This window comes from Cygnus atratus, chromosome 1, assembly GCF_013377495.2.
Source record: "Cygnus atratus isolate AKBS03 ecotype Queensland, Australia chromosome 1, CAtr_DNAZoo_HiC_assembly, whole genome shotgun sequence".
Lineage (NCBI taxonomy): Eukaryota > Metazoa > Chordata > Aves > Anseriformes > Anatidae > Cygnus > Cygnus atratus.
The window spans coordinates 41,788,761-42,282,748 of NC_066362.1; the positions used below are offsets into that span (position 1 = coordinate 41,788,761).

Here is a 493,988-nt window from a genome sequence, read left to right on the forward strand (position 1 = left end):
TTTGCTTTTACATTGCATTTTTTTCTGCCTGCTTTCATCTACCTTTCTTATATCAAATATAAATGTGCTTCCATCACTTTATCAGGCATAGAGAGTTCCTAGTGACACTTTATCAAGACAAAAAAAACAAACAAACAACTACAACAGAAAAAAGCTATAGAAGCCAAAACACATTTTCTATATTATTATTGTAATCTCAGTAAGAACAGGAGTACAATACTGCTAGACAGAATTTCAAGAAAAAAAATGATATTTTTTTTCCAGATCATTCTGTAACAATTGATCCAGCAGGGGCATGTGAAACCTTAGAATATATGTGTTTTGCTGAATAATGTTTACAGTGCTGCTAGCACTCGTGATTTTTAAGGTGGTGACAGAGTATTGTAAGTGAATAAAAAATAGATAGGATCAAAGAAGATAAGTAACAGGGGCTTTGAATAAAATGAAAAATAAATATCACATGGAAAATCGTTGGGGTTACCTTCTGCTTCTACTTTCTTTAGCAGAATCATGTGGAGTAATGAGAGAGGACAGCAAATGCTTCATGTATATTTGTGGTTTAACAGAAGATGGAGATGTCCCAGTATGATCTTTCCCCCCTTCTTAAAATCTTTGGGCTGCCTTATTGATCATCATTATGTTTAAGTGCATTAGATACTAATAATTAGAGGCAATTCCAAGGGTATCTTATAATTCACCTCGAGAGGGGCCACTTTGCATACCAGTAACACCTTCTCTAAATGGTTTCAGGCTGTCTTTACAGTGAGTTTCAAATGACTGTTTCAGGTGAGGTGTAAACTCATCTGCTCATCAAGAAAGAAAGGTTTTTTCTTTGTCTCCAAGGCCCTGTAGCTGGTCATTGACTTGAAAGCTGACAAAAGGCAAGTATAGAATACAGTCTGCTGCCATAATGGTGCGGAATAGCAGTGTTATTCTAAATGTACGTGGGTATTTCAGAAATCTTCTGCTGTGGGTCAGAGAGAACAAAACAGGTCATGAATGAAGACATGGGAATTTAGAGGAGCCATGGCAATGGCCCATCTAGAAAGTCCCAGGGCTGGAAATGTCAAGGACTTCCTCATGGGTGTGAAGGTACGAGTAAATAAGAATTAATGTACAGCAAAGTAGAAAACTGGAAAGAATTTTTGTTCTACCAAGATTTTCCTTCATGACAGGACTGAGAACTGCACTTAGATGCTTTGACAGAGCCATTTTAGAGCAGAAGTGCCCAGCATACTTAGTGCCAATATGGTTGTGTCACAGCCCCATCAACAAGTCAGTGCAGGTGAACGTCTCTGAAAGAAACATCTAGCAGGAAAGAGTTTCACAGGGACATGCTTTTGCCAAGTTGTCAAAGTTTTCTATATATACATTTTTTATTTTTACCTCGCAACTTCTAATATTTTAGAGGTAACAAATGGAACAAGTTAGGCTGTTGTATATATTCAGCCAGGTCTTTTATTACTCTATACTGAAAACATAACTGATTATGTTTAACCCCAAGAGCAAGCTGTAGTTGCTAAATTTTTGTCAACAACAGGCAGCTTTGTTGAGACAAGAACAAATGTGTTTAAGACCAGAGAAAAGGATGTTGTTGTGAGATGTCTCATTTACCTCAGTGGGAGGATGGCAAAGGTAAGCATGAAAGATTCTTGTCCAAGGGAGTTTTCTAGGTAAAGATTTTTTTTTTTTTTTTTGTGGGTGGACCTACCTGCCTATTTTATAGTTCCACTGAATGTATTAGTTTGATTGAAGAATTGGGATCTAAATTTGACAAAATCCAGATATAAAGAAAGGAAAAGAGGTATAACAGAAAAATAAAAAGATAGCTCAATAATTCATTTCAGTGCTACTTATTAGTCTGAGATTATTAGGAACATGACCACCACGGTAGAAGGTAGCAAATCGTAAAGAAGGATCAACTGGGATTCAAGAGATGAGAAGTTCTACCTGAGATCTGTTGGCTGAGAGACTGTAGAATAGTAGGGGAAACAGGATGTGTGCACGAGCAGTGCTGTTCAGAACCTTAAAGTGATGATGGAGTGCATGTCAATCATTTACATTAAAAGCTATAACCTATTTTCCTTATCATACTCACACACACACACAAAAAAAAGTGGAAACCATATTTTTTTTGCAATCTCCAAGTCCAACCTTATTATACAGGGACTGTCACACTGAATAAATCAGAACTGTTTAAAACCCTGTAGGCTGTTCACACAACTCAAGGCCACCTGTTCTTGGGTCTGGTTCCTTTCTGTTACTCGCTGTAAACACAGCATTCCTGAGGTCAGCAACTGTAAGGCTTGGTGGAATGGCTACCCTCAGCTACATGCAGCTGCAGTCAGATTATATTACTGCTCACACAGTGGCCTTGCAGGCCCCCAATGAATAAATGTTCTCTGCAGATAACAGCTCTACATTCAGGGACACTGCATTTATAAGGCAGACACTTACTCCACACTTACTTTTATGTATGAATATATAATCAAGGGAAAAAGGAGAACAGTGAAGCAGTTTAAAAGCTACAGTAAGAGAATCTGTGCCAGAGGCAGCAGCAAAGCAGCCTTTCCATCCAGGCTTCTGAAGGCTTCATTGTAAACTTAAAACCTAGGAGAGGGAGCATGTCTGTTAAATGCCTGCCCACAAGTACAGGAGAAACCATTTAGTTCTTAACAAGTTAATTCCTAGCACTGACATTAATTCTTCAGCAAAGATATAGTATTAGGCTATGTTTTCACTGAAGAGCTGGCACAACAGAGTGGTCATACCACCAAATACACCTCCAGCAGAACAGGACAATTTCCTCAAGTGCAATGAATTAAAGTTAAGAACACAATCAGTTTTAAAGAAAGGGTTCTTAAATGTAATTTTACTCAGATTCGAGTTCAGTTAAAACCTAGCACACAACCTGGAGTAAAACAATAAAAACAACAACAACAACAAAACACAAGAATTAACCTGCACTTTTTTGTTTGCAGAATGTGCAATTTCACTTGTTGGTGCTAGCTGCTACAGGATGAACAGAATATGGACTCCAGCAATTCTTTGTGCTGCTCTCCAAGACATGAAGCATCATCTAGAAAATCCTGGTGACATATGAAAATCCTTTCTTGCTTTCTTGATGAGCAGTTGAGCTCACATCTCACCTTTCCAGCTGAAGAGTTTAGCATCTGGGTGATCTAAAGTGAATAGATCTAAAGATCTATTAGTAAAATAGTTATGAGATGCAAAGTTTGGTTAATTTGGAAGGAAGAACAGGCAGTGCATTTAAATCTAGACTGAGAATTCCATGGTAAAATGTTAAAGATTAAGTACCGTTGGCATATGCTCTATTAGTGTCCTTATTGCCTTGCCAAAATATCTAACCAATCTTTATTCTTGTTCTGTCTGATCTGGTATGAGAGTTGTGTCCCAGTGCATATGTTACAAGCTTCACTGGCACTGTAAAGCTGGCAAGTGGATCCAGTCAGATTTACAAGCACTATCTTCCTAACTCCAGAGCATCTGTATACTGTGGGCAGACTGTTCAAAGAACACGTAAACTACTTATGCATCCAAATGGGAAGTAATATCCATGCCAGTTTAGCATGTGGTTTGTGAAATGCAAATTAAAATAAAAGGTTGAAGTAGGCTTTTTGGTTCTGAAGCATCATGGTGAATGCAATATCTGAAAGCAACCTCTGTCATCAGATCTAATCGTTGCCTTTATATCAATTATTGCATCTTGTCCTGAAGGATGCATAGAGCTCCATCTTCCTAGGAAGGCTGTTCTAGATCCTTGCTACTCCGCTCATTCTCTGTTTTGCCTTTTAATCACTAGGAAATTTTTACCTATTGCTGGTGCCACTCTTATTAGTGAAATTATCAGAGAAAATCAAACCCCTGGAAAAACAACTAACTACCTTCCTTCAGCCTACTACTGTTCTTTCATCGCTACTCATTTCTATCTCCCTTGGATAGGTCATTTTATTCCCCGTTTTATTAGAGGCTGGCTTCTCCAGCTTCACTGACAATTTTCCATTTGACTTAGTGGCCAGTGCTTCACATATTAACACAGTTAAGGTCTGCTGTGTTGACTTTCTCCAGAAAATGCATTATCAGACCACTCTCACACAATCTACTTTTGGACATTTTTTTGTCATATTTCCTCAATTTTTTCTTACCATATGCAGACAAAATAACAAGTTCGTACTTGCTTGGATTATGTTTAATGTCTACTGAAAGTATTAGTACTACTTTTTTCTATTCTTCAATTGTATTGTAGCACTTCTTACTGAAAAGACTTATTAAAAATGCACACTGTTGAACATGTAAGTTTGTATGGTTATTCTACCAAAATTGGTGGAAATAGTGGAAAATATCTATATCCATTTTCTTCGTATTGCCCTCATACTTTGAGCTCCTAGTTTTTTCCTAGTTCTGTTCTGAAAAATAACAAATTCTTTGTTGTACCAAAAGCATCCTGCCAAAGCTTGTATGTTTGCTTTCTTTTCCTACTCTATGAAACCCCTGTATATTTGTTCTCTTTTCACTCGTATTGCTGAAGAACCTTTTATTTATTTATTTATTTATTTATTTTCAAATCCTCTCTTGTCTCTGCATACACTTTTTGACCCCTTAAATGAGTATTTTTTTACTAACCAGTCTTTCTTCCCTTCTGAATATGCTTTCTACTTTTTCTGAAATGGCCTTCTTGAAAGTAGTCAGTCACCTAGCAGAGCACTAGTCTGGAGGTTTTTTAACCCCAGTGTTGTTTGGTATATAAATTCTAGACTCTTTCGCATCCATGGACTGGAAGGAATTTAAATCTTCCCTTGCATGCAAGTACTGGAGACCTAAGTCTGGTTGTTAAAACTGAACAATTCCTTCATTTTGTCAAAGTTTATCAGTTTTTTTCCTTTTAAAAAAGAATAAATATTTTATAAAAAAAATTACTTTGTCTTTCTATGCATTTCTTTCCTTTGTGAATATAAAATGAATAATCTCTGCCATTCAACCCAAGATCATTTTCCATGGCTGGCCTTTCCATGACAGCCTTGCTGCTTACCAGTGCCAACTCTCAAAACACATCCTCCTGCTTCATGGACAATTTAACCATCAAAATTAAGGAGTCTTTATTAAGTGATTATCTTTGTTCTGAAAGGTTTGTCACTGGAAGTCATTGACTGACATGTGACTCTGCAGTGGGCTTTAATATTGAGGGGAACCATGAAATGAGAGGAATGACTCAGCCATTAGCTTCAGGAACTCCTTTATTGCCTAGGCCATTTGTTGAAGTTTTTTATTTCTAACAGTGTACTACAGATTAAGCATTTTGTTGTCAGAGAGACAATGCATGAGTTTGGGTTTTCTTTCTATTGGTATTAATTTAAAAGCTTAAAAATGAGTGTTTTGAAAGATCTAAAACCACTTCAGCGTCTCAACACTCAAAATGGATTTTTCCCCTCTTTGTGAGAGCCATAAGTTTAATAAAAGTTCATTAATTTATTTTTTTTTATATGTGCTTTGGTTGGCTAAAATGTTTCTAAAATACTGTTGAATGTCTTAATTTGATAAAAGCAACTTATTAATTATAAATTGATAAATGGTTCAAAATAGTGATTTAAAATATTAGTAAAAACATTTTACTGCATTTGTTTGCAAACTTGTATGAAAAAATCATGTCTACAAAATTTTAATCAATTTTAGTTCATATACTTGCACACATGAGTTTGTTTCTATAGCTCTGAATTCTTGTAATAAACATGGTATAAGGAAACACCAAATATTTCCTCATAGGTCAGTTTAAATTAAAAATAAAATAAGCATGGGTCATCTCAGAGAATCTCAGTCAGGCAAATTTTAAATACCATTCAGCTCTTCAGTGAAGTGTAACTTCACTAGCTGGCAGTCATTAATACATTATCTATCTACTCTTCTCTCTATTTATTATCCAAGATGCATAGGTAAAATGTTATGCATTAATTTTGTCACACAGAATCACAGCATAGTTTGGGTTGGAAAGGACCTTAAAGATCATAATTCCAACTCCCTGCCAATGGCAGCGACACCTTTATGACAATTAATACTTTTTTTTTTTTTAACTAGCCTCTATAAAAGGCCTCTATAACTGCATGTAAAGACTACCGAAGTCTGATTCTTCACTGCTTTCTTTGGTGTAGCTGTTCAAAACAGGTGTAAAGTGTGAAACCGGCATAATGACATTTATTATTCCCTTTGCTCTTTTTGCCCAGTTGATATTCCGAGATGTAAGGGTTTGGATAATTCGGGTTGTAGGAGATGGGCATGATTTTTAAAAGTATCTTTTCCTCTGAAGGGAATGAAGATAAGGGAGAGCCTGTAAGTTAAAAAACAAAAAACTTCTTTAGAGAGCTTGGTGGCTGATAGCTGCCAAATAGGACCACACATATTTCATATCTACTTTTGGCAATTGGTTGTAACTAGTTCTACAAAGTAAAATGAAAATGGGAAGTTAAAAACAAACAAAACCAAAAAACAAACAAAGAAAAAAACACTTCATAAAACATCAGATAATCTTCTGCTTGAAGGAAAGATCTATTAACGTGAGCATCAGCCATGCTTTCTCCCTGTTCTTTTCATCTGGAAATATCCCAGCCAGTGTTGGGCTAAATGTGATCCAACTACCTTTTACAGCCCTCCTCCCATTCCCTCATGACCTTGCCAGTAGTGCAGTACTGTAGTTGAAGGTAATCAGTTTAGTACATGAATAAGATCTGATTATTTTTGTTTTACATAGGCTATAAACCTGTCCAATCTGTTTTAAAAATCCTTTCAGTGTTCAATTCCCTTAGCTTTCACTGAATTGAATTCTCTGCCTGAAATATATTAAGCAACTGAGGTTAGAACAGGGAAGTCTTTTTTTTTTTTTTTTATTTTTAAATGTAAAACTCTCTTACTTCCTTGCAATAATTCTTCATTAGAAATATGGAGATTTGGTACACAGTGTATTGTTTCTTCTCAGCATTGTCCCTGAGATTTTCAATCACCTGTCAAGCTAACATTACTTCACTGGAATTTTTGAGACCTTACCCTTCTTTGCAGCTTGGTCATGGTGTCTTCCTGGCTGGCACTGGTGAATGTGTTGCAAGTATCAGCTGTTAGTTTGGCAGCCAGTTCAGTTCAAGGGGATGGTAACTGTAGGGCAACGCATAACTAATAAAATGAGCTAAAAGCATCAGGGGGATCTCTAAGCAAGAGCCTGCTATACTGAAAAAAGAGGCAGCCTCTAAATATACTCTAAAAGGTTTCTAGCAGTCAGGATGTGAAGTGAAAGCTGTCTTCCTTCAGAAGTTTACATAATCATTTAATTTAATCCTTTCTATGGTGTTTCCCTGTGACTGCTTTAGTTCTTTGATCATAATATGCTAGGACAAATGTCAGGAAATATGAGCCTACAATGTGATGTAAATCTTGTTTCCTATCAGAGATGTGACTATGAGCATTATCTTCATGATATTTTCTTTCCCATGTATTTACTTCTGCTCTGTTTTTTTTCCAGTTCTACGATGACAGAGGAAAGCAATGACTTTCAAGCTAAAAAATGAAGTTACCTTGTATCCCATCCCTGAGTTAAGAGAGTACTTTAGCTTGCATTTCAAGGTGAGGAAATGCCTTATTAACCTGGATATTACCTCTAAGATATGTAACAGTGCGACATTTGTAATAAGCCAGTTCTTTTGGCTTTTACATTGTTTTGCACTTTCTTCAGCTCCATCATCGGTGTATGTGATGAGACCTACATATATGTTTCTGTCTAATAGCAGTCAAATATCATCATACAAATATTGTCATTTCTTTTCTTGCCCTTCAGTAGCTTTATAGCTTTATGGACTATTATGAATTAGGTGGAAAGAAAAAAGAATATCTTGAAAATGATAAATATATGCCGATAAGTACACAGAAATTAGCATCAAAAAAAAAATGGCGCATAAAGACTTCTTTGGTTCTTTTGAACTTTGCATTAAAAAATTATATATACATATGAGAGAAAGAAACTAAAAATCTTTCTATCCCTGTGGTAGCATATGTTTTATATGCATTTTTGTAATTACATAGTGCGGTTGAAGTCTTTACTCTGAAGGGAAAATAGGGGGGGAATGTAAAAGATAGAGAACCAAAGAGGAAAATATTTTGTTATTGCTAATAGTTTGGTGTCTGTTCAGTAAGGACTTTTGCCAGTGAAGTCCTAGCTTGCTTTTAATTAATGTTGCATTACTTTTTTTTCATAGCAGCATCTATTTAAGATATTGTTAATAACAACATCTATTTAAGACATTAAGTCTCTAACATTAATTTAATGGAAGCTTTCCAATGGCATCTATTATATGTTCCCAGTTAAATTAGCATGATGGTCTTTTAATGGATGTTTTAATAGACATTATTAAACAGAATATTATAAAATTAAAACTGAACTCAGTGGGTTCTTTGAGTTCCTATTGTAATGTTCTGTGAAGTCATTGATTCTGAAAAATAATAGCCTATATATTTTTAATTTAATTCAGTGGTAGTTGGCAAGAGCAAAAACATGAACACACATTTATATGACAGTAGTAAAGGTAAACATTTACTGAACTAGGATGCAGCTGATTTTAAAACTATCTTACATTTTGATTCTGTGGGTAAAACTTTTTCAGGAGAGGTTTATAAACATTTGTGTACCAACAGCAATGATCATACTTTTTCCTCCCTGCTGATGTGTATGATGTGTTGAATTCCTGTTGCAATCAGCTCTGAAAATAATTGGAAGCCCATTTCTTCACAGAAAGAAGCATTCTTTTTACAAGCTATTTCCCATATTTTTTCAAAAAACTCATTTTCTCTTGTTAGTTTGTGAAACTACACAGTGGGAGTGCATAGTAAGTCTCAATTCCAGCTGGGCTACTTCTACACCAGATTCAAACTGAGAAGTATTGCAAAACTCAATAGACTGCAGATCTGCCTAGTAAGCTCTTATTTTGCTCAGCGAACATTTAGTACACAGGCAGCAGAATTTGAACTTTCTCCTTATTGATTTTCTGTTTGTGAGTCACATTCCTGAAAGAACATATCTTACCCATGGAAAATGTTACTGTTTTCATCAATGAAGAGGGCTGTTGGTTATCATCTTCTTATTTCAGCAACAATTATGATTAATTCCCATTTTTTTCTTCTGATCTTCCTCATTTTGTTGCAGAAATGTGGAAGAGAAGACATCTAGCATACACTTTAAAAAAAAAAAAAAAACAGATAAAAGATAAAAGTGTCTTGTATAACCAGTTAGTTGACATTTTGAACATGTCATTATTGCTTTCATTTGGGTGGAACTTTTTCTGGAATTCTCAGAATTTCTGAGTTTTCTATATAACCAACCCTCCATGAAGTATTGTGTAACATCTCAGGGTTAGCTGAAAACTTTTCTTTTAACTAAATGATTTAAATCACCACTATTTTCTCTGAAATCCTAATGGTCTTATTTGCATACAAATCTGTCATTTCACAGAACAGACAAAGCTGGCAGACTTAATATGAATTTCCCATTGGATTTGTTTGCATGAATCCAGCCTTCACTGAAGAAGGACTAACAATCTTTTTCACATCTCTCAGAAAGCCTTGTCAAAAAGTGCAAATGAAAATCTCTACTTTTCACATAGCTCTCTTGCTGCCTGCCTGTATCCATCTGGCAATTTCTGATAAGGTCATGCCTATATGCTGACTCCAGGTGAAAAAATGCTGTTTTCAGGTTGATCTGTGTGCTTTAGAAAATATGTGCAATAAGTAAACAAGCAACAATCTAATTACGTTATAGCCTGGAAGTGGCAAAGTAAACATATACTTTGAGAAGACAAAGGGTTTGTTGTGCTTTTCAAAAAGTCAACCTTTTAAAGGTATGTCTTAAACTCATGTGCCTAAAATAAGTCTTTAATAAGTGGGAGGAACATTTTTCCCATAACAGTGAACTTTACACTGCATTCTCTAATGTTGTGCAGAAAAGCATTTGTTAAAAGAACCTGCCGTGAGGTTCTTTCAGGAAAAGAAGACACTTTTATTTATAATCTCCGGAATTCCCAAAATGCAATGGGATACAAACATACTTGAAAGCAGACTTTATAATAATATGAGAAAAAGATGCGAATGCCTGCTGTGATGAGCTGGTTTGATTATACCATAAAGCCCTTTAAAAACTGAGTTTAACATCTCTTTGGGGAGAAAAAGGCAAGTGAAAATAGGCCTTCATAATAGGCCTCTGTGAGACAGGAAGAAGCTGGTTGCCACACATGCTAGCTTGCCTGTGTTTTTTATTTTACTTTGGATGAAAATAGCTCTTGTAAATCCAGGGAAAGAATGAAATAAACAAGAGTTCAATATTTCAAATAGATGACAAATTTCTAAATTTCCATTTACCAGCCTTTCCCCATAAGAAAACAAAAACTGCTCCAGGAAAGTTCTGCTTCCCATCCCATCTGGGGGCAAGTCCCCCATATTTCTTCCCTCCTCTACTTTCCAGCCTTGGACCCAGGAACTGAGGATAGATGTCAAGGGAGTCTGGGGAACCTGCATCTCTCCAGTTCCCTCTCCATGTTTCGAAGCTCCATCTGTGGGACCAGACAGAACATCTCTTCAGTGCTATAGTCAGTGGCAACCCAGATCTTCATAGAAATGCCAGCTGGCATACAGAAATACTGTTTAGCAAAGCTTTTGATGTTATTAGTTTACTAGGAAGGGGTGGGTCTATTGAAACTGAGAGACTGTTCTTGGAACTGCCACATGGCTTAGGAGAGTCAGGACAATGTGGGGGACCAGGTACAAGTGTCTCCTCTGCATAGCTTGGAAGAAGCTGAAGCCTTCTTATTCAGGAATTATTTAAATGAAAAAAGTTTGATGGATTGAAGATGTTGACTTACTGGCTTGCCGAGCAAGACACTTTCCTGAAATGCAGATGACCCCGATCCAATTTTCAGTTCCAATTCTGGTTCCAATTTGGATGGAACAGGGACATGAACTTGCAGTCTCAATTCCCACGCGAGTGCCACTAACTTAAAACTTTGTAGCCAGAAGAGCTCCCAGGATTTTTTAATTTTAATTTTGTTACAGGGATTCCAAATACCCATAATTGCTTTCAGCTGTAGTTTCATTGAAACAAATATATTCCTATAGAATGTGATTTAAAACAGATTGGCATTTTCTGCCAACATCACTGAATCAAGAATATTTTGGGGAGCTACACTAAAGAAAGATTATTTAAAAGAAGACAAATGGGAAGGGCAAAAGAAAATGGCAGGCAATCAGAGAAAAAGGTAGATAAGCCAAAATAAAGTCCTATTTGGAAGGGAAACAAAAACTTGTCTTCCATTTTAAAAATATCTCCAAAACATTCTTGGTTGGATGTCTGTCCTGCTTACAATCAGCAGGCCAAAAGACTTACTGCTAACCCGTGAGAATCAGGTCAGAGTTGGAGCCTTTTATTAATTCACCAGGTTAACGAAGTCAGTTTTGAATCCTGAAAGCTGTACCTATAGCCAGAAAGCCATCTCTAGAGCTCAATTTATAATCAAGACCCTTGATACCTATTGTAGCTAGCAAGACTTTCTTTTCTGACTTTTTCCTCACCTTTTTCCTTTTATAGTTTCTAAAATAAAGTTTACTTATGTAAGTGCCCTTTTCCTTTATATACTGCCCATAGGCAGAACAGGATTCTTTTTTATTACACTGGCATTCTTTTGTCCAGGAGTTTCAAAATCTTTCATCAAGGAGACAAGCATCCTGCTTTGTTCCTTTGAGCAGACATGTTGATGCATTTATTTTTCTCAGAATAACTGACATACTTTTTTGAGAAAATCACCTAATTTGAGAGAAGAAATCTGCATTCTAGTAGTCTCAGAGCTAAAGAGATTAAATTTGTTAATCATTATGTAATACAATTTAGTTAGAGTGAAGGATGACAGTACCAAAATATGTTAGAGCTTTTTTTTCATCGCTCCTTCTGTATTTGTCCACAAAACATCTCAATGTCCAAGCTTGCCTGTCTTCCAGCTCTGAAATCTCATGGGTTGGATGTCAAACTGGCTTCTTGTGAAACCTGCAGGATTGCTGCCATGCCCCAGTTCAACTGTAAATAGCACTGTGATCTAAGCTACCACTGTAGGACACATTTGAAGTGTATCACTCATTGTATCACTCAGAAATGGGCAGCATCCAATTTAACTCAAACAACTTGTGACAAAGTGAAATGATTGCACAGGAGATACAAAGGCCAAGACATTAAGAACCATTATGGATATGTGCATACCTAAGGATTTGAAAACGTCTATATTCTTAGCAATTGTTTTTTTACAGGTTCTGCATAGACTCCTTAGAAGTGTATGAATTCTAGACCAAATTATTATGATATTAACCTGAATAGTTAAAGGAATAAGAATAAGCCACTAAATGAGTAAGGAAAACCTTAAGCCAAGAAAAGCTGTGGAGCTCTAGAAGTCCAGAAAGCAGATTACGGTGATGTAACAGGAAATGTATAGAAGTAAATCTTACTTGAAAGCAGGTATATAGCTTGACACAAACATTCAAATGGGCTTTCTGGTGTGCAATAATTACTTTATCTTCTCATTTAAAGCAATCACATGTATTCAGCATAAGCCAGAATGTGTGGCATGTTCACACCAAACTACTGAAGTGCACAAAGAAGCTGCTGCACCTAAGCAAATCCAGTGCAGTTAGGTAGATGATGATGATGATGCAGAGGATAAGGCACCCCCTGGGAAGGCCTCCTGGGAAATTTCCAGAATATGCAAAGTCATCCTGAAGATTATCAGACGAAATCCTCTTTCTTGGTTTTAGACAGGGATTCTGTTGAAGCTAAGGTACCTGTCCTATACTATTGGTTTTACCTGGGTTTTACTGTTCAAGGCAGATGCTACTACTGCTACTACTTTCTACTAATCCCCTGTTTTGTTTAGAAGCTGCTGAAGCTTTTAATAAGGATGTTAGAATAAAGGCTGTTCAGTGTTTACCTTAAAATAACGAATATGAGTTCAGAAAAAGGTATTACGTGTCTTTGGAACAGACATGTAAGGTCAGATGATTTTTTGCTCATCTATCCCTTTCTTTCTAATACAGATTTGTTAAGAGTTTAGTACATGTAAATTTCTGTGTATTGGCATTGTGACTGAATTGCAGAGGATTTGAGAATATTTAGTATTGCCAACCACAACTATTCAAACAAAAGATATCAAATCCTAAATCCCAAAAGAGTAGCTTGAGGATGAAATTTATAAAAAAAAAAAAAAAAAAAAAAAAAAAAGGATCATATTTGCTCATGTGTTATTCGATACCTGGGTGTTGTTTTTTTCAGGCTTTACTGTGTAATGTTTTTAAGCTAGCCACAAATGTAAAACAAGTACAAAATAAATCTGAAATGTTGATGAAATCTTGAGGCTCAGAGTGGAGCTATAGGAAGAGTGCTGAATGTCAAGAGAAACTGAGTTGGCTAAAGTAAAATTTTGATTTCCACTTGGTGTTTTTATTATGGGTAAATTACAACACCAATTTACACCATTTTTAAGAACTGTGCATTTGAAATATGGCAAAAAAAAAAGTGGTATATTAATTTTAATTTGGAATGCAGTTTAAACTGCATGAGTCATTTCATATTGCATCATTCCACACAACTTGTTTTCAAAACAACTTATTTTCTGAAATGATAGTATGTATGTTTTGGGGAACAGTCACTACTAAAAGGGCTTGCAAATTTTGACTGGGAAAAAGAGAGCATCTGAATTCTGTAAATAAATATTCAATTTCCTAAATCTCATCTAAATTTCATTGATTCTACCATTTCTTCTTCTAATTTGAAAAAGAAAGATGTGCTTTAAAAGATAAGCAGACTGACTTTCAAACTACAAGCTATATATTATTTAAAAATAAAAATGGCAGAAGAGAAGACTAAAATCATGGTGGGAACAGAGATAAAGGGTTATGCAGAATAAACATCAGAAACATATAGATGCCAATGCAAAACAGTTATGCTAAACATGTTCTAGTGATATGACTGACATTTTAATAACAAAACATCTGAGAGTTAGTGTATAAGCAGGATGTTATATGGTTCTAGCCCAACCTAGCAGATCCTGACAGCTGCTGAGAGAGGCTTCATGCAAATCAGTTTTTAAAACTGAATCTTTTCTGATTGGTATTCATGTTATATACATTACAACAGATACTGCTTGAGGCAGGCACAGCCCTGATGTGAATGTGATTTCTGAGCCTCTCACCCAATACATCGGATGATGGAGTGGGGTCAGGCTTGCTCTCCCAAGCCCAGAAGCAGCGTTACCTGGAGCCCTGCCTATACCCCACAATCCCAACCTCAACAAAACAGTTCTAGTCAGGGTATCCTGACTAGATGCTGTAGCACAGATGGCTACAGCACAGAAACCTGAATCTAGTGTCTTTAGTGTCCTCTTCCACCTCCCTACCATCTTGCATTTCCAGTGAAGTGTCACTGGTAATCTGCTATTTTCAGATCAACTATCTTTCTTAAATTATTCAGAGACTGATCAACAAGAGCACTGCGGATCTCAATTCTTAGGTAAATTTGAACCTATGTGAAAGTGTGGCTCTGTGTCTCACTGCATGATGACCTTTCTCTAACCATGTCTTTGTGTTTGGAACACAGGTTCTAGCTCTTAGTTTTAACAGCAAACTGGTTCTGCCAAGAAAACAGCCAGCCTGGATCCTTGAGACGTGAAAACGAGGTAAGCATTTTTAGAAACTTAGAGCTTTTTTTTCTTCCATAAGCAGTGTTTTTGTGCTTATCATTTGAACTTCTTTGGACTTGAAGAAAGAGTGGTAAATTGACTTTAAAGCAAACTATAATAACAAACATAACATTTCTTCTATTTTTAATATAAACATTGTTTTAAAGCTGAATGATGCATCAACAGGAAACTGTCAAGGGAATACCAAAAAAAATATGAAGCCAATTTCTAGAAAGGAATCTGTGATTCAGCAACTTCTGAGTAGGCATCTACATTGACATTAAATTAGGCTGCTAGATCAGCATGTTCAAGTGAAGAGCCAATATTCTTGGGGTCAATGTGATCAAGATAATACGTAAAGAAACAGAAGCCAATTAAGGCATTTAACTAAAAGGGATGAATCTGAGAAGTTAGGATAGTCAAAGATCAAACTAGTTTCACAGTCGTAAATTAGTTCTAATTGGAAAATTGCAGAGTCTATTAAACCAGCCAAGGGTCCATTAAAATGCCCAAATGGAAAACAATAAGGGTATGTTCCAAAACTGTCAGTCATCCTGTAAGCAATGGATTTTTGAGGAGTTTAGTAATGGAAAATTTAGGCTAAATGATGCAAGCTGTATAGCGTGAGTCATATACAGGAAGTCTAGTTCAAATGCTATTTAAATATTACATGCAGTGTTAGGGAAGGAAAAATGGAGGAAGAACTTCAGAGAATTCGGAGCAAAATGATGACGTTAAATACAAACAAGACATGGAAATGAAATAACAGTAATACAAAGTACTCTCTCAGCCAAATGCATCTCACACTATGAAGAACAAAGGCCAGAAAATACTTGAAGTATTCATTTACATGATAGTACCCACATCTACATAACAATTAAAAACAGACAGGGGATCAATTATGAAGAATTGAAAAGAGAACTGGTCATAAGCAGTCTCAGACTTGTGATTATCTGGGCTCTTTCCCCAAGAGCTCGATTTTATAAATTCTAAATCACAAAGGTCCCAGATTCCTGTCATATCTGCAGAGAGATCTTGGTACACCATTATCAGTACAGTTGCATGTCAGTGCAATTTATTACATGATTCAAATCAGAATATACTTCTGGAAATTTTCCCAGAAGTCTACAGTAGAGGATTCTGACTCTCCTACTTTAGGACTATAACATTATACAGTGCATTAGAGGCTGAAGGCACAGAGCAACAAAAAAGTTTAATTACTGTTCCTGTGTGGAGCATTATAAATATTATGGCAGAGATACAGAAGTCAAGATAAGAAACCAAAATGGAAAAAAAATACTGATGAGAAAATCACCTTAGAAATGACATCCTGAGGCAGAGGATATTGATGATGAATAGTAATAATATTCAACCTCAGGTAGAGCTGATGGCTCCAGCAAGAACTGCAGAGATTCTGTTTTGATGACATTAGTCACTTTTCTGTGGCTTATTAAGAGAATTCTAATTCAGTCAACCCTTCAACTCTGTCTCAAGTGGTATGCTCTGAAGACAAAGATTACTCTGTTATACTTCCTTTCATGGAAGAATGCATTTGATTAAATAAAAAAAAATAAAATAAATTAAAAAAAATAAAAAGGAAGAACAAATATACATAACTTTCTGGGAGAAATAGGAACTACAGAATGAACTGTTACTGAAATTATATTAAAAACATGGTTCTAGAAAGTGAAAGACTGTTGCATATTTTAAGGTTGCTTCAGGGTATTCCAGCAACCCCTTGATGTTAAAAAGAATAATATTGGAAAGAGCCTTTTTCATCTTCCAGACAGCACAAAAGCCCTTCCAATTCCAAAACAATCTTCAAATTCACGGTATGTTCTCATGCCATTAGAAGAGTCTCTTCACTGCTATACTAGCTTTACTACTTTGTTTACCTTAGTGTATTTATTTTACTTTATAGACAATTTTATTTTTACTAAATATACTATTTTTATTTTGCTTTTATATTACTTTACTATTTTATTTTTTACTACTGCTCTACTAGCTTAACTGCCACAATACTAGCTTTACTACTGCTGTAGTAAAGGTACGCATACTAGAAAGCTTAATACTTCATTGTAAAAAATATAGGTACCATCCTCCCATCTCAGTATGAATCTGTGCATGACAGCTTGGAAAGGAAGTTTCCAGTATATGATGAGAAGGTAGACAGAAAAAGCAAGGAAGAAGAGATGCTGCAATATCTACTCCAAGGTTGGATTATTTGAATGAACGTGTAAAGCATGAGTATAAATATAGATCTGTAACAAGTTATCCATCTATATATGCTTTTGCAGAGGTGATTCATGGACTAATTCTGTACTACTGTTGCAGAGGAGGGCTACGAAGATGATTAGAGGACTGGAGCACCTGTCATACAAAGACAGGCTGAGAGAGCTGGGCCTGTTTAGCCTAGAAAAGAGAAGACTGAGGGGAGACCTCATCAGTGTGTATAAATATCTGAGGAGAGGGTGTCAAGAGGATGGAGCCAGTCTCTTTTAAGTTGTGCCCAGCGACAGGACGAGAGGCAACGGGCACAAACTGAAGCACAGGAGGTTCCATCTGAATATGAGGGGGCACTTCTTTACTGTAAGGGTGACAGAGCTCTGGCACAGGTTGCCCAGAGAGGCTGTGGAGTCTCCTTCTCTGGAGATATTCAAAACCTGCCTGGATGCCATCCTGCACAATGTGTTCTAGGTGATCCTGCTTGGAAGGGGGGTTGGACTAGATGATCTTCAGAGGTCCCTTCCAACCTTGGCCATTCTGTGATTCTGTGATTCTTCACATTTAATCATCCCTAGAGGGTCAGTACTGTTTTCCAGGGCTGCTTTGCTGACAGCAGCAGGAAGCTGTCCAACTCCAAACAAAGGTGAATCTATTGCCATTGTGGCTTCTGTAACCTATTTCAGCTCAGCCTGCAGAGTAGAGTGTGTCACAGTAAACAAGACATTAGATTGTAATTAAACTGGCAATTAAACTGTAAATAACTTCAGCAAATAACCTTTTTTACTCAAAGAAAACTGCCAAGGTTTTTTTAGAAGTGACTGCAAGAAAAATCAAACAAGTTCTGTTTAAATTCAAGTACAAAGGGAAGGCAAGCTAATATAAATCTTTTCAAAAAAGTCAAACGTGGACATTTTTATGAACCCTTGTAACCAAAAAAAAAAAAAATAAAACCACGGCATGACCATTTTCCTTTAAAAAAAATCAGTCTGGTCAGAAGTAAAGCTTAATAACTTTCAAAAGGAAAGCAAAAGTGAAGAGTTAGTTAAAAACAAATAAACAATCAAACACCTTAGCATTGAACAGGCCTTTTGTAACTTCAGAGGAATGACTGTTGCTCTAATAAATCCCTGAGGTTATTCTGCAGATACCTTTGTATTTATGAAGGAATAATAATTATAATTCCTTTCTGTGTTTATGGTGGGGAAAGTGGGGGTCATAGATTCCAGCAGAAGGAAGAAAGTTAAGGCAAAAAGGAGTCCACTGTAAGTCTCAGAATAACTTAATCTAGGCTCTCCTCTTCAGAAAACATTTTAATTTAGAGTTCCAACATCAAAGATCATATGAAATCACCATTTCTTTGAAAATCCGCACTTAAGGACAAGAAGACACTGGTCAAAATCCTTAAACTAATTAGTACCAAACATTCCTCTGGGCTGAACTTTTCCCTAGGATCAAATTACAGAGCTTAAACTAGAAAGCTCTTAGTCTGATTTCAGTGTGGGCAAGGATGAGCTTCTAGTGAGGAGGATCTTTATCATCTCTGTCCTAAATTGCTTTGAGTCTACTTTTATTCTTTTTCTTTTTTTTTCTTTTTTTTTTCTAACCATTAAGTAACATTCCTAACTAGTTACTTCTCTTAAGGTACAAACAAGAATTAAAAACAAAACAATAGCTTAGTGAGTTTTCCATTACTCATCAGGGAGCAATATATTGTCGTTCTTCATCATCAGTCATAATTCTGCTTTTATTTCCATGCCTAAAAGAAAAAAACCTTGCAGAAATGGGTTCAATGTCAAGGGTGAAGAGAACAATTGTGATTGTCCAGATCATTTCACACTTAGCAATGTCACCACAAAATATATTCTCAGGTGAACAGGCAGGACAGAGAAGGAAAAGTAGAGGACTGGTAACTAAAAAGGTCAAAAGCAAAAACTAGGAAGGTAACAGGGGATTCTCATTCATGGATTTATGAGCACCTGAGGAAGGTGATACTGCCCCAGACTAAGAACTACTGAGTAAGGAAGAAATTATGTCCCCAGTGTGCTATTGAAGTCTGCGTTCCCTTAAAACTTCACATTTAAACTCAGGGTTTGAATTAAAATTATTCATTACTACATTAACTTCTTTGGGTCTCTAAGATAGCTTGATTTATAGAAGATAGCAGTTGTGGAAAATGTGCTTTTAAAACAGAAAATCTACTAGAAATTTATATCTGTGTAACTGTGAGGAGAATTACGTTTAGTGGGTAGATTTTATATTTTCTGCACCTAAGTTTTATTAAAAGGCAGGAAAACAAAAAAAAAAGAAGACATATTGCGATGATTAAAAAATCTGGTTTGACTTGGATAAATAACTGTCAGGATTTGCAGAAGTGACACTACCACTGACCTTAACATCTTAACAACACAATTACAGTCAAAGAGCTCTATTCCCTTCTTCTGCTCATCCGATTTGAAGGCTACAGAAAAGCAATGTGGGAAACAAAACAAGCATTTTGGTTTGCGAACAAAATGGCGCTGACAGATAGAATTGTCAGAGGTAACTAGTTTACTGTATTGCATTTAGGCTAAAACATAGCTATGAAGAAACTGAAATTAAAAATTCTTCTCTCCTAATTATATTAATGACATATAATTTCCAGTTCGTTTATCCATGTGTTTTGCAAGCTTTTACACAGAACAGTAGTCTAAACATCAGAATTGTAAAGTGACTGCATTTCTGGAAGGGAAATACATATATATTTTTAAAAGGACAGAAAATATTATGAAATAGTGACTGCTGTAAAAAATATCCTGACACTTTAATGGCTTGGCATTTAAAATATAAATAATAGGATAATTTCGCTGTGCCTTTGAATGAAATGACTGTGTGAGGTAAATACAAACAAACTCATTTGAGAATTTATTTATCAGAGTACTGATATTCAGAAGTACTTCTTGAAATTTAAAATATATTAACTAGTTTGTACCCTAGTAACTCTATCCCATTTTTTCTTCACATTGTTTTTGCCTACTCTGAATAGCTAGTGTAGAATTTGTCATGCTTCATGGCTAGGCCAGCTTTTTGGTGCATCTTTGCTATACATCTGCTGCATGATGAAGATTTTGTGGAGATCTCAAATTAGAGACATCAAGTTCAGGAAGCCTGAAGTGATAAGGTTTTACTTACATTTCAATGGTATATTCTAATATGTATATTCATCCTTACTCTGCTCTCAGGGTGTTGTGAACATTAAGCATATTTTGCACTTACACAGGCAACTCATTTGAGGCTCTCAGAACTGAATCAGTCATCCCTATTTTGTACTGGAGACCACAGAATGACAGGAATGTCTCAATATTGTGGCAAACTGAAAAGACCAAGTTTAAGTCTCGACCCTCTCCGCAGAGGTAACAATGACTGCCATTACATAGAATCCCCGAGGGGCTGAGGCTGGCAGGGCCCTCTGGAGCTCACCAGGCCCAAGCCCTGCCAAAGTAGGGCCACCCAGGGCACACTGCCCATGGCCATGTCCAGGTGGCTTTTGAAGGCCTCTACCTCTCTGGGCAGCTTATTCCAGTGCTCTGTCACGTGCACAGTAAAGAATTGTTTCTTGATGTTCAGAAGGAATCTCTTGTGTTTCATTTTGTGACCATTGCCTCTTGTCCTGGCACTGGGCACCACTGAGAAGAGCCCAGCTCTGTCCTCTCTGTACCCTCCCTTCGAGTACTTATAGACATTCGTAAGAAAGCCCTGAGCCTCCTCTTCTTCAGGTTGAAAACACAGCTCTTCCTTGTGCTTTATGAAGGTCAGCTCCTCAAAATTAAATCAGAAATCACACTTTTTATTACAGTCATCCATATGATGCATGTAGTCACCAGTGATTAGAAATTTCACACTGGGGAAGCCATAATACTTACCACCACCGGGTAAGATTGGAGATTAATAATACCTAGACACTCTGGAAGCTGCAGCTTAGTAGTTATTCATTTTATAGAGTAGACTGTGCCTGAAGGGAAAACCAGGACTTCAGTCCTCTTCGTCCTACCCACACTGAAAATGCTGTTTTTCTGGAGTACCACTCTGAACACCACTTGGGAGAAAACTGATTTTAAAAGTGAAGAAGAAGATTAGGGAAACTTAGCTAGCAACCCAAAACTGAATCCCTGAACAAGGGGCACCATCTACAGGGGAACAGACTGACACTGACTCAGATCTGTCCTTGCATTACACAGATGACATCTGCGCAAAACATATGCAAGTTGGTTTGACTACCCTTGAATACTCCTTCATAAAAGAGTATTTCCATCTTCATTTATACCACTGCAGTGTCCAGAAGCCCTGGGCAGAAAGCAGGAGCTCTCTGTGTTAGCTGTTATATAAATGCAGATCAAAAAAGACCATCTCTGCCTAAACAACTTAGAAGCAGCAGATGTGTGCAGATCAAACACAAGAAAACAATGAAATCAAAATGACACATTGAGATAAATAGTCAGTGGACTAACAAGTTATTTGATTTTACCCTTTGAATTTTAGCTATGATAAAAAAACAACAGCACTTTTATCTACTCCCTCTATCCAACTCACAGTCTCACACATTGCTCCAAAAATCATCTTCAGAATATACTTTATATGACACACTTGCTTTTGTTAGTAGCGTACAGCCATGAAGTTACTCTAGTATTTACTTGTTTTACTGAAGGTTAATTCTCACATTTGGGACTTAGCTTTCTCACTTTGTTTTAATGTTTCATGTTCTCCTAATGCAGACTTGGCTTCCTGACTAAGAATGTGAATTCTAAATACATCATCATCACCTAGTATGTACTGTGGAAACTTCACTGAACTCAGTGGGATGACAGTGCCCTAATGTGGGATTCCAAGTTTTTAATTTTCAGCTGTACGTGCCAGCCCTTGGATTCACAGTCAACTGGGAATAAAAACAATAAAGACTGGGTGTTTCATTTGCTAAGATGAGAAGTTTCAGACATCTGTGCTTGAACTCATGCAATCAGAGAACTTCTGTTTAAATGCTGGCCCATTCCCCTAAGCAAAAGCTAACTCCTTTGTCTTCAGACATACAAACTAGTCTTAAAATGAAAAAATTTAGAGAATGTCAAACCGAGGGAAAAATAGGAATAAAATAGCATGACAATGAAGAAAAAAGTAAAAGCATCTTTCAGTTAAAAATAGGTACCTGTGATCTTGGGCAACACAAGGCTGGTGAATAATTTCGTCATGATGACACAATTCAATCAGTGTTAGTTTACAGTTCTAAATTCTGCCTGATAAGTAAATTAACATGCTATCAATATCACTGACTCATTCACCTTCTGCTGATTTGCCCTCGTGATTTGCCTGACTCCCCAGTCTGTACATCTAGTTGTGGCAGTGGTGATACTTGGTCACACAATGGCTGATGTACAAAAGAAAACCAATGGCAGCTTGGGCCCAAAGCCAGAATCCTGATTGCTCTTTTTGATATGCTACAACTGCTGTTGCTCCTTAATTTGCCTCACTTCAGTGACTGTCATTCTAGTACCTGCTCTTTATATGCCATAAAAATTGCCAGGACAGGCCTGAGAATACTTCAGTTTCATTGGCTCTGGCCCAGGCTTCTTCCTTGTTTATGGAGCAAACGGGAGTCTTTTACTTTCAAAACCTAGCTTTTATGGCTCATATTGCTTTCTAATCTTGAGGTTTTATTTTGAAGCCATAGTATATAGAGAATGAAAAATAAAAATGGCAAAGGCAAACACTGCACCATTTCTGCTCTTGCTTTTTTATTCAGATTCTTCCCAGACGCTCCTGTACCTCTGGCTCAGTCGAAGTCTAAATTAAAAACAAGGAATATGAAGGATGGATCAGAGACAGGTTCTTAATTTGTACTTATCGGGGTTCTTGATGAATCTTCTAAATTGTAGACACTACTTAATATTCTCTTTTGATGCACATTAAAAAAAAAAAAAGAATAGGACTCAGTTTTAGAACATCATTTCTTCTCTCACTGCATATTTCTTCCATTTTCTCATGACAGGACACCTTCTTCTTCCCTGAATACAACTGTGAAAGACATAACAATAATAAATACAATAAGCTGTGTTTTGTGAGTTAGTATCTAGCACTTGGCTACCACTCCCAGTGCTCATCAAACATTTCCAAGCTCTTCTAAAACATCCTTGCCCATTCAGGACATGTACATCATCCCTCAAGTTCCACAGCCTCCTTGGGTTAAATTAAAGACCACGACTCAACAGTAACTGTCTGTTTCCTTGAGGATGCAGTAGTGAAATAAAACTGGCTTGCAGAACTGGAGACCTCTTTCTGCATGAAGAAGCTTTGGGGCCTGAAAGGAACTGAAGCAAGTGTGTGTGCTAGAAGGAATGAAACCTTTGCAGCAATTTCTCTAGTGCGAATTATCAAGCTCGGAAAAGGAGATTAGGTGCAATATCTCCCACAACCTGCCAGCCCCTACCAAATTTGTCCTTAAAAAAAATATATATATATATGTGTGTGTGTGTGTGTAGCAGATTAATTGTGTATGCTCTGTGATAGGCAGAGAGTGAGAAAGGGATGGTATACACTCTTCAGGGCTACTGCTACATAGCACTTCTGTTCCTTACTGTCTGTCCACTATGAAAAAGTCATCAGGCTTAAACAATGTTTTTTGTCTTTGCTCAAATACAAAGACAGGATACGAAGCGTCATGCCTTGCAAACACCAGACTCCCTCAGAGCTCTGGCTGTGTGGCTGTTAGGAGCACAGTATCACGTCCATATAGTTATTAGCATTGAAATTTTTATTTTTTTATTTATTTTTTAACTGAACAGATAAATGATCCCAGAGAAAATAGTCCTTGAGATCTGCAGTACTGGGGGAGAGAAGGAGTCACTTTTTTTTAAATTCTACAGGGTGATCTGGGCACAGGTGACTGTATGGTCTGTATGCGCAGGTTAAATTATGTTGGCTCCTCCTTTAGGTAGCTCAGCAGGAGCTGTTACTTGCTTTCCTTTCCTGTCTTCTCTCTCACGACCAAATGTGCCCGTACAAGAGTCATAACATGACTAACAGACCTAAGCGCACGTTCAACACTGATGGGACCAGAAAACGTGTATGTGAACTGAGCTGGCAAAGGGCTGCAATTTTCAGAGGCAAATGCCACCACAAAAGTATGGCTGGGGAACGGCAGCACGATGATGTTTTGTGGAAGGCACAGTTAAATCACTCACTTCTGAGACGTGCAAAGGAGCTTCTCGACTTTCTCAGGTACCTGCTAATGATGGCATGCAGAATGGGCTCCCCTGTTTGCCAGGATTTCCTGTTCATCGGATTAAACTATAACTTAGATGACTGTCACTCTCGTGTGTGCTAGGGGAAGCCAACTACGTGGTCGTCAGACACATCACCTCTTGCTCAAGTTTTCTGCAAAGAAATGTAATTCAGCAACATGCTGCACCATTGCGCATCGAGTCTGGGCTAGAACCTGCATCTTGGGTACCCATCATTAAAGGTTATGGGAATCTCTTACCTAAATACCACCCTACTATTTTTACAGTCTTGCAATAGAGATTAGGATTTCCTCCCGTGACACTGAGGTACAGATGCAGCAATAACACATGCTGAAGAACAAAGAACTTCAGCCCTCCGTGCTTCTAAAAGCCAAACTTACATCTAAATCTATTTCCATTTCCCTCTGGAGCCCGGGCAGCTCCTTACGTTGCATTAAACACCAGATAAATAGGATAGATCTAATTAAAAGTAGAAGGAGCGCGCTTCCCTTAATTGAACGTGTCACGGTTACGTTTCGCAGCCCGGCATTAATCAAAGCTGCGGCTCGGTGGGGACACCCCCCGGGAATCGAGTTACCCGCTGCGGGCCCTTACCTGGGGGCGATGCGGGCTGCTCCGGGGAGAGCCCAGCACCGGGGGGTCGCCACCGCCACCGCCTGCTTCCCGCAGCGGTGCGCGGGGCCGCGCGGGGCCGCGCACCGACCGGGGTGCGCGCGGCCGCGCGGGGATGCCCTCGGCGCCCGGCCCCGCCCGACGGGGCGGCCGGGGACCGGGCGGCCGCGGGATGGGCGAGGCCGGCGCGGCGGCTCCACCCATGCTGGGCGCCGCGCGATTGGCCGGCGGCTCCGTTCTCCCCGCCCCCCAGCCAATGAGGGCGGCGGGCCGGGGGTGATGGGCTGCCTCTCGCGGGAGGGATTCCTGGAGACGCTGCAGTGTGGCGGCGCTCCCGGCGCCGCGCAGCCCCCGGGCCGCCTCCGCCTCGCCTCGCCCTGCCCGCCGGCGCCCACCGCCGCCCGAACTTAACGCCCGGCGCGCCGCCTGCCCGCCGGGGGCTAGGGACGGGGAGGGGAAGGGAAGAAGGGAAGGGAGGAGAAGGGGGGGTGTCAGCCTGCCTTGCGCGGGGGCGCACCGCTCCGCGCCGCGCACCGGGAGGGGCCGGGGCTGAGCGCGGCCCCGCCGCGGGGGGAGCGCTGAAGGACGCGCCGGCGGCGCCCGCCCCGGTTGCCAGGTAAGGCAGCGCCCCGGGGCTGCCCGCCGCCGGGGCGGGGGGGGGAAGAGGGGTGGGCGCACGCTGCGGGGGGGCGGGGAGCGACTGGCACAGCGGGGGCGCCCCCCTCTCCCACCCTCCTCCGTCTCCATCCTCTTTTCCTCCCCCCGCTCCGGCAGCGGGCGCGGCGCCCGCCGCCCTCCCGGCGCTGCCCGGGTCCGGAGGCGGCGGGGAGGCGCCCCGGGGCGGGTCGGGGCTCCCCCGGCCGTGCCCTGCCCGCGGCCGGGCGCTCTGCCGCTGTCCGGCAGCGGCGGGGCGCGGCCGGGAGGGGCGGCGGGGGCACGGCGGGTGCCAGCGCCCGGCCCCACCTTCCCCCCCCCCCTCTCGTAGGGGCAGCCTCTAATCACTGGCGTTACAATTTAAAAAAAAAAAAAAAAAAAATCCTCTATTACTTAGCTATGAAGCCGATTCTTTTTCTTTCCGTGCGATTTCATCTGGGGTTCCTCGGACGTTGTTGCCCTCCCCTTCTGTGTGCTGCCCGCCTTGCTCTGGTTTCTGGGGTATTGTGCCCTGCCTTGTATGCTCGCCCGCTCTGGGTACGGCATCAGCACTCTGTTTAAAAGTTAATTTGGCTTATCAAACTCTTCGAGGTGGAGTAGTGAGGAAGTGGTGGAGAATGTTAATGTTTCTTTTGTTTCGAGGCTTCTGAAATAAAGATATCAAATGTCTATCGGCTTTTAGTAGTCCGCATAGTAAGTAAATTAAATGTAGTCATTGGAATGAGCCTTTATGGCACTTTCAACAATCTGTAATTCAATCATCTCTGATACAAGCTGCCTTTTGCTATTATTCATCAGACCCAGCTGAGTGATTTCTGTCAGATGGGAAGTGGTAGAGAGAAATCTCTAGGTAAATGTAACTGAAAAGCTTTGTAAGTGGAGTCCTAAATGAGCACAGAAAAGCACTTGGCCACAATCTGGAGACAGATGTTAGCATCCAAATAAATCATTTCTTCTGATTGTCAGGGGGATGTCAAGTCTCATTTTCCTTATTTAGTAGCCATTTGCAAGTGAAGAACAAGGAGCTCTGTGTTTATGACCTTGTAAACTCAATGCAGAATGCTGTAATTCAATAATATTTCACTCTGAAATACTATTTTCTGGACAAAGGTCAGTACAGTAATTGTAGACACACATACATGTTGTAGACCACAGCAAGGCTACTGGATCAGCAACGGCAGTATTGATCCTTTGAGCGCTATGTAACGTGCCATCCGTGTTCGGCGTTAATCTATTGCGTGCTGTTTGAACTGCTTTGTTGTCTGAGAGAGTTCTTTCGTCCTGAGAAACAGCAGACAATAGTTGGAGACCCAAGAGGAGACTCCTTTCCCTGGTGGGTAGGTATCTAGAGTTAGAGGAGCAGTCGCTGTAAGAATGACCCTGAAAATGGGGGAGCTTTTGGGTACAAGGACAAGTAGGCAGCAAACTAATTTGCTTTGAGTGTATGAATTGACATCTCCTACCATGCTTAAATAAATCTGCTCGGAGAAAGTGTAAGGGAATTCCATGTGTGCCTAGAATAGTATTTTCTTGTCACTTGTTTGTTTCTTGGAAACAAACGACCTGATTTTATGTCTTAAGAAACAAATACGTGTGTGTGTGTGTATACATGTATTTTTTCTTCTTACAAGCTTTTTTTGGGATTGTAGTTCCATTAGTAGTGTCCGAGGGGAATATACTTTAATATGGTCTATTACTTGGCTTCTGGTATAGTTGCTCAAAATTTGCATGCATGCAATTCATAAATTGAAAACTACATAGCTTAAAAACATAGTGTAGTCAGCTTGAGTGAGAAGAGATAATTTAAAAAAGAACCACAGGGCAGAAGATAATGACATACTGTAGGAAATAATCATACTTCTGCACTTGCAAAAGCATGAAATGTTCCAGTGTAGCCATTTCATACAAGACCAATTTTCCTTCACATTAAGAGTGCCTAAGTGAGCCTTATTAATGTTTGATGCAAAAGATGCTAAATCCATTTTAAGGATTGATACTGGAATTTAAAGAGGTAGCTCACAGACTAACAGTGCAGTTCTAACACTTTCACAGAACAAGTGTGGAAAATAATCACTTGCCCTGTATGTCATAACCGTGCAAATGAGATACAGCATTCCTTGTGACAATGACACACTAGAAGCCCTTTCAGAACTACAGATTTAAAACAGAATTTGGTTTAACAATCTGAAACTTTCCCTTACCTTAATCATAACTTGAATCAGATGTAAGAACGCAGAAAATGTTCAGCTTTGGTTAGCATAGTAGCTTAGAAGGTGTAAGATAAAGGAAGGTTCTGTTTGTCAGAAACCTGGGTGGGGGGGGGGGGGGAAATCTATAGTTTTCCAGCTGGCGTGGAGAGACCAGAAACATAAAATCAATTTTTATGGTCTTTTGGCAGGGTTCGCTGTTATATGTAAAAAAAAAAAAAAAAAAAAAAAAAATAGTAGCAGCTAAGGGTCTTGGCAGAATTTTTAAGCCACTCAGCCGTACAGAGCTCTGCTAATTGATGTTTTCTCACATGAAAACAAGGCTCTCGTTTAGCATATTGCAGGCTTTTCTTGTCCATTCAGCAGTCTGATCACAATTTTAAAAATATTTCTATGTAAACATGTGTGGTCTTATATTTATCTGGGAGTTTAAATGCATATATGATTTCTTACTGGGAAGAAGTTCCAAATTAAGAGCATGTGCAACCTTGTATTACCTGCTGTGGAAGAGACATCAAAGTTTGCAATACAATTGAAAAGAAAAAGAAAATTTCTTTGCGTGCTCCAGAATAGAAGCATGGAGGAGTTATTACTCATGGATACAAGGATCTCCTTCCCTCTGCCGGTGATGCCCTTAAAAATGTTCAGTTTCACAAAGAAATACTTGGTCATCTGATTTACTTTGATCCTCTATAGAACGCTTGTCTTAAACACTACTCTGTATCTAGGAAGAAGCTTAATTAGAAATACACATAAGGGAAGCTTGTTAGCCAACTATGAATTTGTGTTTACCGCTGACATTTACTAAAGATACTTGAGGTTAAAATAAAAGCATTTGCCAGACTGAATAAACAAAGCATTATGTTAACAAATATTTTCAGGATCTTTATGTACAAATGTTGTCTTTGCTAGAGGAGCTTTACTCCTTCCTAATACACTGTTAAGAGGAGGGATTAAGAAATGCTGGTTATACTGCTGTATCTTTTGCAAAAATACCAGATACCAAAGCAGGTGGATTAGAAGCAGGACAACTGGCTCTTCGTGATTTCTCTTGGTGTGAGGGTAAGAGCAGGCTACAGGCAATCTCTGTCAGGAAGTACAGGAACAAGCAGAGTGGCTTGTACAAGCAGTGCATGGAAAAAGTTGTCTGGCTTAAATAAGTTAAGCAAAAACCAATTTTTTTTTTGAGACATAATGCAAAAGCAAGAGATTAGCTGTAATAAAACAACTCCCTTAGCACTTTTGTTTTCTTATCGTTACTAGTCTGAAGGCATTTTTCTGGAATTGCAGGCACTGAACACTTCGTCTCCATTGTAGAAGGAGTGATGCTGCCATCTTTTAGATTCTGAGAGAGTTGCCAATTCCAGATGTCACTTTCTTTTCTAGTCATCCCTAAAGATGCTGGGAAGGATATGTCAGAACACAAAGTAAATCTAGAATGCCTCCTGTTTAGCATAATTATCTGATAAGCTACTAATACCGTTATTTAAAAATGGAAGACCATAGAAATACAAAAAATGTGTTATCAGAAATTTTCCAAACTGGTTGGATTTCATTATCTCTGGATAGTTATACTAATATAATAATCCAACACAATAAAACTTTATTTAGAAGTAGCTAAAACCAATGTGTTTAATTATGCTGTCTACATTTATCAGCTATTATTCAGGATTTATAGTAGTACCCTAATGTAATTGTTTTAATAATGTAGCCAAAGTTATGGTGACTAGGTAGTACAGTGCCACAGATACATGAGAATACATGCCTCAAAGCTGCTCAGTGATTTAATGAAGTTGATTATAAATCTATTTGCGAGTTCTGCTTCATACCCTTTATCGGAATGGTATTGGCTTCTTACGTGTAGCTGAAAATCAATGTAGCAGTTGCAATATGGGAAAGCTGGTAAACATCACCCAGTATAGCTTTGAGACATAAGATTGCTAGCAAGCTGCCTCATCTTCTTGTATTTGAATAACCTTGTGGATATGGCAATTAATAATTGGAGTCCTTTTGTGGAAGGCATTGTGGAAATAAAGACCCATGTAAAAAGGTTTACCTGGTTCAGGATGCTCACTAACAGTGATAAAATTTCTAGATACACACAATTGACAGGCGGATGTTAAACCTAGCTCTTCTTATTCTGAAAACTTAATCACAGCTTGCTACATGCAATTTTTATTTTGTTTTTTTTTTGTATTCCCTTCTAGAGCTATGGAGAGTATTTCTTTACAATTAATCTATTTCTATTTGATTTCTATCATCAAATCTTCAAGTTGAAGTCTTAGAAGCTGGTGTGACAGTTACAGTTGGAGTGTTACTTTTTTTTTTTTAAAAGGACCCATGCAGTAACTTAAAGAAATCGTAGAATGGGATGGTGTCATTCTGAACCAGTGTCATAGAAGACACAATCTGTTGGGAAGTAGCTGAAGGCTAAAGATCGAGATAGCACAATACATCCAAATCTACATTGTTTAAAGGAAAATGTTTTCATTTATATGTACAAAACAAATGTATGTTGTTGAAATTGTCTGCTTTTTTGTTTTGACTTTAATAAGGCATGTGATTTAGCTTAATGTGGTGTTCTGATAGTAAGAAATAGTACTGTAGAAGAGCACCATTGTCCATGTGAACGGATTAGTTTTTATTTTAACTTGATCAATCTCAGAAGAAATAGTATAGGAGGAAACACCATCTCCATTATGCCAACTCTATTCATTACCTTTAACAAAGATACAAAGATTAGGAATAAAATACATATTCATGAGAATAAAATTGGCACAAAAAAAAGTAATAAAGTTGGAGCAAGTGTTATAGACTGTCTTCAATTGTTTTCTCATCCTACTACATCTAAATGTGTATTTTAACAAACTGAAGTGTGCTATTTTGCCTACTTTCAGTTTTTTTGTTGTTGTTTTTGTTTTGTTTTTAAATCTTTTCTCCCAAAGCAGTGACTCTAAAAAGACTTAGGGATTACATCCAGGGAACATCATCTGTCATCGTCACTAAAGAGCAGAGAAGCTATATGTGGTCATAAACACTGAACTGTTGAGGGTAGAAAAGATGCCCAACTTCAAAGGGGATGCTGGACAACTAGACGATTAGTTTAGAGAAGAGACTTGGGAGTAGAGTGTCTTTGAGATAGGCCAAATATGCTTCTTGGTGAGACTCGAAAGAGCATAGTATTCTTTTTGGAAAACTGTATATAACAAGAGCTTCCTTGATTCCTGCACAGTGAAAATACTGTTATTAATATATTAATATTATGTTATTAATATATTAATATTATGTTATTAATATATTAATTATAGTACTATAGTATGTCATGGAGCAGCCTGGGTGGGTCTGCAAACTTGAAGAGTTCAGACTAGAAGGTATCAGATTTTATCTATTAGAATAGTAAGCATATGGGCCAGTTTACTGAGGAGATGACACTTTCTACTCAAAGTCCCCAGATCAGTATTTCATCTCTTTTTACCTACATCAAGTACAAGTTCTAGTTTTGATATGGAAGTTGTTGGATATTTTTTTTTATTTGTAGTAATCCGTGAGAACAGACCGGATAATCATCTGGCCTTAAAATGGCTGACCTATTGAACTTGCTGCCATTAACTCCTCTTGAGTGTCTTGGATGAGATTATTATTTTTATTTTTTTGTAAAAGGTGTTGTGACATGTTATTCTTGTAGTGTGAAGAGATTTGGTCTGAAATTCTCTTGAGCTGCCCTTTTATTTTATAATCCTATTTTGTCCTACCTTACTGACAAGACATTTCTGTGTATCTATCTACCTGGTATTAATCTTTGAGACCTGATTTAAAGCTTATTGAAATAAATGGAAAGAACAGTAACTTAAAAAATCATATGTTGTATTTATAATAGGATTCTGTTTAAAAGGATATTGGTCCTCCCGCATTTGAAAGAATAACAAGCAATATCCTGCATCTCATCAGTTTGGCCTGGGCTTGTGGAAATGTACCTTCATTGGTTTGCAGATGCCCAAGAGAACAGTTCTACCTGAAAGTCTGCGTTCTACCAAATCTGTTCTGGAGCTAGCCTTGCATGTGGCAATGCTTGGGCATGGTATCTGAGTTGGGGAACTCTGCATCCTGCACAGTACCTTGCACCAGGATAACTTTGTGTCGCCTAGGGTCTTCCATGTCCTCTTTCCACCTGTCAAGGTATGGGTGTTTAATTGTTGGTATTGATAACACAATAGGTGCCGGTTCTAAGAAGGATACAGTCTTACCAAAATGGAAAGTGAGGTATCTTTGAGAGTGTCCTCCCATTGAATTGCTAAAGATACGTCCTTGCATAGTCCAGGCAAGGATGGGATACAAATGTGTACTTGACCAGAAATGGAACAATGTCTTGACTCTGCAGGATTTTGTAGAAATTCTAGGATTTCTGCATCCTGAAATTAGTGTGCTTTTTTTTATAACAGCTAACATCTTTGATTAAAGATAAATTTGTTAAACTGTTGCATTTGATAAGCCTATCTGGGAGTTATTATCTCCTCAGATAAAGTCTGTTTTTTTCTGTAGTTTTCCTTTTTGTCATAGCTGTTTTTTCCTATATTAGTAACAAGAAGATATCTTGCATTTTTTCTTCAAATTCAGCTTTTATTGCATTAAGCTTTCTTAGCTTATTCATCTGCTACTTACAGCAGAGAAACAAGAGGAGAATGTTTGTGTGACCTTGACAGAGGTCAATTCCTGTTTCACGTTCTGCTGTAGCTAGGTAAGGCCTTCAGCACTCATCTTGTAAATTTGTTTCAATCCTACACAATAGGATTGAAAGCTATTTTTCTATATTAATGTGTATGAGTACTCCTTTACTGAGAAAGTGGTGAAACTTAAAACTTAAGTAAAATCACCTGGGACAAAATGCCTGAAGTCAAAGGCTATAGACTTTTTTTGTCATCATCCAAATATATGTCCACTTTTGATAATAACTTGGACTTACTTGAATATTTGATATGCAAATATTGGCTTTACAATTTGTACACTGGCTAATAATTGTGAGCTGTTTACTCTAGAATAAATTCTTCATAAATATTGATGAATGTTCCGTATGGTTATAGGTGAACAAGGCATAGAGCTTGCTATGAAAATCATCATTCTAGAATAATAATAATAGTAGTTCTAACGATTCTATCTCAGTGTCAAGCAGGTGAAATGCAGAACTTTGAACTGATTACTATTTACCCATGTAGTATCATCTGTCTTTCAAAGCAGCAACCAGCCAAATGTTGACTAAAGGTGGTGGATCAGACTTCTGCAGACATGGTAGAGACTGTTTACCCTGTCAGTTACTGGAGAATTCGTACATATCCCTAAAGCTGAAACTTAGTTCTGCTTCTCCAGATAACTTAGTTCGGATGGAAATCCCATCAACAGGATTCCACGATAGTATTGCATACAGATGAAAGAAAGAAGTAATCAGCACAGTTTTAATGGGACTTGTCAATTTTCCTCTAGTTATGGCTTTGGAATTTCCATTTAGTGTGGAAATGATTCTGGAATATTTAATTTGCTTTGGGTTGAAATTTGGCTCTTAGGAATGGTTTGACTGTTCAACTACTCTTATCTTAAAACAACTAAAGTGTTCAACAGTGTTCACTGATTTCACAGAATAAAGCTAGATTTGCTGGAAGAAGTCATAACCTAGCATCTTTTAGTCAGTGGTGTTACTGCTTTCTGCCACACACAGTTCAGACTTCTGTGATGAAGAGAAGTAATTAATTTGGGGGTGGGAAAGGGAGGGGTTAAGAAGAACAAACTCTTAGCTCATTTTTAGTGTGCGGGCTTCAGAAATTTTAAGTAGGTTAAAGTGCAAAGTTGAAAGGATATATTGCAAAGGTGGACAGAAGACCACAGGTGGATGTAGTGAGTACCAAGCCTAATCAAAGATGTATTTGGTCTATTATAGTAAACAGATTATTCAGGGTGCTTTTCCCTTCCATTAGGCCAAATACTGAATATTTTACGGGCCCTTTTAGGATAAATGTATAGACTTTTGAATAGTGAAGGAATTATGCTGATGAGGCAACATGAACACCTTTAAACTGTGAGGGAAAAATGGCTGAACTATAGTCATAGTGCTAGTAAGATGCTTAAGATAGTTGCTTCAATCAGGCTTAGAATTTATTTGAAATAATTATTTCTAAGTACAAAGTTTGAGAGGTGTATTTGTAAATTTACAACTGTTATTGTGTATCTCATGCCCTAGTGTTTTTTAAAAAAAAAAAAAAGTAGGGAAATGTACTGAAACTATTCTATTCTTTAAGGCTATCAGCAAGTCCATTGATTGTGATGAGTCGGGTTTGTTTTAGTTTAGAATTATTGCTTTGTTATCACTTGGTGCATGAGTTCTCTGTGTGCACGTGAAGCCATAACAGGACTGGGAGGAACTAAAGGTAATGTTGGCTTATAGTGAAGTGTGAAAATGGAGGGGCTGTGTGTTGTTCAAGGACAGTCAAAATTCTGTACATGTTGGTGCTGAGATGATGATTCTCTAGCTTGAATCACTACATACCAGAGATGTAACCAAGGTCAGCTGGTTAGTCTCAGCAAGGCTAGTATGCAACAAGAGGCAGCATCTTGCAGATATGCATTTGAAGTGTGCACAAGAACTATCAATTGCAGTAAATGCACATTGTTGTTTCTTTTCCCCCCTTGATAAGGTGCATGGATCTAGCCTACAATGGACACATGCTGAAATTTTGTTTCCTGCCACAAAGCGAGCAACTGCTTCAGGCCACATTGCTTTTTTCATTGGATTTGCCTTAATGTTGTATGTCCGATTCTGGCTGGCTTAGACCAGGATTCTTGTTAATGCATTTCTCAGTAAATCATATTTCCTTTCATTAGATGAGTTGAATTACATCTCAGAAGCTTGTATATATACATTTTTTTTTCAAAGCACTTACATATGAGTTGGAAGGTTGCATAAAAAGTCATTTATTGTCACCATCACTTAAAATAGCTATTTAGGCTTTTAAACCTATTCTGATTTCGTAGGCTACTTGCTTGCCTCGACACGTAGAAAAAATAAAAAGTGGCACTTTAGTTTTTTTGGCAGACGTTCTAATGTATAGTAGGCAGGCTTTTTCATGGAACAAAGAAAAAGAGCAAGGGCTGATGGAGGATGTAAAGAAGCGAGCAGTTAACACTGAATTCCAAATATGGGTTGTAACCAGTGACAGCTGTTTCATCAAGTGTTGCTCCATGTGTGCGAGAAGCAGTGTTTGCTTTGCAGTCTCTTTAGAACAGGGCCTGACATACCTTGTAATGTGTTTATACTGTGTCTAACATAATAGGATCCAGAACTTTGACTGAGGATGTGGCCTGTTGTGCAAAACAAATAATAATTAGCCCAAATGTTGAAAAAGTGACATTATTTAAGGCACCTAGAGATCAATAAACAATTCATTGCTGTAAACATATTAACCATCTCCTTGAAAGGAGATTTTAATTTTAAGTGTCACAGAAATTTCATACATGAAAAAGTGAACAGGTCTGTTAAGCATTCTGTTAGATATAATTTATGTCTTGCTGGTCATTGAGGCTGTACTGTTTGTGCTGGGGGACTTGGACACTCAGTTTACAGTTCCAATTTGAGACCAGGCTGAGTTATTCTTTACAACCTCTTTCATCCTGATATAGCTTATGAATCTATCAATTTTAAATGGGGGGAAGGGGGGAGAGTTCCCAGTAATGTGGTTTGCCACTTTCCAGCTGAAAACTGGGTAAACTGTTTGGCTTGCTCATAAAGAAAGCTGTTTTTATGCATAATGCCATGTTCACAACTGAGATTTGAATTACTTGCAGGAGGGATGGTACAAAGGGGCTGGATTTTAGCTTTGTGTGGCCAGGAGGGAATTTATCTGGCGTAAAGCAGATAAACTAGTTCCAACTCCAGTAATACTTAAGAGGCTAGCTACTTCATGCCAGAAAACAATTTCTAAAGGTTTCTGTGACAGGGGAATTAGCAGAGTTCTGCTACATCAGCTTGCCCAGTACAAGAGCCAGTTCCTCTCTCTGGAGATTGGTGTAATTGTTGGAGTCTTCTGCCCCCCCCCTTTCAATAAGGAGTTGGTACAGGAGGAGAAACTCTTCACAGTCTGATATGTGATATTGTAAATGTGTGAAACAAATTGAAAGACAAGACTCTACCTAGTCTGTCTTAAAGATAGAGCCAAACTATTACCAAGAGTTCAGGTAGAGATCTTAGGGTTAGCTTTTTGTGAATAAACACAAGTCTGTGTGCAACAGATATATTACATAGCAGCCAATCTAAACAAAACAACTAAGTATCACGAGGTAGGCTTTGTATGAGTCGTATTGATGTGGTGAAACATAAATCCCATTTGACAGATGGGGATCAATGGCAGAGGGAGATTAAGGATAGGATTCATCTCATTTAACTTTAAATACCTTCAGAAGGTGATTCATTTGACCTAAGTTGGGCTGTGAGATGGACTGCTCTCTGGAGGTATCTGTTCCTTTCCAGTGACTGTAAAAAGAGTCTGAGATCACTAGATGAGACTTAATCAGCTAATTTTTAGATGCCTAACATGGACCATTTAAATCCTAAATTGTGTGCCTGTGGCCTTACTGAGGAGCATAGGGCAAGGCTGAAAACTGAACCTAGGTTTTATGAATTCAAATTAATAGCACTAATTGCAATAGCATCTTTGCTGTGAAGAGAATTAGATCATTTAAAACTAGTAATACATATTGAATGCCAAAAATTGCATTCAACAGTTGCAAATAAAAAGAAGTAATTGGACCAAAAAGGGGGTATATATGAAAGTAAATTAAAATCTGGTTCAATTTCTTTTTTTTTTTGCTCAGTCTAGTATGTGATTTGTGGGAATCAAAAAAAAAAAAAAAACAGTAGTTTTATGCAAGACTCTAGGTTTAAAAAGAATACTCAGAGCTAAACTTGCATGTTTTGCTATATAGGATAACAGACCAATCTTTTCAGAATCTGCGGAGCTGTCAGGAAAGAACAAGCTTTATATCCACAAGTAGCATTTTTAATAGTCATTAAAACTTTCCTGTGGGGACCACAGGAAGATGGGCATCTTGTCAGTGACACCATAAAGGTCTGTTGTGTTGGGGTGCAGGGAGAGAATATTCTACTAATAGTTATCGGAGCTAAAGTTGGTCTTGTCCAGTCTGAAGTGATAATTGGGATTGCGTGAAAGGAGACTCGTTACATTCCTATGCATTGCAACAATTGCGAGATACTGTTTCCTGAGACCTGCATGTTAAAAACCATCACAGAGTGTTACCTCCTTTGCTAGGCTTTGGATCTTGCCTGAAGTGTGCAGATCTGCACAAATGGGAGTGACGGAAATAATCAGACTTGTCAAAGTAAGGGGAGACTTGTATTGTCTCTCTTCTGATCAGAAAAGCTCTCAGGGGAGAGAGGAAAAGCAGCAGTTCAGACATTGCTATAGTGTGTGGGTTCCCCCCCCCCAAGCTGCAATAAGTTTGGCATCTGAATCAGATGCAGTGCTTTTGGGGGTTAGTTTGGTTCCTTCTTGTTTGTCTTCCCACCTATTTACCTTTATGTACTTTAAGGCTGTGGCTTGTCATGGCTTTTGACTGAAATTAAATTTTCTGAGCTGTAGTGCAGAATCTGTGTAAATAGACTTCTGTAATTTGTACGTAGAAATCTAATCAGATGATCCTCGTAATATATGACCCCCTTAAAATCATGGCATCACATCTCTTTGCAGGGGAATATACTGTGATGTTAAAGCTTCAGGGTGTAAAGTATTTTTTTCAATGAAGTGCTATAAGGAAAAAGCAGAACAGGAAAAAACTGTGCTATATTAAGATAAAACAGACGTTGGCAATGCAGGGAATAAAATAGGATGTATATTTTAAGCTTATACAATCTTTTCCTCTAAAGAATTCAAAAATGGCTATTGCTTTTACAGTACTGTGTATAGTAAGAACTGTATTTTCACGTTATGTCTAAAGCATTAAATTCGAATGGTCTAGAAGGAAAAATCCAATACTCTGAAAAATTACATCACAGCAAATTGGTTGTCTTGCTGATATCTTTGGTCACCAGAATTTCTCATTCGTTTCTATCCTCCTTTGAGTTAGCAGCTAAATATGTTTTCGTAGCTAAATGAACCTTTATAAGCTAGACGACAACTACGTATGAGTACAGAACAGTAGATCTAAAATTTGTCACGCTGTCAGAGTACGACTGTTTTCTTTACAAATATGGAAATTGTTAGTTATCTGCATTTTCTCCCTGCCCTGCTTTCCTCCCTACAAGTTGATATTCACCCACGTGAAAGCGGCCAATTATACTTCGGCCATTGTATAAATAATGCAGAAGTTGTCAGTAGCAGAGGAAAATTTATGTTAGAAACCTAGGGTAGTGAATAGTGAAATAAAAGCACCTTTTTAACATGAAGTGATATAAAAGCAAAGATTATTGCCCTCATTAAAAGGTATGTGTTTTTTAACCTATTAGCCGTTTCTAATTCTTCACCTAAGGAGTGGCTGTAATAAGTTCCCAGTTCAGTCTTCCATTAGTATATTTTGTTCTGCAGTATTTTCTCCAGCTGTTTTTCCCAGTGCCTCCTGAGAGCAGGCACTGGTGTCTCCCTAGGTTGGGAGCAGGAGTGGAGCCTGAGATGGAGGAACGTCCTGGCATCACAGCGAGGCTCACCAGAAATGTCCATCTCTTTACCCTGGGTCTGTGAAAAGCACTTGAAACACGCGGTGCAACCTGGAGTCAGGCTACCTTGAAAGTAATGTAATCACGCTCATTATAGGTAGACTCCTGAAGCTGGGGAGCATCTGGGCCAGCTCTCAGTAGCTGTTGCAGGTATGCCAGGGCCTAGGCACTTGCTGGAGTTGCCATGACGTTGGCCTAGCTAAATAGCATGTTATTAGGGTAGCTAATTGCCAGCTGACTGTTCTGGGGGAAGGCCAAAATCTGAACTCAGACAACGTGCAGAATTTAACTTCTAATTTCCCTCCTCCAACTGCTGTTTCTCTTGAGTATTATTCAGAGAGAGACTTTGTGGCCTTCAACTTAGTTGCATGTCATCCACCATGCCAAGGGTCTCACCAGCCTCACAGTGATCTCCAGTGAAACTTGCTGGACTATATGCGTGCTCTGTCTGTGATGTCTCTTACTAGGTCACAGTCATCAGAATAACAATGTACTAGCCCTTGCCTCACGTAGTTGACTTTGTTTTCAAATGGTGATGCTCTTAATGTAGTCATTAAAAGGATACTTGTAAAGGGAGATAAAAATTGCATCTTCACTGAGGCTTAAAACAGGAGTAATAAGGAGATAAGCAAGTATCTCCTTTTTTTTTGATCAGGGAGCTCAATTTTTCCGTGTTATCTTTACTCTTTCATGACTGAGCTGTTTGTTTCCAGATGGTGGCTATATGTGTGGGGGCTAGGACGTGCACTGGCCAGTTTGTTCAGCAGCATGTCTCCTCAAGCAGTGCCTGAGGTTCTGGGTGCAACGGCCTCTCCTGCAGCTATCAGCTCCGGTGCTTTCATTTCCCATGCCACAGCTACTGCAGCATCATCCTTCTGCGGGAGGAAGGATTTTTATTTATTTTTTTGAAAACCCAAATGTTGTTCTTGGATTGCTTTTACCTATGGCTTTGTTAGGGTTTGAATTGACTGGACGCTTTCCCCACATCTTCAGTTATACCTTGTCTTTTCTCCCATACTTTTTTAAAAACTGAGTGGGAGGGGAATAAAAATTAATCACAGATAGGGTAATAAGCTCTGATTAGAAAACAAACAGACACATAGCATGTAGCATACTGCAAAGGCTAAAGATCTGCTATGTACATAGTCAAAAAGTAACTCTTGTTAATATAATAGGCAAGGTGATTAGATATCACCTTATTGACCAGGGTGGCTTATCACAGTGATTCAGGGGGTTTAATCAGCAGTTCTTCAGTGATTGAAGTCTGAATTTCTGAGTGGTGCTGTTCTGCTGTCCTGGAAAGCATGGTGGTGGTTGATGGGCAAACACTGAAGTCCATGTGGTAAGGCACTGATCCTGTTGTGCATGTCACTCTCTGAGCCTCTGGAAATCCCTTTGAAGTTAAAATAAACTGTACTAGTGAAAGTATACTCTTTTTTTTTTTAAGAAAAAAAAAAAGCTTTTTGAAATGGAAGTATGAGATACTGCTATCACGTGGCTACAGTGTGTAGACTTATTTTCCAGGATCTCTTAGCAGTGAAAACCTTTCACCATATGTAATTATTTTCATAAGAAAAACATGGCATATCTGAGCTGGGAATCTCTTCAGACAACATGTTTTTGATATGTCTGCTTGTAAAAAGTATACCAGGGTTTGAGAATTTGAAGTATTTCAAATAGATTATGGAAAGGGCATAATTTTCTATTGTTTTCCAAACAAACTTTTTTAAGCTCCTATTACACTTGAATAGATACTTGCTGCTTTAGTCTGAGCAATTCTATTGAGCCTTTGTACTTTTTGTTATGGTTTATTAGCAAATATGGGTTCTTCTGCAAACTTAGGTTTAGTTACCAGTTCATTATTGCAGTGAGATTTCTGGCTCAAGACTCTTGATTTTTTTTTTTTCTGAAATTAGTTTTGAAACTTTCACTTGAAAATCCAAGTTTTTTTTACCTTTGCTGTAGTATAGCTGTGTTAAAGTTTAAGTGAGTAAGTTTAGATGGCTATCACATCAAGGAGCTGTAAAGGAAGTAAAAGTTCCATGTGGAAAACATTACTGTTAGCATTAAAACATTACTGTTGGCATTCTCTGAAGTGTTTAGATCATGTGACTTTTTTTTCAGAACAATCCTCCCCACACTGAATTCTAGTAAAATAAAGCACTTCAAAATTTATGTTGCTTAAATGGTTTTATTTTCTGTTCAACGGCAGAAAATCAGTCATTACTCAAATCACTTGGTGACATTGAACGCTTTAGACATATCAATCTTTGTCAAAATGAGAAGTCATTTCTCAATTCTGTGTGTTATAAAGCCAAATATAACCCTCTAAATTCCTCTTGTCCATACTTCTTAAGTACAGCATTGTATGAGCTAGAGTTCATTTAAACTGCCAATTATACAAGTAATTGGGATTTAAGACTTACTGTGGAGTAGAACATCTTAATACTTTCTGTGGACAACTGAACAAAAATGTGCTAAAAGTATAAGTGGTTCATACTGTAAGAATGTCAAGACACTTTCTTTTTTTTCCCCTGCATTTTTGCTATGTATTTTGACCTTCCCAGCTGATTTCACTAACATTCATAGAAATGCACAACTGTTTTTTTTTTTTTTTTTTGTGGAAGCAGGCTCAAGCTGCAAGAAATTCAGAAGAATATAGACATCTGAAAAAAATAGTATTTCCAATTTTTTACATCAGGTCTTCTCAATACTGTTTCAGTTTTCAGTAGATTGTTGAGTTTTGTTTTTTTTCAGGGGAAAGAAAATCATTTTTCTTATGCTGACAATGGCTGTAATCACATTACAGGTAAAGGGTTCAAAGGTTATTTTTCCAAACAAAGAATAGAAGAAAAAACTACACAGCAGTCCCTTTCCACTGTAGAAGATAGTGACATATTATTCCTTTCAATTCCAGGTTGTGCTTCATTGCTTTCGAAATAGATATACTTGGGACTTATGCCCAAACCCAAGATGTGGTCAATGTGCTCCTAGGATTATTTTGTTGCTAAAGAGCTTTTTTTGCCAGAGAAAGAATTATCCAAGACAGATGCTACTGTGATAAACAGCTTGATACTTGCTACCCTAGATGCTGAAAAGTTTAATATAAGAATGTAACAGTGTCAGGATCATAAATGCATAACAACTTGTTCACCTTAGAAATATATGGGAGGTAATACTTGATAAAAGATACCTCCACAAGTTTCTTGGGTGAATGGCAACACTGAATAGCTAAATTATTATCACTGTTTATGCAGGTCTGGATTTGTAAATGACCGGTTATATCAGCAATGCCCAGCTTGAAGCACATTGAGAAGTGCCTTGTTTTCCGCATGTGCTGGGCATTCATCCTGCTAAAATCAGGCTATATGCACACTTGACCCAAAGCCAAGTTTTATTTACATGTTAGAGAAACTGTAAAGTGAACTTTGTGTACGCTCTTGTGATTAGAGGAAAGCCTGGATGGAAAGCCTGATCTTGTGTTACAGGCCTGTCTTCCCAGCCAGGGATCTTCAGGGTGCGATTCATCCCATGTAAGGTCTTTGAAATAAGCATAGTTGTACTGTGTAATGTGTGATCAATAGGACAAACATAGACTGCTGAACCAGTGTAGTGGCTTTTAGGAGGCTCTTTCAGGCTGTTACCACACCCATCACCTTATCAATATCCACCGAGTAGATGTATATGAAACAATTAATAAAAATTTTAGTACACCCTCAGTCACCTGACAACCATCTTTAAGGTAGTTGTCTAGTGTAAGCTGCCAATGGTGACTTTTTTTATCATTAACAGAGAAGAAAGGATACTTCATTGTCCCCATTTTAGATAGCCGTTTTAGGGTGATGAGTCATACTTGGACTCTGGAGCTCTTCCTCCACTGCCTGAAGTGGGAGCCACAGTAGCTATTGTTGGTCTAGGAGGATGCAATGTCTGCCTCAAAAAGATTCACTAATGCCCAGTATTTAAGGAAAAAAAAAAAGTTGAATAGAATGTAAGAGTTTATTTTCCAAGAATTTTCTTTATCTTCAATCTCTGAAACAAATAGGTGGTACTGACTTCTTTTCAGAAAGAAATGTTATTTGAAGGTAGTTTTCATGATAAAAAGGTTTTGTGGTGAGTTGTACTGAAATTATAAATATGTAGAGAAATTAAGGTAATCCTAATTTGCACAGGGATTTTTAATTGTAAACAGTACTTGGACTCATTTTTTGCCACTTTTAGGGATTTTGTGAACGGAGTCTTAAAGCATGATACTAAAGGTGTCTTTGAGTATTGAATAAGAAAAATTAAAATTAATTTTAATCAGTATGACAGTGGTATGACAGTGCTGGTATCTGTTTTTTCTATTCTGACCAACCTTCTAAACTTTAGTGTGTGCTTTTATGTATTTGTCCAGTCATAGCTTGGAAAGACTTATTTATGGATAGTGATCTAAAAAATGGACTAAATAAGTTTCTACTTATTCGGTAGTGTTTTGTGATACTAAATAAAGATGAAAAACATGCCCATAATATTTTGTGAATCAGGATCGTGTGTATTGCTTATGTCCATGTAATTTCATCTTTATTGATACTTGTACCTGATAGATGCTCCAACTGGTATTCAGGTACTGATTCTTACATGGTGTTTTGGTTCTGCAAACCTGATTGCATTTCTACATCTCCTAAAGGAATAAACAGAACACAAACTGCATCTGACATGAAATGTTACTAATAGGTTTCTGTTGAGTACCTTTCAGTACTATGCTGTTTACATGGTCATTTAATGGGATCCAGAGAGACCAGCCATCAAGCACTGTTTTCTTCAGATCTTGGATAAAAGATACCTACTGCTACACCAAAACAGAAGAGAATTCTGAATATATAGTATAGAGTCTCAGCAGAAATCTCTTGCTCATGCTTTCTCTTTTTCTGACTGCGTGTATGTTATTGTCAATCCCACGTTCACATAAGTATTGTTACTTTAGGTGAGTTGAATGTGCACACATGACTGTGCATCCACATATGGTAGACATTGGCATCACACAACTTGCATATCTGCCAATAATAATGATTTTAGCCTGGCATTTATTTTTTTTCTGGCCCTGGGCAAGTCTTTGCTATTCCTAGGGGCCCATGCCTTTCCTTGTATTCTGTCACTCCCTATATGCAGGAGAGAATTGAGAGACACTAAGTAACTGTCACTTAACCAATATATTTCCAGAATACCCTTTAAGTCATGGGTAGCATTTAGGTACTATGCATGCAAATCACCTCTCCAGTTCATCAGAACCGAGCCTTCGATCACAAAATTTGTGGACATACAGACCTCAAGATGAGTGTGGAAATGTCTGCAAATATGCAATGTGTGTGTAAATAAAAATATTTTGTATCCTTAAGGATGTTGTGAAGATCTGTAACTTCTTTGTTCAAAATACCTGTATTAGCTGTCCATCAGTTAATTTAGGATGAAAAGGCTAGCATAACTCATGTTTTAGAGCTGTTAATTTCTATGTAAATAAGATGTTCTTTTAATAAAATACAATAAAATGACCTGATTAAGGAGCAACTACAAAGCATGCAAACTGATGGTTGTATTATCAATATCAAGCACCAGATATCCAAGAAGCTTATAAATTTGTTGTCACTTGCTATTTCTCTTTCACAATTTCCAGGCTCTAGTCCATGTTAACAAGTGTTTTTGACATCCCCGGTTGATCTTTGGGAGAGGGGGGAAAAATCTCAGATGCAGAGTTATTTCTTGGAATTTTGTCATAATCTTGCAAGAACTCTTTCTTTCCTATGCGTTCCCTAAAGACAGAAGTCCTTAGGTCTTGTTCCTAGTGGTAGCAATTACACTTCAGAAGGCAGTTCCAAAAGATTTAAGTGTTTGCTTGCAAAAGGTAATGAACAGCTATAAATGAATACCTTTTAATAGTCAAAGAAAGCATTAAAGAAAAAAAGGGGGGAAAAAAGTGGTGGCTTTTTTTTTAACCTGCTGCTAAGGGAACCTGGTCCCTAATAACACCTGAGTGGTGGCTAATAAGAATATTGATTTTAAGCAAACAAATAGTAAAATGTTTGGACAGTTGAAGACTGACTTTGTTTGTTCAACCTTGTGTTTGAATTATTTAGTCCTGTATCCTCAAAGAATCTTAAACATTGCCATGCTGAGAATCACAGTTATCTTCCCATTGACACTTGTTAACCAGTATGGAATTTTACAAAGTTCACATAGGAATCTTAATTTCATATAGAATAGGTTTTCCAAAAGCTGGAGTGCTAATTCTCAATGTAAAATGATGTAAAAAGAGATGAAAAAGTGGTCATATGCATAATTAGATGTTCTTTGTGAACTTCAGGCTATTTTTACTAACAGCCCAAAAGAAATTAGTCTAGAATAGCAAGCAAGCAAAAAGGATCTGTTGGTATACTTGTTGCTCTAAGGAAGAATAAATCTCAGCAGAAGGTAAGTAGTCGTAAGACTTAATAGTTTCAGCATATAGACCAAAAGAGTGAGCTCTCCAAACCTTATTGAGGAAGGCTGAAGTAAATTGAACTGGGAGTTAAGATGAACTTTCAAAACTGCAGTGTGAATGAGAAAGGGTTGAGTTCATATATACTCCGTCTTCTCTTCAGAAAGAAGTGCATTACAGGTCTGCATTTATTTTAATAAACTTTGGAAGCTTTAGGCAATGTAAGTCTATGAAATAGTATGCAAAAAAAAGTGGTTAAAACTGTGGATCATCATTATAATTTTGCAGTCAGTAGTTCTGGTGACACGTTGTTTCTTATTGCGTTGCTCATAATTTGAAATATTTGATATATGTAGCTTTGCTGACTTGTTTTTATGAGCTACTTAAGCCATACAGATTTAATGAATCTCTCTAGACCACACACTAGAAATAAATGTCTTTAATGTGCCTGAGACCTGCGTAGTATGATACAAGTTGAAAAATTGTTTAGATTGGTAAACATGTATTCTAACATGACCACTGTCATTCTATACTAGGTGAATATATTTAGGTGTATGACTATCAGTTTCTAAAGGATTACGTTTAATATAAGCATGATTACAACTTCTTACCTCAGTTTCTTGCTCACTGTCATGAGTCCACTCTGTGGAGTTTCTTTGCATGAAAATTTTACAAAAGTAAATGAATATAGGGAATAGAGTTAGTGTGTTGGTATTTCGAAATTTTTATGTGGCTGGTATGCATTTGATCAAAAGAGGAGTCTGTCATTTTCATTTGTTTTGGGGGACTGCTTAAGTGAGGCATATGAATCCATCTTTCAAGAAAGATGGTTGAAAAGATCTGAAATGATGTGTATCAGATGATGATCCCCAATGTCTAACAAGGCAAACGTAGTTTTCCAACTTGTGTTCTCTATGTTGTTTTAAGGTAATGAGAAAATATTGGTTAAATAGTAGAAAGAGAAGCTAAAAATGGTAATTGGAGACAAAGCTGAAACACTAAGAGGGAGGAATAATGAAGTGTAAAAGAAATTAAGTATCTTATTAGTTGGTAGCATTGTATAAAAAGGATTTTGTTGTTTTCAAGTTGACTAAAACCGGTATTGCACGTAAACAGATAAATAAAGGGCCCACAAACCTGAGAAGCACAAATTTAGAGTGCAGGTATTCCAGAGTGGCATTTCAACCATTACTGGAGCAGTTTAGAACAGTGGGAACATGTGGGTCTGGATAATGGGAGACAACAGGTGTACTTTATACATGATGAGTGAGGAAATGGGCCTGCAGTATGATAACCAGGAGCACAGAGTTCCTGGAGGGGGCCCATCAGCAGTGATGTAAAAGCTACAATGCTATGAGCATTAATATGTAGAAACATGGGTGTAGTGATGAAGGTAATACTGAAACAGAGGTGTTTTTTCCCTGCATAAATACTTGTCTTTCCATTATGAAAGATCCTGGTAGAGCCTTAAATTACGGTCTGGTTTTGTGACCTGGGAATAATTGTAAAGAGATCTGAAACTTTTACATTTCTTGTATCTCTTTATCTGCAGGAAGAACAGTCTCAACTAACCAACCAAAGCAGCATTTACACTTTTACTGGGATTTTGATGGATAAAAATTCTAGAAAGTTTATAACATTCTCTTATAACAAGGATAGAAATATACCTGTGTTCATGGCACTGATTTGTTCCCTTTATCCTTGATTATTAATGATGTATTCCTTGCTGTTTCCAGAAGTTAGCTGTGTATGTAAGAGCATGTGTTGAGCATCATGGAGGAAATTAAGATAATTTTCTTGATTGCCTCACCTACTTGAAGAATTGTTTATTGTAGGTATTCAAAACTCATGAATTAGACTGAAAATACAAAACTGGTAGAAAACTTTGTTTTAAAAATCACTTCAAATGTTTATCTGTTTTTTGATTTGAACACTGGAAACTCTATTACATGATGAAAAGTCAGACAGTCACGATTCATGGAGTTTAAGGGTTTCAGGGAAAAAGGCCCCAGCTAAGTATTATAATTATTGCACTTTATTTTGAACTTGAGAAATGTATGTAGAATAGGATTTTTTAGAAATGCAGGAATGGAGGTATAATACATTCTGCTGCTAGTCCTAAATCTGAGTGCAAGGAAACAATAACAAACTGATTTTTCAGGCTACCCAGCTGCTATTCCAGCCCACTACAGCTGAATACAACTCTAAGGTTTATTACCAAAATACATCACACAAGAGTTCCAGCTAAACTGAGTTCAATTAATAGAGTCACTGTATATGCTGTTCACTCCCCCAATTGCATATTGATCTGTTTGTGATTCTAATGTGCAGTAATGACTTCATGCTTCTCTGGCTGCCACCTACACCCTTGCAAATGCATTGTTGTATCTGGGCATATTTAAAAAATAGCAGCTACACTATTTCTTTTTCTTGACATGGTAGGTCCAAATTGAATAAAATCTTGTAAAAGCTTAAGACACTACTACTGGCAATTATTTAAATAAAAGCTGTACTCAGTCATCTTGGTGGAGTCATGTATAGAACTGACATTGGCCTCTAGCTACTTCTTAGCATTTATGGATTCAGAAGTCTGAATAAAAGTTGAAATAGTTATAATATAAATAAGTTTACTAACACTACACTAATTATATTAATAATACATTTGAAGTATTTCTAATAAATATGCCCAGCAAATTAGAATTCAGTTAGTTTTCTCCATGAACTCTATGGTGAAGCACTTAAAGTAAAAGGAGGAGAACATGCTCAGAATCTGGGAAGTATGGAATCACAGAATGGCCAAGGTTGTAAGGGACCTCTGAAGATCATCTAATCCAATGCCCCTGCCAAGCAGGCTCACCTAGAGCACATTGTGTAGGTTGGCATCCAGGCAGGTTTTGAGTATCTCCAGAGAAGGAGACTCCACAGCCTCTCTGGGCAACCTGTGCCAGAGCTCTGTCACCCTCACAGTAAAGAGGTGCCCCCTCATATTCAGCCAGAACCCTCTGTGCTTCAGTTTGTGCCCTTTGTCTCTCGTCCTGTCGCTGGGCACAACTTAAAAGAGACTGGCTCCATCCTCTTGACACCCTCTCCTCAGATATTTATACACACTGTTGAGGTCTCCTCTCAGTCTTCTCTTTCCTAGGCTAAACAGGCCCAGCTCTCTCAGCCTGTCTTTGTATGACAGGTGCTCTATTCCTCTCATCATCTTCACAGCCCCTCCCCTGGACTCACTCCAGTAGCTCTGTGTCCCTGTTGTACTGGGGAGCCTAGAACTGGATACCATACTCCAGGTGTGACCTCACAAGGGCTGAGTAGAGGGGCAGGATCACCTCCCTTGACCTGCTGGCAGCACTCTTCTGAATGCAGCCCAGGATACCGTTGGCCTTCTTGGCTGCAAGGGTACATTGCTGTTGTCCACCAGGACTACCAGGTCTGTCTCTTCAAGGCTGCACACTAGCAGGTCACCCCCCAGCCTGTACTGGTGCTTGGGGTTATTCCTCCCTAGGTGCAGGACCCTGTGCTTGCCTTTGCTGAATTTCATGAGGTTCCTCTCAGCCCATCCCTCCAGCCTGTTGAGGTCCCTCTGAATGGCAGCACAGCCCTCTGGGGTATCAGCCACTCCTCTGAAACTACCTTCCCCCAAAATAGTTAATAGCCACTGTTTATATATTAGATATCCCAGGATTTGATGTTCATCTTGACTAAGCCCTGAGTACGGTAAGTGTGTGTATTTTTTTCTCCCGAGCCTGTGCTTTCCCTTCAGCTGCCCAGATGGTGCATGAAGGGAACCTGTCCCCATTGTTCGTGTTTAGGTGGCAGCACCAACCTTGTGACAGGTGCTGTTCTGGGAGAGGAGAGGTTGCAGGGAAGGGGTGAAATGCCTGGTCAAAGGCGCTGCAACTTGGAGGAAGCGGATGTGAGTCAGGGAAATAAGAAGGAAAAGCAGAATGGATCTGGGAGTGAGTGATGGAAAGGAAGGGATGGAGGCACTCGTTTGCTTCATTTACTACACGGTTTCCCATTACTGCAGCAAATGAATTCTACTGACAGTCTCCTTTACTATATAACTAAATTAATCCCCAGAGCGTCCTGTGCACTAAATGAAGTAGGATCCTGTGGAGAAAAATAGTAGAGCCTTAAAAAAAAAGAAATTAAAGACTGTATTGCACTAGGGGGCTGAATTATCTTTGCACGAGCCATCTCAGTTCTGGCTTTTCTAAACTTTAGAGTGCTCATCTCACCAACCTTAGTGTTATTTTAATGTAGGTCTGAGAGAGAAGGGTTTGTGATAAATATAGGCAAATTATATGCACAGATGTGGGGTATGCAGGAAACATTCAACCTGGTATATCCTACGGAGGTGGATGTACAACTCTTACTGACCTTGTGTCGTTGATTTGAGGATACAATTTGCCTACTACTTAATCACTTTTACCTTCAAAATACTATGAAAATAAAAGATTTGCAGACAGAAATCTAGGAAGGTAGTTTCTAAGGAGTGAACTGTAGAACAGAGATGCTTGCAAAAATGCTGTTACCATGAAAACGATTTATAAATCCTAGCACGCATCTTCAACGTTTTCATCTGTATTGTGTAAATAGCTATTGCTTCCAGGTGTGTTGACCCACCTAGCAGTCAGAAAGTAAGCACCCTTTGTGAATTATTTAATAGTTGGATTACAAATATTAATCATAAAAGAACTGAAGCATTTTCTTAGAATATTTTTGAATCTCAAGCTTTGTTTGCAGGTCTTTCAGTGCAGCCTGGTACTGTAACAAATAGGTGTGCATGAAGAAAACCATTTCACTCTGCAGCCTTTTTAGCCCACATCTTTAGGCTTGCCAGAAATCCTATCTGTCAGCTAAAATGATGTTAAAGTTCTGTACTGCTCTAATCCAAATATGACAGAGAATAGGATTAGCAGAAGCTGCTCAAATGTGATAAAATAAATGAATAAAAATGAGTTGAAGAGGAAAGCACAATATTAGTGGAACATGACCCAATTATATATGTAAAAATATACCCAACAAAATAGGTCAGAAATACTTGGCTAGATGCATTTACATACTGTTTAGAATGTGAATTCTCTGTGTAGCTGTAATAGTATTATATAAGATTTTGATATCTGTGTATACTTATCTATAATGAACTCCTATAAATACATGTAATTGAAACGAGACATTGCAGTCAGACTCTTTTCTAGAATATGAAATTATATAAATAAGAACATCAGGGTCCCAAAATGATGCAATCTGCATTTCGCTTTCCCTCTCTATTCTACAATTCAAACAATAAAAATTTAAGTAGGTAACTTACATAAATTGCGAAAATAAATTTGTTGACCTTGAAAGATGTGCGGTATAACCAATAGAAAAAAGTTAATTCTTTCAATAATGAATTCCCTCCAAGAAATGTTAATTCATGCTTGCAGATTAATAAAACACTCTAAAAGGTAGGCATAGCTTCTTAAGCAGTAGTTGAATGTAACTCTAACTCTCAAGTTAGTATTGTGATTTTTTTTACATTAAATAAATGTCAAATTAATCTGCTGATTTAAAGAAGCAACATGATAGCTTAAAACTTTATCTTTTTCTCCTGGCAATATTATGGTATATTACAGTTCACTGCTCTTTCTCTAAGTAATGAAAATAAATGAATTATCTGACTTGGACTAAAAAAGAGAAATGATGGTCAGAGCAGATGTTGGTATGTATTTTTGATTTCCTCATTTTCTCATCACATGAATGATCCACCTCTCTATATGTTGATTAAAAGAGATCTAACTTAAATAATATAAAAATAAAATATGTTTAAATCTTTTTGGGTAACCAGAACTACTACCATTAATTAATTGAAGAACATGATAAATTAGAAATATATAGGGCATTTACTGGGATTTGTTTTAAAATCTGGGTTTATTTTCTCTCTCCTTTAAGTAAAAGTACTTTGAAGATCAGAGTCTTTAAAATAGCTGATGAACTTAAAGTCAGAATTAGTTGAAGCAAGTGACCTTTTAGTGTATTATGGAGCTAGTTGAAAATGGTCTTTAAAAAATCCTGCTTTATCTTTCTCTAGCTAAAGAAAGCTCACAATTAGAGTTTGGGTTAACTCCTTCCTCAAGAAAATTGACAGCAAATAAGACTGAGCAGTGAACACGAGAACAGCAGTAGAGAGACAGAAAATCATTCTACCGGTCTGCTAAAAAACAGCATGAATTCTAATTCTACATAAGACTTCTAATTTATGGAGACTTTATAATATTAGTACTAGTAAATTCTTTTGTTTTCTAGGAGTTTTTGAAATATTCAGAAGAATGTACTTACTGCTTTATGCATAAGAATTTAAAATAACTGGACATATTTAAAACAAATTTTTCATAGCTTAATTCTGACTTGGTGTTATTGGAAATGCTTTACCAAATGTTCCAAATTTGTAGGAATTCTCTCTTATCCACTGAAAATCCAGATATTAATACTGAATGCTCTTCCTTGGATATGAAATTACTCAACTGTATATAACCGTTATAGGGAGAGGTCATTTGGTTTGATTGTTAATAGACATCATGCCAAATGTATAAAAAGTATATTTAAGAAGTGACTCCCTTCAATTATACTAGGATTGGTATATATTTGTCCAGTGGCAGAATTAATCTCCCCATATGTATTACACTGAATAGTTCCTACATTTTGTTTGTGATGTTACACCTAGGAGTTATTCTGCACATTGCAACAAGAGTAGGGGAGTGCCAAACTACAGCAGCTTGGCTTAGACTGCCCTCGAACCTTCCCTTTTCCTTCGACTTTGTGGTCCAGACCACTCTTATGCCATTTCTTGCTCTTGTATGACCAGATGGCAAGTCAGTTCAAGGAACTGAGCCAACAGGAAAGGAAAAAAGAGTAATTATTTTTCCTGGCTCAGATCACTGGACTTGCTCATAACCTGCTCATCTGAGCATGAGTGCCAGTGCAAAGGAAGAGGCGCGACTGCATGGCCAAGGGCAGAGAGAAGAGCAGGAAGCCTCAAGCCTTCATTTAGGTGTTGCTATGGTGCTGTACAGTTGGTAGTAACTTTCTAGACGAATGGAGGGGCTAAAAGCAGTCAGGATTGATAAATATGTTCTAACAGATTTTTCTTGCTATGTGGTTAGGAAGGGGAGGGAGGTAATTGTTTTCCTTGTAAATCTGTATTTAACCCTTTCTAATAGAGTATGCGTGACCTTTTATTGCTAATCCTCTCTGTTAAAAGGGTTGATTTGGCATTTATTTTAAGGAGTGAAAGATGTATCAGTATCCCATGTTATATTGAGAATACCACACTTTGCTATTTTGGCATCCCCAAAAGTCTTCCCCTGTACTGTTGCATCTGTGAAGAATCTTGACTGTTTTTCTACTTTTGGATAGTCATTCTTCTCAGTGCAGTATGTGGAGAGACTAATAACTTACAAGTGGTTATATCAGTATATTCACGCACAGAAGTGAAACGAGTCTATTGTTCCATGCTGTAATTTATCCTGACTACTTCATTGATCTGGGCATTAATGTAGGTCACTATGCAACTTACCATTAGCTTATACAAAAGGCTGATTTCAGGGGAGCCAAGATTTTATGCCTTGATGCAGTTCCTTGTAGACCCAAATACCTGTTCAGAAATATTCAGGACAATATGTCTGTACTCTGTCAAATAGCACTTTAAGATTGCTGATTTCAGAGGTCCATAATAAGTGTGCTCACACACAGTAAATGGTTGAAGTCACTTCTGTTCACTGGTCTTTCTTTTGCTTCAGTACATAGCACCTGAGAACTGATATTCTTGGCTTCAGACCAGCGCACAAGAGGAGAAACATGATGGATAAATAAATAGCTTTTTGTCAACAATTCAGTTTCTAGTCTGCATTTTCAAAAGAAATTGGTATTGGCCATTTTTTTTTAAGTTGTTGTGCAAACGTTAAATGTTTATTGTAGTGCTAGGAATATCAACAACTTTTAGTGACCTTATCAGAAGCTCTGCTGTGTCCATGTTTTAGTTGGACTTGAAATTTGTCTTATGAATAATCATTAGTGGAAAGGCTTAAAATCAATGGGAGTTGTGTTTCTAAAATACTCTTTTGCATCAGAGCCTTACAGTTAAGCAGTCAACACATTCTTAACATTTTGTTTGTGCTGCATATGACCCTTACCAGTATGATCAGGACTTCCTTTGCAGTTCAAATTCTAGGACTACCCCACCTTTCTGGGACTTCTAATAGAGAAGGAACAAAATAACTGAGAAGCAGAGAGGACAGAAGTTGGACCTGAGTGGTGGTACATGGGAATGAGTAATCCTAGATTAGACTGTAAAACTGCTTTTTTCCTTGGATGTGGGAATTTAGAAATTAATTTTCTTTAGGTTTAACCTGTGGACTTTTTTCTACAGTCATTACTTTTAACCTACTGAACTGAATCGTCATACTTACTACTGCTTCACCTGGAGAAAACTGTAATTTACTCTTATTACAGATATCTCAAAATGGCAGGTTATTCTTTATGATACAGAAATAATGCTCTTCATTTATAAATAAATCTGTAAGTTTTGTATTACATCTGAGTGCCTGACAAATACATGTAATATGTAAGTACAATGTGACAAATTCAAGGTGTGATCTCTTCACTCTATCCATGTTATAAGATCGTAACTGCTTTGCAAGTCAGATCCACTGATGTATCTAGTTCTGCTCTAAAATGAGGCACCCAAAATCTATTGTTTCTTATTTATCCGTACCATAAGTGGCCTTTTGAAGACTATCTGCTGAATTCCTTGCTGTGTTGGGAACAGAATCCACATGAGTCCCATTTCAAAGGGATTCGCTATGTGTTCCATCTAGGTTCATCTCAGTGTTGAAGAATGTAACAAATACAGTGACATAAACCTTGCAAATACCTATCAGAGCATGCAATCTGTGTTTTAACAGATGGCTAATCTTAGAATATATTGTTTGTTTCCTCTTTGCTAGTACAACAGACAGCTTTGCCAACATTGAGTACGTCTTGTCTGGTGAAATTGGGGATGGAGTTTACATCTTCAGGTTCTGTTCTTCCTCTGAAGCCAAAGGCTAACTAATTGTGGAAGAAGTTTTCCTGCATGTTCAGCTAACTGCCTAATCTCCATAGTGAAGCTAAAATGAGATGCCTCAGTATTTAAGAAAATGTTTTAAAAAATTCTGCACCGAATGAAAACTACCAAAGTTTTTCTGAAGTTATTTTTTGTAGATTTTCTTGAAACTTTTCAAACCTGGTAGACCTGATGAAGATATTTGTGGCTTAAGATATTGTCACTCAGCAATTTATTATTCTAAGCTCTAGCCTATTTCCTCTAGGCAAACAGCTTGTCCTTCCTAAAATAAACTTGGATAATGTTACCTATCAAAAGTCCTGGCAGAGGTATTGGTTGCCTGGCAGTTAAAGCGTTGGGTCTAATAACATGTTTCTGACAAAACTAAAAGGAAAATAGCAAAACGCATACTGCTTCTAGGAAAAGCTATAAGATCCATTTGAGGTATTCCATAATCTTGCTTATTTGTTTGTTACCCTGTTTTCGTGATTTACTAAAGCTTTAGGTACTAATTTAGACTCGAAGTGTGGAAGAGGGGAAAGCATCAATGTGCATTGAGTGAGTATGGTGTTCTTTTGTTGTTGTTTTTGTCATTTGTTTTTTTAAAGGTTTCCTCCCTCTCCCTCAAGTATTTTGATGCTGAATGTTTCTTCTCTGTCTGGGGAGGAAATGTGGAAACTTGGAAAAAAATACAGGCTTTGTAAAACTAAAAAGGAAATATATGATGTAATGTGGCCCAGGGCGTGAGGCACGATTGAAAACTGCTTGTGGTTTTGCTTTGTCTGTATAGCTGTCGGTGTTTTTCTGTTATTGTGGTGCCTTTTATCTCTTAGACCATTTGACTGAGTGCTTGCATTGAGAATTGTTCTTTAATGGAAGATGGTGAATGCTTATCTTGCTCTGTTTGGACAGCAAATCTCAGAAAACAGATGAGAACAATACACTAGTGGCAGTGATCAATTTAAGACTTAGGATCCTTCCTTATTTTTTTTTCTTTTTGATAAACAGAAGATATTAGCATTATTGAAGTTCCACACCTTAGAGAAGGGAGGAAACAGGCTTTGTAAATCCAAACTGAAGCTTGGGTTGCACTTCCCAAGAATAAGCTTTTCATGCAGAGGTAAAAAGACTGCAAGGTGCAGCTCAGGAGGGAGCCCTCCTCATCAGGCAATCCGAACTGCTGGTGGGTGCCCCCACGCAAAGCAGATTCGTCATCACCTTGGGGGTGAAGTTATTTCTGTGCAGAGCCAGCAGAAGAGTTGTCATCCAAGCTCTGCATAAACTCTATTTCAGGGATTTATGCCTTGAGCTTAGTGATTTACTTTTGTACTTCATCGATGTTTTAAAATTAAAGATAGATTTTTAAGAATAGGTTAGCATGCAGAAATTATTGAAACTAAAACCTCCGTTCTTTGTCTATAGCCTGTTACTCCTTTTATTCACTTTGTCAGCACTACCAGGCTGACAGACCGTACTTTAAAACTTGAGAATTATACATGGGATTTGGAAACAGTATAATTCTTTTGTATCCTTTTTTTTCTTCCTGTCTTTATTTCATTATGCCATTTCTGTCTTTTCATCAGTAAAATGGGTTTGTTAAAGCATTGTTAATAATGGTGTTGTTAATGCTGCTCGTTAAAACATTTTGTTCCACTCACACTGAGCTGAAACAGGTTGTAGGAGAAGATGGTAACTAGAAACATCTAATTACCATCAATGCTTCTGTTTTCTGTCACAAAGAAGATGGGGACGAAGCCAAAACATAATGATGCCTTCTCTCTCTGTGAAGTCCTGAGAGGTCTGGTTGCAAGGTTCCACTGAAGGTGCAGAGGGGTGTTATACCTGGTATCAATTATTAGTTATTGTAACATGTAAAACTTGTCTGAAAGCTAATTTATGGGCACTGTATGGTTTCAGATGGCAGATTTTTAGCTCAGGGAACAGTGGTTAAAATCTTAATAGGCCAGTGTTTTTAATGAGTTGGTCTGATAGTAGCTTTGCTCGTGGCAACTATAAAATTTTATGCAAAGTGCTGTCCAAGCATATGTTTGTACTTATCAGCACTGTAGTGGCCCAGGTGTGTAGCTCCATTGAAAACTTTTTGGGGCTTTTAATAAAAAGACAAGGGGCCTTTATTGTTAAAGAAAAACAAGTTTCCTCAAAAGCTAGCCTCTCTTTGAATGAAGGAAATCCTACAGAATCTCATACTGCGATTGCCATACAAATAGTGAAAGGCTTAGTCCTGACATAGATGCCAAAAATTGTTATATCAAAGTGCTGAGAAGAGGAAAATGATAAAGAGACCATACTCTTCAGACAGCAGCTACCCGTCTCAAGGTAACAATATTCACTGTAACCCTGACACCCACTTTAATGGGAAGGCTACTGAAATAGGCTGGCTACTTTTTGAAATATAAAATACCTTGAAAAGACATTATCAGTACAATATCTACTTATAAGACTGTAATTTCTGTGACTCAGGTTTACAGTGCAGCCCTGAAGAAAAAAAGAACGGTTATAGTATATTAGTTCATAAATCCTCATTTGATACTGTTACTGTGAGCTTTTGAACTACATTTGAGACTGTTCTATTTATTTTAAGTTCATTTATTTCCATCACATCCACCTTTATCCAAGCATCCTCTGACAACTTTATTTCAGTTAATAATGCATATTGAAATTTGGGCCTCTAACTTGCTGATGGATGTTTGGATTTATGAGATAATACTTTTATCCATATACTTATTTCAGCCTATTTAGAACTTCTGTCTGAACACAAAGTCACACCTTCATTCCACTCAGTAAATCTGTCACTCATGCGGAGTGCAACCCATACTGCAGAAACCTTACCTTTCTTTGTGGGAAAGAAAAATAAATACATATGGTTTTGTTTTGTGTATATATGATCTGTTTGTATAGACATATAAAATATTTATAAAATAACAACAGAAGCCTTCACATGCCAAGAGGAAAGTTTTGTTTGTAACACTTGAGATAGTTTAACTCCGTCTTGAAGTCACTTTGAGGCATATCACTTCTCAGATATGTTTGAAACATGTTGCATATTCTGCCCATGAAAAGAAGGATAAAGATTTGTCATAATGACACAGTCATTATGACCAAGTAATTTCTCAGATTGTAATTTGGCTGGTAAGAAGAAGGTGCAATTGTGAGACTTTATAAACGTAGGCTTTTTAAATTCTTTTCTAAGAATTGTGTATTGGGAAGGTCCTGATGATGATCACTTCAGCTTTGTTTTAACAAAAACTAATTTCCAAATAAAATACATTGTAATTACATTTTTATGGAAGACTGACTTATCTGGAGAATAAGGGAAAAGGATATATTTTTTTTAATTTAAAGGAATTATGGAATGTTTTTTTTGAATTTAAATTATTTTTTCTTACTCAAATTTGAATTCTTTGACATGATTTCCCAGCTCAGTTATTTTAATTGTGTAACTTACTTGTTAAGCATTGTATCAATCTAGAAAACGTTAATGCGAGTTCTAATACAAAACTTACTGGCTGCTACTGCCAGGTTTTACACGCTGCTACTGCTAGGTTTTACTGAAGTAGTAGAAATGATCAGAATAGGAATTAACTTTGATCATTTTATACAAAACCTAAAATATGCTTTTTTCTTTAGAAAAAGTAACACGCAGAATTGCTTTATTTGCATCTTCACAGACTGTTTTCTCTTTAACCAAAATAGCTGACATGCATTAGAATTTATCTTCTTTATGTTGGTTTTAGTTACTATTTGAAATGTTTTTGTTTTTGTTTTTTAAGTTATTGATCAGAATAACTTTTTGTTGATACTGATTCATCTTGTTTTTACCTCTAGGTAGGTATTTCAAAATGGCTATCAACTTGTTTAAACAAATAAACAAAGAAAAAAAATCCCTTCAAAAGCAGAGCGACCAGCAGGGCATTAGTGTATGGATGATTAGCAATCAACTTGGAGAAATAACAAATGCATCACAAAGCTCATTTTTGAGGAGGGGGGAAGGAGGTGGGGTAGGGAGGAAGCCCTACAACAAAACAATTGATATGCACAGCCCACAACGCTACCTAAACTGTGTTATGAGATATAAACATCTTTTCTAATCTTTCTGCCAAAGGCTGACTTTCTTCTTGAAAGTATAATAAAATAGGAAAGTAATTAAAACTTAAAGCACAAAAGATTAAGCAACACAGAATTCTAGATTAGTTCCAGTTGTTCCAATTTCAACACCAATAACCCAAAGTAGTACCTAACTGTTCCAATGATGAAGTATGCCCTCTGAAAATCATAACAGAATTATCCAACTAGAAAAACATTAAACTAGAGATAATTCTGGTTGCTATTTTTCACTATTGTTCAGCATGCTAATACTTTGGTTGGCAATAGGATACCAGAGCTGGTATAGTGATGCTGAGGGAGTTGCTAAGCTGTTTATGTGCACAGTCGTGTTTTTCCCTTGTTAGACAAAAACTTCTTTTCATGCATTTATACTAATCAAGAAGTGCCTTTTAAAACAATTATGCCATCTACAGAATTGTTTGTAATTATGAAGTGCATTAATCAACTGTTCTGATCTGTCTGATTAGTAATTTTTAATCATGAGCAAAATGGAAGAAAACACAGATGCAAATAAAAATTGAACTCCATATTCTGGGTTGTGTTCAGGTGTACGTAAATAAACAATCAGTATGGCCTAGGTTAGTAGATCAAAGATGTAAGAGCACAGTGGCTTGCACATGTTTTAAATGAGCAAGGCATGTACGAGTGAATGTCAGTCAGCCACCCCTCCATGCTGCTTTATTATTGTCCGTGTACTGTCAGCACTGAAATAACCTCAAACTAGTGCCTGAATGTGTATGAGCAAGTTTCCTGTTTTGGTGGGTTCGTTGTGTTGGTTCTTCTTTTGATAATAGAAGATAAAGCCTCCCCAAAACACTAGTCTTCTCCTGTTTAAAAACCCAGTTAGTCACCTTGGTCTCTTCTACAACTGGTTTCTCTCTCTTTGCGATATGGCTGCCTCCACTGTTCAGCTTGCTTCAGTGAAAGTATGCCTTCTAGCTAGCCTTCTTGGGGGCTAGGGAGGGGAAAGTCTTTTTCAATACATTGATGTAGATGGCTGACTTGGCCAATAAGTATGAAGAGGGAATTTTATTTACTTTTTGTTAAAGTAACTATTCCTTTTTTTTTTTTCTAATTTCATCTTGCTTTCCCTTAATCATAAGCCGTGCACTGGCATGGAGCTCTAAGTAAAATGTGGTATATTGGCTACTGGTTTAAATACTTTAAATACTGTATGTTTTAACCTACTTTTCCATTGCTCTCAGTAGGTAAACTGCTGTTCCCAAAAAGACATGCTGTCTTTACAAGCAATCTAAGTAAAATGGTCAGCCACTTTTGAGACCCAGCTATGCAGTTGTGTGCATAAAAACAAACGCATCTCTCCAATTACCTGATGTTTGGTTACACTGTTTTTTCCACAGTTGTAGAATAACATAATAAAGGCCTTATCTGATCCCTTTGAAGACAATGATATTCACTGAAATCAGTGTGAGTAGATAAACAGTATCCAAGTCTTGAACAAAATAAGTGTCACACTACTACCGAGTAAGAAAACATCCTAACCAATTTTGGTCACCAAGCCTTTTTGTTAGCAATTTATTCATCTAATGTATTTTGAAATATGAAGGGCAAATTTAGTTACTTTCTCTGACCATCCACTTGGCTAAGTTTAGACAAAATGGGTCTACAGGCTGGTCAGTAGTATGAAAATGCATCAATACTCCTGTCTTTTATAACTGCACTTATTTCATAGTAAAATAATCTCAGACACACAGGTTTGACTGGGCACAAAAACAAAAAAGAAAACAAAGCTATGTTTCTTTTGTAAACTGGTAGATTTCAGTGTAACTCAAATCTTCTTTTTCCCCTCAGTCTTTTATATAAACATTATTTCCTTTGCACTTTATGTAGTGCTTTTCAGGTTCAAAGCCCTTTACACAAATTATTTTAATTAGTTTTCACGTCTCCTCTGAGAGAGGTAAGTAAATATCATTATGCTCATTTTTACAGACAGGGACTCTCTTCTGGAGAGGTTAAGTAACTTGCCCAAGGCCACAAGGGGAAATATTGTCATAGCTAGTCCTGGAAATTCAAGAGGTGTTATCCTTACTCTTTCCCTTTGTTTGCTAGGTGGCAACTTAAATTGTTAATGGTTACTCCTGTGTTTCAGAAATATGTTCTGTGATTTTACCTCTTTGGTCTAAGCCATAAATTCAAGCAAGGAAGGAATCAGGTTTTCTGTAGTCAGACTGTAGCATAGTAACACAATTTCCTTCCACAGAAATGTCAAGTTACTTTCCTGTTATGTCTGTAATTAAGTAGGAGAGGTTGTAGACATTTCTGTTCACAATTTTACCATAGGAGTCTGCATAGTCAGTAGTTCCTTTGTCGGTTCAGGCCATATTAGGGCTGTAGCTCTGGTTTATGGGAGATGCTGACAATGCAAGTTGTGGAGATGTTTCCAAGCCATGCATTTGTAGGACCTTGGGAAAATAAAAATACTGACCGTATGTACTTTCTAAGAAGTTTTCTCATACAAAGAAGATTCAGAAGCAGCGAGTGGTTCTGTCTAGTTCTGTCTAGTCTTCAAGCTAGAGAGTGTTTAAAGAGCTGAGTTTTCTGGTTGAATTTTGTTTCTTGAAATTTAAGAGAAGGTTAGTCCCAACTAGTGTGGGGCTGCTTCATTTGTATGTGTAGAGAATTTAAAGAACTCAGTAGATTAGTCAAGATACTATTTTGAAAGGATAATGGATGGAAAAGAATAGAAATGTATTACATGTCTCTATTAACTATACCATAAAAAATGGAAATGTACTCAAGTTGTGTATTATGTATATGATATTACTACAGCTAGTGACCCCTATTTGCCATGAAGAGCCAGGCACTACTTAGACTGTGGCAATGTTGTATTACAGTGCAGGATGTTGAGTCTCAAGTTACCAGTACATGGAAAATGGGTGAATACGCACAGCTGTCCAGTCAAGTGATGGAGGACAAATGAGAAGAAGAAGGTGTTCTGGGGAAGAATATTTCAGCAGTAGTTCTAAGGATTAGGAAGAACTCAAGCTTGGTTTTTGTTGTCCCAATGGGCGTAGACCTTTTGTTTGGTAGCTTGAGCTTGAATTATTGTGACATCTTTCTGTTGTCACCTTACGTTTTTCTTGTTGCTCAATTAGAAATGTTGGACTTGAATCATTTGCCCACACAGAGGCATTTTCTTCCTTCTGAGATGTCTTAGATTATGTGAAATTTCTCTGTGGGGCTGACAGGTACTACAGAAGACTTATGAGAACTCCATGTCCCACCGCAGTGGCAGGTGGGGTTCTGGGACATGCTTTGTGTACCCCAGGGTACATCAGAGAGCACTGCACACCTTACTGGGGGCCTCTGTGAGTGCAGTTTTATATGTCCTGCAAAACACGAGATTGTAAACCTCGTCTCAGTTACCTTGCACAGATGTCTATACCAGAGTGAAAAGATTAAAACGTGGAAGGAAACCAAGCAAGACAGTGACATAACATGCTTTATGAATGCAAGTGAAAGAAAAAATGCTGAGTATTTTGCCAGACGTTTTGGAAGCTATGTGCACAGCATATGTGCAGCAAGAAAGAATTGATCAACTAACAGTGGGGTGGCAAAATTAGTCATCAGTGGAAGTGTCAGGTAATTCTTCATGATAATGATCAAACTAATGAGAGCTTTAGGGATAGTTAGTAGGTAAAGCTTGAAAACTGTCACTATCTAGCATGCTAGCCCCCCTTCCTTAGAAAGCAACATACTCCATTTGTACTGAGCTATGGATTATTTTCTCCTTAGACTCAAATAAAATCTGTCCAGGAAGAATCAGATCACATAAAACTGTTTATAATATCTGTTATCAAAAGCACCTTCTTTAACAGTGTCTCACTCCTTGTTTTTAAAACATCTGTGTTTATTTAAATACTATTTGAAAGTGTCTTATTAGTTAAAATGAAAACACATCCTTTTTATCTTTTAACAGTATGAATACAGTCAGTGAACAAGGATTAATTTAATCTGTTTGTGGGACCCAAAAGTAAATAGACTGTGTCATTAAATTTTATCAATAACAGGAATTAACTATACAAATTAATTGTTACTAAAATGTCCCTGTTTCCCAACAGTGAAGTCTTGCACTTGGTTCCTTCTAAAACATCATCTAGAATTTTTCTTAGTAAAACTTTAATGATACATAATTAATTACTATGAATATGAACTAAGGGTATCTTTCAATCTCCTTTGCTGCAGTGATTGGCATGATTTTCTGTATGAGATCACTCAAGCAGTTCAAGACTTTGATTTACCTTTTTTTTCATTTGCAAATTCTTTATTGAGCATTATTTAGATAGTGAATATACCTCAGCTAGCAAAAAGCTGAAGATTTGTGTGTTAGTGGTGAAGAGGTGAGAGTGATATCATGTTCTGTGGCTTCTGACACTCTCTGTGCTAGCTCCATGTCATCGCTGGCTGTGGATGATGGTGTCAGCCTTGCACATCCTGAAGTCGTAATATTTTAACTACTCAGAATTTGTGGAACTCATACAGTCTGAATTTTGAACCTTTAAATGAAAAATACCTGTCCTAAAAGCACATGAGAGAAATTAATAGTAAAACAAATAGTTGCCTCATCATTCTGGTGGCCTGTGTTACTCCTGTGTACTTACAACAGCGTACAGCACAAGGACAGATTTTTCTAGGCCTACTGAAGAGATGGACAAGAAGGGGAAGTATGTGGGTAATAAAGACAAAGACTGTTTAGAAGAATGTTGAAAGTAATGTTTTGGAAGCCGTAGGTCAGATGTAGCCTTATTGTTCTGCTTTAAACAGAAGACAGAACTTAGAAAAGAAGCTGTGCTTCTGTCATCTCCCTGGTTTGAGCTGCTGCTGGTGGGCAGGCTGGAAGGCCTCTTGGTAGGAGAGCCAGTGTCCCCCTTGCCAAATGCACCACCAGGGTCAGGAAGAGAAGCCAGGGAGCCAGAGACAAAGAGAAAAATACTGATGTTATCAAGATCAGGAGTCCGTGATAATGGATCCATAGGTTAAATCAGAGCAAGAGATAAGCTAGTATCGCAAGTCTGATATCTTTAGGCGGAGCAAAAACTAGAATCGGACGGGAGCAAGGCGGAGAAGTTATCTTGCTCAGAAGTCTCCCTGTGGCTAGCGGCTGACTACTTGGGGAGGTAGGTCTGCTTCTCACAGTAGAAGTCACAACTAGTTGACACCTGATTCTCCCGCAAATAGATTATTGGCTATTGTGCATTAGCGTGTTAGGGCCTTTAAAAGTCATAATAGCAGAAGTTACTGTAAGATTGAATAAGAGAACAATTTCTGTGCAAAACCTACTTCTGGGCTACTGCATGAAATCCCAAACAGATGCTTAGAAACACATGTTTTTCAGTGTTATTTCTAAGCAAATAGTAATTGAGGACAAATAACTGGGGCAAGTAACAGCCTAAGTTGTGAAAAAAAATGTTGCCATTTTCAATGTTGTATTCACTTTTCAGTGAAACACTGTGTTCCTGTGATTTTTTCACTGCTGAAGTTTCAGCACTGCTCAGGAAAAAGAGACAATGCCTAGCATCTTTTGTTTGGATCTGTGATGCTTCCTTATTATGCTTGCTGAGTAATACTAAAAATCTGGCTTTGAAGCTTAATAGATTATAAGTTATACACACAATAATTTAATCAGTGTTTATCATCTGCACATTCTTAGCATGGTAAATGGTTGCATCTCTCCAGGTGACATTTCCTTGCTTGGTAATACTTGAAGAAAAGGTAAATTAAGCTAACCTGACCTGAGTTACTGTAATCATCTTCCCTTTTGTTAAGGTCATGTAGTTCTAGTTGAAACTAGTATTGTTCATCTCAGATTGGGTGTAAGAGGCTGTAACCCTCCTGTTGCCTTACTTCAGAGGAAGAAATATCTAAAAATATTTAAATGCACAGAAATGATGGACCAGCCAGTCACTTCTAAGACTTTAAGGACCAATACAATTATTCTTACAAATGTTTTGAACCTTTCCCCTGATTTCTGTGAGAAATGTATCAAACTTGATATGAATTGTTTCTGAGAAGAAAAAAAAATACTGAAAAATAGTCAGACATTATGCAAAATATACCAAACTTCAAAAAATGATTTGGAACAACAGGAGTGGGAGCTGTGATTACTAGGTTTGGCAAGGAAATTGCTATTACAAGGAAGAGTCCAATTACTTGAACAGATCTAATAAGTTTAAGTCTTATAATAGGATGGGGAAAAGTTTGGTTCCAACTTTGAGCTAGAGTGCAATTAATATTTTAAGTAATACTTTTCAATTTTCTCATATAAAAACTTAATTCGATGTGCATTATTGATGAAGTCTTACCTGCAACAGGAATGATATCCTATGGTAATATTAAATGATAGTTACACTACTGATGACTTTAAAGAATTTGTGATTTGATATAGCCTTGGCTGGCAAAACTACATTTTGTGATGCATGTTAAATTAAGGTTTGAGATGCACAGTGAAAGGGGAGACAGTTTTTGCAGTACCGTGTTTTATAGCCTTTTGCTTTAACATAGCAATCTCCATTTTTCCATAACTATTTTTTAAAACATGAGATGTATAATTTATCCTTCATTTATGTAGCTAAATGTTGACAAGAACTTTGAAAATCTGATTATGTGATATATCTGGAAACTAGGCTCAAAATCTTTTATTACAATGAAGGTGTTTTTTTCTTTGCAAGTAAAATTTTATTTTATTTTTTAGAAGAAAGGGAAAGTATGGAGCAGCATACTGCTTTATTTGAAGACTGTATTTTCACTTATATTCAAACAGCTAGTCTCTATACTTAGTAAAAGGTGAGCTGTACTTTATTTGTGGTGGACAATCTAGGTATCGTTTTGCAGAATGGAGAAGCTTATGTTGATCTCAGATGGTTCTTCTCACAATTTAGCATGCATATATGGGATAAAATTACATAGAGAATATTAATGTTAAAGCTGTAAAGCCAAGCACTAAAACCTAGTCAGTGCTGATTATAATGTTGCCCAGGCAACTTTACTTCCATTATCTTTACATGTCACAGTATGTTTTTTTCCCCCACTGTTATACAGGAATAGAGAAAAAAAAAAGGTTTCTTGATCAGTGTCTCTGATCAAAGACTGTCCTCAGTCTTCTTGCAGCCCTTGGCACTGTTTACTGCCTATCTCATTGCCCAGCTGAGGCAGAGGACTGGAAACTTTATATATAATTAAAGACCCACAAGAGGCTAAACTAAGGTTGTATGTATCTTGCTCTGTATGGTACCAGTAATGTGCAATGAAGAACTGGAGGACATGGATGTGGAGTTGATGTTGTCATTGGTTTGGTGCCAGCTTTCTATAGCAAGAATAACAGGTCAGATTTAGGAGCAGCCACAGCTGGCAATTTTTAATAGCTTCAGCCTGACCAAGTTTGCATGTATTTTTATTGGTCAGTGCCTTTGACTCCTTTCCTATATGCCCTCCTATTTCAAACAAAAGAATTATACTGGAAATAGGGCAGGGGACATGGAATAGGAAGGTGAGAATGCTAGCACTTCTATATATATAGATATAGATAGAGATAGAGAGATAAAAAAAAAAAGCTGAGGTGTGTATATATATATATATATATATATATATATATTCCTCAGCTTAATTTTTCAAAATCAGTGTTTCAACCTAAAAGCTTGTCATGTCTGTCTGCCTCCACCCCCCAACCCTCCACCCATGTCTGCTTGAGTAGGAGATGAAGCATAGATTATTCTAGTCCCATTGTTCAGTCTCCCAAAGCTATAAGCATCTAACAATGACTGTTTAATTAAAAAAACATTAGATAGGTGTAATGTGGGTGTCACCAGCTCTGTATTATCAGTGAAAAAATAAGGTTAGTTACATTTTTAAACATTTTGTCAACTGGACACCAGCAAAACTGGATACCAGATGAAGAACCCATTTCTTCTAAGAACAAACGTCAGAAGGAAGAGAAAATCCACTTATAATTAATAATACTGCTTAAAGAGGGAGAAAAAAATAAATTAAGTGCCAGGTATGATTATTTTGCAAGTCATGGGGAGTTGTTTGTGGTGTTACAAATAATCAGCAAGACTAGAGAACAGTAAATGTGGTCATTGATCAAACATTAGTAATTTAGTTTCAACATACGATGTATAGGGTCTGATTCATTGTGCACTAAAGTGGAGACTTTTCAATAACTCATGGAATTGTCTGTAATAGTTCTGGAATACTTAATTTTGGTGTATTTTTTGCAGTATTATATAGAAACAGTAGTATTAAACAGATTAACTCCATTATGCTTCTAGTTCAAATGCAAAGCGAGTAGTTTTAGATAGTTGGTTCTTAAGATGCAAAATGCAGTTGGAACTTTATTGTATGGTCTAGCCAGATGGATTAGCAAAACAGCAAATGCTGAGGACTTATTAAGAGGCAGTGCTAGGATGATTAACATTGACAAGTCCTATCCTCTTGTTTCAGGCTAATCAGTGAATCTGATCTGGCAAACAAAGGCATAAACCACAAAACTCAAAAGTATGGAGCACCTTGCTGACTTTTAAAAGTACACAAATAGGAAAGGGAAATAGAATAGGAGCAGGGAACACTGGCAATAGTTGAAGAAGGCAAGCCTTACTCTGTTGCTTTAATAGGATAGGCAATTCATAGTTGCACAAAAATACACTGTTTAAAAAACTTTCTCTACAGATTTGCCTTTTTAAAAAATAAAAATAAGTAAAACAGTTTCTCCAGAGGAATGCTGTTGGTGGTGGTTTAAGAACCAGGCTCTCAAAGAGAGGTTAGTTGGACCTTTGGCTCCCTCTTACAACAATGGGTATATACAGGTCATTTTGCCTGTATTATTTTCTAAATATGGAAACAACAACAACAAACACATTGCTTTTTTTTTTCCCCCCCAATACAAATAGTCCCACCATTGTGATAAACCTTTGGAGTCCAGGAGTTGGGTTGAGTTTGAAAATGATTATTGCCTCCTAGGCAAAAATTAAGCTGACTTAATTGAATTCAGACCATAACCTGTAATCACAATGCATCTGAACTTTCGAAAAGTCAGTATTCAGGTAAGAAATTCAGACCTTAGTACATTTTGGTTCCATACAGAGCAGATGAAATTGGTTACAGTATGTAGCTGGCACTTCAAAGAGCTGTTCTCTAAAACTATTTCTAGACAACATAATCCACCTGACTATGAAATGCAATAGCAGCTGTGATTTCTAATAAAAATACTTTTTTCTGTACACCAGAACACATTTGTGTTGACATTTAAGTATTGCTCAGCTAAGATGTTTCACAGCTTGAGGGAGAGGAAAATTTTCTCTTCCTTGACACATCATGATTCTGTTTTTTGAGTGACTAACTTTGACAATAGAGAAGGGGAAATGACTGAGCAGCAGAAGGGTCACTGAAGGATGAACATTGCATATAACCTTCCCTCTGGTGTGTTGTTCTCCATTTGAGTTCTGTGGCTGCTCCATTCTCACTTTCTTACTAATTGGGCCCAATGTCCCATCAGAGTCCCTTGCTGTGATAACCCCTCCCACCATCCCAAATTCCTCATTTGAAAGGCTAGTGCCAGCAGGCAGAATGTTCTGTCCAAATAGTGGATGCCATTGCTTAGAGGGACTGGTGACTCTGGGCAAGGAGAGGAGATGGTGTAAGATCTCAGTAGATAAGTCCTCCGCGGCACCACTGGCCATCTGCATCTGACACAGTGCTCCATCGTATCTCCAGGTTTCGGAAGGTGTTTTTGAAGGCCAAAGGAATGACTCATGACCTTTCCACACTTGTGTAACCTTACAGAAATACTTCATTCAGAAATACTCACCAAGAAAATTTGTTCTGATCCCTACCTTTATGGTCAGTATTTGCCATGAAATGTGGACTCCACAAATAATAAAAGTGTTTGCCAGGATCTGCTTTCCTCAACACATCCAATGGAATGTACTTTTATGTCCTTTGAGATTTTTCAACCTGGACATAATATTCTTCTATCTATTCTGAGAATGCAACATTAAAATAACCTCACTTATTAACTGGGTTGCTTTAGGCTGACATCAAATACGATCAAACAGGATGTGTATACTGGAAGGATGTAGCTTCTCTGAGCTATGCCTCAAGGAAAGAAGAGTAGTAAAATGACTTCATTTGTTGTTCACAAGACAAGAGTGAGTTGATGTATACCAATCACTACCATTTCTAAACCTTTTTTAAAGTTCAGATAACAGCTCACAGTGGCATCTGGAGCTCCTCTTTATTTTCTCAGTGCAGTCATAAAATTTTTGGAGATTAACCTTCAGCACTGTTCTGTTATGTACGTTGAACTATTTTTTTTCTCCATGCTAGCAGTTGTGCAGTGTTGCAGGAACATCCCCAAGGCAGTGGCTCTTGGAGATACTAGTAACATTACATCCTTTTTCAGTTTTAGTTTTTCAACTGCGAGGATGTTCCTCAAAACTGAGGCAAGCAGGATGAGTAAGGAATACTTATTTGTCCCTCTTGGTTTTGTCTCCTTCTTGCAACAAAAACTTTGCAAAAGCTGATAAATAAAGCTGATATTGCTGAGGCCTCAATTGTTTGAAATAATGGTAGCCTCAGGCCTAATTAACTTGCACAGAGTTTCAGTGACCTTGAGATAATTTACACCAAGTCCATACGTCTGGAGAACCATCAGCAACAGCATTTTCAAACATGGATTAAATAGCTGGTTTTTATGCTGGGCTCCTTTGTTGGGCATGTATCCTGTGGACATTTACACAGTGTAATATAAAATACAGGGGCACAAATCTCAACCTGTCAGGGATTTGGTTAATCCAGGTCCGCCAACCCTCACTGCATCAAGGCTCCAGTTATGTGCATTCCGAATTGAACAGCAGCGATCTTCTAAGCACAGCAGAGCATTTGGCAGAGTGAGCAGCTGTAAGCCCTGGTTTCTGTCATGTGTCACTAGTAGATACGTGTATGCAGGCATACTACGTGCCCTCAGACTGCTCCCCTCCCCTTCCTCCCCTGATGTGTGTGATCCTTTTAGCAGAGTCTCACGTCACCATGTGGGAAAGGGGAAGGTTCATGGAAAGGATGCGCCTGCTTTTCCACTTCGGGGAAAAAGTGGCTAGGTGGAGTTATTGTTATAAAGTCTATGGTGACTTTCTTATTTAAAAGATACCGCTTCTACATCAACTATTTTCTTTGTCTTGTAACTAACTTTCTAGCAGACAGTGACAGTAAAGAATACCGTTTGTCAGCCTATTTGTTTTCAAATATGTTCGAGTAAGATTTATAGGACTGAATTAAGATGTCTTGTAAGGCTTTGCAGTTTTTGACAATTTAATGCTGAGAGAAATAAGCAGTCTCAGGAACCTTGAATCTATCTTTTTTTTTTTTTTTTAAATAGCAGCTGTGTTCTTGTAGATGGATTCATGAGGAGCTGTGTGGTAGAGTGTGGTGATGAGACCTATATATCTAATCTGCTGCATTTGAAAGAAGCCATGAACTTTTTGTGTGTGCATTTTTGTTGTTGTTGGTTGGTTGGTTTTTCTCCTTTCTGCTGTTGGAAAGCATAGAACTAATGGGTGAAGATAACAGGGTCACTGCTTAAGAAGCTCGCAACTATCTGGAAGTAATTCTTAAGAGTTAAACAGGGAGGTAAGGCTACCATGTGTTCCTAACTTGCTCTGTTGTGCCTAGGTAATGCAGCACATAACGGCCTTCTTTCAGGAGTGGCAGGAGCAGTGGGAGAGCGTACGTGCCATATGTTCTGCTATACCTAGTCACTCGCAGGAAGTTAAGGACGATGTGGCAGCTTTAACTTATAATTTCCTTTTATTGGTGTGTGTCTCAGCTTTAATGTCCTCATTTGCATAAGTTTAAATAACTATGTAAATTATAGCTTTGAAACTGACATATGGTATTTTATGTGCACATCTATCCTCTAATGTATACTTAAGGAATACAACACTTTAACTAATAGAGCCAAAATGCTGCACTAGAGACATGTTGCCTGCTTTTATCGTTCCTACATTTAATGCCTGAAAGGAAAAAAAAGTCCTTTTATTCCAGGACAGTTGCATTATGTAGGAGGCAGTTGAGTCTGTCTGGGATTCAAACTGAACACAGTATAACGTAAACAGTATGTCACGCTGGATTCTAATGATTTCAGTAAGTCCAATTTTTCAGTGTATGAACTTCCTCAGAAGTTATTGATGTAAAATAAGTATTTCAGCAGTCTTGACAAGTTCCTAGTTTGTCATCTTCTTCACACTTGTAAAATTACAATAGAAACCAATACTAATAATTCCTGCTATAGTCTTTCAAACAACTTCTACTGTGCAAATTGTAGTAAGGTGGATTCCTTGATATTTAGCTGATGCAACAGCCTTTATTCTTTTTGAAATGGCAATTTATTATATTTAGAGTTCACAGAACAGTCTGTGCTTGTCAAAAGGGACTCATTAATATAATCCAATTGCCTTTTTTGTTATACACAACCAATATCACGGGTAGCTTATGAATACAAAGGAGAAAGCAAATACATACAACAGTTTTATTTTATATTTTGATGTTACAGCATTTAGTTTTTTGCACCTATTATGCTGTTACTATTTCATTTCCTAAAAATGCAGCTGCTGAACAACTTCTTAAATAATCAGAGGAATGACGCAGGATACTTTTACAGCTAAAACTGTTGCTGGTGTCACAGTTCACAAAATCAGTCTCTGCTCCTCTTGCTCATCCTGTGTAGGCTGAGAGACTCATCAAGCGGCCTCCCTTTACAGTACAATCCAGTCACTTGCAAAATCATAACAGGCTTTTGGTGGGACTGCAGAACATGCAGAAGTTAGACTGTACATGGAAAATTTCCTGGAGACCTTCACAGGTTTGGCACGCTGCATGCCAAGGAGTCTTGAAGTTATCACCATTCTGTACCAACAATTCTTCCGGACCAGTTTGATGCCAATTCTCCACATACGCTTTGCAGCATGTGTGTGGGTGCACGCACTCCTTTATCACTTAGCTACTTGAAGAATATAAGCTGGAGACCTGGGTGTGAAATGCTTATAAGATGTCTATAAATATTTATAAAAGGTGTGAAAGAAGAAATGGAAGATATGTGATACTAGGTCTCATTACTAAAATTAAATTGGAAAGCTCTCTTCCTCTCCTCTCCCTGTTCCTCTCTACTCCTTCTCCTTCACCCCATACCCCCTTCATCCAGCAGACTTGCTGTAGACTTCTGAGCTCCTTGCCTGGCAAGAAATGCTGTATTTCTGTAACCACAGACTGCGTCCATCTTTCTGATTAACTTCGTCCTAGAAATCCTTCAAGGGATCAATGCAGATTGATACTTTCTCCCAAAACTTGTCTGTTTCTTTTGTAATCAGCATATTTCTTAACTACAATAAAGATCCTTCTGTTCCTTTGAAGACATAAATGTCTCTTTGTTAGACACAGTGTTACTTTCTGTATTGATTAAACAGTTAACAATTCATCAACTCGATGAGAGGTAATACTCTCCCCATAGCTCCTTTTAGTGATTTGGGGCGGGATTCCAGACAATGCACTGCCTGCGTAGAGGTTTCTGTTCATCATATCTGCCTTTTCTTTCCTCCCTATTCGCAGTGGGAATGGGGATGGTACTTACCAAGAACTGATTCAGCCCACTGATTGCATGGAAAACTGACTAGGCAAAGCAGCAATCCCACTTCACCCATGTTAGGGTGGTCAGCTTGGCTTACAGAAAAAGACAAGGAAGAGAGGGCGTGTGGCCAGGAGGAGGGGAAGGAGAGAGACAAGGCTTCTTTTCAGCCCGCACCCCCTTGTTAGATTGCTCTGTGCTCATCGAACCACTTGAGTTTTTAGTGTGTCTGCTGCCGTAGAATCCTCTTGTTCATTCAACTTTGATTTATACGCCTTTATACATTAATAATTTTGATTAATTCAGTAACAAATGTACGTAGGTCACTACTAGTTTCTCATTGTCAGAAAGTGTGATGAGCATTCACCAATTTGGGATGATCTGGGATTTAAAATGACTGACACCCTTCATCTTTCTTCTCAGGGTACCATGGCACTGGGACAGAGGCAAAGGAAGGAACAAATGAAATACCTTCTGTTCCTTCTTATACCAGCTGTAATGTAATTTGCTAAACAGGCACAGAACTTGAGGCTAAAAATCTAGAGTGGAAAAAATAGCTACTTGTGACTTCTGTGAATGAAAAATGGAGCTTTTCCCATAGCTAATGTCTTAAATTCCATTGCAGTCCCAGTATCATGAAGGATATGCGATAAAAACAGTGAGTCAAAGAAGCTTTCAGAAAGGCTGCATTAAGTATTACAATTAATGTATATGTAAGATTTTTGTTTCTAATAACTGTGATTATTTAATTTAATAAATTTGGCTGTGCTTTATTAATCTACACCAAAAAAAAAGAACAAAAAACTATATATTGTTTCCCTGAATATGGGTGGCAATACCCAGAATAAACAGTTTTTATGTGTAATATTTAAGCTGACCTGTATTTGTCATAGTAGGCTGTTTCCCTGCTGCCTATGCTATGCTCTGATTGTATAGTAGGAAGGGAAGTATTAAAAGAGGGGATAGACTGTAAGTTTGACTAGAAGAGTATTGACATGTTGGTTCATGCCAGCAAAGCAACTTGTAATCATAAACATCAAGTATCGCAACAGTAACACTTTCTTCAAATTTATATTAATTGTAGCTAAAAAAGGAGAGTGACCCAGCCTTGTATTTCATTCCAAAATCTTTCAAATAATAACATGCAATATATTTGCTGAAAAAATGAATGTGAATTTAAGTAGCCCTCAAGGAGCTCCTACTGTTGGTGTTTTGTGGTTTTTGTTGTTGTTATTGTTGTTGTGTTTTTGTTTGTTTGGGTTTTTTTTTTTGAAATAAGATGTCAGTCTAGTGTTTTCGATTTCTTAAGTGGAAATGAAATTCCTTAGTTGATCGGAGAATTTTTATACCCAGAAATCTGAATAAACTAGAATTCTTCATTCTAGAGACTCTTCTGTGAATTGTTTCAAATAGGAAACTGTATTTAAGTTTTTAAAATTCAGACTATAATAACTGTCAAGTCAATAATAAATGATTGTTTTTGTTACATTTCTTAGGTATTATAATGTGATTCATCATGTATATTCAATGTCTATAATGCTTTCAGATGTTACATGACAAAAGAAAATGCTTGCTGCTTGTTTCGATCTAGTTTGATCTGTTAGTGTACCAGGCTGGTGCTCAAAAGACTCGAGTTACAATCCCAGCTCTACCCTTGGCCTGTGCTGACCCTTGGCAAATTATTCATGGTCTCCATCTGTGTCGTTGAGAAAGTAGTGCTCTCTCTCTGGTACAATGTTTTGAGATTGACTGTTGAATGCCACTGGAGAGTGAGTTACTGCTACTTATGTATATAAGCCAACACACATTCCTGCCTTTTAGGAATACTAGGTAGTATAGCAAAGAATTTCCCTCAAAAATGCACTGCTTTTCTTCCCCTCCCCCCCCCTCCCCCCCGGTTTTTACTCCAGATTTACCAGAGTAAATCATAACATCAGTGTCATGTCACTAACTGTATAAAGATGGACAAAGAAAGATTGGTATGTCAGGCCTATGTCAGGCCTATATGTCAGGCCTCCCTGGGATGTAAGTAGCTGGGTTGTTGATAAGCAGATGCTCTTTCATCCTTCTGATGCAGCAGATACAGAGTGCAAGGGACCGGTGTGGATATGGTATACTTGTGTAGATTTTATCCAGGTTGAAGTTAACAATATTGCCGTGAATCCTGTGCTGTATTTGTTTCAATATTTTTTATAGTTACTTTTAAAATGAGTAGAACGCACTTTGATTGTGAAAAAGCTTGATTAGCTCTGCCCATTATGAAGTAATCAAATGCTTTTAATTACTTTCATGACTATATGTTTGTTTGATAATATTCTTTCAAACTGAGGCTTTTAATTGCTTCTTTAGTGGTTCATTTCTCTAGAAATGTCAACTATATTTTTCTCTCTGTTTTCCCATCTCTTTGTGCTTGTATATAAATTTATGAAGTGTGGCTTTGCTGTGACTTGTATTTATGCCTAAGTCAATATTTTTTTAGTAGCAACAGTTTCTCCTGTCTATTATCTTTCCTTGACAATGACTGTAGAAGTAGACACTGAAAAAACCATCTGCAAGGCTGCAGCTAGCCTCTTTGTATCACCTGTCCACTGAAGGTCCCTTGTCTAGTACATGCTGCTGCCAAATCTGTCTCGTGTTTTTCTCTCTTTCCTCTAGGGAAAACTCCCCTGTGGAGCAACCCCTCCTTTCTGCTTCAGAAGCCAATGACTTGCTTGTAAACATCATAGTCCTTACTAGTATTGCTAGGAAAAAAGCTCAACAACATCTACCAAAAAGCCCTGCAGTTTATCAGATGGTGCAGGACTGTGATCTTAGCTTCCTATTATTCCAGCCTTAGAGTCAATACAAAAGGTGCCATCAGGAAAAGAGAACCTGACTAGCTGATTCCTACTGTTTTTTCACAGCGCTCAGTAAAGATCAGTTATCACATCACCATGTTGAAGTGACTGAGAAAACAAATTAACCCAACCAATAACTGCACAAAACAGAGATCTGACTTCTCCAGTCTTCTGGGTAGTCTTTCAGTGAGACTGGTGTGTAATGATGCAAAATTGCTGAAAGTCATGGAGTTAGATACTTCAGAAAAGGACGTCTGAATTACTCTGTGCCAGAGAGTTCTGTATCTTGAAAGCTCCGTCAGTTTTATATAAATGCTCACCTAATTTTCAGGAGTAGTATACTAACAATGTGTGTTTAATTTTTCAGGCTTTATTATTATTTCACATAATCAAGTCTTCTTGCAATGCTTTTTTTTTGTTTGTTTGTTTAAACACAGCTACACTGTTCTCTGTATGGGTGTGCAACTTCTTCTACTTCCTTACTCACTTGCATCTTAAATAGCTGGGCATGAGCTGGGCTGATCATGGGCTGGGCTTGGGTTGAAAGCGACGTTAATGAACACCCAGTTCCAACCCCCCTGCAATGGGCAGGGACACCTGCCTTGAACACTTCCAGCGGATGGGGCATCCACAGCTTCTCTGGGCAACCTGTGCCAGTGCCTCACCACCCTCATAATTAAGAACTTCTCCCTAACATCTAGTCTAAATCTCCCCCTGTTCTAGTTTAGAGCCATTCCCCCTTGTCCGGTCGTTATCTGACCAAGTAAAAAGTTGCTCTCCATCTTTTTTATAAGTCCCCCTTAAGTATTAATGAGGACTCAACAAGGCCTTCTCTTCTTCAGGTTGAACAACCCCAGCTCTCTCAGCCTCTCTTCATAGGAGAGATGCTCCAGCCACTTGATCATCTTTGTGGACCTCCTCTGGACTCTTTCTAATATGTCTATGTCCTTCTTGTGCTGGGGGCCCCAGAGCTGGATGCAGCATTCCAAGTGAGGCCTCGCAAGGGCAGAGCAGAGGAACACAATCACCTCCCTTGACCTGCTGGCCACACCTCTGTTGATGCAGCCCAGGCTGCAGTTGACCTTCTGGGCTGCAAGCACACACTGCTGACTCATGTCAAGCTTTTCATACACCAGAACCCACAAGTCCCTCTCTGTAGGGCTGCTCTCAATGAGTTCTTCACCTAGTCTGCCCTCATGTCCTGGATTGCTCCAACTCAGGTTCAGCACCGTGCACTTGGTCTTCTTGAACCTCATTGGGTTTTAGCTTCATCCTGGATATGCTATTGATTTTCACTGTTCTGTGAAGAGGTCTGAGATCTACAATAGCCATGCTACGCATTTGAGCATAGGCAAGAAGATGCAGCCATATTCTGTCCCTACCAGTAACAACAGTGATGTATTCCCATTCACTCTGGTTTCCCTCCAGTGCACATGTACAGAATTTGTACTTAAGAGCATGTTTTACGCTGAGTTTGTAAGCAGTAAAGCATACTTTTATGCCTTTTTGTAGAAACTTGACTAAGAACTTAAAGGAAAGGTTGAAATACTTATTTATCAAGGAGATTTCAAATATTAGCTTAAAGTCTTTCAGACTTCAGTGTGCTCTCCTTTCAGATTTGACCTACCAAGACTTAATGAAATGCACAATGTTCAGAATTGTTCTAACACATTTGCCATTTCCATTATTTTCTGTACATGAAGAAAGTTTCTACTAGATTTTTTCTCTGTGCTTGTTTTAGTGTACTGACAGGGTGGGAAATAATAATATATTTAAATTTAAATAATTTATTTAAATTATTTGTTAATTAAACAATGACTACTGGTGTTTGCTTAAAACAGGTTCAGATTAGTTGTTACAGTTTATTTTAAGGCACTCAGTCTCATCTGAGACTAATTTTGACCATGATACGGGAAGATTTTTTGCTACCAGTTGGTTGCACATTGGTCCCATTTTGAATATAACAGCATAAATGCCAGGAGAAGGACCATTAAGTGTTCCTTCTATCTCCATCAGGGACGTAGGGAAAACCAGCAACCATAGCTAATGTTAAGGGAGCAGGAGGAAATGTGCACTTCATTCCTATAGCAAGCACTGTGTAAAAATTCCACATAGAGACACAGGCAACATACACAACAGTTACCAAATTCAGTTAATTCAAGTGTCAAAAGGAAGTTTAATGGAAAATTTGAGATGGCCAATACATTCATTTTCCACTTCTGTTGCAAAAGCACTCAAGCTATTTTAAAACCTGGAGAGTTTGAAGAGCTAGACTGAATTATAGAAGTAGGAAGTACAAAAAACAAACAAACAAACAAACAAACAACAAAAAAAAAAAAAAAAACAAAAAAAATTGGCAGTGTCTCTCTCCTTTACAAGGTGTAACACTAGTATAGGCTCGTAGTTCGATAAGGAATTGTATCTGTGTGGTTTAGGTGTCCAGTCTAAGTAGTAAAAAAGATATGCAATTTGTCTGTAATCTGTAAGGTATCGTCACACAGTTGTACATAACCAAATTCCCCCCAAAGGGTGATTAGTTCCAGAATACTTAAAATGGTTTCTTATTGCCATTTTTCACTAACAGCTTCACTCATCTGTAACAGCAGTAGCAGCGTAAGAAGTGTCTTTAAAGATAGTGTTGGACATGAGTGCTGGAAAAAAAAGGAAGTAAAGGTAAAGAAAAAATACCACAGTAGGCTGAAAAGATGGAAGGAGAAAAAAGAGAGAAAACAAGGATGCATAAGGAGGATGTGTGGGTTTGGGTTATTGTTGAGGATCAATGCACCTTTCCAGCATAAGAGAAGAGACAGTTAATTCCTTCTACATTGGAAAAAATGGATTGCAAAATTTCCCTGAAAAATACTACTGAGCAGATACCAAAGCTTTTGTTTGTTTGTTTTGTTTGTGTTTTTTTCTTTGTTTGTTTGTTTTAGTTTTGTTCATGGGAAAACACTGCCTTTTACAGAATTTTCAGATAAAATAGAAAATCTTTGGAACTTGCAGAAATTTTCTGAATTTCCAGTTAGAAATGATATTTTGTTTTGGTTGGGGGGTAAGAATACCAAATTTATTTGGTTTATGAAAATTTATTGGCACAGAGGAAACAAAGAGAAACTAGTGCCTCTCATGTCCATAGATAAGGACTTTCCATGCTCCTGGAGCTGAGGGCACAGTTACTGACACAAGGAGACTTGATATCTTTTGTGAGGGTGAGGGACACAGGGAGGTACTAGTGGTGGTGAGAGCACTGCTAAGGGCCCTGTGTTGATGTGGTTGTGTGATGATGATAGGGGGTTGTGAGAGGGAGAAAGGCAGGTAAAATGCTGGCAGCAGTGGCACTGGCAGTGAACACAAGGTATTAAATCATTACTGGGACTTGGAATATGATTAGTGAAGTTAATGGAAAACTAAGCCACTGTGCCAAATGACTGTTGCTAGGTTAAAGGAGGCTAATTTGCAACACCATAATGAAATTAGGCATGCTGCCTTTGATTCTGACACGGAACAGAGGAAAAAAAAACGTTGTATGTATTATGCATTTGTGGACCCTCAACTTTTCTGCTGGAATGGTGCTACCAGGCTTGGGTGACAGTGATTCCTGGTGGCTGGTGGGTTTTTAAAAGTTCCTAAGGATAGGTGTGTATGCAAGACGGATATTGAAGTGATCAGCCAGGTACCACTTCTAAGGTGGAGGGATTATTAAGAATGTTTCCATTCTGTCAACTACATGTTAAACAGGAATCATTTCCAAGAGGTGTCAAGTCTTTTAGCAAAACTTTGAGGTGTGGAGATTTCACAGGCGTCTTTATGTTGTCAGCTTAGGCATCGACAACAACTAACTGACCGCTAGGAAGCCTGTCCTCAGTCTGCATGGCTGTGATTTAACTACTACCAGGTTCTGACCTGGGTGAACAGGGAAGACATTTTCTCTCTTTCCTTTTACCTTATTGCACCTAAATCTTGCTCTCTAAGCTAAGCAAGTTCTGCTTACCAGATTTAACTTCTGTTTTTTTATTTATTTTTTTGCTAGCATCTGGAAACTGGGTGGAATTCAGTTTACTGGCCTTCTAAATACGTACAGTTATAACCATCAGAACATTATCTAACATCTGTTTTTGTAGTCAGGAGAGAGAAACATTCACTTAAAACTGACTAAAGACAGTTCATCTTAACCTAGAGTAGATTCCTGAAGTAAGCAAAAAGGGCCATCCTCTAAATTTGTTTCTTCCTTTCTGACTGTAATGGGAACCTCAAGTGCTCATGTCTACGTGTTCATTTACTGATTCCTGCTCTTTACCACCCTTCCGTTCTGCTTAGAAAATAACTGTGGAGTGTTTTATTTAGTATTTTTTTTTTAATAGTATGCATTTTGTATTGGTTTTCCAATTAATGAAATTCTTTTTACAAAAATAGTAGAATCAGAAAAATACAGCCTTTTCAACAAAGGTCACTGGACTGTCAATAATTTCATATATATATTTTCAAAAAAGCATAAATGCGATTAGTATTTTAATGCATCTTATGCATATGCCTGTTAAGACTTGTTATAGCTAAAGTTAGATAATGGTCAGTGTACATAGTTTTGTTTATTACTGAGGTTGACCTATTATATAATCTTTTTAAGATTTAAAGCTGCTCCTCTTCCCCATCATTTTCAGTCTTAAATAATAATGAAATGGCCTAAATGTTTTAAAGAGTTTAAATATTTCATTAAACTTAAGTGATTATTTTGATGGAATAACAGAGGTTGAAGTAGAGTACCTCTTTTGTAACTTCTCTGAAAAGCTAATCACTTGACTTGCATATTTTCTTTAACAAGCAAGTAACGTTTGTTTAAAACATCTCATCTTGTTAGTATATGTGGATGCTCCTGGCTTGTGCTTGTTTGCCTGCTGGGTTATATAGGCAGTGCGTATGATTCTCTTAGCGGAGACAGATTTAGGCTAACTAGATTTTAGGAAGGGATTTATATGTGAGGAGTGAAGAGAATATTTCAGAAAATGTTTGTTTATTGTTACATTTCATTAAGAAACTCCAGGAAAAAAGAAACATGACTTTTCCATAGCTAAGAATGGTGGTTCTCAGAGAAATTTGGGCAAGATAAATACATGGTATGAGACAGAGAGAACATACTGCTGTTTTTTTCAGTCGTTGTGCAAAATTCGTACCAGAGCAAGAATGACAGCCAGACCAGATTACAGCTTAACAGGAACAGTTCCAGCAACTCAGTAAACTTCATCCAACTCTAAATTATCATACTTTTTTCTTACCTTTTCCAGGAAGGCTTTTTAGTTCTGTGTCCTTACCCTACAGGCTATTGCCTAGGCAACATTCCCACACAGAAATTATCACCAAAAATTACTTTGTGTCACGAGCATATACTTAGCATAATTTTATTTATATTCTCACTCAGATAGAAAGCATTTTAGATTTTATGTATATCCCTCGCACTGAAGGTGGCATAGTATCATTTGCTTTAGGGGACTGATTCTCTCCTTCACTTTATCAGCTAGTGGAAATGGGAAAAATTGTAATTTTAGTCTCATACAGAGCCACTCAAGACTTTCTAATATGTAGATAAAAATGATATTTTCTGCCTCTGAAGATGATGGGCCCTTGTGGGAAGCAAAGGGAGGGCGGGGAGGATGGGGCAGAGCTCTGAACCCGTCTGTTTTGGGCTCCTTCCTGCTGCCAGGGGCATGAGCAGGGGGAGTAGGCCGGGGGCACCCACTCAACATCCCGCAGCTGTTCCCAGAGCATCACCAGAGGCCTCCCAGGGGCAGGACAGCTTTCTGGGTGGATGAGGTGCTTTCCAACCACAGCCAGATCTGGTTGTGTCTCTCGGGGCCTCCCGCAACATTCATGTGGCGAGCACCCACCATGGGGACCTTACTGGTGGCACCAGGGCCAACCCCTCACTGCGCAGAATGCAGGCACAGTGTGCCACCAGGACGTCGACCACGCTGTGCTAGATGGGCGCAATTACAGCCTTCTCATGTGTAATTACTCTATAAATAGAAGTTTAAGTACAGGTTTGCTCTACATACCGAAAATCTAAGTGCTAGCAATTAGCAAAACTGCTTTCTATTTGTGATATCTGGGGATATATAATTGTATAGGTGACTGATTTTTTTCTAGGTACAAAATACTCTGAAGAATATCAAGTCTGTGTTTTCTCAGTGAAACGGGTTATTTTAATTTATATTTCACTGCAATTACCAGTAACAGCAATTACATAGGTAACAATGTATAGTTACTTTATTAAATTCAAAATACATCTGGATTTGAGTCTTGCAGTGGATTTTTATTGTGATTTAACTTGACGTTTCGCTGTTCAATATCTTGCTTTCTACTTATGTATATTTAATATGTATGTAACTTGGATGATCTACAGCTATCAAATAAACTGAATTAAGAAAAGGCCGCATACTGTTCAAATAATTTCTGTTGATGACTAGATTACAATGGGTATAAATCACTGTAGAATATGCTTAAATTCTTGTTAAAATCTACCTAATTTGTTCTAGTCATTGTTTTGCACACTAATACAAACCACAGCTATTATTAGATAATTTCTTTGCAATTTTCAGGGTGGCAACATGATTATCTGTTTTTTACGCATTCTAGATAAACTTCATTGTAAAACGCAGTATAAAAAGCTTCCTTGTAAACAAAAATAGTATTTATTTTAAACCCAGTTGAAGTACTGGGGAAAAAATTAGAAGGTATCCAAGTCAGTAGTTCATCTCTGGTGGTATTTCAAAAAACAAAAAAACTATTTTCACAAACACTGTTCTTGTCTTTCGCATAATTTTTTTTTTCAATGGAGGATCATATGTGTTCCTTGAGAATTGAATAGATGTATGAATCTTGAATTTCTTGAGCAGTAGAGGTTTGGACTGAGATACCTCAAATTAATCCATATGGCCATATCTCTGTCACAGAGCTCTGCTGACACAAGGGATCTTCACTGAAGCAAAGTACGGAAAGGCAGGTTCTTTCTTGGGAGGGAATAAGTTATTTCATTTGAAAATCCCTGGAAACCCTTTCTAAAACATTGAAACTTCCCTTGAAATCATTGACTTTGTGATTCTGTGTTTTAGTATGCTCAGCTGGAGGTATTTCAAAGAATCAGCATACCAACAGCTTCCATTGAGAACCTGTTTGAGAACCATATGTGTTTAAGCACTTTCATGTAAACCTGATTCCCTGCCTCCCCCCTACGCCCCGTTTCCTTCCCCCAGAATTAGAACATTAAAGAAATCACATGTAACAGATATGGCCTATTTAAAAACTCTCCAAGTGTTACAAGGTGTAATGAGATGAAGGAGTATCAGCCTAGATGTTCCATTTTAATTTTGAACTATCCTTTTTTTGTGTTCAGTACTAAATATGCCTTCTACCATTGACTTGTGATTTAGAAAACACTATTTTTGCATACCTTAGTGGATATATCTACCTTAGATACACATCTAATTTTGATAATTATATTCTGTTACCAAATGTTTTGGTGCTTATAATACTCTGGTACAAAACTTGTAAAATATTATAAAAATAAATTTATTATTATTTTTTAAAACATCCTCTGTGTCTTTTGATCATACTATTATTAGAAAGTAGTATCTTCAGAATGTTTGGGGTTTTCATGAGATTAAAACCTATATTAAACTGATGATGGGACTTCAGTTGCTTATGCCATAGGATGAGAGGTACTTAGTTTGGGGTGCAAAGAAGCCTTAATCTGTGTTAGCAGCCACTTCTGGCTTGTGCCTGCAACAGCATTTGCTGCGTATTTGCAACAGCAAGGGAACAGCTGCTCTCTTTGTGTGGTTTTGCTTCTCCCTAAACAAATAGTTGATTAGAAATTGAGCAAAAACCAGTATTCAGCAGAAAACAGGAAGGTGTCTTGTGCTTCTGAAGTGTGCACATGACATTTATGGTGAGAGGAAAAGGAGGTGCTGTAGGAAGAAACATTTTTTCCCTAAAGAGAATTGGCTTTTCAGGGCCACTGAAAATCAGTCTTATTTTTATCATGGAAAGCCAGGCACCAGCACACAACAGCAGCTTTTTGGAACAAAAATCAAATCAAGATTGTAGTTGTATGGCTGAGAGACTATATTTTAGGGCCAACTGCTGTCAATTGCTTTAATTAATGCAAGCTTTCCTTAAAAATAGTTTTTTGTTGGTGTGTTGGTTTTGTTTTTCTGTCATGTGAAAGTACTCTTAGAGGTGAGCACTGGTAATTCAAGTTGGATGTTTCACGTGAGTTCTGATGTGAACACCACACATCAAATTCAGTTGTAACAACAGAGCTAAACTTGATCTTGTGGGTTGTTTACAAACATTATCCTAGGTATTTATGGGTTCCATCTAAATTTTAGTGAAGCCATGGTGATAGATGTCTCCAGTTTGTGGTGAACAGCAACCAATTACCATTTACAGAGAATGGAAGAGGATGGACGGGTGAATAGAGAGATGTGACAGAACAAAAGCAAACTGGCTTATAAATACTAGGGATTAGTATAATACATTATCTGCTCCCCTCATGCCATCACCTTTTTCTATCAATCTCCCCTGAAAGACGGCAACAATAGTTGCCTTTTATCATGGAGATGCTATGATGACTAAATTAAAAAGGCAATTTAGATTTGTTTAGAAATCTTCAGTGACCCTCAGGCCACAGACCTGCAATTAGTTGAAGCATTTTTTTTCTTTGAAAACTGTTTTAATTATTGGCATTTGTGCTGTCATGCATAATCAGCGGGACCCCATTTGTGTTTCAGCTGGAGCTGCCTCTTGATGGCCAAGTAAACACCACCTTTTTTAATATGGAATAAATTGTTGGCATCAGATGCTAGTTCAGAATTAACATTATTTAAAAATCCTTGATGCTGTAATCCTGATCATGACTACATTGACTATTTTTGTGACACAAAAGCTATTGTAGAAAGTAGAGTGAGTGTGGAAAATGGTTTTGCAGCCCCTCTCTTCTGCCATCCTCTTCTGTGTATGAGAAGTCCTTCCTCAAAAGCCAAGCCTCAGTATGAGCACAGTCCAGTCTGTTTACAATAAGAGAGTACCTCAATTCAAACAGCTGTCAGGGAGCAGGTATTAATCATGCCAATATTCAGCAAGCCATGTCCAAGAGCTTTCTTGCTCCTTTGAGCTTAATGTAGATAAAGCAGGTAGAGAAAGAGAAATTGGAAAAGGTGGCTTCACTGATAAGAAAACCTACCATAAACTTTGAATTAGTGACAGTGTACCAGATTTGCCTCTGGAGTGTTTCATTAGTATTGTGTACTGCCTGTACTGCGTGTTAGCGTTCTGCTGACATGTCACCTGAGATAACAACATCATCTATTTAACCAGCACAGGAAAAAAACAAATTAGTTTCCCACCATCCTAGGAAAAATGTGAATACTCAACACATTTGCAGTGTTTCCACACTCACTGGAAAGTGTTCTACTTTTATGATCTACACATTTTTCTTAGTAGACCAGCAATTTTTAATTTTTTCCCCCAAAATTATATGACAGATTAGACCAGGGAGATAAATCTTGTTCAGGAAGTGAAGCAATGTACAATAACATGATGTGAGCAGCTGCTCTCTTTGTATAGTTTGCTAGGTAGACTGCTGTTGCAGAGCCTAATAATGACAAAACCAATTAGCTGATTAGAAACTGCTAGAAATAAAAGAGAACAAGAGAAAACACTTAAGTGACAACAAAAGTAAATGCAGTTCTCCATTAATTTTGCTCAGTGCTACTGCTCTAAGGATTTCTAGGGAAATCACTGAGTTTATTTTACTTAAGATTATAATAATCCAACACCTTTTCTTCAAGCTTATCTAAGAGATCTTGATGAAACCGCAGTGCTAAACAAGTACAAATCCTGCAGATGAAATGGCACATTTGAATAAATGGAACATCTGAGCGTTGATCAAAGTTAATACTCAAGAGCTACGTAAAAGAAGGCAAGCTCTAAAACTGAACATTTTAATAGTTTTAGAGCAACATGGAATAGTTATTTTTTCAAGAAACATCTCATTTAAATGTAAAGTTGGGGTTCAGTTATCAAAGTGATTTTTTTAATCATTCTGTGTTTCTAGGGATCTAGGATCAAAGTCATATATAGCACATATATAGCAACACAGCTTTTCAAGATGGCTGATGGTGAGATGTGAATTACCTTGAAGGTAGAGTTCAGAGCAAATACTGAAAAAATGAATGAACAGAAAGTGAATTCTGGAAGGCTCCATAAAAATATGATCTGTACTTTCAGCTCTTAAATGAGGTCACAAAAATGATAATTCCTCAGATTCTTTCTATACTCGTACCCCCAAGAGAGGGAGAGAAATTGGGAATGATGGTAGGTTTTGCACTTAAATAGTGCAAAAGCACAGCAATACATCCTGTGACACCACTTATGTCAATGGGCACAGAGCAAGCCATATCTTGGGTGGAAGAAATGAAGCCAATTGAGTGTAAACAGGAACCTTTATGGCTCTCTCTTCACAAGTAGCACAGTGACTGCAGTGTAGCTGTTGATAGATATCCTTGAACCCTGCTAGAGCAGAATGTCTTTCGTTAAGCACAGCACACGCATCCTAGGCCTACATGAAGCTCTCTAGGAGGCCTCTGTAAGCCAAGTCCAAGTGTTTTTTTGCAAGTTTGGTGATAAAAGAGGATGAACAACTTTTTATTCAGAGCAGGTTGAATTGAAGGCATTGAGCTGCAGTCTTTTATCCCCTTAACACATATAAATCCTGTGTAACTTCAGTGTAGTCAGGAAATATTGGAAAATAACTGTCATAATAACAATAAAAGCACAAGTTTGAATACCTGTTCGTTGTAGGGCAGTGTTGGACACAGAAGATACTTGTATATAGTCAACCAGAAAATTGTTTCCGGAATGAAATTTGTACACAGTTGTTTATTTTTCCTTTTCTATCTATATAGAAAATAGGTGTTCTCTTATGTTGCTGTTAATGTTGCCTTTCCTCACATTATGCTAGCCCAGAAACGAGCTCTAAATATCACTTGCTAATGGTGTATTTTCTCACCATCTATCTGTGTTTTGATATAGGTGGTTTCTTATGCGTGTATTTAAAATAAGTTTAAATACATTATCAATAATCATTGCATTAGGCAATTAAATCTAAGGCATGTGCTTGTGCTGGGAAGTGCATGGTTGACTTAAAAGAATAATGCCTAATGATAGTATGAAGCAGTTTACTTCCCTTTCAATCAGGCTTCTGAAGATCTGAGAAGCATGTTCTGGTAAACACTCCAACAATATGGCAATGCAAAACATAGTGTGTGAAAAAGTGTATTTTTCTGTAATGGCCCACATTCTGGGCAGAGGATGATTAGCTGGGATGCTGTTCAGTCAACAGCTGTATTACTAAGTACTAAGCTTTAAAAGGCACCTCCTATGATGGCTTTCCTTGGCTCTTCATTTGGCCCAGTAAAGAGTCCTGACCTTATCATAAAAGAAAGCACTGCCAACATCTCACTGACACATTCCTCTTTCAGCGCACCCCTCTCCTTGATCCTCAGTCATTTCCTTTTAGACAAATGAAAAGGTTACTGCTCTTTAAATATCCCTTCACAAGGGTCTATGGTAATTGAACTGTCTAAATTCATGTATCTAGTTAGATTAGACTCTTTCTTTACAAAAAATAAATACTTGACTTTTGTCAGTTCTTACCTCCTTAGGAATAAATTGCACGTGTGAGCCTATTCTGGAAAGTGGCTGTTAGTGGAAGAGCAGTACAGGTACACAGTGGTGTTATGAAAGCTCCTTTTTCTATATTCATTTGGTTTGCATCAAGTAAATACATCTTTTATACTATATCTGAAGTCATATAAAACAAACAAAGAAAATCGCCATACCTGCATGTCTTTAAACAAGCAGGGATATGTATGTGTATTGAGAAGAGGGTGAATTGTAGATTTGAGAGCTGAGAAATTGGATTCTTTATGGCCAGTACTGGATGCCATCTTTCCTAGGTATTTTGCTTTATTTAAGGCAGAGTTGATACTTAAGTATATGAAAATGTCACCTAACAGTTCGCGATCCTGTAAAAAGATATCAGTACTTATGAAAAATCCTGGTTACTGTTCAAGGAATTTTGGAAATGTAAGATTGGTAGGGTTGCCAGCTGCGTCTCCTTACTGTTTCAAGTAGCTCTTTCTATGGGTCTATATTATGAGCTTCCAAAGCACCATGAACCTAGTTGTTAGTCTGAGGAGAGGATAGGAGCTGCATCCATTTCTTTTATACCAAGGCTGTTCCAGATTCTTATTGTTCTAATATTTAGACTTTTTTTTTTTTTTTTAATTTACAGCCTAACTTTATTCATAGCGATCTTATATTCATTCTTTCTTTTGCCAGCTGTGGCCCCTAGACTGAATAATTATTTTTCTCCATCACTGTTCAGTTCCCTGGCATATTTTCTCATACTTTTCCATTTCACTATACTAGATATGCTTAAGCACTTTTAGTCTCTTTTTGTCAGATAGATTTTCCATTTCTCTGATCATGTTGGCAGCTCTTTTCTGCACCTCTTTCAATTTAAGCTTATCATTCTTTAACATGAGTGAGCAGGATTCTGTGGCATATTAGAGATATCAGTGATTAGATTTCCCCCAGATCTTGTACAATAGCATCAGTATTAGCTTCTCTCCAGAAAAATCTTGTCTGATACAGCTTAGGATTGCATTGTCCATATAATAATAACAGCTCATACTTAAATCCTAGGATTGATCCTTTTCTACCTCAGTTGTTTGCAACTGATGAGCTTCTGGCTTTTAGAATAAATGTTTTTATTAGTCCTTAGGGAGATGGCCTTGCTGTAAGTGTCTTACAGTTTCATTTCATTTAATAATATTCATGTCCTCAAGGTCATCAGGTTCTTTGCATATGGATATCCTAATGCTCCTCAGTATTGATCACTTCCCAAGAAATGAATTATCATAAGATTTCACCAGTATAGTACTGATACTTTTGCCAAGGTCATTATGAAAATATTTAACGAGATTGCTCCCAAGACTGGTCATTGAGAAACTCTCTTAATAGCTTCCCTCTAGCCTGAAACTTTTCAACACTAATCACTTCCATTTTTCCTTTAGTTAGTTTCTTATTGAGCTAATATTCCTGGTATTAATCCTAATTTCCTCTAGATTGAGTAATGATTTCCCATGTTGGTATTCTGTGAAAATGGTTTTCTGAACTTCAGATATGTGAGGTCTATCACATTACCAGTGTCTTAAAACAAACAAACAAAAAAAAACCACACAAAACAAACAAAAAACAACAAACAGAACCTTGAATAAAGCTATTGAATTGATCTAGTGTGATTCACTTTTTAATCCTCCCTTGACCTGCCTGTCTTTAAATGTATGTTTTCTGAAAGTTTCCTCTAAAAACATACACATTCTTGATGCTAATTGGCCATCAGTTGCTCACATTGCTCTTCTCTCATACTCTACTCTAAGTTATTCTACTTACAAATATATATATATAGCACAAGATAGGGATCTTCCTACCTGAAATATCATGTTCTTGTTCTTTTGGAATTTGAACTGGAGGCTGTACTGTCACTGTCAGCTGGATTTGTTTGAGCTTTTCTTCTGAGTTGTATAATTAACATAACTGAGATTACCTCATCTGTTATCCATCTTATCTTCATCCCTTCATTCAGTATTTTCAGCATAATCAAGCTGCATTATCACCTCTGCACCATCCTCACTGTATATGATCCCTTTCTCATTTTTTGTGTTTGTATTTTATTCCTAGAGGTGAAAATTATTTTACTGTTTGTTTCTGCTCAAGTACAGAGTTTTTATCTTTTTATTAACAGCTACTTTAACCATCATGGAAACAAGGCTAGTGTATTTATTGTTATACCTTGTGCATATATGTATGTATGTATATGAAGAATAAATATTTTTGAGACCTCTGGAATTTTTTTCTTATTTCCATACACAAAACCTTGAACTTTTTACTTACAATGCATATAGATAGGGTTAGGCAGATATTCAAAGGAGCAATGTGATTTTTTTCATTCAAGTTTTAATCTAGCCTAACCTATGCAAATAAAATAAAATAATACATTTACAATTTCATATTATGATATTTCTTAAAAGAAGTCATTGGCTTCTATTTTGTTGCTTAAGTCGAGTTAGTGCTCAAATTGAATGGGTTTAAGGAAGACTGAAAGGAGGAAATGGAAAATGCCAGTCAAATCATAGTTGGGAGAATGTTCCCCAAAGAAAAGTTGAATGTATGAAATCAATAAGGATGAACTGAAGCACTCCAGAATCACAGTTTTTAAGTTCAGCACAGATATTGCAAGAGAAGAGAGAAAAAGAAAAAAAAAAAAGTGATGAGCAAAGCTATTGCCGGGTAGGTATAGATAGTAAAGAAGAAGTGAGAGCTAGGCAGATCATGGGTTTTAGGTATTTCATTGGGGTAGGAACAAGATGTCTGCTATGAGAAGATTGATGAATGATATTTCCCACTTAAAAGAATGTGAGAAGGCAAGGTGAAAAAAATAAGAGGAAAAAGATTTTGAGCCTGAGGGAGGAAGTTGTATGCACACTGGAGACAGCCATAGGTTCAGTGATACAGCATAATAGAAGACTAGTGTAAATTAGGACAATGTACTAATAACATTGTAATAATTTGTTCAGCTGAGAGGAAAAAGTGGCAATGTATGATTCTAGCCAAGTTTGAGTTAAGTGAAAAAGGTTAAAAGGAAAAAAAAGAGTGAGAGGTCAAAGCTTAATTTACATTTAGTTGCTTTGTTTGTTTACCCACCAAAACATTAGGGAAACTTCTGCTAACTTTCATAACCTCCTTTGTCTGTATGATATGATTATTCGTGGGGTTATTTTTTGCTTTTTGGAAGGAGTATAGTATTTTTCAAGCTTATGAATAATTCAAGTACTCCACAATGTGTTGCATTACTTGCCAAATGCTGGGTCACTAATGTAATTCAGCTTGCTGTTAAAAAAAAAAAAAAAAAAAGTTTAATTGTTGAAAGAATTCAGTACTAAGAAAAATTCCGACTGCTTTTGCATGGATTTTGATAATGGATGCTAGACATAATGATGATAATGGATAATAGACACACAGTGTTAGAACTCTTTGGTATATTAATTTAGGAATACTGAGCAAAGCCCAGAAGTGTGTATCTCAGGAGATTGCAGGGTTTCTTTTGAGGTTTCCTTTTCTATTTCTTATCATGTTTTGTTGTTGTTGTTGTTGTTGTTGTTGTTGTTGTTGCTTTGTTTTAGTTTGTTTGTTTTTGAGCTATGGATGACCTCTAATTTTTTGTTTATATGTAAAACAACACTGTCTTGATTTGTTTGCAACCAAGTGTCTACAATAATGGTATTGATTATACCAATAATAATATATCTATCCCTGGGTAGTAACATTGATTAATTACATCTGCATGGCCAAGAAATGGATAATGAAAGTATCATGGGACGCTTGGGTTGCTGTGGGTTTGTTCGCATGAGTTTGTTGTGTGTGTGCATGCATGTGTCAAAGTTCTGTTTAATAACATCTACAGTGAGAGGGAAGGATGTGGGTGTATGTTTTAGAACAGAGGTGGCCAAGCTTTCACAAAGGTCCAGTGGCTTTTCTGGTATAGCTTAAAGCAGTCTTTAACTTGCTCAGAACTGCATATAGTCCACAATTCCTCAGTGTGCCTTGTTAACTACTTTGAAGTACCAGCTCCTTCCTTCAAGCAAAAGTGAAGGAGCCATGATGGGCATATTGCTACTAGGCCATTACCTAGGTGAGGCATTTCTGTCTTATTGAGGGATAGAAAATTTGGTATGTTTTAATGAAACTAAGAGTCTAATCTTAGAAATAGTGCCAAGCATCTTATATTTTGAGAAATAAGTGGATGAAAACTTCAAAACAGAAAAATACTCCTGTGCTTGTTGGAGTGCCCGGGGAAGCTCCCTTTGAACTTCATGACTATGGGACTGCTCTAATACCTAGTCAAGAAATGTAGATCCATCATGTGAGGTGTTAACTGTATGTAATGACAAGACAACACTGACATAGAAGTCCAGTTTAAGACAAGAGACAGTAGCTGGATATAACAGCTGAAGAAAGTAGAAGTCCTGGAAAGCTGATCTTAAAGAATGCATAACTTTTAGATAGTTTTGATCATAAGCCTGAGTTAAACAGCTCATTTCTGCAGCCTTTGTACCTAATAGGGTTTAGCCAGGTTAGCAGTACTACTGACTGCTTTAACAAGTACTATACTCATTGGCACTGTGGTTTGAGGCTCTAAAATTTAGAGTCAGCACTGCTTTGCTTTCTGAAATTTGGCCTCTGCATCATTGGAAGGATTCAGAAAATGTGGCTTCATTCCTCGTAAATTTTAGTTTCAGCAGCATCTATTACTTCCTCAAAATTTTGGTTGGAACAAAAAATATCTAATGAAGACTTAAATCACTTTCAAATATGGTGTCACAGCCTCTGTTATTAGTGAGCTTTTAATATCCTTTTTATTATTTTATTCTCAGTAGGAGTGATTTGTTACTCTCCTGATTTTTAGTATTTAAAGAATTCTTATAAAGGTTATTTAAGATTTGTGGGGGGAAGAATCTTTGCAAAACATCTAGGTTCCCAAAGGAATGATAACAACAGGTGATAAACCCTTTTGTGTTAATAGGAAGGCTTATAGCTATATGGGGCTATATGGGACTCTTACGCAAATCTACTCTCTCATTAATCATTGGAGATACTAGATTTAGATGAAAGGGATGAAGATGCTCAGCTGGCTAGATTTTCAGCTGTATCAGTCGTTAAATTAGTCCTAAGGAATTATATAGATATTAAAGTGATTTAAAGGACTAGGGTAAAAATACCCTTATCTTAATGGCGCATCAGTTTAATGAGTAATGTTGAATATAGTTGTAAATAAACAGGATCTAATGAAATAAAGTCTTTTTGCACAACTTTAGCAATGTAGTTGGAAGCAAACATAAATAGCATTTATGGAAAAATCTGTTGTTAATAAACAATTACAGTAGCTTGTTTTATTACGTTCTTTCATTGAAAGAAAACACAGGTTGGCATTCAGTTTTCCTACTTGCAACTAAAATGTTATTGATTTTTCTTACATGGTCATTTTGTTCTTTTTTTTTTTTCCCCACCCACCCATATTTTTCACCTTTATGTTAAGAGCTATTTTTGCAGAAATATCAAGTCATTTTTAATTATCTTCAGCAGTTTGTTAGTGGGACGAAAGCTTACTTTAGTTTCAGTCACAGCTCTACTTTATAGAAACTTACTGGATTGCATGCTGCAAAATGCTTTTGTGGCAGCATAATGCCCTCTTTTCCAGTATTGCTCATTGTATATCCATGTACTCTTTCATTTAAAGGATGGTGGAAGATCCTACGCTGGGATGTTAAATTGTCATAATGTTAGTATCATTCTGTACACGTGTTTCAAAGAATACATAGACTGATGTAGAGATCATCATGGATATAAGTATATCCAGGACAGCAGGTGGATCTTAAGTGATTCTTACTTTCACGAGCTGAATAGCATATACTAGAATAGCCATTAACAGAAGGGATCGATAATTTCAAAGTGATACACTTAAAAATAATATCTACACAAACATGACTTTGTGACTCATTGCTAGGCTTCTTTGTTTGTTTTTATACTTCCTCAATAGTTATTGTGTTGAGATTCTCTCTTTATTTACTGGCACTCTGTGGGATCATACCAGTAATTCACCTGAAATGATTGTGTACAGTCTTAAAGGGTCATAATGCTAAGGTTCTATTTGAATGCTAATGTAGGTCATAATTAATCAATAGTGATTGTGGAAAACATAAATCATTTATAAGATGCCCGTAACTGACATCTAAATTCTCCACAAGAGAAAGCCTGAAATAGTAGCAGAACTTGGCCTTGCATCTCTTTGTTCTAGGCTCTTCCCATTTGATGTGCTAGAATGTATGTCTTAAAATAGACTCAGAGGTAAGTTGTTTGGATGTGTCATTTGAACTGAATATAGTTTTGAATGTTCTTATAGTATATAACAGAAATAATGCCAAAAACACTAAGTACATACAACAAAAACTGAAATACTTTTATTTTTTTGCTAATCTTCCAAAATCCAAATCATAATCTACCCATAAATGTTATTTCTTGAAATACCATTCTGAGGAGTTAATTAAGAAAAATCTGGATATGTTTACTAAAGGACTCATGTTTTGCTTCCTTTCTATGTATAAAATCCAATCTTTTTTCTAGGCTTTTTCCAGCTCTCCTTTATGTTGTGTCTTTACACCTTCATTTGGCTAGTAATGTATAGCCTTCTTACTGAATTGGCTCTGCTTGATAGGAATTCTAGTAGATTTTCTGATAGAAATTGGAGTTATACTCATATATGGGAATTTCTGATAGTAACCAGGTACTATGTACTGACTCCAGTATGTTATTAGCATGTTTAAACTCTTTGTTTTGTTGTTATAATGTTTTTCTTTCATCTGCATATTTGCACAGTTCCCAATACACTGAAACTCCAATGTTTATTGAACCTCTGGATTCAGCTTGAAAAGGAATGAATTTTAATTTTCTGGGGAAAATGTGGGAGAGTAGAAGCTGGAATCCCATAAAAACACATAAGATGAAGTAACAAATTCCCTTCTTACTCTCCACCTTACTGCCAAAATCAACCCACCAGCAATTAGAGCAATGGTTACAGAAAGAATTATTTTAGTTCCTTAATTCCATAAAGGAACGTGTAAGACCAGGTGGTTAGCGGGCTTATTAGCATCATTTTTTGTCAGCAATGAATGACATAAATCTACAGTCCTGTGACTACAAAAAAAAAAAAAAAATCTTCTTTATGATTCAATTGCAATTCTTAACTAAGGGTGACCCAGAAACTGAAATCATGTGACAATAAGGAAAAAACTTAGTATATTGTAAACATTGCATAGTAATATTTCTTGCAGATAGAGCTAAAGCTACACATATACCAGAAGGAATAATCTTGCAGTCACAAAACCTGGAAATTGAGCCGATTCAGTAACCTAAGATGTTTTTGCTGAAAGTTAGAACTACTAGATTTCTCATACCCTGGTTTTAAGGTTTGCTATATCGCTGTGAATGTTACATCTTGATGGTCACCCTTTGGGAAAAGAGATCTCTAATTAACACTGTTAAGGATATTAGTAAAAAATATTTGGAGGGGAGCAAAGCTGAAGGGAAATGCATAGTAGGTTTTCTAACTCCCATGAAGTTCGTGGAAATAAGGCACTTACTCATTTAGACACTTCAGTAAACTCCAATAGGTGCTTATGTGCATCTTCAGGCATCTAAATACTTCAGCCTCTTGTCCAAACAAAGGACTACATGCACCAACAGTATTTACAGTGGTGGAAGTCAGGTCTGATTTGACTGAAATCAATGGTCTGTGCTCATTTATTCCTCAGTCTGAAGATATTCTAGCTGTAATCTGTTTGGTTGCCAGCTGACCAAAGAAAAAACCTCAACTGAAAAATTACATTTCAAGAGTACTAATAAATGTATTTTGAAGATGGGGAGACAAAAAGGAAAATTACTTCCATATGACACAAAGCTATTAGAGGTTTGATAAATCTGGCTTAGTTTCATCTTTAACAATGGCTGATATTAAATCCTTGGCCAGAAAAATAGATAATTGGAATCTCACAATACACAGCTCTTCAGTTTGGCATCAATCTCGTAATACAATAAAACTTATCATTTGTAAGCTTGTCTAGTTTTTAGCAAAAGACTGAGAACAATTTGATCTTAGTACATAAGACAATACAGTGCAGGTGGTTTAAAAACAAAACAGTTAATGAAACAAAATTTTACTTAAACTACCTGATGATTCATCATCCAGTCTTTGCATACTGTCAATTGTGCCTTTCTGAGCCATTAGTTATAGAATATTTAAATAGTCTGGACAGCATCTGCAACTGCTGACAATTCTATTGTATTGTGAATTATTTCTCCAATTTGTTTCAGTTCAATATAGACGGACAACAGTGTAGTGAGTCAACCTTCTGTTTCCCTGAATGCAATGCAACATAATATTTATACTGGAAATTATTTTTTGCCTCCAATAATATTTTGACCATGTTACAATATTCCTGAACTAACCTTTGAAGTGGTATGAAAATCAGATTTATTTATTTCATCATCTTTCTACTTCCTTTTATACATGTGTAATCACAACCTTGAGAAGTTGTTTTTATATCAATGAGGGCTACTATTCATCTCTTATCTGCACAACTCCCATTCAAGCATGTAATCGCTTGGAAGCACCAACAGAGGATATAACAGAACAGTTCCTTAATGGGCTGGGGTCTAGCTGTAGTTTTTAGAGAAACTGAAGAAATATGTTGAGTAGAAAGGAGCCTAGATAAGTTAAATACACAGATAATGAGATAATCCCTGCCTATGGCAGGGGGCTTAGAGTTAGATGATCTTTATGGTCGCTTCCAACCCAAGCCATTCTATGATTCTATGATCAAGAACTGGGCAAGTTTTGGCAGGCTGCAAAATAAGAGGATGCAGTTGGATGAAGCAGAAAAAAAAAAAAAAAAAAAAAAGGCCAGGGGGAGAGAAGGGAGGTGATACAGTTGCAGATATTAGGTGTTTACAGTGTTTCTAACACAAACCTGGAGCTGAGAGAGTTAAGTATTTTTTCTTGTTGTATTGGCATTTGAAGAGTGGCATGTCAAGGAGTCGGAAATGAGACTGATGGCAGCAGAGGTGCCATCTGGTTTGATGACTGTGACCTCGATAGCTACATCTAGACTGCATGACAAACACTTTCTGGGATCCTGGCTGCCTGTTCATCAGTGTGCCTGGAAACCAGGGTGGAAATGATGAGAGAAAGAAAGTGGTGAGAGATCAGTGTTTGCAGTCAGATCCCATCTGGATCCCTGGGCAGGTTGCCCAGGACTATGTCCAGGCGGGTTTTGAAGGTCTCTAAGGAGGGAGACTCCACAACCTGTCTGGGCAGCCTGTGCCAGTGCTCAGTCACCTGCACAGTCAAGAAGAGCTTCCTGATATTCAGGAGGAACCTCCTGTGTTTCCGTTTGTGCCCATTGCCTTTTATCCTGCCACTGGGCACCACCGAAATGAGCCTGGCACCACCCTCCTTGCACCTTCCCTTCAGGTGTTTGTGTACATCGACAAGGTCCCCCCCCTTGAGCCTCCTCTTTGGAGGGCTGGCAGAACAGTCTCAGCTCTCTCCGCCTCTCCTCATAGGACTCGCACTCCCCTAGCACTCCCACTCCAAACAGCTTTTTGTTGTAACTTAGCATAATTTGACTGCTTTATGTGTGCACCTATCTCATCACTTGATTGTAGAGTTTTAGTGTATTTTCTGACAATGAAGCTTCCTGGATAGTGGATGAAAAAGAAGTGATGATGAACTTTTTGTTCATTCTAAATGTGAACAGCAATTTTCTAGGGAGCTAATTAAAATCTTTATCTGATCCCTAGCTGTGAGAACTCTGCCTGGATGCATGTGATAAGTTCATGCCTTTTGAGATTTGTAATTTGATTGTATATTTTTTTATGGTTTCATGGCTACAGCATATTTTATGTCTAAGTCATAAGTCTTTGCCAGAGGAAATAGCAACCTTCCCTTTAAATGTTGCAGTTAGGAAACAACACTTTGCAAGTGGATTTTTTTTTTCTTAGTGTATGTGAGAGGAATGGCAAGTCAACTCATGAAAGTGGTTTGTAGGGAAAAAAAGATCATTTTCAGTCTAATTGGATAATAAACTATTGTTCTGAAGAGAATACAACCTGAGATAACGTACAGGATCTTGGTAAGCTGTAAACTCCTACTGCGAAAGCTTTGTGAAGATGGTTTTGACATCTTAAAAAGGACATGCAGAATTTTATGGGTTCAGCATGGAACATTGCACATCAGCTGGATGTCGGCAAAGAACATTAAACTCTTAATTTGGTATTATAATTTGTCAGCTGGTCACATCAGTTGACTTTAATAATTGCCAGTGGAGCACATGCACAGATACGGAAGACAGAACCTCAAGAACTTTCTTTGGCAGTTTGTTAGTTTTACGTGTTTGGGTTGTTTTCACTTACAGCATGAAAAGTTTAGTTTCCATCTACAGTGAGGTCTATACCATCAGATTGATCTTGTGTTTGATGTCTTTCATAAATTGAAGGTCACACTCATAGTTTAAGCTTGAAATTGTTCCTTAGTAACAAGTAAATGAGTTGATCAGTATGGAATTAGGTTGGTAAGAGAGGTCAGAATGAAAGTTTGAGGATAGGACTTGGCACAATATAAGGAAATGATATAAAATTGATGTGTTCACACTGTAGTGAACTATTGATTCATACTTTTTATTGCATGCTTCAGCATTAATGTGGAGGAAAAAATATATAGGATATCAGAACAAGATGTCTGAAACAGTCTGTTTTGGCTATAGTAGAAAAGTTCATGGTTACTTATCTGAGATGTAGTTAAAGTGAAAGAATGTTACTGAATAAACTCTTTACATAAGTGAAGTGGGAGTAGGAGGGTAATAATTATATTGAATTTTTCACACAGTCCAATAAGATAGGGACATATACTTTCTGACTCTTTCTCTTATACTTTCTGACTCTTCTCAGTTAAATAACAAGATCAAGACTGATACTTCTGTCAGCGCATACTAAAAAGGTTTCTGCATATATTTATTGCTTACTGCTTTTGATAAAGAAGTAGAAAGGGACCAACATTTCCTCCCATAAATGTGTATAACTTTAACAGATATACAAGAATTTAAGATCAAATTCTCTTGGTGAAAATATCCCCAAATGGAAAGTCAGAAATTTCCTACTGAGACCAGAGAGACTAGAAAACACACATGAGCTTGAATAGTGTCATTTGTGGATGGGCACATTTTCTTGAAGGGTGACGACTCAAAGTTGTTGGCCATGTATCTCTGAGGTCAGGTTTTTATATATATGTAACTATATGCTACAGTATGGATACCTATAACAAAGCAGAGAACAAATTCGTCTCCATTGCAGTTACCAAATCAGATGGTAACAAGTCTTTGTGTACACAAGACTCTGTACTGTAGTCACTTCATGCACTGCACTTACTGTTCCAGGTGAGATGGACTCTGTGATTACACCTGTCTGCCTCATAAGAACATATGCTATGTTAGGATGTAAAATCTTCTTGCAGATTTTAATCCCAAGGTACTTACAGACTAACTGTTTGGAATGTCCAGATATACGTCACTTGTGATATAGTGAAACCCTCATATGGGCTTTTTGAATTATGATTTTTTCTAGATGGCAAAGAACTTGCACTCTAGGTACAGTTGTACTACTGCTAAAGGAATGATTATCATGAACATACCAAGTTTAAGACATACAATTTTGTTCAGTAGAAATGAACTTACATGCAATATTAACGATGACCGGGTGATGGATATGCATCATACAGTGGTTTTGCCTAATTCCTTGAATGTGATGGCATCTGTGTCCTTGCCCTTGCTTAGGCAAAAATATAGGGCAGATTCAGAGCATCTTTTTTTAGAATGGAAGAATGGTCCCAGCGGTTCAGACCAGGGATTCTTGTAGCCTGTGACCTACAGAGTGCAGCATCCTATCCCCAACAAGCCATAGATTTCCACAGAAAAGAGTAAGAGGGCAAGAAAATATTACACATTTCTTGAAAATTCTCCCAGCCTCTGACTGCTTTCAGCTCAAGGGATTTCTGGTGCAGTTTGTCTAAATATCAATGAATTGCTCTTCTTAGTGATAATTCAGTTTCAGCTTGAAACTTTTTAATTTCTTGCATCCCTAGTATGTTTCTGAGAGTTTCATAGATCTGCCACCATTGAACAAAGAACCACCTTCTTTTCTTTGTTTTGAACTTTGATCCTACCAGCTTCCTTTATGGTTGCTAGTTTTTCTATATAATATAAATAATACAATAAATAATAATATAAAACATTATACTGAACTCTAAAATGGTATAAAAGTACAGTTTGAGCACTCTGTTTTGGTACAAATTATTGCAGAACATCACAAAAACAGCTTTACAGTTGAATTTATTTAAAAACATTTCTACAGTAGGAGAATATCATTTTTACAGCAGTAACAAGGTAGAAATTATCACTTGATACTTTAGCTCACAAAACTCTATTGGGTCTGTATTTACATTGTACAATATTCCATACGCAATTGGTAGAAATGCTTCTCAGGTCATTTGCAGACCCCATTTGATCATAAATACAAGGTACTGAGATCATAAACCCCACATTTTTATTGGTATTGTGATGGGTTTAATTCATGTTTAACACAAGTTATGTTTGAAAGCTGCAGGGAAGGTGACATAAGCTGGATTTTGCTGGTAGTTTGAACAGCGGCCAAGGTTTATAATGCAAGGTCAGAGGGGACCTGATACCAGTAATATGGGCTGGAATGATATATGTGTGTTGTAGTTCTCATTGAAGGTCATTTATCATGTAATGAATACTTCATAACATTTCTGGAGTTGAAGCTTAAAAATTGTGCTGCAGTGTAATTAAGAATCATTTAGAGTAGAATAAAGATATCAACCAAATCTCTGCATATGTCACCTGAAGAATTTAGGTCAAGGCTGATTGTAAGACTGTACTGGCTGCAGGGGCCAGGTTTTTAGATACTCCTATGCTTGTTGCAGAGAAGAGATAACTTTAACATGCTTCAGACTGAAAGAAATGTGTGTTTGTTTGTTTGCTTGTTTTAGTACAGGAGATAGTAATGCAGTCAGAAGTCAATGGAAAAATAATAAAGAAGATCATTACTGTCTTCCAGAACTAAATTTGTTGGTTGTTTTTTGCTGAATAGTGATACACCATGAAATTATTCAGTATCTTTCTACGATTATAAAAGTTATGAACTTTAAAAAAAGGGAAACTGGTGCAAACAGTGCAGAGATATATTTTAAAAATTAACTGAAGGGATTAAAGAATGTCAATCTTAGACCACTGCCATTTGTGTTGGTAGTAAAAATATTCTACACCACCAAATTGCACTGCAAGCACCAGCTAATAGGAGAATGTAATAGTCAAAGATGTGATAGGTGGGCTACAGCTGTATTATTACCACCAACAGTGGAACAGACTATTATACTTACCAACAGGTGCAGATAAAATAAATTGTGTTCTTCTGACCATTGGTTAAAATTACTTTGTTGACAAGATGTCTTTATATTGCTGATCACAGGTAGTCTTTTTTTTTTTTTCTAAAACATTAAATAAAATTTTCTAGTGAAAAAAAATAAAAATCTGAGCTGTCAGAAAACGAACATCCAAAAGCATTATATTCCAATCATTTGTGATGGAGAAGGCAGAAAGAAGACATTGCAAAATTGCTCAGACACTTTCACTTTCTGAATCAGCTTGTTATTTATAACATAGCTGCCGGCACTTTCAGAAGTTTGCAGATGTAAACAGCCAGTGCCATTATAGGTTGCATGCAGAGCAGAATTATACCCTTCAGCCAAAGAGTACCTCTTGAAGAGAAGCTACCTGGTGACCCTCATTTTAACTCAAATTGTAGAAATTAACAGTTAATCTTTTCTGTGTTTATTTTGTTGTTGTTTTGTGGTGTAGGTTGTTTCTTTGTTTTGTTTCATTTTTCCCAGAAAGGAAAGAGAGCAAACTGATTTTATCTTCAGGCTCCTGTGTTTCTGGTAGCATCCTTCATAAATTAGTCATTGACTTTTCTTGATACAAAAAGCCTTTTCCCATCATCTTTTGATACCTGCACCTTTCTTTTTTTTTTCTCTCTTTTTTTTTGTTTCCTCTTTTTTTTTTTTTTTTTTCCCCAAATGTTCTTACTACTGAGGAGGTCTCTGAGTACCAGACTCTTGGTGAAGAAATACTGGAAGACTGGTTGATTTAAAATACATTACTAACTTAGGTATCTTCTCATACCTTTAAAACAGCAAGATACGAAATACAAAAGGAAACTTTTTTTTTTCCCTTCATTTTGTTTGCGTTTTGCATTGCTGTGGAAGACACATAAAGGTTTTCCGCAGCGTTATTAGTATTCTGGCAAGCTTTCATTTGTGATACATAGACCATCAAAGTGCTGACAGATGCAGTATTATACAGAACTGCAAAGATTATGTTTGTGTTTCTGTATGTATCCTGGAAAAAAAAAAAAAAAGAGAGATCTCTCCTTGCTACTCTGTTCCAGAATACTCAAGCCATCTGCTTGGTTTTCCTGCTGCATTTTGTCTCATTAGTCATGTTCACATGTATTTCAGGCTGCTTAATTTCATTACGCAAAGTATTATGCACTGTTCATCCAATAAGTGAGAGAGGTTCATTCTGCTACCCAAGGGACTTGTAAAAAGAAGTTTTAAACCTCTAAGAAAACCTGAAAATTCTTGTTGAAACGTGGATCATGTTTCACTGTTACCTCTATTAACATACTAAAACTTACTTTATTGATTAAGTTATCCATCTTTCTCTAAATCCCAAAGGCTATCTGCTGTCTCCTTAGAAATATTTGCTTCTCACTAGGATTTTTTAACACAATTAAGATCTCTACACAAAACTGTCATGTTTGAAAGTTTCCTTTTAGGTGGGGTTAGTATTACTGCCTCACAGTAAGGTTGCCAGTTTTGAAGAGGATGTGGCTGTGGCCATCCCCATGAACGTCCACCTAGAATTAGCAAAATTAAAAGCCCTTAAAAAGGTTTGGGATTCACAGAGGCAATAGAGATCTGTTAACACTGAAGATGCAAAACCTCCAGTAGCAGTCACTATTGGGTGTGCTCAAGGTTCTCTCAGCATCTTAGGCTGATAAATATGCAGCATTGCCACAGAGTGACTGAGCATACTTGCCTTGCAAGACTAATGGCATTGATAAACAGTATCCTTCGATGGCTTTTGGTAACTCTTCTGTGCAATGGGAAGGAGCCAGCCCCTGCAGTGGGAGCTGGGCTTGCATGTACCTGCTGGGATCCAGCTGGGACCACAGTAGATAGAAGAGTAACAGTAATGGACGAAAACTGGCAGCACTGGGCTGGGAGGGGGGGTGACCAAGGCTTAAGGGGTAAAAGCCCTAGACTACTGATGATTTGTCAACCTGGAGAATGGGAAGAAATATAAAATTGGGCATGGAGTGGGAAACTGGGATTAACCAGGCAAAAAGAGAATTGGCAGGGATCTCTAGGGAAAACATTTTTAATAAGGAATTGAATACTCGGACAGCAGGCTAAGAGCTGCCAACATAGTTCCATTAGCAACAGCCAGTAATCGTAGCTGGAGAGAGCTGGGACTGGTTGAGAAATGAGCCAGGAAGGCAGCAAAAGAGCCTACACTGAGAGCTGTGCTCCAGTGTATAGGAACATGCAGTATATGCTGAGTGTGCTCAAGAAATAAAACAAGAAAAAAAAATCAGGATCCATTATTAGATGTAAGAAAAAAGTGGATTTTTATTTTTTTTATCTTCCAAAAATTTCACAATGAAAACCAATTTTATCTTAAGAATCTACTGTGAATTCTATACAAATTACAAAGCACTCATGGAACAGGATGGGGGGACCCTTTAAATTCCTTAATCAAGCAACATAGGTGCTGAATAAGCTTAGATCTGCCCCAAAATATGGTACTCAGAGATTGTCATAAAAGCCTCAGAAAGAGGCTGAATTAAACTTTGAGTGCTTGACATTGCAATAGTGTTCTTTTATTAATGTTGTGGTTTGCGTCTAATGAGTTTAATTTTACTTTGTTGTTTTGATAAATAAGTATATTCTATCCAGACAGCCACAAGGTACAAAATAATTGTCGACTCTGAGAGCCGGAACATTTTTTAACCAGCTTTCCCTGATATTTATTTCATTAAAGCCATAGATCTTGGAGTCATTTGGAGGATATCACCTCTTTTTTTTTTTTTTCTTTAATTTCTGATGGAAAAGACACATTAAGTGGTGGTGTAAATTCTTGTTGCCCCATGACTTTGGTGATGATGATTCAATGCTCTCTGTTAATATGGGCGTTACTCCCTAAAAAAATTGGAAGGGTAATTATACATTTATAGAAATTTCCATTGTTTTTTACTGCTGTGGTTAATAATATTAATGTCTTAGTATATAAGTCGTGAAAAAATGAGTTTCAAAACTATTCAAAATACTTTCAATGAACTTTTGAATTATGCAATTAAGCATTTGTAATAAAAATTGCAATATGCAATAAAAACTGCAATGTGCAAATATTGCAATATGCAATAAAAATTGCAATGTGCAATAGTGTCTTTATTTCTAAGTATTCTTACTGTCTTAACTATTGCCAAGACCTGCAAAATGAAATAATGATTGTATTTCACACTAAGGAAAATACTCAACAGCAATACATGTAAGAGATGGGCACTGAGAACAGCTTTTATGGTGTATGATAAAGGTATTGATCAAGGATTCAAGACATCTATGGCTGAAAAGATTCCTTAAGCTAGATTCCTTGTCTGACATTCAGCATATTGGTTAATTTTGTGTACCTCAGCTTCCATCTGTAGGATAAATATGTTGATACAGCTTTTCTCCTATCCTTTGCATGTGTATAGGGGATTTGATTTACAAAAATCTTAGAGATCTCTAACAGTCTTGTTCAAACAACTTCCAGTACAGTAAGCATTCAGACTTCACTGGAGCATGTAGTCAGAGCTGTGGGGAAAAAGCTAGGTGAATTCTCTTAATTAACCATAATCGGAGACTCTATAGAAGAAAAATAATATGGGGCATAAGCTGAATTGTTCTACAAGTTATTTGAGTCTAAAGACTGAATTTTCTTCTGTCACTTTTGCCCTTTAATGCAAATTGTTTTCAATTGTGTATAGAAGGAAAAAAAATACAGAAGTACAAATCCAGGCCTCTTTAGTATCAAATGAGTTCACTGAGCATGCTAACTTAAGGAACCTTGTGGGTCACTACAATTGACTATACTTGTCTCACTTATTAAAACTACAGATATATATCTGTAATATTGGAGCACACTAAGAAAACAGACCAAATGAGCCCATAATGAAGGAAACCTGTTCATGTCTTTTTTTTCTGTGTATCTTAACAATCTGGTTAACTCTCATGATAATCAACTTCTGACAATCAGCAGCTGAAAGGCATTGAAGAAACCAAGTATAATTAAAAGACTTTTTAAGCAGCAGTTGTTTGTAAGCAAAGATGGAAAATACAGCTGCAGAGGTACAGGCAAATGTTTACATGGAATGTCTTTCCCTTAAAGGGAGAAAAGAAAAGGGATTTTTTCTGAGCTGTGAAGAAATTAGAAACTGATTGATAGAGCCTTCATTCGAGATTTTCCTGTGAAAAGAAAACTGTGTTGACGCCAATGATATAAGGTATTTTCAACAAACATGGATTCTTTTACCTTCTGTACCTGCTTAAATGCTTTAAGGCATGGCACTTTCCTAGAAATAAAATGGGGGTAGTAAATTACTTCAAGTAATAGCTTTTTCAGATGTAAAGTCTATTATTAGATCAGTGAGTATGTAGTTCTGTGGAAACACATGATATTTGAAATTGCCATGAAAGACAGTCTATATGCATTTTTTGACTGTTCATATAGCACTTCTATTTTTTGTCCGCTCTCACCATCAACTTGCATTTTATCAAATCCCAAACTGCCATGGTTCATTATCCACAGATGATCTTGAGTAGTCTTGCATCATAAAAAAATATGCTGTGACATCTGCCATTGTGCACCAGTATACAGATAATTTCTGAGTAAGGTTTGTCTTTGATTTATCTGTTCATTAGTGTGCATTCTTATATTTTTGCATGTGAATTTCTTAAGCAACAGGAGCTGTATATACATTACTGTGGTCTTTCAGGTTGTAGATATTTCAGCTGTGCATCTTTAGCTAACGAGTTCCATTTGAGTTAATGTTTCTACAACTCAATCTCCACTAGTAATGACATAGCTGTTGTAGTCCAAGTCATTACATAAGCTCCTGTACCAGTGATGTAGACAGGATGCTGAAATTGTAGTAATAGTAGTTCTAATAATAGAGAGCAATAATGCCCAGAAACATATATATATATATATATATGTATACACACACTAATGAAGTCTTTATTTCCTGTAAGGTAATTTCATTGATAGGAGGCTGTTATTCATTTTTGAAAGACAATAAGTGAAAAGGCACAGAGCTCATAGATATTAGTAAGCAAAAGTCCTCTCCATCCCTCTAATTTACATGTCTGTTTAACTATAGTAATGGGAAATGGAACATTTTATTTTATTTTTTTAGGGATGCTCCAAGGTGATTAAGTGCTATTGTTTTGGTAATACAATATTTGGAAATTAATTTATTATATTGCCACTGCTTCATCTAAAAATGCTTCAACAATCAACACTGAAAATTTATTACTACACTATTTAGCTTTGTTTCAGTACTTCTTGAATTGATAACTATTTGAAATTAACCAAAGAAGCTGTTGTTAGGAAATTGCATGGATACTTTTCTGAATATGTTACGCCTAAGCAGCATTGCTTGCTATAGCCTAGATAGCCTGTCTTCACCCAATTGCTTTGATGTTTCCTCCAGGGATGAGGAGAGTAAGAGAAACAATCTTGTTCTGTTAAGATTCCTTATAATTGCCAGGCTTGATGCAATTTCAGTGAAACATTGCACTAAAACCATCCTCTTAATAGATGAAAACAGTTGCTGTATAGTCTGAAGATATTTACAGGGCTTCCATTTGCATGTCACAGTTCCCATACCAATTAATTGTTTATACTGACAAGGGCTTCAATACTTCATTTGGGTTAGAGGTTTTTGTACTTTTTCCTGTTTGTTTGTGCAGATGTTTCACAGAGAGCATGTGGAAGTGGAGATCATTCACAGGTCAAATGAAAAGCAACAACATATAAAGACAATGAAATGTCAGGGCACCTTTCAATGAAAGTTCACAAAACAAGTGAAAAGCCATAAGAAAATGCAAAGCAATATGTCCTCAAAGTAAATTGTCCCCAAGGAAAATAACTCACTTGGAAAGAATACTACTATTCTTTTGTGTTGTAAAGCAGATTGTTGTGAAACTAACTCTTGATGTATGACTTTAGCGGTGGCTGTCACTTTGCCCAAAGCCTACCTGTTATTTTTGGTAATAAAACGCAGCACAGCTCTGTGCTGAATGTGGAAAAAGAGGGGAGAGAGAGATTGAAAAAAGATTTTATTTTCTAATTCCCCAGCATCTGTTCCTGTTCCACCAAAACTTGCAAATGAATTTTGATTGGGGTAGTAGTGTGTTCATCGTAGTGATAAAATTAATTTTCATCTCAGTTCACTATTCTGCATGTCTCAGTTACAGACAGTTTCTTTTGAGAATATGAAATACTGTCTATGAATGTGTCGGGAGTAATTCACCAATGTTTAAATATGTTATTACAGATAACTCTAATTTAAATCAAGGCAAATATTTGGGGATCTGAATTTCCATTTGAACAATAGCTTCAAGGACTTGCATGCACATTGGACTGTCTTGTGCCCTGAGGTGGATTGCTACTAAAGAGATTATCCGCATAGACCCATGAGCTACAATAGGGTTCTTAGGAATGTGAAATAGAATAAAGTTGACTATAAGGTAAATACAAAATGAAGAAGCAAATCAAAGCAAAAATTCAATAAGAATGGCCCCAAGAACTTGTCAAAAAATCTATAGCAAGCACTTTAAAAAAATGCAATAAAACCTGAGGATCTGTTACACAAATCTGAACTAGAAATGCTTCTTAATCTGTCATCCAATTCATAGAATTTCTTTGGTAACATATTATATATAGACAATTCAACAATATTGAGAAAACTACAAAGTGGGTTAAAGGGGATACTTTAATAAGCAGAGTCATGGGGAAACACCTTCTGAGACTTGTTGAGTATTAGAAAGTGTTTACTGAAACAAGAAATAATTGCAGATAGTTATGCATTACAAGGGATCTTCCTATTTAAAAAATCCATTAAAATATTAACAATATTCCTTCAAGTGTTTTAGATGTAGTTTCTCTTTCCATTTATACATATTTCTGGTCAGTTGATTTCGGTGTTATTTTGTTGCTTTTTTTTTGACTATAGTATTCTCCTACTACAGGAGCTACTACTTCCACTGTAGTTGGTTTGGCCATTCAAGAAATGTAGACTGGTGCTTGGGTCACCACTAAAGGAATCCCCACAGAGCACAGAGGAAGGCTGTAAATGATGGAGGTCCCAAACCAACTACTTTCAGTACTCTGACCCCATTTAGTGCAAAAAAACATTCTAGTTTATAGCAAAGCTCTCACAAGTTTTTCTTCTTTTCTTGCCTTAGCAGTATTTTGCTTCTAGACCATTCAGGAAAACAAGAACAAATCCTAGAATACTCGTATCACCCTCCTGCTAGTAAAACACCACTAACTATGATGGAGCATGAAGGACTACAAATAAAATTTCATTTCAATCAGTGAATTTGACTGGAGGAGAGAACTGATAATTAATTTTAGGGTTTATACATGGTATACCTCACTAAAAATAAAGTATCTTATAAACTAATATTAAACTCTTCACAAGGTAGAGGATGTTCCCTGTGTATTCTCTAAGTTGGTTGAGGGGAAAAAGAAGTTCCCAACTTATGCCTTTTTATATATAAATATATATATATATATATATATATATATAAAAATAATTGTCCAGAAAATCTAGAAATGTAATACAAAGTACTATCTACTAGAAAGATGTTCACATATTATCACGGGAGTGTTCAAGAATCAAGCACTAAAGCATTGTTCCAGTGAACACCAAAATTACAGGTGCACAAAGTTGCCACAGTTTCCAGACCTGTCTCAGAAAAGATTGTCATAAAATAAATATTAGCACAATTCCTTTTTTTTTTCCATGTGTTTTTAACCTTTTTTTTTCTGACATAATACTTAATTTCTTTTCTGGGAGCCAACATTCCACTGACAAATTAAAATCCCTGGGCTGTAGATGGATACATCTTGCCTTCTGTAATCATTTCCATCTTAAAGGTAAACCTTTAAGCAACAATGAAAAATGATTTTTATATAGGTCTGTGGTGCATTAATCTATTGAAAATACAGAGAACAGTAATGAAAAATTTACTTCAGTTAATCCACTGAAATTTATTTAACTGTGTATAACCTCCTTAGTTGAAAGTAGCTTACTACCTTATACTGGCAACATAGGTTGCAATGAGATTTCTGGGTTTTGGCAATTGAGGGTAAATCAGACATACCAAATGATTTTTTTGTGGGAAAATTAAAATTTCACAAAGTGATATAGCTAAATGCAGATCTTACTATTCTCTTCCTTATAAGGAAGAGAATGAAATTGCTGGTGTAAAAAAGGTTTCTTTCTTCCCACAGTGCTGCATTTATTGTGTTACAGTCTAAAACAGCAGCAATTATACGTAGCAGTTAAATAAAATGAGAACAATCAAACAGTCAGCTCACTGAGCCAGAGGTGGTACTTGGAGTCCCTGCTGTTTCTCCCAGTCAACCTCAGCACCAGTGATGGTCAGAAAATAGACTTCATTTTCCTGCTTTTTTTTTTTGGCAGGGTGGGGAGGGGAGTTGGCAGGGGGGAACATGATTTTTCCTTACTTTTTGGCAGGCAGAAAAGAAACTAAAAACACTTGGAGGGTGGAAAAAAAAAAGCTTTATGGGGAAACAATATATCTACAAGTGTACTTTGTAGTATACTTTATACCTGAGAAGAATATTACCATTCTTAACTGTCTGGATAGAAGGTCCACCGGATTCCTACAGGAAGAAGCCTGCAGAAATCAGAATCACTTGGAATTTGTATTATAACAAGAATTGTAACAGTAATTTCTTGCAAGGTTCCAGTGGAAAGAAAAAAACATACATAGAGCAAAATAAATGGATATGTGGATAGGATTTTTTTTTTCATACAGCAGAGTATGTTCCATATAACTACTGCAGGAGGTCACACATTTTTTGAAATAATTGATTCTGTCAGTGGTCAGAAAGAAGATACAAGATTAGGTAGATCATAAGTTTAATGTGGTTCAGAAAGTCCTCAGGTCTTATCACAGGTCTGGTCAAACGATACAGATAAAATTTTGTGACAAATTAGCTAAAAAAAAAAATCAACAGGATATGTCTGCCCAGCTTTACATCTGAATAAATCAGGATAGACATTTTAAGAAAATCCAGTGTAAAAGTAGGGTAACAACTATGGTCCAAGTCTATAAAGGGCAAATATTTTCTGAGGTACATCGGAGTCATGACCTTGGAAAAGACTGAGGTTATAGTTTTACGATCATCTAAAACTGCACTTTTGCTGGAAATGATGATCTTTGTTCCAGCACTAAACATTAACAGAGTAGTTTTCAGCCAGATCAGCCTTACTGCTGACACACAAAGAGTAGCACGGTGATGTGTGGGAAGTAGAGCAGGATCTCATCTGTTTTGGCAGCAGCAAAACCTTAAATATGTTTAAGCAGCTCCTGAAAGCACTCCAGAGCTCTGAGCCTTCACAGAAGAAGGATGGGGGAAATGTGTCCAGACACCACCATTTACCTTCTGTGTAGCAAATGACAGTCACATCACAAGCATGCTTAGCATTTTAATGAATAATGAACTCCATTCACTTTCCTATAATTGGACTAATTTTTACCCAAATTAGTAAAATCAGTTCCCAAGGTTGATACCCAAGTGTAGTGGGCTGATCTTGGTTGAATGTCAGACACCCACTCAGCCGCTCTCTCACTCCACCTCAGCAGCAGGACAGGAGAGAAGATAAGATGGAAAAGCTCATAGGGTGAGATAAAGTCAGTGACCAAATTAATTTATTGCTGATTAAAATAGATTTGGATGGTGGGAAACAAACAAAAACAACCCACCACCACCAAGCCTCCACCCAACATTTTTTCCTCATGCTCAACTTCATTCCTTCACTCCCAACTCCTATACCTCCTTGCCTCCATGTGGCCCCAAGCCTCCTTAATGAAGGATAAGTTCTCAATAAAGAACTTGGTGTCTGCACGGCTGTTTCTCTCACATTTTTTACTCAATCCTCTCTACTGTCTGGGATTTTTGCCCTTTCCCAATCCATTTTCCTTTAGGTGCCCCCAGGGTGGCTGCTGGGCCCAGCCAAGCCCTGTGGTGGGGCCATTGGAACTGGCTGTGTCCATCATGTGCCCTTGCAGCCCCCTGACAGTGCCAGGGCACCCGCATGTAGTACCACAAGGCTCCCCTCAAACGTTTTAAGCAGTGAATGAAAGCAAAGGTAATTTTCTCAGGATACTCATGAATTTTTTTTTTCTTTTTTTTTTTTTTTTTTTACTAAACTTTGATACCTTGAAAATTTTTTTAATAATGTGATCACCCAGACATCTATTTTCAGTTAGTGTAACAATACTGATTGCAAGGGAACTCATCTTTCTAAATGCTTTTGTAAGTGCAAACCAAATAAATCCTATGATGCATTTTAAGAAAATACTCTTTATTTTCAGCAGGGTTGTGCTTATGCTAGATACAAAGTTGTGTTTGTGTTTAATGTATTACGGTTATTAAGTATGTCTGAAAATCTGTGCTGAAAATGCAAACTAGTAGGTTATTCATTTTTGCCACAATACAATTTGTGGTCCATATATCACACTAAACATTAAACACATTAAACAGATCACGTTGTGACAAAATTTTGCCTGTTAGCTTTCACATATGGCACTGAAAAAAAATATTTTCCTTCCTCTAAAATATTCAGAAATGCTTGCATCCTCTATTAGATTGAATCCAAAATCTATATGTCCAGGATGTGTTAGAAGCAAAAAAGAGACATCAGTGCCAGAGAACAGGCAAACCCCCCAGAGCTCAGCAGAGGCACTCACAAGATGTAGCAGGCAGCTGGCCAGGTCTCTGCTCTGGGCTGGGAAGGTCTGCCATATCCCTTCTGGTGCCCACCTCTCCTCTTGTTGCCGTGTGTTCTCCAGACCATGGGGTAAGAAACTCACCTGAGATGAAGTTCAACCTCTGCTGTTCTCGCAGAACTTCTTTGATAAACTGGGTGAACATCAATTCCCACTTTATTATTTATAATTGATGTCTTGTGGTGTCAGAAATGTGATGGCCCAACCAAAGCAGTGTATTGTCCTTTATAGCATGACATACCGTTTAGAACTGTTTGTACAAACAACTAGTTTATTTTGTTCTCACGTTAAAAAAAGATACAATATGAAACTTTGTCTATTTTTAAAATACAAATTCTTATCTGTGCCTGACAGATCACATCACTATGAGAGGTCCAAAATTGGTGGTTCTCTGTTAAATTTAATTATCTGGCACTTTCCAACAACAGCTTGTCTACTACTGACATGTAGAATTTCATTTTGTTCAAACATCTTTTGTGTATATGTCTCCTTGATATTGATAACAGTGGCTCATGGTAATGCTTATCTCCTTTTGATTCTGAAAATGTAATAAAGAAGGAAAACACAAAGTAATGGCTACATGCATTAGTTGGGCAGACATCCATCAAGGCTTGCATGAGACTTAGCTTTTCAGATATCTCAGGAAACAGAGATCATAAAAGCAGCATTAGGGTGGCAAACGTGTCCACAAAACCAAATAAATCACTGTCCAAACAAGGATTGAGCCAAGACAGATCCTTCTTATTCATTCGTGGGACTATTTGTCCCATTTTTCCAGACAGTCTTTTGAATAAATTGTTAATTACTAATCAACGTAGTCATCTCTCTTCATAGGTACAGTAATTGGACTGTATGTAAGACTTGAGTCCATTCCACAAACTATGGAGGATGTGACAGCGACAGGAAGCCAGTACAAAGAGGGAACATACTCTATATAATCTATTTTTTACAGATAAGAGTGGTCAGATGAAAAAAAAAAAATATAGAATTGCAAACACAGAACTTGATCTTGTTTGTACAACAGCCCTATCATTAAAGAACTGTGGGTATAAATAAAGCAACTGTAGACGTAACTCTTGCTTTAGAGTTTCTAATGTAAATGTTTGAAACTACTGGATACTTTTATGTCGGATGTATTTAAATACATGACTTTGGTCTGTGAGATACTTGTGGATAATGAAATAAACAATAACTGCCTGGTGTACTTGCAATTACATATGGGGAGTATTTGGGGTAAGACTTATACATATAGAAAAATACAAGATTTGGGTGGGTTTTATGTTCCAATATATGCAGAGTTTCATTTGTCCAATAACTTCTGATTTTTGTCTGACATAGAAAAGCCACTGTGGACTTATCAAATGTACAGTGCACTCTGCATGACGTCTCTCAGTTGTCTAAGCCTCCTTGGCTCAGTAGTTCCACACTTTCCATAACGGTAGCTGTGGCAGCCAGAAGATCTACATCTCTGGACTGTCATTCAAAGAACAAGTTGGGCACCTAATAGTAAAGATTTTGAAAAATGTATATTATGTTTGTTTTATTTTGTTTCAAAAAAGTAAAAGTATAATATCAGTTGATAAAATACTATAGTTTTGAATCAGAAAAAAAAAGATGTTAATTATTCGAGAGAGGAAAAATTAGTGAAAACAGTAGGTCTGGCATTGGGATTATAGAAGAATCACCAAAATATTTTTAAGTTATTTTTTGTTCTGTGTCCAATCCAAGCCAGCCAAAAGAAATTGAGTTTACAGTGTTTGGTTTTCAAATTTTAAGGTATTTATGATCAGAGCTTCTCAAAATAGTAATTATCTAAATCATGTAATTTAAAAAGTTACTCTTTAGTGCATCAGAAATCGTTTCCATTTTTCATTTTAAAAGCCTTCATTATAAGACCACATAATTGTAGAAAAACATACTACAAAGAGATAACACTTTAGGCTAGAACGGAATTGATAAAACTTAAAATCATTTCTGAGGTTGTTGAAATCATGTTACAAACCATGGAAGAAGACTTACTCTGCATGGTATATTAGATACTCCATAAAATACAGATATATTTGTTTATTTAGAAGCCACAATATCTTTTTTTTGAGCATATGTCTTTATTGATTTTTACAGTGCTATATGTGCAGAGTGGTCTTATTACAGGGTTTTGACTTCGTAGCTCCTGGCCTCGGTAGCTAGATTCAGTACTGACTGAAGATTGCATGGAGAGAACTGTATGCTTCCTTAGCAGGACATCTAATCTGAACAGAAGAACAGTGTCAATCTGCTCTATATTGTGAGGAAAACTAAAAATATTTTTGGCTTTCTTTTAGGCTGTTGATAGGCTTTGATAGATGCAATAAACAAGTTTAAGCTGTGCTGCGTGCCACAGAAGAGTCTGTTCAAGAGTATGGTGCAGCCTGTGTTTCAGGAGAAGCAGAGAGAGAAACTGTTTTTTTCTGAGTTCATCACATTTAAGAGCTTGTAGAAAGGAAAAAGCAAGGTGGGTACAGCTGTGGGAAAACCATACCCTTGATAAACTGGTCACAGGTGAGGAAGATGCATACCCAGTGATCAGGGATAATATATTTTTCCCTAGACAGAGGAAACTCATATTAAGTATCTAAGGCTTTTAGCATTTCTGTTCCCATACTAGGTCCAATGTGTGCGGTGGCTTCCAATTGGGTTGTAATGTCAACAGGGGACTTCCTGGCCAAAGCACATGAGGTAGTGCAGCTTGTACTAAACTCAAAAAACTTGGCAGCAAACAAATGTCACTCTCCAACTATCTACCCCCAGATGGTGGTGTCCAGGAGAGGACACATCATATACGCTGTACAGTGTATATGTACAAGGGGGACAATCATGGTCATCTGGTATATTGGTTTTTGCATGTAAGGTTTAAAGTGTACTGAAATAGTACTAAAAAAAAAAATATGCAGGGAGCAGGTGGAGACAGGAGAGAGCTTCCATCTTGTCATCTTGGTCCATCTCCTCTGTATTAGGAACAGATGGCTGCAGTGAAGTGGGATTCCTTTCCATTCTACAAACCTGAATATGGTATAAAACAAAAATAGCAGATTTTATGGAGAAATTATAAATGTAGAAATAGGGAATGTAGCTCTACTTTTCAGAGACAGAAGAACAGATACATGACAGTATGTGGGCATCCTTAGAATATGAGATTAGTTTTGGCAGCAAAGGTGCAAGGTACCCTTACTGTATTTTGTGAGAGACAGCTGTTATTACTTTTATTTGACAGGAGAACTCTAACCTGCATCAGTTAGAGTGTCCTTGTACTGCAGGAAATAGCAACTGTTAAATAAGATTGACAAATTGTTTCAGGACAAACTATTTATAAATGAAGGGTGTTGGCTGCAAAATTTCATGCCCCTGCTGCAAATACATAATTCATATTCGAGGGTATGCCTGACATATTTGTAAGCTCAGAAATCGCTTAGCAAATAAACAGTTGTTTACCCCACAGTAATGTACAAATATAAAAAATGTATCTTCTCTTCTTAATCTCTCTGCTGCTGTGCGTTCTGCTACTTTTTCCACCAGCAACCAAACTGTTAATTCTGTATTAATACATTCCCTTTATTCCCTGTGTTCTTGAGTGGATAATGTTACATAGTAGGTATGAGAAACTTATATTCATGTGTGCAGCTGTGTGTGTCTAATGCAGGCTTATGCTTATGGCTGCTCAGGCATGTTTGTTCTTGAGCATCATGAGGAAGTTGGACAGAAAATGCTAAGCTGCCAGTTTCTCAGTCTGGTTTCTGCAAGTCAGCTGCTTCTGTTACTAATCAGTACATTTCTTGTCAATGGGAAGGACATAAAAGAGGTACAGGTGCCTGGGTGGCAATTTTCTATACAACTTGTGTCTGGTGGTATTCTTTTGAATCTGTAAATTCCTTGGTCAGGTGTTTCCTGAATTACAAAGTCTTTACAGGATGGGAGGATGCCTCACTCATATATAAGTAATTTTGAGTGGAATATACGAGTTCTTTTTTCTCTTCAAAAAAGGTTATCAGTTACTCGATATTTCATATAGGCATCACAGCCAGGCCTTCTGATCAACCATGAGGTTTACAGATAGGGATATGTTTCTACAAATTAGTAGCATGAAAGCATCCTAAATGAGCTTTCTTAATCAAACCCAAGGGTGGTATACAGATCTCTTGAAAGGATGACACCTTGAAATACACATTGTATCCCACCTGAGAGTTGTTGAGCCAACTTTTGCATGTTTGGTTATATTGATTTCAGTGGGCCAATTTTTGGATTAAGATGCTAGCCAAGCATGCTAGTCACTGTCAGCAACTAATGAACTCAGTGCATGGCTAGGGCTAGCGATAAATTTGAATCTAGTTAAAATTACAACATGATATTCATTAGCTTCAGCAAGGGTAATTTCTGAGATAAAGTGTTGCTATCATCCAACATGTTAAATAAGCAGTTGGACTAAGCAGGTGGTGGGCAGAGATCAATGACTTTCTATTAAACAATAGGTAATTTCTCAGTGGGAAATAACTCACATTCCCCAAAAGGGTCACATACCAAATTTCTTATGCTTGTTTATAGTTGTAAGAAATTTGCCAGTGAAGTATGTGAACTCTATAAACATGAAGAGGCAGAAAACCATACAGACTTCTTGAAGGGTGCCCTTATTTGATCTTATTTGTTCTATTTATCCATCATATCTGAGAAGTTGTGGCAATCAGGTAAAGTTCCCACTGACCGGAAGAGGGGAAACAACCCCTATTTTTAAAAAGGGAAAAAAGGAAGACCCAGGGAACTACAGGCCAGTCAGTCTCTCCTCTGTGCCCAGCAAGATCATGGAGCAGATCCTCCTGGAAACTATGCTAAGGCACATGGAAAATAAGGAGGTGATTGGTGACAGCCAATGTGGCTTTGCTAAGGGCAGATCATGCATGACAAATCTCATGGCCTTCTACAACAGGGTTACAGCATTGGTCGAGAGGGGAAGAGCAACTGACATCATCTACTTGGTCTTGTGCAAACCATTTGGCACTATCCCACATGATATCCTTGTCTCTAAATTGGAGAGCCATGGATGGATGGACCACTCGGTGTGTAAGGAATTTTAATTGGCTGGATGGTCATACTCAAAGACTTGCAGTCAATGGCTCAATGTCCAGGTGGAGATCAGTACCAAGTGGTTTTCCTCAGGAGCCAGTATTGAGACCAGTGCTGTGTAACACCTTTGTCAGTGACATGGACAGTGGCATCGAGTGCACCCCCAGCAAGTTTGCCGATGCTGCCAAGCTGTGTGATGCAGTCGACACGCAGAAGAGAAGGGATGCCATCCAGAGGGACCTGGGCAAGCTTGAGAGGTCGGCCTGTGTGAACCTCATGAGGTTCAACAAGGCTAAGTGCAAGGTCCTGCACCTGGGCTGGGTCAATTCCAAGCACAAATACAGGCTGGGTGGGGAATGGATTGAGAGTAGCACTGAGGAGAAGGACCTGGGGGTGTTGATTGATGAGAAACTCGAAATGAGCCAGCAATGTGTGCCTGCAGCTCAGAAGGGCAACCGTGTCCTGGGCTGCATCAAAAGCAGCGTGGCCAGCACGGTGAGGGAGGTTATTCTCCCCCCTCTGCTCTGCTCTCGTGAGACCCCACCTGGAGCCCTGCGTTCAGCTCTGGAGAACTCAGCACCAGAAGGACACAGAAATATTAGGACGAGTCCAGAGGAGGGCCAGAAAGATGATCAAGGGGCTGGAGCACCTCTCCTATAGGGACAAGCTGAGAGAGCTGGGGTTGTTCAGCCTAGAGAAGAGAAGGCTCCAAGGAGACCTTATAGCAGCCTTCCTGTACCTAAAGGGGGCCTTCAGGGAAGCTGGGGAGGGACTCTGTCAGGGAATGTAGTGATGGGGCAAGGGGTTAAGGCTTTAAGCTAAAAGGGGGTAGATTTAGATTGGATATAAGGAAAAAATTCTTCCCTGTGAGGGTGGTGAGGCCCTGGCACAGGTTGCCCAGAGAAGCTGTGGATGCCCCATCCCTGGAAGTGCTCAAGGCCAGGTTGGATGGGGCTTTGAGCAACCTGACCTGGTGGAGGGTATCCCTGCCCATGTCAGGGGGGTTGGAATTAGATGGTCTTTAAGGTCCTCTCCAACCCAAACCATTCTGTGATTCTGGTATTACCTCAAGGCTTCATTGTGCATGGCACTGCGTGCGTACAAGGACAGGACAGTAACAGTTTTACAATGAGGTTCACTGCTAATTTATTTATATGCTGAATGTTTCCCAATACTACAGGATTTCTCTTTTGTACTGCTTTTAAATACCACCCTTACAAATTATGTTAATCTATGGAAGTATTGGTTTCTTCATATATTTGTTTGCTTACATAGAATTTTGTGGAAAATGGGTGTGATATTTAGAGATAAAGACGGGCATTTGAATAAATTATTCAGCCTGCTTTTTGGATTAAATCTTCTACAGTATGCTTTATAAATTTTGGAAGAAAACTGTTACCTTTGTTTTTCGTTTAGCCATTTCATATCATAACCTATTTCAGATTAAAAGCAGAAGTGTCAAGCACTCTTAGAAGTTTGCTCCCCCAACATTCCAGTTTAGTTTCAGTTTAGTTGTCTCATGCTTTATTTTTTATTTTATTTTATTTATTTACTTACCTGAAGCTTAATTGCTCAGTTCCTAAAGTTCTTCTTGGACTAATACCCTATTTTCATTTTGAGGTCTAACGGTCCTAACAGTGGATGGAAGTGAGTTGACTTGAGAAGGGATGAGTTTGTGTCCTCACCCTTGAGGAAGTCATGTCCAGCCAGTTCATTTGACTTAGTTGGTCTTTGGGTCACTGCAATACATCAGTGTTACAAACTGGTGGGCAGGAGCTGGCCAATGGTCCCATCACTTGTCTGTGCCTGGAACATAGCAAAAAGTACCCGAAGAGCAAGGGCAGAAGGCTGGAGGTGATTATACCTTCTGCCATCCACTTTTCCTATCTATCCAGCACAAGTATGTGAAACTGGGTAAGACTTCTCTATCTTTAAACATGAATGGTCAGTTACATCTGTAAACATCTCTGTCATGATTTGTTATCTTGCACCTACCCAACCTGGTGATTTACAGAAAGCAGCAAAAATAATAGGGTATGAATGAGGGGGTAAGAAAAAATAATTGTAATGGGTAACAAATAATAATAGATAAATAGTGGAGCAGCTTATTTTATCAATATAATTTTTTCTTTTCCCGTGTTTTTTAACAGATTTTTATTCTGTTTTAAAAACTGTAAGAATGTTTATTTTGTGTTGATTAAGATGGGTAGGATAAGCCAACAGGTTAGCATTAGAAAAACTCAACATCGTGTAATTTTTCTTTAAATCTTCTCCTTTAATGTCATGCTTAATGAAAGAATTTACGTGTTAACAATTCCAAGCACAGCAGAAATTTTCCAAATTATTATTTAATAAATCTTGTATATACAGTGTCTGTTATGCTACAAAAATGCTAAATTAAAAACACTTCCAAATAGTTTCACTCTAGATGTGAATTTGGGAAGAAATTTTATGGAAGTGTTTAGTTTCGTAAGGGAATAAAACATGTCAGAATAGTGTCCCAGTAGGTTAGTTGGAGTTGTAATTTAAAACTTGCCATGCCATATGCTTTCTACTCATTCTTCATAATTTACTTTCATGAATAACTTACTCTGTCTTGCAGGTATGGTTTTGGATAGCAATATGTTTCTAGCTTCAAGATGAAGGACTGAGTATGCTCCATCTGACTCAAAGAGTAAAATCTATCTATGCCTATTCTTGAAAATATGTTTAGAATAATCTTTTTAGTACCTTCTTTGTTTGGTGATCTTGAAACTATGTGACTTGAGCATCAACTTCAATATTTAGGTGACTATACTGTAAACAATCTGATTCTCTATTTATTGAATTGCCCTGAACTTTTGTCTCCACCTTATTCAGTTAATATTCCATGTCAATATTGGCAGTGCATTTATTAAAGCCTTGCTAAACACTACATGTATTTGATGATCACAATGTCTTTGCTACTAAATTCTTCTAGGAATCACAGAAGAATGTCCTTTGCCCATCCTAAGAAATATGAAGGCAGTAATAACAGTAATTAAAGTTCTTTCTAAATTATTAGCTTGTTCATTAAAATCATGTTTGCGGATATGTGTGTATATATTGAATACCTCTACAGTTACATTTTTTCTGTCTTGCAGGAAAAGTATGTGTGTGTACATAGGTATATGCATAGATTTTTCAACCCGATCACATATGTATATGTGTGTGTGAGTATATGTATAGGCATGTGGTAATGTTTAGCAGTCTGTTGATTATATGGAGATAAATGTGGATTCAGAGATCATTCCTGAGATTATATTAAAATTTTTCTATGTTGCAAGCACAGCCATAATATATCACGTGCCACATTTAAAGAGTCAATAATACAGAAAATAAGTAGTTCTTCATATTTATGGTGGATTTCAAAACAAGTTCAGCAACAGGAATATCTACTTCAAATAAGTGAAATAAAAATGCTTTACATCATATTATAGGAACTCAATTTTCTCTTGGGTAGGCTTCACAACATTAAATATAGATAGTGGTAGGCTATCTAATATGGTGCTAGCATTCAAAGTACATTTAATTTTAGACTGTAAATGTTAAACTACCTTTTTAAAGTTTGAAGTTGAGGTTCCTTCACCCAGTCTAGCTATTAATCAGCTATTGAATTTACATTTGACAAAAAAGTAAACATGTCAAATATGAATCCAATAATGTCGTTAATTAAGACCTCTGTGAAGTAAAAAATATTTCACATAACTTTGTTCTTTTTAATACTCTAATTTTCTTTGTTGTGGCATGAGATTTGTTTAGATTTTTATTAGCAGAAAGCTCAGGAATATTTTCAATGGGTGGGGAACAAGAAAGAGGCAATAGTCTTGTATATACTGAGAGTTCCAGCCTCAAAAAATATTTTACAGTTAGAAATGACTTTTCACGTACCGTATAGAGCCAATGTTTTGGCAGAAGACTACAACCTAGTACGAAAAAAAGAATAGCAGACAAAATATATTACAAGGTTTGTGTATACAGAAGAATTAGGAAGTGTTAACTAATGCATAGGTATCACCTCATCCCTAGTGGTATAGTCTGTCACACTTGTACATCACTCACTTTTAAAAGCGTTTTTCTTCATTCTTGCTCTAACAGGTGATATTTCTTGTTAGCAGTGCTTCTCATAGGAATGTATTTCTAATCTCATTTAGTTTTTCTTTCTCATTTGTATTAATAATCTTAGTTGATGATCTGAAGATAAGACCAAGTTTGTTTTTCTTCACTCTTCCTCTTGTGTATTTTTTTCCTTTCGCTTTAACTGACTGTGGTTAATTTTTAATTTGAGGTACCAACACCTCTGTCTCTGTTAATGTCTGCCAGCTTCTGATGTAAGGTTACGAAAGATAAGACTGTGTCCAAAAATAAAGCTTTTCAAGTCTCCTCCACACTTTTTTTTTTTTTCTGTAGGGACAAAATTTCAGTCTCTATTTTCTCTTTGTATGGTAAACCTTTACTCACCTTCCCTACTTTTGAGTACGTATGAAATACCTAAATACGTTCCAGAACAAGCAGATGTAAAAATGTCCACAAATTACTTCAGGCTAGTGTTAGAAGGTTGCTTGCTATTAGTATGATGGGAATAGTCTTTTATTGTCACCAAAAGACTCACATTGGAGCATCATTAGCTTATGAGTGGAATTTCCTATTGAGATAGGAACAGACTAGTTACCAGTTACATCCGCCCAGCTGGTGCCTTCCAGATGCTGTGTATTCAGATTCATCGTGTATTAGAACCCTCAGTAGATGCAAGACAATATTGGCTCTTTCTTGCTTCCCACTCACTGAAAACAGTCTCTGGTTTCAGATCTTGCAGCTAAACGATGCACTTAGAAGTCTATGGGAAATGTTTCCTTTATGGTTTTATTTTTCATTACTATACAGTGTTGCAGTAGAAATTGAGCTTAGAGTTAAGGGTTTGTGATTCACAAAATGGATTATTTATGGTTATGTTGGGACTTGATAAAGATCGCACTGTTTGGGAGCAGCTTGAAAGAAATTTTAAAATCAAGAACTAAAAGACATATGATCATTTTGATAAGCCTGTTTTTGTTGAATGAGTAAGAAACAAGATCTGAAGAACAGATCAGGAGAGGCTTGTGAAAGGTGAGCAAGAGTTGAGGAGAAAGGCAAGATTATAAGTACCAAGAAAGAAAGGATTTAGAGAAGGCAAAGTTGTTCTGGAGTAGGCATAGTAAGTTGCAGCTGCTAACAGGCCATTTAGAGCAATACATTGGAAAGAAAGTCAAACATGTAACACAGAATGGTCTGGTTGTGGAGAAGGGGTGAGCCGTCGACACAAATTATAGCTGAATCCACATAATGTTTGCCAGAGAGATTAAAAAGTGGGAGAGTACGGTACAATAAAGAAAGAGAAACTGTAAGGCAAAAGTTAAGTGAGTTAATGCTAAGCCACAGGATGACAGATTCTGTAAAAGATGTTAAGAAAAAGAGTGTAAACAGCAATATGAAAGGATCCAGAAATGTTAGGGTAGCGGGTTTTAAGACATGTCTAAGAACTGATCAGTACAGTAGAAAACACTGGTAAGGAAAGATGAACATACACATTTTATAAGGAACCTTTAAAACTATGTTTAAAAATTGTTCGGAAGGGTAAGGGATGAAGATAGGACTGTGAAATGGATAGTAAAATGGCAGGTGGAGTTGAAAGTCCTTTAATTTGCTTAATTTGCAATGCCTATGGAACAGCAAACAGAATTAGATATTATTGAAATAGAATGGAGTAGGAGCAAGAAATGGAGTCAGTATGACAAGAATGATAGTGTCACAAACAATAAGTAATAGAGCAAGAGGAAGATGCTTTAGTTAGTAAACACACTCACACACACACACACACACACACACAAAAAGGTAAAGGAGAGAAGAAATTAGTCTAAGCCCATTGGATTTTCTTCCCATTAAAAGCGTGAGATCCTGAACAAGTTAGAAAAAGAGAGGTTACAGTAACAGGTCCTGCTTTCAGCCATGAAATACCAAACAAATGTGTATGTTGTGTTGTTAAAATTTCAGGCAGGTAAAACTCTGCTTAGACAAACAATCCCAATTGCTCTGACTATATACTAGCAGATGTGAAAGTTGAGGAAAATACACAGATTCACGAACTCCATCCAGTTGCCTTTATAGATTTATGCACAGCCAGTTTACCAGCTGGCAAACAGTGATACTGAAATTGAAGCAACCGTCAATCCTCTTAACAATTTTTTTCACTACCTTTATATGTTCCAGTGCTTCCTGTACAACTTAGAGACATATGATCTCCCCTTCTTTGGGTATATTACTTCCTTTTCTATCTTCCTATCCTATCCTTATTTTTCATTCTGCTGCACTTATAATCTATGCAGTACTATTTAAGGTTCACCAGTACCTGCTATGACCATTTCACCCTTTTAAATACTGAACAGATTCAGAACTCTTCAAGTCTTTCACCATAACATAACCTTTTAATTTCCAGATAAGCTCTCCAGGCCCTCTCTGTTAAAGAATTTGAATGTCCTTCACTTTAGTATCCTGAACTGTTAACAGCACTTCAAGATTGGTATATAGCATATGTCTGTAGCTTGCATTTTGGAGTTGTTCAGTCGTTGTTTTTTTTTTTAATTACCAGTTCTGGTCTAAAAAGGCAATTTCCAACTTCTTGTTTTAGATTCTGATAAACAGATATTTTTACTTCTCTTTGCCTCAACAGCAGTGTTTTCTGACTGACTCCAGTAGCGAATTCAGCTACTAGTCCAAGTCATCCATTTCAGCTTAAATAAATGGAACATTTGGACAACTAACAGGGCAAAAGGTAGCAAAAGATACCTTGGTCGTCTTTACAGTTTGAGCTTAGAAGCCAGCCTGATAATCATCAGTTACAGTAGGTCTTAAAAATACATGACTTTCTTATTACCTGCTAAATGAATATGCTTTTAGAATAAGTTTGTCTTCAGAGAGATAAGTGTTTTGAGCATGTAGAAAAGTAGCTTGCATGTCAAAGGCTGAACAGTTTGGTTGTCTAAAGATGTTTCTTTTGCAATCAGTATATTTATTTTTTGTTATTAGCTAGATAGTAGCTCATAACTTACTGACATAAACTTTAGGTGAGTTCATCAGATTTCCTTTTAATAGCTGCTACTATGTCTTATGAGTATTTCAACTCATACACATTCTCCCGCCCTGCACAATAAACAAGATTCTTCTACTAAGTTTGATCCTCTCTTGAATGCTGTCTATTGGAAGATTGCCTTGATCACATTTTTGCCGTTGAAGAGGTAAATGGCTAAGTCACTTTGAACTTTCCATAAAGCAGATAAAACTCAGAGACTAAGCCTTTAAAATAATATATACAGGTATTGCAAAGATTAAAACACAGAGAAGTTAGATATAGCTTCTGACATGAGGATTTTATTTAATGGAACCATTATTTCTCTTGATTTATAAGTAATCCCCTTGCTTATGCACCCTAAGGCTGTCGTAGCCTTTACAAACAGCTGTTACACATGACTGTGTACATGTGACCACCAGTGCTTTTTACTATGTTACTTGAATGCAGGTCTATGGTGGTCTTGGTTTACTTTCACCAGATAAATAGCACTTACTACATGAAATTTCACACTACTGTCCTCTGCCCATATTCCTATCCTGCTTCCCCACTTTGGCAGTATTTTCTTTATTAAATTCTTCTCATATGCAAATCATATTCACAAAGTTTATGTAATTAATTTCAGCCCATTCTAACATTAATGTGAATGATAAATAAAATTGGGTTAGAATATTAGTAAAACCCAAGGCTCTGTTAAGGGTGGGGGGGGGTTGTCAGCTGTTAACTTCACATGGTTTGTGGGGAAAATCATCTGAACAGGAGGAACAGCAGCATGTTTAGTAACTTTTGTTTTCTTTTCTTTAAAACTTTTCCTGATTTTAATTGTGTTCTGAATAAAATATCCGAAGTAAAGTTTTCCCTTCAGCATGTTAGCTACTCGAGTATTGTTGGTATTGTTCTTGCGCTAGTTTGACTGATATCTTTTTCAAACACATTTAATGCTTAGCATTAAGCAGCTGTATATAAGCTCTGTGCTAATATCTGTGATGGTAAACATACACATTACTGATTCTAAGGGAAACTTTTAAATGGAGTTAAAACTGTGGTTTGGGGTTTGAATTTTTTTTTTTTTTTTTAATAATATATCTGTCTTACAAGCAGCACATTCTGTATTTGAACAGCTGTGATTTTCAGCTGGGTATCTTTTGTGCTGTTTGTAATTACAATGCTGTGCAAAATGGCTATTCTGTTTAATCTTGATATATGAGGGCTACTTTTAAAGTAAATAGGCAGGTTTTTCAAAATCAGAATCAATTTAAATATTAGCCAACAACAGCAGTGATGGAAACATAGGCTTGTGACAGAGTCATGTATTCAAAGTAAAAACTACTTTTCTAAAATTAATGAGTACTTGAATAGGTGCATTAGTCTTTGCTAGTGTGACTAGATTTTGAATTGAAAATATTGCTCACTGGAAAAAGGGAGTGTAAAATCTTGTCTTTTGCTTATTCTGAGTTATTTTCCTTGATGGCAGCTTTTGCAATTGATTCTCAAGTTTTATATTTGAGCATGTGCTTGGTATTTTAAAGTCAATAGTCACAAGCAAAATCTGCTACTTCTCTAACTCTATGGAAGCATAATCAATAACTGCCAAACTTCTGTTTGTCTAGTAGCTTTCTTAGCTTTCTTTTATTTTTCCACTGATTCCACTGAGGAAAACCAAAAACACAGAATTACTTTCTTTTTTTCAGAAATAGGGAAATATATGCAACCTCTCCCCTTACCCTGTTCAGAAATTCTTTTCCTTTTTAAATATATCTCAACCTTTTCACTTTTTTCTGCTCTCCTTTGCAACTTAGTGCCATGCTTCTATCTATTAACTTCTAAATTCCTGAGCTAAACTGTTTCTTCCTGCTCTAGATAGCTTTCACTTGTTCCCTTGCAATTTGGCTTCTACTACGTCTATTCCTAAATCTTAAGACCCTCGAGAAGGACTTCTGCATTCATCCTTTCAAATGTTCCTCAAGTTTGATTGAAATACAATCCATTAAAATTTACCTTTTGCTTTCAGCAAAAGAATTGGAAGCTTACCAAACTCACTCAGTTTTCCAAGCCCAAGTTTAACTGCACTGTGGTTGCAGTCAAATGCCATATACGTTTAAACAGTTACATGAATGTATGTTTTATATAAAATCAGATTTCATGTCAAAGCCACACTTTTTCCCAGTATGCTGTTTTGTTTTTAAAATAAGATCCAGCACAGGCAGAGTGCTGTGGTTGGCTTGTATCAGGAATAGTGTAGCCAGGAGGACCAGGAAGGTGATCGTCCCCCTGTGCTCTGCTCTGGTGAGGCCGCACCTCGAGTACTGTGTTCAGCTTTGGGCCCCTCACTACAAGAAGGACATCAAGGTGCTGGAGCATGCCCAGAGAAGGGCTACGAAGAGAAGAGCCTGGAACACAAGTCCTGTTAGGAGTGGCTGAGGGCACTGGCGTTGTTTAGTCTGGAGGAGGCTCAGGGTAGACCTCATTGCTCTCTACAACTACCTGAAAGGAGCTGGGGTCGTCCTCTTCTCACAGGTAACTAGTGATAGGACTAGAGGGAATGGCCTCAAATTGTGCCAGGGGAAGTTCAGGTTGAAAATTAGGAGACATTTCTTCTCAAAAAGAGTGTTTAGGCATTAGAACAGGTTGCCCAGGGAGATGGTGGAGTCCCTGGGGGTGTTCGAGGACAGGTTGGACGTGGTGGTTAGGGACATGGTTTAGTGGGAGATATTGGTGGTAGAGGAATGGTTGGACCAGATGATCTTGGAGGTCTTTTCCAACATTAATCATTCTATGAAGTGAAAATATTTTGATTCAGCAGTTTACACTGAACTTTATTCAGGCTCATTCAGGTATTTACATTATTCATGGATTCTTGGAATTGATTTGTTAATAATCATTCAGATTTACCCTAAAAGTAATATCTAACATGAAGTTCGTAGACATCTGGAAAACATTTTTTTTGTTTGCTTTGTTTTTACTTAAAATCTCTTAAGGTATGAATAAACTTAATTTAAAAAAAAAAAAAAAGGCAGTGGAAATACATAATGAAAATATTTCCTTTGTAGCTCAGCATTAATTCAGTTTCCATTCCTTCCTTTTCTGATTTATTTATTTTTTTTTCCAGTTTGACTAGAAATTCCCATGGGGTTAGTATACTTTCTAAGAGATTTTGTGATAAGATTGTGTGATATGAAATATCCAGTCTGCAACACAGGAGCTGCATAGGAATATAGCAACAGTGCAGTGAGATTGCCTAGATGCTGCTGAAGCAATCCAGCTCAAGCATGGATTCCCCATGGATTCTTTCTGCTTGTCTGCTTCATGTCCACTACATGACTTCTGTAAAACCACACTTTTCTTCTCCTGTCTCCCATCATCTAGTGGATCTTGTGGCCTAGAGGGGAAGACATATGAGGAGCGGCTGAGGTCACTGGGCCTGTTCAGCCTGGAGAAGAGGAGGCTGAGGCAGTCTACAACTTCCTCGCGAGGGGGAGCGGAGAGGCAGGTGACCTATTCTCCATTATCACTAGTGATAGGACCCGCGGGAACAGTGTTAAGCTGAGGCAGGGGAAGTTTAGGCTGGACATCAGGAAGAGGTTCTTCACCGAGAGGGTGGTCACACACTGGAACAGGCTCCCCAGTGAAGTAGTCACTGCACCAACCCTGTCTGAATTTAAGAAGCGATTGGACTGTGCACTTAGTCACATGGTCTAAACTTTTGGGTAGACCTGTGCAGTGCCAGGAGTTGGACTTGATGATCCTTATTTGGTCCCTTCCAACTTGGGATATTCTATGATCTTCCAGGTGGACACAGAATTCAACTTGACCTCCTCCCAGCTGGCATACCAACTTCCATCTATCAACTTTGTAACTACTGCTTACAGCAGTTCAAGCATATAGCAAAAAATAATCCCCTGAAGCACTGGAATGGTTCAGACTTCAAACGGTGCCTGTGATACACACTTATTTGCCCCCTTTATGAAAAAGAAAAAAGGAATGACTTCTTATAAACTGCTCTAAGCACTCAAACATATCCTCTAAAATGTTCATATTCTACATTGTGGATATGAAATTCTGATGTGATATTAATGATTTAGCATGATGGATGGATTAACTAGGGGGCAAAATGAAGGCTGTACAACATTTCTAAACTTTTAGCTGCTTGACTTTGCAGCTTTGACAGAAACACTACTGATTTTTTGTTTAATCTGTATAGGTGAGTCTGTATACAATTCTGCACATTGGTTGACCTACCTATGTACTAGACTAAAAGTGAACTCTTCCTATTGTTTCTCTATAAAATATAATTTCTTTAAGGTAACTAATAAATTACTGCAGTTGAGGGCAGCTGACCTAAGTCCGTCATTAAAAAGATAGGTAAAAGAGTTACTGGAGCATGCAGTAACATAGCTCATCAGCATAAAGATTGCAAACCAAAGCATGTTACTGGCATCTGACAGAAGCATGGTATCTGCATTAAACATCTTGATGAATACTTACAGAATGCTGTAGTGCTGCCTCCAAGTCTGCTCCCAACAGCTTTCTTTTTCCTTTCATTGCAGCAACTTTTACCTGTCATTGCGGCAGACAGAGAATAATTGTGAAAAAGAATACAGAAAGGTTATTTGACTCTTTATTTGTATAAAATATTTTCCTTTTTTTATATATACCTCATTTTAGTAGCAGCTGCTCCACATTGACATAAATGGAATAATCTTTTCTACCAATAATCTTACAAATTGCTTTAGAATGCCACACTTCACTGTGTAGTGACACTTACACTCTGAGCTTCTACAAAACCTCATTTTGGGAAACAAAACCCATGTCACTTTACATGGCAAGAGAGTGAATACTACATTCGTAGCTCATATGGAATCTGACAGTTCAAAACTAAAACAAATTATTTGGAAGGTCAATTCTCTTCTTCATTGACCTTGATATTAATAATGTTTGTGCCCTGCAATGTAAATGAAACACATTGCCAAGGTCCTCCTCCATCAAGATAAATTAACAGCATTTTAATTTATGTATCTATGAACTCTGGTTATTTTCAAACATGTAATTTCAATCTACCTAAATCAATTTAACCAGGGACAAGGCTAGAATGTGACTCATTTGCTTCATGCCAGTGGGTAGCATTAAGCTGCTAAAAGAAGAAATTCTGACAGATTTGTGTGCCTGAGAGCCTTCTTGGCTATTTCCAGTTGACGAAATTTCCACAGCAGCTACTGTCCAAATGTGGGCTCTGGTGTTTGAAAAAGATCTCATCTGAGGGAGATGTACACATCATTCATGCAACTCAAGCTATTGGGATAATTCTTTATAATAACTCTTCCTTTAACCCAGAGATATTTTTTTTATTTATGATGTAGCTTTACTCTGTAACAACAAGAGGAAACCAAATTATGAAATGCAGGTAACTGTGGAAACACAAGATGTCAATATAGCGAGCTGATCTTCAAGTGCCAACAGATTAAGAAATGTAATTATATGAAGTCACTACAGAGTCAAACAATGGCATCTGTTCTCGCTATGTAGCTCTGCAAAGAGCAAGTTGAAAGGGATTCAGAAATTTGGACACGGAAGGCAGTCAGCACTTCTTGTAAAGAGCTTTCAGGCTTTCATTTAGGAAAATTGTTTTTGTCTTTACCTTGTTCTGTCTCTCCTTTCATGGCAGTGAGATGAAATTCTGGCCGAAAAAAAAAAAAAAAAAACTATTACGACTCCTGTGTTTGGCATCATAAAGCAAGCTTTTCTTATGTAAGGAGCTGTACACTGTGTTGTACAGATAACAGACAAATATTAGCTGGAAAATAACTACATGATGAAGTGTAAAAACGGCTAGCAAAAAGTTGCTTTTATTTTTCCTGTAATCCAGTGTTGCTAAAATCAGAGGTCCTGTATTACAAGATCCGTGTGTTTAACTTTATGCTCAAGTGAACAATTTCTTCTTGTGCTCACTAGTTTTTCAGTGAAATGTGCATCACTTTTTTACAAGTTTGGAAATGGAAATCAGTACGGTCATATTGGAAACTAAAGGCTAATAAATTAGGAAAAGCTATTTTATTTATGTCTTATTAATAGATTTTTGACTCATCAAAATCATGGCCAGTAGGGCAAGGGAGGTTATTATCCCCCTCTGCTGTGCTTTTGTGAGACCCCACGTGGAGTGCTGTGTTCTGCTCTGGGGCCCCGAGCACAAGAAGGACACAAGTATTAGAACAAGTCCATAGGAGGGCCAGAAAGATGATCAAGGGGCTGGAGCACCTCTCCTATAGGGACAAGCTGAGAGAGCTGGGGTTGTTCAGCCTAGAGAAGAGAAGGCTCCAAGGAGACCTTATAGCAGCCTTCCTGTACCTAAAGGGGGCCTACAGGAAAGCTTGGGAGGGACTCTTTATCAGGCACTGTAGCGATAGATTAAGGGGTAATGATTTTAAACTAAAAGGGGGTAGATTTAGGTTGGATATAAGGAAAAATTATTCCCTGTGAGGGTGGTGAGGCACTGGAACAGTTGCCCAGAGAAGCTGCGGATGCCTCATCCCTGGAGGTGTTCAAGGCCAGGCTGGATGGGGCTTTGAGCAACCTGACCTGGTGGAGGGTATCCCTGCCCATGTCAGGGGGGTTGGAATTAGATGGTCTTTAAGGTCCCCTCCAACCCAAACCATTCTGTGATTCTATGATTCATGTCCATTTATTAAACAAATTCTTGAGAAAGAATGAACTATACAGTGAGGCTCCTAGATGGGAAGCAAAAACAAATATAAATGCAAGTGCTCTTGAACTCTAGCAAAGAAAATTGAGTGATACTTTGGGATGGCTTGAGATTAATGAATGTGAACTGCACTTGATTTTAAGACATGATACTATGTTTCCACCACATCTCAATGAAAGACTTATTAATGTGCAAGTCTGGATTGGGTTGTTCACCTTTTATCTTTAAGATAGAGGGACAAGACACAGTTAGGCATCTTGGTGGTTTTTGTCTTCCCTACCATATATTACATGTCATAAAAAAAGAGATAAATACTTGTATTATCTCTGTACAGGGTCAATTTAGTGTGAGTATGTCTTCTATGTAGAGAAGTCTGTTTGCAAATTTAAAAATGCTCCATACTGTTATTTTTGCATTGCACATTTCCTTGTAATGTACCTGTAAACCCTTTTGTCTTTCTGTGCTCACTCAAAATTACAGCTTGGTTGCAATCTTCTACAGGCTAAAAAATAAAAAAATAAAATCCATATATTAATATATACCCACTGAGATTTTCAAAAGGTATAGGGATTTGAGATGATGTTTTTTTCCATGTCCAACCTTAAAACAGCATTTTTTTCCTGCTGGGGAAGGGTGCTTAATATTGTGAAGCCATACGTTTTTAATTCATTTCTGAATATAAATCCAAACTGTCAGACACACAAAATGACTTGTCATCACTTTTGAAAATCTTGGCTATTATATGGAGAACTGCACCACTTGCAGGCTTAACAATAAATATGAACCACAAGCATTTCTGGTTTTGTAGACTGACATCACTGACCAGAAGTCTCTCGTTTAATGAACTAGGATGGTGAAGCATCCACACTACGCTGCAGTAGCAGAGACAAATATTTTCAGTAGTATGATCATAGGAGAAAAGTACTGAAACTAGAAATTGCCTCATTCTTGCTTAGTATTTGAAAACAGTGAGTCAGAAAAACAGAGGAGGTCAGAAGGTCAAAGAGCAGGGGCAGAAGTAGCAGGAGATTTGAGCTGAAGGAAATAATTGGGGGAGGTGGTAGAAAGTGGACGGAAGAGTCAACAAGGACAATGCATTCTGCAGCATTGTCAGGGGATGAAAATTCAAGGCAAAGTGACATGGAATAGATGAAGGAATAAGAGTTTAAGAAGGGTTTGAACTGGGAGCAGGAGGAGGGAGGGAAATGGAAGAAGAGAAGAGAAGGTATGCAGCAGATAGAAAAGCCTGAAAAGGTAGGCTGACTCCTGAACTGGTTGAAGAAATTCATATATCACATGAATGTAGAAGAGGTTGAGGTAAAGTGAAAACTTTATATAAGCAGAATGTGTGGGATATTCATTAGAACTGGAAAATAATTGCTTCTTGGCCAGGACAGGAGCTGATCTGAAAGAGGACAGAACAGATTTGTAGTGAAAGAAATTGATTTGGTCCCAGCTTTTCACCCAAGGGCATTCAGCATGAACAGAAATAGGAAATGGAATGTGGAGGTTGTAGGTCAGAAGAAGAATGGAGGAGGAGGAGGGACCGCAAAATATATGTTCATTGAGCTGAAAATAGTTCTATATTGTTTTAAAAGGAATCTCATATTTCATGAAATCCATCAGCTTTGTCCTGACCTCAAACCATAAATCTCTTGTATAGGTTGACCTATCAGAAAACTAACAGGCAGTTTAGTTTTTGCAAAGTACGAGATGTCCTTTCAGACCCTGAGCCATGTTGTCACTGCTATTAACACATTTATCTCAAAACATTTATTTTCAACAGTATCAAAATAGAAATCACTTTACAAGCTTCTCTTTAAAAAATTATCCAGAGTAGTTAATTAAAATAGATATTGTTTTTTCTGTCACAATGTATGCAAACTTAAGTTTTTTTAAAAAATCAAGAGAATTAATAGCTAAAGAGAGCGTAAGTCTTTCATTTTTCTGTCACAAGACTGTATGATGTTCAAGGCTAAGCATCCAAAAAAATAGGTCTTTGGGCAGTTGAGAACAGGATGAGGAGGAGGATTATTATATCTTAGAATGTATTACTGCTATAGCAGTGGCTAAGACCACTGCATTATGGACCAACCTTGCTTGTACAAGGGAATGTACAAAAATGAAAGAAAAGACAATCCTTCCAAAAACTTTTCAGGTGATAGGTTACATACAAAGCATTCATCAAGCTTTAAGATTTCTAGAACTCCTTGTACTTCAGGTAGCTATAGAATGAAAGCATACAAGATAATTTAAAGCAATGTCTGCTTTCAAATAACAATAAATTTTATAAAGCTTCCATTTAAAAAAAATTCTCTTGGAATCAGTCTAAGAGTTCTGCCAGCATTACAAAAGTAATATACTTTAATGGTATTGGAAAAGTCATCCTGGAGGAACTGTATGAAGGAGACATTTTATATTAAATACAGTTTTTTTCTTATTAAATGTTCTCATTTTCAAGTCAGTAATTTTAAAGTTATTAAAAATGATTTTTCTTTTTTAATGTCAGTTTGTACAGCTCATCAAAAATCCTTTTGGATATCAAAATTAGTTACTTGAAATATTTTTCATTCATTTGAATATTTACCATGTACATTACTGAAAATCCTTTTTTACTTAGAAGAGAATGAGAAATGACCTGGCAGCAAAGCCAGGCTAACTTTTTTTTTTTTTTTTTCCGTAAAGTAACTGATTTGCCAAATCTGATCCTGCTAATGTTGAAATGAGCTTTAAAATTCTCATTGGCTTCCATTCTGTAAGTCGAGAATTGTTTCCAATTTGGAATTTCTACCCTCTTCTTTAATTTTAGGATAGAGTATCCCATTTAACTTCTTTTCAGCTGTTCTCCAAAACATCGTCAAAGAGGAAAAAGTAGCATTTGGGAGATAAAAGGTAGCAATGCAGTTTTATAGGATTTATTTGAATATGGTAATTAGGGTGCAGTTTTGTCCATATGTCGGAGAATATACAGGGACAGAGCTAGAGCTCACCAGTAGATGAGGAAAAGATTGACAAATAGGTTTATTTCCTTGAAAAGAACATTCAAATATAAGTACATACATCTGAATTAATTATTTGTATTTTATAACTCAGTTACTTTACTTTACTATTAATGTACCAGATACTTTTATTTCCCCTATCTTAATTTCAATGACAAGAGCTATGGCTAGTTCTCAAATAAGAGAAATAGATGAATGGAGATAATTTAGAAGCAAAGGACAACACAAAGCAATTTAGGGTATTGGAATCTGCTCTATATTTCCTTTTACTTGACTAAAAAACTATTTTACATTTATTTTATTCAAAAAATATACCCAAAATTAAAGGTAATTGACTTAAGAATGTGGAAGACAAAGACGTTGTGAGGAAAGTCCAGTTAAGCTTTTTTATTTCGAAATATGCTACTCTTTCCTCAAAATAGCAATGCTGATTGTTCCAGAACTGTTCAAAATCTAACTTTTTACAACATGGGATCATTTCTAGTTGTGGAGTTAGGTGACAGTTGAGATGAATGACTGCTTACAACTTTAAGAGCATTTTCAAGAGAAAGAGAGTATCTGCAGTAATTTAAAAGATTTATATAATCATCGCAGACCAGTGTCAAGGTAATTTGACTCTGAGATACCAAGGAGCATAACCCAAAGTTAACAGTGAAAGTTTGTTAAGCCTAAGATGTGCATAATCACTACAAGGTCAATGATAGGGTATTTAGAGTCTCTATGGGGAAGATCCAGGAGGTGATCCTGGCTTCTGTTGAATGCTAGTGTTACAGGAATTCTATAATTTGTTTGTTTACCTTTTATTCACATACTATGAATTGAACTAATTTCAAGATGAGACAAAAGCATGTAGAAAGCTAATGTACTTGACTCATGTGAAAACCATGTCTGATGGTGCAATATGATAATGCATGAGATATGTCTCAGGGCATGCCTGGTCCATGTACAGAATTAAATTAACATGCAGCCATCAAAAATCAAAACTGTAGGCACCTCTGAGCAGAACAACAAGCCATAATTAAAATGCTATGATTTTGTGGTTGATTTATTGTCAGAAAACATCTGAACTTTTTCCACCGAATTTTACCATTATGGCTCTCTCCAACCCTGACTGTGAGTAGTGTTCATTGATTTAGTTATATAAATATATGTTTAATTTTAAGTACAGAAGAGGTCTCAGAGGTTTTCAGACAACTACTTGAGTATGTTCTTAAGCATCTTGCTGAGTCTCTTTCTCTGTCTACAAGCTATAGCTATTGTTAGGGAATTTGGCATCTCACAGGAAAATGCCTTCTGATCATGTTAAACTGGCTAAATATAAAGCAAAGGCTAGATATAAAATAAATAGCTGTTTCTTGATTTGGGGAGAAGCAAGTATGTTTAGAACTGTAAATGTAAAGCCAACTGTAAATGTAAAGCCAACCATCCAAACATTTACTTTTAGTATATTAACAATGACAGGGAATACTACCTGGGGAGAGGAACACGGAGAGCCAGTGCAAGGCAGAAAGGAAGTTTTGGGATGCAGTATTACGCTATATGAAAACAGCAGAGATCAATTTTACTGAACCATGCTAGGATCTGGTGAAGTGAGCAAGGCCCTCCAGCTTTCCACTGAGCTGAATAAAAATTCTCAAAAGCTATGTGAGCACTGTAGAAGGGCAAAACTAATGCAAAGAACTCAATATTCCCCTCCACTCTGCAAATAGGAGAAAAAGATAGTAGAACAAGTAGAAAAGTCCTGCCCATCCCCTTGTGCTACCCACTGGGCATTTTCACATAGAAATTCTTGGGTTGTGGCAAAGCCTTATGATATTTGGGTATTTTTGAGCTCTCCTTCATCCTTTCAGTGATTTAGAGACTTAGACAGCTTTTGTCTCTTTTGTGTGCTTTTTATTTAGCTTTTGGCATGAAAATTGTCAAGTTGTTTCAGGGTAGCAGGGAGTGTTCTGCAACTTGTCTAGGCAATGCACAGAATGTTCCTTAAGGCCATTGTGGCCTAAGCATCTTTTCCGTGGTTGTCTGGGATTGAAGACAGCTGCACTCAGTGCTTGGGGAGATCCCTTCCATGCCCTAAGGGATTTTTTTTTCCTTATTCTAATATGGTTCTTCGATAAGTACCAGAAGTCCTAGGACTTTCTTGTTTTATTCTCTTTCACTTCAAAGCAGTGCTAGCATCTTGTTTCTGTTGGAAATTGTGAAGTCACACGGAATTGTATGGCTTTGCTTTAAACAACGTAGGTTGAACTAAGCAGGAGGATGAATTACACTGTCTCAGCCAAAAAATAAAATAAATAAAAAAATCAGACTCATCTTTTTGTAGTAGTCCCTCTACTTTGATTATGAGGACAAGAATTTTTTCCATGCTGTACCAAAAATTTCAGGCCAGGTCATTCTCCAGTACTGAGGAGCAGCTAAGGCCAGCAGTCTGGCCAGCTCAGTGCTATCCCTGGAACCTCCGAGGTAGAAATCCTTCTTGCAAGGCTCTTTACCCAGGTGAACTTGACTCCATTTTGTTTTGTCTTTTTAATCTTAAAATGGAACATGTCTTTTGCCTCCCTCCTTCAAGGGGATAGGTTTAGTGGGACTGCTATCTCCAGTGCCACCTGTTACCTTCAGGCAGAAATCCATGCTGTATGGTGCCCAAGTCTGACTAGATCTAACTCATGTATTGTATAGTATGCGTAGTATTAGCATAGTATTGCCTCATGGATATACTCTTGGTGCACATACAATAACTAAGAACTGATAATTGGTTTTGTTTCTGGCTCCTTCCTTTCTTGCAATGAGCTATCCACTTTATTCAGGGTACTGTAATGGAAAAAAATAGTTATTATTTGTATTTATTATGTTAAATCAGAATTTTCAGAAGTGAAATTTTCTATTGATGTTTGGAAGATTAGTGTAAGTAAAGTGTTGTTTTTAATAAACTGGCTTGTGATACAGAATATGCCAAATCAATATATTTAGTGCACTTCCAAAAGAGGTGTTCCTGTACTCCTGCAGCACAACTTTTTGGCTCCTGCCAAGGTAATTATCACTATAAATGACAGTATGTTACAGTCTCTATTTTAGTTACCCTGCTAAAGACTTCAGAGGGAATCCAGGCAGACTAAAAACCTAGAACCCAGTCGAATAATGTCTCTCACTCTGTGTCATATCTGGGCTTGAGCACACCATCTTCCTCTGCTATTCTTATGCTATAAATTATATAGTGTTTGTTAAGGTTATTATTTTGCAGTGGTACACTGACCAAACTGAAGGTTTTTACCCTGGCGTCAAAGGCCTCACTGATTTTGCACAGAGGGATATAAATCTCTTAACTGCTACCATGGAGGCTTCTAAATTGGGATCACCTCCTCTCTTCCCTTGTGTAAATCAAGTCTGTGTAGTGCAGTATCTCAGATATGAGTGATCTTTTAACAGCATGTTTTTTATGCTGTTCTAAAGACTATACCTTTTTATATATTGAGAAATTACAACAATTAAATTTCTACTGTGATGTTTGTTCACACAGTCAGTTACATGCAGATACTGGTGTGACTGCACTGTGTGCAGTCCAAAGTAAGTATTTATCTCTCTGTCTTTTAATTATAAGAAGAATATAATTTATGTCTGCCAGGAGCATACATCTGAGCTTTATCCAATCATTTTATGGTGCACTTTAATTCATAACCAAAAATCCCAAAATAAATCCAGAACATCTGAATGCTCCAGGCTTGGACCTTTGTTTTCTGGGCGCTCTGGGTGTGTGTGGATACAGCTTGACAGAGGCATACATCTGCAAATACAGACATGTGCCTATACATAAGGCACTTAGAGCTACTGAATATAAAAATTAATTATCTTAGTATTTTAGTTATGTAATGTAGTAAGTGCAATTTGCAAAAGAAACAGTAAGCAAAATAAAAACTTTATGAGAGTGAAACAGAACCAATCCAGTAAATACTGTCAGCTGACGGAGAATACTGTTCAATCTTGCAGTCCTTTGGCCCTGTACTTCTTCATCTTGGTTTAGACCATTCCACGAGTATGTTTACTTTCCGGTTGAATAATTCGTCCACTGGTAAAGGATACCTCTTTGGGATTTAGCAGTAATAGTAGTGGCAGGTGAACCATGCTAAATTTATTATCAAACATGTTATTTCTTTCTAATACAGCCTTGCCCAGAGAGTCAGATGTGATGAGCCCTCTACAGATGATTGGTGAGAAGCGCTTGCATCTTCAAAGAATTTTGTGAAACAAGATGGTACAAAAAATATACAGAGGGATAAAAATTTTATTGTTTATAATGTTTAAAAAAAAAAATCTATGGCCTTAGGGACAAAGAAGAACTCAGACTGTTCTGTGATTTAATTCTGGAAATCAGACAAGGTCCCAGAAGTGCAGACATTCATTCCTCGTGGCAAACAGATGAGTAATTCAAAGGTGACATTTTTGAAAACACTCAAGGGTTGCCTTGATTCTCTCCTACTGAAGTCAGCATTTTTATAGACGTAAGCTAAGGCCCAGTCCTATAGTTTGATCCTTGTAAGTACTCTAGGAAACTTAAAAGGTGTCATTGTTTATTCAAAATGCTACAGACTTTTAACTAATTAATTCTCCCAGCTCCTTCATAAGTTGGTTGTTATTGTGTCTGTGTTATTAGTAGAGAAACTGAATAGTGACTTGAACATGGTATCAAAGCAATTTGGTGAGCTATCCAGGATTACAGCTCTAGCATTCTTGACTTCTCACCCCGCATTAGCTCCAATAATTCCACTTGCTTCCACAAGTATTCACTGAGGGGAAAGGTGGAAACAATAAAACGAATGTTTAGCTCAACTACTCTCTCAGCTGATGGTTTCAACTGTCTACTTTATAATGCTTTTCCTCATCCAGCTTTAAATTTCATGCATAGCTGAACTTTACTATAACCCTTAAAGTATTTTAGAACAAAAGAAGAGTTTCTGATATCCAGCCAGCGCTGTCTTTCCCTATTCTATTGTTTGCTTACAGTGCTGGTCATGTGCCAAATACTGTCCAAATTTCAATCTTTCAGATGCTTCCTACTCTCTTTTCAGCCCTTTGTCTTCTACACATTACCTGTCTGCCTCATTTCCTCTAAATCTCCCTTTTGAGAGTCCTCTTTGCTTTTCTCAACATTTTCAGTGATCTGTTCAAATGCTTTACTTCTTAATATTGACAAAGCAAAAACTGAAATCAGATGTATTTTCTCAACAGGCCCAGATAGGGGAATTGTCTGTAATAAGCACAGAAGATAGCAGTTGAAAGACCAAAAAGCATATTGGTCTGTTTTGTTGTTATATCTCATTGCAAACTCATCTTTAGGAGAGGGCACTGGGTAAATTACAAGACAGTAGATCTGGATTTCATATTGAGCAGAAATTGTTTTGCAGTTGGGGTAACTTAACCTCTCTCTCCTTTTTTTGCTTATTCTTAGGGGTGTTGCAAGATTCAATATAAAAGTACTGTAGAGAAGTTTCTTACCGTATGCTCAGAGGAACTGTCTAGGTGCAAAGCAGGGCAGTGGTTATGCCAACGAGCCTGCCAGAATTCAACAAGCATTTGGGCAACTCTCTCATATATGTGGTCCGATTGTTGGGTGGTCCTGTGTGGAGCCAGGAGTTGGACTCGATGATCCTTGTGGATCCTTTCCAACTCAGAATATTCTATGAAAGCAAGTTAGCAACTTTGTCTGGTGCCCATTTTAGTTTAGGGGGAAGGTGGAGAAGGAGAAAATCATATCAAGAAGGAGCAAATGAAGCCAGGGCCAGGGGACCAGACATTTGGCTTCTTTGATATTTTATTTTCTTTCTGACTCTTCCTTATCTTATAAAGACCTAAATTGTCTGATGTATGGACCAAGCTTTAAGGAAAAAGTTAACAAAGACGTTTCATTTATTGGTATATATCCATGTACCTAATTTTAGCCCTAATGTTCCTGTTCTCAGCTGTCAGGTCATTCTGTTCATAAAGCAACATTTCACGTTGCATCCTAGAATCTCCATGTATCACAGAGCTTCGCTAATGACTGTCACTGCTGTGGGTTGTGTTATTGTATTGTAGGGGAATTCATTTAGCCTAAGAGCCCACACTTCAGCGGCTCTTGAGCCAGAACTGTAACCTTATAGGCAAAATGCTGATTTTTGTCAAAAGGAAAAGAAACTGACAGTCAGCTCTGCCAGAGTTTGTTGAACATACATATTTAATGTCACTGGAAAGCATAGATTAGAAAATTGTCTGCATACTTCATAAGTGATAGTAGAAATTGATTAAAGCAATTGATTCTACCTTGTGCAAGGAAATATTTATGGTCATTACATTAATGCCAAAAAGCACCTGTCAGCTTCAGAAAGGGCATCTACTGATTTGTTGACAGGCAATTTCAAATTTTCTTTTTACAGAAACTCTTATTAAGGGCTTCCTTGAACTAGATGATCTTGAACAGATATTTCCTTTTTTTTGCCAGATGCCGAAATGCAATTTTAGATACATCATGTGGTGTTTTCTTGATTTGTTTAAAATCCATGCTGAGAGGTGTTGAAACAATTGCTCTGCTTAGTGATGTCTGTTATGCTGTTATCCTACCCATGAATTCAGTTGTGCTCTCATCTAGCTGTTTACCAAAGCCCTATTCACATGCACCTTCCTACTCACAATTTATTCCGTTACATCTGGTTTGTTTAAAAAAAATACAAACACCAAACCTGTTTGGTGGGACCTGTTAAATTTGGCATTGTATCATTCAGCAGAGAACTTCAGCATTTTGGTGTTAAGCAGCTGCCCTCTTTTGGGGCTGCTGTGAGACCTCTGGCAGTGTAGCAGTTTGCTAGAGAAAGAAGAAAGGGAAATAACTGGACAAAGGGGACAGAAGTCGTCTCATAACATAACTAGTGTTGCTCCCCTGAATTAGTCTGCCATACATTTTCCTTCTCTAGGCCCCTCCTCAAATGTATAACACAGCTGGTGTTAACAATATGTTGGAGTATTAGGTGTTCAGTGGCCAGGCTTGGTTTGTCAGTCAGAAAAATAGATGAGACGCATTTTGGATAATGATGTTCTGTGTTGAGGTAGAGTGCGTCCCTGCCTCAAGATGATTCAGACATTTGTTATGTTTTCTAACTCTCTGCTTCTGCCTCTTCTGGGCTATGGGTAGTACAGATTGCTTTTGTTTTATAGTCTAAGATAATGTGTTTGCAAATTGCAATGAAAGAATCTCAGAAAATTACTCTATACATCAGCTGAGACAGAACAAATGTTTTTTATTTTTTTCTTCTCTTCAAACTGCTCCAGTGTGCTATTTGAGTGCAAATCAGTAGTTTTTATGAAGTGGCTAAAGTTAGGTCTGAATAAGCTATATTTCAGAGAATCTAATAATCAAAAATTTAACATGTTTCCTCAAGATGCATAGGAAGCTTAAATTAACGGGTGGTTTATGTTAACATTTGGCTCTATAAAGAAGGAGAAACATTGCTGCATGAAATACTTAGCTTCATTAGCAAAAGTAGCCCAATTAAAATATTTGCCATTTGAGTTTTTTAGGGATTTCGAATAGACCTTTCTTGAATTTTCCTTGATTCAGAGATGCTAACATTAAATGTGACACATGAGATGATAATTACACAGTAATTATTTGATTTTCACTAAATAGACATTTCCATTAGATTCCTTCTGGCAATATCTAGCTGAGGAAGTTCATTTTATAGCCAAATACAATATCAAGATGTCTTTTCTTTACTCAACTACGTAAGGAACAATAACCATAACCACCTCCTTTAATGTTCCTAGCCATCTGTACCTAGACACTATGCAATGTATGATGTGCTACTTTCTGATTAGGCTATCAGATTTGCTGAATGTGGACTTGATGTTTCCTCTTCCTTTCATGTAGAGTTGCAAAACCAGCACTTGTCTTTTATCCTGCTTTTTGTAGTAGTATCTTTGCATGTAATCTGCAAGGATTGGCTGTTAAGCTCTCCTGTCACAGCTCAGGGTGACACCTGTGATTAAAAGGTCTGCCTGAATTCCCCAGTCTCTAGGTTTTTGCTTCTAGTTTAAAGAAGAAAAAAGTCATGATGCTTCAAAATTTCATCTCTGGGAGTATAAAATCAGCTGCAATTGTCAGGCATGTGCACATACTATGTAAAAAATGCTTTAAGATACTGAAATGATAACTCTGCATGAGGTAATAGCATTATGAATTTAGACCCAAATCCCAGGTGCAATAGACTAGTTAAAACTTTTACTGTGCTTCCATCGGTATGGAGAAGAATTTTAATTTATCGGACCTGGCCAACCCTACTGAAATTATTGGTCAGGTAAGGAAGCCAAGGGGGTCAGGTAGTACGTTACTGTGTGTGATCAACTCTGGGAACTGGCATGGTTTAGCCATGCTACACCAAGACACAACCTGTGCTTGGTTAGGAATTTCAACAACCGAATTCTTCTCTCACTTCCACATTTATCTGAGGGGTATGAGGCATTTCTATTGAACTGTTCAGCTACTGCTGAGTTGGCATTGCAGCTTCTGAGAGTCAAGGTGGCATTCACAGCCGTGGCCACTAAACATGCAGCCAGGGCTGAAAACACAGCCTGTTGTCATTTGTCACTCAAGGTTCGCTCTGGGCATTTAGGTTTTCAAAGTTTCCTCAGCAAGTTGCTGCCTCCCTGTAAACACTGGTTTGAACCGCTCTTGGAATTCATGTGTTTTATACACAGACAATGCTTTTGGTCACAGTTTGTTTGTTTGTTTGTTTTTTGGTTTGGTTTGGTTTATTTGTTGGTGTCTGTGTGATTGCTCACCTACGTCCAGGCAAAAGGAAAAGCACTGAAAAAGCAGACAGATCTGTACGTACTGGTCATCTCATTACTCATGTTTGAGGATCAGTGATACTGATCAGCGCATCTCATTTTTACTTCTGTAATGGCACTATACACTGCCCCTCCCAGGAGACAGGGCTGTCTGCTACAATGACAGTCATGGAAAAAATAATGTTCTGGACGGTACTAAATAAGAATGACACTTGTCAGTGTCAGAAGTAGACTGTGACAAATGTGAATACAGCCGACAGTTTTAAAAAACAGCTCTAATTTCCAAGGGCATCTCCACAAATCCTGTTATTTTCATGCTAATCCATTTTATTTTGGTTTCTTTAGGCTTCTGTGCTATAGAATCCTAACTTATCAAAACCCAATTTTTAACAATTGCTGAAGACTTTTTGGCTAACTGTAAGGAGAGCTAATCCTCCACTTACATTCCTGCAGAGGAAGAAAAAGAAGATGGTACAAGATGAATTCATATTTTTCAACAGTCTTTGCAATGTTTATACAACAGACTCATAATAGTAATCCATTCTTCTTACAAATCTATAAAATATATAAAAATTGTTTTAAAATAAATAATTAGAAGGCTGCAAATATTTCAGGATTTTTAACTTATTGCTCATGATTTTATCATCCAAGTTCTTTAGCTACAGTGTTGTAAGGTATTTTCACTGATGATGATATAGCTGTTTATTTGCATTACGTTAACGTTAATGTTAAATCATAGCAAGTGATTGGAAACAATTGTTTGGGTAAATGAATTAATAAAATACATGTTGTAACTGGGAAAAATCTTTTAAATCTGCAAGTATATTTCTTATTTAATGATTCTATTATTAATACAATTTAGTGTCAGTATAAAAGATCACTGCTTCCAGTTTGGCTACTAAATTTTGAGTTTTTCATTCTTTGCTGCTGCTGACCACAGAAATGCACAACGTTTTTTTTATTTTTTTCTAAAGAAAAATATTCATTTAAGTTCATGATATTACATTCTCTTATTATGGTTCAAAAATAACAATTAAAAAAAAAAAAGGTGCCCCCCATGCCCCCCACTCACTCCACCCTCTGCCAACTGTGACTATGTGAGTAGTGAAATTTCACATGAAGTTTAAAAGCAGTAGTCCTGGGATAAGAGGTCCCAGATAGTTTCAGGAAGATGAAAGGGAGCAGAGAGCAGTTGGCATAGAGCAAAAGATGTTTTATGTTGGGTGCAGAGCAAGCAATGTTAAAAGGAATGTGAGAGATTGTGGGTAGCAGCTTTGGAATATGATGTACCTGTTTTCATTGGATTTGTTTTGTTGCTTTCCAGAAACCTAAGCAGTTTATAAGCCATTACGTTTTGGATTAGTAAAGGAAACAGTACACAGTAACTTGATTTTGCTTGCATTTAGGCCTGGTAGATTTTCATTTTCTTTTTAATTATTTTCTTTAGAAGAATTAAAACAACAGCATGAATAAAACTTACTTTATGAGAGAAGGTGTAGGCTAACATTATACCCACAGTGAATTATCATCTTTTACTGCACATATCCAAGCGAACCTCAGAATATAAGCTGTTTCTCTAAACAGCTTTCTTTGGAGGGATGCATTTAGGTGGCCAGCAAAGATCGAAGTTGTTGCCACTCTAAGTCTATTCAGGGTAGTATAGAAGGAGTATTAAAAGAATTTACCCATAGATTACATTGCTTATTCTGCTGATGTGCTGATACTCTTTGTCAGGTTTCATGGGTGAATTGCTGGCTCACATTAGAACATTTTTGTAAAGTAGAATTGAGAAATACATTAAAAAGCCTCACGCCAAACTCGCAGAACAAAAAGATCAGCAGTGTTATGTAACGTATAATCACTTCCTGCAGTGGATATTGCAGCAGGTTCTTTCGTCCTGTGATAAAAGCAATTTTGAATCTCCAAACACTGAAATACAGCTAAGTATGTATCGAAGGTACTGAAGTTTTTGTAATTATACTTAGAAGACTTGTGTTAGTTCCATAACATACACCAGCTATTAATATAAAAATTTATGCTATCCATCTAGGTAGGATCTGGGAGACTGATTAATAACCTTCACTAGACTCATAAATCTTGATCTATAGCTGAAACAAACAACCTAAATGTGTCTTCTGAAATCAATTTTTACTAGGAATTATTTTCTGATCATTTCATATAATCAAAGAAATACACTATAAATAATGTTATGAAGCAACTTATTAAGGACTGGATTTCCTTGTTCTGAAATGGTTCATAAGATAGTGGAATTTCTTTATCTTTTTTAGTCTAGCAAAGGCTGAAAATATTTGGAATTAAATTTGATGAATTTCCATGTCTGGTGTGCACGTTGTTTCAGCTGAAGTCTTGAAAACTAGCATTTAGAAAAACGAAGTTACCCTCTGATTAACTTCTCAGTCTTTTTGTTACTTTTAAATGTTGGTGGTATTCTCGTGTGTTCATAGTTGCAAAAATGTATGCTACAAGTAAAGTTATAAATTCTACTGTATGCTAAGATACTGGCCAAGAAAGCCAGAATAGCAAGCTATGCATGGTGAAGATTCTTCCCAGAGCAGCTCCATAGCTACTAAGTGGCAGATGCAGCAAAGTGGTTGAAGTATCTCTATATAGCGTGAACACATCCAGCTTGTCTACTGTAATGCTCTGTCACTTGCAGAAATTTCCTGGGAGTCTGTGCCACATTTGGTGCACATCCATATCTCTAGCACATCTGACATCCCATTTATACAGCAAGAGTAGTGTAGGTTCACTGTAAAATGTGCCTTCATAGGGGAAGAGCCGTACATTGTCCTGGATAATGTCCATCCTCCAGAGGGAGCGATGGAACTGCCCAAAATCCCAATGATCCTTTGACATTTCCTGTGTATGGCCAAGAGCTGTTCTAGGAACATAAGCTCAAGTCAATTCAGATACTAATTTTTCCCTATATTGTCACTGGCCATGTTATCACTGTTAATAGGTGATCTTGCATGAAAAGAGAATTCTTTGGTGCCCACTGATTCATATGACTGTTTATTGATCATGAAGTTGTGGTAGTGGCCTAAGTAGGAGTGATTGAAATATCAAAGTCGATGGCTCTTACCAATCCAAGCATGAGGATAAAGCAGAAGTTTGGAATGGTTGTTGATAAGTTTGTCACAACTAGTTTTTCACTCCCTCTTTGTATCATTTTGATCCCTTTTCTCTAATTATCATTTATTATATGTCATTTTTCATTCTGTTGCCCTAAATTGATTGTATTTGAATTGATTGTAATTGATTGTATTTTGTAATTGATTGCATTTTGATTGTAATTGATTGTATTTTGTTGCCTTGTATTGAAAAAAAAAAAGGCTCCTTTTTTTTTTTTTTTTCGGTTATTCTCTTTCATTTCCCACTCCGTAGCCATTTTCTTTCCCTTAGGAAAACCAGCAGCACGTATCCACAAACGTGTTCCCTGTCATGTTTTTCCCTCCTAGTTTTGAGAGGACAGAGAAGCTGGAATCAAGCTCTTATAGGCAGAAGTTTGCTGTCTCTTCTCTGTACACTGACACCTACTGGCAGGCATGCAGCTAAGAAATTTTTTTTAAAGCCTTGGGTTGTTTTAAAACCCTCTGGACTGATGCAGTCCAAAATGTGAGAGCTGCTGAGTTCATTTTTGTGTGGCACTCACTGACTTAATTCCATTCTGTGTACAGTCTGAGAGGCTTTCCAAAAAACGTAGGTCATAGAAGTGTTTAGCTTTCCTACTGCTATTTATTTCCTAACCAGACTGCCTAATTACCAGCTTTTCACCAAATGTGCAATAAAGATGACTTTCCAGCTTGCTAGAGAACTTTTTGCTCTACATTTTTGATATACGAAATATCAGACTACTGTGGTTCTGTCCATTCATTACTCTGCAACTTGTTGTTTATGTACTATCACCTCTACCGTCATACATGTCATCTCTTTATCAAATAACATGTATATTGTTTTCCACTCTCCTGTACTGTTGTCCATCATTTCTTTTTGGCAAGGAGTCAGGTAGATGGGTGTGAGGAGAAGAATGCTATCGTCTAATACATAGTAACTTAGATGAATGCTATTTAGCTATTTTTGTGGAGGTTAATTTAAAATTGCTTTCTCTTTTGCTATATTACAGGCCTGAATTCAGCCAGTAATGACCTCAATAGTGCCTGTTTTAATGTAATCCCTGCTTGCTGAGTGCTGTTCCAAGAATAAAAATTTAAGCCAAAAGATTTAATGAAATCCTTTGGGATTAGTGCTCGCTGGGCTGGGGAAATTGCATATGAACCTTTTCTCTGTACTCTAACCATAAGGCTTGGTATTTGAATAGGAGGGTGTCCAAGAGAGACAACTCTGAGTTCATCAATAATTTACATTTTTGTTAGTTACAAACCTGGTATTTGGGATTCTGTTGCCATAGCAATCCATCTGGGCCTGAACGGATAGTGTTTTAAGTGGTGGTTGTATAGGGATTCACAGTGTGTGCTTTAAATCCCTTCTAAACTAATCCTCAGATCTGTTCTGTGACTTATTTGAGGCTTCAACAAAATCAGTGTTACTCACAGGAAAAAGTTTATGCTGAACAATTAAGCCCATAAAATATTAGAATATGCATATGATCAAGGACTTTAAAGTTCATCATGTATGACAATTTCTGTTTCAGTACATGCAGCAATTAATAAATGCCCACATCTCTTTTTTTTTCCAAAATACATTTAATTTGTTGCACATTATGCAACTAGAAATTATCCAGACTGTGTACTGGTTTATTAGCTAATCTATACTTCATAATCGAATGCTAGCCTCATTTTCCCAGATGTCAGGTTTTACATTTTAGAGGATGTCGGTCTATTCATAATACTGTATAACTTCCACTTTCAATTACTCTGATTTTCTCTCTTGTAAGTTATTCTAAGGCTGACAATAAAATTTGAAATTCCCATTTTCATTTCTAGCACTGTTGAAGCAGTTTTGAGGCAGTGTGGCTAAATTCATCAGTCTAAACATCAGCTGTTTTTAGTTTGAAGCTTATTTTACATTTTTCATTTTGCCACCCAACATTTTCAAATCGTTTATTCAAAAACTCCCAGATACACCACATGAAGGGATCTTACTCAGGTTTGAAAGATGATCAATAAGCTCCCCAGCACACCTGGACTAAGTTTCAGCTATGTCAAAACCAAAACCCTCCTGAAACTGACTGATTACCAGAGCTTTTGGTTCTTTGTAACAAAAATATTGTCCAGTTGTCCTCCCAAATGGTCAGGAAAACATGATACCAATATATATCATCAGCTCTTTATTACTCCAGCTTATAGAAATTGCCTGTAAAATCATTCCTCGGTGTTTGAAAGAAGAGAGAAAAAGTATTAAAATAATAGCCATACGCTCTACCAAAGAGGTTTTAGTCCAGAATCCTAAACAGACAAAAATTGTTTCTTCATACAGTTTATAAAATATCACACAGCTCTTCCTGGCTTTAAAAATAGGAATAGATTAAAAAAAACCTGCAGATGGCCTAAGAGATCTTTATTTACCATGCAGCTTCCCTTTTATCTTTTATAATATGCTTCATAGTGAATAATGAACCATGTCATAAAGGGACTTATTTTTGTCACGATTCTGTGATACTGAAAACGTTATTTGTCACCTGTAATAAATGTAGTTCTAGTGCTTCTGTAAGAGTTCTTCTGTAAATAAGGGTTTCCTGAGAAAACGTGCAAGTCCTTTCTTTTCAGTGGAGCAGGATTTCATTTCATAAGCTAAGATGTGCCTGTGTGTTCTTAAATTCAGTGTGGCTGACTGAACTTTATTTATTGCAGAGGTCCCATTCTTCTATCCTGGTTTAAGGAGTTATTCCCATAATTGGTTGCCACTAAATGTAATGGAAAACAGAGAACTTAAAGTTAACTAAAAAGGTTTTGTTTGGATTGCTTTTGCATATCCTTATGACTAACTGAAATAAAAGTTGCAGATCTTTTACGTGATTACTTACCCTAAAATTACATGCCCTAAAGTATCTTCTGTAGATACCATTTGTAAAATATAGATTATGCTTCAAAGGGATATTACAAGATGTATTCAGGCATATCAAAATGTGTCTCTGTTGATATTTCCAATGGTTTTCATTAGGAAAAGTTTTCCCTTTCAAACGTTACTGAAATGAAAAGTGAGCCTTGAAAGATGCTAGCAGTATGACAGATGCTATTTGTAGCTCTGGAAATACAGTTGTCACTGCAGGAGATCTCCTGCACTGAAGACCCACAGGAGTCCATAACCGAGGGTGGATGAATTAATCTTCCAACACATCTCATAAAAAATAGCCTCTCTTTAATAGCAATAGAAACAGTTGAATTTCTCTGGTAATTTTATGACCTTTCTCTACACAAATCTTTGGTTTACTTTATTTCTATTTTAGCTCTGCAAATCCTTGCAAAGGGTGCTGGTATTTAGTCTCCTTGATTGTTGTTTGGTTTTATTGATTTGTTTTTACTCATTTATTCCAGATCTGCTTTATGGTTTTTGAATGTTTCGGAAACTCCACCTGTCAACTCCAAGGGAGCCGGCAGGCTGGCTGTTCTTGCTGACACACCACACTTACTTATGCCTCTTCTGAAATTTGCTTCTCTAATCTAGAACACAGCCTGTATTGTTGTTCAGTCATTCCCAATTAATGCTCCAGTAAATATCTGTCTTTTCTTTCTTTTGCATTTTCTGTCTTTGCAGCAGAAGGAAATAGTTAATTTTCTGAAAGGCTCAGTAATAATATGACACAGCTTGACACAGACAGCTTAGAGAAACGGGAAGATTGAGACAGTGTGCCACAGAGCAGGTGTGACTCTATGTATTAATTTCTCTAAGGCACTTGCAGCTACTTCTGTTCAAATGCAAGATGTACAGAGGGACCTGCACGAAAGCCCTGGCTCTGAACCCTGAGAAGAGGTTGGGATTAGAGCTTTCAGCTGAAACCTGTCTGAATTTCAGATCCCTCAATTTGGGAGGGCTCAAATGACAGGGAGAGGCAAAGCTTGAGCTGAACCCCTTCAAGACGTATTTGAGTACAGGTTTGGTCTGTCACAGCCTGTACCAGTATATTTTATACAGCTAATAAGGAGCACCAAGTTTATAAGGTCTGCTAAGACTATTTTCAGATGTATTACAAGCTCTAGGAAGGAAATGAGTTTATCCTACAGCTGTGTTCTACACCAGCTTCTGCGTTATAAACCATTTCGAAATGGGGGTTTCATAGCATCATCCTATTAACTTTGCATTGCTTGAGTCCCCCACAGCTCTTTACTGATGTCTAGGGTATAACAATAGCAAAAGAGCTAATCCATGTTGTTCTAGCAAGTTTAAAAGTTAATATCAAAATAATACAGTATGCTTCAGATTCATGGACGCTATAGTCCTCAGCTCAAACATGTGTTGCCTAACAAGTATCTTAAGTAGACTGACATGAAAATGAGTGATTTCTGGGATATCACAGATATTGAAAGAACCATACAGAAGGCAACATTAACTTGTTACTGAAAAGATAGGAAAAACAGACTTTTAAATATATTATGTTCTGAATCTTTTATTATTTGTGTCATTAGAGATGGTAGCCTGGTTAATTTAGAGTGAGTTGCTGGATGAAATCATGATTTGGCCTTTTTAAAGAGCAGGCTAAGGGTTGATGTGATGTAGTTTGACAATTTCAGGTAATAGCAATTTTGTTCTGCTCCAAAGAAGTTGATGTAAAATTAAAAGTACATTTACCTACCTTGGTAACTGTTCATTTGGCTCCCTTTTTCAACAGCATCAAACAAATTGGTCACCTTTGCATTTAACTGCCTTCACAGTTTGATCCTGCCTACTCTTTCACATCACTGCTGTCCTTACCACAACCCTTATTGCCCATCAGTCCCAGTTTCCTCCCTTCTCTCGTGCAACCTTTATTCATGAAAATTGTAAGTAGTAAAAATCTGCAAAGCTAGTATGCTGTGTTCCTTCAAATCCAGCCTTAAAACTCACCTCAGTTGTGATGCCTGTAAACTGCCAAAGAGAGGCTAAGCAGCTGGTGTGCTGTGATCACTGCTTATTATGCTGATTGTCTGCATGAAACAGTGGGAGTGAAGCATCAAACACCCCTCTGCTGCATGTCCCACTGTCCTTCGGAAGCTGTGGGGGAGGCTGTGGCTGTCTTTGGAGGTACACATTGTTCTTTCCGTAGCTCCTCAGTCTAATAGGGTAATCCAGCCAAGGTCTAATACAGCATGAGAAATTAATTTTGAGCAGAGGATTGCCAACATGATGGGTGTGAAAGCCTCTCACCTCCCCTGAACTGGGAAGAGCCACAGGTGTCCAAATGCAAATCAGAATTTGGTATGAGGTTCTAAGAGATTTGTCCCCAGAACATGTAGATTTCCCGTCTCTGCTTCTATATATACGACTGGCAAATTGTCTTTTAAGGAAGTAGCCCTATGTGGATTTTCTTCCTTTCCAGACTCTTTCACAGAAGCCCAAGGCTTTATATCTTGGAGTTTAACAAACCTTAATATAAAAATGGTAAACTTCTTTGCTACAAATGAAACCAGGTCATTTATTTTATGTAGATGATAAATACACTTATTTGTTTTTCTTACAGACACACAGAATCCTGAATAAACAAAGAGAAGAGACCTAAGCACAGTCTGTATTGTGAATAGTAAGTGAATGTTATTTGTACTTCCATTTTTGTATTTTTCCTGTTTGCAGTTCTTTTAACAAGTATAAGAAATTAGTACAGTGAGCATTTCTGCCTTTTATCCAACTCAGTTTCATTTCACAGGAGTAGGTTATTATTAACCCTATAATCACCTTAGGTAAGAAGCCCAGATAATTCGTGCAATGCATCTATATCACTGCCCATACTGAAAATATTGTTATTGCCTTTTTCTTCTCAGTCAAAGTGAATTGTAACGCTAGAAGGTACCAGGATAAAATAGTATTACACTAACATTGGCTCACACCTGAAATTTTGCAGAAGAGTAGTTAGGTTTTGGATCAGTACAGACAGATTCTGTTGGGTGGGGACATGAGCAAGAGAATGTTATGGTTTTGAGATATCCACTTAATCACTGATTAGTCGTTCGGAACTGCGCTGGTCAGAGCTGTGCTGTTCACTTCCCAGTATGACCAATTGCCTGCAAGCTTACAATGTATGGCTTCATTGTCCGTTAAGACAACGAGCTATGAAAATAAGCCATGTTTGTGGTGTGGATGCTATTATTGATGTCGTCCTCTGGAAAATATCTCAGGTTCCTGGTGAAGTACCAGTTGTGATACAGCGGAGAACAGACACTGCTTTTATTGCCAATCCTAAGTAATATGCCCTGGGAAAAGTAGCAGTGTATATTGTTGTACTACATTACTGGGTAACAAAAGGTGGCAATATCCTTTAAGAACCAAAGCAGATAAATGTGTGCTAAGACATTTCCTATTAACAGTTCAAACATAACAGTTCCTCTGTGTTACGCACTAATAGAGCCCGATTCTTCGTGGGAGAAGATTGTGGACAGTATGTAATGTACTGAGAATACGTGCTGTTCAGCACTATTCTACTTTCAGACCATATGGTTGACAGTATATTATGCAGTAGAACTGAAGAAATTTATTGTCATTCATGAAATCCCTATTCATTTAGCCAAACTGATGTATGGAACAGACTAGATTTGGGTATAAATAAATCTTGGATATTTTTTTGGCAAGCATTAAAAATTAAATGCTTTAGTGGGAAAAAATATATATGTATTTATAAACCTCAGAAGCTAAAAAAATGCCTACTGTCTCTCTGGGCAGCCAAGATCAGCGATGAGTTTTAATGTTACATTTAATCAGTCATCATGAAAGGAAATATGTGACATTTCACTGAATCTGAGGGCAACATGTTTGAAAAGCTGGTGCTGTATATGTATGATTATACGTTTATTTATACAATGTACCAAACTGTGCTACCAGTAGGCATTTTTTAGCTTATAATGAAACATTAGGGGGAAACAAAAAAAAATAAAAATCTTAAAGATCCCTGTCAAAACTCACCTATTTGTCTTAGCTTTCCATTGCTTCTTCTGTCAATCATACTTTCCATTCTTTCTGCTTTTTCCCTGTCACATCTTGTGGTCTATATTCCCTACGTGTGTCACACCTCTCTTCTTATGTCTTTCCAGTCTTATACCTACACACCTATCCTACTCCAACTTCATAGTTTTTCCTCACATCTCCCACACAGTGCCATCTCGTCTTCATGTTTGCAGAGCTGCCTTGCAGTATGTTCCCAATCTTTGGAAATTTTTGAGCTTACTATTTCTAGTATAAAACAGATACTTTACAGACCAAGAGCGTTATAGCATTATAGGTGTTACCAGTAAATAATGTACTGAATAATGCCATATACCTATACATGAGAATTTTGTGAAGGGTTGCAATATATTGTACTATGAATCAGCTCTGGTATTTTTTATTTGTGGAAAGATATGGTGAAAGTTTGGAGAGTTGTTTGACGCATGGTTTACCTTCAAACAAACCAGTTATGCTGTTCTCCAGCATCAGAAGTCTTGGCAGCAGATGACTGATAGTAACATAGATAAATATTAGTAATTCCAAGCAATTCATTTAACTCAAATGATGTATGCATACAAAAAATCCTGGAGTTGTGATAGACCTGTTTGTAGAAAGCAAATTTCATTACTGCAGGCACTCAGACACTTTCTCTTCACTATTATTCCTCTGTCAAGTGGCCAGAACTCACAGGCAGCTGTTTCAGAATAGCGTGGATTTATTTGTGCACAGTGTGAAAAAATTAATCAACTATTATTGGTACTCCATCACATATAAATTCTCTCTTCTGCTAGCAGAATAGGTTGATGGAACCTTTTCATATTGTCCATCAGTTAATTTTATCAGTCATGGTATTATGATTATAAACTACAAATGACCTAACAATGAATATATAATTATAGAAATGAAACTGTACAGTGGTTATTTAACATTTTTAATATGTAATTTATTTAACAGTCTCTTTGGAATATACATGGGAAATTAGAATAATAAAACAGAAATAAAATTACATTTAAATTTCATCCATCATCAGTGAGAAGCGATGTTACTGGCTTGAATCAGGCTATACATTCCTCCATGTGGGGAGGTTCATGTGCGCTACCTTTGGGCCTGCTTAAAACATCCTTCTAAACATTGTTATTCATACACTAAGCTATAAGTCATTCTTCTGCCACTGAGATCAATTAATTGTGTGTCCTTGTTTTAAAGGGTTTTTCTTGACTGTTTTCTTGAATTAAAAACTAAATTTCCAAATATCGATTGCTGAATGCAAAAATATTGGATTACAGATATAGGAAGAAGATAAAATTAATATTAGTTCTTATTAAGAAAATGATAGATTAAAAAAATTGGAACGTGAATTATATTTAGTAGGTTTTAATAGTTCTCATCTTTATTTTAAATGCAAGGGTCTTTGTCGTTTGGCTTTGATGCTGCAAGAGGTGAGGCTTTTTGTGGAGGGGAAAAATCTCACAGTGTGTTCCACAGAAGGCGTTTGTTGACCTCATGTATTTAGCAGCAATCAAATTTAATCTGCCACATGCTCTGGTTTATGTTATAATTGACATCTTTGGTGGCTGCTGGTTAATGGCAGCTTCTTCATTATTCTTGGGCAATAAAGAGAAGTTTGGGTAATGTGGCATGGATTAGGAGACTGCGCGTCTGAAGAGCTAATGCAAGGTAGACCCAGCCTGGCTGCATTTGACTGCCATCGGGTGAGGCGAGGCCTGGCCTGCCCAGAGTGATTGCATGGGTGGTTTGACTCCGGTACATGGAGGGGAACTAACTTAGCATTAGCTCATGAGCGCGCAATATTACCATTGTTTACCCTAATACCTATTTCAAAAGCCTACTGGGTTTTATATTTTACCATTTTCCATACTATATCCAGAGGTGTGTAATGTACCAGAGACAAAGTAGCTAAATGAAGGGTTCCTTGGTTTTGGAAGGGTCAGTTCTGTAAAAGTTGAATTTATGAGCCTTCAAAAGGAAATGAGCCTGTGGTTTCTGAATGTTCTCTGCTAATCACAATAATCTTCCTTTACAGTACAGTTTCAATCTTTCATTGCAATGCAAAATCTAGAAGCAGCATAGAGGTGCCCTCATTCCCTGTGCTCCCAGGTTTTCTCATTGCCCATTAAAATTCATGTGCATATACTGTAGGCTTGGATAAAAGAGTTCATTTGACTGTTCACACTACCTGAATTCTTTAATGAGGTCTTCCCCTAAATTAGTTTCACTTCTCAATTTTATTTTTTTTTCCACAGTGGAAGTATGAACTTCTGGCAAAGTGTATAGTAATATTTGCATAGTGTAGGGATTTTTTATTATTATTTTGCCTTGGTTATGACGTTAAGACTATTCAGAGTAGTATATTCTTTGTGACTCATCTGCTTGCAAAATCTTGTGCCTCAAAAACTCATTTTTCTTTTTTTTTTTTTTTTTTATTGATCATGTATTACAGCCACAGCTTTGCATTTTTTAATGGGAGATCTCTGACACGGATTTAAATTCTGTAGTGCTTTGAGGTATGCTAGTTATGCAACCTAATTTTGCGAAATGGCTCTGTGTATGTACTTCCCTGGGGCTTCAGTTTAGTTGTCATTTATCATTTTAGCACTGTGAGTGATTACTCTCTACTATTTAATTTGTCTTCTGCAGCTTCTCAGCTTTTTCTTCAATTGGTAAACACATACTTTTCTAGACACATTTTCAAATGATGTGTTTTCCAAGTGCCCCAGAAGTCATGTAATCTTATTTTTCTCAGCTAGGAGTTGAACCATTTAAATAAATTATTGGCTCATATTGTGTCTATTACTTGGAAGTTTTGCATTTCAAATCTGTGTTGCATTTTCAATTTTTCAACGTTAGTGTATTTATTTATTCTGAAATATGCGTATTTACTAACTGCATCTCTGTCCTTCAAAAAATAGCAAAGTAAATGAGCACCTTTTTTAAGTGTAGGAGCCAAAAGCTTGGGCTGATGCTACTGCAGTAGACTTTAGCCACCGTTGCACGTTAGGTTTCAAATGCAAAGTCTTTGCTAGCTTAATTTGCTTGTTGGAATTTCACAAGACAGCTCCAATCAATAGGGTTAACATATGCTTTGTTTCTCATCTTGTGTACTGTGTTTCTGTACCGTAATTTGCTATTTTTAAACATTACATAGAATATCAACATGGCTATGATTTAAATCAGGTTTTTTAAGAGTCACGTTCAGCTTTTAATTTAAAAAAAACGTTGTTTTGCATTAAGTCATACTGTGTATACACATGGTAACAGTTTTACACAATTACTGTGGCAATTTCCAATGATCTACTATAATGAACAGCTTCTGTGATCCACATATCAAAGAAGTTTTACCTTTAAACTTCCCTTTCTCATATAATTTTCTTTTGATCATTTTATTTTATTTTTTATTTTTTTACTATTTAGTCACCAGCTATACTTAAGATTTGTGATTAAAATTTCTTAGTAAGCAGAATTATACTGCCAACATCAGCAAAGCTGCACTATGACGCAACTGCTGCTGTAGTTCTGTCTTCAAGTACAGTCAAACAAAATTAGTAGAAATCTCTGGTGTTGTATGGTTTTGGGGGACAGTTTGGTGTTCTTTTTTGTGACAGAGCTTTAATCAGTACTTACCTTTTGCTTGTAATTCTTACTGTCTTTGCACAAACCCTTTCTAAAGACTACCAGGTTAGCTTTGGTAATTCGTGGTAGGTGAATTCCAACCCATGTTTTGTAGAACATCAGAGATAACCTGTTCTGTCACTGTTCTTGTAGTGAGTTAGCTTTGACGAGGAACAAAAAGAATATTGTTTCTTGTCAACTCAGCTATTTGGCATTTGTGATTAACTAAAAAAATAGCTAATACGATACCAGTGATAACATCCAGAAAGGTTAAAGTGATTCCCCCCCATGGAGTTTGTACTAGCCAAATAGTATTATTTGGCAGTTTTGGATCCTCTCCAAGTGTGATTTTGTTCTTCAATTATGATTTTGTTTTCTTCTTTTAAAGTTTCATGCAGTAAATCTTATTTTGAAGACATATAGCCATCATAAACATCACATTTTGACAGCTTTTCTTATGTGAATGAAACTCATTCAAGTCAGTCTATCCAGAAATAAAAAGGTGCATCTTAGACCTGTTTACAGTGATATCTTTAAGTTACTAGTATATTGACAGCATTTTTCTCAGAATATGCGAAGAGAAGTATAACAGGAAATTCAGTTACTTTCCCATGTAAACAAAAATGTTTTTCAAATCCATTACCGAAGTCAGCGTATCAGTTTTAGTAAAATACATGATATACACTTGATAGAATTTATACCAGATTAAAAATGAATTTTATGATTGTAATCGTATGTATTTATCTTGCTAACTGAACTGTATGAAAATTTGCTTTGAATTTTTCTTACTGCAATAAATACTTTTGAAAAAAATACTAGTAAAATTCAACATTAAGTGATTTTGAAAAGCATTATTCCTTGCTTCAGTCATGTGAAATTAAGATAGTGTTGTGGTTTTTTTTGTTGTTTTTTTTTTTGAGATTTTTATTGCATAAAACTACATCTACAATTTAGGAGTGCACTGGAATATATCGAATATATTGGTAGTGGAACTGCAATGTGCTTCTGCCGCTGTAGTTTCAATTTTGAACTGTAAGATAAAGAGGCAAGGATGTGGTTTTCCTGGAAGAAGATCCTCCATACAAGGGTTCTTAGAGCAAACTTGGTTGATATATTTACTACTCGTGACTTTTGTAGCTACGTTAATAAATGCAACAATGATTTGAGCTGAAGGCACATGTTTTTGAGTATTGTGGTCATAACGCACATAACATATAGGCCATGTTCCCAGTCTCCACCACTAAAAAGCTTTAGTTAAATCATTAGGCCATTCAGATTGTTTTTAAATGAGCTATATATTTGGGAGTTTTCCTCATTATTGCCTGATTTCCATGACTGTGCTTCAGTTTCTCCAAAACTTAAAGGTTAAGAAGTGTATTTTTCATTGAAGGGTGAGATTTTCATGCAATCACGTGGATCCAGAAGTTGGAGCTTCTAGGAATAACTCCCAAACACTTATTGCAAAGTCTGGCAATCCTGTGTAAAATGCATGATAGCCTGGAGGTCTCTGCTAGTACTGTACAGCAGTACACTTTGATCTTTCCAATAATATGTCTCCCAATACCTTTTCATTTCTAAGAGAAATAGTGCCCAGGCTGCTCTTATACCATAAGTCTACTTCACCCATCCTTATAAGTTGTGATGGCAAGTGAGAACATTTGTTTTAGAAAGAAGGATGAGGAGAAAAAAGGAGTAAGATGTCATTTAGACTGTACAACCTTAGCCATTTTTAATGGGATTTTATTCTTAAAGTTTGTCACCATGTTTGAATCTTTAGTTTAAATGAAATGCTGAACACCAACAGAGTTTATTTAAAGATCTAATTTCACTTCAGGGAAAATAATTTTAGGAACTTTAAACTGCATTAAACTATTAGTTATTTAACCACTAGCTATTTAACTGTTAATAGTTTATCCTGCAGATAACAATGATTCCTTTTGGAGAGTTATGGTCTATTGGGCAAATATGCATTGAGGGAGGTTTTAAAAGGGAATTACATCTAAACTTTATAATTATGTACTTAGACATTTCTTAAGGAGAATAGAAGCCATGGCCATTCATACGTAAAGTGGTATATTCTTCAGAAAGATCTAAATGTTTGCAGAACGCAGCTATTCTTGTAACAAGGAATTGTTACGTCTCAGATGCTGTATCACTATTATTTTTGTATTTTTCTCTGAAATTTGCCTATTTGCAGCCTTGGTGTCTGGAGCTATGACCTGTCCTTGTAAACATTCTGGTTGCACTATGGAACTAGTCCACACTCCAGTCCTTAATGGACTAGTTCTATATCAATTTAAAAATAATAGTAAACTCTGAAAGAATTTGAAGCCTGACTGTCTTAAAAAACAGTTGCTCAAAAGAAGGTAGGTTATATATAATGTCTATGAGGCCATCATTAGCGCACAAAAATGTTGCAAGCGCTCTGTACAATTTTCACATGTATTTTAAAGGCTGTTTCATCCCGAAGTAATACTTGTTGTTTATATTCGATAATCTACTGAGTAGGATCATTATAAAAAAGATGGAGAGCAACTTTTTGCTCAATCAGATAATGATAGGACAAAGGGCAATGGTTTTCAACTAGAAGAGGGGAGATTTAGATTAGAGGTTAGGAAGAAATTTTTCCCTCAGTGGGTGGTGAGGCACTGGAACAGGTTGCCCAGAGAAGCTGTGGATGCCCCATCCCTGGAGGTGTTCAAGGCTAGGTTGGACAAGGCTCTGGGCAACCTGATATAGTGGGTGCCCATGTCAGGGGGGTTGGAACTAGAAGATCTTTGAGGTCCATTCCAACCCAATCCATTCTATGATTCTATGATCTTTGAGGGCCCTTCCAACACAAGCCATTCTATTATTCTATGATTATACTGAATCACAGCTAGATTTCCACATGCGCTAATTGCCCTTGAAGCTGAATCAGTGACTTCAAGCATGTGGAAAGCTGTGCAATGCTATCCAGCCCCATCATGGATCTTACACAATGGCTTTCACAGCTTTCTGGCATTCAAGAAGCATGACAGCTGTACTTTCTGGTTTTTATGAGGTCTGTCCTTTGTAGTTGGTCAACAGAGATACTTCAGCTTGCCCCATCTATTTGTGGCAGTACTAGTAGGGATCATGCCACTGTCCTGAATATTAAAGCCCTATCCTGAACTAGAGGGAAGGGGGTTTGTACTTCTCAGGAATTTTTTGGTGTGATTGCCGGAAATTCCTTTTTCATTAATGTGTTTCTCTTTTGTGTCACATTTTAACTGTGTTTTTTCCAAAAAAAGAGCTTCAGTTAACCAACCTTCAGTTAATTTGAGCATCCTTTTTCCCGTGGCATTTTGCTTCACAGCTTGAGGAGTCTTATGTAGAAAAAAGTACTTATGCCATTGAAAAACCCAGATGACTGATACTGAAATTTTCCAAGGATATTAGCTAGTGGACCTGTGGAACTTGCTTAAGCCCCCTGCGTCTCTTTCCTTTTAAAAATGAATGTGGTGGCACATAACTGTCCAGGGGGATTGGAATTCACTCCTGTAGTGAAACTGCTAGTATTGCTACTGCCATGAAATGAAAGAGCCAATGAGCATCCCAGTATTGCAAAGACCTTGAAGAGCTACAGATCTATGTACTGCTATTACTTATCGTTACTCTTTCAGATGCAGAGGTTGTTCTGAATATTGATTTGTCTAGTAGAGCATGCTTCTTAGAAGATGCCATCATGTTGGTCTGTTCAATAAATGTGTTCACCAGTACCTGATTATTTTTGAAGGATATTAAAAGAAACTGAGATTATATCTGTTGTTAAATAAATGTTAAATAACTATAAACCACTATTTATTTTTTTTAGTGTTTTCTGAACTTGAAAATGCCCATGTAAGACAGTGAACAAATCCTACAAACATCAGACTTCCTTGCTGCATTTTTTACCCATATAAACTCTCTGCCTTCCTTACTCATTCTCCTGGGAAAACTCAGCAGACTTTACAAGCCTGAATTATGGGATGGGGCTAGGGAAGAGGAAATTTCTGATATAATTATCCCAATCTGCTACCTACTGCTATAACATCAAGTCCCATATTGTTTCTGATTGTCCTTTTGCCTTTCATTTTTCTTTATATTCCCTTCACGGCTGTATTATTTGCAGCTCTGCCTAAATCTTTACTCCCCTTCTGGACCTACCTTGGCCATAGTCTTCTGGAAAAGATCCCTCATTTCCCAGTGTCACCTAATTTGTCTTTTCATAGTTTCCATAGTCCTTTATCTTCTTCTAACAAGGATAAAATAAGGCTTCTTTCACCTGACATCTGCTGGAGTGCTGTGGGGAGGCTGTGACTGACCTTGCAAAGCGGTACTCAAGCTGGGCCAGTACCTGTTCATGTAGCTATGTGTCTAGGCAGAGAGAGAGCAGTTGCTTTTTATATATGCCTTCCTTCCTTCTGGTGCTCGAGTATCTTACTGTCATGCTATAGAACGGTAAGGGAACACGGGGTTTCCATCTACTCCAAGTGTTTCTTTCTTTGACATAATCCCAGAGTTCTTTGGACATTTCTCTATCTCCATCATCAAACTGTCTTTGTAGCTTTGTTTCTGCAGCTGCTTCCCTTTCTATGTTCTATGGGCACAGGGCTACAAGCTTACATTGCCCCAGTTAGAACACTTTGCTGATAGGTGATACATTAATACATTCTCTGCCTTTTTGTTGGTAGTCAAACCCTTAACTTTGGCATATTTCCCTAATTTATCTGTGTATAGCACACTGGTTTTGAACTGTTTGATGAGCTGCTGATTTCTGCTGATTAGATATTTTAGTAAGAATTAAAAAAAAAAGTTTATGCTTCTTCCTTTTCTTCTTGTATGTGTGATCATTCTGTGTCTTTCCCTCTCGTGCTTGGTCTTGCTCTCTCTTGTGCTCTTTTTCTCTATTTCTCTGGAGTGTTATGTCCTTAGTTGTCAAATAGCTTCTTCTCAGGTGAAGTTCCAGTGCTGAATCAAAATAAATCAACCAGAAGCTCCAGAAAAATGTTTCATTTTCACAGTGAAACTGAATTTTAAGAGTCTTAAATGAACAAAAGTGTATTACTAAGAGAAGAGTATTAGGCTTGTGAAAAGGGATCTCCAAGATTTAGCATACGAAACCAGAAATGTTATGATAAGAATATGAAACCACGAGGGGTTATTTGAATGGGGAGTTATTTGGTTGTTTCTACAGAATAAATAAAGCTCCATCTTATTAATCCTAAGTGCCCTTTTATTTGTTGCAATATATTAAATCAGGGCTGCAGCATCTCTTCAGCATTAGCTTCCCAGAAACAGCAACACCAAAGTGCAACTATCAGTCAACTAGGTGATACAGATACAACTGAAAATACATGAGTGATAAAGCAAGTCACTATTTTTTCCAGAAACAGCACATCCCTTTCTGTGCAGTACCAACAGGAGATTAAAAAAAAAAAAAAAAGTGTACAGATGCACGTGTATAAAAAACAGTTGAACAACCTGTTTACTAATAAACCACTTTCATAGGTTAAATACTGGTAAGCAAAGGAGAAAGACGAAGACAGGTTAAAAGTTACATTGTCATGAATTGCATGGTACATGGAAAGCAGTTCACACTCTAAGAACTGTATGACAGTTGTGAATCACTGCTGCTTAAAGATGTCCTGGCTACTAGGAGACATTAAAGCATTCTCTGGGGGTTCTGTGTAAAGTTGATTGAGATCTGAGTAAAAGCATTTCTATTGCACTCAATAGTGCTGTGTGGCTAAACATAACAGGTGGTTTTCAAGGTGTGAATCAGCATGCAGCATAGCTGTCCCTGTTCAGCCTTGCCTATTTGTAGACATTCTGGTTACCAAAATGTTGCTTCATCAGTTTATTAATTTAGGAATACAATATAAGTGCTGTCACAACTTCTTTAGCAGAAGATGCCTATGAAAATTATGACAGGGTAATTGGACAATTCATTTAACAACTTGAAACTCACAGATTTAAAATGAACTGAGCTGTGTCAGTTGATTATATACTATAGTGCAACCTGCCTTATGGGAGTTTTCTCAGAGTGGATTTAGAATGCTTTACGGGAGATTAAGGTAATACGAGTTTTTTTGTGTTTTTTTTTTTAAGTGAATTGAAGAGCAATTACTACTTCTCATGGGAATAAGCGGGAGGAACAGGTGAACCGTGGGCTCCAGTCACAATTCTAGAAGTCATAAGCAAACAAATGTCAAACCAGTACCAAGACAAAATCCCAAAAATTAGAAAATGGGAGAAGTCTGAATGTTTCTAAATAAGGGCATCTACCTTTCATGATGCTGGCTTCTTAATTTCAATTTTCATGTTTTTACTTGGTGTGGTGCCAGTAGAAAGAAGGATTTGTTCATTTATTTTTTCAGTGACCAGAAATTTTTCTAGGCCACTTATAGTTAGAAAATATGGTACATTGTACTGGACAGAAAAAAAAAGAATTAGGGACTTTCAGTGATAATACAGAGGAAAAAGGAGAAGGATCACAGTTATTTATCTTTAAAAGGGGGTCTCCATAGTAACTGCATTTATTTAAGATTCTTAATACATGTATTGTTACCTCTTCTCTGACTGGGTGAAATTTATTTGGTCACCTAGAATTTAATGTGACTTGAGCCATTGATTTCTCTCAGAAAGGGCAAGAGATTGAAATTAAAGAAATAAGGGTGAGCAGATATGTCTGGAAACTGTCACTGAGAAAGTGATGAGTAAATGCATGCAAGTTCATGATGTTCTTTGGTAAGTTAAGAAGTAATAGTATTATAAGTAAGAAAAGAAGAGGCCCAAGAATTATGTTCTGAAGATAAAAAAAAAAAAGGTGTTATGAAAAGGACATTTTTTACACATATGAGTTAGCTATATTGGTAAACAAGAGCAATGACAACTTAGAGCAAGAAGAATGCAGGTGCAGGTTTTGTCAACGTGCGAGTAAGCTCCTCAAGATACCCTGATGAAAAATTGCTGGTAGTTGTTTTTCCCTTATGGTAGCCTTGACCTGCTGTATATTTTCTGTAGAACTTCTGTCATTTTCACCCAAAATAAAAGTAGCCATTCAGAAAGCTTAACATTTTTCTTTTTGATTGTGCCTGGTAAAAAATAATAATAATAATAATAAAAAAAACGTAGAAACATTTGGCAGTGACAAATGGTGTCTGATCTGTAGGCAACATTTGTTGTACTCTGAAGTTATGTAGAATGCTATCTTGTTCAGATGCTTTCACAGCTAGGTGTCTGTAGCTTATATTGTTGCTTGTTCACAGATTAAATGGTTTCACGTGTGTTTGGGATGTGTAGGTTTTGTATGGTGTTTTCATTATAATTCAGTTGGGTTTGGGGAAACATCACTCATTTTCTATACCTTTATGGAAAGCATACAGAATTAGCTCGCCAATACAAGAAGCTATGTATTTCTGTGTATTAGGACTTTTGTTTTGTTTTGTTTTGGTGGGAGCTTATCCACAGCTCGATTGCCCTGTCATTTTCTGGTGCTTCTGTGGCAGTGATGCTTCTTCTGCAGGCTGAAATTTACAAACACATCACTTCTTTTTTTTCCTTTATTTTTTCCTCTGGAACAATGAGTTCCAGTCTTAGAACAAGATTTCCCTCAAAGAAACCTGAAGAGTGTGAGATTTGCTGCTTTGCTTTTGGATGGAGTTTCATATATCATTATTGCTAATTATCTTATCACCTTGTGATAGTATCATAAAAAGCAGATTGTATAAAATTCATAAGAATTTACATAGTACCATAAACTAACATGTATTCTGCTAAGATTCAGTCACCTTCCTTTATTGTGTATGCCTGGTATCTTATTAACAAATAAGCAATGCAGTCTCCAGATTAGAGTTCTAGAAGATAACCTATGAAATCAATTAGTCTTGTACAGAAAAGGCAAATGCTTGAAATGGAGGAGTCTGGCAGAAGCCCCACTGATAAAAACAGTGGCGCCTGTGACAAGGGAATCCTACGTGGGGCTTATCTGACAGGATAACTTACAGTCTACAGAAATGTCCACTGAAAAAGTGCTAGCTGGTATGGGGAAGTTTTGTGGGTAAATATCACACTTCTATTCCCTCGTGGCTTTTTCATGAAAATCTTATTTAATTTTCCAAGAGAAGGCAGTTTCTCTTGTTCAGTGAAGTATAAAGCACATTTCCACTGAAGTTAATAGCTGTTGCTAGGTAAGATGTGACTTCTGGCTGGGTAAGCCTTGTTAATAAAGAAGATGAGAGCCATTCTAGAGGCTCTTATTCCTTTCAATTATGATAGTTTTTTCTTTCTAATGTTTTTCTTTTTTTTTTAATGATTTCTTTGATTTTTTTGTTTTGTCTTTTTTTTTTTTTCTTTATGCTTGGTATTACATTATTCTTGGTGTTATTCATCTTACTATGTGTGTTCTTTACTTTTAATGGTTTATTCTGTGCTTATTGCATTTGGAGACACAGATAGATCTTGGTTAGTGTCTATATCTATATTGTCTAACTTTATGAAACAGCTTCAGGAATTTTTCATGAACATTGTATGTGCCAGGAGATCCTGTACTTTAAGGAAATTGGCTTTCTATTTCTCAGTCTTCACTACAAGATAGGCAAGTGCCAAAGCTGCCACGTCCCTTGCAGGAAGTCAGATAACATGTTGTAGTTTACGTTTGGTTGCTCCTGCACTCTCGTGCCACTTATGCAATTGTCTTTATGCCTGGTTATGGAAACACACAGAGCATTTTCTCTAGTGCTTATGGTGAATATCATGTTATCAAGACAGGCAGTCACTTCACCTCCAGGTTACAGTAATGCCCCTTTTTAAACTAGCAGCTGAGCATTATTTAAAAAGAGACCATTAGATGGCCTTTTATCAGAGACTAAGCCAAAGATCCAGATCAGATCCAAAGCACTCTGTGATGCCTCTGAAATATAATGACTGAAATGGATGCATTTGTCCCAGCAGAGCTGTCATGACACACAGGTAAATTTTTTAGCTTTTTAATTAAAGATACTTTTAGGAAGGACTAAATAGTCTTTTCCAACCTGAATGACTATATGATTCTATGTCTGAGATAACCTAACAAAATTAGTTCTCTTAATTAGCTTCTTACCATTTTTTCAGTTGCTGGCCGTTAGTAAATATTTGGTTTCTTCAAGCCTGATTTCTCTAGGTGGGTGATTTAGGTATTTATAATTATGGGATAAGGCATTTGTTCATGTCCATGTTTTTTCTGTGATATCTAGTAGGACTTTCCAAGTCACATTGCATTTTAAAAAATAAATGAATAAATAAAGAGCAGTTGAAGGAATATAGGAACAATTCACAAATCTGTATGTGAAACTTTGAATTTGTCCCAAGATGATGTCTTAGCTACCGACTATGAGAGCCAAAATTGACTTTCCATACAAAAAGAGTTATATTCTGTAATTCTGTAAATTTCTCCAAGTGTTGCTTGAAAAGGCATGTTTTTATTTTTTTAATTTATGACCATGTTTTTATAAGTCTGTTTACTGTAGGGCATGTTCATGGTCTCTTGAAATGTCAGGACATAAAAAGGAGTGAATAATGGACTTCAATAGAACTGGGAATAATAGGTAAAAGCCGTATATCAGAAGCCACTAGTTGTTTTCTGGGGTGTATATAATTATCGCTGTTTCAGTGGGGGTAACCTGCAGCTGTGAAAAAGATCAATTATTATTGCCTACACTGTTATTTTCCGTTCCACAGTAAACGTTAAATTCATTCTTTATCCCTAAATTAATATTTTATGTCAAAGCTTGGGGAAGAAAGAAAGGGCTTTGTAGGGGGAAGAGATGAAGTGTATATGTATAATTGAAAGCTGCACGGGAAAGGACATTTTGGTTAATGCTGGTTCCCATGGTTACTTGCAAATAATTATGCAATTTTAAAAACACAAAACTTTTTTTGCAGTCTTACTTCCAGGCAGATAAGTGTCCAGCAGTTAATTATCATTAGCTATGTAAGAAGTAAATTATCAGCTTTGATCTTCAAATTTCGTCTTAGCCTACATATTTTACACCTGTGCATACTGCATTTTTATCGGCTTTACTAAGATTAGATTTCCAAGTTAGGCAATTCTGTCTGGCTTGAATAATCTTATCAGTTTGCTATCAGTTTATTTTTACCTCCTCAAGTTTTATAGTAAGCTATGAATGCCTGTTACTATTTTCTTAAAACAGTATCCATTATACATTTAAGAGTTTTGGTCTTTTCTCTTAGGGCCTTTTCTTTAGTATGATGTACCTAATTTTATTAAAATAATTCAGCTCATGGAAACCACAGTGATGAAAATTGAGTCTGCCATGAAAGTTGGTCATAAGAGACCACTGTTTTTTTTGTTGTTTCATTAATAACAAATGTAAGTTTATGTTGTTAATAATTGTAGTAAAATGATTATTATATTTGTAATACCATATTAATGTGATGTGAAAAATAAACTGATTAGATTCAACTGCCCATGTTTTTCTAAATGAAACAAAACTGTCACTGTTTTGTTTGCATAGCTGCCCTACATGGCCTTGGAACTGCACAACATGTGTCATTGCAGAATTAGGGAAGTGCAACAGCTAGCTTAAAACTTACATTGATCACAGTTCTGATCTTCTTTTCCATAAAGATTTTTACACTTCTGATCTGTGATTCTTAAATACTATTTTAAGAATAAAATTATACAAAGAAGCATTTTCAGATTTTTTTTCTGTTTAGATATGTGTTAAATTTTTATGTTTGCAGCATTAATTTAATTATTAGCCAAAAATAGGTATAAGAAGATCTTTTGTTTCATATCAGTCCCACTGGTTTCCTATGTCTATGTTTCTTTCTTGTCTCTTTTTCATCAAGGCACATCAACATCAGATCACTGTTTCTGTAATTAATGCCTGTGATAAAACATTCTATTTAACCATTTTATATAATTTTATTTTTAAAGCATGGTAATCCGTTTATATTTAGAATGACTACTCTTTTCCAGCATAACACATCTGGAATACAGCAGTTCTTCACATAGAACTTTGAGTCTTTTATTTTCTTTTTCAAAATCTTAGTATGGAGTTTTCCAATTACCAAGAGATGTGGTGGTGCTTTCAGGATGAGGATAAATCATAAAACTATGAGGATGAAGAAATATTGCTTTGCCACAATACTTTTTCCTCATTTGCTTAGAAAAGCATGATGTTCAACATTTATACTTTAATCAAAGAAAATAATTGCAACATTAGTATGAGGATTGTGGATAGAAGCGTTCTGAATAATTATTTTTTTTTTAGTAGTATGCTTATAGAAGATTCTATGAAAGAAAACCAACTGAATCCAGGGATTTTCAAAGTAAATTGTACAATAGATTCATTAACAAGTATGTTAAATAACAAGGAAGGAAGAAAATTATGTACTCATCGTGTTAGAATGTGAAGTCTCAGTGACAATTGCAGGAGTCAAGAAAGCAATACCTTGTCAAAATGAAGGGCAGCTGTGGCATTGGAACTAAGATGTCATGGGAAAAGATTCAGAAGTTTCTAACTGCGCCTTCCACAATCAATGCAAAGAGGGGAGCTGGTGTCAGCAGGTGTCTCTGGCAAAGGAAGTAAGAGAAACTCCTCCTTGCTTGAGAGGGGAAACACAAGATTAGTTTAAGACAAGGAAAGAGGGAAGATCTTTGGTGAAGAGTATCTTTTTAAAGTATAATCAAAACAATGCATCTGTTTTTCCGTTTTGTACCTTTCTGACAGTATTGTAAATCTATGTCTTTAAGGTAATGTACTTTATCCTGAAGTTTCTTCTGATGATAAACCTGAATAGTTTGGTACATGGAAAACATTCCATCCCATGAGGTATTGTCATGGTTAAGAGGTTATTGCAATATCGACGTGTACAGCTCCTGCAGCCCATTCTTGCAAGTGTCAGAGTTGCTTATGAATGGTTTGAAGAGCAGACAACACAAGAGGAGATGCAACAATTGGCCAATAACCAGGTAATATTCCCACTATGTGACCTGATAGAGTCCGTTGGACTCTTAAACTGTAGAATCACATAATCACTCAGGTTGGAAGGGACCTTGAGACATCTTGCAGACTGGCCTTCTGTTCAAAGCAGAATCAGCACTTTGTCCAGTCAAGTCTTGAAATACTTGTAGAGTGGAGATGCTACAGTCACTGTGGGCAGCCTGTGGCAATGCTTAACTGTCCTTTTTGTGAAAGTGTTTTCCCTCTTACCCAGTTAGAGCCTCCCTGTTTCAATTTATGATCATCGTCCCACAATGTTTTCCCATGGTGCACATTATGTACAAATAAATATCATTATGATCCAGAAATACAGCTTACTTAAATAATTCTGACATGCAATAGCAACAACAAAATAGTCTGTCATATCATGTTTTGAATTCATATACAGAATATACAAATTTTGTGATATAAAAATTAAAAATGTTTTTAAAGACAAAACCCAGTAACTTTCTGAATATAAATTTTCAATAAATTTATCTTTATTTTCAAATCTTTATTTCAGGGTAGTTTTATTCAAAGTCAATATAATTTCGCAAACCTGTGTGTTGTTTTTTGTTTGTTTGTTTGTTTTCTCTCCAGTGGAAAAGTTCCCTGGCTAAACTGTGCAAAAACAGATTCTCAGAAAGACATCTTAAAAGCTCCCCTTACAGTTTTTCAGAGCTTATGCTTTATGACAGCACAACATCTGGGCTGAATTATGAAAAATATATTTGGAATTACCATTCAAGCAAAATGAAAATTCTTTATCACCTATAGATCCTGTATCAGTCTGGAAAGTGCCCATTCTGAAACACTGGGGAAAAAAAAAATGTAAAGCATGTCTGGATTTTGGTCATATTAATGAAAGGGGATTATAAGCTTTGCTATCATGTCAGGTTTTTCAAGTAGGGGATACAAGAGTGACCATGCAGCTGTGTAGAGTCAGTTCCAGAGGGGAATGTGTCATCCTTTTTCTGTCAAAAGCCATCAGTCTTATGTTGTTGTTACTAGAATTAGCTAGATTCTTAATAAGCCTTAAATTCAAAAAGCTGAATAAGGCAGCTTTCTCTAAAATAAATAGATAAATAAATTTCTCTTTGTTCTGCATTTGGTTTTCTACATTGTGCTGCTCCCCTTCACAACAAATTTCAACTGAGGAATCTTTTTATTCCATTTTAAGTACTCACTTTGTGATCTTCAGTCTTCCCTCCCTTCCTCTCCCCTCCCCTCCTCTGTACTTCCCCTTTACTTCTATGCTCAGTATTTTCTCCTTCTATCCTATTTTTGTTCCATTATCTTTTTGCCCCATCCCCTTCATCAGTCATGTTTCAGCTAAAACATGAACAGAGAAACCATTTTACCCTTACAGATGTAGACTGAACGAAAAAGATCTTGAGCTTTCCTGAGCATAAGAATTACCTTATAGACTTCCACAAGCTGGCTCAGAAAAATCTTGTTGTCTGTCAGGCTGGAACAACTAAACCCAGTTTGGGTAAATGAATTTGCAAGGTACACTACACTGGGCAACAGAAACAGAATGCTTTATAACCCTCAACATATTTATTGAGTGCTACTTGTCAAACCCAAGGCTGAAATGAAAATTAGCTTGCCACCTCAGTTCTCTTGTAAATGCTACTGGACATTTAAAACATGGGCTTTGTTCAACTAAGTCAGTTGCTCTCTGGTAAATTCTTATTGCTCATTCTGTAAGTAATTTGTTTCTGTTTTTAGTTTGGAAAGAAGAGTAGCTCACTGTGGTTGGTGTTCCCTAGGTTTCTAAATGGAGAGTAACTAGTTTCTTTGTATGCATCAGGAAATCTCGAACAAGCTGGAAACCAAACCCCCATTTTCAACTACCTCTTCAGCACAAGTCAAGGCATTCAAAATTCACAGACTTGGGCCAGTTTGGTTTAGAAAGACTCAAAAAATAAACCCAATATTCTTTTAGAACTGTTTGATGAAATGTCCATGATTCGATTTAGAGTTGTTTGGATTGAAAGTATACTTGGACAAATTGAATGTTTAAAATGAGCTAATGGGTTACAAATCAATATGCTTTTAGTGGCTTGAAAAAACAGTCTTAATTTTATTATTTATATGTCTGAATAAATTTAATAATAATCTGATGCAATGACTGCTGCAGGTGAGAAAACAGAACAATCTCAAAAAAAATCTGAATATATATGATTTCAGTATTGTCTAAAAATAATGCAAGTGAATTCTGTGCTGTCATAACTTATTTCATTGTGAATTAGTGTTATTCTCCATATATAAATAACAAAGTAGAATGGAAGGTTAGAGAATATATAATGAGTATGAAAAGACAACCAATACAGGTAAGAAACTCATTTTTAGCAAAATATCCTTTGTGTTGAAATATTTTTAAATATTCATCCTGAATTCTGCAGTGACATTAGAAACAGGAGACCCTGGGTCTAACATGTCATAACAGAAGTAATGTTCTATAGATGATTCAAGCTATGATCGTTATCATTGTAAATACTGCTTTCATCATATTATAATTTTTCATTATTCAATGTTATGTATCCAACAAGTATTCTCACTGAAAGGGACAATGGTCTTTTCAAGATAGGAAACAAAAGACATTTTCAGTCCTATGCAAAGAAATTCAATGTTCAGTGAGTTATACTTGTCCTTAGAAAAAGGCTAAATTTGGATTTTGTCATTGTGGTAAAACAAATATACTGTTTGTCCCACTGAGATATATTCATATAAGATCGTAGTTGAAGGGTGTGTGGGGGGAGTTAATGTACTTATTTTTTTATATATGAAAATTTGTGTGTGCCTTTTAAATTATGCACATTTTGTGTATATTAATAAGTTTGTGTCCATGAGAATGCAACATGAATGCTTTCTCCTGTTTTGGCATTAAAACACCAAATTAATAAACTATAGTTGTGCAATGGTGAAAATACAGAATGAAGTATTAATATTTAATGGCCACAAGCTGAAGTCTGGAATGGAAATAATTTGTCACTAAAAACCGTCAAACAATTTTTTCATGTATTTTTCATATTTCATTTAATTTCATCACAACACAGTATCATTGTAGATGCATGTAGCATATGTAGACTAAAATCAGTACAGTTTTTAAATCAAACCTCTTAAAATTAGGGATTGGTATTAATAAACAAGGCTTCCACTACTAAAACATATGCAATTTTAGTTGTATGACCATATCCTAAACTGACTGAGGCAGAGCATTCCAGAATATGAACAAAATGGAGAATGTTCAGGAAAAGAGCAGGTACTCAGAGTTTTGTTTTATCCTCATTGTTTAGAGGGATATTTACATGTGTTATTCAAATCTTTCACTGAAGATGGGGTCATTATTTTTGCCTGTGATACATAGCTTTATTATCGGGTAAGGGTAATAGTACGGTACACAGATAGTAAGAAACTTGCAGCGTGGGTGTGAAAAGAGGAGGAGGTTTTGGTTCCATTTTATAAGTAGGTCAGCAAAGCACATAATGCACGAGTATCCGTTCATTTTGTGTGTCCAGTGAGCATAAGACCTTTAACATCTTGATTCTTCCAGACTGCTGTATTTTTTGTAGCATATAATGCATTAAAAGCCTCACTTGGAGGGACTTAAAATTGGAAGGAGGCAAGACACACAGTTAGCAGGCTTCACCATTATTTGAGGAGAGCAGGAAAGTATGGAGAAGCTGAATTCAAAGCCAGATACTTGGAGGGGAGTGTTTCTATATGGCATTGCATTTTGCTTCTATTTCTGCAACTGATGATTCTTTTCTCTAGATTTCTTCCATCTGTAATAGTTCATCTTCTACACACACACAGTCTTCCTGGAACTGTTCATGCTACCCTGTCACATTCTTGTGTGATCTTTTCTGGTCTGTATACACACATACGTGCTTCTGTCCCAGCTCCTTCTCGCCTTCTGTTCCTTCTCTCCTTTCTTCAGCTCACCTTTCCTTCCTGGGTTGCTGGGGTGGCTGGGTCCATTGGCACTGCCTACAGTTTCCATCCCTTTTCCCTATCTAGTCTTCTTGCCTGGTGCTGGTCCTAGGACATACAAACATGTACATCCCCAACAGCCATCCCACCCCCTTAGAAAGATGATTCTTATCTTTATCTATTCCATTCTTTCTGATTGAAAGCCAATCAAGTCTGTCTTGCATGCTTTTTCATACTTACTGTTTGCCTGTAGTAATTCATACAGAAGAAATTGTCCTTTTGTTCTGTGTTCCTGTATGTAGTTCCATGGCAATATTCTTATAATTTTCTTCTTCTTCTGTACAGTAGAAATCCCTGATCCTTCCAGTTCTTAGCTGGAACAAATTGATTATCAATGGAAATTTGGTGATAGGGATGCTCATCTCTAGTCTGTACTACAAATAGAAGAACTGAGGATTTTTTTTTTTTTTTCCTGAAGACTTGTCAGTTAGCTGAATTTAGACACTTCACAGAAATCAGCACACCTCTGGTGCCAAGGTGAACCTTCTGCCAGAGAGGAAACAGGTGGGGAAGTAAAATTTCTTCATGAAACATTTACAGGAATTTTCCCCCAAAAAATGTCTTTTTCCCCAAGTAGTATATTTTTAATCAATTTAAGGAAGATACACAGTGTGGATATTTCAATGGCAAACAGATTTGGCACAGTAAACAGTAACATAATCAGAAGTACTGACAGCTCTTAAGAATAGGCCTGAGGTTGTTGCCTATCACATAGTGTTTAAAATAGTTTCTTCTACATCTCTCCATATGACAGAATTGATAAGCTGTGGACTGGAGATAAACATCTTTCACAGTAAACTGAATTTATTTCTTTATAAAATTCAGTATATAAATCATACTCATTAAGCAGTAGAGCAAAGCAAGAAAAAAATCAATTATAGGATTTAATAGAGTATTGTGTTGATTTAAATGCCTGCCATGAAAGGATAAAAAAAGGTATTTGTTAGACTTTCATTAACTGACAGTTTACTTCTATTGAAAAAGTTAAGCCCATTTTCAAAAACTTATTTAATATTGTGCCATCTTCCTTTCTCAAGAAATCTGGTGAGTACTTGTTTACAGCATACTGTTTTTCTGTTTTGATTGTCAGAACCTTGGAAAATATCAAGGTCAAATATGGAATTGCAAATTAATGCAAAAGTGCATTTAATTTACTGATAGATGATCTACTCAAATGTTCCTATTTTTACACTTATAATTTTTTAATTGTAAAAGACAGTAGTGAATTTAATGAGCTGAAACTGATGGCTTAGTGTTAGTTGGAGCTGGAACATTTTACTTGGGTGATACACACATTTTCTCACAGGAAAAAAAAATCTCTGCCAAAATAATTCAGTCCAGAACTGAAAAACAACAAAAAAAATTACTAACTAAACTAATATTTAACATTCCTAGTCCATTATTAGCTCCACAGAAAATAACTTACATGAAACATGATAGAAGTATTGTAGGAAAGGAAGAGAACAATTGAATATTAAGTTAGTATAGGTCATACCACTGTGTAGTGGGCACTGTGATAACTGTGATAAGGCTGAAGCTAGGAAACATTTTCTGAAATGCTAGATACCAACTGTAACAACTTTCTCTATCCTAAGCAAAAACTCTTTATTTTCCAAATATCTTGAGAATTCACCATTCTGTAGAAGTGTGCTGTAGAAGACTTTTCGTTGGCTTCTTACACACACACATTTGAATACATTTTGAGAAATGTTTCTGTCAAGAATGTCTTTTATATTGAGGCAAAAGTATTTAAGTACATGTTCATGAGGCTTTCTTTCTTGCATATTTGAAGATACACATTAAAAGAAATGTATAATTAAATATTTGGTGTCTCAAGAAGAGACAAGTTATTTTAATTTATAAATTTTCAAAAATAAATCCACAGTATTAATTAGAAAGTAACTTGAAATGTATTATCCCAAATTATTGCAATTGTATTTAAGGCTTAGACAGTCTAATATCAAAGGTGTTGTGTAAGAAAAGCTAAACAGACGTGAACTTGAGATTGATTTAGCAAAAATTCTTTTTGGAATTTACTGACTTAAATCCTTACAGCAGCACAAAAGCTGTTTGTAGAAAAGTGGGAAGTGACAAAACTGCTGATCTGCCTATTATGGACCAGTGGGAGGTTAGAAGTTAGGAGACTCAATATCAGACTTTGAACAAAGCTGACAACATTTTGCTCCTTGTATAAGCCCCTCCAGCTTTCTTTTGTACTCTAATTCCTGCAGAGAAAAAAAATAAAAATAAAAAAAATGCTGTGAAGTGTTTGACTTGTCAAGCGAATTGATATAAATGAAAAACTACAACTCAGGTTTAGCAATTTGCAGTGGTGATCTTAGGTTATCTTTGATTATGGGCTCCATAACTACAGAAGATGAACTGCTCCACACATTTCTAAAAATCCAAACAGTTAATCGGCGCAGCACTTTCATTTTAACCTCATCTTTTCATTTAAACCTTTCATCCTGTTTGCCATATGTGACAGTGAAGCTTGGAGGGAGAACTGTTTCAGAATGTCCTCATAGTGACTGAAAGTACAGACTGTCCCCAGCTAGCAGACAGAATGAGGCTGGGCTGTCAGTCAGGATACAGTTTTAAGTTAGAGACAGGATAATTTCAGACAAAATGGAAAATGAAATCACTTGGGCACAGGTCAGATGTCTTTTCCTACTTCCCTCCCAAATAATATATGATTTCCGGACACACCTTGTGGTCTCATCCCTCTCCTTCTCTCCTCCCTGCTATGCCCTTCTCCCACATAGCTCTTCATGCCATTTCACTAGGGGAAGCTGCACAACAGATATAAATATTATATTATACTTAAACACTTTGGTGCTGAATTCTAGTCAGTCTGTGCCTCGTTGTAGCTGGATGAGTTTTATTGGAAGACCTGTCTTCAGAAATACTGTGAACCTCTGATCTCTGTCGTGGACCAATGTCGTCAGCAAAAACGCAAAGTTAATTCTTTTGGACTGTTGCTGAGCAGGTTTTAGATGTTTAGAGACCAGGGAAGAATCACAGAATGACAGAATGATTAGTGTTGGAAGGGATCTCTGGAAGTCATCTGGCCCAATTTCCTGATCAAGCAGGACCATGTCCAGATGGCTTTTGAAGATCTCCAAGGATGAAGACTCCACAACCTCTCTGGACAACCTGTACCAGTGCTCTGTCAGCCCCCCAGTTTTGTATCGGCTGCAAATTTACTGAGGGTGCACTCTACCCCATCATGCAGGTTGTTAATGATGTTAAACCAACTACACTCAATACTGACCCCTGGGGTACTCCACTCATTACTGGCCTCCAACTAGACATTGCACCACTGACCACTACCTTCTGGGTCCAGCTGTTCAGCAAGTTTTCAATTCACTTCATGTCTACCCTACTTCAGCAGCTTTTCCATGAGAATCTTACAGGGGACAGTGTCAAAGGCCTTACTGAAGCCTAGGAAGACAATATCCCCTGCTCCCCTGACATCCATCAGGCTGATGTTTGCAGTATAGAACCTCACCAGGTTGTTTAGGCATGACTTCCCTTTGGTGAATCTATGCTGACTACTCCTGATGATTTTCCTCTCTTTCATGTGCCTGGAAATCATTTCCAGGATTAGCTGTTCCATGACCTTCCCAGGGATAGAGGTGAGGCTGACCAGAAGACCGAAGTGACATTTACTTTCCTCCAGTTTTCAGGCACTTCTCCCAGTTGCCACAATCAAGCAGATTGTTGACAGTGTCCTCACAATCATTACAGGTGCGCATCCTTCAAGGCCCATGAACTTGCATATGTCCAGTTTGATCAAGTATTCCCTGACTTGATCCTCTTCCAGCAAAGATACATCTTCCTTGCTCCAGCCATTCAGCCTGGCCTCTGGGACCTGGGATTCATGAAGGCCAGTTTTGCTGGTAAGGACTGAGACTAAGAAAACATTCAGTACCTCAGACTTTTCAATGTCCTGGGTAGGAAACTGTCCTGTTTCCTTTAGGAGAGGGACCCCATTTGCCCTAGTCTTCCTTTTGTCACTGACGTACGTATAGAAGCCCTTCTTGTTGCCCTTGATGTTCTTGCCTAGATTCAATTCACTCTGGGCTTTAGCTTTCCTAACCTGATCCCTGGCTACTCCGACAACGTCTGTGTAGTCCTTCCTGCTTAACTGTCATTGATTCCACTCTCCGGAAACTTCCTTTTTGTTCTTGAGTTTGGCCAGGAGCAATTTGTTCATCCATGCAGGCCTCCTAAGATTTTTACTTGACTTCTTCTTCGTTGGGATGCATCACTCCGGAGCTTGGAGAAGGTGATCCTTGAATACTAACCGGCTTTCTTGGGCCCCTCTTTCCCAAAGTTAACTCCAAATTTCCGTAGCTCTACTTCTTATGCAGGATTCACCCTTCCTAGAACAAGAGCTTCCCTTGCATGAAAATGATGCAATCTGACTTACGTTTTAGTGATTTTGTAATAATATTGACTACCTGATGACATTTTGATAATAAGCAAATATAAATAATATTAAATATACAAGGTAGTTAGAATGGAAACAGTACAGTAGCTTAATGGTGATTATTATTTATTAGAACACAGGTTTGAAAAAGCTATGTATAGTACAACATGGTATTGTATCCACACATGAAGGACTGAAGATGAGCAAGAAGGAAGAGGGTAATCAAACGTGAAATTTGTCACGACATAAAATATAGCTGGGCCCTGTTTGGCTCCACACATATTAACCAAACCTGGTGCAAAAGATGTTTATTCCATATTGTTTGCACTTAGGAGCCAGCTTTATTCTCCAGAGCTGAAGGGTGGAAGGAGCAGTTCAGAGCTCCCAGGAGGGGTGGAACACAGGAGGTGGGAAGAAGCTGTGTAGTGATCTGTCACTGCAACAGTGATAGCAAACATTTGTTCTCTCCCCTCACCCTTCTGGAGGACACTAGGTGCTGGCAAGGGAGGAAAGGGTAACAGAGAACAGAGATGAAAAACGATTCATTTAGATGATATTTACAAATGAGTTGACTTTGCAAACAGTGAGACCCTCAAACACTGCATGAGTGTTAGGAGTAGTGACTGATGGGCTGCTGGCTGGAACTGTTTACACCAGGCTTTTGAATCCTCCACTTTTCCAGCTGAACACTTAGTCACCCGTAAGCCATCCCACTGGTTTCAGTTGTCAGAGGCATGGAAAGCCACAAATGAATTGCTTATGGATTCCTGGAGCTTGGATACTACTTAAGACTGGCCTATGTAAAGCTCAAGCCAGAGCGCCCCTGTGCTACCTGGAGCTGCCTGACAGTGCTCCTGTGCAATTCAATAAAGGCTTGCAGGTATGGAGGCTTTCCCAAGCTATGATTGCTGAAGTGAGACTGAAGATGAATAAAGTCTCTGGAAAGACATCATCAGTACTGAGAGTAGTTTAAGCCTTTCACTTTTTGATTAGCTCTGAAGTGGTGTAGGAGAGCTTGCACATTGTCACTATCCCCACACAATAACAGAGGCATGATAACTTCTTAAAGTTCAATCATCATTTCTCAAAGGACCACAGAAGCTCCTGGGACTCTGCATTGATATCCCAGTTCAGTGGGAGCTCAGTCTCTGCCTGGAGTCATAGGGTTGTGGCCTTCTGTTACCAGCTCTTCCTAGTCAGGCTAAACAAAATTAAATGGCTCAGGTCAAGGAGTTTAGCATGGGAGGGACAGGGCCTCAAGCCTTTGGCTCTAGGTTTAAGCCTCTGTCTAATATCGAGTATCTCCAGCCTCCTCCACGGACTCCAGCGTCAGGGAAGGAAGAAAGAAAACATGCAGTATGGTGTGCAAACCAAACTGTAGTGTTGCTGTAGTCCAAGAATAGAAGTACTTTTGTTGAGAAGAGACCAAAGTGATTCATTGTTGTGACTGTGGAAGTTGTGGAAGGAGTCTGTCCCTTCCTGACTTCAGCACAGATCATTCTCATAATGCATATAAATTACACCATACAGGAAAATTATTCATGTCTGAAGCTTCCTTATTATGTTGTTACACAGCTTGGTATTTTTTCCTTACCAGCAGTTAGGAAAATGCAGCAACCAAAATCTGTGCTTTGAGATGCATCCACTTTTGAATGTGAAGTGTAAGCCATTTTTGTTCAAACATCTGTCCAGCTGCAGGAGCTGTACTCTGTAGTTGCTGGGGGGAAAATAAAAATAAAATAAGTGCTTCGGAAGCACTGTTGAAGAAAAATAAGTGCTTACTGGACATTAAAGTTGAATGTCAAGCTAACTGCTGGTAATTTTGTTTTCACATGATGTCTTTTTTGACGGCCCGAGGCTAGTAGGTTTCTCTTCATCCCCTTCTTGTTATTTCATCAATTCAAACCTGAAATGTGAAGTATGTTTATTAGGAAACCAGTGTGGTCATTGCTTTGAAAGGATGATGCTGACAGTGTAGCTGCTTATAAACTATTTGTGCGTTGCTTTGCCTGGAATTTGGACAAGCTAGCCACTGAAGCAGAAAAAGCACAGCCAGTGTTGTCAAATATTATTGGTGCAATGTGCCTTTATATGTGCCTGGCTGAGCAGCATCAAATGGCATTTGACATGGCTCTTTCCCAGGGCCATAGCTTGCTGCATACAGCAGACTCTCCATGAACTCATTTTTTTTATTTTATATTTATACACACATTGTATTTATAATCCATAAGGGTGATTTGCATGAATTTGTAAAATATTCCTCCACCTACTCTACTTAATTTTTTTATTTTGGATTAAGAAATTACTTTCAAAAAATCATGGCATCTTTCCCAAAATAGCATCCTTTAATTGAATAAGCCTCAGTGCATCTAACTATGATATACAGCAGTCATAAACATGTTTTTGAAGATGTAAAAATGCCTAAAATTAGTGATTTTGCAGCTGTCAAATTATACAAGTGTGTGTTTGTTGTTTTTTTTTTTATTATTATTTCTTGGGTGAAGACTTTTAGACCCATTTTTTTTTTTTTTTTTATGAAACACTGAATTCTTTCTGTTAGCTGTAGTTATAAAGAAATACATACAGCATTCACTGTCTCTGCCTTCAATGCAAATAGAAATCCAGCTCCATTATGTAACATGTTCTACATGGAAATCATGGGGAAATGCCACAGTATGTTCAAGTAGCATTATTTTGGAACAAACTGATGCTTTAACAGTACTTTTAAACGCTTCTTTCATTCTTTACAAAAGCTATATTTTTGAATGAATTTTGTTAAATGTTCATTTTGGAATTCATAAAATATTTTTTCAGAGGCATAATAACTTTGATACCTTAGCTGTTCAAATTTAAAATGTAATAGATGTTGACTTCTCATATTTCACTTTTTGAACAAGTCTCCTTCTATCTCAATAAATGATGCGAAGAGTAGATGTCAGCAATGAGAGCAGATAACTGGTATGTGTGAAGAGTCATTTCTATTTTAGCTGAATTTTGACTAATCTAGACCAAATAATAGTGGCATCTTTTCTGCATGCTGTTTTTATTTCTCTGTTCACTTTAGACTGAGATGAAAAACACCTGCCAATCCATATTGAAATGTTTGTGTCTCATTGATTGCTACCTGCGGGGACTATCCCAGTAATGACCGTGTAACAACTTGGGGGTGAAAATGATCTCTCTGTCTAGTCTTGTGTGGGATAACTGCCTACAGAGAAGGACAAAATGGTCAAAGCCTCAGTGCTACTCTGCCCTAGACTTGTCTTTTTCACTAAGATTTTGTTCACCATACCTCCTGCTTGCTGCTGGCTGCAAATGTTATGTTGTTGGTGGTGGGGTTTTTTTGTTTGTTTTTGTTTTTTAACCCTGGCTTATGAAATTATGTTTTTATTAAATCCTGTGCAGTATGTTGTTAACTTGGTACGGAAAATCTCTGCATTAACTTTTAACTCAGATAATAGCCTAGCCTGTTTTGTTTTAATTCAAAATCAAATTCCAGGGAAAGTAATGTGTAGTGGATTTTTTAACAAGCTAAAATGAAGTTTAGTGGGGACATCTTGTCAAGCTGTTTAGGATTTATCACCTTGTGTCACCCATTTGCTGAACTGAATTATTGTAAGTTGGTAGTCATAAATGTACCATTAGTATATAATATGTTGCTACTTTAAATAAAGATTTGTATTCTAAACTAGTTTCAAAGAACACCACTACTTGAGTCTCCCTCCTAATTTAGGCAATATAATTAATTCATTGTTGCAGTGTTCTTTTTTTCCCTTGAAGAGTGAAGGAGGGAAGGGAAGGCAGGAAAGGGGAAAGAAGATGTTAGAAAAACTATTAATCAGCTGTTGTCAAATGTACAGAATAAACCAGCTGGATCTGAAGCAAAGGAGGAAACATATAATCTTTTCCAGTTATAGCAATATTGGAACATTAGTTCTAGAATTTGCTTAAAATATTTCAGATGTGAGCATAGTGTTCTCTTTAAAACATTGCACATCCTCATAAATATTGAGATAGAAATAGCTGTTGGGTACTTCAAACTTACTGTGGTTCACCATTGTTTAATAGGAATACATGCAAACCATGCTATTGCATACATTTTATATTCAGTGTTCACCTAAGAATACTTAGTTCTGGGGGTTTAAAGGAACATGATTTTCAGTGTACACTGGACGTTAGTTCTATAAAAAACAAGATCTCTTTAACATGAGCCAAATGGTGCCAACAGTCATCAGTTCAGAAAGTCATGGATCTAGCACATTTGTTATGGTCCAGGTGGAGAACTACAGCTTGTCAGTGGTGGCTTCTTAATGACTTTTTTATGTAACTGAGTTCTTCTGTTCTTTTCTGAGCTAATATGCATTTTCCTAAGATGGATCTGATTTAAGAAAAACAAGACTTTTTATGATCTCAAAATTGATGGCTTGCCACATACGATTTCAGAGTATGTGAGTAACACACTAAACAAGATATTCTGGAGAACGAATTTGAATTGGTCCAGTATATTAGTATTGATTTTTTTTTTTTTGTCCTTTGGAGCTTCACTGATACAAATGTAGAAATAATTGCATGAAGCACAAACCAGAAATCAACATTATGTAAGTACACTACTTAGCAGTGGTCCACTTGTGTTTAACACTTGTTTGATATCCAGAAAACAATCACATTAAATCAGGGTTAGTGTTCAGTCCAGTTCACATCTTCAAAGCAGTATCTTCAACTAAATCCATTGATTTCAGGCTGTCAATTACAACCAGAGTATTGAAAAGCTGTCTTTAGCAGTATAAACATTTTCTTGCATTTCATGGAAACCGTTTACCCTAGACAACGTGCAATGGGATATTTTATGCTATGTTATTCAAATATTGCCTTCTATCCAAATCATTGAAGGTGCATTAAAACCAAAAATTGAAAATAATTTGACAAAAAAAAAGAATAAAGTTAAAAAAGATATCATTTGCAAGTGTGCAATTTTGAGGGGGAAAAAATGGGTTAATGGTTTTTCCTTATATAGGAACAAAAGTTTAAAGCATGTGATTTCCAAGTCTGGAAACTCCTTGTAGTATTGCCTTTTGTAAGTGCATGAAAACCTTAAATAGTCATTAAGCTAAGAATGTATTTTCAGGGAATATGTTATATTAATTATAGTAAATCATTTATTGTGTCTGAACAATATGAAATTACTTTTTTTTTCTGATTTTATTCCAGTCATCAAATTTACTATGATTCTAGAATACCTTTTATGAACGTAGAAATACATTAGAAAGGAATGAACTTTTACGATTATGTTTCAGATTTCTTTTAATAAATCAGAAGAAACAAAATGGGATAAAGTACATATCATTCTTTTTCTATTACCAGTAAGTTAATTTTAGCATTTGTGAAATGGTAAAATGTATTTCTTATCTATTATATCTCAGTATTACAAAGCTTTTCCATCTCTACATTTATTGGGCAGGCTTAACCTTCCCTTCTATATATTGCCTTGAAATAAAAAGTAGAAATACAAGAATGTAACTATGTGAAATACTCATAATAATATGTAGTCTTTTCTACTATTAAAATACATATGTGAGTGCATGAAGAGTGTAAAACTCAGTCAACAAGGAAATGTAATTATTTTGGAAAGATTCTGGGAAGAAACATTATGAAATTCAAAAACCTTTTTTGTTCTTGTAATTCAGGGCTAACTTGGGTGTTGGAGAGGCCACTGAAGTGTTCTGCACTTGCACTCTCAGTGTCTATGAATGTGGGCAGGTGGAGGACCTACAGGACTTAAGAATCTTTTCACACATTCATTAGGGCATCTTCATATTCTGCAAGAATATTTATACCTAAAAAGGGTGCCTCAGACTATTGAGTATCAATTAACGTTCGAGGTCTAAGCATACATCTATATGTTTTGTAAATTGTACTAATATTTGTAAAACTTAAAAACAAAATGGAGAAGATCACTGTAACTAAGTAAGATTAGCTGCCTTATCAGGCCTTCACTTGAGTGAAGCTTATTGTTTGACCACGACTCAGAAGAGCTCTGAGACCAAACAGACTGGCTAGTGATCTCCTTTCACATAATTACATTTGTTTTCTCTAGTGATGAACAGATGATCCCGTCACTCTTATTTGTGAGTTCCTAATCCTCTTCATGTGTTTTAGGATTGTGTTGGGTGTCTACAAGTACCAAGGAAATATCTGTTGTAATGGGAAATTGTTCTGGACTAGGCAGATCCAGAATGTTATATTCTGGAGAGAAATAGAAAGCCTTCTTGTTACCTATCTCATAATCAACATTGCATCCAGTAATGGACTAAAAAGGGTGGCCAGGATCAACAGCAGTAAGGAAGCAATGATGAGAGAAAGGATTAACCTTGTAGAGCTAATTCTGCTTGGATTGGGAATCTCCCTTGCTGTATCTCGTATGTCATGTGTGAGGATTAGAATTGCACTTTGGGGGGGGGGGGGGGGGGGGGGGGGGGCGGGAATGAGCAGTAAGACAAAATAGCCTCACAGAATATTGAAATTTTACTCTATAGACAGTAGGTGGATTTGTAAAGAGACTAAGAGCAAGCTGAGTCATGAAATCCTCTGTCAATTAATTAATCATTTAAATAAAACCTGAAACATGTATAAACACAAAATTGCAGCATCTTACCAAATTATTGATTTAGCAACTTTTCTTAGGATAAGCCTTATTTTGATGAACTGGTTTAATATTTCAGTACATGTATTTGTTGCAGTATTCCTCAGGTATTCCATTAAAATGTAAAATATATATTTCATGGTGTTGTGCTGACGTAAAAATCAAGTACTGATGGAGTTGTCCTTATAGTTGTTACAGAAACATGAGATTCTAACTGACAAAGGATTTAGGGGTGAGTATCAAAGTCAGACAAACTTGAACTGAAATATATGAAACTGCTTTGATTTAAATTGCTCAGGATAGATTTTTTTTACTTGTATTTTCTGAGGATACCATAGAATATTACTTAAAATAAACTGTAAGTGAACAGTATAGAAGAAAGTGGTGAAAGGAGTTTGAAATATTTCTGTTGGAAAAAAAGAGTGCAAGATTCAGGATGAAGCAAATGCAATTTTGCAAAAAAATGATGCCTTAATGAATCTGTAGCCATTTTAAGAATGTGATGATATTCACCATTACTACTTTTGTAAATAATACTGCATTTTCACAGTAGGTAAGGTGGAGGTGTAAGGCTGCAATTTTTAGTATTTCCAAAGATAATTATGCTAATTCAAGTTCATTTGCTCTACACTTACTTTAAAGGAGGCTATAGCAAGGTGGGGATTGGTTTCTTCTCCCAATCACTAAGTGATAAGACAAGGAAATGGCCTTAAGCTGTGCTGGAGGAAGCTTAGGTTGGATATTAGGAAAAATTTCTTCACTGAAAGGGTTGTGAAGTATTGGAACAGGCTGCCCAGGGAAGTAGTTGAGTCACCATTCCTAGAGGTCTTCAGAAAAAAAAAAAAATGTGGATATGGTGCTTAGGGACATGGTTTAATGATGAACTTGGCAGCACTAGGTTTAAGGTAGGACCACATGATTTTAGAGGTCTTTTCCAACCTAAATGATTCTATGATTCTATTCTAAGTCCAAAAGTTGGTCTGCCCTGTATATTTTCAGAGAGTTCAGATGAACTACATTGTGCCAAAATTACAATTCTGCAGAGAATCAAGTTTATTGGAGCCAGATAGAGCTGCTCCTCTGTCCTCTGTCCTTTATTATTCAAGGGCAGTAGTTGGACTGCTCATGAGTTTCTGCCATTAGACTTGAACAACATAACAGGTACAGTGGAAAATATCCTTTCTGATGAACTACTGTAATCCACAATACTGTGGATACAGTCTTGCAGTATTCGATATTTAGAGTGGTTTGTGTGTATCTGTCATGTGGCAAAATCCATTTGGAAAGCAGGATCTTTCTGTGTTGTCTGTTCTTTTGCTTTCCTTTTGGAGTGAGTTACAGATAAGTGTGATACAGAGCTCTCATTAAACATGATGCTCCTTTATTTACTTGGAACCCCCACTACAAAAAGGTGGAAGGCACACACATCAGGCTGTTTTTTCAAGTTTGCACTTCAGTGTGTTGATAACTAAATAATAGATCACCTGGTGGGAAACTTTGATTGCCTGTCAAGGCCAATCAGGAGTCACCGGCAGAGAAAACACTTATTCCAGCAAAGTATTCCTAGTGTAGACATGGTCAAGTAATCACAAAGACCCTCTGAGATGAAAACAGCCTCCATGCAGGGCACTGTAGCTGTTAACAGCTGGCTTTAAAGAATAGACATGGAGAGATTGCTTTTGAGTCGTCCACAATTCTGAGACTGCTCTCCTAAAAGGCTGAAGATGGACCTTTGTGTTATTCTTGGTCTAACGCAGTTGAAGGCAGGACAAAAAAAGCATTTTAAATCAGGTTTGCCAAGAAGATAATGGTGATAATTGAGGTAAATTACCAGAAGAGGGAAATAAACATTCATCTTCATCATAAGCAAAGCAAAGAGGTCATGGACAGAGTGAGCATGGAAGAAAGTCACTGCTGGCAGTTTTCTTCAATCAGCATTGAAGAACAAAGTCACCTTTGAGTGGAGAACATTTAAGGTTTGGATCTCCAACCATATTTATTCAGAAGGCTACAAGTCAGAAGCTTGGCATTTCATGCATTCATTACTCCAGGGTTCAAATAATACAAAAGTCTCTTTGTCACATATTAACAGATCAGTTATCTCCTGATGAAGAGCATTTCACTGTGATCTTTGTTCTTTCCTGATATTTAATGTTAAAAAAAAAAAAAAGATTTTGTGTCCTTATGACGATGTTGTGCTGTGCAAATACTGTTATCAACTTGAATCAAACTATGTCCCTATCAGAAAAAAAAAAAAAAAAAAAAAAAGCTGAAGTACACATGTACTTCGCAAAATACAGTGGACAAATGCCGTATTAAAGTAAGTTGTAGGGAGACAGTGAACTGATTCCTGTGTGATAGTTCCCAGATCACAGGTAACACCATAAAAGGGAGGATGACTTCAGTTCTGTCAAGTTGCTACATCACTTTGTAAAGTCATGGGCAGATAAAATGGACATGCTTGCTGCTTTATTTCCAGCCCATTCACATGGATCAAGGATGGCTTGCCTGCACTCCTGGGACTACAGTGCTAGTGTGGATATGTAATGTCATGATCTAGACCCATACAAGTATCATATAATAGGATATGGTTCCTTTGTTGTCAGTCTGTCTTTAGGATCTCTGTTATTTTATTGCTATTTTCAAACACAGATAATCAATCAAAGCTTAGGTGCAGTTTCTTTTGCAGTGCTACTGCCATGCATAAAATTTACTGTTTTGTATGCTTATTGAAACCTACCTTTTTGGATTAAAAAGGAAGCAAGTACAAGAAAGCCACAGGATGCTGTCTTTTTTTGTTAGAAATTCTTTATTTGAACTGTCCATGTGGAAAATTGACTAGAGACTTCCTGGTCATTTTAGCAGATTATGACAGCCTGGAGGAGAGGGTGTGAGGCGGAACTTCTTAGACTTTTTCACTGCTCCAGTGCTTGTTTGGTACTAGGGGCGCTTTCTTGGTGAGAAGACAGATGAGTGGAAGAACCTGAGAAGTATTATCTATGACAAAGTGATTTCTCATGAAAGGGTGATGGTAGTAGTTAACTGGTTTGAAGTGTGCATGTAGTATATGCACTACAGTGCATATACTGTTAGAACATGAGAGGGGAATGGTGTTTGTGCAGTGGATTCTGAAAACTTTTTTAAAGGTTAGTTACCTTTCTCTGACTTCTGTATTAGTTTCAGAACTATTTGTAGAATGTGGTTTTGTCTAAATTAATAAAAAATTAAAATAGCTTTAAATCACTTTTTTGTAAGAGTAATATCTAGCTTAGATAGTCAGAGAGTAAATGAAAAGACCCATGTAAAGAAGGAAAATACAGTTGAGAAAAATGTAGATGGGGAGACAAACAACTTGGAATGGGAGAAAGATATTTATTCTTTAGAGTGGATGAGTTAATTCGCATTTAGGTCAATCTATTTTCACTTAAGCCTTGTGTCAAAATTCAACCAGCTCTCACCCACTTTAGAGAGATTTTGACTGTTCTGAGCTAGAAGAACATTTTTGTTTTTCATTTCTATGCATAGAAACATTTTCTATGCATAGAAAAACATATGTGAAAAACACCATATAGACATTTAGAATAACAGACTGTCCCTTACTCCAATTCTATTTGTGTAATTTAGTACCTACCAACCTCAACTGATGACAACTGAAATTATTTCTGTATTATCTGCAGAACAATTTCAGTATAAACAGTATTAATATAATCTTCTGCTGATTGCCATAGCAATATATTTCATCTTTGCTCTTTAGGTTCAGCTTTTGATGTGAAAATAGGTCAGTTTTTGTTCTCTGCTGTCTATCAGTATGTGTGTCAATCAAGCAGGTGAAGAACATACACCCGTTAGGGGTTATATTTGAGATCATCAACTCATTTCACGTAGGCTTCTAAACAGATGGTTTCTCTTGGTCCCCAGAAACATTATGTGGATTTGAACCACTGATATGAGTGTGAAAAGATCTGTTTATACTCCCCACAGTCTAGCTTCCATCTATTAAAATTTTAAAGACACAGATTTTATTCTGTATGAACAAAGCATGTGAAAAATCACTGTACTGGATTAATAAGTAATTAGTGGAATTTCCTTCAATTAAAACTGAATACACAAGCCTGCAGCCTTGCATACTGAGAACATTCTTTAAAACAAAGTAGGCACCAGTATAACTTGAGACAGAGCTGTGATGTAAAAATTTCCAGCATGTATTAGTCTGATAAATTTTAAAGATGATTTGCTTGTTATGCCTTTCCTTTCCTGATGGTTCTGTTCAAGTCTTTTTATGTTGTGCTTTACATTGGATTTTATTAAGTTCCTGAACCATTTGGCAAATAAGGAAATAGCATTACACTCAGAACAGAAATATGCTGGTTAAATTATTTCTGGTTACGCAAATAAAATATCAAAGTCATCTCATGGATTTTGCTGGCAATGAGAAACCTTGTCTTCTGTTTATGAATACTCCTACCAGACAATGACAGATTTAAGTTGCACACCGAGGTCCTCATTTTTTATCTCCTGATTTTATTTTATTTTTTGCCTCCCTCTCCCCTAGCAATGCAATATTGTTGAATACTGTTACTACTGTTTGATTCGCAGTACCTCTTAAAGGCCATAGTCAGGATCAACATGCATGATGGTTAGTCTGTATTGCAGAATGTGGTATAATAAAAAGACACCAGAGCAAGATTTAAATGAATTATTGAGGGTACCTGAAGCAGTCTAGGAAGAGAAGCATAGATCTTAATCTTCAGTTATTTATTCCTCTTAGCTTAATGTAGACATCCTATTCGTACAATTTCTATGCGTCAACCTTATAGTTTACAGCTATGTGTATTACACATACAGTAATGCAGAAGTGTTTCTAAGTTGTATATGCTGCATGTATTTATTTGATTTTATATTTATGGTAATATAATACACCATCTTGACTATTTGGGTAAAATTTAGTCTGTTTAAACATCAGCCCTGAATATCAGAACTTCTCAAGCATCCCAAGGACTAGAGGTTACTGTTACTGCTCTTCTTATCAGAATCAAATCTTGTAACAGAAGGTAGTTAGTAATGACTACAAAATTGTTATGGAAGAGCTGTGGAAAAGAGAAATTCAGTCAAAATTCATACTCTTAACTTTAGCACTTATTTAGACAGCCCTTGTTTGTGAAAAATATTGGTACTATGTCAAAGCAAAATGATAATTCTGAGTATACAAATAAGGGATCAATATACCAAAATATTCAGAATTAAATCTTCAGAAAGTTCTAGGTTGATTCTGACAGACAAAGAAGATGAGATTTCGCTGTTGATAAGCTAAAGTTTGGAAAGCTCAACAACAACAACAAAAAGGAAGACAAAACCACTTGTATGTAGAGTAAAAAAATATTATTTTTAAATTACACTTACGTGGGATTTTGTTTGGAATATTATAAGTATCAGTAAGGAAGGATTCAGCATGTGAACCATTTTCTGTTTTTCTTGAATGTTGACTTAGTGAATTGGAAGACTGTTATCTGTACTGGGATGAAAATGTCCAGATATCAGTTATCGGATGGTGATAGGATGTGAAGCTATGACTAGGAAGTTGTTACACTACTAGAAGTCATGGTCAACTGATGATATCTCACCCTTTCTTTACAGCTGTGGGAGATCTTCTTACTTTTCCTGTCACAATCTAAAAGTAAAACCTTTTTTTCCTTACACACAGTCCTGATTAGTCCCGATTTCTGACCAGGTGGAATGATTTTATCTAAAATCTTGGAACAAAGAATGATCATTCTTTGTCTTACTCTTCCTTTCTCTCTTTGGTCAGAAGTGCAGGAAGATAAGAAAATGAGAACTCCAAGTGATTGGAGTTTTTGAAATGGTCAAAGCTATCACTATACAGTTTGGATTGAGTGGAAAACAGGCTAACAGGCTCTTAACTCCAAACTAGAGTTCACCATCACTACAGAGGCAACAAGCTAGCACTTCATGAGGCTTCACAGCTGCAGGCTCTAAGGCAGGCTTCTTTCAGTATATGCAATACATACACAACTTAGTTACCCTTAGATTCTTTCATTGCCAGTGGATAGAACTAGACACTTTAAACACTTTAAAGGTACATCTGCTTTTGATACCTACTTTAAGAAAAGAAAAAAGAAAAAAAAGGGCTGGTCCAATGTAGTCAATACCAATTCTGTTGATTGTACAGAGCCCCCAGCATGACTGGCTTAGATAAAAATGCCTTCATTGTTGATATCAGTAGGGAAGACAGGAACTTGCAGATTGAATTAATCACCCTGTCTTAGATATATTCTTTACTTAAAATTAGAGGAATTGCACACTATTAAATATATTGGTTAGTCACAATGTTTAACAGTTCAGTTGCAGATGTATAAATGGTAGGCATTTAAAATTAAGCAAGATGAATTGTTGACTATTTTATTGTATACTTAAGTTCCTTTGACTTCGCTGAAAATACTCATTTCTTTAATAGATGGCTCTGTAAGAATAGCATTGAATTTATTTGTTTTCATCCATTACAAAATTCTGTGCCAAATGTAGCCACTGATTGTTTGGAATTCAGGGTTTAGTTCCTGTGTTTATGTGTATTACTGTAAGTTTGTAGTCTTAACTCACTTTTTGCCAAGCAGTTTATTTTGTGTTTATCTTGGCTTGTCTCTATGCTGCTTTCAAGTATACTTTCATGCTGGGTCCAGTACTGCTTTTAAAATCTTGCTCCTAACACACCAAAAGTGGATACACTTTGGAAATGGGCTAGTATCAGGAAGTTTATGTTGAAATAAATTGTTCTTTTCTTTAGCATATTCAAAGCATATCTCTTCTTTACATCTTCAGCAAAGATGAGAAAATGTTCTTTGCTTGCTTTCTTCCCAAATCACAGAGCATTGATTCTCCGTAGTCACACCCAGAAAACATGTTTCTTACAGCATTTTCCTTTTGTCCACATCTTGCTCTGCTTTTCTCATTTTTCTTTTTCCTTTCCCAGAAGAATTCTGCAGTTTAAGGGCTTTGAGCCACAGATGTTTAATCATTATTTTTGACACACCAAGCAAAGTAACTCTGCACTTTAGGCTTTACCTAGATATCCAGATTTTTCTGTAAGTTGTCCTCAGTGTCACATTAGTGAGAAACACTTTTTGTCTCATGGTGGAAGGAAGCAGGAGTTGCTGCCTCCTTAGTTAACGTAAAACTTAAATGGTGACATGTTACACACAGCTAATACGTTTTGATTGTCTGTCTCGCTAGTACCATCTCATCAGAGCAGTAAATGAAAGAATATGCTGCTGCCTTGAGTAATACAAGTAACTGAACTGCAGCTCACTTCCATACTAACATTTACGGTTATCTTTATTTTAAATTTCTCTGCATGTCACTCACTGTTGTTAAGTATACTTGATTCTTCAAGATGATACAAGAAGCAGTATGAAGGTACTGCTTGTGTCAATAACTGTATAGTACTCACAATTATAGTTGAGGATGTCTTTATCTGTCTTTTGAAGAAATACATTCTATTTGGTAATCTTGTCCATTCCCATAAAAAAGATGAACTAGACTTGAGAGTCTTTCCATTAATGAGTTTTCCAAGCTGTACAGAATAGCTATTAAGATGAAAAAACTGTGACTTAGTGAGGTTAAATTAGATTTGCTACTACTCACAACTGAACTCCCTTCTGGTAGCTGGAGTGAGTTTCTAAAGCAGATGAGAAGAATAGAGCATGAGGCACACAGCAATTTTTCATTGTTATTGCAGGTGACATCTAAACTGGCAGCATGCAGGCGTAAGAAGGGCATATAAATTAGAACAATTTCTTTAGACTTTTTCAAAAGCATCGACAGAAGTGCAAAAATGAATGAACTTCAGTGGGATGTGAGAAGGAACATCATCATCTTTACCTAGCTATCTTTCAATGCCAAAAAAAAAAAAATCTACTGGAAATAAAAGTAGTTTTGGTCCTTTGTTCTGTAGTAGGGGAAAAAAAAAAGTCTTTACTAACTTACCTTGGCTCCTAATATCATGTGCATATTACAGTCATTTTTCATTTTGAAAAGAATGAGATTACTAATGAGCAATTCAAGGAAAATGTTTTTCAGAGTGGGCTGGATCTTTCTATTCTGTGGATATTAATATATATATATGTGTGTGTGTGTGAATTTCCTGCCACCTTAAGAGTTTCAGTAATATTAGGTCAGTACAAAAGTTTGGCAGATGATAATAACCACTACTTGCCACTGCAAGGTAGATTTACTTGGCATCTTAAGGGATAATGTTTGACCATTACAGTAGAGCGCTACTGGCAAAACTGGACAATGGCTAATTTAGGTACTGTAGTGCTTTTTTTCACTCTTTCCAATCTACCTAATCCTAACTGAAATGAGGCTTCTGTAGAACAAACACCTCTACGGTACTTGATACAAAAGTGCAATTAGAACACGAATAGATCTGTACAATCTAGACAATGGCTTTTAAGAGAGTAGGGGTTTTTTTGGTTTAGGTGTTGTTTTTTGTTTTGTTTTGTTTTGTAGTGTAAATGAAAAGATGCCTTTTGCCTTGCCCTGTTGCTCACTTGTTTTAGGTCAGGAACAAGATCATCATGTACTGAAGTGGCACTCCGTCACACTTTCAAAGACCTTTCTGTCCTAATTGCCTTTTCTGTCTTTCAAGAGGTTACAAAGGGATCTATCGAATATAGTACTACTTTGTACCAGAGCATACTGTTAGTATATATGGCAGTCTCCCTAACCTCATTGGTTAGCCCACTGATACAGATTCTAAAAAGTTCTTCCTTTTCAGTATATCAGACCTATTCAAGAAAAAAAAATAATTATCCATTTATCCAAGAAAGGAAGAAAGCATCCCCAGCACTTGCAAGTGTAAAATAGGCTTGAATTCCTTTCCATAATATCATCCTTTCCCCTTTTTCTCAAATACAAGTATTTTAGCAAACAAAAGGGGAAACCTTTGTTCTGTTACTCTCTTGGTCGTATTTGAAAATGATAGCGTTTGGACTGTAGCTATTCCTCATAAAGGGCAGCATTATAAATTTGTCACAGATGAGCATGGAAGTTTCACAGCAGCAGCAGTGGGGTTAGGAACATGAGACCTCCCTTCAGGTGAGCTGCCCCCACGCTGTCGCAGGGCAGCCACACGCTGCTGGCTGTCACCGCTGCTTTGTCACCGTGCGTTCGTGGCGCTGGAACACAAGGACGGGTTTGCAGCTCTTGATTATCTTCAGTGCCTTCTGCCCACACACCGTATGCCGGATTTTGTCATGGCATACTGTGTGGGTGAGGCTGTGCCAGGGACAGAGAAAAGTTCTTGCCCAATTTAAGTATTTGTTTTATTGATGATTATTAATAAGACAATGATATCTAAAAATAGTCAAGCAATAATACCAATAATACTGAAAAAACTCTACGTAAAACAGAAAAATTACAAATAATAACACTTAGCAGTTAGAATAATAACCCCCTGAACTCGCTCACAGCCTGCCCCAGCTGCACGCTGTCAGTAGCCCATGGCCCGGCTGTGCCCAGGGAGCCATGGCCCTTTCATCTGCCTCAACAGGTGAGGCTCCGGGCCTCCTCCTGCAAGGCCATGCCTCCACACAGCTGTCACACCTACAGGAGGCTGCTGCTTTGGGATCTTTAGAGGTCTCTGAGTCAAACATATGCACGCAGTATCTTATCATGCTTGGTTTATATCACTAGACTCCTGGTCTAAGCACTTTGTGGTTTGCTGAACCAAATATCCGATCATTATCCCTTTCATCTCCTGCTGCCAGTTTCTTCCTCATGTTAATTCTGGGCCAAATTCACTTTGCCGTGTTACTGTCTGGTCACTGTTGCCAACAGCCTCAAGGCAAAGAGTTACTGCCACCAGTTTCACTCCAGGCCAGACTTGGTCCTCCCTTCTTACAGCTCACTGCTGCTAAGGTGCACACACCAGTCTCTCTGCGGACCCCTCCACTCACAGCTCAGGACGAAATTGTCAGGGGGTACCATGCCAGGCTGGGGGTGGAGCATTGGGAGCCAAATCAGGGATGTATTTGTGGAACATACAGTCCCGCTGCCTCTGCCAAAAGGATAGGAAGTTGAGAATGCAGATGAAGTGGTTTGAAAGTGGATTTGTTGCCACTTTAGAGCCTAATGGAGGTGGAAGTGGTCTCAGCAATTAACCTTACTGAAAGAATTCCAATCCATCTGTCAGTTTTTGGCCTTAACTTTATATCTCAGGTACCCCAAGGAGAGTACGGCCTCAAAGAAGAATTAGCCAAAGCTTCTGTCAAGTTCTGCAACCTAAAATCAATGTGATGGTTAGGTCTTGTTCTGACTTTTTCTATTAATAAAACTGGTTAAAAAATATATATATCTAATCCATCAATCCATTTAATTCCATAGTTACAGCATCAAAGTGTAGTCCTCATGTTCTTGCCTGCTGTTTCATCAACACAAACGTAAAACAGCCCCATAAGATTAAATAATATCACTGCTAAAGGACTACTGCTTCCTGAGAAGAATGGCATAAATATATATATATATTTCAATTGCATCAATTTTGCTGGAGAAAAGAACTTTTAAACTTGCACTGAAATGCATTATAAACAGCTTTTTTCCCTGCCAAATACTTGCAGCATAGTGGCAGATTGGCTGTTGATTTACAAAATATTTTTACTCTGTTTATTTTAAAATAGAACCATAATTCTTCTCCTGTTGAGTGGCACTAAAACAATATTACACGATCTAAGCAATTAAAAATAATTGCAAAGGCTTGAAAGCTAAATGCTAACATGCTAAGGCCAAACTCCAAAGTTTTTGTTTTGCTTTCAATAAACAGGATTCGTACTTGTTTCATTGCAGTTTTTACCTCGGCACTTCCTGATTTAAAACACACACAGGACCAGATGAATAAAACACACCATTATGCTTTGTCTGCAAAATCTGCATCTTTTATTGCATGTGGTTATCAGTACCCCAGGTAAGTTGTATGTGTAAAATAGATAAGTGTGAGCATACAGTGTTGATATGTGATTCCATGTTCTGTATTCTCTGTTTACCTTGCCTGGATGCAGTGTGGACTCACCTGAAAAATTCTCACCCAGCATGATTTACTTCTTTTATTAGCTGTATGGTTACTGATGCTTATTTCTGATATATCCCAAAGTTACTTTGTCACTGCAGTATGTTACAAGAAACTTCTGTCCCTTCTCCAACAGCATCACTTTCTAGAATATTTAGATATTTTTGCAAGGTTTTTGCAATGTTTTTTCAGCCATTTCGTTTCCATAGGTTATCTTCAGTTGTAAATTGCCACACTTTGAAGGCACACTGACATCAGAACATGGATGTGATGAGATAGCAGTGCTGGTTTGACATATTTTAATATATGAAGTGTGAAGGTGAAAACTGCAGTTAGCAGTGCCAGTCAAACAGATTAATACTATTGCTGAAACTGGAAAAAATGACTAAGGCAGTGTAAACTGGTCATTTGCAGTAAATGTTGCTCTCATCTTATTTAGATTTAATTTTAATGATATGAGAACTAAGGAGTAGGATTCATTTTGTCTAGTGGTAGATACCTATAAGCCAGTTTCACAGTACTGACCTCAGCTGGTTTTACAGCCAGTGGAAGGGCAATTCATCTTATTTTATTTCAACCTCTATTATAGGATGGGATGACTCATCTTCTAAGGGAGCTGTTTCTCACCATTGACTATGAAGGAACATAGTGTCTGTCAATTAAATTAGGGCAGATGAACTTGCCATGCAGCTTGCTGTGTCCAACTCCTGGAAATATAAATCATATCTGAAACTCAAAATACTTAAGGGAAATACACAATTACTTCAGAAAAGTGGAAACTGCAAATATTGTAGTGGATTTGTATGTACAGGGGATGTGAATTTAAACTGTAGTTTAATATTTATGCATAAAGGTCTTTTTTTTGTTGTTGCTGGTGGTGGTGGTGGGTTTTTTGTTTGTTTGTTTGTTTTTATGGTTATCTGTCTTTCCTGAAGAACACGTTTTTGTTGTATTGGTTTTTTTGTTTGTTTTTTTGTTTTATGCCAGGAGGAAAGGAACATGAACATAAGGTACTTTTCTCCAGCTGAACAGATGGTTCAATGAATGGGTCAAATATGCCTTTGCCCCATGAATGTATGGTATTCTGAAAAAAGATACGGGGAAATATCTGAGAAGTGTAAAATGATTTTGCTTTGTGCTAACATATGACATCCTCATCTAGTGTAAATTTTAACTACTTCTCTTTTGCCAAACCAAGTGGAGGTGTTACTTTAAGAAAATAAGGCTTAGAAACAAAATTCCTTAAAAATTTGATTATGTGTTTGGGAAAGTTTAATATTTAGATCATGGTGAATCAATTTCTGAAAACCTAGTGCCCAGTAATTTCTAAAAATCATATCCATTTAATGTGTTTTATATTGGAAATTTTAAAGACATTTAAAATTACCTTTAAAAATATCGTTTTACACATTTTGGTATCAAGAAGTCTGTCTCCACAGTATGTGTGACAATACCTCAGTCTTGTATTTCATAGGAGGTACAGGTTAACATAAAGCTGTGGGTCTGAGGGGATGGTTTTGTATCTATATCAGATCAACATCATAATGAGAGAAAAAAACTTCTACAATCTGACATATCTTAAATTAACCTTTAAAAGTATTTTGTGGGCAGGCAGGGCAATCATTTGGTTTCTCAGCCATTTCTTCTCTGTGGAATTTTGATAAGGGAAGGTCATTAAATAAATACATTACAAAAAACTATTAGGAATTGTGTATAATGTATGACAGCAGGAACAAAGACAAAACTAATGTTGCTAGTAGTCTATTTATGAAATCAGTCATACATATAATTTGATTTTTTTCTCTTGCCTTCTCACAATTATTTTACAGTCTCTTTAATTTTACTTGCTCTTTTCTCCCTTTGTTTTGTTACCACTGGACATTTTTCTCCTACCCCTTTTCTGCCTTCTCTTTTCAATTTCCTAAACAGATTAGGAATCCGGTTAGAATCAAGGTGAACTTTTGAACTTAGTGTTCCTGAGCTGATTAGAAAATGGGCATAATAGGGAATCTCATTTTTAACAATGATTTAATGACAGTAATTGAATAGCATCTTTCAGCTGGAGATCCCAAAGTGCATTGTAAATGCGAGGCAGTATTATTATTGTTCAACAAATAATAGAAAAAAGTGGAACAGATAAATTTAGGCTTGCTTTTAAAAATACTTACCTTTGAAGTGGGGTTCTAAGCCCTTCTTTAGGCACTCAAATGCTAGGTCAAGCTTTATCAAAGTAACTACCTAGAAGCTTTTTCTGAATCTGTTGGAAGCTGTGGATGAGGAAAGAACAATCTCACAGTTACCAGATGAACGGATGAACTCAATACACAGGCAGCCTTCATGTTCCTGATGTACACATTCCTATTACCTTTTTAATGGTACCATATTCTCAGATACTTAACTATGACGTTAGAATGGTATTTCAAACACCAGTCTTTTAAAGTCTTCACCAAGGTATTTTTCCTAAGGTCCTCAGACAAGCAGGAACTTTGCATCTCTACTTTTCTTTGAAGGCATAATGTACAGAGCATCTTGCAGAGTTTGGAGGGTGAAAGGAAGAAAATATCTCGTAACCGAGCCATAAACATTTTGCTTTACAGGAAAGAGAGCTGGATGATTTAATTAAGAAATTAAATAATGCTGTTATCTTTATTGGAGCTGTGATGATTCAACGGATGTGGGGTTCTATAAAAACTGGAAGCTATGCCTGTGCCGATTCTTTTCAGCTTATGTTTGTATCATTCAGAGATCATTATGCTTTCAGTCGGGCCAGAAACAGAGAAAATTTTAGTATTATTTTGTTTTGTATTGCCACGTAACCATATTTTACCAAATTTAACCAATTTTACCATTTTCCTCCATTATCAGAAGATGTAAAAGGTACAGCTATATCAGCCTCTCAGATAAAAAATACAGTAAGATACAGTGCAAATATTTATAGCAATGATAATAATTCTTTCATTTCATGTTCAGAGCACTCAGGCATTTGCAATGTACCAGTTCGTATTAATCTACCTTTTCTCACATGTTGCAACTTACAAAATACATTTACAGGGTAGATGCAGGTGTATTACCATAGTCTCACATTAGACGTTGTGGCCTCTGATAATGCTGGCCCACCTCTCTGCCCGTGGTTTTTTACTGCATAACTCTGACTCACCCTTTCTCTCGATGCATTAATATGGATATATTAGATGAATGCCTTTTCAATTTGATAATTCAAGTGTAAATACTCACATAAAAGTATTTGGTTTTAGGAAAATTTGATGGAGTATAAATGCAAAGTTTAAATTCTTTATGGATAAGTTTAATGAAAAATAACTGTTTGAGGTTCGTTTACTTGCTTCCTTCAAATGATGCAGAATCATAGAATGGTTTGAGGTGGAAGGGATCTTAAAGATCATTTAGTACTGGAAAAGAATGAAAGGACACCATTTCCTTAAAAACTTTATAAGACACAACTAGTTTTTATAGATCTCTTTGTTTTTCCTATGAAAAAAAATGTTTTGAATATTTTAATACATTCCAGAAATATAATGTTAAATCTAAATAAAATAGAGAAGTAGCAAGGTATCATGTTTTTGAGTGTTAATCTCTTGGTGGTAATGCAGTGATTTTTTATTTTTTTTTGTTTCCAAGTGATATTCTTAGGCAAAATAAAATATTCCCCCATCTGTCCTAGTTTGGTTTCAACTGCTGCTAGCTGCGGCAGCTTCTGACTGTTTGTATTGGAAACATCTTTCTGCAGAACATCCCTTCAAAGGCACAAAATGTCACTCGAAGCCAAGAACAAGCAGGTGCACCTAGAAAAAGGTGTTTACTGATGTGTCTGCCTCATCACTAACAGTTGACACTCACGTTGTGAGATTAAGAAGTTAACAGTTTAGAGCTCAAAAATAATCAGGTAATAAAATACTGGCAACTGGAATAATTCTCTAAGTCTGTATATTTCTGTTGTTGCTGATGCCTATATAACAGTCAGTAATTTGTTACTAGGTAAAAATGCATTCTCTTTTGTTGACACTTGCAGTGAAAACTGAAGAATTTCAGGATCCTGTTAAAAAGATTTTTGAAGGTCAGCTTATTACAGCTGAATTACCTGTGGAACAATTTCCACTGTTTTTAATAAATTATTTTCCATTTGTATTAAAAATATATATTTTTTAATGCATCGTTGATATTTTTTGCCATTCTTGCTGCACAACCTGATACCAGTATTAGTCCTCAGATCTTCCTATTAAACATCCCTACCATGTGTCAATGTCGCCACTTCCATACAAAGGCAGTTATTTGCATGGTGTTATGTCTTTATTCTTACAGCTTTTTCCTGACTGTTCATGAAGTTTGAATTTACAGACAGGGAAAATGTATGGATTGTTATTTAAGGAGCTACCTTTTTAAACGTATCCTCTCCAGCTGTGTATTGCCTGGAGAGTCTTGACTTTTGAATTGCTTTCTCTGCCTCTGGGACTTTACTTACTATTTCTTGATGTTAAAGGTCCAGCATGAGGTATTATTTGAACCTTCTACGAAATTCACTTGGCCATAACTTTGCAATAAATTTACTGTTACTTTGCTAGGTAGAATCTCGCAGTATTTGCTCTTTTTGCTTTCATAGAAAATTAAGCAGGTGTTTAGCTCTTGGGAAAGAAGAGTGTAATATTTTGCAAATGTAAAGAATGAACATATACATGCCTAGACTTCAGATTCCTTAAGGAAAATTTTCTTGGATACTGATTTTTGTCATGATGATTCATCTCATTATAGTCATTCTTCTTCCTTTAAAATATCTTCAGTTATGTGTTTTCTGTGGCAAAACCCTGCTACTTGCATGTTTTCATGTATGCATACATGTTTACAGTGTACTAAGTTTTAGCTACTTTGTTCCTATTTCTGAAGGAGACTAAACAATAATTCAGCCAGCATTATAGAATTGATGGCTCTGATCAAATGAATAGTGTGTGACAGACAAAGAAGAGCTAAAGCCAAGAGTGTTCATAAATGCTTGTCTTCTGTGTGTGAGAGTAAGCTGTCTGTCATACTAATACAGTATTGTGATTATGAAATTCTTCCCACTCGAGCAGTCACTAAGGCTACTAATGCTGGAAATCTTAAGTCAGTACATTAGGGTAACTCATATCTAAATATTTTTAAGGGATTGGCAAAAGAACTCCCTGGATTTTTAATATCGATTTTCATTGTATCTTGAAGCATTAGGGATGTTCCAGAAGCCTGTGGGAGTTAAGGTTGTGCTAACTTTTTTTTTTAAATGGGTGAGATAACCTAGGTAATTATAAGCCTGTCAGTCTGACATCAGTCTCAAGCCAAATAATGGAAATGCAGGTGTGGGACTTGAATAAAAAAGAATTGAACTGTGCTGAAGCAAACAGTATGTTTTAGCAAGCACAAGATATAAGAAAGGGAGCTCAAATTACAGAATAGGGGGTGCTATCCATGAAAAGCATTTTGTTGCCATAATGAATAGTAATAATGAAGACAGCTTAAGTTTTTTATCCAGAACAATAGCCAACAAGAGCTAATGTAATCACTGAACATACATTCAGGGCAATATATTAAAAAACCTAAGAATATCATTTTATCCCTTTACCTATGTCCAGCTAGTGAATACAGAAAACATTTCCAGTTCAGTAAGGATGTTAGAAACCTGAAGAGGACTCAAAGAACCACAAGACTCATTAGAAAATATTCTGTATAGTGATACATTATCTTGAGGAGTTTTATTCAATTTATTTAGTGAAAAAATCATTTAGGGAAGATTTAATAACACTCTATAATTTTAAAGATGGAAAACAGAAAACTGAAAACAGAAAACTTAAAGCCTGGCAAAGATATAAGATTATCAATTGAAAGATGAATTCATACAATAAATAAAGTATTGTCACAATACCTCTGAAAATACCTATGGTATATTCTTTAGGACTGAAAGTTTATAAATCAAAGTCATGATTTTTTTGAGACATATTTTCTGCTACAAATCCTTTCTGGGAATCCCTACACACTTTGTAATACTGCAGGTCAGACCACATGATGACAATAGTCCTTTCTGGCATTCTAATCTATCTGTGAGTCAGAAAAGAAGGTATGACTTTGAGTTGCACTGACGTTAATGCTTTGCTGTAAATGAGTCTCAGAGAACTTAGTGTCTTGCTAGAATAGGACTTTATACATAGCCATTGGCCCATACGTAGGGTGATATTCTCCAACTGGCTTTTGGTCACAAGAGCAGCACTGAAAAATTGTACTATTTCAGCATTCACAATAAAGACTATGCTAATTTCAGAAATTTACTTTCAGAGCTGAGAATAAGACAAACAAACAACCTCAACGTTAAGTAACAATATGAGAAGGACTGCTGGTTACTGATGAAGGCTTTGCAAGTATTGGTACCACCTTGTGGAGTGGTTTAGATGCCATGGGTCAGTATCTCTACAGCTCTACAGGTGACCACCCTATCAAACCTTTCCACGTACTGTGTAAGGAATACTTTGTCATTTTACAAGACCAATTTGATCTTAGCTTTTTTCTTTTTTTAACAGTTACCAGTGTGACATTAGAATATGCCACTTTCAGCCCTAGCTACATACATCACTTCCAGAAAATAAGTTATAGATTTTTATGAGTTCTTAAAATGAAAGCCAATTTTTTTAAGAGGAAAACTGAACTCATTTTACCTCCCTCATACAAACATTTTAGATCAGCAGTATAAACATATTACAGTTGAAATATTTTAATATTTTTCATTTTTAGTTTAACATTGTAATGCTTTTTCTTTACAAAGAACCTTCAAATAGTACTGTTATCAAATATCTGCATATATCGCTAAAATATGTACATACACACAGAAAGATAAAGGACCCACATCAAAATTAAGAGCAAAGTATGTTTATTGTTCATGGTTTATTGTTCAGAGATTTGCAACCATTTTCTTTAAACTACAGACTTGAAATACAGAATATATATGTCTCCTCCATTTAAAAACACTCTTTTATGCTAATGCTTATTTTGTTTAATTTACCATACGACAAAAATAAATAGGCACAATGTAATGCTTGGCTGTGCCTGTTTATATTGCAGTACCTTGCAAAAGAATCAGAATATATTCCAAGGTATGAGTTAGTATTTTTATGCATTTTCTTTTGCCCTGTCCCATTTTATAGCTTTGTAAGAATTCTGCAGGTGGTTAAGTGAACATGATGGTGAAAAGGCTGCAATAAGTAAATGTGCTAAGTGAGAAAATATTCAAAAATGTTTTGGGTTTACTTTGGTCTTATTTTTCCATACCCTCTCTTGGCTCTTAGATAACAGAGGGTAGTAAAATGACTTTTAGTATTAATGTGCCGTACTAATTAAAAGGTATATGAGCATTTTGCAGATTATTGTTTGTCTCAAGGTGAGAAAATCTACCCAGTGAGCAAACTTGATCATCATTAATACTATTTTACCTTTTATTATCTGTATTAACATTTTTTAATGAAAACCTTCCACAGTTTGGGCATTACTCCACTGATCTCACTGAAGTAACAGTAGCACTCCAGTTCTAGGGCAGATCTAGGCTATGCTGAATCGGAGTGTCAGTCTGAACATCAGGGGACTATGTTAATTTATGCCACCTGGCCCTAATGCCATCACATATGTGCTAGCTGATGTGAGATTTGCTCTGGCTGCTCTGCTGATATTAAGTGGTGGGAGCTATACAAAAGTGAGAAATGTGAAGGGAATTCACACTTGTCCACATCTGGTTGCTTTTCAGCTTTTTTTATACCACTCAGACAGGTGGACCTTATGCTTGAGTAGTTTCTGGATCAGTTATAAAAATTACCTATGATCATGTGTGAGACCACTGGGATCTTTATATATTCCTATGTACAAGAACTTAATGAAGAAGGAGCACTGAAAGAAAAAGAGAACCTGAAAAAGAAGATAAAAAGATCATGTTTAAAAAGTAATTCTGCAACCTCTTGCATTTTTGTATTGGTATTATTATTACTGAATCTTCCATCCTTGATTTTGGATCTGCAGAAGACATATGTACAGTTGCACATATCAAGCAATGCTCTTTCTGACTGCTTTAAAAAAAAAAAAAAAAAAAAAAAAACACTAAAAACATCTGTAGCACAATAAAAATATTCACTCATTCATCTGGCCTAGTCTGTAATATAATAACTAACAGATTCTCTGTGGCATAAGACAGGAAGATAGGAGTAGCAATCAGACTTTGATATTTATTGCCTGAGTATGCAGGACTTTCTCCTAGTGTTTTAACTCTTGTTGGTGGTTCTTTTGTGAAGGAGACAGATAAAAATTGTAAGGTAAAGGTATTTCTGATGTTTCTGGTACTGATTCCAATTCCTGATATTGTCTGAGCAGGTAGCCTAAGACAAATTATTTAAGGGCATAAAATTAGATATCTTAGATGTATAAAACACAAAGGAAGAAAACAATAAGAAAAGCTAATTTTCAAATTCACATGGTAGCTGTTGATAAAACACTGAAATCTTTGCTATTTTGTCTAAACTATGATTTGAAGCTACTGTTATGGTTAAACCACCTAATGTACAGCAAACAACAAGCTTATATGTACCAGTAGTACAGGAAAACCTTTCTCTGATACTCTGCTACCTCACTTTTCTGCACAGCTGTGGAGAGATAAGCTGTGAGAGGTTCAACTTGGGCCTCTTTTTGCTGTGGGGTGAATGTGGTAAAGTTACCTCATCTCCAGCCTCCCGTAATTCTGTATCTGTAGAAGATTGACTTCCTTACTCCTCACAATATATGTGTTGCAAGTACACTTGTTTTTGTTTGCTTGAACTACATCCTTCACAAAAGAGTGCCAGAATTCTGTGATATCTATGCCATGCAAATTAAGACATGCCATTTTGTTGTATTAATTAATTTTAAAGAGCAATTACTGTAGTAATTGGTTGCTTACTTAAGTACTATTAAAAGAGAGAACATTTCTGAGAAAAAGCTAACTGAAAATAATAAAATGGAGGAAGCAGAATGAAACACAGTAAGGGCAAAAAAAAAAAAAAAAAACCTTGAACACTGTGAACTAGAATCTAAGTTACTTAGAATATATCTTTGATTCACAGTGGTGGATGTCTTGCTTGAGTGATAAGAACAGCATTTGGACACCCCCCCAAAATTTCAACAGTATACATCACAGGTGTGAGAATGAACACCCAGCTTTCCTTTCAAATGAAGCAGCAGAGAGCAACAGTATGCCTTGCAGCTTGCTGCTCTCGCATTAAGTTGCCATGTTTGCATCGCAGTTCTTCATCACCCTGTGATAAGTCCCAATGTGGTGTCATGGGCATCTTCATAGAATAGAGTCATAGAGTGGTTTTGGTTGGAAGGGAAAGACCGTCTAATTCCAACCCCCCTGCTATGGGCAGGGACACCTTCCACTAGGTCAGGTTGCTTAAAACCCCATCCAGTCTGTACTTGAGCACTTCCAGGGATGGGGCATCCACAACTCTGGGCAACATGTGCCAGTATCTCACCACCCTCCCTCATAGTAAAGAATTTCTTCCTTATATCCTAAGTTTACCCTCTTTTAGTTTAAATCCACTACCCCTTGTTCTATCACTACACTCCCTGACAAAGATCCCCAAAGCTTTCCTGTTGGCCCTCTATAGGTACAGGAAGGCCACTATAAGGTCTCCCTGGAACCTTCTCTTCTTCAGACTGAACAACCCCAGCTCCCTCAGCCTGTCCCCATAGGAGAGGTGCTCCAGCCCCTCGACCATCTTTGTGGCCCACCTCTGGACTCATTCTAATACGTTAATGTCCTTCTTGTGCTGGGGGCCCCAGAACTAAATGCAGGAATTTAAGTGGGGTCTCATGATAGCAGAGTGGAGAGCTCCCTCATCTCCCTCAACCTGCTGGCCACGCTGCTTTTTATACAACCCGCTATATGGTTGGCTTTCTGAGCTGCACGTGCACATTGCTGGCTCATGACAAGCCTCTCATCAACCAACACCCTCAGGTCCTTCTCCTCAGGGCTGCTCTTAATCCATTCTCCACCCAGCCTGTATTTGTGCTTGGGATTGCTCTGGCCTAGATGCAGGACCTTGCACTTGGCCAACGATGGTTCAACAATTCATTGACAACAATGGCCAACAATTGGTTCAACAATGAACCTCATGAGGTTCGCACAGGCCGACCTCTCAAGCCTGCCAGCTCCCTCTGGATGGCATCCCTTCCCTCCTGCGTGTCAAGTGTACCACACAGCTTGGTGGCATCGGCAAACTTGCTGAGGGTGCACTCAATTTCGCTGTCCATGTCATCAACACAGTTGTTAAACAGCACTGGTCCCAGTACCAAACCCTGAGGAGCACTCGTTACTGATCTCCATCTGGACATTGAGCCATTGACTGCAACTCTTTGAGTATGACCATCCAGCCAATTCCTTACACACCAAGTGGTCCATCCATCAAATCTTCATTTTAGAGACAAGTGTATCATGTGGGACAATGTCAAGGGCTTTGCACAAGTCCAGGGAGATGACATCAGTTGCTCTTCCTATCTCCACCAACCCTATAACCCCATTGTAGAAGGCCACCACATTTGTCAGGCATGATCTGCCCTTAGTGAAGCCACAATGGCTGGCACCAATCACCTCCTTATTTTCCACGTGCCTTGGCATAGTTTCCAGGAGGATCTGCTCCATGATCTTGCTGGGCACAGATGTGAGACTGACTGGCCTGTAGTTCTCCAGGTCTTCTTTACCTTTTTTATAAATGGGGGTTATGTTTCCCCTCTTCCAGTTAGTGGGAACTTCACCACCCTGCCACAACTTCTCAGATATGATAGACAGTGGCATCCATCAACATCCTCAGGACTCATAGATGCATATCATCAGGTCCCATGGACTTCTGCACCCTCAGGTTTCTTAGATGGTCATAAATCTGATCTCCTACAGTGGGCTTTTCTTAATTCTACCAGTCACTACCTTTGCTTTCTGGGACTTGTGCAGTGTGGCTAGAGTTCTTGCCAGTTAATACCAAGGCAAAAGAGCTCACTGCAATCTGAGCATGACAGCATGGCCCTGTGAATGTTTGACTCTGAGTTAGTATCAGCTTCACCTATATTCTTGCTCTGCCTCCTGACTGGAGAAAAAGGAGAAAAAAGACTTCACTGGCTTGGTGCCTGTTGTCTGTAATCTGGCAGGGTGGTCTAAGTGATTCATGTTTTCCCTAAGAAGTGCTGAGGAGTTGCTAAGAATGACATGCAACTGGAGAGCTCAGGTTTACTCTACACAGGTGGCCACGGTGCAGGGGATGGCGAGATTTACAGGGCATGAATCAGAGTACACAAAGTCCAAAGACTTGACATTACTATATAATGATCCCATATTAATGTATATATATACACATATATATATATCTCACCATCCTTCCATCAAACATTTGCCAATAGGTATAGAAGTTATTAACATTAGTTGATACTTAATGTTACTTGCCTATATATTTAGTTCTTTAGTGTGGAGCTTCATTACTTCTGTCTGTAGTCTAACAGCTCTCTGCCACCAGACTAAAGACTATCTAGTTCCCCTGTCTATGCATTCACCAGCTCTCATGACACTGGGACTCAGGAATAGGAAACAGAATAAGGAGGAATGAAGGCAAGACTTCCCATTTTCACTGTCACTTCCTTACAGTCTTCCCATTTTGATATTATAAATTCAAAATCATACACACTTTTCTTTGTTGTCTCAGTTTATCTGAAGAAAGGTATTTACTCTCCATGCAAAGTTTGCCTCTCCTTCCATTTTCTTAAACCACAGAAATACAACTCTTGGTGCTGCCCCTCAGCCACTAAGGGTCATGACCAGCACCACCATGGTGTTGAGCATATTTCCTTCTAGCAATAATTAGTTATTTTTTGCTATATAGCATCCCTAACCAGATGTCTGGAAAATAATGAAATCATTAAGAGTATGTGGCTGTAGCTTTCACCAGACAAAAATAATTGTTCCTTGTACAAGTGTCAGCTATGGGATTGCTAGTTACAGAGTACATTTTTTAGGATTGACCACATGGTGAGTGTTTTGCATGCAAATGACCTGTGCTGCATCACCGAAGGAACAGCCTCGGTCTTCACAAGTTCTTTATCAAGTCCTTACATTGCTCTGTACTTTTCTACCCTTGTCCAGCATAATTTGCTAGTCGATTCCTACTGCTTACAAATTTTATCCCTGCACAGAGAAATGTTTCATTTCATGAAGGAAATAATGGATAGCTTTTTTCCATTACAAAACACCTTGTTTTACTGTCCCTTGTGTTTGTGCAAATTGATATAACTGCAGCAGTGTTCAATAAGTGTTAATATAAAGTATAGGTGAGCTTAAATATGAAGCATAGAGACAAACTCCAGAAGAAAACAAAAACAGACAAAATAAGCTCATGGTTTACCCCAATATAAATACTGAGGAATGATGAATTTGCTTCAAGAATATAGAAAAATCTTTAGAATAATGCCTTTCAGAGACTTTTTGGTATTAGAATGGTAAGATTTGTAAGTTTATAGCTTAAACAGAAGTTGTGCAGAAGAAATGAGTGCACTAAAATCAGATTTGTACTAGTTCTATAGTATGCCTGTATTCCAGTTTTGTACTCTCCAACATGATTTTAATTATTCATCATTAAAGCATATCCATATTTGCCTATGTATATGTGTGCATATTATGTGTGATATTATGACATGGTAATAATATATTACTTTACCAGCACTGTTCATTATGTTAAACAGTCTGTGTCATTGATTTTAATTTCTTTTGTCAGTGTGTTTGGGTGTGCAGCGGGACCCAGCTTAGCTAGAGATACGGAATTAGCATATTGTTTCTTGAGGGATGCCCTTGAATGTGCTTGAGTAGCTGTCTTGTGTAAGACGTGAGCAGCATTGCTTAAAGAAAGGGTGGAAATGTGTTTCAAGCAGAATGCAGTAACCCTGAATTGCTGTGCATACTTTGAAACCTCAGGAAAGCTCTTCAAACTGTTAGGATCATGGTTCAATGAGTAGTAAGCTGCATGGTGGGCAGGTTTGTCACCTGGAATGTCGGTTCTAGGTCATTTACACAGCCTTTTAATAGAGCTTCAAATGGGGTCCATGCAGGAGGCCAGGTATGAATCTGATCTCACTGTTAGTGACCTGAAGGTATCACCAAGGAATGAAAAGCAAATCTAAGGCCTTTCTATTGCTTCTATATGGGGAGAGAGTGCAGGGTGTGATGTGCTGGGGGAACATGAGATGTAACTTATCTAAATTTGGCTTTTTTTTTTTCCATACTTGTATTTATTTTCAGAAATGTATTATTTAAATAGGGATGTGACTAACAATCTCACTAAACATTAAATGCTACCAAAAATCAACCTTGATGTGACCAACCTAGAGAGATAGGCAACATGACTTTTTATTAATATCACATGCTAAGGAACATTCTCACTTGCTAAGATAAATGGAACAAAATGTTTCTTTTTGGCACAAAAATTTGGAATGGAGAAAATTGCAATGAATCAATTACAGCAACATAAGTGAAAGTTGGGTGAAAAATCTAGGAGATACCTAGGAACATAGCTGTGTAACTATCTCCCTTTATATCTCATTCACCTCATATGCAATCCCATTGTGAGATTTAAGTTTTATTCTCACACTGTTAATCAAGAGTTTATTATGAGAAGTAGAATTCCATTGAAATGTCCATCAACCATTGCTTGAGGGCTTTTTTTTTATGTATGTCATACAATGTAGCATATTTAAATATATTTATTTATGGTAGTCACGTCCAATATAGAAGGAAGTATGAAATTTTTCTTTGACCTTGGTAATAAAAGATGACATGCTATAGATTAGCAAGGAACTCTAGTCTGTATCAGCAAGTGCCATTTTATATGTAGAGTAAATCAAGCTGGTGACAACAGGTGTAAGACTTAGGGACACAAAACAAAAATCTAATCATACAGTTCATATATATATTTCATTTTCATTTGAAAAAAGAACATTTATTGCTATGTAAGTTATTTGAGATACATTTTACTATATACAGACATTCACATGGCATGTGTGCTGCATTAATTTCCTAGTAAGTAATATTACAATGAGCTTTTTATTTCCCACCTAAGGAACACCACCTGTATTTACACTTATGCCTCTCTATCTGAACTGAGTGATAGTGTAACTGAATGATCACTTTCTGTTACATATTACACGGTATTATATGCCATGTTCTCAGTGTTTCTACTTGTTTAAAAATTGGCATCATGCCTGTGAAGAAGAGCTGGCATTAGATTAAACTTTCAAATAAATAATATTTCATTTTACTTTTATTATTTCTTCTTATTTTATTATAATACAGTAAGTGTTTACTGACCATAGATTTTGCTTTTCTTAATGAAGAAAATATCTCTACCATTGTAATCTTCTTATGGTCAATGGCCTTGGCCAGAAATAAAAGCAAGTGTCACTGACTGTAACCACCGATATATGGCATTTTTTTCTTGAAAATCAAAAGGACTAAGCATCAATTGGTTTTATCTTTCTCCGTACCATTAAAACCAAGAATCATAAGTGCTGGGAAAACAAAATTACCCTGATGAGTGAAAGCACATTAAGGCTCAAACTCACAAGGCATTTCTAAGTCTAGATTCAGGAGATTTTAATAATTCCTGAAGACCTTTGTACCTATGGGTCATAACACTCTAGGAGCAAAAGTCACATCTCTAATAAAAGAGATCTTGACAGTCTCTGTGGAACAAATGCTGGTCTACATGACACCAGAAGAATCCAAAGTTACCAACTTAAATTAATTGTTGTTTACTTCGTATACGTATTTTTTTCTTAGAGTGAATTGAGAAAGTTTCAGATCTTATACTAGCAAGTGTCATTGCAGCTATCACTGGCTTTAATTACTCCTCAAATAGAATGCAATGTTACAGAAATTCATTCATGTACAGATTAATTTCTGATTCTTCAGCAGATAATATGTACAGGGATAGATTTCACTCAGAGTTATGTAACTATAAATCTGGATTAGCTCTATTGAAATCAATGTCATTTTTTTTTCAGTTTATGTTTTTTATCAGTATTTCTGAGAACAGAATGTGGCCTGCATGTTTATAGATGAAAAATATTTAAAGGACTATAGAAACAACATCTAATAGTTGTCCCCTCATAATCTTACTTGGTTAAATTAAGCAAAGAAACATTTAGGGTTTTACTTCCTTTAAGTATCTACTTCCATTGCAGTTAAGCTGGTTTTACAAGCACTGAGACCCAATAAAAGAGCTGGTTTACTTCTTTCCATATTACAGACTTTCTTTTTTTGTACTACAGAATATTTCTCTCATTTGGGAATTTATTTTTTATTTGCCTAATTGTTTTATTTTCTTGTTCATTATTACTGAATGACTTGCAGAAGTCTTTCACTTAATTTCCTGTATGACATACCCCCAACTCCAAATCAAAGTATTTCAAATGTGTTAATGATAATTTCCATCACTGTTTCATGCATTCTATTATCAAACAGCAGGAAATCCTGTTCATGGGAAAAAGACTATAGCAAAACAAATAACCACAAAGTTTATCTGATATTTATTTTTCCCCTTACACTTCCATAGGAATTCTAGTTTACTTTGGTCATATTTTGTAGTTTGCTTACAACTTTGTTTACAACCTATGTAAAAGACAGGAGTATATGTATAGAAGTTCAGCGTGGTATCCAGTGATTTCCAATAACCTCACCAAATGGGACTTAATTTTTTTGAGCTGCGTCAGTCCAGCCAACTGTTAAACAAGCCCACCCATGAAAATTTAGAGAGAATTTTTGCTCCTTGTTTATGATATCATTACTAAACACATATTTAATTAGATGTATTCTCCAAAAAATAAATAAATATACATACAGATATATAAATACAAACACACACACAGACACATATATATACACAGATAAGCATATATAGTCCTTTGTCTTCAAATAACAGACTTCCAGCCACAGTGTCATTTAGCCTTCACAAGACTACAGTATATGTACTGTGTGTAGCTGAAATATTGTGAGTTACTGGTCTCAATGATGTGAATGCTGTGGCAACAAAAATTTGGAGTATTTTAGCCATGTATCACCGGATTGCTGGGACTTCTGAGTATTGCTTTATTGACTACTTTATTGTCTGTCTCACTTATCAGTCCCCTAATTATTACATATAGTTTATTTTTCTCACTTTAAGGCCGTTAAATCTGAAACAAATCTATTTTGCATTTTATAATATACCTTATTGTTTCATATTGAAAGATAAATTTGAAGAAAAATATAGCAATAAAAATTATCCTTTAAATAGTATTTAGTCTTGTGATATGCATAAGCTGTAACAAATAACACTATTATTAAAGGCTAAGTTTTGGAACAGAGGGAGAAATCAAAGGAAAACAGTAAATATTAAAGGAAAATGTATCACTGGCTATTCTGATAAAGGACTAGATTACTATAAATTCTGAAATTTGTCTCCTGATTTAGTAGGTGAGATGTCCTCTGAAAGATTATTTGTTGTTTAATAAGAGATATAAAGCGCTTTTTTTTTTTTTTTTTTTTTAATCAAATGCAAGGAACTTGAAAACATTTAGACAAACGATGGGGAACCTGTTTATGTCTGGTACAGATTTTGTTGAAGAAGAGCAACACAATTGTTACTCAAAATATTACATTCTATCTAGTGAGATAATAAGAATCAACAGAATATGCACTAAACTTTATCATCTCTTTTTTTTATTATTTTTTTTTCCTTCTGTATGTGAAGATGTAGAATGAAAGAAAAAGAGGTTCACTTGTAAACTAAGGCAACCTCACCTAGCAAAAGCAATGCAAGATATCAGCATTCTGTGCATGCTGAAGGAAGAACAAAAAAAAGAAAAGTTCTTCAATTGGAAAGATCTTTATGAAAAACCTTTTGGTGATAGAGGAGGAGGAGGAAAAATTAACATCAATATTAAAGTGCAATTGGGTTGGATCAGAAGTCTTGATGATGCATCTGGGAACAGAATAATGTAAATCGCTGCAGGTATAATTATGAAGGTAATTGCAATGCAGTATAAGTAGTACCAAAAAAAAAAAAAAAGAAATTAAAAAATTGCAAAGCAAATAAAATCATGAGCAGCCAAAAGACAAAAAGTTTGTGATAAATGGTTCATTTAGACCTGCAGTGCTGTGTGGGCAAAATTGGATTGCAATCATAGCCATTTCAAAAATGAAAACATTAAGAGAAAAGGAAATTGGACAAAAATGGCATGGAAATTACAGCCTTTGATCCGTTTTTGAAGAACCTTTTATGAGACATCATCGTGAGTGGGCAGCAAATTCTTTCCAATCTCCTCTTAAAGCATTTGTGAAAGCTTGGAGACCATGAGACTGAAATAAATGTTTAAGCATGGATTGTAGGAGCATATCTCTCCCTGTTGACCTTTTTTAGCTTTTAAGCAGGGCAAAATTGCACCGAACATTTAGCACAGTACTATGGAATGGATATAATATATGCAATTATATAGAGCATAGCACAATAACAATGAAAGGAAAATATTTTCTGTAGTAGCACTAGTCTTTCATTAATTTTTTGTTAATAATTGGGAACTACAGATGAGGGAATGGCTGCATGTTGTTTTTAAGAGATATGTTAGATAGAAGTACAGATGTTTTTTGCAGTTTATGCTTTTGAGGGCTCACTTAGTCTGGGCTGAGTACATCCCTGCCTAAACTTGCCACAAGTTATATTCCTGAAGAATGATGTGTCTCCTTCTTCTTAATAATGCATTGGTTTCAGCCTTCTGGGTTATCCTGCTGTCCTGAGAGAATTATGACGTCTGAACGTAAAAAATCAGTGTATATTCATAGAAAATAAGTAAATTGTTAACATGAATAATATACAGTTATTGCTAAAGCATAGCCTAGTTCTGTATTAGGTAAAATTAGATTAAGCTCTGAGGCTATAAAACAAAGATGATCATAGACTTGTTCAATCACTATTAAAATATCTGTAATTCTGTTGTAAAATATTAATGTATGGATGTATTTGACAGTGCTCCTTATTAAATACCAGTAATTAAAATCAAAATACATTGGGTTAGCTGTCCCATCCTGTAAAGTCTGAGTAATTAGCTTTCAGGTAATTGGTCAGATTAGTAACTGCACATAAAATGAACTTAGATTACTGGCGATGAGAAGAAATATGTTACATCCTGATTTGAAGGATCATGAATGCTGTCACATAAAAGAATAAGCATGCTATTTTACATTTCAGTAAACAACAGCTGGATTCTTCCAAGAGTGCTGCTTAAATCAAATTCAAGCTGCCTGAAGCAAAATCCCTGTTTATTTTCTTATTTTATTTGACTTGACTGGGTTCTGTTTTCATTAACATTTTCTATCTGACCTTTTGAATTAGAGAACCTTTTTATTTTGCAGAAAAAGTCAAGTTTTCTTTGAATTTGTGAAATTTAGGATCTCTTCTTTTTTTTTTTCAACTTTCCATAGCATTGTAAAGGTGGAAAATGCTGTCCAATATATCTAAAAAAGATTATAGGAAAGCTAAATATAAAAATAGTTTTAAAAAGTTTACTCATTTGTGGACTTTTCTGCTTCTTGGATTATTAAATAGGAGGTGGAGACAGAGCTCTGTTTTGCTCTTGTGCTGCTGCTATTATCATTATTAATCATTTATATAGTTTATATATAGCTGCTGTTCACATCTTAAGCAAATAAAAATGTCATCCATGCCCTGAAGTGTTTGCAATCTAAAATTAGACAAAAGAGCAACAAAAGAGATAACAGATAATAGCAGTTGGCTGTAGGGATGGGAGGTTTGGAAGAATATGCTAGCGTTTGTCTGCTGTCCTCCTACCATGTTCAGGTTGAAATGCTTGCTTTTCTCAGACTCAAAGAATAGTTGTGCTTGACAGAGATTGCTGGAAATCTAGTTTGGATCTAGTCCAATGCCCCTGCTCAAAGTAGGGTCAGACAGAGCAGGTGGCCCAGGCCATAGTCCAGGTGGTTTTAAGCATCTCCAAGGATGGAAGCGCCACCGCTTCTCTGGGCAACCTGTTCCAGTGCCTGACCTTACTCAAAGTAAAGAAGTTTCTTGTTATATTTGAATTAAATTTGCTTTCTCTTAATATGTGCCCTTTTCTTCTTGCATTGTCAGCAGGCACCACTGAGAGGAGTTTGGCTCTGTCTTCTCATTCCCTCCTCCCAGTCAGTTAATTATACGCATTGGTAATATGTCTCACACACATACCTTGTCTGTCCTTACCAAGCCTTTTCTTCTGGACAGCCACAGAGTCATAGAATGGTTGATGTTACAAAGGACCTCTGCAGGTCACCTCGTTCATCCCTTCTGCTCAAGTAGGGCCACCCATAGCAGGTTGCCCTGGACCATGTCCAGGAGGCTTTTGAGTATCTCCAAGTAGGGAAATATCACAACCTCTCTGGGCGACTTGTGCCAGTGCTCCATCACCTACACGATAAGAAAGTATTTCTTTATGTACAGGAGGAACCTCCTGTGTTTCTGTTTGTGCCTTTTGTCTCTTGTCCTGTCACTGGACTCCACTGAAAAGAGCCTGGTTCCATCTTCTGTTTACCTTCTCTTGAGATAGTTGTACACATTGATCCTCCCAAATCTTCTCATTTCTAGACTGAACAGTCACAGCTCTCTCAGCTTTTCCTGATAGGAGAGATGATCCCTTAATCATCATCATGGCCCTATTCATTATATCCATGTCTCTCTTGCACTGGGGAGCCCAGAACGGGACACAGTTCTGAGAGGGGAAGGATCACTTCTCTCGACCTGTTGACATCACTCTTACTGCAGCCCAGGATACACTTTGCCTTCTTTGCCACAAGAGCACACTGCTGGCTCATGTTCAACTTTACGTCCACCAGGATGCCCCAGGTACTCTTCTGCATAGCTGCTTTTCAGCCAAGCAGCCCCCAGCTTCTAATGGTGCCTAGGGTTTCTCCTTCCCAGGTGCAGGACTTTTACTTCTCTTTGCTTAAATTCATGAGGTTCCTGTTAGCCCATTTCTCCAGCCTGTTGAGATTCCTGTGGATGGCAGCACCACACTCTGGTGTATCTGCCACTCCCCCCAATTCTGTGTCATCTGCACAGTTGTTGAGGCTACACTCTGCCCCATCATTGGCATCATTAATGAAGATGCTGGGACTGGACCCAGTACTGACCCCTGGAGTACAACCACTAGTTACTGGTCTCCAAATAGACCTTTTTCCACTCATCAACACCCTCTGAGCTCAGCCATTCAGCCAGTTTTCAGTCCACCTCCCTGTCTTCTCATCCAGCACATACTTCATCAGCTTCTCCATGAGGTTCTTATGAGAGGTAATGTTGAAAACCTTACTGAAGTCAAGGTTGACAATATCCACTGCTCTACCCTCATCTACCAAACCATTTCTTCACAGAAGGTCATCAGTTTGGTCAAGCATGTCTTCCCCTTGTTGAATCTGTGCTGACTACTCACTCTTACCTTCTAGTCCTTCGTGTGCTTAGAAATGGTTTCAAGGATTAACTGTTCGATGACCATCCGAGGGATCAAGGTGAAGCTGACTGGTTTGTAGTTGCCTTGGTCCTTGTTCCTGTCCTTCCTGATGTTAGAAATGACATTTGCTTTACTCTACTCTTTGGGCTCTTCTCCTAATTGCCCCAGTTATTCCAAGGTTCTCAAGAGTGGCTTTGAGAATCAGGCAGCTCCCTCTGCACTTGTGAGGGTATTCCATCAGGACCCATGGACTCATATGTCCAGCTTGCTTAAGTATTCCCTGACCTGATCCTCTTCAGCCAAGGGTACACCTTCCTTGCTTCAGCCCTTCTCACTGTTCTCCAGAACTTGGGGTTCCTGAAGGCTGGTCTTGCTAGTAAAGGCCAAGGCAAAGAAGTCATTCAGTACTTCAGCATTTTCCATGTGCTGTGTCACCAGCTCCCCTGCCCCGTTCAGTAGCAGACCTCCATTTTCCCTAGTCTTCCTTTTGTCACCTTTGTACTTATAGAAGTCCTTCTGGCTGCCTTTGATATCCCTTGCCAGGTTCAATTCAAGGTAGGGTTTCACTTTCCAAATTGCATTTCTACATGCTTGGGCAGTATCTCTTATTCCTCCCAGGTTGCCTCTCCCTGCTTCCACTTTCTGTATGCTTTCTTTTTTGTGTTTGAGTTTTGCTAGGAGTTCCTTGTTCATCCATGCAGGCCTCCTGGCATTTTTGTCTCACTTCCAGCTCATTGGGATGGAACAGTCATGGCTTGTGCAGTGAACATTCCCAGCTCTCTAAGCCTCTCCTCATATAACAGATGCTTCAGTCCCTTAATTATCTTTGTGGTCCTTCTCTGGGCTCATTCCAGTATCTGCATGTCTTTCTTGAACTAGGAAGCAAGAACTGGACCTAGCCCTCCAGAAGTGGTCTCACCTGTGCTTTTTTACAGGTGTTCGTAGCAAGAGTTTTTAAGATATGTGGCAAGACCATACTGTGATTAACATGTGACTGGGGAGCACTTTCATAAGGGTAATAGGAGCAAAGTTTGAAAGAAAAGGGAATAAGAAAAAAAAATTTGAACAGTCAACAGAGGAAAGTCAGTGGGAAAGAAAGCACAACTAATTGGAAGCAGCAAAATAGCGCAGAAGGATGATTTATATATATTGGGAAGGTGAGTGGGAGGGTGAGGATAAGAGGAAGTAGCTAAAGCTTGATTAAACGTTAATTGAAGGCAACGGGAATCTTTTATGTTTATTTCAGCAAATTCCATTTAGGGAACAGGTTGTGTAAGTGGCAGGTTGTTAGAAATAAGATGCACCCTTGTCTAGACTTAAGATTTCCTGAAGTTCAACTATAGCAAGTGTCTCTGGGGCTTTGAACCTGTTTTCTTGGGCTGATGGCTGGTGATTGCTTTGGTACCTCGGTGAGATGTGCTTGGAGAGGGAATGGGTCTAATAACAGCTGTTTCAGAATGACATTCTAATTTGCAAAGGTGGTTCTTTTGGTGTGAAAAAAAAAAAAAAGATTATTCTAATGTTCCAAAGAGTGAATATATCTCTTAGCATATTAGTATATCTCTTCAGAACGCAGAAAATCTGCACAAAATAAAAACAGGGCTAAAGGGATATTTTAAATGCCAAGTCCTCACTTGGAAAATGAAAGCCAAACTTTGACTTACTGCTTAAATTATATACATTTTTATACTGAGCCACTGAACTGTTAAGAAACTTAAATGGTTCTAATAAGGGTAGCGTCAGATTTGAGCTTGCTTATAGTTTGAGAACTGCACCATTTATTTTGTATGTTTGTGAGTCCTAAACTCTGGTAGGACCATCCTTTATCCTTACTTCTGGGGGAATTGTTTGTTTGTTTTGTTGTTTTTTTTTTTTAGCATTTCCATATCTTTTTGTTGTTGTTTTATAGCTAACTTGAGATTTAGTGTTAATGTGTAAAACACATGCCAGTTTAGTTTTAGTGCTATAAGCTTCTTCAACCCTGTATCTCCAAAAAGTGTTTAGGTTCTCTGTTGAAATCTCCTTCTTCTCCTTGAACTATTGCTGCTATGGTCATCTCTAGGTAGGAAATGGCTAACCTGATAACATTTCCAGTGCTAGCAAGTCTGTGTTTGGTCTTCGTAAAATGCTGTGATAAATATCTGTTTGTTTATTTATTCTAATTTATAGAATTCACCAACTTCTACATAATCTTTGATTTCCAAGTCATGAAAATCTATTTCCTCATTAAAAAAAAAAAAAGAAAGTTTCTCAAAAATCTCAGTTTCCAAATGCCACGTGCTCTAGTATACACAAAAGACTTATGTAATCTGTCCAGACAGTTGGCAAATCAGGTCTCCTGTAAATGTAAGAGGAGAGAAGAGAATGAATTCTCAAAGTTAGAAACAAAGAAAATACTTGCCAATAGTCCCTTGGCCTCCTTTCCTTCAAATCAAGAGAGTTCTTGTTATACCATTTCTACTGAACCATAATTACAATTCTGTAAGTACAGACATCCACGGGTGTGGGAATAGTATCTCCAGTGTAAAATACTTTCTTCTATAACATGAGTATATTAGCTGTAATAAGTATTAACATACATATCTCTTGAATGCAGGTAACAGATAAGTGGAAAAAGGATTCACCAATGATAAATCAATAACTAAAGCAATATTATTCAGCCAAGGATTTCATATAATTGGGTAGGATTAAGTGGCAATAGGGAATGAGGTACATTTCTTAACCATTTCTCAGTTTCTTGTAGTTATATAAAGGCATTACAGCCTTTGAATACAAAATGGGGAATTGCTTTAATGGTAGCTGAAAATTCATTTTATTTTGTTTAGTTTTGGGGAGATGATGGAAACTGGGGTCAATTCCTTTTATTCCATTCTTACTAAACTGTTGTTCTAAGTTAGGGATTCTTATCTTCTTTTCAAACTTCAAGCAGAAAATATGAAAAATAGCTTTTATTACCATTCCATGATATTTGTAAGGATAGTGAAGGAGTAGCTCATAAAAAGATATTTCTCCAGTTTTAACACACTGACTTTTTCATTACCATAGCAGGTGGTCATTTTCATATAAATGAAACTTGTAAATAGCAACCCACCTTTTTCACATGGATTCAATTACAGTGAATGTTTCCAAAGGCCAGGTGCTTGGAAGAAAAACTTCCTTTTCATTCTCTCTCTAACCAAATAAAATGAATCTTTAAATCTTATTTTTTTTTATATACTGGTCATAGTCTAAATGCAAGAAAATATAAAAGAATCCTATACTTCTTTATATTTTTCAGGTCTTTTTTTTTTTCTTCTTTCCATTTTTCTTCCTCTTAGTTGTTACTAAAGCTGTACATAGAATAATTTAAGCCAAAGTGAAATTTTACTTTTCCTGTTTATAAGTTTGTAAAATAGTTTTCAGGTTTCAGACAAATTCATATTAACCTATGCTATGTTTTTCCCCTTTCCTCACTTACAGTCTTGTAAGACCCACCCTTTTCTTTTGGGTGAGTCATTATTTCCCAGGAATCATTACTTTCCAGGCTGCTGTCTTCTGGAAAATAAATTAAAGTTTGACACATGGCACCTCATAAACTTGCCAAGAATTACACTCATCTCACCTAATTTTAGATTTATAAAAATTAGATAAAGTTAGATACATAGATTAGATAGATTAAAAAAAAAAAAAAAAAGATAAAATCTGTATAAGGTATCTTCTGTACATCTGTTTCTCTTTTTTCTCTTCCTAGTTTGCAGTTTGCTTCAAACGTAGTATCCAAAGTAAAGTCTGGAAAGTCCTCTGTGCCCTAAGAACTGCAGTTAAAATACTCATCTGCCTATAGATTATTGAAGTTAGGTGAAGAAGAAACAACACAAAGTACTGATTACTAATGATGTCACTGTCAGCTTGAAATGTGTTGCAAAAGTTCATAGTATTTTATGGGATCTATAAAAATTTAAATTCTATTTCCAAGATGAAATGCTTCTTGGAAAAGCATTGTAAGGTGCCTGAGCAACATTTTAAACAAGAATTCTTAAGCACAGCTTAGGAGACAAGTACATCTTGTCTTAGCAGTACAGCATTTAGCCTGTATGCCACTAACACCAGCAATGAAGATAAATACTGCCCATGGTAGGATTCCCTAGCTGAACAGCGTTTAAAGACATTATTCCCCAAAATGAATTTACAAAAATATTATTGATATAGACAAATGGAAGCACTGTTTTGGCTCAGGACTGTAGCTGCTATCTTCAACTCATTAGGTTTTGCTGTAGAAAAACAGACAAAATAACATCAAGAGTTTGCACAAAATTGGTCAATTTAACTGGGGGTCCTTCCAGCTCTTTGAATCTATCTTTGTCTCTAGCAACCTGCTGGAAGATAAAGGTGGCAATTTAAATCTTTGTCATTTCAGATCCTTTTATTCACAGCTGATGCAGACTTCATCCATCAATATCTGATCTGTTGCATTTATTGTGGTGGAGAACGGCTCCAAAGAAGCATGTTCCTGTTGTTCTTTGTTAGGAGTGGTTCCCAAGTGGTTCCCAAGTTCTAGTAATTAAATTTCAGTTTCTCTGTCAAATGCACTGTGATATAAATTGCTATGCTAAAACTCCTGAATTCTGTCTTGAGCATTAATTCTGTCCTAAGCACATGTGAAAGGATACATGAACACTGGAATTCATTAAAAATAAAAATAAAAATAAAAAAGTTCATGATAGCATAGTGATTATTTTGATATACAGTTTGTATCTTTTTAAAATTACTGTTACTAAGCTCAACTGCTGATAGAAAATATGTATGCATTAATTAGTAGAAAGACTGATGAGCATATTAAATCAGGCACATTATTTTTGCATATAAATTATGATATTAAGGAAGAAAGGTTGTTGAGCTGGACATAAAAGTGCTAATAGTGATTTGTAAAACACTTTTTCTAATGAAAAGATATTGAAGTTGATGATAAAAGGCAGTCTCAGAAGCAGGCATGTAGCTTTAAGGAACTCTTCCTTTCCTCTGTCCTCACCCTCTTTCACCTTACACCATCCTATAGCACTTCGATTTTTTGCTCTACTCTGTTTGTACCATTATAAGCACAAGAGGTTGTATCTAGTACTTCACCCTGTCTTTAAATAAAGATTCCAGATTTTCATTCCAGATAGTTTTGGGGTACAAATTTATTGTCTCCAGAGACATTAATGAGCTTGTTTTAGTGCCTATTATAGGGAAATCTGATATTATTCTATTTTGCAATTTCTTGCTACAAACGAAACTTGCAAATCTGTTGTGTTTTCCAGTTAAATAACCCATAAACTGCTACTTGAACTACAGAAATAGTTGTAAGTTGTTCATTCCTCTCACATAAAGATTTACTGAAATCTAAGCTATTGGCCGGTTTTAGTATTACATTAACACCATTTCACATAATTCTTAACTAAATTCTTGCAAATCTTTCTACAGAAGTGTAAGACAACATTGATTTGTCACTAAAGAACAGCATCACTGATTTATATGCTTTATGAGTGAATATAGTTAAACTAAAACTCATAGACAAGAATGTCCATTAGATGTCTATTTATATGTATATACCATTTTCAATTCAAACCATATCTAGGAAATTTTACAGGTAACATGTTACTGTTTACTTTATAGAAATTGTGTCTGCATAAGAATTGTTGATTCATGTTATCTACACTCAGCATGTGCTACTTTATAAAGACATGTATATTGAGTTGTTTAAGCTAAGCACACAGAAGATACCGAAAGAAGAAACCTCCTTTGAAGTTTCTAGCGGTGAGAACCCAAAATGTCCCTTTATCTCACAGAGCCGTGTGTATGCAGCAATGCTAAATATTACGTCGCTTGCTTAAGTCTTTGTTCTTTGGCAGTCAACATGAAAACTGAGCCATTTTTAAGATACCAGTTTAGCCTTGTGTTTCATAACTACTTCTAGTAAACGTCATGAAATGATAAACAGGTGAATCAATTCAGCTGAGAAATGAAACATTATAGTCTAGCAATTCTACATCTGAGGATCACATCCACATTTCTGCCTGACAGAAGGATTATATTAAAGAGAAATATTAATTCATCAGAAAAGCAAGATTAAGGATTAGCTATCTTATATTTTCTGGCACTTTGATATTTTAAAATTCATTTTAATAAGCAAGATAAAATAATTAAAACACATCTTTACTCTAAAATAGTCTGATTAATGAGCAATGATAATCAAACTAAGTTTTCAGAAATGACTTTTTGTTGTTGTTTTTTTTGATTTATCGTGCCTATTTTCATTTCCTATTGCCTGCGTTGTTTGTTGGTGGTGGTTTTTAAACTGTAAATAATTTAGAGATGTCCTAGATTTAGAAAATGATGTTTTAAAAGCCTATGGTTTAAAGTGTGCCTGGAGAAGGCACAAAATTATTTTCTTGCTTTCATGTTAAATGATGATTTGAGCAATAATAGACCATTAGTCTGACCTTAGTAATATGCAAGGATTTAGAAGATATTTTAATGGAAACAATGATTAGGGGCACGGAGGCAATGGAAGCCTACATGCAGTTACCAAATATAGAGCATTCCAGACTAACTCCACCATGTTCATTGATGAAATAACTGTTGTTTTTTTTTCAAGAAATGAAGCTCAGTAAACTTTATCTGTATGGAGTTTATATCATTTGATATGGAAACTATTTAAAAAAAAATAAAATCTTAGTTGTGTTTTAAATATGAACAAAAGCTCTAAAATGATTAACAAAGTAGCAAAAAGGGGAAGCATGATGATGGGCTGTGTTTAAAGTTATGGAAAAGGGAAGAGGTTATTAATACAGTTCTTAAAGGAACATAGGACTTGAATCATTATTACTGCTTTAACAACTGTTCCCAGAAAGTCAGGGGACTAAAAAAATTTGCTCGATACAGGTTCGAAAGCGTTTGCAGCTTGTAGAAAGAATGAGATCTCACTGAGGAAATGGGATGAGATTTAGGAGAGGATTGTTGGAAATAGATAGTTTGTAAAAATAATAAATGAAAGGTTAACAGGCATAAAAATTTCTACCCTATCTGAGTTCTCAAACCTTCAAAACAACAAAGAAGGAAAAAATCATCTCTGGCCATGGGTGAATAGAAAAGCCACCATTAAAAACAAAGATTTCTAGAAGTTATTAGTCAAGATACTCAGGAAAAATAGAGATCTGTTAATTAGTGACACTGGTAAAATTCTACTTGGAATGCTATCTACAGTTCTTGCCATCACACTTCCAGGGAGATAAGTCCATATGAGAGCAGATGAGGAGAAAGTTTATTAAATGACCAGGGAATGATGAAGGAAACTCATTTTGTAAGCACGATCAGTTAATGTTCAGATGGCCGTTGTGGTTGTCTTAGTAGCCAGGGGTTGGACAGGGACCCTGGTGGTCAGTACAGGCAGGAAAATGATTCCAATAAACCTTAAATAGAAAATATAAATTTAATGTAGTGCTTCAATCCCTGTGCTAATTTTCCCGTGTTTCTTAATAATCCAGTGTAAGAAATGTGGTACCACTTTTGACAATTTCTTAATCTTAGTTTTGTGCCAATTTTTCATAAGTCCTACATTAAACTTTCTGTGTGCATGTGATTAAGCAGTATTTTTATAGTGACATTTTAGTAGCTCACAGCAATGAACAGATATCTAAACACTGAGCTGCACCAAGATATTCAGAATATACTAAAACATACTTAGGAAATAAATACTTTATTGTCCCATCAAAGCTCACATAAGCTTTCTACCATAGATCTCTATGATCATTGCTGTGATAGAACTGAATCCAAAGTCCAAGGCTAGCATTTTGACTGCTGGATTGTTCTTCTGATTGTATTTATGCTGGTGAAAGTTAGGTATAACTTTATTAGCAAAAAGATCATAGAATCATAGAATATCCTGAGTTGGAAGGGACCCACATTGAGTCCAACTCCTGGCTCCAAACAGAACCATCTGAAAATCAATGCCATCTGTCTGAGAGCATTGTCCAAACACTTGAACGCCAGCAGCTCGGTGCCGTGACTACTTCCCTGGGGAGCCTGTCCCAGTGCCTGACCACCCTCTTGGTAGAGACCCTTTCCCTAACCCCCAGCCTGACCCTCCCCCGTCCCAGCACCATGCCGTTCCCTCGGGTCCTGTCGCTGTCCCCAGAGAGCAGAGCTCAGCGCCTGCCCCTCCACTCCCCTCGTGAGGGAGCTGCAGGCCGCCGTGAGGCCTCCCCTCAGCCTGCTCTGCTCAAGGGACATCAGCTGCTCCTCATATATCTTACCCTTTAGGCGCTTCACCATATTCTTAGCCCTTGCTTGAACACTCTCTAGTAATGTTATGTCCTTCTTATATTGTGGTGCCCAGTAGAGAAACCCTGGGAGTTCAGTCTTTTCCATTCTAAGCATTGTATTGCCAAATAGTATTATTTCAAAATTTTTGTAAGGGACTGATCAGCACAGCACTCAGATAAGTGGTAAAGGGAAAAGATGCATCAGGACTTGTTGGAATAAATACCTTTTCTACTAAATAATTTCATTTTTGAATAATGTTAGGCTACTCTAACATTAGGGCCAGATTTTGGAGAAATAGGTAGTCTAGTAATTTATTTATTTAGAAATTTACATTGAGCTGAGCCTCCTACATATTATTTGTTGTTCAGGAGTGTTCCAAGACTACAAACTCAGTATGCATCACACTGTGCAGCTCTGGAAATACCAAATATGAGTCAATATTTATGGTGTTAATCTGTGCAACTCAAGCCAAGTCTTATTCCAGCACAGCAAATACTTTTGAAAAAATATTGAAATTCAGCTGGCATAAAAGGTTATGTCAGACTGAACCACTTCGGCCGGGCCTTGCCAGGGAGATGCAGCTGGATAAAAGACAAGGAAAACCAGAAAAATAAATAACTTCACACAGACTGTTGATCCTATTTCCCTGCTTCTGCATAGGAGAGGGCTCACACTGTTTAAAATGCTTGCCTTCATCTGGTAATTTGAGTTTGCTTCACAGATCTAAGAAAGTTGCATTAGCTGGGGAGCTTCCCCAGTGTTAAGTGCATACAACTAGGTCTACAAAGTCATGTGTAATAGCATCATAATTTTGATGTGCACATCATATGAAATATTCAGGGTATGCAGACATGGCACTAAATTTTCAGCAGATGTTTAAGTCACTGAAAATTGCAAATTTGGAAATAATTGCTAATTTAAAAAAATCATCTATTATAATGACTGTCATTTCATATTTGAAGAGTTGCTGGGGAGCTTTTTTTCCGTTTTGAAAAGACTCAAGATACTTGTTTGATCTAATCACCTCTTCTCTTGTCCTAGTGTGTGTGTGGTTTTATGGTCATTACATCGTTCGGGGTATGAAGTATACATGGATAGTTATCTGCCCTTATCTAGACATGCATTGGTATCTGAGAGAGCTTGATATTTTCCTGCTTGCCTTGAAATTTCATTCCTTCCAATTTTTCTTCTAAAATATCAAATACAGGTTTCAACACTGAAATATACTTCTAAAATGATCACCGTTGTGAGTCTTTCTAAATTCTTCATTTCCCTTCAGAACTGGATCTCTTCATTTGTTCTTTATGTGTTATGAGCTCCCTGGTAAAGTTATTTTATTAAGCTTTCAGTGTCATTGAATTTAAGAACAGCAGCTCAGGCCTTCTGCCAGCTCAGTGTTTGGGGACTGAAATTGTCACTGTTTTCCTTTGTTGTTAAAAAAATATGATGTTCAAAGTTGAAGCCAAAGTCTTTTTTTTTTTTTAAGATAAATAATTATCCTGACATTATTTGCAGTTTGAACATGTGGCATAAATTTTGAGAACAGAGCAAGATGGGTTACAGTCCTAAAGAGCCCCTGTTCTATTTTATTGGTTTATTTCATCAATAATTTCTCATTTTTACTTTCTGGGGCACATGGTTTCTGTATCGTGAACTTGCCAGTGTGATGCCATATGTAGACTGGCAAGAAGCATCTTGATTCCAGCACTGGATATTTTAATGGCTGGATGCAAAATCTTTTACCCTTGATGAAATGGTATCCTGGGTTTCTGTGTATTTAAGGACTTCTTATCTTCACGTATCTCCAGTTCACTATCTGGACTATGGCAAAAGCAGTATAGCACCCTTGTGTTCTAGCTAGCTGGCTATTTATTAATGCCTCATTTAAACATTAAATCCATGTTATGAAGATGTTCTGCTACACTGCTAGTCATTATAGCTAACTGATACATCAAAAATGCTGAAATTTGAAGCAGAGGAAATGCACTTGCTAGGAAACTGCATCAGGCAGCATTTTAAGGTTTGTTTCAATTTCACTGTGCTGCTGATTTTCCTTATTTGTTTTTATGTTCTGACTTTATCTTTCAGTGTAACATTTTGTTTTATATTGGCACTTAGAGAGCTATGGATGGCAGCATATTTGCAATTTTTTGATGTAAAGATAGTGGAATTGGAAATTTGGGAATAAGCTTTTCCATAATACTCTATACAATCCTGATAAAGTCCTTAATTTTCCTGAGTTTCAGTTACCCACATGTGAAACTAAAATAATGTTTCCCAACTGCCTCCCATACTATTTCTCCAATACAGCAAGAGAATACTCAGAATAGCTAGGTAAGGGAACTCCAGACATTTATATTTAGAGGGTTGGAACAGGATAATCCCACTAATTCAGAATTTTAAGAAAAGGGAGCATTTGTTACTTGTTTAGAACTGATTTGTTTCAGTTACACTCTATGACAGTCTGAAAAACTCTAGCTTGGTTTGGCTTGGCATTTGGATATTTGTATTATCTTGTTGTTTGTAGCTCAGCTAAAGGTACTGAAGCATTCATTTTTTGATTTGCCTGAGCATATAGTTGTTTGACTAGATAAGGATTCACCTGTCATATATATCAATATGCAGAGCTGGCAAATAGGATAAAAGAATGGAGCTACATTTCTGAAAGAAAATTACTTCTGCAGTAAAATGGAAAATATAAAATAATATGCATAGCTAATGTGGATTAAAAATACATGTTCCTCAGCAAAATCATTACATTTGTTGTTGAAAATTTGCTCCAGTTCAGATATACAACCAAAATAAATACATGGAATTTCAAGAGGAAACACTACCTGCAAATTAGAAATACTTCTTGTGAGTTTTTGCCTTGAAAAATACAAGAAATATGAAGTAAACCATGTAAGTCAATTAAATGTGAAATTAAAAAGGTGAGAAATGTGCCTGAAAATGTTGTTTTTCAGTGTTTCCTGTAACATAGTGAAAGCCACAGTATATCATCTACCCATTTTCCTTTCCCCATGCCCTCAAAATACACTGTCCCTTCCCACAAAATAGAAGCATCTTTCTGTTTTTACGACTAGCGTCTGCAGATTGAATATAGTCGGTGGGAATCTATGCACTGGCTTGGAAGGGCTGAGGAAGAAACAAAGATTTCCAGACCACAAGGAGGTGCAGTACTGCCTGAGTGGGCCAGACATATACAAGGGTGCGGAAACTCAGTCTTTAACTGATGCATCTTTAACTTCTTGGGTGTCCCCAGTGCCAGTTCTCGTCACTGGCTATGGGATCAGGGAGTGGAAGTATTTCAGACTTTGCAGGAAAGGACTTTGAAGTTTGTCAAATTCATCTCAGTATGGAAGGGGAAAAAATCTGCTTGAATTATTTTTACATGAGCAGAGAATTGTTTCCTGCTCACCACTAGGCAATTTCAGATTGTGGGTCTCAAACACATACAAACACACTTTCATGGTGCTTAACTGCAGGGTTTGGGTTGGAACCACTTCAGAAGAATATTTGAACATTCCCACTGGACATTGGAATAATAAAGGATTAAGATTTTGTCTACGGTATATATATGTGTGTGTATTTTTACAACCTAAATCTTATTACAAAGATAACTGAAAAACAACCTTTTAAAAAACAGCTAGATATATTAAAAAAAATCTGTAAAATATAAACCATGCCAATCAGTTTACATCTGGCTTTGATATCTAACATGCATCTTTCTTTATTAATAGAAGTTGTGAGGAGGCAGATAGAGCAGGAGGGTAAGAGAAGGGTAGAGCTGCGTCAGCTGTCTTTCCCCTTGTCTCTTTGAACAGTTTTGCTGTCCTCAAAGCCTCTGTGCCAACTCCCTGTAACCCTGAGCAGTACCTACAGCTGAAGGATTGCTGTCTGAGCACAAACGTGTGTGCAATTTCTTACACTGCAATCTGAAGATGTGTGCCTACTGGTGGATCTGTTCCTTATTGTCTAATTATATTGTCCATTGAAACAACTAAAGTATGGCAAGGGTAATTAACAAAAGAAAACAAAATCGTACTCTTTTTTTTTTTTTCTTTTTTTTTTTCCTCAGCCTGCTGGGAACATCCACACACCCACAGGCTGTAGCTGACCCACTTCTTGATAAATCATACAGCAAAAATGACACTGAGGCAGCTAATGCCATCTACTGACTAAAATAACACCACCACCAGGATAGTCAGCCTCAAAAGAAGCTACAGAGCTACAGGGCTGGCAGCATTAGAAATAATCAGAACATTATGTACACCTCTCTGATTAAATATAAGCTGAGCTTGAGAAGTTAAACAAGGTGCTTCAGAAATCATGATTCATTCAAGCTTGTTCTGCAGTAAGATTGCTAAGAAAGCTAAAATAATCATTAGAAAGGTCTTTCAATAACCTGATTTTCAAAATTGCTAAGTACCTTCTCTCCCATTGTCTTCAATGAGATTTGTGTCTTCCCAGAATCTCTGCAAATCCATGCTGTTTTGCTAAAAATACTTTATATGCTGTAACCCATTTAAAACAAAAAACAAGCATTTGCCCCTTCTCATCTCCTTTAATTGTTGTAATGAGTTATACCCAAATGTGTTATAAAGCTGACTGTTTTCGCTTCAGAGGTGAGACTGGGCTTTTTATTTTTGTTCCCTCAATACGCTCTGAAGACATGATCAGTGTTAGGCATGTCTCTGCTTTGTGATATCTGCAAATAACCATTTAATTTAAAATACTTTTTTTTTTTCTGTGTTTATTTTAACAAATATATTGCTTCAATGGAATATGCAGAGAAAATTTGCGTTTGAAATAAAAGCCACATTTCCTGCTAAAAATAATTCACTGAGCAAGTTGGATTACATATAAGACATCAGCACCCTCCAGGTTAATAACAGAGAACATTCTCTCTAATAATGAATAATCACCTCTACACAGTAAAGCAAATCAGTGTGCTCAGCTCTTTTCTTAGACAATTAAATTATAAATCAAAGTCTCATTAAAACAGACAAGGTACTTCAGTATATTTTTAAGTGGGGTGGTGTTGCTTTAACTAGTGTCATCTTTCTTTATGCTGAAATATTAACACTTCTGAGGCCAAATCCTCCTGGCTGTATGTAGCTTGACAGAGTTATAGAAAGAGATGCTAATCAAAGTGTGGTGGATCTGCTGTAGCTGTCTTTCATCCTAAAATCCTGACTGGATCAAGTCACTGAAACTCTGCTTAGAGATTTAGCAATCTCTGCCCAGGTTCTGACCTTTTTTGTATTCCAAATATCCCAAACTGACTTCTGGAACAGCAACAACTTTGCAGCAACTTTGTACATTCACTCCATTAGCCAATGTAACTGCATCCTTTATTCTGTATCCACAGCTTCTGTACCACTCCTTCACTCTGTAGCTTTTAAACTGCTGTAGAAGCAGCTTAAAATTTTATGGAACTTTCCACAATTTATCCACTTTTCCATAGCTGTAGCTGGTGAAAAGCATCTTTGGTCATTTTGAGAAAACAAGGTTTTTAGCTAAAAGGGAATGTAATGGAGGTGTCATAATGTAATGTGATGTGGACTAGTATACCAGACCTAGCATTTATAATTCATGTTGTCCAGGGCATCTTCTATGGATATTATAGCCCAAAGAATAAATGAAATTAATAGAATTAATTCACAATTTCTGCTTTTACAAAGTAGTAGCTTTCTGTTCCAGAAACATTTTCATTCCACTGTGTTAAGGTTGGATGATATTCTACATCGTCATCATTATTACTCTTAGGTAGCATTTGCCACACCACCTACTACACCAGATCAGAATAATTCTTGGTTTGACAAAATTTCCTCCATGGAAATATAATTACTCCTACAATCTTATTCTACCTATCATAAGTAATCCAAGCTTGAGGTCATCTTTAACATTTTAAAATATTTCTTACTCTACTTCCCTGTTATTTTTTCCCTTGTCTGTTGTATATTAGATATTTAAAGTCTCCAAGAGTCTCTGTACAATTCTCAACTTTATTACAGATTTTAGTGATCCTGTTTGTTTTTCCAGTCACTGCAGATGAGAACAAATCAAAAAGATATGCAAATTTGCATTAAAACATTCTGTACTCATTGTTAAGATTTTTTTTACCTCTTTAGATTTGAATGCTAATTGCTTGCTAAATGTACAATACATGTTATGGACAGTACATCTCAGTAATATGCATGTTGAATAGCAGAATACTAGCAATCATTTCTACTTTGCTTTTAATAGCTTTCAATCTGCCTGTTGCTGTATGAGGAAGGTATGTTTTGCTTTCAGAATGTCAGATTGCACTGTTTCCTAGGTTTTTACCAAATAGCTTCTCAGTCTTGAGTTGTTTTCTGCTTTGTAAGAGCAGACAACTTCTGTTGGTCTTGAATTAAGATTTCCAGGACCTGTGAAGAAGCATGGTTTACCAAAGGCCAGCTAGGACAACTATAATGCTACTGCTTTTTACATAGATAATTCTATTAAAATGATAAATTATATTTTTTTCTGTAGAATGTTAAATTGTTCAAATGGCTGTGTAATTTATTATTACAGACCGTCAATGGTGTACTCTGTACTTATAGTCTTCAGGAAGGGATTTTTTGTTTCCAGTTGTACTCCATGGACCCAAAGAGCAACTCCTGTAGAATTTACTGTTCATTTCTTTGCTTTTATGTTTTATTGGACCTTTTCTTTTAGAGAGTGAGGCTGCTTTTATTTTGAAGCCTGACAAATAAATCTATCTATCTACATCTATAAATGGTATTTTTATATATATATATATATTATTTTTTTACCAAGATACTGTACTGTGTATGAGTTTTACTGAACAGAAAACATTTTGGGAGACAGGTGTACAATAATCTTGTTATTTTTGTATAAATTTAAAATGTTGGCTAGTGTTTGCTATGGTTAACATGAAGTTTGGTGTTTTCAGCAGCGATAAGATTTGTTCCACGTTTCTTTAGGAGTTAAAGACAATAATAAGGGGATAGGGGGGAAGTTTTTTGATGAACTAGTTATGCTGTTATTTCATTTGTTTTATGAAGTCATTTATATTTTCTAGTCAAATTATCTATATTCAGAACATTTTCTTATACTCACAGAGGACATAGAGGAGAAAATACTGAAGGTCTCATGGCAACAATATATGCAATAGACTGCACTGTTGTTTGCACTGTATCTAGGAATTTTTAAACATCTACATTACTAACTGTGTAGCGTGTACAAGCATGGGGATTTTAATAGCTGTTATAAACTAGTGTACCGGTTTCCGAAAAAAACCAACATGTAACATTATGTGATAATGGCTGACTGTGAAGGATGAAGATTATGCAAGGAGCCTTCATAAAATAAGTTGTATTTATAAATAGAATGTGAAAGCCCATTTTAAATTGCTTCGTAAAATTTGATGACTTTAAACTAACCTTCATGCCAAATAAGCCAGTTTTGTGTTCTGGAGGCATAGATTAGAGCAGGATTACTCAGCAGATAGGAGACACACACCAGAAGTGGTCCACAAGGATCATACCTGATAATGAGAAGAATCCAGCAAAAATCACCCCATTTTGGTGACAGAGCAGGAGCCTTGAATGGGGGGAAAAAACCTACACATCCCTCCTAGCTGTCCTACTCTCACTGCTTCTACTGCATCTCCTGCTGCAAGCCGTTACCTGTGTGATGCTTTTTGCATCCAGCCTGTTCAACATGTGGGCCCCATTCCTGCCAGTCCACTGCTGGGGTTCATGTCACCACCTCATTCCTTAGTCTATTTAGCTGCATGTGAAAAAGGGGTCTGAGGGAGACAAGACTCCCTGCCCCAGCTTGTGGAAGACTGTTCGACTTGCCTAAAAGCTGGTCTATCAATGGAAAGGGAAACATGTTCCATCTCAGGAAGATTCAAATGAGATGCCAAGCACAGGTTTTTTCAGTAGCCCCTAGAGGAATTCATTCCTGTCTGTTGAATCCCTCACATAGGCACCTTTGTACAGGACATTAGACAGGAAGGGGCAGGCCTTCTCCTCACCTCTCCCTCCTTTCTGGTTCTGTTTCTGTTCCAAGAGAGAGTCTGCCTCCCAGCATGCTGGGGAAATACAAGGTGCTCACCAAGAGGCCACTTTGTGGTGCACATAGTGACTACATAGATTTAAGGCAGCCAGTCCACAGGTTCCTAGCTTTGCCAGAAAATGGAAAAAAAAAATCAATTATGATTTCTCTTTCTCTTTCACTATTTGAATATAAAATCCAGCATATTTAACAGAATTGTGTGATACAAGGGATCAAAATAAGACTGGATAGCTTTTTTTATTCATTCCTTCCACTTTTTACTTTCCTTCTTGTGACTTTTCTTATAATCTGTAACTCATTCCTTTGTTGCATTCTTTTCACCCTCTTCCATATTTCACTTTTTCTCTTAGATTCTGTTCTCAGTTTGTTCTTCTTTTGTTTTTCTATTCTCCCTCCTAGATTGCACTCAATAATCACACCTCTCTGTCCGCCACCTTCTTTCATAACTATTTTACTACCTGTACCACTTTTCAAGTGATTTGTCCTTCATTTTATCCCTTTATACATACCCCTTTCAGGATTTCCTTTTCCTTCCCATTGTAGGCATTTTTAGGTTAGTGTTTTCCCTGCAGGCTTGTCTCCTCCCCTTCAGCGTTAGTCCCGAATTCCCTCTGCAGAGGGAGAAACAGGAGTGGGCAGACAGTAATTCTGTCCTCACCTGTAAAGAGGAGATGGAAGCTGCATCTGAATTCAGCCCAAACTGTTCTTTCTCCAGTTGCTACTCCTGGTGTCAGGGGAGGAAGCTGACTTCAGAAGGCTGAAATGCCAGTCTGAAACATCAATTAAGGTCAAAGAGGAACACAGCACTAGTCCTTTTAAATTCTCACCAAGTTTAAATGTTAATATTGGGCTTTGTGAAATACAGAGTTGAGGGATTTACAGACTCACAGGTTTTTGAATCCATGGCCATTACTATTTAATTAGTTATTTCTCTTAACAGAAGTTGACTTCTGCTTTTGCTTTTTCTGGTGTTTGATCACTACACTCCACAATCTTCTTATCTGAAGTCTGTTAATAAATATTACATAACAACAGAAGATGGTGGGAAAAAATGGCTCTAGTGGAGTGCACTGGATATTGGAATATGGCATTAGGCTCCACTGCTTAGGTATTAGTTAGCCAAGTCTTCACTGATTTTGTATATGTAATCTGAACTTTTGTGTACCTCTTATTTCTCCTCCAAAGGACAGGAGCAGGGGAGAAAAATCTCTACATGGCTAGAACAGACATGGTTGAAACAGCATTGTTTGGGAACGCCACTTCTGGATACTATCAGCCCTTGTATGCCGTTCTTCAGATGCATCTATCCCCATGTACAAATCTGTTGTGGTTTAACCCGGCCGGCAGCTAAGCACCACACAGCTGTTCGCTCACACACACTGTCCCCCTGCCCCAGTGGGATTGGGAAGAGAATTTGAAAAAATAAAAGCTTGTGGGTTTAGATAAAGATAGTTTATTAGGACAGAAAAGGAATAATAATAATAATAGCACTAATAATAATAATGTGTATAAAACAAGTGATGCACAATGCAATTGCTCATCACCCGCTGACTGATGCCCAGCTCAGCCCTGAAGCGAGGTTCCCCCCACCCCAGCCAGCCACCTCATATTAATTGTTCAGCATGGCATCATATGGTATGGGACATCCCTTTGGCCAGTTCGGGTCAGCTGTCCTGGTTCTGTCCCCTTCCAGCTCCACGTGCATCCCCAGCCTGCTCACTGGCAGGTTGGTATGAGAAGCTGAAAAGTCCTTGGCTTAGTGTAAGCGCTGCTCTGCAACAATTAAAATATCAGCATGTTATCATTATTCTCATCCTAATCCTAAGCTCAAAACACAGCACCCTACCAGCTACTAGGAGGAAAATTAACTCTATCCTAGCCAAAAAAAAAGACAAAATCTAAAAAGGGGGGGTTGTTTTGTTGTTGTTGTTTTTGTGTGTGTGTGTGATTTGATTTGTTTTGTTTTGTTTTTTAATAAAACTCATCTTCCAAAAGAAAGCTGTGTTTAGGTCTGAAAAAATACTTAGCTTCAGGCAATAAAATTATTTTTGAGCTTTTAAAGGTTATTTTCTACTCTGTCTGTTCAGTGCCTTACAAATGTTTCATGAAGCCAGCTCCTGAGGTGCCAGTAGCAGGAACTGGGAAGGTATTCAGTAAGCAGGGCCTAAAATAACTCTTAAATGTAGGTGCGTAATGAAGAGAGGATAAAGATGATCATAGGTAGCAGCTGCACAAGGCAAAACTACATTTCTCAGTAATTGTGGTGGCCTACTTGTGTCATTATAGGTTCAATGCCATTCGGGATGCTCTGAGTACCTCTCTACTTTCTTCTAAGGTTCTGTTTCTCTATCAATCTCTTGGCAATGACAGCAGATGCTCTTAGGACTAGTATGATATGTCCAGATTAAGAAGAGAATGCTAAAAAAATAGGAATAAGTCTAACAAGATCACCAGGGGACTGGATAACTTGAATTTTACAAAAAGAACAAGCTTTTTCACTCTAGTGAAAAGACTAAGAAGAACATTGAAAAATACTGGTGATATAAATATTGGGAAGGGAAAAATATTTATGAAGCTAAGAGACATCAATGGCCACAAGTAAACTTAGATTGGAAGTTAAAGGAAGATTTCCAGCTGTCAGAGCAATGAGATTCAGTAAGAGTAGGAAAAGAAACAACCTGAATAGAATTCAAGAGGAATTTTGACAAATTTCTTGAAAGGACTGTATGACACTCTTAATTGCAGTAGTAGAGTACTGGAATCTAGATTTAATTGCCTTATCTCCCAGCTAAGTTTCACTTTGGACTACATTCTTCACACACTGAAGAGTATGGGGGCGTTTTTTTTGGAATGCTTGTTTTCAACACTTGTTCTTCATCTTTTACAGAGGGTCTCCCAGGAAGCATTTTGTGTAAAAGTCTGTATGTGAAAGCACACATTTTACCCTTTTCATGTCCTCTGATCTTTTTTCACAGGTTTTGTTTGTTTGTTTATGGATAAGTGGGAGGTGCTCTGTTTTACCAGTTGGAATTATTTCAGAGCCAGTACAAAAATGTACAGGTTTTTCTAGAAATCAAAATATATTGACCCAGCCATGCATCTTACCCATCTGATACAATTAGATTGAATTCTTTTAACATGGGAACAGTGAACTAAGCTTTCACAACTCTATAAAACAGTCATTCCTGATAACAGCAGTTTTCAAAAGCCTCATTCTTTTCTCTATTTGTTTTTCAGTATAATTGGGATGAGTGCTGTTTAAGCTCATATTAAAAAGACATGTTATGTTCCAGCAAATGAGTACTTCACTTGTAGACTGTACCTGTAACAGTCTCCAATCTGTAACTCCAGTGCAGGACCCTGTTTTGTCTGTCATTGTCACTGGGTTGCCCTTAATTATATTGATATATTCAAAGACTTCCTGTATATAGAAGACTAAAATGCTGCATCATATTTTGCTAGTATGTTTTCCCTTCCATTTACATTTATTTAAATGCCTTGGAATTTTGTCACAGTGCCTTCATACATATGCATGACATGTCACTGCAGAAGACAGAACTCTTTATTTTTAGAACTTATGAAAAATGCATCCAAACTTCAAAGTTGCATTAGAAATCAAGATTTCTGATTAGATATTTTGGGATTAAAATCATATGAAACCAGGAGAATGTAGACAGTAAAAAGGGTGGTGTTAATGTGTCTTTAGAGAGAAAAAAAATGCCTTGCATAAATCCCAAGAAGTCTTCTAAGCATTTGGAAGACAGGAAATATATAACTGAAGCTAAAATGACAATTCGGCTGGCCACAGTTTGTAGCTTGTGATAGTTTTAATATGATTGCATATTTTTTCTTTCCTACTGCATAACTAAGGATTTAAAGTGTCCTGGAATAATCCGTGTTTTATATATCAGTATTCACTGAAACACAAACAGAAACAAAAATTGGTGTAGTGTAATGATTTAAAAATTCTTTAAGTATTATGTGCTAGTACAGAAAAAAATGGGATTGAAATGCTTTATGAATACATTTATAATAAATGTGACATTACTACCTACTGTGTGCTGGACATACTCATTTATACCAGCTAAATCCACTAACAGTTTCTGTAAAGCTGAAAATGTTTTATTAACTTTCAGCTGTCAGAGATGTACAAGTTTAAACTCTTTACAAGTGAATGATTTTAATTAGGAATTTAAAATGTAAATCAAATAGTACAGCCCATTGCTAATCTGCAGTTACTAAGTTCTGCAGTATTACAAATATTTTGCCTGAGTTCTCAAAAAAAAAAAAAATCTACAGATTCTGTTGTGAAACTTGTTTTGTTTATATATGTATTCAACTGATGTAATGCATTACATAGAGGTAGTAGTATAAAACAAACAAACAAAATACTGAATAGAACTTATTCAAAATTTTGAAACATTATCTGCTTGAGATGAGTTAATAGAAATGTCAGAACTGCATACTCAAAGGTAGAATTTGCAAACAAACATTAACTTGTCATGTTATTCTTGGTACCTTTAAGTCCTACATTTTATTTTCCTGTTTTCAAGGGAAAATTCCAAGGTTGTTAAATTTGTGAAGCTTGTAATGTCTTTGAACTATGTCCAATGCCTCCAGCTTGTGGAATTCATAAGCTTCACCATTTGAAAGTGATTCACCAGTTTGCCCTTCCAATGATTTTACAGTATGCCAGGGAAAGTCTCTCTTCTGTGCTTAGGAACTGAACCCACAAAAAAGCCCTGCTGTGCAGTTTGCAAGCTGTGCAGCAGAACAAAGATGTCAAAGCAGAATCTGCTTCCTTTTCTTATTTTTTTTAACAATAAAAGTTTTCGTGGGTCAAAACTGTCCTTCTTTATGTCCAGTTCATTAACAGATGAATGTTTGTCTGCCTAGAGCTATGCTCATTTACAAAACCTGCATATTAGCTATAGTATTAGTTCTCACACACAGATCTCAAAGCTCCTCCCAGAACAAGAGGGGTGACTGCTGCATACCTGACAAATCACATTTTTAGCTACTTATGTTTTATTCTCTCTGAACAGCAAACCATTTCAATCATATCTACCCTAAACATTACACATTCACTACATTCTGCAGCTGGAGATACGCTCACAAAATATTGTCTTCAGGCATTCAGAACAGGAACTGTGATTATTGTTGTTTAGTGTGAAGAGATTATTTTCAAAAATTAACTCTTCCTTTTTTATATCCTTGCTTTATATTCCTTTCCTACTCAATAAAAAATTAAGCAAAAATAATTTAAAAAATTTGCACAACAGACGGTAAGAATGGAAGTTTCCTTTAAGGGAAATGATGATAAAATATTTAAAAAAAAAAAGAAGAAGCAGTTACTCCAAGAGAAGTGGATTGGGTTTTTAACTTCTCGGCTTCTTGAGCATTATAGCCATTTTAGTATAACTAAATGAAGATGAGTTGGATGACTATTACTTTCCCATATTTACAGGGTTTAACTATGATTCATATTTTGTGTGTAAAGTATGCAACAGAAACGTAGTAGATCTTGGAATATGGCCAAGCGCTGTTCTATGTTTATGAGTACACAAAAATATAGAGATTTACTACACTAGATTAAACCTGTATTCCATCGTGTTTAATGTAGATGAGTAACCATCCAACATAGTATATCGTGTCTGGCCGTATTTAGAATGGGATGTTTTGAACAGACCTTCAAGAAACCCTAAAACAGCTTGTTGTGGATTAATCTGTCACATGGGAAATCACTCCTAACCCTTTACTGCTCGGAGTTTGATACCTGCATAAAGGAATGAGGCTTTGTAGCTTTCCAGGGGTAGTAAATGTAGTTTCAAGAAAGAGGATTCAGTGTGTGGGAGAAGACTTTAGGTCACATTACAATTCACTTCCCAAAGGGTACATACAGTGTCTCTCTGTTTACACAAAATAAATTTTTTTAAATCTCTAATGTGTCTCAGGGGAGAGAGGTTCTTGGTTGTGTATGCCTAGAATGTAATCAAAAAACTTGTTAAAATAAAAACCCTAAAGAGTTTATGCAGATTTTTGTTAACAAAAGTTAAGAGTTGTTCCTGATAGGTGCCCAAGATACAATTTCCTGTTAGCTTTTTGGTACCAGTTTCTGTTGCAAGTGGCAGTAGCAGGCTTGCAATATAGCCAATTAAATTTTGTACGGCATCATTAGGCTGCAGTGTGCAGTGAGATGAACGGGTTTGCTAAAAACAGTCTTTTGTTTTCTAGGCTATTATAATGAATTTTCTTACACAATTCTTTTAACAGTCCCATGCTCTAATGAGACAGCCATTTTAAATTAAAATTTCCATCACTCCTAAACAGTTGTGACTTATGAAAAAAGTCTGAGGAGAATTGATTATTATTCATTCCAGCTATATTAAATGAATAGACCTATTTGCATCTGTTAAAGTGTTGAGCAGTTGAAGTTATACTCTGCAAACCGAACCATTTCTTTAGTCCATTAGATAGATGCAGAGTATAGAGATTGATAAATACATTCTCTCAGATATTTATTTTGCACGGCAGTGAACGTCCTGTGTTGCTCTTTTTTGATTCTAAAAGGACGGTCTCTGCATCAGGAACTGTTTGAAGTATTGTCCTCTGTAACTGTGCTGACCCATTCCTGCACGTGTAGGTAGAACGTATGCTGAAGAAGCGGCATCTTTGCTGGTGAGGTCACACTTACTTCTGAAACTGGGTAATGCAGGCTGGCAAAAGCTGTTTCTGTTAAGATAACCACATACGTTCGAAGTTTTGCTTGCATGACTGACCTGCAAAGATGTGCTGGCACAGCTGTGGCCTAACTTAGGTAAGCAAAAAAGGATGCAGAGAACAAAGGAAGGAAAGGACGGTTGATGCAAGGGAGGAGAGCTAAAAGTAGGAAGGGGGTTTACTGCATAGCAAGAGAACTATGAAGGTGTAAGAGGAGATTTTTCAAAGGTATGAATGTTAGCTAAGTGTCTAGATATCCCTGTCTGCTTCTGAAAACCTTTCTCATAAAAATTACACAGAAACTGAGGTAAGATAGAGTGGAAGAACAGATAATAGGAGAGAGAATATGCTTGGAGGAGGGATCTAAAGAGACAGGCTGAAGGCAGTTAATGAAACCAAGCAATGCGGTTCCGGGGGTAGCATAGCAGCATGAGTCACACACCAGGATAAGGAAACAGGGAGCATAAAGGGAATAGGAGAGGTGGCACACAGCTAAAAACACACCAAAGAAGCAGAAGATAGACAGCCATAAAAAAAAAAAAAAAAGTACAAGTATTTGATGTTAAAAGAAACTAACTTTTATGCAAGTTGTTCTGAGAAATCTGGTGATGACAAGGAGAGTGCCTGCAGTGCATCACAGGGTGCTGATTCTGATTTTCCAAACTGAAGACCCATTACAACATGTTGTGGCTTCCACTCAGGCTACACTCATAGATCTCAGGCGTAAATGCAGCTCTAAATGCCTTTTAGGCAAGCATGTGTATTTCCACATAATTCACAAGCTTTATTATTGACCAGATTCTCATTTCACATCATGTATCACTTGCCCATGTTGTTACAGGCTAGCTCGTCACAAGTGTGAGTAGGCTTCAACAGAAAGAAGCACACTTCACTCCCTTTACTACCTTTGCCTGTCAGAAAGAATTAGGTAGACAAATAAATGTGCCTGTAATGTTTCTAGCCACTGCTCTAAATGCAAGGCAATAGTCACACTTGTTAAGCAGAATACAGACACCTAAGACCCTAGTGTCCATTATTTCCTTGCCATCTCACAACTGGTTTCATAACAAGCCCATCAAAGTGTGCGCTGTTCTCTTCCCATGTGGGCTAGGCTCAGAAACTACTGCTCTTAGTAGCAAACTGAGCTGGAGGGCAGCTGCAGTGTAAATCCAAAAGTTCATGATTCAAGCACTGCAAATGACCCAGTAAAATATGTAGTAATCATATAACTATGGTTATGTTAGATGAAAAAGTAGGAATATAAAGGCTTCCAGGGTGTCTTCTGCAAATTTGAGATTATAATTTCAGTGTTCCTGTGACACATTTACCCTCCAAGTTGGGCTCTGACCACTGGACTGGATGCTGTAGGACAGTTCTCATCAGCTGCAGTTTCTCACCTTGTAGATCTCTGCTTTGAATCTGCCCAATCTGTCAGGAGGAAAAGCTGCTGCGTTGAGCTATTCCCATGTCACAGGCAACATGGATTTCTTTGAAATGTTGTGCCATCACAATTTGATTTGTGAGGTTGCACAGAAGGGCTACATCACCATCTCCCTGAGTTTTGTTCCTTAAACTGTCCCCTGCTAGTTATAAACTCACGGAAATGGGAGATAAACCAATAACGAGTGAAGCAGTCCCCAAGCTTTAGTCAGGATTCTGCAAACACAAATAAATGGTTGAACAAGAGATGTAAAGAATATTTGTTGAATCCAAACTAACCAAAAAGTCATTCTTACACCACACAGTTTTGACTGAAGTTTCACTGTGCATGTAGGCAAAGGCATACCAGTGCTTCTGCCAGCCTTCCTGACCTTTCCTTCTTCTGCTAAAGTTACAGCCTCCAATTTGTTCCTGTTAGCAGTGTCCACTCTCAGCCAGTGCCTGGTGGTATTGCAGTCCTTTGCTCTTTAGCATTTCTTCTGTGAGAGCTGACTGTTTCACAGAGATGACACTCTCCCTCTTTGGAGACAGCCAGCTGCCACTATATTTTCTTCTCTCCCAATGGTGTATTTTGGCAGTAGATTTCCTGTGCAGCTGTGACTACAATTTGCACTTGGAGAGTATTACTTTAGAAAGAGAAGGTATTTAACAGAGCTAACAATTATTGTTTTCAAATGGTTGGAAAGGTGATGAAAACTCCAGGAATTGCTTTTGTTTGTGGATTAAAAAAAATGCCACTGTTTGCCGTAAGTGCTGCTTCGCACTTTCCTACAGTGACAGCTGGTAACATCTGAAACACAGATGCCACGTTAGCCCAGGTTTCAATAGGAAGGGACTTCCAGCGGGTACTGACTTCAGGTTTCTTAAAGTATTCAAGGAATATCAGACTGCACAGGTGTAGGGCAAGGCAATTGTTCCTAACTTCTGAGGAGATACCTTGGCTTTTAGTCTGTAGGTACTATGTGAACGTAAAACTGCTGGTTTTGTAATGGGCAGAAGACAAGAAAAAAGTGCTGCTCTAGTGTGTGTTAAAGGAACTAGATAATACACTCTTTCAAATGCAGAAAAAGGCTTTTTCTGTCTAAGTTTAAACAATTTTAAATTATCCTGTTTAAGATTTTGGCAGCAAAAGTACGAACAGAGTGAGGTTCAGAAATATGTTGTTTCAAGCTTTTCTCTCTTTTTTTTCCTAGCAATTATAGAAAAAAATAAACAAACAAGAAATACAAGGTTGTAATTAAAAGTTTAATAGCTGCTGCTTGGTTTAAAATGACCTTGAGGTGTTATTCTTCTTTTCATCTTTCTCTTTTCTTTGCTAATGTACATTACAGGAGGGCTAATTCCTTTTTTTTTTTTTTTTCTCCAAAGGCTTTGTTGAAGTGAAGGCAAAACTTTGACTTTCGTCTCTTCATATTTAGAATAATCTTTTCCTTGCCACATTCTTAACATTTTATTGCATCCACTTTCATTCCATTGTGAATGTCCCTTGTGCTCTAAGTCCAATTTTCTGCTTTTACCTCACAGTGCTTAAACTATCCATTCTATTCTGCTCTGTTTTCATCAAGAACCAGCCCTTAGCAACTAGATAACAGCCTGAAGATTTCTTCTTTTCACACACTATAATACATCTTTTCTCTTCCAAAGAGATTTCTGGAGCTCATCAAATACCTGTGTTACAGAACAATGCATCCACGTGCTTTCTCTTTAGTATCTCTTCTCTTCAGAGAACTTTGAAATGCTAACTTATTTATTACTCTGCTAAAGAGAAAGCAAACATTTTCATCAATCATGTTGAATGCTTTTGTGCTCCTTCTTTGTAATGTAGATATAATCTCTGGAAAGCTCTTGGCTGCAAGTTTGTTAAAGAAAGCCAAGAATTTCTTTAATAATTAGTGCTGCATTTATTATAGAGGACCAAGCTCTTGCAAGTAGTGCTGGCATTATCTTTGGATTCCAGTCCTGTGTTTACATGGTTTCATGAAGGCAAAATGCCCGTACAACAAAGCAGAAACACGTGTGCTGGAAGAGTCTTAAAGACCATGCTGGCCTCTCTACATCCTGCTTCTGGTTTGGCTCAGTATCCTCATCCTTTCCAGAGCTATGCACTATGATTTACAGATTGCAGAGCAGAGGATAGCTACCAGAGGCTGGAGATGAAGTGAAAATTACCCCTTGTCAGTCCCGGCCACTTCCTCCTCTTCAGCACACGGAGCAGCAGGGAGCATGAGCATGGTGCTACCCTGCCTGGTAGCCAAGCATATCAGCCACGCAGGGGTAGCACACAAGCTCAGAGGATGTGTGCCTTTAGTGCCAAAGCTCCCCAACTGCACGTCTGCTCTGCCATGCTGCTCAGCAGAGCCCCAATCTCATAATAGTAAAATTGATACTATTTTCAGCTAAGTTTGACAAAGATATATAGTTATACACCAGCTATGGTGATGTAGAAAAGTGGGAGCTCACTGTGGGTTTTTGTTCTGTGCTCTGTGACAACAGATTATTTTCCTATCCCTGTATGATCAGCAAGTTCTTTTGTTTTCATTTTAAACAGACGTGTCCAGGTTGAGGCTCATAATCAACAAATGGTTATAATGCCATAGCTGAACATTGAGCTTCACAATTTTAAAAAAAGAGGAGAAAAAAGAAAAAATAAACAAAAAGCATTAACACATTGAAGCATGCAATTAGACAATATGAATATGATAATCATCAAATTAAGATCTAAAAGAGATTTTTTATTTATTATATCAGTAAGATATCAATACAGAGTAGAACTTGGTTTCTCTCACATTTTTGCTCTCTTAAAACTGTTGTGTGGTTTGTTTTTTTCTGCATGAATGTTAAATGTATGGCAATTAATTAATTAATGCAGCCCTTTTGATGTCCCAATTGGACAGTCAGCTCAATAAAGTAAATCTACAGGAAAGCGAAGTACGTGACAATGTGTACTAGGATGTTTAACTGCTAGACATCTAACCACATCAGCAGTACCTGTGTTGAAAAATAGCATTCCTATAACCATCCAGTAACCAGTGAGTGTTCAGTGCAGTCCAAGTTCAATTACTAGTAGATTATTTCTGGAAAGCATAAGTAAAATTTGCTCAAGTTTGCATACACAAACTTGAAAAACTGAATTACCCTGCTTACAGGCTTTTGATGAACAGCATTTTCCCACCAACAAGCACTGAGTCAATGGTTTAAAACAAGGAGAACTGTACTGGGCAGAAGGAAGAAGCACAGAACAAAATTGGGAAAGCCAGCAATAGCAATAAATCAGCCATGCCTATTAAGTAGGATTTCTATCTCCCCAGGTTGTTTTGGCAATAGCGCTAACCTTAGTTGCCCTCTTGCAGCAGTAAGTGGCTAATGAGGCAGAGTAGTCTATCAATCACTGCCTCCGTCAGAATGCTACTGCAGACTGTTGTCCAGATTTAGAGTAGATCCATCCCTCAGTCTAAAAGGGCACAATGCTCTAGGACTTCACCTGCCAGCATAGATGAGGCACACAGGAGGATGGTTTTCAGAATTCAGCCCTGGCATCCCAGTTGGCCTCAATCCAACTGAGAGCTTGGAAGATGCAGATGACTGAAGAGTTTCTTTCAAAGATGTGCTGAACTTCCAGATGGAAATGGGTGATATTCATGACCCGGAAAGGGTCATACCATCAGCTGGAGACTCCAGACTGCTTTTGTCATCTTGTATATGCAAGCAGAGGAAATACAGGTTGTAGATTTGATCAGAGGGCCCTTTCTGTTGTTTATATAAATACCTTTACTCTCTACAACCTTGGACTGTATCATAGCTTTAGACCAAGCTTCCTGTATGGTTTTAGAGACATGAGTACCTCAAAACGGGATGCTCAGCAGCCAGAACGTTGAGCAAGTAGTTGCCTAATCGGCAGGGTATGCTAAAATCAGGAGTGACTCATAAATAAAGCTCTTCTGAACCATCTCTACCACTTTCTTCCAGGTGAGGTATGTGTCCTCTCCTGGAAAGCACCCAAAAGAGCTTTTTTTTCAAAAGCTGAACAGGGATGACTCTTCCCTTTCAGAGCACAGATGCAGCAAAACAGAGGCAGCCTTAGGCCAAGGTCTATCCAAAGGGATTCAAAGCTATGTCGCATGAGCTCTCTCTGGTCTAGAGAAGAGATGGGAAGATGGCCACACCAAGCATTTGCATGTGCAAAAAATCTGAAAGCTTTAAACATATGAGAATCCCTAAATTACCATTCAGTCCTTAACTATAATTATTTTTTTTAAAATCCAAGTATTTTTTTTCCTTTTATTTTCTTACTTCCTTACCTTTCTTCTGAAGTTGTTTTCTTTAGTATTGCTCATGCATGAGTTAGATACAACATTCTTTTGATGGCATCCTTGCTACATCGTTCACCTATAGAAATAACTGCAGAATGAGAATTAATAGTGCTATCAGCAGAGAGTAGTGCTTACCCATATATTTTATAAAGTGCTTCAGTGTCGGCCTATAAATTGTGAAAATAATTTTAGATATTTATAAGGAAATATTTTAAAGAGATGGCTTTCCAAAACACCATAGGGAATGCATAATTTTTAATCTTAAATTAGGATCTTTTTTTTCTTTTCAGTAGAAAAATGTTACAAGTTAGGAATTAATTGTCTCATAATTGATTGATAATTTTCCCTCCTGCTGTGTGCAGAAAGCTATTGGATGACGGCATATCGTTCTCAACAGCAGGAAAAAATATCAGTCATTATGGGACAATTAGTTCCAATTTCCACTATTTCTCTTTCTATGTGCTGATAAGATTACCTTCAAAGAGTAAGTACAGCAATTAGCCATAAATTTATTTTATTTTATTTTATTTTAAACTTTAAAAAAATCTGAATGCAGATGCTTCCTGCACCCCTGTACTCTTCTTTCCTGGATTGGTGACATTCATGAAAAAGTAATTTCCACATAGCTGCAGTTAGCAGAACCTGTCACAGCCAGTCAGCTTACTTTCATGGTTTTGCCAGGTTGTTCCTGATTTCAGTGCTGCTGTCATGTGGCTGAAGAAATCTCTGAAAATTTTTATCAAAGTTCGTGAAAAGTGTGTATTTCCCTACAAAGCTGCTATCTCTTTATAAAACTGCAAAAATGTTTATTATAAAATTCTTGGACTCAGACTCACATTGTTTGCTTTGCTGACAGTCAAGTCATAATACTTTCTTAGTCACCTCATAGCAAGCATCACAGCATGTCATTTGTGCATACATGATAGGTATGTACCCATGATGTATATATGCAGACAGGTATATTTGTACATGCAGAAGTACTTAGCATTACCTGGTTGATATCCGTGTGGTGAACTATTGAGGTTTTTAATACTAGATTGCTTGGATCTGAAAAATCTGAATCCTTTATCACACAGAATTTGCAAAACTTGATCTACATAATTCAGTCAGATGTGAGTATTTTTCCCGTTAGTACACTTAGGTGACGCATCTTAGAGCTTTAATGCCAAATACCAACTGTTTACATTTTTCTAAATGCCAGCCATGTAATTTTATCATAAGATCTCAAAAACTAGCTGAGCTCTTTCCTTCTCCCACCTACCACCAGTAACACAGCCCAAATTTTATGTGCTTGCCTACAAGTATATAATCCCATGCCTTTGGGTATAACTGCTTAACATGCAGTAGGTTCTCAGAGATGTAATCAAGTGGTCTTTGAAATTTAGTTAATAATAGCATTCATGATGCACAGAAGGAATAAAATCTTGCTCATGTTCTCTTAGCTTTTTATACTGGAGATAGAAAAAAAAATCAGTATTGAAGCTGAAATGTGATACTCATTAAATTCAGCATATATGACTGAATATACATAGGGAGCAGATCTTTTTCAGAAGGAAGGTGCCATTTTTGTATAGTAACTTGTCAGAGTAGAATCACACTCAGAGTTGCCAATTATTTCACAACCGAAGTCCAGGATTTAACTAATCTGTGAGGTAGCAGTGAATTGCACATCTCAGGTCCCCCCTGTATTTGCTTCTTTAGTGCATGTACCATCCTGCTTGTTCCTAATTAATTTCACTAATCTCACAGTTACTGACTGCAAAAATTGGGACATACAGGAAATCTCAACAGAAGAAAAATTCAAAGATACCAAAACAGGAATATTAATAGTGTTTCTCTCTGTATTATTTTACAATTTCTATTGTTTTGTTCCTTATGAACTTTCAACATCATAGCTAGTCTCTGTGGCACTTTCCTAGTTTATAGGCTTTATTGGAGACATTGATTGGACAGTAGCCAAATATGTGAATATAAATTGATTTTATGCAATGTACATAACAAGGATTTTATTGATATAAAGGGCTTCATTATTTGTGGGATTACTCTAAAATGATTTTGGAACAGCAAGAATTCTCTGTGGACTGTATTAGAATTTCATGCTTAAATGCAGTTGAACACTAATTTTTATATGAATTCTTTTGTCTTACACTGCTGTATAAAGGAAGTCTGAAAGTAAATACCAGGGGAGTAGAAATGCAGATTACAGCTTCAGGAAACAAGATGCAAGTGTGAAAGATGACAGAATGATCATGTGGGAGGAAATTGCTGTAGTTTCTTTCCCTCATTCCTATTCATAACTCTAACTAGTATCAAGGACCTCAGTCATTTTGGAACAGCATTGCAGCAATAGAGGAAGGCAGAGGGGTTAAATTATACATATTCTGATGCTTTGACAGCTTTGGTAACCTCACTGCTGCTGAAACATGACAACAATGTCAACATCCAGAAAGACAGGCCTGTCTCCAGCCCCATTACCTCTAAAAATCAAAAGAAATGCTCGACTAAGAAATATCATATACTTAGGGGAAAATAATAGTTTCAGAACGCAGTCAGGGAAATAGGCATTTATATAGTGAATCTGTGCACAGGGCTCGCTACTCTTGACTTGCCACATTACTCCTTCCTCTCGACTTTTATGTTTCTCTGTGAGCTATTCTGGCTCCTCTGGCTCTTGCATTGAGGAAAGTAAGTTTGAAGTGCAGTCAAAAAATTATGGCTTTTAGCTGGAAAAAAGAATTAGTGTTAGCTTCACTGTTCTTACTTAAATTAACAGCAGTCTTATCAACATCTTAAGGGGTGTCTGAAAATATCATTTTGCATAGTTTGGTATGCAGATCACTGCATACAGCGATTAGCTGTTCATAGATCATGTATCAGCAGACTGAGGTTCTTTCTGAAAAGAGAAGCCAAAGTTTCCCTTACAGAGACTCTGCAACATGAGATATTTCAGAGCCGGGTTCGTTGAATAGCTCCACCTTATTTGGTAAGGGTGCTCAGGAAACTAAAAGAGAAAAACACATATTTTACCATGTACTGAGGAGTTTGTCTTACTCCAATTTTCACAAAAATAAATCAGATGGCTATGAAAAAAATCAGATGGCTTGTTGTACACTGGGCAGATCATTTTCTGTGACATTTGCTTTGAAACATGCTTAGAGATGAAATCATACTTTCTTATCATTTCAATTAAATAAAATATATTTATGTTTATCATGACAGAAAACTGTGAACTATTCTGAGCTTATTCTACATATATTCTACATTTATTAAACATAAAATGAATGTTAAAAGTTAAACAGGTTAAGAAAAATACACAAAGATTTGGATATTATTTGAATATAACCCATACTTAGATAACAGGCTTTCAGTGTGAATATGAGGTTGGAAATCTTACAAGATTTCATTTTCTCCTGACTTTTCAGATGCTTCTTCAGATGCTTCACGTGCATGCTTTGCCTCAATACTAGAGGAGGTCTAAGGATGACATTCATATCTAAATACACAAACTTTCTGGACAGTTACACTGCCAGAAGCACCTCAAATAATAACTAAATAGATGTCTGAGGAGAGGAGCAAAACATGTTTGAGCCTACAAATAGAAAAGAAAAAAATAAATAAAAAAGATGAGCTTGGATTTAGCCATCACATTACTTGCTTTCAGCTGTTTTTCTAAAATGTTTTTTCCTATTTTAAGCAAATTCTGGAGACTGATACTGAGTTCTTGCCTAATAATGGGAAGATTTGTTGCCTGTTCTGGGACTGTGCTGTAGATAACTCAGTCTCCTAGTTGGTTCCCAAAACTAACAGTTTTGACTAACTGTCAAAAAATATTTCTGCCAAGCTCTCCTACTGTCTGCTACCTCAGAGTTGCAACACTTTTGTCTGACTTGGTACGTGACTCCTTTGCCACCCCCACACTTGCTTAAACTTGGACTCAGAGGTCTCTCCCTTCCATGTATGTGAGGTCTTCATCACATCTAACTAACCATTCCTATATCACAACATGATGTTCTGCCATCTGCTGCAGAATCAGTGATGCTCCTTTGACAGGACGCCACTGGCACAGACATTTCTAAAATGAAGCAATAAAGTAGCCATGGACTTCTAGGGACAGATTTATGTGCCTTATCTTGCTTGTTCAGCTAAGCCAAAAAAATGTGTTGATGTGTAGCTGTAAACACTAGAGACAGTTTTAAAGATCTAATGTAAAATTGGAGTCTAGAAAGTTTCAGCTGAACTGATGTTTTACATATGGCAGCAGGAGAAATATTTCTTCTCCACTAAAAAAGGTGCAGACAAGTGATTCTTTGAGGGTTTGCTGGGGAGTTTATTGTGCATCTGTAGCAGCACAGATGGGACATCTGAATTCTCCCACCCAAGATCTTCATCAAACCTTTTCTTCCCATAAAATGTTGGCCCTTTGTGTATCTTCACTAAAGCAGTATTAAATATGGATTGCATTGTAAGCCTCTGTGGTAGTGGTGAAAAGGCTGTTTTGATATGACATCTTTACTATGACCTTCCATTCTTCTGAAAATGTAGTTACAGACCCATCTTTACAAAAAGCCAAGAAAGTCTCTTTTTTGAGCTTGTCTTTTAAAATAAATGTCCATTACTGAAGCTAGAAAGATAGCATATTTCATTAATAGGAAGATGAATGAGTATAAAATGTATTATTAACATCCCAGTATACTTCAATCTAGGAAGAGATCGTTTATTGTAGATAGCTTTAGACATTCTGGTAATGTTCCCATCTTCTTAGTGATGAATTAATTTCATTAAAAACAGTCTAATGGAATAAGGTAAATTTTCAGTGTGGTGTCAAACCTCTCTCTGGTAACACTGACTGTACCCTGGACAAAGCAGCACTGAAAGCTGATAGTTTTTTCTCTCTCAGTGCATGGTAACTGTAAACAAAAATGCCATAGGAACACAAGTGATGTTTATGTGTGATTTTTTTCTTTCTTGGATAAGTGTTGTGATTACATTCCAAGCTGAATATAACGGCTGAGCTGAACATGTTTGGGATGCTGGAAAGATAAAGCTGTACAGGAAATACTATTTAGCAATCTAATGCCAATTTACAACTTGGCATGTTTATTGGGGTTCAGTGACCAGCTCTGTTACAGTTACAGCAATAACCATTGAACAAATGGTGACAATTACTTCTGAAAACTTATAAAGTTCCTCATAGTAACACTATATTTTTACGTTTTTCAATAACCGCATTTAAATATTTAGTATAGCAGAAAAATCTGAGAAGTAGCAAGGTAAAATGGCACTTTCCAACAAATCTGTCATTGTGAGAGAATGATTTGGTCAGCATGGCATGTCTGATCTATTCACCATCTCACTCCACCCAGTTTGTATTCATCAGGTAAGGGAAGAAGTTAGCAAAATTGTATTGACTGAAATCCATGCAGAAGGAATACACCAATTTTCTGTCCTCGGGATTAAGTATTCACTAAATCCTTCAGCAGATGCTATGGTATACCTGCTGCAACTTAACCACATAGAAACCATGCAAAATCTCTTTGCTGTCATTTAAGCTTTCTTTTTCTTTCTTTCTTTCTTTCTTTCTTTCTTTCTTTCTTTCTTTTTCTTTTTCTTTCTTTCTCTTTCTTTCTTTTTCTTTCTTTTTTTCTTTTTTTCTTTTTCTTTCTTTCTTTCTTTCTTTTTCTTTCTTTTTCTCTTCCTTCCTTCCTCCTTCCTTCTTTCATTCTTCCTTCCTTCCTTCCTTCCTCCTTCCTTCTTTCATTCTTCCTTCCTTCCTTCCTTCCTTCCTTCCTTCCTTCCTTCCTTCTTTCATCCTTCCTTCCTTCCTTCCTTCCTTCCTTCCTTCCTTCCTTCCTTCCTTCCTTCTATTCTAGCATGAATCTCCCCATTGCCAGAACATGATACACTGCTCTGAGTTTTGTTCTCGTTCCAAATCCTGATGATCCTCTTTTCATATGAATCACTGTGAACGTTCTACATTTCTCTCATTAATGCTGTCGCATTATTCAGTTTATTTTTCAAGAATAATTTAAAATAAGTTAAAATTTCCCATGGGATTAGCCCACCTCTCACTCTGGATATGCTTTAATGTTTGCAAAGAGAGGCTGTTGCCCCTGGAACACATTTTTTCAGAGGCCACGCCATGCTCTATAATCAGCCGTGTCTAAAGTCTGACTCCTCTTCCTTACTGCTCTCTCAGAGGTGTGTTCCAACAAGACTCTCACCACCAATATCCATACCAGAATACATAAGCAGTCAGCCAATACTTTGTAACTCCGTGAGGAAATATATTCTTTCTTGTGAATCTCTGGGGTGCATTTCTATATTATTCAGATTCTTCCTTTTCAGAGGAAATTATGTAGAAATTTTGTAGATGTTTGAGCTGATACTTGTTTTTGTCAAAATTTTTCTTGCATAGGGAATAGTAAGGTTCTAAATCCCCAACATCCTCAAGGGTTCAAATCATCATCTCTGCATTTTCAGTCAACACTTGCCGACTTCTGGACAGAAATGACAAGCATTGCTTCCAAGTATTCCATGTATTTTTTTCAGGGTTTTGGTTTGGTTTTTTGTTTGTTTTACATCTGTTTAATAAGGATTTTAGTCAGAATGGACAGTGTATACCAAAGAATCAGCATGCTCAAGCAATATAGTCTTTATAGAAGCATGTAAATGAAATGCTTCTATGCTTTATAGAAGCATGTAAATGAAATAACAATTTTATTTATGACTACAAATGTACTCCTAGTTATGACTGCATGTTGCACATGCAACATACAGCATTTCATGCCTAGCAGTATCACCATTGTAGTGAACACTGCACTGGAAATCATAATTGAATTCCATGATATTTCATTTTTTAACCTATAAGAAATTTTTGCTTTCAACTGCCATTTCATAAATGGCAGGTAATCTGCTAGTCTTTTGTAGATCTTCACCTTTAGCAATGCACTGCAGCATTAAAGTAACCCCTTTTTTTGTAAAAGGGCAATTTAAATCTAATTATCCAGTACTCTGCAGTCTCTAATAATATGGCAGTGTTTATACCATTATTGTGGGAAGCTGCTGCGGTGTTACAATAATAGAAGCCATCAGATGTTATCTCTGTAAGGGAGTGGGCATGTGCTCTTCAGAAAATTCTTTACTGCAGACAGCTTCTTCTGAGACAAGATGCTTTTTCAGCCCCTTCACACCTATTTAAAATATCAGGACACTGTCATTGGCGTGTAAAGGTCGAAGGCTCTGTAGCAAGTCTCAAAGCATTTGTGCATGCCTCATTAGATGTAGTGACCTCTAACTGCACTAGGATTCTACTGAGGCTTGTTCCTGGAGATTAGAGAAATACTCTATTTTGTTATTTTTTCCTTCTTTTGGATAGATGAAAGTGTAACACTAAAAAATTTGTTCTCCTAATATATTTTCAAAATATAGCTCCAAAACTGGAAGCAAATAAATTACATTTGCCTTAATTTTTAATTAGCTGAAAGTCATCACTGCAAATTGTGTCTTCCATTACAAAATAAAATAGTCAACTGCCAGGCCTGAAATAATTAAGCAATATATTATAATTAAGCAATTTAATTTTGATTTAATTATGATATATCATACAACTTTTCTTCTGATTTAACTGACATTCATTGACAAAATGCTATAATATAAAACAACATTAATGTTTACAGCTGATGGCTCTGCATGTTTTGCTTCATAGTATTTGGCATTCATCAGAGCATATGGAAAAAGTCTCCCAGTCTGAAAGCACTGGCACATTATTCCATACTACACAAATTATGCACTACGTGTTTTTCCCGATTGGTATTGTGGGAGACAAGTGGGGAAATCTTTGAAGACATCAGACTTGAGCGAAAGTTCATGGATATTAACTGGAATGTTTCCAGCAGCTTTGGTCTGCTTTAGATAGTGAACTGCTCCCGTGTTGTTACAGGCAAATAGATAAGACTGCATGTGTATGAAATATTTATGTAGCTATATCACACACATATTCTGTGTCAACATCAACACGATTTTATATTAGGCTAGAGACTGTGAGGGCAAAGGCAGGAGCAATGGGCAGGCAGGGAATACTGCTTCATTCAGTGCTGCGTCAATAAAATTGCTGCAAAATATCCATCACATTGCTTCTTCAGAATAAGGCCAATCCCCTATTTAGTTAAAATCTTTCTCATCATATGATGGTATTAAAGGATGACTTCTGTTCCAGAATACACTTAAGCACAAACCCGTTTAATGGTGGGAATGGTCAGGGTGATTTCCAAAGGTTTGTTCTTCCTGCGGTGAGGCATGTAGTAGGAGATCTTCCCTACTGTGGGCTTACAGAAGAAAAGTTGAAGGACAAAAAGCCAATCCTCATTTGGATTTAGTGATTTGAGTACTTTCAGCAACATTCATTGCTGCAGTCAGATTGTATGCAGTCATGCTCCTTTAATTTTGATGTGTTGCCTTTTTTCGTCTGATGTTTAAAATTCTCAGCACAAGGTCAAAGGCCAAGTTTCTTTTGGGACTGAGAGCAATTGTACACTCAGAGCAATAATGAATGTTTGTTATCTTTCAAGCCCTTTCTCCCTTTGGTTTTCTGAAGGAAAACAGAGTGTGATTATTCAGATTAGTGATATTTAGGATGCAGGAGAAAATCAGAACATTGTGTTCAGAATCAATGTAAACATTTCAGCCAACCTTCTGGTGATACTGAAATTGCATTGAACATCTCATCTCACCTTCACCCCACAGGCCCCAAATTCTTCGCTTTGTACCATGAGCTCAAACAGAGGTTTTGCAGAATGCCCATTAAACATTAAATGAAAAATATGCCAATGTAGGATTATGTTTGTGACAGTCTTTCAGATTCTTCAATATGTCTGCATTTAGATACCCTACAGATGTCGTGGCTTCATGAATACACCAATGAGACATGTGAATAATTTAACAGAATATTGTCAGTAGCAAATGTCACACAAAATAACTGGAAGGAAAATTGCCTTCAATAAATAAAGATAAAAATGGATGCAAATCAATTTCTTTTTAATATACAACTTGCTTAAGTATAAAACAATAGGTTATTACTTTGTCAAGAAATCTTGAAGTGTTTTTATTATATTCTTATCACTTCATTTATTTTACGTAGAAACTTTGGCTATTATCTGCACTTCTGTAACTCTCCTGGATAAATAATTCTGTAAATACACCGTGAAATTTGCACATAGGGAGCACTTATTACCCTGTGTACTTATACTTTCAAAATTGAAGAGCAAAAGGTAAATCTGCATGAGCGTTTTACAGGAATTTTGAGGTTTCAATTTCAGCAGTTCAAGAATCAACATTATTGGAAAAGAACTCTACGCACTAAAATGATTCTGTCTGAAATTAACCCTGGAAAAGACTTCTCTCTGGTCTAATAAATATTGTATGAAGAACACAAAGCAGTATGCTGATGCAGTCATATTTACCCAGTAAGCATGAGCACCAAGTGATATTCTGCCTATTTAGTCTTTTATTGATATGAGATCCACTTTCATGATGTAAATATTCTTTTTTTTTTTTTTCCCAACAGCAGCTTCCACAGGGGTTAAAATGGTGAGTGAAAGTCATCATGAGGCCCTGGCTGCACCGCCAGCTACCACAGTAGCAGCAGCTCCACCAAGTAATGTCACTGAACCAGCCGGTCCCGGAGGAGGGGGAGGAAAAGAAGATGCATTTTCTAAATTAAAAGAGAAGTTCATGAATGAACTGAACAAAATTCCACGTAAGTAAAACTTGATTGATTAAAAGCTTCTGCTGGCAGATTAGATTTAACTTGAAATTTTTGTCTTTGTCATTTATTTAGAGTGCAGACTAAATGTTTTCAAACTAAAAAAATCAGAAGATATACCTGGTGTAATAAGCTCCTCAGAATTAATTGTGGTAGAAAAGATGAGAACAAACTCATATGTGATTTGAGCCTATTCTTGATATGTAATTGTAACTTTTCCAACAAATTACTGCTGAATCTTCAGAGCTGGACTTCACGGTGGCCACAGGATCGAAGTATCTCCTAACAGTAATGCTTCTGGTTTCATGTGTATTATAGATAGTGTGGTCATATTACCTTAAAGCAGAATTTGGCTTCAAATCATAAATATTGAGAAATAAAGGAACTGTGTATCTTTCGGGACTAGGAAATGTAGAAACAGAAAAATAATGGCTTTTTAACAAGGAAATATCTCTAATACATCATTAATGTATGAAAACAGACATTCTTTTCCCTCTCAGTAATTTTGTTAGATCTGCCATCAAACTTTGTTTGCATGAGTTCTTGGACCTATGCATGATACTTTTAAAGTACCGGTGTATATTTCTGTTAGTAGCGTTATTTTGGCCTTTGTTAGAAAGTGTTGATTCAAAGTTGAGGCGTCAGTTTGTACGCAAAGCTTTTTGCTGTTTATGATAACTACTGTCTGCTTGAACCTGTTTGGTATATTTTCGTATGCATAGACTGGCATTAAACACACAACTAATTCAGCATTTTCAGTGCCATTTTATATAAGAAAGAAAAAATCCTTTTTTTGTTACCAAAATTAAAAAACACCTAAAGAGACAAGAAGATAATTTTGGCATTTTGTAGAAATGAACGTGGACACCATGTATGTATGTGTGTTTCAATAGCAGGCACTATAGAGACATTCAATCTCTAATGATTTTACTTCAAAAGAATAACTAAATGTAAAATATTTTCAGGAAGCTATTTTAACATATATGATAGTTTTCATTTTAGAACATTATCATTTGTAAAAAGAAATCCTGTTTGACTGATAAAGACAGATAACAAATCAGAATATTAATTGGTTTTTTATCTCTGAAATGTACCTTGGCAATCTGGCAGATGCAGTTTTTGCAAAATTGATAGCAAACAGCTTTGCTCTGTCACTTGAAATTCTCACTTGCAAGAGTAGAGGTGTTACAGTGGTAAGAAGTCCGTATGTCATTAGTTTGATAATCTGCACAGTCCAGTGCAGACCATACTGAAATGAAATTGCCTGCTGATATCATGGGAAAAACAAAACTGCTAGAAGTAAAAAAGAAGAGGGAAAAAGAAAAGACAAGATATTGAGAGAAAAATGGTGTACATTCAAAATATTTTCTCTTTTAATTTATAGCTCATCATGCTATATCAATGAGGTGGATGACTTTTTTTGTAGATATTACTTTATTTTTAAGCTTTTAGTTTCAGAATAGCAAAATTGTGGATTGTCTCCACTGTGTTAGCAACTACAATTGATAGATCTAGGAAAATACATAGATAGGAACTTTGAATTCAGTGCTGCATACTTTTTTAAAACAACCATAAAGACAATTGGAAGGTCCCATTTTGAGAATCTTTCCAAATAAAACTTCTCCTGTTATCATAAAAAGAAAGAAAAAGCTACTTTTACATGATGAAATTGCTTGTAGAGGAAAATGTACTAGGCCATAAGACAACTCTATTTATGATGAAATACATTTTAGTAATTATAAAATAAGATGCCTTATGCTGAGAGTAAGAACAGAACATCTTGCAGATCTTTTTTCCTAACTTAGAGAAGTTCTTTGAATGTCACATTAAACAAAATAGGAATCTGCTTCTTTAGAGAATTGTGGAAAGTCTTGGTAATCCTGCCCTGGCTCAAAGAATTAATCTAAAACACTGCCTTTTTTGACTAGTTTGATTGTTGACCTGCTTGATCCATTTTCATCTTCATTATTTGTATTAGCTTCTCCTTCTACCTGTAATAGTCTCCTTTTTGCTTGGCAGAATAGTCTCTTAAAGTTTCCATCAGTTCCCTGTCTTGAAAGGCAAGACCAAAACCTTTAAAAATTAGGACTATCAGTGTGTCTTCTTATTACCTCTTGCATTTTATGCCTCTAATTTTTCCATTCAGTAATAATAGTGCATCAGAGGTTACCCAACAAACATTTATTTGCACTAATGTCTTTCCTTCCAGTTTTGAGATAAAAGCTACTTTTAATTCTTCAAAGACCAAAAAAAAATTCTTGATATAGTTTTTGTTTAGAATATGTAGCTGCTTTATGGGAACAAATATGGTCAAGGCTGTCTGCGCTACGTTTAGTATACTTTTTTAAAAACTTACACAACCTTTACAAAGTTCATCTTAAATTATGACTGTATGAAGTGTATATTGTTGCCTTCATTTTAGACATCCCAACCCTTATCTAAGATCATGCGGGAATTCTGTGGTAGAAAACTGAACCTGGGTGATCACAAATGCCATGCCAGTCCCATGTTTACCTTCTAGAGGTTGGAGTTGTGATTGGATCTTCTCAGCATCTTCATCAAACAAATGCTGGGACTTTTTAACATAACATCCTGCTTGTTTATACACATATATATATTAATTTTGATGTTTCAAGAAGAGAGTTAAATGTACATTGTACTGCGAAGGGGCAAAGAGATTGGGCGTGTTTTTTTTAATATTTAAATAAGAAATAATGCCACTGAAATGGCACATTTTGTATCCAAATAACTTTCACTTCTCCTCTGAGAACAGTAACAAATCCTACATGAATGGACTTTAGTTGGCAGGTCTAAATGTGCTTCTTGCCAATAAACAGCTGTCCTTTATAAACTAACACAAATAGATCACAAAATAAGTTTAAGTATACTGTCTCCAAAATATCATGGGGTAAGGCCAGGCCAGACCAGGCCATGCCGGCCTCATTTCCCTGTCAGAAGATTAAAGCATTTCCTTAATATTTGATCGTTTTTTGTCAGTAGGCAGTTGTCAGTGAGGTGTTGTTAGCCCCTAACAAAGTTCAGGATTTCATTTTGGAAGAAAAATTGACAAGCCTTCACTAGTACAGCTGGTTACAATTTATTTATTTATTTATTAATTTGTGAATCTTACGACAGAGCAGAAAGTAAATTTGTTCCAACAAAATCATTTTGACAGGGTCTTTCTAGGAATTTCTTGCCATGTGAGAGATAAAAAAGCAGCAAAACGGTGTAGAAGCCTCTTGGGGATAGCACAAACACTTGAGCCTAAAAACTGTTGTGGCATGTGAACTGTGGACCATTATGTTCTCTGGTAGATTCAGACTGCAGACCTGACCCTGAATCTTAGACATAGCAGAGAAATGACATAGTCAACAAATTCTCTGATCTTTGCTGACGGGAGACCAGCATGGACCAACATATTTTTATCTCATGTATTTTCTCATTAAAACTTCCAAAGGTCTCTTCATCCTGTCCTGGTTTCGGCTAGGATAGACATATCACCATGTGACAAGGAAGGCTTTGAAAGCTTGCTGGTTACTGGGAGAGTATTTTTCTTGCCAGTGCTTTATTGTCTGTGTACAAGAGAGAAATAATTGTTTTAATTGCTTCTGCCTAAGATGACTGCAGATGGAAAATAAGCCATCATGATTTAATGGAAGTATAATAAGATATAATATTGCCATATTGTGAAAAAGCTCACCTCCAATCAACTTAAAGTGATAAAAAGCCCAGCTGTAGTAGGGGCTAATTTATAAATATTCTCCTCTTTCTGTCTTTACATCAAAATTCTGTAATATCAAGTCATATTTATATACCAAAAAAAAAAAAAATCAATAATGGTGATGACAAAGGTAAAGGTACAGCAAAGTATACCCAGCTGAATAAATAGTTGTTCCATCCATGTGCCTTATATCAGAACAGACATCTTTTAAAAACAGTATGTTTTGTAAAACACACAGAAGTCACAATAGGCTAGATATACTTAACTAACTAAAAATATGAGAATCGCCAACAAGATTTCACTCCACAAAACTCCAGGATAGGGTCTGTGCAATTTAAATGACACCAATGTTTCCTCCTGTAATACATGCACCAGAGAAGTCTTATATTTATCAAAACCAGATGCATTCAAAAAAAAATGAGTAAATAAAAGTTCCAAGAAGAACAGAGGGACCATTTGTATTAGTGTACATTTACTACAAGAGCAGTGATGCAATATGTAAACCCAGTTGAAATTTTGATTGATACAAGCTTTTTGTTGATTTGTATCTCTTTAAAGAAGAACATACTCCACATTTTGTGGCAGGAGATTGTAGTCTTCCAAAAACACACAAATCATACAAAATGGTGATTTCCTACCATATATTTCACTCTGAATAATGCGAGTGAGCAAGTGGGATCATTTTATTACAATGAGTCATACAGTTAAAGTGCAAGAATCCTGTAAGGTTACTGAGGCATAACTGTGAAGAATTTTGTTATCCGTTATGTAAATCCTTGCATTTTGGTTGAGAGTGGCTGATTTGCATAATCACAGGACAGTTGTTTTTCAACTGCACTGTGTATAAAAGTCACTCTATCTTAATTGATTCTTAAATTTTCTATCTTAGTTTATCTTTAATCAGCAGGATTTTTAAGCTGTTGACCAGAAGGAGAAAAAAAGGTACCATCTCCGCTCTTACAAAAAGGAGGTAAAACAAAGAGACAAAATGGTACTTCACACTTCTGACAACAAAACTGCATTAAAAGTCTTTATAAGCTATATTGATTAGCTTGATTTCCTTCCTCTCCCTCCCTGCTTTTCCATCTGGGCCGTTCTCTACCGGCTGGGAAAATACCTGCCATATACTTACAAAAAGCAATTTCTAGGTTCTGCAAGACTAAATGAATGCAAGACAACAACAGCTTTTGAGTGGAGGCTTTAAATGTCAAGATACCAATAGTAACCATACAATGCTGATTAATGTTAAGTTTTATCTTTAATTTACTTAATGAGCATGTTTGTAAAATCAAAGTGTATTTAATGTGTTTCCTAAAAATACATTCTTTTATGAACAGAAGACCTTGTTCTGCTGGCAAGGTAAATAAAAGAGCAAAAACTCCACCAATAAAATCCCACAACACATCTGACTGAATAATCATACTCTGTCAGTGCTTCTGGTATAATCCTGAATAGCGGCAATATCTGAATGCTTTCAGTGCTGGATACTATCATTACCTCTTTAATAGGAAGTTACTGCTTATTGCTAATGCTTGTTGCTGTCCTACACTGTAATTGAAAACGTTACATTTCTATACCAACCTTATTCTAAAATATTTGGCTGGCTCACACCTCCATTTGCCCTCAAAACACCTAAATTTGATTTATTGTGCACAAGTGACTGATAGTCTTCCAAACCAGGAGCTCAAAGCTATGTGATGATTCAGGCTAAAAAAACAATGTCCTGTTCAGGCTTGTTTCACAATCTGTTTGCAGCTGTGCAGAGGAAGGTTTGTTTACCTCTCCCTGGCTTTCTGAATAGCTCTCAAAATGAAATGGGACTGGAGACTATAGAAGAAACTGTAATAAAAATGTAAAAATTACTCTAAGACTCAGGTCTGGGTTAATTCTAAATAACAGCTTAATAAGCTGACATACTGACTTGTAGATATATTTGGGTAAATCAGCAAATAAAATAATTCTTGATTTATATGTTTAGCCATTTAAATTAAAGTTACAGCCTTCAGTAGTCATTCTAGACACACCTCTATTTTATTTCCTACTAGTCTCTGCTTTTCTGCCCTCCTTGATTGACCAGCTTCTTATCCTCTTTAAATGGCAATGAAGTTTATTTCTTAATATTTCATTATTATTTTGCATCAAAATTCAGGTTGGAGATATTGCTGATTTTTGTCTATAATTCATTAGAAAATTAAAAAATTTGTGCATGATGTATTTCTGAATCTTAATTTTTATCAACCTCCTGGTTTGGTCATTTGCAGAAAATAAATTCAGACTGTTCATTTCACAGATTCTTCTAATGGTTTCTTGAGTATAGGTGGCACTGACATGAGAAAGAGAGGGCAGGTGTTTTGTTGTTTTTTTTTCGAAGTTCATAAAAAAGAAGCGAAATGCTGCTAATAGAATGCTTTCTGATTTTAATGGTGGACTTGGCAGTGCTAGGTTAAAGGTAGGACCAGATGATCTTAGAGGTCTTTTTCAACCTAAATGACTCTATGATTCTATCTCCATACATACATGAATTAGTGTACACACATATATATCACTACAATAAGCAGTGATCTCAGCTTAGGAGCAGTCTGACATTCATGTCCTGGCAAAGAGGACTTGTCAGGAGAAATTTAGAGAAGAATAAAGAGAGAAGATTCTTGATGTTCCAGCAAGTCTGAAGAACAGCGCTGGAGAAAGCAGGAAGACATAAATTTAAGTCTTCTTGTTTCTGTTCTATCATCAAATCATTGTCAGTTGCTGATAGGGAAATACATGCAGCTTTACACTGGAGAAGAAACAAGGGAAATTAGAAATAAAGATTTATTTTAGAACATGGAACAGGTACAAGACAGAACTATTACAGTGCAATAGTAGAGGAAAAAAAAAGTATTTATAAATATAGCAATTTAAATGCAAATCTCAGATTACTTTGGTTTCTCCCTGAATCCCCCAGCCCCAGAGTTCAATGATTACATGACAACTTCAGCATTCTTCATTGAATAAAAGTTTCTAGACCACCTGCAGGTAGGGAGAAGCTTGAAAACACTGCCCACACACATCTAGAAGATATAAAAATCACAAGACAAGGAAAAGCAATTCAAATTTGTTATTTTATAAATTCAGAGCATGAAAATAACTTCATTAATCTTAGGGACCTAACATGTTTTGAATGCTTGAAATCAGGGTTCCTGGAAATACAGCTTCCAAATCCAAAGTATCTAAATAGTTGCTGAGGGGCTAGAATAATGGAAGCGAAAATCTAATGAGTCAGAACATGGATGAAAAACTGTGTGTAGAAGGAGCAGGATCTCATGGTCTGAGATCCTGCTAAATTATACTCTGTTGGTATCATAATGATCAATTCTATCATGAGAAAAATAAGCAGATTCCTACAGCTTGACCTGGGGTACCAGCTCCATCCCGGTCCCGGGAGGACCCTAAATCCATGTGCTCTCCGCATCTTGAGGATTTACCTGTTTGAAAGGAAATGTTGCCTGTTAAACAGAAGTACACTGGGAGTATAACCTCAGTGTCAAACAGAATTATACATTATTAATGACGTGCCTAAAGCATCATTTTTAGAAATACCGGTTGGTTTTGAGTTGTGTAATCTGAAACAAGGGGAAGGAGAAGCAAGTCCAGTAAAATACATGATGCTGAGAGCATTCAGCAAAATATAAGAAAACAACCCCCCTTTAACTTTTGCAGATTAGCTTTTGCATCCATGGGGTTGAAAATCATCTATAACAAAAACAGAGGTGAGCATCTACCTTTGATTTGGTGGCAGGGTTTAACAAATAGTGCCGGAGTACCCCCAATGGTCTCCTCTTGCCCATCACTTTGATCATTATTTTATATATTACAATGACTCTGGTAGGTATTTTATTGCACTATAGATATGTCAAGTTGTGCCAGTGCCTTATAAATTGAGAATTCAATTTACAAGCAGAAAACAGAGCATGGTTGCTGGCTTCCTTTCAGTACTGAGAACGTATCTTAAAATTTCATTACTTTGTGTGAGGGGAAGTGTGCACTAAAATTATGTTTACATACATAAAATAAACACAATATTTGCTAGTCTTTTTCTAACTTACCTACAGATGAAATGTCTACAGAAATTACCCATTATCTGTTATAATTTGGTTTGTAATCTTGCTTTGAAAATGCTCTATAAAGAGAGTTCATGGAACAATTGTTCTCAACTTAAAATTGAGAATGCATTTAAAGATTGCTTCTCAGCAATGTACTTCATAAAAGGAAAAAAGCACTTGGGACTATGTTTAATAGATTTGCTTTAAAAATACATGGTATAAATGGGCAATGAAAATACAGGAATTACTGGTAATATTTATATCACATCCTTACCTCTGCTAATAGTGCCTCTGCCTAGTGCCTAGGCATTGTAGCAAGTTATAAGATATCCTCATGCGTTTTTATAAAAACAAGAGTAGATAATGAAGCCTCTGTTATTTCAAGGCACTGTTGTAAATTGGCACAGATTTAGAATGTCATTCTTTGTTGTTATTGTTAATAATTCTACTTAGCAATGGGTGTTTGCTGCTGACAATTATCTAAACTAAAGTCTTCACTGAGGGATTATATATACATAACACCCCCGCTTATTTTGGCTGATATATGTTGTCTAAAGTATTTAAACTTTTTTAAAGAGACAAAAATCCTTTTATTGTTAAATGAAGTATTTATTCTGTTCATCAAGCCCATATCGCCAAGGTGGGTAAAATATTAAGCCACTGACCACGAGAAGGAGCTTTCAGGAATGCTGTAGGCCCATAGCATCCTTTCCTGCATTCTTTTAATCTTTTTATGCTTGGCTTGTGTTTCAAGCGAGATCTTGAACTGATCTAGATGAGAAAACCTCCACCGCTTCCAGAGCACGCAGCCAGTTTGCACGAGCTGTGGAGGTGGCCTCAAATCTTCAGACAGCTCTCGGTATGGGTAGACTTTGCTCTGACTCCACAGAAGGAGCCTGTGCTGCTGAACTTGAATGACTGCCTTAGGAAGGCTGAGTTCCAGCTGGCAGCTGAGCGAGCCATCTGCCTACTCCTGTGCAGGTTTCTGAATCTGCCTCTAATCTTAATTATCAACTTCAGCAAGAGCTCCCTCATTTGCTCATAGGCCCTATATCATCTGGGGGCATGTTTCAGTACTGTAGCTGGCACTGTTTCCTTATCGCAGTGAGAGCCACCAAAATAAAAGATGGGGTTTGTCCTTTTGGATGGGAGAGGCATTTCAGCCCACATCTCAAAAGGAGCTCCAGAAATGTTCGGGGTTTCCACGCTGAACTTTGAAGAGCTGGGCTCTGGGAATCAGATTCACAGATCTGAGTTAAATTCTTTAGGTCCTCTTCAGAGCAAACAAGAAACAGGAGGTCCAGTTTACCCAGTACAAAAAACTGGAGGGAGATGTGCCTGAAATCATACTGGTCTCACAGACTTCAATGTTTAGGGAGAGCCCTAGGTTAGGCCTTTAGAACAAGTGGATTCATAGCCTGTAAACTTACAGACCTGATTTATGTCACTTTGAGACCAGTAGGTTCACTCTCTTCTGTCAGTGCATAATTTGATGAAGAGCAAGGAAACTCACTGGACCATAGACCTGGCTGAAGGACAGCATATGTATTTTGTTGTGAAATGTCAATGGACAAAATAAGCAAATGCATTGAGTATTTAGGGCTCCATACTCTTGAACAAGTATCCTACACTAAGCTACAGAACCTGACCCCATGAATCCTGTGTATCTTTTCCACTGTTGCTGCAGGAAAGGCAGATCTGAGTTTTCCAACTTGACCCCCTTTAGTCTCAGGAAGATCAGGAACTCAGGTGTTTTAGGCTGCAGCCCAAATGATATTTCCCAGCCTATGCAGGCAGCTCCCATATTGTTAGCTTGAAGCATCCACACAAAACATTTGTTTGACATCATAGAGAAGGGGTGGCACTTCTTGACAAGGAATAGAGAAGAAATATCCTAAAGCTAGTGAGCTGCCAGTAGTATTGAAAGTCGTTTCCACAGAAGAAACCTTCTCTCCTGTGAGCTGTGCCAGGTCCATCCCTCATATGGCAATACTCCAGAAGGGAGGAAACCTACAGAACTAGAACAGGTATTAGATGGTTTTTTACTGAAAACAGTTTATACGGAGGCAATACATTCTTCCCCTCAACAACAAAAATGCTAAAAAAATTTATTCCTTTCTTGAAAACATTTTATAGTTCCTCCTCACCAGAATTCATTGAATTTTCTGTTTTTTTTTTCTGTTATTTGATTTATAAATTTATTAACATTTTTTTCCTGTCCAGAACTCACATGAAAAAATTGGCACAAGCAATATGCTTGCTAACCCAACATTCAAACTTGTTTCTTTAGGTTTTGAACCCTGCTTCCCCTCCAAGAACAGCTATTTTATCATGGTTTCTAAGACCTCAGTACCCAGTTTTCAGTAAACACATGCTCTGAGCTGGATTGTAGCATTTCAGGTCTCGGTCCAGGAGTTACCTGTTTGTTTGTAATACGCCATGGGTGCAGATTTACTTGCAGCATGAGCAAGGCAAGGAGGACAGAGGAAGATAAGGCAAGCTTACTATTCATAAATTTCAGTCTAGCGTAGCATTTTAGATTACAACTCTGTGATGGTAATCGCTTCTGTGAAAGTCTTCCAGAATACCAATTTCCAAACTCTCTTGCCTCATGAAATATTTATTGGTGGGTTTTAAGTCGTAGGACAGCGAGGTGCCCAAGTTGACAGAAAACAGTGTCAGAAAGGAAGGTGAGGGCAAGAATACTGGGCAGAAAAGAAAGCTTATTATTATCTGAACTCAGGGCATACCATTAATAATGATAAAATAGCATGAAAAAAATGTCAGAATTGACTTTACTGACTCCTATTCTACAACAGCCTTGTGTTTATTTAACAATGGTTGTGTGGTACAAAAATTCGCTGCTTTTTTGATGTAAATATAGACATGCAGAAAGAGACAGAATGGAAGAGGGAAACTATTTACAAAAATCTTCTATTCAGTTAGTGCATTAACTGAAGTGTTTAAACTGTGCAACATCCTTGATTTGCAACAGCTTATTTTTGTTAGGCAACTATTGACAGTTGTTTTTTGATTCTGCAAAGTACATGGGTCTGTCCAACATTGCTAGTGCTTCTCGCTGTCACTCGGAATAAGGAAACTAGGTATAATTTTAAGGTGATACTGACAAGAAGCACTTTCATTCTAATGAACTGAATATTTATCCCGGTAATTCCTGGGAAAGGAAGGAAAAAAAATATATCCTCTTTAAAAACAAACCCCTAAATTGTGTCAATGTTAAGTAAAATAAGTTGTGATACCAAATCCCTGATGACATAGCAGCGCTAGCTGAAGCCTGCAGTGCAGGCAGAGTGCAAGCCAATGAACAAGTTTTTTCTCATTTTCACGTCATTTTCTTGACTAACATACTCCACTCCATTAAATAACATAAAAAACAACAGAAGTACATTCTTATTTGATATAGCCAAGCAAGTGTAAGCTGAGTATGTAGTCTCAGTTCAGGTACTGAAATGATACACAGCAGATTGTAGAATTTCAAAGCGTTTAATCTAGGGAAGTATTTAAATGTGTACTAACCATTAAGCTACAGAATAGCCCATTTAATTAAATTTGTTGCATGCAAATGAATGGTGGTTTGAAGGATCAAGACTATAAGTAAATTTCTCATACATGCTGCAATTTATATGTTGAACTGCTACATGAATCCATAATTTAATATAAATTAATTTTACTTTAGGTGTGGTTATTTTAAAAGCGTATAACTCTACAAATGATGTAATTTTGGAGATGTGTACTACACATATGTATAGTGCTAGCAGCAAATTTCTTTTCATATCTTCATAAATATCAGTGTAGTTTGTTTTTCTCCCATTTCATTTTAGCAAGCTGCTTGCTGAGATTTGTACCCTCTTTTGTCACATGGCTTATTATCACGACACACATTCTCATGATCATTGTCAAAAAAAGACAGCATTTAGGAAAAGTCATTTAGTTTAAATGATCAGTAGTGTTACTTTGAGATCACTGGTGGGAGGGACACTGAAATTTTGCAATGGAAGCCATTGGAGGAATGTAATTACGTCACTTGGGATTTGGGCCAACCCTGCAAACATCCAATTTCCACAGAAGTGATTGAGGTTCTTTCCATTTATTTTAATGAGAGTTGGATGGGGCCGTAAGGCATTACAATCCTTTTGGGAAAATCCCAGGGGATCTTTCATCTCCACAAAAGCTCAGGACATTGGTTTTATGCTTCCTCCAAAGCACAGCAGCTCTTGCATCGATGTGTCTCCACTGCTGTTCTTCAACATTACTGACTCAGGGGGAAGCAGGCCACCATGGTGCTGCTTTCTATGCCTGAGAGGAATCCAGGATGCTGGCAGATGATGTTGTTTAGCTTTCTTCTGGGTTTAGGTCATCCACGAACTTCAGTGAGTTGCTTAGCTGTTCGGTGGGTGTATGGGAGTGTCTGTGGCAATAAGCAGGCAGCAGATGCAATGCCTCCCTGATTCTTCCCTCCTCTCAGCTAATGGTGCTGAGAAGCATCTGAAAGTCAGCATCAGATTATCACAATATTCAATACTCCTTGAAGTGGTTGAACCCCAGCAGCTGATTCCTTGAAGACCAAAGTATAGGATTGCCACCAATGCTATGGATAGTTCTGTGTTTGGGCAGGCTGCTTTAATCTTTCCCTCTTGTATCAGGGATAACTGTAAATTGTAAAGTGCTGGGAGCATTTAGCAAGTGTTACAGTGCCACTGTTTCAAAGCTGTTTTTTGTTGTTGTTGTTTTGTTTTGTTTGTTTATTTTAAGTAAAGACAAGCTATAATATACTTACCTCAACATAGGACTGAAATAAAAGATGTCTGTACTTACAGTTATTGGGGAGTGTACCTACCATTCAGTTCCCAAACCTAATATGCCCATCACTCAAACGGTGAGAGTGTTGAATTACAGCAGTCTGTTACTCACTCAACACCAATGGTTGGGAGCCATTAGGAGACTGAAGCGTCAGCGAGGATGCTTGATGTAATAAAACGATGCTGATATTGTCTGCTTTCCCACAATATTTTATGGGATAAGGAAATAAAGGGGTTTTGCACCAGTTTTTGTTTGTGTTTTTTTTTTCACTGACAATTGGGGAGTGGAGAATGAAGAGCTGGAAAATATCTATGTTCCTGTCCTGATGCTGGGTGAACTTAAAATTGCCTTTACTCATTAAAAAGAAGAAGAAGAAGAAAAAAAGTAGTTATTTCTTCTCAAAAAAGTGCAACATTTGCCTCTACAAGACAGATGACCATTAGTGACAGTATATGTCTTCATAATCTCCATATCAATAGGTCTGATGTTATGAGAATTTCTATTACAGAGTATGTTGATAAGATGTATGACTTGCAAGCATTAGAGGTCACATCTGTGATCTGAGAGTAAATAATAACTAATTTGTGACTTAACAGCTCCAGTTCTTCCCACAGGCTTTCATCTTCTGACTCTTTTCCTTCCTTTTTCCTGGTTCCCTCATCACACAACAACTTCACCTCTCATTTACGCTTTCTACCTCTCCAGGAAAAAAAAAAAAAAAGTTTTGCAGTGCTAAGGCTCACAGAGAATATAGTTGCATTTGTGTCTATTGGAGGAATAAGAGTAGAAGAGTTAGGTCTGTGAAACTTTTTTGACATACGGCTGAGAGAGACATAAGGCTCTCTGCCAGTACAAGTCTCTGCTCCATTCTCCAGGCTGTCTGTCTGCCATAGAATGCTTGTGATGAAAAAAGAATAAATATAAACCAATCTCTCTCTACTTTTCCCTCTACTTCACAAAAATCATGTTAAGAAAGAGTGAAAATCATTCAGCTAACTTTCTATTGAAGCAGATGACTGAATACTGGTGTTTATTTTTAAGTAACTTTGGGCTTAACATACTGTAAAATATACAGCTTTTTCCTGTCACAATGGCAGAAGTAATGAGGGCAGGACTAGCTGGTTTTTAGCTCAAGACTAATAGGGCTCCTGACAGTGGTTGTTCTTTACCCTGTGAATACATTGGACATATTCCTCCACTGACCCATGAACTGGAAAGCTCATATCCCTGCTCGAGTGTTTTCTAACTACTACTAACTATGCTACTAGTTGGACAAGAAACATTTTTGGAAGGAGTGTCAGAAAAATGTTACATACAGCCCTGCAATGTCAATGGCAGTTAGCAAAGTCGTGTGTGACCTCAGATAAGGCCTAGAATAGAGACAAGCCAGGATAAACTTCAGTATTGCCAAGTTTAGAGAGAAGCCAAAGGAAAACTGGTTCCCGTGCTGGCTTCCAGAAACTTTTTTGCTGGCATGAGCTGACCTAACTTGAAGGCATGCGAGGCCAATTAAATCACTACTAGCCACTTGCAAATGATATGGCTGTCAGAAACCGATTTCATAAAGGGATAAAAGGGCTATCAGTCAAAACATAGTCTACAAGTTGGCCATACTTATATACTTTGACTGACAAAGTAGAGAGATATCAAATAGGGTTTAGTCTGAGGTGGTATTTTTAACTCTTCAGTGGTTGGATCTGGGGAAGCCACTGCAGAGACACTGGATTTCTAAGCTATCAGCAGTGAAATAAATGGCATTTAGCTCTGCTCCAGGGAAGGACTTACTCTTTCATCAAGTGTCACCTCTACATGATGTGCCTGAATAAATATAAGTATCCTCTTTTTCTTTAGTGGAGTCCTCTGTGACAGCACTGCCAATGTAGGTTATTTATGGGATGAGTTGAATGCTAGTCATAGCACAAAAATATTACCTTATAAGCTCACTGCATATTGCAGGTGATGGAAATTAAAACTATACCCTTACTGTACCTTATATATATTGTACCCTTATATATATTGTACCTTATATATATTGTACCCTTATATATAAAGGCTTACTTTTACCCCTACCATCTGTGCTTCTCATACATTACATTGTCCCTGCATGTATCCATGATTCAGTTCTTCAGCTCCTCAGCTGAAGGACAGGCTTCTCATCACCTAGCAGATCCAGGAGTTTGTAACAAGTCTGATTAGAAACACTCAAACTGACATTCAAAATGAGCTGGAGCAAACTAGTTGCTGGAAACCTCGTTTGAGTTTTTACCATATCAGTCCTAATTTTGTTATACTGCAGAGTGATGTGCTAGCATCAGTGATCAGAAAGTGAGGCAAATATTTGGAGATTCGATTCCAAGAGAGTTTGGGTAAATTAATACTGATTTTGCTGCTTTCCTTGGTCCTTGAAAATACAGCAAAGGCTACATGGGTTTAAGAGTCACAATTTATTAAGTACTGTGCAACTTTTAAGTCTGGAAGAAGAAACTTTGCACCAGTTTTACTATATTATTGTTAAAACTAATTAGTATCTTACTCTATCTTGTATCTTATCTGTTTTTTACAATATATAAATTACCATCTTATTTTTATGGTAGCTTAGAAGTCTTTGCTGATTTAAAGACAATTCAGAGGTGGCTGAGGTCTTCATACATTATAAAAGTAATTTGTCTTATGGGTATTATATATTGAGGTAACGGAGGAGAAAAGTACTACAAAATAATACAAGAGTGATAATAATAAAGATAATAAATAAATTAAAATACACAAACAATAAATAATGACTAGTAAAAAAATACCGAAGAGTAAAACAGGACCTGGTGCTTAGGGACATGGTTTAGTGGATGACTTTGGTAGTAGGGTGATGGTTGGACCAGATGATCTTGAAGGTCTTTTCCAACCTTAATCATTCTATGATTCTGAGTAAACGCAATGTCCTTAATGCAGTGCATATACAGCAACATGTTTTTACCACACTCTGAAAGCTAATAATTGCACTGAAATCAAAATGTGATGTAAAAATAACAGCGTATTTTACAGTCTCCTTTTCATTCCTTAAGTAAATGTATGATACATAGATAAAATATAACATTAAGAAAATCTAGATCTGAATAAAATTTCCCTTGTGTAAAGTTAAGTGCTTTTCCTTTCAAACTTTTCTTCATGTTGCATATTTAGGAGAAAGAAAACACAAGTTCTTTGAAGTCCTTCTTACCTCAAGGCTTTTTACTGTAGTGCACAGTTCTGTTAACTATCAGTGCACTTATTCACAGAGGGGTATATTAATTCTTGTGCACGGGCCTCTGTGATAGCCCATGCAGCACATAAACCCCACATTAATGTAGGTTTTGAATTATGAAAGATGCCTTTTGCATACTTCTACAGTGGAATAAGTTTTACACCATCATATAGAAAAATACCATGAAAATGACTGATTAGCAATCTCAGGCTGACAGTTCATTTGATAATTAGTTATGACTTACCAAAATATCCCTTTTCTGTGAATAGCTACACTTATAGCTACACTTCCTAGGTTTATGGAATGCTGTCAAAAATATCCAATGCTTTTTCCCTGTGTATTAGTAAGTTCACCTCCAAACCTAATCCTACAAACATTGTTCAGTATAGTTTTGCTGAAATTAATGGAACTGTTTACAACGGAAAGGGCTCAAACCAGTGCTCCGCTTCTCCAGAAATATCAGATGGCAAAGAAAATTACTTTAATGGGACAATTTTCAGAATTTTCATCATTTAGATTTCTTTTTGATAATACAACCCTCTATGTACATTTTTCAAATAACAGACCCAATTTTCAGTGTGTGATTCATCTGTCTTCTTTATTGCTCTTTCACTTAGAGGTTGTATTTTCATTCTTGGAACTAATTAGACTGGCTAAAGAAATGCTGATAGTGTTGTCACCCATTTTATTATGTAATAAGGACAGTTGCTGAGGCACTATCACAAGAGGAGGAAGAACATGGCTTGCATCTTGCTCAGCCTATGCAAGTTTAACCCCTTGTATCTCACTCTCAGAGAAAAAAAGCTATGGGTTAGACTGCCTGGAGGCATTACCCATGCTTCTCACTGAGGCTGAGGCTGAAGTCCTCCATGGGAGATCCAGGGAATCTGGAAGATTGTTCTGTTGGAAATCTGACTTAGATTCTGGCCTAAATGGGATAAAAAGCTCACTGTGTAGGGTACCAGACAAGAAAAGAGGTGTCCAGAACTCTACTCTCAAGCCTATTTCCATTTTTTTACAGTGAATATTACATTGAAAACAGTACAAAGAGTCACTTTGCTGGCATTTTAGGAGAGTGTCCTATCTACAGTATAATTACTACATGCTCTCATTCTATAAATCTTGCTCTAACATAAAGTGTTTCCTGAGTTTCCCAGGAATATAGGGCCTTGCCTGTCATACATGCTAGAATTCACCATTTTAGCAGTCTGGTGAGCCTTGAGAAAGAGAAAAAGAAGGAAAACAAGATCTGGAGAGCCCCTATATCTGTGTGGATTCAGACTTGTGCACATCCATTTTTACACTCAATGCCTTCATACCTGTGGCTTTCTACAAACATAGCTATTTAAAGATACAGTAAGATCAAGACAGTTTGGACTGTTTCTCTCAGGGGGCAATATGCAAAGTGTCTGTGTCTGCTTTATGGAAATACTTTGTGACTAACTTTTTGTAAAGATTTGCCCTCCTGACCTTCTTTTCATCCTTGTCATCTGGTTTGAGCATTTTTAAGACAGTTTTCTAGCCTGAAGTGTCTTACCTGAAATTTTGTGGGGGGAAAGAAGAAAGGTGAACGATTGGAATTCATTCTTGTACATTGCTCTCAGAGCCTGTAGAGTGTGTGCTGGGTGGAGGGTCATACACATTATTTTATTGCCTCATGGCCATTTTAATTCTCAATGCTAAAGTCGCTTATGGCAGAATTTCAGTTGTGAGCTTTAAGTTTTCATACTGAATACAGAGTCTGTGGAATGTTTATTTGCCAGGAAAAAAGAAGGGGAAAAAAAAAGTGATTCTGTTGTAAGAGTATTTTGAAAGAAATCTCCTGACAAGGTTTTGATCATGCCTGATTTTGCTGTGGATAGCTCATGTCAGTAACATAACACATCTGCAAAAGTGTTTTTTTGTAGTTGAGTTCTGCCTTAATAAGTAAGGCTGAAGGATGACTTATGGCTTGAAGCTTTTTTCTGTTTTCAAGCTGTATCATTTTGTCTAATGAAAGGCCATTACCTCCCCCTGTCAATCTGGCCTCCGTTGCTGTAGTAATGTATCTGTGGATACATTATCGCTGCTTCTGCTTCTGTGAATGAACAATTCCAAAGCAGCTACATAGAATTTATTTGCTGATTACTCACCTGCTATTAAAGTAGTTCCAAATAAAGTGAAATGGCAGACACTGCCTCTTGGTAGCTTTTTCCAACTATAAAAGGAATTCTGCATGTTATCTGCAGTGCTCAAGCTGCTTTACAGATGCACCATATTTAATTAGATTAGTTTTAATTAGACTACAGATGCAAAGTTGCATCTATGTATCACTATTAGTCTGTTTTGAGGCACTTTCAGCCAATAACAAACCACCATCTCATTTGCATTTATTTTAGTGTGTTAACCATTTGCCTGCTGGAATAATAACTGTGGAAGAACTTATATAATTTGCATTGTTATTGCTGTGTGGCACCATACACAGAAAGTGAAGTGAAGTGAAGAAAGGGTATTGCACTGAAGAATTAATTCAACGTTAAATAAATTTTTCTGTGAATTCCATTTGTACTTATTTAAATTCCTTTAGAGTGCTTATTTTCCAAGACAATCTTGTGAGCTTTGGACTTTATTGATTGCTCTTCTACCCTTAATGTTTGTTTTCTTTATGATCTTTTCATTTTTATTTCTTCATGCTTCACAGAGCCCATTTTCTTTTGCTGCCTTTCCCTTTCTATTCTGAGCTTAACTCAGTTCTGAGGAGACAGAGGATTAATTGTTCATTACTCGTGATGCTACAGGTTTGAAACAATTGTCGATTAGCTATTGCAAAGTTTTTATTATCAGGAGAGAGCACAGCTGCTTCTTTAGTTAATGACAGAATACTTGCAAGAGAAACTGGAAACTTGGGGCAGAAGCCTCGCTGGGCAAAAGTCACCAAGACAGTGGGCATTGGCTTCAGCAGAATGATTCTTTTACCCTCATTTCTTATTCCAGCAGAGATTATTTTCCTATGTTTAGTTATAGCATTCCCTTTTCATTTTTATTTCTCCATTTTGGCCAAGCTTCAGATTAATCACTGCATGCTCAATTGTGTTTAAACAGGGACAGAAGTAAGAACTCTGATATGTACTTTTAAGAGTTGATAATTTTTCAGCCTTTTTGATCAGTAGCAATGAAATGAATCCAATGAGAAGAATGTAATTTAATTAAATGATTTTAATAAACGGGATGCACTTTGAGCAAGGAAAGGATGCAGGAATTGTTAAATAGCAATAAGAAAATGTGCCATCTAGAGCTAAGGTTGACTATAAATACTAGGAACAAAATATTACCAGAGTGAAAATATTCCAGTCTCAGGAGAGAAACGTACTGTAGGCATGGGGTTAGGTTGACTATGCTCAGATTTTAGTGACATTCTTTGAAATCCCTAAAACAAGTCACAGGTCATTTTCTCCTGGCTTTCCTTCTTTAAAAGGAAAATAGTACGTATCTCCCTTTATGCCAATTAGCAACTTGTCATTCAGAAGGCACTTCAAAGATAAAACACAATGAACTTGGAGTTCTGTCATCCAGAGGACAGGACTATAGATCCAAGTTTCCTATAGAACTTTTGCGTCAGACAGTGATGATCATTTACTGAAGCAAAAGTCAGACAAGAATGTTGAATAATTGATTTTCAGAGCCGGTGTAAGGCTCTGATTCCTGTTTCCTTCCCAATGAATAGAAGATGCTGGTAACATTTAAGCACTGAGTTTTCAATATGCCCTTACAGGGATGCTTCACTTAGTGAAGAAAGTCTGGCTTGGATGTACCTGTAGGATCAATCTGTGCTGAGCACACTCTGTCAATAGGACACTACATCAGGAGACAGAGGAAGAGGATGCTCATTCTGTCAATGGAGCTTGTTCAATTAGATCCCATAAGGGATGTAAGTGCCTAGAATGTGTCTGGTTTTCATTTGAGCAGTGTAAGGCAAAACTGACACCTAGTGCAGTTAATCAAAGGTGGACTGATATTGAAAGAGGGGATTTATTTCTTTCTGTCATATCCAGGAAAAAAATAAAAAAAGGAGAGACTGACATAATTTAAGAACAGCTTGCAGCCTGCATTCAGCGTTACATGGTTGGACGTCAAACTCAGCACAGGTGGGAGTCACGGGGTCTCAGAACAATGAAAAGCCTCACAGGCTGGCTGTCCAGCAGCAAGCCAGATGCAGGGGTTAAGATGCAGGGTTTCTCAGAGCAGCAACTGGTTCATCTGTCCACTTAACACAGGATGAAAAATTCCCCTTTGAAAGACAGATGCCTGCAGCCCTTTTTGGGGGGTAATAGGGGGATAGGAATGGAAAAAGTCTGAGTCTTCTGATACTCCAGTAGCACAGCTCTCCTCTTCTTATATATTGATCTGAAAGTCAGAGTGCTCCTCCAGGAACTGGAGAGACTTAGATTAAATTCCTTCATCAAGCCGGAAGCTATAATGGTTGACAGTACTTTTAAATTATGTTGAAATCACGGCATTGTGTACAAAATAACTCAAAATATAGGCCACACTGAGAGGGGAGAAAGTTTTCCTCTTCCTGTTCTCCACATTGCTAAATTTTAGAAGCAATCACCAAATAGAATACAGGCGTTGATGAAAAGGGTCTTCTTTTTTATGGTTTCTGCTCTGTGCCAATGCTTCTTGCACTGTCATACTTCACCTCAACTTCTGTCCAGTTTAAAAAAAAAAAAAAAAAAGCAGATAAAAATACTTGGATCAGATTTTTAGGGAGAGTTGCTGTCTTATGAGACAAACTGATAGTAGTTGTTGTTGCTGATAGCCAGTGATATTAACAGGACAAAGTAAGCATTGGGCAAACTGCCTGCTCTAATCCACACTGGATGAGAACATTTTATGCTGTCCTGCAGGATGGTATGCATGCTTAGAAAACAATCCTTTCCAGGCTTTTTTCAGATCCACATCATCCCCCTGAACTAATACTGCCAACTTAGGTTTGCAGCTGTAACATACGTTCATGGCCTAGTTGAATATAGGGGCTGACTAAAGCTTGTGCGAATTAATTATTCAGGCTAATTAGCAGAAGACTGAAGCACAACATGAGAGAAAACATATTCCAGGCTTGCTAAATTAATAACTTCTAACGTTGCTAGATTGCAAAGTCAGAAGCACAGCACCAGTGATGGGTGTGTTGTACTTGCGCTTTACAGAAGTAAAGATAAAGGATACGAGAAACAATTTGCAGATAGTATGAAGGAAATCTGGATTAAGAGATCAAAATGCAGTCTGCAACTATTTCCTTCTACAGACCTGACAGACTAAATCCATACATTAGACATATGGTTTTGCTGCAGATTTCAAGATACTAACATGAAATTCCAAATGTACAAACAAAAGTTATGTTCTAGTTTTCTCCAGCAAACTGGCCACTTTTCCAAGAAAAGCACCTTTCTTGGGCATGGCAAAAAGAACAGCTATGGGTAGCTTTCAATTCCTGCTAAGAACAATTTAAACTTGTCTCAGACTGAACAAGGAGTAAGGACAAAATGACAGTATAGTATTTAAACAATGTGTTTTGGAGAGGATTGTGACCTTACCTCAGTGGAATAAAATTTCAACTTTTGTATTTACGTAGACCAGAATAAAAAGTCTCCGAGTTGCCATCCTAAAAAGGACAGCCTTCCTTCTTAGGGAGCATAAGTCCAGATTTGATTAGAGCTATTAATGAGGTCAAATGATGCTTTTAGGCTGGTAGCTAATGTAAACCAAATCTATTTATCACTTTGGCAGTGGTTCCTGCAACAAAGTTAATGACCATTACCACATTGCTAGTTAGCCAATCAGGAATGGTGCTTTTTGTGCAAAAAGGCAGAAGCTAGTAATCAATCATCATCATCCTCATCATAATAGTGCTGCTAAATGAGCTTCTGAAAAAGAAGAGCAACATGGCTATTAACCTTAACTGTATCTCGAAAATAGATTTCTTCCTACGAAGGCTACTCCTGATATGTGTGTTGCAGCCTTGATAGCTTCTTGCAAAATAAAGGAGGTCGAAATACTAGTCAAGTGCTCAACCCATATTAAGATTCTTTGTTCAGTCTTTTAAAATAAAACTGAACAATTAAAGAGAAAGATCAAAGTCTACAATTTTTTTAAATAGCAGGTGAAACCATTTTGCCTAATAGACTTGAGTTGTATACTGTCAGTGAATAATGAAATTAAACTTTTTTTTTTTAACTGTATAAGTGTCTAATAACATACAGGTTCCACCAAACTGTATCTTTATAATACCTTCTGATTCACATCTTCATATTGATAGCCATGTGTCGGTAGAACAGACTTCTGCAAAAGCTGTTGTGCATATTCACGTCAGTAGTGTTTTCTTGGGAGGTTGGCTCAGCCAGGAAGGACTGAAGGAAGTTACCTTATACATTGCTTGTTGAGGCACAGGTGAGGAGTGCAGTGGCAATGGCTCTCTCTTGTCATCCCAAGGCTTGGGATGGCTGGGCTATTAGTACCAACTCCCTCCAGATTTGCAAAGCTGGTACAAGTATCCTGATCAGCAATACATAGAGATTGTGAAAATTTTCTAGCAAGAATGCATAGGGAAAGTTTGGGACCATTCAGTCCTTCAGCGCACACAAGCCCAGGCAGTCTGACAGGCTGTTCACTCCAGAATATCTCACCTAATTGCCCTCCATCTCACGATGCCGTGTCACCCATACAACATTCCCAAAACACCTGCAGAATGGCTGGTTTGCTCTCTGCCTTTTGCTGAGTGTCTTGGGAGCGCGTCGCCAACAGAGATGCCTGCCAGGAATGCTCTCCCACATACCCTGCACAACCTTGTCCCATGCAAAGATGAGATACACAGCCACGGCCAGCCTCACTTAGTCCCACCAGGGTGAGCAGGGCCAGGCAGGGTGTAGAATTGCACCCGTCTTGGATCGTCTCCAAAATCAGTTCTAATGTGAGCCTATACCTGAGGTGCATCAGGGCCTCAAGCACTGGAAACACCTTCTGGAAAAGTGTGGAGCCACAGACTAGACTGTGTTGAAGAGCTGTTGAATGTACTATATTTTTACTTGGGGCATTTGTATTACGAGCTGCTCTCTGCCAACTGTTTTAATAGATGCCTGAGTGCCTGGAGAACAATTTCTGTCTTGATTTGAAGCTTGATCTGGAAGACCAGAAAGGGCCACAGTTGAAATGTGGTCCTTAACAGCATGAATGTGTGACAGGGGTGGTTCAGGCTGGGTGTTGGGAAAAGGTTCTTCACCCAGAGAGTGGTTGAGCACTGGGACACGTTCCCCAGGGCAGTAGTCATGGCACTGAGCCTGCCAGAGTTCAAGCAGCATTTGGACAATGCATTTGGAACCAGGAGTTGAACTCAATGGTCTCTATGGGTCTCTTCCAACTTGGTATATTCTATGATTCTATGAAACCTGGGTTGTCTGGTACTAACTGCTTCTGCCTTGAGAATGCAGCCAGCTCAGGCACCCATTTTGGAGGGTCCCAGCCGAAGAGGGTCTCTTGGTTTTCAGTGCCATTTGTTCAGGGCCCAGTCTTAGCCATAACCTTGGCCAATGGCAAGCCATGGAGGTGCCAGGCTGGCTGGCTAGCTGTGTGCCACCCAGAAAGAGGGCATTCATGTTGTGGGTGGACAGGATCCTAGGAGGATCTTGTTGAGATAATAGAAGTGGTTATTTTGCAATGGCTGTGCACAGCGGTGTGCTGGGCGATGTGCTTGGATGGACTGTAGCTGGCAGTGTACAAGCCTGGTGCATTCTTGTAGGCTGATGCGTGGTTAAGGCCCTGGCCCTTGTGAGCAATTGGTTGAACCGAGATGCCCATGTACCCGCCACAGGCTTGGAACCTTATGCTGCAAAGCCTCTCAGGCCAGACTGCCTTCTTATTTCATCTGTGTGCACTGCTTAATCTGGTGAGGCATTTCTTCTGAGTCGGTGCCTTTAGGCACTACCCACACACAAATGAGTGTCTATTAATAATGATAATATTTAATGAAAGAATCTTGTTCAAAGTTATATCTGTACATTTAAAATAACAGATCAAGAAACGGAGGCATTCAGTTAATTTCATTGGATATACACTAATGCCCAGCAAAAGAAATATGTTTTTATAGATACATTCTTGTCACAGAAGAAAATATGGTTTCTCAGACTAGCAATTACTGCTTACATATTGCAAGTGGCCTAACATACAGAAAAAAAGTATATTTAAAAACAAAGCTTTAATTCTATGTGGAAGAAGAAGATTAGTTTTTTTGTTTGTTTGTTTGTTTGTTTGTTTTTATAATTGATTCTTTAGAACTACAGGTATGAAATTAATTTTTTTAATCATTCTGGACATTATATGAAAAAGTTCCCAAGCCTATTAGAAATTAGCCTTTCTCACTGCTTATTTTGCTTAAGCATGCAAATATTTTCCTGCTGAAGTGATTTACAAAAAAATGAAAAACAACAGCAAAGGCTTTTATATCTGAAAGTATTAATCAATTTTAGAAATAAACCATTTCCATGATTCTTGACTGCAGAATGCATATGTTTCTTGAATAAGTGGATGGCAGATGGCATATATGTGTACACATATATATGTATATATATGTAAAGGTAGTACATTCTACGCTGTGAATGAGTCTTTTTAACCTGTCTTAATCTTATATATCTGAGGGGAAAAAACAAGTTTATCCCAGGCCTGTTCAAGGGCTCGATAAAAACAGATATATGAACCTGCTTAGCATCTGTTCAAAGTCAATAATACAGCTCTACCAGGCTGTGTGATGGATAGAGGCAAAAGATCATGTCCTAAGGGAAATTGTGTCATACTTTTTATAAACAGAAAGAGTTTGCTTATTTACAAGTTAGAAATACTTTGCATTTTGACATTTTGTTCTTACTAAACATGGAAAGGTAGTAAATTTCACTGAGAACTTCACCATCATCCTCAGGAAGGGAATCTTAAAAAGGTGACAAATGAAAATCTGAACTAGCAACAAAGCTGAGGAACAGGAGGATTGTTTCAATGGGTAAAGTCATCAGTTTGGTATGGATGAGAAGTGAGTAAAGTCTGTTTACCCCTTGCTATCCCATACTTTTGTGCTTTGTCCGAGTGTATGGATTCTGGACACATTATTGCTGGCTGGATAATAAAATGGCAGGAATGAGGGAAAAAATATTGCTTTTAAAGTTTTCAATAAGAAATTAAAATTTATTTTCAAAGTAGTACATTGTGACAAATAAAATTTCAGTCTCTATGTTTATTTTACAGCTCTATAGTTATAAACCAAATTGAGTTTTAAGGGCCCAGACACCCTGCAATCCTGGAGCAATTTCATGTCACTGCACTTCCCTGCTGGCAGGAGCTGCTCCAAAGCTGGGTGGGAAGTGCTGTGTCCCCTTCTTTCCTGCAGCTTCACTGTTTTTGCATGGAATAGCCATGCAGAAAACCTGGAAGTAGTCCTCTGGCTTGCTGCTTGAGAAGAAGTGAGGTGGAAGAGGTGCTGTAACGGTGCAGTCAAGCTCCAGGCACTGGAGGAGGTGATGTGCCAGAGACATGCTGGAAAGGTTGCAGCTCTGAGAGCCTGGAGCAGAGACTGAGGGCACCTGTGGTGTCACACACGGCGCTAGGCACTAGTGATTTAGTGTGCTGGAGGGCTTCTTTGTAGGTGTGAGTTTGTGTTGTGTTCAGGGGAGCCGGGGGCCACACACTCCGGGGTGGTGCTTGAGGTGCATCCCGAGGCTGATGCTGTGCCCCAGGCCACTCTCTGGTGTGCCTCTCTTGCAAAGAGCACGTGGCATCCTCCAGCACATTGCTCCCCACAGTTGCCAGGTGCATGCCTAGGACCTGCTGCTGACATGAGCTCCACTGCTGGAGCGAGGACGTGATACTGGAAACACGCAGCAGATGAATCTGCTGTTTTTCCCTGTGCACCATACTAGTCAGTAACATAGATTGATGCACCCACAGTGTCTTCTATATGATGCTAACCAGTCATTTTATTGTCTGTGCCTTAATGTCTGCATCTCTGCAGTTCACATATTACCTACCTTATTTATAAGACAGTTTGTGATCTACCTATGAAAGATGCTATAACTGAACCATTTTTATTTGTGACCTTCTAAATGAATATTATATCTCAGTAAGGAATAAAACTGGTAATTACTTTCAGTAGGAACTTTCACTAGAACTTAGTGTATAACTCCAATGGTTGACAATTCTGTTAGCTGAAGTTCTCATTTATACCTGCATGTAACGTTTCTATGTGTTAACAGACCATTGGCATAAAGACAGATAGTTTCTATAATTTCATGTTGTCAGAAATCATAGATCTTTTTTTTTAAGATGACATTATACCCTCATAGCATTTCCTTTGTTGGCAATAGATTTTTTATCTAATTTTGAAACTTCTAACATTGAACATGTACTATGCATGACTAATTCTGGTATGCAAGATATGTGATTCCTCTTTTGAAAAATGAAACACAACCCTGCTCCTCATTTGCAGGGAAAGCCTTGAAAAAGTGACACAAATACATTCCCAAGTGCTCAAAAACAAACAAAAAAAAGTAAGGAAAATGAAACACAAACAGTGTTCATTGCATGCAATGAATGAAATCAGCTAAGAAAATCAAATATACATAAGCATAATTGATTTTTTTCCATCAATTTCATTACTTTTGAGTCTTATTCCCTTGATTTCCAAGTCTTCAGATTGATACGACTGGAGTATTTTGTCCATTAGCGAATTCTAGTTTGAAGTCAGAAGCAGTTGCATGACTTTTTTTTACTGTTCTTTTCCTTCAAACTATCAATCAAAATTTGAAGTGCAACACGCAGTATGTGTCACAGGAAAAGTGAAATGCTCTTTAACCAGAAAATGCCATTGTCCACATGATGGAAAACAGTCATCTCAAGCTTCTGCAGATTTGTTTGTCAGTGTTGAATATTAGCCCCATGAGTTGATTTGTGCCTTCTCAGGGAAGTATTTGGCCTCAGCTGGTGTTGGTACATACACAGTTTTTGGAACGCCTTCAGCAAACCTGTCTGGCTTCCAGGTCCAGTTCGAGGCTCCAGTTTTCTTCATCTTCCCCAGCTGCTGAGTGTGTTTAGTGCTTTCTCTGGCAATTATCTAGAGCCTGAATTCATTTATTTTATGTTAAAAGCTTTATGGCAGCAGATATAATGAACTGATAGGAAGCATCAGTCTAAAAATACTATCCACTTGATTAGAAAGCATCTTCCACCAAGGTTTTTTCTTCCTCTACTCCATTTTCTGTAGCAAGTGACCTAGAGGCTTTGCTGGACAGGGGAGGCTGGTCTATTTGTCACACTGGCCAACGCTGCAGCCCTTCACAAGGAACATGCTGTGCAGAAGGGGGCTAGGCTGCTGGTTTCTCCTCTGGTCTGCTGCATGCCAGCTGGGGGGACATGCTGGAGGCAGTGGGGATATGGGTCTCATGCAGAGGGTGATGGGCAAAATGGCTGTATTTTCCCAAGGAAGGGGGAGGAAGCAACCAGTGGGAGCTGTGGAAGGATGGAAGGGAGGTGACAGCACCATGTCGTGGTTCCCAAGGACTGTGTCCAATTGCAGCTGAGCTGAAGGCAAGCCTGAGAGAGTGGCTCAGACCAGCAGCAACACAGGCAGCAGAGGGGAAATCTGTTTTAACGTTTTTTTGCTTTTATTCTATTTCATTTTGAGTTTGAGAGGAGGTAGTCTGGTTAACAGAGGAGGTATTTTTGTTTTAGTATTTATTCAGATGAAACCTGACACTTGAGCTTGAAAGCCTTTGTGATCTCTCTGAGGTACTTCCGTCAAGGAGACATCTCAGCAGCTTTGCTGCCCCACCATCCTGTCTCACCTGGAGACTCCCTGGCTTTACCTTCTCCGCCATGTACCTCAAGAGACAAGGAGCAGAGGAGCTGATGAGACTGAGCAGTGAGGAGCTGAGGGTGAGAGGGAGCAAAATATGTAGGAAAGAGGGAGAGAGGGAGAGCAACAGAGACAAAAATAGTTCTGTTCTACAGAAAGAAGATACGCTGTTTGGTAAATGTGTTTTACCACAATGCACAACTGCCATGCATCCTAAAAGGTGAATTAATACTACCAATAATAAATTCAAGTGACCTGAAAAGTCGAATAATAGGTGTGGGTTCACCTTCAGGTTAATATTTTAGTCATTTTATGTATTTTGACTTCCAGCTTAGGGAGCATGCAGTAGGTACATGTGGTGTTTGAGTGACCCAAGCTCCTCAGCTAAATTTATAGCAATGTCTAGGATTACTGCTAAATTCAATGTCAGTTTATTTGCAAAGACATGAATGTTTAACTATAAGAAGTCAGAATAATTTCACATGAGGATATCTAACAAAGAAGCTATAGGCGTAAGTATATTCGGTGGGTGAAGCCCATGTAATCAGTACCCTTTCACAAAGTGTTTTGCACATAGGGAACTTTCACTGTCAAAATGCATATCTCTTATCTCAGTTAAAGCCTCAGTATCTCCCATAAACTATTCATAGAGATAGTATTATGTAACAGCACATTGCTCGAAAAATAGAAAAGGGGAAATGCAGCATGAGAGCATTTGTTAAGATATTTAGTAGAGGTTCCTTCTAGTGATGAGTCAAAGCCATTATCTTGAACCACATAAAAAATCAGAGATAAATTTAAGTGAAAATAGTGTTTTGCTAAGATGCTGTTAAAGCAAGGTTTCATATATAAGTGTTAGGGGAGGAAATGTAGCTGTATAAACCTGAAGGTTAGCATTTAAATCATTATTTTTAAGTATGTATTTGCAGTTTTTCTCTGCCTCCTTTACAAATCATTCTACCGTGTATCAGCATTTCCTTTCCTATGCATTGATCACCTTTGTATTTGTTCTGCTATGAGTAGTGGTATCTATCACCTTGCTTTTAGTACATTTTCTTTTTTTTTAAGTAACTTCTAATGAAAATCAAATTGGTTCCCAGAATGTGGCCCCTGGTGAGTTGCTATACAGAAAGTCTTAATATGGCTATATATTATTTTTCCTTCCTGATAAGAAGCAGTAAGTGGAAAAAAATAGTACAGTTTAATAAATAAAAACTGCCAGTGCTCTCATGCTCAGGCTACCAGAGATTTAGCCTAACGTGATGTGCTTTACATACAACTACGTGACAGTTGCATCTTCTGGTTAAGTAGCATTCCCCCTCTGAAACATAGATTATTAATATGTATCAATTGCAACATGCCATGGGCCTCCTTTGTACAATAATATGGAATCTGCCATCATCTGATAGTCCTTTGCTATCACAGTTTAAATGGGGCTGCTTAATTGCTTAATTGCGAGTTATCATTGGACAGCATTCTTGGTATGGAAGTCCTCACTTTTTAATGCAGCTCCTCTCTTCATTTTTTTTCTTGACCTCTCTCTTTAGATTCTTTTTTTAAGTTAATGAAATTTCCTGTGACATTACACACAGAAAGAGAGGAAACTTATTAGGATGAAGGGTTTTATTCTCTTTTATAGACTGCAGCACTTTGATTCTGTTACACATTTTGTGACTACCCTCTACTGTCTTTCCTCTGGAGTCACATGCCCTCTGAGGCATTTGATAATTTTAGATCACCTAACGGGAATGTCAGTTTTAGACCCAAGGCCTATACCCCTCCAAGCTTTTTGTGTAAGGCTAAGTAAGGATATCTTTGCATAAAGGGCACAATTTGTAGCTCTTAAATCAAGTAACTCTGTAAAACATCTTTTCCTTTGAATCTAATGTATTCAGTGGAACAAGATTTGATTACAGGTTGGAAGACAAGCTATGTTTAGTGCAGTGCAGTAGAAGCAAATCTGTGGTGTGAAGCAGTCAGTCCCAAGGACCCAGTACCACACTGCATGCTTCATGTAATGCTTCTGACTAGGTTTGCTCATATGGGCATGAGTGCCTTTTTCATTAGGGCAGCTCTGGGAGCCTATATTCACATTATTTCCATCATGCCCTCCCAGACCATGCACACCATGAGTTCAAGCACGGTAAGTGGGGATGGCCTGGAGATCTGCCTCATCAATCCCTTCTCAAGTCCAAAGTGAGATGATAATATCAGTGCACAACAGCTGCCATATATATGAAATGGTTACAGATGCATCAAGTGACCCACAATATGCATACAACACTGGCTGACCTTAATGGTAGGAAACAACATTGAAGAAAACCTCACAAGTCCTTTAGCTGCTTACATGTCTGACTGATGTTCAGCATGAGTGAAGGATGCAGTATTGGTACCAAAAACATCTCCATTATCAACATAATCCTAGAGTTTATTCTGGTCAGGAAAAAGCTTTCATGTTCACTGCAATTTCCTTTTACTCCACTCTTGCATTTCTGAGTTAAGTCCTGGAATGTACCCTGTTGGGACTGGATCGATGCTACTAATTCAAAACTTTACTCTTAGTAGCTATGCCACCTTAGCAGATCCCCTCCAATAGATTTGTCTTTAAGAGCCTTGTAGAATCACCAAATCATGTAGTGATTCATGACAGCGTCTTCAAGATAAGTATTCTGTATTTGTCCACGGGAGCAGAACAAAGAAAATAGCACTGAAATACCAGAAAGCTTATGCACATATTAATTATACTTAAACCTATAGCTTTTCCTTGATAGCTTGGTTAAGTATTGCTTGTTTCAAAGCACCCCCTTGTGCTGGTACTTGGTAAAACAAATTGTACCAGTCGCTTGTGGCTCTCTGATATCTCTCAATCCCTTGGTCAGAATCTGTTTTTTGTGTCACCCACCCCAGTTCGTCTGCTGCAGAGGTGTTTTGTTTAATGGATTATGTCCAAAGACACACTGAGGTTTCAAACTACACTATTGAACCTGATCAGCCTGGTTTAATATAGATGGAGGTAGTATTCAAACTGTAGATTCCCTTTGCTGTCCATTTAAACACTAGGAAAATGAAATTATTTGAAAGTCTTGCTTATGTGCGAGAAAGTTCAACCATAATTAATCACTATGAAGCTCTAAAGTAAGCCAATCTACAACACCAAATTCATATGCTGTCCATAAAATTTTTATAGATATTATTCACAGTTGGTATGCCAAAAAATTAAGGACTGCAGATTTGAGTTTTCCAAAGCTATAGTGACATTGGTCACTTCATTCTGGACTGTCCACCCTGAGAACACTTTATACAAAACTAATTTTTAGAAACTTATTGCTTTCTGGAATTCAAGATCTTCTGGCAGTGTCATGAATTGAGTAGAACCTTCAAAGTCTTTAATAATTTTGGGACAATAATAATAATATTGGATTTTTAATAATTTTGTATAATCTTGACTGTGTCATGTAAAAATGATTAACATTTATTTAAATAATGCTTTTGAAAGACAACGAGCATCATTTCAAAGTTAACAATAACTGTATGTTTCACTTGTCTTAAATCTAGCATGTACGTCCCCTGCCAGCAGTGTTAGATTCAGCAATGTCTGTTGGAGGCAATGTTCTGCTGAGCCATCTCCTTGACAGAGATAGTACACTTTTATTGGGGAAAAAATGTTCATTCCTTTTTGCTTTTTCAGTCTTGAATGCTGAAGGCATTTTTGAAAATGTCCAGATTTTGGTAAACCCCAAATTTTGATCATTTATTACTTGTGCTTTCTGTAATAAAAAGGTAGTATATTTTCTTTGAAGAGATAATGAGGAATTATGCATAATTTTTGGTGTCTCAGATATTAATTTGGTGTTCCTTTAATTGCATCACAAGAGCTATTGGGTGACATTAAATTACAAATAGACGAGAGCAGGCAATACATGATAAAAAAAAAGCTGAGGTATCTGCAAGTGTTTAAAATGCTCCCCAAGGCACCCTACATTGTTCATGCTCCAGAAAACCAAGGCAACAGTGCCAGAATACCACTTTGCACAATAGTTTCAGCACATAGGCATCTGAACTCACTACCTACACAAGTTTTTTCATCTGTAGGATGTGTATGTATATATCCTATTAACACCCACATTCCCTGTCTCAATTCCTTGATTCTCCTAGCTTACCTGCATTAGCTGTGCCCCTCCTCTCTTTCCTCCCACAGTGCCATCCCGCCCCAAACCTATCCCATACTGCTGCTCCCCATGTTCCCTCACATCATGCTTTGAGCACTCCTGACAAGGCAGCAAAACAAATAGCTGGTAAATTTAGGCACGTCATTCATTTCATATTGTCAGAACTCCTAAGAATTAGCTCAAATATAAAGTACAGTGTTATATAAATACAATTTCAAAGGCCAAGTGTCTAGTGCAGTCTAGGCACATGCATGAAGTTTAAATTTGAAAAGAATACACGTTGCCTCTAAAAGGCAATGCTTTCACATTTGTGAGTGTCAAATGAAAAAATAAAATTTAGTAGGAGAGTCAGTTGTGCTACGAGGAGTTATCACACCAGATCTGAAGTAAAAATGAAATCATTAGTGCATGAAATACAGACTTTAAGATGTGATAAGTGCAGATCTAATGCAACTTTTACTGCAGAATTGCTGCTGCTGACTCCATAAAATACATCTCATAAACAGCTGTTAGTCTGTTCACTCTTTATCTTTTAACATTCATTTGTTTAGTAATCAGTTCTCATTTGTTCTACATATGGTACATAGCTTCCCTTTTATAGCAGCTGCATTTAATGAACATTTGGATGCACAAAAAGTATTACAGAAATTATTGTTTAACTCTTTTTCCTACATGATTTTTGTGTCTGTCACTAATAACATTTGAATAAAAGTTAGAAATGTGGTCATTAAACTTAGAGTAGGGAAGGTTTAGGTGCTTTGTCCTCTTTCTGAACTGGTAAATTCTACTGGAATTTCCAGTGACCATTCTTCACACTCTGCTTAGCTTCTTTAAGCAATTAATTTTCTCTATTTATGCTGTCCATTCACTTCTGTGATTCACTGATGTCAACATGTCAAATTTTATTCACTCTTCAGTTTTGCTCTGTATCATATTACAGACCTTTAGGTAAAACAGTGAGAAAGTAACTTACAGACCTAGTAGAGTGTGTTTAGAGATTTTAGAAAATGACAGCTTAAATATTTGAAGCTTCATTGGGTGTTCAGGTTAAATGTGAGCATCAGTGGTCATTAAAGCTGAGTTGAATGAAGACAATTCCCTCCTGGACTACTTGTGTTCAAGTTAATTCATTTTTTTCCAAAACTCTGATTTCTAACAAGACCATTTTATCATAGTAAGTATTCTGTATTATTTATTCATACTACAGCTGTGTCCAGCATCCTGGACTGAATGAAATATCTGAACTTTGAACTATGCTTTTCTTGGTAGGAAACTATAGGTGAAAATATACTTATGTACTAAAACTCTGCTAGTGTTAGGGCATGATGACTAATAGCACAAACGCCCTTGGTTTGACAGTCCTGTGCCCTTGGTCAGTGTTTACTGGTGGCCTCGACCTGCATCTGTTGTGAGGAGTCTGTGAGTCTGTCAGGTACAGCAATGGGCAGAGGAGAAGGGCTCTTCATCAAAACTTGACTGCTTGGAATGGATGCTGTTCTGAAAACAGGAAAGTCCCGGTCAGTTCCACCCTATTCAGCCACAATACAATGCCAGGTGGGTTGTGGAGATGATTAAAGAAAGAAGCAAGTGATTGCCTAAATGTGCCAAGCATTTTACAGATTTGCACAGTGTAAATATTTTGCACATACTGTTTTCAGATGGTCAATTAATCAAAATAGCTGCAAGTTAGTTTGATCTGTGTCACCAGGCACATAAATAGATAGATGAGTTAAATTGGCATTGTGTGTGCAAATGCTTGCTTGGGAGAAGTGTACAAATGATGACAGCGTATTTTAGAACGAATTTCAGGTATTTCTGCAAGGTATTTTCTTTGCAAAAGGCTTAGCTGTGAAAGAAATGTGCTTGTTTCTAAATTTAACCCTACTAACAGTTTACAACTTTCTTTTTGTGTGTGTTTCTTTTTCTCTTCCAGTGCCACCTTGGGCCTTAATAGCCATAGCCATAGTTGCAGTCCTATTAATCCTTACCTGCTGCTTTTGTCTCTGTAAGAAATGCTTGTTCAAAAAGAAGAACAAGAAGAAGGGAAAGGAGAAGGGAGGGAAGAATGCTATTAACATGAAAGATGTTAAAGATTTAGGGAAAACCATGAAAGACCAGGTAAAGTACCTCTCCTTTTCTTCAATTCTTGAGTTGTATTTGAAGGATGCGTCTACAAAAATGTTTTGTTTGTTGCCTCAATAGTGGCTTTGTGAAGAGGAGACTGATTGTCAGCATCTCCTCAGCCGTATCACAAAAAATGAATATGGGTATGGCATCACTGATAAAGCAGTCAGCCAGTTTCTCTTCTCTGCTAAAAAAATGAACAGGAGTGTAGTGACTCATCTGGAAGGGGCAAGTTTATTGACAGTATCTTGGCTGTCCCAAAAATGCAGTAAATGTGTGCAATTTTCAACTGTCCTTTTTCAGGACTTTGACCAAGACCAAGTACAACATTTGTATATCTTCCTAGCAGTGGTTCAGAGCATCAACGATAAACAAACAGATCTGTACTCTGAATCTCTTTTTATACAAAAGCATAAGTTCAACTGAGAAACAAACAACGATATAGAGGAGAAAATGAGAAGCATAGAAACAAGGAAAAACAATCAAAAAGAAAGAGCATGGGTCATTCAGCACAGTGATGCTCGGAGATTTTGTATTAGAGAGGAGGAGATTAAAGATAACAGAACATACTTGTAGCTGTAAGTCAATGGAGTAACTTGGAGGAAGAGATTAGCATAATGTCCTTTGAGTAGTATCATTTTCATGAGGGCAAGAAAACTTGTCATTTAGATCTGTTTCACGCAAGAGAAGCAGAAGGTTACAGGACCTAATCCTCAGTGCCACAGACTTAATTAATATGTTCCTGAAAGAAAAAATATAAATATAAATATATGTGTATATATATATATTGCCAGGGTTTTAGTATTGTCCTTCCTGATGATTCTGCTGCTAAGAATTCATAAGGAAAACTGTTAAGAATAAGCAGAAGAATGGGGAAATAATAAATGTGATGAATTCATGTATCCTTAATGCAATGCCATATTTCCTAAGCTAAGACAAAGGGCTGCATTTTTCAAACATAAAGTTCTGAGGAGAGTTAGAGAACTGCTTTGCAAAACCTCTTCAGTAGGAGACTATTGTAAAGATATTACATGTGTCTGTGCTTCCAAGACCCTTTGTAAGATTGAGCCAGAGCAAATCAGAAATGCTTATCCAGCCAAAGAGAGAAGATAAAAGCAAGGTAAGGAATGAGTAGTTCCTTCAATAAGCTGGACACAATTTAGTGTGTGAAGAAAGCTGGACTGAAAGCAAGTTGATTAGTACAAGCTAAATCTGGGAACCTGAGGACTAGTGTCATTAGATCAAGAACAAGGTCCAAGAAGAAAACCGTAGAGTACAGTAGCTAGGTGAACAGAGCAGACCAGAACCAGTGGTGGGATCCCACTATACAGTGATGGAGCAGCAATGGATAGAGCTCATCACCCAGTCTTCAAGAGTCTTGGAACAGGTTAGCACAATTCTCCAAGTATGTGAGATATGATAGGAGGAAAGCAAGAAAGGTGGGTGAGGAGACCTTACAAGTTTGATGGCCAACTGCAGCTGGATCACCTTAGTGGAGTGTGAAATGAGCTCAGGTAAGGGGAGGAAAACAATGGATACACTTCAAAGGTGCAGAGCTATCAGAGCTATATCAAGTTTCCAGCATCACACAAGAGGGCAGTTTTTGTTGTTGTTGCTAAGTGGACAGTATGAAAATAAAAATACTAAAAATTCAGTTGTTTTTCACCTGTTCATACTAGTTAATTGCAATAGCCACTACTGAAATGTTAATATATTAGACAGTAGTTAACTTTTCTAGATTATACACTACACCAAACTTTGGCGAAATTCATTACTTTCAAGCTGTATGTATCAACGTTTTGTAGTGGCCATTGTACACACTGTCAGCATTTGAGAGGCAAAGGAAAGAGTGAGGCTTAATCTTACACTACAGCTAACAAAGGTCATACCAGTTGTAGGTTCCAGGTGTAGTCATGTGTCTACAGCCAGTAGGAAATACAAAGCAGATTTCCCTACAGCCATCCCAGATTGTCTTACCACAACTCACAGACTCCTACAAAGGCAAAGAGAGCAAGTGGACAGAGTCCCTTGCATCCACACTGCAAGTGGACCACTTCAGACAGCACCCAGGTGCACAGTTTCAACCTTGGTTCCACCAGGAGGAAAGATGTTTTTCATATGTCACACTGGTGTATTGAAGTGCAAAACTCCCAAGTGTAGACACAAGGCAAATCCGTACCTGAAAACAACCTCATTAGAACACAAGATCACTAATGTAGAGGCACCTGTTCCAAGTTCAGGAAGATTAGTGAGGTTGAGCTCAGAAGACAACAGAAATTTTGGGTTCTCCTTTGAAAAAGATTTTACTGATTTTGTTTTCTCTATATGACAAATGTGAAGCCTCTTTTCTTTAAGCACCTTGGTTTAGGATTCAAGAATTCCTTGTATTGGATTTATAGATATTGTTCTGGTTATTGTTATTAAGTAATTGTGAGATATTTCCCCACAGCCACGCATGGAAAATCATATCATCAATTGTTGGGTCACCCTGGGCTACTGTTAGCCAACTTCTTTCCATTGAAGCAAGCATAATTTGGAAGAACTCTTTGATTATGTTTGTGGAAAAAATCGTTGTGACGTTTGTTGTATTCTACCAATGTTACTAATGATACCAAACCTAACACTTTGTTGTAGGATAAATAATGTACAATTTGTTGGTTGATATTTATGTGGAGTTTTTTCCGTATCATTTAAGACCACTGTTGCACTTACAATATATTATTCAGTGTTTTTAATTATATTTGTTAGGACCTGGATAAATGACCATGGGTTCTTGGAAAATAAATATTTTAAATGCAAAATTGTATTATGTAATTAATATGGAGTTTATTTTTCATGGGAAAAAAATGATAAAAAGCTGAATCATGGTTTCTTATCTGTCAACAAAGATGGCTCAAACTTTGAAATGTTACATAATTATTTCAAGATGATTCCTTTCAAAATATTCTGTATAGGTATTTAATTATACTTTTGCCCAAATATTTTGCAATTTAACCAGCATGGTTTGTTTTGCATAGTTAAACCTGAAGATAGAATCTCTGCTGATGTAAATGTCAGACCCTTAATAAGTGAATGCATCACCAAGTCTCCAGCCAACCTTCCCTTTCACTGTCTGGGATTTCAAAAACAGGCTACTTGAATTAGCCCTTTAAATTCTTACCTAGCAGTCTGGTAGTGTACAGATTTTAAGTCCTTGGCATTCAATAGTTTTTAGCAATGTAATTCGTAATGTTTGAATTTTTTGCTATCTTTTCTTTCCAATTGTTTCTTCTGATAGTTTAATCCTGAATTATCAGTGCATGCTGAGCTACAGGCAATCTTAAATGTGCAATATTTCAGTAAAGAGAAATGAACCACGTTAGAGGTTCTGCCATAAAATGGAAAGGATTAAAAAAAAAAATTAACTTTCTTTATAAAGGGCAATGTACAGTACCAAAGATCTGAAATGTTGTCAAAAAACAAAAAGCTTAGTTGTCATTGTTAGGCCTGAACATGCAAGTGCTAATTACCTGTTGCCTTCAGCTGAGAGTACATAATAGCAGTTGATAGGCACTTGGCATCTTACAAGATCCTAGTTCCCTAGGCACACAGAACTTGAAAGGGAGCAGCATTTGGCAAATTGAAAGTATCAGCCTCTGGAAGTATAATTTCCATCTTAGCCTCGTTTCATTTGTCAAAGAGACAAATCCTTTCTCCCTTACTTGTGCCCATGCTGACCTGCACATCCATGCCAAACCCTTATAGATCCATATAGCTTGACATAAGTAAAGATACTGCAAATTTGGTTGCAGTAAAGTTGGAGAAGAGATAAAATAAAGATTAGGTTTTCAATCTTCAAACACAATTCTACTGCAGGCAGTGGTTACTTATTCAAGTAGAGCACACAGCTCCATCAAGGGCTAGGGGGAGGGTATGATTCCTTCTGGAGAGGCAAATTATTATAAGAATGTACTACTGTGAAAAGGTCATTTCTCCGTGGTTTTTACTAATGTTTGTATGTGGATGTTTTAATTTTTATTTCTTCCTTCTATGTCCTCCTTGTCTATGTTGTGTCTCATGACTGTTCTGGATTGTCACTTGCGGTAGGTTTATTTCACTATTTGGACGCACCTAGTCTAAGGCTCTGATACATATAGTCTTCTGACAGTGCTGGCTCCTCAGCTGAGATTTATATGTAGTAGCTTTGGTACACACATCAAGAAGCTGAACCAAACTGATTGGGTATTTTCTCGGTGGGAGGCTAGCAGAGGTATAGAGAAAAGAGGTTGTCATTTTTTCTTTAGTTAAAATATTAAATCAAACTGTACTAGAAAGCTCAAGTTTAAAATTGATAGGCACCTAAAAATAACTTGCTAGTGTTATTTCCTTCTTGTATAAATGTCACCATATCAAAAGTAGACAAAAGCAGTATGTATTTTTACTGTCTTTTTCTTAGTGTCACTAAAATTATTGGTACTTCATGAAACTTATTGTGGGCTCTCCTATCATCTCAGTACAGTGCACATGCTTTAAGTTCTTTATACACCATGGAAATGCTTTAAGTGGTCTTACTGCAGATTTCTGTTGGTGCACCTGAGTGACCACTATCGCTAGTGTTTTTATGAGATCTTTTCACAATTTTTATCTTTGTAACTTTCCAGTCTCTGCCATGCCTCCAGTAGGGCTGCCACTACTTTTTCCCTTAGGAAAATAAAAATAAATAAATAAATAAATAAAAAAGCCCCAAACAGCCAGCTCTAGACACTATTCTTGCTGCTGAATTATTGGGTCTGAATTTAATGCATTGATACAGCAAAATTCTTGCTTAACCTCAGCCTGTGCTGAGGAAAGGAATAGACTTAATCATTTCAGACATGAACAGCAACACTGAAAAATTAGTAAAATTTATCCCTGTTGCTTGGAGAATAATTGCTGTGGTTGTCTGTACCTTTTATTAGGTCACAAAGCATTTGTAGAGAAGGTGATTTAATATCTCAGTCATTCTTCATTGCATCAAGGTGAAACACTGTCACTAGTGAAAGATTTTTGTTTTACAATGGATGTGTCTGTTAGGCGAAAGAGGAGACTTCGTATCAGGTATATGTAGTATACCCTGGAATATATAAAGTATGTTCTTGACTGTGCTGCTGACTTACTGTGGCCTTCAGTCTATCACTGATTTCTCTGTATGCTTTTTTTCCCTCTATGTAGGCCTTCCTTTCCACTGGGGTTATGTACTAACTTCATCATAACTTCATCTGTTTAATTTTCGTGTATTAATAGCAGGGAAATTATGGGGCATTATAAAGTAATATGATAGTGAGTGCTGAAATTTCACTCAACCAAACTTCAGCATGTAATGATTTTCTTTGACTACTTCACCTTTTGATTTTAGCTGTTGAGCAGTAAACACCCTTCCCCTCATAGAAACAAAATACTGAAGGGAAAAGCTTTTTAACGTTAGGTGCTCTCAGAAATGTTTCAAAGTAGTGTGTTGACCTGTGAACTACCAGTGAAGAAGATACCAAAAATGAAGTTGGGGAAAATCTGAAACAAATTCCAGAGAGCCTGGATTTCATTTGAGGGAACCCAAGCCTTTATTGCCAGATATAATCCAAGGGATCTTCTTGGGGGACAGCAACTCCATTGCTGGTCTTTTCTTCTGCAATGTTTGCTTGTGTGTTTATTTGTTTTCCCTGCTGAATGCCTAGAGAATAGTCAGTGTATTTATTCCACGGTGCTGTCTGCCGGTCTCATCAAGCTAATTCCCATTCTATTCCCACTTGTTGGCATCTTCAGCCGATGCTGACATTAATGTTCACCATGGCTTATCCATAATGCAATGAAGTATCTCCTATTCACACTCAGAAAGACAATATGTGCTTCAGATCCAGTACAGTGCAGAAAACTAGTCAAAAATAAAGTGAACAAGTCATTTTTCGAAAACAAGAACAATAACTATACTGTAATAGTCAAAATGGGTTGATTGAGCCCCATTTGTGTATTAATTCAACCTCAGGCTTGAGCAATCATCCTGCTTTTTTTTTTTTTTCAACACCTGTCTCAGAAACCAACTGTGCAGGATGCATAAAACTTCCTGAAAAATGTGAAAGCAGAATGTTTATGAAGATACAGTGCTATATATGAGTGTTTGTGTTCTGCAGGGTTTTCTACAATACTCTTATTTAGCTCAGATTTATATTAGACTTCAGAACCTGGAAATTATGAAAGCAACAGCTGTGAGCCACAAGTCTGGGCTTATTTGCATTCCTATCTCTTCTTCTCAGCCATTCCCAACAAGACATAGAAGCTTGCTTTGCCTGCTTCCTTAGTTTCTTTTTCCTCCTTTTTGTCCTGTAAAATAATTAATTACTTTTATTGTAACCTATTGTAATGTTAGAATGATATGAAGATATGGATCCTACTCATTTTCTTACATGTCTTGTTTTCTATACTGAAGGTCTTGCTACTGGAAGCTTCCATAGTTAAGACGTTTTTTTTTCTTCCATTTTCTTGATTAACAGACCAGGTTTTGAACTCTTTATTCAAGACCAGAGTCTGCAGGTTTCTAATGAATGGTGTCTAGGAAGTATGCAATTATTCTGTAAATTAAGTGATTTGAATCAGACATTTACCTGTATCTACTGATTATGTGGAGAGCTAAACTCTTACACTAAGTGCCTGAAGTTAGCAGAAATGAATAACCTACAAAAGGAACAGCAGTTCATATCAATAATGTGTATATTTCAAAACCTACTGGTGTTTTAATTCCTTTAAGCAAAGGAATTTATTGTTTACAAACAAAATAGTGGATAATAGGTATAAATAGCAGAATAACCTTAAAGCATGAGAATATCTTGGGTCTTGACAAGGTACTGTTGAGAGGATGGTCAAAGATTATCTCTTTTTATGCAAATAAGCCAAAAGGACAGTTCTTTGCCAGCTTTTTCTTCTGTATGTCAATGTGGCACCCAATAAATCATGTCTGGCTATATTTAGATTAATTTTCACTGTTAAATAGATGTAGCACTAATTATATAGTATGACAAATTTCTCAAACAGAAATAAATTTAGTACTCGGAGTGGTCCTCCCATGCCCAGGATCCAACTCTATCCCAAAGCATGTTTCCATCTGGCCCTTTGCCATTCATTTGGGGAGGATGAAGAACAATTGATTGAGCAGCATGCACTGGCCAAGCAGCCTAAATCTGCCTCCTACTCACAGCCTGCTGCTTAGCACAACGAACCACTGCCATATGGGAAGTGGGGGCAGAGCATGCTAGCGTACTTGCAAAAACGCTTGCTTCTTTTTGTTCATGCACATGGGCCCTGTGTTCAAAGCACAGCCCTGACCCACCGGGTGAACTTCCAAAATAGGCCCCCAGGTTGAGATTGACTGCATCTCTTTTCAGCAAATAAACACTGTCTACAAGAAAAAAAAATGATTTGGGGACTTAGTTCCAACTTTTTGCTGTATTCCTCCATTGAACCAAAAGTAGTAAGTATTTCAGTACCCCAACAATTCAGGGAGCGCTTAAGCTGAATGTGATGGCCTTGTGTCATCAAGCTCCTAAAGAAAGAAAGCCTTTGAATAATCCAACAGACCATTTAAAACCTGGATAACAAGCAAGGAAGTAATGTTAAGGCATCGCATGCTGGACACAGCAGGGCTGTGCTCATTCTGTGCATTGGTGTGGCCCACTGCTGATGTGTGAGGCCAACAGTCTTACAGCAGTAATGGCAAAGTAGATTTCACAGTGACCAAAGCCTGGCTCAGCCACTGGAAACCCATGCACAACATGCTCTTTAAATTAATTCATGGAGAGAAGGCAGATGCTGAAAGAATGAAATGTTGTCTTTCCTTCTGAGGGACTCTGATAGAGAATGTGTTACAATTGCAGGCTTTTCTGTTTTGTGATAGGGAATCAGCCAGGAATTTTTCTTTTTTCCCCAGGATAAAAATTGGCGACATCAGAATTGTGGTCTACTCAAATGTGAAAATTGATAAGAGGTGCACCACCATTAGTGGAAACGCAGCCATTCCTAGGTGTGGACATCAATAGGAGGAAAAATTGCCTTTCTGATAAATTTGTTGTTGGACATGGCACAGAACATTCTCGCTACAAAATAATATTGTTTTCTTCCATTCAACTCAGCAGGCATTGCACAAGCCTGAGGGCTGGGCATCACTCACATGTTAAGAAAAATCCTCCGCCCCACATGAACAAGAAGACTTATTGATAGGACAGATGTAGAAAGAACTCAGACTGCAGCATGCACTGTGCCACAAATAACCTTACAGCAGTCATAGTTATGCTTTCAATCTAACATGTCTCCTGGCTTACTGGTAACTTGCTTCCTTAAAAGCGATGCCACAGGTCACCCCTCAAATGTAAGCAACCCTAAAACACTGCTAATGAAAGTGTTTCCATACATACAACAGTAAAACATGTTTCTGCTTGCTGTCCTCAATAGATTGTGAAGTAGGCATTAACAATGATATACAAAGATAACTGAGACCAGAATCAAAAATCAAAATACACCTTCTTGGTGTATACACCATCTTCATGTCCTCACAGTGACTCAGACGGAATTGTGGCCTCTGCTTTGCTGTGCAGAGGGCAAGAAAATACACTGTTGGGAGGGAGTAAATAAAAGAATACATAAAGCTTTTTAAATGCCCAGGATATCTTGTGGTTTGTGGTGAATAGCAGTGACAGGGCATGTGGCCATTGGTGGAACTGAGCTGGAAGCAAGGGATGTTCAAAGAATCAGAATGGCAGTGTCACCATCAAGAGGCTTCTCTTGAGTGCTGGAGTGGAGTGGGGAGGAAGCCCAAGAATTGCAAAAACCCACTGCAGGGTGTGGAGTCTGTAGAATTGTGATCAAAAGCAGTGCTTTGTTTTGTTCTTTCTAGTTTTTATGCAAAAGATGAAACTACAAAAAATTGAAAACAAAGCATTTTCTTTAACAACCCAGAAGAAAAGAGGAGACTGTAAAACCACCCTTAATTATGTTATGGAAGTGAAGAAAGAGCCAGCAGATTGAACTGTGGATCTCAGATTGCTGTAATTTAGCCCTATTTGTTGTAGGAACCACTGCAGAGTAGATGAGCTTGGGAACAATTGACTAAGCATGGCACAGAAATGAAAATCCTAATGGCATATGTAAATTTATGTCTGTACCCTTGGTTCAAACTAGTTACAGATTTCATTCAAATATGGATTAAATCAGAGGGTACTCAATAGAATTCATTTTGTCTTCCAGCTCTAAGAAAACATATCATATATTGAATGGCTCTGGCACAGTCCTTGGCACAACGTAACTTTTCCCACTTGCTGATTTCATTTGATGTGAAAGTGTCACCTCACGATGAATCAACACTTTTTTTGTACATTCCTACTTACCTGTAAACATGCATTTTTTAGAGACTTACACACATGTAAGAGGACGTAGATTTTTCCTTGCTGTTTATTTCTGCATACATTCACTTGAGCAAATTTCACATTCATCCCAACATAGAAAAAATATATCTGTTTACCAGCATGATGTTGTAATAGATTTTTGTGATGTGTATTTCACACACACATGCACAAAATGCATTAAAATGTCATGGAATTAAAAGAAATAGTAGGAAAAGTAAGACTTATATTGCTCTGCATTGAAATCCAGGCTTTCTGATCACTGTCATGTCAGATGAAGAGGCTTGAGGAGAAAGTTGGCTTATAATTAAAAACATTTTACTGATTCTAAAACCAATAAAATATAGCTGCTTATTTTAATTGATTGTAGCAATACAACAATAAGATTCAATATAGCGTGATATAATGTATTATAAATTGTGGGTTGCAGTACGATTCCATTAAATATTGATCTTTCAGAAAATCTCAATAAAAAATGAAAATCCCTGTGGGGTATTTCAAGTACTTTGAAGCAATCCAATTCTTCTTCCTCTTTGGAACACAGCAGCTGCATCACACATGAGAAACTTCTGTGCTTCCTTTGACTCAGCTTCTTCTTGAAGCATTGGCCTTTGGTTTGAAAGCAAATTCCTCTCCTGAAGGTAAAAACTATTATATACTGATTTCTTTAGAAATAACCATTTGTTATTTCTTCCCTCCCCTGACTCCAAAACCTTGGCCAAATCTGAACACCATCTTATTCTTAGTGTTTCTTAGTTCTTCAATGTATCTGAGTCAAGGTCAAGAACAATATAGCCACTCAGGTGATGTGAGTAATATGAAACATTTTCCATCTCTCCTGGGAAATAGCTTTCACCTTCCAATAGGACTCTGATAACCTATGGAGAAGAGTTTCCCAGTCACACAATGTTTTGTGCCTGCACTTCAGAACTCCCTTGCAAGAAGGACGTTAACTTCCCATTGTAATTTCTAGAGACATAGTAAAAAAAAAAAAAAATCACTCTGAGATACCCACAGCTCTGGCACATCTCCCAGTTTGATCGGCTATGCAGAAGAGTATATAGTTTTTCTAGAGAGTGTATGGGTATGTAATTTTTGCCTTGATGCAATAGTTACAGATGCCTTGTAGCTGGAAATTAACACAGAAGTTTCTCTTTGCATTCTCCATTTTATTCTTGAGGAATGGCTTCAGGATTGCTCTGCTCAAACAAAATCCAGGTCAAAAGTAGATGTAATAGCAGAAAGACCAGTACTTATCCCAGAAACAGTGATATACTGGAGCTGTTTATCACTCTTTTATCATGGAGTCTTCTGCTAGGGCAATACCGTGATGATTCAGAGCAGTGGGTCCTGGAGTTAACATCCTGCTCTGAGTTATTGCTTCCTGTTGTCTCGAGGCTCAGATCAATGTGGTTGTTTCGGTTTGACTGAGTCACATCTTTTTTTGTGTGTGTGTGTGATCACAGAATCTCAGCCTTATTTTTATCACCAGTGAAAGCAAGATGCTTGGTATAATCACGCCATTCCATATCCTTAAAGTCCAGTGTATGGTCCTGAAGGGGCTGTGTCCCAGACTGACTTTGTTCCAACATTATCCTCTTGCCGTAGAACCTGCTAGGTTTTAAGTGCCATCTTTGTTGTTGTGTTAACAAAAATGTTGTTGTACCACAGCCAGGGAACTCACTAGCAGCTCAGCAATTAAAATATCTCAAAATAACATTAATATCAGGCAGTTCAGCCCTTCCAAACAGAATTGGCTTAGTTCAGAAGTATTACTTTTCCAACATTACAGGTGATTCTCATCCATTGTCAACCTTTCTCACTGACCTCATGCTGGTACGCTGTAATTTATGTTCCTAGTAAAGAGTCCATCACTCACTAACATTCAGGTATTTAACTGTAACCCAGCTCCTCGGCTTGCATAAATCAATGTTGTTGCATTGATTTCAGTTGAGCTATGCCAGCTGATTTTCTTTTTTTTTCAAAAAGTAGAAAAATAATTACTTAATACTGTACAGTTTTCAGTCTGACCTTTTGAATTTTAGATCCGGTTTCTGAAAAATAACATTTTCTACTTCAGAGATCAATCTTTCCTCTTACCACACCCACACAACTGTTGCATAGCCTCCACAGCTTTCATGGCTGAGTGAGAATGTTAATGCTTTTCTGCATTTTTTTTTCTCACAAGCCACCATCAGCTGTGGGTATTGCTACTTTCCAGCCTCGCTGTCTCTTCAGATATAGAGCTCCAGCTGCAACCTATTGTGTCTAAATGCTGTAGATTTCTTCAGACTGCCTCACATTGTGAAGAAAAAAAAAAAAAAAGAACAAAATAAAACAGCAAATCTTATTCTTGCACTTAATAGTCTGTCTGTGCAAGCAGAAGCTCCATATTGAAGGTACTTTTATATTGTTTACTCTGTAGTGTGCAAATCACAATTCTAGATGAAAGTTCTCGGTATCGATTCTTTGCTTTCACAATATAAAATTTATTTTCACATTTTCCACAATTTTTCACTATTTTCCTCATCACTTTTGCCCATTTTCAGTTCTTACACAGTAAAGAATCTGCTTGAATAAGAACTACATAGTTAGGTACAGTTTTTATGGTTTAATAATGGCATAAATTCGCTTTTTCACTGTGCAAATGCTTCTGCTTTCTGGTACAGCAAAAATAATGGCATCACTTAGTATTTTCATTATGTATAAAAACTAAGATAACTGCTGCATCCTTTAAAAATAGCAGGTTTTATATAATAGGCAAAACTGTATGGAGTTTTGTATTTCTTTCCAAGCAAAGTACAATCAGCTTTCAATCAATTTGGTTCAGCTAAGCTTTACAGCAAGAATGAATAAAAATGAAATTGGTCTCGGGAGGGAGGGAAAAGGAGAAACATGCACTTGCTAATGGCATGGTGATACCTTTGCTTCCATATTCATTCTAAATAAACATGAGAAATGTTTGGCATATGACTGTAGGAAGAACACATCCACAACACATGCTCTTTATCATAGCAATCCTACAGAAGTGTGTTGCCAATTGCAAACAATTCACAGCATGCACAACTAGGTTTCACATTGCCAAGATATCCTTAACTTGAGTGAATGCGTGACTTTGCATATTTAATAGCATGTTTGCCTCCTTGTGCCTCTTTAAGAGACAGTGTGAGCCCAGAAGAATTCCTTGATATCAAGTTGATATTTTCTTTCTACTTTCAGGTTTTATAACAGTTGTTGCTTGTAATATTTCAAGAAGCTTTCTTCCTACTTCCATTGCTTGCTTGCTGGTTTATAATATTTTGAGCAACATAAATAGTATAAATATATACGTAAACTGCATACTTGGATTTCTGCTGTCATGCTTGCTTTTAATGGCTTCAAAATAGATTTGAGGACAGTGTCTGTTTTAAACCAGTGTTTAAGAGTTAGCCTTATATATTAATTTTACATTCCTTCTTTCTAGGCTCTTAAGGATGATGATGCTGAGACTGGGCTGACTGATGGGGAAGAGAAAGAAGAACCCAAAGAAGTGGAGAAACTAGGGAAAATCCAATATTCTTTGGATTATGACTTCCAGAACAATCAGGTTTGAAACAACCAACCTGTAACATTTCAATTCTCTGTGGGCAAGGGAAAATGAAGTTATACATGTAGATATGGTAAATATAGCTTGCACTGAATAAAGGGAGAAAGCAAGACCGAAGATTCATGACATAAATATTACTAAATAGGTGTTCAATGTACTCTAAATGTATACCTTTAATCAAAATTGAAGACAGTTTTATCTAATTGTTAATAACATATTAAAGTGTCACCAATCAACGTCAAGCCACATTATACTACAGCATCTACATGTAAACAATAAAAGATAGCTTCTGCCTCTGCATATTTAAAACACAAGCAAAAAGATTGGGGGCAGGGGGGGAAAGAGAGACATAAAAGTAAGTTGATTCATCAATTTTAATTGATGCAAGTTTTCTTTTAGCAAGTTTGTAAGATTACCAGAAGTAGCTGTCTTTCAATGCATCTTGTCATCTTTGCCTTATTAACTAGCAATCTCAAATTCTGCTGCTTTCCATGAAAGTACAGCTATTTGCTAAAGACAATTTAGTTTGGAACTGAAATCCAAATGAAAAGTTCTGTCCTCCAAAGAATAGGACAGTTGGACAGGAAGAATCTCCAGCCAAGGACAGATATTATTTCATGCCATACTCTGAAGATATTAAGACCAAACTTTGGCTTACTTCCCCAAATTTTCAGTAGCAACAGATACCCTAATGTGATTTGGATGTACAACTGACCCATTCAACCAACTCATAGACAGATATTAAAGCTCATTGTGCTTAACTTCGGACCAAAGCACACCAATACATCTTACTTATTCACTTCTACTCTATGTCTTTCAGTGAACTTGAAAATACACAGCCTGTATTTCATTTTTTGACAACTTCAGTCAAAAAACACATCATTCTTCTCTGTTTAGTGAAAAAAAAAATTGCTGAACTTAAATCCTTATTAATTCTTATTCTTCATCTGAACTGACTTCCACACATACTTGTGATTTATTTCCACATTCAGATTCTTTATTTCATGCTGTTCATGGATTGTAGTGCACTTACATGTTACAACAGAAAGAAAATAAGAGAAATTAAGAAAAAATTTGCTATCAGCAGCAGGATATTTGCACAAAGCTATTATAATATTTCCCCCATCTTCTGACTACCAGTATATGTTTCTCAACACAAGAGAGAAAAAGAGTTTGAAGCTTTTCAACATCCTGTAGTTAAAGGAGCTTTCCCTTGACTCCCACAGAAAATTCTCTGGCCATGCACTGAGGCAAACTGATCCCCCTTGAAATCACTATGAAATCAGCGTGAAACTTTAGACCCTTCAAAAGCAGAAGATCTGAAGAGGGGAGGAAGAGAAAGTTGCAATTGTGTTCTGACAAAGTGATTTCAGTTTCTTCAGAATATGAAAAAGAACTTTATTTTTAAAGGAAATTTTGAGGTTTTGAGAACTATATTTTACAAAATGATATAGGAAGGGAAAGCAACAAATCTGTAAAGTGTATAGTATTTAATTAATATAGTAAATTCTTTGAGTTATGGATTCCTATTTTATTTTGCTGCTCCAAAATGCATTTCAATTTGGAATTTGCCTGAGAATAGATTATATGAAAGAGTAGAAGAGGGGATTTAGGTCGGTAGACTATGGTATAGTTTTGGTATTGCTTGAAACTGCAAACCAAAATTGTGGTTATTAACATATTGCACAGGGTTAAGACCAAAGACAAGTTAACCAATTTACTCTCTAGCGTGATGCTTCAGTTTTACAGAGACAATTTTTAAAGGAGAATTAATTAATTAATTAATTGAATTGTGTTTCCAGTTTGTTAATTAGACGGAATAGATTTGTTTTTCACTCTCTGATGTGAAAGACTTGATGTAGATTCTGAGGCTATTCTTGTATTTATAAAATACTATGCATCTAGAATAAGAACAAGAGAGAAGAGAAAAAGCGTTTCATATAGCTAAAGGAAAATGCTTCATGGAGTTTAAGAGGCCCATAAGTAGGAAAACATGCAGGCCATACGGAGAGTTTACAATTGGAAAAAGATTGTCCAACTCTGAGAAGACTTTCAGAAGGCAGGAGTTTCTTTCCTAGATTGACTATAATGTTCTGTATTCTGTTTGTTAGAGCTTCTGATTCCAATTTTAAACAATTCATCCATGAGAGGAGACAATACATTATGACTGAAGCACTGATTTAGAAGAAAGTATTTTCAGATTTTTTGTCCCAGTTTTTAATCACTTGTCTCCTGATTGACCTTGAAGACTCATTTGAATGTTTACCTTAGTTTCATGCCTATTAAATCAGAATTAAAAGTATTTTCTTTCTCTTAACTCCATTATGCTGATGCAGCCTAATATAGGCTGGGATGTCTAGAAAACATAACATAACATAACATATGACTTCATTTGTAACACTAAAAAATGACCATGGCATTTACAAGTTTCAAATGTGCTGCAGTCCTATTTTAAAAGTATGTAAAAGATTTAAGAAACTAACTTTTCTGTCTTACAGTGAGATTAAGAATTGTTATTAGGACTTAGTTACCAGATGTCAGTTTTCATGGTGGGTGTTGTTGTTGTGTTTGTTTGTTTGTTTGTTTTTAATATGGTGTCCTTAGACTACTGCCTAAACCAATCCACATACATATCAAGAGAAATTAAACATAAGAAAGACTGCAAGACCCATTTATTTTCAATAAAGCTCTACCTGAGGACTTGTGTTTGATATATCACCTTTTTGTGTTTTGGAGGGGGGGGAAGGTTATGTGTTGGGGATTTAGAATACAAATTTTGTAGTCAAAATTAGACATTCTTGATTGTTTAATAATGTGATTTCTATTCATGGTGCGCAGCATAGAAAAATAATGCACAAGAGGCGATGGCAATTGAAAGTTATTTGATTGCAGTCTTTAAAAAGATGAAGTCTGTATTTAGCTGTAATCAGCTGCCCTTTGAAAACCTCTTTTCTGCTTAAACACAGCCTTTGTACCGTCTGCATCTGCCATAATTGGTTTTCAAAAGTCTATAGTGTTGCTTCGCTTGCCTTCCTTGAAGGTCGAGGGGAATAGTTTTTCATAGACCAGAAATAGAGTGTGCATGTGTACTTGTCTGTTACAGTTTTTCATTTATAAGTATCTATTTGAAATTTCATTCTGCTGTTTTTCTGTCTTTTCAGCTTCTGGTTGGGATTATTCAAGCAGCTGAGCTGCCTGCATTAGATATGGGTGGTACATCTGATCCCTATGTGAAAGTGTTTCTGCTGCCTGATAAGAAGAAGAAATATGAGACAAAAGTCCACAGAAAGACCCTCAACCCTGTTTTCAATGAGCAATTTACATTCAAGGTATTTTTTTGATAATTATTGAAACTATTTAGCCGCTATGCATCTCATGCTCGACTACGAAGTTAAACATCGTAGTTAATTGGTAACTGTGACATAGTGATTTTTCATGTTGTAGAAACCTCTAATATTCAGTCTTATGATGAAAATGGTATAGCTCAGGGGCAGACCTCAATAGTGTAAAAGGCATGGTTTGATTTTAGGCATTTCAGTTATCCTGATTTATGACAATCTGATCCATATTTTTTGGCTAGATAAAACTTACAAGAAGGTAGGAAAATTGAAATTTTGACAACTGTCAGGTGAATTTCACTGAACCAGCATTTTCTTTAAATTTCTTTGTAGTCTGATCTATGAATTTCAGTATACCATTTTTTTTTGCCTCAGAAATAGATAAAAACTCGGGGAAGATAAATGGATGAAGGACAGTATGGCAGATTAATCTTGCTAGTCTGTCATAGTAATCCTTTACCATGCTACTTTATATATGAATAGAAATCATGTCTCGGTTAATAATATATATATTAAATAAATATAGCTATACCTTACATTGTAAAGTTTAAGTTGTTCCAACATTATCTCTCAATAGTATATTTCTAAAACTGTAGCCATACCTAAACTCCAGTTAAGTAAAATAAAATACACTATTCAGCATGTTTCAAAGGGCTTCTCCTAATATACATTCTTTTGCTGTTACTTTAGGCCTTTTTTTCTATGCCCAATCTTATAAAGACAGCTACAGATTGAAAACAGGAACAGTGAGAGATTCAGGCTATGTAATCATTCAATGAGAAATATATTCAGTAGTAGTTCTGGCCTCCAGGGTTATCTAAGCTTATGTTTTCCCTTGAAGATGTCCATAAAAATAATCTTTTGTGGGGAGTTATTTTTTCCTGAGCTTCCCTAAGAGAGTATTTAAAAGGAAACAGTGATATAAATTACAGATCCCGTGCAGCTCACAAAAGAAAAGCAAGAACCAATAATGCTGTCACCTAAGATGAAAACACAAAATATAAATCAGAGCATCCACTCCTGGACTATAATGTCCACTTCTTTTAAGTCACATCATAATAAGCAAATTTTACTCTACTGAAAAATGTGTGTTTTCCAAGCAAGACCTGACAGAAGTGTTTAGGTGCATCCCAATGTGGTACTGATCATCCCCTGAGTACTGTGGTCTGTACTCAAGAGAAAATTTATGGAGCATGCCAAGTACTATCATTGTTCTGGGACTACAGTAAAAGAAGACAAGTGACCATTTAATTAGTGCTGCAACTTTAATTTCCTTGGGAATTACTGACAGCATCTCACTTACTTGGGCAGAGTCTTACTCCAGTGACCCACTTCAGGTGGGTCACAGCTTCTGCTGGCAGCCCTCTTATCCATCTCTCAAGCAGAGCTGCCCACAGGGAAACCCAGGGCTGTTTTATTACCTTCTCCCAGGACACAGCTGTGAGCTGTCTGCCTTCCTTCCAAAGAAAGGCTAATGTGGATGATATGAGTAGTTTTTCTTCTGTATTGTGTCTTGAGACCTGGACCTAATAGGTCCAAGATTAGGATCTTCTTCAGGTAGTTCCCTGCGTTAGTCCCCTTTCATTTTTCTTTCCTAGACATCCATGGTGCCATTCCAGGGTTTAGGTGTTCATCAGGCTACAGCTGCCTGAACTGCATACCTGCACTGAGCTAGTGAAAGGAAACTGAGAAATCCTAGCTGGGCTGTACCAGTCTGGAAGAGACAAAAGTGTTTCTCCCCAGGCCCACAATGGTGATTAAAATGATTCCCGATGAAAGGCTCCTGCATCTATCCCAAAGCAGAGAGAGGGTTTGTGTCTGGAAGGGTGACATGTCTGTGACAGAAAAAGACTCTATATGTGTCTTTTAAGCAAGGTCTCACCTGCACTAAGAGGCTGAGTACCTCCGAGCACAGCAGAAAGCAGGGAGAGGGAGCAATCCTTTACAAGAGCTGGGAACATCCTTGGTTGTCCCAAACGAAGCTGTAGGCTTAGGCTGCTTTAGAGGTAATGGATGGAGGAAGCATTGCCACTAGGTCTTCTTTAAAAATGAAGCTTCACTGAGGTCAAGTTAATGATAAAAAATGAATGACAATATATGTAGTCTTTTCCTGCATTCCAAATGACCGGAATCCATTAGGCACTATAGTTAACTGGAGGAGAAAGGATCTTTAGAACATTTCTCTTCTGTTTTTGATGCTGCATAAAAATAAAAGTGAAATTATTTAGAATTTTGCCTTCCACATACATTTGTCTTCTATAGCTTTTTAGAAGCTATAAATAATTTACAGAATCAAAATAGGCTTTGCTGTAGTATTTATTTACTTTTACTATAATACACAACCCTGTACTCATTGAAATTATTGTACTCAGTAATGGAAGCTGGAGCTGGCTCTCAACTTGAAAAGCTTCTTTTAAACATTATATAAAATATTATGAAAAAGAAGAACTACTCATGTCATTCTTCAGTATTTTAAAGAGCAAGCAGAAGCTAAACAGTATTAAAGGACAACAATCCTAGGGTTTAAACAGACCAGAACATACAGCGGTTAACAAGGCCAGTGACCATGCCATGCTTTCAGTTCTCTTCTTATAGAGACAATTAATAGAGGAATGTTTGCTGAAGCCCATGGAAACCATTTATATTTGCAGCATATATTCATATTGACCAAGTGTTCAATATAAGTCCAAACAATTCCTAATTCGTTTTTTTCCAGACAGCCACTTAAGTGTAGCTTACCTGAACTGCACATCTTCATCTGAATATTAAAAATGTGACTCATAAACATCCAAACCCACAGCATCTGTCTGAAACACATCAGAACAGCTGGAGAATGTCAGAAGTTGGCCTTCTGCCACCACAATATCTAACTGTACACTGTGACTTATAGGCACCTTAGTGTCTGCAGTGTGAAAGGTATAATAATGAAAAATATGCCTTGGCAAGTAATAGGTAGTGGTACTGTAAGAAAACTATTTAGTGTCTAATTACTTCGTGTCAGATACAGTAAGGCAGTTATGTTTTTTTATCAGTCTGGGAGCTACCCATTTCTGAGTGATGACACTTGATTTATTGAGGAAAAGACACCATTGTGTGAAAAGTTCATGTGTCTTCAGTGCAAATAATTGGGCTTCCTGTTTCAGTTTCATCACCCACAATATAATTTGAAGTAAAATGAGAAAAACCCGTAGAGTGATGAGTGAGCTGCCACATTGTTCTATTGAGTGCCATAGCCTGGTCTTGAAAAATACTGCATCTGGTGACTCCGAAACAAATACACCTCATAATTTTCTCTGCTTTTCAATTTACCTGAGATGACAGCTGATAAACCAAAGAAATAGATTTGCATTGTAGTGGACTGATCTTTATTGTCTGAGATACTGAGTTTGTCATTCTCTCTTCTTTACAGGTGCCATACTCCGAGCTGGGTGGAAAAACTTTAGTGATGGCAGTTTATGACTTTGATCGTTTCTCCAAACATGATATCATAGGGGAATATAAGGTTGCAATGAACACGGTGGACTTCGGTCATGTGACTGAGGAGTGGAGGGACTTGCAAAGTGCAGAGAAAGAAGAGGTAAGAAAAATTGGCTGGTTCTATTTTTCAGGATACTTTTGTACTCAGTCGGAGAAACAGTCAAACTAGCAACATTTTTTTTGCCAAGACAGTTCCCATCTGTTATCAGCGTTTCTCAGACTTACTTCGCCTGATAAATTTTGATAATCATCTTTTCCAATACTCACTGAAAAGTACATTCTCCTTTGCTAATCCTATTTTCAATCTTTTTGATACTTTATGCAACATATTAAGGGAAGTTTTCATGAGTTTGACTTTTTATTGAGTTGGAGCACTTTGGATACAGAAAATTTGCATTTGAATCATAAGAATACTGTGCATTTAGGCTTTTTTGTGGCGCAAATAATTCTGAATGTTTGCATCTCGAAGCATCTTATTGCGCATAAAGAAAATAGTAGGTTTTTATTAAAATACTTTACAATTTTATTGAACTTCTATGTAATAATATCCATTGATTAGAATATGGATTTGATAGATACCTTGGAATGAATGACATTTTTCTCAAATATTAATCACCTTTTATTATTTTCCTCTCTGTGCCAACATCCAATACATTCATTATTTAGTGTGTGTAATGGTACGTGTACACAAGATGCTTTTTGGAAATATTTCACCACTAAATTTTGTATCCTGTGAGGCTGTTCATACTGGCACATCCACCTTTTTGCTTGTTATAAGACTATTTTGTGCTCAATTTTTCATTAGTTTTCCTTTTGATTGCTACGTAATATCTGCCCACTCATATTAGTCAGATTACACAGCATGCTTCAATTCTCTGGTGAGAGAAGAAGGAATCTGAGTCTGCATTCCTTGTTGTCTAATTTAGCTAATAATTTGCTCTGGATTCGAACCACAGTTTCTATAATTGAAGGGATAATCTCTGGAGGAAATCTTACCGTAATACAAGTGAAAAAAAAAATGAATATTGGGTTGAGACTACAAGTTGTGAAAAATAACAGCAAATGCTGAATCATCCTGCCTTCTCAGATTTTCAAAATAGTAGATTTCAATCTTGCCATTTTGAATATTTGCTTTTAAAGACTGTATTTCAGATGAATTTCTTCCACTGTGCATTGATTTGAAAGTCACTGCTACATTAAGACTATTCTGCATGGAATTATTTCATTGAGGCAGCATTTGCATGGCTCTCTTATTGCAACTGATACTGGTAACCAGGCTTTATGGTACATTTTCCTTCCAAGTATAGAGCTAAAGATAAAAAGGCACAATTTGGAAAAGAAATCTCTACCAAGAACCAAGAGAGTTACATCTGTCAGTGGTTTGGGGAGCTGTGTTTCACAGAAAATGTCATTCATATTTCCAGATTTGACTACCTCGCCACCTTTGATGTTCCAGCCACTTTGCTCAGCAGCAAAAATGCCAAACAAATTCCAGTAGATTTTATGCAATAACTAGCAAGGGACAGAAAGGGTTGGGAGAGGCCCTATCTCTATAAACCCATTACTGGCTGCCACAGCAGACCTTGAAGAATTCATGGCAGATATACCTCTGACCAAGCAGTACTCTGGCTCCAGAATTAACAAATACAGTACTGCACATGTAAAGACTAACATGATTTACATGGGGCAGATGTATAACAACAGAAACATGTGTGTGTCTTGACCGTGACCATAAACATCACATGGCAGCCTGCCTTACTAATTGTAAGAAAACATGATAAAATTGAATTAAAACCCTAAGCAACTGGATTTCATCTAAAATTGTATGACAAATGAAATTCTATTACCACAAAAATCTTTCATAGACTATTCTACATGTTGTCATTGCATAATGAATTCATCCCTGAAAAGCACCTCTATACGTAGTCTGCATTATTTGAAGAATGACATGATTTATTTTCTTTTTAGCCCTTACAGCATTTAGTTAGGTTTGTCTGTTCTTAAAAACCTACCACTAAGTAGAATTCTGAATATGTAGACAATTAAGGATCGCATACCAAAATATCCTTAATGTCTTCATTATGACCTGAAAACAAGATGTATGCCAAAGCACATCAGTGGCAGTTGTCACCAATCACTTTGAAAGAGCCATCTAAGTGGCATCATTCAAACTGAGTATGAAAATCTTATTTTTATTTCACTTCATGTAGAATTCTGTTGTTGCACATCATAGAATATACAATTTAATTAACACTGTAATCATAGAGGGCAAAATCGTTTTATGAGCTGTTACTCTTCTATTTGCTCATGAAGCTATACAGTACTTTCCATCCTTTCTTCTAAATGAGCTTGAAATTGATGGCAGAGGATGAAGGTTTAATGAAATATTTGAAGCTCTACCTCTCACAGTCCAGCCATTTGAATGCTGTCTCTCTGATACTCCATTGTCTTCTGGGAAAGGTCTTATTAATATATTTATGTTGGTGAATCACTTTGAAGGTACAAGACTTTATGTAAGTTTTTGCTATTACCGAGATAGAGCTTTGGAAAAGTATGAATCTGTACAATGACTGCTAAATGTTGGGGAGGCCACTATTAACAAGCTACATTCCTTGAATCCTTTTTCCCTAGCTGCTTTGAGCTCAACTGTCTTTGTGAATATATGATGGTGATTTATCTGGTAGTCCTTCAGTCTCCTATGACTGAGAGCATAGGAGGGAAGAGTGGTAGATACTGAAAGATTATTCACTTTTACCAAGTCTGACATATAATGGTTTGGGCACAGAGCGTAAAAAAACAGATGATAGGAGTTTGCTCCTCTGTGTCACCTACCAGATGTCACTGCCATTAACTTTATCTGAGTACACACTGCATCCAATATCTGTTATCACTCTGGTACAGAAGGCCAGACAGACCTCTCCTTTGCTCACAGCAGTATGAATCATACCGAGAGTCATCTCCTGCATACTTCAACTGATTTTTCTTCATCCATTTTGTTATATTGGCACTTTAATTGAAAACCTGTTGCAGCAAACATTTAAATTATTTTTTTTAGGAGTAGGGGCAATACAAGGAAGAGCAGAAACAATTCTTGCTCTTGAAAGCAGTGGAGAAGCAGAACCTTATTCAATGGGAATAAGGATCTTTGACCTGCCAGTATCCACCACCAAGACTTCTGCAGACCTCTTATGACTGCCATCACATAAGACTACATGCAGTATATGACAAGGAACCTGCTGTGAATGAATTACCTGATGTATGCGTGTTTGTATCACAGTGGGCTGTGATGGGTATATTTTGTACGTGGCTTCTGAGGTGGGAATCTGCTAGAAAACACCAGCAAGGTGGACAACAGCTTCCCTCCTACATGATGCACAATCCCAATCAGGAGAGACGCTACAGTACTGCCTTGCAGATGGGTGAGAAGCGGGCAGTCTGCAGCTGGGGAGTGGAAGAGCAATTCTGTGAAGCTTGACAAGCGTGTTATTCATGTGGATTATTCTTCCCTTCCTCCTCAAAAAATAAAAGTTGAAAGATGGAGATGGAAAAGTGGGCCTGAAATGGGTATATTTATTTAATACCTCTGTAAGCTTCAGAGAAGTTGGAGACTGACAAAACTAGTAAGCCATCTAGCTTATTGAATTCTCAGCACTGAAACTTGCAGAAAGTTAAGAGGAAAGGACATTTTTACAAATGTCACTGTCAAATCACAGCAGCAAATCACTGTCATTTCCCGTTATATCAGAGATGGACAGATGATCTAATGGGCCTTTTCCTATCTCTAATAATAACACTTAGCTCTTGTACAGCTTTGCAGATATCATAGTGCTTTGCAAAAAGAAAGTATCATTATCCCTATGGAGATGCTGTCAGTGTGTCAAATTTTAAAATGTGAGGTCTCCTTTATTTAGCTGCATATTATATTGGATCACTATGTTTTCTGTACGATGTTCAAGTTTTCTCAAATTCACTTCATCTTTCACCCAGTTAAAACTCTAAAATGTTAAGTTTAAGGGTGTTTTAATTTTCAGATTTTGTGGCAGAATTACACGCAGTAAATGCAGGATGTTGAATATACAATAAGTGCAACAGCTGTCCTAAAGAGCAGCTGAATTTGGTAATGAGACAGGGAACAAAACTGAAGATCTTAATATGAGGGAGATAGCTAAAATTTGAGAATAAGCAAGCCTGATATGAAATTATTCAGCAGTTAACTAGTTGTTTTTCCTCTTTAAATTGAAGATATTGAAATCTACAATTTGAAAGATAAAACTATGTGACTTAAGTAGAGCAGCATCTGTACTGTTTCAGACTATTAGAATTCTGCATTTCTTTTCTCACCTTTCATGTTCAAACTGCTGACAATCCCCCTGTATACATTTGTTGGGTATTATGTTTCTTTGCTCCCTCTCTGGAAAAGGCACCAAGCCTTAGAGGTCAGAGGCATTCTTGTTTTATAACAAAAATAATGTAATTGGCTTAACCAAAATAAGAAAAAAGGGGAACTTGTCTTGATTCACGTCAGACTCTCTGGCTTTATAGACATTGAATTCAAGTATAGAGGACAGTAGACAAGAAGCAGGAGTTGGTTGATAGTGCTAAATTCTGTCCATGCTGGACCCCATTGATTCTGGATAGTATTCTCTCTCAGATCAAAAAACTTGCATTGCATAACTGTCCAAAACATGCTTACTCACATTTGACTTTGAAGCGTGGAAGGGCATCTTGAGGTTAAACTGCGCTGACAAGGTGCATCCTATACTTGGTGCTCTACATCTTCTAATTATCTACACACAAAACAATATTAATAATGGTTCTAGGCAAGGCACATTCCTAACAACCTTGCCAAAAGTTACGACACAAAAGGAAGGAATAGCAGACAATTCCCCTCTTCATGTTAATGTTTGTTGTTTTTTTTTCTTAATAGCTCAAATACAGGTTATTTTAAAATGCTTAATAGAGGAGAAAAGCCAGATCAACCAAGGAGCTCAAAAGCATTTGACTTGGATGTTAAACACACAGTAGCATTTGGATAACAAGGTTCTGGGGAGCCTTTTGAGAAATATGCTGAGAGGGATCAAAATCATCGTAAGAGATCTTTTTATGAAATCTGAAGTAGAATCTATATTGCTTAGATGCTGGAAGCATTCTGCCAGGTACCTGCAGGTGATTCATTCAGCTTGTTGAGGTATCAGTCATTTGCATGAATTGAAGTATATTCCAAGGGGAAGAAACTAAGACTGCACTACAAAGAGATGTTTTGGTTTGAAGCATAGAAGGAATTCCAGAGAATTCAGACATAAACTCATGGTACTCCCAGTTATAAAACTCTGCAGTCTGAGAGGGTTTGTAAGCACATGTGCAGAGTCTGCTGATTGGCATGGAAGGACCACAGAACATACCATAAATGAAATTCTCCTGTATTGTTCTCCACACGGACTTTTATGTGCCTACTTATTTTTCTGACTACCAGCACCAGTGAATGCATTATCCACAGGCAAAAGTTGCAGTTCTCACTGGGATTCTAGGCAAAAGATTTGCAGTAGTCCAAGGTGATAATTTATTTCTTTTTCTTACCTCCTTTTGCAAGCTGACAGAGTAAGAAAAATCATTATCTGATTGCTGCTACATGAACCAGGTGTCATTAGGTAAGTGTCATTAGGAGGAAACTTTGTCAGCAACCTTCAGATCAGAGACCAGAATTTTAACAGGCACAAGGAACAACCAGCTCTCACAAAGAAGACAGCTTTTTCGGGAAAAGGTTGAAGCATAGTATGGGACTGTGGTCTCCTCTAGTTGTTGTGCCCACTCCATTTCAGACTAGAGCATCTTGGTTTCCAGAAACACCAGAGAAAGACGTATTTTTGAAAAGGTTAAAGACAAAGATTTAGCAATAGCAGTCTGAGAAAGAAAGGGGTTAGTCATTTTCTTCATTTTTTTCCTCTGTCAGCTCTTAAACACCAATTTAGACCATGTCAGGGATTACCATAGTAACCATTTAACCTCTTTTCAAAGCCTGTTTATTGTGTTTCAGCTTAGTTTAACTGTGAGATTAACTGGCATTTGAAGCACTTTGCACTGTACCTGTGACAGGCAGTAGCACCAAATGCTCTTATTTTAGAGAAATCACAGTTAGTATCTAAAATATAGTACTGTATTTTCAATTTGGTGGTATTGAGCTTCTATTGGTTTTATGTTAATGTTTTTAAGAAGCAGAGTATATGAACTTAGGATGTTATACCAGGTCTTATTTCTAGGCTAAATTGATAACAGATAGTAACTCATTCCTACAGTTACCTGTAGGAAATTATTCACATTGGCTGATGTGTTGTTATGTTGGTATGGTACTGTTGATGTAACTGTGTGTTTTTAGTGCAATCAACCTTATACTTTCATCATTCTTTTCCAAAGCCCTCTACAGCTTACTCTGTGAATGTTATCATCATAACTATAGGACACTCGACACTCAGGACATGGGGATTTAAATTAGATTTTATAAACCTTTGGATAGCGTTGCCTTTTTCTCTTGTTCATGTCTAATTCAGTCTGGGCAGAATGCTGTTGTACAAAATAATAACTTGCAGAAAAAAAATCGTCATAGAATATCTCTGTTTCTGCAGTCTATGTATTCTTACCATGTAGGTTAATGGAGAACTGACATTTCCAGTTTCTAAGATCTTGCATTCTGCCACACACACACAGTTCTTTCTGAAGGGCTGATTATGGCTAGTCTTTCACTTTCAATCACACAGATCAAAGCAAATATTATTATTCTTGGATGTTCATAGGTAACTCTACACCATAAGATTTAAAGAGGAAAAGAAGATAGATATAAATGTTTTTCTGTACCTTATCTGAGCATGAACATTTACAATATTGGTGCTATACAATTCATTTTTGTAATGTCTGTCATCTATAATTCTAAGAGTGAGGAATTTTACTCCAAGAATGATGGCAATGTCTAAATGTCAAACCATTTCTCCTCTCTCCTCTATGTGTCTTTCTGTAGATTTTCACATCACTGGCCACACAAAGGGAAAAAATCATAAAATGCTGTCTTGTCTCTCAGTTTCTTATTATTTTAGGCATTTTATTTTAACCTTTACCATCGTTCTATAAACCTGAGTCGGTTAATAATTAAGCTGCACATTTTAGCCTCCACAGTCTAAAGTTATTGGGTTTTTAGTATCTATGTTGACCAGAGATCAAACTTCTGTGAATCACTCCACCTCCTCATTTCTCATCATATTCTCACTCTGTGTGTGTAAGATGTGGCTTTGAGTATGGAGCAGAAATACATCTTTCTTTGATGATGTATCTTCTGTGATGGAACCAAAAAAGCTTTTGTGAAAACTTCAGTAGTTTCACAAGCAGCCTTTAATTGCATTAACTGAGACTTTTTATTTTGGATGGCTGCCTGACAGACGGATGGAGTGATACTGCAGAACAGTGGTTCTGTCCCTTCCATTGGCAGAGCTTCCACAATATGAATTGGTTTCTGTGGAGGACCTGAGTGTGTTCACTACCACAGAATTACTACCCCTGCTGTCTACTTAGAGCAGAACACTACTTTCTTTGAGTTACAGTCATCAGTTCTGCTTTCTTTTCTGAACCCAGGTATGCTTTTGCAACCAGTCTGTATGTGCTTCTTGCTGGCATAGCACTAGATGAAGAGAAATACCTGCAGCTGAACCCAGTGACACGTAGGCCAAGATATTTTCCTTGAGGATTATATCTGCAATTACAACTATAGAAATAGTGCCAAAGGCAGGAGTTTCCAAACCATCAGAAAGAAAAAGAGTTCAAAGTGGTATGTTATTGCTGCTTGATCGGTTGGATGCATTCACCTATAACAGAACAGAATTAGAAATTATTGCTACTTCCACTGTCACTGATAATGGCAACTAAATTTGGGAACCCTAGTGCCTTTTTCCACTTGTAGCTGACCTTGAGATCAAATCTTTTCTTCTTAGATACAGACCTTGCCATAAAATTCTAACCTAAATCACTCCCTATAAGATTAGTGTTATGTGGGGTTTATAACTTGCTTTAGATGCCACCAGTGTAGAACATGGCACTGCAGCTTCTCACTGGTATGGACAGAAGTAGGCAGAGCTCCCAATTAGATTCTTAATGAAGTTTATGTGTTACTTAAATTGCTCCAGGTAGTCCTCAGAGCTGCTGAGTTGTCTGGAACCCAGTTATTTTACCTCTGCTTTCCTATGTCTTCTTCAGTAGCATGAAAAATTGACAGGAGGATCTCTGTTGATGAGTGGAGTTCAGGCTTCACAACAGGCGGCAGCTTATTTTCATGCAACTACCCTGAGGTCTGCAGCTGACGTCCCCTGTCTGTTAATGCCCAGCCCAGAATTAGATAGCTGTGGATTATGCTGAAAGTGTTTTCATTCATTCAGACTTTCACATTAATCAGTCAGGCCAAACATTAATTTTCTGTGATGGTTAGAGCAGGCAAGTTTTCTAGGAGATGTGGGTCATTTGAATTAATTTTGATTACTCTGATTTATTTTTTTTTGCTTTTGTACTTATTGTACGGAAAATAGGTACAACTATTACAATTCAGTGACACAGAATAAAAGCAGTTCTTCCACAGCACATCTCTGTAACCCATGATTTTTATCTTGTCATAGCAGATTTTCTTTCCTGCATTTTCTTTTTCTATGACTCTCAGGCATTAACTTATATATTAAAACACATGTCAGAGCCTTAAAAAAAAAAAAAAAGATAAAATAAAAAATACACCATTAAGTTCATGTGCCATCCAGTACCAGAGCGTTTCCTATCCTCTTTTTTTTCCACAAAAAATTGTCTCATCGCAATTTGATATAGAAATAATAATAATGTTTCTCTAAATATAGAATTATACTTTTCTACATATCCTTTGAATCACTGAGTCTTTAAAGTCATTTAAAAGGCATGAGTATTTCTTCAGAATATTTGTCTGTAATACCATACTACTAATTTTCAGCAGAGAATGGTGTGATTTTAGTTTTATCCATCTGCCTAAATGAAAAAAATGTTCATTTAGTGTATTAAAAGTTACATCTTTCATATTTAAAGACATGAAGTCCAACAATAATTAATATTGCCTGATATATGATAATTGTAAATGAGAACAGATTTTAATTAAGAATTTAATTAATCTACTAGATTTGCTGCAGCAATCGTGTTCCAGAATGGCTTGAGAATATTGGCTTCCTGCTTGGATTTCAGCTCTAGAGCTCTGCATAAGTCCCTGCAAGCACAAACACTGGTCTCATTATATAAGAATTTAAGACCCTGAAACTTTCTTGTTTATATATTCCATATCATGAAAACTGGCTGTTTGTCAGCCTTGAGCACAATCCCTACATAAAAAGCTGTGAATATCTTGTGTATAAACACTGGGACATGCTCCTTAGATTTTTTTAGCCCACCTGTTCATTGATTACTTGGGTTTATTTCCAGAAGACACCACTATTTGAGCTCTTACAACTCACTGAGGATGACGGGTCTTTAAATCTGATCTGTTTTGTTTGCACTGAGACTAGACTAGCTAACATTAACATTTTCTTTCTGGAACAACAACAACAACAACAAAATCTGTCATTCCAAGAGCCTATATTTTATTTAGAAATAGTGTGGTTTCCTATCAAATCGGATGTTTTTTCTAAATTAGATGAGGTTGTCTGCCCTAAATCTGAGGGACTCCTAAATCTTCAAGGAACATTTTAAAGAATATAAAGAATCTCCTATAATCAAACTCAAAGTAGGAAACCTGCTGCATCTGCAAGACAGTAGTGTTACCTCTGTGCCATGCTGGGAGAGAGGGAGACACAAGGAAATGCTCTAAAAAGCTTGGAAGTTAGGTGTTGCTTGGTTTTGGAGCAAGGAGCTAGAAACCCTCTGATTCTCAGTTCATGATGTTTTGTCATGGCTACTTGGCCACAGACTGCAGACTTTGAAAGCTCAGGCCTTTTGGCATTATCCTGCACATTTATTTTAGAATTTCACCAAAATACCTCTCCCATGACACATTGTGATATTGTCTAATCAGAATTTTGTGAAAATCCTGCTGGATAATTCTGTGTGAGATCGTACTGACAAGTGTTACGAAGCTAAGGCTGTCGTCAATAGACTAGCATTTGTTATAGGCAGCTTTGCACCTCTGTTGGAACACACTTAAAGAGTCTACAAATTAAAGAAGTTAAAAACGTCAGTAATGGAGAAAGTAACACATCACTCATAACTTCAACAATTACTCTTATCTCTCCATTTAAAATGTGTACTTTATTTCTCATGTGGATGTTTTTGGATTCTACGTCAAGTCCCTGATTCTTGTTATGCTCTTCTTCACTAGATTCAGGCCATTTAATCTATGATACTTCCTCTCCATTGACGTGCTTATGCACTGCAATCAAGTCACTTTCAATCATGTTTTAAAAAAACTGAAGAAATTCATTTTTCACGTTTCTCATGATCAGGCTTTTTCTCCAGTTTCCCAATAAGAGTTGCGACCTTTCACATTCTTTCTACTTTTCAAAATCTTTTTAAAATACATACACAAGAACTGTATGCAGCATTCATGCTATTCTTGCCAGAGAAGCAAAGTCACATGCTACTTCTGCTCTTCTACTGTTGACTCTTTAGCATAGCATTGCACTTTCAGTTCATGGCCTATAGCTTATGACCCTAACTGCTTAGCAGGAAACACTGCCTTGTAAGATATATTTCCCGATTCAGTATATATATAGAAATAGTCTGAGTTCTTTTTCCTAGGATGTCAGATTTTTGCTTCTGTCTGTATAAAAATGTGATCTATGTGATTGTTTCCAGGTGACTAGGTGATTTAGCACTTTCTGACCAACCTGTTGCATTAGTAGTTATTATTATGATAATTTTGCCTACTTTATCAGTAGAAAAATTTACTTTCATATTTGTAAAAACAGCAACAGACCTTCAAATGGTTTTTTTGCATGTTTCCTTCATCAGGCAAATTTACAATCTTATCAAAGAATGAATCTGATTTTAGTTGAAAAGGCCTGTTTTCCAGATAACCATATGACTTCACATTCATTACATTCCACATCCTTTAAACCATCATTAATGCAAACTTTTATGAATTCTTCATTGTTTTATCTGGGTTTGATAAAAGGCAATTGGCTGATAGATTCCGCCTTCATCCCATTTGGCCTTTTTTGAGTAAGATGGGCATAGCATTAGCACCATTCCAGTCTTACAGAATTTCCCTTGTGGTCTAAGATTTATTAAAAATGAATATTATTGAGCCAGAGATTTCATGATAAGTACAGTCTTCTTTCCTAGATTTTTATAGATGACTGTGGTGACCTCGTTCTTTTTTACTGAAGAGATTAATGAAATTCAGTGTGTTGTACTGATTGCTACGATGACCTTTGATGAGCTGTCTTGTCTTCCTAAAGAATGCGTTAAGAGAATGCATTTTTCAAACTGAAATACTGGGGAAGTGGAGTAATATAAGAGGCTTTTACCCATATGTATTTATCCAAAAACTTGAATATATTTCAGTGGATTCATAAAAATGTGTTTTTGAATGCTTGGTTTAAGAAGTGGCAATGAGTCTGGTAAGAGAAAGTCAATAGATTTGAATACACAGCAATAGTTAGGAGAAAATCATTTTTGAACTGAGCACAGATTTTTCCCAAGCTGAATTCTAAACTTTTGTTCATGGGGCATGCGTTATTTTATTCATTTCAACTGGAACCAAGACAAAAATATTGAAAGCATCTGAGAGAGTATTTTACATATTTGCGACTTCCCAGAAACTAGAAAGCCCTACATGAAGAGCACTTCTGAGGTTTTCCAGCTTGCCTCTTCCAACTGTGTATCCTTTACCCTACCTCATATTTTTAGAAAGCTTGGGTGCTCTAGAAAAATCTCCAGTGCAAAAATTAGTAAAAGAGGGCAATGTAAGAAAACTTTCCAAATGAAAAACAGGGATACAGAACAGGATTTCAAATCCTGCCAGTAATTGTAGAACAGAAGCAGTGGGTGGAAATAATAGCATTTATATAATAATAAATGGCATTGTGTTGGTTGAAATTATACATGAAGCAAAAAGCCTTCATCTGGATAAATTACAGGTGGAGAACTGTCTTGCCTTAAGACTTCACCTACTGGTGAAGTCTCCAGCCTGCCACTAGCTAACCAGCGCATTTCTAGTTTCAGAACAACTACATCACATACCGCCTCTTATCTAACTGCCAATTTAGGAGATTTTGAAGAAGGCTGCCATATTGTGTGGAGTTTGTGATTTGGGGTCATAGAAGGGAGCTGGAGGTAGTGCGGGGGGATATCATGGGGGAGCATGAAAGCTGAACTGTTGTTACAGCAAGCAAAAAATGAGAGGAAGGAGGACATATATCCACAGGAGCTGAATGAACCAGGCTGAGTTAGTGTCACTGCAAAAAAAAAGCCATTTATTTATAACATATCTGTGACTGGTACAAGGTGCAAGGTCATTTTATCTTCATAGTTTGTTGCAAAGGAAAGGGAAAAAGATAGCTGCCTATGAAAGTAATCCACAGATTCCACTGAATTTCCCTGCGTGGTTCTTGCAGATTGCAGATTCGTGAACAGAAATATACTGTATAGCTTCAGTAATGGAGTCACTGAATTCACCTGATAGTCTTTCACTGGGGCTGTTGGATTTCATCAGAATTTACCAGCATCCATGGAGAATTACTCACTCCATCTTGCCACTTATTCTCAGCTACTGGTTCATTTAATCTGTGCATTCTGTCTTATCATTAACTGCAAATGTATGGTCATTTTAGCAAGGACTCTGTTTGTGACAGGTTTTTGATACAGCACCATATACAGTGCAACACTGATCCTGACCAAAATCTGCATGTGCTACTTTAAAGAAAAAAGTACCTCACTCATATAAGTTGCTATATTGGATACAAGTAAGAAGTCTGTAATTGATTTGATTCTTAATTACAGTTCTCTGTCTGCTGACCCTACGTATTTTCTGATGTATGCTGTAATTTCAATCTACAGTCTAAAGCTTTTGAGTCAATCACTTTTGGAAACAAGACACTCTTTTCATAGTGGAAACTATATTAACTAAGCATTACAGTGCCCATACTTACTTCAAGAGATGTTTTCAAATCATGTGAGGGTACTGTACTGTGACTTCCTGCGTCCTATCACAAGAGGACAAGGATTTTCTGTAGAGTGACTACAATGTACATGTAATTTGCTATTAATTACGGAAAAGCTTTGTGATTTGACTTCTCCTGGTGCCTGATAAGCCAAAAATTAAAAAAAAAAAACTTTCAACCGTATTACATTTCCTTTCTATGTTGTACTTAGACCACTCACTAGAAGACGAGCCTCGTGACATGCTATAGTTAATAAGTTTTCCATGCTGTCAAAAGTAACAATATTAATGTGCCATTCAGTTAAATTAATTTTGTTTCGTGCACTGGCCTGCATAAACGTGAGTGACATTTAGAAATATGATCAGGCAAGAGCTGAGGAGAAATGAAGTGGCAAAATAGAGCAAGATGCAATCATTAAAGCAGAGCAGACAGCTGCAAGCATTTGTGGATAGGCAAAGAGCTACTGAAAACCAGTCTATGATTTTTGGGTGTATATGTTTGTTTTAATTCATTCCTCCCTTTTTCATTTACTTAAGATTTATTTTTTTTTGTCTTCTTTAATTAAGAACTCAGTATGTTTGGTAGCATCGTCTCTCTTTTGGAAATGAAAGGGTGCGTTTCTGCTAATCTTTGATTTCAAGTGCCTTCAGCCACAGCTTTTCTAATTTTGGAAGAGGCAGCTGATTGTAATGCTTTTAAACTGATGACCATGAAGTGTCATTTTCTACTAATAATAACAGTGTTTTCTCCCTCAATTTTTTCTGCTTTTTAGAGAACAGCAATAGAAGTGCTTTCTCTAAACAGTTAAAAATGTAATGAAGAGGTCTAAAAGAGGGAACCTGACAGAACCTGACTTGTTAATATTTTAATAACATTGGCTAGTTCAAATTGTTGCCCAGCTTGCCTGCAAGTCTGATTTACCATTGTATTGAAGAGTATTACATAATTAGGACAGTTAAAAGAAATGCAGTCTACTACATAAATGTATTGCAATAAGAAGGCAGAGATTTGTGAAGAATTCTATGTCAAGTGCTGTTCAGAGAAAAAATAAAGTAGTTTATTTCCATAGGAAGATCTTGCCAGGCCTTGTTCCCTTTAAGCAAAGGTAAAAAGTAGTGCTGGCATACAGACGTTGTATGACAAAGGAGTCAGAGAGTAGAATTGTAGTAGGGAAAGCAGTCGAAAGGAATATGCAATTAAAGCTGTTTCTTTTGGCTCTTCCACACACCTACTTTATACCATGACTATATCCCTACAGATACCACCTCCTGATACCTTTAATAAATTCCCTTCATTTGAAAGATTGTTCCCTGTCTACTCTAAAACTCTCTTTTAAAACTTACCTCCTGGACCTTTGCTTCTATTTCTGTTCTCTGTTCACCTAGCATCAGCCTCCTTTCCATCTCTCCTTTAGACTGTTGTCACTGCTAATCCCTTTTTTATAGCATCCGAAACAAGCCCTTTGGGTCTGTGCCTCAAGAACCCTCTGTTTCTTCTGAGATCTCCTGCTGTAGCCTATTTCACTTAGCTTTGGTTCTTAATTTACTTGTTATATGGCTTGTAACTGAATACTGTACATTAAAATGAGCTCATTTTATGGCCAAGTTTTCACATTTGAAGAGAGTGTTACCTACAAAAGCACTTCTGAAATAATGCTAGTAAAAGCAAACAAGAGAGACCTTTGATCACAAACACTGTAGATCCATTTTGGAAGACAAGTGGGTTATTCCTGTGAATAAAAGCTGATCCTTGAATAAGGAAGCATGTGGTAGGACACTTGTCTGTTCATATTTGTACTATTTTAAAACATTTTCTTCAAAAGTGCAGTAGGTACAGCCTTGAAGAAGGTTCTTCCTTATCTCCAGAGGCATTTAGCACTTGTTTATTTTCAGCTGTATAATAGTGTGGCTGCTCCATTCATGGGAATGAAATCCTTTTAGACAGTGAAGGAATTATTCTGCTTGTCAGATTAATGGTTTAGTTGTTAAAATCCTAAGTTTGTACTGACTGGGTTTATAGTTAACATTTCACGTCTGAAATACCTGCTTCTGTAATCAATGTTTTGCTTGAAAAGGTGGGGGAGAATTCTGCCTTTCCTCTTCACTCTCACCACTTTATCCCCAAAGTAGTTCATAGACTTCGGGGTTCAGTGTTACATGGTGTAAATACATATTCATGTAAGAATCTCTGAAAGTGCTGTAGTAATAGGCTGACACATGAGCCCTAGCTTTTCTTTCTCTTTCTGGTCCTCCTTTTTCTTTCCCTGCTGCACCACCTATTTCTAGCCTATTTATGCAAACTGCATTTTATATCCTTCTTGTTCACTTCCCACTCCTTTGTCTAATTGTGGCAGAACCGTCTTCATATTGTGGGGTCATCTGTTTGCAAGTGTAAGAGAAAAATATCTTATTTCCTGATTTTACCTCTTGCAGGCTTGAAATTTTCTTTGTTGTTTAACAGCATATTTATCAAAAATGCAATGCCTTCAAAGCCAGTAATGTTGAAGATAGTTGTTGTGGCAATAAAATTTCAGGCTTAGAGAAAAAGGGGGAAGACCAAAAAAAACCACAGTATTTCATTTTCCTTCTCCAGTATGATCCTTATTTAACCTGGAGGAGCAGTATTTTCCCAATTCTAGGTGCCCCATCCTCCAGGGATGGGGCACCCCCAGCTTCCCTGGGCAACCTGTTCCAGTGTCTCACTGCCCTCTGAGCAAAGAATTTCTTCCTTACATCTAATCTAAATGTACCTGTCTTAAGTTTAAATCCACTACTCCTTGTCCTTTTACTGCACTCCCTGACAAAAAGTCCCTCCCTAGCTTTCCTGCAGGCCCCCTTTAGGTACTGGAAAGTCGCTGTAAGGTTTCCCCAGAGCCTTCTCTTCTCCAAACCCAACTCCCTCACCCTGTCTTCACAGGAGAGGTGCTCTAGCCCCTTGATCATCTATTATCAATACTATTAGCTTATATTTCAAACATGGATTGGTGGAAGATTGTATTTTGGGTCTTCACCCACAAACATCCTATTTTGTTTCTTTTAGTCTCATGCAAATATCTACAATTAAAATTGGCTATTGAATTTGGAAACCCACTGCACTGTGTTTATATCTTTCTTGTACTGATAATTTTGGAGTCTTAGATCCAATTAGGGAAAAAAAAAGTGTGGTGCTGTGGCTTGTTATTTTGGTATTGTTTTACCAAGAGAGCTGCAAGCATCAACTTTCTTGTAATATCTTAAACAAAACGTGGAGAATGCTTGTATTAAGAAGACAGATATCACTGTTAGAGATTCTGCAGTGTGAATGAGAGTAATCTGCATAAATAGCATTTTTCTCTGTAGCTTATTAGGAAAGTGTGCTGTCAAGGTAAAAATGACCACTGACAAATACAAGAAAAAACATGAGACAGGCAGGAGAGGCTTACAGTCTTCTCTAAAAGGATCAGGTTCTCAATAGGACCTCAAATAGCCTTTTCTAAGCTGAAGAAGTGTTACCAGTGCTATGTCATTTATGTTCTGCTCCATTGCATCCTCTTTAAATGTAATGAAGTTATGAAGTTGCTTAGATGGAGAGAGTCTTTTGATTGGTGTTTAGGCATTATACATGAATAGGTTAATGTCTGTGAACCTCCCAGTTGGAACTTTCTAACACTAACTTACAGTTTTCATCAGAGATCAAAGTAATTTACTAACATAAATTATTTATACATAGAGCTGAAAGAAATTCATAATAACAATAAGGCACCTTCATGAGATAATCACCATACCAGAAGCACTCATCTGTACCTCATAGCCCTGCAGGGGTTTGTAATTATCTCCTGCAAACCACACCTCTAGTGATTGTTTTCTGTTGCTTCATTGCAGTGCTGCCACTTGCAGTATCTTGCCTGACAAATATTTTTAAAATTAAAAAAAAAAAAACACAGCTTAGGAATAGAAAACTCTTGGCAGCAATGCGAAGAAGAAATGTTAAAGTACAAGAAATATTCAAGAAAACTAGTTATTACAGATTTTAATGACAGCAAAAAAGCTCTACGTGTGATTATGTGGGGATTTAAACAGGTATCTCTGCTTTTTCTTCAAGTTATTCACTGAAATAAGCCCATCATCTGCTGCCATTTCCCATGGCTTGCTGGTGATCTATGGAAAACTGGCTGTTTACATGGTGCTGCCTTCTTCTTCATGTTTCCTGCAGCTAAAATTACATTAGATGAGCCTAAAAATGCATTAAATACTCTCATAAAATTACTCTTCTGTGTAGACAATTGCAGTATTTGCACAGAAGCATAACATGATTACAGATGGAGAAAGGCTGGTGAGAGGTGATGGATATATTGCAGATACTTATCCAAGCCTGGATAAAAAAGTGTTTGTGTCTAAGAGATATTGTGAGAAGAATGTAAGGAAACCACAAAAGTAGAATAGATGCTTGTTATTCGGTAGGAATTTCATTTTCAAAAATGCTCGTGCACACAGATATTTAGATACTTTGCATAAAATTCAGCAAATAAAACCTAGTTTAATGCAGCATAGGCACTTTACTCTCAGTAGAAAGTACTTGTAAAAAGTTATTGATCATTTGTATAGCTAGACCTCTATATCTAACTGTTACCAGTGCTGAAAATTTGGCTTGGTGGTTAAAGCTCAGATTCTCATAAATGACATTAGAGAAGAATATTTTGGTGCATTTTCCATGGTAAAGTCCTTAGGATGTGGTCTGTCTTTTCTTTGTGACATTCCAACTACAACTGTGGACCCCTGAGCAGTTACTTTCGGTAGTTTTCCCACAGCTTTTTAGGTAAGGTTCTGCCTTTGTATCTTTTCCCTTGACTCCTTGAAGCTGGTAAATTGCCATGTCCTTCCTATATTTGTGGTATGGGGAAAAGGTGCATAATTTTTGCCAGAATTACCCAGTGTCTTAACCAAAAGCCTGGATACACATCCAAAACTTTTCAGCGACCAACCTTCCAATTTATCCTAACAGAACACTGGAGCCGAAGGGACTGATAAAAATGTACTTTACTGCCAGAAGAAACTGTGGAAAACAGATTTGTGCCATAAGGATGACAGTCTTTGAAAGCGAAACAGTGCTGTCTAAAATGCCTTATTGGACTGTTTAGTATAACATGATTCTTCTTCTCTTAAAGGAAACCTATTTACTCACCTAGAGATAACATTGTGCCTGAAAGGAAGGAGGAATGCAGCTCGGATCATCCTAAAGATCATTTCTAAGCAGTAGTCTGGTCTTTTCTCTCCTGTATCTGCAAGTTTAAATATATTATTCCTAGTTTTAAAATGAAGTTCCAGTAATTCTGCCCATAATTCAGCCTCTCCCTCTTTGCCAGGACTGTTAGGAAAGTACTAAGCAATGCGTGGCAAAAGGTTGTGTTTGGCAGAATCCCAGATGATAGTCTGCAAAGACTGAAGGCAAAACTTCCAACCACTCCCGATGTGAAGAGGGATGTACTCCCTGCCTATCTGCCTTCCCAGTTTGCCTGTCTGATAGTAGACAGGTCTTTCTTACATTTATTGTTTTGTGCTTTGTGTTTTATCTACATTTTGCTTTTGTGACAAATCATGATGAGAAAGAACCGACATTACTCTTTTGCAGAAAACAGTAGTGGTTGCATATGCATGTTAATTGATTTCCACTGAAACACGAACTGGAAAAAAATACTGACTTGGTTAATATTACAGAGCAAACAGTCTGGGATCCTGATTGTCCAAGGTGAAGTGGGGGGCAGTGTAGCTTGCTTTGCAGCCAGCACATCTTGTCATTTGGGTCCATCCAGGACAGTTGCTGTGAACTCCAGTTGTTACAATGGACTTCAGGTTACCAAGGATTTAACTTGTGGCAGACATGTTGTTAATTTGAATGGTTTGTTTTACAACAGGAGTTTGAAATGTAATCCTGGTTTTTCAAAATCAAAAAGGTTCAAAATGATTTAAAAAAATAAAATAAAATGATAACACAATGACTTGTTTGCTTTCACAGCAAGAAAAGCTGGGTGATATCTGCTTCTCCCTGCGCTATGTGCCTACTGCTGGCAAACTGACTGTTGTCATTCTGGAGGCGAAGAACCTGAAGAAGATGGATGTCGGTGGACTGTCAGGTATGTGCATGAAAATCTGCTTGTAGACTTTGCAGGCTTGTAAGGCAGAAAAACAATTCATTTTCCATTGGAGATCTCTTGGTTGAGAGGGTAAGGGCTCTTGTTCACTGTCTGAAAAATGCATTTTGTGTTTTCTGAAACTTAAGGCTTGACTGGGTATAACAGAACTCATTCTAGATTTAAAAAAGGAAATTCATTATATATCGCATTCCAGTCCAAGACAAGGTCTGACGAGTTAAGCAGTCAGATAGTGCCCTCTGTACTTTCCTTCTCTCCTGTTGCCTGGAGATAAATATGGACTATTCAGGCAAGAGAAAAAGAAATCTGACTACAATTCCTATTGTCTGTTTAATCTCACAAAATGTGAACATTTCCCTACAATGTTACTGATAATACATAATAGAGGAACTCATCACAGGTCACTGTGCTGACTACTGTCTGAGGTGCTAGGGTAATTGTTTCTGCATTTGAAGGGCTCAGGTGTGATTGCTCCCATGCACAGATTTGGGACTGTTCTGCATTTACATGTACACCAGCAATCAAAATGACAGTCTTGCACTTGTGGGAGTCGATGAGGTTGATACCTACAAATAGTCCTCATAGTAAAGCTAAGCACGCAGTGAATGAGGTGATGTACACCATCTCTAAGGGAGGGCACAGTCAGCACGTGTGACACCAGGGCTGTGTCCTGGGGACCTGGCAGAGCTCCACATAGGCTTCTGTTCTCTGCTGTGTCTGGGTTCTCGGACACAAATTACTTTCTGAATTGCCAATTAGCTGAGACCAAATTAAATAACAAGGTGCTTCATAAGGAAAGGTCTTTGCAGAAGAAGTTTATTTTATATACCTTCTCTTAAAAACCATTGAGAATAAGGATGTTTCTATCACAGCTCCAGAACTGAACACTTTGACAGCTGTCACTAACACACATATGATGTAATTGCTCACTTTGAATAAACAAGAAACAAACAAAATGATACAAGCAAGAGTTATATACAAAGTGCACATCGGAATGGGGGCATGCTCGAAGTAAGCCTGGAGGTTTTGTTTACCACTTCTGATGAACAATAACAGGAGAGCCTTCATAAAGTGAAAGGAAACAAAGTCTCATACCAGTAGCCAGTTATCGTTCTTTTATTTTACTTGCTTCTAAAGTCTTCCACTGTACAACAGCAGATATCATAAAATAAAAGACATCAAAATGTTGTTGTGGTTGTTACCTGAATCAAATCTAATTTTTTGAACACCCATTCTAAAATGTGAACACACCACTAATTGTTTCCTCAATGCCTGTACTGAACCGATTGCAAATTACAGTTCTTAAGAACATTTCCTTCATAATTGTTTCCTAATGAAAAAATACATTCTCTTAGTGAGGAAGTGTGATACTTTTTGACTACAGTAGAGGTCTAAGAGCCAGAACGTCTGTATTCTTTTACAAATTTTGAAAGACGTGATGGTTAATGGCTACAAAACCCCTAAGAAAAGAAAGTGGCAGGAGAAGTACCAATGAACTGAAGATCTTCTATCAACTTGAGATGAAAAATATAATGCATTGTTGGAAATGAATGTGCTTACTCTCCTTTATGTGATGAAGTGCCAGAACAGAGTAAAGGACGTTCAAATGTATTTCTAGGGGATGACAGGTTTTGTTCTTCTTTTTTAGGGCCATACCAAACTAGAAACATCTTGTACTCTCTGAGACAAACAAACCCAATGGGATACCATAGTTGTAGTAGGAATTCAAAAGTCCCTGACAGTGATAAATGGCAGTTAGTGTGATACACCTGAGGCAGTAATTATAGATGAAATAACATTGGTTTAAAGTGGATACAGTATCTTTCATTAGGGAATTTATCTTTTGAATAAATTATGCAGAAATAACTTGAAATCCAGCTGAGATTCTGTTATTATTCACACTAACTAATACCTAATCTCAGAGTAAGGTACTGTTAAGTGGTAGTGAAGGTGGCAGGATTTTATCTCGATTAGGGAACACTTTCCCCACTAGTTCGTTATTTTCTCTAGACACTAAAATTGCTTTTCACTTTGCAAAACTGAAAGTTTTGCATTGCAGTGGAGGTGGGAGAACACTAACAATCAAATATTATCTCAGACTGAATGCTACCTATATACTCAACAGCACTTACTGTCACCAAGGGGAGACCATTAGCAAGAGGTGAAAATTACGTAGGTGTCACAGATGAAAAAAAAAATCTTAGACGTTTGTCAAAAATTGCTGAGAAGTGTCTAGTTTTTGAGTTTAGGATCTTTTTTTGTATTCTGTCCTATATTGGAGGAGATGCTGGAAAAGGAGAAGATAGACACTTGGAAATGGCTCCTCTTTCTCCTCCATCTAGCCTTTCTGCCTCTCAGTGGAGTTTATCCGCATTGCACAAAGGAGAAGCAAGGCTCTGGCTCCTGCAGGAGGTCTGACAGCACTGCCAAGCATTCACAGCAAACAGCAGGCAACTCTGCAGTCTCCTTCTGGCTGCTGCCCTGCACGTTTTAAGTATAACTGCTTCTAGTGAATATCTGCTATACCTTTGCTCCTCAGTGACGTGGAAAGCTTTAGCAATTATGCATCTGTTGTCCCAATACAAAGACCAAGTCAGTCACTGTGGTTCAGTAGTATTCTGAACTTCTTGTTAATAATAATTTATTAAAAATTGGAATGCATCCATAACTGTGGTCAATCATACTTTAAAACATTATTGGTTTTCAACATGTATACTTATGCTGTGCCCAGTTAAGAAAGCACCTATCAAAAGCAAGAGAACAATCAAAGTAGTTTTAAAATACCATCTTTCCTAGCATGGCTACAGTTGTTCTACTGGTGAAATCTTAATCCAGCTAGTCAGCCTATGTGTCCAATTTAATGGTTACGACACTTGAAAAAAAAAAAAAAAGTCTTTATCTCCCGCATTTTGAACTTTTCCATAAATTTTATTAACAGTCAAAAGCCTAGCATAAATTACTTCAGACAGATAATAAAAGACAACAAACTAATCATCAAATTCATTAGACTCCTTGTAGCAAAACCAGATCACCCATCTGAGCAATAAACTCCCAGGTCTTAAACTTAATTGCAACATCAGGCTGTGACTAAAGCAAACCTTGGCTCAAACACGAACTGTTCAGCCTGAGCTCATCAAGTCACCACAACAAGTGGAAATTATTACTTCTGGTGAGGAAGGGCCTCTGGCAAACAATTATGCATGTTTTAAAATGGCATTTTAATTATTTAAATTATATTCAAATGCATTTTTAATGAAACTGACATCTGGCAGGTGATATGTAGGAATGTTAGCTATGAAGAAATTATTTTTATTTGTTGGAATTTGGTAAACTGGGGTTACATGGCTTTATAGGCATATTTCACCCAAAATTTCTAAGAGGCTTAGAAGCTTATGTCTTACTGAAAATCAAGGGAACTTAGACTCCCAAGTCACTGTATTTTTTTAATTGCCTTTAGATGACTTGCAAAACTGGAAGATTTCAAAACCAGCTTGCCATTTAATCTCTCCAAACAGCTGATAAAGACACAGTCCAACTAATTCCTTGATAAGGGCACAGTGCAGCTCAGCAATGCATTTCAGTTTACAAGGGTTGTCTATGAATTACAGTACATTATTCAGGTTTACAATCCCTTCTGCTCCAGAAAGAAAGCAGAAATTATCTTTATATTATTATACCTTGTGAGATATACAATTATAACTTGTGAGATATTCATTTAAATCAGAATGGTAGTGATTTCAGTTACTGATTTAAATGAGTATGAAACTTTTATCTAAATTCATTTTAATCTTGTGTTGTATTTGTATTTTTTGCTTGTTTTATAAAGAAAAAGAAATGGTAGCTTAACCCTTAGCACATCTGACAGCAGATAAATGCATACTGTAAAATAAATAGTGTTTTTTGTATTTTATAGGAAGATTCCCAATATTAACACACGTTTATGTAGGCAATTCTATAGATTTCAATGTATTTAGTTGTAGCCTGCATTTATATTCATTTTTGTTCCCAATATGAAATAAAAGCTTTCATTTCAATTTTCTAGTAGCTTTCCCTGCTTTGACTGAGAAATTGAAATACATTACCTGAGACAGGCTGGCACCTGAACAGACCATTGTTGTGAGTGTTTAGCTACGCAGGCCCTTTGGCTTAAATGCCTTTTCTTAAGAAGTTCAGTGTCTATATGTATTACTGACAAAATATTGTTTCATTTCTAAAAAAGTTTCATCTCTTAGTAGCTAATAATAAGTGTAAGCTTTAACATAGCATATCGTCTTTTTAGGATTAATTTCAGCAAGGTTTATTTCTTCTAATAAAAAAAAAACAGACACTGCATTTTTGTTTTATGTGTTGTTTTAGTATGCTTAGCTTTTAGTCAATCTAATTACTAGGAATGTATCCTAGCAGGAAGCTTTTTCTTCCCTTTATCTCCTTCGTGCTGCTGCCTCTCAACATCCCTGAGGTCAGACTCAGGTTACCAATGGGGAGGTGAGGACCTAACTGGCATGGGCTCAGATCCTGCTTAGGCACTGTGGTTTATAGAAATTATTCAGATTATAGAAAACCCCAAACTGTATCCATTTATGCCAAATTAATGCTTAGGAAGAACTGCAAAGACTGATTGGATCCGTGTGATCTTCCTTCTGCAGGAACCTGCAGATACCACACAGAAGAGAAAGCAGCCCATAACCCAGCCCATGATGTGTGAAAGCTAATCTCAATATTTATGAGTTATGAATAGAAAATACATAGCACCTCTTTGTATCTGTCAAGCAAATACTATAAATCTGAACTATCTCTGGGGACCAAATTATAAAAAAGATTATAAAAGATTTGTAAAATAAAAAAATGTTTAGAGACCGTTTCTTTGAGGACAGAATGAAGGCTCATGAATTATGCAGTCAGAGCATTCACTTTAATAACTTCATTAAAACATAAGAAACCTTAAAAGCTATCTAACATGAATGTATTAATATGTGAAGAGAAATACACTATTGGTGCCATGGCCTTCCTATAATCCATATTGTAAGCATAACTCCATGAATATTAAGGGAAAGAAAAACAGCCTTACTAAAAGACAAAATTAAAATAAAAACACAACAGCTGCATTTACATCTAGCCTAATCCAAAAGAATGCAACAGAGATCAGTACGAACAAATATTTTAAGATCTCTACTTTCAGTGAGTATTTCTACAGTATCTAATATTTCAATATCTCTACTGCAGTACACTGACAGGCAGAACTTCCAACAGTAGATGGCTGCAACAATACATTTCTCTAACAATTGCGAAACAGCCTTGCAGCATCACAGTAAATTTACTTTGGGCTCCGACAGTGGTGATGGGATCAGTCACCAAATCTCTGTCATGTCAAAATCCTTCTCGCCTTCACAGAACAATATTTCTGTTGGTAACATCTTCCCTAGGACTGGGCAGTGATGGGGACAGGGGGGTTTGTCCGAAATGGTCCTCTTTCAACGGCTAAATAAGGTCTAAGCTTTCTTCTACTCACTACTCAAACCTTCAGCATTAAATCGTGTGAAGTAACGAGCCTGATGAAGGTAATTCCAAAATCAAAAGACAGTAAAAATTGAAACATATTCATCATAGAAGCCATATTAATGGATACATAAACTCTGGTATTTTAGGGCATTTTGGAGGTTCTTATGAGGAAGCTGCTAGCTAATTGTCCATTTTGGAGCAAGTACACAATTTCCACTGAATCATTTGCCACAGGCTATTTCACACAACAATATATTGTATTAGATGAACCATCAAATGCAGCAGCTCCTACAAAGAAGCGAAGTCAAATTGTTCTGCTCTTTTTTTTCCTCTTACACTTCAAGTGAGGAAAAAGAGATTGTGCTATCTGGTTACCAGTAAAACTGGACAAAACCTGTAGGCATTGCTCTGAAAAACCTTAGTAACCTTAGGACAAACATTGTGCCACAAAAGCGCCTGGGCTCAGGAGGTGTTTGAACAACTTCTTGATTTGAGAAAGGAAAGAAAGCTTATTGTACATGTACATTTCCTTAATCATACATGCTGACCAAAGGTACAGGAGATCAGGACCCACCTGTATGGACTCGGCCAGCAGTCAGAATTTTATAGCATTGCTGTTGATTTCCTCCCTCCTTCCCCAAAACAGAGAACCTGGAAACTTCTCATTCTTTTATTTGAATATCCACATCTAAATAATGCATTTTTTTGTGTGTGTGTGTGTGTGTGTGCTTCTTTCTGATTAAATTATAGTGTGTTTTTATTTGGTTATGCATTCCCAGAGCAAGTGTGAAGATGTGTGTGTTAATTACTTATATGAAAATAAGATGGTTAATACTTAGGTTTTCAAGCTCTACTAAAATTTCATAGCAATATGAGTGGCTGTAAAATAGATGTAGAAATACTGTAGATAGATTCAGGCATCCTTAGGGAAATTAGTCAGTTCTCTTACGAGCAAGTTTAATTTATTTTTACTCTCTGAAAATGGCAGTCTATTTCTTTTTATTTTTTTTAATGGGTTGGAAGAAAAAAAATAAAATATGGTCTCAAAAAGAAAACGTCCTTTTTTCATCTCTATAAATACAGTTTAGATGGGTACTTAAATGATCGCAGAAAGTGAAAAAAAGTATAATCAAGGGTATTTCCTCTTTAGGACTACGTAAAGACATACACATTTTTAAGACAGCATAAGCATTATATTAGCACTGTTATGCAGCTGGAGTTTGATTAAGTTTGTAGGGCTTTCTGAAGAAACAAAAACAACTTTTAAATAAAATTTATATGTTACTTTAAATCCCTCATGCATTTTTTTCTTTGTTTAACAACATGTGGGCAAGAAAGACAACTAGTTTCTGCTAGGCCTTTATGTGGTTACTTCTTATAGGCCTCCTGATTCCATTTCCGAAGTGTAGCCACTTTGTTTGTGCATCTCAACAGACAGAAACATTTCACAAATGAGACCCTTGATCCCAATCCTGAATTATGCCTGAAGCGAGCAGGGGCTATATACTGAAAAGGGAACTGCATGTCTCCACTGTGCTGAAAATACATCTGTGAAGATGGAGGAACTGTGTACTTTAGTGTAATGAGAGAGAGGAAATAAGGTGGTCTGGCTTCTCTGTCAGTATCTTTATTTTACATACGTGCTTTATCTGTGCTAGTTATTCAAAGCTGCTCACACGTTTAGCAAGTGAAGCTCTCCGCTGGCAGCTACAAGATATTTGTCATTCCAACAAAAACGGTAGAGAAGCTTTCCCATTGCCAATTCCAAAATTCACTTTCCAAAACCTTCCTACTGAAGGCAGAAGTCAAGTCCTGCCCTTTCTTCTTTTGATGCAATCCCCTCAGAAGTTCCCATTACCCTTCTCTAAGTAACAGGAGATAAATATAACCTTGTTGCTGACTGAGATTAACATGCCAGCATTCAGTTATTCTCATCGTGCCTTTCATGCATCTCAGGAGAATCACATGGATCTCAGTAGGATTCTCTTTCCAAATATTTTATCCCTCACTTTCATTCTGTGATCCTATTGATGAGGTAGAAAAAACAGCATTTGGGCCTCATTCCAACCTGCCAGCATAGTCCCCACTGTCTTAGAGCCACCCTACCCTAGTTGTGTCAGTCACAGTGTTTCAATTAACTGCAAATTACCTGCCGACACAGTGGAAAACTGAAGCCTAGAAATGCCACTTTTCCTCCCTGCAAAGATGTTCCTATGTGACAGAGGTGGGGATTTATCAGGGTTTAATTCCTAGGTACCCTTTCTTGTGCTTTTATTTATTAGCTGCTGAAGTCAACACCGCAGGTGTTTGTATCTTCTGTATCATGATAAAGACATCTTTACATCTTCTTTGGAAAAAAAAAAAAAATTGAACTGAGCTCTTCAGGCATATTATTGTAAAGTGCATTTATCACTGAATTTCAGATATATTGAAGGGAAAGACAAGGCTGGATATGAGTGAGGTATCTACACAAGCAACACCTCTATTTAGATACTTAGTTTGTTTAGGACAGCTAAGATGGTGATTGTATTGCAAAGCTAAAGGTAAGAGGAATCTAAGGAATCTCCCCTAACAATATGATTGTTTTTAAAGTGAAAACTGTGTTTGTTATGTATTATACAAGTAGTGTTGATAAGATGGTGCCAGATGTGTTTCAACTGATGCATGGCAGTAACATAATGCAATAGCAAAACTGGCAATATGGAGGGAACATCTCCTGACATTTTATAGGTGTTAGTCCAGGGATTGTAGTCCATAGGAGGAAATTAAGATTTTATTCCATTTAAGATTTTATTCCATTTTTGTTTATTATGCTGCCTTTTTTATGTCTTGTTGAAGAATATGCTATTGTTCATTCCCTATTTGATTTTTTTTGTTTCTGCTGAACTGTGTTCACATTTACAAAAAGCAATATTTTTTGCTCCCTTTAAATCAAAATCATTCGTATGCAGGTTTTTATTTTGGCATCTTAAAACATTAGATAGTAAAGTAATAAATGAAAAGGAACATATATAATGGTCATTCAGGAAAAACACAAATAAAGCACAGATCACATAGCAACTGTCCTGTATGTATGCCAACAGACATTATCTTACACAATTGACCAATGACCAATGAATAATATTTAGAAGTTTTTCTTGTAAAACATGCCCGAAAGGAAAACTGTTAAAATGAATCCCACCCACAGCAAAGGTCAGCTGTTTTCATTTTTTGTTTGTTTGTTTGTTTTTGAAGGCAAAAAGGAAGATTTCTAAGTTCTGTATTGTGGGCTTTCACAGTATATCTCTCAGATTTGCGTTTGTCAAAATATATATATATATTGATACAGATATACATTTTAAAACTGCTTATGATCTAATAATGGTCAGAAGCAAATTTTAAACAGCAGCACACAAGGATTTCAGGATCCACATGTAATCTCTGCAGCTCAGCAGCGTTTCTGTAGGAATTGCTTCAGGTCAGAGAAGTAAGGGTTTCTTATAATCTCAGCTATCAAACCCAATTCATGGTATCTCTTTTTCTTCAGATTCCTGGTGGTATCATAGAACACTTCATACCTACAAGTCTACAGGTTAAATCCACCCTTCCAGTGAAGGGAATATGATAATGTCCTCATTTAGTCTTACTGAGAAAAGCATCTTAAATTCTGTTTGAGTCTGTCCAGAAATCTTTGCAGTGCAGCTGACTCCAGGGCCATTATCATTATAATTTTGTTGCGAGAGGCTGTGTTTCTGCAGCAGGTTCCAGGAAGCTGTTGGAGTACTCAGCTATATCAGTAGTTTCCCATCAGCAAACCATCACATGCTTGTCAACATTTGAAGGATGCTAAAAGTGGTGATTATGAGAGCATGCAACATGACAGGTTTTTTAAGTTCAGAAGCCCTGGATATGTGGGATGTGAAGAAATGCTTATATAACTATCTGGCAGCATCAGCAAGTCTTGCACTGCAGATTGTTTCAGCTGGTTGGGAGCTAAGTTAATTCAGGCTGCTCCCTCATGACTAAAAAATAGAGGTGAATATTTTATTAAAATAAGCTGCATGGTATTTAACAAAGTATTTGGGATCTGGAGCTGGAAAGTGCAGTCGGGTGGAGGGGAGAACCAAGGATGCTCCTGGGAGAGGTTTCTTGCTATTGTTATTGAAAGACACTTTCACTGGGGCTAAGCAAGCTTAAATGGTATCAGATCACATTTCTCCATGGACAATGGAGGTCAGGGACTGGCTCAGCCATTCCTGGAGACCATCCATAGTGCTCCATTGCTGAGGAACATCTACTTTAGGAAGTTGCTTCCTGGCTTCTGGTCAGAAAAAACAGTACTTGACAAGAACGATCTTTCCATCTGCAGGTCTGCTCATACTTTGTGGCTGGTAGTCCCTGCAGGAGAGCAAGCAACTGATTTCCTAAATTGATCAAATTTTTTGACCTTAGTTAGTCAAAAAATAGACCCAAATGTGAAATAGATGTTGCTTTTGTCTAATCTGGGCATGTATTGCATCTTTTTGATCAGGGTTTGAGTACTTCCAGCAACAAAATGGAGAAGTCTAAGAGAGTCCATGCCAAAACACAGACAATTATATATGTTTTATAAATGAGAATTGTTCAGACAAGTGCACCTTCCATATCCACCAGTGAACACTTTCCTTTATGTAGCTAGTATATCCATGATCTTTATAACATGCCAATTGCTGTAGTCTCTAGGTATTACGGTTCTCAACTACAGATTCCATGAGGTAGATGGGGGCATGGACTTGACAGATTTTCAATCTCAAATTAAGTTTTGCACTAATGAAATGTTCTGTTTCATTATGCGTTGTCTAAAGACCAAGGCCTGCAGTAGCCCTCTAGTAATTTAAAACAGTTCTGTGAGCAGAGGAATTACAGGGCGTGATTTCCTTTAAATTTTGGTGTGACTGGTTATTCTAATGTCTAAAAAAATGCATGCTTCAGTTGAAACTTCCAGTCAGAACATTCATAATACGTCTTTCACGCATGTATTTTCTGGTGGGTAATAAGAAGTGAGACCATGTTGCAGCTTTCACCTCATGGAGGGATACTTAGTAGGCTCTCTCCATTCCACCTGGCTGCCTATATTCACACAGCCTGTAGGAATTTAATAACCTGGAGAGGCCTGTGATCATGTCAAGTTTGATTGACATTGACCAATATACTAGAAAGTACAGAAAGGGAGCAGTCAGTCACCAGACTGGTACTTGCACATAAAGAGGACTGAATGATCACCTACACTGCTTCCTTGGGAACTCAAACAAACAAACAAAAAACTTTGTTTTATTTCAAATTCATCAAAAATCATGCTCTAGTGATTCATATTTAAATCTATTCTCATTTTCTTGCTGTGAGTCTGTTTATCTTTCTGGTCTTTGGATAAAGGGAATTAGTACTTTAAAAAAAAAATCTATATAGCTGCTCCAAATCATTCCATTACTGCCTCTCTAGTTTTAATTGCTTTCTGTGCATGCGAGACCCTGAATCTGGATAAACTAAGTCATACTCTGATTTTGGAAAGCATATTTTGGCTCTGTTGGCTGTTGGCTTCATACTTCAGCATAGAGCACGGTCCTTAAGCATTCCACCGCTGTGTATTTGCATACAGGTTTGCTTTCTGCGGAGCATTCACAGGATAAGCACTTTGGCTTTTCTTGTTTACACTCTGTTTGCTGCATTTTCTCTTTGTTTACAATTCTAGCACATTTGAGCCCTGATAGGTTAAACGGAAGGGAAGACTTACATCACCCACAGTACTGCTGCCTGACCTACCCAGCACATACATCTTGTTTTTAGAAAAGCCCAGTCATTTTTCACCAGCACTTCGGGGTACATTCAAATCTGCTCTGGCATCTGTCCAGCCCTGCATAATATCAAGCCAGGGACATCCTGTCTGATAGAACAGATTGTTAGTTCAATTATATTCCTGGAATCAAGTTAAATTTCCATGAAATCTGCTTCAAATTTGAAGAACCCTAGGGGAATGTGTTTTTTCTTTTGTTTGTTTGACTTATATTATAGCAATCAGGCAAACTAAATGAGATGCATTGTGTAAGCGCATGTTGTGTGTGCTGTTTATGGCTGTTATCTCATGTGTTTGATAAGAGTGAAGCAAGTAAATTGATAGTGCTGCCATCTATGGACAATACAAAGTTATGGTACTCACAGCATGATAAGAAAGGTGGAGGAGGTTGGACTTCTCGTCTATTTTTTTTCTCATAATGTTGCACTTCAGTGAAAAAGAATATAAAAATGCTCCAAGCTTCTTCTCAGTATGTTTAATGACAATTCCACAGTCATGAAGATTAAATTTGTGCTGTCTTGGGATCGTTACTAATCATAGTAGAATGAGAAGTGTGTTTTCCTAGTCAGTATCACGTCCGGTACACTGAAAAGAATGGTAGTCTTACTGTAACACATAACATTTCAGTCCACTTTTTGGTAAAAGGACAGATTGTGCAATTTTTCTGGCAGAGATCCAAACATCCATATGGTACAATAGCATTCTATATTAATTCTAATGTTGTTTCATTGAAAGATATCATTCTGGTCATATGCAAAACTTTCATGCTCAGTTATACTTTTTTGCCTTTTTTTTCTCTGTTAATTTTTATTTATTTTCATAAGTTTAAAAGCCATATTTCTCCATCTGCCAGTTTTATCCTTCAGTGATAGTATCCTATACAGTGAATGTTTATTTTCTTCCTTGCATGTCAAATTGCACACGTATCTTAAGAAGTAAAATCTGGCTGTAACACAGAGTAACACATCATACAAGTAAGACACACAAATTGTCCTATTGATTTCCATCAGGTGAAGTTTCTATTTTGTCATGTAAAAGGTGATAGATTTTGGATTCACTTATGTTGTTTTGTTTAAACACATACAGAATTAGTAAAGGCTTTGGCTATTTTTCGGAGTACTTTTTGTTGACTGGATGTTTTTTCTGCTTTTATATAAATGAATGCCACCTTTTTGCCTCTATGAGACAAGAAACATTGCCATTGTCTGTGGATTTTATTTCTTGTCAACAATTTCCCAGTGAATTTTTACATGGGGATAATAAAAAGGTCTAAATAGCACATATTTCTAAATAATCTGCAAGCATTATTAAAGAGAAAAATCGCAGTGATTAGAGATTGACAAGCTGATCAGAATAAAAGAATTAATGCATATAAGAAACAGGAAATCACTTAATGATTTAATCAGGTTAGCATGATATTTAATCAGCTATCACGATAAATAATGATGCTTAGAGAAATTGAGAAAGAAGAAAAAAAAGGTAAACAATTCCAGTTAACAGTATTTGAAAGAAATTACATGCAAACTGTCAGAAAGGCAATAATTCTAGGTTGGTAAAAGACATAAAGAGTTGCCATCTATGCATCACCAAAGACCGAGCAAGCTGAAATACAGTCACATCATGGTTTTGACAATGGTCATAAAACACAAACTGTAGAACAATACAAACTTTTCAATAACCACACTAAATCCACATAAAGCTTGCCTCTTCCTCTCTAAAGTCCTGGTAAGCTGAAGCATTAACATTGGTTCAAATGCATATTTTCAAGCTTTACATCAACACATTTGACAGCACAGCATATGCTGACATCAGACTTCCAGTTCTACTCTTTGTCATGGGCATGAAGCTCAATAGATAACATGCTAATAAATTAAAGGCAATGAAGGGTATGGCAACCCTTACTAAAATGACCAGGAATTCTGCTAACACATTTATTTCAAACAAGTACAGTCTATGAAATTGAGCTTCAGTGAGTGACTGGAGTTTTGGATTTCTTTCTTTTCCAGACATGAATAGGCCATTGGTACATCTTTATTCATCTTCTTGCACATGTAAACAACCGGCATTCAGTTCTTTGTGAGAGACAGGTGATTTTAAAAAGACAGAAGGGATATCCACATACAAGCAGTTTTGCACTTAACTATGGAAAAAAAATTACTGAGTAAAACAGTGAATTTTACAGAATGAATTTTAAAAACAAGAGTGTAGACATCTGGCTACAACTGTTAAGTAATTTATGTGTTTTGAGATACAGGATTGGAGTTCAGATGGGATTTTCAGTCCTTCTCTGATAGCTGCTTAGCGATGTACTTTTGAAAATCCCATACATATTTAGGCTTTTAAGTACATTATAAACCAACTTTTACCAACTTTTCCTGATTAAGTCAGTCACAGTGACCAAATTTTCACTGAATGAGAAGTTCAGGGCCAAGTCTTGATAAACTGAAAAGAAGGATGGCTTCTCAGTTGTACTAAAATCTCTTTTACAGATCTTTCACAGCACAGTGAAGCTTTCATTGTTGTTGTTGTTGTTCTTTATGGTGTGTTGGTTGGTTGGTTGGTTTGGTTTTTTAATGAATTAGAGGGCAAATTAAAAAAAAAAAAAGTCTAATATTTAAGGCTCCGTAGATGTTTTGAGGCTTAAGCTAATGCTTACTCGAGTCTCTCAGATGCACAGTCAATAGGGAAATAGCAGAGTTGCGTGTGGATTTAACCATCCATCAGATTACTTGAATAGCCATATCTGAAAAGGAGCACTCAGAAGAAAAATGTGCATATTGCTCACTCCCTTCAGCTCTTTTGTCCAAAAGCTGATAAAAATATTATTTAAAGGAGAGCTTAGACTATTAAGTACTCTTGGCTTTCTAAGGCATCAAAACGAAACCAAAAGAGAAAAAGTTCAATTGTATTTGTCTGGATATTTGTGTATCCAAATGGTCTGATAAGGTGGAGGATTGAATTCCCTCTCATTGTGTAGGGACAGGACCAAGGTTCCTGCTTCCCAAGTGCAGGTTCTGCTCATGAAGACCCAGTCCTCAGAACCACCTTCTCAGTTTCCACAGGCAGCTACATTTTTTACTGAGCGTGTGAAGAATGTGAAGAATGTGAAGCATGTGAAGAATGTGAAGAAAAACCTGTGCTTTTTGCAGGGCTTGGACTTAAGCTCTGTCTGTCTCTGTGCTAAGCACGAGCTGAACATGCTAATCAGAGCACATCCTAAAGGGATCTGAAGTGTGCCATTTTCCATAACCCTAAACATTTCAGGAGAGCAGGGACATTGGACATTGTGTCACCAAACAGCTGTGTTCTGTGGGAGGTGCCATGGCGGGATGTTGGACATTCAGGAAAAAAAGAAATCCTTTTCCAGAAAGCACTGATAGCTATGTCCTCTCACATGCATGTGTAAGGTATTTTTACTTTTAGTCCTTTCGATAACTAAGATGTCCCAATGTTGTCCTGTATGCATCTAAACGCTATGTTGAATCTTAAGTTTAAGTACTATTTCCAGATTTGCTATTAAGTTAGTTTTTGACCATATGAAAGGTATTTGGCTAGGCTTGACCATGAAGAGCATTTCCTTATGCTTTTTTTTTTTTTCCACCGATACCATTGCCAATGTGGGACATGCTTCTTATCATATAGAGACAATGTCCAACTGAAAGAGGCCTCTGAGTGCTACTGTGGCAGTAATAACAGTTCTAAGTCTTGAATCTCCTAAGTAAATTCACTGTTTCTTTTGTCTAGAGCTCTGAGATTCTCTCAACTTCTTCAATCTATATGCAGATAGATCCCTTTCTTACCTGAGACTACATGGCCTGTGAGACTGTGTATTCTTTGTATCATAACTGTACTTAATTAAGATCTCCAGTCAGTTTGATCATGCAAATAACCCAAAAAGAATTGCCCCAAAACCACATAGCAGAAATTTAAATATTATTCTTTCTTGCCATCACCTGAACGTGAATCAGGAATTTAATGGATGAATAGGAAATAGAAGCAGTCTTTATGAAATGCATGGAATCAGGTATTTTGTCAGGGAGGTTAACTTGTTTACAGCCACTGTTTGTGATACACAAGCCTGAGAACCATTAGCCCAACACAGCATAAAAGCTCACAGCTGAAAATGTACTCTCTGCAGTTTTTTATATTCACAGAAATTGAGGTACGCAATTCTCTAGTTCAAATTTGTAACACATTTTTTTGACTTATCTGTGTACTCAGTCTACTGGCTGAAAGGAAGAGCATCTGTAGATTTCAAAGTAAATTTTGGTACATCTGTAGCTGAAACTGTCTCAAGTTCCCATTGAATCAGATAATTCTTATCAGATATCCTTGAAGATGATAAGAAGATCAATGCTGTCAGCAAGTGCAAAGCAGCACAAAAATACAGTTTGGTGAAAAGAAGCTTCATTGTAATGCAAAAAACATCTCAGTGCCCTAGCCATTCTGGGAGTGTGTGTGCAAGTTTGAGTGATTTGAATGCAGGATTTCTGATACAATAATTTCTGTCACGAATGAGACCCACAATGATTACTTGTCCCTGCAGCGTAAATGGACCTGCTCATCATGCAGGTCTTTGTAGAGATAATGTATACACCTGTTAGGAAGATTTAATAGTTGTGGTTGAAATACCAGGTCTGCAGCTCAAGGGTTAGGAAGGACGGTTGAGCTTTAAAATCACTTGGAAGCAGCTGATTTTAAGTTGCCATGGCAAAGGATTTTCAGACAATGAGAAGCTTTTACATTAATATCTTTGTAAACCTTGTTGTGATAGAATTGTCTGTGTGAAGAGCAGTCTCTTTCTTGCTCCTGCCGACACACACACTGATAAAATCATAAGGTAATTATAGAGTGCTGTAATGATTTTTGGGTTTCTTCTCTGAGGGTTTTGCCACAGGTTTAGAGAATATGTCTCTGGTATTTTTTATAACAGGGAACAGTATTATTCAACATTTTGTTATCAAAAAATTATCAAGATACCCTTGTTTGCAAGAATACCAATATATGAAAATGGCATTGATTTTCCATTATATTAGTCTATTAATTTTTAGCAATAACTGAATAAAAGCTGTCTGCTCTTTACTTGAAATTGAAAACATTTACTTTGTCTAATTGTCTCTTTAAAAAAAAAAAAAAACTTTGTGCCTGTGATGGCCTGAGTGGCCTGAGTACTTTCCTAGTATTTTGCAGCATATATTTTACAATTAGGTTCTGCGATCCTCCAGTCTTTCTCCTTAGTACCTAAAATATAGGTCTTAAAAATGTGTGACCCATCCAAGATTAGTCTGAGACAAGAAAATAAGGTTGTTTTTTTTTGTTTTGTTTTGTTTTGTTTTCTGTAAGGGGAAATTAGTGGAGTATTTTGCAGGGATTTATTCTGATTGCCTCTGAGGGGTAGAGGGTATAGTGTTCACTCTTTTCAAGACAATTTGGAGTTGTCCTGGTTGTTGCTGGTTAAAGTTATGTTGGCTCTTAAGGCTGCTGCTGTCCTTTATCTCAGGGCCAGAACTGGGGCCCATTTCAGTGCTTAGCCGGCTGTGGCTGTTTGCTTGTGTGCTTGTTGAATCTCAATGCAGAAAGGACTGAAGGCCAATACTATTATTGCTATTTGTCTTTGCCAGCTCCCCAGAAGCTGATGCAAACAGTGTTGGTAGCACACTGTATGCCAGGAGCAGGGAACACTTAATACCTGTGTCCATTCTCTGCCACTTCCCAGAGGCTAGCTGCACTCCTGGGGGCTTCAGAGACAAGTTTCCTGAGATGCTGCTTTGCCTTCCTGTTGCAGAGACAGTCAGAATGCCGAGGGAAAGTTTTCATGCCAAAAAGGGCTTTGGGAAAGCAGCACTGAATCTCTAGCAGCACTGAATCTCTGACATTCACGCCTAGTGGCACTTTGTCATATTGAAATTTAATGGGCTTCAGGACATAAAGTGAGGTGTATTTGTTCTGACACACTTTTAATTAAGGTTTTTATCAAACACTTTTTAATTTAATTTTTACTTGACATTGACCATTCCTTGTTTGGGATTCAGCAGGTCTGGAAAGCTTTCAGATAGAGCTTTAATTGGAGGTTTTTCAGTGTAATTATTAGTTGTGTATTACATGGGGATGAAGCCAATTCTTTAAGTTAGCACAGTATAAATGCTTCATATGCTGAGCCGCTATGCTAATGCTAATGCGCAGGACTGGAATCTGCATTACAATACATCATCCCCACTGTCTGTACTGCAACGCAGACAGACTATTTACTCAGTTTAGTGACAGCAGCAGTACACAAGCAATTGGGGCCTGTCAATTCTCTGTGGGTATTATTAATTTAGTGCTAGATTTTAGTTATAAGAGGTACCCAAATGCCATCACAACATACAAACATACTTAAACGTGAACAAATTGATTCGATTACATAGATAGATTGACTGCATTAATCTCAAATCCATGTATTTAAGACTTGTGTTACTAGTTACCTGTAAGCATGGAGCAAACTGATGCACAGGTAGACAAAAGAATACTTTGTTCAACAGCACACGATATCGGTTGTTAACTCTTTGAAATCAGCCAAAATATTTAAACTGAATTAAAATGAACTATCTAGGAAAGCTTTAGAGAGGACTGAAATCGTTCACAATAGTAATAAAATATTTGGAGCTCCTGAAAATAAAATAGCCCAAAGTTAAAAAACTATGTCAAGAGAAGATCAGTGAAAAACAAGATATGAAATAAAGGATGTTGAATAGTGGGTAGGGATAGGCTCAGTTTCTGTAACAAGATAAGTTAGAAAATGAAATACAAAAATAGATGGAAAACTAAGAAACAACTGCATTGCAGTTTCACATATTTGCAGCTCTTCCAAACAGCTTAAAGCATAATTTAAAGCAGCTATTCACCTAGAATAGGAGCACAGAAGGGCTTAAATTCTCCAATCTTTCTCCTATCATGCAACTGAAAATATGCTCACGACATGACCAAAGTGCTGGTATCTCTTTCCTATGTGTTCGCATGCTGTGGACAGAAAATGTCACGGTCATAAGATGAATGTGCTTGTAGTTAAGCAATACAAGGAGCCTTGTAAGGCTGCAGGAACACCAGTAACAAGAAGGATGGCAGGCAGCTCCTGCAGCCCGTACCCCACGGGACACATAGAGAAGGAGGGAAGGAGGACCTTGCAGACAAGGCTACTGAGCTGTGGTTCTCCCTCCTGAATGGTGCAATCCAGACACTCCCCAGACTGCAGAAAGGCTTTCTACTTTTCTGATCGATTTCATTCTGCAAAGACCTCTCTAAAGACCTTGGCTTGTTTGAGCAGGAAGTGTTGGAGCTGTTACTGATCTGAGTATGCAAGACAGCCATTTATTTGGGGGAGGGAATCCTTTCCCTTAGGGTAAGTTTAGATAACTGTAACCTTTGAAGAGTAGATAACACCACTGCTTTTTTAAATTGTGTGAACTAAGCTTGTGTTTTCCAGAGAAGTTAGTTGCAATCTTCTTTCTTTGGTATAGGGAAGGAACAGCAATTCCTGCTGAACTGATTCTGATAGATAGGAAGCTGTGGACCACCCAGTAGCGGTAAAGGGTGTAAGCCAGTCCGGCATCTAGCCTAATGACTAGAAAATATTTTTCAAAGGCTTTTCAGTTGGACAAATGTTGCTGAACCGCACTATATTTTTATAAGGAAATTAGCACTGCTGAGACAGTCCACCACGTGTGTCTGAGGATACGTACAACTTCATGTAGGAAATAGAGATAATATTGTGAGGCTGAACACTTCATGATTTAAATGACTAAACATGTAATGTGTCAGGTTTTTTTGGGGGGGGGAATATGTATGTTACAGCACACCTCTTGTTGTACTGATAATAGAGGTGAAAGTAGAGGAGTAAGTATGGTAGAAAAATAATGCAAGAAGAACAACTGGAATTCATAGCTATGACAAATGAAGATGTGAACAGAGTTCCAGTTTGTTATGCTCAGTGATTTGGTCAATAATATATGGCGTACATCTATTTATATAGTAAATACAAACCTGTAAATACTGCTTTTCATTACTATGCCAATCCTATGTGGGAGTAGTACTCCTGCAGGAGTGGTACTGAACAGCTGTTGTCCTCCCCCACTCCCACACTGCTTCCAAATCAGAATAATTTGAAGATCTTATAACCAAGACAAACTGAAAGAAATGAATAAACATTCCCCACATACAGCATTAAATCAGCATTCCGCATCATATACGGCCAATCTGACCAGGCATATGCATGTAAGTATATGTATACATAGACTTAATAAACTTTGATGCAGAGTTTTTTGTTAAGTGACAGTCTTTTAGCTTGTCAAGTATTGATGGCATTTCAACTGAACAACTGGAAAATGTTAAGATTTTAAAAAAAAAAAAAAAAAAAGACTACAACCATATTACCAAAGTGCTTTAGGATTTATGTGAGATTTATGTCAGACTTTATAGTAATGTTTAGAAATCCACAGTATTTCACTGGTCCATGGATGCTTGGGACTCATTATTTGGAGAAAAAAAAAAGTGGAAAAAAAATCACATCTATACCCATGTACTTGGTATCATACCATACAGTTCTCCAAAATAAAAAATGGTTCCACACGGTTGCCTCTTGTGTGATAAACAACATGATTCTCTTGGAGTTAGGGAAAATGAAACTACTCGGGGGCTCAGTATGTTATTAGGTTTATACTGGAAACCTGCTACTTCTCTGAGCAACAGTAACTTGCAACTGGTGGAAATTCTGACCGATTGTAGACATTGGCAGGGGTACTAAGGGAACCATGTACTCTGGAAGCGGTATGGAGGTGTGCAGACTGCACTCCGTGGTGGCTGAACACCTTCACAGCTACAGCTGTACATGTAGCTGTGGCTAGCAGTGTTTTTCCTGCTCCAGGGGACTCAATGGTAAGCATTTTATTCAGTGGTCAGTTCCATCATTCCTATTGCCAGTAATTGCAAATGCTTTCTCATCTGTTTTGGCTAGGTGGCATGCTTTACAAAAATTAGTACAAACCATTTTTGTAATACTTTTTGTATGTTTTTCTCTTTTCCCCATTTTTATGTCTTCTTCAATAATGATGCTAGTTTATACACAATTCAATTATTTTGGATGAATCCTGATCTTATCACTTTACAAATTACCTTGCAAGTGAAAGGATAAAACAAAAATTTTATATAGAGATAGTTTGATTTTGAAGAACTCTGCATTCAGCCTTTATAGTGCTAGTTTAATATACCTCACAGAATATACTATCACAGAATTGGGAGAGTGACAAATACCTTTATCATATCTATTCTGTTTTCTTGTGTGAAAGAAATGTGTTACTCTTTATCTGATACACTTAAATGGCATTCTCCTGTCTTATGCAAACTATTTTTCTCACTTTATTTGTTTGGAGGGTGTTTAATACCAAAATTCTGAAATACTGTTTGGTTTTTCTCATTTTACAACTGATTATTATCCTCAGAGAGTGATTTGTGGATAGTTTGAAATATCAGTATTGCACACCCAACTTGGACTAAGCTAGGCATAACTCTTAAGAGCTGCTAATGAATGCCTAAGTTCAAGACAGCAAAATAAAAACATCTTGTCTTCATTATGCAGAAAACAAAATCTTCAATACAATAGTAATTGAGACTATCCTGTCAGCTTAGCCTATAATTCATCAACACAGCAATCATGTTGTTACTGTTTATTTGTACACTGTAGTCTTGGTCAGGGATCAGGATCCAACTCTGTTAGGTTGTATAAAGAGACAGTTTATAATGGTAAACTAGCAGTGTGAATACTAGCCTCCAACTGTGAGTAAATTCTGACTTTCATGTCATGTAAATATTGCCATGCAAGTTCAAGGATCAATCAGATGACTGTTTTGGCTAAAAGGAAAAGGCCTACTTACCTAAAATTTGTCCTTTCTGCCTATAAATGCATTTAGTAATTAAGCAATCTCCCAAAAAAAGTAATCAATACTTCTATTGTTTCACTTGTAATATAGTGCTGCTAACTACTGGATTTTACTTATTCCACCATTGAATAAACAAAGTGCATTATTGTTGAATATTTTCAGAGAAATTATTTAAATTGATATTCTGATAGTAGCTTATGAGATGGAAGAGAAATGTTATATATATAAAATGTTTATAGGCTGTATTTGTATTGCTGACTGTTTGGGGCAAGGATTATACCTTATTCTGTTTGTCTATGCATAGAAAATGAAAACTATTGTAAGAAACCTAATGACAAAGACATTTCTATATGTGAATGAGTAGAATTGTAATCCCTTTCTAGAATTGTATTGATATCAGAATGAGCATCCAACCAAATTTCTGAACGTCATTTGAATAGAGCAATTGCTCCAGTTTATCATATGCTGCAAAAGAAGTTTGAAAACAAGGGAAAAAACATTTTTTTTCTAGTCCTGTGTAAGGAATACCTGGGAGCTTGGTGCTGTAATTTGGGGGAAAAAAAAGGGGGGGAAAAAAAAAAGGAAAATAAAATCCACAGTCATTAATTGTAACATGTATATCAAGAAGATGGCCAACAGCTAAAATGGACTCTTTTCATTATTTTCTATTCATGGGTAAGATTTCCAAGAAAAGAGAAAGACATCCTCTTTGAGAATTATTACAACCTTTACTTAACCTCTGAGTATAGAGAATAAGAATTTCCTATTATTACATGATTAAGAGAAATGCGATTAGGAAATAGCAGAAGATTCTTTTTGTTCAGGAAGCCCTGCTTGTTGTGCCAAGCAGATACTAGACTGCCCTCCTGGGAGTGCAAAATATGTGAGAAAATACAAGGCCGCAACATGAGGCTACAAAAGGCAGCTAGCTGGAGCTAGGAACAGGATAACAGCACGAGAACATGTGAGGTAACAACAGTCTTTGGGCTAATGTGCGTTGAGATCCCTCATGAACTGATGACTGTTTAAACCATTCTAAAAAATTTATCATACTCTGCCCCACTTAAGCATTTTAAATGGCTATGAAAATGCTCATTTTACTGTAACCAAAATACTGTGTAAATATGGAAAACAACCACTAGGTTGTCTTTTGAATGTTATGGTAAAGCTCAATTCCAACATTGTTAAATGTTGAGAAGAGAAGTTGTGAAGAAATGTTGTGAAAAGAAATGAAACATAAGATCCATAAAACATAATTAATTTAGCATACGATCAAAGTCAAGTGAGCATTATTTCTGACAAATTATATGCTAAGAAAATTAGGACAGTATGAAAAAGTCAGTAATATATTAGCAGATTCTCTTACAAACAAAGATGTAATGCCACAGCAATTAATAAAAAGAAAATGCCTATAACAGTAAACCAAGTTAGAGTGTCTTTCTCTGTGCATTTACATATCTCACATAGTGAAAAAGTTATATATCCATAGACTTAAGGGTGATGCTGTCAAGGTTTCAAAAGTGTATGCAGCATCTATCATGCTTAATATGTGCGAGCAGTAGATTGAAAAAAAAAAAAAAAAAAGAGAGGTTAACAGTTTCAACAGTAAATAACTTCCCCAGTGCAAGATAATGGCAGGCAGGGTTTTTAGATGCCAGAAGGGGACTATCCTCAAGAGGCAGAGAAAGAAAGAACCAAGTAAAAAGTTACTCACATATAAATGAAGACAAGAAGACAATACGTTCCTAACATATATTTTGTTGATGTTTAAATCTGAACCAGACAAATTCTCATGAGGAAAAATGACAGTTTTCATCTCCCCTCAGTCCTTGAATTGAACATCAGATTGAAAGATGGAAAATGATTATTACAGAATTGGTCTAGAGTTGAGCATGAACCTGATTTTCTAGTTCAACAAAAGACTTGTTCAATCATGTAGCTCTGTGTGAAAGATGATGTAAAGTGCAACCAGGCTGTAAAGGCACCACTCTATACTCATTGAGCATGGATGTAAATAATTTAGCAAGATGCAAAGCAGTGAGACCAGGTCTATTATTTCTACAACTAAGTATGCCATGTTACTTGTTTATGGAGCATTCCTGATGCTTAAAATATTGGATGGTGTATTTAGAGTTGACTTTTCAAGTTTCGACAAGTATGCCTTTTCACTTGCTGGTCTTGACATGTCTAGTGGGTCTGACTATTGATCTGAATTGAAACAGGCAGATTGCTATGAATATGAATTGAGATGTCACTAGGGCATTTATCAAAGAGGAAAATATTATCATTGGTTTTGCTCAGATTAGGAAGCTGAAAGCACAGAAAATAAAACATGGAACAAAAACATTACAGGGTTGAAAAACAAAAAGACAAAGTGTGTGAGAATTATCCTAATGTAGTAGGAAGTTGTTCAGGTCTGGTGGCTATACTGTGCTACAATATCTGAAACAGTGCCCCTGTTGTGATTCATTATCACTGTATAGCACTATTGGAATTAATAATAATGAAAGACAGTCATAAACTGATGATAGAAATTGTGGTGTTCCTACATGGTTTTATAACTAAAGTGGCTAAATAACTGGTTTTGTGGAGATAATTTCATTATAAAGAAAACAAAGCTAACCGTTACAGATAAGTAGTTATATAATTTTGTCTGGTAGGGCATTATCAGCCCAATTCTCTGCTTATCTGAACAGAAAATTTCACCAAAGATGGTGATGTACCCATTTATTCTGGCAGGGAGCTGTGCACAATTTTAAATTACCTGATGTAGTTTGAAGTGCCTTCTTGTCTTTGCTTTGTTAGAATCACTTTCTCACTCTTTTCTCACTGGGGTTGCTTCAAAGGCAGTTTTGGTCAGCACAATTGGATTTTGTGGCATAGGAACTGCCAGAGAGCGGAGTCTGGGATCAGGACCTAGCAGGGTGCTGGTTAGCATCTAAATATGTCACACGATGTGGTCCTTCTTCTTCTCTTGGGGGTGAGCACCACATAATTTTCACTGATCAGCGGTCTTTGTCTATTGAGCGCTAGCTGGGGAATTGTGCTTCGATGACCATAAAAGCTGTAATTGTGCCCTGTCTTTACTTTATGTGTGTCACACAGAGCTGGTAGTCAAACAAAAATCCCACTGGCTTACCTCTCATGGACACTGCAGAGCTCACCCAAGTGCTTGTTCTGCTACTATTCTGCAGTCTGCAACTGACTCAGGCAATTCTTGTTTCTCAGTTTATCCGAGTTTTTGTATGCAGCATTTTTAATTGCCAGTGAATCCAATCTGGGATGCCTTGTTCGTGCAAAACACAAAGTTACTTTATCATGCCAGTGGAAGACTGTTAAACAGTGCCTGTGGAAAGAAAATTTCTATATCCATTATAGGAAAGAGTGGCATGAAAATAACAGTGTTTACAGTGAGACATTTAGGGAATCAAGACAACAGTTTAGAAAAAGTTAGTTCTTGGCTCCTCTGAGTTTCTCAAAACTCTTTTAGCTCCTCAAAACTTACTGTCCACCCTTATGGGTATCAAAGTTTCTACTCCTAGGAATAAATGCAGCCAGGAGGATTTTCAAACTCAGCATTTGGAGCATGTAAATTTCATTTGGAGCAGGGAACCAGATCTCCTCCTTCCCAGGGGAGTCCCCCCCATGCTACATTACTAGCTCCTAGAGATTAACTCTGCTCAAATTATTGTTCTAAATAACTGAATATTCATTGGAGTAAAGATTTCAACTGTTTTCACCCACCTCTCAGGTATCTTTCTTAACCATTATGTTCAATGCTCCTTCCCTACCTCTTCTTTCTGTTTCTTTCTCACTCTGTTTTTTGTAAGAAAAGGCCAAATAGGCTGTAACACAGCCCCTTTTCTTTACATGATTAAAAAAAAAATCTAGGGGGAATGATGATGCAAAGATTAGTTGGCTAGCCTCTTTCAGTTCTTAATAGGTATCTCATTTGAAACCAGTCAACTGATTTTATTGACTCTAGGCCTGGATATGAATGGGTTGCTGTTCTCTTCCAATTCTATTTGATTAATTCTGCCACGATGCAAATGTTTTCATCTAGCTCTTTGGAAGACCTGTAGAGCACCAAATAGAGAGAACTTTTCCAGTTCTTATTCTAATTGTTGTTTTTATTTTGGAAAAGTTACTGTAATCAACAGATAAAAGAGAGATGTTATCTTTAAACAAAGCTGAATATATTCAGTACTGTCACTCTTCCAAGCTGAATGTGTCATGACATAAGCAGCTTGTAATAGCTGTGAGGGCTTCTATAAGGCATTACTTTATGTAATGTAGAACAACTATATAATTGTTCTCAATTACTAATTTTTTGTATTCTACAATAGCTGTGTTACTGTACTATTTTCACCTCTTAACATTAAATGGTGAACACCAAGTCTTTAGCAAATGCTACCACGTAAGCTAAAACTTTCAGAATCAATACAGAAAGAAGCAAAAGAATATATCATTTTCAGAGATACTTGTAGCTATTAAGAGGTTTTTGTGCTCATTGGGTTTCTTTAAATTCTATCAAAGCACCTCAGAGCGATGTGGAAGGTTGATAATGTAGGTAATAAGAGAGTCATCCCAAGAGATACAAATTCAATGAAGTAATCATTTGGCAAAATAGTGCACATATATGCTAAAGATCAGGTTGGCTGGTCTCAATGTTCCTGCTTTGCTTTTCAAAGTAAAAATAAAATCCAATGAGAAATAAACAACAAGGTAGTTTGTGCACTGAGTTCTGGAGGAAAAAGTCTCGATTCAGGTTGCAGTCATGGGCAACTGTCAGTGGAAGTCAGATGCCCTGTGCTATGAACCGAGGCAATAAAATGATGACCTAGATATTTACTCCACCTTCAAAGTCACTTTTAGGGGTGGATCCACAACGTAAACAGATATGAGATAGTTACCTTCTACAGACATAAAATGAAAGCAGGATAAATGTGGTTAAGGTAAGAAGCTGTGGATGTCCCAACCCTGGAAGTCTTCAAGGCTAGGCTGGATGGGGCCTTGAGCAACCTCGTCTGGTAGGAGGTATCCCTGCCCATGGCAGAGGGGTTGGACCTGGGTGGTCTTTAAAGTCCTTTCCAACCCAAACCATTCTGTGATTCTATATTTCTTAGGTGATCCAAATATTTGATCCGTGTTAATAAATCAGGGCAAGAAACCTCATCTTAACTGAGCACGACAAAACACAGAGGTCACATGAGCACTGTACATCAGGGTGAAGGACACCAGACTAGTAAGGAATCTCTAGGATAATAGAGGATAGCTAGGATAACTGCAGACCGAGTCTTTTTATCCCGCTTATCTCCCTTTCTGACCAGCAGAGAAGGACAGATTCTTTCCGAGTGATTCGGAGTAAGAACATAAGCCAGGTGCTGCTATCCTCCTGACTGTATGAGAGCAGCTGCTTTGTACCCTTCTTTCACACTCACCATAGCTCTAAGTTGGATTTTGACAAAACTGAGGCCAAATAAACAAGCACCATCTGAGAATTACGTGGCACAGCTAGTTTGCTGTGGAAACTGCAGGGAGGTTTCTTGTGTCCAGCACTTAGAAACCCTACTTTTGTCTGATTAGTCAATTGCTTTATTTTCTCCCCAGGAGGAAACCTAAATAATAATTGACAAAGGAGCTTTCTATCACACTTACAGCTGGAAGAGGGCTATAGGAAATTTAGTGATAAATGTTCTCCCAACAGTAAAAGCAGTGTAACACTGACTACAGTAGCTAGAAAAATATTTACCGAAATTGTGAGAACACCTGTGTGGATGAGTTCATGTTGACCTGATAGTGAGTCAACCAGTACAGTTCTGGTGGTTTTCCTGTGTCTGTTTTGATGTTTTGCCCAGTTCAGCATGGGTATCAGTTGGGGATGTCACTATCCTGAGGACTCCTAGAATTTTCTCAAGTCTTTCTTTTGACTGATTCTGACATCACTCCGTTCTGAAAATTTCCTGGGAGAAATGTCAGGGAAAACTACTGGTAAAAGGCCTTCCTGACTATGCTTTTAAAGCTTTTATCATTGCATGTTGACAATGGCTGAAATGGGAACTAAGAGAAGATGTAAGAAAAAAGGGCACAAGTGGCTCAGTTTTTATAGCATGTTGTTGGTAATTAGAGGACATTATCATTATTGCCAAACCCAGGTTCTCAAAATTCTTTCTCTTGGCTTAAAAATCGACACATTTAAGTAGTAATAAATAAACCATTCCCGACTTGAAGCTTTGGATTCTATGCTTTCAGACTTTTATTTCTAACCATGAGGGTTAGAGATGTTATTTTTGATTTGAAATGAAAGCTGAGAATCTCATACGATAACCTAAAGCCGAGAAACTAAAGCTTCAAGAAATATACTCTATATCTCAAGGAGTGTGATAAAATCACAAGAATTGGCAGCAGTGCAATATTCTTAAAGTTTGCATACAGTTGATTTTACAGTCTCACTTCACTAATGATACAGTACTTACAGGAGCTGGTTGCTGGCATGAATATCAATACCAGAGTTCTTCAGTAGGATATCTCTGGACAGTAAATAGTCCTTAGAATAAAGTCCAGGTTCAGTCCATACTGAAAGAGAAGAAAAATGCAAAAGCAAACCTAACCCCCAAAACCAACAGTAAATAGAAAGGTTCTTAAAATATATTTTATATAAGTAAAAGTTACAAATTTATATATAAAGTATGTAATTTATATGGTTGTTTTGCAGACTTCTTAGCACCTAGTTTGGCCATTACTCCGGTGTTTAATATCAGCTTTTACCTCTGACTTCAGTTTGTGAATGCCAAGATGCACCAGCAGTTGCAAGAGGCTGGGAGGAGAAAAGGACCAACAAAAGGGCCAATATTTTGCTGGAGACCCTTAACTTTAAGATCAGCTGCATCTTCAACAAAGAGCTACAGAACAAAACACTTGCTTTCACTCCCATTGAAGCAGCAATTTTTTAAATTGCCTTTGCCTTTTGATATATATATATTTTTTTAAATAAAAGACCTTATCATTGAAGGCAGCTAACATTCTCCCAAAGCAACTTTCATCCGAGTGTATTTGGAACATCCAACAACTTTTGGACTTTTGTAGCAATGTAGTAGAAAATAGGTTATTTAAAGTACTCCTCACAATTTTTCCCTAAAATGTGTTAGATTTCTGGATAATAATAACAACCTCTTTAAGGTTAGAATGCTTGCTTTACAAGATCAGCCATTTTTCAAAGCAAAGAAGTTTTAGCTAAAAGTTTCTAAGGTACCTAATACTGTATTCTGGCCCAGTCAATAACGGCAAATGATAAAAGGCTTTCTCTCAGCCTTTGTGCTCTCTGGTTGCATTAGAGACTGAACGAAGATATATGAGATGACACAGCAGGCTTTTTAATCCTTTAGAAATGGTTGGCAAAGTCACCTCTTTACTTACAAAAAGTAAAACATATGAAGTTGGGGTATATGGGTATTTTTTAAATAAATGTCAAATCTTTTTGTAATCTACTGTATTTTCACAGTCTGGCGTTGGGTGAAGGACAGTACTTTAACATGCCGAGACATGTTTATGGAAAGTTCAAAAGTTTATGAAACAAAGGCACTGATAATTCCGGGAGAAGCAGAAAGATACTGAGCCTTTCAAAAGCTTCTGAGCTTCTGTGGGTTTTGCTTACAGCACTGTCTGGAATTTGCCATGGTTCAAGTGAGAGGTATGCTGTGAAAAATAAATCTGAAATGCTGTGGTGCAGTGCAGTGGATAACTTGTAGGCAAATTTATACAACAGAGCTCATTTTGAAGCTTTAAAGGCATTTTAAGCCTTTATTTTGTGAAAATCTAATCAAGATTAACCAAACATGCTAGTAAGACTCAGAGTAAATCCCATCCATTCTTTTTTTCATTTCTGGTTGATTTGAGGAAGTTAATTGACAGAAAATTGTAGCAGTATAAAAGCTATATTTTTTCACTTCTTTTCATTGGTATTCTTTGTAATCTGCAACTTTTGCTGACAACGTCATGTTATTCCTTACACACTAACTCTTAATTGAACAATATTTCTTTGTGGGTGGGCAATATTTATTACAGACAATGTTATAACTGTCTTGCAAGGGAGAATCTAATGAATTTAATACAAAGTCTCCTGTAAATTGTGTACCTTCTTTGTCTAATTTCAATTAATAGTATAAATACAAGTCCCCTAACCTAGAATGGGAGGGAACAGGGCTTTAAGCCTCACCATACCCTATTCCTCCTAAATTCCCACTTAGAGCCCCAGCTTTTCAAAAAAGCCACAAACACAACTAAGAAAATAGAATGCATCCTCCTTGCTCACTCCAGCCAAAAAAAGAAAAATGAACCCAAGCTAGCAGCAAGATTGTTGTAGGCTGAGTTACTGCATTGCCACCACATTGCTGTTCAGTGAATCAGCCTGCATATAGCTATAAAACCACAGGGCTGTCGCAGGCCCCAGGGTGGACGAGTGCTTGATGGTGTGACACCCTATCTGTTTCTGATCTTCCACCACTTGTTGGTTCACAAGTTGATCTTCTCAAGGGATAAATTACCAGTTTTGAGTATGGGGCAAAGGGAAAATCATGTGAAGAGTTGGCCAGCAGCAGCATGGCAGGCAGCGCAGTAGTGTAAAAGATACCAGTGTCCTCTCAACTTGTTTGTCATTCCTTTGGATTTTTGGGGGGTGGATAGGAGTATCTTGCCATAATTTTCACTGTAATATACACAGTTTTTGTTTGCTAATGTTCATATAGTTTGTGGATATTTGACTAGTTAAGACTGGCTTTTAGAAAATCAACACGCAGCTGACAACAGCATGCAGCTACAAAGCCTGAGCAAGAAAGGAGAAAAGATAAGAATGAAATCAGTATGCTTGAGGGGGAGTAGTGTATAATTAGGAAACTGCAGCTTTTTTCTTGTCTCAAAAGCCATAGAAAGCCATGACTGCCATCCTGTTTGTGCATTCCCTCAGCCATTGTTTATTTTTATACCATGACAATATGCTGGGTGACAAAATCCTACTGATTTCTTTCCCCTGAATAAATGAAAGGCATACATACAATCTTCTTTTTTGTTGTTACTGTACCTCCTTCCACAAACCACCTCTTGTATCAAAAGAGGTGGCGATATTTCTACGGTCAAAATAGAATTTCTGTCACTATCTTTACAACCCTTTCAATTAAGTTCTGTGGGGAAATCTCTCCACTCGTTTTGGTTGTGTAAGATAAGGGATGCCACAGGAGCCTAATGGTTGAGGGTTAGAACAAGGTATGGATATAAAAAAGTTCATTACACCAAGTTTGCACTCCCAAAATATGTTACAATAGAAGTAAAGCTTTATCACATATTACAGGCTATGCACTGGCATGGCTTTACCTCATTCATGCAGAATAGATACAAAATCTATAGATTTCAGTCATATCTACATGGAATTACATCCTTTCACCAGTAGTGTAATGGATTAGATATCTTACAGACCCTCTCTATTAAAGATTGTTCAAACTAAGTCCATACACACGTACTGAAGTACAGTAGCAAGTCCTGTATTCTGCCTGTACACACAAAGAGCTGAACCCTCAGCAAAGCTTCTACTTCAGGTGAGATTTCCAATGGACTACACAGCTGATGACCAGTGAAAGAATTGACTACAGCCATGACAAGGTCATGGTCGCGGTGGAAGGGTCAGAGTGACAGTTGCTGTATACTGAAATTTATGTTAATAAAGTGAGAGCAATTTATACTGGCTGCACTGCAGTATAGTGATGCCTTTCCAGCAAAAAAGGATGTGATAAAAACATTTGAAGCTGGTCATTGATATGCATCTAAGGATTATTTCACTCCATAGTATAAAAAATAAAAATTTAAAAAAAAAAAAAGTAAGGAACAGGGTTTTCTCATATCTGGAAATCTACTTTCTCACAACACTTCAGTAGGAAGTATGATAAAAGCCAAACAGATAAAGAAGCTGTAAGTCCTACTGCTTAGGGTTTGTTTTTTAATTATTATTTATTTTGTTTCCTGAATCACTTTGCTGTACTCATTTGGCTGGAAGGCAAATGCATTCCCTGTTGATTTATCCCCACTCAGCCAGGGGCTTTTGCTGCTCTGTTTGATTCCTAATATGGTAGCAAAAGCAGATTATTTATGACTTCCAGAGGGTTCCTCTCAGCTAGGGGAATGCAGCGAGAAAAGAGCCCTGCCGAGAAGAACAACGATAGTTGTTGCACTAATAATAATAAAGACCAGAAAATGGGCTTCCCCACATGCACTAAAATTTCCGCTTTCACTACTCTCTAAATCACCACTTTTGTCTTACTTCATGGTAAAACAAAAAATTGTTTTGTGTTACCTAGCTGAACAGGCTTTGTTGAACATATCAGAAAACATTTTTTTTCAATAAGTGGGGAAAACACCTACTCCATCACAATGAAATTTTCATTATACTAATGCATAGCTTGAAAGCATTCTGTCACAGTATTAGTGGATTAATTATAGCACAGGGGAATTAAATGCTTTGGGAATCAAAAAAACTTAGGATTTCCCCTTTTGTCTTATTTTCTTTATCACTTTGATTCTAGACACTCAACTTTTTTGTTGTTCATTATGGAATGAAACCAGTTTTCTATTTTTTTTATTTGTTTATTTATTTTTCCTTTAAATAAAGTGTTCTTCAGGTGCCAAACACACAAAATCTCAAAATGGCCTTTTCTGGTGAAGTACCAAAATTCAAAGGATTAAATTCCTCCACTAAGCAGGGTCTCTAAAAGGTTAATATAGAGTTGGAAAATAATTTCATTCCAAATACAGAACAATAGTTTGCACTGACATGACTTTGTGATAAGCACTTGTTAAAGCTAAATCCTCCCTAAGCCCTGCAATTGTTTTCCTTTGTGCTAATGGCAAGCTAACCGGAGGTACTCCCTCTCCCTCTCCCCATTTCTCTCCTCTGAGGGTATCAGAAAGGCAAGTTTATTGTTTGCTAAATCTGGCTTTTTTAATTAAAACCTCAATTGTCTTTAGGTCATTCTTTTTAATGTTTGTGATCTTCATTTCTTACAGGAGAATATTTTGTCTTTCTGAAATCCACAAACTTAATATTATTGCTTGCTAATTGCCTTTATTGGGATGTACATGAAACAAAAGGAATTTTAACTATTTATTATTGCTGTTGAGTGACAGCCTTGGCTTTTGTTATTCACAGACACACACAAAAAAAAAAAGCCTTTTGTCACACACGTATTCACTAGTGCAGAAAAGTGTTCGATCGGAGTTTCCACAGGAAACCTGAAGGTATAGGCTCCAGGGGAATTGACCACTTCGTATTCTTACCACTTTTAACAGTAGCTATGTACCTTTGAAAATCATGGAATTGTAGAATCATTCAGGTTGGAAAAGACCTCTAAGATTATCTAGTCCAACCTTTAACCTTGTATGGACAAGCCTGCCACTGAACCATGCTACAAAGTTCTACATCTACACATTTCTTGAAGACCTCCAGGGATGGTGACTCAACCACTTCCCTGGTTTTATTCCAATGCCACAAAACTCTTTCAGTAAAGAAATGTCTCCTAATATCCAACCTAAACCTTCCCTGGTGCAACTTCAGGCCTTTTCCCCTTGCCTTATCACTTCGTGCTTGGGAGAAGAGCCCAATCCCCACCTTGCTACAGCCTCCTTTAAGGTAGTTGTACAGCATGATAAGGTCTCCCCTGAGCCTTCTTTTCTCCAAGATAAACAACCTCAGTTCCCTCAGCTGCTCCTTGTAAGACTTGCACTTTAGACCTTTCACCAGCTTTGTTGCCCTTCTTCAGGCATGTTCCAGGAGCTCAATGTCCTTCTTGTAGTGAGACCCAAAACTGAACACAGTATTAGAGGTGTAGCCTCAGCCGAGCCAAGTACCAAGGGGCAGTCCTACTGGGCACGTTATGTCCAGTACAAGCTACGATGCTATTGGTCTTCTTGGCCACCTGAGCATACTGATGACTCATATTCAGTCAGCTATTGACCAATACTCCCAGGTCCCTTTCCACCAGGCAGCTTTCCAGCCACTCTTCCCCTAGTCTGTAGCATTACATGGAGTTGTTGTGCCCCAAGTGCAGGACCGAGCACTTGGCCTTGTTGAACTTCATACAGTTGGCCTTGGCTCATCAGTCCAGTCTATCCAGATCCCTCTGCAGAGCCCTCTTACCCTCAAGCAGATCAACACTCATGCCTATCTTGGTGTTGTCTGCAAACTTACTGAGGGAGCACTTGATCCCCTCATCCAGATCACTGTTAAAGATATTAAAGAGAAATGGCACCAGTACCAAGCCCTGGGGGACACCACTTAGTACTGGACTCCAGCTGACTTTAACTCTATTCACCACAATTATTTGGGCCCAGCCACCCAGCCAATTTTTTAACCCAATAAAGCGTTCACCCATCCAAGCTTTCAGCAGCCAATGGACCCATCTACAATTTTGAATACTTAATATATTTATAATACTTAATATAATTAATATCTTTGAAAATCTATTCTAAATTTGGCTAACATTGCCTGAAAAGAATATTGTTTTTCCAGCTTAGTTTTGCTGGAATTATTTATATTCTCAATTATACACAACAAGCCCTGACATGGCTTGGAAACAGTGTCATCCACCCTTCCCTTACCATTGTTGAAGTCTATTGATCCCAAATAACAACACTTACCGATTTCACTCCTGTGTCATCCTCTTCTTCCTCCTCCTCATCTAATAACCTCACACTCAGGCTTGTCTTTTCAAATATTCCTACTTTCAGTTCTGAAGAGCCAAAGGGTTTGTGAAATTCATATGTGCTCTTTGGATTCTTGGGTTGTTTGATTATAGAACGTGATCCCATGACTAGACTACATCCAGATCTTGTTTCAGTGAAGTAGCACACAAAAATGTTGTGAGCTGCACAGATGCAATCTGGCTTCTCAGTGAAGCACAAGATCAGATTGCTCCACCACTTCTGTAACAAATTGGATAGCTGCTATATAAATTTGTAGTAGGTACCCAAGCTGAAAACGATCATGTACCTTTGGATTTCTGATCATTTATGTTGCGTTTGACTGCCTTTTAAGCTAAAGTGGTGTACAGTGAGTGGTGAAACCATAACATGTCAGTCAAATATCCATTTGTAGCCATTAAATGGCTGCAAGAATTTGAAGAAGCTTGGGGTACATTGGGGCATGAGTTACTGGTGATGTTCTCAGAAGTACTTCCATCTTTCATCTAATATTGCCATTTGTCAAGTTGTTTGGTCTCTTGTCAGCAGCAGAGCATTCGTACTGCAGATGCTGTTGGCCTTGAACGTTTGTACTATAGTCTACCTTGACAAGACAAAGGCTTGTACTATAGCCTTTAAATGCCCCATGATGTTGTGTTTGCAACACAGAGACCTCCTTGTCTTGTACTTTCTTGTAACTTTTCTAGGTCATTGTAGAAAGGTAAATTTTTTGTTCTACCAAGGACTTCATAACTTACATAACCCTGGGCATAATCCAGATGTTACTCTTGTTTAAGTAAAAATTTGGCTTGAGTTTCAGGTCATTGCTTTTCATTATGTAGAGTCAACAGGAATGTAGTCCCCCAGCCCTTGCTCTGCAAAGGCCTGAATTCAAAATTTGACCTTCAGGCTTTTCAAAACTTTTTGTTATACTGCAAAATATGTTTTCACTCAGTTGTCATTTTTTGCTAAACAGATGTAACATAGTTGAACTCAATTGAAAGTGCCTGTCAGTTTAACCTACCTAATAGCTTCTGTTGTTGAGATTTAGATGAAGATGTTGCCCTTCCCAAGGAAATCTTCTTTTGATCTGCTTTTCCTAATTGTGTTTAAATTTCATCCAAGACAAAATCAGTCTTCAGAGCAAAATTGGGAAACACCACCCGGAATAGCCCCTTTCATGCCCTTGGTAAACACAGTTCTTGCCTTGCAGTATTCCAAGAGTCTCCTTCTCACCACCAAGAAGTAAACTGTTGTCAGTTGGATTTGCTCTGGGCAGAAAAGAGGGAAGGGTTTCATGTGGTTTCTGTGTCTAAAAGGGCACAAATACATATCTGTGTCATGGGTTGCTTTAGGTTTCATATTTCAGATTGGTGTTGTATTTGTTGAGGCAGCAAATACTTTGATCCTGTGAATCACACTAAATTAGGTGCCAAAAATAGACTATAAGTTTATATAAGAAAATACGTACCAAAACCAGGCTGAAAAGACATGCAGTGTGTTGAGAAGGGGTGGGGAGGAAAGAGAGCTATTTCTTTTCTCCTAGTAATTCTAAATTGATGCTTTATAGGCTAAAAGCAGGACTGCAATCATGTAGCTCTAATCTAACAGAGAAAAAAAATAATGGAAGCAAAATGAGAATTGAGCTTTATACAAATATAAATCTCTGAGGTAGAAAAAGTACTAGGAATGATATTTCAAACTGAGACTGAAAACCAGGTGCTCATGGGCTCCCCTTCTATACAAGCACTGATGAATGAAAAGTTGGAAAGTCTTGATATCCTCTTAAAATACATATCAGCTTTGATAAAGCATAACTGGTGTTGGTTTCTCAGCTGTGAAGAGTTCATACCAGCCTGCTTTGCTGGTAGTCACAGATGTTGTAAGACTTTTTTTTTTTTTTAACTCCTTCTGTACTGCAATGTTCCCAAAGTATTAGCTCTCAATATTTCTAGTTTAATCATCTGATTCATAAAACATATCGCTTTCACATTGTCTAAGATTGAATGTTTACCTGAATGAGAAAAGCAGTTTGTAAAGTATCAGCAATATTTAAAAAATAAATTAAAAAAAAACAGAATTATTTTTCAGTATAATGTTTTGCATTTTTCCTATGACTCATTTGTGTGAACTGAGGCTTTCCTTATAGGTTTCTTACTCTTTATGTAGCATGCAGGTAATAGATACTGCTGCTTTGCTTTTCTATTTTTTTATCCTTTGCTTTTCCTTCCAATTCATGTAACATTATCTTCAACTGCCACCAGGATATGGAGTATGCAGTTATAACTGGGTTTGCTGCATTTGAAATTAAAAAAAAAAAAAAAACTGACGTAATTAATATCATAGTTCAGTGTTTTGTATGTGAGACTGCCTTTATCACTGCCTTTGTCTTTTTTTTTGAGTATGCTGCTTCTAGCCCTCTGTGGGAGAGGATACAGATTACCCCCAAGCAGTCTGTATGAGCATTTTTACTGTAAAGACAATCAGAATTCAGTGATACAATGCTGATGTGCAGTCAAGCCACGAAACTTTTCTGTGGCAATGCTGACATGAGGAGTCCATAACACAAAATGTAAATTCTTGCTACAATAAATTGCTAATAAACAAGCTAGAACATTTTTATTTGTTTTTAATAGAGTTTCTCTGTATTTCAGTGTTGATTAATTCCTTTCAGTGAATACTGCAACTAACTTCAGTGATAGTAATATTAGAACTCTTATCTGTCCTCTATGCAATTTGAGAATAGGACTTGTTTTGCATCACAGCTACAGGGTTTGGGTTTTTAGTGTCAGCGCCTTTTTTTTTTTTCATGGGGTTGTGAGGACGTAACCAAAAGAGAAATTTGTTTTCAGTTTGCTGGATGTACACTAAAAGTGAAGGGAAAATTGTCTCAACTGTTTCCAGAGACAGAAAATTGAAATTGAAGGTTGTTCCCTAACCACTGCAGTTTCCACAATGTCTGTCCTAAGTAAGGGTATCTCAGTGCTTGGCTGTGGCAAAATATTCTTTCGGCTTATTATCTGTACTTCTTCCTGATTGGCATTAATTCCTTTCAGATCACTCCTTCTATGAGCGCAGCCTTCCACTACATGAAAGAAATTGCTTTCTTTGCTTCCTTCCAGTTATTTTCAGGTGTCTTTCCTCACCCTTGTCTCTGTCTGGCATGGTAATCATCCTCAGGACAGTCATCCCACATACTTAAGCCTGGAAGCACAGAGAAACATCAACAGACAACTAGAAATTCTTGACTAACAAAAATTTGTAAATCCCCCTGGGCTTCTTTCAATCAAGTCTCCTAAAATGTTGATAGACACCATCATCCAGTGCACAGGCAAGAAGCTATTTGCAGCAAATACCCACAGGGACAGATACTTGATATGACAGAGGCCCAAAGATGATGATTGCACAGGCAATGCAAGTGAAGGCACTCACATCAAAGAAGGGAGACCTGGCACCAGCCTTTGCTCCACTGACTTATCAATAGTAGCACTCAAAATGCAACGTTCTTCTCTGCAGAGCAGACTGAGAACCTGTTTCTTGTATCTTTTAGCCTCAAGATGTTGGAAATAAGCATTCAGATCCCTTTAGCCAACAGAGGGGTCTAAAGACCCTTAGTCATCAATTAGCAGTTTGACCTCTTGGCTATCAGCAGAAGAGGGGTGGAGAGAAAAGTCGGTTGGTTTATTCTGTAAAACAAAATAGGTAAAACCAGAAAAGCCTAAGCTGGCACAGCAGGAGTAAAACATCGGAGACTTGAAAAGGTGAAGTGTAATTCCTCTCCTGAACACTTTTCCAGGCATGTTAAGGCACCTTCCTACCCAGGTGCCTGGTCTGTCCAAATTCCATCCGTTCCACCTGACACTCCTCACATGCTCGCTTTTTGTTGTTGTTTTTGTGGATTCATTCCACCAGGCAGCATGTGTCTCCGAGAGAGGTACTATACTTCTGTCCCCCCACCCCAAATCTTGATACCCCTGTCTGAATGACCTGGTTAGATAGGCAGCCCCGTACTGCAGGGCTTCCAGGTACTCACAAACAGTCCAGCTAGACACACCATTATACACTTGGTTCCTGTTTTTTCTGCTGAAGCATCTTACATGACCTGTTCTTTTTCCTTGTTTTTGTTTTGTTTTCCATATTATGTGCTTCTACTTCTCTCTTTCCCTCTTCTATATGTCATTATTCCTCAGTCAGTTTGTGTTCCCCCATCCTCCTCCCCAGTTCACTTCAGGACAGTACTCTGAATCTCTCTGAACCTCTATGTATTATCTTCTTTCCGTTATTTTCAGTACCACCAATTTAACAAATAGAAATGTAATTAATTTTTTCTCTATAGCATCAAAAGGCATTACATAAATTCAGACTCAGCAATCTGCTGGAATTCGCTGCCTGAAATATTGCCAGTTTGCTTTGGTTTCTGTCTGAATTCCTGTACTGCACAGTCTGCCTGTATCAGCAACCCCAATTAATAACATTCCACCTTTTGATGCTAACGCCTCCCTCATCTTAGTTGTTGCTGTATTCTTTCCGTCTGTATATTTTGTCATACATAATGATAGATATTATAACATTTTACATATTACAGTGTGCTTTTTTTATTTGTTATTTGTTCCCCTTCCCCAGCATATTAAAGTTTTACAATGCCATGCTGTATTCCATAACTAAATTCAAGCTTCATGAGCAGTCAGGCTCTCTTTTTGGTGCAAATACAGAAGAGTACGGTTTAGTGCTTTGATGCTTGAAGTTTGCATATAATCACATTTACAAAGTGTTGAGTTAAGTTGCTTGGCTTTTGCACTAGGGTATTATGTGTTTACACACAGCCAAAACTTAAGGTGCATTTTCCTCTTGGTTCAACCCACAGTGAGCTTTCTAAAACTATTTGTTTTGCCTATGTGCAGCTATGTTGAAATGATCTGCTTGGATGCAAGAGAGACAGATCAACTGCCCTTGCTCTGGCAGTAAACTTAATCATAAGCTCATAAGCACTAATTTGTGCTGTTTTTAAATAAGAGTTTTGGCTTCTTTTTTTTTTTTTCAGTTCTATGCTACTTTCCCCATCTGGCGTTGTAACATTTGTTGTTATGTTCCAGTTGGAAGCACTAGGGGTGGAATTACAGATTCATCTGCTTGCTGAATAGCCCTTAGGCCACTGTGAATGTTTCTGTTTCTTCTGTCAGCTCTATGTGTTCTGCAATCTCAGTTTGGGATTCTCAGATGAGGGAATTACTGGCTCTGCTGTCAGTTTTACAACACCTCCGCCCTCCCATTGCTCTATGGTTCTCTGAATTCAGCATTTCAATAACAACTTGATACTCACTTAACTGCACAACAGTGAAGAGTTGTTATTTTGAGACTGCTTTGCTACACTCGCCATTTAACTTTTTTCATTATTGCAGGGGGCTATTGTTAGTTCTTACAAATACTGACCCCTTTTCCCCCACTGTAAATGGATTATTGGAATCCATTATTCCTGTGAGAATCCACCTCCTGTTATTGAACATGTATTTGCAAATGTTTTCATTTATAAATTATCTAGTCTTTGAGTTTCTTCTATTAAAGATGCTTATGGAAATACATAATTGAAGTCATCCAACTTGACACATAATATGAGCAAAAAGGGGTCCTGAGCATGTAAGTGTGCTGCATCTGGAGCAGTCCACCCATGGGGCACAGATTAATATTAACACGTGCATTCTTTTTAACTAAATTGTTTACAGCTATCTGTGGCCTCTCTGACACCCTGTCCAGGCTGGTTGCAATTTCTTAACTTTTTTCATGGCCGCTGTGGTACTGGGTGGTGTTGGGAGAATATTCCCAGTACCCAGCTGAACCCTCAGCCCACTTAACTAAACTGATTTTTAAAAGTGTTTTGCTGGGGTCAGAACTGGCACAGATGCCACCACAGGAACCTGCAGCAAATACATTTGCTACCCACTTTTCCCATGTGCATTACTGGCTACAGCTCAAGATCTGGCTGATAACACCAAGTAATCTATAGCCCAGTGGGGTTATGGAAACTATGATGAAGTCCCAAGTGACACTAGCTGACGACTGGACACTAAGTAACAAATAAACTTTAAATAAAAATCAACATTCCTGTTTTCAGGGAAATGTTGTGGATAAATAAATAAATAAAAACATAAAACCTATATTTTATGCCAAGATAATTGCTCCTAATAAGAATATTTTGCAATATTTCCCTTGGGATGTCAGCTGCTGCTTAAAAATTATGTCCCACTTTTCATGTGCACATTTGTGGAGGAAGGTAGAAGACCCACTAGCTTGCATCAATGAATATAAACCCTATATTTTATTCAATCTAGAAAGTACCCTAGCACTTGTACTCCTTCTTAGTAATTGTGCCTTATATTGTTTCTTCCCTCGATAACATATTTTCCCCCCCTCTGGCTTTCCTTCCCATTCTGCAGCATTCCATTCATCTGAAAAATATTGGCTTAGACAATCGAGGCACAATATCACTCTAAACTCATTATTTCAGAGACTTTAATTATCCTCTCATCCATACATGAATAAGCAGGAGAATAAAAAGTTAAGGCAAATTATCCATGGCCTGAAAGCCACAGGCATCATGTGAATCATCCCTCTCCCGGGAGAGAAGGGTTTATAGGCCCACAGAGGGAATAAGTCCCATGATCCTTGGGAAAAATCAGCAAATCTGTGGGAACTACCAAGCAAGTTTGTCCTGCTTTGCTCTGTTCTCGGAAGCCCTGATGCTTTCTGTACGTAGCACTGCTGTGGTAACCACTGCTGCTTTTCTCCAAAGGCAGGATAAAGCATACAGATACTGCTGTCCCTTGTCAGCGTTCATCCCTGGAAGAGCTGCTATAGAAAATAGAGTTGCTTGCTGCATAAAATTGCTGTTCTCCTTGCTGCCTGTTGCCATAAGCCAAAAAGTAAAACAGAAAAGAAAAAGAAAAAGAAAAAAGAAAAAAAAAATCAAGTGAGTTTGCACAAAATAGCATCAGGTTGTGGGTGTAGTACTGAATCCAGCACCCCTCCTACTCTGGTCAAAGGCACGAGCTTGGCGTTGCTCGGCTTTCCGCCCTGCTGCACTGCTGCAAGATGAGAGTGATTCCAGCTCTTTAGCATGGAACTAACGATCCACTCTGCATGTCACCTCTGCCCTAACCATGTGTTCAGAGCCATTTCTAAGGCTGCATTTCCAAATCCGATTTTCTTTACTTATTGGATCAATTTCCAAGCTCTTCAAGAATCCGTTTTGCTTCCTGAAATGGAAACTCCGCTATCTGCTGACACCTTTGCTCCAAATGTCAGTGATGTGTGCTTTGGCACGGGCTTGGCATACGTTTTCTTCTGATAGAGAAACACATGTGCTAATTAGCACCCAGTTAGCCTGAACGTTTTCAAGACAAAAGTACAGCTGAAGGCAATTCTGGCACTGTATTTCTCCTCGGTTTCTACATTGTATTTGAGAACATCTTCTTTTTACAATGTTTGTCATAGAAACTTTACGCAGCTTTATCTATGACTAGTTTGTCCTGGCTCAGTTTTTTCCTATTAATGATGTTAGGCTTCCTTGAGGCTTGTAGAGGGTTTTCTCTGGTCCAGCTGCACAGAACTCTGTGGGATTTTTTTCTTTCAACAGTTACTCTTCCCCAGCACACAGACTGGGGACTGTAATTGCACACCTAATCAAGTCCAGTGTTTTCCCTGCAGCATTTTTCAAATTTATCAACTTTCTAGTTGCTTGCTTTTTATATTTTCGTGAGATTACAGAAGCCTTACAAATATTTATCAAAGATCAGCACCATCCTTATGTTTGCATTCAGAATAAACCACTGTAGTAAAGCCATTCCAAGTTGAGTACTTTGTTGACATTTTTCTGCTGAAGATCCATACAAGTGGAAATTTGTATGCTGAATTCAGTGCTACCTAAGTGGAAAATGATTTTTCATTAACTACTGATCCCTATAACATATTTTTCATCTTAAAACCCACTGATGGGCATTCTGAGTTCCACTTTTTCCTTAGATATACTCATTAGCCATGATTTTCTTCTTTTTTGATGTAGTATTTTCTTCCAACTGACAAGTTTGCATCTTCTAAACCTCTGATAATTAAGAGCATCTGTCCTACAACATGATAGTGGTGAACCAGTCATTATTTTAAGTGGATTCTAATTGCGTATATGGGCATCACAGTCCACATGAATCAAGATGTCTTTGCCCAATATGACATACCATTTCATTTATCCTTTAAATAACATATTGGCATCTTACTGCAAACTTCAGGAAAACAAAGTATGTCAGCTGGTCCCCCAGTGCTCTAAAAGCTGTTCAGCTAGCCTCCCTTGAGATGTTAGTGTAAAATTTACAATGCACAAATAGTTATGAATTTTACAGCTTTTTAGTGCTCATGGATAGACCATTAATGAGGGAATAAATAGCAGAATTTTATTTAATCACACATGTTGCTTAACATGAATTATTAAGCAAGGCACACACAGCCATTCTGTCCCCTTTAGCAGAGGAACATCTGTAGTGCCCTGGATGCAATATCCCTTCTTCCAGGTAGATTGGCAATGTAATGTCTTGGGGATGTAATATGGATCTAAACTCTTGTTTACTCAAAAGGAACAAAACTGTAGGAAAAAACAGAGTGATATTCATGTCTTCTAACTTGAAATTTCTGCAGTATAACTGTTTACATCAAAGTTTATGGGCTGCCTTGTATAGGTGGCGAGAAATAATATGTTGGGGTACAATCCATTTGACCAAAGACAGATATCTGCTCTGGAATGAGATAATTATCCAGAGTACATAAATAAAAATGTTTTTTTAGTTTCATTGGGATTGAATGTAGACATTTACACAGGGTCAAAAGAATTCTGCGTTTGTGCCCGTGCTATGCACTTAGCATACAAGTTGTCATTGCTAGTCTGTAATATCAGTTCTGTCATCCTTACTAGTCTCACTTGTTCAATAAGACTATTTACATATTAAAGCATTATTCAGCATGAGTAATGGTGCCAAAACTGAGGTTATGTTGCAAGTAGAGAGATGTTTCCATTTGCACTAAACCTTATCTCAGAAAAATTACCAGAGACTGGTGCTTCTCAGAGTTTCTGCTTTCTTTTGGTTATCCTTCCATGGTGGAACAGAACCTGTCTTTTTCAGAGGTTTATTTGTGAAGTTGCAGGAAAGTCTGTGCTTAGGTATCAGTTTGTCTGTGTAGGTTACAAACAAATAGATTACTGGAAAGTTAATGGATTTAGGGCTAATGTGGTGGGGTATGGGAGGAGAGTATAACTGAAGGTAGTGCAGTGCTGGAGAGGAGTCAGATATTAGATGTAGAAGAATAAAGAGAGAAGAGAACTAGGTAAGACCAGGATACTTCAAGAAACAGAAAGTAGATGTGCAATCTAATGAGGATAAACTCAGTTAAAATCTCCACTGGCCCATTCGTATACTTGAGCTGGACACCTCATTCTGATTTGCTCTGTTTTTGTATATAGTTATATACATATATTAGTTATACATATATACATATATTAGTTATATATATATATTATATAGTTTTGAGTATAGTTATTTAATACTTTCCCCTAAAACTAGAAAAGAAGGAACATGGTTTCAGTTAGGTGAGTTTTTTAATTTGTATTTGGCTTGGCTTGACAATTTCACCCTATGTAGAGAAAATTTGAAGCTATTATATCACATGGTATGTACATGCATGCTATGTACCCTTCTGTGCTTCATTTGGGACCTCTGCCACTGACAGCTGCACTACGGGGGCAACCTGGTACCACTTGAATCTTTCCCACTGAAAAATTGGCATTTGTCTGAGCCTAACTCAAATCCCTGGACAGACAAACATAAGGAACTGATTAGAACATGAAAAAGAAACCACAAAACCTATCTTCTTTGCCTTCCTGTGGCCATGAGTTATCCAAGATCAAATTTTGCTATAAAAACAGCAGAAAGATGGAACATCTGTTAAAGTCAATAGAAGCAATTATTTAAAGTGAAGGTACATGTAGTCCCCAAATATTCACTTGCACTTGAATTCTAGGTTTAAAACGTTTCTTTCCAAAATATGGAATGTTTATCTAGATAGCAATGTATTTGTGTTGCTATATAAATCATTGCTATAGAGTTCCTTATAGGCATATGAATAATCATCAAATCTGTATATATTTTCTGTGTACAAACATAGGTCAATAAATGATTTTCTTATATTGACTACATTTATTTTAATAGAATTCTTCGTTTCTAATCCCCTTAATAATAATGTATTACTGAACTGTTTAGCCTCCCAGCCCAGCCTAGTTACTCAAATTATATTTTAACAGCATTATATCTAATTTCCATATCATAACACACTACCACTGGCTCCTTGACTACTGAAATTTCTTACTATATATTAGTTATAACTAAAACATCATTTGTGCATGTCAAAACAATTGTGCAGTCAGCATAGAGCCTCAGCAAAAGTAATCAGGTAGATGAGCTTTTCTCAAGAATCAGCTAATGTTGAAGGAATCCAGGTCTGCCAGCTTTCCACCTTCAAAACATGGTATGCCATGGTGTTGAACCCAGTATTTAAAAAAAATATAATTCTGTTGTCTTTTTGCTAGCATTTCTGCTGTTCACATTTCTGCTCTGCCTTTATTCATACATTGTGCAGTCAAAAGGAACCCTTGCAATTCCCCATGTAGCCTAGAGCATAAAACTACCCAGATTTAATTTGTATTTGAACTCGTGTCATTTGAGGGAGAAGGAATCTTAACCCTCTGTGATAGAGAGCTCATCACAAACACTGAGAAGCTATTTCAGCTGTATCGGGAGCCTCATTCTATTTCTAAGCTAGAATTTGTATAATTTCTTCTCACAGCCTTTGGATCTTATTATACCCTTGTCAGCTGACTTGAAGAGTCCACTACCAAAATTATATTCCCTTCAGTGGTAGTTTAGACTGAGATCAAGTCACTCCAGTAACTTAACTGTCCTGAACTCCTCGGTCTTCCACAGTAAGGCACATTTTTAACAGCAGAATGCAATTACTCTCCTCAGATACTCCAAGCATGAACTTCACTGGAGGGTCATAAAGCATGGTTTGCTCATAGTGGTAATATTTAATTTCAGTGTTCATTCGTGGTTCTTCTGTGCCCCATCCTTTTCTCAGGGGAAGCCCTTTCCTGTGATAGCTTGCAGTCAGGTTCTCTTAGTATTTGCGACACTTGACTTGTGGTTGATGGGTGTTTTGTACAGCTCCTACCAACTCACTGGAGGGATGGCTTGCCTCAATTCCATCATAGTTCAGCTGCCTAAAGACAAAGGGGTGCATACCCAAATTTTGGTGACTGTACCATACAGGATGTTGAAAAGGATGAGCATGAGACTCTTCAAATGGTGCTTTATGGTAGGCCTAAACAAAAACACAAACTCAGTGAAGGTATTGCTAATTAACACCGCCATGGAAGAACTGCAAGTTCATTCTCTAAATGGCTCTTGTAACAGATTAAAGACTGATAGCGCTGTTTTTTTAAGCAGGCAAAATTTCCACTGAAAGTATAACCACTGAGATATCACTTCATGGCAGTAACTTCAATGAGTTTTGCTTGTGCGAGGAATACCTGATTAGGTACTAAATCATTCCTGTTACTTAGCCACCAGAAGTCATACAAAATAACAATAGGATTTGAGTAGGGAGCAGCAAAACCGATCCATAATTTATGCTGATATGGCCTGAACCTTACTCCGGCTGCATGCAGCGCAAAGATAGAGAAGTAGTATTGGTGGGGCAAAGTCCCTTCCTGCCTCATGCCCTGGCCATGTGCTCTGCATAGCTCCCCGGAGAGCTTGGGACAGGAAAACCCACAAAACATCACAAGGGAGTGAGGGGAGGAGTAGCCAGCCCCTAGCCCCACACACACCCTGCCTGTATTCAGCAATGCTCAGAGCTCCGTGGGAAACCCTCCTCACAGCACTAAGGCCCATTGCTAAGACGTGTCAGCAGTTAGTAAATAATGTTTCAGTAAAACGTTTCCAGGACAATTAATGAACTGCAGAACAAAGTTAGGTGGGAATTTACTCTTCCCTTGCGCTGTTAAGCAGAAAGTGCAATAAATATTTTGCACCTTTTCCATTGGGAACACTTTGCAATTGTATAGGAGTTTTTCTACAGTGGAAACTAAGACTGTTAAATTGCAAATTGCTTGTTGCTATTTTTTTTTCATCAAGTCTGGAATTTGTGGGATTAAAATCTGTAGAAAGTGCACTGAACTACCTTTCTTACATCTACTTCTTCTCTTGATTACTTAGATCCCTATGTGAAAATCCATCTGATGCAGAATGGTAAGAGGCTGAAGAAGAAAAAGACCACAATTAAAAAGAATACTCTGAATCCCTACTACAATGAGTCTTTCAGCTTTGAAGTACCATTCGAGCAAATTCAGGTAATGTCAAAGAGTGTTTTGTCTTCTCTCTGCACTCCATTTCTCAGCCCTTATAAATATTTAACAGGACTCGTGTTAATTATCACATGTGCATGCCTTCATTAGCACCTAGGTGCCAGCACTGTGCTACATTAGATGAGTGTGACTGGTTCAAGAGGGAAATGATAAAATGCACAGTATTTATGGAGCTTTGATTCATCAGTGAGAAATGGATAACTGACATTTTATGTTAACAGAAATGGATTCTGAAAAAAAAAAATCCACAGAGAAATAGCAAAAGAATGTGCCTGCAAAAAATATATAGGGATAGAAGAAAAGGCATATAGAGTAATTTCCGCCAAATTATTTCAAATAATACATCAATATCATTGATCATATTTGTGTCCCCTGCATTTTTAGGACCTGTTTGTTGAAAGCACTGTAGCATCGCTCTTTAGTAAAATACATTTTGTAATCATATTTTTTTCCCGTTACCCACCAAACAATTAGAACTTTTTCAGTGGTTCCTACATCTCTTGGAAAATAGAAATTTGAGAGTCTCAGGGGTCAGTTTGGTTCAGTCAGGTTCAGGGATCAGTCAGGATCTGGTTTCTTGTCAGCTCGGTGGAGCTCTAGTAGTTCTCTGGGTGCTGTTCCCAAGGATTTCAGTGTTTAAAACTAGGAGGCTCAGAAGCCAGCACACTGAGCTGGAGGTTGCCTACACTAGCAGTGTCATCTGTTTTCAGGGACTCAGATGCCTACCTTTGAGGTACTGGAAGTCATCTCCCACTCATGAGAGAGAGATTTAACTTCTCAAGCTAAATAACGTTTTCTCACAAGAGAGATGGTCTTCTTAGCCATCTCAGGAGACATATGGAAAATCTGCACTGAGTTCAGTCCCCTCCCTAAGTGAATTTGAACCTTGATCTGCAATGTCTTAAGCAAGTATTTTTGTCACCTGAGACTATGGCTTGTTTTGGGAGTGCAACACTCATTATTTTTCATAAATAGCTAAGTATATGATTGACCACAGAGCATCAGTTCATCTGTTTGTTGGGGGGATCACTTGGAAAGGGCAAGACTGATCTTGGATCTGATCTCTGAAATGTAAGCCACGTAATGATAAGTTGGTACAGGCCACCTCCATTTTTGTTAAGTCTTACCCGCTAGTGTTAAGCTGTTTTTGTTCTTTTGCTCACTTGTTAGAGTGTTCATTGTCAGGGAAAGATGCAGTGGTTTAAATAACCTCAAAAGAGAAGAGAATTGCATGGTGGCATCCCACCCTCCCAGAGGGAACCTGGGACCATGCAGATGTTAAGCAAAATAATTTCTTTTCTGGATGGAGCTCAATATGGAAAGTCTACTTTCAGGGGCCTCCCAGGTTGAATGACAATAATTAAAACAGTCTGGGAATACATGCTTTTGTGGGCTTTAAAAGAGGTCTAGGCACAAGCTAGGTGCCTTGCTACACGAGGATTTAAATGGCATCAGTGTTAACACTGATGCCATTTAAATCCTCATGTAGCAAGATGACAGCCAACAGACATTTTCAGGGAAAACTGCAACGCAAATAGGGACATGCAGCCTCCTCTTGATTAGATGAGAGCCTGGTAAGGGTTTTAAGAATCTATATCTTGGGTTCTGATAGCAGTTGTACTGGAGAGAAGTCCAGCAGCTAGGGCCTACACTTCAACAAAAGCTGTGTGCTTGCCTTTTATTGACTTGGTACTGACAAAAGTAATAAAGCTAGACAGATGAGGCACTGGGACTTGGACGCATGACTGTCCCTTTCAGGAGTTTCTTCATACCCCACAGCATGTACAGATGTCTATGGACTCTAGGAATCAAAAGTGGGAAATCCACTGGAGCCTAATTCCCGCTGATTTTAATGAAAGCTGGTCATTGTGCCTGTGAAAAATCTCATAACAAGCACTGAAGAGCCAGAGGCAAAAAAGATCAATCACATCGAGCCTCTCTGGAATGTCTTGATTTCTGAATAGGGACAGGACTGGGGAACCTGAATAGATACCTCCAAGTTATCAAATATGTGCTTTGGCATGATTACATTCTGTGGGTACTTGGCCATTTTGCTTTCTGATCCTGTCAGTTTTGTAAGGTGGACATAGACCTTTCATAAAGTGTTGTAGTTTAGCTGTCTAAAATTTTGCTGCTTTTTTGATAAGTGTGTGAGAATAATTATGGGTATTTTCTTCAACATGTAGCCTCAATTTAAAATCTGTAATTATGGACTTTGGTCATATGTCGATGTATTTTGTAATTAGTTATAAAAGAATATATTTACAAATGATTTCAATATAGTTACTGTAGCAATTTCATCATTAGAAAAACACATTTTGAATGCTATTTAGACTTAGTATGGTAAGAATTATTTTGGGTAATTCATGTAAAAGTCATTAAGAGACTTTCAGAGACAATTAAAAATAATGGTTATATAAGTTTTGTGATCATTGGAGAGCAAAGAAATAGCTGATGGAGGGAAAGCAGCTCAATAGCAGAACATCTATGTAATTTAAAATGGGCCAAACAATTTAATAGCAAATATGGACTTTGACTCTTAAGTGAAATAAGTGTGTAAGAAAGTGGGATCTTGAAAGACAATGTGAGAATACCACTGGACTTCAAACCCTGTTGTTAACAGGGAAATCAAGCACGTGTTTCACCACTTTTGAGACAGACCACATCTGTAAGTAGCAAAGTCTACAGGCACTTTTACTCCAAAGAATGCCTAATCATGCCAAGGAAACTACTAATCCAAATGTGTATTAGCAGAGGTAGTGCTTTCTACTAGCACCTGTTGGTTTTTTGCAGTGCAGCTGTTCCTTTAATATAAAGTACGAAAGCACAGAGATGCTTACATTTCTCTGTAGGTTTAAGTCAGAGACCATGAAGTGAAAATCATCCCAGCGTTAACCATCTGAGTTAGCTGTTCTTGCATCTTTATAGATCAAAAAAAAAAAAAAGTGTCTTTTGTTTACAATGCTCACTGTTGCGTTATGATTAACAAAAAAAAAATAAATCCAATAGGAACTCGCTCCCAAGCTTCTAGGTACAGCAGGCAACTTTTTTATACTGTAAAATGATACTCATGTCTACTTTTTATACCTGTGATTGTACCATGCATCTAAAACATAAATGTCCATTTGGGGAGGTACCATCAACATTAAAGTGAGTATATTGCAAACAGCAAAACTGAAACATCATTTTGGCATCTAGAAATACTTGCTTCAGGATATTGTCATATATCATGAGTGCTCTGGGTAGAGAGAGTCTTGAGTTTGATGTACACTTTTGTCATCAGCAACCATATAAATACTTTAGTGCCTGTTGGAATCATCTCTTTCTCTGGATCAGAGAACTGCAGAATCTTGTAAGTGAATGGACTCTATAAAATAGACCTCATGAGTCTGGTCTTGCAGGTATGCTTAAGCATCAGTTACTTTTAAAAGATAAATCCTATTACAAGCAAAAAAATTAATCATGCTAGTAAGAAATCTAGATTGTGCACATATTTAAATTTTAAAAATTTATGCTTGAGAATAAAAGATTTTTCTGGAAGAAATGTGTTTCTGTGCATTTCTGCCTCCAGTTCAGAAAGCTCACATTGGCATAAGGAACTGTGTGTGTTTATCATGGGATGGAAAGAAGTCAGGAAAAGAATTGTATGTTCATCTTTAAAAGAAAGTCCCCGAGGAGAAGCATTTATAGTTAAGTAAAATCAGCCCAAGGCTGTTTAACGTTTTAGATGCTGTTGAGGAAGAACACCACTCCACTGAAGGAGTAGCTGTTTGTGCTGCTTCGACAAATATTAATGACCTAATGGAGAGGAATGCGTGTTTGTGCACGCAAATGCATACGCAAATGCCTGGCTTGAACACCACCTCTCAATGTGCCCAGTCCAAGTGAACAAAAAATGGTCTCTGAGCTCCGACAGATGGGCTCCCACAGATTTTGTGGGCAGTCTAACCCTGTTTGCCAGAGGTTATCATTCCTGCAGCAGAAGTGGCACCCCTGCACCCATTGGCTCAGCCATAGGCCAGACTTTACTGTGCCTGGCAGCACCACTATGTCAGAGCCCTCAGACACAGCAGCTTGTCCTTCTTTCCAGCTCCCCTCAGTAAACAGCCTATTTTCCTGACTCCTTTTATAAAGTATATATACTATACACAGTATATACACATACTTATGATTGTGCATGCACACAGATACGTACTTATCTATATAGCAACTGTAAGGGCTATCTTTTGAATTTCCCTGAAAGCATGCTAGCATGCTAGATAGATGGGACACAATTGTTTAGAAGTATAAAGGCAAAAAACAGAATATAGTACAACAGTGAAAACGATAACTTGGGGCAAAGCCATTTCTGAATTGTAAGTGCTAAGTTTTACTTACTTACTTAAACAATAATGATGTGTTAAATTGAGCTACTTTTGAATTAGCTTAGCTTAAGACTTTTAGCTCTACAGATTTCTAGCAGCCTGATTCCTCAATAACAACAACAACAGAATCTATACATTGTTAATCTGTTAAAGGAGAAATGCAACCTCGATTCCCATGTGAAGCTCTTTGATGCAAGGGTGTGAATTTCAAGTTAATGTGTAGGTTATGAACCTAAATACATTTGGAAGGCTGACAAGAAGCAAAGACAAGAGTTTGAATTTGCTTATGGCTAGGGGAACATGCACTTGCCCGCTTCTCATCCATGGAGTCTCAATTGTTTGTGTCCATGCCAAGATTCATCCCTGCCTGCCTGCCCCTTCCTGTCATGCTTACTGGTCTTTCTCTGTCTCCTTGTAGAAAGTGCAAATTGTTGTGACTGTTTTGGACTATGACAAGATTGGCAAGAACGATGCCATCGGGAAAGTCTTTGTGGGCTACAACAGCACTGGAGCGGAGCTGCGGCATTGGTCAGACATGTTGGCCAACCCCAGGCGGCCCATTGCACAGTGGCACACCTTGCAGCCCGAGGAGGAGGTAGATGCCATGCTGGCAGTCAAGAAGTAAATTAAATTAAATTACATTAAATTATGAAGAAGAAGAAGCCTTTCTGCATTTGCCCACATAGTGCTCTTTAGCCAGTATCTGTAAATACCTCAGTAATATGGGTCCTTTCATTTCCAGCCATGTGTTCCTGACACAGATCAGTTGTACTTTTAAATTCCTGTTTTAATTTGCACAACTTTAAATGTAGAGAGCCTTCTAATGGCGCTTCATTTCACCACTGCCCCCCCAGATCTACTCTTCTTTTAAGCAATATGATGTGTAGATAGAGCATGACAGAAATTATTTATTGTATCACACAGTTGTATATATACACCAGTATGCTGAGAATTTATTTCTAGTTTGTGTATTTGTATGTTGTAAGCGTTTCCTAATCTGTGTATATCTAGATGTTTTTAATAAGATGTTCTATTTTAAATTATGTAAATTGACTGAGATATAGGAGAGCTGATAATATATTATAGGGTAACTATTGTATCGTCTGCATTCCAGAAAAAAAATTCCAACTTGTAAGGCACTAGTAGTGTTACACTAACATCTTAAAGGACAACTTAAATCTGAGCTTTCAACTGGACCATTCTAATAACACGCTATGCGTAATCTTGGAGGGGCACATCCAATTTGGTAGACTTCTTTCACGGGCAACTTAGCATGATCTGAGCAGTTCCATGGCTGACCTCAAGGAGATGTAGCCAGAAGCCAGGATATAATTTTTTTGTATATATTCCAAAGCAAACACATAACAGACTGAAATGGCTTTTGATTGAAAGTTGAGGAAGCAGTTCCATAGGAGGCAATGGTTTCATCTAACATACAAAGTAAGAACATTGCAGAGGTTGTGCAGAGAGGGGGGGAAGGGAGGGGGGAGATGCAGCGGTCGTGAAATGCTGCCATGAAAACAAGAGTAGCTCTCCGTTATCACCTTTATACAAAATTTGCATACTGTGAATTCCATCCACGATTTCACATTATAATGAGTTTGCACATTAGACTTTGTAACAAAATATTTTATTATACTAACTCAGATTAGAAGGAATGCAGAATATTTTTTAGACACAGCCGTGTGAGTTTATTATACAAAATAGTTTCATGGTAAACAGACAGTATTGTAATCCCATCAGAAGATGACAAAATTTAGCCATAGTTCTAAATGCACTTCAAAGTAAGCCAAAAGAGAACAGCTAGTGACCTTTTATATACTATTTATACTTAAGTTTTAATTTGTCCTTTAAAAAAAAGTGAAAACAAAGAACAAGTTCTAGAAAACTGAAGCAACCTCTTCTGTATACTAGATGCTCGTTTCAGGAGGAGTTTTTAAATGTTTTCAATGTTATTATGTAGTAAATGGCACTATTATGAAGCTATTAGTCATTCCATAAGAGTCTTGAAAGACTGCTCTGTGTATCACTGTGACTGCCGTGTGTGCTTAGAAATGTAGTTTTCTCAGTGGATAGCAATCAATTTATTCCGTAGTGATATTGTAATAATACTGCCATTCCCTTCTACTGCACTGCCGAAGGAATGCATAGCACAAGCAGTTCTAGTTATTACGGACCAATTTAGAACTGGAGAGCTATGCAGGGGACAAGGAGGCTATATTGAATGGGTTGACCACGCAGCATTTTGTCAAGCCCTGTGCAATATTCCACATTTCCAACCTCCTTCTCCCTCGCCCCCTGCCGCTTTACTGTAGATAATCATCTTACAGCTAGCCAGCATGTCATCTCAGCTTGTACCATCTCATCAAGTCAGTTAGGGCATCACTTCTATCTCATGTACCGTCCTTTGAGGCCTCTTGCTTATCTTTCCAAGCTGTGAATATATTTATAATGTTTTGAGAAGTTCATTATTTTCAGTCATGCAAACTACCCCAGAAATGCGGAAATGCTATACCTTTTGGAGGGAGGCATGAGACATTAATCAGTGATGTTCTTCTCAATTGTATCTAAAAGAAATTATTGTTAAAAAAAAAAAAAATGAATGTAATCAGGGAACTGTGTGCTGAAAACGAAATTCTTCACCCTCCCTCAAGACTCTGCTTCTGAGAGAGGTGTGACAGTCTGAGAGGTCAGTGCAGTGACAGCCAAGCTCCAACATTTTCAGTGCATGCGGAGGGTAGGAGAAGCAGCAAAGAAGTGGGAGGAGAGTAAAAATCTGGATCTCTCCCCACCTCCAAAAGTAAGAATAGCAAGACCTATTTTCTTTCTTTTTTACATGAAACATGGAAAAAACACAAGTGAGACATTTTCTGATAGAAACAGGCGCATACATGCAAAGCATCAAGCTGGAATACTTAAAAATCTTGATCTTGAGGACCAAACCCCACCAAAGAGGAGAACTAGACAGTCAGCTTTCCAGTGTAACAGCAGATACTCAGCTTCATGGTCTCCAGCTTTCAGTTGTTCATTCAAGATAGCTGCAGGTTCAAACTGCCAGAACTGATTCATTGTGTTAAGGTATTCTTAATGCTTTCTCTTCCTACACTGCCAGACTGAATGTCACCGTAGAATTGGTTTGTAAGGTACTATGATTCTCAGAGACTGAACCTGCTATATGACCAAGATGACATTTTCATCCTCAAAGAAGCCACATGTACCTTTCTGACAAAGCTGTGTGAAGTATTAGAATCTGATGCTGTAGAAAGATCCTAGTTGCCTTTGTGTATATTTACTGCCTGCTTGAGTGTTTCTCTGTGTGGGTTTTCTCTGTATCTTGTAGAAATGTTTGGGGTGTTTTATCCTGCCATATCGCTCGTGGCCCGCGAGCTGACAACTTTAGCCGTATTTTACCTTCATTTTTGATGAGGTGGTTTATATTTTGTTTCACTTTGTGTAGTGACTTCCCACAGTAGAGTTTTCCAATTGTCGTTAAAATAACATACATATTACACAGATATTCAATAAAAATGTTTTATTTCCTGTTGATGTTTCAGTGTTTCTCTTTTGATCTAAAATTTTAGAAAGACATTTCACTCTTGGACCTTAGTACAATCATTAACTTGGAAGTATAGTAAGTGCAGTGGCACAGCGCCTTTAGAGGGGCTGTGAAAGCTGCTTTCCCCTGCATGGCCCAGCCAGCAGTTCTCCAGGAGGTGAATTCTCTGTCTCTATTGTAGATGAAAGCCTACTACCCTGTTTTCCCAAGAAGTCTGATTATTTGCAACCAAAAACATCATTTCCTATCAAAACATAGACTACCTTCTATACCATGACCAGAACTCCAAGTAGTTACCTCTGCAGTAAGTACTCCTCCAGCCAGTTGTGATTAGAGAGTTGTTTGTTTGGAGAAAGATGGTATGTTTTAAATTACATCCAAAAGCTACTTCTAATGCTGACCTTAAAATCATGTCTCTTGTAGACTAAAGATCAGTAAATAAGAGATAAAAACGTTACATGGGAAAAAAAAAAAAGATATGTGAAGAAGTGAATCCACGGATGAAAAGTGATTGAAAAGCACTGTGTTAAAAAACAGCTGAAGTTCCTGAGCCTACCAAGAGAAACAGTTCAAAAACAAACAAACAAAAAATCTGTAGCCCTGTTTGTTTTATGTAACATGCAACATTTTCCACAGCAATCCCCTCTACCTTTGCCTTTTCCTCCACCTCAGAAGAAGTATTATCATTCCTGTCAGGAACCACACTGTGGTAATTACTGATATGCATCATTTTAACCATACTTTATCTGCCATTGCCTGCATCAGGCCTTACTAAGAGCTGGAGCTCATTGCAGGCATTTTCAGAGTTGACCCTTTTCCCTATTCCCACTGCTCAGAAATTGCTCTTTTCTCCCAGATGTTCGGTTTTTTTCAGTCTAGAGTCAGTGAGCACCAGACAGACCCATGCCACTTTGGTCATCAGCGAGTGAGAGCACGCCGACATCTTCTGGTGGACCTAATGGGTTTCCCAGCAGTACTCTTCCAGATTGTCAATGACTGGGGTCATCATCTGTGGCTTGTCTGCCGTGAGACGCTGCCTGTTGGTCTGCACGAGCGAGGTAATGCTCTTGTAGTGCAGTGCGGTTCCCCAGAGATACAGGCAGGTACCATGTTATGGAGGTATGAGATGCTGCTCCTCCTTTCCTCGACATAAGCTGTTGCATCCTCAGACCAAGCATGTACTTCCCTAAGAGCATCACTTTGCTTAAGAGCAGACTGAAATCTATGAAAGTCGATAAAAATACTTTTGATCCAGGCTCTATATCTAACACCCATTTTGGATGATCTTGAGAATACCAAAACACTTTGTCAATCAAAAACAGTTCTTCCAACAGGGCTAATCAGTTAAAGCCAGTTATTACAACTAATGTAAGGAAAAATGCTTCATATAATAGCTGTTATACTAAGTGAGAAACGCAGCAAAAATTACCAATTTTATTCAGCTCATTTAACCCCTAATCAACTGTCAAGAAAAACATTCTTCCCAACTGACAGATTGTTACCAAAGCAAAGGATCTACATCTCTCGATCTCTTTTCACATCATGAGTCAATGAAAGTTAATTGCCTGTTAGTTATGCAAAGCAAGAATTAGAACATTATATTTTCTGATTAAACTAACACTCAATGCCCTTATTTATTGATGCATTAGCATTTTCACTCCAGGATTCCAGTTCAGTTTCTTCTATACGTACTGTCCTGCTTTTCAGAACATACATAGAATCATCGAATCATTAAGGTGGAAACGACCTCCAAGATCATCTGGTCCAACTATCCCCCTACCACCAATGTCACCCACTAAACCATGTCCCTAAGCACCATGTCCAACCTTTTCTTAAACACCCCTAGGGACGGTGACTCCACCACTTCCCTGGGCAACCCATTCCAATGCTTGACCACTCTTTCTGAGAAGAAATGTCTCCTTGTTTCCAACCCGAACCTCCACTGGTGCAACTTGAGGCCATTCCCTCTAGTCCTATCACTAGTTATCTGTGAGAACAGACCGACCCCCACGTCTACCACAGTCATGTCCAGCCCCTATTTTCAGTGTCAGTTCAGACACTGTTGTTCATCCAGGTGTTAAAGAAAGCATGGAATATATTTTTCTATATATACCACAAGAACTTTTACCCAATCTTAGTTGCATTTACCTTATATGCAGTAAATCCTTCTATGCTCAATAGAGAAAATACTTGTAATATTGCACCAAAAAGTAGTATTTGAAAAACTAGTCCAGAGAAGAATTTAACTTTCTGTGGTACCTTGTGAATGATACCTACAGCAGTATTTTCAGACACAAGAGCCACACTGAGAGGTTTATTTCAAGGTTTTACTGCATTCAACATAAAAAAGAAATTTCTGTAAAGAAGAGAATGACCTAGACATCCTTAATGGAGGTTATGAAGAGGCCAAATAGGCTGAGGAAATGAAGACAGTTCTTCAGGCTTTTGGGGTGAAGGAGGGGGCAGGTCTTTTTGTTCTAGACATGCACTGCACAATAACATACCAAGATTCTGAACAATCATTTAGAAAAAAAATAAAAAATAAAATACTTCATCTTCTGACAGAATCAGACTTACCAGTTTGATGGCTGACATTTAATTTCTGTCAACCATTTCATATCTTTGTATACTCTTTTATTACTTACAACAAGGAAAGCTCTGTATCACTGATGTTATACACCAAACACAGCCAACATCAGTTTTTCTCAAAAATAGAAGACTGGTGCACAAGAGCAGCAAACTATTCTCTGATCTGCTGCTATTCGTGATTATCCCACAAACCTGTAAAAACCTCCCAGATTTTGTTTGTATTCTCCCAGAGTCCAGGGACAGTTCTCTCCTTGTACTTAATTGTATTTGTACCTTAGAAGATTTCATGACTCTTCCTAAGAAGCAGAAGCACCCACTAAAAGGTTGTTCCAAAACACTGACACGAATCTGTCATTGAAGAATTCCAGGTTGGGCTTAGGCTATATCTGTCTGCTCCCTTGGACCATTCATCACAAAGAGGAGGATCGCTGGCTGCAAATCCTGATTGAAAGCCTGGCAGGTTGTAGCCTGGAATGTAATGCTGAAGTCAATTCTCTTGCGCTTAGTCAGAAACATTATCATCCACTCATTCTGATGAACTCTGAGGCTCAGTATCTTGCATCCTGCACAAGACGCATTTCTTCTTCATGAAACTAGCAATATTATTAAACTTTTTTTTTTTTTTGAGATATTTTCTGTGACATTCACAGAGTCAAATGGCTTTCGTATATTTTCTTTCTTTCATGTGAAAGGTTGCCTCTAGTGTTTAAATCAGTTAGGAATTTTTAAGCCACCTCTTCAAAGTTAATAGCAAGTGGCTAAATTGCTTAATTGGCAAGTGAATGCATTGTAGCTACAGATTTCTATGACACTAGAACTAGAGAAAAAGCATCTAGCTACAAATTCATACCAGAGTAAAGATGATTCCTCATTAGGCTTCATACTGCCTTGTGTTTGAGACTTCTAAGTCTCCAGAATAAAATGCTGAGAAGATTCAGGTTACCATTGGTGTTTTGCTCCGTGTTTCAGAAAGGTTTTTTCCCCACACAAAGAATGACATGTCTCACTTCAGTCCAGTGGTAAGAATTGTTTAATGCTCTCATTCCTTGGAATTAACACAAATAGCTGCCTGAAAGATTTGAGCACCATGACCATAACTAAATCTGCAGTAATTAGTAATGCAACAATGGCAAGCAAGAAAAGTAAGCAATCTTCTCCAGCTGACATTTTAAGCACAGATAACACAGGGGAATAAATGTGAAAAAGACAGGAAGAAAAAGAAATCACTTGCAGATCAGGGGACCATATTGTTGTCTCTTGCCATACTCTTTCTCTATTTCATTGTTATATCAAAGCAACAAGATATTTTCTAACTAAAATTCTGATCCCATGTTTGCTCCGCTTTGTGTTGTATTTACTGTGTTCCCTCACCCAGCTGAGCAGACTCTTGTATTGTTGATTCTTCTCTCGGTTTCCTTCTCATGTTCTACCTCTGCTTAGCCAACTTTCCTTTCCTTTCTAAAGTTTATTAAACCACTCTGTTACAACTGGCACCTAACTGTCTTTTAGAAACATGGGTTGAGGAAAAAACACTGAGTTGCAAAAGCCTTTGCAACCAGTTGACACATGCTTCAGAGTAGAAAGTACAAAGATGCTACAATCACTTCCCACAGTACCTCCCTGTACATGTGCAGTTTAAAGTGTACTTTCTTCATGGTCTTATTATATATCTTATTAGCAATGATGAGTCATACCAGCACTTCAAAGAAGTGCAGTGGCACTTTTGATGGAGAAGAAATGTGATGGACAGGGCGATACTGAGCCTTTTCTTTTCTTTCTGCCCTGCACCAGAATTTCTAAGTCAGTTCCCACCAAGACTTCCATCATCTCAAGTGCCTTCATCAAATCTCTTGTAACCCTTTACCCAAGAGAGAGCAAACTGTGTCTGCCTAGCACCATAATGCAAGCACATTTCATTATAACCACAGTAGCTGAACAATCAATCCGAACTGCACGTTAGCCTCAGCCTGTCTCCTCCCAGCCTCGTTTGAGGTTGGCAGCACAAATACTTCACTCTGATCACATACTAGGAGGACCATCTCCACTCTTGAGTCAGCTTAAGCAGCTTTGACTTCTTACTTTCTCCCTTTAAGGCATTTCAAGGGGAGCAAACTTTTGGTCACACCACTATCCCATATCCACTTTCAGTTTTCATATAAAGAAAAATTCACATGATACAGACATTAGCAAACATTACACAGAATGCCAATATAGTTGAAATAAAAGTAAACTGCACTGGAATCCAGATTTTGAAATGTGTTGGTAGAATTAGCAAGTTAAACGGGAACTTCTTCATTTTCCTGCTAGCCAGGCTGTTTTATAGTATCTTTACTTTCTTTCATATATGTGTGCATTAGTTATCTCCTAGTTGACAGCTCCATAAATCCTCTCACATTCTTGATATGTTCAAGGATAGATGAGGAGCTCCTTCATGACAGAATATTTCATGTCCCCACAAAATTACACAGCATGTTCCTTGACTAACAGCTGTTAAATACAAATATGCACTGGTACACTGCATTCCTCAGCACCTCTAAAACAGTAGGTCTCCTCCACACGTAAGCAGCAACAGACTGCTCCCTGCTGAGTATATACAAGGCATGTACAACATTTTCCCACTTCATTTACACCCACTTTGTTGCCGTGTTTGACTTCTTTCCTATGATGTGCACCACGCAGAATTCTGGTCCACAATTTGGGAACCTGGGCATTCCTATACTAATAATGCTAGCTATATAAACTTCAAAGCCAAAGCAAAAGTCTTCAAGATCCGATGCTTTTAACTTTGTAGGTCTGAAATTACCACTGACATAATCTACTAAACAAGCATGTTATTGTTTGTCAAATCATCTTAATCAAAAGTCCTCTGGATTTTCATTATCCTTAAAGATTGTTGTACCAAGAGAGCAAAAAAAAGGAGGGAAAAAAAAAAAAGAGAGAGAGAGATTAATGTCAGTTCCTGATCATCTCGTTAACAATGTGTTTCCATAGTGTAGAACAGCCACTTACCGTGACATGGTTTTGTAGAGATAGATCTGTTTTCAAAATCCTGCAAGAATTGTACCCTTTTCATCTGAATTACTTAGTAGAACATATGAAAATATTTGATCCTGTTAATAATCTAAAACAGTTATCCATGGAATGCATTTGGTCTTATTAGCAGCAACATGGTCTTCTTTGACAGGCAATATAATTCAACACATGCTTCCATAACACAGCCACTGAGTACTCATCAAGAAAAAAAAAATCCAAACACTTTGGAAATTACTGATCTGGATAATACCATGAAATAACCAGTTCCTTATACATGGCTTCTGGAGACTGTCTGGAGAATACAGTCCAATATTAGGCCTAAAAGAAACCAAGGACTTTGTACACAGCAGCAAGCAAGCTCTTTGCTTACTTAGTATGTGCAGGTAGGCAGGCAGGCAGTTTCCCTGTGTTTAGTAAGTAGAGTGGATGCAGCAAAGACCTAAATTCAGGTCATCCTCTCCACTAGAAGTGGGTGAATCCAGGGAGATAAATCTGAGGGGCAGTTAAGGACTTCAGCTTGGGCAGAACTGGGTTTCACACCGTCCCTTTTGACTTCCCCTTCCTCTCTGCATGGTGTAGCAGGCATACAAGGGAGGTGGGAGGTTTACTGCTAAACATAACAGCAAGGAGCAGGAACATCTGTATTTCAGGGAGGTCCAGCATTAGTCTCATCAGCCCAGTGACCCATCAGCCTCTGCCTCTCACGCACCAGCTGTGCCAGAGTGTTAGCTTAACCTCCCCAGGCTTCTCCCCTTCAGATCAATGAGTGCCAGTTCATACACAGACATGGACGATCCATCTTCTGGACTGTGCTGATCCTGTAAATAAAAATTGTGTGAAACACTGCCTTTCTAGGTTTCCAGCTGACACCACTGGCAGTAACAGTACCCTGCAGCTGCATGCACACTGTATTTTCTTCTCTGCTCGAAAGTCCAGGGCTACATTTCCCAAACCTTCTCTGATTCCAGCCACAGCTGCAGCTAATTTTTTTTTTTTTTATGTCAGGCTTACTATCCTAGATAATTGAACTTCTTATGTGTTTAGGAGCTAATTAAGTAATCGCTGGCCCGACGGGCAGAATGTTGCAGTGGGATGATTAGGTTTGCCTCCTGACTCTTATTGTGTTGTGTGTTTTTTTTTTATGGAATCTCATGTAATTTACTTCATGTGTCTCCTACCTCTCTTTCCACATATGTAACTAGGAAAAAAAAAGTTCTCTCTTTGAGAATTTGAAGAAAACAAGTGTTGTAGGTAGTATGTAACAGTTATATAGTAACAATAGCATTAATACCCTAATTACAAATTTTTATAACTAAGTGTTTTTTCAAGGTGCGGTATAAACCTCGATCATGATAGCTCAAGAATTGTTTCAGTAAGGAGTTGGTAAGCATTATTCTTCTCTGTAGGCAGAAATTGAATGCCACTTATTTGACCTAAGGTTAGTTATAGTCCATGCAGAGCTGCAGCAGTGATTAGTTTTGGTCCTGACAGCAGCTCCAACCTCAGGAATATCTGCAGGCTCTCACTCAGCAGTAAATTATCACTGAATAGTTTTTTGAGATTTCACAAAGCCGTTTGTGCAGTATCTTGTGGGGAGTCAGTGTAGAAACTATTCCCGACTAGCCACATGGCACCACACATTTAGATTTTTCACAGAGAACTGATGTATGACAGTGTATCTGAATATGCCTAGGAAGGAAACTAAAACTGCAGTACACTTTCACCTTAGAGAAGAACATCATATTGGTTGGTCTCTACTTGTAAGCGAAACTACTGGTTTGAAAACTAACCAAAGTCTCCTCTGAAAAACAGTAATTCTAGACACCCTCAAATAAGATTTGTGCCAAGGTAAAGAAATGGTACACCATGTGCAAGCACTTCATCGCTCATTCAGGATGGATTAAGATGAGAAGCCTAACTTCTGGATATAGAGCTGGAATCGATCAATTAGCTGGACTGATGAATTAGCTTTCCTTCACATGCAACTGTCAAGCTTCAACTTTTTTTCAGTGCAGAATATTCTTTCCTTATGCTTCAAACATTTTACCATCTTATGTTCTCTCTGTGCAGCTGTAGCTCCACTTTGTGGAAGATGAAGAAAGCAGAGAGTGAACCAGGTGTATTAACTGCATGAGTACGAAGAGGATTTCTGAAGGTAGCAGATGTATAAGAAATGTGGGTTTTCAGAATCAGCCAGCAAAGATTAGTGAGCAATAAGATAATTTCTCATTCTTTTTCAATTTGAAGGGCACTCAAATATTTCCAAACACTTTGCTGTATTTCTTCCTTCTACCCAGATCCAAATATACAAAATCAACTGTAAAATTCAGCAAGCTAAAAACTGAAGGCAAATATATTTCCTATATATCTAGATACGCAGCCATGGAAACTGCCTAACCAAACATCCATTTTTCCAAAGGAAGAATGAAGATTTTTCAGTCTGTTCAGTATCCTGTTGAATATTCTGATAGAAATTGCTTATTTTATCTCTCAGGAAATTTACCACTTCTATAGTTAATGCTGGAGCTGAAATGGCATGGTTTTGAGTGTTCAGCTGCTACAGTTATGAATGTTCTTAAAGGAATGTAATAATAGCTAAAAATATTTAAATTATATTTATGATTTCTTTTTAAAATCTTTAAAATGTTAAAATCTTTAAAAATGTTTTTCATACAATGGAAAAAGACTGGCTATCTGTTACGGCTACTTATTGACTGGACAGAACTGAAATGATTTTACAAGGAAAATGATTTGGAATAGTGATTTAAAAAAAAAAAAAGTTATTACTTTTGGATGCTGCAAAATTTAATTCAATTTGTAATGTGGGTGGGGATTTGTTTTAAGACATATAACTATAGGTGTCCACATACAGGTGTATACAAGTGCACCTGATGTGTAACTGCCAGTATAGACAGCAGAGATGTGGTCAATACAAACAAAGCAGGTTAGATAGCAATTTCACTCACAAGACAGGGAGTGTGTACATTAGGGAGCATCCTCTCTGAGCTCCAGTGACTACCATAGAAGTTTAGGCACCCAGTGCTCATGTAGAGACTGAAAGGGCATTTCAATTTAATGTCAGTGTCAAAATAAATCCCTCATAACACATCCAGAGCTACCTTCTAACAAATTGGCTTATAAAGCATTATTCTTGTACTTAGCTTTGAAGAGATTTTGAAGCAGTTTTTAGGGCTTTCAGTTCCCACCGGCTCACCACAGCAGCCATTCACCTGGGGGGAGTTTCCCAAGCAGGCCTCTTCAGAAATCGAAATGTCCTCCTCCTAGCTTTAGCTTAACTCCAGGGAAGCTGACCATGTAAACAGTCTGAGCCTCCGAATGAAAGGAATGCAGAAAGGAATGAAGATGAAGGACTAGAATGTAATTCCTGTAAACAAAACCATCAGCCTCTTTTAAATTAAACACATACCTATCTTCCTACTGCTTCGTATATGCACAGCGGCTCAGTAAATTCCTCGGAAATATGAGAGGCAGAAGTCCAGCATGCTAGAAGACATTGCTTTAAGTTTTACTTAAGGAAATGAAATTTCTGAGAATCTAAAGCCTGTACTGTTATGAGGCTTTGTGGCTACATCACAGAAGTCCCAAAGCTGTGAGATGCTGAATGCATTCAAAAAAATTCCTTAGACTTCACAGTGCAGTTAAGATAAAATTTATCTATTTGATATATGCTTCAAAAAAAGTCGTGTCGTCTCCCCACCCCTCCCCTTTATTTTAATGTCATGAAAATCAAGAATTCTGCAAGGGAAAATTAGGAATAACTCCAAACACAGAATTTGTGTAAGATATTGTGTATGTAAATGAGATGGTGCGGAAGAAGACAAATAAAATAATCCTGAATGGTTATGAAACCATTGTCCTCAGTAGGACAATTTCACAAAAACGGTTCAGTTTTAAACTTTAAGGCCCCATAATTTTCTTGTTCAACTGCTGTATAGGCTATTGTGCAATACGGAAATGCCACCAGAAGATGTCAGGCACGGACTGTGAATGCCACCACCTCTACACAAGGGGGTGGCAGGGGGAGAAGCCTGAACAAGCCAAACCGACAGAAATAAACATTCAACTGAAAATCACTTGACAGGCACAAATGTCATTGCTAATATTGTGTCATTACTTCATCCTTCAGAAAAATGTCAAATTGGGAAAAATAGGACAGAAGAGTTTTTGATGTTGTATTGCAAAATCAAAAGTAAAAATATCTCTGGTCTACTCTTACTAGCTCTTTTAATACTTCAGAAGTATTATACTTTGTATATATATTTTTTTGACTAAGACCAGAAAAATGTTTCAAACCAACATACTTACATGTATGCCTGTGTAAACTCATGCACGCACACAGAAACCTGCACGCAACTGGGATCAAAGCATGACGTTTGTTTGATATGTGCTACAACAACTTTCTGAAACTAAAATTCACATAGTAGACATTGTAAAGTCTGTAATGACTGAATAGGTTTGAAAACAAACATAGGGAGAACTGTGTTTGACTATTGCACTTTTTATTTCTGCATATTCCCTTTTGGGGTACTCAAGAGAAGATACAGATTAGTATGAATAGAACAGAGTTTAGTAAATTGTAGACCTAAAGGTTTATGATATTTAAGACTAGTGCTTACCTACTCTTTGGATTTTGCTCTCGCTACAAAAGAATTTATTTTAGTAGATTTTATGACGTCTTTTCTATTTCCTTACACCCATCCATAATCTTTACTGAATACTGTGATGACAAACGGAACAATAAAAACCCTCCCATGTGGATTCACTTCTGCCCAGTGGCTAGTGCTAGGCAGGTAGCAACTGGTAGTCTATCTGAAGAGATTCTGAGATAATGTGGTTTTGTTTTTTGTTTTTTGTGTGTGTTTGAGTGATTTTGTTGTTTTAGTTTTTGTTTTTAATTATTAGTGGTCCTACAGAAACAGCAAGAATCACTGGTGCTTTACCAGCTTTAGCTCCCTAAAAATTTGAGATGTGATGGGTCTGTCTTGTCTTCAGCTGGTGATCATCTCCACATGGTTCAGATTCAAATAAATTCAAGAAATAGAGAGAAAAGTTTGCATTTCAAATGAAGAGCCAGTGTCCTTTTTCAATGCCCCAGGACAGAAGGGTTTTGCTGTCCCAGCCATTAGTCAAAAATGCAGTGGGGGGTGGGGTAGTGAATAGATTTTTGGTTCAACTATTCTTTACGAATGTAGATCTAAAGAATTCTATCTCCAGCATTAAAAATACAATTAAAGCCACGTCTACAGCAGAAAACTACTTTACTGTCTCTAAAATGTTCACAGCATTAGCAGTAAGCAACATTTACTGTTGAGCAATCAATTATGAATTTACAAATGCATGCTAATTCAAATATCTTGCAAATTGATGGGTAACGTTAAAGGCTAGAGCAGATGCAGCTGTAATACTGCAGCTTCATTAATCTGTTAGTTTCCTGCAACTATAACTTTGGTACTGTCCATATTTCACATAAATTGATCACCATTTTATTGGGATTTTTTTCCTTGTCATTTTGTTTCAATTGAGTAAAATGAGGATAAACTACACATAACTTGAGTTTGACTCAATCACACACCCATATCTACTCCATGCCAAACCAGCCTTGAATTACTTAAAACCTCTACTCATCTACTGACCTGGAGTACTGGAATTTTTAATGGAGCTAATAAACTAACACTGCAGGTCAAGAGAAGAATGTTGAAAATGGGAGACAGTAAACAGACTGGCCAAGAGACGTGACTTCATCAAAACTCTGGCTCTTGTGGAATTTAAAGGCTCAGAGAGCAGTACTTTGTGTCATTGTACACCTTCAGGGCTCTGCTTATAAGCAGTAGGTAAAACCGTTGAACTTTATTTTATGGGATATACTCCATAAAACTGAATTACGTTAAAGTGTTCTGTAAGAGATGGAAGGCAGACTGAATTTTTATTCCCCTTTGAATTAAATTGGCATGTGACTCATCATTTGGGCAAAACAACGTAGGCCCCACCTCTTCCTCATGAGAAAAACTTCCATTGTCCTTTAATTAAAAAGCAGTCTTCTACCTTTTCATGAAGACAGCCACACAGTAGGCTCCTTTGAGTTTTCTTCTGTTGTTTTGTTTTGCTATTCTCTCCTTTTTACATAGCCTTTGTAGTTCTGTATGTCTGATGTTAAAATTAGAGTAGCTCTTACACCTGAAAAAATACAGATGAGATACAGAACATATGTTCCTAAACAGCAATACCAACAGACTGCAATATATGTAATAAAAAGGAAGTAATACTTAGCTTTCCAAGACCTACCAACACCACATACAAGTTTTCATTCAGGATATTTTGGTCTCTTCAGGCCTTGTTAAATGATCTGGCCTTCAGCTAAAGAAGTCTTTCTTTGCCATTTCAGTACAAGAGCTCAAACGGGAAACATCAATACAAATAGAGCTGGGCATCTGGATCTCACCAGGTGCTTTGGTCTCTTACCATGTAAAGTCCTTCACAAGTCCTTCACACTCAGTAAAACAGCTTCCTTTTTATCTTACATTGTACCAAGGGCAGTCAGTTTTTCGTTGAATCCCTTTTCCCTTACTTAGGGACAGGGCTTCTAATACACAACCCCATTTAGATACACCCCTTTCAGCCCCAGAGGAGTTGGAAGTGTGGGACTTTGAATGTGGGCAGCAGTTTGCCACAAGTTTTCTTCTTTTTCCTTGTCCAGGCCTCTGCTCCAACCCCTTCAGGAAGTTCTCAGACTGCTTGTTTGCATCTTTCTGGAAAAGAGGATTGCTGAAATGGCTTCTGATTTCATTCCCAAGCAGGCTGCTTCCCGTACTACAATTCTTTGATCCTAGCCTTTCCACAAGGCCTTTTTCATGAAATTATCAGCACGTGTTGCCCAGCAGTACTTCTACCTTGAGTAAGGTGCCGAGAACCTTGGCAGCCTCAGCCCTTGTGCAACCCTACCCAGGCTGGTCTAGAAGAGTACGCAGGCAAGGTCTCTAAGAAGCAGCTGCCTCCAGCAAACAGCCGATCAAAGGGGCTTGACCGAGATATCTAAGTATTTCTGTCTAAAGAGTAACTAGGCTATTGAAAGCAAAAATGCTGATAGAGGATGGAATTCATATCACCAGTTGCACATAAGCTAGTGTGTATATATTCCAGTAATAGACTGGACAGAGATTTCCTAGCAGCAAGTCAAAGAGCAAGGCAGAGAGGGTTATTGGAAAGGGACTATTATTAATTGTGCAAAGAGGTCAGTGTTTCAACCAGAGTTTGAGTGATTTAGACAGGCTGTGGTCAAGCAAGCGATGGGGTTTCTTTCTCCCCCACTCCTTAGCACTGCATCAAGCCTGATCCCTCCTGAGGGCTGGCGTCCTTCTCCAGTCATCATGCTGCAGAAGTAGATTTCATAAACAACTTAATACCAGTGGTTTCCCAACTATGGGCCACAAATAACATGCCCTTGATCTACAGAAAGCTGGCTAGCTCTGTCAAGCTGACTCTACTCATTTCTCTTAGGAAGAGAAAAAACAAATGAGAAAAAAATGCACTAAAGAAAAAAATGGATTGCACAGTTATATCTGTATTATATTAACACAAAAGGAAAGAAAACCTTATAGAGACAAGCTAGAAACACAGATGTTTTCCTACTGCTGCTTTTCCATGTAGGCATTTTTGTAATTGCTACAGAACTAGTAATACAATCCTGAACAGATCCTCTACTTAACATAAGTGTACTTGGGAGGAAACTTGGGAATTAGTTTTTGTTCTTGTACAATGAAATTACTTGTGGTGAGACTGCCCTTGTCCTGCCTCTCTGGCATACAGCTCTCACAGGACGACTCCATGGTGACAAGGGAAAGTACATGGAGACTAATTAATCTTGTATTGCATTTGGTTTTAATTCCTAATTTAGGAATGTATTAAAAACTGATTCCAGAATGGCCATCCTAAGTTCTGGGCATGCTTTCCAAAATAACCAACTCTCCAATAACACTAAAAACCATTAAATCACAGTCTTAGCAATGGTAATCAAATCCACCTCTCCCCTTCTCACAAATGACAATTTCAAATGCTTTGCCTACCATTTACCCTAACTGGAAGAAAGGGAAAGGAATAAGAAGTGTTTACAGTGTCTAGATAGCTAAAACATTTGTTCTCTTGAATACTAACATGAATTATAAAACAAAGAAAAATTCAGAGCTGAGAAGATCTTGTGGAAAACCTTTGGGCAGATCTGTCCCCTTTATCAATCAGTCAAACAAAAACCCAACTTAAATAAAATCAGAATCCTCCTTCAGCAGAGCAGAGAAATACAAACAGTAAACTCAGCTTCCTTCAGATGTACTTGGCCCTATGAATGAGACAATGGAATTTCTCCTTCCTTTTAAAAGATCCCTTCAAAGGACCAGACACCACCGCGTTTTTCAACACATAGAAAAAAACACTTAATGCTAAGATCATGCTATGCTATTCTTTAGTTTCCCTCACAGACTGGATAACCCTACTCTCACTTTGGCTGTGATTCAAAGGAGCAGATTATTACTGCTACTGATACTGGTGTACACAGTTTGCAGGGCTCTGTCTTTACTGCTGCTACCTGTTGTCAAATTCCCCTCTTCACTTAGTGAGGAAACAACAGTATCTCAGCCACTCCATTCTTTCTTAATGAACTGTCTTTTATATTCTGGCTGGTTCTTGCAGAATTGGAAACTCCCAGATGTCTCTGCATCTCCACCAAACTAAATTTGCTGTCAGCAAGCATCAGAGACTCAGCCATACATAATACATAATATATATTATAGTATATAATAGTATATAATACATAATACATAATACTCAGCCATACATTAATTAAAAAAAAAAAACTAACAATATACCAAAGTGCACCCACATTCAGAGATGTTGCTCAGAATCTGCTATTGCTTCTGGTGAGCTGTCTTCACTACCTATGGATACCTCCTCATTACTCCTTTTATTGTATATCAAGATTTTAAAAATTACATCTCTCAAACACACCTTCAAACTATATCTGAAATTACATAATTTATTCAAGTCTTGTACTGCATCATTTATCAAGGACCTTATAGGCTTAGTAACAGCATATAGATTTTTTATCAGGTGCAAACTGACTAAAGCTGTAGCCTTAAAAGATTACATGCCTGAAAAGGAAGAACCTTCCGGCTCTTACCTTTCACAGCGCAGTCTGGATGCCTTTCTGGTTGACTGCTATTATTTTGCTGAGTGCTGGGACAGGCTGTCTGCTGGCAAAAGCACTGCAGTCACCCTCCCCTCACATATGACTTACTCTGCCCGTTTGCTTTAAAACCTCTGCCATATTCAGTTTTTACACTCTGCCCCCCCTTGTCTGTTCCTCTCTGCTTCCTCTCCATCCCAGAGCTATTGTTCTATACTGTACCGAATAAATAAAAGCGAATACAAAAACCTGCATGCACGAGGACTTATTTTTAAATAAGAAATAGTAAATAATATTTTCCACAGGTCCAGCGCAGCCTTGCTTCTGTGCTAACTATCTCCATGCCAACATACCAAGCAAATAGCATTGTCTTTCCCCTCCCAAGCCAAACACGGTCACCTCACACAAATGCACTTCTTGCAGGCGTGCTTAAAAGCTCCTCAGTCCCTACCTGCTCTCCAGCCTGACCTTTGCTCGAGCTCCCATCCCCAGCTGACACACCCGAATTTCTGTGACTTACAAACAAAAAAGACCTGTAGGAGAACCGCAGTGAAGTCAAGCAGCACAGAAAGTGTAGTTAGACAAAGGATAAAAGGCTATACACAACACCCAGCCTTTCCCCCGACTGTATGACGCTGGGTTCAAAGCAAGGGCTTGCTCTGCCTGGCCGTGTACTTCCTGACCTAGGCCTGTGACTGAGTAGCCACGTTAGCAAGAAAAGCCCTCCACTTGCTTAATTTGAACATGGGTTGCTATCTTGGCCACCAGCACAGGATAATGTAAACTATATCCAAAGCTCCCTTTGTTCTGTGGATTTAAGCCACATTTAACTCTAACACAAAGACAAGCCTTCCAAAACTTTCTCCTACACGTGCATTTAGTCTCCACATGTCACAAAGCAGAACATGGATTGCTAAAAACTCACACTAAATAAAAAAGTTTTCTTTTCTCCTTTGGAAAAAGGCCTAATATTTAGTTACATTCTATGCTCATTAGGATATTTTTTATAGAGATCTGGTTTCTTAAGCACTGAAAAAGATTCCTCAGAATGTCATTTTATCTCTTCTTGAAAGTGCCAAGAATGTCTAACAAGCTAAATAATGTAACATTATGCAGGGGACGGAACAGGGAAAAAAAAGTTCCGTCCATGATTTCAAATTAGGATGCTTTATACAAAATGGTTTAATTATTACTTTTCATGAGAGGTGATTAAACTTCATTAAAATCCAAAGCATCACTTGCCAAGATCTCAAAATGGTTTATTATTTTAAATTTCACATAATTACGAGGAAAAATATGTTTTGCTTCGGTCTCTTTGGTGAGGAGATATGGCGCTTTGCCATATTACAAGGAGGAAAATTCTCTGTAGTGCCAACGCCTAGTAAACTGCATCCTGAGTCTCAGTGCCTCAGTGCTGAACAAGTCAGCTGAGAAATCAATAGGTGACTTGCTTTAAAACCTTCCTGTTTCTTCGTATCAGAACATACTGTTATTTGCAAAAGAGCAGTGGGAAAAGCAGGCGAAAATTTCAGAGGAAGAACAGAGGAGGAACATGACATTTTGCCAATTTGCAAATAAATGGAAGCTGATTCATCCTGTCCAGTAGGTTTTCATATCAGCACTCGGTTAATGGTATTGCCCTGAAATATGTTGGTTCAGCTGTCTAGTCACAGAAGCTTAGCACTGTATAGTCAAGTGGATAGCCCAGGAGAGGAAGAAAAAAAAATAAAAGACCGCCATAGTGCTTACCTGAATCTTGTCCCCTGCATTCAGATGCTTATCCCACATAATCACACGGGCCAGAAAAGATTGCTAATAGATTCCAATAGTGAGTGTTTGGAGGGATCGACACGGGCATTTCCTGAACCCTTCGCTAAATGTTTTTGCCCCCATGGTATTAAAAATCCAGCAAAATATACAGAACACTCCAACTTCAGAGGAAAACGGTAATCTGCTGGGATAACTTCCCTTAGCGTTAGAATGTAAACTGAACTGTATTTCAGCTTTAGCACTAGAAGTCTCAGGAGGTGTCATAATGAAACAAGACAAAAGATAACAGAAGAAAATAAAACTAAGAAAATGCACAATTACACTCCTCCTTTGGAATCCTCAAGTAGCCAAATGAGATCTACTTGTCTTTAATTGTCAAAAGAAAAACACGTTGTTGTTGAAGAATCAAGGATACAGAAGTGACGCACCTGAAAGACTTGTGTCTTTATTTACCTACAGAACAGATGGAAGTGCCAAAGCAGAACACGTGAGCAGTCTGCATCTTTGTTTTACCTACAGAACAGAAAGACCAAAGACATCAGGGCAACAAGGACAGTGATGGGTTTAGAGGGGGAAGACATATGAGGTCGCTTGGTTTGTTCAGCCCAGAGCAGAGCAGGCCGAGGGGAGGCCTCATTGCGGCCTGCAGCTCCCTCACGAGGGGAGCGGAGGGGCAGGCGCTGAGCTCTGCTCTCTGGGGCCTGGTGTGGAACACGCTCCCACAGAAGACAGCCGGTGCACTTCTATCTGCTCTCAACTGTCTCAGCTAAAGTATTAGCAGCATTCGGAAAGCCTCATAAACTCAATGGGCAGGTTATAAAATAAAAGGGATGTGAGCACTAAGTAGACAGCTTCTCAGAGTAGACTGCTGACAGCTGCTTAAAAGGCATCTGAATAAAGAACACGCTTACAGAGCTGTACCAGACTCTTTATTCAAAATAAGAAATATCTTTCTTGAGGTCCTTACCAGTTCTGGGCTTCTACAGTCAACTGCACCCAGAGAAGTGTCTTTCTCCTGCTGCTATGTAGATCAGACAACAATATACATATAAAATCTCGGTGAAATGGATGAACAAGGCAAATAGTTTATTGAACTTTCTAAATATTAAATAAAGTCAGAAAAGGGAAATAAGGTTTTCCTTACCTCATTTTTAAGTGGTCTTAGTTTTTACTTATAATACAGCTAATAATCATTGCAGTTCTTACAGGAACTTTATTTCAAGCCATCAATTTTTGTATTGAAACATTTAGTACTAAAAAATGATTGACCATCACACCAGCAGTTATCTGCTAATTCTATTGAGCATTTCCTCTGAGAAAACTTTTCAAAAAAGTACAGCTGTTTAAATGGATGTACTTCAGGAAGCACCAGAATACAGTTTTTCTGTTACATAAAATGTGATTCTAACTTTGTAAACATAGAACTACAATCCATATATTTTCAATTATTCCATGTGTTTTTAAAAATCCTATGAGCACAACAACATTAGAACAGGCATAGTGAATTATATGAAAATGTACTACATGACTGCATTCATATTATATTGAGTCCTTTTTAAAAGATTTCTTTAATTACTATTTTGTTCTGTAACACTTGCACACTACTAGCTGGTATAATGCAAAGGCAGCTGTCTTTTGTTTTTCACAAATCTTTCAGCAGTTACAGGACAAGACTTTGTTCTATTTAAATCCACAGGATGGAGCAAAAAGGGCTCTCAGATGCAAGGAAGTCAGAAGTTCTCCATGCAGCCCTAGTGCTTTAGCAAGGGGCTCACACCATATCCTGAGAATTAGCTGTACCATGGTTTTGCTAGAAATCTAAATATCTGCCCTACACATCCCTAAAAACATCAGACACACTAACTGATAATACTGTAGTACCACAAATTAGGTAACACTTGGAAAGCATGTCCAAAATTGCTGCCTACTCATCTACAGCCTAGCATGGTCTAGGAAAGACATGATCAAAGCTGTGATTTTAAATAGTAATTTATATTTCTTGAAGGACCGAGAGTTTTATTCTTTTCACTTTGAAGCGTTTGTGTACAGACAGGAACATGAAGGGCTGGAGATCATGTTTTCTCTTAATAATACTGGACTGTAGCAATAACTAGAACCATTTGTACATCTTTATGAAGATCAGTGTGTCATCCTTTCCATATTGAAAAGTATATGAAAAAATGTTGGAGAAAACCTAGGTCTTCATTTTCACATACCTGTTCCTTTCCCTAGTGTTCAGTCCAGCACAGTCTCATCCCTTACATTTTCTCCTAATTTTCTTCCTTGCTCTAACTATCTTTGTAAATCCTATAATTTGGAGAATGAGAATTGAAAGTGGTCAGTCTTTTTTAAAATGTCACTGCTTTATACAAAGCCAGAGTGCCACTATAACAGGGTTTTGTAAGTGATATTTTATTACAAACTATAATGAACAGAAGCAGTTAAATGGGTAGAAGGAGTGATTCAGTTGGGAACAATTAGCATTTTCTAAATAATTGCTTCACAGAGAAATATGAGAGTTATTTCTAGGCAGTCTCAACTTGCAAAGCCTCAGTGGTTTTATTGTCCCCACCCATTAAATATATTTGGTAGCTGGCTGTAACTACACTTACACTGTTGCAATCAAAATTTTAAACTCTCTAAAATGCATCATTGTTATAACGAGCCTTCAGGCAAATGCAGAGATTAACATTTCTAAGGGAGAGAGAAAAAAAGATTTCATTCCACAGGCTCTTGCTCTACAAAACCTGATTTCCAGAGATAAATACTAATGGAGCTTGTGTCAAGATGCCAATTATCAGTCTGGACTTTTCTCAAATATAATCTTGTGCAAGAGAAAAAAAAAATGTTTTTCTTTAAAATTATGCTTAGGGTTTTTAGAAGATACCTTGGTACAAAGAAGAATTGATACTGCTTTGTTGCATGAGATTGTGCAATAGGTTGTTGAATGCGCCTGTAATATCTAAATATCTTCAGGTTATTTCATTAAAGGAAACTGATAAAATTATTTGAGTTCCCATTGTAAGAGACTAAGCAGAGATTAACTTTTCATTTTTGCAGTCACTACGTTATAAAAGTGGCCTTTTGCTATTTCAGAAAGCATGGATATTTTTTAGTCATAACATGAAGTCAACAATGAGCAGATCAATTATAGAACCTCTTCATCTTCAACCTGTTCATCTTCTGTTTACTGGGAAAAAAGACACAGAATTAGCTCCAATATATATAATTTTTCATTACCTCCCTTTTAATTCCAGTTCTCAAAACAGACTGATACTCATATTAGTAAAAGATGAAAGCTGTAACTATAGGTTACAATCTGTAATAGAGCTTTACCATGTAACAAATACCTAAAAGTCAAAGATGTTAAAGACTTCTAAGAAGGAAACTTTTAACTCAAAGATTCTAAGTCTTAGATGACTATTACCAAAGTTTACCGTTTAATCACTCAATGATTAAAGAAACATTTCTGAAGAAAGTCTAAAATAAAAAGAAAAAAGCAAGAGAATCTCACTTTTCCTATGCCATCAGCAACATCGACTACAATTCAATTACGAGTTACTAGCCATGTTTTGCCCAAAGGGGGCTGAACTAGCAGAAAATTTAGTCAGTCATTTCTAGCACTCAGCAGTTATTTCTCAATATGTCAAGGTACTTGCAGGATTCTGCTGTGCAGAGACAACATCGATGCCCACCAAGGCAGTCACTCACAAACACTGCTGGTTTTCATCTATAGCAAAATTTTCTTCTACAAACGAAAAAAAGACTTACAGACTTCCTTTGATACTTAACCCTCAACTCTGCCCCAAGAACTTTTCCAACTAAACTTCTAGTGCTTGTGAAAAGAAGGACTGGAGTTTTTGTTTTTCTCAAGGCAAACACCCTCATCAGACTATAAAATGAGTCCTATTTAAAAGTGTTAAGAGTCTTCTCTGAAGGCAGCAACTTTTGCTTAAAAAAAAAAAAAAGGCCTAGAAGACTTGACATTGCCTAAGAAAATTATGTGCTATCCTTTTACATGGTATAAGACTCTACCCGTTTCCTGTGTCTGCTGATTAATATTATTTCAAATGTCTAGTGAATCTAGAAATTTTCAGTCAATTATGCTCACACAGAAAACCCTGTTGAGATATTACCAAGAGACTATGCATACCTTCCTGCTCTAGTAATGCTAAGTAAAATGTAAGCATCAGTTTCCATATTTGAAAGGCTGTCGACTGCTAGAGTGGAAGGTCTCAGCTTCAAACATGTCAGTGCAGGTGAAAAAAACACTAGACCTCCATACAGAACTGTCACTATTTCAGACTACTATGTATACACCAGAATATTCCTCTTGTCAATTCCTGCCCAAATGCTTTCCATATTTGGTGACAAATCCAGTTAGAATTTTAGTCAGACAACGTTAATTCTCCTGTGAACACAATAAATACTCAGCCTGGATTAAAAAGAATTTTGTTTTATTTGGACAAAGGCACACAGTCTTTATTGTTAGATTAAACGCGTTTCTTTTACCTGCAATAGTAAATCTCAACATCAAATTTAATCTGATACCACAGATAATACTACAACTATTCAGTGTTCAAAACTAAAATGGGTATTTAGTTATTTATAGTTTAATGATGCTTCATCTTTTTAAATGCATAAAATGGATATTTTAAAAAATGACTCCTCATGAGATTATTTTCAGAGGTAAACTCAACTATCACAACTTTTGCAGAACAGAAAAACCACAACTAGCTGTAACCTTGAACAAGAACAGTTACACCAGAAATCCGGAAATAGAAACAAAAGGATTAAATTAACAATGTAATGTACATCTGCTGCAGTACAAGCAGGAATGGAGATTTACTATAGTAAGTCACCATACCTGTAAGACCATGAATGGTACATAAAACACATATCTATGTCCTGGACATATTTAAGTAGTCCTAAAGAAATGCTTAATAACAGGAGTAGAAATGTTCCTTACACAGGTATTGACACTGGAATGACTTTCTGAAATGACCTTTTAGTAGAGATCATCCATATCAAATTAAGTGACAAGATCCAGATTTATTTTTTTTAACAGAACTTTTAAATATAATCCTTAGCTCCTCAGTCTCAGCAGATACTGGTTCCAGCACAAATTTATTTTATTGTACATATTTAAGTTATGGCTTGCAATGGCAGTTTCTCCAACGAAAATGGTTGTGTCTTGCTAAAAGTGTCAGATGTTTATGATTGTTAATACTGATGAAAATGGACCGAACTCAACTGACATCTTCAAAAAGGGTTTGAACTTAAGAAATACTGACAAGTCGTAGATTGATAGTATCTATAGAGTATTTGTTTCCCAATAATTACCTTTCCTGTTGGCTACTAATACTGATTTGTTTCAATTCAAGCTGGAAATAGACAGAAAAACGTGCAGAAAACTATGGAATAGCTGGAGTCAACGTTCCTGTGCCTTCCTAGGAAAGAATTAAAAAGTAATTTGATCTCCAGTATTCCTTCTGGTCCTACGGTAGATAGTTTCCAAGTTGTAATAATACCAGGTAAATTTTTAAAAGTTTTGATGCAGATTAATCAGTTGCTTCCCATGTATCAAAACCCCTGTATCTCTTGTAATGCTTGTGTCAGTTGCAAGTCTTTCCACAGCTAGTGTCAGTTGCAAGTCTTTCCACAGCTAACTCTCAGTACAACTGAACAATAATAATCAGAAAAATCATTAGGTTATTCTTCCTAGTTTGGAATTAATTCATTTATTTCTTGTTACCCTCTTTACTACTCTACCTCTCAAATTCAGAGCCAAGAGAAATAGCAGAAAAGTAATTAATATCTGAATATGTCAATATAAATCTGGTAATTAACAGAGAAAATTTTTTCTTTAAAGATAGAAAAAAACACTCCTTTGCAAATACAGACTGTACTCTTTTGGTTAATATATATATCAAGTAACAATGCACTTACACATGGCCACTTAATTATTTTGAAATGAAAAATGCTTAATTTTGAATTTCCTTGTAAAAATCAGCAACATTTATATATGGCAAATCTTCTAATTTAGAGAACAAATCCCACAAACATTTGTGGGATTGTAATGTAATCATCAATAGAAATATTTCTGCACAATTTTAACCTTCAGCTCTGGATGCACCTCTTTTCTATACAATATGCAGCCACAACAGGAGCATCATTTTGCATTCTTAAAACAAGTATTATGTGCTGTTCATTATTAAAGCATTTTCTCTCATTTCTTCTAGTCAACTAGGGTACTTTTCTGTTTAGATTTCCTTAGATGACTCAAGTTACCCAGAAACACAGATGCTAGATCTAGGCAGTTGGGTACAAATTTAAAGATAGGAAAGTTCAGAAATTTTCATGAGACAATTACTATTGCGTAATAACACCCCCTTCCAAAAAAAAGCTCTAATTTAGCCTAGGTATGTTACTATCCAGATTCATCCCAGAATCATACAGCTTTCCCAAGAGAGGTGGGTTCCCACTTGCAGCAGTGTATTTATTTGCTTTCAGATCAGACAATTGAGAAAAACTGAGGTGTGGGATGGGAGAGCACATGGGCTCAAGTTAGTGAATTGCTGGCAAGGTAGATAATTTAACACCACATCACCTAGAATAAAAACTTATTCTATGGTTGAGCTTCATTAAAAGGACACCCCACTGAAATCAAATTTTAATGGCAAGTAAAGACTAGACGATTATTAACATTTTATGTCACACACCATTATTCCTAGAGTCTATTAAACTTCTTCCAAGAAACTGATAACATAAGTAGTAACAATAATGTCTAGGTACTTCCTGTGTGAGCGCCCAACAGTTCTGTTGTTCACACTTTCTGCCTGAAGGTTTACTGCTTTCAAATATTTGGAAACTTCCTTTTGCCAGTACCTCCTCAAGGTAGGATATAGTAAGTGCTTCTGCCAAATATTCCCATCAACTGGGTGTCCACGTTAAAAAATGAAATTCTAATTTTGGGGTTTCTGCTGCTAAACTTTAGTCAATACACATGCAAACCAAGAAGAGGTAAATACAATGACGAGCAATTCTTGTTTATATACTTTGCTGTCATTGTTCTTTGGTTTAAAATGTATATGAAATACAGACTGTGAAATACCTCATTTACAACTTTGTATTAGTATCTGTGTTTCTGCATTAAGTCCTTAGAGATGTTTCAGTATGTTTGACATCCCATGCTTTAAGTCTGTATGTATATTTCCTACATAGCATACACAGAAGGAAATCAGATGTTGTTCCAGATAAAAGTTTTGTATTTATTTAGAAGGCATACACCTCAAATTATTCTTTTTTTATGACTTTCAATTTTAACTTTATGGAAGTGATAAATGAAGGGACTTCTTACTGTTTGACTAATGTTAAGACAAATATTCACTGGTGAATACCATAGTTTAGAGGGCCAATACAAACCCCACATACCGCTTAAAACCCTGAGATAAGGTTTTAAACAGTGTCCTATGGGATATCTCTTCCATTATGAAGGAAAACTCCAAGGCATCTTGGCATATCTTGAAAAATACTTCTTGAAAAATACTTTAAAGCTCTGAAAAATTCCTCATTAGAATACACATATGTAAAATAACATATCCTATATTTAAAACAATCCAAGGCATAACAATAATTCCTGAATTTGAAGTTTAACAATCTCTTACAGTCATTAAATACGTGTTATGGAAACAATTGGCAAATCTGAAAAGATAATTGCTACTACATATTGAAGTTGCCTTTAAGTTTTAAGGTAACACAAACTATATGTATGCAATGTTCTGACACGAAACTTCAAAATCATCAAAAAAAAGCCTGGACTCCTTGAAATGTTTTCAAGTCTCCTCACTCAAGTGACCTATATATTTTTTCTGATTGAAATGAATGAAATATATGTTGTATTAATATGAAATAAAGTACATCAAATTTCTGTCTAATAAGAATTTTAGGAATGGAATTGTCAATTGTCTGTGGTTTATGTAAAATGAGAATTTTTTCTACTGTCATGTTATAGAAGAATCAGTATGTGCTCGTAAGTGGACTGTAACATCTAAACAGGCACTTCTTAAACACTTTGTTAGTTTAAAATCAAGGATAAAAGTGTTTTTTTAAGCATATGATGTTTCAAAAATGCATGAATCTCTTTTATTCCTCTCTACTTCGCTATATACAAAATTTTTGACCCAGCTTAAAAAATGAAACATCAAAAAACTCACACTGGTTATGATCACCTTAAGACAACACCTTTAAATAAAAATGTATTGCAAAAATGTCTTTGCAAAAATGAAAGCTCCAGGCTCTGTTTGTATTCTCAACACAGCAAACAAAACTGTTTGATAGTAAAATTGCATTTCATTGCTAAAGCAAAAGCTTTAAAATAAACTGCAGTGCACAACTTCAATGTGATTCTAAGAATTCATTAATGCTGATACCACAGGTGATTTATTTATTTTTTAATAAGACCTCCCCCTCCTGCCACAATACTGCTATACAAAAAAAAAATTGCTACTACTCTATTGTCAGTCTTTCAGATAAAGTAAAAAAAAAAAACAAAAGTCAACATACAAGAGTTTTTAGAGCAAGAAATCAATCTGCAAAATGTTATACAACAGTAAAAAGGCATCCACTTTACAGATGTTGAAACAAAAAAGTAAATATTTCACAAAATATATATTTTGGATCTGTGTAAACAAAGCTCATATGTATGTATTGCTTCTATTCATTTCAAAAATATACATCCACATGGACTGAAAGTGATCTTGGTGCTCTGAATTTTAAATTACTTTGATATATCCAGATGTAATCTGAAGATACAAAACCCCCATATTTTTGAATTTAGTATTTTGAAATATGTCAAAACTTTTTATTTTTCTTATGAGAAATGAAAATGAAAATACACCCCAATTTTGATGCCATTTCATTGAATGAAGAAGAAAGTACTATGAAAATAAACATTCATCTGGTTTCCTAACAATAAATATAAAGACAGTTATTATAACATAATGCAACACAGGAAGTATTACTATATTGACCTTAATGTTCAATCAGTAGTTTTAAAATCGTTCCTCATTGAGGCTTGAATCTTCTACCTTGTCAGCTGTCCAACAACTTTTAAGAGGGTTTTATTTTCTTGCTTCAATTGTTCATTTTCATCTTCTATATCATCTAGGTCCTGTGAAAGGAGAAAGAAAAATACACATTTCTCAGGACATTAAATACAAACTTGATTAGTAGCAGCAGGAATTTAGCATCTTAGCTCTGAAATCAAGAAGTTGGGGTTGGGAAGAATTTGTGTCACAGTAGGTATCCTTAAATCTGCTAAACCTGGCATTTTTCCAAGTGTTACCAGAAGTAGAAAACATTAGTATTATATTCCCACATATAAGAACCTTGAAGTGGAAACATATATAAGCAAAACTGAAGCTGCAGTAGGAATTAAACAACAAGAAATCAAAACTGGATAGGTGTGATTACTTTACTAGCATGGAGTTTATTTGGCTACTACCTCTGCTCCCTGGATTGCACTTCTCTGCAACTATCCCACTTGTTGTGTTGCTGAACACATCACTGGTTATTACTGCAATAAAGTCTGCTTTGTATTTTAAATTAAGCATAACATTTTTCAGGAAAAGTACTGCATGCCCATCTTTTTCATTTTCTCTGAAAAAGAGTAAAAGGCATATTGTAACTTCTATCTCAACTGCTACTGAAAGAACAGACAAATACTAAAAAATTGTGTTTAAAATAGATTGATCCTACCTCAAATGTCTGTCTCTCTTCCACTAACTACTGTATTTAATTAGTTCCCAGTTCAGCGCTTGACTTCTTACCAAGTCTTTCCAAGATTTTAAACTGAATAATGACGAAATTGGCAGTTGCTGTTAGCATTAGTTCAGTAAAAATAATTTTACTGTACAAACAACGTGGAAGAAACAGAATGAGAACAAAAAACTGAGGAAATAGGAGTGTGACCTCAGGGACAGCACTTTGAAGAGGAAAATGAAAGGCAGGCCAAAGAAGGAAGAACCAGGACTCTGATCAGAGCTTTTAGATGCCTTCTGATCTGTCTGCAAATTCCTACTGTTGTCATGCTTGATTAAATATAAAACAGTAATAGTGAAAAGATTTTTCTCTCTTGTTCATTGAAGTCGTTAAGCACTGTTCGACATAAGGGGCCTACTTTCTTGTTTCTTTTTAGTGGGGTCATTCCAGAAGTGCATTCTAGAGACTGTGTGTTAATGGGTACTCTGATTTTTAAAAGCCTCTTCAGTTTGCCAAACCAAATCCATACTGCTATACCTATACCTTTGCAAGTTGTGTATTGTTTTTGTAATGTGGAATCAAGAAATCACTAGCAGAAATTGCTTTTTACCTAACAGAGGTAATACTGCGTCACAGAACAAATGACTTCCAGGAAAAGCATTTGATTGCTCTGAAAGTAACAGATACAAGTGACTTAAAAATCTAAATATGTAAAAGTTTTGATGAACAGCTATGCAATTTTAAAAACCACACGGTTTTATCTCTTGAGCAGATCAATAATCAGATGGAAAACAAACTACTTTTTCAATAAAATATTTTTTTTTTAGTTCAGCGTATGTAATGCTGCATTTGATCTTGCTGTTAACAGAGATATTAGATAGCTCAATTAAAGCTTACCTAAAAGCCTTCTGTATAAAAATACCTTTTGTTTACTCAAAATAAAATGTAAATACTTTGTGAAAGTTCATGCTGACAAAATATCATTCCAAAGAAGTTCTTGAATATGATCCAAGAAAAATAACTAATTCAGTTTAAATATCTAAGGAAATAATGGACTGAGAGATGCAGATGGTTTTTGCCACTCTGGAATTTAAAGCTTCGTATCAAAATTAAAAACTGCAATGCTAACTTACTCTTATTAGTAAATAAAATACACTAGCTGGAAACCTTGGACTTCCAAATGAACCAATAGCTACACCATTGACGCTAAGTAGATTGTGAATTCTCAGTCCAAACGTGCATTTAACTATAGGGACAGTAAGATCAGAAATGACTGAGTACAAACTAGTCGATAGTTGAACATAGCCTACAAATATTTAAATGTCTTGAGATGCCTTTCCTTTCAGATATTTGAGGCTTTTATTAAGCAATTGCCTTTATCTTATTAAAAAAAAAAAGTGGCAGACATACTTTTAGAGGCTAATCTACTGGAATGAAAAAATGCCATTTATGACAAAAGGCCTTTTCTGGTTCTCAATATAAATGCAGCTAATGTTCTTTAAGTATCTTTGTACTGAGTGTTCTCAGTAAAATCTTATTTTTACATTAAATAAATATATTTACTTAAAATAAGAAAAAGTCTGCCAACAAGTTTTCAGGATTCTTGGAAAAACAGCTTTTCAAGTATAACACACGGTCTCTGGCAATGAAGGATGCATCTGTGGTCATGAACTGACCGAAACTTCTAGAAAGAGCACTTCTCTAAATATGAGGGCTGAGCAGTCACAAAGCTATGCAATAAAATGGCATTTAGGCTCTCTGACTTGAGAATCTTTCCAAGTGTGTACAACCTAACATGCAATGAGAGCATTTTTTGATGAATGGAGAAATACTGTGAATGCATAGATGGTCAAATTTCAAGACCCCTATTCAGGTTCCCTACCAGCAAAACCTTTTAAAAAGATCTCTGCATAAGCTCACTAGGTCATCAGGACATCATCGGCTTATCCAAACAGAAGGTTGAAGATCACAACAGTTCCTCCATGTAAAGCACCCAGTCCTGGTGCCAGGTCTACAGAGCAATGTTCTATGAAGAGCAGATGGATGTTTAAATGCTGGCTCTCGTGACTGCAGTTGTAAAGACAAACCTTAGGCAAATATGATCGCGTATTACCTTTCATTCCTTTCCTTTATGGGAATGATGTAACACTTCTGTAGCTTTTCTTAACATTCTAAAGCTTTCCTCTTTCTAAATCCACATGGATAGCCAATATAAAAGCAGTCATAAATCCAACAACTATTTAAAAAGAAAGTAAAACTATCTGTTTTAATGGAAGTTATCACTTGAGACATGCTGGCTTCAAATTGTGGCAAGACAAATTAGTAAAACGGCCAGAAATTCAAAAGGCAGCTATTTCGATCGGGAAAGTCTGTGGGTTTCAAACATAAATACTTGCTCTGCAATAAAGCTAATAGATAATGTTATAGATATGATAAATGCTGACTTGATGGATAACAAAAATAAGAAAGCATTCTCTACTCCATTTAACAGAGGCTACCTAGGGACCACCACGTATATCTCATTGAATGGTACAACTTTAGTCATTTTGTAGTGAAGAGGTTTTTCAGAGGACTACATTTTATGCTTTCTTTCCACACAACAAGCAGAAATTGCCATCGTACTTCAATGCATGTAATACACCGGGTCTGCTTGACTTTACATGTTATAAGATAGTTCCTAGTCAGATACTCAATGGATTTAATTTAGGACATCATCCTTCAAATACAGCAGAAAAAATGAACATCGTTTCTAGAACTCTTCTGGAAAAGCAAACCTTAGAAACTATCATGGTCCTAAAACACAAGCTTTGAGTGAATCGGCTACTTCTGTTGTGTTGTTGTTGTTGTTGTTGTTGTTTTCTGACTTCTGAGACAGGAAATCAGATGTGACCAGCATTTAAAGTAGCTTTGCTACCCACTATCTAGGAGTGAACAGTTTCATTGACTAATACTCAGGTCATCAGCTTAGATGTGAGAGATCCCTTGCTGAATATAAAAGTGGCATAAAGATCAATTCCCCATTAAAGTAGAAATCTCTCCAAAACACAGACAATACTTCGCTTATCCTATAATTTCCAACTTTCTTTATAAAAAGAAATAACAGACATGTTTCAGAATATTCTCAGCTCCTTCAGTACTGTAGATGAGTTTGAGAATTTTTGAGTATGTTGTCCTCCGTTGTTGCAAATGAAAGTTTAGCACTATGCACATAGAGTTATTGTTTCCCTTCACCGTTGGATCAACCAAGGCCAGTTTTGAAATTTTTTGTTGAATTTTTATAGGAAAACATGCACTGGACTACTAGAAGCGTATTTCCCTAGTACATCCTGGCTCTGCACATCAGTCAAGAGTCAAGTCCCACTAGAGATTAATGATGTTAATGATGATGAACAGACGCCACCTGGGAAATAGAACTGATTTACATGCCTGTAGAAAAGTTACATAAATACAAACAAACAAAAACTCCCAACAACACTTAATTCTATTCAGATCTTGCCCAGTGGCTGTAAGTGCCTGAAACAAAGCACTGAGAATGCAGATGCTTTCTTCCCCTCTTTATATAGCACCACATAAGAAAATACGTGCTTACTCTGTTTAATAAATCAATTTCTTCCTTCAGTTTCCCAATTAGTTCCTCTTTGTCCTGTGTCATCTTCATTAATCTCAGATTTTCCTGTCTCTCCTTTGCAAGTTCCTAAAAACAGAATATGTACTGGTGTCAAATGTAATTGTGCATCTTAAAGACAGTTTTAAGTAACTAACATTAAAGTTAATCAAAGCAACCCTCCACACACACGCACCACAAGCACTTACCTGTAATTTCTTTTCTATGAGCCAAACCCATATGTCTTCAAGCCTTTATATTTCAAGGAGCTAATGAATCACATCTAATAAGATATTTTACCCACATCAAACCTGTGTGCTATCTCTGGTTCCAGAGATGTTTTTTTAGTATCTACCTTAAGCATGAGTGAGCCCAGAACTGGATAGGGAGCCCAAAAGACAAATAAGTAAATGTAAAGTTTCTGATTCCAAATTTTTATAGTTTTTTTTTTCCTTTTCTTTTTGTTTCATACTACAGTTAACAAAGGAAATGAAGACACATAATACCTGTGGGCTCAAATGCAAGAGAAAATTAAAACGTCCATTAGGAATTCAGTAAATTAGTGTTCAGTATAGCAAAAAGAAGTCCTTAGATCTTCTCCTATTTTCTGTGTTATTGGTAGTTCAGTTATTTGTTATTATTTATTTCAGAAGAAAGTTGATTTGGAGGATTATAGCACATTTCATTCAAATCTGGCTTCCTTAAGTCTTAAAAAAAAAAAAAAAAAAAACTAATTTCTACAGAACACGCCTTATTTTCAGCCTTTAAAAAAAATCTATTCAAATTGCATTTACTTAGTAACTTTCATCCATATGAATTCAAGAAAATTTGGCAAGTTACCCACAAAAATACACTTCAGAGGAAGAAACAGAAGCCCATAATAGATTACACACGACGTATTTAGCCAAAAGAATGTTTTATGTGAAAAACACAGCTTTAACATTATTACACTTTCCCAAATATGTTTGTATGAAAAATGTCTGAAATAATGAAAACTTTGTTTTAAATATATTTGAGATGCTTAAAACTTCAGTGAACAACTAGATAACAATTAAATTTTATAACACTTCAATACATTAAAAAAATCTCAAACTAGAAGTAGATCAGAAACAGACTTGCTTATTTTCTGAACAGCCAGCGAGCCCCTCCTCCCCACAAGTTATCTGCCCTACATTGGTGCGTCACAAGGTACATATGACAAATACACAGAGAACAGCTGGCTCTCTAAGTGTATTATATTTACCTTATTATTTTGCACTTCTATACCAAATGAAAACTAAACATTTATAACTATTAGAAAGTTCACATTCTTTCAGTCTGCTTGTTTCATCGTACATGTTTATAGACATAAGTATCTGCACTTCAAGCACTGAGCATCATTTCTATGTATTTTTACTTGTAATTTCCCCATGGAGTTTCAAAGGTACTTTATTCCAGATTTATACCATGCACGTTAGTTGGTACTCACCCTTTCAAGCTCCTCAATCCTCTTTTCCAAAGCAGTACTTGGTACAGAGCTCCCAGAAGAGTTTGTATCCCTGCTGTATCTGCTATAAGTTGTCCTCTCTGTTCGGGAATATCTATTGAGAGCATCGTCTTCTGGAGCATTAGCTGTGCTACAAAGGCATAGAACAAAGCAGACACCTATTTAGAGATTTAACAAAATGGAAAAGGAAGAAGTAACAATAGAGTCCTTTCCAAAGCACTCAGGAGGTCAGTCTAATAAACTGCAGAGCAGCTATTTCACAGCTTTGTGTTTCTGAGAACTCACTGAATTCACTGCCTCAAGGAATCATGCACAATACTGCCTCAAAACACAACCTGTACCAAGAATCTAGAGTGTATCTCCTTATGATAAAATGTTGTAATTCACAACTTCCCTAGATTAGTATTTTATAGTAGCCTGCCTGTTTTGATCCCTATGGAATCTCTTCTTTTCTGGCCAGGGTAATTTAAGCAGCAGATATGAATTCACTGTAGAGAAGTTTTTGATCTTCTCTACTGCTGTATCCCTATGAAACATATCCCATTTTGTTTGCCTGAAAGTTATCTAAATTCAGTAAAAAATTCAGGAGACATATAGCCTGTCTGATATCACAAAGCAAAATGTTTGGAAATTTCTAATCAGTACAGCAAATAGTTGATTTTTGTGTGCTTTTTTGTTTTGTTTTCAAGTCTCCAGAAAAAGGTACTAACCTGCTTTTTTTGAAAGGTGATTATGAAATTTTCATTAAGTCTTTGAAAAAAGAAAACCTTGATCCCTGCTTTCTCAGAGAGTTTTAAAGAGGCTACCTGAAGGTCACCTTGAAACAGCCGTATCTCTGTATTGCAAGGAATTGACCAAGAATACGAAACTGGCCAACAGAACTTGAGCAAAGCTGGGTGTGGTGGGCTGAGCCCGAGCAGCAGCCAAGCAAGCACTCACACAGTTGCTTGCTCGCTCCCTCCTCTCTTCCCCACAGCAGGACTGGGGAGAGAATGGAAAGAGCGAAATAGAGGAAACTCATGGGGAGAGATGAAGACAGTTTATTTATCTTTTAGACTGGTCTCTGAGCAATAGCTACTCTGGAAGCTAGTCTACAACCCCCCCACACACTTCTTTTTCTGCTACCCTGGTTTTACTGCTGAGCAGGACATTATATGGTATGTGACATCCCTTCGGTCAGTCCAGGGAAACTGTCCCAGCTGTGTCCACTCCCAGTATCTTGCTCACTGCAGGGGAGGTGAAGGTGGAGGAGAAAAGGCTTTGACATTGTGCAATTACTGTTCAGCAACAGCCAAACCACTAGTGAGTTATCAACACTGGAACAGGTTGCCCAAAGCCCCATCTAACCCGACTTTTAACACTTCCAGGGACAGGCCATCCCCAGCTTCTCCAGGTGACTTGTTCCAGCGCCCTGGGCGACTTGTTCCAGTGCCTCACCACCCTCATAGTGAAGAATTTCTTCCTAATATCCAATCTAAATCTCTTTCAGTTTAATATGATTTTTTCAGTTTTAATTTTTTTTTTCATTTTAATATGATAATAGTTTTATAAGCTCTTCCACTTTAATATGATTGTCTCTTACCCTATCAATACAGGCCCTGGCAAAAAGTCTTCTTCTGTCTGTCTTATAAGCTCCTTTTATATATTGAAAGGCTGCAATAAGGTCTCCCTGGAGCCTTCTTTCCTGAACAACCCCAACCTCTCCCAACCTTGCTTCAAAGAAGAAGCACAACACCACGTTGGCCGCTATGAAGAAAGTCAGCTCCATCCCAGCCAGACAAAACACAACAGGTTACAAGCACCATGGGAAAAAATCAGCACAAAATATATGGAGTGATACTCCTCTGATTAAATATGTATTTTATATATATATAAATAAAAGTTACCTATTTATCACATCAGGCTGGTGATAAGTTTTTTTGCATTAGATCATGTAACCTTAAAAAGCACTGCAATGGAATCTTAACAGATAATCATTGCGAATGCGCATGAACTAGTTCATAAAAAGCTTATGGTCTCGGCATTGTGATTATGTACAAAACCAGTACTGATTTAGAAATACAAATATTAGAAGTCAAGCATTTTCAAAGTCACAGATTTAATGGTGTTCTTCCCACAGTTGTAACAGGCATAATTAAGAGCAGCAGAACAGAAGACCCTAGGACCAGGCAGAGGGAGAAAGATTTTGCACTCTCTGATCCACCAAAACTTTGAAAATACACATCTATATGGCCAAAAAAAATACTAATAATAATTGTTCACCATTAACCAGAACTTGGATAGAGATATTTGAAAGCCATCCAGACATGGTCCTGGGCTAGTGGCTCTGGGTGGCCCTGCGTGAGCAGGGGTTGGACCAGATGGGCTCCAGAGGGCCCTGCCAGCCTCATCCCTTCTGGGATTTTGTGAAACCACACCACTGCAACATGCATATAAAGGCTTTTGAGAGCACTCAGGGAAAGAATAAAAAGCATCATGAGTATCCCTACAATTCCTTTAAAACACAGGAGAGTATATGATTAATATTTTCATTTAACAGTTTTGCATTTCATAACTCTAGAAAACCCCTGCTGACAACATGCAAATCTAGATGGATTCGGTGCAAATCAAAAGCAGGCATATCTGGCAAAAGAATGTCTTTTCATGGATATAAATGTTGCTTTGCTCCAGTATGTGTGAAGTTTCCAAGGCACACTGACACAATTGTAAGGAATTTTGTAGCTTAATGTTATTACCATATTTAGCACTGTTTATTCTCCATCTAGAAGATTTTTTTAAAAACATTTCTAGGGACCGGATACGCATGTTGCAACATAACATAAGAGAAATATTTTAGCTTAACTCTATAAATTCTAGATTATTTAGCTTTTTGAAAGATGTGTTGTTTCATGCTGCTAATGTCACAAGGAGAGACCACACCAAAAAAAGACTGAATTTTTCATCACTCAGAAACGATCCCTTTTGCCAGTAGTGGAATATCTCAACTCCAGTGAGTGACCTTGGCAGATGTTCCTAAAGGGAAGTTAAAAGAAAGAATAACTAGATAGGAAGAGTTTCATTAATACTGAAAATTAAGACATTTTCTGTATTTTCCCTGAAACTCACGCTTAAAAATGTCCTCGCGTATTTTTATGGGGAGAAGACCCTACTGAACACATTCCCTTTCAGTATCATAAGTATAAAGGACATATCATGAAGACTTCTAGGGATTAAAAACATAATAAAATTAAGTCATTAGTCCATAATACAAGGAAAGCGACATAAACAAAGTTCATTATTTTGCCTGTTGTAACAAACTAGCAAAGAAATGAACCCACATTGCAGTTTCTGACTATTCTTACACAAAAAGTTTTGGTTTAGAATGATATTCTAGTCACTTCCTTTAAAATAAAATAAAACCTGTTATTTGCAAAGGGTCAGCTTTAATAGCAGCATTAGAGGAGGGTGGAAAAAATCTTGCTCCTTTCAATGTCTCTTTCAATGTTTTCATGAAGCACTGCCCAAATGACAATTTCATCCAATTAAAGTCACCTATCGTCAAAAGCAAATGTCAATGATTTCAATTATAACGCATTTACGTTCATTTCCAGAATCATGTAATTATACTTGATTTGGAAACTCGTAATTAATTGTGTCACCTTGAAATCCAGCCAGTAGCTAGCAGCTTCTTTGGAAGAACGAGCAGAAGGCAGCGTTTCTAAACAGCCTACCTCAGACTTCTGTTGGCTTCGGACTGGTTAAGCCATGCCAGAGGCTGTCGGTGCTGAGCTAAGAAAGGCAGCCGTGTCGTCCCTTCAGCTCACATCCCCTTGTCCTGTCTCTGGCCGTAAGGTGACTGAGTAGGACACCTCCGACTGCCAGCCACAGCAGCTCCCTCAGGCACCACCAGGCCCAGCTGCTCTGGCACATCCAACAGTGAGGAACTGCAGCGGGCCCAACCTAGGTCATAATAAGCTTCTGTAGGAATACCCAAAGCTTTTCCACTACTTTGTAACATCAACAATTAGTGGAAAAGGGGATATGACAGTCAAGAAAAGCCCTTTGGGTGATCCCTGCCTATTTAAGCGCTCATTTTGGCACAGCTGAGGTCCTGCCATGGCAGGTGTGACGAGACAGTGCTCAGCACGCAACCTGAGTCGTCGGGGCCTCGCTGCACAGCTCCCAGACCGGGGCGAGTAGGCAACGAGTAGGCAAGTCCGGGCACAGTGTTACGAAATGGTATTTTGCAGCTGCATCCTTTCTGAAGCAGTGAGACCAAGGTTAGTAGGTGGCATGTAAATTGGTAGACTTTAAGCTTTTTCCTTATGCTTTAAGATTTTCAGTAATAAAAGAAAAAAAAAAAAAACACCGAGCAAGAGAATTTTAGCTGGGCTTTAACATCTCCTTCGCAGCACTTCCTGCTAGGAGCTGGTGATCTGTTATACCTCATTTATTTTTCTACTCTTGCATGAATGTTAAACCAGAGTCCAATGCGGTCTTTCAGAATTAGTGGGCAGGGTCCCTACCTGCTGGGTTCCGTGTGAGCCTGCACTGCTATCCTGAAAGAGGGAAAAAGCCCTCTGCCGTTTGCCTGGAAGCCATAAAGCCACACCATATTGCATTCATTTCCACTAATAAACAAACTTATAAGGGGAACACACCCTTGAACCATTAAGAGGTTTTAATCTGACTCTTTCTGTAAACTGATCCAGCCTGATCTGTCTGATCCATGAACCATGCAAAATCTTCTGAATTATTTTAAACCCCAATTTGCAAGGTTTTAGCTTTAATTTAAGGCATTTCTAAAAAAGAAGCTAAATGGCTTTTTAAAATAAGCCAAAATATTCCTATGCCCACATGCATATCCCGCTTTGCTGTTACTTGCAAACTTCTAGTTCACAGAATGCAAGAGAAACATAATTCATGTTTACATGTAGATTGCACTCAAGTATTTCAAGAAACAATACACTTTGTCACTGACTTGTTTGAGAAATCAGTGATGACACCAACTCTGGTGATAGCATCAGAACTGACTCAGAAAACCACCCTTACCAATGGCAGCGTGCCTCTTGATTTAAAAGAACTACACATAAAGCAGTGCAGAAAATGGTAGACCCAGCTATAGCTGTTGGAACGGCCAAGATGCAGCACATCGTATTTAGAAAAGCTTAGGGAAAAACTAAAGATGAGAAAATAGATATGGGCTATTGCCCCAGAAGGATACCCGCTCGTTTTAATCCCATGAGTTAGATGGGATAGTTAGATCCCCTAGTGTTAGATGGGATAGTTAGATCCCCTAGTCCCAGGAGTTGTATGATTAAGGTCCCGTCCAACCCGAGCCATTCTATGTAGCTCACAGTCAGCACAGATGACTGGTCACAACTCCCAAATAAGCTCATGAGCATGTCCCGCAGCCTTCATGTAAGCATGACCCTGAAGATACTGGTCACAGTTTTAAAGCATCCTACCATGCCACTCCAGATCACAACAAAACCATCGCTTTCTTTTGAAAATGTTTTATGTGGTTAACTCACACAACTACAAATGAACCCCAATACAAAATTCTAGGATATAAACGTGGAATTAAAAAAAAAAATCAGAAGACAGAGTACAATTGTAAGAGCCTCATCCCAAACTTTTATTTACTTTATTGTATAAGGAGACAGGCTCAGTTTGTCCAAGTCAGCCGAACAACATAGCAGCCAGCAGATTTCATTTGTAAACACATCTTCCCGTCAAAGGGCACTCAGTGAAACGGGTTTCTCAGCAATGTCATATAAATGTTTAACCATGGATTCCTGCATCCATACAAGGCAAAGTAGTCAGTATGTCTGATTAAATAGGTAGTAAAATCTGCAATTCCTGGAGCCCTGGAATATATTGCGAGAGTAGGAATTCCATCACAACACACAGCACAGACCCTTCTTCTCTGCTGTTGATAAATCTCCTGTCTTCTTGGGTCCGGGAGGATGGGTATCTCAGTGTAGACATGAAAACAGCTACATGGGAAGGGAGAGGAAGGGTACTGGAAGCCTTGAATGGTATCTGTGACTGAGGGCTGAAAGTCAGAAGATGGAGACAGAACAGAAGAAAGTAAGAGATCAGAAAAATGCCAAAGACTAGCAACTCAGTAGTTAAATATGAGGATGTATGAGAAAGGGGGAGAGAGAGGAAAGGGTGTCTGACTGGGCCAGGAAATGGAAACCAGGGAAGCGAAGAAAAATGCTGAGATGTCACTTCTGGTGAGGAACAACTAGGAAAGAGGGAGAAAGCAAACGAGTAAGTTAGAAGCAGTAAAGATGTGGGAAAACAACTGGAAATTTTCTCACAAATAATATATTCTTCCCACGGGGGTCTACAACAGAGCCAAAGATTTTAGGAAAAAGCTCTTTCCACTTTTGCTGTCATTTGCTGTGAAGTCTACTAACAGTCTGTCTCTTCCCCACCCCAGAAGTACTGACCGCCTGTCATTAGAGCAGTGCAAATAACTGCTTCAAATGGGATCTCAAAGTGGTTGGCCCTAGGTTTGAATTTGCTTCTCTTCTCCTGAAAACCTAAGGAAGTACGTACAAAGTTGTTAGAAGCCCATTATGTTGAACACATTTGGGCCTTAATAATAATGCTTACTGTAGAACAGGATGTTTTCTCTAGGACCTTCCTGCATTGCAGATGAGGGAAGAGGAGAACAAGCCCAATGTTGTCAGAAGAAAAGAGGAGCCTGGTCCTGATTCCTTTAGGATTTACACCAGAAAGTGCAGCCACCCTTGTTCAAGTGGTCTTAACTGAAAAATTACTTTGGGGGAGGGTAGAAATCTTTTAATATAGAGAAAAATCAGTAGATACTTCTATCTCTAATCACAGTAGGCATTAAGTCTCTATCTGTGAAGTACTGGCTCTTGTACACCTACCGAGGTTTTGTTAGAATAAAATCCACTTAATACTTGGGTACTGTGATGACCTCACAGATAAATAATCTTTTGTTCTCAAAATGAGGTTTGAGGACTATGCAATGAGTAAGATATATGGCAACATACATAACAAAATATTGAACTGCAGCTCACAGCAAGTCAGATTCCTCCTGAAAGTGATGCAAGTCCTGAGGGGGAAAGTTCATAAACAAAGAATGTACATCCTTCACATAACTAAAACTGACTGAATGAAGACTGCACAAGCAAGTCTTATTTTAGTATTTCCTAACTTAGGAGTTTCCTATTTTTTGCAATGCTATCAGAAGAATTAGTGTATTTTCAACTAAGTTACAGATGTGTGTGATTACTCAAACTTCTATTTATTACCACCCCAGACACAACCAAGTTTTTGCGAGTGAGTACAGGGTAAATATAAAGTTTCAGGAAAACCCACCAGGTACTTATGACACACACAACTAAGTATTTGGCAGACTCTAACAGCAACAAAATTCCGCACAGGTACTCAAGAGGAAGTGGAGACTCAACTAAATTGTGCTTGATTAATAAGAAAAGAAATCATGGAATTACACAGGTATTAAGGCTGTGAAAATAAGTCCACCCATTCTGCTTTAACGAAGTGATTCAAAAAACCCCACAGCAATAAAAAGTATCACTTGGCCATGTTTATGGGAACCCAGTAACCTAAATACAAAAGAAAGCATCACACTAAGAAATGTAAAGCCTAAAAGAATATGTGTATAAGTTTGAGGTGTAGAAAATACCCGTGAATACTAGGTAACTGAAGGTGCTCTTTGCAGTTACTGCTGCAGCCATGATATATAAATACAGGTGAATAAAACATCTATATATTTTACCTGACTAAAGGAAATATTTAAAAGAGAATAAATTCATGTGTGAAATAAGTATGTATTTCCAAAAATGCCTTGCTTCAGTTGACATATTTTAAACCTCATGCTAACATTACATTTTCCTAATAATTGCAATAGCTGAGTCAGTATGTTCCACACGGACAAAAATTTCACGTACTTGTCAGGTGCATCAGCAGCGTCTGAGATATGTTTCTGACTGATGAACTTGAAAAATGACAAGAGTAATACTTGTCTCAAAGACAGGCAAATAACAAACAAAACAGGACATGTTAAGTGAGCAGCATCCCTTAAAACTGAGACATTAATATGATAAATCCATAGAAATTCCTTTCAATACTACTGTGGAGAGCAACAAAATTATCTACCTCTGTCAAACTTAAGAAGTTGGTGCTTCACAACTAGTAAGACCCAGAAAAATACTAGCTAAGATTATTTTAAAATAGTAATATAACAGCGGTGTTTGGGTAAGTTTGGTGCATCACTTTGGTCCTTACCCCCAAATCAGGCTATATATTTGTAGCAGTAGTATAATGGCCTACACATCAAACACTCAGCCTATTTAAATTGGCTTTTACAGAAGGGCTGAGGCTGGCAGGACCCTCTGGAGCCCACCAGGCCCAAACCCTGCCCAAGCAGGGCCACCCAGAGCAGGCTGCCCAGGGCCACGTTCAGGCAGCTTTTGAAGGCCTCCAAGGAGGAGACCCCACAGCCTCTCGGGGCAGCCTGTGCCACTGCTCCGTCACCCACACAGAAAAGACGTGCTGCCTGGTGTTCCGGGAGAGGGAACCTCCTGTGTTCCAGTTTGTGCCCATTGCCTCTTGGCCTGGCACTAGGCACCACTGAGAAGAGCCTGGCTGTGCCCCCTCTGCACCCTCCCTTCAGGGTGCGTACAGACATTGATGAGACATCTCCAGGCCTTCTCTTTTCCATGCTGAAGAGTCCCAGCTCTCTCAGCCTTTCCTCATAAGTGAGCTGCTCCAGTCCCTTCATCATCTTGGTGGCCCTGTGTAGGATTCTCTCCATTGCGTCCAAGTCTCTCTTGTACTGGGGAGCCCAGAACTGGGCACAGCACTCCAGGTGTGGCCTCACCAGTGCCAAACAGACAAGAAGGATCAGCTCCCTCGACCTGCTGGCAACACTTTGCCTAATGCAGCCCAGGCCACCATGAGCCTCCTTTGCGACAAGGGCACATTGCTGGCTCATGTTCAACTTGGTGTCCAAAGTATATCTGGCAGAACTATGTATACGAATAATGTTTTAAGTACAAAGATTTCATACCTTTTATATCTGCTTGAAACCACCCTGGAGGAGTCCTGAAAGAAACAGAAAGCAAAACATCATTATTAATATTTTTATTTTATTTGTATTTCCATAATATTTTACCACGTCATAAAAAAATGAATCCTGCAGTTAAGAGCAGGAGGTCCATGCCTCAAACAGCTACTGAATAACTCAGTTTTGCACCTTTTGGCTGTCAGGAATAGACAGGATACCAGGATTATTGCCATCAAGCTACTGCTTCTGAACACAAGCTCAGAACCCTTAATGACAATTTCTCATTAATCCTTAAAATGTGATGCACTTGCATGTTCAGAACATGCAGTTTACTAAAACAGTATGCACCCTGTCACAAATACACCTGCACTATGACTACTAATACCTGTGCATTTTGATAGCTGTTTATCAGCTATTTATTTTTTGGGGGGAGCAGAAGAGCAAAAATGTTCCCAATCTCCTGACAGCACTGCTGTCTGTCCTTCCAGACTGCACAAAAATGGAAGCTGGCAAGCAGTACAGGGTTGAGACCCAAATCAAGTTACTGCATACCAGCTAGGCCATGGTACCTGTCCCATGGGTATGCCCTTCACCACGCTAACCCAGGTATTGCGACCTGGCCCACCAGTCAGGCTAACTCAAGTGGTGTTCTCCTGGCATTTGCTGGTAAGCAAGCAGGCTGGAAGTCTGTATGTGGCTGTTTTGTGCACTCAAATGTCAGGCAGTAACTTGTCAAGCTATGAGAAGTTAATTTTTAGATCATTGCTTTCTAAGTACCTGCAGAGGCTTAAGGCATTCTGACTACAAACTCGAATACTCTGCCTCTTCTTTGAATGCTATTTGGAAAAGATCTTAACTGAAACAGAAACAGAACACATTTTAAACAAGAGTTCAACAGTGCAAGAACTCTGCATCTGGCTCTTCAAAGATATATACATGGATTATTTGCAAATTTTAAGTATTTTCATTATTTTCCTAGTGTGAAGACTTCCATTACTTTTCAGATTCCCACAAGTGCAGTAAGAATAATAACATAACCCATTACGCTTTTATTCTTGCTCTGTAAAGACAGAAATGGAAATAAAAATGCAGTGGGAAAAAGTGCTCATTTATTCTTTTACACAATGCCTAAAGAAAACCCACTGATGCGTTATGACAACTAAGAAAAAAAACCTGAAACAATACATTTGCATTGATAACTCTATGCTCGTAGCTTCAATAACTGCCTGATCACACAGGAAAGTTAAGACATGTTTCACTTGGATAAAAGATGGCTCAGATCAGACAGTAAATCCACATTTTTTAGGATGTTGTAAGAACATGAACCAATTATTTTATTAGTCATAGACAAAATTCCCCCCCACACACCCCGAGCATCAGCAAGTACTAGGTAAAAAGTCAGAAAAGAATATTTAAGGAGTTAATGAACTGAATAATTGCCTTACAGGTAAAAAAAATATATATACGGCAAAGCATCAAATTCTGTCTGTTTATGATACTAATTACACAGAAAGGAAGAAATGAGTTTTTAAAACAAGATGCAAGAAATGTTTCCATCCACTGAAAATCCTATGAAACATCACACTGCCTTCAATGATCAGTTTATTGATGTCTCTGTAAGTAACAATAAACTAGCTAAAAATGAGGATAACAAGACTTTATGATAGAAAATAAAGCTGGTAAATAATTTGTATTCCAGAAAAAAAAAAAAAACTTGATTTTAAAGTGTTAAAGTAATTTATGAAACATTTTCAATTTCTGCAATATATGCCACACTTTTCCTACTGTAAGCAGAAAAACAATATTGAACAAAGTTGTTTAAATAATGAGAATTAATTATTTAAAGAAACCCACAGAGTAGTGCAAAATTGCTGTTTTAACACGGATAATTTATCTATAACAGCATCTGAAAAGTAGCAATTTACAGCTGTGAAACAGCAACCTCATTCCACCTCTAAAATGGCAAGGAAATAATTTTAAACGATACCCACGTTATTTTTAAAGTTTAGGAAAGGTACATTATCTTTAAAGGACATGGCAGTAGGGTGAGGTTTGTGAAGACTGGAAGAAAGCAAATGGTATTTCTATCTTCAAGAAGGGCAGATCCAGGGAACTACAGGCCAGGCTGCCTCTCCTCTGTCCCTAGGAAGGCGATGGAACAAACCCATCTATTACGGAAAGAAGGTGATTTGAAGTACTCAGCGTGGATATACGAAGGGGGAATAAGCCAGACTGACCTGACAGCCTTCTACGATGAGATGACAAGGGAAAAGCTCTGGAGACAAGGGGAAAGCAGATGTTTTATATCCTGATTTTTAGCAAGGCTTTCAACACCTTCCCCCATAACATACGTACAGGCAAACTGATGGAATATGGTGAGTGGACGGTGAGGTGCACTGAAAAGTGACTGAACTGGGCTCAAGGGGTTGTGAAAAGCAGCAGTGTGACATCCAGCTGGACACCAGCCACGGGCAGCGTGCCCCAGGCTTGATGCAGGGGCCAGGGCCATTCAACACCTTCGGTAATGGCCTGGGTGATGGGACGAAGTGCCCCCTCAGCACATTCACAGACTGCGCTAAGCTGGAGGGAGTGGTTAATACATCAGATAGCTGTGGTGCCATGCAGAGGGACACTAGCAGGGCGGGGAAATGGACATACAAAGACCTCATGAAGTTCAAAAACGAGAAATGCAAAGTCCTGCACCTTGGAGAGGAACAATCCCAAGCATCAGTATGTGCTGTGGGACTGGTAGGCTTTGCAGAAAAGGACCTAGGTGTCCTGGTGCACACCAGGTACCACACAAGCCAGCAGTCTGCCCAAAGAAGTCCAACAGGATCCTGGGCTGTACCAGGACGAGTGTTGGCAGCAGGTCAAGGGAGGTGATCCTTCCCCCGTGCTCAGCCCTGGAGAGACCTCAGCGGGAATGCTGGGTCTGGTTCTGGGCTCCCCAGTACAACAAAGATGTACCGGAGTGAGTCCAGCTCCATGAAGATTAGGGTTTGGAGCATCCAACGTATGAGGAGAGGCTGAAAGTGCTGGGAACGTCTAGCTTGGAGAAGAGGCCCAGGAGGAATCTTGTCCAGGTGTATAAATAGCTGATGGGGTAAAGAGAAGATGGAGGCAGACTCAGTTGTGCCCAGCAAAATGGCACAGTGAACACAAACTGAAATACAGGAAACTCAGACATAAAAATCTCTTTCTACTGTCAGGTCAAGCACTGGAGCAGGATGCCTAGACAGGCTACGCCGTTTCTACCCATGCAGATAATTCAAAACCCAACTGGACACTGCCCCGAGCAATTCTCTCTAGCTGACCCTGCTTTGTGCACAGGGGCTGGACTACAGACCTCCTGACATCCCTTCCAGCCTTAGTGATTCTGTGCTCCTATAGCCCGTGCTACATCTCTATTGGTCTTTTAGCACAGATCGCAAGTGTTCTCTCAAAACGAGCCTCCCAACTGCCTCCTATTCCTGTGCTCCAGATCTTATCCTGAAGCTTTCTCAGAATGTGCAAACTGGATTCCCTTTGGATGAAAGTAAAGCACGAGACATGTTGTAAAAGTCTTCCAAATGCTCACAGGTGTTCAGGCCACAAGGTCAGAAACACTGTCAGAGGGAAAAAAAAATAAAAATCAAGCAGACTAAACACCTCAGCACTGGAAGTTTCACTGCAGATTTTCTTCTACAGTACTGCACTAACTTCCTACTGCAGATGAAGTCTATGATTATCTTTTTACCCCTGTACTCAGTGAACCTTCTCACTCAACTGACTGGTCAAAAGATAACAAACATATTCATAAAATTACCTTTTTTGCTGCTATGTTGTGGAAAAGTTCTTGTTAATCATTTAAAACATGCTGCACTGCTCATTCGAGACGCTTAAAGCAGTCCTCTAATACTGCTGGATAAAATCTTCACCCCGGATTATGCTATACTTCCTCAAAGCAGTGACTCAGCCTTTTGGACCAAATGGGAACTTCAGGCTCTAAGCTTCCTCAACTTTCATTTTTTAAACAGCTTCTTTTTAAGGAAAATGCTGAAGCCTCAACAGTATGCCTGTGCTCTCCGGTGAACATGCCAGGAAAAGCAAAAATGGAAAAAAGGGGAGAATTTGCACATGACATTGCAGTCCAGTGAAGCACACGTTTCCTTGTACAAAGAAATCCCTCGGCCTTGGTGCCTGTTCCCTACTCTAGACACCAAAAGGATGCAATGTATACATCTTATAACCACAAATTTATGAGACTTTTTCATCCAGTAAGTGCAAATACAGGCTGGTAAGCAATTTAAAACACACAGACTTGTGCATGCACCTCAACAGAGGGCTTCTAGAAGTTTGCCGGTACTCTTCAGACATGCCAGTTATTCAGAAAGAGAAAGCTGGGAAAGCAAACAAATGCTCAAGAACAAAGTTCACAGCAAATACTCTCATTTGCTACAAATGACAGCTGTTAAAACTTAAAAAAAAAAAAAAAAAAAAAAAAAACACAGCAGAATACTAACTAGTCCTTTGTAGCAGATGTTTCTATGGTAGTTTTTTTTTTTGGTTTTGTTTTTAGAAATGAACAAAAAGTTAAAAATATACAGCAAATGATGCATAAAAACAATTTCCTATCATCAATACTTTGATAACCAAACTAACATTGCAGACTTTGTGAATTGTGACTTGTTATTTTGCATTCTCCCGTGTAAATACAAACTACTCATTCTTTAAGGCAGTGATGCCTTACCAGGGAAATACATTTTTGGTCTCTGTTCTCACATTATGAAATTTATTTTTGTGTCTTATTTGTCCAAAGGTTGCTACAAAAACAAGTATATACGTAGCTACACTAAAATCAACATTATGTGTCTGTTAAACAAAAATTAGTTTAAGCTTTCAAACTATTTAAAAACTCTTAAAATGATGCAAATATCTGTTACAACTTGTGATCTTCTCCGAAAATGGTGCAAGGAACCAGAAGAGGCTGGCAGGAAATAGAGATGGGAAAGGAAGAATATTTCTGTTCTACAAAAAAATAACATAAAAGCAGACCATTAGGCATGCATAAATATAGTAATTTGCAAATCTTATGTTATTTTGTTTAAATTGCGTTTTCACCAATATTTAAAATCTACAATAATTACTACAGAAATGAATGATTTGTCAAAATAATTCTTTATGAGCAATAAAGAGATCAGTTTATTTGGAAGTCTCTTTTAAAAAAATAATTACTTTTCTTGCACATGATATCTGGCATCTTGTATTATCTTCTAACATCACACTACCACTAATAATTTCTATAATCAAGTGGCCTTGCTCTCACTCCATCTCAAGTGGGAGTGCAAGGTCACTGCAGACAGACAGAAGTCAGCACCGCTCCAGAAACCGGCCACGCTCCCTTTTCCCCATGCCTACAAATCCCCCGATCCTGCTCCTCGTGCCTACAGTCATGTCTGCACAGCCACAAGTTAATGCACCAGGGGTGTGAAATCACCAGGGAAAAAACACAGATTTGTCTCACTGCAGACGAGCTCCATCTGGTTCACCACGCAGCCTAACACACACCTACACAAGAGCACGAGGGCACAAACGGCAGCTGAGACCACTCCTTTAACGAAACCACTTACTGCCAATTTAACTTCTGTCGAACTAGGAGGTAAGCAATTTTGCTAATTCCCTTCTCTCCTCCTGGCTCATCTTGGTATTTCATCCAGCCAATGCACAGATTAGATGAACAGGCTGGTCATCAGGCTTTAAATAAATAGAGTTGTCCGTGTTTACAAGTGTCTGACAAAGATTTCCAGATGTTAAGCCAACGCTACCATTACAAATCCGTTAGTTAAAATGTATTAACAAACATTGTTTTAAAACATGTACAAACCCTAGAAGTCAGCCAAACTATGAAAATATTTCACTGGGATACCCTGAAGACTACTTAAAAGTTTCACAAACAATTAAAGCTAATTGTCTGTATCAAAACAGGCTGCTGGGGCATGCTGGTGTAAGTGCTGGTATGTATAACACAGGCAGTGTTGTCGAATTTGACAATACCGGTGTAAACTCACATGTTGACTACATGACAATATTGCTGCAACATGTAAGGTAAAATTTTGACTGAAAACGGGCCATCAAAACAATTTTAGTTTTCATATGCAATCCTAATACAGGTTTCCTTATGAAGTTTCCTAAATATTCCTCAAGATGGGAGCAGATACAACTTCACTGCCCAGAGGAAGGGGTTTTTTTTGTTTGTTTGTTTTTTATATCAAGGAACAGGTGGATTCTACTTCCACCCAGGCAATCAAGTTAACTCAAATCTCCAACATGAATCACATCTTGATCAACTCTAACTGCTTTCTTCTCAGGTTCAGTACAATTTTTTATTGCCATTTCCTTGGAAACAGCAGCTACAGACGTTCTGCAGTGCAGCCTACGTCTAATTCAGCTATTAGAAGTAAGATTACTTCTGAATGCTGGCTAACTGAAAGGCAACCCGATGCTAATACAAGCCAGAAATAATTACCGCTGCGAATAGCAGGAGGAAGGAAAATGAGGTATGCCACTTTTCCCTCCCATCCAAACTCCCCATGAAAAAGCATCTCGCAGGAGTAACAGAGCCATGAGGGTACCACTTACTTTCCATTCCTGATTCTAAACCATTTGAAAATTTCTAGAGAAGTTTTCCATGGAATTTAACGCCGATTTCACCCCAATATGATAAAGGTTTTTTCCACTGAAACCATTCCTTTTAGAAGCACTCCAAGGTACTTTTTTAGAGCCTCAAGTTATATTACTGAACTACTTGCACCCCCTGTAGCTGTGCAATTTCTAAATCTCTACTTGGGCAGAAGCCTTGTACATACAAAACCATCCCAGGCTTCCTCCCCTCCTCTTAGTCAACTAGCTGCCAAGATTTTACATCTACTGCTCAGAATCATTACATTTTAGTTTTTTTCTGGCGTGGATTTCCTAGAGCTGACCTTAAACACTTTACACACCCAGTAAATCTCTTTTATAAGCAGCCACTGTAAAAATGAGCTTTTATTTCTAAAACTGTTAAGAAAGCATGAAGTTATCACCACCTATTAATCAGTTACAAAATAAACTGAAACAGGAACCTGGTAAGATCAAACAAAAATAAAAGCTGACCTACTGTTCTGAAATAGCCTGGCATCGTATTTTAATCTTCCTTTGATTTGTACTCTGTCAAGCAGGAACCAACACATTTTAAAAGAGCTTTGTTTAATTTACATCCAACCGATCTTTTCAAAACATGCCATAGTGAATAGAATTGTACCAGAATTAATAAATCTTTGAGCAGGAAAAAGACATTCCAGTATTCTGGAAATTCAAATGCAATAGTCAAAGCTATTTTGATAATGAAGCACCCAGAGATTTAAACGCAGGTCAGCAATAAAGAACAATCTCTTCCCTGTGAGGCAGCTGGCGTAGACAACTGAGACCTAACAAAAATGTCAGAGGGGAGAAGAGGAATACAATTTCTTTATCTATACTAAAGAGAGGAAATTTAAGGTTAATACAGCTTCTAGTCACCTGTTTCTGAAATACTGTCTGATGGATTCAGGTAGGCATTCATAGAAGTGGAAAGGCAATGGCATTACAGATCTACACAAGGATAATGCTTTCTTTAGGAAGGATAGAAAATAAAAGGCTAAGTTTTATAAGTGAATTGATCTATTAGAGCATCTGCCTTCAAACATCTTTATCTGCATTCAGTTCTTTTATACGTATATGTAATGTCTTTTTTTATACGTATTTGTATATATCTACATTACACATTTAGATATACAAATACATCTAAACGACAAGAATATATGTTGATATACATATGAAATAATATCAAACAAGACCCAAAGAGAAGACACCACTTCAGAGGTAGTATGGTATTGTACCATAACAATAAGTTAGGCTAGCATCATGAGCTAGCAGTTCCCTAGGCACTTGGAATTTCCCAGACCCTTTCACTGCAGCCCATATAAAACCCTTGCATCTCCAACAGGTTTCAGGTCTTCTCTTTCTTGACTGTGCAACCCTTTGGGGAGAAAAGCTATTCAATTAATTATTTTTTGATATCTTCTGCAAGCATGCAGTTCTCTGTAATGTGTGTGTGGTTCTGGACTGCAGATGAGCAACGTGCTCACTTTGCCCGACAGAGCAGAGCCTCAATTAAGTACTGCACATCCAACACGCCTGCGTGCAGATCTTGCTCACACGTAGGTTTTGCTTTTCCAGAACTCGGGAGCAATGGGCAAAGCATGCCTCTTCCCAAGACCTGCCCGGATCCAGGGGAACCCTCGGGCTCTGGCTGCCGCCGGGTGACTCAAATGTTCCCGCACACCCAGCTTGGGAAGCACGGTTCAAGGATATTCGAGCGCCTTGGTGAGGAGCCAGCCAGACTGCAGCGTGGGCAGTAACACTCGCAGCTGCTGCATGCACACTTACTCTGTCCCAACTACCAAAATGCTTGGGTACCATGCTCCCCAAAGCATTCTGGAGCACACGCATTGCCTGTCCCAAATCACTTTGCTGGGTCGAATGCGGCTAATCCAACTATCAGTCAGCTGCCCAACTGTGAAGGAAAAAAAATCCAGTATATTGGTACCCAGTTATTCGACTGTGGCACGACATGGAGGTCAGACTGATTTCACATCATGCTACTACAATTTTATTTATTTTTTTTAATCTTACACAGTTCCACAGTTGCAAAGGTGCAAATGTCTTCTATTAACAAACTCACTGGAATACATGGGTCACGGTGGTTCTGTGCCTGGAAAACATGAACTAAAATTTAATGCCTAACTTTCTGGGCTACTTCTTGGTAGATAAGATTTACAAACATAGTTGCGTTTTTATACAAACAAATGGAGGATTTTAAAGTTTATTAGTTCTTACAGTTCACCCCTATCTCTTAATCAGCTTCAAACCAGATGTTAATTTCACAGACTCACAGAGAGGTTAAGGTTGGAAGGCATGCTGTATTTATATTGCATACACTTACATGTACGTATTTTTATATGGTGTACCTTTTCCTGTTTAGTTGTAGCATATTACTTTTGTGTTCATTGGCAGTTCTGTGATTTAAGTAACACTATATGATGTCTTTACTATGTCCGGGAAGTTTCAAAATTATTACATATAATTTGTAAAGCAGAATAAACAAAATTGTTCATTACAGATACGCTCAGACAAAGGAGACACTGGGGTAAGAGAAAACGAAAGAAATACAGTGAAAGTTTTATTTACAGCAAGTGATCAGCCTGTACAGTCAGGTAACCCCCAAAGGAGCAGGGGGAAAAAACAGATTGTAAAAAACAGATTTCAGTCAGGGAAAAGTTAACTTTCTGTAGTTCTGGATACAAGTGAGCTTTAAAATTACTTTTTACAGCCTTAACTACAGCCTTTAATTAATATATAATTAACAGGGACTTCAAACAAGAAGTAACACAGACATGCTACAACACCTGGATGCAAGTGATAGGGATTACCATCGTGAAGCCAAAAGAATTCTGAGTCATCTCCCTCCTTACACAGAGCCAGAAGGCCTCTGAGAAACTCTGGAAGAATGTCTAGGGAATCAAATCAGATGTCTAACAAGGCAGTAAAGACCCTCAACTCCTACCCAAGAAGCAATGTATTGAGGGCATTAAGCGAGAGGAAAAAATTAAAGACACCTGCAGGTAATCAAGCAACTCCTGGGAAAGTCAAGTACAATCAAGAAGAAAACAGCTTAAAAAATAAGGAAGCTATAAACACTTGAACGCACGAGCAGAGTTTTTTCTTTAACCGTTTTTCTTCATTTCTCTACCCAAGCAATGTTCAACTGCAAAGAGACAGAAGAGCGCAGGACAAGCAGTTAGGCACTCCAACAGAGAACACGACAAGGAGAGCTGCTTAAAACAGGCCGACAGCACCTGAAGTGACTCACTGATGGAGCGGGGCTGGAAACATCATCAGAAAGACAGTGATTATAAGCAGTGTACAGCCTTCATGGATCAGCACTGCACAGCAGTAAACTGAAGATGCGGGTTTCAAAACAAAATGGGAGCTTGGAAACACTTGAACAAAGCTCCCGAATGCAGCATGTCAGCCATTTATTTAAAAAAAAAAAAAAAAAAAGAGAGAGAGAGGATCAATACTGCTGCCAAAAACCTGAAGACCTCCAGCACATAAGGAAAAGGCACAGGTAGGTATCTCACACACATTACTCGTCACTGAAATGAGAACATTTTTTAAAAGAGAGAATTCAAATGGGCATAAACCTTTACAGCTCAGAGAAATTAAGAAAGTAGTGTCAGGACCTCTAGTCACAGAAGAGCTGAATTGTGCTATGAAATCCACAGTAGACATGACAACAGTGAAAATAGAAGCATAATTTGCTGGGGTGGTTTATAGCAAGTGTAACTATAAAATCCTGCATGGAACTAGGTGCATCTCCACTTCACCATACACTAGCCTCTGTCCAGAGGCACAAAAAGACAAAATACAGGTTCCCAAAGTTCTTTTTGATGGGATTCATCTCACACTTCCCAAGCATTGTAACTTTTTCAACCTATCTGTGGGTGAGTTACGTGTTGACTTGTCTACGCAGTGGCTTGCACACTATGTACTAGAAACATAACTCGTCACAAACCCAACTTCTCCAGTGCAGCCACAACCATCTGTGCTGTTTATCGGCGGTGGCGGTTTTTAACCCCTAAAGTTAAAAGCAGCTGAAAATAATGCAAGGGCTGAATGGCAGCCCGCAGTAGTGTTTTCACAGCATGAAACCAAGGTCTGTGTTGCACACCCCCAATGTGCGGATGAAGGGCACAGAGCTTTTTTTGGGAACGCAGAGGCTAGTAAGGTTCTAGTAGCACTACACAGGCAACCAAACCCCATGCTGCAACATTCATACTGGCTACACGGGCCGGTTCCTGGTGCATTAGTCCTCAAACAGTCCCTGGGTACGACACAGGACAGCACTAGGTTGCACAAACCAGAACCATGCCAGAAAGTCTTGCTAATCATTAAGCCACAGGCACTATCAGCGGTGCAGGAGCTGAGCTGACGCCCAGGCCTTGTGCTTTCTAGCAGTATAAACGCAGCCAGACTGGTTCCACCAAACAACTCTGGATCCTGGAGTCCTTCTCCCTCCCAGGCTGTCACGTTATTTACACTGGACGACGGTCGCAGTGAGAAGGGGGCCTCTACCCCATCGTCAGCCCACTGGGGAACTGGACTAGGCAGCACGTGAATGCGCAAGCCCAGGCGAGCAACTACCACTGCCGTCCTCTGTAACTTACTGTGAATAACCTGCAGGTATGATCCACGTCACAAAAATGTTTGACAAGTACTGCTACGCCTATTTCTGTAGAGCTGCATACATTTTTGCTCATCTTTCTGCAATACTAAGTAACTTTTTCCCCCTCCCCTGTGCACAAGGGCATTCAGCAGGACCCCTTTGGTCCACACAGGGTCTTGCAGAAGTGTCCTCCCCCCTGTGCCCACACCCCGAGCACTTCTGTATCTTACAGAAGCTTTTACCATCAGTCACTCTGGTCATTTATTTGCACAAGCAGATATGGCAGAAGTCCTTCCCTGCTCAACGAACTTGTATTTACCAGAAGGCTCTTCTTCCCACAGAGACTTCAGCTGCAGTGCGTGTTCCATGGGGTCACCTTTTTTATTCAAGGAATCTTAAGACTGGGAGGAGATACCCACTTAGACATCATCATCTCTGACAGCTGAGCAGAATTTCCACATTGACTCCTTTGGGAATAAAAGAAGCTTTCCAAACCAGCGTTCAATTATCTGAGTTAAAAGTGATGCCAGTCCAAAAAAGCACGCATGTGGGAAAATGAATTCCTTGACATGAGGCCCCTGCTGACTGCTCAAAAGCATTAGCTGAGAAATTGAGAAACTGCTTCCTATTCATTCTGGCCGTATAAAGGCTAATGTGCAAGCTTATGCAATTTTGGAGCGTAACTTCATGAAGTCAACAGTGAAAGAAACAAACAGCAACCACAGAACAAAAACCTGCTCAAAACAGGCTGAGTATATGGCAGCAACATCTGGAGATAAGAAAATAGGAAAGGAAAAGCAAACAAAGCAAAAAAATCTTAATGGAGAGATCACAGCACAACTTAACAAGCTACAAGAAAGAAATCATAATGTACAATCTCTGCTTCCCATTGGGTCCGCACAAGGATTTAGGAAGTGCCTGAAACCCCTGCCATTGCCAGGCACCGCTGAGAACCTGAAGCAGGAGCAAGTAGCCACCGCTCAGGCTTGGTTCAGCTTCAGTGTTCACGCAGGTCCTGCAACGAATCACTGTGGGTGTGCACACAGGAACTACTACTCCACTAGAAAAGACTTCATGGGTACGTTTGACTTATTTACCGGGAGTGAAATGCGTTCCTGAAACGAGATTTGAAGTTGGAATGATTCCTCTACTAAATTAAATGCTCCTGACGTGGCTGTTTAAAGCATTCCTCACCAGCAGCAGTGTCCGGTAGCACACGTGCGATAGAGTTGAACCAGACTTGCTGAGCGTGTGCAGATCCTTTGGGAATGCAAGACTTACCAAACGCGCGTGGCTCAGCACCGCACACACACAGGCTGCTCACAGGAGGGTACAGGAGGAAGATTTTGGCAAATAAACCTGTGCTGCCGCAGCCATGAGGATTATGCAGCCCATTCAGCTAGGAATTCCACTGTTTTAAAACTGCCTTTTTACAAAAGCGACACTCACAGCATGCACACAATTTAATTAAAATCTAGCAACCTCGTTTTTGCAAAACAATTAACTCAGTGTATATAAAGACTCCAATTATACCAGACAAGACCACCATGCAACATTATCACTCCTAAACTCAGAGCAGTGACCTTGTGGCTTGATGAAGAAGCTACTATGTTCATTTTTTGTCCCATTCCCCAGTCTCCAACACCACAGACAAAACGCATTACAAAACAATTATTCAGAGTGCAAAGTCAACCAGCCCAGAAAGCACCAGAATGTCAATAATTTAAGCAACTTTTATTCAAATCCTTACAGCTACATGTTTGACGCTGCCTCTCATGGTGTCATAACATGACACATTTTTGCACAAGACCTCTGACACACCACACAAAGCACCGTACTCTGAGAGTACTGCCCAGGGTTTGCATTTGTTGCATTTTCAAGAAGCAGCCACCATGCCGTATTTACTGCACTTGGTGTACTCAAACTGCTCTGGATATGTGCCTGTATTACCATAGGCTGTTTGCGTGATGGATTGATCATACATGATCATGGAAAGATGGAATTCCTGGGTTCATATTTTCCTTAGAGAGACCAAAGGAATAATTTGGGTGTCCCAAGTCATGCCAAGAATCTCAGGTGAACATGGGAAGTACCTGGTTCGTGTCAGGAACCGTGCAAAGCAACAAATCCCCTGTACCTAATGTCACTTTAAAAGCACTGCACATGGAAAACCTACTTGAGATGTAAGTGCATTAAATAAATAAGTGATGCTTCAATGTTTGAACGCTGGATTTCAGTACTTTTTAATCCATCCTCTGGGAACACTTTGGACATACAATAAAATTTCCTCATGAGTCTTTCTATTGCATTCACTGTTATTGTCTAAGTGCTTTGTGAATACAAATGACTGGTTTTGTACCATCCCTGTGAGACAGATCATGTCGTTAATCTGCAAAGAGAAAGCCCAATATTATCTGGTAATTTAACTGTCAAATACCAGAGTCCTACAATCTGATTTTGCACAACTACATACAACTTCATACACTCAAATACAGCTTCTCCTAATTTACATATTTTTGTATTTTAAACACGTATTATTTAATCTTTTTTTTTTTTTAAAGAAGTATGCCAGTATTATGATCATGTTATTATGTAAAATAATACTTGGCCTAACATCTGAACAAATATAGCATAAAACATAAAAGCATGTCTTAATAAACTGGGGCATTCCCTGTAGCATAATTCAATGAACAGAAAGTAACACCATGAAAATATACTTATAAAAGGTGAATTATTACTCTTAAATGCAGGCACACAGTTCTCCTTTGCAAGAACTATGTGAAACCTAGATAGAAAACACTGAAAAGCTGTGGTCAGGTACGAATAGATATGAACATCGTTACTACATCAGATAATAGCTATTGCAAAGGGATGCTGTATGTCATTACACTGTTTTGTGAAATAAAAAGCCAGTAAACGCAAAATAGGCAGGTATAAACTGCAATGCAAGTTAAGAAGCTTATTTGGCAGCATGTTCTTGGCATAAGATTCAAGCAGAAAACTCTTGGGATGCTTGTGCCAAGCAGGTTTTCAGCTGTTTCCTAATGGAGATCCACGTAATACTTCAGTTCCCTGCATTCCTCGTGGCTTTTCACACAGCTTAGAAGCCACCAGAGACTTTCATTCCCTAACTTTATTTTATTTATTGCTTTCAGCATAGCTTGTAAGGTGCCTCTATTAAACATTTACAGCTTTGTAACACTGGCGTGCACAGCTGCTTCTGAGAATTTCAACATGCTGGGCCACATCTGAGGCAAAAGACAGTATTTAAGCAAATATAACTGCCACAGAGTGCTTCTGTGGGAACCCCCTTGGGCTGCATTCCTTTTAGGAATCGCCTGCAATGCTTCAGAGAAATGTTAAGCCTACTTAGAACAAAAGGTTAAAAAAAGATCATACATGTTTTTCCTTCAATTTACATGCTCATGTATGACTTATGATTGAATGTGCAAGTCGTAACTGCATGGTCTCACTAATAAATCAAGTTTAGGGGATTTCACCAGCCCTCTAACCTATTCGCTGCTGAAGTTAACTACGATGAACCCAATCAGCTGTGGCATAATTTTGCAGTTATATCATTAGGTGAATGCTGACTAAGTACAAATTGCATTCTTACGTAGAATCCATTTCTTGTAGAGAACAAAAATTTCATCCTATCCTCATCTCCCATCAGAAAGATTCTTTACAAGGTGCCAGGTAGTTTCTACACGAAACAGAATGATAACCTAAACACCTATCACAAGCTAATCACTTGCAAAGAACAAAAATCTGTATTACTGAGAGGAGTGACAGCAGCCCGAGATGTAGCAATACTACTGTGTATGCAGGTCTGCATTATGAGTTGAAAACTAAAGCAACTTTGCAACTTCCCCCTGTGTTGTCTTGGATTAGCAGCTCCACAGGAACACAGCACTAGGATCAAGCTTTAGCCTGTCACACACTGCACAGAAATTAAATTTATTTTAGGAATCTGATGCAAGATACAGTATGTCAATAACCACAAGGTTCAGTCTTATAAATTTAATGAAATCTTTTGCCTGGCAAATCTCTTTAGTGTTGTTGACTGTGCTCCAGTGTGGATGTTTAACTGTCTCAAGTATGTCCTACGGATGTTGAATCTTCCATAAAATCATTTGTTAAGAGTGAACATCCTGAAATTTCTTGAGTTTCTTGTCGCTACACAATGTAAGAGCAATACAGGAACTCCAAGAAATGCCCATTACAATAGCACACACAAAAACGAATTAATGGTTGGAACAAGATGACCGTAATCTCTTAAGTAGAGCCCAAGGGCCTTGAGAAAGTTCCTGGGCTCCGCAGCAGTACGCAATATGTGATCAGGTACAGCAAAACAGCAGGTGTGGCTTAACAAAAAGCATGAGTCACATCTCCCACTGGAGTCCCAGACTTCAGAACTTCTGAGAAGCAGAATTCCCCTACCAGCTGCGTGCCAGGAATACAAATCCAAAAGCAGGTGTCTAGCAGAAGACTGTGGAGACTTCTGTCAGTCACTCCTCACACAAAGGTACTGGTGACTGTGCCAGTTATCAGCTGCAGCTCCTTAAGCAGGTATTAAGAAATTAACCGGACAATTTGTGCTGCTGTGTGACAGTAATGAAGAGCAGCATTCCCATTTTATAGCAGGATGTTCTAAAACATTCTGATTTTTGTAGATCGTTACCTTTCACTTAAAGGGTTCGGAGTATTTATTTCACAAAGATTGAACCTCATTAGCTAACTGACTTGGAGTATCCTCTTTTCATGCTTGAATGCACGAAAATTGGTATCTCACACTATCGCTAATGTGATACCCACTTCCAACTCCTTTAGAACCAAAACATTCTGACACGCTTGGTCCAAGTCTGCCAGGGAGAGGAAAGGATTCAGCCCATCTAATTTTAGATGTCTACATCTGATCTAGTCAGACTCCTTTTGTCATCACTCACCGGAGAGAAAAACACACATCTAGAACACAATAAACCCTATCCCGATGCCAAAGTCCAAAATAACTCTGCAGATCTCAAATACCTTATTGTTTCTCGGTGCTCTTGCCAATACATATTTACTCAACTATTCCCACATCTTATACTTAAATGTCACACTGTTCGGAGCAGATGACATTTTTGTGTGTGTTCGCACAATGCCTAGCACAACAATCAGCACTCACAGACACTACAACATCTGAAATAAAACGTGAGCAGAAAGGAAGCTAAGATAACACAAAACACAGGATTTCAAACTACTACAGTGTATTGAAAATGACACTCTGTATGATTGTGGCATCGTTTCCAGAAAAATTAAAAAAAAAAAAAAAAACAGCCACAACTGATTGGAAGGTTTTAAGGAACGGAGAATCTACACATTTACCCACCCAGTTTCTCACACTGATAGATCACCCACAATGTGAAAAAAGCAAGCTTTACTTTTATGGTGAGCTTGATTTGCCTTAGGAATGCTTTTTTACCCCATTTTTCTCCCTAGAGAAAACTCTACTATATATCAATATATCATCCCTCTGTAGTTTACTACAGCCACTGTAATGCCAACTCTCACTCTCCTTTCTTAATAAATTTTTATATATATATATATATATACACATATATATATATATATATATATAGGCTTTGGGGCTTTGGGTTAACCTTCTCATTTTTTTCCCAATTTGGTCTCTGGTTTTCCATGAACACCACAAAGTAATACAGACACAATGTGGTGTCACACTTGGGTATCAGTTCTAACATGACACAAAAGCAATATTAGCACTTCCTGAACAGGATTACACCAAGAAGGGCACTTATTTGTGCATCTAGTTTCCTAAAATTTTCCCCGAGCCACTGAATTCCAAGAGGCAGTTGTCCATGGTATCAGCACAACCTGAATTCTTTGATACAAAAAGATAAGGCCTTACATATAGATATGTGTGTATATATATACTTTTATATATACACCCACAAGGTTTATATATATATATATATATATATATATATATATGTTCTGACCCTTAACACAGTAGTTGCATCTTTCCACCTTCTGGAACTCATCAAGTGTTCTAAGAGGCTTTTAAAAATATCTTCATTGGACTGATCATTTTTTTCAGCCAACTCTTGTAGGGTTTTTTGATGCAAGTTATCTTTATTTTGAGTAGGTATCAACCCCTTCCTCAACTGAGACGTTACCCTAAATATAACAACACTTCTGTCCAACTGCAAGAAAGACATTGCTATCAAATATTTTTGCACTATTTTTAATTTTACCCTCTCTGCTAAGCAAGAGATGGACCTGTATAATTGCCAGACTCCGACAATTCCTAGCTGTAGTTACTGCTTGTCCTTAGCATTACCACTCCTAGCCTGCATCCCCATACACTTCAGTCAGTATTTGGCAACATTTTGACCCACAAGCTGAGAGCTGCACAATGAGATATAGCAGAAAAATTAAGCAAGACAGTCAGCACACTTGTTCTGTGTTTGGGAGTAGATTTAGTTTTGATTCAACTGGTGAGGTGAAGCTTTCCACACTATCTTTTGCTGAAGTTAAATGACAGTTCTGATTGCACTGTATTTTTAATGTTTAGATAAAGTTGCCAGACCTACCACATCCACATTTCCAATTAAAAAAAAAAAAAAAAAGTAAGTTGATTTCAACTAAAATAAGTCCTGCTTCAGGAAAAAACACTCTCCTATCTATTCTTAAATAAATCTCACATCTCTGTGCTTTGGATCAAGGACTTCAAATTCAGACAGAGTTAAGCCCTCAAAGCTGTTTCAAAAACTGCATTTTGCCCACAATGCTAAAATAAAACTAAACTAAAGCTGAAAGATCAGGTTAAGGACTAGAAACAAGATAATATCATTCAGCAATATTTTTGTCTATCATACACAGAGTCATTACTATCTGTGATTCCCATATAAATGTCACAGTAATTATTTACAAGTTTCATAAAATGATCATAGAATGGACAAGTCAGTGAAAAAGTCTGTAACTGAAGAAATGCAGTTACTTTGCTTAATAGGTAGAATGATAATAAATATTGGTTAAACCAACTAGAGTTGATTTAGTTCTTAGATCTGTTTAAGAACAGAATGAGGCTCCACTGTTACACAGTGTACCATCAAAATGAAACTAATTCATCAAAGCTGAAATAACACTGTCAAATTCTCTTCAAGTTTGGGCCACTTATAAAAATATTCTATTAAAAGCGAGTTGACAGTCAGTAATACACTGATTAAGTCTTAGCAGATTCAACTTGCTAAGGTTCCATCTGTTCTGTGCATGAGGCAGCCTGGGTCTTTGCCAGATCCAAGGACTGAGACACTGTATTGTCAGTGACAAGACACCCCTGCTGTGCTCTGTCAGCAAAGAAGTAGTGCCTGTTTGAATTTGGAGGTGACAAACTTGGAACTGTGCAGGGTAAAATTAATGCAGGCAGTCTGCTAAAGAGAAACTGAGACTGCTGGTCAAAATGAATAGAATATATGGATGAAAAAACAGGGACATGGGAATACAGTCAAAATACTATATAATAATAACACTAGGGAAACGAAGTGACAACTTCTGGAATGCTTCTTGAAAAAGTGAAAGCAGAGCACAACAAAAAAAAAGCCTGACAAACAACTTCCAAAATGTATAAAAACATTTCAGAATGAGGAATCCTGAAAAGGACCTCTGGGGCCCACCAGGCCCAAACCCTGCCCAAGCAGGGCCACCCAGAGCAGGCTGCCCAGGGCCACGTTCAGGCAGCTTTTGAAGGCCTCCAAGGAGGAGACCCCACAGCCTCTCGGGGCAGCCTGTGCCACTGCTCCGTCACCCACACAGAAAAGACGTGCTGCCTGGTGTTCCAGGAGAGGGAACCTCCTGTGTTCCAGTTTGTGCCCATTGCCTCTTGGCCTGGCACTAGGCACCACTGAGAAGAGCCTGGCTGTGCCCCCTCTGCACCCTCCCTTCAGGGTGCGTACAGACATTGATGAGACATCTCCAGGCCTTCTCTTTTCCATGCTGAAGAGTCCCAGCTCTCTCAGCCTTTCCTCATAAGCGAGCTGCTCCAGTCCCTTCATCATCTTGGTGGCCCTGTGTAGGATTCTCTCCATTGCGTCCAAGTCTCTCTTGTACTGGGGAGCCCAGAACTGGGCACAGCACTCCAGGTGTGGCCTCACCAGTGCCAAACAGACAAGAAGGATCAGCTCCCTCGACCTGCTGGCAACACTTTGCCTAATGCAGCCCAGGCCACCACGAGCCTCCTTTGTGGCAAGGACACATTGCTGGCTCATGTTCAACTTGGTGTCTACCAGGACTCCTAGGTCCTTTTCTGTAAAGCTCCTTTGCAGGTGGGTGGCCCCCAGCTTATACTGGTGCCTGGAGCTGTTCCTCCCCAGGTGCAGGACTCTGCACTTCTCCATCTTGCTCTTCATGAGATTCTTGTCAGGCCACCTCTCTAGCCTGTCAAAGTCCCTCTGGATGGCAGCACAGGCCGCTCGCTGGTGAGTCAGCCACTCCCCCCGGTTTTGTGTCATCTGCAAATTTACTGAGGGTGCACTCTACCCTCAGTTGTTATCCACGTTGTTAATGAAGGTGTTAAACAGGACTGGACCCAGTACTGACCCCTGGGGATCTCCAGGTAGAGCCTGCACCACAGCCACCTCTGGGTCTGGTTGTTCAGCCATTTTTTGATCCACCTCACTGTCTGCTCATCCAGACCCTGCTTCAGCATCTTCTTTTAGGAAGATCTTAGGGGGAACAGTGCCAAAGGCCTTAATGAAGTCTAGGAATATCCCCTGCTTCGCCATCATCCATCAGGCTGAGCATTTCATTATAGAACCCCATCAGGTTGGTCATGCATTACTTCCCCTTGGTAAATCCATGTTGACTTCCTCATGATTTTCTTTTCGCTTAATCTCTCACTTAAAACTGCCCTTGTAGCTGTCGTTAACACAGTCACCATCTTTAAGAAGTTTCTAGAGTGGACCAGAGAGCTACAGACCAGTAAGTTTGGTATTTATTCTGAATAAAGTGGTGCTAATGAGTCTAACAGAATTAGGAAGTAAATAAGTAAGTATGATATAGTCTGGAAGAGTCACCAGGGCACCTGTAAAATACAAAGCTGTACGAGATTTCTGAAGTGTAACTAAGTCAAAAGATGTCCAGAAGAGAAATTTGGTTGACAGTCTACTGAATTTCAGCACTCCCCCCTTCTCCCCCCCCCTCTTTTTTTTAAGAAATTAAACTACACTGGAATAAGAGATGATGTCTTTCCATGAATAAATTGGCGGTGAAAAGCCATGAAACGGTGGTAGCACCTGACAGCCAGCTATTGAAGTGAATGGAGTACCTGAAAGAGTTCCATGGGAACTCATTCTGGGACCTGCGCTTTTCAATATATTTGGGGAGGTGATGTCCACAGATGCTATTCAGAACAGAATCAACTGTTGAAATATGTAGGACTTCTCTATTAGGAGTGGCTGGGAGGCAAAACAGTAGGTGAAATACTGCGTACATAAGCACCAAGTGAGGCAAAAAGATAATGCATCTCAACTTACATGTGCATGAATATGAGCTGGTTACGATGACTCAGGGATAAACCCAAAATGTTGAACTTGTAACAGACACACAAACAAAGAAAGTAAACTCAGTGCTCAGCAACACTGAGAAGGAAGACTAGCAGGAATTATCAGGAAAGAAGCAGAAAAAAAAATAGAGCACACGGTTGTAGAGTGGTTTATTTGAATCTTGAACATGCTCTTCATTTCTGTTTCCTGATCCCAAATAAAGCAGAGTCAAAGCAGAAAAAGTACAGAATGTTATTGAACGTCTTCTGTACAAGGAAGAGCTAAATAAAACAGAATTCCTTAGCTTGGAGAAGAGGCAGCTGAGAGGGGCTGTGCAAGGTATTATAGGCTGTGCTTCCTCTGCAGCATTCAGTCACAGGAAAAAGAAGCAGTTGTGTTCCCCATGTCTTTCACTGAGACACCTTGGAGAAATCACATGGAAATAGATGGCAACTGACCCCAACCTCCTGTGCCTCTGAAGGGACAGAGTATCACCTACTGCAAGGAGACTGGAGAATAAAAAGGGGGGAAGAGATTTTGTAGAGGCAAGGTGTTTTCTGCGTGTGTTTGCTTCAATACCAGAATCAGAATCATAGGCTGTGACAGAGTGGACAAGTCAGGACTGTGCAAAGAAACATCTTGAAAGGTGCACAATGGATGAGACAAGTGATTCTGGGGAACAGAATGGAGGACAACAAAAAGAAGCAGAATACTGCATGGAAGAAGATAATTTTACCTCTGCTCCTACCTACCAAATCCATACTGAATGCATGGAAAGCACCAATAATCACATATGCAGGCAGCCAATACGTGACTGTTTCATATTCTAAGGGTCTTGATCTGAAAAGCTTACCTCCAATTAATTGAATATTCTAAACCCACAGGTATTTTTCACTTATCTTCACATTTCTCTATCTCATATCAAATGAGTGTTTGGTGGACACTTATACCTTTATCTTAACAATCCTGTTGTTAGAGCTGAGTCTCAGCAGTGCTGAGTTTGGGGAAAGGAACCTTATGCTCTATTTCTAGATATGTTACAGCTTCTGAATTTCACGTTTGTTTCCATAAATCATATAATCTACTGTTAAGTAGGAGTACGAAAAAGAAGGCAACACCAGTTTAAGAACTGAGTAAAATACCAAAAGGAGAAAGTATTAAGACCTCACCTGTAATAAGTATGAGCCAGTGGTATCTGCACTGGAACTCTCATTTTGTATCGTATTCTGCTGAGTAATAGCATCCTCCTTCTTTCTCTCCTTCTGCCCTGCTTCATCATCTTCATATTCATCAAGGCTCTAAAAACAAAAATATGCAGTTATAAAATTGTCTTTTTATGTTGCTTCATGTATTTCCCACATTTCATAAAATTCATGCATCAGTGACTTAATATTTTCAAAGATTAATTTTACATTTCAGAAAGTTTAATTGATTTTAAATGGATATTAATATCTCCAGTACAAGAATAAAGTTTGACAACTAACTGCTTTTACTTAATCACAAAAAAGAAATAATCAAACTAAGATCCAGCTTGACAAAGCCCTAGGCAACATTGTCTGAGTTCAGTGCTAATCCTGCTTTTTGAGCAGGAGCTTGGACCGTGCCTGAGGTCCCTTCCATTTGAATGATTCTATGATTTTACAATCCCATTTGTCATGAGCAATAATTTTACCTCTACATGACTGATTTGAAAGAGGTACAGAACACCACTAATGTTTCATACTAGATTTACTGAAATACTTGGTTCAAAAGATTACATTTCTAAAGTACTGACTGCTGATAGGAGAGACAGAAAAAGTACAAAAAAAAATTCAGAAACACTTCTGATTTCTGAAACGCAGGGCAGAAACATTAGAGCTCAACCACCTTTGGATTAAGTCAGCTATGTCTAGACTGGTCTATATTAGCTTAACTTACACAACCTTACAGAAAGAAAAACTACAATCTAGTTATTTGGAAGACTATCTTGAAGCAGACATGAAGCCCCAAAAAATAACATCACAAGCTAGCACTCTGCACTAAAACAACGCAGAGAATGAACCATTCTAGGTCATTCAAAAAAAGCTTCTAGATGAATGGCTAATAGCTTGAGAAGCAGAGAGCTGGGCTACAAGGGTATGGAGACACATGTCAAATGACTCGAAAGCCAGTTTCTAATGCACACAAAAAAATCACCATTCTGAGGCTTAGATATGGACAATCTTTGACATCAATTTTTCCAGAGAACACAAAAGTAGGCAAAAGCATACAATGAGAATGGTGGAATGCAGTATTTTTTGAAAAGAAAAACCACAGTTATTTGCTAATTGAAAATCACATCAGCGTATAAAAAAAACTAACTTTGGCTGCTGCAAAGCAAACTCCACAGTGACAAGTGCTGGAAAACTGACAAACTAGAAGGGCATATGCTTCCAAAACTGAACATAAGTTAACCCAAATAAAGGCCATTTAAATTCTTTGCAGTCCCACCCACGCCAGAATCCTAACGCAATTTCACCAGTATACTTTTAATCAACATTTTAATGTAGACCTGCCTACTTTTATCACAAAGGAAAGACACACTTGAAAAACTATCACATCTAAATCATTATACACTCAAAAAATGTTTTCAAGAAGTCATCTTTTCAAATTAAGTAATTATAAATCAAAAATATTTCACTTGGTTCTCTCAGGCCCATTACTAACGGAGAGTTTAAAAAACACTGTCACAGCACATTCTAGGAGTTGATCTTTAAATCAACATCCTCTACCTTTTATAAACTGTAACAGTTACAAATTTTGGTAATATAAACTTAAGTCTGTATCCTATTTTATCTCACTATCCTAATAGTCCATTCTGAAGTGACAAAATTAGAAATAAATCTATGCCTTCACTGCAGCAAGAAACGAAGTCATCTTCAGCTCATGTGAAGCCAGCCTTGCTCAGAAAGACCTCTGAGGCTAAGGGAGAACCTCACATAAATTCAGATTAATGTCATGCAGATGAAGAATGACATGCTGTTAGAAAACCAGAAAAAACTTCTGTTCTGCTAGCCTCCAAGTTGTTCAGGTAGAGAATTAAGATCCCAGATAAACACAAAGGAAAGAGACCGTCTGACTAGAATTTGGAAGAGCAGCCTCTAATAAACTGAGGAGAAAACCAACAGGACCAAGAAGAGAACAGTTATCATTGCAGACCTCAAAAAGCTTTGAGGGTCAACATTCTTTAAAAGGAAGTGTGAAGCTCAGCTTGCAATGCTGTAGGAACAATAAAATTGCTTTTGCAACAACCAAGCAGACAAGTGCTCCTTTCCTCACAAGTTCTCTCCTCCAGATACATGCTTCTAAGTTTTTCTAGACCATACACATTTCACAGAACTATTTGTCCCTGAATACAATTACATCTGTGAGGAAGAATGTTCTCCTCTCTTCATGTAAGATCACCTGCTACTAGCTACCCTCTTGGTAGTTTTGGGCAGGGACAAAATGTCATCATCTGTCAGGAAACTTCCAGCCACAGAGTTTCGCAGTTGGGGCCTGCCAGGGGTGCGCACTCCCACCCACCTTCATTCTCAGGAAGGGCAAGCATCAGAGCAGACTGAAAATTGATGCCACTGCTAGGCATTATGAACCCCAAAAAGCTCACGCTCCCACAGTTAAAGGCTCCCTTCCCAAGCACAGAACAGTTAGCCGAGCAGTTGCTGTAAACTCCACTTGGAGAACACAGCCTCTGAAGCGACAGCCTGCTCCGGGGAAGTGAACGGTGATGGGAGCAGGCCAAGGGCCAGCCGGGGCAAGCACACTTATGAGCGGTGGGGCCCGCAGCAGCAGTGGGTTGCCATTGGGGTTACAAGGAAGGCAGGCGAGGCCCGGCTGGGCTGGGACATCCCTCAGGAGCTGCAGGCGCTTCGACTCCGGGCTGGGACTGGCAGGGCCTCCCCTCAGGCTGCCAGGCGCTGCCAGAGGCTTCCTTGGTTTCCCAAACCCAAAGGTCACGTTCCTCTTTCAAGCCCCAAGCCACAGCCAATTTAAATAGTACCCTCATAAGAAATGCTTGCTAAGCACCAGTTTACAGCCCAACAATTATGGAAGTTTAACATTTGAACATTTTTTATTAGAGTTACTAAGATTTTTGAATCAATAACCATTAGCCTTAGTGAGGAAATCCATTGCTTAAGCCTCACCAAATGGTTTGGGTTGGAAGGGATCTTAAAGCTCATGACAAAATTAGCTTTCTGTATCCAAAATAATACTTTACACTCAATACCAGCAATTTTAGTTACCTCAGAAATCCTAGTGCTATTTATGTTGTAGGCTAGCTTGTAGATCAGTTAAAATCAATGAAAGTCAACCTGACAGTTTTTAATTATTACTGAAAAATTAAGAACGCTCTTGAACCTTTTTTGTTCAAACTGCCCTACAGCTGAAACTGCCTGAACCCAAAGGCCGTTTCAGCTGGGCGGATTAGTGCTTTGCTTGCATTGCCGGCTTCCCTGTAATGCAGCACTCCGCTTCAGAAACCAGCCCCACGCCCCCGAAAGGGCCGCGAGCACAGCAATCGCTTTCTGTCAGCGGCAGCTCAGGATGGGACTGGGAACCACTGAGGTGTAATCCCAACCCATTATATCATTCCCCCGTCTGTTCCCCTCCCCCTGCTTTTTTATTTTGCTGCTAGGCACATACCATTTCAGATGCTTATTTCCATTAAAATCATCTGAGTTTTGTAAAGCAGACATTCAGTGTGACATTCCCACATCTGATCTTAATATAAGCAATCCACAGAAATTCTTTAGGTTTTGTAGCATTTCAGTAAATGTTTGAAGCTTTAGCAATAAACATTTTTCTGTAAACCTCTAGTACGGAAAATACAAGCAGAATGAGATGCTTTTGAAAGAATCAGAAGGATGAAGGAAGCGGCCCCAAAGATAGCCCTACATTCCAGCACACCGCCGGCCTGCAGCTCAAGCAGGCGCTGCGCAGAACCTCCCGCGTGATTCACTGGGGTCGCTTCCGATAAACACTTGGGCATCCTACAAACAAAAACCGGGGAGGGGCCGTCTTCTCCAAAAGACCGAGCAGCATTTCTAAATGCAAAAGGAGAGGTTTCGAAACGCACGCAAGTGACTCTGGCCGCAACTGTGCTGATGCAAAATGTCCCCGTCCCCATCACCCTTCCTGCACCAACTTGCTTTTTCGCCTTGCAGTTCTGCTGGCAGAGCACATATCTGGGAGCTTCCCAGTTCGTTTCATGAAAAATCAGTCAGGTTGATTTCAGCAGTTTTAATTAGCCCAGGTATTTTGTCTCAACCAGATGCGAGCAGGTTCAAGCTCTTTCTTTCACACAGCTCCAGGGAAGGCTGTGCTACATCAGCTTTTCAAAAATGATGAGCACTTGAGACAGTAACATATTTAATGAGTCCTGCAAGACGTGTGACCAGATGTCTACGTATAGTCAGTAAAATTCTGTTTTCAACTTCATATTTGGGCAATAAATTGAAACTTCACAACACAGGCACTATCAATTATCCTGACATTTCTTCAGCTTCTGAAATACACCAACAATTTAGGAGAGGAAATAAATCTAGGTTTCTTCTCATTGCCCCAAAACAACTTTAAACAATTTTAAAAAGGACAGTGAGGTCATTTTCTGTGAGTAGTAAAAGTTTAAAGTATGGTATCACAAGTTCTTACCAAGATGCTGGAAAAGCACAAAGGTCTATGTTAAATTTAACTACTTCCTAAAAACTTCCACGACAGAAATATGAGATGAGATAAAATTCCTTTTCACTCTGCATTAAAAATGTGACTAGAAAATCAACTATAATGAAGTGTGTTTTGGGAATCAACCCAGCTAACCCTTCAGAAAAGCCTGGAAAAGTTATCTGCAAGTACAAGACTATTTTACACATCATTTCTTGATAATCACTTTTCTTCATGCCGCATGGGGAATCAAAGGCTTTCTGTCTTTATCACACAGAGCCCTGCTATCTGCTAAATTCCAGCTTCCTACCTCCGCACACATCCAACCTTTCTGTCATCACCCCCTCAGAATGCACACCACAAAACAAGCAAAAATCCCAAACCTCAACGATTTGAGACTACATTACCTTTCCCCTTCAGAAACACTGGTTTTAACCACACATTTTAACACACTTCTTCCAAAGTGTCCAGACAGTACCCAAAATATTTAAGTAAAATGGGTTTACAGTAATACAATCTTACAGCGGAACAGCAGTAAAATTGGAAAAATTATGTCTTTTTCACTACATAAGCCCTTTATCAGGTCTAACGTGTAAAGAAAAGCACTTAGGCAAGCTGAAAAACATCTCTATGGGGGTGAAAAGAGCTAATGTTATTCATAGGAATTATGTAAAACATACAGTGTTATGAATACAGATCACCCAGCAAATTTTTAAAAAAAAAAAAAAAAAGCACTTAACCTTAATTCTCACATTAAAAGAATCCAAAAAAGGATACTGAACTCGGGTACCTTATCTGAATGATCTTTGTGCACTTCTGACAGTCTCTGTATCCAAATGAAGCACTCCAATATCAACAATTAGTGTGATCACAAGCATGGATTTTTAACCCAGAAAAGGGAATAAAGACAGGAATCTTTGGTATCTAAGATCAAAAGAGACCCGAATGCAGCAATGGGTCAGCGAACAGCAGGTGGGCCAGAGCACAGCTGACCGCAGCCCTAGGATGTGCTCACCCTGACCACGCTGCCTACAAAGCGCAGCCAAGAGACAGCCATCACTTGGGGGACAATGAGATGCACGTCTTGCTCTACAGAGCTCATCATATTCGTGATTGTATGTCCCAGCTACATTTTGTTTCAAGTCTATCCTTTTCTCACCCAAAATGAGACCTTTGAAGTACACCCTTTATATGCTTAATTGTACTTCCAAGCAAATGCAATTTGTGTTCTTTGTTTCAACAGGATACATTTGAAAATCCACTTAAAAATGAAGGGGACGTGAGCCATGACCTTATTGTCTGTATTAGAGCAAAATAACAAAGTATTTTGAATTCTTTTAAAGCTAAGTAAAACATCAACTACATCAACACCAGAATGTCAATTATCCCTCTATTATAATAACAAAAAGCAGCTATGTTTGCCGTTTGTTACTCAGCAAAATACACTGTTGGCCACCACTGTCTTCAAACATACCACAAAAATGAGTTCAAAAGTCAAATGTTTAACTTAAACTAATCGCCAAAGAATCCTTTATCACAAGGCTTGTCATGAATGATTGGTGGAAATGCTCAATTTAACTACTTAGTACGTGATATTAATATTAAAGTCACTCAGTGAAATACCAGCATACCAGAGGATAGAAGAGAAAACTGGGGGGATGGGGAGGGTGTCAACCTAGCATTATTTAAATCCTTCTAGAAAAGAGAAAAACAGAATAGAAAATATGGATTGGCAAGCTTTCAGAATTAAACACCAAGCTCAAACAGCAGAACTAATGGAAAACCACTATGCAAAGAAGTCAAACTGCGGACACCCGTTCCATTGGGAAATTATTATATGAATATAATAATCACTCAACTAAATGATAAAGCATTCATGCCCTGCTCTTAAAAAGAAAACAGAACTAATCCCAACAGAAAATAAAGAAGCTAGGAGAAAAGCAGCCAAATCCTCCTCTTGTTGATGGATATGATCCGTTCTGTCTCACTTCAGAACTAAGGGTCCAAACTTCAAATATAGCACAGCTCTATACACTAGAAGAGTAAAAACAAACATCCCCCCCCTTTTAAAATTTTTCACACTCCTTTCTTACCTGCTCTAATCAGATTTTGCTGATTAGAAAAAAAAAAAAAAAAAAAACATTTTTCCCTGTTTTGCTGCTGGTTATGCCTAGTATAGAGCTATCACTAACAAATAGCATTGAACATACAAATCTCAAAGTTAGAGCAATGTTCCCAAGAAACACCAGAAACCAGAAGAAAAATCCATTAATTTTGTTCCAGAGTTGAGTTGACCACCAAACCCACCACCTTAGCCTCCTGAACAACATCTTAAAGTGATGCATTCAACCTAGTACAGAGATTGCAAACCAGTGGCTGAGCCAAAAAATCTTTGGCAAAACAAGGTTTGCCTGTTACAGACAGAAGGAAGAGAGAAACATTGAAGATATTTGTACCATACATGGAAGGACTACTTCACAATTTGTGTCATGCCCTGTATGTTAGCAAACAATAGTTACAGGTTGAAAAAATTGAAGCGAGATCTTTGCCTGGGTATACAGAAAATAAGTGTCTATAGGCTCAGTGCCTGCCTATACTATTTTTTCCTATAGAACGTCCTCCTCTATTAGATACAATTCTTAGAGATATTTGGTACTGGAGGCAACATAAACTGTCTGAAATAGGAGCAGTTTACCCACTGGAACAATGGCTAAACAAAAGCCACTCAGGGAACACACGGATAATGGAGTTTTGAATGCCTGTAACCACCACTGTTTTTGCCTTCAAATGCCATGCCAAAACTAAACAAACAGAAACAATGCTCCAAAAGAGAATAAGATGCATCTTCATGTCGATGAAGACCAAACAGATCAAGCACCCTTTGTTTAAAGCCAGAAGAACAGGGAGAGAAACAAATCCTGGAGATTAGCATGCTATTTTCAAAACAGAAGTTTTTCTTTTCGTGTGACAAGGTAACATGGAAGGCAGCTAATTCCTGTTTTCTTCCCTTAATTAAAGATGGTATTTCTAAAAAGAAATAAAGATGAGATCGGTATTTGAAGAATGTTCTAAAAGGAGATCAAACAGGTTAATGTGTACCGTATTTCTAACTATCCTGTCCTCTTAACCATGCAGTTTGTAGCAATTTATATTGTCTGAGTATAAAGTTGCATTTAAAATGGCTTTTTAAAAATGTAGTACAGTGCTTTCATAGGTTTCTGCTCTCTTGCTTAACAGGCTAATTGTCATTTTGCTTTTTCTACCCAAGTGAATCTCATTCAGTGTTTACAGACAGTGGCTGTGGGATTGGTCAAACTAAACAAAGGGAAAGAGGCTGCTGACAACCAAGTGAGCACGACAAGTCAGAACAATAGACTTAGAACCAGAACCAATTCCAAGGGAAAAAGAAAACTTTGGCACAATGCTTTTTTTGAGACTTGTACTGCATTTCTAATTTGGCAGTGGGATCTTTTGAATCCCTAGAAAAACTGATAAAAATATCAACTAGTTTTTCATCTCTCCAACATTGTTTCCTTTTGAGTCCTAAAACAACCAAATGTTTTACCAGAGACAGATGAGGATGCTACACTCTGCTGTGAAGCAGAAAAGGAAAGAAAGTACTGAAAAATCACATTGGACAGGACTGACACATAGGTGGATAATAACTGTTAAATTTGATGTTCAATGCAATAAATAAGCACTTTTGAAGCCTCCAGCACTGGCGTCAGGAATAGACAGAAAATATTGACAGAAGCCATGCGGGCAGACAAAGCCCATCCCCAGTTGCTGATATTTGCCAGGCTGGCAATACCCAGGTAAGACAGAAACAGTTTAAAGTTGCTGCTGCAATTGATATTGGAACTATTTCTCAAGAAAGGACCTTATATCCACAATTTAATCCTAGCAACAATACTGTGAAACTGATTCCCAACTCAGATTTCTGAGATGACCCTTTAGCTCTGCAGTTTGGAGTGAAGATCTCTTCCTTGGGGGCTCTGCCAACAGTTTTGGTTTTGTATAAATGCTCCTATGACTGTCCGAGGCTCCTGGTGGAAATCCAGGCCAGGTTCTCATGCTGCAAGTCCTAGCAGTATGAAGGTCTTCGATCATCAGTATCTGTGCCCCCACTTCTTTACAAAAACCAAGCTCAGAAATCACAGTTCCTTTGTACCCATATTTTGATTAAGTCACCAGTAGGGGGAAGGGGGAGGTAGTTTACAAATAGCAACGCATAATATTAATAGCATAATAACAGGTCAGTATCTTAAAGATATGAAACTTGCACAAGGTGTTTTGAAAATCCAGTTTGCTTCAAGTGCAAGATGCAGCTTAGCTGCCACCGTAATTCAGCAGACAGACGCGGTTTGTCAGCCTCCCACCTGAACAGGCAGCACGCACACAGCCCAGCAGGTGCTTGGCTCTTCCCATTCAAAGGCTATGCGGGCAACTGAGGGAGCCAGTGGTGTATTGACTTAGGGAGGGCTGGGGTGAGGAGGAGAAGGCGTGGGAGGACAGAGAGCTGTGGGAAAGGATCATACAAAGAACATGTAGCCAATGCCTGGTGAGAGGGAACCATGCAAGCAAGCGGAGATTGCAGCAGCAAAAATAAGCAAGCAAGCGAAGGACACTTCTGTGTCACTTGTTCGGAGAAGCAAATCTACATGTTTTACTTTTTCTTGATTTTTCCACAACTGCCAGAGTGATCTGCTTTATTTTTCCCTGCAGCACTCACTCCAAATCTTTACCTTTTGACTACCATGGTCAAGACAGCGCTTCCCGCAGATGATAAGGAAAACTAGGACTTCGGGATGAGAGCACGCAGCCAGACAAGACTTTGCCACTCAAGACCATTTCCTGTGCACACTTTAAGCCCACAAAACAGTACAAGCAGGTTCAAGGGCTTCACTACAGCAGCAACATTTGCATATGGTGACCTCAGAAGAGAGAACATGCAGAGACACAAAACAGATCAATCTAGGTGTGAGGAAATGTGGTGTGGGGTAGCAGTGGGAGGAATGAGTCACATCACAGAGCTGGTTCAAAACAACTGCACTCCCCAGAGCCCTGCGCTACCATTCCTCGTTATGCTGGAGAGCTATGGGATTCTGCAGCAAATTGAACCAGAGTAAGGCAGGAATAAATGCAGCAGGGAAAAGGCCAGATAGATAAATCAAAACTTACTCCTGTAAGTGCAGGAAAATGTGTACAACAACAACAAAGACAATTTTCCATTAGGGTTGAGGTTTTGTTTGTTTGTTTTTCCAGATTTGTTGAGTGCCTGACAAGGGTTTTGGTATTTAGATATACCTTTACTTGTACAAAACACAGCAGAAGTCTTTGTCAGATCTTCAGCAAATGAGAGGTTCTTTGCGTGTCAACAGACTTAGCGTTTCAGGCCAGACAGCTAAAGCAAATCATTAAGATTTCAGCTTATAAGGCATTTGTTATCTTGATTCAAAACACCAACTGTACACGCACTTCTTAGCTGTATAACAGGCATAAAAGGTGAAGGCCTCTTTGTTGAAGCGCTCAGAGATCCATCAATTACAGATGCTTGATAAAATCTGTTATATTCTGACAGGAATCCATGAATCTGCTCTGTGCAGCACATCACTGGCAAGGGTCTGGGTCGCTGAGGCGCAGAACAAAAGGGCCCTGACAGCCCTCTCCGTGTTCCTTTGAGCTCGAAGAGAGCATGAGGTGAAGGTTAAGACTGACACACCAATTAACGTGCACCATCTTCTCCATGGTAACTGCTCACACGCATTGTTTTCCCTAGGCCAATCTGGGACGAACACGAGGTAATTCGGGCCTCACCATCCCCAGAAGAGGAAAGGTGGGCAGTTTTACCTCTCCCAAGAGTGCTCAGGCTGCCCCAGGCCAGCCCGCGAAGCACAGGGAACAGGGCTGGCGCGGGCCCGCAGCACCACAGGCGAGCTCCCACCTCAAGCCACCGCTGCGAGGGCAAACAGTGCCTTAAATCGGTGAAAAGTCTGTTTGTAAGAATCCCAGGGACAGGAAACTTTCATGGATAAAACAATGTTCCAGTAGGGGTGTCCATGTTGTAAGCAAACAAAACAAAACAAAACAAAACAAAACAAAAAAAAAACACCCCAAATCTCCCAGCCACTTGCACTGAAATCTAGGGGAAGGCAAGAGAGCAAGTGTCAGCAGGGTCCAGACCCTGCTATTCACATTATTAAAACGTGCTTTTAATTTCTCAGACCACACGCTAAAGCCTGTAATAATGTCACTTGGAGAACAGAAGGCTGAGTGAGCATCTGAGGGTGAGGAGGAATGTTTTCACAGGCGCAGTTTGTAAATACCACCGGCTCCTGCAGACATTCTTCCTTAAATGGACATTAACGTTGCTTTAGGGTAGAAAAAAGCCTCCTGGTCCAACACAAGTGATAGGCTAGCAATTGACCTTTCAGCACCTGCACTAAAAGATACTAAAATTAGTAGAAGGCTTTGCATACACAACATTACTTTTTGTTCAACAACTTAAAACCCTTCCCCTCCATGCCACATGATTTTCATCTGTAGATTTGGAAGAGTAAGGAATCCCAAAGTCTCTCAAACACGGTAAAAAAAAACGTAGAAATAAAAAGTCTCTCTGCCTATCTATGACCAACTGTATGAGGACACCAGGCAACTTAAAGAAAGGAAACTGCCCCAGGTGAAATCAGAACTGAACCTTCACCCAAAAGTTGAGCCAAACTTTATTTGGACATTGAAATAATTCTGCATTACTTCGATTTTATTTTTACTTCCTTTTTTTTTTTTTCCTCCATATAAAATAGGTGAACCCCTGGAACTGCTTTTTTCCAGCCAAGAAAACAAGACTGCCTTCCCTCCCTGACAGTTCCCAACAAACGTCAGGGACAAAGGCTGAGCCACTGTCCTAGTCTTCCCCTTTTCCACTTCTGCCCATGGGCTTCTGCCAGTCCTCCGCACCACCACTCCAGGCAAGCCACGTCAGGGTAATTCACTGGCAGAAAGCTAACCCTATAAAAGTCTTTTGTACGCTTCAATCTAGCAAGCTACAGGATCAAAGAGTGCTGGAGTCAGCACGGGTGAGGCAGGCAAAAAGCAAGCAAGGATCCGCACCAGCCCTGACCTGGAAATGCCTGAACTCTCACAGAACTGAGATCTCAGCAAATCGAACCAGAGGAATGCAGAAGTATTCATCTAAAGCCCGTACTGATGTGGAACATTACTCAAATCAACTACTTTGGGATTTAAGTAGTGCCCTTGATAATGGTGAACACTATTTTTAAGGTGAAAAAAACCACTGACTCAAGAGTTCAGAGCTCTGACACATGGTCATGGTGACTTCTTCAACCTACAGGTTGTGTGGACTACAGAACACTTCATAACCTGCATGGCTGCTACCACTGGAAGTAGCAACAAGGGGCCTACTGCAGAGCTCACCCAACTGTTGGAAGTCTTCACATAAAGGCACGGCCCCGTGTTATGATTCCTAACATAAAAATGCCAAATGAGTTACTGGCAGTGGATTAACGTACACCTTCTTACAGCTTGGCCCCTTCGCAGTGGGGCCATTACAACTGAAAGAAAAGTAAGCTGCATCATAAATATAAATGAACAGGATTAAAAAAACAGGACAAGATGGACTTCTTTACCCAGCTTTCCCACAACAAACAGTATGAACTTGGAAATATCCACAGACCATGGTCAAACAACCTAACCTCATCCTCTGTTCATATTGGCACTGCCCATTCTTTGGTGCTGGCACAACTGTTTGAGTGGACAGGAACTGATCCTGCTGAAAATTAACCTATCAGAAACAACAACAATAAGTTGTTTTCAGACCTGATACTTAACTTACTATAAAAAAGGTGTCCAAGCACAACACAAGACACAACACAATGACAAGAACCACTGAAACTGGCCTAAGACCTTGTGAAATTTGTGTTGAATTATCCCCTCTCTGAGCACAGATATGCTACCACAGTTATTAACTTATATGGTGAACGAAAGGCTTGACATGAGCCAACAGTACACATTTGCACCCCAGAAGACCAACTGCATCCTGGGCTGCCAAAACAGAGGGGTGGCCAGCAGGTCAAGGGAGGGGATTGTGCCCCTCTGCTCTGCCCTTGTGAGGCCCCACCTGGAGTATTGCGTCCAGGTCTGGGGCCACCAGCACAAGAAGGATGTGGAGCTGTTAGAGCAAGTCCAGAGGAGGGCCACAAAGATGGTCAGAGGGCTGGAGCACCCCTCCTACGAAGAAAGGCTGAGAGAGCTGAGGCTGTTCAGCCTGGAGAAGAGGAGGCTCTGGGGAGTCCTCATTGCAACCTTTCAATACTTAACATGGTCTTATAAAAAAGATGGAGTAGGACTCTTTACTCAGGTAGAAAATAATAGGACAAGGAAGAATGGTCTTAAGCTAAGAGGATAGATTTAGAATAGACATTAGGAGGAAATTCTTCACTTTTCACAATTCTTCAAGGTAGTTAGGCACAGGAACAGGTTGCCCAGAGAAGCTGTGGATGCCCCATCTCTGGAGGTGTTCAAGGCCAGGCTGGATGGGGCCCTGGGCAACCTGATCGAGTGGGTGACATCCCTGCCTACTGCAGGGAGGTTGGAGCTAGGTGACCTTTAAGGTCCCTTCCAACCCAAGCCTTCTGTGATTCTATGATATACCTTATAATAGTGTTCCTCACATTAGTAATTTCCCCTGCTAACATATGCAGGCAATTGTAGGAAAGAAATATCTAATGAAATCAAGACCACAGAGATCGTAACACAGCTATTACACTATGCCCTACATATTACAGCTTTGATGTTCTCTTATTACTGCTTTAAGCAACATTTTCCAGTGTTAAGTGGAACTCCCATTTCCTAAAACAATTAGAGTTCCATTCACACTTCTATGATATTTTATTGTACTTCTGACACAGAGCTGCAATAAAATAAACAGAAAGTATTTTAAAATTAAGCTGTAGCAGTTTATGCCTGAAATATAAATCTGGACTAGGATCTTTTCTGGCAGTGAATCTGAAAGCATGAAACTTTGGCCATCTTTATTTATAGATAATAGAGTGTCTTCTTTACTGGATTCTAGAATATTAATAGAGGCTCTGACTCCCTTCTGCAGCTGTTTTTTAATTTATGGTTTGTGTTTGAAGACTGTTCTTAAAATGTATACAGAAGGAAGGAAAACTTAAGCGCATCTATGCACTGTCACATCAAACACCCACAAAGACTTCAGAGTCATTCTTCATTGATATGAAATACTGTAAGAAAGAATTTGTGCCAAATAATCCAGCTAACATTATGAACACCTTATTGGGTCATCAACAGCAGAATAATACCTTGCAAATAGGATGTAGACTGATTCACTTATGCGCCTCATTGCACCTAATAAAGTTTTGTTGCAAAAACAACAAATGCATTGCATTAAAAAAAATGAACAAACACACACAAACACAAAAAGGCAGTCTGTCTAGAAAAGCAATCTTTGTCACCAGAGATCTTAAAGAATGTATCAACTACATCCACATCAGATGAACCATGTTAGGGATGACAGAGATACAAGAATCCTTTTGGGACAAGATGATAAGCTAGATAATCCGTCAAGGTCCCCCGCAGCTTTATTATCTAAGATTTTACAATAGTAAACTCTTTGCATGAAAAGTTTCAGTGTCAACAAATATAACAAATACAGACAGTGAATTTCACAAAGAAGACCTTTCTCCCCACCAACCCATGGAGTTGGTCTATGTATACATCCCACATAGACCAAATGCAGTCAAGCAGGGGACTGGGAGAAGCAAGAATCGATGCCGGGTAATTCTGCTATCACATCATCGTGCTACACACCCGCAGCATTCTGGCTCTTCATGAGAAGACATAGATGCACGCATCAAGAATTCCCTGTGCGGATTCTTGCTCTAATCTGGGAAGGTAACAGAAATAAAGAATTTTGCCCTGTACCTACTTTGTCCTTCAACACTTTCCTACTCATCCCTGCCAAGAAAGGATGGTGGGATGGAAAGACTGTTTCCCGGAATGAGGACGATTGCTCTTCTGTCATTTCAGTGTTCAGATTGTTTTTTTCAAGAGAGAAGCACAGAAAATCAGTTCTTAAATTACATTCTCCCCCTTGACCTTATCCAATTGTCTGCACCATACTATTAACTTCAATTAGTACTAGTCTGTCCTATCTACTGAAGGCACTGTGATCCATGTTTCCCTGAGTTTTTCAGTCAAAATTACTAACCTTCTTACAACCTCTGCCTTCCTATTAACACAAGCTATTCACAAGTAGACTACAACAGACTTCTGCAATTAAGCTCTCAAACATCCAGATAAAATCCTAGGAAAAAAATACCTGCTAAATTACACTGCTTGTCCTTTAGCGAAGAGAATTAAATAAAATAGATCTCCCACTATTTTATCTAGACAGACATCTACCAGATAATATCTGTTAATCCAGATTTATGTTCCTGGATTTGCTTTTTTTTTAATTATAACCCTAACTTTATATTCAAATTCTCTGAAAACTTTTCCACTATTTCAATGTTTCTGACAAATTAATATTTATGGGCCAGAGACTACTCTGGTCAACTACTTTGAGGGCAAGTTATCTGGACATGCTCAGTTCCAAACGTTTATCCTTATTATAGAGGAAAGAACTCCCTGGAAAATCCTCTTTTGACATGAATACCTAATCATGATTCCTCCAGGCAGAAATGTTTCTTGTACGGCTAATGGCAAACACCTGATAATGTATCATAATAATACTCATTTAACCAGAAAGAGAAAGCAACATGACTTAGATTATGACTGAACAATTGGTTGAGGAAAAAACAAACAAACAACAACAAAAAAAACCCAGCACATTTAAATGAGGCCAGATCCTCCAAATGAAACGTAGCACTTGGCCATGGCCATGTTACCAGACCTGTGAACTGATGAGATTCTGTTATAGTATCCAAACCAACAGAAATAAGCCCTTCATTTTGCATTGTAATTGGATAATAGCACGCCCACTGCCAGTAACCAAACCTTCAGTGAGAAAGGTGAGTAAAAGGGGGTACCATCACCCTCACAGACCATGGCTCATCACAACCTCAAGTCTAAAGCGGTCTCCTGTGGACCTCCCCTGCAGATGAATGCAGCTTCTACTGCAAGTGCCGCAAGTTCAGCCCAAGCTGTAGGACTCACAGCTCTCAGTAAGGGATGCTGGCTGTGTCCTTCCACAGTGAAGACCTGAAAGCCACTGCATCACCTGTGCATTGAGACAAATGGCGGAAAATCGGAGGATTTATCTGACTACGCTGGCTTTGATATATTACTTATTTACAACCTTTTAAAAATAAAAGAGAGAGATGAGACAAGAATTGAAACTTTTTTTAATCTATCCAACAGTTGTTTGTTCATTTATTTATTATGCTCCTACGGTGATTTAATTTGTGGTTTTCTTCAAACGCCACCCTCTACTGAGCTGCACTACTGGCAAAGCTAGCTGTGCTGAGCTCTGAGTTACTCAGCCATGCAGACTGAACATTTACCTCTATTCGCTACAAAGTGTATGCATTATTATAGTCTATTCTGAAAGACAACATTTTAATTGAAGAATTTGTAAAGAATGCCTATTTTGAAACACAGCTTTCAACTGCTCTGTGAAACCCTTTGGCAAGGATATTGTGCATTCCTCGGAGGATTTAAATTAGTTTGCAGCAGAACAAAACCTGGGTTACGGATAGTAACTTGGATACAGTCACACACGCACAAAATAGACAGCATTCACATTCCTCCTGATCTTTTTCCTTGAAAAACACAACCATCAACATGCAAAGTCCATTTTAATATGATAATGTGAGGGGTTATTTTGCTAAGAGGAAAATACTTATTGCGACACTGTTTCTAAAATAAATTAAACATGTTTGTAGTTCTCAAAGCTACTACAGCATCTAACCTTACACTATTTAACCCACCCTATTTAAAGTTGAAGCTGCTAGTCTTAAACTGACACGTAAAAAGGTAATTTTACATTAAGGAATAGAACTGCACATCTTGACTTCAACTACAATTCCTGCATCTTTTTCTGGGATTTGAAACATGCTTGTCTTAACGTAATTTCTTACTTGGTCATTCCAATCTGATTTTTCCCCTCAGCCTATCAGTAGGGCATCAGAGTAAAAACAGGCCTTAACATAAAAAAGAAACTGAAAACAGCCTCATTAAATCTTCTCAGCATTCAGCTCCCATCTTCCAGGGAATCTTCATATACATGATAATTAGTTTCCTGAAAGGCTAAGGCTTAAATGTCATTTCTTTGTGTTGTAAATTCTAATTATTCATAGTAAATAAATTAGTGATTCTGTTGTATTGCTTAAAGCAATGCAGAAGCTTGAAGTAATCATACAACTGGCAAAAATTAGGAGTTCCCAAAAAAGGAAGTAAAACCTCATTCTTAGCATTCCAGTAGACTTAAAGAGTGCTCCATTAACACTAACAGGGAAAGGGCCAGTGACCTAGAACTTTACTCGTGCACCGAAACTATTAATGAAGTTTGAAGAATAAAGAGTAGTGGGTATGCAAAATGCAGCTCCTGCGATGGAGCAGGAGGATGAATAAGCTGCGCTCTAATTTACCCAGGCACGCAGCACACCATGGCTACGGGAGCAGCGTGTTAGCGCAGACCATCTTTCAGGAGTCACATTCCTGGAAACTGGCCGATTCCTGTGGATTCTCACATGACCTTTAGTTTAATAGCGAAGTAGTTAAAAATCAAACAACTCTTCTTACATAGAAGTCATAAAGAAAGAAAAGGAGGTGGGGGCAGGGGAGGGAGGAACAACTCATTTAGCATTACTTGCAAATGAGACCATATCATATGGATTTTATGGCTACCCTACCATTATTATTGAACACTACTATCAAGGCTAATCCCTTCCACAAATGTTGAATCACTGTAAGCACAGTTATGCACAGACCAGTAATTCAGATACTCACTAGTGGAAGACTAGTGCCAACTTCAGGGAGAAGCTCTCTCAAACTGTCAAAGAAAAATGATTTTTAGGCACCTCAATAGCCAGCTCTCGTTCCCTAGCACATGTTTTAGTGATAAATAAAAATATAATATTGGCAAGTCCTAGGATGACAGAATGGCTTTGTGAACTTTCCCCAAGTTGCTTTTGAGCTCCACCACTAAGCAAAGATCAAACACTTCATATAGGAACATGTCATTCCACATCATTCCTATTAACGAAGCATGAACAGATCTCCTTTCTGTATTGCCCAAGCAAAAGTTTAATATCAGCATGACTAAAGAGTCAAATCAGAATCAAAAGATGGAGGGTTTTTTTCAACTTCTGAGCAGAGGAGAACTTCACCACCAGGGAGCACATACTTGAGGATTCATGTTGTCCATTACAGGAAGCTAAAAAGAAGACAAAATAATTTCTTTGGACACATTACCTAAAATTTGGCTTTCTGAGAGGAAACCAAAGAAATAAAACCATTCTTGGAAACACCAGGCTAAGTGATGCTTCACAAACAGCAGCGCCATTTGACTTTCAGAACCGCCCTCTAAAAATAACACTATGCAGTCCATATTATCTCTAAACTCTTCTTAAAAGAAAACTTTCAAGAAAGAAAATGTTCTTCCCTAAATTCTGGAGCATGTCTTTTTTCTTTTTTTTTTCCCCTTATTAGCACAAAGAAGGCAAATAACTTTTACCAGGACAAGCACAATCAGAACGATTAAGATGCTAGAATAGACCTGAGAAATTAATAAATTTTTTTACTGGTCAGAGGAAACAGTTAATGCTGTTTCACATTCAGATTGAAATATCAGCTATCTATAACTGGAGAATAGATATATTTGTATTTGCATTCCATAATTCACTAAGATTATGAGTCTCCTAAATGGCTGCTGCAAGCAATAGCAGAACTCTTTAAAATACCAGAAATGTGAATACATATCTATCCAAATAAACATTGACTATTTTTGTTACTAGAAATACTTTTGGTTCTGTTAGCAATAAAAATGCTTCAGTTACAAAAATGAAGAACAACCTAAAAAATATTTCCTACTTAGAATTAGTGTTGTACATATCCTTTCTCGATCCATTTTGATTCCACCATTGGAAGAACAGCTAAATTAATTGAGTTCCCTAGGAACCAGAAAGATCTGGAGAAAAATAAAAGTACCTGAGAAAAATGCAAACTTTTAACTAACAGCTGGTAAATCACTTTTGTTTCAATGTAATTTTCTTTGTTTCATTTCCCTTAACAAAACATTTTCTCTGTTATGCTTCCGATTACTGGTTACTTTACCAAGGAGAAACAACAAAATCAAACTTCTCTCAGATACGCTTCTGCTCACTGACAACAAGGGTGAGGAGAAACAGCAAAAATGAGGTACTTTATACTCCCCTTACTCATACTAAAAGGTGACTAATGTACAAAATCAGAGCCATTTCTGAAATGAGAGACCCAAGTGAACAGGAGAAGAAACTAGAGAGGGTCTACAGAGCAAGAGCATGTGGCCTGGGAGGAGAGGTTGAGGAAGATGAGTTGGTTTAGTTGCTGAAGAGGAAGACAAGGAGCAATGCAATGGCAACCTAGAGAACTGCATGAAGGTTAGTTACAAAGACGATGGAGCCAGGCTGCTGGAGGCAGCAGATGGACAACGGCCACAAAACACATGAGCTGGGCGCCAGGATCAACATTTCAGTGAAGGGCAGCAGTACAGCACTGGGCCAGGCTACTCAGAGAGATGATGGAACCTCCATCCTTAGAAGTTTTCAAGTCTCAGCCAGACAAAGCCATGGCTGACCTGATCTAGCAATGGTGAAAGCAATATTCTGAGACTTCCGAAAGTCTCTTTCAACCAACATTTCTATGCATTTACTGAGTCAGTGGGGTTTTTTTGATTTATTCCCTGCTATTCCCTCCTCACCCCAACATGGAAATCTGATGGTTGGATTGGCTTTTTCTCACATTTGGGCAACATTATAGATTAATACTTCCTCCTTAAGACAATTCAGGCAAAATCTTTTGTGAATCAAATCTCTGTGCAAAGAAGGATTCGGGCACAAATCCAAAAATGTATCCAAAAATGCAGAAACAACAAAATTGGGAAAAAAAAATAAAAGCAAATGTAATCAGACGTATATTTTAAGAAGAACAAGCAGGAAACCTCTGAAACACTCAAAGGAAAAGCTTTTAAAAGCCAAAGTTTCTGGTTTGGACACAGCAAGTTGATAGGCTATTATTCATCAGGAGAAGGAGAAAGATGGATTGGTGACAACACACTTAACCCGCATAGACGTATGCTTCTTCCTGTAAAATCTGCTTTATAAATAAGCCTCTGAAGAGTAAGCTGCCCTATCTGAGTGCTTTCTTTTTTTTTTTTTTTTAATGCTTTGACTATTCCAACTACTACTCTTCTGGCTACATACGTATATATACATATACGCACACACAGACAAGTCACAACTTCTCCAATTTATGGAAAACAAGAAATGAATACATGAGTTAAAAGCTCTAGAGGAAAAATGACCACAGCAGATTACTGTTACCGTTACTTCCCTCCCACACCTTTATCTTAGCAAGAAGGGACATATGGGCGAAGCTTTTAACAATTTGTTTTGCATGTCACTGAAATAACACCAATGAAGACCATTTGAAGAGATATACTGTATGTATAATGGAGTCCAACTGCCATAACTGAACGACACACAGCCATAATGATTTCAAACTCATTTTTCCCCAATTTTGAAAGGCATGCTTTTGGAGGATCCTGAGCAAGGACTTGTGATGAAATATGAGAAAAATAATGGCAATACAAATATGAATTCTATTGAATTTAATGAAATTGATTCATATTTGTCTACAAAACACATTGGTTAATTAAGTCCAGTAAAGTAAGTTATTTTTCACAATGGTTTGGTATACAACAAGGCATATGAGGCAAACTTTATTTTCATTAAAAAGTAATGAAATGTAAAAAAAAAAAAAAAAGTAAAAAAAAAAGTAATGAAAGTACTTCTAATTAAAAAGTAACCTCGTAACCTCCCTGGAGGTCTTCCCCAGGGAAGTGCTTGAGTCACCATCCCTGGAGGTCTTTAAAAGACATTTAGATGTAGAGCTTAGTGATATGGTTTAGTGGAGGACTTGTTAGTGTTAGGTCAGAGGTTGGACGTGAGCTTGGAGGTCTCTTCCAACCTAGATGATTCTGTGATTCTGTAACTTCTCAAGGTTATTCTCAAGATGATTCTCCCAAAAGCCCACTTAGATAGGAAAGGACTGTTTGTTTAAAACAAATACACCTGCAGTTAATAACTAGAGTGAGCAGTGGGATTAATAAAGTCAGATCTATGCCAGAAATTAACAGATATTGAGTATTTTTATCAAAGTTAAGAACTAAAGACAAAAATAACAAAAGTTTTTGGGCAAATCATAGCAGCATAAAACTGGTAAAAGCCTGCCTTGGGAATAGAGGCTGCCTTCAAATCAAGCTCAAGGAAAAAAAAGCACACAGCTCGGTGTATTTTCATTTTATCTGGTCCTCTGGTCCTCAAAACAAGCTGCACTTAAACATCCTAGCAAACACTAACATCTGGAAGTGGCACGCCAATTTGTTACAGCACTCTACCAGCAGGTGCAGCACAGTGAGTGCAGTTGATCCGTAAGCTTCACAGCACCTTCCCCTTCACTACTTACTATCAAGGGGCTATGCAGCTCTCCTGCTAAATGCTTCAAAACAGGTGAGTGGGTATCATTCCTTCCTCAGTTATCCTTTGTCCAGATTTTGTTGCTGATGACATACCAATGACATAAGCAAGTTTAAATATAACATAACCACGGGGACTGAATTCCTGACAAGTTCGTGTTGGACTTCAGCTGATGGCAGCAGCAGACGTCTAGCCATGTCGCAGCAAAAACTGACTCAGCCATAGAGCTATCTTCTAGTCCAATGTTCCCTAAAAATCAAGGGATGCAATCCAACTGCTGTGTATAAAACATTCTGACTGATAGATGAAATATTTAAAGGAGAGGATTATGATCTGAACAATAAAAAGACCCTTTGGAGATAAATGGCTTTTTACAAAGCTCTTAGAAATAAATCCACCTTTCAAGGACGGTTCCATCTTTTGAAGAGGATTGGTCTTGAAAGTAATGCACTCAACTATAAACTCATTAAAATTATAAGCAGCAAATGCATTTAAGCAGAAAATAAGCACATTCTTGAGAAGCTTCCCAATTAAAAAAAAATACTAAACATTCTTGATTACAGCTCCACCTATTTATTTGCAGACTTTCAAAGGTGTTAAAACATTTGAGCAAAAATAAGAGCAACAAAAACCAAACAACAGCAAATGTTTTAGTCAAAATCAAAACATTTCCCCAACCAATAATAGTTTCTTTAGAAGAAAAAATCTACGCACACACACAATTTCACCACATACACACTTCTAGGTCTGTGATCCCTCGTTACGCATTGCCTGCTCTGAGTGAAACACATTTAAATACCTCCAAAATATCCCCCTCCCTCTTGCCACATTCCCTTCTCCCCCCCTCTTCGCATTTTCAGCTAATACCTTGACATTACTGGCCTCACTAAACTCAATCCTGCGAATTCCTGACATTCATGTCTTCTTAATCTGAAACGTAACTTGAGGAGATGGTTAACATTTGACCTTTGCTCTACCTCAGACATACCTGGAGACAAAAAAAAGTCCAAGGCATGCAATATGCATTCACAGTCTGAAAGGATGTTTTATTTTAAAGTTTCCAGCTCACAGTCTTTAAAAAAAAACCCAACCCATTAAAACTTCAAAAGGTAATTTTTATTAAATTCCCCTAACAAGCATAGTTCTGCATAAACATTACAAACTCATGCTAAGAATGAGGGCCTAAAGCAATAAATAAGGAACAAATTCCAAGAAGTATACATTTAAAAGTCATGGTGAATTTAGGAATTAAATGGCTACCATACTAATGAAACAATCAGCCTCATTTAATTAAACTAGATACTGTGGGTAGAGAATGAACAACAGTAAATCATACATGGATTACAGAAATAGAAATGGTCATTAACAGGCTATTAAAAATTTAGTCAGAAACAAATTACTTACAGAAATGGACAAACAGGTTACGAGACAAATCAGAAATAACATTTAAAAAAAAAAAAAAACAGTTCCACAAAATCTATTTGCTCTAAATGAAGGTGAGCAAAGACACATACAGTTTCCCCTATCTTTTTCTTTCCCCTTTAAGAATTAAGTTTTAAAACAGAATCTTTAAGATTATTTTGGCTTTTTATCCACCCTCATTCTCTCTTCACTATACACATATACACACAAACATGGATATTAGGAGCACGTTAGCTGCAATTTAAATGGGTTTTTCTCTATTCCTACCCCCCCTTCCCTTTTTTTTTCTATTCTGGCGGAAAAAAAAGAAAAAAAAGATTCACTACAAATTAAATCTTGTCAACTACCAGTGAGAGAAGTTCTACATATTTTTACCTCAAGTGAACTTGTTTGGGCATATAGGCTTCACATCCTTTCTCCTTTTAATTACTAGTGCATGCTAGTTCCGGTGCACTGCAGTGCCAGAATTTTGAGGAAAGAAAGAAAAGAAAGGGCTGGAAGACAAGGGATGAACATGATTGTTTAATGAGCCAGGGTCTCTTTGCTAGGAGGTAGTCCCTGTTTGCTGTTATCTCTAGCGGCTTCAGGCATTTTGTTTGTCATGCAGTTACAGCATGACTGAACACGCCATTTTGAGATTTTTCTTGTTAAATAAAGCCTGCAGTTACAACTGATTAAGAGAATGTCCTCTTATAGACATGATGTGCGACACCTACAATTTGAATTAAGCATTAAGAAGTAAAAAGTGAAAAATAAGGTGAATAATTTTGTTTTCAAGAAACTTCCACTTACAGTTGCATTTTTCAAATCAATCTCTACTGACAGCTGCCGACTCACGTAAACACTGGCTATAAAATGTATAATTTTCTCAAAGCAATTTGTTTTAAGGTACAGATTTCCGTAACTACAATGTAAACTACAAAAACTCTTTTAAAACAAGTTTCCCCTGTATCAAGGAACAGACAGAACGTATTATTTACAGCCTTTTTTCAGAAGAATTGCCTATAGCAGAGAAAACGTGCCCTTCTTTGCACCTGCAGGTGACTCAAAGCCAAGACCCTTCCCAAGCAAACCACCCGCACTTATTTCGGTCCCAGCCTAGGTGCAGAGCAGATTTCAGAGGCAGGTCCCTGTCTCGGTGCACAGACACCTGCGGCCTACCACTGAATCCCTTGGGCTTCTGGGCCCAGACAGGCCGCTTCACACCCCACCAGGCCACACTCGGCCCATTGGGTTCCCCCACCAGTACCCTTCTCTCTCAGCTCACTTCTTACAGCCAGGCATCTATTAAGATGAGCCAGCGTGATGTCTTAAAAATAGTTTATGCACATCAGGAGAGGCAGAAAAGCACAGGCCAGGCTAAAGTGTAGATATAAGGCTGCATCTTTGATGGCAATCTCTTTAGGGTGGTACACAAGCTACTCCTGTGCAATTTCCGTAACTGTGTCTAAGTGAAGAATCACTCTTTCCTTCAGCATCATCCAAAAGAAGTCAAATAAGCAACAGGTATTTTGAGCTTTCATTAACTAGAAGATCCCTGTATGACATTTGAGACATCTGAGAACTGAGCCTAATTTAAAGAGGAGAAACTTCAGTCTTTGCTATGAATGCAAGGCTAATTAGCAAATGCATTTCATGATTCTCCTGTCAGATACTCCTCTCAGATTTCATTAGTGCTTTCATTAGTCTACTTCTGTGTTGATGACTAAAAACTACCTGCTTTTTAAGAATATATTTGCAGTGTTAATGTCCTAAAGTTGTTATTTTAATACTGATATTGGCAAGAGCGGAGCTGTATATTTTCATTTATTTTTCATACTACAGTTACCTATCGGTCCTCATCATCCACTTTGGCTAAATGTCAGAACATTCTTAAAGATGCTGCTGTGATCTCTGCTGAAGTTCTGTAACGTATTAAGAGATAACTACATCTTGAATTTACTCTTCAGTTTAGCCTTCTTTGTTATTTGTCTAGTTTTTTAAAATATAAAGTTGAAGATTTTTACTGGCATATTTCAAATGGACAGAATCACATTTTCAGATAAATCTTCACCATTTTATTCTGCCAAAGTGGTACAAAGTCGATTCTTTCTAATACCACTTCTTCCAAAATGAAGCTTGTGGAAGGGCTTATTTCCTCAGCCACATGAATCAATGAAAAATCTGCCCTGATTTAAGAACTTAGTTATATTTATGCAACATAATGGCAAGCCCACTAAACGCTCTTGGAAGTGGGAAGCAATGCTGGCATCCCAAGGTCTGAGAGTTTGCTTGAACACCACTGCATCACATTTCCACATCCCCATTTCCCAGGGCTTCTAGATGGAGCCAGGTTAGGTCAGCGAGATTTGGCAGCCCCAAGTTCAGCAGTGCATGCACACTGTCACAGTGATCCCAGATCGACCCGAGTGGGATCTCAAAGCAGAACAACAATCCTCAACCTACACTAAAAAACTGTACCAGCTTATAAAAAGCCATATGGATCTCTACCCTTATCACAGTGGAACAGACAATTAACTGAAAGCTTACCACATCGAGAATTCAGGCTGCAGATCTCAGTTTCCAGTTTCTGTGAGCCAGCTAACAGCAAGTGCTGAAAGCTTTACAACATACAAACACACAAACAAACCTCCAAATCTTTCTAAATAAACAGAACACAAAGAAATTTATGAAAAATCAAATGGGTAGTGGAGTGGTAGCAAGGAACATTTCATGCATGCAAAAATACATTAACATACCCATTTCTAATTTCTTCTGCTTTGATTTGCAAACATTCTTGCACCTTATAAAAAATGTAACGTGCTATGAGAAGTGGTTTCTAGTGTTGAGCTGCTTAGCAACACCTGCGTTCAAATAGCCTCTGGGTAAGTTTGACAAAAACTGATCTGACATCTGACGAGCCTAATTTTTTTTAATTGAAAGAAGCAAACCCACAAAGTGGGATTATATTAAAACACCCATTTATGTTTTAGACTATACACAATGGCTGAAAACTGTCAGATAATGGGTTTCTGCCTCTGGCTAAAAGTAAGTGCTACATTTTGCTATAAAAGTTAGCTGCCTGAGGTGCCAGTATTTCATGAAAGATAATTACATTGCACATCATCTTCATCAGATTACAAGTTTATGTGTACTTACTGCATAAATTTTCTTCATTTTTAGTTTACCTCCCTTTTGACGAAGAATTACCTTGAGGGTTTCTGTCTTTCTAGCCACAGGAGTTCATTAAGTGAGATTAAGGACTCTTTTTTTTCCCAATTCTTTTGGTTAGTAACAAATGAAAAGAGTAAAGAAATAGGCTGAACAGGAAATTCTTTCACAGATATGTTAGGACTCTAGCTATGCCATTACCCAGAAATGTCTGAATGCAGGCCCCTATATATGATTTAATTGTCAAGTATGCTCAAAACGCCCAGTCTCAGTACACTTCACTGGAACGCTTTGTTAGAGTACTTAGCACATCAAATACATGCTACTAAAACATCCAGCTGTAGATTCCCAAAACTGACAATTTATCACATTTCTGCATTTACTAAGAGCATTTAATAACTTTGTGAAAGAAACGTCACTATGCCTCATTCATGTCACATCTTACTGTCAGACTTTCAGCAATACTTGTCCCAAGCCTCCCCAACACCCAGTTATGTAACACCTTATCGCACCGACTGTCTGATGGTTCTGCCTCGTCTTCCCCTAGATCAGAAGCCATTTGGTCTGCTCAAACTTCATGAACAAAAATTACAAGTGTGCAAACTAATAATGAAAGTGCCAAACAACCATTAACCTCAACACAGCATTCTGTATCAGAAATGGGTATGTGTTGTGGTTGGTTTTTTGTTTGTTTGTTTGTTTTTTAAGTAGGTTTTTGGCATGTCTGTAGCTTTGGTCTAATTGAAATGACAATGTCATACACACATTAAAAACTAAATCTTTCATCTTGGAGTTAGTAGTTCAACTTACACAGCACCTTTCCATATACAGATCTAAGAGCTTTTATAGGAGAGGAGAAAAAGGTAACTCTAACCCTGGCTGCACAGCAGATGATCTAACCACAGAGGCTAAGCAACCTGCTTAGTGCCAAGTCTAAAAAGCAATCCGCAGCAGGACCAAGCACTTCCAGGTTCAATACCACCTCCCATGTTCCAAAATGTACAGATCTTCATTCAAAACAGACTTCACGGAAAACTTTTAATATAAGTATGCAAGAAATTACATGACTTTACATAAAAGCCTACAACACTTAAGAAAATAAGAGGAAGACAAGTTTTTGACTTTCTGTTCTAGAGGCAACTCTGGTAGGTATCAGCTTCACGAAGAGCCTGAAGATTGAGGTCATGGCATTATTTCAGACTGGATTTATTACACATAATTTGATAAGTCACATCAGCACAAGTGAAAAAAAAATACACATCCTGTATCCCAACTTCTTATTAACACCCTGGGACACAGACGACAAGCAGACGTGTAGCCAAACTCAAACCAACTATCTAAAAGATTTTTAAAAACTAAGATTAATAAGGCACTAGCACAGTTCTGGCTTGGCAAAGCATTGCTTAATCAATCAATAATAAGTAATTCCTAATTTAACCTGCAAAGACAAAGAAGTGCTTTTATGGAAGAAACTGAGATTATACTTCACATCATCAACTGAACTGTAAATTGCACCTTGGAAGAATTTATCAGACTAAATTAGTGTCCTTAGAACTCTTTCTAAATGACTACTCACAGCATACTGATGTTTTAAGAGCTTCTTCAAGTTAGGCCTGTTTAATAATCTGCTTTGGACTACCAGAACATCAATTAGCTCCTGAACTGTGCAATAAAGGTCATTTTTTTCATCAGCTGAAAAAAATATATTGGATATATTTACTTTTTAAACACAGGAAAAGCATATCAAATCAAAAAGTTTCGTATTTCTGGGCAGAAAACCAAATGTTCTAAAAAAGGGGAAGAAAAAACTACTTTGTTAAGAAAAATATTAATTCAGCTTCAGCATAACAGCTTTCTGGTTATTAATCTGAAAAAAGGACCTAGGTGGGCAAATACATATCCAAACACTGTAGAGAAGGAAGAAAAAACTGCGAATATCAAATTTCTTATTTGCTACCACCTACCATAGCATTCAATATCAACAACTTCTCCACCCTTTCCAACTATAAAAGATGTAGGTCAACTTAGTTTCCGCTGGTGCTGCTGGCTTGAAGAAGGCAGTAAAACAAGACAAGAAGCACTATGTAAACAATTAAGAGGCTATTTTAAATTAATGACCCATTCAAGAATGAATATTTAATTTGTTTATTTTGCTACAACTTCAATCATTAGGAACTAGGTTCTTATGTAGCATTTATACACACAATTTGTAAACACAGGAGCCTCAGTTTCTACACTCCACAATTTTTTTTTTCTTTTTTTTTTTTTTTTTTTTTTTACATACAAGCGAAACAATAAAATCCAACAGCAATCTGCAACACTCAGGTCAATTTTCCCTTGCTCTCCCCAGAATAGAACATAGAAATGAAAAGGTAAAATATACAAGGAAAACAGATGTCAACATTTTAAAAGTCAATCTGTTTATCTGGTAGAACCTGAATACTTCCAAATGTTTTAGTACACAGACTTCTTATCCAAATTACTAAAGCAATAAGAGGTTGTATTTTGGTAACCAAAGAGGACATTAGAGTTTTGTACCGAACCACCACAAGCAGATTCAGCCAGCAAGATAATTAGCTTTCCTTTTTAACGAAGGTCTTTAATAAAATACTTATTTCAGAAGGACTAATTCTGATAAAGGAGCTGGTTGGAGAAGTCTGTACAAGTACCTGTATGATGAGGATCCTGAACTTCTCATCCAAGTGGTAGGAGAGTGAGGTCCTGTATCTCAAACAACTGCTAAATCTTTTGGGAGGAATACTTGCAAAAGCAGAAGTCTATAAGGAAACATTGGGTGCATGTGAACTGATCTGCAGAGAAAAACTCATCTTTAAGTACAGTTCCATAGTGACTTATACCAATCTAAAATTTTGGCAGAGCATCAGATGGATCACCTTCCTCAATGAAGGAGCGAAAAATAGGAAGCCTCTTAAGCATTACAACAGCCTTGCCACAGAAATAACTAGTGAGGAGGGATCGTGAAATGAGGCTTACAGATACCATGCTGGGTTTTGTGGGCCGGGAGGGGGCAAAATAATAACCATAAAAAGGTGGTTCATCATAAGTAAAAGTTGCTAGAAACACGGACCTCCTTACCCAATGATTTACCGTATGCTAATATTTAACATACATTCAAGTTAAGACTGAAAAGTACTTGGAAGAGGATTTCTGTCTACCTAAAAACCTTCATCCGATGCTGAAGGTATTCAAGCTGGAAACTGTCAAGAGGCTAGAAAATTAATTCACAGGAAATACCTGATAAGATTTCCACATTATTTTTCCTTACTACATGTCTGTTTATGGCCATTGCAGGAGCAGAACATTGAGCTGTGTGGCTCCTTGGCCAGTCCAACTATATTTAGACTTATTTTCTTACAGTGTACTGAGAGAAAGAATCAAGCTAGAGCTTCGCAATGGGATTAAATGAACCTTATAGGCATGCGGCAGGAAGAAGTTGGTCCAGATGACTGTAGGTGTCACTTATGTGAACCCATGTTCTTACAGACACTGAATTATATATTGCATGGTGCTTAATTCATAAAATACAAACCAGTTTCTACAGCAGATGGGTAGGACAAGCACAGCTTTCCTTGATTCCACTTATTTTCAAAAACAATTAAAGAGGTTAGAGAGGGCTGAAAAGAGGAATGGTGAAAGAGGAGAAATCCCAGTTGCTCCTGCCTATCGTTCTGGTTTCTCTGGTGGTCAATGAATTTGGCTTAGCTGCCGTATATAGAGCTAAACAGCAGTTATTCCACAATACCTTTTCCATATCTGAATGCTGCCATCATTCTGCCTGGCTATCCTGCCTCTGTGCCTCAAATCCTATTAGCACCCGTTACTTCTGCTGAGTAAAGCAGGCCTAGGTTGTTGCTCTGCCAAAGAAAAAAAATAAAAAAGCATCTTTTTTTTCCATCCATCTCAGGCAGCCAGCAAGTAGAGAGCCAGGCTTGACCCATGGCAGGAGAATGAGAGGCAATGGATATAAATCGAAACATGAGAGGTCCTCACCAAACAGAACAGAAAACCTAAGGACAGTCAGATATTAGAAGGGCTGCCCAAAGAGGCTGTGCCGTTTTCATCCTTGGAGGTTTTCAAGACCTGACTGGATTAAGCCCTGTGCAACCAGGTCAGACTAAAGCCCTCCTGAGGTTCCTTCCTACCTCAGTGACACTTAGATCCAAGGCCTACACACAGTACGCACTCAGTGCTGCCCCGAACCGTGCTCCTCCAAGTCTCTCATCTGTACAGACTCTCTGACTTAGAGAGGTTCAAAATGTTACGTAGAGAGGCTTCAGATCAAGAAAATTAGTGCTGATGAAGGACTGCATAACAGCTACTGTGCAAAGCCTGTGCCTAGCACATACCCATTCCACGTTTGTGTTTGAAGACAGATGAGTGTTGAGATAGGCAAAGGGTGCTGTTGACATGTTACTGTGTTTCACTGAGGCATTTTTGTTTGGTGTAGTTTGTGTTTTTGTTTTTGAAGTGTACTTTCAACCAGGATTAGGTTCTTATATAAGGCAAAATAAAGGTTACTTTTAAAATGACGTGATGATTACACGGTTAAGACTACACAACAGAGCTGCGTATGGCATTTGCAAGCCTGGATTGAGAGATCTAAATATCCCATCGAGCCCTTCCAGGCAACATGCAAGCAGATCAAACACATTAAAATCCCGAAACAAAACATTGGGGTTGTGGTTTTTATTTTAATTTCCCATGACCTTGTAAAGCACGGGAAATAGTCATCCACCTACGGTCTTTCACTTGCAAAGTCTTTAAATATAGAACTCCAACTTAAAAAAAATATAGCAGAGAAAGACATTCACAATAAAAAGTTCGCATGTATGTAATGGATGCAAACCACATATTGTGAAGATAATATTAAGGAATCGGCTCAAATCTGTGTGGAACTGAGCACTTAACAGTGACCTTTCCGTAAGTCCCCTTTACGCTTAGAGCTACAAGAGGATTTAGAAAACACGTAGATTTTAAAGATGCAATGAAGTAAGAAACGTTACATTTGTGCAAATAAATACTTTGCATCAATTCATATTATTGTATTTTATTTAGAGATGGGAGGGGAATTGTTTCAGATTCCTTCTGACAAGCAGAGGTCATTTCCCACCAGCTCTTACTGGGTATACAGAAAGTAAACAAAAATAATAAAAAAAAATCCTGTCAGAATATAAAGGGACACAAAAAAAGATCTGCTCAAACTCAGATTGAAGAAGAATGAATATTCAAGTTGCGTAAAGCAAAACTGGAACAGGGTAAGACAGTCTGCTGAGCATAATAGTCAAGAGGTGGATTTTCTTTAGGGGTGGGGGTCTGCAGTGGGCTTTTTTTGCTTCTCTGGCATGGGAGGTAGGGGGTTATTTGTTTTGGAAGCTGTTTGTTGGTTTGTTTTTTTTAGCTTGCTCCTTTTGAAAGTAACACATCCGGGATGTAGTACATTCAAAGCATGAAAAGGCTGCTGGAAAGGAAAATAATAACTGGAGAAGTAACAAAATAATTCACAAGACTTCTGGTGGTTTATAAATGACTGCTGAAATCCATTCATTGTTTTCACTCTTCTGTATCCTCACATAAGTCACATCTGTGAAACACAGTCGAACAAGGGTTGTATTTTTTTTTAATTAATGAAAAGTACTGAAAAAAGTCATGTAAATAGTTCTTACAAATATATATATATATAGTTATGAAGCCATAAATCACAAACAAATCACACTTCCCAGTTCAGACAGAAGTCTCTCACTCTATTAAAAATACCACCACCTTTTTTGGGGGGGGCACAATATTTTTCAGTCTCCTGAACCTACAATAGAAAAATACATTTAGACTAATTTACTTATAGCTTTGGAAATTAAAAACTACAATCAGCATAGTTTCACTATAAGTAGTCAAAGTATACAAATCTAAAACGTGCATCATCTATAATTTGTTCCTTCTAGTATAAAAGGAACTCAAAATTCTAAGTTTATGAAATACAAAATATATTGTAAGTTAATTTATTCCAGATATCTCCTTCTAAATGTGTTAAATAAATAAGCCTCTCAGCAATTAGCTCCAAATATTCAGATGTGGGATGAACCATGGTCCCCAAAGTCACAAAGGGATTTTGAAAACATGACAAATGCAAACAATGAGGTTTCAGAACTCTGGAGTGCTCATTTAGCCTTTCATTGTTGCAGTCTCCATGATTTGCTTGTAATACTAAGCTATTATTTCCTCCACAGCTATATGAATATTACAACTTACTTTAGAAAACACTATGCAAATACTCAAGATTGCTATTTAATCCCATTACCATTGGAATACCCTTTTAAATACTGAGATATTTAAGAGAGATAAGATAGCAAAGGTGATCCTCCTTAGGAATGAAGCCAAACACCAACTCATTTTTCATCATCCAGCATAGCTGCATTAGACTACTCTCAATTTTAGGGGATTAAAATATTGTTCCTTAAACAATTCAATATCAAACTATCGTCAGTTTTTCCAAAGAAGATCTTTTTAAATATTACTCTTCCAACATATTAGTAGCTTCATGCACCTGAGACAATACATTAAGTAAAAGAACAGGACAGACTGACCTCTTGCCATCTTTCAAACTGCCTTTTTTTTAGTTCTGCTCCCTAGAAGGAAAGTAAAAATTGTGCAGCACTTCCACTACCAATAAGAAATGAGAAAATCCTAAGGAATTTCTCTCACACAGACAATTGTAACAATTCAGCTGTATTAGTGTCAGCAGCTCTCATACAATGGTTTTCTGCACCAGCAATTCCAGAAACCTTCAAAGTTTCCTTCTAATACATAGCGTGAAGAAAGGCCTCTGAGCTGGGCTCCCAACAGTATCCTTAAAGCCAAACTGGTTTAATGTGGGCCCCATAAGTGTACTGTAGGTGGTGGAAAATTGGCTGCATCTTCAGGCTGAGAAGGCTGGGAGCAGTACTATGACCTTGAGCTGGCAGCCAGTTCAGGGGTTGGTACCAGGGCCAACAGCGTACAACGTGGCTATTAACCTCAACAACGGGATGGAAGGTACTGCAAGCAAGTTTGCGGCCGATATCAAACTGGGGTGGAGTGGTGGAGAGGCCGGAAGGCACACCTGCTGTTCACACAGACCTCAACATTAAATCTAATGATCAGACTCAGGACAGGTTGTCCATACCCGTCTCTTGTCATGAGGGGAAGTTTCAGCTATAGTCTAACCTCATTATCTTATTGCTCACATTTAGGATACAAGTCTAAATCTCTTGAAATGAACTTGGAAGTTATTATTTTTGCATTTATGTCCGAGCCACTAGTTGCCAAAAGTCAAGGAAAAAGCAGCTTCTTTTTGCTTTGTAGGAGACCATCAACCTACCAATAAAGCAAAGCATCTCCAATTCAAGGTTAGATCAAGATATTTTTTTACAAAACAACAATTGTGTGTTTTCAGAGCAATTACTTATTACAGAAAAGATACCTAAAGCATTTGTAAATTTGTCAGGTAAGTCATTCTTAGTAATACTTAGCAGCATGCTCACTTCAGTGCAGTAATTGATCACATCGACGCTTCCCTGCTTGTGATTTTCAGTGAGGCTGAAGTCACCCCGTTTACAGTGCAGAGCAAGATGCTTCCTATGTTTATTTCAGGGCAGAAGTGGACAAATGCACAGCTGAGAGCCTGTATCCTCTCTTTGCCTTACAATTATATTTTTGTTGCTCCAGATGTATCTTGTCTTATAATCAGGCTTTAGGAACAAACAATGATGGGACAGACAACATTTCACCCTTAAGTACTAGAGAAATAGCCTAAAAACAACACAAAGGAATATTTATCTTCAGCCAACCAACATCTACACTTTTTTAGGGTAACTGGCTGTATGACAGACCGGCAAGAAAAGGCAGTAACTGGCAAGGCAGAACATTAAGAAGCCTTCAACCACCAATTACAAGCTAAGCTAAATACTTTTCTTACTTTCTGTACAATTCAGTACTCGACAGAGGAGGAAATACTTTACTTACTCTGTGTTTATTTTCCACCTAATAACGGTATCATTTGAAATGATTCATCCCAAAAACAGGAGAGTGAAAAAGCTAACTACAATAATGTTTTCCAAACGCACCTCGTTATTAAAAGATCATTTTAAAAACCAACCTTCCCAAAATTGCACTTACGAGATAAATGCAAAGTCAAGAGAATCAGAGGGGAAATTGGTGGGTTCTGATTCTTTTCCACCACTCTTTCCTATTCCAGCAGGAACTGGCACTGGATAGAGCTACATGCATAAGAGTCAGTATTTGCTGGTCGAGTGCTGTAAATTCCAGCTGTAGATACTGGACTGCAATCTGACTGTCTATGAAAACAGCAAGGATAAAATTATCCCTATCACCTCTTGAAGAGAAATTACACTATTTGCATGTATATTTTCAGCTGGAAAACTATTGCACTGCCCAGCCTTGTTCCAAAACAGAGCTGATCTAGTGCCTAGACACCATTGATTTGGAAGGTGTGCATGCAGTGACTTGGAAGCTGCTACAAGGGTTCTGGAAGTGAAAACCTCCCAGGTTTCTACATCTATGATGTGACTTAATTGAGCACGCAAGCTTACCTATGTAAGTGTCAGGGCATTAAAACACGCCTTTAAACATATACAAACAAACAACAACAGAAGCAGAAAAAATAAAAGCAGTAATAGAAGCTTAAGTACTGAAAAGAGGTGGAAAAAGAAAACGCCCTTCGCATAGGTTGCCCAGAGGCTAAGTCAAAATGAGAATTCACAAAGGTATCAACAATGAAGCAGACTGAATGTAAGTAATTGTGATAAAATCCCTTATCAGAACCTGAGAATGCTTCTATCACTTCTTTTACCCTGACACACTTGAAGGAGGAACCATAAATAGAAAGTAGTAAAAAACATGTGCTCACTGACAAAGCAAGCAGGAGGATGGCCTAACATGCTGTCAAAGGTCATCCGGGTCAAATAAATATATTTTAAACTTCTGTCATAATACTAACACCTCTGCACTGATGGCAAGGGTATCGGTGGTCAAAAATAGGTTTTGTTCAACTTCCCAGGATTTTCTTGAACATCCCTTTTTGAGACACTTGTCTTCCAACATAAGCAAAGAGAAGCAAGTTGTTTTACAAGAAAACGCTCAGAGACGCTGGACAACGCAAAGCTGCTTTCCCATTAACAGGAAGAGAAGGCTAGAACTGCTCCTTCAGTTACCTTAGTCCTCAGGTAGGGAATTGCTGGGAAAGACTCTGCTGAAGGGAGACTTCTGCCCAGGAGAATCCAATCACCAACACGGGGCTCCGCTCTTCCCTCGAGTTTCCAGCCATTCAGAGAAGGTTTCAGTTGCTTCACAACTTACACGGTAATTGCTACGCTTGACACATTTGGCATTTAAAGTTTCCTTAGGTTTTTCCAACTGGAACGCAGCAGCCTTCCGTCAGCTACGCATCGCAGCACGCTGGCTTCTAGTAGCAGGAACCCTTTCTTTCCCCACAGACAGAGCTCATCCCTCTGCTGGCAACGCTGCCATTCAGTACGACACCCACCAAGCACCACGCACGCAGTCCCTTCCAGGGAGAAAGGCAGCGGGCCACCGGCGTGGTTGCAAGAAGGCAAACCCTTCGGGCTGCTGGTGAGACGACAACAGATGGACAGATCGGCTGCACATCCTATGCAGAGCCCACGTTTTTACCTGTTACGCTACCTTTAGGCTATTAGGATTTTCCGCGGAAAGGTCAGGAGACTGTTGTGTCTCGCATATGGCAGCTTCATGTGCAAAATACACAGATCTGAGTTCTTTACACCTCTTTAAATCATTCATCGCGCTGTTATTAGCCGAAGAACACGTGTGAATTTAGAGGACTTCCAGCTGGTCAGGTGAAATGTAAACTCTGTCCATAAGCATGTTACAGCAAAACCAGCTATCTAACTCTCCCTCCTGGATCAACCGAGACTTTGACTCTACATGTACCTCTTTAAAAAGGTAACCACAACAACTGCTGTTATTCTGCTGGTTGGGGTTCAGAAAAAGCTTACGAGCGCAGCTTTGCCAGCAGAATCCTCCAGTGTAAACAGTTACAAAAGTAAAGCTGCACTTTCACCAGCGCGGCTTGTTTTGCTTGGAGCAGGACAGGAGAACTGCTTTAACAACACGAAACACGGCTCTCATCATCCTTGTGGGTCTTCGCAGAGCACTGTCAGCGTAGCACGATAGGAACTCTGTGTGTTTCTTGGACAGATGCGAGCACAGCTCCAAGTGGGGAAACGGTACAAGTAAACTTAACACCTGCATCAAGTGAGTATCTACAGACCGAAAAAATGCTTTCTAACAGATAGCTGTGGGGTGGGCTGGAAAGCTTAATACTTAAAAAAATAAACTAAAGTAAACTTAAGGAGTGATGATAATTAGATACAACTTAGTTACCTTTCACGACCTGTTGCAAGGCAACAAAGCCCAAATCCCACAGTGCTTAACACTACTCAGAGTGAAATTAAATGACTAAGATTCAACACGCTATCAAGACACTACTTTAAAAACACTGAAAAGTAACAAAGCTGCAAGCATTTCAGCAGCCATTTTCAAAAGGCATCTGTACCCAGATAAGCACTAGTGCTGCGAAGATATAAACCAACCTTTAATTCCACCACGATGGCCTCTAAACACAAAGCCTCGCCACTACACCCAACCTGTCACCGTTTGTTTCCACGGCCTCCCCTTTGGTTTCTGGCCTCCAATCACTTAAATACAAAATACTTTTAAGACAGTACTGTTTAAGACCTAGCTCCATTCCCTTCCTATTGAACAGAAGAGAAATTAATCATTAACAAATAACGATCTGCTAACATTTTTCATGACCACTTCAACATAAACGAGACAACCCGAACTTTTACTTTCCTTATTCCACCACTTCATAATACTACATTTTCCAACAGCATTAGAACTGAAATTACATCCTGGTTCTTTGGTGATGAAACCTGTTTTCATATTCTCTTTTGGGCCAAGAAGCTCCAGGGCAGTATGTATCTTCTGCAAGCGCATTTTGTAGCCAGTTACCTGGTTTCATTTCAGAGTACCAGAATCTCCTCTTTCTCGCCATTCCCCGTTGCAGTGCCATGCTGATCATACAACAATGCTGTTCTAGAGAGACTGTCTTCTTGAAAGCTAGGACAACAGAACAGCCAATAAGGCTTTAAAAGAACACCTTCCAAAAAGCAGTTCTAAAGCACAGCACTTGAAGCTCTGCACGATGTGAGTGATCAAATTCAGTGTAGACTACTACCAAATCACCACACAGCACACTGAAGCTAAGCCTAGCATCTAAAGGAGGAAGCCAAGTAACTGAAGTGTTGTAAGAGCAAGCCAGTTCAGTCTACAAGCCATCATCTACACAGCAGCAGCCTTCTTTGGTCCAAGTTCAGCTTCATAGTCACAGAGAGTCAAGACAACTTAAGCTGAGCGTATTGAATCAGTGCTTTAAAGCATTTCCTCATGAATAAACAGAAAGACAGCACAAGTAAATACTCTGTAAAACATTCATTAATAAGTAGTTACTCACATTTGACACTGGACACAGTTTTTGAATCTGTCCACCATCAGGAATGATCTAGTGCTCCCTAGTTAAATAATTCTTTGGAATGCAAGTGGTAATGATTAAAAACATTTAAGAAATGTGAAATGCTGGAAAGAAGTAGTTTTGTATAAATACATGCCAACCAGAATGCAACACTTTACAACAAGTCTCCCCAGAAACACCTCGTACAACAGGTATCTGCGTTTATTAAAATCTGACCTTAGAAAGGTAAGGTGATGCTAATTGCTGCTTTCAGAAGGAAGCAGTACAAAGATGAGAGGGTTGCAAGAAATGCCAGCACATGGTGACACTCAGCAAAATGAGCAGGCCCTCAACAGGATGTGAATGGGTGAGAGCTTGCTTCTCAACGCCTAAATACCTCAACCGTAATAAATAAACCACCCTTAGCAATGCAGCAGGTTACACTTGCAAATTGACACAGAAGAACCTAACAGTTGCTGAGCAAGGAGTGTGTGTTCCTGGAAAGCAAAGAATATTTTGAGCAATATTTAAAACAAAGCAAAAAAAAAACCAACAAACAAACAAGAAATCCAACCACCAGCAAACCTCAAACCACACCACCAAAAGCCACAAATACACAAGTTCAGAAAACCAGTTCAAAGAAGCAGAACACCAGCCTCAAGGGGGGGTGGCAGAAGACTGTGGGTAGGGGGTATGGCAGAGGCCCCTCAAATAAGATGTTTTACGATGAACACTTGCTGCAATGTACAAAGCCAGTATTAACTGAACTGGCACCACCTTACCTGGGGAAATAAAGGCACAGCATTTTTTAAGAGTCCATACAGGAGCATGGGGGCAGAGTGAGGGGGGAACATACAAAACCAACCAAAGGTAGTCCAGGAGGGGTGCAGGCTCTAAACCCAGAGGATTAAAGAACTCACTTGTGCCCCTTACTTTCCAAACCAGTAATATTCAAGACCCACACCAAAACATTTCATCTCAAGGTAGAGACTGTTCAGGTAAAGAGTCTGATCAAGTGCAGGGCCAGCCCCTAAAAAATGCAATTCTAAAAGACCTGTACAGCTCCTAAAAGGCATTCCCTGCCTTCTGATACCATCCTGTGTGAAAGTGTCTGCTCTGAACGAGTTTATGGTATCAAAAAGAAAGTGTTAATGACTGCAGGTATGGCAAACAGGATTCCTTCTCCTCCTGCTGCTCTAGAAAGAGAGCTTTTTATTGCCATTTTAGCCATCTATAACAGAAGAACAGATAATAGAAATGCTTTCTACGGAGAGATAGATAATCAGCATTAATGCAAAATTGGAGAGTAAAACACAGCTTTGTTTAAAGTTTCCTGTGGCTTTTCTTATTAACTGAAAAAAAAAAAAAAAAAACTAAAGACTTAGTTATCATTCTTCTGAATTCCTCTAGGAGTATTATAAATCAATGCCAGATTTTTATACTAGTAGCAAACCACAGAGGACAGTGGTGTTGGCTGATAAAAATATCTTCCTCTGCCTTCAAGAAAAAAAATGCTCTTTCAACCACCACATTTTTTCCAGCGCAGGAAATTCTTTCGGGCTCCAAACCGAGCGCTGTTTACACCTGAACATCAATTCAGCGCCCACAAACCCGCCTTCCTTCGCTCTGACGGTGCTGTTAGAGGGCACACGTCTCCCTTCGGACTTCCAGCGGCCCTAGCAGTGGCTTAAGGAAGAAATGCAGGGCAGGGATCAGGGCTGAGGGGAGGGGATGGGGGCCGGCCGCGTGTACTCGGCGGGCCCCGCGCTCACCTCGGCGGCCGGGATGTTCACCACACCTGTCGACCTGCGCTTCTCCCGCAGCTTCCTCTTCTCGATCTGCCCCTTCCCCTTCCTGGCGCTGGGCCCCGAGCCCTTGCCCTTGCCCGCCGGCTTCTCCTCGCCCTCGGGGGAGCCCGGCACGGCGGTGGAGGCGGCGGCGGGCTCAGCGCCCCGGCCCCCGGCGAGGCCCGGCGGCGGCGGCGGCGGCTCCTTGGCGGGGGCGGCCCGGCCCAGGCCCAGGCAGTTGAGGGCCCCGCCGGCGGGGGGCGCCGGGCGGTCCGGCGGGGCGGCGGGGGGCAGGCAGCTGCCGCCGCCGGGCTCGGCCGGGGCGGCGACCCCCGTGGGTCTGGGCTCGCTCACGGCGGCCGCCCCCGGTGGCGGCGGCGCCTGCTTGGCCCGCATCTTCTCCCGCTTGGCTTTCCACTCCTCCAGAAAGTCCGTGGTGCTGCCCCCGGCGCCCCGGTAGCCGCCGGTCGCCATGTTCCCGGCGGGGTCGGCTCGGTGGTGGTGGCGGCAGCGCCCCGGCTGCACCTCCGCCGCCGCCCGCCCCGAGGCGGCTCTGCCGCCGCCCGCCGACGAGAGGGGCCCGGCGGGGCGGGCGAGACGGGGGCGGGGAGGGAGGCTCGGCGGACGGCGAACACCCTGCGGGGAACAAAAGGGGGGCCGTCAAGCGTCCCGCTGCCAGCCCGTCCTCGCCCTGCCTCCCGCCCCGGCCGCCGCGGGCGGCTCCCCCCGGGCCCCCCCCGGGCCCCCCTCGCCCTCCGCCGGCCGCGACGCCCTCCCTGCCTCCCTCCCTAGCTGCCGGGAGCGGAGCCGCCCGGCGCTCACCTCCCTCCCTGCCGCCCGGCGGGGCCGCGGCTCCGTGCCTCGCTCGGTGCCTCGCTCGCTGCCGGCCCCAGGTGAGCGGCACCGCCTCCCGCCGGCCCGGAAGGCGCGGCCCCGGGGCGGCCCCGGCTCCCCCTTCCCCTCCCCTCGGCCAAAGCCCGGGCAGGGCAGGGCAGGGCTAGGAGCTGCAGGCACGGCACCCGAGAGGCGCCGGCACCTGCGCGGGGCTCCCCTGGGGCCGCGGCCGTCGGGCCGGGGCTGTAAAAGCCGCCCGCGGGACGCTCGGTCCGGGCTGTGCCTGGAAGTCGCCGCTGTCGCCGTGCGTGCGCTTCGTCCTGCCTCGCGTACCGGGGAGTGAAGGACGGGGCTGGCGCTTCCCTCCCTCCCCGCAGGTCCGGAGCAAGGTGCAGAGGCACAGGCGGCCCGGGCAGCCCGGCCGTGCCCAGCCGGCAGCACGTCTCGCGGTTGCTCATCGCTTTTTTTCTGACTTTGAGGTGTAATGCTGAGCCCGGCCGTGTGGTTAATGAAAGTCCTTACGAGTTTAGAGTGTAAACTTCTGAAACGGTTTTATTTATTTTTTTTCAGAAACGGTGCAGATGCTATAGATACAGGTTAAAAATTCCTGGCAAAACGGGGTCCCAAATGTCTGCGGGAGGCTGCCTGTGCCCTACAGCGCACATAGCAGGCTTCTTCATCCCCGTTCCTGCTCAAGCTTTGCAGCACTGCAGTGGTGGGCAATGCCTCAGGGAATCTCACACACACACTCACAGTCGCACACACACACTCACTCACTCCCTGAGTGGCTGAGGCTGGCAGGGCCCTCTGGAGCCCACCAGGCCCAAGCCCTGCCCAAGCAGGGCCACCCAGGGCAGGCTGCCCAGGGCCACATCCAGGTGGCTTTTGAAGATCTCCAAGGAGGAGACCCCACAGCCTCTCGGGGCAGCCTGTGCCACTGCTCCGTCACCCACACAGAAAAGACGTGCTGCCTAGTGTTCAGAGGGAACCTCCTGTGCCTCACCCCACCAACCGTCGATGCCCAGCTGGTGATCATCCATTTACTTGGACATTTCACTTAGCTCGTATCTGATTTCTGCTCTGGTTTGGGCTTAGGGCTTTTCGTGGGGAGGCAGTTGGTTTTGAAGGAGTTTATGTGTCTGTATAGATAGAAGTTCAGATACCTGCATCCCCAGCGCAGACAAAACCTCTCATCTTTCAGGCTAACAGTAAAGCCCAAAACAAAACAGGTTAATGGTTCCGTGTTATGCTGGAAAGCTGTTAATAGGCAGAAGAGTAGATGTTGAAAATACAGGTCTATACTAGCTCTACTCCTTAATGCTCAGCAGTAAAAAATTATTGAAGTTGATTATATTTCTATTTGCAGATCAAGCATTTAATGAAGCGTTGACTTAATCTTGACTCAACTAGCTCTTGCCTCAAAAAAACATTCTTACCTTCGCATTCATCTAGAGAGTTTTGTTAGAAAGCTACTGAGCTGTATTTTAGAAAACACAATTTAGAAAAAGGATCCTTAGTGTGAATTCTTGCCTGCAAAGCACTTTTCCCATTCTGTCAGACTCTTCCTCTTACAGACTCTTCCTCTTACATGATGAAGAGCTGTCCTTGAGAGAATCGTGTAGCTGTAACAACACTAGCATTTCGCCCCTTGCCATTGCCCCCCATGAGCAGCCCATCTGGCTAAAAATGTGTAAAAATCATGTAACAAAGTCATTATTTGTAATACCTTGTGCATATGGAGAAACAGAGTGGTGTATTTCAGTTTGAGGATTCCCTTAGCTCCCCGTCACCCAGGTCTTCCTGCGAGGCTTGGGCAGCATCTTACCTGCCCACCTCTCCTGTGGGTTGAGTACTGCAGCTGGGCTTTAGCTGCATCTGCCATTGCTGTTAGATTTATTGCTTCTATCTTCTATAAAAAAACATTGCCTTTTTTGTTGTTGTTGTGTTTTTTTCAGTGCCAAAAAGGCTTTGAGTTCCTTACGGTCTGTTATATATTAACAGGAGTTATGTTGTGGTGAGTGAGGTTGGGCTTTGAGTGCCCAATACAAAAATGCTGACTGTCAGACGTTTGCATCTCAATAAGATTGTCTGTGCTGGAGAGCTTTCAGGGATAAAGTCCCAAATAGTTTAAGTATCACACTGCGTGTTTTCCTCAGCCACAACTGAGAACAGCTGAGTAGGTTGCAAACAGCACATTTCTTTTTTCTTACAAAAAAAAAAATCTCGAGGATATACTTAAGGCCTAGGAATACAATTCATTTTATTAGCTATGTTTTAAGCTGGCATAATGACAAGGGTCCCTAAGCCTTAAAATATTGTTTTTTGTATATTCATTATTATGGAATGAGATTTTCCACTAGAGGTAAAATTACCACCAGGATTTGGTAGGATGATCTTGATCTCCTTTGCCAGGCAAAAACCAAACACTTTGTCTTTTCAATTTAGAATTAAAAAAAAAAAAAGGCATTTATTCCTAAAATCTTGAGGAAATGAAGTGCCTTGTGGGATTGGGCACGTTAAAGCTGGTTCCTTTTTATAAGGTTGCAAGTTGTTTCAGATTTTTGTGACTTCTGCTAGAGATCCAACCGATTATCCAACCTTATTAAGGTTCTGTGTACAAACTTATCTGAGCCATAATCTTTTATGAAGTAGCATTTTTCAAGGGCTGGAAAATAAAATAGAGAATGCCTTAATGTATTACCAACTGAGCAAATTAAAGACAACATCCAAACTCCTCGCCAATGTCTGTTTGCCTGTTGTCCCCAGGCTCCTGGTTAGCGTTTGTTGTACCGGCTGATGCCCATATGCTCTCCACAGAAACATTCTCTCCTTCTTTAGCATCTTTGGAAGCTCTCCCTGAAATCTTTGCGGAGACTGCTGCATTTCCCTGCCTGTCTTCTGAAAACACGCTTTTCCTTCCATTCCCAACTTTACCCCAGCCACATCTGTCTTACCTGAGCATCCCCAAAGCTGCCGCTCACTGCGCCTACCTGGTGTGCCCTCCTCTCCTCCCTCTGAAGCCCACTCAGCCAACAGTCTTCATGCTGCTTCTCCCAGCACAAACTTTGTTAGTCCCCTGCTTGCTCTGCCTGCTCCATCACTCTTGCAAATTTTATTCAGCTCTCTCCAGCACAGTCCTGTTAAACCTCCCCTCTCTGCTGCTTTGCATTTCACCTGCTGGATAATCCTCACCCACACCACTTTGTACCCCAGATAGCCTATCTATTTCAGTGAAATCTTATTGCTATCTCTTCTCAGAAATACATGCTTCTTTTTTATCCATAGAATTTCAAAAGCCTTCTCTTTAAACCTTTCCCATTAAATGACTTACTGTAACTCCTCTCTATCTTTCTGTAAAAAACCCACCTATGCTGCATGAAATTTCTAATGTCAAATCTTCATGTAAAAGTAAAATGATCCTATGACATAGCACTGCTGTCCATCTTGACTCTTCTTTTAACCTTTTCTTGCTAATGCTTTCCCAGCCAATGCCCTGCTATCTGGTGCCAGTGCCTGCTTTCCTGCCTCAGGTCGCTCACGCTGCCACAGACCATGTCCCTAGGGCAAGATATGGCGAAGTACACTTTGCAAGTACATGTCTCCCTCCTTGCACTCTCTTGCTATTCCCAGTTATATCTCTAACAGAAGATTGTATCTCTGTCAGAGACAGTCAAAATTGTTTAAAAACTTCGGTGGTGCTCCGGAGCCTTGACCGCTGGCCTCTTCCCCCTACTTCAGAGGATTCATTTGTGGTGGATCCCAGTGAAGAAGCAAAGCTGTGAAGGATAACATGGAGATCCTTCCCATTTGGCTTCAGGACAGCAAAGTGATTGCATATTTTGTCTCTAAAAATTTTCTTTTTTAGGTATGTAGAGAGAGGCTTTATTTCTGTTTACGTCCGTACTGTTTGCTTTTCAAATTCTCTCTTAACCTTTGGTTATTCTCAACTTACCTACCAACTTCTCTTATCACTGGGTCTTGGTTGGTTTTGCATTTTTGTCTAAATGTGGATAAAATGCTATCCCTTGCAATGTAATACAACTTTCTGCTACTTCTGAGCTGTACACGCTATCTAAAGCTGAGAGGCTTAGCCTATCAGCATGGATTTCTATTTCCTAAACTTTTCTTCCAGCTTTTAATTAAATTCTTCTTCTTTTTTTTTTTCCCCTCACTGGAGCTTACTGCCACAGTGCTAAACTTCTGGCAAGGTTTTCCTCTGTAAGGTTCTGACAGTTAGTGATGTTCTAGTCCCTGTGGTCAATGGTTTAGCTGTATTACTTTGTTCTGGTTTTTGTCTGGAAACGCATACAAATCTGGCATTCCCTCTTTCACTGAAATATCAACTGTATACTATTTGCTGTGTTACTGAATTGGATGTTTAAAACATGTTTTTTTTTTTTAAGTGCTAGGTCCTGATTTGAAATCTTGCATTCAATTATAACAAAGCTTTGTAAAATAGCTGGATTTATCAGCAGCTGTTAGCATTCAGGATCAGTCCTAGGGGCCATACCTTCTAGTCTGGTTTCTGTATGTGGCTTTACCATTCTTGAACTCTGCTATCATTTGACCATAAATAATGAAATAGTTTCTTCAAACCATGTACTATCATCTCTTGGAGCAAAGTTCATTCATTGAACTGATGGAGGCGTGCAGTGTGGAAAGAAAAATAAAAATTTACAGAAGGAAGTTTACTTGATTTTCGAAGTATTTCATCTTACAGTATGAGAAACTCATGTAGAGATTGCCATCTGTCTCCAGTTTGCAGTTGTTGGATAGGAACGACGGCAGAGATGACTTCAAAGGCTTGATAAGAACATTTTCTGCCACAGTTCACAGTCGCTGCTTCTCGCATTCTGCACTGTATGCTTTTCCTGCCTTACAGGAAAAAAGACCTATGGCTCTGTTTATCTTGCTGCCCCTCACTATTTGTGATGAAGTTCAGTCAGCATAGCTTTGAAATAGTTTATTGAGCAACCACTCTACCTCTTTTTCACTGTCGAAATAGGTACTCTCTAGGGCCAGATCTGAACGGTGAACTGAGTGCGTATGCCCTAGAGCAACTTGCTGAGGAGTGGGATGGAAAACAGACGTGGATTCAGAATGTTACACGGTGAGGTATAAGAAGGTGGAGGAAAACCAAAGCTGACAAATCTTACAGTGTCTGGGGGAGAAGGGAGAAAAGGGTGAATGCTCTTAGGCAGGCTACCAATATGCCTGAGGACCAGTTTGCAAAAGGCATGGAAAAACTCCAAAACCCTGACAGTGAACCAGTAGGGCCAGGATATAGGATAAGAGCACGATACAAAAGAAGCACATAGAGGAGACAGTCTTTCCATTCTGGCTCCACTTCCATGTTCCCTGTGAAGGAACCTAGGGAGGTTCTCACAGAACGCTTCGTTATGGAGGATCCATCAAAATTAAAGTATTGAAAAGAAATAACACAATTTGATAAAGTGAAAAATCACAAATTGCCAAGCTGAGGGGTGGTGACAAAGCAGTACATGGAATTCAGTGTAGATGAACGTGAAGTGACTTAGGTTGGGAAGAATGTTCTAAGGTGTCATCTGAGCATGTACCATCTTGGTGCTTAGGGACATGGTTTAGTGGGTGACATTGGTAGTAGGGTGATAGTTGGACCTGATGATCTTGGAGGTCTTTTCCAACCCTAATGATTCGATGATCTAGACATACCTGAGCAGCACTGAGTCTGTCAAACCAAAATGGTGCCCCAGAGCGCCCGTGCTCCCTCATAGCAAAAATATCAGGGAGGCATTGGGTTTGGCTGCGTGCTGGCTTATTAGTCCAGCCTCTACACTTGCACTTCCTGGAACAAACAGAGGTGCTCTGGTGTCCTTACAGTTCCCCGCAGGAGAGAGGGACCATGCAGTCTTCTGGACATGAGCTACCCTTAGATGCTTTCTGCAGCGTGTGCCTGTGCACATTGTGCTCCGCACTGCTCAGGGAGCCAGCTGGGCTGCCACCCGTACAGAGGGGCCACCTGGTCACAAAGCTGTTGTGCCACCTCAGATAATATCTGTCACCCTGGCAATTCAGTGCTGGCTTACTTAGCCGTATGACCAAAATAATATCACAGGTTTACATTACAGTTAAGATAACCTTAAGTTATCTGAATAACGCCACCTTTGTTGCTTTTTGTGTTATGTTTGATACGTTTCCAGACTGGATGTCAACATCTGATGACCTCCATTAGTGCTTAATGTAAAACTCTTTGTACACCAAGAAGCTTTTACCAGCACTGAAGGACTATCGGCACCAGCAGAGCCCGTTCCCTCCTCTTAAAGACAGCAAGCTGTGAACAGACTTGCCTCTATACAGCTGATGCTCAGGGTAGGTTTAAAGCATTGGTCAACAGATTCTGGTCCCTGCCAAAGACAATTCAGTTCCTGTTTTTCTGTTTCTCCAGATGTAAGCTTGCAAATGAATAATTAGAAACCAAATCCAGTGGTAACTGGGCTGCTGTCTGTCTGTGTCTGCTAGTTACACTTTATAACCCTTCGGGGATTTTTCTTTTTCCTTTTTTTCGATAAACAACCCTCTAGCTCTTATGAATTGTTTTGATTCTTTGAAGGACCAAGGCAAAGCCAGTAAAAATGAAGTAGGTCTCCCGACTGTCCCGTGTCCCTCTGGCAAACCTGTTCCACAGCTTCCTCCCAATCCGCCCAGTGCAGGGCAGGGCTCCCGGCACCAGGCGTGCGGGGGGCTCAGAGCTGTGTCCCCCCGAGGCACGCGGTTAGGATGGACTGACCGACCTCAGAGGGCCCACTGGGAAACTGGGCCTTCACTGGGGTGCATGCAGAATTTAGTGTGACGGCTTTTTACAGTGCTTTGCTTGAGCTAGCTCTTTGTTTGGCAATTACTTTTCTCTTGCGCCACAGTATTTCTAGGACCCAGGGTTCTTCATATGACGGACCATAAAGAAGTTGCCTTGTAGAAGGAATCAGGGAGATATTTCAGGAATTCAGTACTGGTTATTAGTAGCAATCATCTGGAAGTGTCCAAAACAAACACAAACAGCAATCAATCAATGGCTGTGACATATCAGTGAGTGTAAGCAGAGGAGGGAGAGCGGTGAAAAGAGTTCAGAGTCTTGCTAAGAAAGCAAACGAAATAAAAAGGGAGAGAACAGCTTAAATGAGATAAAAATGAAATTTACTTTCTATTGTTAAAATTATGATGGTACTTTATGAAACTTCTTTCAGTGATACCTGTCTGTGCTATAAACATCTAGCATGAAAGCTTGGGGCTGAACAACAAAACCTATGTGCCTATATCGTAACCATTTTATATAAACCAGCGTGGGCAATGCTTAAAATTGAATTTTGAGTTTTGCTCATAATATACATTCTTCGCTATTTCAAGGTGAAAATTGCTAAGGCGTTTAAGCAAGTTTCAAATATGTATTGAAAAGAAGTTTTAAGTTAAAAAATTACTTGGAAGAAGACAAGCTGCATACTTTGTACCACCCACAAGCAAGTCCACAGCCAGTGCTATTTGTAAATTTTCCCCAAAGCAGCCACATTTCAATGGAAAAAGTGCAAGACTTTTAACTGCTTTCAACCTGAATCTGTTTAGAGGTATGACAGAGAAGAATAGGAACAAAGCCTATGAAAAATAGTGCTGATTCCTGAGGAGGGCAGTAACTGGATTAAACAGGAACAGGTGACTTGTACGGTGCTTGGTTTATGGTAGAAGCACTCCCTTGGGTCAGAGAGAAACTGGAGTAGGTGGGAACTAAATGGCTTGGTAGAGGCATTCCTCATTCCTCCTGAGTAAAGATTAGATTATCAGGGGAAAAAGATCCTGTGGTCAGGAAAGATTAATGGCATCTCTGAAACCATTAGGGATGTGTGCTTGTGAGAGACTCGGGATAAGGAGGTGCAAGAAAAGGGGGAAGGGGCGGCAGGTAGCAGGGGTGGAGGGAGAGGACACCAAGTGTTGAGGCTGCAGAAGTTGTAGTCAGCAGAGAAGTTGATGGAAGATACCACGGTGGAACTATCAGCAAGAGAAGTAACCCACGGTCAGCTCTGAGGAGTGAGTGAAACAACAGGGAAGCAGCAAATGAGTAGAAAATGCAAGGACCAAGCAGAAGGGTGGGGACAGCCTAGCGGGGCAGAAATTGGCAGTGACTACAAGAAGAACTGACTGAGGAGTGCTGGGAGCTGAATGCCCCGGGAGGGTCCCGGAGATCTGGGTGGCGTGCAGGAGCGGCTGAGGAGGCTGACAGCCGAGATGAGCAGAAGATGGAGTCAGTTTTCTCCAGAAGCTGTGGCATGTCGGTAAGCTTGTAGGGACTTGTTAGTAAAACATGAAGGGAGTTCTTACACGGGATGTCTGCGTGTAGCAATGCTGAGTGCCACTCCCCAGAAACTGTGGAAAATCAGAGTGCTTAAGGTCTCCAGGGCAGTGGCTTCTTGGATCTTTCGGTTATTGTGGCTATCACCCTGAACTACAGAGAATGTAGCTCAAAGCTCTCTCCTGCACACAGAACAGGTATAAATGGTGGCTTGGAAATAGGGGCAGAACCCTGCCAATGCAGGGCTGAGGAGAAAAGGTGGAGGAGACTGGAGAATAATGTTAAAAGGAAAGTGAGCAGTGCTTGTGGTATAGTATACGTGTTTGCAAAACAATGATCAGGGAGGAGAGACTGACTGAGGCAGAGGAAAAGGAGACAAGAGATATTGCAGTGTACACAGTGCTGTGGTTACAAAGCAAAGCCTGTAAGCAACACACTTGCATGGTGGTCACACTGCAGTGGGGTTGGGCAAGGAGTTAATCTGCATTTGGCATTTCAGCCAAGTTCAGTACTGCTATAAAACGCAGGCTTGCCAATGCCTGATACGGAGGATTTCTTTTCCTTTTTTAAAATTTTCCTTCCCCCCCCCCCTCACTGGGCTCCAGCTGAGCCTTCCTGAGGTGCTTTGCATGTGCTGGCTCCCAGGCCACAGGGCAGCTGGCACAGTGCAGGGCACCGGTGCCAGTACCGATGCCAGTGCCAATGCCGATACCGATGTCAAGAGGCTCCAGCAGGGCCATGCCAGCCAAATCCATTCCTCCAGGCTCATCAGCCTGTCCCGAGGGGTCAGTTTCAGCCCAGTAGGCAGGCCGAGAGCTCTCCACACCGTTCACAGTTTTTTGGTACGAGGTGCGTGCACGGAGGCCTTGCTGTGCTCAGCCTCACTTCACGCCTCAATTAACTCGAGTTTTCTGCTCCTCGCCCCGCTCCCTGCCTCAGCCCAGCTCTGGCTCGGCTCGCACAGAGGCAGAAGGACCTCGGGGCGCTGCCCCCAGGGAACAAGAGCGGGCAGCCCCGGAAACCCCACTGCCAAAGGCCTGCCGGGTGCCCGAGGGCCTGGGCCGGGCCCGGGTCGCCCCTGACAGGGCAGCGGGGCCCGGCTGCCGCGGCCCCCGGGTGCCGCCTGCTGGCTGCCGGCACGGCCCGGAACGGCCCCGCCCGGGGATTTTAAACGGGAGCGGATCGCTCCTTGTCGGTGCGGGGGGGGAAACAAGCGGCAAAAGCGGGCTGACACGGCAGCTGAAAGAAGGGATAGCTGGGGCTGAGTTAGCGGGCATGAAGCAGCACCGGTGGCTGCAGATTTGGTGGGAGGAAAGACTTCGTATCCTGCTGCTTGCCATAAAAACCTGAGGGGTGAGCTGATGACAGCTGGAGAACCGTGCTCGTGATAAGAGCAGTTTGTGCAAATGTGGATTTTTTTATTATTTTTTTAAACAATTTCACTTTTCCGTTAAATCTTCTGTCTGGGCAGTGAGTACACTGTGTTCCCACACGTGTATTTTGTGTACCTTTTCCCTAGACATGTATTCAGTGCCAGCTGGCAGGATGATGCTGTGCTCCTTTCCCTTGGAAGCCTCAGGGCGCGGGGCTGGGTGAGCCCCCCTGAAAGCAGCAGCTTGATTTTAGCTGCAACGTAGCGACTCCGAGTCAGGCCTGTCCTTTCTTGAGGCCGAGATGCAGCCTGAAAACAAGGGTACGTGATGTAGACACTAACACAGGCAACGGGGCTGGCTTCCCACTCCTCTTTGGTAGGGGAGGGCTGGGGCTGGCATAGCCACCCACAGTGCCAGGGTCTCTGGGGTCCAGAGATACTCCAGCTCGAGGCCAGCGAGGTCTGCAACTGCTTCTCGCTGTACAGTTTGCTCAAGGGGCCATTCTGCCCAGTCCATCTGCCCGCTCAAAGGACACCGTGTAGTGCAACAGGTGGAGCTCCCAAAGACGGTACCAAGGGTTCTTCTCCCCCCCTTTTTTTTCTTGCTGTTTTTTCCCCTTTGTTATAAATGCTGGAAGGACCACACTGGAAGATGAATTGTGCTGTCCTGGCTAACTACTTCTGCTAAGCTTTAATAGGCTTGCGAAACAGATGGGTAGAACCCAACCAAGAAGGGTGAAATAATTAGGGTTGGAATGCAGGGCTTTTGTCCCTGCCATCATTATCCCTGGGCCAGATCAGAAACATTAGACATCCAACAGGTGATGTTTTCAGACGAAAAAACGAACAGTTCCTCCTTTCTCTAAAGGCTACATACTTTTGCTATCTAATCAGTAATACAGACCAGGGAGGTGCTGACAAAAGTAAGAATAGCTGATGACTTCATCGGTGTGGCAGCAGCTCTCCCTTTAAAGCGTCAGCAATTCATTGTGGGTTTTTGAATCTTTTTTTTTTTTTTGTAGGGGGGAGGGTTATTAATTCTGTCTTTCATATGAGAATCTGCAGTCACCTTTGGGACTGGTATATTCTTTAAGTCTATGCTGAGGCAGAGCACTGTCACTGGAGCAGGGTACTTGCTGTTACTGTCTAACAGACCCCAACTGCTGCTCTTGCACTCAAAACACATGTAAAGCAAATACCTCCAGTCACCAACATTTTTTTCCCTTGTTGTTAGTGGCTTCAACCTAAGAACCCGAGGAAGCTGAATCACCACAGCTAAATGTTAACGATGTGTACATAATCATGTAGAGTAAGAACTTCTGAAAAACTTCAGCAAATTGTCTCCTCTACTCCCGGCAGACAGACTGGCTATTCCTACATGGGGAAAAAAATGTAATTTCACAGAGACGATTATCAGGACTGCGAGAATACTGCTCTAAGATTTAAAGCCCTGTATAGGTTTGCTGTTGTTTTTTGTTTTGTTTTGTAGAGTTAGAACAATCCTGTGGCAAAAATTCCATAAGCTTCTGGAGTTTTCTATTTAAGAACTCGCGGGCAGTCTGTGCTGGAAATTCTACAGCAGAAGCTGCAGTAGAAATGAAGGATTAAGGTATTTCATAAGCCACTGAAAAAATAAACAATTGCAAAATTTAAGGAAAAGAAGAAATTAAAAACAAAAAAAAACATGGGAAAGCAACCCTTTACAAGGCAACTACAATTCTTTCTTTACCCTCTTTAAAATAAGGTTCCACAACAACTTACATAAAGTTTGTATAGTTGTGTAGTTTTTCAAACTGTATGTTACCCAGTGATTTTGTCTTGCATTTTGCCGTGACAGTCTTCAGGATTGTAGCTGGAAATTAAATTTTATCTATAAAACATTAACCTATCAGCTGCACAGTTGAAGTGTCAAAATTATCTACTGACCACACTGCATCATGTGAAGTTGCAGGAGCTGAAGCTACCACTAAAAGGGGAAAAAACCTCCCAGTGTCACTGAAAGCAGGGCTGCCCACACCTTCCATATGGGACAGGCTTGAGGCCACAACTGCAGCTCCCAGCACCACAGGCTGCACTTCACTGCGGCGTGCCCGATGGGATCATTTCTGCTTCTGCTGCAAATACCAACACAGCGCCAGCCCCTCTCTGGAAGAGCCACCGTGCTACACAGGTAGGCATGACCTTG

General features: G+C 37.9%; 2 protein-coding genes and 2 long non-coding RNA genes across 8 annotated transcripts; 1 reads left to right on the plus strand and 3 right to left on the minus strand.

Moving 5' to 3' along the window:
* Positions 1-22,287: 22,287 nt before the first annotated feature.
* Positions 22,288-24,951, minus strand: LOC118246782 (uncharacterized). Of its 2 annotated transcripts, none has more exons than XR_004778227.2 (3): positions 24,845-24,951; positions 24,232-24,383; positions 22,288-23,024 (listed from the first exon to the last, which is right to left on the minus strand). It is a non-coding gene; the product is annotated as an uncharacterized LOC118246782 (long non-coding RNA). The 2 variants fall into 2 exon arrangements; XR_004778228.2 differs by having other exon boundaries at positions 24,191-24,383.
* A 291-nt stretch (positions 24,952-25,242) lies between these two features.
* Positions 25,243-380,592, plus strand: SYT1 (synaptotagmin 1). Of its 3 annotated transcripts, XM_035544091.2 has the most exons (12): positions 25,243-25,478; positions 149,881-149,940; positions 192,886-193,003; positions 252,047-252,238; positions 286,072-286,256; positions 299,127-299,249; positions 302,411-302,578; positions 305,997-306,164; positions 325,198-325,315; positions 371,581-371,714; positions 376,512-376,714; positions 380,524-380,592. In XM_035544091.2, exons 3-12 carry the CDS (start codon positions 192,949-192,951, stop codon positions 380,576-380,578), a joined length of 1,401 nt encoding a protein of 466 aa, XP_035399984.1. In that variant the 5' UTR covers positions 25,243-25,478; positions 149,881-149,940; positions 192,886-192,948; the 3' UTR covers positions 380,579-380,592. The 3 variants fall into 3 exon arrangements, with proteins under 3 accessions (XP_035399984.1, XP_035399985.1, XP_035399986.1); XM_035544092.2 differs by lacking the exon at positions 380,524-380,592 and having other exon boundaries at positions 376,512-379,871; XM_035544093.2 differs by lacking the exons at positions 371,581-371,714; positions 376,512-376,714; positions 380,524-380,592 and adding an exon at positions 327,618-328,023.
* On the minus strand, positions 333,657-359,401 carry LOC118246715 (uncharacterized). 2 transcript variants are annotated; one of them, XR_004778211.2, is made up of 5 exons: positions 359,231-359,401; positions 353,029-353,128; positions 349,692-349,898; positions 337,005-337,226; positions 333,782-335,209 (listed from the first exon to the last, which is right to left on the minus strand). It is a non-coding gene; the product is annotated as an uncharacterized LOC118246715 (long non-coding RNA). The 2 variants fall into 2 exon arrangements; XR_004778210.2 differs by having other exon boundaries at positions 333,657-337,226.
* Positions 380,593-403,479: 22,887 nt separating the features above from the next.
* On the minus strand, positions 403,480-482,197 carry PAWR (pro-apoptotic WT1 regulator). Its single transcript, XM_035544097.2, has 7 exons — positions 482,106-482,197; positions 481,269-481,919; positions 442,134-442,262; positions 420,142-420,176; positions 411,069-411,216; positions 409,586-409,690; positions 403,480-405,406 (listed from the first exon to the last, which is right to left on the minus strand). Exons 2-7 carry the CDS (start codon positions 481,755-481,757, stop codon positions 405,320-405,322), a joined length of 993 nt encoding a protein of 330 aa, XP_035399990.1. The 5' UTR covers positions 481,758-481,919; positions 482,106-482,197; the 3' UTR covers positions 403,480-405,319.
* Positions 482,198-493,988: the final 11,791 nt, after the last annotated feature.

Bases quoted from the DNA above. Each gene is read 5' to 3' on its own strand.
- SYT1 (XM_035544091.2), top strand. From the start codon at position 192,949: ATGCTTTGTCTGCAAAATCTGCATCTTTTATTGCATGTGGTTATCAGT. The intron at 252,239-286,071 runs GTAAGTAAAACT...TTTCTCTTCCAG, and splicing joins TGAACTGAACAAAATTCCAC to TGCCACCTTGGGCCTTAATA. The intron at 376,715-380,523 runs GTAAATTAAATT...GGTTTTTTTCAG, and splicing joins GCCATGCTGGCAGTCAAGAA to TCTAGAGTCAGTGAGCACCA.
- PAWR (XM_035544097.2), bottom strand. From the start codon at position 481,757: ATGGCGACCGGCGGCTACCGGGGCGCCGGGGGCAGCACCACGGACTTT. The intron at 442,263-481,268 runs GTGAGCGCGGGG...TTTTGTTTTTAG, and splicing joins TGAACATCCCGGCCGCCGAG to AGCCTTGATGAATATGAAGA. The intron at 409,691-411,068 runs GTGAGTACCAAC...TTCTGTTTTTAG, and splicing joins GGATTGAGGAGCTTGAAAGG to GAACTTGCAAAGGAGAGACA.